The sequence below is a fragment of the Muntiacus reevesi genome, chromosome 4 (assembly GCF_963930625.1).
Source record: "Muntiacus reevesi chromosome 4, mMunRee1.1, whole genome shotgun sequence".
NCBI classification, from domain to species: domain Eukaryota; kingdom Metazoa; phylum Chordata; class Mammalia; order Artiodactyla; family Cervidae; genus Muntiacus; species Muntiacus reevesi.
The window spans coordinates 162,439,459-162,927,935 of record NC_089252.1 but is presented as its reverse complement, the minus strand read 5'-3'; the positions used below and the strand labels follow the sequence as shown (position 1 = coordinate 162,927,935).

General features: G+C 41.6%; 1 protein-coding gene and 1 long non-coding RNA gene across 4 annotated transcripts; one reads left to right on the top strand and one right to left on the bottom strand.

Moving 5' to 3' along the window:
• Positions 1-99,338: 99,338 nt before the first annotated feature.
• Positions 99,339-403,107, bottom strand: LOC136167244 (uncharacterized). Of its 3 annotated transcripts, none has more exons than XR_010663074.1 (3): positions 402,662-403,107; positions 105,672-105,760; positions 99,339-102,577 (listed from the first exon to the last, which is right to left on the bottom strand). It is a non-coding gene; the product is annotated as an uncharacterized lncRNA (long non-coding RNA). The 3 variants fall into 3 exon arrangements; XR_010663072.1 differs by lacking the exons at positions 99,339-102,577; positions 105,672-105,760; positions 402,662-403,107 and adding exons at positions 159,571-163,701; positions 163,968-164,157; positions 342,738-343,891; XR_010663073.1 differs by lacking the exons at positions 105,672-105,760; positions 402,662-403,107 and adding an exon at positions 342,738-343,891.
• On the top strand, positions 341,172-481,863 carry HMGA2 (high mobility group AT-hook 2). Its single transcript, XM_065934697.1, has 5 exons — positions 341,172-341,300; positions 343,899-343,985; positions 354,324-354,374; positions 468,429-468,461; positions 481,713-481,863. Exons 1-5 carry the CDS (start codon positions 341,190-341,192, stop codon positions 481,758-481,760), a joined length of 330 nt encoding a protein of 109 aa, XP_065790769.1. The 5' UTR covers positions 341,172-341,189; the 3' UTR covers positions 481,761-481,863.
• The last annotated feature ends 6,614 nt before the right edge of the window (positions 481,864-488,477 follow it).

The following is a 488,477-nucleotide window of genomic DNA, read 5'->3' as shown; positions in this document are numbered from 1 at the left end:
GGTTGCTCCATATCTCATTGAACCAGTTCTCTGAGTCCTGAGAATAGGTCAGGCTCCTCTGTCCAAAGAATCTTCCAGGTAAGAATACTGGAGAGGGTAGCCATTCCCTTCTCTGGGGGATCTTTTCAACCTAAGGATCGAATCCAGATCTCCTGCATTGCAGGCAAATTCTTTACCATATGAGCCACCAGGGAAGCCCTCTAAAAGCATACACTATCTCATAGAACAATTTTTCAATGTGGTGAAAGCCAAGTTTACTAAGAGACTCAAATACCTTTGGTTCCACTGTAGTAAGAAGTTAAAAGTAGGTAAACCTTAGACTTGGTTAGTGATTAACATTGTTTCAGTATTTTCTCTTATTTGGAAATGATCAAGACATTCAATGAATTCCCATCATTTAGCTTAACTTCGCAAAACTCTGAAGTTTCAAGTTACCAAAGAGATTTGGGAAGTTATTTTTAAGCAGAAATTCCATAAGACATGATTATTGCTAAAAAGTTGACCTACATTTTTATTTCAATTACATACATCTAAATTATTTTCTCCCAACAATGATGTTTAGACTATTAAGGAACTTTCATTAGACAGATGGCCATTATACCTAGCTATGTTTCTTGCTGACAAATTTTGTAAGCATTGACATAAATTTGTTTGAATGGTAAACCCTGGTAGGACAAAAGTTATTTATCCAAATTATATTTAATGCTGATAATTCTAAAGATAAACCTATTTTAATTAGAGCAAATTTAATCTAGAATTATTTATCAAAGATTACTCCAGATCATGTGAATTTGAAAAACATTTTGGTTAGTTTCTGCATTACTGAGTTTTAGGAATACTCAATTCATAAGTGCCTATTTTTAAGTCAATTAAGTAGAGCTGTTTTACAAATTATGGGCTTCCCAGGTGGCACAGTGCTAAAGAATCCGCCTGTCAGTGCAGGAGACACAGGAGACATGCGTGGGTTTGATCCCTTGGTGGGGTAGATCCCCTGGAGGAGGAAATGGCAACCCACTCGAGTATTCCTGCCTGCAGAATCCCATGGACAGAGGAGCCTGGTGGGCTGAGTCCAAAGAGTCTCAAAGAGCTGGACATGACTGAGCACACATGCACACATACACACACTTTTATAAATTAATTTTGGCAATGTCATCTGCAGGTAGAAAGAGAAAAAATCATATAAACATAACATACATCTGTAGACATACATAAACACGCAGACAGACACAGAGACCCTGTAACTTCTGTTCCAAGATTTTAGCCATGAATCAGGTACAACAACATAAAACTCGCTAGTTCATAAATAATAGTTGAATCCAAATTGGCAGAACAATTTAAGGTTACCTGCTTCAATGGCTAAAGTTTTTACTAATATTTGTGGAAAAGATTTTTAAGATTTATATTTGTCCTTGACAAGTAATCTTGAGGCTGTGGACTAGGTTTGGGGCAGAGAGCTTTTACAGCATTTTGTGTTTTAAAAGGCTGATTACTCCTTGCACCAAATTTGGTCCACTCTGCTTCAGTCTCAGGTGATCGTGTGCAGAGTTGCAGTTGCCTCCTGAGGTGTTTACATTTGAAAGACACAGTAAGCTATATGTCTTCAGGAGACAAAGATCATAAATTTTCTCCTAGGAGTTTTAGTGCCTTTTGGATGGTTATGGCAGTCCCAATAAAATATAGCAACTGCTGCCCTGTAATGAGAGATTCCTCTGTAATAGTGATTCTCTGGGCTCAAGGTCAAGGGGGACCCCTGCAAGACCGGAAATGAAGAGGGGATCATTTGGGTGAATATGGCCAAGAAAATGATGAACACATGGTGAGTGGGTGCTGTTGCTTCAGTCTTGTCTGGCTCTTTGCAACCCCATAGACTGTAGCCCGCCAGGCTCCTCTGTCCATGGGATTCTCCAGGCAAGAATACTGGAGTGGGCTCCCAGTGCCTTCCTCTAGGAGAGCTTCCCTACCCAGAGATGAAGCCAGTGTCTCCTGCATTACAGGTGGATTCTTTACCATTGAGCCACAAAGGAAGCCCAATGAACCCAATGGCTCATGCCAACTTTGCACTAAGTCTTAATGTTTTCCATTAACTGTGATCTTTAACAATGATCACTGATGCGAGGATGGCCTTAGCCCCAGGCAGTAAATAAGCCAGTGAGGAGGGGAAAGACCCTGACACAGATATCATGGCTCTAGGGCCTTGGCTTGTCATTTCCCTCTTCCTTCTCACTAGAGGCTTCGATACTCCTGTCAGCTTCTCCGCGGGCACAGGGACACCTCGTGAGCCCTGGCTTCTAGTTCAACCTCCTCCCTGCGTCTCATGAGATGCCCAGGGGAGGAGTGGAGACCAGGGAAGAGCTGGGGAAAGCTCGCAGAGAACTTTGCAAACTCCTTTGTGAGTGTTAGCTTGACTGGGAGCTCTGGAACCAGCTGGACAGCCTGTTCAGATATTTTAATCTGAAAACGCGCAGTGAGCAGGTGCCACCAGTGACGCTCCTTAGAAAAGTCACAGGCGATGAGGCAGCAGCGGGCATCCTTGGTTTCTTGGTGAGGCCGCGTGTGCAGTGTGGTGACCACGCCCTCTAAAGAGCCAAACTGTGGCCTCCTTGCCTCCCCAGCAACTTTCCAGGATGTTTCAGAGGAGAGGGCAGAGCCCCTGAGGCCTCAGCTGCTCCAGCCCAGAGCTGAAGAGTCCCTTTCTGCACTTTGGGTGCCCTCCCCCCTCCCTTTTTTAAAAGATTGTTTTTGTATGTGTGGATCTTTTTAAAGTCTTTTATTGAATTTGTTGCAATATTGCTTCTGTTTTATGTTTTGGTTTTTTGGCCACCGGGGATGCAGGATCTTAGCTCCCCAACCAGGAATGGAACCCTTGCCCCCTGCATTGGAAGGTGAAGACTTAACCAGTGGATGCCAGGGAAGCCACAGGGTGCCTTTCTGGTCCTTAAAAGTGTGGCACTGAAGAGTGTCTGCCCACGCTTGCGGGAACTGGGCCATGTTGGAAGATGAAGATGAGCCCACAGCCTGCTTTTCGGGGTGACATTGACGGTGGCCACAGCCAGGAGCAGGATGCTTGGCAGGCAGTTGTTGTGAGTGAGGCTGTGGGGTGTTAGGGTGCATGTGCCTGTCTAGAAGCAGGTGGGTAGAGGGGGCACCAAGGCCTTTGTGTTGTTCAGTTTTTCAGTCGCCCAGTCATGTCCGACTCTTTGCAACCCCATGGACTCCAGCATGCCAGCCTTCCTTGTCTTTCTCCATCTCCCAGAGTTTTCTCAAACTCGTGTCCATTGAGTCAACGATGCCATCCAACATTTCATCCTCTGTCACCCCCTTCTCCTCCTGCCCTCAATCTTTCCCAGCATCAGGGTCTTTTCTAATGAGTTGGCTCTTTACATCAGGTGGCCAAGGGATTGGAGCTTTAGCTTCAGCGTCAGTCCTTCCAATGAATATTCAGGAGATTTCCTTTAGGATTGATCTCCTTGCTGTCCAAGGGACTCTCAAGAGTCTTCTCCAGCACCATAGTTCACCATCAATTCTTCAGCGCTTAGCCTTCTTTATGGTCCAACTCTCACATCTGTACACGACTACCGTAGCTTTGACTATGCGGCATGTCAGCAGCCATGAGTAACAATTCAGAGCCCATCACAAACGAAGAAGAAAACCCACGGTAGCCAATTAGTTCCCTTCTCTCCTTCCTGCTGTCTGAAGAAAAGTTTGCATTTCATTTCAGGTAGAATTTCTGATTCCAGCTTCCACTTCTTGGTTTTCTCCCATCACCTTAATCTTACGTGTTGGTACAGGAAACCTGGTTGCTCAGCTGGTAAAGAATCTGCCCGCAATGCGGGAGACCTGGGTTCGAAACCTGGGTTGGGAAGATCCCCTGGAGAACGGAATGGCTACCCACTCCGATATTCTGACCTGGAGAATTGCATGGACTGTATAGTCCATGGAGTTGCAAAGAGTTGGACACAACTGAGAGACTTTCACTTTCACAGGAATCCACCTCTTTGCAGGTGGCCAGTCTTCACCAGGGTGTCCCAATGCGTGGCTTGAGGATTGAATCTGTATCCACTAGTACAGCATACAGAGTCTTCTAGGCCTCTGGAGTGTAATGCCAGAGTCTTGGCATGTTGGTGTGCCCCAGGACTGAGCAACACTCACGAGGCTTCCATGGGTTTTTGGTATTTTTCAAGGAGCTGGTGTACTGCCTCAGGGATCTTAGGAGGTGCTGGCACTAGATGTTCACAACACTTGTATTTGTTCATTTAATTTTTTAGCAATATGGTATCAGGGGCCATGATATCCCATTGGGTCAGGGGACGAAAAAGTTACAGCAGCGAGTAAAGCAGGGGCACATGGACCACAGGCCTCTGAGGTATTTTTCCGTCTGGTGGTGACCTTGGATTCCAGTTGCAAGACTGTTTCAGTCTTCTAGGTTAGGGCAATCTGGGAACAGCCCACTGACTCAGCCGTTGCAGGAAGATGTCTTCTGCCCTCCTTACTTACTGAAATCCTTTCCTCACGCCTTCAGTCCAGAGCTTCTTTTTGGGCAGTGACCACAGCCTTGTTATCCAACCACCCTCCTTAGCTCTCCTTGGTCTTGAGGCATGGAGGACACTTATGCACATTGGGGTTGAATGTAGAGAGAGAAAAAGAGAGAGAGAGAGAGAGAGAGAGAATGGCCTGGGATTCTGTTTCTCTTGGGGTTGAGGATGGAACCTTAGTGTTTGATGGGCTCACTCTTTATTGGCAAGTTTAAAACATAACAGCTGGAATTTAAAGCGTGGAAAAAGAGAAAAAGAAAAAGTGACCCAAGTGGTCAGTTGTCTAAATCCACCAAGATGTCTAAAACAAAGGTGCTTCCTGACGGAGATTGGGAGGTGCACGTGTCCTGACGCCTCGTGTAGCTGCCATGTCTTTGTTCGAGAGAGCCTTCCTTCAAGTACACCGGATGCCTCGGTGATTGGCGCTTCTGTCAGCACTTGCATTAGAAAGAGAAAAGCTACTGTCAGGGTTTACACTACAGTGAGGTATAAGGGAGTCCTAAGAGTTGAGATGAGCTTGCCTGAAGCTTTACTCCCAAGGGCTTTGATCTCACCATGGGACTCCTTTTCACATTAAAGATATTAAGCGATCTCTATAAGTTCAGTTCAGTTCAGTTGCTCAGTCGTATCTGACTTTGCGACTCCATGGACTGCAGCACACCAGGCCTCCCTGTCCATCACCAACTCCCGGAGTTTACCCAAACTCATGCCCATCGAGTCAGTGATACCATCCAGCCATCTCATCCTCTGTTGTCCCCTTCTCCTCCCACCTTCAATCTTTCCCAGCATCAGGGTCTTTTCCAATGAGTCGGTTCTTACATCAGGTGGTCAGAGTACTGGAGCTTCAACTTCAGCATCAGTCCTTCCAGTGAATGTTCAGGACTGACTTCCTTCAGAGTTGACTGTCTGGATCTCCTTGCAGTCCAAGGGACTCTCAGCAGTGTTGTCCAACACTCTTTGTGACCCTATGGACTGTAGACCGCCAGGCTCCTCTGGTCACGGAATTCTCCACGCAAGAACACTGGAGTAGGTTGCCACGCTCTCCTCCAGGAGATCTTCTCAACCCAGGGATCTAACTGACGTCTCTTGAGTCTCCTGCATTGACAAGTGGGTTCTTTACCACTAGCGCCACCTGGGAAGCCCCTAAGTTACACAACCAAGCTCAAATTGAATTTCAAGTTTGTTCAAAAGCTTCCAAGGCTGTGCTCCCTACTCTGCACTGAACTGTCTCCACTGTAGACCCTGGCCACCTGGATAGTGTTCAGTTCAATAAGGCAGGTATTGGACAAGGGTAAAAGTGTGGTTATATAATTTATTATTTATTTTAAATTAATTGTAAAATTTCCCCTTCCAAAATATATTCCACTGGTGTGACTGCTTTATCTCAGAGACAGCTAAATAACATTGTACACCTTAATTTTTTTTACACTTCAGTGATGGAGAATTTCTTTTTTCTCCCCTTAATAGTCCAAATCATATCTTTTACTACTCCAGAAAAAATAAAATAAACCACTCTTCGGATCCATATGGGAAAAAAAGGAAGAATACAGGTGATTTTAAAGATGCATTTGATCAAAATATTTGATTTCTGGCATCACTGATCCAGTTAATCTTTCCTCGTCTAGAAAGATGCGGAGCGCAGGACGGGGGAGTGGAGATAGGACATCCTCACTGATGTGGCTAAGTCAGGGAGACCCTGCAGCTGGAGACTGAAGCAGGGGGACAGATTCCTGAGGTCTCTAACCACACCCAGAGCAGGTCTGCAGGGCATATGATGGCCTGTCCCAAGAACTGACGGAAACAAGAGGTTTGTTTCTGTTTGATTACAGTTCATGACAGATTGATAACTGCAAAGGCATTCAAACTTGGTGTTTCGCCACCCCCCCACCCCTGCTTTAACACTACAGCTTGCGAGGCGAGTCAGGCATCTGGTGTTTGTTAGATGGCTGCGTTGCATCATCCTGGTGATTGCTGGGGAACATCTCTCAGCATCGCGCGATTGGAGAGAAGACGGTGGGGCACAAAATGGCCTCATCCGGTTTACATCTTCATTATTGCGCTTCTCACATACCTGCTTACATCTGGAAAAAATCTCCAGGTAAACCTCCGGGGCTCTTTTTCTAAAGAGTAACTGTAATTATTAGGGCTATACCCAAATTCAACTTAGAATAGGTATGTGGCTGAACTTCAGCCAAAATCCTGTGCCTGTCGAAAAGAAATTTTCCTCTTTTTAACATCCAATTACATAGGAGGGGCCTTTTCCCCACACATGGCCAGTTGGGTTCCTGGTTCTCTATACCCAAACTTTCCATTTATGCCCTGAGGGAAAAGGCAAGGAGATTTTAAGAAAAAAATTTAAAGATTTCTTCAAGTCTCCCACTGACTTTTTTTTCTTAGTATCAAATCCCAGAATCCTAATATGTATTGCCGGTCATATCAGAATTTTGCAAATATCTTTTCCCCACTAGGTACTTTCACAAACGCTCTTACTAAGTAACATCATCACAAAAACTTTACTGTTTTACTGTTTCCTGCTTGTCCCCCTTGTACAGGATTCATCCACTCAACACATTTTGATTGAGTACTTGCTGGGGTACCAAGCCCTGTGCCAGGAGCAGGAAACCTAAAACTGAGTAAGATGGGATGCTTGCTGTCAGTTGGAAAAACAGGCATGCAGCTAATTACACATCATACTGGAATGTTGCAGAAGGCTATGTGAAAGTGTGAGTTAAACATTGTGAGAACTCCGCTGGGAGAAGAATGAATTGTGCCATTGAGAGGGATGTAACAGAGTGGGTGGCAGTCAAGGAAAACTTCATTTAGACATGGAATGTAAGCTGAGTTTTGAAAAATACGTGGCATTTCACATAGATGAGAAGGAAACAAGGTCAACCAGGGAAACAAGAGGACACGAGACAATTAGTAAGGGACTTAAAGGAGCTCTGACTTTTTCATACAAGTTTCTGTTCCCATTGATAAGTAGTGGTTTTCCAAGATCATTTCATGATATGATTCTTTTTCATTTACCGCTCCTCTTCTTTTAAAAACATTTCTCATCAGTAAAATTCATATATCCAAATGCTCATATATGGTATATAGCACATATGATACATGATATGTGATATACGATGTATATGATAGATTTGTTATGTATACGTATTGTTGTTGTCCAGTCACTTAGCCATGTCCGACTCTTTGTGACCCCATGGACTGCTACATGCCAGGCTTCCCTGTCCTTCATCATCTCCTGGAGCTTGGTCAAACTCATGTCCTTTGAGCTGGTGAAATCATCCAACCTTGAAATGTGTGTATATATATATATATATATATATATAATGTATCAAATGTATACATATATATTTATATATGGAGAGAGAAAACCATAAGGAAGAAGAGGAAGAAGAGAACAGTCCAGTGGCTAATACTCTGAGCTCCCAACGTAGGGGGCCATGGTTCCATCCCTGATCAGTGAACTAGATCATTAATAATTAATAATTAGCTCTTAATTAATAATTAAGAGTTCATATGCTGCCACTAAAGATCCCACATGCTGCAACTAAGACCCAGCATAGCCACATACATACATAAATAAAAATAATATATTTTTTAAAACGGAGGAGTTCTTAGAAGAGGTCTCGGTTGTCATTTATACTGTTTCCATGCCCAGCGCATGTAAAGAGGAAGCAGCCTCTGCAAAGCCTTTGTGTCTGCTTCCACCTATGTCCTACTCCCTGGGCTTGAGGGCAGACCATCGTGAGCTCATCTGGACCACTGCAGCAGCTGTCAAAATGACTTCCTGTCTCCAGGCTCCTTCCCTTCCTTCCAGATGCCACAATGCAGCCAGTGATCTTTTGAAAGTATAAATCTGGTCATCTGGCTGCATCCACTCTAGAATGCAGTGCAAACACACTGTAGGAACGCCTAAAAAAGCCCTTCACAATCTGGCTACAAGCTGCCCCTGCCGTCTCCTCTCTCCCCTCCCCTCTCTCACTCCCCCCCACAGCTACTGTCGACTTCTTGCCACTTTTCCGTGGCACTCAATTTCTGCCTGCAATGTCCTTCCTGCCTTTTCTGAGTGGTAGACTTGAGTCATCCTTCAAATCCAGGCATAGCATCTCTTTTATGAAGTACATTCCCAATTTCCTCTCCTCCATTAGCACAAATGGATTCCCATTATCATTTGTCTGTGTCTTGATTCTCGAGTTCATCACATTGAATAATTGTCCCCTCACCAGATTTGGAGCTCCACTTGAGGACAGATGCTTTGGATAAATCATTTTAGTAGTTCCGATGCCTGGAACAAGAGATAGTTAGACTCACTCTAAGTGAAACAGATGGCTAAGTTCTTTTTCCATTCTTCTCTTCGATTTCTTTGCTTTTCCCTGTCTTTTCTTCTAACACTCCAGCTAGGTCTGTCTTCTAGGCAATACTCATGTCCCCAACCAAATCTCTTTCATCATGATCCTTCTAGGAGCTAAATCTGACAGATAGATAGCAGTTACTGCCTACCCCCGGCTGCCTCAGAATTTATTAGAGGCTGACTTAGTGTTAAGATTCACTATCTCATCTCATCTTCTGAGAAAGAGAGAAGTCACAGATGAGAGGCAGAAGGTGTGTTTTCTTTGCTGACACCTTTAAAAAAAACAAAAATGTATCTTTACCAATGTTTAAAAATCAGGAGATCTCACATAAAAACCCAGCATTTACTGTGCTTTTGAATAGAGGGACAAAATGGCAATTCTGGGTAGTTGTCAGATAGTGCTGAGTCTCAGCTGAGTACTTGAAGTAAGGATGACATTTCAAGTTTGCCGCAAACCTTGCCACTTCCTGCAAGCTCCCATTTATTGTCCTGTGTATGCTGTTTTATTTTTCTTATAACAGACAAATGTGTTTTGAACCCTTGTCTCCTTCAAAATAGAAAAATAAAACACAGACCATACAGGCAACTTGACATTTTGTTTTCACTTACCTAGTTCCTGTCTGGAGAAGGGAGTGGCAACCCACTCCAGCATCCTTGCCTGGAAAGTCCCACAGACAGAGGAGGCTGTGGGCTAGAGTCTTGGGGTCGCAAAGATTCAGACATGACTGAGCGACTCAGCATAGCACAGTGCCTATCTCCTGTAGGTGTCTGATTTATGAGCCTTGAAGTAGGTAATATTTTTATCCTTATTTTACAAACGAGGAAACCGAGGCAATGGAGGTTAAATAACTTCACCGTGACTACATATCTAGGAGGCATCAGGGCAAAGACAAGTCCGTGTGTGGGTGCTAAGTCGCTTCAGTCGTGTCTGACTCTTCGTGCCCCATGGGCTGTAGGCCACCAGGCTCCCCTGCCATGGGATTTTCCAGGCAAGGATACTGGAGTGGGCTGCCACACGCTCCTCCAGAGGATCTTCCTGACCCAGAGATCGAACCCAAGTCTCTTACGTCTCCTGCACTGGCAAGCGGGTTCTCTACCACTACCGCCGCCTGGGAAGCCCAATTTGACTGCAAAATTCATCCTCTTAAGTGGAGACTTTTTGATTCTGTAGTTCTACAAATAAAATCCTTGAGCTTTCACACCTAGTTTATACATTTACTTAAAAAGGATTACTTATTTATTTGGCTGCAGTGGGTCTTAGTTGTGGCATGCAAACTCTTAGCTGTAACATGTGGGATCTAGTTCCCTGATCAGGGATCAAACCTGGGCCCCCTGCATGGGGAGCACAGAGTCTTAACCACTAGACCACCAGGAAAGTCCCTACATTTACTTTTAAATTATATACATCCATCACTATAGTAATATAGTGCACACATTCTAAAATACATACAGAGATAGAAAATCTTAACAGATGAGTTTAAAAAACTTAAGCTCAAGTTTAAAAGTAATCTAAATGCTATTTTGAGGATACCAAAAATATTTTTGCCTTTACTAAAATATTTAGATTTTAGGTAAAATTTTTAGGGATAGCAGCATGATTTGAATCCCTCATTGTTTTTTTAAAATATGGATTTAGCAGTTTGAGGGTCTGGATATAAATTCAATTTATTTTAATACTTGCTTAAGTGGTTGATATAGCTGAAAACTACATTCCATGGCATCCCAAAAGAAAGTTACATTGTGGGCTCACTTATGAGTCATGACACTTATTTTCTAAATCCTAACCACTAGTGTGCAAAATGTCTGTGGACTTTTGGATAGTGGATCTGCATATTCCCAGATGTCAATAAGGTGTTCTTGCAAATTATTCATGTATTTTAAAAAATATTTAGCAAATGTGAAAATCCATTGTACAAGGTTAAAAGCAGGTTTTAAAATTCTGATCCTACGTTTTAAAAGCATTCAGATGTAAAAGATTCTTAAGATAAGACACATACATCCTTTTTGGCAATAAGAATCACCCAGAAATGGAGATAGTTCCAAATACCCATTTTTATAATGCTCCCTCCAGAACCTGAATTTCTTTTAAAAAGCAGTTATTCATTGTTGAGATGTCATTTTTACCTGAAAGGAATGGATTGAGCACATTTTTCAAAGATCATTGTTGGATAGCATACAACTAACAGGCACTTGTCATTACAAAAAATGTTGGAAAATTTGGAGCTTAAAAAAACACAACTCATCTTTAAGATGGATAGGCCTTCCATGGAATGGCCAGCAAGTATAAAATATTTTCAGAGCTATTACCTATCTCACTGCAAGACATTTTAAAGATTGCCCATACTTTCAGGATTTATTTTTATAAAATTAACCACACCAGTGACATACTGTTGCACTTCTGGCTTCAATCCCTTGTGAGAAGGTTTATTGGTACATAAATAGTGAAGGGGAAGACTTTCAGATGCAGTACTCTTTCTGGAATCTTCTTGTGGAATCCATTCTTTTTTTTTTTTAATTAACTTGTTTGGCTGCACCAGGGCTTTGTTGCTGAGGGCAGGATCTTTAGTTGCAACATGTGAGTTCTAGTTCCCTGACCAGGGACCAAATCTGGCCCCCCACCAGCATTAGGGGCACACAGTCATAACCCCTGGACCACCAGAGGAGTGCCCAGTGGAATCCATTCTTTCCCCTAGTACTCTGTACTCTACTCAAAGCAGGTACGGCAGTGATGGCCACACTCACAGAGTCTACCATAACATTATGTTTATTAAATCAGTTATTTTCATCTTTTCTTTATGGACTCCCAAGACAGTAGTTCTTCATTATTGAAAGAAAATCTAACAAATACCATGAGCTGAGACATAACTGAGACTTCTATTGCAGTAAAATCCTCTATTTTTACTGCAAAGTAAACTGCAAAAACTAGGTGGTTCATCTTATGACTTTCGTTTCTTCGCATCTTCATCATACTCTCTCTGCATCTTCCAATGACGTTTTTCTTTCTGTAAATATATTTTAGCTTGTTACCATCTTATTTTCATATTACTTTGGGTACTTTCATCAAGGCAGGAAGAACAATTGGTGTGTGGACTTTCATAGTTTACTAACATTAATCATTACATTTATGGAAGATTGATAGTGTATTGAGTATTATGTGCTGCTAAACATCACTGAAAAAAAATCATAAAGTTTGCTTTCCTGTTCTGAGCATTTGGTGACTTAATGCTGAGCTCACTGTGATGGTCCCATACTATCAGCTGCTAGTAACTCAAGACCCCGTATCTACCTAAAGCAAGTTCACTGTTAACCACAGTGGGTGTAAACTGATATTTTGTACACTCAGCCTCATCACTTCTCATTTTTTGCTGACTTCTTGATAGATCTCATGTTTGCTTATACCTCACACTGTGGCTGACACAGAGTTCCAATCAGAATTGGCGTCTCTGTCATTTACTTGTGGCGCGTTTGGCGTTACATTTTTATTATCTTCAGTCTGCCCTTTAGTTGTGGAAGTTATCTGAAGACACTTGTCAGTGTTCCAAGGGTTCATTTCTTTACGTATGGATTATCCACAAATTTTCTAGTAGCACCAGAGTGTGCCCCTAGGAACTCTAGAGGTGAAGACCCCCCACTTTCCCCTGACACTGTGTGTGGCACATGACCATCGGTCCTGTGAACCTCACGAGGACGGCAGCATCTGTCCCTCCATCAGACAGGCTGTCCTTACTTTCCGAGATAATGTGAGGCCACAGAAACCACCAAAGAAAAAATCACCGAAAAAAAGTAAAACAGATGTTTATTGAGTACACAAGCGTGTGCCTGCTAAGTCACTTTAGTCGTGCCCAACTCTTTGCAACACTATGGGCTGTAGCCCACCAGGCTCCTCTGTCCGTGGGATTCTCCAGGCAAGGATACTGGAGTGGGTTGCCATGCCCTCCTCCAGGGGATCTTCCCGACCCAGGTTTCGAACCCACGTCTCTATGTCTCCTGCCTTAGCAGGAGAGCTACCTTTACCACTAGCACCTTCTGGGAAGCCCCTGAAAGTTTCACTTTCAGTGGCTGGAGTAGTTTGGTTAGCACTTGCCTTCTCGTTGTTTAACTTAAGACTCAGCATCTTTTCTGAGTCTTATGCCACATGTTCATGGTCAACTAGAGGGCTGGCTGAGGACTGGCTGCTCTAGCGCGGCCCTTCTGGGACAGCTCGGCTCTCCTGCATGCGGCTCTCATGTCCCTCTAGTTGGTTGGCCCTGGCCTGTTCTCCTGGTGGTGACAGGGGTTTAAGAGAAAAAGCAGAAATGTGCAGGTGCTTTTTCAAGCTTCCGCTTGTGTCATTTGTTACTATTCCTCTGGCAAAAGCAAATTACATGACCACAGCTAGAACCAGTGTGAGCAGGCCTTACCAAAAGAAATGGATGTAAGAAAACACAAAAAATTCCAGCCACAGTAGAGTCAGTCAGGACCAATAGAAGACACAGTATGTTCTGGCCGTCCTGTTTTCTGGCCATCATCTTAAGAAAGTTGCTTAATACCCCTGAACCTTAATTACAGGCATACCTCATTTTATCTGGTTTTGCTTTATCACACTTAGCAGATACTGCATTTTCTCCCCCCACAGATTGAAGGTTTATGGCAATTGTGTGTACAGAAAATCTATCAGTGCCATTTTCCTACAGTATTTGTTCATTTTTTGAGTCTATGTCACATTTTGGTAATTCTCACAGTATTTCAAGCCCTCTCCCAGAAGAAAGACTATAACTCACTGAAGGCTCAGATGCTGCTTAGCATTTTTTAAGCAATAAGATATTTTTAAATACCCTATTTAAGGTATTAACTTTTTCTGGACATAATGCTATTGCACACTTAATAGACTACAGTATAGTATAAACACAGGTTTTATATGAACCAGAAAACCAAAAACTCTTGAGCTTCACTTTATTGTCTGTTCATTTTATTGTGTTACTCTAGAACCAAATGCACAGTATCTCCAAGGTATGTCTGTACTCTATTGTGACTTAGCTTCTATATAATGTATTTTTTAAAATATTTTTCAAATTAAAGAAATGTATGCACAAATTTAAAAAGTGAAACAGTGCCAAAGACATACCAAAAAGAGCCCATGACCCTTCCTCCCATTGGATCCTGTTCCTCAGACACAGTCAATTTTAATTCTGCTTGCTGTTTCCCCTGACATTGCATCCCTGTTTTGAAATAATATTCCACTTTGTGCGTGTGTGTGTGCTGTCTCTTCAGTCGTATCCAACTCTTTGCGACTTCACGGACCGTATCAGGCTCCTCTATCCATGGGATTCTCCAGGGGAGAGTACTGGGGGGCTTGTTATGCCCTCCTACAGAAATATTCCATGCTGCCACTAATTAATTAATTAATTCTAGGCATCATCTATTGATTTATTAACTCTCTTACTTCCCTCTTTTCTCTCTCCTCATCCATCCAACATGGTTTTATCATGATTTTTGGTGATAGCCCATTTAGGGTCTTCTTTATTATAACAATGAAAAGAATTATTTACTGTGGAGCCAAGTAGTATATTATTATCATATTTCTTTTTCTGTATGACTTGGTTTTCCTTGGAGTTAACCATTGTCTTGTGTGTTCACGTGTTCATTTATTTCCTTTTTTCACTTAGACTCTAGTTTAAGCCTTCCTATGTCTTCCAACTGCTCTGTAAAATAACTTTCAAAAATCATGTTTCTCTTTCCCAAGAATGTCGGATAATATATATTACATTTTATTCCTAGAAATATCAGTACTGGAGTCCACCACACACACAAACACCCACACACAGAGTACATGGACTTGTGCCTCGAGAATTCCTTGGACCAGTTTGGACTGCTTGCTGCCTCGATCTTCAGTTCTGCTGATGCCCTAGATCCTTACTTTGTCATCATCCTGAGGATTCCCACCACCCTTTCCTTGTGCCGCACCCTTTGAATCCCTTCATTTGTGTCCTTGTTTCAGTAGAGCAGATCTTCTCTGTATTCCTCGGAAAACATTCAACTTCTGAGACATGGTATGTTTTGAAAACAGCTCTCTTCTGCTCTCACACTTTATTTGTCTTTTGGCAGAGTCTAGACTTTCAGGGTGAAAGTCACTTTCTCTTTGTATTTGGAGACGTTGGAGACTTCGGTATTCCAAGGTTTCTGTTGAGAGAGCCCTTGGAGATTCTAATCTTTTGGATATGAGCTTTGCCTCTAGAGTTTGAAAAAGATGCTATGCCCTGGAGACAGTCTTCTCCCATTCGCCTTTCTGGGAACTTGAGGCGGTCTTTTCAGTCTAGAATTGTGTCCCCTTGCACTCTAAGGGATTTTCTCATCATTCCTTTGCTTGCATCCTTTCTTGTGTCTGTGTGTTCATTTTTTTCTTTCCATTTTGTAATTTCTCTTAAAGGTTGAACTTCTTAGATTGATTTATTTTTCTTCTCTTTTCTAGCACCTTTGTTCTTTCTAGGAAATTTTCTTACATTTCTTTACAACCACTTTACTGAAATTTTTACCTTTCATATATTTCATTTCCAAGAGCTCTTATTCTCTGGTTGCTTTTTAAAAAAAATAGCATCCTTTTCTTGTTGTTTTATTTATTTATTTTTTCTCTCTTGTCGTTTTAAAAAAAGCAATTTCTTCTCATTTCTCTAAGAAAAATCAATGCTAATTTCAAAATACTTTTACTTCTCCACTTTGTATGTATTTCTTACACTGCCATTTCTTTGACCTCAGTTTCTGGGAAAGGCTCTTAGCTCCTAAGGAACCTAGTGTCATTACACTGGGCTCATCCAGATAATCCAAGATAATCTCTCCATCTCAAGATCGTTAACCCTAATCACATCTGCCAAGTCCTGTTTGTCATGTAAGATAGTATATTAGGTCCTGGAAATTAGGAGGTGAACATCTTTGGGGAGGGATCAATATTTTGTCTACCACAACGTGCAAAAATTTCTCTAGGGCATATCCCTAGGAGTGAAATTTCTGAGTCATAGTGTATGTGCATTTGCAATTTTATAAGAAGATGGCAAGATAATTTACCAAAATAGTTATACCAATGTATACTTCCACCAGCAATATATAGAAATCCCTGTCCTCTTGTCAATGCTTTGTGTGATTGAACTTCTTCCTTTTTGCCAATCTAGTGTGTGTAAATCATCACAGGTTAAATTTGAAGCTTCCTCATTAATGATGATACAGAGCCTCATTTCTTATGTGATAGCCATGGATTCCTCTGCCAGGAGAAACACTTAACCATGAGGTTTGGTCGTTTTTCCCTTGGCTATTTAAAAAAAAATTTACTTGTATTTTTCTGCATTTTGAATATTAATCTCTTTCTTATACATGTGGCAATCTTCCTCCCAGTTTGTTGCTGATCTTTCCACCTTCTTCATGGTGAATTTTGTAATTTTTCTCTGGTGGACAGTTATTATCAATTTTAATGTAGTCAGATTTATCAATCCTTTCTTCTGTTACAGACCCTGGTTCTTGGACTCTTCAATCAGTAGAAATTGATAAGAGGCCAGATGAGAAACTCAGGCAAGGCACGAGGGATTGAAAACAATAACAGCTCACTTGCTTGCTCCGTGAGGGGAGCAAGTTGCTCCCTTAAATGGGGTGAGGGTGGGGGCACCAGGTGGGTTGGGCCAGAGGAGGGGCAGCTTAGGTGGTTTGCAACCCACGCCCCACCCCCCATAGAGCCGTGTGCAGGGATCATGCCCAGTATCCTGCTCCTGGCTCCTGAGAAGTGGCGGTGGGATTTTGACTTTTTTCTATCTTGTTATTCATAATTTGCCCCAACTGCACATGCAGGTAGTTATTTTCAGTTCCTTATAGTTTCTTTGCGTGCTATTGTATTCTGAAGCTGAAAGGAGACATTGATCAGGTGTGAGTATGGTCTTAGCCCATCTCTCTTCCATGTCACCACTTTTTTTTTTCTTTTCTTACTTTACTGAATTGGTAAGAATGCCAACTACATAACTGAACTTCATAGTGTTAGAGAAATTTTCATCTTGATCCTGATTTAAAAGGAAATGATTCCTACTTTTCATCTCTAAGAGTGCTGCTGTTGTAGGTTTTGGTGATTATCAAGCATATTCTCTTCTATTCTGTTTGGTACCAGTTTTTATCATGAATTGGTGCTGAAATTTATTCAGTCCTTTTTATGCATCTATTAAAATTATAGTATCATTTTTAGTTTTAAATATACTCTTTTGGCAATTTACATGTATAGCATTTCCGATGTTAAACCATTCTTTTGTCTCTAAGATAAACTTATTTTGGCAGAATTGGTTCCTCAGTGTCTTGGGTAAGGTTTTTGACGTCTGGGTTTATGAGTGCAAGTGGCCTGCAGTTCTTCCTGTTTATTCTGTCCTTAGCTGCTTTGGGCATTACAGAATACAGATCTTACACAGTTAGTCAGGGTATTTCCCATTCTTTTCAATTTTTTCATAAGAGTTTGTAATAGTTTGGAATGATTTGTTCTGTGATAGTTTGGTAGAGTTCACCTGTAATGACATTTGGGCCTAACGTTTTCTTTGTGGAATTGTTTTTAACTACTGATTTTATTTCTTCAGTAGTTATAGAACCCTTCAGACTTTCTACTTCCTGATTTCATTTTTATTAAGCGTAATTTTTCTGAGAATCTGTTCATTGTAACTATGTGTTTAAATTTATAGATAACAAGTTGTTCATAAAGTTCGCTAATTCCTTTTAGTGTCTGCCTTGTCTGTATTTATGTATCCCTTTTCACTCCTATTGTATTTAAATTGTGGCCTCTTTTTTTCTTGACTAAAATACCAAAGATTTTATGTTTTGAAACAACCAAGTTTTGGTTTTGGCGATCTTCTGTATTGTATCTTTGTTTTCTTTTTATGAGATTACTGCTTATTTTACTGCTTATTACTGTATTGTCTCTTTCATTCTGCTTTATATGGGTGCTTTTTCCTAACTTCTTAAATTGGATGCTTAACTTACTAATTTTCTTTCCTCTTTTCTATTATAATTTTCCCTCAAAATAGCATTTTCCCTGAATCTTACAATTTTTGTGTATGTAATAAGTTTATTATCATTCACTTCTATTCAAAAAATTTCTATTATGTTTGCCTCTTTGATTTATGAATTATTTATTTCTTATTTATATTTTGATTTTAATTTTATTGTGGTCAGAAAACAAAGCCTGTATGATAAGTATTCTATAAAATTTGCTGAGGTGTGTTTTATAGCCTTGAATGTGATCAATTTTTATAAATGTTTCCTGTGCGCCTGAGAAAAGCATGTGATTTCTATCTGCTAGTTCTGTTGTGTGAGAGTTATTAATTGCCATCATTCAATTTGTCTATATTTTCACTACATTTTTGTCTGCTTGACCTACAATAATGGACAAAGATACTTTGAAATCTCCAATGCAATTGCAAATTTGACAATATCCCTGTACTTCAATCTTTTTGAATTTTGTATATTTTGGTAATTTTTGGTGATGCAAGTTTGGAATAATTTTTTCTGTTAGGTGAATTAAATATTATCAGTATGTAGTGATCTTCTTTATCCCAAATAATGGTTTTGATGAGTATATATTTTGCTTGGTAAAAAAATATAGCATCTCCAACTTTTGTTGTTTAGCATATATATTTTGAACATGCATTTTTGCATTCATCTTGTTACTTTATGTTTTAGTGGTTCCCTTTTAAACAATATATAGTGGAATTTTCTTTTTAAAGATACAACCTTATAATCTCTTTTAACTGGTGAGTTTACGTGTGTGTGTGTATATATATATATGTATATGTATATATATATATGTATATGTATATATATATGTATATATATACACACACACACACACAAAGATTGAAATTATTGCTATGTTTGGATTTGTTTATGCCATCTTCTGCTTGCTATTTCCCCTGCTTTTTCTATGATTTTATTTTCCTCTTTAAATTGATTTTTGGTTTTTTTTCACTTGCTTTTTCTATTAGTTTGGAAGTCATAAACTCTCTTTGTAAAATGTTACCATTGAAATTTACCATGCATGGTTAACTTAACAGCATCTAAGTTTTTTAGTATCTGAATAATTCAACAACTTTAGTCTACTTTGACATTAGTTGTTCACTTCCCAATTTAGATACCATTGATACATAATTTTAGTTTTGTCACTTTGTTTATCTCACAGTATTATTATTTATGCTGACTTACTGATTGCACCTAGAGGTAATGATGACTTGCCTACCTGTTTACAAATTTCTTTCCTCATAATTCTCTCTTATTTCCTCAACCCTTCTTCCAAGCCAATTTTTTCTTATTCCTGAAGCTCATCCCTTAAAAGATTCTCTGGTCAGTGTCTTTTGAAGACAAATCCTGTCTCTTTTTTGTTGTTATCTGGAAAAAAAAAAAAACCCTACTATTCCGTTCTCCAAAGTTGTTTCTCTTTTGTTTTAAAGTTGTTTCTCTTGATACATAGTTTTTTTTTAAGTTATTTTATTTGCTTATTTATTTATCTTTGGCTGTGCTGGGTCTTCCTTGCTGCACTGGAGCAGGCTTCTCACTGCAATGCTCCTCTTGTTGTGGAGCATGGGCTCTAGGGTGCACAGGCTTCGGGAGCTGAGGTGCATGGGCTCTGGAGCATGTGCTCAGCAGCCGTGGTGCATAGACTTAGCTGCTCCTTAGCCTGTGGGATCTTCCCCAACCAGGGGTCGAACCCGCGTCCCCTGCACTGGTAAGTGGATTCTTATCCACTGTACTACCAGGAAGTCTGGTACGCAATTTTAACTTAGCAGTTATTTTCTCTCAGCACTTTGGACATATTATTTTCCCTTTTATAGCCGTCCTAATTATTATTATTATTATTATTATTGGACTATCAAATGGTCAGCTTTATTTCCAGTAAGTATATACAGTAAGTATATAGAGAATATATCCAGTAAGTATATCTATATCCAGTAAGTATATAGAGAATACAACCTGGACCTTAACCATGATCAACTTTCCTACTAAGCCTCATCTAATTGAATTCATGTGACACAGTGAGATAAAAAGAAACAGGACAATTGAATCTATACCACTGTGCAGGGTTTTAAGGGTAAGAGTTACTAGCTGTCCTAATTCTTAATCTTTTGTAGATGGCCTCTCTCTTCTCTATGAGAGCTTTCCACCCCCCCAACTTTTTTTAGAACTGTAGTTGATTTACAATGCTGTGTTAGTTCCTGTTGTAGATCAAAGTGATTCCATTATGCATGTATATATGTATAATTTTTAATATTCTTTTGGTTTATCACAGGATATTGAATGTGGTTCCTTGTGTGATAATATAGTAGGACCTCGTTGTTTATCTGTTCTATATATAATAGTTTGGATCAGCTAACCCCAAACTCCCAATCCATCCCTCCCCCACCCAACCTTCTCCTTGGCAACCACAAGTCTGTTCTCGTGCCTGTGAGTCTATTTTTATTTTATAGTTATGTTCATTTGTGTCATATTTCAGATTCTACAAATAAGTGATATCCAACGGTATTCGTCTTTTCCTTTCTGACTTCATTTAATGTGATAATCTGTAAGTCCTATGGGTGCCTATAATATTGTCTCTTCTTTCCTCAGAATTCTTCCCCACTACATTTTTTTCAAATCCTACTTATAAACTATTTTTCTTACATTTGTGGATTGGTCTCTTCCATCAGTTCTGGAACATTCTTATCCTTTATCTGTTTGGATGTTCCCTCTCTTTCATTTTCTCTATTCCTTCTTAAACTTGGTTTACAATTATACATATATAAGTCTTTCTGACTCTCCATATTTCTTAATTATTTTTTTATATTTTCTAATTCCTTGCCTCTATGCTGCATTATGGGTGATAGATTCAGCTTGCCAGTCTCTAATTCTTTGCTTAGTTGAGTCTCATTTGTTGGTCAACTCATTCACTTAGTTTAAAATATCAATGATTCTGTATTTCAATTCCAAGAGTTCTTCGCTCACTCTTCAAACATGGTTAGCAATATCTGGTAGTCTCTTATCCTTGACTTTTTTCAAAAAAGTCAGGAAAAAAATTTCAAAATCTGTCACATTTTGTCTATTTGGTTATTTCATATTCTATAACTGATGATTTCAAAATCTGAGATTCTTAGGGTCTAAATCTGAGTTTGCGCCAGCCATCTCTTTTTTAAAAGTTATTTATGTGTTTACTTGGCTGCGCTGGATCTTTGCTGCTGGGCTTGGTCTTCCTTTAGCTCCGGGGAGCAGGTGGTCCTCTCGCTGCGGTGCCAGGGCTTCTCACTGCAGCGGCTTCTCGTGGGCGGCACTGCTCTGTGGCATATGGGGGCTTCAACAGTTGCAGTGCGTGGGCTTCCTCGCCCCTCAGCATGTGAAATTTTCCTGAACTAGGGGTTGAAACTGTGTCCCCTTCATTGCCAGGCGGACTCTCTATCACTGGACCACTAGGGAAGTCCTGCAGTCATCTCTTATAAGTGGCGTCTTTCCATTTTTGTTTGGTTAATTTTGGATTGTGCACTCATGCCTTTTACAGAATTTATTCTTTGGGAGTTACAGGGTGCTTTCTTCCAGAGAGAATTTACACAAACGAAGCTGGAGCCACGTATGTACTTTCCCAGTCCTGGATCAGTTGAGAGGCCTTGTGTTCATCTCTCCCATCTTCACACGGGGCCATGATGAGCCTCCCAACCCCAACTCAGGTGTTGACACTTTTGCTCCCATGATCCCAGGCAGACAACTCAGGAATAAACTTATTGAAGTTTACTTTTGTGGTCCTGTACTCATATTTCAGCTAGCCTTTATATTTCTCCCTCAGAGGAAGGGACAGGGAAGGAAGCTGGAGATTTGTCTTACTTTTTAGTAATCCCAAAATGCGTTAAAATGATCTTTGTTGTAGTTTATCCAGGCTCTAATTGCATTTTGGCAGGAGGGAACTGTATTGTATAATCAAGTCTGCCATACTACTAGAAGCAGAAATCTCTTCCTGCTTAGCCTCTTCACCAATTTCCCTGTCACCCCAATCTCTTCTGTGAGTAAGAATAATCCCATCTGGTGTACCTGGAACTTTGAATTCCTGTGTCTTTTCTTTCAGGACAGCTTTAATCAGTATCTCTTTCTGAGGATCCTTAAGTTTGACTTTCTTCCACTTACTGTGTCATTTAACATTTCTCCATCTACTTTCAGTCTTCATATATTATGGTTTATGGTTGCATATGTCTTCTAGTTTAATCAAAGATGGGGTCTCTGTTTTCCTGTGTTTTGTTTTTCTTTTCCTTTTAGAGCAATTTTTAAGATAAAGAAGAGGTGGAATGTGCATTACTCTGCCATTTCCAAAACTCTGCTTTAACTTAAAAGCCCCTTAAAACTGATTGCTCACATAGCTTAAAAGAATTATTATAACTTCCACACAGTTCATATTTTGAAAGAGTATCTTCAGCTTTGGATCCTTTCCAGTGAGAGGTAGGTAGCTGGTCAAATAAGAGTAGATGCTTTGGATTTCATAGATTAGATTTTAGACTTCTGGATCAGCAGTCAACACTAGACACCTCTAAATGACCCATGGAGACATAGCTTCAGAAGGGAGGCCAGAACAAACCTCAGCCCTTCATGGAATTATCCTACAATTACAGTCTTCATGATTTTTTTCTTTTATCTCTAAAGAGCTACGTGTGGGTAAAGACTTTCACATTTGCCTTGAATGAATATTGATGCCTTCTATAAGTTCTTATCTCTCCAGGATTTTGTGCCATTTATCCTTGTCTCGCCCTTGAATTTGACTTTACTTCTTCATATTAATTCTTCTCCCCTTGCACAAAAGATTGCATCCTTAGTGTTGTTTTCTTTGCCTATTCCCAAGTGCTTTTTTGCTGTAACTGTCAAAAATTATTTAAGAAATTTCACAGGCACTTATGAAGTCCATCATTAAAAAATTAAATTTTGAGTATTCCCAGTTTTGGCTCCTTGGATCACCAGCCTAAGAAATAAGAAACTATACGAGCATCACTATATTTATATGAGTATGGGAAACTTGGGCTTCCCACTAATAAAAATATTTTTGTAGATGTGACTTAATTTGAGTTCTTAAAATTCTGAGGGAAAATTGCCAGCTTTATTTGAGGTAGGATAGGAAGAGTTTTACAGTGAAATATTTCAGAGTGGTGGTGAAAAAAAACCACCTAATTCAGAACAACAAAAATTGGTCAGCCATCAAGATGTACTATATTTTCAGGAAGCCTAGTCCATCCTGAGCAAATGTTTTTATACCAAATAATAATCCTTCCATAATCACTTTTATTGAGAGACATCCCAAGGTTACCAGATGGAAATATGTTAAATATGTTCTGAAATCCAATCTAACAGAATCCCAACATTTGAGCTCATTCACAGGAAGGCATTCAAAGGCAATGCAATTTTCATAAAATATGTCCGTCTAGGTAATCATGAATGCTGAATATTGTCAGGGTTTCTCAGGAATTCTTAGGCTTGTGGAAAATCTTTCCAACTGGACTTTTAACCACCAAGAAGAAATAACAATAATAACTTGAAATTTAAAATAAACAGTGCTGGAAAAATACTATAACTCCCACCCCGAAAGGCAGCAATAGGAATTTAGTGCTACTTGTAATATGACACGGGGATGTGAAAGAGAACATAAATACTAGACTTGGGACTGACTGCTTGGGTATGGCAGACAAGTGGAGTGTATAAAGCGGATTTTCCAGAAATGATCCACCCAGGTGATCCTTGCATTCTCCCAGTAATTATCTAAGGATGTGTAAATGCCAGGAATGTATAAGTTACTCATGAGTTCATCACTGCAAGTGATGCTAATAATTAGAAGGACTAGCTCTGGGTGCCTACCTCCTTGAGAACACAAAAAGGAAAGAAACAGGCTGGGAGAAGACCTACTTCTGGGCACAACTCTGTCTGCAAAGTCTCTCTGGCTTGGAGATCTCTGAAAGAGAAGACAGAGGGAGAGAATCAGAGCTGGGCTTTAGTGGTTTTGTGCCACAGTTGCCTTTTTACATTTTGCTTCCAAAGTCTCCTATAACAGAGCAGGGACTATATACCAACATAATTATTTTTTTTTTTTTGGCCAAGTTGAATCTGTCGAAAAATGACTCAGTGTTGAGGGGAGTGGGGTTTTCTGGCTTTTCCTCATGCATCTGAGTCTTTTTATTCTGATATGTTAATCCTTCAAGTCATTTGATCTGCCCCAGGCAATATAAACAACATTTACAGCGAGTCTTGCACTCTATCCGTCATGCGCAAACGGCCTGCTTTTCCCATTGCCAATTGAAAGGGAGAGATTCAAATGGGCCCATTCAGACTTCCCTGCTCGGAGACAATTAGACAGTGTCAGCTTCATGCTTTGGCATCACTATTTCTCCAGGAGCTAGAATCTGATGGGGGAGGGATGGATGGTTGTTTCAGCACTTCCTACACAACCAACGAGGAGTAGATTTGGGGTCATGCTGAGCTCCGTGGAGACTACAGTAATAGTAAAGTCCATGATTCTCTATATAAGCAGAAATTGTGGCTGAGGGAGGGGAGACTTTGAACCAAAAATTCACTCTCCATTGGTAAAGTACATTGTACTTGGTGTGAAATTGTCCTTTAAGTGCCTTTATTCCACAAATATTTATTAACTCGTTCCTTTGTGCAAGATGATTTCCACCCTGTGTATGTATGGTGGTGGTGGTTTAGTTGCTCAGTCATGTCTGAATTTTGTGACCTCATGGACTGTAGCCCACCAGGCTCCTCTGTCCATGGGATTCTCCAGGCAAGAATACTGGAGTGGGCTGCCATTTCCTTCTCCAGGGGATCTTCCCAACCCAGGGATCAAACCCAGGTCTTCTGCTTGGTCTCAGATTCTTTACCTACTGAGCTATGAGGGAATCCCCTGTGTATGTATAAGGTGTTTTAAGCCTGATCGTCAGTGTGGATCATCAGCTTGCATCCGTTGCCAAAAAGGGCTTTCAGTTTTAGGAAAGCAGAGAGGGACGATCAGAAACACTCAAAGGCAGAGAATACGCCAGAGGGGTGGGAGGATCTGTGGCGAAGATTTTTGTGCATTGTCACATTGCACAGTGAGCAAAGTGGAAAACAGGAAGAGAAGTTGTAATTCCTCACCACATCCAACACCACAGGAAGCCAAGGGATGGGTTGTTTTCAGTTTGGGTATCTTAAAATTAGGTGCTGGAGCTTTCCTCTGCTGCGAGTGGAAGAGTGAATTGGTACAGCCCCCTTAGGAAACCGGCAGTATCTACAAGACCTGAGGGCTTCCCAGGTGGTTCAGTAGTAAAGAATTCACCTTGCCAGTGCAGGAGACATAAGAGATGCAGGTTCGATCCCTGGGTCAAGAAGATCCCCTAGAGGAGGACATGGCAACTGACTCCAGTATTCTTGCCTGGAAAATTCCATGGACAGAGGAGCCTGGCGGGCTACAGTCCATGGGGTGGCAAGGAGTCAGACACGACTGAGGGACTGAGCCTGCACACACAAGAGCTTGGCAGAGGCACACCTTATGGCCCAGCTCTTGTACTCTTACTTATACCCCTGGCAGAGGTGTTCACCAAAGGACTGGCACATTCCTAGCAGCAAGAGTGGAATGAGTAGAGAAACTGAAGAATATCCATACACTGAAATATCAGACAGTACTGAGAATGAACAAATCATAACTGCACACAGCAACAGAGATGAACCTTCCAGACACAGTATTCAGAGAAAGAAGCCAGACACAAAAGAATTCATACTACACAATGTCATTTATATAGAGTCCAAAATCAGGCCAAGGAATCTTTGTGCTAGGAATCACACAAGAGGTTCCCATTGGTGAGGGGTGTGGTGATGGTTAGTGAGCAGATAGGAGGGGGTCACAAGGGGGCTTGGGCTCAGTTGGTGAAGAATCTGCCTGCAGTGCATGAGACCCAGGTTCCATCCCTGGGTTGGGAAGATCCCCTGGAGAAGGAAATGGCAGCCCATTCCAGAATTCTTTCCTGGAAAATCCTATGGATAGAGGAGCTTGGCAGGCGAAAATCCCAGGGGTCACAAAAAGTTGGACATGACTTAATGACTAACCCACCACAAGGGAGCTTGTGTGGGTGCTAATAATGCTGTTTCTTGGTTGCTTGCTGCATAAATAGTTATGCCCAGTCTGTGAAAATTCTTTGAACCAAGGACTTATGAATTGTTTTCCCAGTGGTTCAGTGGTAAAGAATTCACCTGCAATGCAGGAGACATGGGTTTGATCCCTGGGTCAGGAAGATCCCCTGGAGAAGAAAATACCAGCAACCCATTCCAGTATTATTGCCAGGATAATCCCATGAGCAGAGGAACCTGGTGGGCTACAGTCCACGGGATCCCAGAAAGTTGGACACAACTGAGTGACTGAGCATGCATGTAGGCATGAATCATGAGTTTTTCTATGTGTGTGTTACACTTTCGTAAAAAGTATAGCTTCAAAAATAGATGCCTCCCCTTTATTTTTTAAATCTAGAGAAATTAATTTTCTCCAATTACCAAATGCAGTTCAGAAATCATCAATTTATTTTCTGGCTACCTGTGTTCCAACCCACTCCTCATCTTTCCCACCCCAGGTCCCATACTATAGACCCTAGATTTTTCCAGTGAGTGTGCACATGCAAACACATACATTTGCACACATGTACATGGACACACACACACATGTTCCCTTTTACAGTCATTAAATGTGAGTTTAGCTCTATACAATATACGTTTCTGGTACATAAGGCATTCTGCTGGGAACTTAATATGCATTCGTTCATTTTACTCTGAACACTATCCTATAAGGCCAACATAACTGTCTTCATTTCACAGGTGAAGAAACTGAGGCCCAGAGAGACTGTGTGCCTTGCCCCAAGTCCCAGAGCTAACCAGGTCTCACTGATTCCAGAATCTTTGCTCTTTCCCCTACACTGAACTTCCTTCTCCTTAAGCAAGAAGATAGCAACTTGAGAAGCACATCATGTTAAGGGAGACATAACCCATTTGCCTCTGTTTATACATGACAAAGAGGGGAAATGACTGGCCCAAGGTTTCATGCTGGTGGCCGCTGTATCATATATTAGCTATTCACTGGAGGAGGGGCTTCCCAGCTGGTGCAGGTAGTGATGCGCCCACCTGCCTATGCAGGAGACATAACAGATGCGGGTTCTATCTGCGGCTCAGGAAGATCCCCTGGAGGAGGAAATGGCAACATACTCCAGGATTCTGCCTGGAGAATCCCCACGGATGGAGGAGACTGGTGGGCTACAGTCCATAGGGTCTCAAAGAGCCAAATACAGCTGAAGTGACTTAGTACCCATGCACATTCACCTTAAGAAATATGAAGGAATAAAAAATAAACTAGTAAGAACAAAGGTTAAAAAACTGCAGAAGAATAGACATAGGATGTTGCTTTGGTACTATTCTTTACAGTTTTATAATCTCACCCAAATTTCTTCTGTTGTGTCTTGAGGATGAACCACAGCTAAGCCTTTTTTAGAACTTTAATTTAACTTTTATTGAAACGTAGTTGATTTACAATTGTGTTAGTGTCAGGTGTACCACTAAGTGATGCTTTTTTAGATTCTTTTCTGTTACAGATTATTACTATATATTGAGGATAGTTCTCTGTGCTATATAAGTAGGTCCTAGCTGGTTATCTATTTTATAAATAGTAGTTCATATATGTCAATCCTAAATTCCTAATGTATCCCTCCCCCTCTTTCCATTTTGGTAACCATAAGTTTGTTTTCTATTTGGGTCTGTTTCTATTTTGTATTAAAGTTCATGTGTATCATTTTTTTTAGATTCCATATGTAAATGATATGACATCTGTCTCTAGTTTACTTCACTTAATATGATAATCTCTAGGTGCATCCATGTTGCTGAAAATGGCATTATTTCATTTTTTATGACTGAGTAATATTCCATTATATATATAATTATAGTAATATTCCATTATACATATACTCCATTATATATCTATCCCATTACATATATAATGGAGTAATATATGTAATATTTTATAAAGTAATATTCCATTTTCTATATTTATATTGGACAGGGAAGCTTGGCATGCTGTAGTCCATGGAGTCGCAAAGAGTTGGACATGACTGAGTGACTGATCTAATCTGATCTGATATATATATATATTTCATTACATATATAATAAAATATTACTCAGCCATAAAATATCTATATATATATATATATACACACATATATATATATTTTATCCATTCATTTGTCAATGGACATTTAGATTGCTTCCATGTCCTGGTTATTGTGAAGAGTGCTGACATGAACATTGGGGTCCATGTGTATTTTTGAACTTGACCTTTCTTATACACAGGTGAGATGGTCCTGTTTTGGAATTTAGAAAATGCCTCACAAGTCACAAATGACTTTGCACTTCGATCTCTTGGAAGTTCTCTGATATATAGAAGGAGGTAGGGATAGATCAATAGACATAGATACATAACTCAGCCACAAGAAAGAAGAAAGTCACGTGGTAACATGAATGTTCCTTAGGAAGTTATGCCCAGTGAGAAGTCAGACAGAGAGAGAAAGCTGCTTATCTCCTCCGCTGCCCCCTCTCTCTTCTCTTTTTCTTCTTGTACTCCATTTCCCTCTCTCCTCCCCCTCCCTCCCCCACCTCATCTTCTTCCTTCATTTTAGTGAGAAAAGACTTTTCTTGGTAACCATTCATTCACTTTCCTCACGTTCCTCTTCTCAATGCCGATTTGGCTCAAACCTAAAAGATCACAAATTTTTTTTGAATCTGACTTTCTGCCAAAATTCTTTAAATAGGCCAACTGTTTTTATTCTCTAACATTTTAAAACTCATTTGCATCAAAGAGAATTGAAAGGTCTTAGAGTATAGTTATCTGGTGTTTCCTCACAATCAACAAAGATTATTATTCCAGTTGATAGCATTTTAAGTCCAGTAGTGATGAAAGTTTTCTGTTTCGTAGAAATATCATAGGGACAAAGAACATGGAAGTACTATTATTGCCCTTTCTACTGGATTTTTGGATAAGAGTCTTATCTCAGTATTTAAATTTTCTGTCTATCTGGCTTTACTCAGCAAGTGGAGAGGAAGTGGGTTTCCTATACAGCAGTAAGACAGGCTACTTCTCATTTGTTGCCATCTTCCTGACCCCACTTCTCCACAAATTACTCTGCTTTGGGTGAGATGGTTGCCAAGATAGGCAGTCTAGACTATAATTAAAACTAAGCTTTTTTTTTTTCACTCTATACATTTAACAGTTTATTTCTTGAAGTCATCCTGTTTCTCCTTAATATGTCTCTAGGAAAATAAAGTGACACAGACTTCATTGTGGTTTTCTTAGGCACTGTGGCCAATCTTGGTTGGGGTGTTAGGATTTATAGTGGCTCCAGGTTCAGGTTGGGTGATGGTGGTAGGTACCAGGAAGTTTTCATGGATAGAACCCCAGTTGAGTATAATAAAATTTTATTTGACCAGAAATGAAATATCTTGGAAATCACCAGGGCCAAACTACCAAAGTCCCCAGGCCAGCGGCATGAGATCTGTCAGACCCATTCTTATTTATAATTCATTGGAATCCTCTAGAATCTCAAAAGCACTGGATGCTTTCTCAACAACTAAACTCCACCATGCATCAGAAGTAACCTAAGACGGGTTCCATAATGAAGTCTTTAAAGTATCCATAAGGAAGTATGGAGTCTAGCAAGTACGTGCGTACTAAATGGCGTCAGTCCTGTCTCTTTTCGACTCTATGGACTGCAGACTGCCAAGCTCCTCTGTTCATGCAGGATTCTTTACTGCTGAGCCACCGGGGAAACCCAGTCTAGCAAGCACTGAGTTGCAAAATTCTCCAGGGTGTTTTAGTTACATTTTTGAGCACTTACCACAGACATAGAGTTAGACATATAGATAAGGTTTCCTTCATGGGTTTGCAAATCTCTATTGTTCACTGTTGTGTTAGAAGGTATTTAGAAAATAAAAGGTCTGGGGCTGGTCCATGATGTGGACTGTTTTTTAAAGTCTTTATTGAATTTGTTACAGTGTTGTTCCTGTTTTATGTTTTGCTTTTCTGGCTGCAAACTATGTGGGATATTAGCTCCCTGATCAGGAATTGAACCTGCACCCCTTGCTTTGGAAGGTGATGTCTCAGCAACTGGACCACTAGGGAAGTCCCCATGATGTAATCTTGCTCCCAGTTCTGCCCATAAGATTGCTCAATAGTTGTAGTCTGCAGCTTCTTTTCCTTTTGAAAAAGATCACATTTTGTTGGCTTAGAAGGTGTGGCAAAAATTCTGTGACATGCTTATTTAATAGAACCTGAAAATCCAGAGCCTCTGAGGCTGTGTGATTTTTAATTGTGCAGAGCATGTCTTGTAACTTAAGACACTTGACTCTCAGCAACTGTGAGTATGGTCTCTTTTCTGCCTTGGGAATAATGAAAATAGTGATAGTAATAACCACAGTGAGAGTTAATGACGCCTGTGCATGTGTGCATGCTTAGTTGTGTCTAAGTCTTTGCAACACTATGGACCATAGTCTGCCAGGCTCCTCTGTCCATGGAATTTTCCAGGCAGGAATACTGGAGTGGGTTGCCATTTCCTACTCCAGGGAATCCACCTGACCTAGGAATCGAACCCATGTCTGTTGCGTCTCCTGCATTGGTAGGCAGAGCTTCAGCACCGTGCCATCTGATGCCTGTACTGTATGTTAGACACTAGGGTAAGTGAATCACAGGCATCATCTTATTTATTCCTTCCAACCACATCATGAGATCTGTGTAATTCTTATCTCTATTTTACAGACAACGAAATTGAGGTACAGAAAGGCTCAGTAGCTTATTCAAGGTCTTCCAGCTAGAGAGAGATGGAAGAGAGTAAGAACACAACCAGCCTGCCTCCAAAACCCATGTTCTTTGTCTTTATACTCTCCTGGGGCAAATACATTAGATCATCTGTTATAAAGCAATTGAAGAGATCAAGAAATACTCCAAGGCAGATTTTTGTTGCCTTTTGAATCCTTAATTATTCTTTCAAACTTTCCAGTTGGCATGGCTCTCTGCTCATAAAAGACGTTTCATTGACTGAAACGTGACTCCAGAAGTCTGGTGAATGCAGCCAGCTCACGGTGGGTAGGAAGGGGTTAAAAGCGCTGACAGTCCTTCCTGTGCCGGGGTCCTGCCAGCAGCAGTTCATCACAAAGACGGGGGCTTTGATCCTGACAGCTCTCCTTTCACTCAGGGGGAGCAGGGAGGTTTTGACGCGGGGAAGAAGGAAAGACTATAGAGAAAAGGGTCTTGTTTGTTTCCTGGGTGGATTGCCTCCTTCTTGGCTTGCCTCCAGGAAGTGAGTCTTTTCCTGCCCTGAAACTTCAGGGGAATAAATCTCTTCCCTGTAGAACAGACCTGAGAGGCCCCAGGGCAGCCACATGAGATCCATCAGGTCCAGTGACTTGGCTGTCAGGGTGGCCAGCTTGTGGCTTGGCTGGTTGCATCCCCTGGCTGAGACGGGAGGGTGGGGGGCGTCAACATGACCCGGGGAGAGGAGGGTGATGCCAACGAGGCCTTTGATCCTGGGGTGGGGGTGGGGGGGCAGCAGCTAGAGCAGACCCGTAGAGAAATAAGTGTTTTGAGGCTGATCCTCTGGGGGAGAAAGCCTAGGAGGAAGGGCAATTTTGAACGTGTTTCTAGAGGGCAGCCAGGAAGGCAAGCTTGATGGAGACTGAGTCCAGCACTCCAGAGGCCAAAGCCAACCCGAGAGAGAAACAGGAAATGTCCTGGATGCAAGCTCATGAGAAAAAGGCCCGGCGCTGAGAGTAAGAGCAGAAGAAAGAATTGGGGGGTGGGGAGGGGTGGGAGGAGTAGGGTCCCCAGAGTGGACAGGTAGTTTCTCACAGACCGGGATCCTTTGATGCCCATTCTTCTGACAGTGTCTTTGTTTCTTGCTGTAGAATTTACCCCGTGCAAGTTGAACAAGGTGATTCACTTCCCAACTGGAGTCAAGGCAAGTAATCCTGTTTGTCACGGTAACCGGGATGGGTGAGGATGCAGCGGGGCCAATGAGAAGGGGAGACTTTTGTTGGACTTGAGGAAGGCATTCTTCTGCTTGGACCTGAACTTAAGAATGATACTGAAGAGACTGCATTTATGTTGGACTGTGATGGCGGAAGGAGACTCTGCTTGATAATTATTCCAGCATTTACACTCCTCCTGTAACCAAGCAGGATCCTATCGGGCCTTCCCAGGACAGGCCTTTCCCCATATCCTCTCTGAAGTACCTAGATAACAGTATCCGATGCACATTTCCTGAGTGCTTTTACAGATGTGAAAAACCCCCACCAAATGGAGAGATGTTAACTACTTGATGACCGTAAGCACAGCCCCCACGTTCACTGGAGCCTAGGGACTGATAATGTTAACCCCTACTGACAGCATCCTGCTCCCTCACCAGTAGCCAGACAATTGTGCAGGAGCTGATTACATACACTGGGACCCCGCCTCCCTCACCTGGCATTTAAAGATGCTTTGCCAAAACCCTTCAGAGAGCTCTGGGTTTTTTAGGGCATGAGCCACCCATCTCCTGGCATGGCCCTGTAATAAACCTTTTCCTGCTCCAGACACTGACATTCTGATTTTCTTGGCCTCACTGCGTACTGAGCACACAAATGTGTACTAATGCTCCCCCCTCCCACTTCAGTGAGAGGAATATACTTCAGAGCAGTAATGTCCGGGTTGGCCAGGTGACTCGCCTCATGGTGGGTAGCCAGCCCTTGAGTTTGGGTTCAGCCATGTGACTTGCTTTGGCCAATGAGATGTTAGCAAAGGGAACACAAGCAGAGGCTTGAAATGGGCTTGCGAGGTTGTTCTGGCTCTTGGTGCATCTACTGTGGCCACAAGAAGAATCTTCCAGGTAGCTGCTGCCCCCTCAACCCAGCCTCAATGTACATCCCCAGCCTGCATGGAGGACCCAAGCTTAACTGGACTCCATGTGAAGCAGAGCCTCTAGAATCTAACTCCACTGACATGTGAAGGGGGTGACTAAGCCCAGGTGACGTCAGCTGACCTGTGGATGTGTGAGAAGGAAACGCTCGTTGCTGACTGCCTCTGATATTTTGTAGTTGCCTGTGCAGCCGCATCCTTGTGATAATAGTTAACTAATAGTGACTTTCAGAGAGAGGCCAAAATGGCAGTGACAGGGCTAAAAGACACAGTGAGAAAAATACAGTGAGTCCTGGTAACATCATTTGAAACCCCTGACCAAGTTGTTCCTAGATCCAGGTGAGTTCTGGAACGTTCCCATTCAGTAAGCCAAAAATACCTCTTTTGCTTAAGCCATCTCAGATCAGATTTTTGTCATTGGAATTGGGTCCCGATTTGACTGCTGCTGCTAGCTCACTTCAGTCATGCCCAACTCTTTGCAACCCTATGGACTGTAGTCTGCCAGGCTTCTCTGTTCATGGGCTTCTCCAGGCAAGAATGCTGGAGTGGGTTGCCATGCCCTCCTCCAAGCGATTCTCCTGACCCAGGGATTGAACCTGCCTCTCTTGTGTCTCCTGCATTGGCAGGCAGGTTCTTTACTACCAGCACCACCTGGGAAACCCCCTGATTCAACTTGATACATACTAAATGTTAAAAGGATCTATGTGCCCTTACAACGCAAACACACAATATATACACATAGCATAGAGATATCTACTTATAGAAAGAAGCAAAAGGCAGATAGAAAATTAGAAATCAAACAACAGATGGAGGAAGGGGCTTAGTTTCTTGGAACACAGATTCTGAAATGGAGATTTATGTGCAGGTGAACAGTGGGGAGATTTATTTGTAGGACCAATATCTGGGAGGAAGTAAGAGAAACAGAATGAGGCAAAGGTAAAAGCCGAGTTGCAATGCATCTTGCAGCAGAGACCCCAGGAGGCCTCATGGGAGCCCTGGAGCTGGGCTGGCCCCTCAGACTTGTTCCCACGGAGGCAAGGGATCCAGACCTTTGCATCCACCCCATTGACCAGGCCTTGGATACGTGCTGGCCTCAGAGAGGCATTGTAACCTTGAGTGAGGCAGCGCCCTTTAGCTGGATGCAGGTCCTGGAGAGACACTCAGCTGTGAGTGGCAGCAGAGAGGCTGAGAGGCTTGGTCCTAAAGGGGATAGATGATAGTCTGATAGTCTGAGAGTCTCTTGGACAGTAAGGAGATCAAACCCAATCAACTAAAGGAAATCAACCCTGAATATTCACTGGAAAGACCGATGCTGAAGCTCCAATACTTTGGCCACCTGTTGCAAAGAGCCGACTTGTTGGAAAAGACCCTGATGCTGGAAAGGATTGAGGGTGGGAGGAGAAGGAAGCGACAGAGGATGAGATGGTTGAATGGCAACACTGACTCAATGGACATGAGTTTGAGCAAGCTCTGGGAGATAGTGAAGAACAGGGAAGCTTGGTGTGCTGCAGTTTATGGGGTCGCAAAGAGTCGGACATGGCTTTGTAACTGAACAACAGTGATTGGGTATGGCAACGGAGCATCCACTACAAAGGTCACAGTTTGATGCAGGGACTAGAATGGTTCCTGGCTGAAATTATCTAACAGGTGAGAGTATAGTATCACCCAGCAGCCAGTATTTGATCTACTTTTGCTTTGTGTTATCAACAAGGGAGTCACAAGTCAGTCAGTGAACAGACATTTGTTTAATATGGAGAGGATACAAAAGAGCCTGTGGGGTGTGTGTGTGTGTGTGTGTATGTGCATATGTATTCAGAGAGAAAATAAGTGATAATATGATCATAGTAATTCGATTCTAGGAGAGTCAGAGGAAATTTGTCATGAAAAGCCATGTCTTAATGTCAATCATTCACTTCTCACAAAAGTGATGGGAGAGTAGAACTGGCTGGTTCTCCAGTGTACAAGTCTTCACAGTGATGATGTCTCTGAATAAAGCTTTCATGCTGCTGAGTATCCCACGGGCCTAGAGGTACGGACATTCAGTTCTTGCTAAGGGAATCAAGTAGGCCCGGCAAAGCTAGGGGAGGTCTGTTGCTCCAAGAGCTGGTCTAGTGTTCACCATATTGGGAAATGAAGGCCAGTTTCTTCTCTTAAGCATCTTTATCTTTCCTTGGGATATCCTTGTTCCCTCTTCCATCTTTCTCAATAGTGTACAGAGCCTCCTGTATGCCAGCTTAGAATGCAAAAGGGGAGCCCCTTTACCTACAGCTCTTCTTGCTGAGAAAGTCTGCTTCTTGACTTTTCAGCGCCCTTATGTGGAAATGTGTTACTTACAATGCCTGAAATATTTGGGGTGGAAGGGGTGGAAGCAGGGAAAGTAATAATATTGGCAACACATCATAAATCCTCGGAGACAGGGATGCTGAAAGTGGCAGAATTAAGGACTTTGGAAAGCACACGGGGTCAGCTGTGAAGAGGGCACCATTGTGAAACACTCGAGGACTGTTTTCTTAATCCTGGTGTGCAATATGGTACAGAGCGCATTCAGGAGCTACACCATTAGAGCACCGATTTCACATGAGTTTAGTATTTCATGTTAATCGTTTTGACATTTCCAGACATTGGCTAATATTGGTCCCCATTCTGTAACAGCCTATTTCCCTCTTCTCCACATGAAAGGCAAAGCTGTTGAGTGTTCCATCCCCATTGGGTCTGGATTTTTACCAATTGTTTGTTTTAAGTGAAGTATGATTTTTAGGTATAAAGGAGAACTGAAATTTTCTTTCTAGCTGGTCCTTTTTTTGGAATTGGGGAGTTAAGACTTTGAGGGAGACAAGATATATTGTGAAAGGAGAAAGAATTTTAAGACTCAGAATGAAGAAACTGATTAGATTTTTAAACATAGGATTTGAGATTGTTTTCATCAGAACATGAAATGACACCTATAATTTGGATTTTAGTATTGACGATTTAAACTATCTTAAAAATATGACTCTGTTATCATGGATGTCATATAAGACAGTGATTCATATTATTCATTATGCCCTGCTAACAACTCTAAAATAAGATTAAAAAGGTCTACTTTCCCCAAGAAGGACATCAATTTATAGATATTTTGCTACAATTACTGATCAATTTGGAAAGGCTGTAAAAACATAAAAAAAACTTTAGTAAGATAAGCTTTATTCTGAATTATCAACAATTGTTATGAAAACCCTGTATTTCATGAGATTTTGCATTTAATAAATCTCAACATATTTCCTAGTAAGAAATCCTAACAAACTTGGGATGGAAAATCTCTCTCTTTTAAAAACCCCATAGAAAATTTCTACCATAAAACTACAGCAAATAATATGGTTGCTGGTGAAATATTAAAGTAGACCCCTAGATGCAGAAATAAGGCAATGATGCCAGCCATCACTGCAAGATGCCACATAGTGGTGAAGGTCCCAGCTATTGCAATAAGATAAGAAAAAAAATGTAGAAAGATGGAAATAAAGAGAACACTATCTATATAGAATATCTGAGAAGTTCAAGTGAAAAATCACTAGAACTAAAAAAAAAAAATAGCTCAGCAAGGTAGTCAGATATAAAAGATCTGATGTATAGTGATGTTCACTTAGAGAATATAAAGGAAAGAAAAACCATAGTCACAAAAGCAAAAACAAAGTACATAGGAACAAATCTAACAATAAACGCATAGGACCTAAGTGAAGAAAATTATAATGCTTTACTAAAGGATATACTAGAAACCTTAAATAAATTGAGATAGTATCATATTCTTCCATGGGAAGATCCAATATTGAAAAGATGTTAATTCTACCCAAATTAACTTGCTGATTCAGAGAAATTCCAGAAAACAAAAAGCAGTTCTGGCTTTCCCTGGCAAAGGGAAAAATGCTTCAGTTTATAAGAACAGCACTTGAGCCCACAAAGCTTTCGTGGGTAGTAGCAGAACTGCCACTTCAAAGGTGCACACCTCAGCTACAGGTCCACAGAGATGACAATGCACGTCTTAGTCACTCACTGCAGCAAGCTCGGCTGGTGACCAGTTACGCCATGAGGCAGCAGGATACCTTCTGCAGCTCTAGAACCTATATCTCCCCTGCTGATTGAAACAGACTTCACTGGAGCAATGTCGATCAGAACTGATCCTCAGTTTTTATATTTATCACAAAAGGGGAAAGGGCCTCAGGGATGGGGGAAAAAGCGGTACTCTCTAGATAACAAGACAGGACATTTTCTTTGAAACAAAACTTTTAATATTTTACTTCATTTTGTTTCCCAATCTGATGTAGTGGCCAAAATAAATTCTGTGATTATAATAAGGATAATTAATTAATTTACTAACTTTTTTCCTCCAGTCATTAGCCTCTATATTTAGAAACAATATAGACATCTATACCTGTTCCTTGCTCTTCATTAGGTCTTTCTGTGTCTTTCTTTTGGAAACATTGCTATATGTTGTATGAATTTTTAAAATCTAAAATGTCCAAAAATAGAAAATCCAAAGGAAGGTTCAAGAGTATTGGTGGAAATCGTTATTATCTTTACTCATTCTCTTAACAATTGTTTTTGAAAAGTCCAAGAGAATAGAGTAGATGCCAGGAAATTAGAAAAATGCAGCTATGGTGCAAATCTTCAAAAGACTGAAATTGAGCAGTCCTTTCAAATTACTCTCCCTCACTGTCAGTTTGCAAGATTTGGGAATAATTGTATAAAGCTGAAATACAAAAAGAGAGAGACACACAAAGAAGTTTAACAAAGCAATTTGAACTTGAGTATGTGCCATAATAAAGGGATAAGGAGACTGGTCCACAGATGGTCATTGTACTTTGCTTAAGCACATTGCCTGCCAGGACCCCACACGACTTCATTTATCAAATTCCTTAAGCTTGAAAGAGCAATTGTGATGACTTCACTTTACCCTAGCCCTGAACACAGTGAAAAAGATCAAGGGGGGAAAAGCTGAGCTATATATATCCAGAAGCAGCAATGCCAGACGATTTGATATATCATCTGAGTGATCAGGAGAGAGAAAGACCAGAAGACTGCAGTCTAGAAAAAGTTCCTGTACATTTGGAAGCTTCGGAGACACCAAAAACACCAGCAAAGATCTAAGAAGTGAGGCTGACAGGAAGTAAGAAAATGAAACCAGTGCCAAGAAAAAAAATTCAAACCAACTCATCAGGGAAAATAGATCTGGGTATTCAGAGTCGAGAGTAATCTGAGAAAGCCACAGTGACATATGTGATGTCATGAGGATCGTGACAGCAAATTAGATATGTAATCAGTGTATCTCTTCCTTGAGTCGCCTGTCTAATGTAAGCCTTGAAGTTCCATCACCCGGAGGGCAAACTGGGGTCATATAATTTCAGGATCACCCTTGCCATTTTCCCACTGTCTTCTGGCAACCAGATCCAGACTTGCGAGTTCATTTTGGCCCAGGTTTTAGCCCTCTCCTTCTCTTGAGAAACCTTGGAAGCTGTGGGGCCCCCTTGTCCTGCAGTGAGGACATCGTGGTTTCTGGAATGGGACGGGGATGTCTGCAAGTGTCCTGGAAATTTTCTCCCTACTTCCCTGCTCCTGACCACCAGAAGAGAAATCTGAAAAAATGAAACTATCTTTTCAATAATCTCCTTTCAGAAATCCCGTTCGTGGCTGGGTTTGCCATTCATTTTTCTACCACGAACTTTATGAAGTGGAAATGGCTGAACTTCTCTGGCAGGGCTCTCCGCTCCAGACGGCCAGCTCCCCAGTCCCGGAGGTGTGAGGGCTGGGTTCTCCCCAGCACGTTCTTTTCAATAAACATTCCCACACTTGGCCCTTTAGTCTAGCCGCCCCGTCCCTGCCCTCCCAGCGCCTGCAGCTTTCCACCTTGGCTCCGGCTCTGCTGAGCCTGGGCTCAGCCTTCCAATTCTAGGTTGACCTTGGCTGAGCGCCCCACATGGTCATTCTTCTTGTAAAAGTAGAAAATCTCAGACACAGATTTCTGCACTTGGCCTCTCTGCAGAACGTTTTAGTACTCAAGGCAAATGCAACCTCCAGCTGACACTGAAGGAAGGCAAGCACACTCGCTTACCAGAAGTCTGTGTTTACTGAATTGAATTCGGCCTTTGGTGACCCTGCTGCTGAGTCCGTGGTGAGAAGAGCCTTGGGCTGGGTCAGGTCTCGGGTCTATCCTCGGCTTGTTTAGCACCTGCAAGCCCATAAGGCTCCCCCACCCCCCTCTCTGACGTTCTCCGTACACACTTCACCTCCCACCCTACGGGATAAACCCTTCCAGGACGTTCTTCACCGTCATTGCACCCCAGTGCCTTTTGCAGAAGACTATTGCATGTGTTTTCCTCATTTGCAAAATTGACAGGATGGCAATACCTACTCAGGTGGTTTTGAAGGTTAAATATTGTTTAGATCAGTGTGTGGCTATTTGAAATTTATTATGTAATTGATTCAGCCAAATTAGATAATTGATAATGAAATACAGTGTGAGGGACTTCCCTGGTGGTCCAGTGGTTAAGACTCCACCTGCCAAGCATTCAACCCCTGGTCTGGGAAGACACCACACGCCGCGGGGCGACTATGACTGTGTGCCATGACTACGGGGCCCATGCTATAGAGCTGCAACCACGGAAGCCTGCACACTAGGAGCTCATGCTCCTCAACAAGAGAAGCCCGTGCACCGCAGCAGAGTAGCCCCTGCTCATCACAACCAGAGAAACCGGTGCACAGCGAAAAAGACCCAGCACAGCCAGAAAAGAAATACAGTGAGAGAGCAAATTGGAGAAACAGTCAAGCTGGGAATCTTTGGGTCTTTGATCTTTTCCCTTGGTTTTTTATCCCACAGAAAGATCCTCCCATAATCCACACGGTAGCAGCTTTCACCTTCCTGTCAGAGAGAGCTGGGGTAGGGGCTTGGATAAACCTCCTAGTTCTTGGCATCTGACAGACCTGTGACTAAAGCGAGCTCTGCAATTTCTAACTGGGTGACCTTAAAAATCTTTGAGCCTCACTTTCCTCATTGGTAAAATACGAAACACAGTTTCTACCATATAAGGGAGTTGGGAAGATTAAATGCTTCCAGTGCTGAAGAATGCTTGATAATCCTTGCTTTGACTCCTGGTATCAGCACCCTCCTGAGCCCTGACCAACATCACTGCAGGCCCTGGCTTTTCACAACCTCCCAACAAATGGAGTGAATTATGTGGTCTAGTCCTCCACTTCCTATCTCCAGTCTAACCTGCCTGGCTCTTCAGTTTTTCTTTCAAGCAAGCCTTTCTGGTTGTTGCCCATATTTTGGTGTGACATGTTATATATTTTCAAGTTAAAGATTTTAGGCCAATTTCATTAAGAATCTGGAAACTTCTTTGAGATTTTTCTTGGATAAAATTATCATTCTTTGATTCCCTGGCCACCTTATCACCGGTATCAGGGATGGCAAATACTATATGTATTGCACACACTGCCAGCACACCCTCCTGAGTCAATGACAGACTTCACTAGTGGATCATAGCATGTTTTCCCACGAGCCAGGAGTTACTGAGTTACTTTGAGGACATCATATGGTCTCTCTACACCTTTTACTTGTTGCCTAAGAGCATAGACTTAGCTAAGGACTCATGAGCATGTTCGTGTGATCCGTGTAGTCATCTGCCAGTCCTCTGTCTACTCTATTAGACTGAATGTACATATTGTGAAGAATTCTCCGCTGATCATTAGTTCAGCTCTGTCCAAAAAGACAAACATATGGCCATTAGCCCTTGCCCGGTAACTATAACCAAGGTCTGTCCTTGTAGGTTATGTAATAAAACTATCTTTCATTTTGCTCTTTCCTTTTTCTAATCATCATTATTTCCCATGACATTAAATAAGTATTCTTTGAAAACATGAGATTTAGTAACTGTGCAAATAACCTATCCAATTGATTTACTTCTGTCTATTTAACAGGTACCCTGGTGTTGGACTTGGTATACAGCAACTCCTGGTATCTGGCTAAGTATGGTAATTCACACTGCAATAGCTATCGTGTATCTATGTGTGTGCCTGCATCTCCAGTTATTTTTTTTAAGAGTGGATTTCTAAAAATTAGAATCATTGTAACAAATGGTAAGCTTTAAGATTCTTGATAAACATTGCCATCTTGCTTTCTGGAAATATTGAGACTACTACATTTCCTTCAGGGTAGAGTAAAATAGCCCCTGGAAAAGAGAATAGCAACCCACTCCAGTATTTATGCCTGGGGAATTCCAAGGACAGAGGAGCTTGGCGGGCTACAGTCCATGAGGTCGCAAAGAGTCAGACACGACTGAGTGACTAACACACACACACACACACACACACAGTGTAAAATAGTATTAATCATCACTGAGCCAGACACTATTCTAAGAACTTGACATACAATAACTCAATCCTCACCAGAGCCTTATTTTACTGCTGAGGAAACTGAGGCACAGAGTGGGTGACCAAATTGCCCAGAATCACAGAGCTGGTCCATGGCAGAGCTCAGATTTGAATCCACTTCCCTAGCCTAAAATACTTCATTGTGGCTTCAACAGTCTTGAGCACAATCGATGTTTCCATTTAAAGCAAGATTTAAATAAATCAATTGCTGGAATGACTTGAGAAAAGTCTTATCCAGAAGCAGATGATGGCCCAGGTTACACTGCTCAGTCCTTTCAGCAGAACAGCGTTTTACAAAGAACTCAGAGTACTTGGTGCAGAGTAAATGAAAGATTGGTTATAACTTTGCATACATGAGGGAATGAAAGTGTCCGGTCTCACGTTTAGGCCTTTAGTCCATTTTGATTCTTATTTTTGTGCCTGTTCTTATGAAAGACATTGCTCATTCTAGTCTTACCCCAAGTTTGGTAGATTGGTCTTCTTTTCCATGTGATTGTTGCTATCATAACAGGAAATATGATATTGCACAGATTTCTGGGCTTTCTTTGTTCTTAAGAGTACATGCTGTTTCAAGCCTGCTCAGGTTTCTAGGCTCTTGGGATCCTAATCATTGAGCTCAATTACTGTGACTCCCATTAACTCCTTGGAAAATATGTTCCTGAGTTCAACTTGGGTGAGAGAAACGTATGTTTTCCCCTTACAGCCTCCCAGTCTTGGCCAGGCAATTAGATGGGCAGCCTTTCTTGATGCATCTCACTGGATGGTGAGGCTGGGGACCGTCAGCTCAGAGGCCCCAAGTGGTGAATCTAAGGGCTTTGGTTGGTGGAACTGCAATGGGGCAAAGACGGCGGTGGGTGGGGAGAGGTAAGGAGATTCTGCCTAAGTGAATGTCCTCTTCAGTCCTTGCCTTCTGCTTTCCCTTCTCCTCAATATTGTGACAGAGGATGAGATGGCTGGATGGCACCGTCGACACGATGGACGTGCGTTTGAGCAGACTGTGATGGTGAAGGACAGGGAAGCCGATGTGCTGCAGTCCATGGGGTCACAAAGAGTTGGACATGACTCAGTGGCTGAGCAACAACAAGATCACGAGGAACGAGCCCTCTGCTCCTCTTTGTTTTGTCCCCAGCTGCTGCTCTGCTAGGATATCCTTGGCGTCGCTCAACCAACTCTGTCTCGAAGATGAACAGAAGCTGCTGTCCTCCTTTCTCTCACTCTCTCCTTCCTGACAAGGCCAACTCTACTCACTGATGAGATCCTCTAAGGGTTTGTAAGAGACGCGGGCTCTATCCCTGAGTCAGGAAGGTCCTCTGGAGAAGAGAATGGTTACCCACGCCAGTGTTCTTGCCTGGAGAATCCCATGGACAGCGGAGCCTGGTGGGCTACAGTCTAGGGGCTTTCAAAGACTCAGATACAACTGAAGCGACTAAGCCTGTACCCTTTGTAACAAAAACAGGAAGCAACCAAGGCTTAAGAAGCCTTCTTCCTCAAGCCCACTCCCTTCTTTCACCCAGATGCCCTCAGGAAGGAGGAAAGCTACCTGGGGAATCACAGTGGGTTCTAGAGGTGTGAAGGCATGCAGTTGTGTGCGGGGCTGGGGAGGGGAAAACCCAGAGGGGCTTGACTTCTGGGCTTTTCCTCATAGGAGTGAATGGGCATGTGGGTGGGAAGGGGAGAGAAACCAGCATGCAGGCCCGGGAGACTCTGGAAGCTCTTCGACATGGAAGGTGTGGAAGAGGGACTTGGGCTGGGATTAACGGTTCCCAGCACTTTTCGTCTCTCCCTTCCCCTTTGCAGCCAGTCCTGCCCCCTGGTGGGTGTGGGCTGAAGGAGCAGGACTGCTAGGCAGCTCTACAGTCCACAGTGGAGAGAGAAGGCAAGACGCGAACAGGGAGAAGGCGTGGACGTTTCGGACATTAGCAGCCTGGGAGAGGAGGAAATCCTTTCTAGAACTCAGCTGGGGAGATGGGGTGGGGCTTGATAGTCACTGCTGTTATCACATACGGGACAGGTGGACAGAAATGTCAGTCACAACCTGCAAATACATCCATGACAGACTTGAGCTGAGAACTAGGAGAGGATGACGATAATGAAGGCTACCTTTTGCTGAGTTTTCTGTATGCCAAACTACAGAGAAAACTCTTTCTGTAGCTCATTGCAACTCTGTGCAGTGATCATTGTTGGTACTTTGAAGATGAGAAAGTTGAAGCTCAGAGATATGAATGAACAAGCTTGCCTAAACCATGAATAAGTGCAAAGATAGATTCCAACCTTAGAGGGACTGTCTGTAAGACCCATTCAATTCAATAGCTCCCCATAGTATATGAGCTCTAAGCCAAGCCCAGCAAGGGAATAAAAAATGGGACTGACATCACCCTTATTTTTCAAAAGTTTGCAGTCCAGTGGTATTTCCAGACCTCATTTGTATTTCTTCTCTGCGTCGAGTCCACCCCATTTGATATCCAAACTCCTTCTTAGAATTTCTTCTCCACAAAGAGAAAAGAGGTACTGAGTCCCTGTCACCAGGCCAGTGGGCTCATTGCTTTTCCTGAAGGCAGAGTGAAAATAAAGGCAAAAATCCAGAGAACAACCATGTGGCTTCTAATGCAGGACTCAGACAGGTTTTCTGGAAATTTGTAGCCTTGAATTCAATCTATGGATGTTCATGGTTCTGCAGAATGCTAGGGTCCCTCTGGGCACCTCGGGAAGTTTTGCCCTCCTGCTTCTGGCTAACAAGAAGGTCAGGACTGACAACACCCCCCCACCCCCGCGCTCCCGCAGCTTGGCCTTTGACTTTCGTTCTTTGAATATCAACCCAAAAAATCTCAAAGCCACATTTCACTGCCAAACTCCCTCCCCGACCCAGTACATCTTTCAGATATGTGGCTGTACTTCTCCACCTCTCAAGCTTCCCCACATGGATCATTCTGCAGGGAGAAGGAAATCAACATGGCTCACCCTCTCTCTGTCTTCATTGTTATGCTGGCCACCTCCTAGTGGTCCCCATAAGGGGAGGCTCCCTGCTTTCCTGCTTACCTTCTGTGGCGCTTTCAACTGCCTTTGAAGTTTTATCCCTTATAGTTTTGAATTGTACTGTGCTTTTGTCTATCCAATTCTTGATGTTGTCATCTGGACTCTGATTTTATCTTACTCTGGAATCAGGTAGCCCAAGCCTTATTTATTTATTTTTTTCGATTTTCACTTGAGATGGCTTTTTTGCTTATTGTACCTTGAATGCTGTGCCTTTAACTTTCAAATGTGGCTATGTGTCGCTGGGGTACTTTACCAGTGGCTCCTAGGCCATTGGAGGGGGAAAACATTAAGAGGGGGCGTGATTGGAAGAAATGCTGCGGGAGCCCTGGGACCGAGATGACTTTGCCATTCGTTATGAATGAGGTCAAGTCGCTGCTTCAGAACTGGGGGAGACATGTTTTAGAAGACCTGAGAGGGAGATTCCTTGAGGCAGCATGGATCCTGCCCAGATGGAAGGGGAGGTCTCTGGGAATTCCCTGGGATCTGTGCTCTGCCTGAGAGGTTCCAAGAGACATTATCTCAGTACATTCCATTTTAATAAAGAACATTTTAAGGAGATGGCATCTGGGGAGCATGTGCAGCCTACAGAGTTGCTATAGGTAAAAAAGAATTCTTTCTGCTCGTGGTAAATCCACAACTGCTTGGCCAGTGTGGATTTATTGCCCCTAAATCTTCCCTGCTCATGGTAAGAGACTGAAGTTGAGTTCTAACAATCCCACCTCTGTAATGGTCCACACGAGCAGAACTGGCGTGCCGTTGCAAGCATGCCCCGCAGTGGATCTCTCATCCATGCTAATTACCATCCCCCGGTACAGTATAACCACCACGAGTGTCAGCTAGGTCTGTCCAGTGACAAGTTTCCTCCAGGCGTGGGAAAGGCCAGCACCAGGTCAGCTGCACCCACACTTCTCACTGTATTCTTCATGGCTTTTGTCAGATGAGGACTTGTTTACCGCCGGCTGTCTCCTTAGAAGCAAATAATATGCTTCTAATAGTGGTAAGACTTTAGAGCACGCATTGTCCCTCCTTAGAACTTTGGAACAAATTTTTACCCATAAAAACAAGAACCCTCTCACTAAACCTCATTGTTACTTATCTGCCTTTCTTTCTATTTGGATGAGGTACACTATGATTCTCCTCCTACCTCCCCCATGCTACTTACCACTAGAAAGGTGATAATATTCCTTTCTTATGGGGCTTTGGTGGAGGTCATCAGGAAGACATGACCACTGGTTGACCCACAAGCTGGATGTGGGTAATTGGTGGTTCCCCAATCCCTCCTCTGTCCTTGGAATATGTGTACTTCTTACCTTCCCTATTCCCAGAAGCTGCCCAAGGACACAGCCTTGACATAGAAATGTGGTTTTGAGACCATCTGGATGGTCTACGTGACTGAGCCCAGTTAAGGCCTCTATATAAACCTTTAAGATTCTGGTGGGCAGATGCAGAGAATCTATTCATTTTGCAGCCATGTGAGACAAGTTCCTTTTCTTGTTAAACCTGTCACATATAAACCTGGAGTGGTCGCCTCTTTCTTTGGCCTCTATCTGCCCTCTGTGAGTCTGGGGGCCGATAGATTACACCTGGGAAGCTCTCTAAGAAGTTTCAAACTGCCACTGGGAAGCATGCATCCTAGATGGGAAGGTAAGAGAGTCAAATTTTTGTCTTTTTTTTTTTTTTTTTTAACCAAGAAGATGTATATCCTCTTGCCGCATCTGAATTTTTTTTTGCTTTTTCTCTTTAGAGATTAAGAGATTAGACCCAAAGATCCCTTTCCATTCCAAATGCCAAGGATGCTTCTCAGAATAATGTCTGCAAAGGCCATTCATGGCTTGCTCAGTTCCTTTCCCTTTGGAGGCAAGCAATGTGCTTCTAATAGTGGTAAGACTTAAGAGCATGTATTGTCCCTTCTTAATGATGCCACATCCACTGAAAATCAGCTACTGCCAAGAAGTTGGATCTCTTAAACCATGCAAACCAGGGTTTGTTTTTTAAGTGAACTCCAGCATCACAATAACTAACTTTATTGAGCGAGTACTATATATTAGGTATTCTTCTAAGCCTGTACATGTAAAGTCCCTTTTCTTTAAATGTTTCTCTCTTTTGCATATCACTTTTATTTATCTATTTAATTAACTTATTTTTGCCTACTTTGGGCCTTCGTTGCTTTGTGCAGGCTTTCTCTAGTTGTGGTGAGTCGGGGCTACTCTTCGTTGCGATGCTTAGTTTTCTCATTGTGGTGGCGTCTCTTATTGCGGAGCACAGGTTCTAGGTGTGCGGGTTTCAGTATTCGCAGCACACAGGCTCGGCAGTTGTGGCACATGGACTTAGCTGGTCTGCGGCCTGTGGGATCTTCCCGGACCAGGGATTGAACCCATGTCTTCTGCAGTGGCAGGTACATTCTCATCTACTGTGCCCAGAGAAGTCGGTAAAGTCACTTTTCCTTTCATCCTCACAGATATCCTGTGAGGTAGACTCTACTTTTTATCCTCATTTCACAGAGAAGCAAACCAAAACATAGAGTGGATAAATTACTTTCCCAAGGTCGTATAACAACGTGATAGAACTGGGATACTAGTGCAGGCTGTCTAACACCTGAATTTAGGCTCTTTTAACCTCCAGGTGGAATCTGCATTCCTGCTAATGTTCCCCCACTCCCCGCCCCAGCCTCAATTATTTTAGGTTCTGTTTGCAAGCACATTATGTTTCCCAAATGTTAGAGTCTAGAACTTACTTGTATGTCTTGGAGATACGATTTGACTCATGCTGTATATAAATATATGTAACACCAAACTTGGTATATACAAGATCTTAGGATGAATAAGCTTGGCATTGAGTTTCCTTTAAAGAACCATAGAGACAGATGACTGCCTCTAACATGGGTAGATATTGATTTGGAAACTTCATTCTGTTATATTTTCTGATTATATTTTCTAATAGGAAGCCCTGATCTTTTCATTGAGCCTCTGCCCATAGCCTCTTGCTTTGGGCCTTAAACAGACAATGAGCTCAGCTTGTCTTCATGAATGAGAAATATTGCCCAGTCTCTCAAAGGGAGATTGCCTGGTGGATGCCTTCTGGCAGGGACAGGATGTAGCGCCAGCTGCAACCTCTCCTCCTCCTTCTGTACTCAGCTCAAGCTGGTTTAACCAAAAGCAACAACCACCCTCCCAAAGGTTTTTCTTAAGCTCAGGGACCCCCAACTCCCACCCCCACCCACCACCATTGAAAGAAATGCTCATGGCACCGAGAACTAGGCCTGGCACAGGGTAAGCAGTCAATGTTATCTCGTGGCAAGATCGATCCGTTCAGCAGTGACTTTTCACTTTTCCCAGAGATGCACGGCAGGGTCCCTTTAAACGGCCAGCTCCCCGAGTGCATTTAAAATGCAGCTTGATTTATAGGAATTCCATGTGCACGGTTCTGCAGGGCCACATCAATCGTGTAAACCGAGATGCGTGTGCTGCCGGGTTCCCACTGACCTAGTGTGTTGGCAGCTCTCCTCCACCAGCTTGGAATGCACACAAACCCCGGGTCTGCTCTCCCTCTTTTTATCACAAAGGAGCTCATTTTGTGAATGAACAGCCACTGCCAACAGCATGATGGTATTCCCAGTGACCTTTGCCCGGGGATTGGATTCCCGCCCAGCAGGGAGACAAGGCCTTAGGAAAAGGCTAGTTCATTGATTGCCACAGCCCGCTGGGCTGAGGTCTGGGGAGGAAAAGGCTCAGAGAACTTTCCTTTTTTTTTTTTTTCATGAATCGCCTCGGAGAAGTCACCCTTCCCGCCTGTGTAGCTGTCTCCCTTCTTTGTATGGGCATATTGGATTCTGTTCAGCAGGGAAGTTTTATTGCTTTTGCTGCTCATGCTCCTGCCTCTTTTTTTTTTTTTTTTGTAGCCGTGAATAAGAATCACTTTAGTTTGTCTGTGTCATTTCCCAACTGCAATTCTGGGGTCCTTGTGAGCTTCACCCTGTCCTCCCCCCACCCCCCTTTCCTCCTCCTCCACACCAGGGCTTTTTCAGTTTGATGTTTTTAGGTATCAAAGGAAGGTCTCCAGGAACCCTGCAACTAAAGACTTTAATGAGGACCATGCCCAAGAAATCCTGGCTGCCAGAGACATGATGATGATTTATGTCGCTCACTCACTCCCTAACAGCAAGAGGACTATTTGTAAAAATAAAAAAGCTGCTCATATGGAATTAAACAAGAGCATAGCTGCTTCCTTCCAGACCCCGGGAGCTTAACAAAGAGCACCCACACTCAGTTGCCAGCAGCACATGGCTCGGGGCCCATATTAGTCTTCCTGTCACATAAAGCTAAATCCTGTTAGCCCAGGCAGCAGCGCACACTGTCGGTAGACTTCAGAAGGCTCGCTGCGAGGAAAGAGCAAATGTGCACAGACACGGAAGGGTATGTGTGCTCCCCCTCAGGTCTAGGCTGAGCCGCTGAAGGACCCTGTGTGTCCAGAGCCGGGGCCGCTGCCGTGGGGGACGCTGAAACTCGATGCAAGGTATTTGTTCCTGGCATCGGAGTTGAGTGACTCATGGATACCAACTGGGTCCTGGCCAGCTCGGTGGAGTAAGCGTGGAGGGAAGATGTAAACTCTAAGGCCTACCTCCTCCTCTGTGCACTGAGGTTCCCTCACAGTCTTGTTGTCAGCAGTAATGGGATGGAGCCCAGAAAAGACAGCACAATGCCGAGATGTGGTGATGCCGTGGTAAAGAACCTGCCTGCCGCTGCAGGAGATGCAACAGACCTGGGCTTGACTCCTGGGTCGGGAAGATCGACTGGAGAAGGACATGGCAACCTGCCTCAGTATTCTGGCCTGGAGAATCCCACGGGGTCACAAAGGGTTGAACTCGACTGAGCACACAGCACATGCCGCTACATGCTAATTGTGAACATTCTGTATTGTGGCCTCCATGAAGCAGGGCCTCTCGGACCTCCTGCAACAGCAATGGACTGTCCCGTGTTCTCTCGTGGGATGGGGAGTCAGGTGCAGCTCCCAGCAGGACTCAGAAGAGGCACAAGAGAACTAAGCAGGTCCTAGAAAGGGAGTTATTGCAGGCCACGCAGTGTCCCGGGGAACAGCTGGTTTCTGGTCAAGCAGCCAAGGACAGGATGGAAAGAACTGTCTAGGCCAGGGCCTCGTTCTTTACTATCTCTTAGGCTTGCTTAGCCCTTGGAGGAGCAGTCTCTCTCCAGTCAGAAAAAGTTTTTCAATATGTTCAAATATCACATGCAGAAAGTTAAAAGTATACACAGTGGACGGTCCCAGCTACAGGGCCCTAAATCCTTGGTGGCGCCAGGCTGGCCCCAAAGCTACACTTCCCCCGGGTCCTCCGAGGTGTTGTTGGAGCCTAGCAGAGATGGTGGTACAGCCTCCTCTTGAGAGGCCTGGGACTCCCTGAACTGCAACTTCAGCTCAAGGATGCCCCAGGAGTTGAGTCTGGCTCAGTCTTCCTGGGGACGGGGTTTCTCCCTGAGATGTTCCTATCTGGCCTCCCTCACAGGGGCCAGACCCGCATTAGGTCTGAAGGTTCTCTCTGCCTTTTCTGCTCGCCCTTGAACCTATTTTCTCCCACGGACACTTCCTCCAGTAACTGCAGCGATGTGTTACATGTCTAAAGCTCTACATCACAGCACTAGTACGGAAGTTGCTAGTAAGCCAGCTTCTCTGATTAAGGACATTTATTCGTCCTTTCACTTTGTCACTTAACCTTAAAAGCATTGAATAAATAGGCAAAGAGTGCTGTAAACTGAAAGTTTGTATCTCCCTCCGTTCCTGTGTTGAGACCTAATCCCCAGTGTGGCGATGTTTTCACACGGTGATTAGGTCTTGAGGGCTCCACCTCATGGGATGACTTGCTTGGTGGTCCAGTGGCTAAGGATCTGCCTTGCAGTGCAGGGGACACAGGTTCTATCCCTGGCAGGGGAAGTAAGATCCCACATGCCTCGGGGCAACTGGGTCTGTGTGCCACAACTACTGAGCCTTCAGGGGCGGCATCAAAATAACCCACGTGCCGCAACGAAGATTCCCATGTGCTGCAACTAAGACCCAGAAAAGCCAAAGAAAACAGTAAAAAAAAAAAAAAAAAACCAAAACATTTTTTTTGAAAGAAAGAGATCCCAGGGAGCTCCTTGCCTCTTTTGCAAGTGAGGATGCAGTGACAAGAAGGTCATCTCCAAACCAGGAAGTGGGTCCTCTCCAAACCAGGAAGTGGGTCCTCTCCAAACAAGGAAGTGGGTCCTCACCAGACACAGATTCTCTTGGCACCTTGATCTTGAATTTGCCAATTTTCCAGAACTGTGAGAAATAAATCTCTGTACCCATCCAGTCTATGGAATAGAGTCCTGAATGGGCTGACAGTGTGTGCTAAAAGACACATACACAAATAATCATAGTAATATGGTGAATATTCAAATAAAGAAATGCAGGTATCCACGAGAGGAAATACTTTATTCTGCCAAGGTTGTGGGAGTGCATGGGGACCGACGAGGAAGTCTTCATTAAAGGATTTTTAAACTCAGGCGAAAGACACACACTCCCTGCTCTCACCCTTATCTGTGGTGTGACCCAAGGAGTAAATGAGAAGGAAGAACAGGAGCCCATAAGAGGTAGAGCATCACGTCCTTCCACGAGTTTTCTCCCTCCTCTCTCACTGCCTCTTACAGTGGTTGTAAAGTAGCAGTGATTCTCCACAGAGCTGAGAAATATTCCACCTTGCCAAGGTGAAAGAGACACTATGACCTGAGCTTGTCCATCCTGGAAGGCAACTGTCAGACCGGTAAGCCCAGTTTGAGCCGAGTCTGAGAGACCTCCAGGGAGCAGCGACCCACACTCGAGTTTCTCACCCTGGAGGTGGTGTCGATTCTTACTCGGGCTCAGCCGGACCCCAGATCCAGCCTCCATGGTCAAATGGGGATCTGCTATGGGCAGAATGGTGTTCCCCCAACACCCCAACTTCATACATGGAAGTCCTAAACCCTAGTACCTCAAAATGTGACTTTATTTGGAGTAAGGGTCTTTACAGGGGAACTCAAGCAAAACGGAGGTCATCTGGGTGGGACCCAATCTAGTATGACTGATGTCCTTATGGAAACAGGAACTTAGATATAAGGACATGGGAAGAGAAAAGACAATGTGAAGAGTCCTGGAGGAAGATGACCATCTCTACACCAAGGAGAGAGATCTGGAACAGAGCCTTCCATCGAGACCCTCACAAGGAAACAGCCCTGCCCATGGCTTGATCTTGATGTCTAGCCTCAAGAACTGTGAGACAATAACTTGCTCTTGGTGAAGGCTGCCAGCCTGTGGTACTCCATACAGCAGCCTGAGCACAATACTGCGACTCCTTCCCTCCTTCCTTGGGGAAAGGATCAAGGCCCACTCTGCTCTCAGCCTTAGCACAGGGCGGTGAGCAGGGAATGATGGTGTTTTTCTTTCCCAGAGAACTGGGAATCAATCTCTGACTGTGGGAGAGAAAGCAGGGCAGGTGAGATCTGAGGAAAAGCAGAAAGCTGGGCTCACCACAATGCGAGATGGTCATATAAGATGAGGAAGAATTGTCCAAAGAACGTAGGTCCCAGGAGCCTCAGGCAAAGCTTGGGAAAGGTACACTTTTGCACCTTTGATTTTAAGGCACAAATGTTTTTGGAGAATGAGGCAAGTTATTTCTCAGGAACTGAGAATGAAGATAGGCCATCTGATAAGGATTAGGGTCACCAGTCGCACTGCAGTCCAAAAGGGAAGAAAAATGAGGCAAGAAGAGGGATATGTTTAAGGACTGTGACCTAAACAGCAACTTACATGAAACCTTTGTTTTACCCCTTGAGAAACCTGAAATGGGAATTTGTGAGAAAAGCCTGAGCGATACCTCAAACTCACATCTTGACATTGCTGGAAAGGAAGGCTTCACTGGCCCTGGGTCAGAAGTAAGAAGCATGAGTAATTTTAACTTGCAAGGTGTGATGTGACGATGCAGTCACTTTCCTGGGGACAAATCCAGTCAGACCATGACAGATACTACATTATAGCAAACCATGTCTGCTGGGAGTGAACCAATGCCCAAGGCAGGACCCGCGATATCTTACTGCCCAAACCATCTCCCTTAAGTGAAACATTTCTTGGAATTGGTTTATTCACTCTGGTGTTTTTTGACATACCGAACAGGCACATTTCCTGCTAAAACATTTTCTTTTTCATTTTAATGTACACAACAGAAATGTGTGGGGTGGACTTACCCAGTGGTCCAGTGGTGAAGACTCTGCCTTCCAATGCAGGGTGGTGTAAGTTCAATCCCTGGTTGGGGAACAAAGATCCCACATGACACATGCAGCCAAAAAAATTTTAAATATATAACTAAATAAAACTTGTTTTTTAAAAGAAATGTGTGAGGTTACTAAGCATAAATCTTTTCCCACAACATACACACTTACTGCTCATGCCTCTTTTCAGCATCCCTGAGGTGAGACCAATGTGGCCAGTGCACCTCATATAACCTTATGCCACTCTCTCTTCCAACATAATTTATGGAACCTCCTCTATCCCACTCCTATATGGCCAGTACTTGCAGGAGTAGTACAAATAGCCAAGATGAAAGACGGGAGAGAATTGGGGTCTAAATTATAGGACAAGTGTCCCCACCCTCATCCATGCTGAGGGAAGCAGCTCAGAGAGAATCTACACCCACTGTGAGGAGCAGTGATGCTGAAAGGGCAGAGGGCGACCCTGGGGTCTTCAGGGGGACTACAGCAGTAGCCACAGCTAAGGAGAGAGGACTCTGGGTGACAGCGGCCACCTCTCAGGGGAATTCTTTAGCTTGCGGAGTGCCTTAGAGGCACGAGGAGAACAAGGTCCTGAGGATGGAGAGCCACAGCATCCACCGCGCGGTGTGCATTGGGCTCCGTGGACCCGAGTGACTGCCGGCCCCTCAGCACTAGCCTGGGGAAGTCCTCTGCCTTTTCTCCTCTCTCCTCTGCTAACCACGTCTTTCCCAATTCCCATTAGGAGTATCCTTACATAACAAGAGCCCTATTCTGAATTTCCAGTTTGCTTTCTAGAGGAGCAGAGATGGGCGTTTCTCTCCGGTATCTCGCGGGCAGTCTATACTCCCCAAGCTTACGTGTGTGCCTGCATGTTCAGTGGTTTCAGTCATGCCCGACTCTTTGCCACCCGATGGACTGTAGCCCGCCAGGCTTCTCTGTCCTTGGGAATCTCCAGGCCAGAATACTGGAGTGGGTTGCCATTTCCTCCTCTAGGGGATCTTCCCGACCCAGGGATGGAACCCATGTCTCCTGTGTCTCCTGCATTGCAGGCGAATTCTTTACCTCTGAGGCACTGGGAAAGCCCCTGGATACTCATCGCCTTTCCCCATCTCTTCCGCCCTCCCCTCCACAAACCAAGAGCCCACAGCCTTTTTCACTTCACAAAGCCTCCAAGAAGCCCACAGCCTTTTTCACTTGTGAGATCAAAACTTCAATTTCCTTTGACTCCTTTGTCTTCCTCCCAGTCCAGTTTAGCATGTTATTTTCAGCTCCCCGTATAAGATGTGTAGTAGATGCACTTTCCTCCCCGGCTCAGCTGTCAGTATCACTGTCCCCCCATCCTCATCCTTCAATATATCAATGCTGTGGTCTCCCAAGAGATTCTTCAAACTGTAACTCTGAGCTGCCTCCAGTATCTCTAGTATTCCCTTGGTGGAATGCCCTTTGAGATGGTAGCCCCAAGGCCCCTGTTTCCTCCATGAATTCTCCATAATATGCCCAGTGAGTTATAGGCTCTTCCTCTTTCCAAACCACACAGCCAAAAACGTATCTTACCTTGTGTACATGAAGATGCCGCCCAGGTTTCTATATTATGCCCTCTGTGCTCCTATCCATAAACCTATCCAACATTTTACTTGACTTCTCCACTTGGATAACTTACAAGCACCTCAAATTAAAAGTCCTTTATTTCTTTATATTACTTACAAACACATCTTTCCATTCCTCAATTGCAAGTGTTTATATCTGGGCAAAATTTTTGGTATATCTGATAGAAGTGAAAGACATAATAACTTTTCCCTTTAATATATTTTTAAAAATTATTTCTATTTATGTATTTATTTGCCTATGCCAGGTCTTAGTTGCCATATGTGGGATCTTCTATTCTTATTGCAGCATGTGGGATCTAGTTCCCTGATCAGGAATGGAACCTGAGCCCTCTGCCTTGGGAATGAGCAATCTTAGCCACTAGATCACTGGGGTGTCCTTCCTTTTAATATTAACAGGACTATTTTGGCATTTAAGTTTTTCATTTAGTGGAAGTGTTTTCATAAATAAATTCAAGTTCTTTAGTGAGGGAAGGGATGGGTATACATGTTTATAGAAGGAGACCAATAAATAGTTGGATGGAAGACAGAAGGTACTACCTGTTGCTCAGACTCTGAGCTGGCCCTGGAATTCAAATCTCACAAGCCAGCATGCTTTCTCTATACCATATCTTGCCCTACTTAGGATGATAATTATTTGCATACAAATCTTATCTTCTTGAGTGCAACCTCCTCAAAGTCGGGTCTGTTTTAGTCCAGTTATAATTAAACTCATCTTCCCATTTAAGGTGCTTCTCTATGCACCTTGTTGGCAAATTTACTGTAGAACCACCCACCACATTTATTTACTCAGCAAACGTTGACTGAGTGCTTCCCCAGATGTCAGACACTGTGCTAGTTTCTGGGTACCCAAAGATGAATGCAGTTCAGCTCAGTTCAGCCCCTCAGTTATGTCTGACGCTTTGCAACCCCATGGACTGCAGCATGCCAGGCCTCCCTGTCCATCACCAACTCCTGGAGTTTACTCAAACTCATGTCTATTGAGTCGGTGATGCCATCCAACCATTTCATCCTCTGTCATCCCCTTCTCCTCCCGCCTTCAATCTTTCCCAGCATCAGCGTCTTTTCAAATGAGTCAGCTCTTCACATCATGTGGCCAAAGTATTGGAGTTTCAGCTTCAACATCAGTCCTTCCAATGAACACCCAGGACTGATCTCCTTTAGGATGGACTGGTTGTATCTTCTTGCAGTCCAAGACTCTCAACAGTCTTCTCCAACACCACATCAAAACCATCAATTCTTTGGCACTCAGCTTTCTTTATAGTCCAACTCTCACATCCATACATGACTACTGGAAAAACCATACCCTTGACTAGATGGACCTTTGTTGGCAAAGTAATGTCTCTGTTTTTTAATATGCTGTCTAGTTTGGTCATAACTTTCCTCCCAAGGAGTAAGCATCTTTTAATTTCATGGCTGCAGTCACCATCTGCAGTGATTTTGGAGTCCCCCAAAATAAAATCTGCCACTGTTTCCCATCTGCCACTGTTTTCCCATCTATTTGTCATAAAGTGATGGGCAGATGCCATGGTCTTAGTTTTCTGAATGTTGAGCTTTAGGCCAACTTTTTCACTCTCCTCTTTCACTTTCATCAAGAGGCTCTTTAGTTCTTCTTTACTTTCTGCCATAAGGGTGGTGTCATCTGCATATCTGAGGTTATTGATATTTCTCCCGGCAATCTTGATTCCAGCTTGTGCTTCAGCCAGCCTGGCGTTTCTCATGATGTACTCTGCATATAAGTTAAATAAGCAGGGTGACAATATACAGCCTTGACATACTCCTTTTCCTAGTTGGAAATGAATGCAGTGTGGTCCCTAAAATCAAGATGCTCAAGAATTAGTAAGAGAGAAGAAGAAAAAGCAAAGAGTTAAATATAAGGAAAAGAAAGAGTCAAAGGTTCTAATAGAAGAGTAAAGGGAGCATGCTGGTGCAAAAGATTTGACTCTACTACAGGAAAACGAGGGTTAGAGGAAGATTTCAGTGGAAAGGGGGCTTCCCTGGTGGTTCAGATGGTAAAGAATCCACCTGAAATGCAGGAAACCTGGGTTTGATCCCTGGGTTGGGAAGATCTCCTGGAGAAGGAAGTGGTTACCCACTCCAGTATTGTAACCTAGAGAATTCCGTGGACAGAGGAGCCTGGCCGGCTACAGTCCATGGGTTGCAAAGGGTCGGACATGACTGAGTGACTTTCACTCACTCAGTGAAAAGGATGCTTGAGTTTGATCCTGAAGGGATAGCATTAGCGATCAATGGATGTTGGTTGATGCTGTCTCCAAGGCACTGTTGGCTTGGGCTCTGGAACTGTTCCTGAGGTTGGATTATTGTTTTCCCTGGTGAATGTAGAAATCAATGAAAGAAAAGAATAATGAAGACATGAGCACTGACCTCAAAGCTGGAAAGAATTCATTCATCATGCATCTTAGATTAATTCAAAGAAAATGAATAGAGAGGATTATCCAGATTTCTTCCTTGTTGAGTTTTCTCCTTTTCATTTTAAACTTTGCCGCAGCAGGATTCTCTTAAAGCTTCTCAAAGGTATAAGAGACTGTCAGTTGGTTATTATGACTGAAGTGGAAGGGCTGGAAACATTTTCAGAGGTATCCAAGTGCATAAGGTGCAACTATTAGGTAATGAGTTGGAATTTTAACAGTCCTGGACGCATACATCTTAATGAGCATGGTCCCCTGGGGAGGAGGTCAGCCGCTTATTCAAGTGATTTTGCCATTACTGAAAGCATTCTGAGAATGCATGTCTCTCTGGAAATTGTCTTCAAACCTATAGCATGTTCTTTTGAATTGCCCTGATGATGGGTAAACCCTGGTCGTTTGAGTCTGAATTTTTACTTATGTGTAACAGGTTATTTTCCAGGCCATACCAGCCTGGGGGAATAGTTTAATGATAAGACAATGACATAAGCCCATTACTCCATAGCTCAGCTCCACCAGCCAGTTTGCTAGAATTCTGAACCACTGCATTCTGCCTCCAGGTGTACATTTAGCAAGTGAAGAGAAACATTGGGGTGGAGAGGTGGGAGAGTAGAGATGAGTTTTTACAAATAGGCTTATTTTAACTATTCTTCCATTTTTTCTCCATAACTCTTGAGTTATCTGGCAACCAATTCTAATCCACTCAACGGTAGCCCAATGAGTCTCACTGAATCTAGAAGATACTCTGTGGAGATGCTCCATGTGTAGCTTATTCAAGACCTATGCCATCATTTCCTTCTCTCCTTTTATGCTGTTTCAACTCCGCCATTAAGAAGTGAAGTTAGGGACTTCCCCGGTGGTCCAGTGGTTAAGATCTGCCTGCCAATGAATGCAGGGAATACAGATTCAATGCCTGGTCTAGAAAGAGTCTACATGCCATGTGGCAACTAAGCCTGTGCACCACAACTACTGAGGCCGCGTGCTGCCATCTACTGAAGCTCACGCGCCTAGAGTCTGTGCTCTACAAGAGAAGCCACCATGAGAAGCACACGCTCTAACTAGAGAGTGGCCTCCACTCGCCACAACTAGAGAAAGCCTGTGTGCAGCACCGAAGACCCAGGGCAGCCAAAATAAACCAGTTAATTAAAGCCATTTTTAAAAAGGAGCAATGTCTGTCCTCCATCTGCTAAAATCTGGGCTGATTTGGGGTTGCTTGGACCAACAGAACACAACAAAGGTGACATTGAACTAATTCTATACCTAGCCTTTGAGAGAACTGGCAGCTTCTACCTTCTGTGTCTTGGATTACCTCCCCTTAGGATGTCTCTTCTAGGAACTCAGCCACCACTTGATGAGAAGTATAAGCCACGTGGAGGTCAAGTACTCCAGTGGACAGTACCCTACTGAGCTTCCAGCCAACGGCCTGCATCAATTCCAGCCATGTGAATGGCCTTTCTCAGATGTCCAGTCCACTGGGACTTTAAAGAAGTTCTCATCCAGCGTGAGATACTCCAAGTGAGAACCACCCAACTGCAGCTAGCAGCCTCACAAAGCCATGAGAAACAGGTATTATTGTCTTAAACCCATGCATTTTGGGATGGTTTATCATGAAGCAGTAGGGAAGCAGAATGTCCCATGTCCCTATTATGCCAGCACTGGGCCAGCAGTCTTGACTTACTGCCCTGCTGTCGCTGATACTGACATTCCTTTAGGCAGTCCACCCACAGTTAGCCCCTTTGGTAAGTAACCTCTATCAAGCGGTGAAGCGGAGGCCTTTGTATAGCTTGTCCATCTGTACTACCTGCCAGAAATGACCATTTTCCTATTCTTTCTTTATTCCTGTTCTAGAGCTAAAACACAACCAGTGGGAGGAAGTAGAATTTGTTTTTACTATAAGATGGGGCTATATTTTGCCAGAACCTTGGCCATCTAGGTTGGTAATTCCTTTGCTTCACACCCCAGACCTAAGAGGACAGAAAATTCAAGTCCCCTACTTTTTCATCCATTAGTACTCCACTTTCCACTTTCTTCTCACCTTCTAGCCAGCCACTTTCCCCAGAATTTGTCCATGTGATCCAACTTAATTTTTAAAAACTAGCACACTGTTGTACACACATTAAATGCTAAAAAAAAAAAAAATCCATTTGCTATCTCATTTATTCATTCACCAAGTATTCATTTAGATGCTGGTTTTATACCAGTTACTACACTAGGTTATAGGGAGACAATTAGCTCAATTTTTCAAAACTTAAAAAAAAACATGGATGTGTTGAAGTGGTGGAAAAGAGCAGAGGAAGCAAGCTTTTGCAACAGATGGAAACCAAACAAAGAAAAAAAAAAAAAAAATGGAGCTAAGTCTCAAAAGGGAGAGGAGTGATGAAACTATGGAATTCTACTTTAAGTTTTAAAAAAGTATCATTTATATAGTAATGAGGCTGACTTGTTTTGAGGTTCATATATCAGTCCAGAAGGGGATTTCAAAATAGTATGCATGTCCAACATGTTTTTAGTGATAGAGATGTAACTGGAAATCGTGAAGCCTCCTAGGATGACTTTGAATAGGATTGTCCTTACTGACATGTGAAAAGTTCTTGAGGGGTTGTTAAAGAAAAAAAATTCAATCACACCAGTATCTGCTTCAAAGATGGGAGATGTATGACAGTGTCACATAGTTTTGCACAGTTCTCAAAGGAAGCGGAAGTGTCTGCAGTGTTGCTTCTTCTCCATCTTTAAGACTCCAAGGAGGTAAGTGTTTCAGAGGCAGAGATGCTCCCCTTGGTTCCAGTTCACCTGAGTCAGAGTGGGGGCTCTTATGGTCCAGACCTCTGCTCCTCAACTTTCTCACCACCAAGTCACCATCAACTCTTACCAAGATCACAGCAAGAGTTTCCCAACTGAATTTTTGCTTCTGTTCCTGCCCACTTCCCACTAGCTTGTTCTCCATCCAGCAGTCATTGGGATTCCCTTAAAATGAAAACTCAAAAACCATTGTTTCTCTGCCTAGTACCTTCTGATGGTTCCCCGTATTTCAGAATAAAAACCCAAGTCTTTAAAATGATCCATAAAGTGTTTCAGGGCCTGTGGCAATTCTCAGTCACCTCTCTGACTTCATCTCCAGCCCTCTCCCTGAGATGGTCAGCACCTTGGGCTCACAGTTCATCTGATCATTTTTTAAACAAGCCTTTGGATGTGTTGTTCTCTCTGCCTGGCACCCTCCCCTGCGAGTAGCTACATGACACACCCTCACTACCTTTAGTCTCTGCTGAAATGTCACCTTCCATCTGTGAGGGTTTCACTCTCCATCCTTAAACAAGAGCAGTTCTTAGCTCTTCTTAGCACTTCTTATTCTCCTTGCTTGAACTGTTTTTCTCGCTCACTCTCAGAAGCACACACTTTTTCATTCATTGTTTCTCCTAACTAGAAGGTGAGCTCCAAGAGACAGGTAGTAATTTTTGTTTGTTCACTTCTGTATCTCCAGCATCTACAGTCATGCCTGGTACAAAGTAAAAACTCACATACTCATTAACTGAGCTTCCCTGCTGGCTCAGATGGTAAAGAAACTGCCTGCACTGCAGGAGACCCAGACTCAGTCCTTGGGTCGGGAAGATCCCCTGGAGAAGCAAATGGCTACCCACTCCTGTATTCTTACCTGGAGAATTCCATGGACAGAGGAGCCTGGTGGGCTATAGACCATGGGCTCACAAGGAGTCAGACAGGACTGTGTGACTAGCACTTTCACTTTCATTCATTAACTAACTTAATTAGCTACTCCCAATGGCAAAGTGAAACAGGAGAGTGAATAAGTTGGCTTAAAGCTCAACATTCAGAAAACTAAGATCATGGCATCCCATCCCATCACTTCATGGCAAATAGGTGGGGAAACAGTGGCTGACTTTATTTTTGGGGGCTCCAAAATCACTGCAGATGATGATTGCAGCCATGAAATTAAAAGACACTTACTCCTTGGAACGAAAGTTATGACCAACCTAGACAGCATATTAAAAAGCAGAGACATTACTTTGTCAACAAAGGTCCATCTAGTGAAGGCTATGGTTTTTCCAGTAGTCATGTATGGATGTGAGAGTTGGACTATAAAGAAAGCTGAGTGCCAAAGAATTAATGCTTTTGAACTGTGGTGTTGGAGAAGACTCTTGAGAGTCCCTTGGACTGTAAGGAGATCCAACCAGTCCATCCTAAAGGAAATCAGTCCTGGGTGTTCATTGGAAGGACTGATGTTGAAGCTGAAACTCCAGTACTTTGGCCATGTGATGCGAAGAGATGACGCATTGGAAAAGACCCTGATGCTGGGAAAGATTGAGGGGAGGAGGAGAAGGGAATGACAGAGGATGAAATGGTTGGATGGCATCACTGACTCGATGGACATGAGTTTGGGTAAACTCCGGAAGTTGGTGATGGACAGGGAGGCCTGGCATGCTGCGGTTTTTGGGGTCGCAAAGAATTGGACACAACTGAGTGACTGAACTGAACTGAATGGCAAAGGAGAGGGAGTTCTTAACTACAGGAAATGGTTTCAGTATTTGAACAGTCAACCCAATGTTTAATTTGGGAGGAAAGTCTCCTGTATTATCTTACTAATTTTAAAGACTTTTGTACTCTGTTCCATAACAAGATCTGTTAGAAGAAATAATCTAGGGGTGAAGTAGACATTCTAAATATACATATGACGTCTGTCATTCATTCAGGAAGGGAATATTGATTGAGTACTTGTGAAATGCCAAGTACTTGCAGGGCATTTGGGACTGTCTATGTCTCTCTAGGGTGTATCCTCTCCTGTTATTTTGTAATCCTTCTAGCACCATATACCTTCAAGAAGCATGTGTCCTACAAAATTCAGAATTTAATGGAGAAATTTGGGGACAATTCTTCTTGATTTTCTATTGTTGCATAATAAATCATCCCAAAACTTGGTGCTATGAAACCCCACAATTTTACAAAGCAGGAATTTGGACAGGGCTCTATGAAGGCAGCTCCACAGCTTTCCTTTCTGTTCCATGTTGACTGGGGCCTCAGCGGGGTGGCTCAAATGGCTAGAGAATGGTTGGCTTGCCTAGGGCCATGCATGTGGAAATTTGTTCTGAAAGTTGCCTGAGTTCCTTGGTTTTTCTCCAAGTTATATCTTCTGGACCTGACATATTTTCCACTCACATGACAGGTGCTAGGGCCAGACTAGTGAAAAGAGCTGGGACTGGCTAGGCATCTTACTCTCTCCATAGCCACTTCATGAGGTTAGCTTGGGTTTCCTTACAGCATGGTGGTCTTAGGGTAGTTGGATCTCTTCCATGAGAGCTGGCTTCCCCCAGAATGAGTTTTCCAAGCAGCAAGACAGGAGTTGGAAGGTTTCTTATGGTTCAACCTTGCAAGTTTTAGAATATCAATTCCACCACATCAAGCAAGTTCCTAACACCAGCCCATATCCAAGAAGAGAGGAATTATATTCCACCTCAATGGAAAGAATAGCAAAAAAAAAAAAAAAAAAATTGAAACCATTTTTAATCAATCATACTACATGTAGGCAGTGAGCTAACACCTTATTTGCAGCTTCTTTTTTTAAATTAATTTTTATCAGAGATAGTTGCTATAAATGTTGTGTTAGTTTCTGCTGTACACCTAAGTGAATCAGCTATATGTATACATATATCCACTCTTCTTGGTTTTTTAATTTTATGACAGTTCTATGAAGTACATACAAATATTGTTTCCATTTCCCAGATAGAGAAATTGAGGCTTTGAGAAGTAACTTCCCCTTGAGCTAATAGCTAACCATGGAGCCAGTAACAAATAAAAATTCAATTTCCTTGAATTTATAAAACAGATAGCATTCTGCCTATTTAGAACTTGTTTCAAGACAGGAAAAAGTGAGCGGAGGTGGAAGCTTGGTTCCTATGATGAGTTCTTATTAACTGCAGATAAAGAAAGTATGTGTTAGTTGTTCAGTTGTGTCCAACTCTTTGTGACCCCACGGGCTGTCGCCCACCAAGCTCCTCTGTCCATGGAATTCTCCAGGCAAGAACACTGGACTGGGTTGCCATTCCCTTTTCCAGGGAATCTTTCTGACCTAGGGATTGAACCTGGGTCTCCTGCATTGCTGGTGGATTCTTTACCATCTGAGTCACTGAGGAAGCCCTCTAGATAAAGAAGGACCTCATAAAAGCATCGGATATAATAAGCCCATCTTCAAACTTGGACCAGAGAGAAGGTTTCGGGCTCCAAAGAAGAATGTCAGCAACTATAAAATAAAGCAGCTCTGCCTAAGGGTGTATGTGGACCACAGCTGGTAACCCCAGACTGGGATATTGATTTCTTCAGGGCAAATGAAAGAGAACATGTATGCCAAATTGTGTGTGTGTGTTTTAACCTAAGAAAAATAGTGGCGAGGCTCTGGACCGACCCTAACAATCCCACATTCATGAAGTGGCTCCAACCAGTGGGGCTGTGTTTGGAATGGAAAGACCGAGAGCCGAGTAAAAGGAAAGTGGAATTTTTCTTTGGCGTTTTGAAGTCCCTTCTTAGCTCATGGTTTCGAGCTGCTTGAAAAGCTTGAAGGGAATTTCCACACTTAGCGCACTTCCTGTGGCTGCCTGCCGCCTGGCTCCGGCGCACATTCTGCGGGCTTTGGTGTGTTCCTTTCCTCGGCCTGCTAATAGATGCTGTCAGGAGGGCTGGATCCTGGCACTGGAAGGCGGGTCACTCTGCAAGGTTTACCAGGGTCCTGTTTCCTGAGTGAATGCTTGGTTGATGGTATCTTGTCTGATTCATATCCTATTGGGAACGGTGTGAAGCAGGGCCCTGCAGGACATCTGGTTTTAGTCAATCTGGCTTATGCAGCCATGTTTGACAGGCAGCAGGGGCTCGGCTGCTGGTTTTAAAAGAGAAATTCATTTCAGGGAAAGATTTTTTTTTTTTTTTTCTGCTTCAGTGACCTGAGAAACTTACCAATTGCTTGTGGCTAACACAATGCTGGACACACGTGAAATACTTAAAAAAAAACCATCGCTGTTTACTTGTTTCATGTACGTGTTCACCAAATATTCATTTAGGCGTCTGCCTTATGCCAGGCATTGTACCAAGTGCTAGAGAGATAACCCTGGACAAAATAGATATGATTCCTGCCCTCAAGAAGATTATAGTCTAGTGGAAAAGACAGAGATTGCTGAGCCGTGCTCACTAGCTTCAGTCATGTCTGACTGTTTGTGATACCATTGACCATGGATTTTTCAGGCAAGAATACTGGAGTGGGTTCCCATGCCCTACTGGGATCTTCCTGACCTGGGGATCAAACCTGCATCTCTTGAGTCTCCTGCATTAGCAGGTGAGTTCTTTACCACTGACCCACTAGGGAAGCTCAAACAATCTCAAAAACTAAAATAAATAAATGCTATATAAGAGGGGGAGTAATGCGAGCTAGACTTAGAATGAGGGGCTCAAGTAAGTTCCACAGAAGAGAGACTGAAACAGCATGCCGGAGGATAGAGAGAGAGATGTCTAAGCAGAGATGGGGGAGCAGAGTTCCAGACAGGGGGAACAGCAAAGCTGAGAGAAAGTGACTCAGATGGGGCTTAAGAGCCAGGGACAGCCCACATTATGCAGAACCTGATGGCCAAGAGCAGGATTTTTTTGTGTTTTGAATCCACTCTTAAGTCAGGTTTGTTTAAACCACTTCCTACCACTGTCAGCTTGATTGGAAGTAAAGGCTCTCTTAGGCATTCAGCTAATTAGATCCTGCAATAGCCAATTAGGAGTCAGCCTGTCGTTGTCAAGGCTGCTGGCATCCCCCACTGTAAAAGTGGGGTGGGGCAGTCAGTATTATAGCACTTGTTGTTCAGTCACCAAGTCACGTCCAACTCTTTGCGACCCCATGTACTGCCGCACACCAAGCTTCCCTGTCCTTCCCTAACTCCTAGAGTTTGCTCAAACTCATGTCCATTGAGTCGATGATGCCATCCAACCATCTCATCCTCTGTCACCCGCTTCTCCTCTTGCCCTCAATCTCTCCCAGCATCAGGGTCTTTTCCAATGAGCCGGCTCTTTGCATCAGGTGGCCAAAGTATTGGAGCTTCAGCTTCAGCATCAGTCTTTTCACTAGCTTGGCAAAAAGATGAAATTTAAATGTGAATTTATTTTCCCATTTATTGTTTCCTCTGTCATTGCCTATTTATACTTCCAGTCAATCAAAAATTACTGAGTACATCCTATATACAAAATGCCTTGAAAGTGTCAAAGAGGTCTGAGACACATCCCTTGTTTCTAGGAGTTTACGACTCAGTAGAGGAGTTAGCTCTGTGAATCACCCCACAAAAATACAGATTTATGCAGAGAAATGGACAACATCTTAAAGATCATCTGGTCCAGGTTCACAGACGTATTCTCCAGTGTCAGAGAGCTCTATGCATGCATGCATGCTAAGTCAGCTCAGTAGTGTCTGACTGTTTGTGACCCTATGGACTGTAGCCTGCCAGCCTCCTCGGTCCATGGGATTTCCCAGGCAAGAATACTGGAGTGGGTCTCCAGGGGGTCTTCCTGACCAGGGATCAAACCCATATCTCTTAGATCTCCAACATTGGCAAGCGGGTTCTTTACCAGTAACCCCACTTGGGAAGCCCTTATCAGAGACACTTACTATACATTAAACATCACAGTTGTCCTAAAGGGATGGGAGGATCTACAGCAGCCAGAAGGAAACCCACAGCATTGAGGATCTTCAAGGAAATGGAAGATCTCTGGCTCCAGCCCCCAGTATAATGGCTGCCCAGATGGATTTGGGTTTTCGGAATGAATAAACTCAAAAGAGCAATACATTCACCTGATCTGACAGAAATCATCAGCCCATGAATGAGTCATCAATGCACATACGTTTTTATTAAGGAAAAATTCTTCCCCGACTCCACCAAAAGTGTAGGACAAAGTCATTTGGAGGTGGGTAAGATGGAGAGTGAGTAAAAGACTTTTTAAGTGAAATATGTAATAAGGGAGAGTAGAAGAAGTTTAATTTGGCTGAGTTAATTTCCAGCCTGTAGTCACTAAAATGTCATGCACTTGAAAATGAGAGTTAGAATGTCAGAATGTCATTATGTTCTTGTAGTCCGCACAGATGAGCTCTCTTGTGCAAACCAGAGCTACCTCCTGTGTGATGCTTGTGGAGGTGCCAGGAAGGCCCCTGTTACCAGGAGCTTCTGCAAATGGTCACACAGCTGGGCACCAATCAGCTCCAGCAGGCACCGTTTATAGAGACTAGGAGCTCCTCAAGAAGTGAAAACCCAAAGAAAAGGGATTAAAATGAAACCTCAAGGTCTCCAGCCTGAAGAAGCTGGGGTACATAAATAGCGGACACAGTTCCTTATCATTGAGGTGTGCAGAAAGGGTCATAAAAAGAGAGAGAAGGAAGCAGCTGGCGCTGCTGAGAGAGGGCAAGAGAAAATTTCTTATAGGAGATTAAATTTTACTAGGGCTTTGAAGGCTGCAAAGGAGCTGGCCCAGTAGAGGAAAGAGACCAGGAAATTGTAGTCAGTAGGCACAAGCGAATCCACACAGGGGAAACAACTGTCGAGTATTCCAGATGGCTTAAGCTTAGGATGTCCCGTGGGGAGTGTGGGAGGGAGGCTAGAAAGATAGGGTGAAACTCTGAACACCACAACTGTGGAGTTTAGACTTCAGACTTCAGTCTGTAGACAAAGTGGGGCCCCTGGTGGTTTTTAAACACTGAAATAACACAATTGGGTGGCAGGAATGGACTAGAAGCTGACAGACTGGTTAGAAGACATTATAATCCTGCCAAAAATGACGACCTAAATTCTGAATTCCAAACAACTGTTTTAAAAGAAAACAAAAAAGGGATTAATCCTTGGAAAGCATCTACTATGTTTTTGGTAGGTATGTGGGGTTTTGAAAACAGCATGCAGAAGTGGTCTGGTTGGGAAAACAAACGCAGGGATGAATAACAAGTGCTATGGGAGCAAAGGGCTTCCCAGATGGCGCTAGTGGTAAAGGACTTGCCTGTCAACACAGGAGACGTGGGCTCCATCCCTGGGTTGGGAGATCCCCTGGAGAAGGGCAAGGCAACCCACTCCAGTGTTCTTGCCTGGAAAATACCCCGAACAGAGGAGCCTGGTGGGCTACATTCGATGGTGGTGCAAAGAGGCAGACGCAATGGAAGCAAGTGTCTGTCTCTATCCAAGGAAGTCTAGGAAGTACAGCAAATGAGGTGACTTTTGAGTAGAGTTTGGCAGGAAGACTATGGCCCTGACCCCGATGTGTGTTCTCTGTTAGAGGAAAATGCGGCAGGTCCCAGGAAAAGCAGCTGTAGCCTAAGCTGTGAGACAGTCTGGAGGCCAGTCCGTCCCATCTGTCCCCTTGAGGTCGGAAAGGTGGGAGATGTTTGTACAAGCAACAGGACTGCGTTGCATTAGGAATGCGTGCTGTCCATGAAGAACAATGCCCTAATTCTTTGAATCCCAAAGTTGGTCAGGTCAGGTGAAGACCCAAGGCCTTCGGGGTTATGTCAATAAGTGCATGTGTGTGTTTGTGTGTGGCAGATGGTGATGGTAGAGTGTGAAACTGGGGTGAAGGGAGCACTCTGGGCCATGAGAGGCTTAAAGATATTTGAGAGTCTTGTCAAGGGTCTCTGATAGTTAGCAGAACTTGGCCCCCAGGAAGGGGACCCAGAGACCCCTTCACCTATTTCACAGTTTTGCAATAGACTACCCAATTTAAGCTTCTTAAATATACCTTTAGACATTTTAGAAAACAAGCCAGTATTCTCTTGCAAGAATATACTAATATTAATTGCAAAAATAATAATAGTAACAATACCTAACATTTATGGAGTGCTTATTATGGGCAAGTCACTATTACAAGGGATAGTCACTGTTATCAGTGCTTTATGTAAATATTTTTTCCTTTCTTAAATGAAGTATTTCATTGAAGTATAGCTGATGTCCAATATTACATTAGGTTCAGTTGTACAATATAGTGATTCAATAATCAAATACGTATGAAATGGTCACCACCACAAGTCCAGTAACCATCTCTCACCATGCAAAATTACTTATTTTATTTTATTTTTAATAGGAAGATAATTACTTTTCTGCTATACACCAACACGAATTAGTCATAGGCATACACATGTCCCTTCCTTCTTAAACCTCCCTCCCATTTCCCTCCCCATCCCACATCTCTAGATTATCACAGAACACCAGCTTTGGGGTCCCTGCATCATACAGCGAATTCCCACTGGCTATCTATTTTATATATGGTAATGCATATGTTTCAATACTACCCTGTTTAGTCTTTTCCCCCTCCCCTTCCCCCACTGTGACCGAAAGTCTGTTCTTTATGTCTGTGTTTCCTTTGCTGCCCTGAAAATAGGCTCATCAGTACCATCTTTCTAGATTCCATGTATATGCATTCATACATGATATTTGTCTTTTTCTTTCTGACTTACTTCACTCTGTATAATAGGCTCTAGGTTCACCTACCTCATTAGAACTGACTCAAATGCATGCCTTTTTATAGCTGAGCAACATTCCATTGTATATAGGTACCACAACTTCTTTATCCATTTATCTGTCAATGGGTCTTTTAGTAGATTGCTTTCATGCCCTAGCAATTGAAAATAGTGCTTCAGTGAACAATGGAGTACATGTGTCTTTTTCCGTTATGGTTTCCTGAGGGTATATGCCCAGTAGTGGGATTGCATCATATTAATATTTATTAGCTCATTTGATCTTTAAAGTAACTTGATGAGATAGGTACCATAGTCTCTATTTTACATACAGGGAAACTGAGGCCTAGTAACTTGTCAGAGATGATGCAGCTGATGTACAGTGGAGATGGTTCAAACCCAGAGGAGGGCTTTCCTTAATTGGCTCTGAACAGCCTCTTTAATTTCCGGTCATTGAGATGTTCACTGGAAAATTCTGCATGTTGTGTAGAGCTTGTCCCTGAGTGAGACCTAAGTCATTGGCCAATTCATGGATGGATGTTTGTTGAAGCCAGTGTCAAGAGGCCTCTTTTCCCTGTGTGTCCCCCAGCTATGTGGCTTGATCATTCCATCAGACGGGTTGGAAGCTGTGACGCCCAGACCTGCCACAGATATTGCTAGTCCCATGGCTACTCCTGCCACTGTGTTCCCATAAAGGGTAAGCATTATTCAGATACCCCATCCAGCCTGAACATTAAGGAGATGGGAACCCAGAGGCATAAGGAAACTTCAGAGAACCATGGAAATAATTTTTTTCTTATCATTTTGGACCAATTTGCCAATTACCCAGTTGAGAAAACCTTGCAGAAAAGCAATCTCCTAATATGGCACTTTGACTATACAATATAAACATTTGTATTCATGGGACAAAAAGGCTTGAGATGTGGTTAAACTCTCCAGAGACACATTATTCTTTCTATTTTCTTCTCTGTGATGTGATGTGACATTATACAGTGTTGGGGATGTAGAAATCTTGTGTACTTATGCATTTTCCCATTGATTCTCTCATGTCATTTCGATTGTACATTATTTTCCCAGAAAAATCATCATAAACCATTTGGAATGGTCAGGCTTTTAATGGCTACTAAAGATTTTTCTCTCTAGCTTTGCCATCAGAAATAAAGACTCTGAGGGTTTCACTCTCCCACAAAGATTTGGTGGTAGAACTAAGAATTGCAGCCCCAGTTCCCACTCCCTCATCGCATGATCCCCACCCAAAAACTATTTTTTCCTCTGGCCCTGGCTCAAACCCATGCTTCAAAATGGAAAGATCTGGCAAAAGCCTGACACTAAATAGCTTTGTCCCATCACTTTGTATTAAGTACTCCTCTGCTGGATGAAGTGCAGGTCAACCTAAAGCCGAAAGCTTATCGTGTGCTCCAGAGGTCATGGAACTCGGCTCTGCACCAGACTTCAGAGTAAATTTTGGAGACAAGAGTCCTCCCACTGGGCAGGGAGCACACCTGGGGCATGGACCCTGGTCAATCCTACAGAAAATCTCTGTAGATGGTTTCTGAGATCCCCAACCTCCATATAGGCTCTCCACTCAAAGTCCCTTTGGCTCCACATGTCTTCTAAGCCACATCTGCAGTTTTCTTCTGCTTTTCTTCTATTGTCACTTCACTGGTGGCTCAGACGGTAAAGCATCTGCCTACAGTGTGGGATACCCAGGTTTGATCCCTGGGTCAGGAAGATCCCCTGGAGAAGGCAATGGCAACCCACTCCAGTACTCTTGCCTGGAAAATCCCATGGATGGAGGAGCCTGGTAGGCAGCAGTCTATGGGGTCGCAAAGAGTCGAACACGACTGACTGACTCCACTTTCTTCTATTATTTCCACCTCTTTTTCTTTCTAACAGTGGGTAGAGACCTTTCACAAATATCCTCCCTACTGCCTGCTCTGTTTCTTTGTTACAGTTTGTGTAAGGTGAATGCCTTCAATCAGTTAGAAACATAAAGGACTCTTGGAGGAAGTGCCTGACAAAAATCAAGGCAGATCTGCTCAATAACTTTTAAGGAAAAGGATGGTGTCTTTTTAGGACAATCATAATTCCAGAATCTTCCCACAAATGTATTATTTTCAGAAGAAACAGAAAGTAGAGTATGAATTAATATGAATTCTACTAGTCATCATGCAGTGAATGTTTACTTGTGTTAAACTTGTATTGACTTGTGTTTTATATACACATTTAACACCCTCAGTTTAACTCTCAATAACCCAGCGAGGGTTGTTAGCATCCTCATGGTGTAAATTAGGACCATTTACAAAGGTGGAGAGATATTAAGGACATTCCCATGGTCATAGAATTAGGAAACTTCAATGGAGGAAGGACACGGAGCATTCAAAGACATTAAGACTTCTCAGCTGAACGATGCTGAACAAATACGACAAAGAATATGAAGCCACGAAGGCTTAAATGACAAGAGTCTGAGGGTAACACCAGCCAGGAAAGAAAGAAGGAATAGTGGTGGGGGCTTAGGATGGGGCAGTTAGGAGCATGCAAAGCCCATAACCTCCAACATCTCCCACCACATCCACCACCACACAGAGTCATTGCTGGCAGAGTCACAACTATGATAATGAACTGAACAGTCAGAGAAACAACTGAGCATTCGTGAATGCGATGTTGGGAAAAACCACCACATAGACATAACTCTCTTGTTATGGGTGACTCCTAGTTCCTACAGGGCCTCTGGTTTCTTTTTCCTCTGAACTGCTTGTCCTCACCCTGGGCCTAGGCTTTTAGTAAAACATGGCCCCATGATGGAGACAAAACGGTCACAGCCACTCTGCTGAACCTTCTGGTGGGCTCTGCTGACTTGACCTTAAACTCAATCCAGAAAGCTGTCTGCCAGCTTCCACCGGCTCTCCTGGCTGACTCTGCTGCTGCTGAGTTCCTTTGGTCATGTTCGACTCTGGGCAACTTCATGGACTGCAGCCCACCAGACTCCTCTGTCCATGGGGTTCTCTAGGCAAGAGTACCAGAGTGGGTTGCCATACCCTCCTGCAGGGGATCTTCCTGACCCAGGGATTGAACCCGGGTCTCCTGCACGGCAGGCAGATTCTTTACCGCTGAGTCACCAGGGAAGTCTCTGGTTGACTCTACTGCTGCTAAGTCGCTTCAGTCGTGTCCGACCCTGTGCGACCCCATAGATGGCAGCCCACCAGGCTCCCCCGTCCCTGGGATTCTCCAGGCAAGAATACTGGAGTGGGTTGCCATTTCCTTCTCTAGTGTGTGAAAGTGAAAAGTGAAAGTGAAGTTGCTCAGTCGTGTCCAACTCTTAGTGACCCCATGGACTGCAGCCCACCAGGCTCCTCCATTCATGGGATTTTCCAGGCAAGAGTACTGGGAGTGGGTGCCATTGCCTTCTCCGCTGGTTGACTCTAGTTCCTTTCAAATCATCAAGAGGAACTTCAGGTGGGCTTTGTGAGGTTATGAAGGGGGGGGGGGCGCGAGAGCTTCCTGCTGCCTATCGTGGAAGGCAGTCCAGAACAACAAGAGAACTCTGATCCACATGTATGAGATAGTGAGAGACAGGCAGCTTCCTGGTTCTTGAGCCAAATAGCCTGCAAGAGCTTGCAGGAGGGCTCCACTCTCCCAATACATTTCCTGTATCAGACTTGAGAAAAGATCCTCTCATTTTGCATGTACACCAAATTTTGGAGAAAAACCATTTCTATTTCAAAAGAGTAATTCTTAAATTGAAGAAATAAATCTCTATCAATAAAATTAATTTTCTGCCTGCTGGCCCATTATTGCATCATGAGAAAACAGCTGGCTAGATTGTCACTATATTTGGAGGCAATGTTTAGGATGGTCTGGCTTACAGTTAGACTGTGGAGCATGCACCAAATTCTTTAGGGAGAGGTAGGCAGTCATCCTCCAGAGAATTGTCAGGACTTGATGTGTAATCAAGTTGCTTTTCACAGCAGTGATTCCTTGTAGCTGAGTTCCATGGTCAATAGCCAGAGATTCATTTATTTAGCTGCATTAATCCATCCTAAGCAATCCTTAGGGAAGCCAGCTACTCGCAGAATGGTAGGAAGTCAGCCCCTTCTTGAAGAGGCTGGTTCTGAGGCTTCCTGGTCACTCCCAAACCACAGAAAATGAGCCACTTCCCAGCCCAACCCACTTCTCCAGACTCTTTATTTCTTCTATGGCCCTTGGGCTTCAACAGGAACACAAAACAGAATTAGGATGCTTGCTAGACTACCCAACAGATGCCAGTGTGGCTGCTCCAGAGGGGAGCACACAGTATTCAGGGCCTCCTAAGAAGTCCAGAACACAGGATGCCCTCAGCCTGGATCTCTTTCCCTCCAGCGCTTCACACATCCTGGACACTCTGGATGGGTAGCCTGGGGGTTCACGGGTCGGTAGGGAGTTGCATAGCCAGTGAAACCCTCCTCTCCCCCTTCCTCCACCCCAGCTCCAGGTAAATGTGTGCCTTTAAGTAAAACCACAACCACAAAGGCCTCAGCCCTTGAAATTTTCCTGGAAGCCAATTAAAGCCAGGAGAGCCGCAGTAGTAGATAAAATTAAGCCATGCACCAATTCTCTCTGGCTTACAAGTTCCTAAATCGTTTGTTTACACATTAAGAGCAAAAAAGAACTGTAGTCTTTCCTCTTAATTGCTGTAATTACACTTGTGCCACCCACAAGAGAGGCTGTTGATCTCATTTCTAAAGGGCAATTGCTGTCGCCTTACTCTTTTTAGCACTTTACAAGGTTTCTCTCATTTTCTTATTACCACTGGCCTATTGAGCTGCCAGGAGAAATTTATTCTCCTGGTGCACAACACATTCTCTCCTTCATCCCCTCCCCTTTACATTTTCTTTTTCCTTCTCTCTCTCTTTTTTATCTTTCTTCTTTCCTTTTTTTTTTTTTTTTTTTCTGCTGCTGAGTAGTTACCAGGAAGAGCTGACTTCCTTGGGATCAAAAGGGATTGCAATTTCTGTGATCAATTGTATGTGGTTAGGCAATCTCAGAATATCCTGAATGTGGAAGTACTCAAAAGCCCATAATCTGGATAATAGTGGTCTGTGCTGGCCACATCCCTTAGGAAAGGCTTGGGAAACCTGGGTCAAAAAACTTGCAAACTCTTGTCTGGCTCACGTGCATTCAATGCTGACTTGCGTCGAGAGTGTTTCCTTTGGGTTACCTGATACGGAGCTATTTGAAGTATCCTTGTAGCCTTCTACGCTGATCCCTGAAAGTCCTGCCTGAATCCTTTCCCTGTTTAATCGTGAAGGAATGCTGTTCCAAAGACGTAGGGTCAGAAGGGCACAATAAATCAATCCAGATACACCCCTAATGAAGAGCAAATTAAACAGCATTTGTTTTAAGTTCATAGGTCCTCTTGGAAGATGTCTTTTTAGTGCAAGCAAAATTCCTGGGTTGCAGGTATGGAAGACGGTGGGGGTGGTGTGTGAAGGGCTTACAGTCTCTGGTCTTTTTTAAAAAAAACTCCGCGACTGTTTTTTTAAAGTACCTAAAATATCCCCAAAGTTAGTTTGCCTGACTGGCTCTGAATATACAGTGCTTTCTGCTGCCCTTTCCCTGGGACAGAACTCTGATTCCTGTGGACTCCGGGGTGACCCAGCCTCTTGGAATAGTTTCCCCATTAGTTCATTCAGGTGGTCCGGGGTGGCTGCATAGCTGTTTCTAAGAACCGCCATTCTCAGGGCTGCAAAGATTGAGCTAAAATAAATCTTCCAGTCACCTACAGTTTTAGCATAATTGTACAGATACAGCCTGTGGCATTGAGAAGATTAAATCACCAAGTCTAGCCATGTCACCCCCACCCCAGCCAGTGACTGGAGCAAACTTGTTGGAGCTGCGTCAGAAGGAATAGAAGAGCTTTCAGTCTTCCATGGCCCTGAAGCATTTTGGTAATAAATAATAAAAAGTATTTATTACATGTTACAGTGACATTGTGGAATTCAAATGCTGTTAACCATAACACTTTCTTCCTCAAATGTTAAAAAAGAAAGAAAAAAGTATTAGGATTGGGCAGGGACGACAGCAGGCGCAGTGGCTTTAAAACCAAGGAATGTGGTGAAGAGAGACGTGGGTGTTTTAACAGTCATAGAATGGGGGAAGAAAGTGGGGAGCCGACACGGACAGGAAGTCAGAGATTAAGGTTTCGGGTCTGGTGTTGCCACTGTCTGGCTCTGTTACCTTGAACAATAGTTCTGCCCCTCTTGAACCTGGCTTTTCATTTATCACACAAAGGGTTTGCAAGCCATCTTTTTTTATCAGCTATTTTCAGCTCTTTAATAAAACCACTGGGTCAGTCTCCCCTGAAATTCAGTGACAGACGCTTCCTGTCTCCCAGAAGGGTCCAGGCTCAGGATGGGTTGTGGGTGAGGGACAAAAGCCCCGTGTGTCCCTGGCTACATTTTGCTGTGCTATGAACTTGGCGGCCATGTCCCCCAGCTTGCCTCCCGCCAATACCGCAGACAGCTTCTGGCACTAGAAGGCAGTGGTTAAAAACAAAAACTCCTGACTTGGGTTCTAGCCTCAAGTCACCTGTAACCAACTGTGGCATTTGGGGCAAGTTCCTTAACTCCTCTGAGCTTCAAGGCCCTCATTTGGGAAATGGTGGCAATTGAAGGGCTTGTAGGGCTAAACCTTGAGGGCTATTTTGAATATTAATTCTGAAAATGAATGAAAGAGCAAAGCATAGTGCTTGACACATAAACTCTCAATGAAATGAACAAAAACAAAAATATATTTCCTAGGCCTTAGGCTCTTTATGTCAATGCCTGTGCAGTCACTCAGTCAAGTCTGACCCTTTGTGACCCCATGGACTGGGGGGCCCGCCAGGCTCCTCTGTCCATGGGAATTTCCAGACAAGAACCCTGGAGTGTGTTGCCATTTCCTCCTGCAGGGGATCTTCTGGACTTAGGGATTGAGCCCAAGTCTCTTGGGTCTCTTGCATTGATAAGCAGATTCTTTATCACTGAGCCACCTGGGAGGACCCTTTATGACAGTAACTAAAGGTAAATGGTGACCGGAGCGGGAAGGAAGGGTGTCCTGATCTGTATGCAGGAGCCTCCGCCAGACATACGTTAGCTGCCCTGGGTGCTGGCAGCGGAGGCAGCAGGGCAAATCTCAGGACCCACACGTGGGTTCAAGGAAGGGCTGAGAAGGCTGCAGGAAACAGATGAAAAAGAATGTCGATTTTACATTCATTCATTCAGCACTACGTCCCTATTCCATTTGGGCTTCTCCAGTGGCTCAGTGGTAAACAACCCACCTGCAAGGCAGGAGAGATAAGAGACACAGTTTCCATCTTTGGGTTGGGAAGATGCCCTGGAGAAGGGAAGGGCAACTGACTCCAGTCTTCTTGGAGAATCCCGTGGACAGAGGAGCCTGGTGGCTACAGTCCATGAGACTGCAAAGAGTTGGACACGACTGAAGTGACTTAGCACACATGCACACACCTGTTCCAATGATGGTTTTTAATATTTGCCATGTGCCAGACCTGTGCTGGGTATGCTGTGGGATTACAGAGATGAACGGCCCTATACCTGCTTTCAGGGAACTCACAGCATCAAGGGCTACAAGTAAGCAAACAGTTATAGTAGAATGCCCCCCACTGTGGGGAAGGTAAGGGCAGGGAGCATGGGAGACAGGGCGAATGTCTTGACTTTGGCACTAGAAGCCACACATCCCAGGAAAACAGTGGCGGTCAGTCACCCTAGCAGGACAGGCCAGAGGAGGAGCAGCTAACCTAAACTTGCCAAGTCAGGGAGGACTTCTTGACAAATGGAAGCGCTTGAAAGGATAAGGAGGAGTTAGTTAGGCAGGTTGATGAGAGGTGGGGAGGGAGAGGGTCCCAAGCAAAAGGAACCACTTGTGCAAGGACCTAGAGGCTAGATAGACCACAAGAAGTAGAGGGGCCTAAGGAGAGATGCTGGGAGGCCTTCCACAGCTGTGGGCAGCTGTTGCCCTGCCAGTGTGGCCCAGGTCCCCTTGATCTCTCTGACTCACGTTGCTTGAGACTGTTGGTATAGAAAATCATTGGAGACGTTGTCTGGCTTCCTCTCATATCAAACAGGAGGGCAGACGAGACTACTTCTTCCCAAGGTCCCTTCCTACTCTTCTGTCCACCGTCACGCCAGTGAAGTATCCATTCGGTACACTAGACAAATGGCCTGCACCTTGCCTATCTATTTCAGCTGCCTTAATGAGCCACACAGATCATCACACAATTGATTTGCCAGCAGTGATGTGCCCACCTTATTGCTGACCCAAGTGGATATGTTGGCTGGTCCACTAGCTGCCTGAGCCACCATGGAGATGCAGTGCTGTTGATTTTGTTTTTCTGAATGGAAAAGCCCCTTTCCTGGTGAAGCATCACACCCCTTCCCAGACTTGTGAGGGCCTAGAGAACCATCTGATCTTTTTTCTTTCTTCTTTTCATGATTTCCTAAATGGCAATATAGGAATTTACTCTATAGGAATGCTCTTTGCTTTAACTTGTTTCTTCTGCAGGCTATTCTATAAGTATAAACAGTATTAAGTCAATGATTCCTGATTGTTAATCCTCTAGGTATGTGTTTCATCTTCAAATATTGGGCTGGTATGGACTCAGTGGGAAAAACAACTTAGTGTCTTTTATAAAGGCTCTCCCAGAACAGAAAAGAACATGAACAAAAAAAGTCTTGAGATCACTTAATAAAGCTTTATGAGTAACTCCTATGCTACTAGAGATAGCATTGCTAATACATATTGCTCAATGGGAGAAAATGTCCCATACACTTTACAACAGGCAGAAAACGTTGAGCTGTCTTGCCAGTGCTTTATAGTGAGTGCCAAATCCTTATGACTTTCTTAGGCATTTATTGTAGGAACATGAATCATGATGCATCACTCTGGTATTTGTGTGGCTGCTCAGTGTTAAGTCCCCAGGACCTCCATGGAGTTGACTTTATTTGGTTTTCCACTTCCGTTTCTGAGTGAAAGCCACATGAACTCAGATGTGAAGGCTCACAGGAGCCCGAGTGGGCGGCTCTTTTTGTTGCTGTTTTGGTCTGCCTGAACTCGATGGCTGCGGTCTGTGCCGACCTGAACCACTTCAGGGGAGACTCAGCTGGAACTGCCCCCACTTCCTCAAGTTTCCACTGAAACAGTTCAGTGGATGAAAGAGTTCTGGGGTGGTGCTCAGGATTGCCCAGACGGTTGCAAACCTTTGAAGCACTTAGGGAAAATGTGGCTAAAATTTTGAAGCATTGACCTGTGTGTTTTCTAACTTGCTATCTATAATCCTGAGAGTTGGTCTGGATATTAAACCCTGGAGGTGACAGTTTTCCTAGAGAAGAGTTACTGTCCAGAAAACAGTATAGGGGTGCAATGTCAGGTTTTTTTACTTGATGGATAAACTGGATGAGTGGCTTTTCTATAGAAAGGTTGATAGTGCCTGCCTCAAATCCTCAATGAAATGCTCGTGGATATTCAATTGGCACAGTATATTCACCTCAAAAGTATAAATCGTGCTGGCGAAACGCCAGAGGTGATGATGAAAGTATTTAGCCCAGGCAAAAATGAACCAGAATGGATATCCTTTACCATCAAAGGGATGATGGCTGTGAAAAACAGACATGGCCATATCTGTGCTTCTTACCTGAGTATCAGGCCAACAGAGCACCGACCACTTGCAGTGGTGAAACTGATGGTTCATTCATTGATTTCACCACTTGGAGTGGTGAAACTGATGGTTCATTCATGGATTTGTTCAAAGAACATCACATGCTTACTATGTGTCACTCACTTTGCTAGGCACTGAGGGTACAATGCTGAACAAATTCAGACTTTTTCCTGTCCTCCTAGAGCTAACAGTTTGTTGTGAGAGGTATTAATTAATTAATGTGGGAAATCACAAAAATGTATAAGTGTTTTCAGTTTTAAAAGTGATAAGAAGAATTAAATATATATAAACACACACACACACACGCATGCACAAGGCTTCTCTGATGGCTCAGACAGTAGAGAAGCTGCCTGTAATGTGGGAGACTTGGGTTTGATCCTTGGATCAAGAAGATCCCCTGGAAAACAGAATGGCCACCTATTCCAGTAGTCTGGCCTGGAAAAATCCATGGACAGAGGAGCCTGGTGGGCCACAGTCCATGAGGTCAAAAGAATTAGACATAACTGAGTGACTAACACTTTCACTACTTTTTCACTGCTGCTGCTGCTGCTGCTAAGTCGCTTCAGTCGTGTCCGACTCTTAGCGACCCCATGGACTGCAGTCCACCAGGCTCCTCCATCCATGGGATTGTCCAGGCAAGAGTACTGGAGTGGGCTGCCATTTCCTTCTCCAATGCATGGAAGTGAAAAGTGAGAGTGAAGTTGCTCAGTCATGTCCAACTTGTAGCGACCCCATGGACTGCAGCCTACGAGGCTCCTCTGTCCATGGGATTTTCCAGGCAAGAGGACTGGAGTGGGGTGCCATTGCCCTCTCCACTTTTTCACTAGTGTATATATATACAAATATATATATGTATATATATACAATATAATGTTAACCTTGATGAGAAATTGCACAAATACCATGAGAGGCCTTGACCTAGCTGGGTCTGTTAGACCTGGAAGATGAGACCTGGTTAAATATGAGATGGTATAGCGCTCCAGAGGCCCCAGCTAAGGGTCTATCTATACTAACTCTGTCCAACTCAACTTTCTCCAGACAGATAGCACTATCGCTGTGCTGTCCAAGATGGTAGCCTTTAGCCATATAAAGTTTTTGAGCACTTAATCTGTGGCTAGTGTGACTGAGGAACTGCAATCTAATTTAATCTGAATCAATGTAAATGTAAATAGCCTCATGTGGCTACAATATTGGAAAGTACAGACCTATGTGAATCAAGTCCTCAGCTAGCCCAGGTTACCTGGGGCAGAGGGCCCCTGAAAAGGGGAAGAAATGTTTTTCCGAGATGATGATAAGTGCCCTGACCTCAGGGACTTCCTTTTTTCATTCATTCGGTCAATCAAAAACAAAAATATACTGGGTACCTATTTGTGCCAGGCACATGGCTAGACCTGGAGATTGCCTGATTAACCAGACCTTGCTCTTGAGGCATTCACAGGCTAACAGAGGAAAGAGACTCAGAGGAGGGACAGCAATCCACATAATTGAGATATAGAATCATGCTTTTTAGGGTTGCCGTCAGTGGGGAAAACTGAGGGAGACGTGTACTCAATCTCAGGTGTGCTAAACTCGATTGGGGATGGTCATGATTTCTAAATTCCAACTGTTCTCATACCCTAAAGACTTCAAACAAAGGGGGAGGGCTTTAATATAACACACAACACACCTTTTTTTTTAACCCCCCAAATTCAGTATAGCAAGTGTTAGAAAAAGAAGTGCATTTTTATTTCCCTAGACTTTGGCTTTTTACACACATTGCCGAGTTTGCGGAACTGAGCCCCACTGATGAATATTCTTCAGAAACAGATTCTGCGTGTGTAGTGTGTGCTCAGCTGTGTCCAACTCTCTGCGACCCCATGGACGGTAGCCCGCCAGGCTCCTCTGTCCATAGAGCTTTCCAGGAAAGAATTCTGCAGTTGGTTGTCATTTTCTCCTCTAGCTTATCTTCCTGACCCAGGGATAGAACCCACGTCTCCTGCGTCTCCTTCATTGGCAGGCAAATTCTTTACCACTGCATCATCTGGGAAGCACCCAGAAACAGATCATGAGGCCTCAAATCAAGGATTTTGGTGAGATCCTATTTCAGTCACAGCCAGAATTTACCAGGCTAAAGAAGGTGCTAATAATGTTTACACACTTTTAAAAGGCACTTTCTCACAAGTGGCACTGTTCAATCACCTCAAACATTTAAAGCTCCCTGCTTTGCAAACAGAATGCGGACAGTCATTACATCATTGTAAAAAACACTTCCTGACACTCAATTAAACTCATTATGCCTAAATAGTCAATTCCTGCCAGTGTACAATTTAAATCATCACTTCAAAATAATTTGTTTCCAATTACCAGGATCTACTAAATTACCTCCTTAAACCAATCACCTGGAAAAACATTACATGCCAGTGAGAATAAAGAGATTTTTCCCATTATAATCCCAGGACACTTTTCAGGGGTTTCTTCTCGTGGTACTTTGGTTTTTCCAATGAGTTCTGGCTCATAGCTTGTCTCTCCATCTTGGAGATCTAAGGAGCAAGAACCTAGAGGATGTGTCCTACTGAGCTAGTTAGTAACAGCTATGATTTCCCAGAAAAATTAGCTGGGGATCTTTGAAAAAGTACAGAAGCAAAGTTGCCCTCCAGAAACACTGCTAGAATTGTGAAGGGAGCTTGAGAATCTGTACTTTTAAAAAAACATCTCAAGGGATTTAATAATTACTAAACTGACTAGAAAATATCATCTTGTTCAATTAGCATACTTTATACAGTTACATTTATGACACAATTTTCAAAGTGTAGAGTTTGTCAATGTTTAATTTTCTCCTGAATTAGACCTCAGAACTCCCTAGTTCCAAAGATCCAGAGCAATGTATTCTCACTGAAAATATTTACTTAAATTTCGTGATCTGTTTTGCTTATTTCTTCATTTGCCAATCTTATTACATCTTACTCAAATTTTCTTTTCCTACTGAAGTATATGCTTTGGCAATTCTTTCAGTGAAGTGTTAGCAGTAAACTGTTTTAGTTTTTGAAATTCTGAAAAGATGTTTATTTTGCTATCATTAAAGAGTGGTATCTTAACAGGTTGTAAAAAGCTAAATTAACAACTGTGTCCCATCAGTGCACAGAAGATATTAATCCATTGTCTTCTGGAATCCATTATTGATGATGATAAATCCGCTGTTAAACTGATTATCATTTCCTTTAAGGTAATATGCCTTTTCTCTAAGGAGACTTTATTTTTATGTAAAGTTATTTCAGTAATATGCGTTTAAGTATGAATTTTTATTTAATTATTGTAATTGGACTCCATATTCTTTTTCAACATAAGGATTCATAATTTTCTTTATGTGCAAAAACATTTTGCCATCTTTTCCTCTAATACCTCTCTTCCACATGTGGGGCTTCTCATTGTATCTCCATATCTTTTATCTTTTCTTTTATGAGCTCCATCTCTTTATCTCTTTGAACTATGTCCTGAGTGATTTCCTCACATCTATCTGTAACTTATTAATTTTCTTCTCAGCCCTACTTTGCTGTTTTACTCATGTATTAAGGCTTTTAAAGGGCTTTGTGTTTCATAACTAAAATACAAATTGGCCTCTTTTTAGAAATTCTCCCATTATTTTATCCAAAATATTTCTTTTTGCATGTTTCTTTCCTGCTCTCTTGAATATTTTGAAAAAATTCCAGTTGAAAACCTCTTTCAGATTTTGCTCAATTGTCACTTTTCTTATAGATCTGCTCACTGTCTTTCATGAGAGTTTGTTTCCCATGTGTTTCTAAGCTTATGTTTAGGGAGAGTTGTCTCTTATGTGAGGCATCTCTTTGGGGAGGCCCAAAGTTTGCTTGCAGACCAGTTTTGATGCTAATTTCTCATTCCCATTTTATGCAAGTAGTGTGAATTCAGAACTCTCTCCTGGGCAGAGTGGTCCTGGGTCTGCTTCTTTCAAGTGACTTTCCCCCTCTTTAGTGTGTGCGTGCATGCTAAGTCATTTCAGATGTGTCTGACTGTATGCAGCCCTGTGGGCTGTAGCACACCAGGCTTCTTTATCCTTGGGGACTCTCCAGGCAAGAACACCGGAGTGGGTTGCCATGCCCTCCTCCAGGGGATCTTCCCACCAGACATCAAACCCAAGTCTCTCATCTCTCCTGCACTGGCAGGTGGGTCTTAACATCTAGCACCACCTGGGAAGCTCCTCCCCTTTTCAGTGCCATATCTCTAACCAGTGGGCAGAGTTTTCCTAGTGCTACATCAAGACAAAATGTCTCAGTGTCTAACTCTAGGCATGATTTTGGATTCAGTTTTATAGGACAGAGGGAGGGGTGGGTGATTTCAACACTTGTCCTGTAGAACCAATACTACCCCAAGCCCTGGCACATTTCAGCCTCAACATGTGCATTAGTTTACCCACAAAGGTGCATCCAGTCAAAGCTATGGTTTTTCTAGTAGTCATGTATGGATGTGAGAGTTGGACTATAAAGAAAGCTGAGTGCCAAAGAATTGATACTTTTGAACTGTGGTGTTGGAGAAGACTCTTGAGAGTCCCTTGGACTGCAAGGAGATCCAACCAGTCCATCTTAAAGGAAATCAGTCCTGAATATTCATTGGAAGGACTGATGCTGAAGCTGAAACTCCAATACTTTGGCCACCTGATGGGAAGAACTGACTCATTGGAAAAGACCCTGATGCTGGGAAAGATTGAAGACGGGAAGAGAAGGGGATGACAGAGGATGAGATGGCTGGATGGCATCACCAGCACAATGGACGTGAGTTTGAGTAGGCTCTGGGAGTTATTGATGGACAGGGAATCCTGGTGTGCTGTAGTCCACGGGGTTGCAAATAGTCGGACACAACTGAGTGACTGACCTGAACTGATGCCCATGGGAAATTCTGTCTTCAGCTTCTACTTGGAGCTCTTTTTTTTTGAGTAGTCTAGATCCTGACAACTTGAAATTAAAATAGCTCTGCCACTTATTAGCTGCAGGGCAAACTACTTAATTCTGTGTGCCTCAGTTTCCTCAGCTGTAAAATTCGGATTATAATTGTATCCTCACAGAGTTTTTGTGAACATCAAATGAGTTAATATATGTGAAATCCTGAGAGGAGTGTCTGGCACATGGTAAGGGTTAAATATATATTTACCATCATTATTTCTTGCTTTCAAAAAGTAGTTCTTGCTTAACTATTATACATATATGTATATGTATATTATATGTATACATTAACATTTTTATTGTATATTATCTTGTTACATATCTTTTTTTGTTACATGGGTATCTATTTGTTTTATAAATTTTATTTCATAATTTAAATTAATTTTATATATCATTTCATAATTTACACAGTTAGCATATGATTTTCATTCATGTGAATAAATTTGGCCTTTCTAAAGTGAAGGCACAGAGGTAGTCAGAGGATATGGGAAACTTACATTATATTCAATTGCTGTATGCAAGATTTGGGGCCCCTGAATTCTCAATGGTTGAATTCTTTTTTCTTCATTAAAAGCTTGGCTGGGCTCTGCTATCCTTCTTTACTTCCCAAGGCTGTCACTGCTGATCTTTACAAATTCATCTTTATTTTGAAGGTCATGGAACTCTAGAGATGTTTAGTTGTATTTGAGCTGGCAGAAGAATTATTTTACTTCATTCATTCCTCCATACAAAAGGTTTTTTATTTTGTATTTCACCATTTTATTCGACCACACCAGCAAGTCTGTTGAACTGATTGTGGTATTTTCACAAGGAATAATGATCTGAGGGAAGGGGGCCTGTTCCCGAAAGCAGGATTGTGGATGCTAGTCTTGGCTCCATTTCTCTGGTTTATTAAAAGAGTGTTTATAAAACCACTCTATTTGTATTTACCAAGAATATTAGTGGGGGAAAGGGGGTAAAAAGATGGCTTGGGACTCAGAATTCTCTGAGGACAACTCAATCATGAAGTAGGTCATATTTATGCTGATGGCTAAGACTTGGATGCAATGTGTCTGACAGCTCCCAGCCACACATCAGCAAAGTTGTACAATCAACCTCCTCTCATCCCTCAGAAATAAATGAAAAACTAGTCAACTAACCAGCAGGCTGCTCAGAGATTTTTTGAGTAGAAGGATCTGAAAGAATTATTTGACCAACTTTTCCTGTTAACATTCCAAGCCAGTCAGAAATTCTAGTGAGCTCTTGCTGTTCCCCTGCAGTGAGGAGCACAACGTCTTGTGACCTTCTGTCTTTCCTTTCTGGCTTGGAAGCCATATAGACTGTGGGGGGCATAGAGCTTATCAGAGACACGTGTGTGTGTGTGTGTGTGTGTGTGTGTGTGTGCGCGCGCTCAGTCACTTTCAGTCCTGTCTGACTCTTTGCGACCCTATGGACTATAGACCACCAGACTCCTCTGTCCATGGGATTTTCCAGGCAATAATACTGGAGAGGGTTGCCATTCCCTCCTCCAAGGGGTCTTCCCAACCCAGCCATCAAACCCACATCTCTTATATTTCCTGCATTGGCAGCCAGATTCTTTACTACTAGCATCACATGGAAGCCCAATCAGAGACACTTACTATACATTAAACCTCCATTTTGGCATAAAAAGTCCACCAAATAGTCTTGAAGGGTCATAGAGTCAATACACAGTGAGAAATCCTAATCTGAGAATTGCTTGCTGCATGGCCTCATTCAGCCGACAATACACCAAATGGGTAGACTCACTCATGTGTGGCAGGACTTTGATGTGTGTTACACAAGAATGCGTCTAAGCTGCAAGACAGAGTTGAGTAAGTGCTTTTGTTTGTTTAGATTTCTGTAGATCAACCCAATATGTTATCAGAGGAAATCAATTCATAATGAATAGAGACACTGGAATTTCAAATTTTAATCTCAACTTTGTCAGGGTATCATTAATTCAACAAATACTTATTAAAAATATACCCTGTGTCAGGCACTGTGCTAGGTTCTGGAGATTTAAAGGAGAACAGTGCAGACACAGATTCTACTTTCTTGGAATTTATAAGTTGAGTGCCCTTCACCAAATAGCTTGACCTCTCTGAGACTCAGTTTTTCACCTGTATAATGGGATTGCAGTAAGTACTAACTGAGAAATACACGGGGAATGCATTATAAATTCTACTACTTCATACTAGAGATTGCACACACACACACACCCCCACACATGGCCCAATTGTCTTCCAGTTACTGCAAAGCATAGTGAAGGCCTGATGAAGTTTGGTAAAAGAGACTATGACATAAATCTTCATATTTCTAAAAAGGGGAGGATGCATGGAGACCTTTTAAAAACTAAATAAGGATCCTGAGTATGACTTAGGTTTCTCTCAAGAATTTTTGGAAGGAGGTAGGTTCTAAACTATAAGCTAACCTGAGCATTTTTATCTTTTGTGCACATGCTCTTCCACTCCTGGAGCCGCAGTAGTGGGATAATCTGACAGACCTCAAAGTCACAGATGGAGACAAAGGAATGTAACACAGGCCAGAAAGATGCCAAGGGTGTCACCTGCAGAAATACCTGCTACAGGCTGGCCATGACAGCATCTTCTCCCCAGACCCCAGGAAGCAAGAAAACACTATGGAAGAACAGGATTTAGTGAAGACTTTGTGTTTGGGAGGGGGGAGACTGGCCTCAGCTTCTCTTCTCCAGGCCCAGTTCTCTAAATACCTACCCAGGCTGAGATAGGGATTCTGGACAGGACAGGACATGGAAAATGGACAGAGGAGGCCAGAGAAGCTCCCAGAGTCTCCTAGGATGAAAGGCCATTGGACCGGAGTCTTCTTTCTTTGCCAGATCGAGGACATGTGTCAAACACTTGTTACATGGAATGATAAAGGCAAATGGAATATAAGACTATGCTCAGAGGGGCTTAAATTCTGCCATTCAAAAGAGAGGAAGTATTGTTAGAAATGAAAGATAACCAAAATGACAAATTAATATCATAAGTTCATCCATCTCTCCCAGACACTTACTGGACCATGGGCAAAGACTTTCTTATTGATCTCCTAATTTCATTCTTGATTTTGTTTTGTTGTTTTTTCCCAGCTAAATTCAGATTAAGTCTCTCTCCTGTTTAACATTATTCTGTGCCTTCTCCTTGCACTTGGAAGAAACCCCAAACCCTCTGCTTTGACCCAAAAGACCCTTCATGATCTGGGCCCTCAGATCTCGTCAAAGTTGTCTCCTAACCTTTCCTTCTGTCCCTGCCTTTCATTCATACTGGCCTTGTTGACTTTCCTATATTTTCAAGATTCTTTCTGCCACAGGACCTTTGCATAGGCTCTTTCTTCTCTGGATGATTCTTCCCCATAACTCCAAGAGTCTTCCCTGGCATCCCACTCAAAGCAAACCTACTCCTGCTTTCTTCTTATCTCCTGTAGAACTCTAGTTACTTTCTTCAAAGCTGCTGCTCTTGTTCATAATTTATGTGCTTGCTTATTTCCTTGTTGTCTATTTGCATGACTAAACCTTAAACTCCAGGAGAACCAAATCCACTTATGTTTACTCACCATATGCTAGTGCTTGAAACATACTATGTGTGTGTGCTCAGTCTGTAAGTCATGTTTGACTCTTTGTGACCCCATGGACTGCAGCCCACTAGGCTCCTCTGTCCATGGAATTTTCTAGGCAAGAATACTGAAACAGGTTGCCATTTCCTTCTCCAGGGCATCTTCCCCATCCAGGGATCAAATCTGCTTCTCTGGCCTCTCCTGCTTTGGTGGGCAAGCTTTTTACCACTCAGCCACCTGGGAAATATGGAAACATATGATGGCAACTAACAAATCTATCAAAGGGATAAATTAGTGTTTATTTTATTTTATTTTTTTAAAATTTTTATTTATTTTTTTTTCAGTGGGTTTTGTCATACATTGATATGAATCAGCCATTAGTTACACGTAAATTTCTTTTCCTGTTAATTCTTACTGAGCACACAGGCCATGATATAGGCCACAATTTCCCTGGGCCCCAGGGCCTTTGCACACTCAGGTCCTTCTGTCAGGACAGCCTTTCACCCTCACCTGATCTCTAAGCTCCTACTTATTCTGCTTCAAGACCCAACACCACCCTTTCTTCTTCTATGATGCTATCTCGCCTCTCTCTTGTGTCTCCTCGCTACCCATATAGATCTCTATTTGTGTTTACGACACCACAGGGTGATTGCAGGTTTATATTTCTGGACCCCTCTCCCCGGGAGTGAACTCTCTGAGGACCGGAAGCAGGGTTTACTCCTCTTTGCATCTCCAGCACCAGCATCTGGCATGCCATAGTCACATGATACACACTTGTGAGGAACCTACAGGTTTTTATACACTCCACAGAAAGAGAAGGGGTGCGGGGAACGCTGGCCAGTCCCGGAGGCTCCTGCCAAGCGGCAGAGCGGGTGGCGGTGTCCGAAGTGCGTTCCTCCCGCTGAACAAAGGGCTGTCTATGAAGAGAGGATGGGGTGCCCCTCCCCCACGCCCACCCCCAGCCGGCCCCATTCAGAGGTGAAAGCAGCCTGTGTCCATGCCGCGCTAGCGTTTCCCCTTCCTTTGAGAGGAGAACATTCTGAAGGCAGATTTTCAAGCTGAAGTCATCCAGAACAAAAGCTGCTTGCCAGCTGGGGCCCGGCTGCCCGGCGCCCCTCCCCCTGCGGCCCGGGCGCCATGACTGCCTGACGGGAGCGGGGCGTGAAGGCTTCCGGGGCACCGTCTGGCTGGGGCCACGGTCAGCCGCGAGGGCGCGGCCAGCGACGGCCCCATCGGACTGCCTGAGATTGCTGGAGGTGCCTCGGAAGCCGCAGGGAAAGTGAGGAGAAGCAGGAGAGGCCGCCCGGGGGGAGGCTGTCGGGAAGGCCGCAGCCGGCCTCGGCCGTCCCCTGCGAGGCCGTCGGGAAGGCCGCAGCCGGCCTCCGCCGTCCCCTGCGAGGCCGTCGGGAAGGCCGCAGCCGGCCTCGGCCGTCCCCTGCGAGGCCGTCGGGAAGGCCGCAGCCGGCCTCGGCCGTCCCCTGCGAGGCTGTCGGGAAGGCCGCAGCCGGCCTGCGCCGTCCCCTGTGAGGCCGTCGGGAAGGCCGCAGCCGGCCTCGGCCGTCCCCTGCGAGGCTGTCAGGAAGGCTGCACCCGGCCTCCGCCGTCCCCTGCGAGGCCGTCGGGAAGGCCGCAGCCGGCCTCCGCCTTCCCCTGCGAGGCTGTCAGGAAGGCCGCAGCCAGCCTCCGCCGTCCCCGGCCCGCTTTCCCTGCTGGCCACGGGGAGGCCGGTGCGCGGCCCACAGCTGCGAACTCTGGTACTTGAGAATGAGGGGCCGCCCCTGCTTAGTACCTGAGGGGCTGGAGGCCTCCTGGGCAGCCAAACTCAGTTTGATCTCATGTACTCAAGTTTCAGGGCCTCCTCTAATGCGCTGTCTCCCACCCCCCTTGCGAAGGACCCTCCTGCTCGCCCAGTCTCTTCTTATCTCCTTTCGATGGCGGAGGTGTGACGCTAGACTCTATCCCAGAGCTTTCTGTTTGCATCGTTGCTCTCTAACAAAGACAGTTGTCCTGACAAAAGATTCCTGTTGGTAACACCTAGTTGTGGTCAAGGAAGTTTGTTAAAGCTTTAACAATGACTTCTGAAAACCAAGGAAAAAATCAACAGGAACCAGCGGAAATTTCAAGTTCTGTGGTAGGGTTTGGGGGCAGCCTTGCATTTCAGTAATTCCTCAGATCAGTTCCACGTAGACATTTGAGTCCCGGTCTGATTTTCTTCCTCCTTGAGGCCCTGGAGTGTATACCCAGAACATCATGAGTTTGGATTTTTGGAGGGTCCACACCGGCTAGTGAAGTGTCTGTAACCTAGCTGCAGACCAACACAGCAGACGTTATCTTAATGGTACTGATAGATCAGGAGTGTCACACATCATTAAAGTAGCTGATTGATTAGAGGAAAATAATTAGCTTGCCAGTGACTTGCTAGAAAGCTTTTTGACATACCAAGAAGGAGATACGGAAGGGATGAGGGGTCATCCATCTTTTGATCATTTGTTTTTCCTCTAAGGTGATGAAAAAGGCCCTGATAACCCATAGGAAAGGGAAGAAATATAAACAAGTTCTGGTTCTTCTTTGCTATTTACTCAGAGAAAAGCTATCTGCAGACTTTCTGGAGTGTGGTGTGTTTATTACAGTTACATAGATATACTCCTTTAAATCAAACACTCTGTTAGTGCCTTGGAGTTATAAATCAGGGGTTCTTTTCAAGTGACTTGATAGAATGTGATATTCTGCTTTCCCTTGACAGGCTATAAACACAGAAACCTAAATATTATAATCAAGGCCAGCCATTGGCAGGCAGGGCCATGAAGAAGGGCATGGAGATTCTAGTGGTTTTTCTATGCCCTTCCTGCCTTCTGTGTATCTTTCTCTGGGTGTTCAGAATCATCTTCTTGTCCACTTGGGAGTGAAGTGGACAACCACTTATCCTCAGGATTGATACTGTGTAAGGTGATTTTGTACTCAGAGACATTTGCATTTTAGTTAAAGGCACAAAGACTCTTAAGCCAAAGCATGTCTCTGGAGAGGTATTCTGCTGCTGTGATGGGCCTTCTCACTATCCTGTAATCAAGCTGCTGACTCAGTGCCCCCCCACCACCCCATAATACTGCACTCTTGGAGTACAGAGGGTGGAGTAAGAACAGATCCCAATCACCTAGGAGCCTTCAGCATATTCTGAGATGTACCTCCTGCCTCCTTTCCTTGACTCTCCACCATTGGTTCAAAGAGCTACAAATGAATGTATGTTGTTATGCTTGTGTTAGAAAATGAGATGGTGGAACTCCATTGTCCTAGAGAACAGTGCAAGTTTGGGAGTAAGCTGAAGTGAGACATTCTACCCCATAAAAGTCATGTGACCTTGGTCACTTTATTTAGTGTTCCCAAAACAATAGACTGCTGATTTTACAGAGCCTTATGAAGCTTGCACCAAGCAATGTAGGACAAAATGCTTAGCAGGTAAATATTATTTTTCTTCCCTTTTAAAATACAATTCAGAGTTTAAAGAGTTCTTTTTAAATTCTGAGTTATACCTGAATATAATTTGTTGACTTTCAGCTGCTAATCAACTCGTACAACTTTAAAAAAAATATTATTGACTTTCTTTTCTATACATGCTCTTTGTGGAAATTTGGGGAACTGAAAGAAAAGAAAATCTCCTATAAACTTTCTTTAGGCAGGATTACTAAGTTGTTTGTTTTCCAAAAAAATTTCCTGAACTTTTTCAATGCATATGGACCCGTTTTTTTTTTTTTTTTTTTTTTTGGAACAATGTTTGCCATCACACCACACACACGTTCTGTTTTGTGGTTTTCTTTTCTCCTCTAATACATCATGAGCACTTTCCCATGTCATTAAATGTGCATGGGGTGTATGTGTTTTATCGTTGCTGCCACTACTAATGAGAGCCCATTAGTAAGATGACACTTGTTCCTCTAGAACATATGTCAATCATTGAAGTGACTGCTTCCAAGCAGAAGTAGCGGCTGCTCTGGGGGTTTTATTTTTAATACTCTCACTTCCAAAACTGGCTCTTGACAAAACCTTAGGTTCTTGTTTGGATTTTTGTCTCTGGTATGGCTGGATCTGGGAATAAGGATGTAGGATGGGTGGTGGATTTCAGCCTACTTCTTCCACTGGCCGGAAGTTCCCCCTGCATTCCTTGACAAAAGGCCATATCTCAAAAGCAGTTACCAGAAAAAAAATCCTTCAATCCACCACTGGCCCCAGAGCAGTTGTGGCAAAACGGTGTTTAAAAGAATAAATGCATGCATGAAGCAAGTGGCCTTCCATTCATTCAGAAATAAGGATCCCATGTTGGTTATACATAGCTATTCTCAGCATGACCTTATGGGTAATTTTTAGCTTTCTCCCTCTCTCTTTTTAAAACATTTATTTGTTTGGTTGTGGGAACTTCCCTTGTGGTGCGTGGGCTAGTTGCAGTGCACTTAATTGCTCCACGGCATGTGGGATCTTAGTTCCCAGACCAAGGATCAAACCCTTGTCCCCCTCACTGCTGGGCAGATTCTTAATCACTGGACCACAAGAGAAGTTCCTTAGCTTTCTCTTTTATGTCACTTAACTTCTCTGTGCCACTGTTTCTTTTTCTGCAAAATGGAGATAATAATAGTACCTATCTTGTAGGGTTGGTGAAGTGTTAAATGAATGAATGAATACACAGTTTTGCCTGGCGAAGAGCAAGTGCTCATGAACTTAGCTGTCTTCCTTCTCCTCATCATCATTATGATTATGTGCTTTCCTGTACCTTGTAAAATTTCTGCAGTAAGTCCAGCTACCCATACACACAATATTTTTTAAAAGAAATAACACATTGCTAGGGGAGCATAGCCTCTTAAACCAACGAAGTGAAACGGAATTGGAAGATTGGTTAGATAGTAGGAAAAGGAGGTTGCTGATACAGACAGAGAGGGCAGGAAAGAAAACAAGGGAGGCAGAAAGGAAACCCGTGAGAAAGGAGGGGACAGATAATGGGCTGGCCAGAACTCAGGGGTGGAGAGGGCCAGGCATGCGTATTTCAGAGTTACCCCACAAAACATGAGCTAAGGGCTCCCTCCCTCAAGGAGGGAGCTCACAAAACTGCTGCTGCCTCCCATTCCCTTACCCAGTTCACAAAGAGGAAAGGCATAGGCAGGGAGAAACGAGGAGAAAGTAGAGTAGGGATGGAAGATGAGAAAATGGAAGCTTGGGAAGGTAAATCAACTTTCAAAGGTCTCAGCTAATTGTTGGCAACCCTGGGTCTGGAACTCAAGCTTTCAGGATATCCGGACTCATTCCAAGACTTCTCTACCCCACCTATCAATTTTGCCCTGTACCTGGAGGCTGAAATGTAAATGTAAAACCTGACCTAAGAATCTGGGATCTGCTTCTTGGCCCTTAGGGTGGCCATATATTCAGGGTGGAAAAAATATGCTGGCCAGGGGAAAGTTCCATCAGTGACTTGTGGTGGAGGATTGGAAACGACCCATACACTACCACCTGCACACTCCACCACCCTCTCCACCAACTCCCAAGCCTGCTGGTGGTGTTATCTAGACCTGCCTGTCCTTTCAGGGAACAGTCAAGGCCTGTGCCAAGTCAATTGTGTCATTGATCAGTAGCTCACTGTATTCATTGTGCAAAACGTCAGGGATAGGATCCATTGGATATTTCAGTTTTATACCAGCCAGTGCACATGTGCTGTCAAAGTGCCCTGGATAAGTAAGATTCAGAAACTTCCTCCATTTCTAGCCTGATGGACCTGGCTTCTGGAATCATAGGCTCTTAGCACCAAATACTATTTGGTGCTACAACTTGCAAACAGTGGTTGCACTTAAGTATGATTTTAATATGTAAGGATAACCATGTTATTTGCCTGCCACTCATTTGACTGAATTGTTGCCTTAAATATGAATGTGTTCCCTGTGAGGGAAACTTGTTCCTGTGTGTTTTGGTTTATAAAAGGTGAGGAGTAAACCCTGAAAGTAAATCTTCTGTCACCATTCAAGGTCATTTCTGGGGGCCTCCATACCATGCACTCCATGGAGACAGCCAGACCTGTGTTGCACAAATAATCTAACTTTGATTAATACAAGGAACAAGGGAAAAAGTAAAATTGGCATCCGTTCGTTAAGACTATTTAGTGATATTTTCTATGGGAAAAGGTGTGAGTTGTGTTATCTACTGTCTGGCAGCTGTTGAATCCTGCCTCCCCCCAGCCCTGACAGTGAACAGAGATTGGAACCCAGGGAAGATTGTCGAGTGGGACGAAATCTTGCCACACTTGGGGCTGGTGCAGAGACTGAGACTCGATTCCTTAAGAAGATGCCATAATCTTTGAGAGGAGGGTTCTTGAGAAAATCAGGGCACTCTGAATCAGTCTAGCTTATGCCTCTAGAAGTGATATTTTCATCACATGTCAAAGCTTCGCAACACCTGAGAAAATAAGTAGGAATGTCTTTGTGGTTATGAACTTTACATGAATGATGATAATTTTAAGATACGTGCCAAAGTAAAATAGTCTTTAATTTCCTCGTTCTTCTCAAGGTCGTGGTCTGGACTTGTTCTTGTCTAAAGCCTGCAGCGGGGGACCCACGGGAGCCCCTCTCTCTAGAGAAGCCGAGGGTTCCCTTTGTTCTTTCTTGGCCTCTGGAGTCACCGTGGAGCGATGCAGCCTAACACCAGCAGATGGCATGTGGCGTCAGCCTCCCAGGCACTTGAACTTGGGAAAGCCATCTTTTCTCTACCATAAAAGTCAAAATGTTAGTTAGGAATAAAAATGTGCTTGTTTTAGCTATTAGATATTGTGCTTGATCATCTAGCTGTGTCTTTCTATGATGTCCAGGTCACCTGTGGTGGGAACAAAACCAAATATAACTCAGACACCATCTCTCTCATTTCTTAAACTAGAGATGATTAGGACTCACCCTGTTCCTCAACTTGTCTAGGACATTCTTGGGAACCTCATAGGATGCTGAGGAACGAAATAGCAGGACTAACAACAACAATAAAAAGATTCTGGGGAGAAGAAAAGAGGATGAGACCACCTTCCCAACATGTTCTGAGCACGGAAGTAGATGGTCAGCACAACCCATTCTCCTTTCCCAGCCCAAAAAAGATACCTGGGACTGAGTGAAGTTTCCTAGAATGCCTGCTGTGAGCATATAGTTAGAGATCATTGAAAGCATCACTTGGGGTTTTGAAAGCAGGTTATTTCCACACTTAGAAAGCAAGCAGAATCTAATTTCTTTTTTTAGGCCAGCACTTTGTCCCTACCTTCCCTGAGGCCTAGAATACTGAGTTTGAAGCTTCAACAGAGAAGAAATTTCTAGTCCTCTAAGCAGAGCGGAAGGAGGGACAGATGGAAGTATAAACGCCTGGCTGCATAGGTATGGATGAGGAAACTCAGAGGTCCACCCTCCACAGGTCGTCAACCAAACCCCGTTGCAGCCTCCGGCTCCACCATCACATTCTGTAGTATGTAGTGTCTCTATAGCTTGACTCTTTCAGGGACTGTTAGGAGCAAATTGCTCATTAGGAAAAAGTCTTCTTGGGGCTTCTCTGGTGGTCCACTGGTTAAGAATCTGTGGGCCAGTGTATGGGACAGTGGTTGGATGCCTGTTCTGGGAAGATCCCACATACCCCAGGGCAACTAAGCCGGTGCGCCACGACCGCTGAAACCTGAGTGCCCTCGGGCCTGAGTACTACGAGAGAGGCCACCACGAGAAGCTCATGCCCTGCAACTAGAGGAACCACCACTCGTTGCAACTAGAGAAAGCCAGAGTGAAGTGAGGAAGACCCAGCATGGCCGTTAAAAAAAAAAGAAGGAAAAGGAAAAGTCTTCTTTTGTAGGTACCTGTCATTCTGTTAAACCCTTGCTCCATGGTGTTCACAGTTTCCCTCACTCTTTGTCTTACTTTCCCAGGAAAGAAATTCCCAGCATCCCTCACAGCTAGGGAGCAAGCATGCAACCTGAGATTCACCAATCAAGAGCACCCACATTAAACTCTGGTTTGGATGTCAGCCACTGAAGGGAACAGTCGATTCTGACTGAGCGCTGCACATCCATGTTGCAGGTAAAAGTGGCAGCAAAGAGCAGTGGGGGCATGAGCATCCCCACAGGTCACTTCTGTGTTCCGAGGAGCCTAGCCTTGTGCTTCTTTTCCTCCAGACCTTCCAAAGAGTCACCGAGCTACTAATAACTCAATAATTGCTGCTTAAGCCAGTGTGAATGGATTCTATAGTTTGCAACTTAAAAAAAAAAGAAAGAACAAAGGAAGAGAAAAGAAAGAAGGAAGCTAATCTTAAAAAATTGGTCCAGGAATGCAGGATCTATCAAACTCTAAAGTGTGGAATTGGGCTTAGGGGTAGGGGGGTGCAATTGGGCAGAGGAAGCAAGGTGTCTTGGTTATGCATCAAGGACTGGGATTAGCTAATACTGCAGGGGCCCCCTGACTGTGACCACAGCCTAGATAGAGCCTTGTGATGTGGGGCTTTCAAAGGTGACAAAGAGAACTGCTGCTTCATGCCCCAGAGAAGCAATTAGAAACCATGACTCCAGAGTAGTCACCTTAGTAAGACCCCATGCTTTTTCTCCCATTAATTAACAGCTTTCTGTAAGACTCATTGGAAAACTTCCAGTTCAGGGGACCTCTCACCATAGGAAGCTATGATTTTGAAGAAGTGGGCATTGAAGAAAGACTAGGAAAGGACAGATGACTAATGTCAGAAGGAAAAGGAAGAAATCTTTGAGTTTAAAGACTGTTCACACAGGATCTTTGGCCGTTGTCTACATGTACTTGCCACTGACCAGAAACAAGGAGAAAAGAAGCCAACTGAGATATTTAGGAAACCACATTGTCAAAGATGCTTCAAGACTGCCTGGCAAACACCTATGATGTTATCTTGAAAACAAATCCCAGGCCTCTAGGTCCACTCCAACAGGAAGAAGTCTATGAAATCTATACACCCCCCATGAAAGCTATGTTCTTTAATGTTGTTGTTGCTGTTCAGTTGCTGAGTCATGTCTGACTTTTTGCAACCCCTCGGACTGTAGCCTGCCAGGTTCCTCTGTCCATGGGATTTCTCAGGCAAGAATACTGTAGTGCATTGCCATTTCCTTCTTCAGGGGATCTTCCCAACCCAGGGTTCGAACCTGCATCTCCTGCATTGGCAGATGGATTCTTTACCACTGATCCACCAGGGAAGCCCTTTATTATTTACCCAGGATGAATTCATGTAGGATAATTTGCAAAAAAGATTTCCCTAGAGGGCAGCTTCTAGAATCACCAACCAAGTAAGTGCCTGGACTGGGAGCCATTGCTTTCTCTATTCAGCAAGATCTGGTATTTGTTATTGCTTAATGACCACTGAGGTCTTCCCTGGGGGCTCAATGGTAAAGAATCCACCTGTGATGCAGAGGATGATGGAGATGTGGCTTTGTGGGTCAGGAAGACCCCCTGGAAAGGCATGGCAACCCACTCCAGTATTCTTGCTTGGATAATCCCATAGACAGAGGACCTGGCAGGCTATAGTCAATCGGGTTGCAGAGAGTCAGACGTGACTGAAGCGAGTGAGCATGCACGCAATGACCACTGAGTAATTCTTATTCTTCTATTTTTTAAACTGAAAGTTTCATAAGTCTTGGTTATCCTTTCCCTTCTCCACCATTGTAAAACAAGTGTGTTGGGAGATGACTTGTCTTTGAGACTTCAGCCTTCAGTAAATAACAGTTAAAAAAAAAAAGCATTATTAGAAGCCCTTACTATTTTAAATAGAAGATTCATCAGAGGAAGAAAGACCCTAGACTGAGAAGGAATGTGTTCTGGACTTAAAAGATTGTTCAGTTATCTTAACAAGGAGTGAGTTATTTATTGAAGGGGCTCCAAATATATTAATGGTAAGAATCATTGTGTTATCCTCTTTCCCATCTGTTGGATTTGCTTAACATGTGGTTGATGAGAAGAGAAGTGGTCTAGAGAGAACTAGGGTGGGTTGTAGATAAGATGAGGATTCCCAGGTGGCTCAGCAGGTAAAAGAATTGCCTGCCAATGCAGGAGATGTGGGTTCAGTCCCCAGGTTGGAAAGACCCTCTGGAGGAGGACATGGCAACCCATTCCAGTTTTCTTATCTGGAGCATCCCATGGACAGAGGAGCCTGGCGAGCTAGAGTCCACAAGGTCTCAAAGAGTCGGACACAACTGAAGGCCTGAGCATGCACACATGTAGATGGGATACAAGTGGCCGTTCAAGATGTGGAATAGTCACCTGTGAACAGAAACCATGTTGATCTCTCTGTTCTGTCTGCGCCTCTCTGCTGCTTTCTTATTATGCCCTCCTATCTGGACTCTATCAAAGTGGCCCCATCCCTTTCCTTTCTAACCCAGATCTTACGGCATAGTTAACTCAGAGGACAGTCGAGGTACATGTGAGTCGAGGCTCAATCCCCTTTGAAGCTGTGGGGAAGGAATTGAACTCGGCAGTGGATGTGCTGGGGGTGGAGGTAGGAGGGGCTTGTGGTTTCCCTATTGAGCTCTGATTGACAGCTTCTGCTTCTGCTGATCATCTCCAACATGGAAGAGCTGTCTCATTCCTTTGGTTCCCTTAATATCTACCCAACCAATCAACCGACTCAATCTAATAAGTAAATAAAAACCAAGACCTTTGTGGGTGTAGCAGAGGGAAGCCAAGTCTTTTTCAAAGTAATGTAAATAACTTAAAAACCTCAGCATTCTCAAGGTTAGAGAGACTTGGCCATTTCGGCTAATTCAGGTTCTAATACTAACTTCCCTCCTCCCCTCCCATTGCTTCTTGGGTCCCTCACTCCTTCTCTTCCTGCTTCTCAGGAGTAATTGACAAACAGTTCCTACTCATTATGCCCATATTTGAATGCAGGACAATTTGGCCTTACTCTATTTTCCCCTCTTCTTCCAGACTCTGGATCTGATTTATCTTTTTACACTCAATAACCTATTAAAAAATATAATAAAGACTATACCCAAAGAAGAATTCTGAGGTAGCTGTTAATTATCCATGAACCCTTTCACACACAGTCAATAACCAGTTGCATTGGTTTTTTGTTGTTTTCTTTTTAGCTTTTACTTACTGTTAGAATGGTTATTGTTTTGGTCAGAACTACTTATAAAAATTTGTCCCAAAATTCAGAAGAGTGCAAAAAAGCAAAAAATTTGTAGCCTCGAAAGCTCAGTATCTCTTCAGGGTAATCCCCATTTCTTCTCTCATTCATATCTTTAACTTCCTCTCTCTAAGCAAAGGATCATTGGTTTTACTTTTTGGGGTTGCCTCACTTAATTTTAGAGAAATATAGATCCTGTCTGAGATCCAAGGAGGCATTTGTCAGCATTAAAGGCCTCCTTCAGCTCCATCCATGCCCATAATATTTGGCAGGTGTTCTTCATAGTTTGTGGTTTGGGATTGTAGCTGTTTCCTTGCTTCATTCATGATAGGAAGATTTTTTTCCTTCTATTTTTGTTCCATTTATTGTTTTCATTGGATTTTTAGGAAGAGGAATGGCTAATGTGTTTTTACCCTGCTGTCTTTAACAAGAAGACCAAGGTTTAAAAGTAATTTTGTGTCTGCTTTAAATTTTTTTACTTCAACAAAAAAGTTAAGAGAAGAAGGTATTCAAAACTCTAGTTAATTTTCAGTTGTTTAGGTGTCTGAGAAAGAAGAGCTTCCGTGAACAGCAGTCAGTTCCTCTCGGAAGATGGCCTTCCCATTGCACTGGTACCCTGGTTAGAATTTTCCCCGGGAGAGGTGGCCTAGCTCCCTGGGAGCTATCACCATAGATTGCCCATGCGGAGAGAGCAGACCGCAAATTACACCAGCTGCAAACACTTACAGAGCACATGTAGGAAGGTTACATGCCCAAAGAGGCTGATGCCCCGAGACTGAGAGGACTCATCCCTCAGCTATAGAACATCAGGAGCCTACAGAGAAAGGCAGCCTGTGAGTTACACATCCCTGCTTCGGCTGCATGAGGGGCCATACACTTCTCCTTCATCCAGATGCCATCTTGAGAACGAAGGAGGGAGAAGCTTAGAAGGCAGAGAATTGGCTCTGATAGCCAATTTCAATGGCTGAACTGCGTGAATTCAGCACCGCTTCTTTTTTTCACCCTGGAAGAGGCTGTTCAGCAAGTTTATTTCTGCTGTCTGTAGGACTGAGAGCTTTGCAGTAAGATTAAATCAGTTATAGAAAACAAATAAGCTACTGTTTTGGTACATCTGATTTGTAAGCTGTAAATCTTGACCCTACAACATCTGTGGTGTCAGCTCCATCTTTCCTCAAGAGGCAGCCTGCTAGAATGAAAGCTGCATGGACTTGGGAGCTGGCCTTGGTGTACTCCTGGCTCTACCACAAACTGGCTGGGTGATATTGGTTAAAACAATCCTCTAGTTCTAAACTTCATCAGCTCGAAACTGCAGGAGTTGGACCAGATCTGCTATTTTCAAAGGGTCTTTTAAAAAATTTTTTTTAGCTGTGCCCTTTTGTTAAATAAACTCTTACTTAGATGGACAATATATAAAACAGATACATTTGGAGTTTCCTCTGGCAAGTAGGGGAGGAGGTGTCGGGGACCACATGTACTTGACAGCCCCTTGGGCGCCCCCAGGAGTTTGCAAATCACTACTGAAGGCTATGATATCTAGTCCTTTTTGATTCTAATCCTCGATGATTCAATATCTGCTCAAGGCCAGAAGGAGCTGGCAGAGTCATAAAATAATCTATTCTGTGGTCCACAGGCATCCAAGGAGATTGGTGCTAATTTGTATTTTGGGAGAGAAGACAATTATCTTAATGTTAAAACACAAAAATTCCCAGAACTTCATGGTGGATAGAAGTTCTGTCATTTACAACCAGGAAAAAACAACAACAACAACAACAAAAAGCTTGAGGTAACCCATAAACTAGAAACTGGGTCACTATTGTGTGATTAACATGGTAAAGTCATGTCCAAGATTCAGCAACCATTTAGCACTTCATATGTGCTGGGTGCTGGCTCTGTCATCTGACTCGAGTCCTTGATAGCATCCCAAGAGGTGAGTATGATTTTCATTTAACAGATAAAGACAGCAGATTAAATAACTTGCTCAAATATCACACACTATTACAGAGAATCACAACTTTTTAGAAAAAAAAATTTACTGCCATAAATAAGATGTGCACATATACGATCAGTGAACCTAAACCATGAACTTCTCTTTCCATAGAAACTACCCTTAAGTGACACTCAGAGCATTTTTGCACATGAAATGGGTAAGAAAAATGTTTGAGACAAACAATCTGAATTTTAAATGCAGATCAAAGGTCCTTGCTGTGGTAAAAGAAGCCTGTGGGTATTTCAGGGAGGTTCACCAAGAAAGTAGGCATCTTCCTCCACTTTATGGACTTATATTTTAAGAAGCCCAGTCATTCTAGTCCATGCAGAAAAAACTTTCAAAGGAATATTTACAATGTGAATCTTATATTAAACATTTGGCTTTATAAACTTAAATATTTGTAAAAGCATATGTAAAATAAATTTTAGTACACAAACTGACGTGTGCAAAACATATCAATTTCGTTATTTCTTCAAATCGGGTTAGTTTTCTGACTCTCAACTGCCATGCTTCCTCTAAGACAGCAAGATTATCTATCTCATCCTTGTCAGGAACTCCATCTCCTTCCAAGAGTCACACCAGAAACCAGAGGATTTACTTGCAGTGAAGACAATTGAGGAAGAGCCTCTGATCTCCAGGCTTTTAACGTATCACTGGCATCAATCTGTGATGCTTACCCTGGGGCCCTGGGTTTTGGTGGTGCCATTTGTGAGTAGGGGGCTTTGCAGCGGGTACCTCCCTCTAGGCACATCAAGAAGTCATCTCCTCTGGGCAGGGCTGGCTGCATGGTGGCCATGTGACTGTGTCATTTCACAGGGCCCTGAACTCAGGAGAGCCCTGAATTTGTTTTAATGCTCTGTGGTTTCCATCTTGAAATTTGGGCAAGGACCACCATGTTTCATTTTGCACTGGATCCCCCAAATTACATAGGTGATCCTGCTGTGGGTTTAAGCCCCCAGCTCCTCTGCTCACTTTCTCAGCACAGCCTGCATCCTGAAGAACTTCTGTCTCTGACTCTCTGCCAATCCAGCGCTTCATTCCTCTTCCTTAGAGTCTGGAGGACGTGCTATTTTCTCAATGGCCGTAGGCATTTACAAAAAAACAGGAGGAACTGCAGACTTTTCAGGGACTTCTCTCTTCCATCCTGCAAAAATCCCTGAGGCAAGGGAGCACAGGAGGGACTGGTTCTTACTTGAGATGAGAAAAGACAAAACAAATATGTGGGGAGAAAAATGACACCTTAATCTGTCAATAAATTATTGTTACACGTATAGTTGTGTTTTAATTAACTCTAAGTAATTTTCATGGTCAGTTTTGATGATTTTGGCCAATAAAATGGGTCTCCAGGACCCAACACATATTGTGCTTAGTCACTCAGTTGTGTCCGACACCTTGTGGCCCCATGGGCTGCAGGCCACCAGGTTCCCTCTGTTTATGGAATTTCCCAAGCAGGAATACGGGAGGGGGTTGCCATTTCCGACTCGGGGGGATCTTCCTGATCCAGGGATAGAGCCCACGTCTCTTGTATCTCCTCACTGGCAGGGAGATTCTTTATTACCAGCGCCTGGGAAACCCCAACACATATTGCTGCACTCATGAAAAGCAAGAACGCAGGGACCTAAAGTGGGTGTTGCCAGTAGTAGGGTGATCGTATACATTCTAGCTTAAACTTGGACATTTTTTTACGTCTTTGTCGCTGCGTGCAGACTTTCTCTGGTTGTGATGAGAAGGGGTTACCCTCTAGTTGCGACGTGCAGGCTTCTCATTGTGGTGGCTTCTCTCTCGGAGCACAGGCTCTAGGGTGTTCAGACTTCTGTAGTTGTGGCCCATGCAGGGCTTAGCTGCCCTGCAGCATCTGGAATCTTCCCAGACCAGGGATCAAACCCATCTTCCCTGCACTGGCAGACACATTCCCAACCTCGGGACCACTAGGAATGTCCCGAACTGGGACATTTTTGAAAGGACCACTATTCATAGTTACATTGGACCACTATGGACACACTTTGGATACACAGTCCTCCATCTATAGCAGAGTCAGGACTTGAACAGGTCTGTGTGGCTCATACTCTCTTGATATTAATTAGGATAATCTGTGGCCAGCTCAGCCACCTGTCATGAGTGCTTTATCCCACATCCATTCAGTTTTGGTCCTGTTGACAAGGCCTGAGAAAGACTAGGTTCACAACCAGAGAATTTTATTCATGAAAAGCCCAAGAACTGCATTCCTGAGTTGCAATTGGCCAGTGCTCCAGGCATGAATGGGGGAAGTTTCATCTTCAATATTTACTAAAAACAGACGCTGAAGTTTGAGAAGCAAATGTAAAGTGCTCATTCCAAAAGCCTCTTTATATACATGTTAAATCAGTTTGTGGGAAAGAGACCACAGAGATTGTTTAAACATTCATAATGATGACACAACTGTTCGAAAATATGCAGTTCCTTGTAGTTATATGTGGAATTAATTGCATATGGAGGAAGTTATCTTTTGAAACTGGATTAAAAGGAAATAGTTCATAACTCAGTGATATCAACATGCACACCATTGTACTCAGGACTAAGCTTTGCCTTGTCTTTCTTATCTCAGCCACTGTCTGAAGAAGTTGTTTTCTTGCTTAAGGCGTCATGACTGAAGTATGTAGCTCTGTGGAGGGGAAGGAAAAAAAAAAAAAAAACTGGGGCCAGATGGAAGAAATGTCACTTTAGCCCAAGTGGTACTACTGGGAGTCTCTTTCTGACCTTGGATTCTGGAGTTCAGCTCATGTGTGTTGGCCCTTTAGTGGAGGATGTAGAGAGCTGGTCCCTCTCTACTTCTCTATTCCTTCAGAGTAAAGCAGCCGGGGTTTGGGAGCAAGATTTCCTCCCTCACCGCACAGCACGTTTCAATATCCATCCTTCAATGAATTACCCACAATCCTTAGCAGGGCATCTAGTTAACCACAGAGCAGTCAGAGAGCTATGTTTAGAGAGAAACAGCTCCTTATCTCTTGCACTCCAGGGGAAATCAGCAGTCGTTTCCTAGAGATGCTCTCAGCCTGACGCTGGGGCTCCAGTTCCCCTCCGATACAATCAGCGCTCAGCCAAAGCTACATAAAGGGGTGGCACTCCCCCGTATGTCTAACTCAGGCACTAATCACACATTTAGTACATCTGTTGTTTTAAAATTTCCAGTCCCATTAATTCTTCCTTTTTTTTTTTCTTTTTTAAGATATGAGGAGTTGAGAATACCCATAGTCACTTTGAAGTGCCGTCACTTAAATGAAAGATCTGGAAAAAAAAATCGAGACATGAGGCAATCCTGAAAATATGAATAAAAGAATATAAATATTTCTCCAGCCTCTCTAGTCTTCATTAAAATACGCAAGAGGAAGAAACCGGTTTGCCCTTCTATATTTAATTTGGACTCTGACCTCTTTGAAAACTTCAGCAATATGATTAATTTTAGCTTATCTTATGGAATGTCTCTCCACCTATAAATAAGTCTATTCATCTTCAGAAGAGCATAAATATTCCTCCTGTTTTATAGTTATTTTTAAATATCTCTTACATATAATTATAATGGGATCTATTTCCAGGACAATAGCTAAGTATCAGTTACATTTCCATTATGCTCTATTAGTTTCATGGTTGGAAAACTTAAGCAAAAATAAGCTTCTCTGGATGAATATGAATCCAGCATTAACCAGAGTAACATGAATAATTCAAAGAGCTCCTGACATTCAATCTAACAAAACCAAAAAGAATAAGAAAAGAGAAGAGAAAGAGGCAGAGAAGAAGAAAAAGAAGAGAAAGAGAAGGAGAGCTTGAGAGTTTTTAATTTTAGGTAGAGGTATAAAAAAATTCCATTATTACATTTTTCATGTTATCCCACATAATGTTAGAAAATCGGAAGACCCTTCTCTATACTTTATTAGTGTCTGATTTTCCACTTTTCTGTCTCCCAGAGTCTGCAGGCTCAAGCTAGGTCCATGTAGCCACATAGGAAAGAACTTTGCCTACAAGAACATACTAAACCCAGCATTGCATAATTTGATACCTTGAGACTGAGGATGTTAAAAATTATTTCCAGGGTGATATTATCTTCAAATAATAGCATTTATAACAATAATCTATAATTTAAACTGGTGATAAAAACAACCTGCTCAAGGAGAGATGGCATATTCAGCTATTAAAAATCATATTGCTATGGGAAAGAAGTTAAGTATCTGGTATTTCTAGGGCCACAATTCATTTCTTATATTTGGATTCGAACCTTTAAAATGAAAACTTACACATGGGACTCACACATGGGAAATGAATGGCCAATTTGTTTGCTTTCTAGATCATTCCCCACTGGAAGGACAAACTTTCCATCAGAAGACAAAGGATATGCTTTTCTCAGAGAAATATCTCCCCGTTAATAAATAGCGAGCTAACACTGAACACTTAAGTAGTGTTCCCGCCAGTCATGTGAGTCGTGTCAGCATCAACCAGCTGGTCCTTGTCTGTTTTGCAGTCAAAGAAAATGGGAACTCAGCATGTATCCAAGTTCCCAAGGATAGGAGGATTCGAGCTGCCAGGTGTGCGCATGGGCAGAATGCCCAACCCCAGGTCATCTTACAAAAAAGCCTTGCTCAGGCATGGCCAGCAAAGGAAAGCAAGCAAAAGGTCACAGTTGCTGTTTCTGCAACATAGTCACTCTCTGCGAGACATCCTCATATTTTCTTTTTTTCCAGTTGCTAGCTAAATGTTTAGGGAGCACATTAGAGTCATGAAAGGAGGTTGGAAGGGCAGGCAGCTCCACTGTTGTGATTTCTACCATTCATGAAATCAACACAATTCTTTCAGGAATCAAAGGTGCGTTCCGAAGAACTGAGAATGTGGCAGGCAGGGGTAGGGGGTGGGGAATTGCCAAGTAGCTGCCACCTTTGGCCTATTTGCTTCTATTGACGCCATCCAGGAACGGGGATCGTATTTATCAACACACTTTTCAGGCAGAGCTTTCAAGTATTCGTGTGTAACTATTGTGGAGCAAATCTTGGGCAATCCACTTTGCTTCTGTCTAACCTGGAAAGGTGAACTGGAATGAAAGTGATTTTCTGCATAATTTGATCCAATGGATGAATACTCTGGAGTCATGTGATAGGGTCAAGGTTCTTGCAGCTCATGCCTTAGAACCCAGTTACACGGGAGACCATGTTTGAACAATGTCCTTTAAAGAATTCAGTAACTAAACCCCACTGGACATGAGCCAAGACAAGCCTCTTGAATGCCAAATTCCACTCTAGTGGGTCATGTTATTGGATGGCTCAAATGAATTTGGGCCAGGAAAAAAAGGGCCTCTTTTCCCTCAATAGTTAGTTTTTCGTCTGAATTATCCAGATAATGGCTTTACTTTTCAACTTTCCTTTGCCTGCATGGAGTAGAAAGGCAGCTCTACATTTTTGTCATAATAGAATCATTACCTGTAATTCTCAGAAGTCATCCTCATGAAAATGGGTAACTTTGTAGCAAAAAGAGCTACCTAATTTGTAATAGTGATTTATTCTTTTATAATTTCTTTTAATTTGTTCACTGTGACCAATTCAACAAATATTTACTGGACAAACAAAAAGACATATTATTCTTTGTATCATGCCCATTTGTTTGGAAATCTCATATTAGCTGAAAAATCTGTAAAGTGTTACGAAGCATCAGGAAAAGGTGAAAAACTTTTGTAAAAGTTTTCTGCAGAGGCTATGTTTATTTAAAAACAGAAAGTTCAACTTGTAAGCCATGTGTATTCTTGTGAAGTCAACATGGCATCTTTTGATGAAAAAGATGTCAGGTATTAACATTGAATCCTGACAACATTAGTCTCCCACCCCCCATCCCAGATATACTGTATCTCTCTTTGAAGACTGGAGAAGTGGAAACATTCATATTGTGACTTTTCCTTCACTGGATGGTCATTTTAGTCCAAGACACTTGCCTTGTACCTACTTAACACACCAGTTCATCTTGTAAAGCCAGAAAATATAAAATAAAGCAATAGGGGAGTTTTCTTTCCAGTCTCACCTGTCATTTCTGCTCTCCCAATCCTTCCCAAAACTTAACAGCCCATTTGAGAAAGAAAGCAACTCATACTTCAAGGTAACCCATATGTAATCTATCTCTTTTCTTGCTATGGTATTGATCACTGCTGTCTTGGTTTTTACAATAAAACAAGCTATGTTACCCAAGGGTCAGAGAGAGGGAAGTTACATCCTGAGGGTGGTAAGATTCAATGTTAGTTTTGAGGATCCTCTTGCAGTCTTTAAATATGGTCTTCAATGACTTGGCAGTTGGGAATTGAGGTACAATAGTGGACATAGGAACGTGACAATAAAGCTAAGAGGCTCACCTATTATTTGCTTGAGTGTGTTATCTCTCATGAGTGACAACTACGTGACTCCAGTTCTTCAGAAGGGGTCAATCAGAGGATAGAAAAGGCTGTGGGGACATTCAAGCACCAGATGAGTAGATGGACTGGATGATCATCATAAATTGTTTGAATGGACTGGATGACCATAAATTGCATGAATTGCAATTAAAATCTTTGCTATTGTTGCAATTTTTATGTGTGTGAGATAATGTCAAATATAATTTACACACCAAAAGGTACATAAGTCAAACACATGCAAAATCACCATTTAGGTAAAAAATAGGACATAGCCAGCACCTCAGAAGTCTCTCCATGACTCTTACTGATTACCTAACAATCTGATTTTTATGGTAAACACCTCTTTTTCTATAGATCTATTCCTTAAATACAGATCTCTAAGCATTGTGGTTTAAGTTGCCTATTTTCTAAATTTTGTATAAACAGAACTATAGGCTTACATGTTTTGCTATTTTTATCCAGCTTTATATTTCTGATTGACCCGTGCTGCTAGATGTAGTCCTTCATTCATTTTTGTGGCTGGACCCAGATTAAGTTTGGCAGGTGAAGGTTTAGGCAAGTCCTAAATTTCCATGACTTAGAACTTCACTAGTACCTCAGTGAGACTGTGCCCAGAGTTCTGTTGCAGAGAAGAGAATCCTATCTGGGCAGAGATTTACTGCAGATTTTATGTGGCATGTAGATCACTTGACGGGCAGACAAAGCAGTCTCTAGGGGGACCTTTCAGAAACCTCCCTCCCCTCTCCCCAGCTACACCACAGTACTGGGCACCCAAGCAGCTCCTACCACTCAAAACTTCTCAGCCTCCAGCTCTAATTCATCACTGCCTTGACCTTGAAGCCACTGCAATCAGAAATTGTCCTGATTAAGAACGTTTCATGCTTATAGAGGGTTTCCCTCGTGGCTCAGATGGTAAAGAATCTGCCTGCAAGTAGGAGGCTCAAGTTTGATCCCTGGAGAAGGGAAGGACTACCCACTTCAGTATTCTTGTCTGCAGAATCCCATGGACAGAGCAGCCTGGCAGGCTACAGTCTGTGGGGTCGCAAAGATTCTGACATGACTGAATGACTGACACTTACTTACTTATTTATGCTTATCACGTCATGAATGCAGCAGATTCCAGAACCATTCTATGCCTGGTACAAACTTCACCAGCAAAAATTGATAAGCCTTTTTTTTTTTCCTTCATAATACCTATGAAAGGCACCTGTGCTAGTGACTAAACCTCTGTTGGCATTGCCAAGAAAGACCAAACACTTCCACGGCATGCTTGGCAGCAGAAATAGCAAACGCAACACGAGGACGCTGGGTTTGCAGAGCCGAAAATACCTGGAACCTCAGCTGAAGTGGGTGGGGAAATATAGTCTTTTGCTTTCCAGCATTGTTATATAGCAATGGCTTTCACTTTTGGGGATCAGGACTCATCGTCAGTGAATCATCAAAGCACTGAAAAAAAGTAAAATAGAGCAGAATAACATTTTCAGAGGGCATCAACCTAGGGTAATTTCGGTTTTGTGCCTCACACACATATGTATGGATTGCAAAGTAAAATATTTTCTCACTAGGGGTTGAGTAAAAAAAAAGTTTGAAAGCCACTACACTGAAAGGGGAATGGAATAGATGTCAAGTGCCAAGCGATCATATCCCCCACAACTCCTGCAACCGAACATGGAGTGACACATGTGTTCAAGAATGAGACACTTTGACAAGCCTTGTTGGCTACTATAATCTAACAATTCACTTTGGAGCATCTTAGTGTCTGAATTACCCTTTCAGCTTGCACCCCTTTCCAAGACGTCATCCATGAGTCCCAGAGTGATCTTTCTGAACACAAACCTGATTATTTCACTCTATTTTAAAGTATTCAGTAGCTTCCTCTGACTTAAAGTTATCTTCAAACTTAAGGTGCTTGTTAAAATACAGATTCCCAGATTTTCCTCAGAGATTCTAATTTAAATAACTTGAGGATGGGGTCCAGGAATCTGCACTCATAGTGGGAACCCCTAGTGAATACAATCCAGGCTCCTTAGCATGACCAAAAAAATGTGGCTCTGTACCAAGCTGGCCCCACCTCAGTTTTCCCTGCCCCGCCACCAGTCCCCCTTCCCTCGCAGACCCTCCCCTCCCCTAGACAGTGCACCACGTCTATGCCCTTTGTACTTCATGCTTTTATACCCTACATTATCACATGCTGTTCCTTCCAAATGGAACGTTCTACTTACTCCCGTTCTTGTCAAATATTTCCCAAGCTTCTATTCACCTTAAAGGACCAATATTACCTCTCTAGGAAACCTTCTCTTATATGCGAATACAGCTTATGTTCCTTTGGTATTCCACGTATTTTATACCTGCGTGCATACTCAGTTGCTCAGTCATCTCTGACTCTTTTGCGACCCCATGGACTGTAACCCACCAGGATCCTCTGTCCATGGGATTTTTCTGGCAAGAATACTGGAGTGGGCTGTCATTTCCTCCTCCAGGGGATCTTCCCAACCCAGAGATTAAACCCACGTCTCCTGCATTTGCAGACAGATTCTTTATCATTGAGCCACACGGGAATAATACTAAGTATTACTTTCTATTATAATCACATTCAATTGTAATTATTTGTTGACATTATTTTCCTATGAAAACCAGGAGCTTATTAGATATAAGCACTATGTCTTATGGTTTTGGGCTTTTTGTTGTTTATATCCACAGCCTGGCACCATGTCAAAGTACTATCGATACCCATTCAATACAATGAATGGGTGATATATTGACTGGTAGTTGGATGGATAGATTGTTCAATGAACAGAAATGCTTCTGTAAGGTAGGTGTGGTTTCTCTTTTGATATTGATTTTCAACAGAGATTAGAACTGTGACTGCTGGAATATCTGATCTTCTGTCGGGGCAGCTGATGCCTTTGGAAAACCAAACGAGTTACATGTTAAGAACAGATTCTATGGATTCAGCATGAGTCACCCATAGGGGTCAAGGCTGGTGGGTGAAATTTCAATTAAGAATTAAATATTGGTGCAGTCTCAAAATATTTTCCCACAAAATGCTGATCATTTACAAGTGGGAAAATGGTTAATTTTATGTTTCCTGAGAAGATGCTGAGAAAGATTGAAGGCAGGAGAAGGGGATGACAGAGGATGAGATGGTTGGATGGCATTACCAACTCGATGGACATGAGTTTGAGCAAGCTCCAGGAATTGGTGTTGGAGAGGGAAGTCTGGCGTGTTGCAGTCCATGGGGTGGCAAAGAGTCAGACATGACTAACTGAACTGAACTGAGAAGTCTCAAGAAAACATTATATCATATCATTTTCCTGCAAAAAAAACATGATCTGATTCTGGACGTGGGACAAACTTAGGTAGAGAAATACATATAGACTGAAAAGACGGAAAGACTTAAAAAAAAAAAATTCCAGACTGAGTGATATTGGAGGTCTATGACAATTAAATGATCTTGATATGACTACCAGACCATAAAAAAAGAGACATTACTTGTACAGTTGGAAAAACTTAAGAGTGTTCTATGAACTGGATGGTTGTATTGATTGTTTTGTATTGATAGTATTGTATTATATTGATATTGCTTTTTGAGCTTGGTTGTACTTTGGTTGTGTAGAAAACTGTGTTTGTTTTGGAAAGATAGAAACTGGGGGAAGTGAGAGTGATGAATCATCAGCTCTGCAGTTACTGCTTAAACGGTTTAAAAAAGAATAATGATAAAATTATATATATGTAAAGAGAGAGGTAGAATAAAGGTGACAAAATATTAATAATTTGGAACGCTGAGTAAAGAGAATGTGCGAGTTCTCTATACATGTCTTGAAATTTTTCTGTATGTTTGAAGTAATTTAAAAATAAATATCATTGACTTTATTTGTGACCAAGATGGAATAACACGGATCAAATTTACCTTCTTGCCTTAAGCAACTGCCAAGGCAGCTTGAATTTGTAGGACAAATTACCTGGGTCAGAGGAGAACGATGCATACAGAAGAACTCTGAAGATGTGCAGAGGGTTCCTTTTGACCATTTAGCAGAGACTGATTGGCTTACGTATATGAGAAAGCTGTCCAAGATTGGAGAAAATATCAACAAAAAAATATTCAACACTCGGGCTCCCCTGGTAGCTCAGCCAATAAAGAATCTGCCTGTGATGCAGGAGACTCTGGTTCGATTCCTGGGTCGGGAAGATCCCCTGAAGAAGGGATAGGCTACCCACTCCAGTATTCTTGGGCTTCCTTGGTGGTTCAGACAGTAAAGAATCCATCTGCAATGCGGGAGATGGGTTCGATTCTTGGGTTGGGAAGATCCCCTGGAGGAGGGCCTGGCAACCCACTCCAGTATTCCTGCCAGGAGAATCCCATGGATAGGGCCTGGCGGGCTACAGTTGATGGGGTCACAAAGAGTCTGACATGATCGAGCAACCAAGCGCAACATTCAGCACTCGCAAAGGACCAGCAATAGTGTCTATCCCACCAGCCAGACCGTAAAATGTCTTAATTCATGAGGTGTTGGGTAGAGTATTTAGAAGAGTCTTGCCTCAGTACTAAGGGACACATTACCAAGATTAAATGCAGCACTAGTCTAGGCTAACAAGTCTTAAAAAGCAAGGCCCAATAGGATCAAATTTTTTCCAAGAAACTAAACTGCATATCAGAACAAAGCTTAAGAATATTTATAGGTATACAGAAATAGTCAGGAGCCAACAAGGTAAAGTTCACAGTGTCTGGCATCCAATAAAAGAATAACAGACTATCCTAAGAAGCAGAAAAATGTGACCTATAATAAAGAGAATAATCAATCAATGAAAACCTACATAGAACTGAAACAGATATTAGAATCAGCAGAAACAGACATGAAAAGAATTATTTTAGCTATATTCTGAAAGCCCCCAAATAGAGATATGGAACGTATGAAAAACAAATACAAAAAAATCAAATAAGCTAAAAGCAACAATGTCTAAGATTAAAAAAAATTCACTGGATGGAATTAATAGTAGATTAGACATAACAGATGAAAACACTAGTGAATTTGTAAACATAGCAATAGAAGCAACATGAGATGAAAAGCAAAATGAAAATGATGAGCGTCAGTAGCTTTGAGACAACTTTTAACATCCTAAAAGTTGTCAGTTGGGGAGTGTAACCTGAGTCTCCAAATGAGAGGTTGGTGAGAGAAAAAAAATATACTTGAAGAAATGACTGGAAAGTTCCAAATCTGATGACGTCTGAAAGCTACACATCTGAGAATGCCAATGAACTTCAAGCACAAGAAACATAAAGAAACCACAGAACGGGGGAAGGCGTCGTTGTTCAGTCACTCAGTGGTGTCCGACTCTTTACGACTCCATGCACTGCAGCAGGCCAGGCTTCCCTGGCCTTCACCATTTCCCCGGGAAAGGGAAGGGTGAGATGAACCGAGAAAGTAGCCTTGAAACATATACATTACCATATGGAAAACAGACAGCCAGTGGGAAACTGCTGCACTGATGCAGGGAGCTCAAATCTGGTGCTCTGTGACAACGGAGAGGGGTGGGATGGGGTGGGAGGTAGGAGGGAGGTGCGAGAGGGAGGGGACATGTGTATACCTATGGCTGCTTCATGTTGATGTTCGGTAGAAACCAATATTGTAATTGTTTTGTATTGTAATTTGTTGTGTATTGTATTGTACTGTTGTAATTTGTTACCAGTTGTATTGGTAACAATATTGTAAAGCAATTATCCTCCAATTAAAAATAAATTTAAAAAGAAAACTATACCAAGACATATGGTAATCAAATTTCTCAAAAGCAATGATAAGTAGAAAAATCTTAAAAACAGCTCCAGAAAAACCACATGTTACACACAGAAGAACAAAAATAAGAAAGCTAGCAAATTATCTAACACATTACAAGCAAGATGACAATAGAGAAACATCTTCAAAATACTGAAGGAGAAATAACTATCATCCTAGAAGTCTATACCCAGTGAAATAAAGCCTTTTTTAAAGGGAACCGTCTTACACTATTGGTGAGAATGTATATTGGTGCAACCACCATGGAAAACAGTATGGAGGTTCCTCAAAAAACAAAAGATCAAGTTGCCGTATGACCTAGGAATCCCACTCCTTGGCATATATCCAGATAAAAAATATATTTGAAAAGATACACGCACCTCTATGTTCATAGCACTATTTACAAAGGCCAAGACATGGAACAACTTAAATGTCCATCAACAGATGAATGGATAAAGACGATGTGGTATAATACATACACAATATACTACTCAGCCTTTACAAAGAGTGAAATAATGCTATTTCAGCAACATGAGTGGACCTAGAGATTATCATACCAAGCAAAGTAAGTCAGAAAGAGAAAGACAAATACCGTATGATATCACTTACATGTGGAGTCCAAAACATGACACAAATGAACGTATCTATGAAACAAAAACAGACTCACAAATACAGAGAACAGACTTGCGACTGCCAAGAGGGATGGATGATGGGGGAGGGGAGAAAAAGACTTTTTCAATCACACAAAAGCTGAAGGAATTTATCACCAGCAGCTCCTCAGTATAAGAAATGTTAAAGGAAGGTCTCCAAGCAGAAGGAAAATGTTACCAGATGAAAATTTGGATTTACTAAAAAGAATGAAGAGAATCATACATGGAAACTCTGAGAAAATATATGATTTATTTTTTATTATTAAATTCCTGAAAAATATTTTATTATTTAAACAAAAATTACAGTAATGTGCTATGGGGTTTATGGTGTACGTATAAGTAAAATGGATAAAAACAATATCATAAAGGCCGCAAAGGCAGAAATGGAAGCATAGTACAAATATGGATGATATGGGAATTTTTCCAACAACTCTATGTCAATAACATCAACAACATAGATGAAATGGATAAATTCCTTGAACGAAACAAATTATCATCAAAGTTCACAAAGGAAGAAATACACAGCTTGCTTAGCATTATATATATTTAAAAAGTTGAATTTATAGCTAAAAATCTTCTTGTAAAGAACATTCCAGATTTAAATGGCATCACTAATTAACTCCACCAAATATTTAGGGAATAAATGATACCAATTCTACACAAACTGTTCCTGAAAATTGAAGAGATGGAAATAGCTTCCCATCTTATTCTGTGAGCCCACTATTACCTTAATACCAAAACCAAACAAAGACATTAATGAAATAAGAAAACTATAGGTCAGGATTCCATATGAACATACATACAAAAATTTGAAACCAAATTTTAGAAAATCAAATCTAAGCATACATGAAAGGCATGGTACATTATGATCAAGTGAGGTTCATTCCAAGAATGCAAGTTTGGCTTACTATTAACAATCAATTGGTATAACTCATCATATTAACACACTGAAAAAAAAAAACCCATATCATCTGAATTTATGCAGAGATAACATTTGACAAAATCCAGCACCCATTCCCAATGAAAACTTTCAGCAAACTAGGACTAGAGAGAACTTCTGCTTACTCTGATAAATGGCATCTAAGAAAAACCTACAGCCAGTATATAATACTGAATGATGAAAGACTAAATGTTTTCTCCCTAAGTTCAGAAGAATAAAAAGATGTGCCTTCTCACACTCCTATTCAAAACTGTACTAGAGGTTTAGACAGAGCATTAAGGCAACAAAAAAAGCATCTATTTTGGAAAGGAAAAAGTAAAATTATTTCTATTTTAGAATGCATGATTGTCTATGTAGAAAATCTGATAAAATATGCAAAAACACTCTGAACTTCAAATTTAGTAAGTTTGAAGGATAAAAGATCAATATCAAAATCAGTTGTATTTCTATATTTCTCTATTAACAACTGGAAATAGAAATTTAAAAATATTATGTGGAATAGCACTAAATATGTAAAATTCTTAGGGATAAATCTGACAAAAAATTGGCAAGGCTTATACACTAAAACCTACAAAATATTTCTGAGGGTAATAAACTTTGACCTAAACAATTGGAGAGATATAACATATTCATAGGTGTTAAAGGTTCAATATTATTAAGATGATGATTCTCCCTAAATTTATCTATGAATTCAATGCAATACCAATAAAAATCTTAGCAAGCTTTTTTCCTATTGATAGAAACTAGAAAACCAATGCTAAAATTCATACAGGATTGCAAAAAACATTGAAAGCTCAAAACATCTTTGAAAAAGAATGTCAGAGGGTTTATATTACCTTATTATAAAGACTTCCTGTAAAGACTTTATATAGACTTATTGTACAGTAATGAAGACACTCGCATTTTTGTACATATAGACAAATAGGTCAATGAAACAGATCAGAGAATGCAGAAATAGATCCAAATATATAACAACTGATGGATATATGGACAAAACACATGTGGACAAGTAATATCCAATATAGGCGTGAAGGCAATTCAGTGAAGGAAAACGTCTTTTCAGCAAATGATGCTGGAAATAAAAACTTGGATCCAGACCTAGAACCATATGAAAACCATGCCTAGAACCATATGAAAACATGATTCTCAAATTAATTAACTTATAGATCATAGATTTAAATGTAAGCCTAAAACTATAAAAGTATAAAACATAGGCAAAGATATTTTAGGTAGATGCAACATCATATACATAACCTGTAAAGGAAAAAAAAATGGTAGTGATGAATCATGAAAAATTTCAGTGTTAAAAATGTGCTCCATACTCAGCTTTACCAGTAAGTATTAAAAGTGTTGGACAAAAAAATCCATCCAGGAAAGTATCCTACCCAAGAGGGGCATTTCTTTCTGCTGAAACTGCCCTGGTTCATGTCCTTTTTGAGTCTTGGTTTACAAGTTCCTTTAGTCCACTGAGCATCCCCAAACCTTTCCATTAAATTTACTTCTCTACTCAGAATCTCGTTCTGTTCATTACAACCAAAAAACTTGAACTGATATGTTTCATTAAATCAGATATTCGAATCTTTCACTAGTTAGAGCAAAAGTTCTATCTCTAGATTTCAGTTGAATGAATGTAATAACAAAATCTAGATGAAATGATCATGGTTTCCTCTTATGAGACTCAAATTCTTTGGGGATTACATTAGGGGTATGTATTGCAATTTACTACATCCAGGCTATAATAATGGGAATAACTTGGTGGGGCCTGGGGCAGGGGGGTTCTGGCTCTATGAGGTTTTATGTATCCCCAGTGCCAATCACAGTGCCTAGCACATTCTAGGCATAAAGTCAAAGAGCGCATTCACTTTATCTTTTCAGCAGCACTGCTGCTGTGAGGGTGTTGCACTCTGAAGGCTAAATTCTTCGTTGAAAAACACTATGATGTGTTAGTTTGCCATTGAGCTTTTGTTCCTCCGTATCACCCACAAATCATCATCCTCACCTTGCATTCATGTTAAGGAAATTAAAGTTCTGTTGCATAAACTGCCAGCCACATTGCCCTGGACTGTCTTTTTATGACCGACCTCTTGGTTTTACTTTCACATGAAAAAAGTAACTGAGGTTCCCAAATGCCAGACGATTTGAACTAGTACAGCAGTTTTGGCAATTTCTTTTAAAGAAGCATGAACAACATATGCCTTAAAGATTCCAAGCATCTGCTGAAAGCATTTACACTTTGCATCCTTGATCTGTGAGCAGACTGTAGAATAATCCTCTGCCACCTGAGTAGGGGTGGTGTGCCTGGACGATCTGCAGATATAGCGTTTGCATTTCTTGCCCTTAGAGTTAGCAGATGCTCTACTGCATGTGATAGAGAGTGTTTCTGTGAGAAGCGGATTCTTGTCTAATACATGTGACCATGTACTCTCACTGTTTTTTGTGAGACCATTACAAATATCAAATCCCATTCAATTAGTGGGTGCATTTTGCTTCAGGCCAAATGAGATATTCCTGTGACATTCCATCCAAGAAGCCCCTAAGCTGTAGTGTTCAGATGGCAGTAAGCTTTTAACATGCAATATAAATTGCATCTTTCCAATCAGACTTTTGATTTTCTTTTGTGGGGTTGATAGCTCTGAACAAAGATGATTTTTAGGTAGTAGATTCACTGCTGATAATCCCATGAGTTCATCAAAGAAAGTAGCAGGCCAGGCTCCTTTGTACATGGGGATTCACCAAGCAAGAATACTGAAGTGCGTTGCCATTCCATTCTCCAGGGGATCTTCCCTATCCAGGGATCGAACCTGGGTCTCCTGCATTGGAGGCAGATTCTTTACCATCCGACCCACCAGGTAAGCCAGAATAATCTCCTGAGTTCATCAAAGAATCTAGTCTTATGTGAAGCTGAACACTTCTTACTGCGATAAAAGTTGGAATCCCAGAAATGATGAGAAAAGCAGTAGACATATATTGAAGGGGAAGCAATTTTTGTTTCATGATAATTTAAAGTCCTCCCCTGGTCATAGAAATCTTAGAAACCAGGATAAATGATAACAAACTTGTTCATATGTCTCCAAACTGTCATTTAAAAAATGCACAGGTTCCAGGGTTTGATTGAAAGTATTTTTAATGAATTGAATATTAAAATATTCACTGAAGCACACCAATCATTCTGGACAATGGATTTATGTTGTCTGTCTTCTAGTTGTACTTAAGAGGACATTTGTGTCCTCAGAAAAGATATTTAATATCTGCAAGTATTATAGATAGAACTTGACTTCTTCAAAACTCCTCTGATTCCCTCCATCTTCCCCATAACCTAAATTTACTGCATCCTGCAAGGTCAGGAAAACAACTGGACCAAGTTTTCCCTCCTTTCTTCCAACCCCACCTTCATCGGCCACTATATTCTTCGGCATGTATAACAATAATAGTTCTTTATTTACCAAGTGAATTTTTAAGCCATCAACATATAGAAGCTGCTCTTCTGAACCTCCTATGGTAGCAGTTCTTTAGAATTGTAAAAAAAAAAAAAAAGGCCATCTGTTGTCTCAGCTATCTGTGGAGTTGGAGTGAAGGCCTAACTTAATGCTCTTCAGCAGAGCAATAGGAAAACATCCATCACCCAGTGACAGGTTAGCTCGTCTGCCCCAACAAACGGATGTCTGCAATTGCACACATTAAGGAAACAGAGTTGATCACCCTAAGGATACAATAAAATCTCAGAACTTCAAGAAACTACGGACTAACTGCAAAGAGGCCAGATTCTTGCAGAACGCAAAGACTATTTCCTAATTGTATAACTGGTGCATTCCACATTCACATGCAACTCTCTGGCTCTGGTATTACTGACTGGGTGTTTGCTCAGGCGTCCTTGATGTGCCAGGCCTTTCCATTGCTGAAGCAGAATTAGTAAAGTGACTCTGATTGCTTGCCCTGGGGGGAGGCAAGCTGGCTTTGCCTGTCCACATGGAATCCCTGGGAGAGAGGGGAAAGGCAGTCCCCATGACAGAACGCATGCAGGCAGGATTTCCGGGCAGCAGGTTAGTTTGCGGCACTTTCCTCTGATCTCTGGCACTCATACCGCCTCTCTTCTCACTTGCCCATAAATTAGAAGTCTTCATAGTGGATCTTCTTTAATTTCCCATCATTGAACCTAGAAACCTAATTTTTCCCTCTCTCTCTCTTTTAATAATTAAATTTAAATAATTAAAAATGTATTTATTTTTAATTGAAGGATAATTGCTCTACAATTGGCTGGTTTCTGCCAAATATCAATATGAATCAGCCATAGGTATAACTATGCGCCCTCTTTCTTGACCCTCCCTCCCACCTGCCTCCCCATCTCACTCTTCTAGGTTGTTACAGAGCCCTGGTTTGAGTTGCCTGAGCAAATTCCCATTGGCTATCTATTTTACATATGGTAATGTATATGTAGAAATCTGTTTTTATTCACTCTCATTCTTTCCACCTTATAAAAAATAAGCACTGCTGAACTTCCCTGGTGGTCTAATGGGTAAAAGTCTGCCTGTCAATGCAGGCGACACCGGTTGGACCCCTGATCCCGGAAGACTCCACATGCTGCAACTAAGCCCATGTGCCACGACCACGGAGTCCACGCCCTAGAACCCAGGCAGCGTAACAAGAGCAACCACCACAATGAGAAGCCCATGCACTGCACCTAGAGAAGCCCTGGCTCAGCCACGAAGCAGACAAAAAATAAATTAAAAAAAAAAAAAGCACTACCAATATTTATTAAGCATTCATCACGTACCAGGAAGTGTTTTGAGTACTTTCCTGGTATAAACTCAATTAATGCTCAAGCAGCTGCATGAGACAGGCAACTGTATGATCAACAAAATGTTGATGAAGCTACTCAAGGGCAGAGTCCAAGCAACTTGCTCAGTCACACAGCTGGGAGGTCGCAGAGCCAGGCTTCAAGCAAAAGTATGATGCCCGCAGCCCCCATCTCATCTACCACGCTGTCCACAATGAGGAAACCCACCCACTGTTGATTCACACTTCTCCCTGTGGGCTCATGTCGTCCTTCTGGAAAGATGATTGACTGTTCACACTATGCCAGGTCGTAGGCTAGGTTCTGGGGATAGAATGGTACACAAAAACAGTTAGCAAAGAAACAGACACACTAATTCATATGTGATGCATGACTCTGCAGCTGAGAACTGGACGCTGCCTCTGGCCCTCCCACCCGCCGCCAGCCCAGCGCCTCGGTTCCCCTGCAGCTACTGCCGCCGCCAGAGTCTTCCTCACCATCCAAGCCCCTGCCTCGTGAATTCCAGATTCTCCGTCTGTGACAGATGTGTCTGATTGCAGAAGCCCGGGTCCCACGTTTGGGCCCTCACTGTAGAGAAATTTGAGGAGCAATGACTAGACAGCATTCTCAGTTTCTTTGCTGCTTCATAACATGGCCTCCCACCAAGAATCTTAAAAGGGGGAAGTTTGCCAGGATGGGTAAGGAGTTTAAATACTTGCTGGGCAACCAAAAAGAATGACAAATGTCCATGGTGACAGAGCAGTGCTAACAGCTGCCAACTCCAAATTCAGAAGGTTGAGCCTGGCTTCCTTCCCTAAGAAACCCTTTGAGAGAAAGAATCATCAAAATGAGTTCTTGGTCTCGGGAACAGTTGCAATCTCTCAGGAACATCCTGAAACGTAACAACAATAAGTCAGGAATACACTTGAGTAAGGGGTCTGACTTCTGATTTTTGAGAGTACATACATAGATAAATGCCTTAGAATTTCAACTCTAAAATTTGCTGTTTCAGTAAAAAAAAAAGTATTCATCACACATGAAGACCATTAAAACTTTAGAATCTTATAGATTTAGCTGCTTATTAGAATTTATAAACTCCAAGAGATAGTGAAGGACAGCGAAGCCTGGTGTGCTGCAGTCCATGGGGTTGCAAAGAGTTAGTCAAAACTTAGTGACTGAACAACAACACCTCTGATGATTTAGAAATGATAATAATTACACTTATAAATTGGGCTTCCCAGGCAGGTAAAGAACCCGTCTGCTAAGGCAGAAGACATAAGAGACATAGGCTCGATCCCTGAGTTCAGAAAGATCCCCTGGAGGAGGGCATGGCTGCCCACTCCAGTATCCTTGCCTGGAGAGTCCGCATGGACAGGGGAGCCTAGGCGGCTACAATCCATTGGGTCGCACAGAGTTGGACCCAACTGAAGCAACTTAGCATGCACAGTTATAAATAAATGTTTGTGCTATACATTTAAATTCTCACTGCCTTAAAAATGATTGCAAATGATATATTTAATTCAGAAACTAAAGTTGTTTCTTTGAACACTGTTGTTGTTGTTCACTCAATAGGTCATGTCTGACTCTTTGTGACCCCATGGACTGCAGCACACCAGGTCTCTCTGTCAAAGAAAAAAATTCTTTGAACATTAAATAAAGCTATATTCAGAGTTTCAAAAAAGAAAAGGAGAAAGCAATACAGTATAGCTATTTCCATGACAGTTTAAACATAGAAACCCAAATAAAGGAGAACCACTGATATAAAGCATGTGATACATTTTATTTGAACTATCAAAACATCTTTTGCTTTTTTTTTTCCCCCAAAAAACACAATATTTCAGAAATGACCCATCTACTGTCTCCAGGAGGAGGTGATATTTATCCAAAGGCCATTTGATTTCCTCAAGTTCGTGAACTGAGCACTTCTGATGGGATGAGGAATTTCCCGCCTTCCACTGTTCTAAGAGGGTGACAAACTCCTTTGGTGAGCTGTAAAAAGCTCCTAGTCCTTCTGTGAAGTTGGCTATTCCACAGGTCAAGAGAAGAAGGCCTATCACCTCTGGAATTGTCATGTCTTAGACCGGGGGTCCCTAACCCCCAGGGTCACAGATGCTATCAGTTCATGGGCTGTTAGGAACTGGGCCACACAGCAGGAGGTGAGTGGCCAGTTGGTGAACTAGTGAAGCTTCATCTGTATTTACAGCTGCTCCCCATCGCTAGTACTACCGCCTGAGCTTTGCCTCCTGTCAGATCAGTGGTGGCATTAGATTCTCATAGGAGCATGAACCCTAACCCTAAAGTCAAGGTTGGAATATCCTGAGGTTGTCACAACATAGAAATATTTGTTTCTGTTCTAACTTTATTTTTATTTTGCAATAATAAATGTAATGCATAAATACAATAAATCTAATGCACCTGAATCGTCCTGAAGCCTTTCCCCATGGAAAAACTGTCCTCCACAAAACTGGTCCCTGGTGCCAGAAGGGTTGGGGAGGGGGCGGCTTCCAGTCACGGCTTCTATGGAAGCCGGGGTTATGCTGCAACCACCCGGAGCCCCCGCCTCGACGCTGGTGGGGACGTGTGCTTGGGTGAGGGGTCTTGGTGAAACGAACCTCTGTGAAGGCCCAGCTCGGGCCTACCCACCGTGTCCTCGTGCCAAGGCCTTCCCAGAAGGAGTCTTTAGAGGATTTAAGTCTCAGAGTGTGGAAAGCTGGTTGGGAGCCAGCACACCTTCTCCAGAGGCAGAGAAACAAGGGGGCGCAGTATCAAACAGCCTTTCTTTCTTTACCCAGTCTCCATTCAACCTTTGGAAAAAAATTTTAATATCAGTTTTAACATCCCACAATTGCCGAGCGACCACCTGTCACCTCTCGCCACAGATCAACAACCGCGGTTCCCCCAGCGTCTCTGGCAGGAGGTCTTGCTTGCAGAGGAAGCAATTCAGCGGGCCTTTGGAAGGCAGCCGAGCAGCAGCAGGAGGCCTATTAAATCCACAATTTTAGACTCTCGGGGTGGGCATTTTCTCGTGGCGTATTAAGTAACACACCTACTCAAGTTACCGCGTGAGCTCCGTGGACAGCTGCCCTTTCAGTGAGAAGCAAAGGCTTGCCCTGCACTCTGCCCACCCCACCCCACCCCCTAAGTTCAAGCACAGACTCTTGAGAGAGGAATGCATGGGAAAAGAACAGAGAAAATGGAAGAAAATCTGAATGAAGATTCCACCCACCAGGAGTTCCCCGCTAATGGAGAGCTCCCAGCGCTCAGGGTTCACCCCAAAGTCACAATGAAAGAAAGACTGCACTGACCCTAAGTCAGGATGGAGGCAGCCAGGAAGAGCCAGTCAAAATGAAAATGGTCGCTATCTTCCTGTTCCTCCTGGAAGTAATGCCTGAGGCAGGCTGGAAAATAGTGGTTCGGTGGAGAGATTTTGGAGTCAGAAATCCATGGATCCACATTCCTTAAAGAACTGGCGTGACCTTGCACACGTCTTGATTAATTTCTCCAAGCTTCATTTTTCTCTTTCATGATGAAAATTATACAGTGTCACCTCATAAGGTTGTTGTGGGAAATAAATGAGATAGTAAATGTAAAACAGGTGATACCTACTAAGCACTCACTTTGTGGATCAGCTATTTTAATATTTTCACAACTAATGGTAGACTGGCGTGGTTAAGACCGTCTTTCCTCTGCTTGGTGAATGAGCTATCTTTTCCTTTAAGGTAGGGTCATGTGCTATTCACATTTAATATTTTATTTCATAACACATTTCTATTTAATGAAAAACTTAAAAAGAAAATGTTCACTCTGTGCCTCCTGCTTTGTGAGGTAAATGCTTCCCTCATAAACTTCCTGAGATGAATTCTGAAGGATTTAAATAGAAGACTTCTCTGTGAGAGGGAAAATATAGCACCCAAAGAGGGAACCTGAGAAGGAAGGCAAGTAAAGAGAAGGAAAATGTGTGGAAATACCATTTACAGGAAGACCCCTTTCCCTCCTGTCTAGACTGAGTAATATAACATTGACCAATACAGGATGTCACAGAAATGCTAATGCATAATGGAAGTGATGATCGGGCTTGAAGAGGGTTTACCTCGACTTTTATTGTGCATGCCCTTCGCAGCAGAGTCCAACTTTCTGCGGTGAGGTTGAAGGGCATGAAATATAGATTGTCAGGCCTTCGGGGATTCTGAGGAATGAAAGGTACTTAATAAGGATAAAATTCATCCTGAGCTTATTACCTTGCCCTCTTCCATCTCAGTCTGTTGTATCATGAAGTAAGCTTGGCAAGAAAGTAGAAGAGAGAGAGAGAGTCATTTTAAATGATGGAGCAGGAAGTCTGTTCCTGGGCAATTTTTGGCAAGTTTGAGGATAAACAAGGAGTGAGACAATGAGCCTAGCTCAGCAATTCTCCGACTTTCTCATTCCCTACCCCTTCTGAGGGCCCATTTGGTCTCTCCTATTAAGGAGAGAGCTAAAGGAATAGATTTCCTTTGTTTTACCTCAGAAAGAAAATATGCTACGAGAGGCAAGAACAGAATTTAAGAGGACACTGGAGGTGAAAATGAAGGAAGGTGAGTCCAAAGGAAAGGGGGCTTTTGGCAGATGTGTGATTTGGGGAAGAAACAAAACAAAACAGGAATAAGGGTGATAATGTGGAAGGAAAAGAATCAACTAATATACTTTACATCAAATTTCTGTTCAGAATTTGACAGCTCTGATTTCTCTAAACCTTTTGGAATTTCCCCACAGCCTTTCAACATATCGTGCTTCCCGGCTTGAAAACATTTGACAAAAGGGCTATGAATGAACAATTGAAAAACTCCATGTTCCAAATCTGAGATCAGAAAAGACTTTATTGTTGACATTTCTCATTTTAAAAAAGAAACCCCTTTTTTTCATAGGCAACACTAACCAATGAGAACAAATTTATACTTTAAAAATTTTTCTCATGAAAATCCTATTCCAATGCATATGGCGGAACATGCAAGCACATGCAATATCTCCAACCACCAATTTGGAATTCTATGCAAATCTTAGAATCACAAACATCTAGTTTGGGGAGGTACCATACAGGTGAACTCATCCAGAGTCCATCTGCTGTAGGAACCTGTATAACATCCCTATTGGATGCTAACTGAGCCTCTGCTTAATCTTCTACACACGGGGAACTCAATAATTCCCAAAGCAGATCATCCCTTTGTGAAAAGCTATCATGTCAGAAGATTATTTATTGAGTCAAATCTATCCCCCTCCGTTCACCCCAATGTTTATCAATTGGATCTAGTTCTGTCCTTTATAACTTAACATCATAACTCTAAAATTAATCACGCATCTACAAAATTGCCCTTACAATATGTGTAGACAGCTCTCATTTCCCCCACTAGTTTTCTCTCTTCCAGGTAAAAAGATAGCTCCTCTTTCTGCACCCATTCCTCAGTTGATATAATTTCCAGACAATTCTCCATCTACCTAACCCTTTCTTCCCTCACTTTTCCCCCCTCTCTCTATTAAAGGGCAAGCTTTCCTGGAAAAGCAAACACAGCGTTCTTTTCTAAGATCTGATTGGGCTTAACTATTCCCTACACATTATGGCATGTGATAGTGGACTATAAAATGTTTTATTGCTTTGCATTTGAATAGAGGATGACTGCATTTGTTAAGCAAGCTCTTTCCAAACAAGTCATAATAAAAACTTTATAGCATCCCACTTCATCACATAACTTTTTAATGCTTCTCCTTTTGTTTGGTTTTGGTTCTGGTTTTCAGGCCTTCTTCACTTTTTTCTCCCTCCTTGATGTATCAGAGTTATTCTGGAAATTCCCATGGAGAGTTTCAAGTTGGAAACCTGGTCCTAAAACGTCTTTTCCTTGAGACCCTCTCCTGGGTTTGGACTGTGAATCAGACTGTGTGGAAATAATGATGCCATCCGTGTGGTAGGGCCCAATGCAGTGCATATGGGCAGTATAAAATCAGTTTATATATGGTTTGAAACTGTATCCCAGGGTTTGGAAAATGCAGAAGTTTATGTGATGGATATCGTGACCACACATGAGGTGTTGTGGAGATACATATGTATCTTAAAATATACATAGCTACAAGAATATACATATCTGTATATACGTATAATGGAAAGCTTTAAACTATCAAAGCCTTCAGGCAAATATTTTACAGCTATCTAATAGCGGGTATTTATAACTTAACCTCTTGACTTCAGAAGTTGGGATTTGGCACTACGAACACCAAGTAAATACCAGCCATGATTAGTGTAGGAAATTCATGCCATTGGCACCAGATAATGAAGGTGGCCTTACTTTAAACATGTGTTCAAACGTGTAAAAGGAGTCCTAACATTTTTAAAGCACCAAGACTGATTTTTTAGATGCCTCTCTCCGGGATTCTGATTTTAAACACTTATTTTTGGACTTACTGGGGAAAAAAAAAGTGTCTATGAAAAGAGAAGGATAAGTTAAAGATGTAATGAATCCTTTTCCTCTTCATCACTCACACCCCCTCTCTGAAATACTATCAGTGTTTGTGGCTATGCTGGAAATCAGAAGATAAGCCAGTCAGTTTAGCTTCAGTTCGAGAGAAGGACTCTGTAACGACTTGAAGGTATCAAATCAAGAACAGTTGGAATAGCAAGCTTGATTAAAGACAGCTAACAACATCTCAGGAAGGGAAGTAGTGGAGAACTAATTTGTTGAAATTCTTTGAGGAAATCACTGCCCCTGTGAGCTGGCTGGGGGGAGGAAGGAGGTTAGAGACCGAGTTTTTCAGAAAGTGCTCTACAGAATTCTCCACTGTTGGTGAAAATGTTTAAGGTCTGAAGTCATGGAAGTGTAGGACAATTGGCATATTGGACTAAAAACTGGCAAAAGGGGAGGAAAGAAAGGGTAACTATGAAGAGAAATGTGTCAGCCTTGAAAACAGTATCATAAGAAAGATCAGAAGAGAAACTGTATTTGGCAGATGGACAGGGCTTTCCCAGGATGCCAAAGATGTCCCTCTAGAAGTTTATATAAAAAGGAGTTAGGGTGGGGTAGGGGGGTGGGAACTCCAGAAAGAACTGGGCCACAAGCAGACAGAGTCTTTTTTGTGGGGATTTTACCTCCATTTGGAAGGGCTCTGTATTATCATGGTCTGATTGTCAGTTTGAGCTATGTAGCACACTTCTTTCTTTCTTTATTCCTTTTTTTTTTTTTTTTATTGAGACTCCAAAACAAATGCACTAAGCGGTTCTCCTTGATTTAAAACTTGCCATAGCATGAGCCCAGAGCAATCGAGATATATTCTAAGAGGAAACTACCTTTTCCCCTTTCTGAAGTTGTTTAAAGACATAAGAGAATTCATAAAACAACATTTTATACTACACTTTCAGTAATTTAACATTCCATTGCCTAGAGAGCCACAATTCTGATTGAGGATTATAAGGCCCTTTCCACTCCATCCACCTCCAAACTTTCCCCTGATTTGGCTGTTTCTCTGCTTGTTAGTGTCTTTGGCAGGGTCTAGAAAGCAAGACCAAGGTTGATCAAAATTAATTTGTTTCCAGGCCCTGTATACTTTCTACAAGACAAGGTGAAACTCTAGGGGGAAAGTTGTCAACCTTCCCTTGAGTGTTTTGCTTTGCAGGATTACAGAAAAAAAAAAAAAAACCCAAAAAAACCTCCGTACACATGTATGCCCCCAATAATCCCCTTCACCATTTCTGGATAAACAGGTTTTCCCAGAGGAAGACAACCTATTAGATCTCTGTTTTTACTTACATTAATACGTTGGAGGCAGGGGGATATCAGAAAGGTAAATTTTGATGAAGAATCTGGGGGGAATGTTTTCTAGGAACCAGGGCCTCAGGAGGATGAGAAGTAACAGTATGGTGTGTGTGTGTATGCTCAGTTGTATCTGACTCTTTGTGACCCCATGGACTGTAGCCCACCAGGTTCCTCTGACCTTGGGATTTCCCTGGCAAGAATACTGGAGTGGGTTGTCATTTCCTCCTCCAGGGGATCTTCCCAACCCATGGATCAAAGCGGCATCTCTTGCGTCTCCTGCATTGGCGAGTGGATTCTTCACCACTGGGCCACCTGGGAAGCCCGACAATGCTGTAAGTCCCCTACATATGAAGGAGTTCTGTTCCGACAGCACTTTCATTAAGTCCAATTTGTCCCTAAGTCCAATAGAGCTAGCCTAGGTAGCCAACTAACGCAATTGGCTACACAGTACTGTATTGTAATAGGTCGATAGCACTTCTCACACAAATAATACACGCAAAACAAACACAAAAAATAAAGCAAGCATTTTTAATCTTACAGTACAGCACCTTGAAAAGTACAGTAGGACAGTACAGCAGCTGGGATTCAGGGATCGGCATTGAGGGAACAGGCAAGAAGAGTTACTGACCACAGGACGGAGAGGAGGTGGGAGATGACAGAACTGAAGGATCATCAGCGATAGGAGATGGGGGAAACTGCAACGTCACTCACGCCTGATGTTCATGGAAAGCATCTTCCATCTTTGAAAGCTCGCCACTTGAAGGTCCTCACGTAGGGCAATGTAATGAGGAAAGCGGAGAATGCCAGACAGTGCAAACAGGTTGCTTTGGGTGACTGCGGAGAGCCCAGCCCCAAGGAAGGGTGTCCACGTTTGGAACACTGGGCTGGCCAAACCATCCCATCTGCTGGCTGGATTAGGCCCTGGGGCCACTACTGTGGGATCTCTGGATTAGAGCAAAAGTTTCCAAACTTTTGAAGATGAGGACCACTTTGCAATGTAGAAAAAAGTGAAGTCTCGCAATGCAGAATCTTCCCATCTACTGATTAAGAAGATTCACAAAACATTTTGACATATTATTATATATGTAAAAATGAGTTTTGTGATACCTGCCGCATTTGCTGCTGTGAATATGAAATTGAGAGTGAAGCAGTCTCTCCCATCGTCTCATGGTCTAGGTGACCAAGTCAAGAGGTGATGACCAAAGACCCGGTTTACTGATAGAAGAGACATGAGCACAAGTGCTATGGGGTCACATAGGAAGGCATCCAACCCAATTTTGGGAGACTTCCCCAAAGATGTGGCAACTCAGCCGAGACTAATGTATTAGTGGCATATGTCAAGATTTTTGCAAATGTGGGGGTATTTTAAGGAAAAGAGAACAGCATGTGCAAAGGTTCTGAGGTGAGAGAACAGGTTTCCCTGCAGGAAATGAGTAGATCAGTGCAGCTAGAACAGAGTGAGGAGAGAGAGAAAGTGATGAGAGTTAAATCCAGAAAGGAATGCAAAGGACAGTCACCGGGCAATCTACATGTGTTATTCATACAGTGTCTTTACTTAGCTTTAAATTAAGAGGAAAAAAAAAATGACTGTATAAATCTTACGGTCTCTAGCAAGAACTGCAAGGCTCATTCAGGTTGGAGGCTCACACTCTGGGAACCAAATATATAGCAAGAGCAACAGTGTGATCCAAGATCTTCGATTGCCAAGGCTGCCTTAACAAAGCACCACAAATCGAGTGGCTTAAACCACAGAGATGCACTGTCCTACAGTTCCAGAGGCTTCAGTCTGAATCAAGGTGTCAGCAGGGTCGATTCCTTCTGAGCCCTGTGAAGCAGAGATCTGCCTGGCTTGTTGCCAACTGTCTTCTTATTTACATGGTATTCTCACTCTATACAGATCTGTCTTCAAATGTCCCCTTTTTATAAGGACACTAGTCATATTGGATTTGGGCTCAAGCTAAAGACCCTGTCTCCAAAATAAGGCCACATTCTGAGGTACTAGGTGTTAGGGATTTCATCATATGAATTCAACTCATAGGGCTTCCCGGGTAGTTCAGTAGTAGAGAATCCACCTACCAAGGCAGGAGACGTGGTTTGACACCTGGGTCAGGAAGATCCCCTGGAGAAGGGAATGGCACCCCTCTCCAGTATTCTTGCCTGGAAAATCCTATGGACAGAGGAGCCTGGTGGGCTACAGTTCATGGGGTCGCAAAGAATCGGACACGACTTAGCAAGTAAACAACATTCAACTCATAACACTCAAGTTAGATTACTCAAGGTGAGTTGGGGGACTCAGAGAATTTGGCGATTTGTGAGAGGTTCCAGGGTACCTGAAGGGGAAGGAGGATGGAGCCACAGCTAGGAAGAGGAGGGGAGGGGAAGGGGTTGCAAAGACCAGACTTGGCCCTTTCCCCACACTTGCCTCCAACTGGCCCAGCTCTGTGATTCCTGACAAGCTGGCTGCACCAAACCAGAGGGAGTAATCACTGCGTTTCACAGAGAAGCAGAAGGTTGAAGTCACTTCCTTTCTGTTTCTTTGCACCATCTAACAACCATCTTGCTAACAAAGAAGATCGTCTCCAAATGAATGCTTCCCTTTTGTCGTGGGGGAGGCTAATCCAAAGTTAATTTTGACCTTGGCTCTTTGATGAGAGTCACCTAATCAGAGTATTTCTCAGGAGAGATGTGTCCATCCGATCCTCACCTCCAACAGCAAAGAGTCTCTGTCCTTAGGGCTCGCAGTAACTCTTGCTGTCCAAATTATGCAGGGTCAAAAAGACCACTTAGAAATAGCTACTCATTCATTCAGTTTGGACACAAACAAATCAAATGAAATAAAGAAGGCAGATCTCAGTTCTACATGTGAAGCCCCTCAAGAGAGAGCAGTTAATGAAAACCAAACTATTTGAGGTGAATTTTGATACCATTTTTAAAGCCTTGTTTAGGTAGAGAAGAATCAAAGTTTATGTATGCCTCGTGGGCAGCATCTTATTGTCTTGAAGAATTCTTTGGAAAATGTCAATTGATTTAAAACCTCCTATTATTCTTATTTAATTTCTAGATGTGCTCTGATGTTTTTGGAAAATAAGCCCTTATAATTAACATCCCCAGCAGTGTCCAACCAGTAGAGATTCTGGGATTGTAAGTGCAATTTCTCCTTATTTTCAGGATCTGCTCAATTTCTCTTTTTTTCCCCTTCAAATAAGAGGCGAGACTTCATTGTACCAGGGGAGCTAGAAGAATGCAAGATTTTAAAAAATAAAGACATGGCAACTTTCTGAAAAGCAAGTAAGGTGGAATAGGTTTTCCTTCCCTGTCCTGGAAACCCCCCTCTGAAGGTAAGATGAGAGAGGAGGCACTTTGGAAATGTAACTCAAGGCTGAGAAGGACCCATCTATCCTTTTAGAATGTGGAGGTAAAGGAGAAATGCTAACTGGAAGCTAATTTTCTCAGTGAAAAAGGTGTCAGAAAGGATTTGTGCCCCTCCTCCTGTTCTTCAGCAAAACCTAAAGTCCATTTCTACCTCTCCACCCAGAAGTGAATTTGGAGCTATCTGGGTATGACTATCCATGGTCATACGAGCAACCATCTGAGAGACCAGGTCTCAGGAGCCCTTTCTAATACTCAAAGGCACAGCCAGGTGGTGTTTCCCTGGAGGCCAAGACTGACGCTCTCCACTTAAGGAGAAAGCAAAGGGGCAAGCTGAATAATCCCGGGGAGTCCCTCCTAAGTTTCTAATGCTGTGAACCCTGGATGTATTTGAGACAGAATGTTTAAATTTGAACCGAAGGACAGACTGAACAGCTTTCAGGATTCTCGGCATGCAGACTGGATGTTGACTGTGGAACAGCTTCTCTGCTGTTTGTCAGAGGAGCCGGGCAGGCTACGGTGCATGAGGTCAGAAAAGAGTCAGACACGACTTAGCGACACAGAGCAACATGCTTAAATGCGCTGAATGGATGTGGGGTTGAGGACAGCGCCTGGCGCACGGTAACTATAAGGCCACATTTGGGACAGAAGAGTCCCTGCGAATAGGTCAAAACCATAAGCAGATCATTTGGAAGTTAGTTTTCCAGTCTCCTATAATAAAGTAGACATGGTTTGGATAGTGGGAGGCAGTTCTGTTTGCAAGAAACCCATAAACAAGCCAGGCCATCTTAGACTATTTGTGACAAGGATCATGCAAGAATTTGAAAGTGATACATTTTTTCCAGAAATTGATTTGGAAAAATATAAACTTCTCCCAGCATATCCATGTGTTCTTTCTGATGTCCAGGAGGAAAAAGACATTAAGTACAAATCTGAAGTATATGAAAAGAACAATTAATGTGAAAATGTTTTCCGATCTATTTCAAGCCTTTCTCCCTCTGCAAAAAAAACTATATATTTTTTGTTGTAGAGACTTCTGTTCACTTTAGATCTATTATTTCTAAGCAATGTACTTTTATTCCCTATTAATCTTCTTTATTAATTTTTATTGGCGTATACTTGCTTCATAATGTTCTGTTAGTTCCTGCTGTAGAGCAAAGTGAATATGCTGCTGCTGCTGCTGCTAAGTCGCTTCAGTCGTGTCTGAATCTGTGCGACCCCATAGACGGCAGCCCACCAGGCTCCCCCATCCCTGGGATTCTCCAGGCAAGAACACTGGAGTGGGTTGCCATTTCCTTCTCCAATGCATGAAAGTGAAAAGTGAACGTGAAGTCGCTCACTCGTGTCTGACTCTTAGCGACCCCATGGACTGCAGCCCACCAGGCCCCTCTGTCCATGGGATTTTCCAGGTGAGAGGACTGGAGTGGGGTGTCATTGCCTTCTCCGGTGAATATGCTACACATATACATATACCCCTCTTTTCTGGATTTCCTTCCCTTAGATCACCACAGAGCATGTAGTAGGGTCTCATGAGTTATCTAGGGACTTCCTCGTAGATCAAATGGTAAAGAATCTGCCTGCAGTGCAGGAGACCCAGGTTCGATCCCTGGGTCAGCCAGATCCCTCGGAGAAGGCAATGGCAATCTGCTCCAGCATTCTTGCCTGGAGAATCCCGTGGACAGAGGACCCTGGTGAGCTACAGTCCATGGGGTCGCAGAGTCGGGCACGACTGAGAGACTAATGCACTCAACTGGCTCTTAACACGCACGTCGACGTAAGTAGAATTTTATGAGCTCCTCTGCGGAGTGAAGAACACTGTCCACAGAAAGTCATTTTCATCCTTTTCATTTCATGAGCCATTAAGATGGTGATTGAATTACTGAGAGAAAAATTGGAACAATTGATAGTAACAATGCATGATGGGCTTACCCTGTGCTAACTGTTCTGGGCTCTGTGTACATCACCCCACTGGATTCTCTTAACCACCTTGAAATGTAGCCTTCAAAAGGCAAAGTGATTTGCATCAAGTCACTCAGTTAACAGGTAGACAGAGTCTCAACCCTCAACATCAAAGCAGATGTTATATTATCTTTTGTGTGGACTAACAGTTTGTCAAAATCTTAGTCCTGATTTTGGGGATTCAAGATTTATGGAGCTTCTTAATCCATGTGCTGTTAAGCCTACAGTTATTCACTACAGTTACACTCTATCAGGGCTTCCCAGGTGGCGCTGGTAATAAAGAACACACCTGTTAGTGCAGGAGACATAGAGTGACGTGAGTTTGATCCCTAGGTCAGGAAGATCCCTTGGAGGAGGACATGGCAACTCCCTCCAATATTCTTGCCTGAAAAATTCCATGGACAGAGGAACCTGGCAGGCTACAGTCCACAGCCTTGCAAAGAGCTGGACACCATTGAGCAACTTTACATGCACTACGTATGCATATGCTACAAAGTCACCACAAACACCAAATTAGCAAATCCTGAATCACTGCTTCCAGAGGAAATTAAAGGTCAGGTTTGTGTGAGTCTCGGATCACACCATTTTTGTCAACCGATCTATACATAATCTTGTTTCTATGTGCTTCTGTTAAAGATAACTTATTTAGTATATGCTACCGATCCATTAACATTGAACTCCTGGCCAAAAGTACTATAACTTACTCCTGAGTGAAACTGATCTAATATACATGTTTTCCCCATAAGACGCTTCATGGCTTTCCAGCACCTAGGAACAACAGATAGCATTACATTTGGGGGAGGGGCATTTTAAAAAGCAAAGTTTCCAACAAAAGGCACGATCATGCAAACACATGCGGTGACATAATGTGGCATACTCCCACAGTACGGAGCCCAAACAACGCTCAGGGTATCATCTTGTTTAACCTCAGCTGGGAGTATGTGTATTGAACAAATCAAACTTTTTGCCATTCTGTCTACGATGGTGAACAGAGCCGAACGCTCTGATTGATTTTAGGGTTACAAATAAATTGTAGCAAGTTGGCAAATCTGTAATTACTGACTCCCTCCTGACATAGTTATTAAGCTAGTCCAGGCAAAGAAATACTACATTTCAGCAGAAAAATGAAACATTGTTCTTTCAGCCTAAATGTTTGACTGAAAAAAAAAAAAAACCCAAATTATGACTAAATACAATCCTTTAGTTTTTGCTCATTTAAGTTCTCTGAGTCCAGAGGTACAACTCTTGGTTTATAGCATTGTTTCATAGAGAAGAGGAGTTTTACAAAGATTATTTCAGAGTTTCTAAATTTAATCTTAACTAACTTCTTAAAGATCTTGTCTGTCAGGAGAAGAGCTCATTAAACAAAAGATTCTACAAGTGTAATACTTGATTTTTTAAAATTCTTTTCTGAGTTTCTTTCAAATGCTTCTGGATGACTGCTTTTCCAATTTAGTCAAGAATAATATCATCACCTATTTCAACTGGGTGGAATACAGCTGCTTAGAAATTTCATGGAGACTACCAGATTCAATCCATTCCAAAAAAAGAGAGAGGCAGAATCAAGTGCAGGATATTTAATTAACTTCTCACCTAACACACATAATAGCTTTTAGAAAACTGTGGAAAATGAAAATCAAGATGTTAAGAATCAGAGACAGTATCCCTTAAGTTTTTCCTTCTCCAGGGCTTTTCTTTGTAATGAATGATTGGTAAGCACTTGGCTAGTAATGGTGATTTATGGAGAAGAGGATGCTTGCCTTTCCTCTGATGGACATGGTGGAACACGCTCTGACCGCTGCTTAAAGGCTAAAGTCAATCTTTTAACATGGCTTTCAAGGATTTCCATGATTTGGACCCAGTTTTCCTTACATTGTTATCTTCCACCCCTGTATTATTCAGAATCTCTGTCCCAGCCAAGCGGGTATTTTATATAGATAAATAATGAGGCATGAAACATAACCATTAGTCTACAGTCTAGTTGAGAAGGTAAGAGTAACATTCATAGAAGTGAAGATGTCAGGGGGTTATATAAGAGTCATTGGTGTGATATAGACTGTAGAGTTTATATGAGCTTGAAGTTGAAAGAGGGAGGGAGGGAGAGAGAGAGATAGGAACTGGATTGGTCAGGGAAAGTGATTTCAAAATTGTTCTTGCAGAATAGTGAGAATTTTTGCTTGTGGGAGTGCATTGGTGGTGCTGGAACTGTAAGCAAACCAACCTGACTGGCAAGGGCAGTTCATGTTAAAGAGCAGGAAAGTTATGTTTAAGCTAAGTCACTCAGTCGTGTCCGACTCTTTGCAACCCCATGGACTGTAGCCCACCAGGCTCCCCTGTCCATGGGATTCTCCAGGCAAGAATACTGGAGTGGGTTGCCATTTCCTTCTGCAGGGGATCTTCCCGACCCAGGGATTGAACCCAGGTCTCCCGCATTGCAGGCAGACGCTTTAACCTCTGAGCCACCAGGGAAGCCCCGTTAAAGAGCAGGCGGAGGAAACAAATTTGTAGAATCAGGAGGAATTGGGTTGAGATAGGCAAATTAAAATAGGTAGAAGCACTGAAATTTTGTGAAGTAGAAAACAAAAATAGGTAGACACCTTGAAATTCAGTGAACCAGAGAAGAGACAGCCAATGAAGGCTTTTAAGAAAGCATGCCAATAAACCAGTTTGCCTTAAACTGTGGGTGACTGAAAAATACACTTACCAATGTTTTTTGCCTCTGTAACAGGGATTCTGTTAAACGTTGATCCAGCTTTCAACAAAGTTTATTGAATGCCTATTATGTGCTAGACATTTTGGAAAGTGATAGGTCTATTAGGAGTGGACAAGGTCAAAATGAATTTCAAAATGGTCCTTTGGTTTTTTATTAATATTCATTTTCATTGCGTTTTTCTCTTTTGACCCAATAACTCTCATATGGAAAAGTGAAAGTTGCTTAGTAGTGTCTGACTCTTTGTGACCCCATGGACTTCTCCAGCCCAGAGTAGGTAGCCTTTCCCTTTTCCAGGGGATCTTCCCAACCCAGGATCAAACCCCCCAGGTCTCCTGCATTGCAGGCAGATTCTTTACCAACTGAGTCACAAGGGAAGCCCAAGAATACTAGAGTGGGTAGCCTATCCCTTCTTCAGCAGATCTTCCTGACCCAGGAATCAAACTGGAGTCTCCTGCATTGCAGGCGGATTCTTTACAAACTGAGATATCAGGGAAGCTCTTCATATGGAAATGTTTTCAGTAAATATGACACTTTCACCTTTCTGAATTCATAAACAAGTTTGTGTTTAATTTACCCTTCCAAGAAGTTGGTATTTAAAGACATAGCACTCTCCAAACTGGTAGGAGCCCCTTAGCGGTGCACTCAATACCTTGTGCTTCTCCTTATTTTTATTCGGATATACCTCACTCTTGTCATAGCTACCTTCTTGGCATCTGCTGTCAACCTACTCCAACTGCAGTACCCTGAAGTTACCTACAAACCTTTAAGTTGTGAACTTTCAAAGATGGAAACATACCCCTAAACGTCAGCTACTGTACTGTTCTACTCTACTTCTCAAGTTACTCTACTGTAAGATTAAAAATGTTTTCTTTATTTTTTGTGTTTGTTTCATAGTATTTGTGTGAAAAATATTATAACTCTATTACAGTATGTATCCTATAAGCGATTGTGTTAGTTGGGTACCTAGGCTAACTTTGTTGGGTTTATGAACAAATTGGACTTACAAACGAGCTCTTGGAACAGAACTAGTTCATATGTAGGGGACTTACTGTGGATCGTAAGTACTCTGGAACAGAGTCTTCCTCCATCTCTGTATCACCACTATAGGTACTCAATAAATGTTTAAAAAAAAATGAGTGAATGAATGCATGAAAGTGAATTTTCCTTATCTGGATTTGTCTTTGTTTTTCATTTGGGTCAAGTTTTTAAGAGAGAAAGTATATGCCTAGTTCAAGGGAGAAAGATAAGTTCCATTTTTATCTTTATATATGAGATAAATTTTTTCAATATGTGTTTGGTTGTTCCTTTCAGACTGACTGGAATGAGGTAACAGAACTGGATATCTTGCCTTAAGGTGATTTAAAAATGACAAACCTCAAGCAGTTTTTTCTTTTCCTTAATGGCTATAATATTAACCCACCCCATAAATTTCAACCGTTGGTTCTGCCTTAATGCCACAGGTATTTCGATAATACAGACTGTTCGGTACATTATCAGGTAGCTATTAATAAGAACAAAGTGGATTAAACTGTAGGCATCTTCTTGGAGCCTTTTAACTCTGAGGTTTGGATTTAAAACACTTTGGATGTCACCATGAGACTTGTTACTTACAATTCATTGTCTATAATTCCCCCTGGCAGCTTTGCAAAACAAATCTTGGAAAGCGCCTAGAGAAAGCCATTCTTCCTAGAAAACTTGGAAGCCCTTTTAATTCAGTCTAGATGCCAAAGACAGTGAATGAAAGTTTTTGTCTTGTTTGGGTATTTTCCTGCTGCTTTGCTCATTCTTTAATTTTTTAATTGATTGTTTATTCATTCTAAGTTTTCAAAAAAAAAAAAAAAACAGCAAATATCCTAGGTTTTTAAACATCACTGTACTCTGATACTGGGAAAGACTGCAGGCAAAAGGAGAAAGGGGTGGCAGAGGATGAGATGGTTAGATAATATCACTAACTCAGTGGACGTCAGTTTATGCAAACTCCAGGAGATAGTGGAGCTCAGAGAAGCCTGGCTAGCTATAGATCATGGCATCGCAGAGTCCGACATGACTTAGCAACTGAATTAAGTACTCTATAGCTGTAGGAATACCTCATTCAAACTCTAGGTGGCGCCCCACAGTAAGCCTGGGAGGGGAAGGAAGGAGCTGGCAGTTTGGAGTAAGAACCCCATAATATCCAGGGGTGTAGACTAGGGCAGGGCAGGACATGTGCTTGAGTTTCATTTAGAAAAAAAAATATGCCATCTTGTAATATAATTTACTTCCAGATTTCTATTTGTGGAAGATGGTATGAAAATATCCAAATTTGTTCAACACCACCCCTCTTACCTCCTGGATTAGAGAGAGGTCCTTTATCTTCTTTACAACTGTAACTATTAAACTGTAACTATAAAGTATTAATTATTTGTTTAATATCTTCCCTCTTTGGACGATAAATTGCCTTTTATGGTGGTGGTGGTTGGGGCCGGGGGTGGGTGGAGGAGACCTGGCTGCATTGTTCATTGCTAGTACCCTGGTACCCAACTCAACACCTGGCAGATTGTGGGCACTCAAAAAATATCTTCTTTTGTTTGCATATGTGTCTGCAGGTTTTTGCTTGTTCTTTCATTAGGTTTTTTATTTATCCATTCCTTTATCTCCACCCTTTTCCTTCCCACATCAGCCTGCCCTTATCTTCTATTCCCCCCCACGTCCCACCCCCCCATTTCCACCCCCCAATCCTCTACCCTCCCTCCTTCCCATTCATCATGAATGTCAAAAGTTAGCAAGCATTAAACTAAATATATGAAAGCCATCTTCAAATAGTCCAACCTTCAGGATCCAGGGAAAGACTATTTCAAGTTAAGGAAAAGGCAGCCTTGTCCACATAGAAGAGAGAGTGTGCCCGGCCCAGCAATCGCCTCCCCTGGCGCAGTGGCTTTCCCGAGCAGAGGCCGCTCCTCCTGGACTTGGACAGCTGCTGGCAGGAGATCCGCACAGCCCTTCCCTCTGAATGGTCTGGACTGGGGACAATTGGCTGGAATCGTAAGTGGCTTCTTGGCTCACCCCAGCGGTACTTCACTTTCATAAACGGCCCGTTTCTGGAGTTGCAAGGTTCCAGCACATGGGGATTTCCCTTTGTTAGAGCCTGACCTGCAGAGCTTCCTTTCCAAGCCAAGGCTGTTGTGTCTGCCTCTTAAAGGCAAAGAGAAAGAAAGAAAGTGAGGGAGAGAGAGGAAGAAAAAGAAAGCGGAGGGGGGAGGGAGGGAGTGGGTGGAAGGGAAGGGGGAAGGGGCAGGGCAGAAAAATAAGGAAAGAAAGAAGTAAAATTTTGGAGACAATTGATTGTTATTCACAGACACTTAACTTGCTATTTGTTAAAATATATTTCAAAGTCACTGTAAATGGGACTTCCTTGGTGGTCCAGTAGCTAAGACTCTGAGCTCCCAATGCAGGGGTCCCTGGTTCAATCCCACATGTCAAAACTAAGACCCAGCCCAGTCAAATACATGAATTAAAAAAAAATTCAGTTCATGTAAACTGGAAAACATTACTGTAATATCAGTGTATCCTCTCTGTTCCCCCACTGAAATGGAGGAGAGTGGAGAGACAAGCTTCTGGAAGAATTTATGCCCTGCATCCTTACATCATTACCCACCATGGAAACAGAACAGAGGGCTAGAGAGGAACCTCACGTCCTAGATGTAAACCCCTCACTGTGCAGGTCAAGATTCAATGAGACTCTGAGGTGACGGACTTGCTCAGAGCCGTTCAACTCGGGAGTCAGGGCCACATCTCAGGTCTTCTGAGAGTTCTGGGCCCTTTCTGCTCCATGGGCATTGTTTCAGTTACAATGAGTTTGAAACAGACCATCCACCATCCATGTATTTCCTCAACTCATTCTACCATGTGAAACCTCACAGGGAACCCAACTTCCAAAGGCAAAGGAAAATTGGTGTCTCTTTAGAAAATGCTCAAAAAGACAGGAAACTTGATAGCATAGAAATGTCACATTACCCTGTGAGTAGCAGCCATCATGATTGTGTGAGTCCTAGAGAAATAAAGAAACAGATTCCAGTTAATTCCACATATAGCATGTGCTTTTGAAAAAAAGGAATTGAAAAATATTTTCCAAACATTCTCACGTAGACTGAATGAATCTGTCCTTTGTAACCTGAAAGTGATTTACCCTTGTGAAATCATTTGTGCAAATCTGCCAACGATATGAATGATTTTGTTTGTCTACTGTCTCAAAATAATTGATCTTACAGACATGAGGCTAATTAAAATAGCCAGGCTCTTTGCAGAAAATCCACGAGCCCTCTTCATTCTGCTTCAAAGGTCAAGAAAGCAGCTCTTGTAGAAGAGTGTAGAATACACTTCAATCTATTAAGATAAAGCCAAAGAATGTGTTTTTAATGCATTGATAAAAAATACATAAAAATATTTGGTATTTTTAATCAGTCTCCAACTTACTCAAGGGTCATATCCCAAAACTTAGTGGGTAAATGGGTTGTCTGGAATTCAGAGTGCATTTTCCCATAGAAACAATGTCACCCAGAGGAGTTAGTTCCCAGACTACCCTCTGAATGTTTTTTAACTCATAGTGTAGCAGACTGTTGGAGGTTTTTAAATGATCATTTAAAATTGAATATTCTCAACTAATCGGCACGAAGGTAATTGATTGATTTACACCTTAGTTTAAATGCTGACATCTAGGAAGATTGGCTTCAGTTCTAGATTTCTGAGATAATAGATGGATACTTTTGAGACATTCCTGTAGAAGCCTTTGGGATACCTTCAAAACTAAAGATAGATGATGCTAGACCTCTACTTGCCCAAGGCCATCTGATCATGTATGACAAAAGGGGAAGGGACTTCCCCGGTGGCCCAGGGGTGAAGACTCCACCTTCCAATGCAGGAGGCACAGGTTCAATCCCTGGTCAGGATAACTAAGGTCTTACATGCAGCAGGGTGCGGCCAAAAAAGTAAATACAAGTTTAAAAATAGAGATATAAGATAAAAATGAAAGTAAACTTTTGGGGGGGAAGGGAGAGGGGAGCAGAGAGGTCTCTGGCCCCCATTCAACTTCCACCATCACAAAAGTAACACGCCAAGAAATGGGAAAGGAGGAAAGCAGAAGAGAGGCTAAGACGCTGAGCACAGAGGGTGCGTACCTGAGCAGTGAAGGAGGAGCGATGAGCGATGTCCTGTCGGGAAGTAAGGTACGCACAGCAGAGGGGAAGGAAGGGAATGTTGGTCTAAGAGCTTTCTGTGTTGTTCTTAAGACGGTAGTGCTGGCCCGGGGCCTCTGTGTGACTGTCCAGAAAGTTCAGAAGGGAAAAGGACCATGTTAGGGGTAGTCTGTTTGTGATTGTACACCCTGGCGCTGAGGATATTTGGCAAATAGATGTTCATTCTTCAGGGGCAAGAATTATCTAACTTAGGAAGAACTGGCCTCCCAGTTTGAATCTGTCCACATCTACTGAAGATCTGAATGTTCCAAGAACTGGGGACCGAGAACCAACTGCAGAAATTATTATACCCTTCACCTTCTGGAGCTACTCATAGCTAACATTTATGATTTGTTTTCACTCATGTAATCTTCACAATGACCCTAAAGAGTAGGCGTTATTATCACACCATTTTACAGTTAAAGAAACAGAAATAGAGAAGATAAGTAAATAGCCCACGGTCAAATGGTTAGTTATTGGAAGGACTGATGCTGAAGCTGAAACTCTAATACTTTGGCCACCTCATGCGAAGAGTTGACTCATTGGAAAAGACCCTGATGCTGGGAGGGATTGGGGGCAGGAGGAGAAGGGGATGACAGAGGATGAGATGGCTGGATGGCATCACCGACTCTGTGGGCATGAGTTTGAGTGGGCTCTGGGAGTTGGTGATGGACGGGGAGGCCTAGCATGCTGCAATTCATGGGGTTGCAAAGAGTCGGACACGACTGAGTGACTGAACTGAACTGAAATGGTTAGTAAGTGGGTGGCTGGTGTTTGAATCCAGGTCGTCAGAATATGGAACTTTCACTCATGACCACCATGCTACCCTCTGCTCCTCTGGTCAATGGTTTCATCTCTTTGTGGTATTTGCTCCTGCCCTGATCCCATCTAGATTTTGGAATGACTCAGAAAAGTGGCTGTGTGTAAGGGCTGGAGATGGAAGAGGCATTCAAGGTCAGGCTTTTAGGCTCCGTTAAAATTCTATAGCTACTGTGAAGAAAGTTGCATTCTCACAGAGAACATGTCAGACTTGGGAGAAAAAAATTATGACAAAAGGTCTCCAAAAGGACTTCTGAATCTTGAGTTTTATCTCATTCCACAAGTCAAAAGTCAGTTTCCTAAATCAAAGAATAAAACCAAGGACATCTTTATCAAGTATTGCTTTGACATCACTCCCCTTTGCATATACCAGACAGACACTCCCATTGTCTCTTTAAATAAATTTTCAACACTTCTGAACTTTGCCTTGGAGACCTTCCTTTGAATGAATTTACCTCCCTAGACATACTAGCTCATATTTTTTTTTTACTTCAACCTGGCAAAAGTTATTATCCCTCATAAAAGTTTACCCTCTCTCTCTTCTCTAAGCCATCACATAAACCATTCCCCCTGATTATACACGCCTCTTCTCAAGCCATACTCATTACACTGTCGGATTTCCATGGAGGTTAATCTAATGAGAATTTAAGTGGACTCTTGGGGCAGATTATGCGCAGAGTGGATGGAGCTTGGGCTCAGAATCAGCCAGTGCAGGTTCAAATCCCAGTTCTGCTGTGTACGAGATGTGCCACGTGGGCAAGTGATTGTGGTGCTGGTGATTTAGTCGCTAAGTTGTGTGACTCTTTGCAAGTCCACGGACTGTAGCCAGGCTCCTCTGTCCGTCGGATTTCCTAGGCAAGAATGCTGGAGTCAGCTGCCTTTTCCTCCTCCAGGGGATCTTCCCAACCTGCATTGGCAGGCAGATTCTTTACCGCTGAGCCCCCCGGGAAGCCCGGAGCAGATGATTGAGGCTTTCTAATTCACTGTTTTCTCACCTGTAAAATGAATGGGATACTTCTTGTACTGGCATAACCGCTGTTCTGAGAGCTGAATGAGATATTACCTATAAAGAACTTAATTCTGGGCAAACATCATAAAATTGAATGAATGCTAACTCCCATTTATGACAATTCTTTTGGAGGGCAAAATAATTGGAGATGCATACGAAGATGGATACAAAGAGACATTCAGCCCAGCATTTTTACAAGAGTAAAAAATTAAAAACAACTTTTGCCCAACCGTAGTTGAATACGTGGTGCTAGAGGTGAAGAACCCACCTGCCAGTGCAGGAGATGGAAGATGCGGGGTCAGTCCCTGGGTCGGGAAGATCCTCTGGAGCAGGGCATGGCAACCCACGCCAGTATTCTTGCCTGGAGAATCCCATGGACAGAGGAGCCTGGCTGGCTACAGTCTATAGTGTCGCAAAGAGTCAAGCTGCTTAACACTAGCACTAGCTGAATACACAAATCGTCAGAAGTCATGTTCTGGATACTGGGATCTATTCAGACTATAATGGTGAGTTAAAAAAAAATTAACCTTAAAACCTGTGGAATATGGTATTGGAGGGGAATGTATCCTTAGAAAAAAGATTGGATATACTTAGAAAAAAGACTGGAAGACTATGGAAAAGTAAATTATGATCACCTCCACAGAGATAATGTATATGAAGTGTGGGTGGGTACTGGGATTATGGGGGATTTTTTTTTTTTAACATTTTGTACTTTTCTGTATTTTCTAAATTTTGTACCTTTTTCATTAGAAAAATTATATGCTATTGAAAAATACTGTATACGTTTTAGTCCTCTCCACTGATCTCCTCCTGGTTCTAATTCTTTCAGACATCCAGCTCATCCCCTTCCTTGACTGCCCTTCTCACTCTCCACAGATGTATGTGTCCTCTGCACAGCTGCATTTGGTTTTAAGTATTTGGCAGAGTCTGGGTTGGTGCTTGGATATATTTATGTGGGTTCTCTCTCCCTCATCAGACTACATTTTCACTAGAGTATATTCCCTGTAAGTGTGCACACTGATTTGGAAGCTCTTTGTCCCAAATGCCAACTAATTGAGGTCACTGTGACTAATTCAGGGAGAAAAACAAATGTTTAAATTGCTTCATTATTAGCACTAACATTTATTGGGAGCTGGGGTCCGAGTGTGAGGAATGGAGGGGCTTATAGACCAGTTGTAAATCAGGCCTATGTCTGGAGACAACGTTATATATTTATGCATTTCCTCCCAAAGCACAGAAATATAATGTTCCCAACGCCCATTGTATTGAGGAGGGGGTGACATGACTAGTTCTGACCAATAGAAGGAGAAGAGAAGTGGTAGTATACATACTTGCAGGCCCTAAATAATTTAGTGTATTTCTTCATGAAATCCTACTTCCCTTGCTGTCTGCTGGCTGGATAGTGCCAGAGTGACCTTGAAGGCTGCATAGACCAGGCCTCCACTACAATATGATGGAGCCACAAGACGGAAAGGACCTGGGTCCCTGAGTTTCTGCTTAGAGGCAAACCACCCAAGAGAACTACCTGAACAGAAACATCTGAAATGAACAATGCTGGGGAGAAAGATAAGATTCTTAATTATATAACAGCAATGAGATTTGAAGATCATTTGTTTCTGCAATAACCCTAGCCCAACTGACAATAGAAAATCATTTCTAAATAGTAAGTAATTCAAGATAATATATTCTAGGTGTCAAGCAGTAGGCCATTTTTAAAAAAAATTTGTCTAAAGCTTTACTTTTCCACAAGACCCTTTCTTCAGTTCTCTTAGAAATCTTGGAGAGTGGTAACATAATTATCATTGTATCATGATTTAAGAAGTTGAACTTCATCCTTTGACATAAGCAAAAACCAAGATTTTTCTGACTTCAAACATTGTGCCCTTTCCTCTACTGCATATGGCTCTTTGCCTCTGCGCATAAACATGGCTAGAGTTCATAGCAGTGACTAATGATTTAATTACTTATACAAAAGAAGATACTTTGCTTTAATTGTTTCGGCACTATTTCTCAAACTTTGGTTCTACAAGAAATTAGTACGTGTCCCCAAAAATAAGAGCTTCTAGGACAAATGAGTCTGGGAAACACTGGGTTAAATAAATGTGACCAAGAGTGTTCTATATGCTGACAAGCTCTCAGAGTCTTTAACTTGGGATTCAGAAGCTCATATGGAGGTGGTATGCCATGCATCCGCTTACGTATGGCTATGGAACTCGCACGGTGCAGACGTCACCAGGAGCAGAGACGGCCCAAACATCCCCCATTTCTCCACCCGCTTCCACCTTCATCTGTTCACCTTCTCTGAGTTTGTTTCTTAGTGAGTGTTGGGGACAACAAAATTCTTGAATAAGCCCATTTAAGCAAGATCAAAGGTAACTCCGAGGGGATTTTTCAAAGGCTTTTTTTTTTTTAAGTTTATTTCAAATAAGAACAGGGCACATGCATTGAAACTGGAAGATAGAAAATACAAATAGGGCTTCCCTGGCGGCTCAGTGGTCAAGAGTCTGCTCGCCAACGCAGGAGACCCGGGTTCGACCCTGATCTGGGGAGATCCCACATGCCGCAGGGCAGCTAAGCCTGCGCACTATAATTATTGTGCTCTAGGACCCGGGAGCCACAACGACTGAAGCTGGAGGGCCCGACAGCCCGGGTGCTGCAAGGGAAGCCCCCCAAGGAGAAAGCTGAGCACCTCGGCTACAGAGGAGCCCCCACTTGCCACAACTAGAGGGAAGCCCAGGCCGCAACGAAGCACCACTTTAGCTAACAAATGGCATAAAAATAAATAAAACGAAAATAAATAAAAGGAAAATTTTAAAAAGAAAAATACAAATAAACAGTAGAAAGAGATGCAAATCAACCCACTTCTATTCAACCCCACCAGCACAGTCAACCTATGACAGCCACTACCACCAGGGGCTGCTGAGGGAGGGGGGAGTGGGATTTGAGAAAGGATTAGATAATTTTATGAGGGTTACTAGCATTTAAAAGTCCGTGAGCGAGAACAAAAAAGATACAAGGAAATGAAGTCTCCTGTTCCAGGATGTAAATTGATCACATGTGGAGGGAGGGGCAAGAAGGAATTCCCACCTCACGGTCCAGGGTGGGAATATTACGCAATGGGCCAGGTGCAATAATCTTGACTTTCCCTCTTTATTTTCCTTTTCCTTTTCTCTAGTACATCTGATTCTGGCTAAACAGGAGGTGGGGATGTTAGCCCTGACAAACAGTGATTTGATTCCACAGGGCAACTCCTATTGAAAGTCAAGATAACATAAATATTTTCGATTCTTCAAGTTGAACCCAGACTAAGTATTTTGTTTTGTGGGTGATCTCTCTGTTCTTTTATTAAAAGAAGATTATTTTATGAGACCTAAGAATATTTGCACTCCTAGCATGTGGAGAATTTAAAATTCCCAACCAACACATTGTTCAAGCAAATAAAAAGGATTGCAGAGTTTCTGAAAGGCACGTTGAGATCATCTTAATTAGCTGAGACTCTTGAGCAGGGATGAACCCAATCTTGAAGTACTGGCTATTTCAAAATAGACCTTTCATCTTAAGCAGGAAAATAAAATATGTTTTTGAGCTGCAGTATTTGGAACTTGGTCATGATTAAAGGTCCTGGAGGAGGAGATGGCAGATTTTATTGGGCTGGGCGGGTTTTCACCCATCATCTCTCTATGGGAAATTTCATGAAAATATTCAACTCCAATGTCCAATGAAAAACATTTGGGCCCCAGGGAATCAGTGAAAGCTAACTTTTAAAGAGTGAATCCCATCTGGGACCAGAAGAATTAAGAAAGAGAGGAACAGCATACCAGTCACATGGTACAGAAGTTAGTCTTTTCAGCTTATAATCAGTCAATTCCTCAGCGTTATGGTTTTCTTGATTAAAGCTACAATACAGAATCAATCAGATGAGGGGTGGTAGATTTTCACTGCAGGACCGTGTTGAACTTCCCCCCAAGTCTGAACTATGTGGTTGTGTGACAGTCCTGCATCCCAGTAAGAACTCTATCTTTTGTGTCAGGAGGGATATTTCCTCTGGATGCCTGGCAGTCTTTCTAAACCTATGGCAACAGCAGAGCCTGTTGTCTCTATCAGCAGTCTCCAACCTTTCTGGCACCAAGGACTGTTTTCGTAGAAGACAATACTTCCATGGGCTGAGGAGGGAGGGGATGGTTTGGGCATGATTCAAGAGACTCACATTTGTTGTGTACTTTATTTCTATTATTGTTAAACTATGATATATAATGAAATACTTTTATAGCTCACCACAATGCAGACTCAGTGGGGGCCCTGAGCGTGTTTTCCTGAGCTCAATTCGAGTGATGGGGAGTGGCTGTAAATACAGATGAAGCTTCACTCCCTCGCCTGATGCTCACCTCCTGCTGTGTGACCCAGTTCCTAATAGGCCAAGGCGGGGTGGGGTGGTGGTGGAGGACCCCTGGTCTATATAACTCCGCTCATGCCTTCTTCCTTAGCAGAGCCTATTTCCCATGATAAAAACATCAAGTTCCAGATGGGCATAAAATGGTCTAGCTATATCATGTACCCAAGGCTGGCTGCATGACTCAGTTCTGGCCATTTCTGACTTGGAGGATTCTAGGAAATGTTTTTCCTTTTTGATAAAAGGAGAGAGAAATGGGAGGAGAGTTTTGTTTTCTTGTTTTTTTGCCTTTTTTCCCCCTGCCACTTCTTTTTCTCTTTGATGTAATTATGAAAGAATATGATGTTGCTGTTTTGTGATCCTGACATGACAAGCCTGAGGATCAAAGATACCTCAGTGGGATGGACCAGATGAAAGGGCAGAAACATCTTGATGTGACTGGATCACTGAGTCACTGTTACAATCCTTCGTCACGTACCTCTCGATTTTTTGTGGAAGTCATTTTCAGATGGATATTCTATTAAAATCCAAAGTCTTCTAATTAAATACATCCAGTGAAAGGTGGCCTTATGTTCCAAAGAGCACAGAACCCTGAAAAAAAAAATGCGGTCTGTAGCTTCTGGTCATCTTGAATCTCTGGTATTCATAGATGGAGTTTGGCAAATTCCTCCCGGAAAAAGTAGAAGACCAGAACTTGCTTGACTCTGACCTGAGAATTCACTGGCTAATCTTGGCAGAGCCTAAGGCCATGAACACTCTGATTATTACCGAGGAAACAAGAATTACTGATGTTACAATTCAATGAGAAAGGAAAGGAAGATTTACTCCCTATTTCACACAATGTTTATCTCTTTTCTCATTTTCCTTAATCTTACCTTTCCTTTGTTTTCACTTTGACTTCAGAGAACTTCTACATTTTTATTTTGTCAATTCTGAAGTTACTTACTTCTTCAATATGGTAAAGCAATAAAAAGAAAACTGGCTGATTGACTCAGAACGGTGCCAAAAATGTATATATGGAATGTTAGGACATGCTCTATTGAATAAGCAGAAATTTAGTTAATCTCCAATGGAGTCCCAGTCTCCCCGCTCCTCACCACCATCGCTGCCCAACTTTTATATCCTCTACTCCTAGTAACTAAGTAACTTGCCAGACTGGAATATCTTCCACTCTGCATACTGTAAATTAAAAATCTAAACTATTATTACAAAACAGTATAACCCAATGCCCTGGATTCTGCTCTAGGGAACATATCCATCCAAAAATTTGTGTTTCAAAAGTTCCTGTCCTTATTTCTAGTCTTGAGGAGTTTGATTTTCATTATAGATGAGCAGGGAATTATGCTGTATGTATATTCTGCAATTTAATTAACTTGAAGATAAACACTTTTCTCTATTGCATCTATTGGATTCTTGATTAATACTAACACCACCCTGAGCTCAAATATCAGACAGAGCTGGCATTCAAATTTCAGTATGAAAGTAATGCATAGGAAATTCAGTTTTTGTGGGATTCAGAAATTTAGCATTCCACATGAAATGTGGAAGAGCAAATCAAAGCCTGCCAGCAAAGTTTTGTTTGCAAATGCTGTGAGTCTGCTGGGTCCTATAAAAGGTGCTTCATGTGTGAGGGACTTGATATGATTTATGTTACGTGTTTTTGGTTTTGTTGGTTGCTTTTGTTTTGTTTTGTCTGAAGGCCCCCCCTTTTTTTTTGCTTTTGTTTCTCAGAAGAAAGAAAGAGGGGTTTGCCTGAAAAGCAGCAAAGCATGGTTTTGCCTGGCATGACATGCTCTTGGCAGCCAAGTGTGTGCCAGTCAATGACTGCTCTTTCTTTTCAGGTCCTCGTTTGCCAAGCATCTCCTTTCTTCTGTATTATGCAGGCATGGCCAAACATAGCCACTGCTCAAAGTGTGGAGAAATCGTGGCTCCCATTAAACAGAGGGAGCAACACTCAGGGATTCAACGATGAAGCCTCCATTAGCTGGACTGCTCAGAACTCTCACCATGATTTCTCATTCCTTACCTATAAAGATTATACTGACAATCAGGAAGTTTTCTGGGTCTATCTCCTCTGCTACTAAGTACAGGTGGTATTAATGTAACCTGTCCTCACAATGTTGTAGGAAGAAATCATTATTTAAAATAATTATAAAAATATGCTCAATACCAGTTGTTATTAGAGAACGGCAAATTAAAACAACAAAATACCAGGAACTCCCATTCAATTCTGGTGGAAATACAAAATGGTACCAAAACTTTGGAAGACAGTTTGATGGTTTCTTACAAAATTAAACATATTCTTACCATATCATCCAGGCATTCCGCTCCCTGGTATTTATTTAAAGGAGTTGAAAATTTACATGCACACAAAAACCTGTTCATGGATGTTCATAGCAGCTTTATCCATAATTGTCAAAACTTGTAACCAATCAAGGTGTCCCTCAGTAGGTGAATGGATAAACTGTGGTATCACCCGTATGTGCGCATTCACTCAGTTGTGTCCGCTTCTTTGAGATCCCATGGACTGTAGCCCCCCAGGGTCCTCTGTCCATGAAATTTTCTAGGCAAGAAAACTGGAGTGGGTTGCCATTTCCTTCTCTGATTACACATACAATGGGATATTATTCAATGCTAAAAAGAAATGAGTTATCAAACCATGAGAAGACATGGAGAAACCTTAGGGGCATAATACTGAGTGAAAGAAGCTAATCTGAAAAGGCTGTGTATTGTGTGATTCCGACTATATGACATTCTGGAAAAGGTGGTATTATGGAGGGAGTAAAAAGATCAGTGACTGCCAGGGGCTTCAGGGGAGGGAGGGAGAAGATTAATAGGTGGAGCACAGGGGATTTTTAAGGTAGTGAAACTACTTTGTATGATACTGTAAGGATGAATATACATCATTATACATTTGTCAAAAGCAATACAATGTAACTAATGCATAACTAAAGAGTCATGCATAATAAACTGCAAATTTTTGTTGCTAATGATGTGTCAATGTTGTTTCAAAGACTGTAACAGAACAGAGTGTAGTATGTTAATGGTCACGGAACTTGAGCGTGGGGTAAGGGTTATGTGGGAACCCTGTACCTGCAGCTCAATTTTGCTGTGCACCAACATAGTTTTTAAAAAATAAAATCTAAAATTGAAAATAAATTTGAAAACTGAAATTATTATACAGTAGGAAGTGGGTATAATTATATAATAACCATTTATAAATGAATAAAGCATGCAATCAACAATGACTGCAAGTTTTAGGATTATACCTGACAGAAAACAACAACAAAATCTTAGAAAAGATAAAATAATATTTCTCTCTAGTGTAAAATAAGAATAGATGTTGGCAGTCCTGGGCTGGAGTGGTGACACCATAAAGACTTTGTAGACCAAGGCTTCTGGCTTTGCTGAGGCTCTCACACCAGCAGTTAACTACTACCCCATGGCCTGACATGGTTGCCGAAGCTCCGGCCATTACATCTGCCTTCCAAGAAGCAGAGAATGAGAAAGCAGAGTAGAAGACATGCTTCCTCCCTTTCAAGGAGATTTATGGACATCTTATATTATCGTTCTGTTGCAATCTCATTGGTCAGGCACTTAGACAAATGGCTACACTAATCCATCAGGGAGTCCAGCAAATTTTTAACTATTTCATTTATATTGAATTAAAAAAAAAAAAATAGAAGCCTGGCTAAAAATCAGGGCCTTTTTTTCTACATAAAAGGGGGAACAGGATGTTGGAGAAGGCAGCTAGCAGTCTGAGACACCAAGCAACAGTTGCTATGTTGAAAATACAGTGCTCAATGCAGAGGATGCAAAGACATTAGATCAACAGGGGAAATAAACATGTAAGCACATAGATGTCACATATGGCAGCAATTTGTTAATGACACAAACGTTTCAGAAGAGGACGTGAGCATGCCCAGCTGGGGTGATCAGAGAAGGCCACCTAGAGGGAGGATATTTTATAGGGACCTAGAGGATGAAGCGAGTTTGGATAGTAAGAGGGGAGACAGAGGGCGAAGCTGGTACAAAGACGGCAGGAGAAAAGGCACATTTTTGATAACGAGGCCCATGCAAGTCATTGTCATATACCATGTTAAGCGCAGGAACAAAAATCTCCCAGGCCAGGAGGAATGGATGTCTGCAGTTTGGGCACATACCCTGATGACATCAGTTTCTCTCTTCACAATCTGTCCATCATCCCCATGAAGTGGGGAGTGAGGAAGAATTTCATTCAACAACACACACTTTGAGTGTCTCAGGCACTTTTTTTGTATTTATGATAAAACACCCAAATATATATCCAAGTGGGATTACCAGCCTGGGTTGGATCCAAGAGACTTCAGTTAACAGAACTATTTCTCATCATAAATCCCCAAACAAGTTGAGTTTTTCACTTCCTCTCCTAATCTGCTATGGAGCACAGCTGAGGGGGCTTGAAGTCATCTACTTTTTGGCAGTGGCTACGATTCCAAGATGATGGAACGATTCTTTTCCATATACATCATTATTATTTCTAGTATAAATATTTATGAAGCACTCACTGTGCAATAGAAAAGGACTCCTGCTTGGTGGTCTTCCCAGCTGAACAAAACAAACATGAGTAGAGGCCAAGGGAAGAGGTGGGAAGAGAACCTCAGCTGGTGGGAAACAATAGGAATCGATTCCTCACCCACCAGCTTTTGTTCACATCGGATGTTATTTGGACGTGGCCGCCATATTTCAGATGTGTAAATGAAGTGTGTTTTTTTATTGGTTTAACATACACTTAGACAGGGCTTGACATGTGCCGTGAACTGTTCTAAGTTCTTAACAAATATTAATTCATTTAATCTTTGTGAAATAGGCACTATTTATTATCCCATTCACCGATGAGGAAACTGAGGCATAGAGGGCTTTGCCCAAGGTCCCTGAACCATAAGCTTCTGAAGCAATACTGTCCAGTAGAACTTTCTGTGATGCCAGAAGTATTGAATATTGGCACTGCCCAGCTGGATAATCCCTGGCTCCATGTGGCTACTGAACACTTGAAACGTGGCTAGGGTGATTAAGAAACTGAATTTTTAATTTTATTTCATTTTAACCTTGTTGACATTTAAATAGCCACATGTGGCTAGTGGCCACTATCATCGGCACGGCAGCTGAAGTCCAGACTCTGTACTGTTGTGCTAAAATTCTCTTTTCTTTTTTTGAAGTGTGAAAGCCAAGAACATAGAGATTCTTTTGTGAAACAGAGTTCCTGCCTGGTGCCTTTGCTGTTTAATTATGATGAACAATGTGAGATGTATGTTTATGGAAGAAAATGAGCAAATCACTTCGGGGGTGCCATTCCCCGTTTATTCCCTGGCTCTTATGGAGGATTACAATAAAGTGATCTCTGATGAAAGTTTTGTCACAATTGGTACCAGATGAGAAGGTCAGAGGGGAGAAACCAAGGACTGGGGCCACATTGGGTCTCCTGCATTGCAGGCGATTCTTTACCGTCTGAACCATCAGAGAAGAACCTAACAAAGCATGACTATATCTTTCCTCTAATACCAATAGGTTCCCTACCGTGCCATTGCTATGTAAGCACAAGCCCTAACTCTCGTATTGTACTCTATAGTTTTTTTTTAACTTTTTGTTTTATATTGGAGTAAGAGTTGACTCATTGGAAAAAGCCCTGATGCTGGGAGGGATTGGGGGCAGGAGGAGAAGGGGACGACAGAGGATGAGATGGCTGGATCGCATCACCGACTCGATGGACGTGGGTTTGGGTGAACTCTGGGAGTTGGTGATGGACAGGGAGGCCTGGCGTGCTGCGATTCACGGGGTCACAAAGAGTCGGACACGACTGAGCGACTCAACTGAACTGAGCTGATAGTTGATAACCAGTGCCGTGATAGTTTCGAGTGCGCAGCAAAGAAACCCTGTCAAACATAAACAGGTATCCATCCTCCCCCAAACTCCCCTCCCATCCAGGCTGCCACATAACACTGAGCAGAGTTCCCTGTGCTACACCGTAGGTCCTCGTTGGTTATCTATTTTAAATACAGCTTGTCTACACTTTTCAAGGTCCAATTTATCTTTGTATTGATTTTCCATAAAACCCCACTAGAGTTCCTTGGTCACATTCTATCGATCGTCTGTTTCCCTGTGGGAGACTGGAGCATGTACTTTATTGTAGCACTGGCTGCACTGCATTGAGAAGTTTAATGCTAATCCATCTCCCTGACAAGACTGAAACCCTTCTAGAACAACACCTATCTCATAACAGATGCTCAGTAACCAAGGAACAAATGTTTGTTTGAATGAATGGTCATTGTGAAAAATTTGAAGTGTATCTCTCTGTCTTTTGTATAAAAGAAAATGGAAGTCCCTCCAATGGAACTGTTCTGTGCTAGCAGATTCGGCATTGGCTTACGTCAAACTTCACCACTTTATAATAGCATTATTGTGGGGAGAGTCGAAGCACACGTCGCAGACAATGAGCACATGGCTTGCTTAACTTCGCCCAAGGAACACAAGTTATCCAAAGACAGTTGGATTTTAGTGAACTGCACAGAACCCTGTATGGAAAGGAGGTGTGGAAAAAATGGCAATTAGGCAAGATACTGCATTTTCGTTACAAGTCTGTAAAGCTCAAACTTCAGAGAATACTTTTGAGAATTTTAAGAAGTGTATGTGAAAGATGTTATGACATTAGGTGGAGTGGAGGGAGGGGCAGAAAGAGGCTGCGATAGACCAAGATCACTTTAATAGCCTTTGATTTAGTTTAATTGATTGAGCGCAAGAAAGAAAAAAAGGACAAAAAGAACGAGGAGATGGCAAAGTTGACAAATGTAAAGTGCTGTAACAGAAATGACTGTACTTGCCTTGAGTAGGAGTGGAAAAGTTTGTTATACTAGGAAACAGCCATTTAAATGGAAAGATGGTTTTCATGTCTTTTATGGCTTGTTGTAAATGATTAATTAAATACTCTGAGTGTTTCATTAAAAGTATGCATTCCTTCCAAATTAAAGTGTGTAGAGACTCGTTATAAATAAATTCATTGGGTGAATGAAAGGAGCATTTACTTCTAAATGAATATTACTGGCAAATTTCATTCTTGACATCGATTACACAGACTGAATTTATTTTAATATGCAATACGAACAAATTACGAAGCTAATTGGTTTTCTACCTTAGCATTTTTGTGTAGCTTAATGCATTTATAAATGACCCAACAATTTTAAGAGTTCACTACATAGAAAGCATTTTGCTATTGAAAATAAAATAATGGGTAAGACACGCCTTGTACTTCATTCATTTTCTACCCTCACATTCCATGGAACAATTTTAAGTGCCCACTGCGTGCAAAGCATTTTACTGTATACTGCAAATAATGGAAAGAAAACAAAAAACTTATTTCTGCACTCTAGAAGCTCAAAGTGACATGGGAAAGACATATGCATAAAACAACATTAATATAAGACAGACTCAGGTAAGTAAGTGCTAGAATAATAAGAGCACAAAGTGCTTGGGGGTAGAAGGAAAGGAGGGATTAAGTCTGGTGGGGAAGGGATCAAGAAAGACTTCTTGGAGGAGGAAGGATTTGAGCTTGGCCTTGAGAGATGGCTGGGAATTCAACAGCAGGCTGGGGGCTGGGGAGTCAGAGGAAGAGAGAGAGGGTTTGTGTGGTCTGGGTTGCTGGGTTGCTCTATAGGGAGGCTTTGGTTTCTCTGGACAATTTTGAACTGTCACGTAGAAGAGACATGTCACACAGAAAAGACACAGAGCAACTAAAAACCAGTCTGCAAACACAGCTATGTGACTTCAGAGAAGGAAACCACGTCAGGCTGGGATATGGGCTACACAAGTGACAGGTATAATTAGACATTGAGCAGATCAGCATCTTTGATTAATAAGCCCATTCTTCCATACATTGACCCTGGGCCTTAAAAGGAACCTCTGGAAGTTAGTTAGGTCACCTTTGACTGGGATGTTTTTCTATGTTGTTCCCTTAGCCTTGGCCCTATAACAAGAGCTCTTCCAAGGCTGAGAACTCTGGGTTCAGAAGACCAGTACCATAAAATAGAGGGGTGGCATCGGCTACAACAGCTTTGTTACATACACCTCTGTTTGTAGCTGTGTTAGTAACTCTATATAGGCATTGAGGCAAGGATGTGTGGTCCCTTGGGGCTGTCGTTTCAGTATATCCCTATCATGAGAACACCTCCTGCTTGAGATGAAAGCTGACCATTGAACTGATTCATGATGGTTTCCTATGATCTGGCCTTAAGAAAGGTCATCCCTATCAAGCTACCAGTTAGAAGTCTAAAGTTATAGAATGTTAGAGCTGGAATAGTCTAGCCCAACCCTATCAGTCTCCACTTGACAGTAGAAGAAAGAAAATATGAGGGAGAAATGATTCTAAAGTTACTCAAGGAGGATTTAACCTGAGTGAGAACTAGAATGTAAGACTCTGGGCTTCCTCCCTCTCACGTCAGTTTCCTTCCCTTGCACTGTAGTGGCTTCTTTATTTGCATCACTTAATGAGTGTGTGTGTGTGCGTGCGTGTGGGAATATTCCCAAGATCTCAGCCTAAAGCCCTCAGTAGGATCACAAAGAATAATGGAATAATAGCTAAGCAAAAGAGGTAAAATGTAATGGCTCCAAACCCTCCCCCTTGGAAAAACATTAGAATCCTGGGAATTTCTTGAGACTCAAGAAAGCTCAAACCCCAGGACTTGCAGTGTAAACACTGTGGCTAATTTGTTGAAGTGAGATGCCATTGATGATTCTCTCTGCCTTGAGAGATGACAGAGCTCCTGATGGAACAAAGCAGATTGCTGTAGCAGATTGCTGGGTGCAGGCAGACTGCAAAAAGTGATCAGGAAAAGGCAAGACTTTTTACTGAGACAGATAATCTTTCTTAAAGAAGAGTCGAGGAGGGGCAGGGAGACAGCTAAAAAGGAATTCCTCCCATAAAGTTTGCCTTTCTGAGAATAACATTTTGACCGCTCTGCCTCTGCTCCAGACATTGGACAACAACCTGGAGTGAGGCTCTGCCAAGTTAGTACATCAGTTCAACAAAACAGTTATGAGAAAACTGAATGTGCGTTTCTACTTATTTTCTTATCAAAGAAAAATGTCCATGAGCCTTTCTGTAGAACAACCTTTCTTACTGACTGGAGTTGTATCCTTTCAATGTGATTCGATTTGAGGTTGTCCTCTTCTCTGATAGCTCAGTTGGTAAAGAATCCACCTGCAATGTAGGAGATCCTGGTTCAATTCCTGGGTCGGGACAATCCCCTGGAGAAGGAATGGGCTATCCACTCCAGTATGTTTGGGCTTCCCTTTTGGCTCAGCCAGTAAAGAATGCGCCTGCCATGTGGGAGATCTGGGTTTGATCCCTGGGTTGGGAAGATTCCCTGGAGAAGGGAAAGAGTACCCATTCCAGTATTCTGGCTTGGAGAATTCCATGGACTATGTCCATGGGTTTGCAAAGAGTTGGACACTACTGAGTGACTTCACTTTCACTTTCTTCTTTCCATTTGCTTTTAAAGCTCTATATACAATAGTATTGGGTTGGCCCCAAAGTTCATTTGTGTTTTTCTGTAAGACAAATCAAAAAACTCAAATGACTTTTTGGCCAACCCAATAAAATAAATCAATTGCATGGAATTTTTTTTTTAAATTCTTAATTGTTTCCATCCATCAATAGAGTACTTTACTTCTATTACCACATAATAACATTTCTTCTGCTTCTCCATAAGGATGGGGAATCTGATGTTAGAGAGAACGTTACCTTAGCAACCATATGCTTGGCTGCCCTCATTTTCTAGATGCAGAACCGTTCAGGAATTACTAGACTTCTTGTGTCTCACGCAGGGGAAGGGCATAATCTGCTAGGACTCAACTTTCTGCTTTTTTCTTGCCAAATCATTCTACCTTCCTTAGAATCACACCTTAAATCACATTTCCCTTGGGAAATAGGCCTCAATTTTGCTTTATTAGTGTTTTAAGAAAATCCAGGAAATGCGTTCTAATTCCAGTTTTAATGGAAGGTGGATTTTTTTTTTTTTCCATTTTAAATTCCATCAAGGAGAGCCACTGTTATAAAGTTCATTATATTTACTTGTGACTATATTAGTCAGATTTCTAAGTGCTAATTCTGGGGAATAAACAACCCCTAACTCTCAGTGGTTTATAACAGCAACAAATATTAACTTTTTGCTCATGGGTCTGTGGATTGGCAGGTGGCTCAGTGTCAGACTTTGGGTTGGATTCAGGTTTTCTCTCCTGGTCTCTCATTCTGGGACCAGTGGCTGACTGGGCCTTGCTCATTTCCTGGCAGATGGCAAAAGCCCAGGACAAGCCCTATCATGAAAGCACCGTGAAAGCCTCCTCCCAAAACAAATCTGGTCTCTTTCCATCAGCCAAAGCAAGTAGCATGGCAAAGCCCAAGTCAGAGATGAATGTCCTATCTGCTCTACAAGGAGGCACTGCAAAGTTATATGGCAAGTGATACGGAACCAGAATGCTTTTCTAGGGTCAGTCAGTCAGTTCAGTCGCTGAGTCGTGTCCGACTCTTTGCGACCCCATGAACCGCAGCACGCCAGGCCTCCCTGTCCATCACCAACTCCCAGAGTCCACCCAAACCCAAGTCCGTCGAGTCGGTGATGCCATCCAGCCATCTCATCCTCTGTCTTCCCCTTCTCCTCCTGCCCCCAGTCCTTCCCAGCAGCAGGGTCTTTTCCAGTGAGGCAACTCTTCACATGAGGTGGCCAAAGTATTGGAGTTTCAGCTTCAGCATCAGTCCTTCCAATGAACACCCAGGACTGATCTCCTTTAGGATGGACTGGTTGGATCTCCTTGCAGTCCAAGGGACTCACAAGAGTCTTCTGCAACACCACAGTTCAAAAATCAATTCTTCGGCTCTCAGCTTTCTTTATGGTCCAACTCTCACATCCATACATGACTGCTGGAAAAACCATAGCTTTGACTAGACGGACCTTTGTTGGCAAAGTAATGTCTCTGCTTTTCTAGGATAAGAGTGGAAAATTGAGACCAGCATTCCAATCTACCACTTAAAATAAGAAGGAAATATTACTTTTGTCTAGAGTCAGAAGTTACACCACCGAGTTCTCCAAGATACCTAGAATAAGACAAACCCTTATTTGAAATTTAATTTTCTAAATGCCTTTCCTTTTCCTGTATTATTGGGCACAGAGTAGATAATCTGGATATTCATTAAATATTTGAAAGATTTAAAAAATACTGCGCTCACTGAGGAATTGCATCTTTTCTAACATTAGTTCATTCATTCATTCAACCATTCCAGGATCATTGACCGAGTGCTATCATGTGCCAGTCACTACTTATAAGCGTGTAGGAAACATCAGTATACAGGAAAAAAATGACTGCTTTGTGGAGCTTATTCGCTAGCAAAGAGTGACAGTTCAAAATACAATAAAAATAAGTAAAGCATATAGTTAGCATTTTCTTTTTTTGGCTGTGCCATACAGCATGCGGGATCTTAGTTCCCTGACTAGGGATTGAACTCACGCTCCCTGTGTTGAGAACTCAGAGTCTTAACTACTGGACTGCCAGGGAAATCCCCAGTTACTATTTTATATGTGAGTTATAAAAAGAGTCGGGGACTTCCCTGGGTGTCCAGTAGTTAAGACTTCCCCTTCTAATGTAGGGGATGCAGGTTCAATGGTTGATGAAGGAGATGAGATTCTACATGCCTCACAGCCAAAAAACCAAAACAGAAGCAAAATAGAAGCAATATTGTAGCCAATTCAATAAAGACTTTAAAAATATTCCGTATTAAAAAATCTTAAAAAAAAATAAAATTATAAAAGTAAAGCATAGGCTAAAAGTATCAGAGGAGGACTAAGGGTAGGCATGCAGACAATCTGTAATTTTTCTATATTCTCTTATCAAAGAGGTGACCTTTGATCAGAGACGTGAAGGTCAGAGATTTTTTGCTCTGTTCTCCATGTATCCATCGAGTTCCACAGTGAGTCCTCAGAGATCATTTTGAGTGTAAGTGTGGGGTTGAGAAAGGGTGTCTGAGGGAATCTAGAGTGTAGGGTTTGGGGCTAGCCTCCACCCCCAACCAGCAACAACCAGAGCACTTCCAATTTTAGATTTAGATTGAGCTACATGATTTCTTTTGAGGAATATTCCTGCCATTTTAAAAAATGCTTTAAAAATACCATCCTTAACTGTAAACTCATCAAGGTCAAAGATGCGGATTAAGATACTGATTCAGTTCAGTTCAGTTCAGTCACTCAGTCGTGTACGACTCTTTGAGACCCCATGGACTGGAGCATGCCAGACCTCCCTGTCCATCACCAACTCCCAGAGTTTACTCAAACTCACGTCCATTGAGTTGGTGATGCCATCCAACCATCTCATCCTCTGTGGTCCCCTTTTCCTCTCGCCTTCAATCTTTACAAATTCTCCAAGCCAGGGTTCAACAGTATGTGAACCATGAACTTGCAGATGTTCAAGCTGGATTTAGAAAAGGTAGAGGAACCAGAGATCAAATTGCCAACAAGTGCTGGATCATCGGAAAAGCAAGAGAGTTCCAGAAAAACATCTACTTCTGCTTTATTGACTATGCCAAAACCTTTGAATGTGTGGATCACAACAAACTGTGGAAAATTCTGAAAGAGATGGAAATACCAGACCACCTGACCTGCCTCCTGAGAAATCTGTATGCAGGTCAGGAAGCAACAGTTAGAACTGGACATGGAACAACAGACTGGTTCCAAATTGGGAAAGGAGTACGTCAAGGTTGTATATTGTCACCCTGCTTATTTAACTTATATGCAGAGTACATCATAAGAAACACTGGGCTGGATAAAGCACAAGCTGGAATCAAGATTGCCAGGAGAAATTTCAATAACCTCAGATACGCAGATGACACCACCCTTATGGCAGAAAGTGAAGAAGAACTAAAGAGCCTCTTGATGAAAGTGAAAGAGGAGAGTAAAAAAGTTGGCTTAAAGCTCAACATTCAGAAAACAAAGATCATGATAACTGGTCCCATCACTTCATGCAAATAAATGGGGAAACCACGGAAACAGTGACAGACTGTTATACAGTTGGAAAAAACTTTTTGGGGACTACAAAATCATTGCAGATGGTGAATGCAGCCATGAAATCAAAAGACGCTTGCTCCTTGAAAGAGAAGTTATGACCAACCTAGACAGCATATTAAAAAGCAGAGACATTACTTTGCCAACAAAGGTCCATCTAGTCAAGGCTATGGTTTTTCCAGTGGTCATGTGTGGATGTGAGAGTTGGACGGTGAAGAAAGCTGAGCACCGAAGAATTGATACTTTTGAACTGTGGTGTTGGAGAAGACTCTTGAGAATCCCTTGGACTGCAAGGAGATCCAACCAGCCCATCCTAAAGGAGATCAGTCTTGAATATTCATTGGAAGGACTGATGCTGAAGCTGAAGCTCCAATATTTGGCTGATGTGAAGAACTGACTCATTTGAAAAGACCCTGATGCTGGGAAGCACTGAAGATATTGATTAAGATTATTAATTAAATGAATAATGATGGCTCAATGTTGCAGTAGTCAACACTCCAAGGTTTGGTCCATGACCTTCTTCTCTTCTCTTGTGATGTTCCCCTTAGATATTTCACCTAATCTCACAGCCTTCAGTACCACTCGTATCCTAACAACTCCCAGCTTTATATCACCCTGGACTCCTCCACTGGACCCCAGATAGTCCCGTTGGCTGTCTGATGGGCAAACTTACATTGAACACAGCTGAAACAGCTCTTGAGTTCACTTCTCCATCACACTGCTACCTCCTCTGTTGTCATCTCAGCAAATGGCATCTTTTTTCAACACCTGCTCTTCCACTTCCAAAATATTCTCTCCCATTTCTCCGTATCCACTTTTGCCCAAGCCTTATTATTTCTTGCATTGATTACTGTGATGGCCTCTCAGCTGGATTCTCTGGTCTATGATTGATTATCCATAATGCAGTTATCTTTTAAAAATCATGTTTAACATTTTTAAAAAATCTTTAAAAAATCATGTCATGTCTCTCTAATGTTTACATTGCAATGAGAATAAAATAAAACCTTCTTACCAGAGTCTACAAAACCCAAGATGATCTGGCCCCAGCATACATCCCTGACTTCTTATACTTCCCTCTCTCCCACACACCACCAAACTACACCAGGTCTGGTCCTGTACTGACTGTACATCTGCCCTTATAACTGTCCTCCCTGCATCCATATTTTTAAGCGTCTAGTTCCCACAAATGACTCCCAGCTCCGCTGTAATGACTGCTCTTGGGGGAAGGGCTTCCCTGGGAGATCAGTAGTAAAAAATCCACCTGCAATGCAGGAGACGCAGGAGACACAGGTTTCGATCCCTGGGTCAGAAAGATCTGCTGGAGGAGGGCATGGCAACCCACACCAGTACTCTTGCAGGAAAATCCTATGGACAGAGGAGCCTGGTGGGTACAGTCCATGGGGTGGGGTCACAGAGAGTCAGACACGACTGAGCTACAAAGCACTCAAGCGCTCAGTCCCAGACCACCCAGCCTTCTCTTTCGTCACCCTTTGTAGTATTTATCACTCTGTTCAGTTATATTGTTAATTCATCCGTTTACCTGATGTCTGCTTTCTCATTGCAACAGAGATTTTGCTGTTGTATCACAAGCATCCAGAAAAGTGTCTGACATATAATAGATGGTCTGAGTTGACCAAGTAAACGACGGCTGGGGTCAGTGCCTTTCCGGAGACGAGGTGCTTTTAGGGAGAAATTGGAAAAGGCGTCATGGCACTGAGCGTTGTGGAGGTGATGGTGCGGGAAGGAAGGGAAATCTGTGGCTTCATATCGAAGTGAAAACGGAAAAGAAATGGGGTCAGAAAAGTAAGTGTTTTCCAACTGTGCAATGATCATGGTCTGGGCCCAGATTTTGTTCTTCTTGACATCTTAGGTCCACTTCAGTTATCTGCATCTGCTAGGTTCAACTGCAGGCTACTGAAACCCACACTGGAACACTTAAGAAAAAAAGAAGGAAAAGAGTTGAAAGGTTAGAGAATGAGCCCAGAAGTGAAAATAAAAGAAGTGTTAGTCACTCAGTCGTGTCTGACTTTTTGTGACCCCATGGACTGTGGCCCCCAGGGTCCTCTCTCCATGGAATTCTTCAGACAAGGATACTGGAGTGGGTAACCATTCCTTTCTCCATGGGGTCTTCCCCCCCCAAGGATTGAACCTGGGTCTCCTGCATTGCAGGCAGATTTTTTGCCATCTGAGCCACCAGGGAAGCCCTGAAAATAAAAGAACTAGATCTTATACACAAAACAGAGATAGACCTACAGACATAGAAAACAAACATGGTTACCAAAGAGGAAAGGGGGGAAGGGACAAACTAGGAGTCTGGGATTAATAGATACACACTATTATATATAAAATAGATTAAAAAAAAAACAAGGACCTACTATATATCTTCTAATAACCTAAATCGGAAAAGAATCAGAAAATGTATATAAGTACGTAAGTATATAACTGAATCACTTTGCTGTACGCCTGAAACATTGTAAATCAACTATACTTCAATTTTTTAAAAAAGAACTAGGTGTTACTGGAACAGCTTCGAGGATCTGGGGCCAGGAATACAAGGACACTTTCTTCAGGCCTCTGAGGCTGAGATAAAAGAATGGCTACAATTTTCATTTTCTGACAGTTTATTCAAATTTTAATTTCTGGGATAAGAATGTCTGATACAGTATTATCCCTGGATCCTGGCATGGAGTGAGCCCCCACCATCCTATGCCCAGTGGACTGTTATCAGAATCACAGGTAATGGATGCTGGACAAGCTAATGCAACAGCTGTCCACTCCATTCCATGAAAATATCATAGGGTGAGGTGTTTCATTTTAGAGGGTTATAATCTACTTTGCAAGGAAATAAAGCTACAGGTCACTTATCTCAATGAAGGAAATCTATTATTGCTGGGAAAATAAGGCATCCTTCCTGTCAACTCTGAGAAGCTAAAGGAGATTTAGTCCTAGACCTGTGTTTTCTCTCCTGAGGCCCATTTTAAGATCCATGTCCCTCATCTTCTGCAAACTGTCAGCTGGAACAGGGCATGGCTGATCCCTGACCATAGGATTTCCCCTATTCTCGCCCTCTCCAGATTTCACAGCCAATTGGGCAACAAATTTAAGTGTTAAATAAAATAACTCTAACCACAAGCCTTAGGTAATTCACAATCAATTCCTCCAGTGTATATAAGTATTTGTGTTTGTGTGTGTGTGTGTGTGGGTGGGTGGGTGGGTGGGTGGGTGTGCGTGCATACACGTGTTAGATGAAAGTAACAGGTGAGGGGGAAAGGGTAGAAAAGAGGAAGGAAAAGAAAACTCAGGAATAAAGGCTCAACAATGGAAAACAAAGAGCATATCCTTGTGGCAAAAACATACTCTTTCGCCACAAGCTAATTGATTTTAGGGTAATTTGCCTCCTTGGCACTAAAAATTTTTGAAGACTAAATGAAGATTCATGTTTATGCCAATAGAGATATAATTTATGTGCCAGTTGGTCTCTTCTACAAACCTTCATGGTGCCTGTTTTTGCACTCATCACACATTGAATGATTCCAATGTGTTACCTGACCTCATGGAGCTAATGGTGAGGGTAATGGTGGCCAAGAGGCAGGTGGAAATTACAGAGACCCGGGAGAGTGTTCTCTGTCAGTGGGGTAGTTGAGGCTGCCATGAACTCCTGTCAAGGAAAAAGTACACAGCGGCTTCTAGAGGAAACTGGGTTTCAAGGAGAGAGAAATCGCGACTTGCCAGCGGAGATGCAAGAAGGCACTCAGAAAATGAAGGAATCTGAACCGAAAGGAAGAAGATCCTCATGAGAGCTACTGAGAACCGGTAAAGCAGAATGGAGAGCAACTCAACTCAGAGGCAAGTGGGCGACAGGGCTGCAGAATAGAGGAGCTCTTTCTACAAGAATCCGGAGCTAGGTGGGAAGGATCAGGATGAGAGCCAGGTTTTGTGGAGACTGAAGCAACATTCAGTTTCCAGGAGTCTCCTTAGAAGAACATAAAATTGTAAACAGCAACTTAGGTTTGAAACTGTGTACTTATTCAGAAAGAGAAATCATAATGCATTATGTCAGTCCCTCTATTTTGTCCGACTCTTTGCGACCCTTGGGACTGTAGCCCGCCAGGTTCCTCTACCCATGGATTCTCCAGGCAAGAATACTGGAGTGGGTTGCCATGCCTTTTTCCGTAATGCATTACACATTTTTAAAAGCAAATACCTCAGACTTTGTGAAACCCAGAAAAATATGAGAATTGTACTCTTGGATACACATCTATATGGGTTTTCTTAATTATTACTTTTTAGCTATATTTTCTTTTAGGTTATTCGTTTCTTACTATGAAAATGACTTTGTAGCATAATTATTTGCAGAGTGAATAGAAAGATTATTCAGTCGTTAGTCTGTCAAATGATTAATTGCTTAAATTTTGGTATTTTTGATTAGACATTGACCTAGTCAATCTCTGGCTTACTATTTTAAACAACTGAAGATGGGAAGAAGTTTTCACAGGCTAACTTCTGGCTCTGTATATTTCCAGCCTTACTTCTCCTCTTCAGTTCACAGGACGTGATGCAGGGCATATCATTGTGATAGGGCTTCTGGTCATGCCCCTTTGTGTTAGCATGGCAGTATTTCCAGGAATATTGCTGGAAGCTATTCCAACACTGAGAATGCCAGAAATTGCTTAACTCCATGCAGAAGTGCCTGTAAACCACAAAACATACCCCACCACATCCAAATTAAACTCAACTTTCTCTCAGCTGAATGCCCAAAATGCCCACGGCCACTTGAACGCCACAGAACCCAAGGAGAGGCATGATGGAGCAGGTGAAATAGAAACAGAATGGGCTCACAGACTGTCACCAACTATTGCTCCTTCACAAATTTTATCATCCATATGACTGTGTGACTACATTGCACAGGGCCTTCTCAGGGCCCTGAAAATAGAACTGCAAATGAAGGACTTTGAAATTTGCCAGACACTGGTGTGGGTATTCAAGAAACCTCTGAACAACGCCTTCATATGCAAAAAAAACAAAGAACAAGAAAACTTAGAAAAAAAGGAACTATAATCCAAAGTGTTAAGACTTACGAAACAAGTCTGCTACCTAGAGAGGAAGAGAAATAAGTGATGCTTTAGAAAGGTTCACAGGGTTTTAGTCTGTGTGAAGATTAGATGGAGGGTCGGCACTTGTAAGCTAACTCAATGGTACATAACCGTAACATGTTTCTAGGGAGCCCTGTATTGGTTATCTACACTGCATAACAAATTATCCAAAACGTAGAGACTTGAGACAAAAGGAGCATGAGTAACCACACACAGTTTCTGAGGTTTGGGTCTGGGGAGTGTTTAGCTGAGAGATTCTGGCTCGGCGGCTCCCATGAAGTTGTAGTCACGACGTTGGCTGGGACGGGTCACACGCAGGTTTCATTGAGGCTGGAGGATCACGCCTGGCAATTTAGTGCTGGTCGTTGAGACGAGGCATCAGTTCTGACCACATGCATCTCTCCACAGGGCTTCTTGAATGTCCTTCAGACATGGCAGCCGGCTTCCTCCAGAATGGGAGAACCAAGAACAAGGGGGAAAGCCTCAATATCTTTCATGAACTAGTCTTGGTGTCACTCTCTGACATTTCTAAAAATCTTATTGGCAGTGCACATACATCAATCTCAATCTCCCAACTCATCCCGAGTCTACACATCTGTTCTCTACATCTGCATCTCTATTCCTGCCCTGCAAATGGATTCATCTGTACCATTTTCCCCTAGATTCCACATACATGTGTTAATATACGATATTTGTTCTCTTTCTGACTTACTTCACTATGTATGACAGACTCTAGGCCCATCCATGTCTCTGCAAATGACCCAATTTCAATCCTCTTCGTGGCTGGATAATATTCCATTGTACACATGTATCACATCTTCTTTATCCATTCATCTGTAACAGACAGCTAGTGACAACCTGCTATATAGCACAGGGATCTCAGCTGGATGCTCTCTGGTGACCTAGATGGATGGAATTGGGGGGTGGGAGGGAGGTAAAGAGGGAGGGGACATATGTACACATATAGCTGACTCACTTCACTGTACTGCAGAAAGTAACATAACACTAAAAAGCAACTATACCCCAATTTTTAAAAAATGAAATGAAATGGAAAAAAAAACCTTACTGGTTACATTGGTCAGTTCTCTTCACTGTGGGAAGGGATTGCTCAGGGTGTGAATACTAGGAAATGGGGCTCGAGAGAACCCTCTTGGAGCCTGGCTTCCCCTGACTCTTAATGCTCTAATGCAGGTTAATTTTGTGCAGCTGCAGACCAGGATTGGCAAATACTGTTCTGGCAAGAGCTAGAAAAGGAATTTGTGAGCGTGTGTATGCATGTCTGTGTATGGGTAGGGAGTGGTGGAAGCAGTCTTCAGAAGTAGCCACTGGCAGCATTCAGACTCATAAACTGCAGAGAAATAGGATGACTCGGTTTCAGAGATGAGCCCCTTAGACAGAGAAAAAGAAAATGAATCCCCTAATGCCACAAGCACAAGCTGGAATCAAGATTGCCAGGAGAAGTATCAATAACCTCAGATATGCAGATGACACCACCCTTATGGCAGAAAGCGGAGAAGGACTAAAGAGCCTCTTGATGAAAGTGAAAGAGGAGAGTGAAAAACTTGACTTAAAGCTGAAAATTCAGAAAACGAAGATCATGGCATCTGGTCCAATCACTTCATGGCAAATAGATGGGGAAACAATGGAATCAGTGACAGACTTTATTTTGGGGGGCTCCAAAATCACTGCAGACAGTGACTGCAGCCATGAAATTAAAAGACACTTGCTCCTTGAAAGAAAAGTTATGACCAACCTAAATAGCAAATTAAAAAGCAGAGACATTACTTTGCCAACAAAGGTCCATCTAGTCAAAGTTGTGGTTTTTCAAATAGTCATGTATGGATGTGAGAGTTGGACTATAAAGAAAGCTGAGCACTGAAAAATTGATGCTTTTGAACTGTGGTGTTGGAGAAGACTCTTGAGAAACCCTTGGACTTCAAGGAAATCCAACCAGTCCATCCTAAAGGAAATCAGTCCTGAATATTCACTGATGGTAAAACTGAAACTCCAATACTTTGGCCACCTGATGTGAAGAACTGACTCACTGGAAAAGACCCTAATGCTGGGAAATATTGAAGGTGGGAGGAGAAGGGGACAACAGAAGATGAGATGGTTGGATGGCATCACCAACTCAATGGACACGAGTTTGAGTAACATCCGGGAGTTGGTGATGGACAGGGAGGTCTGATGTGCTGCAGTCCTTGGGGTCACAAAGAGTCAGACATGACTAAGCGACTGAGATGAACTGAACTGAAAGCCACAAGGCCAGTCAGATTCAGAGATGGGATTAAAACCCAGGTGTCCTGACTAATTCTAATCATAGTGAAAATAATTTAAATACTGGAGTATTTTTCTATCAGGTATTCATCTAAGTTTTATATGTACTGGGGCATCCCTGGTGGCTCAGATGATAAAGAATCTGCCTGCAGTGCAGAAGACCCGGGTTTAATCCCTGGGTTGGGAAGATCCCCTGGAGAAGGGAATGGCTACCCACTCCAGTGTTCTTGCTTGGAAAATTCCATGGACAGGGGAGGTTGCAAAGAGTTGGACATGACTGAGTGACTCAGCATGAGCAGGAGCATCTCATATTTGTGATACCAAGGAAACTGAAGCACCAAGAGGTCTAGCAAGTTGTTCAAGGTCACACAGCTGGTAAAATAGAGCTGGCATCTCAGCCAAAGCCTTCCTAGTGCCCAAACACTTTTCTCCACCCTCATACCCCATTCTTCTAGGCCTTCTATTCATTTAAGCTTATCCAATTACCTCCTTCCTTTAATCAATAACCCCATCCTCCCCACCATAAGTTATCCCCAAGGAGGAATCTTTTGTTCAGGGCTACCCCAAGGGGACCTGCTTTATAAACTATTGGAATAAATGGCACATCTTGAAAACCCAAGAGGTGGAATCCAGAATCCAAAATTGGATTCTAAACTTCCTGGACCTACAAGGTCCATGTGTTTATACTCCATGGAAGTTTAGACTTACATTTTTGAAGCAAAACTTCAGAGTGTGATCCTCACCCAGTCAAGGTCTTCCCAGGCCGAATACTCGGATATATAACAACCAACACTGATAAAGCACTGACAATGTGCTGGCCATTGTTCTAAGAGTTCTAACGATGCTGACTCACTTTCATCTTTGTAAGCATTTCATAAAATAAGTGTACTATTATTATCTACTTTCTAACGTAGTTGATCTGCCCAGCTAAGTGAGTTGTCATTCTGGGATTGGAGCACAGAAAGTCTGGCTCCAGGGTGCATCCTCCTTAGCAATGTGCTACATCTTCATCCTTCTTATTTTTCAGATTGTCCTTGGGATGGTGGTGTTGTCAGTGGAGTCTAAGATTTGGTCTTTGTGTCTATCAACATGCACCAATAAGAATTCTTTTTTAAAAAAATAGTTCTTTATTTGGCTGTTCCAGGTCTTGGCTGAAGCCCTCAGGATCTTTACTTGCAGCTGTGTAGATGTGGCATATAAACTCTCAGTTGTGGAATTCGAGATCTAGCTCCCTGCCCAAGGATCTAACCCCGGTGCCCTGTGTCAGGAGCGCAGTCTTAGCCACTGAACTACTGGGAAGTCCCATCACGGATAAGAATTCTTGAGCATCGGCTATGGTGAGGCACTGTGCTGAGCACTCAGTATAAATTGACTTAAGAAAATAGCCATGGTTCCTGTCTTCCCTGAGTTGCCCTCTAGTGAGAGCAACAGACCTTAAAAAAAGCCATAAACATATGTAAGTCAATAAGCAGGGATTCAGCTATAAGTTGTGCTCAGTGATAGAAAAGAGGCAAACATGGTGCTCTATTATGCAAACCCAAGAGGAACTCCTTAGACATGTGATCAGGGAAGTTCATTCTGACTTTGAACCTGATATCTAGGCGATATAAATTCTAAAGCTGAGATAATGGAAGAGGCACTCTAGTTAAACATGGAAGGTATAAAACATTCTTTCACATGGACCCCTTCCACAATTCCTATTCAAATTGAGTATTAAAAGAACTAATGAGATAGAAACTCAGAAAGACAAGGAGAATGGGTGAAGAGAGATATCATTGTGGTTGCAAAGAATGACCACAGTTTCAGAAGATGAAAAGTCAAAGAGAAAGTTAGCAAAACTAAGAACGCAAAATACCAGGTTCTTACAGAGGGCACGCTGTTAAATTGTAGACAGACACACGCACATATACACTTTTTTTTAAACAGGAGAGGAAAGGCATTCCTAGGGCTTCCCTGGTGCTTAGTGGTAAAGAATCTACTTGCCAATGCAGGAGACATGGGTTTAACCCCTGGGTTGGGAGGATCCCCTGGAGAAGAAAATGACAACCCACTCCAGTATTCTTGCCTGGGAAATCCCATGAACAGAGGAGCCTGGCAGGCTACAGTCCATGGGGTCACAAGAGTTGGACACGACTTAGCGATGAAATGACAAGGACAGGCATTCCTGACAGAGGGAACTGTGTGTGTGAAGGCCTTGGTTGGTGCATTAAGGACCAAGAGGAGGTGGTCTGGGGGATGGGGTTAGGAAAAGAGCAGGGCCAGATGCTGTGGGACCTTGCACACCAACAAAAGGAGTTTGGGTTTTCTTTGAAATGCAGCCGTGAAAGGGTTTTAAGCCATGGGTAACATGATCTTATTGAGGTTTAAAGAGTGACTCTGGTTGTATAAAGAATAGATTGTCACATATTAAACTAGGCCTTCTCATGAAAAATTATGTATCCTAGGACTTTAGAGCGGAAAGGACCCTCAAGATCATTTAGTCCAACCCTTCCTTTTAAAAGATAAGCAAACTAAGACACAGAAAATTTATGATTTGCCCAAGGTCATATAGCTAATAACTGTGTGAGGCTTTTACACCAGGAGTTGGAGGGTGATAGATTATTCTTTTAAGAAATCATTCTACTCTATGTTTCCTTTGGCCAGAAGTGATGTCTCCTTTTTCTGAACTTTCATCTCACCTTATTTTTCTCTCCTATGGTACTTACTCATTTATCACCTTGATCATAGTTCTTTGTGTTCATGTCTTCTCTTATCTCCTTTATGAGGCTGTAAAATGCAGGATCAGGAGGTATGGTCTGTACCCAATATGTCTCCACAGGGTTTTGCTGTGGTAGGTGTTCAATCAACATTTGCTGAATGGATGGATGGATGAATGAATGGATGGATGGATGGATGAGTGAATGAATTCTCCATATGATATAAATAAAATAGAGTATCTACTGACTGGATATGGACATGTAGATTTTACTCACTCTGATTTACCATTCTAGGTCACCTCCTGGCCAAGTTTTCATTCATTTTCTTTAATAAGAACATATTGGAAAGTGATCATTTTTTATCAGATGAAATGAGGTGGCCTAGAAAAATGTCATATTTCTAAGTCAGGCAATACTTTCTCCCAAGATTATCAGCAGGGAGAGCCTCCCCACACTCACCCTGTTGGCTAGGCTTATGCATTCTTTCTCAACACAAGGTCCTTGGGGAGGTTATTTCTTACTGAATCTTTTTTTTTTTCTCCAAAAGATAGCTGAGACTGCCCATAAGAAAGTAATCAAGTGTCCAGGGTGAAACAGCGATATCACAAAAAGGAAATATGTTTTGCTTAAGGTAATAAAAAAAAAATGCTGGGCTGCACCTATGCCCTCTCCAGCAGAGAAATATACAAACACATCAATGAAAACTAACACTTCCAATAGTGGAGAAAACCCTGAAGAGAGATCTGGGAGCCCTGGATAATGTCCTTGCCTTCAATTCTGACTTGTTGAGTGGCTCTGGTAATTCATGGGATCTCTCTGTGTCTCTCCCTCTTGGTATCCTCATCCATAAAAGAGAGATGAAAATATTTGCAACAATTGGTCATAGGCCCAGTTTCTGCCACAAGTAAATGACCTATTAAATCTGTCAATAAAATCAGTCAGACCGGTCTTTTTTTTGAGGGGGTAACTTACATTTTTGGATTCACTGATTTGGCATCCTGCGTATATAGGCTCAGGCACATGTTGAGAATCTGCTGGGGATGAAGTTATACATTGTATGTTGGCTTCCGGAATGAAGAAATGAGCCCCAGGGCATGGGACTTTTGATGATCTAAGATCTCCACTAAGGCAATAGGCATTCTGAAGACAAACATGACTCATGGTGCATGGGATCTCAATCAACTGTTCACAAACTTCGGTTTGAGGGTTGGGAAGGTCTGGAAAAGATTCTCGGGTAAAGCTTAATTCAGAAGAGTACAGACTGTTTCCTTTGCGAAATGACACATGTCTGTGTTGTGAAACAGTGGAAACTGGAAAAGAGTGCCTGTGACAAGTCTCACGGAGTCACCCTGTTGCCCAGCCACAGACATCTCCTGCTTTCTCCTCTGGTGCCTAGCCTTACAATGAAGCCACTGTGCTTAGACCATCTCAGCTGCTTCACCACATCACTTATCTATTGCTATGAAATAAGACATCCTAACAGTTTGTGGTTTAGGGTCACAACACTTTATTAATTGCTCATGATTCTGTCATTTGAGTGGGGCTCAGCAGGGTGACTCTTCTGCTGGTCTGACCTGGGGTCATGTATGCAGGTGCTATCATATGGAGTCTCAAACTGAGTTGGAACATCCAGAATGACATCATTTACATTCACGAACCTCAGCTGGGATAGCTGGAACAGCTGGGAGCTGGCTGGGCATTTCTCTCACTCTCTCTCTCTCTCCCCAAGTTTTTCCAAGCAGAATAGATTAATTTCACAGTATGGTGACCCATGATCCCCCAAAGCACAAAAGCAGAAGCTTCCAGGCTTTCTTAAGGCTCATGCCTAGAATAGTCACAGTGCCAACTCTGCGGTGTTCCACTGGTTAAAGCATATCACATTCCAGCCCAGACTTAAGAAGAGAAGAAACAGATTCTTCATCTTCACATAAGGAGTGTCAAAGAAACTCTGGCTGTCTTTAACGCACCACAAACCACAATTATGTAGTCAGGTCTTGTGGGATAAAGAAGTATCTTTTACCTGCTCCTTCAGCTCCCCCAGCTACAGACACCTCCTGTTTCCTATTTGAATGTTCCACTGTTACATGAAGCCTCCACCCCAGCACTCTGTCTGCTGCTTCCACTTCTCTGCCACCACCAGCCAACTTCTCTCCATGCTCTTCTTTCTACCTTATAGTTTCTCGTTTTTCATGAGCTCTGCTGCTCCATGATACTACCATCTGTGGCTTCTGCTGCTACAAATGCTAGTAATGTGAAGAACAGAGCTACCCTGAGACTGCTGTCCTTAGGAGTCCTGCTTTCAAGGATGACCATTAGCTGGCATCTGGGAACTTGGTTTAGTCAGGTTTCTGCAGAGAAACACAATCAAAAAAATATGTGTGTATAATAGAGAGAAAGAGATTTATTATAAGGACAGGGGCTCATGGAGACTGGCAAGTCTACAGTCTGCAATGTGTGACAGCAGGCTGGTGATCCAGGAGAGATGATCTGAAATCCAGAGGCAGTCTGCTTGAAGATTCCCTTCTGCTGGGGAGAACAATTTTCTGTCTTATGTAGGCCTTCAACTGATTGGATGAGGCCCACCCATATTATGGACCAAAACCTGATCACTCAGAATGCACACATTAAAATATTAACCTAATTCTCCAATTTGACATCAAGTCAATCATCACAGGAGGGTTCCAGAACTGATGACAGTGACCCTCTGTATCTAAACTGTGAGCAGTGCAGTTCATGCTGAACATCTGCTTTCATTATTCCCATGAAGAATAAGGAAAGGTATTCACAGTCTGCTCTTTTATTATGTGCTCTGCAGAGAATGTGATCGGCCACCAGTAAAAGCCCCGGGCACCGAGTCTCTAGAGAGCAACCCTGAGAGACAACAAGTCTCATGGGTTGTCAAAACTCATTGCCAGGGAAGACCTAAAGAGACATTTCTCCAGAGAAGACATGCAGATGGCCAAGAAACACATGAAGAGATGCTCAACGTTGCTAGTAATTAGAGAAATGTAAATCAAAACTAGAGTGAAGTATCAACTCATACCAATCAGAATGGCCATCATCAAAAAAAATCTATAAACAATAAATGCTGGAGAGGGTGTGGAGAAAAGGGAATCCTCCTATACTATTGCTGGGAGTATAAACTAATATAAGCCACTATGAAGAACAGTATGGAAGTTCTTTTAAAAAGCTAAAAATAGAACTACGATATGACTCAGTGATGCCACTCATAGGCATATATTAGGAGAAAACCAGAATTCAAAAGGATGCATGCATACTGATGTCCACTGCAGGACTATTTACCAGAGCCAGGACAGGGAAGCAACGTAAATGTCCATCAACAGAGGAAGAGATAAAGAAGATGTGGTACATACATACAACAGAGTATTACTCAGCCAAAAAAAGGAAGGAAACAGCGCCATTTGCAGAGTCATGGATGGACCTGGAGATTGCCATACAGAGTGAAGCAAGTCAGAAAGAGAAAAACAAGTATCGTGTAATGTCACTTATATGTGGAATCTAGAAAATTGGTACAGGTGAACTTATTTGCAAAGCAGAAATAGAGTCACAGATGTAGAGAGCAAACTTATGGCTACCGAGGGGGGATGAATGGGGAGATTGGAACTGACATATATACACCACCATGTATAAAATAGATAGCTACTGAGAACTGACTACATAGCAAAACAAAAACAAAACTCATTGCCAGAGGCATGCAGCACATCCTGGGTGACCCCCCTGGGTGCAGACTCTCCGAAGCTTGTGCCTGATTTCCTGCAGAGTTTGTCCTGCATACGTTTTGCCTTTGCTGATTCGGCTTTGTACCATTTTGCTATATAAATCTTAGTTATGGCTATGACTTTGAAGCAGAGTCCCCTGAGTTTTCCTAGAGTCACTGAGCCTGAGAGAGGTCTTGAGAGCTGCAGCACAAGTAAAAAATGGAAAATTATGTCATTTGCACAGGTCTATCTCCAACTGTTAATACAATGGAAACCCAGGTGGGAAGAATTTTATATAGGTCTTATGTGAGTGAGCACTAGGCTCCATATTCTGATGTCTTCAAAGGAGATATTAGGAACATAAAAAAGTGACCACGACTTCCAGAGGAGGTGGGGAGGGGGTTGTGGATATTCGAGTAAGTAGAAAAAAGAGCAAGGGAGATAGGGAAACCCAGTGTTGCAGAGTTCAGACTCCAGAGACACGGTCAAAGTAGACATGGACAAAATTTAGACAGTCTAAATTTTGGCTTTACTGGTAACTAGCAAGTTGTTACTCAACATAAGCTTTAATTTCCACAACTGGAAGGTACATAAGAGAATAATGGCTAATATTTACTAAGGGCTTACCACATCTTATGCAATTCATGGGTTAACTCACTGAACCGTCACAAAAATCCTGAGGAAGTATTATTTTAATCTTTCTTCTACAAATTCAGAAACTTAAGCCCAGAAAGAGATCTTGCCATTCCCACCATACAGGTTACTGAGCCACTTAAATGAGTTAATATATGTAATGTCCTTGGGTAGGGTCTGGAGCATCAGGAGCATTCATGAGATATGAACTGTTATATTTTAAATCATGATTAAAAAGGAGAGGGAAGGAAGACGTTGGGAGCAAGGACCCCTGAGGAAGCAAAGCACGGGAATGCCCCGCAGCAGAACCCATTTTCTGAGCAATGGGCTGGGACCCTGATTGAATAGGCTCAAACCTCTACACAGAAAGGAAGAATGCTGGATTAAAGAGTAGAGGAAACGTGACCTGGGGACAGAGTGTAGAGAGTCTTAACCATCAATTTGGCACTTACTATCTAAAGCTGTGGATCTCAAATTGACAAATGACAGGGTCCCTAGAAACCATCAACACAGCTAAACAACAACCACAACTAGACACCGTGGTATTTTTAGGCAATATGAACTAACTGGGCTTCCCAGGTGGTGCTAGTGGTAAAGAACCTGCCTGCCAATGCAGGAGATGTAAGAGATGTGGATTTGATCCCTGGGTTGGGAAGATCCCCTGAAGGAGGTCATGATGACAACCCACTCCAGTATTCTTGCCTGGAGAACTCCATGGAGAGAGGAGCCTGGTGGGCTACAGCCCACAGGGTCACAAAGAGTTAGAAATGACTTAGCACATGGGCTAAGGACATGGGTTCAGCACATGCATGAAATAACTATGTATTAGCCATTGATCAGGACAAAAGCTTTAAAAAAGAGGGGTCTCCCCTGGTGGCCCAGTGGTTAAGAGTCTGCATGGGGGATGGGTTTGATTCCTGGTTGGGAAACTAAGATCTCAAATGCCGTGTGGTGTGGCCAAAAAAAAAAAAAAGGGTTTAAGAAAAAAACTTCAGAGAGGGATATTTAAAATATTAAATTTTAGATACTTATTTAAGAAATAAAGATTTCCTTTTCTATAAATGAGTCAAACACCATTATTATTTGAATTTTAGTAGCTTCAGAACTATTGCATTAGACAATGGAAAAAGTAAGTGGTTGAAGAAATATATCTGGTTTGGGGCATAGAATTCAGACTGAAACTGAGGAAAGCATCACTATGAACAAAACTAGTGGAGGTGATGGAATTTCAGTTGAGCTATTTCAAATCCTAAAAGATGATGCCCTGAAAGTGCTGCACTCAATATGCCAGCAAATTTGGAAAACTCAGCAGTGGTCACAGAACTGGAAAAGGTCAGTTTTCATTCCAATCCCAAGGAAAGGCAATGCCAAAGAATGCTCAAACTACCACACAATTGCACTCATCTCACACACTAGTAAAGTGATGCTTAAAATTCTCCAAGCCAGGCTTCAGCAATAGGTGAACCGTGAAATTCCAGATGTTCAAGCTCGTTTTAGAAAGGGCAGAGGAACCAAAGATCAAATTGCCAACATCCGCTGGATCATCAAAAAAGCAAGAGAGTTCCAGAAAAACATCTATTTCTGCTTTATTGACTATGCCAAAGTCTTTGATTGCGTGGATCATGATAAACTGTGGAAAAGTCTTCAAGAGATGGGAGTACCAGACCACCCGACCTGCCTCTTGAGAAACCTGTATGCAGGTCAGGAAGCAACAGTTAGAACTGGACATGGAACAGACTGGTTCCAAATAGGAAAAGGAGTACATCAGGCTGTATATTGTCACCCTGCTTATTTAACTTATATGCAGAGTAGATCATGAGAAACGCTGGGCTGGAAGAAGCACAAGCTGGAATCAAGATTGCTGAGAGAAATATCAATAACCTCAGATATGCAGATGACATCACCCTATGGCAGAAAGTGAAGAAGAACTAAAGAGCCTCTTGATGAAAGTGAAAGAGGAGAGTGAAAAAGTTGGCTTAAAGCTCAACATTCAGAAAACTATGATCATGGCACCCAGTCCCATCACTTCATGGCAAATAGATGGGGAAACAGTGGACACAGTGGCTGACTTTACTTTTTTGGACTCCAAAATCACTGTAGATGGTGATTGCAGCCATGAAGTTAAAAGACACTTGCTTCTTGGAAGGAAAGTTATGACCAACCTAGACAGCATATTAAAAAGCAGAGATATTACTTTGCCCACAAAGGTCCATCTAGTCAAGGCTATGGTTTTTCCAGTGGTCATGTATGGATGTGAGAGTTGGACCATAAAGAAAGCTGAGTGCCGAAGAATTGATGCTTTTGAACTGAGGTGTTGGAGAAGACTCTTGAGAGTCCCTTGGACTGTAAGGAGATCCAACCAGTCCCTCCTAAAGGAGATGAGTCCTGGGTGTTCATTGGAAAGACTGATGTTGAAGCTGAAACTCCAATATTTTGGCCACCTGATGCGAAGAGCTGACTCATTTGAAAAGACCCTGATGCTGGGAAAGATTGAGGGCAGGAGGAAAAGGGGACGACAGAGGATGAAATGGTTGGATGGCATCACGGAGTTGGTGGACATGGGTTTGGGTGGACTCTGGGAGTTGGTTATGGACAGGGAGGCCTGGCATACTGCAGTTCATGGGGTCAAAGAGTCAGACACAACTGAGCAACTGAACTGAACTGAACTGAATGATTAGGAAACTGTAGTATTAATTTGAACATAAAGAAATGCAGGTCTGATTTGGGTGCATTCAAGGGAAATGAAAGGAAATCGCTGAGTACAAGATCAATGACAAAGGAAGCACAGATGGTATTTTTGATCCATAAAGACCTGAGTTCAAATCTTCTCTCATTATCAGCTTCTGACTCCTCTGAAGCTTAGGTTCCTTATCGGTCAAATGGAATTGGTAACTATAGTTGATAACAAAATGCAATGGTATTTGTTGCTGCTATGAAGACTGAATCAAAGGAGAGAGTGAATGGATATTGCCATTTGATGTGGAAGCTGCTTTTTTTTTTTTTTTTTTTTAAAGTGCCTTTTTTTTTTTTTAATTTATTTGGCTGCTCCGGGTCTTAGTTGTGACATGTGGGATCTTTGTTGCCACATGCAGGTTCTTAGTAGAGGCATGCCAGGTCTAGGTGTGGGACCTGGGGCAGGGGTGGAACCTGAGCCCCCAGGGATGGAACCCAGGCCCCCTGGCATTGGGAGCATGAAGTCTTAATCGCTGAATGACAGGGAACTCCTTGGAAGCTGTTCTTATTACAAATAGTATCTCGATGTGTGAGAATGAGGAGGTGCGAGGAGTTGGAGATGACTCCAAAGACTTGACCCCAGGTGCCTGCCAAAGCAAACGGCTCCAGGAAAAAAAACAGGGAACAGGGAAGATTAATCCAGTCCTGACGGAAGACGTTTGGTTTCATTTTAGGCACACCAATTGAGGACAAATATTCTAAGTTTGCTATGCTGAAAAGAGACCTTTTCATGATTATGGAAAATTCAAATTATAATCTCAGAAAGAATGATACATGTAGGACCTTTTTCCTATTTGAAGCATCTTGAAAGGGCTTAAGCATCTTGTAAATTTAAACTATAATGTATGAAAAGAATTTCAAAGAAATACAGATTTAGGGCAAAAAAAGTGAAGAGAGTTCCTAGAGCCCAGAATAAACTGTACACAATTTGTGATGCTAAAACCACAACTGGATTTTTATAAATTAAACTATGATTATTATGTGCTTGTTCAGGCTTACAGTGGTTATATAAATTGAAACATACTGTGCACTGTGGAAATAAGCTCTATTGTGTGATTTTCTGTGAATGGTCAGCTGACACAAAGCTGAATTGAGAGCATCCCTGGGAACCCAGTAGTCTTGGCTTTGAACAAAGCCCTGTGTGCAAATTTGGACAAATTTCTTAACCTTTCTGAGCCTCAATTTCCTAATATGTAAAAAGAGATGGAAATAAGACCTCTTTTACAAGGTTCCTGTGAGAATCACATGAGACTACATTTGACATTCACATAATGGGTCATCAGTAGACATAAGATCCCCATTTCTTAGAAAACAAGTGTTTTCTAAGGCCTCACTATAATGGCATGGAAGCATCAGCTGCAGAAGAAAGTTACAGATATGATTTGAGAAGTTTTAGAACCATATTCATAATCTGACTTTTGCCTTAATCAATGGAAGATGACGCACAAAGAAATATTCTAGTTAAGTCTGGACTGGGGGATTAAGTTCAGAAGAAAACTATTAAGAAAAAAACACAACACATTATTAGTAAAGCACACACCAGGTTGTACTTATGAAGTCCTTATTTTAAATCTTGATACTTTGGTTTTCTGTTTGTTTGTTTAGTCACTCAGTTGTGTCCAACTCTCTCGCAACCCCATGGACTGTAGCCTACCAGTCTTCCCTGTCCACGGGATCTCCCAAGCAAGAATACTGAATGAGTGATTTCCTTCTCCAGGGAATCTTCCTGACCCAGGGATTGAACCCATGTCTCCTGAACGGATGGTGGTGGTTTAGTCACTAAGTCGTGTCCGATTCTTAGAAGTCAATGGACTATAGCCTGCCAGGCTCCTCTGTCCGTGGGATTCTCCAGGCAAGAACACTGGAGTGGGTTGCCATTTCCTTCTCCAGGGGATCTTCCTGACCCAGGAATTGAACCTGGGTCTTTTGCATCGCAGAGAGATTCTTTACTGACTCAGCTATGTGGATTCTTTACCTCTGAGCCACCAGGGAAGCCCCTTGATTCTTTATATGTTCCTTTTTCAACAGCCATTATGTTCAAATATTCCAATGAAGAGAGTTTATGTCACTTAAAATATGAAGTTGGAAATTCTTGGATTTGATTGATATCTCATTAGAAAATGCCTCGCTTGTTTAGGGAAACATAATGAAAATACCACTAATCTATTAGAAATCAAGTCACTTACTCTTTTGAGTTGTTTTTGTTCAGTCGCTCTGTCATGTCCAACTCTGCAACTCTTTGAGAACTGGTCTCAAAAATGGAAATTTATGATGGTCTTGTTGATCTTGCAGATCATATCAGATTCCCCATATCCCATGAGCACTATGGTAGAGCCTAGAACTTACACCTGGTTCTACACCTTGGTGTACTGTGTAATACATGTTTTTCCTCCATGAATCATAAGTTCTCTGATGGAAGGAAACCTATCTGTCCGTCTCATTTTCCTAGAATCTAATGCAATGCCTAGCACCTCAAAGACACACAGTAAATGTAGAAGAGTGAAGGAAGGGAGGGATCTGATACAGTACTTGGCAATGAAGCCAGCACTTAAAAAAAAAATCCTTGTTTAATGGGTAGAGTAAGTCACATTTCCTGTTTTCCTCTTAGTCATATACTCTGTAGGATGAAAAAAAATGTTTTCTAAGGCCTCAAACCCTCAAGGCAAATGCTAAATATAACGAAAACTATGTTAATGTTATCATACTAGCCAAAATTTTCATTGAGTGCTTACTATATGCTAAGTAAGCACTGTATATGCATTAATTCATTTGTCTATCATAATAACATGAGAGAATTTCCATCTGACAGATGGAGAAACTGAAGCTCAATATGGTTTTCTAAGGTAGTTAATAGTGCAAGCAGGATTCCAGTTCAAGCCCCGCCTGACTCTTCACTACTCTGCACACTTTTCGAAGGGCTCAGCAGTATCCTCGGTGGTCTCCACGTCTCCACTCCCAGGAGGAGGACCAGAGCGGCAGGGTCTCCTGTGGGCAGGAGAAGGAGGCCACCTGTGGTTGAGCACCTGGAGACAGGCCTCCTGGGTCACACAGGTGTTCTTCCGGGAGTCTGGTCTCCAACAGTTTAGAACCACAGAGGTTGATGGTAGAAGTGAATGGAGAGGAGGAGCAAGGCAAGCTGATCTTGAGATACAACCAAAACGAATCCAGAAAAACAGAAAGCCTGGATCCCAAGGATCAGGGAGTTGGTGGGAACACATGCACTGCTCTTAAAAGGGAACATGGGAGCTTGTTGCTGGGGTCTCAGAAAACTAACAGAAGCCTTCTTGCATCAGAAGTTGGTTGAGCAAACACAGGAAAGGACCTTCCATACAAGGCATGACTCTTTCTTCACCCTCAGTCCCATCACTGTACCTATATACCCTTTCCCTCCTTCCTCTTTCTCTCTTTCTCTTGCCCAGTCACGCCTATTACCCATGCGCACACACACACGCGCGTACACACTTCTGCAGCTAAAAGGTTCTTACATCTCCGAGGTTGCTGGTCACTGCTCTTCATTCAAACATCTTTGGAAAACAAGGTTAAAATGTCTATATCTAGGGCTAAACTGACAGTGCTTCTGATTCCGTCTCCTTCATCTTGAGGGCAAGAGCGCGTATTCCATTTCTTTTTTATCCCCCTCACAGCACCTATTACTAGATACCATATGCTCTGCACGTACTTGGCACTCAATAAATGCTTGCTGAATGGCTGACTTTTCCCGTCTCCCCCACCCTTTCCTTCCCACCCCTACAGCATTTCTTTAAAGATCTGTTGCAGAGCTGTGGGGCGAGGTTTAAGATCCGTTTTGACAAATAACCCTTATGGGTGTTTAAAGCCAAAAGATCGAATATTTAAAGCAGAAATATGAGCTGTAACTTCATGGGTGTTCTTTGAAGAGATGCATAAAGCTGTACAAATAGATAGCCTTTCAGACAGGACATAACAGACCCAGCTTTGTGCATTTGCAAATATACAGAGGAGAAGAGCCTGAACCTTGCTTTGAACCCTGTGTTTCCTTCTGAAATCAATTCAAATGGGAAAGTGAAGGTAGTTAAATCTTCTATATTTTAAAAAGATCTTACAAATACTTTTGGCTTTAAAAGCCTATGTCACTGATTCATAATATAAGAGGTGACATTAAATCTATGCCCCCCTCAATGCCCCCCACCCCCACAGACAGGAACCTACAGGCAAAAACAAGACTGGATTCCATTGAAGTCGTGAGAGCAAATTGAGGGCTGTAAAAAAGAGGCTTTTAGAATCCCAGACATGAGATCTTGGTGCTGGGAAGTCTTAGGGACCAAAGCAAGGATCCAGGGACAGCAGACAGTTGAAGAACCAGAGTGGAACCCACATCCCAGAGTGGCTCTGGTTAGTGACTTCATGAAGCTGTGAGCTTAGAATACAAGTTCCAAGAGAGAAGTGAACATGAACTGTGCATGTCTATTACCCCATAGGATTCATTTTCTTCCAAAGACGTCTGGAGTTTCCTGGCTGCTTCCATTAATAAGGCAGAAACAAGGGTGGATCTTATCTCGGGCTCCAACTCTGACTGTCCCATGTTCTCTTAGATCAGCTGAGTCCTTGGCTTATAGGCCTAGTCTATGTTCCAGGGGTGATCTCAGGAAGTGGAAGCTACTTAATATGTCTTACTTTTTTTAAGTGGAACTATTTTGCATGGAGCTGTGGTTAAAGAAGTTACTTACAGCTAAGCATTTGTAGAACAGGTGGGCTTAAATAACCTTATCAAGCTATAGGTATTAAATTGATCATAAGAACACTTGGTTATGCATGATTGATTTGGAGGGCCTGACAACTCTAGTACTTAGCTTGGAATGTATGAATCAAAAGCTTTAAAATTGAACCCAAGAAAGTTTTTTTAAGTAGTATTATTCCCACCTAACTGAGGACTGTTATACAAGTATGATTTATCTCTAGTTATCACTCACGTATGGTGTAGAATTATCCAAGTCTTTTTTAAAATTTCTAATGACTTATATGCATTAACTCAATCAAGAGAGTTTCTTAAAATATTACCCTTCCCCTTATGGAAAAAGAAATTTTTATCCAGAAAGAAACTACTAGTTTTTACATTGCTAATATCAGAAGTATGCTCTCTTTCTGATTCATCCTTTGCTTCCATTTCCTGTAGGTTTAATGTAGGTCAATAGTCCTGGATTCTAAACTCATTATATTTGTGCAAGATGATTGAACACATAGTTGAAATTTACATAAACACACAATATCTTTATTTTACTTTTTTGGATAACAGTTATCATTTGTGAAGAAACTTCTCATTTCTCACCTCATGTACTTTTCAAAAAAAAAATTCTATAGGATGGGAATTAATAGTATTGTCATTTTACAGATGATTGAGCTCAGCAAATTTCATTCACCCATTCAGAAACTTTAATTTTGGACCCAAATGTGTACTAGGCACTGGAAATAGAAATATGAAAACACTTTATGAAGCTCACTGTCTATTATGAAAAACAAGTAGGCGAATAAAACATTGACAGTGGGAAGTGATAAGTACTATGTTATGTAGATACAAAGATGGCAAAAAATGAATTCTCAAACTTGTCCAGCTGTGAATGAACAGTCTTTTCAAAGGAGAAGATTCTTGAAGTGGGTCTTAGTAAGTAAGAAGAAATCCACCAGAAATGATAAAGCATAGGGCAGAGAAGCAGCAGGTGGCAAGGTACAAAAGCAAGCAGCTATAAGATGAATGCAAGAACTGCAAACAGTTGAGCATGGTTGTGAGTACAGAAGGGAGGAAAATGAGACTGAGGGTGTTTTCCTCAGGAACATGTGACCAGTGAGGAGCAAGAAGGCTCTGGGGGTATGATGGGTGGGTGGAAAGAAGTCTTCAGGAAATCAGATTCATTTGATCTTTTTTCACCACGCACGATCTCCACGTGGTCCAAAATGGCTACTCCTGATTGACCCATCCCATCCACATTCTGAGCAGCAGAAAGAAGAAAAAGTTAAAAAAGGAGCAAAAGCATAAGCTAGCTTTCTTTTAAGGGAGATTCTTAGAAGCTGCCAAGGGACACTTCTGCTCATAATTCATTCATGAGAACTAGTCACACGGCCACATCTACCACTAAAGACGAATAGATTCTTTTCTGGCCAGTGTGTTTAGTTATAAATTTGTGACGATGTTAACATAAGGAAGAAGAGAGAATGGAATTTGGAAAACAACTGGGAGTACCTGCCACTGAGTAGCATGAAAAAACCAATTGCAAATTGCTATGAATTCTGAACTTCACCCTCTGGTCAACAGGGAGTCACTGGAGAGCTTTTGATCAAGGACCTGCTGCTGCTAAGTCGCTTCAGTCGTGTCTGACTCTGTGCGACCCCATAGACGGCAGCCCACCAGGCTCCTCTGTCCCTGAGATGACCATATTTGTGTATAAGATTAAGAGAGATGATAGACTGAAGAGGGTAATATTGGAGACAAGGGATTAGTTAGATTTCTATGGTGGTCCAGGTGAAAGACATGGAGGTCTGATGAGGGAAGAGGAATGAGGAGGGGAAGTGTTAAGAAGGTTATCTGTCACGACAGGTGAGTAACAGTAAGAGGCAGGATCCAAACTCTTATCTTTGGCTCCAAGTCCATGTACATGGCGTCCATCTTTCTTAACCAAATGGTGGAAACTTGGCCTCCCAGGAGCCTTTCATATCCAAGTTGTGTTGTGAAAATTGGATGTTATGGTCCAGATCCAGGAACTGAAGAGTCCAGAAACAGGACACCATGTGTGGCCATTTAATTTTGAAATATTATTCATTTTCTCTTCTTGCATTCAAGTTAGTAGAAGACTCTGAACTGGGCTTCCTTGCCTATGAGAGATCCAAAACAGGACTTCTCAAGTTTTATTTCTAAGCCTCAAGCCATATAAGAGGAGAGAGTTTGACGAGGGAGAGATTTCAGGTAGACTAAGAAGACATTTTAGAGTTGGGGGGAGGGGAGGAAGACGGATTTTTACCACCTGGAGGTCATGGGAGGAGATGATGGGAAGTAGCTGTGAGCTGACACAGTCCTGGATTCAAAACCAAAGGCTGCTCTCCGCTCCGTGTGGCCCAAGCAGCCCCACCTGATGGGGCCATATGAGTTGCAATAATCTACAACCCAAAGGATATCTCAGAAAAATTAGCACTACCTGAAACCATAGCAAAGCCCCAGTCTGCTATTAAATTACCTTCCAGAAAGACAGCTAAGAGGTTACAATGAACTGATGTGTAGAAATAAAAAATATGCACTGAACTACTGGACACAAAAAGAGGACTGAAATTCATACCTTCATCTCTGCTAGATAGTGAACCCTGGGTGACAGCAAGGCTTTCTATAGCCCCAGGGGGTGAGGAATGAAGAACAGCTCCAGAACATAATTTTGTGCCTATCTCTCCCTTTTCCTTAATTCTGATTCTGAGAGTAGAAACCAATTCAAACCAGATCTATGTATATCCATACCCGTTGTTCACTTGTAAATGTTCCAAGTAACTCAGACCTCCCCTCAGAAGACATTCTAGCATCACTTGGCAGGATATTTCAGGACAAAGGTATGCGATGTTTGGAAATGTCAAGATAATATTCTAGCTACTGGGCTTTCCCAGTAGGTTCAGTAGGTAAAGAATCTGCCTGCACTGGGCTTTCCCTGTAGGTTCCGTAGGTAAAGAATCTGCCTGTACTGAAGGAGACCAGGGTTCTATCCCTGGGTCGAGAAGATCCCCTGGAGAAGGAAATGGCAACGCACTCCAGTTCGCTTGCCTGGGAAATTCCATGGACAGAAGAACTTGGTGGGTTACAATCCATGGGCTCACAAATGTTGGGCGCAGCTTACCGACTCAACCATCACCACCACCAATGTTCTAGCTATAGTCTAATTTTTCCCTTTACTAATACAAAAGCTCAAATCAGGATCTCTGCATATGATATTTATCCAAACATCCTCCTGTACACAAAATTCCAGAGATGGTGACAGACTAGAGAAAAAACATAATTTACAAAATCAGCAAGACCATTCTATTTAAAGCAATATCCCCCGGGTGTTGTCTGAGTTTGAAATGCAAGTTCACTATATAGTTTCTTTCTGGAGACAAAATGCCAAGCCTTAAATATGGCTAAAAATCAGAAGTGGCGGGGGGGGGGGGTGAATTTCAACCCTGCAAGAAGGAAGTATGCTATATTTGGTAGAGTTGGGAATACACGATTTTGTTTCAGAAATCTGAGAAAAATTTCTATTCGTCTTTTTTTCTGCCTCCTGCAAGTCCATCTTACCCTATTTTCATTGTTTCATTTTCTCCCTGCCTTCAAGTAGTTATATCTTTAAAATATTATAATCCAAAAAAGGGGGGGCAAGAGGAATTTAACTAAAAAATAATAATCAAAGCCATTCATGGTTTATGTGCCCAGACTAAGCTGTATTTGTGGAAGAGTTGATCTTTTTTTCTTTCTTTTTTTCTTTCCAGAAGTCTAAAGTGTAAATTAAGTTGCACCAAGGCAGGTCAAATTATTCCCCAGTCATTTGTAGTATGCAGTGTTTTATGTGACTTTTTACCCTCTTATTCAATAAAACAATGTGTACTTGTATAGCAGCCAGACGGAGTGGTGATTCACACTCATCTCGGAGATGCCAAGTACTGTACCTCCTTAAGGAAACACACTCACCCATGTGTAATGAGGATGCTTTGGATTTCCTGAAGTGATTCAACATCAAATTGAATTCAACACTGAACTGAATATCCAGAGATGTTAACAATCACAAGATCGGATGTACTAGAGTTTCATTTGCTTTTATGTAACTCCCACTCATTTATTATGAGAGATGCAGCCTTATGTTGAACTGGAACATTTTCACTCACTCAAGGAGACTGATTGAAGAATTTGGCCTGTTTCTTATTAATATAAAATAATCAAAAAAATTTCAAGAAAGGATGGCCAGCAGTGGTTCTGTGATTACAGAACTCCCATTGAGCTCTTTTCTTAAATCATTCAGCTTTCAGCTCAAGAACACTGACCTAGGCTGGACACTGGCTGTATCATTACTAACTTGATACCGTAGGTGCTGGTCTCAATTAGAAAAGATGCTTGGGGACTTCCCTGGCAGTCCACTGGTTGAGACCTCACCCATCCAGTGCAGGGGATGTGGGTTCAATCCCTGGTCGGGGAGCTAAGATCTCACATGCCTCGGGGCCAAAACACCAAAACATAAAACAGAAGCAATATGGTAACAAATTCAATAAAGACTTTAAAAATGGTCCACATCAAAAAAATCTTTAAAAAAGAAAGAAAAGATGCTTGTAAAAATCCACAGCCTGCTAGATATCAGGTCATTAGAAACTGTGGTTTAGCCACTAAGGAATGTCTGACAACTCTTTTGCGACCTCATGGACTGCAGCCCACCAGTCTCCACGGTCCATGGGATTCCCCGGGCAAGAATACTGGAGTTGATTGCCATTTCCTCCTACAGGGGATCTTCCTGACCCAGGGATCGAACCTTATCTCCTGCATTTGGCAGGTGGATTCTCTGCTAAGCCACCAGGGAAGCCCACACCAGAAATTACTGCTTTTAAATGCTGGCAGAGGAGTACAGACTTGATATGGCAGCACTCAGGAGCCATTATGGACTTCCCAGGTGGTGCTAGTGGTAAAGAACCCACCTGCCAATGCAGGAGACCTAAGAGACGGGAGTTCGATCCCTGGGTGGGGAAGACCCCCTGGGGGAGGGTATGGCAACCCACTCCAGTATTCTTTCCTGGAGAATCCCACGGACAGAGGAGCCTGGCGGGCTACAGTCCATAGGGTCTCAAGGAGTCAGACACGACTGAAGCAGCTGAGCTCACAGCACACAGGGACCACAGTGAGTCACTGAGTGAGGAAGTAAGGATTTGATTGAAAAGTCAAGTCTACTCCCAAACTGTATAAACACAACTGCTTAAAGAAATCGAGCTACTTTACCCATTGGAGACAGTCACCAAAACCAGAAGTTCTTGAAATACAAGGGTAAAATGAAAAGAACAGAGTGGAAATAGGAGAGAAAGAAGCAGCTGCCAGAGCTGTAGGGGGTATGGCCTCTAGGAGGGCAGAGATGGCTTTATGTACAACTTAAACTAACCTAATTAAAAAATAAGGCCATTTGGGCATGTGTAAAAGGCAAAGAGTCACCAGAGAACTTGGATGCATTATCCCCAGCCTCCAGTTTCTTTAATCACAAACTATTTGGAAAGTTAGAATTTCAACCTAAATTATAATTGTCACAGTAAGAATCTACCTAAACTCAAAGTTGAGGAACCTGAACTAAATTGCCAAAAAGAAAGGCTGAGACCAGCTCTCAAGGAGAGGAGAGTGCAAGAAAGCAATGGGCCACTTCCAAATCGTCCATTAATTCACTCTGAGGAAGTCATCTTTTCACCAACAGGCAGGGACTAGAGATGCAGAAAGCTTTTTGTTTCCCAAGAATTTATATGGGCTTGCCTTGTTTTTGTGGGATGGCTTTGTTATAGGCAGCCTGCCAGAAACGCAAATTCTCAGGCCCTGTCCCAGAAACCCAGATGGAGCATTTCTGTTTTAGCAAGGTCCTTGGGTGATTTCTGTGCCCATGGAGGGATCGGCAGGTATGTGCTTGGATACGTTCAAATTGAAAATCTCTCTCAAAAATCCCAGTTCCAAAATGATATCTAGTTTAACTTTTATACTATGCTATAAAAAGAAATAAGATTATTTCTTTGTAACGATGAATATAATAAGATTCTTCTTCTGTTACAGGGCTTCCCTGCTGGCTCAGACGGTAAAGAATCTTCTGCAGTGTAGGAGACCCAGGTTTGATCCCTGAGTTGGGAAGATCCCCTGGAAAAGGGAATGGCTCCCCACTCCAGTATTCTTGCCCATGGACAGAGGAGCCAGGAGAGCTACAGTCCATGGGGTCACAAAGAGTTGGAAATGACTAAGCAATTAACACTTTCACTTTCTGTCATAATGATGTGCGAGTCTAAATAATATACATGCAAAAAAAGTCCTGTGAATATTCTAGGGCAGTGGTGCTCAAAGTGGGGTCCCTGGGAACTTATTAAAAATGAAGATTCCCAGACTTCACCCCAGACCTACTGACTTGGAAATGCTGGTGGTGGGGCCCAGCAATCTGTGTTTTAACAAACTCTCTCAGCAATTCTGATCCAGGCTTAAATTTGAGAGCCCCAGCTTTTGAACCATCTCTGGAACTATTCAAAGTCATTAGAGTCATTTGCTGTGACTTGATCTCTCAGGTATAAAAAAAAAAAAACCCCAATTGAATGGAAACTTATTCTGATAAATTTCAAAATGATGAAAGCAGAAATGTCAAAGTTTATCTCACAAGTATTTTCTAGTGGATTGATTTATATTGTTTATCAACAGGGAGGTAAATTGGTATTTTTATTACTGCCAGTATCTTTTCAAGTAATTGATCATTTCATTTCAAGTCCCTACCTTCCTTGTGAGGGTCCCTGGAGTGCCTCCTCCCAAGGACCATCTTCTTGGCCAGGGGAATAAAACAGCTCAACTGACCAACTTCATCAGGCATCCCTTCCCTGGTGGGGGAGGGAGCTGCCCTCCTTTCCCATCATATGAATTAGAAGAAGTGTGATTCTTCTTCTGAAAGCTTGTTAAGCAAACAACATAATGCATGAATACTGGTTAACTGATCAGGACAAATGTATCATTACTAAAGTAAAAATGTTAAGAATAGGAGAAACCAGGCATGAAGAACAAGGGAAGTCTCTAAACTACCTTCAAATTTTTTTCAGTAAATCTAAAATTATTCTAAAATTAGAAGTTCATTTATTTTTTAAATACTGACCTTTGTTTGAGCCTGAAATAAATCAGAGCTCGATCCTTCTCTCTCTTGAAAAATATTCTTGTTCAGAAGTCGCTGCTATAACTGTGGAGAGCCTGTGTGCATGCAGACAACTTGACTAACCTGATTTTAGGTTGATGTATTTCCTGTTTTTCTAGAACCATTTACTCATTGAACCTTTGCTGCAGTCAATGAGATTGCGCTCCTATCAGAATGCTATCTCATACCCTACGCTGCAATAGCTGATAAAGTGCTCCAGCTTCTAATGCTGTGTCAACTGTGCGCTGCTCCTTTCCATCTCCTATGTGCATAAACTGCAAATACTCTTGTTGCCTTTTCAGAGCCATGCAGATAAAAGATGACTTATAGACAGTTGGGTTACTGGATGTGCCAGCACAACACAAAAGGAGAAGAAATAAGAACCATCCTCCATTTCTCACTACTCCCCCTCCACACACCCAAAACTGTGTGTATGTGTGTATGTAAATGTCTATATAATGCCAAGGTCACTTTTGCAGAAACTCTTCCATCTTTGCTCCCAGGAGAATGATCAGTGAAAACGTCCCCCTGTAGTAGAAAGGGAACATACAACACAACCTGTTAAGATAGGATATTTTGAAAGATGTCAATGTCCAACTTTTTAATTAACATACAGATACCAACATATCCTCTCACTCTTTAGTTAGGAAATGCCTTTAAAATGCAAATATAACCATGTTGCTTGATTTGGAAAATTATCAACTCATTTCTTTTCTCTCTTTTTCTTCCTAAGGGTTTCAAGACCATTTAGATAAAGTCTAACAACACTTTGAAGATGAAAGTTTGATTTTTTTGTTTAAATGGAGACTATTAAGAAAAGGAAGCTATATGAAGTATATGTATTAGACTAATTAACTCTAAGTGCAGAGCCCTTTCTGCATCAGGACCCATCAGTCTTAAGACAGCGGGTACCTGGTATGGGGTGTGCAAGGTCTGAGGGAGCGAGAGATGCCCAAAATGTGTCTTTAAATGCAATTAGGACAAAAAATCTATATGAATTCTGAAGGTGTTTTTCTCTTCTTATGACACCAACTCGGAGGTATGAGAATGTCCTGATGTCAAGAATTCTAAGTGAAAATATAACTAATTGGACTTCTAACTTTAGACCTGATTATCTAGCAAAAGCTAATATACATATATTATCCTACCATACTGTAAAATCTTGACATATAAAACCACCACTCTATGGGCTGCAGATTCACATGAAAGGATGCTTCACCTCATTGAAAGCCTTTCTTAATGACCAACGATCCTGAGATGGTTAGATAGCATCACCGACTCAATGGACATGAATTTGAGCAAACTCTGGGAGAGAGTGACCGACAGAGGAGCCTGGCATGCTGCAGTCCATGGGGTCACAAAGAGTTGGACATGGCTTAGTGACTGAACAACAGCATGATGACTAATAACTCATCAGAGTGCTAAATGTTAAGAGATCCTGTCCATGAAAATTTAATTGCATATGAAGGTGGTCATCCTTGAAACAATGAAAGCAAAAAAGACCTATCTCAGTTTTTAAAGACCACTAATTCTACGTAACTTCTGAAGGGTATCCATTCTATTTTAAAAATAGTACAGCTGTAAAGGTTCTCTGGGGAAAAAATGAGCTGAAACAGCTTGAACAGAGTAGATGATAAGGAAGAAGGGTTGCATTTGACACAGAAAGGTTTAACCCAAGAGAGTGCTGATTAAAATGCACCTGGAGTTTACGAATCAAATCCTGAGATGTGAGGAAGAATGGAGGGCCTTGTTTAAGATTGAATGGTGACTGATTGGTCTTAAAGGATCATTTTGCCAGCAGTCTACACTGTCTAATTGGGTGGTTATATTCTAGAGGCAGGCCTCCCTCATAGCTTAGTCAGTAAAGAATCTGTCTGCAATGCAGGAGACCCGGGTTTGATCCCTCTTACCCTCAGGGTAAGATCCCCTGAAGAAAGAAGTGGCAAACCACTCCAGTATTCTTGCCTGGAGAATCCCATGGACAGAGGAGACTGACAGGCTACAGCCCATGCGGTCACCAAAGTGGGACATGACTTAGTGACTAAACCTCCACCACCATTCTAGAGGATGGTAACATTCTCAAATGGCAATGTGGCATTGGTAGTTGGACTATGGGTTAATACGGGATGTGACTTGCCATGGATGGCCTCTACCTGAAGCAGGACATATTGTCTCCAACATTTGTCACTCATTGTTTGAACCTTTAATGAACTGCTAATGAAGATAGGCTTATAAAAAATTAGAAGACCAACATAGTGGAGCAGGGACTTCCCTAGTGGCTCAGCTGGTAAAGCATCTGCCTACAATACAGGAGACCTGGGTTTGATCCCTGGGTTGAGAAGATCCCCTGGAGAAGGAAATGGCAACCCACTCCAGGATTCTTGCCTGGAGAATCCCATTGACAGAGGAGCTGGCAGGCTATAGTCCATGGGTCGCAAAGAGTCAGACATGACTGAGCAGCTAACACTTTCACTTAATTGGTTCTAATAGTCAATATGGCATCCACCAGGAGTGCTCAGGAGGTTGCATAGTAATTTCAGTCTATTCAAAGGAATTTCTCTCCATTTTTCTGGTTGACTAACCAGATATGTCTGGATATATATTTCATTCAATTTCTAAATTATACTATTAATAGAAATAATTAACACAAATTAAAATCAACAACTAGAAAGATACTTAGTAAAATCTAGAGTTACAAAATTTGTCCCAGGAATGTTGTATTTATTGAAGTAATTCCCACCCCCTCCACAGCAAAAACTGGAATCCATAGAATTACTATGATCAAAGAGCTGATTGATAAATTACATTTTGTAAATATTGGTCCAAAGAAGAAAGAATTAATCTCCATAAAAATGTTAATAAAAATTTTTAATGGAAAAAAGTAACTGGAAATGGTTTAACTAATTAAGGAAAATTACTGCAGAAAATGCCTTTTTGACAAAAATGCATTAATGTTGTTACCATTTTCATTTAAAGGCTTATTTTTTAAAAAATAATTTTAGCCTCAAAACATCCTCAGAGTCAAAGCAGTGAGAACTGAACATGCTGTGACCCCTCAGTTCATCATCTGGAAGTCGAATGATGCTGTTTTTCTGTCAGCTTTTGCATGCATCGTTCCCTATACCTGGAATTCCTTTCTCTGTTTCATATTCTAGGACTCAAGACTTCTCCTGTAAGACTCAACTTACAAACATCGCCTTCAGATTAGTGCTCCCTGACCTCCAGACAGAATTAGATATTTTACCTTCTATCCTCCCTTAGGGACCTTTTATGAATATTCTATGATGTTGCTGTAATTCCTTGTTTACATTGCTATTTCATGCACTGGATTCTGGCTCTGTCTAGGGTATGGCTCATGTTTTAGGCCTTTTGTTATTAAATCTCTGACATATAATAGACGTGTAATGAATTAATGCTGAACAAATGAGTGAGGTCTCCATGCTACCCACACATTCATTCCTCTCATTTTTTATTTGGAAACAAAATCATCAACTCTGTATTGCAACTTTAAAGATATATTAAGAAAAAGCTCTTTGATATAAATTCAGATCAATATTAAACAGGTAGTTTTGTGATCTCTCTCTCAGCAACACCTCCCTCCTTTGCATCTCTTCCTTATCCACAACCAAGAAAAGCAGTGTATTTATAGGAGAGAACTCAGGACTGAGATGGCCAGTTTCGGAACTCCTGGCCATGGGTGTCGTTGGGAGCATCCCTAGAGTGTGGGAGCTCTTTCTGGGAGGTCCAGAGGTTAGGTCAGCCAAGGGCTTTTTCTTTCCATCCATCCTCAATTTGACTCTGGGTTCAGCTGAATATGGTTAAAGGATTAATTGCCCATCATCTTGTTCCCTAAATTAAGAGTCATTGTGGTAAGAACCAAGCATAGCAATATGCACCAACCACAAAGAAATAAATTACTTTGTAAGTTTCAAAAGATTTTCACCAAATTACTGCTCTGTGCAAATGATGTTGGGGGGAAAAAAGTTTGTTTGAGAAACATTTTCTTTTGTGACTGTAACAAGGTATGTGTGCCCCTGCTGAGATATGAGTCACATCCCCTGTGATAGGAAACTGTGGCTAGTTTTTGTGGGTTTGGGGTTTCATACTAAATTTTTAGTGCCTCATGTTTCCTATGACTGATGGATGGATCATCACCTGACTCATAGAATCTTTTGCTATGGATCACCATAGTGTAGCTTTTCAAATTCAGTAATGTGGCACCCAGATGCTCAGAGTTTTAATATGGAGGGAGAAACAGTGGAAATACGCAATCAGTGCTTTGAAATGAACTTAACTGAGATCACTTCTTTCCAGCCTTTGGCAGGATTACAACTAAACTGGTCTAGACTCATTTGTGATTCTTATTTTTAAAAGACCTACAACGCCCACTTTTTCGTCTAAGTAAAGTAGATGTCTTAGTCCATTGAGGTTGCTATAATAAAATATCATAGACTGGGTAGCTTATAAACAGAAATTCATTTCTCAGAGTTCTGGAGGCTGGCAAGTCCAAGATAAAGGCACCAGCAGATTCAAGGTCTGGTGAGAATCTGCTTTTTGGTTGATAAATAGCCACCTTCTTCCTATAACACCACGTGGCAGGGTGAGAGAGCTCTCTTGGGGCTCTTTTATAAGGATACTCATATTATTTGTGAGGGCTCCACACTCATGACCTAATCACCTCCCGAGAGCCCCGCCTTCAAATACCATCCAATCACTGGGATTAGATTTCAACATACAAATTTGGAGGACACAAATATTCAGACTATAGCAGTCAGGATACAATAACATCTGAGGGTTTTTTCCCCCAGATTAAGGTCATGCCACCATCCTCAACTTCAGTATTCCTAAAGGCAAATCTTTATTTATTCATTCATTCAATGAATATTTATTGGATAAATAATGTGTCCCACTTACTGAGACAGAGAGAGAGGAATTAAGGTGAGGCCCCTGACCTCAAGAAGCTTAGAGATGGCGGGGGGGAACATACAATTAAATATGGCACGTACCATGACAGGCAAGGTCACAGAGTATACCAAATGGGTAAATGACAGACCTGCAAAAAGGCATGTCTAGAGGCAAGACGTCAGGGGAGAAGATGGCTATGAAAAGGTCAGTTGAGCTTGAGGAAAATGCAGATTGTGAGCAGTACTAGGGAACGCGTAAGGTATGGAGTCAGGGAGAGAAGCCAGGGGCTGGATCTTATAAAGAGCTCCATGGTGACTTTCTATGGTACCCAGGAGGAGCCTGAAAGGTTTCAGCAGACGGGTGACAGGAGGCCATGTGCAGAAGTGCCTAGGAGAGATTAGATGAGGGCCAAGGAAGGTTGTAGGTAAGCAGATTCGTTAGGAGCCTTATCTTGATAATCCAAAGGGAAAAGGGCATTGAGCCGGAATGAAAGCAAGCTCAGTGGGAACAGAGAGTAAGGAAAAGAACTAGAAGACGGACTTCCCTGGTGGGAAGTCTAGTGGTTAAGAAATCGCCTTGTAGGGGATGCAGGTTCGATCCCTAGTCAGGGGACTAAGACCCTACATGTAGTGGGCGACAAAGCCCGTGTCCTGCAACTACTGAAGTGCCCCCAACAAAAGATCTCACATGATGCAAGGAAGACCTGAAGCAGCCAAACAAACAAATAAATAAATTTTTTTTTAAAAAGGACATAGAAGAGACAGGGCCCGGGGATGGGCTCTGGGCTGTGGCTCAGGGTCCTGATGATCAGACTCTTGTTGTTGGAGCCCAATCCCCTGCCCCACCCCAAGGGCACAATCCTTGGTCCTTTTCTTTTTTTTTCAAGATACACCCACACCCATGTCAGTCTCAAGCAACCTGCGATGATACCCAAATTCATAACGTCAACTCACACTTCTCTGAACTCTAGACCTGAATATTCACTGAACAGCTTCACTTGGATGTTAAGTGCAGACAGCAAGCTTAATGAGCTCCAATCTGAATGTGAGCCCTCCCTTGAGACCTCTTTTACCTGCAGTCTTCTCCATTCTGGGGAACAGCAATTTCACTGTTGGTTTCATGGATCCGAAACTTTGATGTTACTAATTCTTGGCTATTTGTATTTATTTCACATTTACTCCATCAGCACATCCATGTGGCTTTAACTTCAAAATTTATGAAGAATCTGACCACTTTTGAGCACCTCCATGCTACCATCCTGATCTAAGGCATCACCATTTTCTTCCTGGATCTTAAAATAACTTCCTAACCTGTGTCCCTGCTTCTTCCCTGCCCCCTGCACTCTGCACCATAAGAATAAAACTATCCTGCAAACTTTTTTTTTTTCTGCAAACTTTTTATTTGAACCTTGTCAAGCATACAGAAAATTTTTTTAAACAATCAAGTATAAAATGTCTTTTGTAGCTTTATTTTCTGATCCAGGATCCCATGATATTCATTAATTCATTTGTTATATCTTTTTAGTGCCTCTTACTATAGATCCATCCCCTTGCTTTTTAAAATGACATTCACTGGAGGAATCAACCTGCCTGACTTCAGACTCTACTACAAAGCCATAGTCATCAAGACAGTGTGGTACTGGCACAAAGACAGAAATATAGATCAATGGAGCAAAATAGAAAGCCCAGAGATAAATCCACAAACCTATGGACACCTTATCTTTGACAAAGGAGGGAAGAATATACAATGGAGAAAAGACAATCTCTTTAACAAGTGGTGCTGGGGAAACCGGTCAACCACTTGTAAAACAATGAAACTAGAACACTTTCTAACATCATACACAAAAATAAACTCAAAATGGATTAAAGATCTAAATGTAAGACGAGAAACTATAAGACTCCTAGAGGAAAACATAGGCAAAACACTCTCCGACATAAACCACAGCAGGATCCTGTATGACCCACCTCCCAGAATATTGGAAATAAAAGCAAAAATAAACAAATGGAGCCTAATTAAAATTAAAAGCTTTTGCACAACAAAGGAAACTATAAGCAAGGTGAAAATACAGCCTTCAGAATGGGAGAAAATAATAGCAAATGAAGCAATGGACAAAGAATTAATCTCAGAAATATACAAGCAACTCCTGCAGCTCAATTCCAGAAAAATAAATGACCCAATCAAAAAGCGGGCCAAAGAACTAAACAGACATTTCTCCAAAGAAGACATATAGATGGCTAACAAACACATGAAAAGATGCTCAACATCACTCATTATTAGAGAAATGCAAATTAAAACCACAATGAGGTACCATTACACACCAGTCAGAATGGCTGCTATCCAAAAGTCTACAAGCAATAAATGCTGGAGAGGGTGTGGAGAAAAGGGAACCCTCTTACACTGTTGGTGGGAATGCAAACTAGTACAGCCGCTATGGAGAACAGTGTGGAGATTCCTTAAAAAACTGGAAATAGAACTGCCATATGACCCAGCAATCCCACTTCTGGGCATACACACCAAGGAAACCAGATCTGAAAGAGACACGTGTACCCCAATGTTCATCACAGCACTGTTTATAATAGCCAGGACATGGAAGCAGCCTAGATGCCCATCAGCAGACGAATGGATAAGGAAGCTGTGGTACATATACACCATAGAATATTACTCAGCCTTTAAAAAGAATTTATTTGAATCAGTTCTAATGAGATGGATGAAACTGGAGCCCATTATACAGAGTGAAGTAAGCCAGAAAGATAAAGACCAGTACAGTATACTAACGCATATATATGAATTTAGAAAGATGGTAATGATAACCCTGTATGCAAGACAGCAAGAGAGACACAGATGTACAGAACAGTCTTTTGGACTCTGTGGGAGAGGGCGAGGGCAGGATGATGTGGGAGAATGGCATTGAAACATGTAAATTATCACATGTGAAACGAATCGCCAGTTCGGGTTCGATGCATGAGACAGGGTGCACTGGGATGACCCAGAGGGATGGGATGGGGAGGGAGTTGGGAGCGGGGTTCAGGATGGGGAACACATGTACACCCAAGGCGGATTCAAGTCAATGTATGGCAAAACCAATAAAATGTTGTAAAGTAAAATAAATAAATTAATTAATTATTTTAAAAAAGGAAAAAAAATAAAACGACATTCACTTTTCCATATGGGGTCTCACACATTCTAAATTTGTGAGTTTCCTCACAGATGATGTCATATATTTCATATTGCATCATATCAAGAGGTAGATAATGCCAGGTTGTCCAAATATTATTTAGTGATGCTACTTGATCACCTAGTTAATGTGATGACCTGCCAGAATTTTCCATGGTGAAGGTAATTAGTAAAAAATTGTAGGGCAATATTTTGGCACCTTCCAAATATCTTATCCACAACAGTATTTTACCCACTGGTTTTAGGATCTATTAATAACTGTTCCTACATTATTTATTACACTTGAAGTTGGAAAGCAGTGATTTCAAAATACTCCCACTCTTTTTTAGCAGACATTTTAGTAAAAAATTTCTTCCCCTATTTTCCCTTTTTCTTCATCCCTGACTCCTCTTCTTGTCCTTCCCTTCCTCCTCTTTCTCCTTCTGGCCCTCCTCCTCATACTTCTCCTCCCTCTTCTTTTGACTTTCAGGTAGACACATAGCTTCTTTTTCATTTAATGTATTATAATTAGCTACCATGACATCATTAAAAAATATGTATCAGATCATGGTCTACTCTTCTACTCAATTCAAACCACACTGATGACTTCTTGCATCACTCAAGAGTAAAAGAGAAAGTCCTCACCATGACCTACAAGGCCCTGCATGACTGAGTCCCCAGTTCTGTGGCCTCATCTCCCTCTGCCCGCAGACCCAGTCATCTGGCCTCCTGACTATTCCTCCAACAAGGATGCTCCTGCCTCGAGGTCTTTGGCCCCACCGTTTCCTCTCTTTGTAATGTCCCTATCCCAGATATTCCCTTGGTTTTGTTCCTCACATCTTTTCTCCAAGTCATTGGACCACTTTTTTTTTTTTTAATTTAAAGCCAACACTCCCCATTCACCTGACTTTAATAGTCCCCATTGACCTGACTTTCTCTATCAATCTTACTACATTCTTAGATTTACTTTATTTAGTCTGCCCCCAATTTATTTTATTTTATATTTATTTATTTACTTGGCTCTGCCAGGTCTTAGTTGTGGTATGTGGGATCTAGTTCTCTCCAGTTCCCTGACCAGAGGCCCCCTACATTGGAAGCATGGAATCTTAGCCACTGGACCACCAAGGAATTTCCCCTCCCACCTCCGCCCTACCCACTGGAATTTAAGGTCCTTGAGGGCAGGGAATTTTACCTGTTTTACACACTGCTGGGTTCCAGTGGCTGGTACCTCTTTGAACATGTTGAGAGTGAGTGAATGTAAAGATTGGATGAGAGGCTAAAGGAAGGGGAGATGCCCATCTTCCAGGTCTGGTGATTTGAGATGACAATGCTCCACTCCCTAAGCCAGGGAACACAGAACAAGGAGCACACTGGGGGAACAGACTTTGAAAATGTTGAGTTTTATGTGCCTGTGAGATAGTCATGTGGAAAAACCCAGTAGGAAGCCAGCTAGACCTGGATTTAGTGGATAGACCGGGTATGAAGTAGTTTCCAAACACATAAGGCAGAGTCATGTCTTAACTCATTTTAAATGAATTGAACATTACTGAATTGAATTAATATGAATGGAGAGGCTCAGAGTCTTTCACCTCCCAATCTGGCATGCCAACCAAGCGTGGGAAGGGAGCTATTAACACTTGCCTGAGTCTGCTAGGGTCTGAGCTGCTCAACGCAAAGACAGCACTAAACACCTGGTAACAGTTCTAACGGTTTGTCAACAAAGCGGGGCCTATTAGTCTTCTAGGGTGATAACTGTTTCTAGTAGTCTAAAGACTTTGTTAGAAACACCTGCATCCTGTGCAGAGCAATTAGTAGTTTAAAAGTGTGGTTTTCCCGTTGATCTATTCGTGTGGTCACCTTTGCAATTCCTTTAGTCAAAGGATAAGAAAGGCAACATCAAAAATCCTTTCTTTCATTAGGTACTAATCTTTTCTCTTCCTTCCTGCACCTTCTTAATTCTTTGAAGCCTGGGGAAAGTCTACTAGAGATGATGAGCCATAAGAATGCGGGAAGAGTTTGCCTTGTGTGATGTTTAGAATAGCGCCTAGCTTAAACTAGGTGCTCAGTAAGTTTTACTCAGTTGTATATTAACATCCAGTTTCTTGATTTCTGAACTATCACCCATATCTCTGTTATACCCCAAAAGCTCAATCCTCCCCCTCTCTCATCAAAGGCCTGAGCCCCACAAACAGTCTTCATAGTTAAAAATAAAGGTTACTATGAGAAAGGGCAAAGTCAACAGCATCACAATCAGTGTGGAAACTGTCCACTGCACCTTGGGATGTGAGGGGAAACTTCAGTGTGTTCAAACATCATAAGACAGGACACACACCAAGTGAATGGAATGTGAGTCTGGATACTCACGGAGAATTTCCATATCAGCCCACAGAGTGGGTCATTCCATTATAAACTCCTCAAAGTCTTTTATATTCCTTTTGAGTCACAGTGCCTAAAGTAGATGTTGTCATTCATGTCTTAAGGAAGAAGAGATCAAAGTGAAATTATGGGCATATATTTCAGCAATTTCAGAAGCTTTTGTCATTATTTATGACAATGGCCATACTGATGGTGAGCCGACCTGCAGTACTTTCTGATACCAGTGTTACTAAGTTAAGTGAACTATAAATCAGAGAGGCGTCCCTTCCCCTTTAGATACAAGAAAATTATTACCAATAGAATCCTCACTGGTCAACATTAAGGTCAAAAGTAAGTGTATATTTAACTTGTCCATTGTTTTTATGACTCTTTTTTCTAAAATAGAAAGTGGGGATATAGTTAAGAAGGCAGCTGACATTAAGAGCACTTTTTAGAGTAACAATAACAAGATGGCCAGATCAGAAAAGCTTCAAACACAACAGGGTAAAACACAGAAATTCACTTCAGTGAAACTGGGAATTAACAGTATTTTAAAACTCCGTGCTGGTAGGGACTCTTGCTATTGTGACCTTTCCTAGGGATTTGATTTTCAGGGTCATCTATGCTTTTCTTTTAAAATTCTGCACAGAGTAGATTTCATATGTAGCAATTACTAACAGAAGGTATGTAGGTCCATGGATGCCATCCTTTCAACTGAAGGCACAAATTTACTAATCTGTAGGTTAAATTCAACAGTAAGAAATTCTCATAATGGACTTTCATGAAGTTATAAAGCAGAAAATAATTAAGAAATAAAATATTTTAAAATAACTTAATAAAATCAAATATGTCTAAAACAATAAAAGCCAAAGATCAAACAAAATATAGAATATCTAGCTATGATTTTTATTTAGATAAGCATGATTAGCAGAACTGAAAATGGGTAAATAACCCCTCTCAAGTTGGGTGGTGACTATTTTTAAAGATAGAATTTTAATTACTTTCCATTCATTAGCCATTTCCATTCATATAGTTCAGAAATCCACAGATCCCCCAACACTTAAAGTTTAAGTCACTGACATAGAGGTGGCAACTCCTGAAGACATCCCATCTGCTTCCAATAAGAAACTTGATATTCCTTAGGATTTATGGGTGATGGGAGGAGGTTGCCTAAAGTGGGGTTGCAGAAATGGCCGGAAAAGCCTTGTAGGTGAAACCCATATTTCTTTGACTGTCTGCAGTTTTCCATTTGTATCTAGAATCTCAACAATATGTGTAGAGCAGTTTGTTTGCCCAAAGATAATCAAATTATAGATTTCTGATAAAGCTAGTGTGCATGTCTATAAACACATTTTTTGGAGAGATGGGAAGGAGTTGGGGAAGGGGCACATCTGACGAGAGGTTGAAAATATTTTTAGTTTTAAGCTCATTTGCACTCATGTAACAGTTCTTAATAACAACAACAACAAGAATAATTTATATACCCTAGTGACTGTCTAGTTTGACTCTTTTCTTCCATCCTCTTCCTGGAATCTGAAATGGTTTCACCTGGTCTCCATAGAGAACTGACCTGGAAGTTGTTATATATGAAGATGCAGCAGCCACCTTGTAACCAAGAGGAAAAGGCCAAAAGATCACAAACGTTGGCCTTTACATTTTAGAGGCACTAAACTGAGGCCAGTAGTCACATCTCTCCAAACTCCTTACGATATTAGAAAAATAATCATCTAGTTGTTTAAGCCAGTGTTGGTGAATCTTTTATTATTGGCAGCAAAATACATCTCCATCAGAACATATCCAGCCTCAGCTTAATCTGACACTCAAAATCGTGATACATTGGAACTTGGAGTGATCACTGTAGGTTTTAAAAAGCAGGCCTAAATCTCACCAGGTGAATTTGACCAAAAAAAAGAAAATCAATAAGCAAAAGGTCTACAGGAACAAAAGGTAGGGTCTGCCTCCCTTTCTCCCTGCAGCATTTTTTCTTACTGCTTGTGCACTGCACCCCCAACTCCATTACAAATCCATCATGCCTCTTCCAAAATCTTGATTTTAAACACGGAATCCCTACTTCCTACTCACTGACTCTGATGCCTTCCACTGCAACAATTTTCTGCTTTGGTGACCCCACCTTCTTTTTACTGTTCTTTTATCCTACAACTGTCACACTATTCATGATCCTTCGTATCTTCACCTCCTTTTTAAAATTCAATTTAGATTTCACTGTGTATCACTGTAAACACCCTCAACTCCTTTCGTTCTCTTTTCTTCGTCCTACTCTTCTGGTTAAAACAAAGCAAAGCAAAAGAAAACACAGAAAAAAAAACAAACAAACCAAAAAACCTCAATACAACCTTACTTATCCTAATCTCAAACCTAATTCTCTTCTACCTCTGTGAACGAACAACACTGCCAGATGAGATCCGGCCAACAGAATTTATTTAGAAATCATGACCCCACACCCCAAATCCCCAAATCACTGCCCAATAGTTCTAAATTATCTGCTCTGTAACTTCCTTTCTTGCTCTTTGAGTAAACATTTCTTTTGACCATGCAGCATGTGAGATCTTAGTTCCCCCAATAGGGATGAAACTTGTGCTCCCTGTGTTAGGAGCATGGGAGTCTTAACCATTGGACTACCAGGGAAGTCTCCCAATTAACTCTTAATACTTTTCTCCTGTTGCCTTAAAAACAGCTCCCTAGCATTCTGATTGGTCAGTTAGGTATTTATACATTTATTCACTCCTTTAAGCATTTTCCCCTGCTTTTATAGAAAAATCATCTTTACACCTAAAAAAAGGCAAGAAGTCCTTTCATTTGTACTCTAATACATCTCCTCTGGAGAAGGAAATGGCAACCCACTCTACTACTCTTGCCTGGGAAATCCCATGGCAGGGAAGCCTGGCTGGCTACAGTCCATGGGGTTGAAAGACTCACATAACTTGGCAACTAAACCACCACCACCATCTCCTCTCCCTTTCCTAGGGACATTTCTTGACCAGCTAGTTCAGCTTTTGTGTATTAGCAATCTCTTTCTCCTTACTGAATCATCTTTATAGGGCCATGTTAGCATCATCCTTGGACAACCTTTCATTCAACTATTCAACTGTTGCCCCTTTTCTCTGTCTCCTTTCAGAGCAAACTTTCTCAAAAGATCTCTAAACATACTCTTAGTGAGAATCACTTCCCATTCATTCAGTCTTCAATGCATTCCAATCTAGCTTCCATTTCCACCACTCTACTAAAACTGCCCTGGTTGTCATCACCAATGGCTTCCATATTGCTAAGTCCATGCTCCTAAGACATTCAGAAGCACTGAACACAGTCGACCATTCTCTTGCCCTCATGAAATAATCTCCACTTCCAGCTTCTATCATATCACACTCTCCTGAATTTCCTCCCTGCCACTCCCAACTGGTTACTTCTTTTCATGCTCCTTAGCTAGAATCTCATCTGTTATGCTTGGGTTCAGTCATGTCTGGCTCTTTGCAGCTCCATGGACTGAAGACTGCCAGGCGTCTCCGTCCATGGAATTTTCCAGGCAAGAATACTGGAGTGGGTTGCCATTTCCTACTTCAGGGGCTCTTCCCAACCCAGGGATCAAACCCCCATCTCTTGTGTCACCCACATTGACTGGCGGGTTCTTTATCACCAGCACCATCATTTATTACTTTACCTCTAATGTTGAAGTGTCTCAAGTTTGGTCTTCAGCCTTCTTCTCTGTTTATGCTTCATCTCAAAGGAAATGTAGCTTTGAATGTCATCTTTATGTGGCTGATTTTCAAATATTTATCTCCAACCTCCCTTGAGCTCCAGATACTTATAGTCAACTTCCTGCGTGACAGCTCCACCAGGTATCTAATAGGGATGTCAAGCTCTTAATATGAGCAAAATGAATCTCCCACTGCTGGATATACACTGTACTTCTTGCTTCCCTGGATAAATGCACTCTGATCCTTTCTCTTTATTGTGTCACTCCATTCAATAATCACATTCCCAGGAGGAAAAAATAGGAGCATCATAGTTTGGCTCTTGTTCCCACTCCTTGGCAAATCAAGTACGGGTCCTGCCAATCCTGCATGTGACGGTCACTGGGTAATTTCCCAAGTGGAAATGGAGGTGCTTATACCGGAAAAAAAGCAGCTAGATGCCGGGCAGGCAAAAACAACAGCTGTCCACAGTCCATCACCGTGCACAGCTGGTAGGAGCTGTTGACACCAAAACATTGGCCTCATGACAAGAACAGTCTTCAGGTTGATATTCTATGTTTCTTGAAGCTATTTGGTGATGGCTCTCTTGCTAGTGGGTTGTACAAATTTCCTCACATGAGAATTTTCTCACAAAACCCCAGAAGGCAGACAGTAGGGCCTTATGTTGTGTGAACGCTGCCAGCCGGAGATGTAACCTTCACTCATTACACATCATCTTGAGTCTGTTCCTGTTTGCCCAGGGGTCAGGTTGCTAAGAGTGTGGAATTCTGTGTTTTCTCTTTCTACAAATGAAATAGGCTTGAGAAATAAACTCATATATCTTCTCATATATATTCTCAGCTGTTGAGAAGAAAGTATGTACATTTTCCACATTTTTTTTTTTGCTTGTTAACAATGCCCCACAGCTACATTAAAGAGACTGCAATAAATACAAGAATTAATTTACCAAATATATATATTTATACTCAGCCAGGGATTAAGATTACACTGAAGAGTTTTTAAAAAAAACTCTTAAAATCACCTCACCAAAAATGAAATAATATTTAGGAATAAATCTAGCAAAGGAGGTGAAAGATTTACATGTGAGAACTATAAAAGTTTGATAAAGGAAACTGAAGATGATTCAAAGAAATGGAAATATATCCCATGTTCTTGGATTGGAAGAATTAATATTGTTTAAATGGTCACATATTCAAAGCAGTCTACAGATTTAATGTGATCCCTATTTAATTATCCATGACATTTTTCACAGAACTGGAACAAACAGTCCTAAAATTTATGTGGAACCATAAAAGACCCAGAACTGCCAAAGCAATCCTGAAGAAAAAGAACAAAGCTGGAGGCATAATCCTTCCAGGCTTCGGACACTCCTACAAAGCTACAATAATCAACACAGCGTGGTATGAGCACAAAAATAGGCATATGGATCAATGGAACAAAATAGAGAGCCCAGAAATAAATCCACATGCCTACAGTCAATTGATCTTTAACAAAGGGGGTAAGAATATACAATGGAGAAAAGACAGTCTCTTCAGCAAGTTGTGTTAGTAAAGTTGGACAGCATCATGTAAATCAGTGAAGTCAGAACACTTTCACATCACACACAAAATAAACTAAAAATGGCTTAAAGACTTAAATGTAAGACATGACATCATGAAACTCCTATATATATATAATGGAATACACTCAGCCATAAAAAGAATGAAACAAGGTCATTTGCAGCAACATGGATGGACCTAAAGACTGTAATACTAAGTGAAGTCATCAGATAGAGAAAGACAAACCCCACATGACATCACTAATAGGTAAAATCTAAAATATGCTATAAATGAATTTACTTCCAAAACAGAAACAAACTCACAGATATAGTAATACCAAAGGAAAAAGGGGGTGGGCAAGGATAAATTAAGAGTTTGGGATTAGCAGACACAAACAACTACATATGAAATAGATAAACAAGGTCCTACTGTATAGCACAGGAAACAACATTCAATATACTGTAATAAACCATAATGGAAAAATATGAAAAAGAGTATATACGTGTATATAACTGAATCTCTTTATTGTACACTAAAAACTAACACAACATTGTAAATCAACTATACTTTGATTTATATATATTTAACTATACTTTATACTTTGACGAAGAAGGCAACGGCAACCCACTCCAGTCCTCTTGCCTGGAAAATCCCATAGGTGGAGGAGCCTGGTGGGCTGCAGTCCATGGGGTCGCTGAGTCAGACACGACTGAGCAACTTCACTTTCACTTTTCACTTGCATGCATTGGAGAAGGAAATGGCAAGCCACTCCAGGATTCTTGCCTGGAGAATCCCAGGGACGGGGGAGCCTGGTGGGCTGCCGTCTATGGGGTCGCACAGAGTCGGACACGACTGAAGCGACTTAGCAGCAGCAGCAGCAGCAACAACTATGCTTTGAAACTTAATTTTAAAAGTTTTTAGTTAAAAAATGTTTAAATATTACAATTAAAAGGTTATCCTGAAGGAAATTTGCCCCCATTATATTTTTCTTATTCCTAATACCACTTTTCTTCCCTTTCTGCCCCTTCCTAGCCTCTCCACAATTCAACCATCTACATAATGCTTGGGTCACCCACCATACAAAGTCTGTTTCTTAATGATTTTTTTTTTTAATGGAGGAAAGAAAAAGAGAGGAAGGCAGAAGAAGTGCCATAGAAGGTTTGCCAAAGTGGAAATTAAAAGTTCAAAACATCTAAAACTAAACAGGTCCCTAACCACACTGGGATCTGAAACTAAATCTGGGAGATGGAAGCTCTCAGGCAATGATTCCTCCTCTGTGATGAATGGACGTTATCAACCATCTTTCTACTTGTCTTTTGAGAAGTTTTATTTACCCTGCTTTAAGGTGAGATGAACTCCGAGGCTGCTGTAAACCCTAGGGCAACTGGGGACAGTAATGGAATCCTGTAGAAAGATTAGTTTAAAAAAATCAATATTTATGGAACGACACTCAGAGACTAAAAGGAAACAAAAACATGTTTAACCAGACAGTGTTCTGGGATGCAGTCTGAAAACTCAGAATCAAAGTTGTTTAATTCGAAATGACTTTGCAAAACATGGAGTATAATCTCATTTACCTAGAGTGTCTGGCACTTGGCAAAATACAACACACAAAAATCTGACTAGTATGTAAAGATGCTTCTATTCTGCTCCTGCTATGGGAGAAAACTGTATGGTAGAAAGACAGATGCTGCTGTGTGAATGTAAACTGTCCCTCACCCCTCATCCCCGCACATCACTCATCCAAATACAGTTGCAAGGTGTCAAGCAGGAAGCCTCAAGAAAGGGGCTAGAATGATCACCTGGGTAATCCTGAGGATTAACTTGAGGATTGTCACTTCCAATAGAATCAAAAAGTGTGAAAGGCGAGGGCTTAACCAACAGGGCGGCATTCCACCCAGAGCAACCTGAACCCTGCAGTCTCTATGATAGAATTCTTAGAAGTATCATTTTTGTTACAATTAAGACAATATGTATGAAATGCAGACATGAAACTATAGGATTAAGGACTTCAGGAGCCCCCTGAGCCTTCATTGTTTGAAATCAAATATAATCTCAGTAGCAGAGCTAAATGTAGGTCTATCTGCCCTGGCTCATGCTATAATATGAATAATAATAAAAACTAATATTTACTAAGCACTTCTGTGCTAGAAGGGCTTTTCCACAGATTATCTCCTTTATGTGGTCAATGCAACAGTGCTACAAGTAGATATTATCACCATTTGGATTCTTGAGGAATCTAGAGCTTAGGAAGACTAAGAAAGCTGACCAGGATTCCACAGCTAGTAAGTGATGGAGCCACAATTTTCACCCAGGAAAACTGACTCCAGATCATGAACATTTGACTGCTATTGAATGGCATCCCCATAGAGTCCAGTACTTTGGACTTGGCAGCCTTTTACTTTCAACTTTCAAATGAGATGATAATGCCCCAAATTTGTTAAATTTTAAAATGATTCTCCTGTCCTTATTTCCTTAAGTCACAAATACAGTAAGTGATATATTGGGGTCTGGACAGGAATCTCGGTTTTAATCTCCAATTCACTCCACTGGTGCTATAGTCCATGGGGTCACAAACACTCAGACACCATGGAGTGATGGAGCTGAACTGACTGGTGAGAGAGGGATTCCTATGTTAGGGTTATGAGGATGGCTGAATAGACCACACCCAACACCGGGCAGATGACATGGACAGCAGCTCATTAGTCACAGCTACACACCACCTGGGGGACGGGGACATTGCAGGCCAAGGTTACATTTAGAAATGGAGAAAAGCAGAACCTGTGAGAAGCAGGTTCTGTAGTATCATTAGGGTGAAGTGAAGTGTTAGTCACTCAGTCATGTCCGACTCTTTGCGACCCCATGGACTCTAGCCCACCAGACTCCTCTGTCTATGGGGATTCTCCAGGCAAGGATACTGGAGTGGGTTGCCACGCCTTCCTCCAGAGGATCTTCCGACCCAGGGATCAAACCTGGGTCTCCTGCATTGCAGGCAGATTCCTTACTGAGCGAGCCACCACGGAAGCCCCATCAATAGGGTGATGTGCCTCCTATTCCACAGGAGAATATGACTGGCTTGTTTGAATAATCCTGCAGGCTTTTAAGGATCCGAAAACTGCTACTCAGGGATAGTCAGGAGCTGTCTGTGATCCCCTTAATAGGAAGGGGATTTGCCTTGGAGACCTTATCTGCAGAAGCAGGGTGGAAAGAGGAATTTGCAGTTGGACCATTTGAAGTCCTTCCAGTTTGATCAAAAGTCAAGACAGCACATAATATAGGGGCTTAATTTTAAGGCTTACACCATGGTCTCTCTATAAAACATAAATAAAAGGAAAGTGCATGAGAAAGATAGCTGACTAGGAAAGAGCGGGTATATTTGAATCACTTAGGGCTACGTGGAACAGAAAAGTGTTAAATGAGACTGGAAAGCTGGTTTCCGAGGCCTTTGAGGACCCATTAAAGATTTCTGAAAAGTAGAAGAACATGACCCAATATATGTTTTAGGAAAAATCTGTCTGTAATGAGGATGAATTAGAAAGGAGAAGAAAGCAGAGACAGGCAAAGTAGATAACTGCTTATTGAAACCACAATAGTGAGAAATCATGGGCATTTGAAAACTGGCCCCCATGGAATGATGAGTAAAAGAGCAAGTCAAGAGAAATTATAGTGGCACAGACCACAGGGGCAATCAAACGATCGACTGTAGGAAGTAAGAGAGCAAAAGAAGTAAAAGCTACTCCAAGACAGCCCATCTTTGTTTAAAGTTTTGATATTTTGTTTACCATGGATGGTTTGCATTAATTTTGATGTTTAAAAATAAATATTGCATTAGAATATTGATCTTGATTACAGAGTACATTAATTTCCTGTGGCTGCTGTAGGAAATTACTATAAACTTAGTGGCTTAAAACAACAAAAATGTATTCTCTCACAGTTCTGGAGGCCAGAAGTCTGAAGCTGAGATGTCGGCAGGATCCCACTCCCTCTAAAGGCTCTATGGGAGAGTTCATTCCTTGCCTCTTCGAGCTTTTGATAGCTGCCAGCTTTCCTTGGTATACAGCTGCATCACTTCCATCCCTGGGCTTTCCTGATTTCTCAGACAGTAAAGAATCTGCCTGTAATGCCGGAGACCAAAGTTCAATCCCTGGATCGCGAAGATCCCCTGGAGAAGGAAATGGCAACCTACTCCAGTATCCTGCCTGGAGTATTCCACAGACAGAGGAGCAGTCGGACACTTCCACCTCTACTTTGCAGTCCCACTACCTTTTCTTCTTCTTTCTGTGTAAAATCTGCCTCTGCCTCTCTCTTGCAAGGACAGCTGTGACTGCATTTAGGGCTCACTCAGATAACCCCAGATAATATCTCCATCTCATGAATCTTAACTTAATATCTGCAAAGTTGTCAGTCACAGGTTCCAGAGAATAAGATTTGGAGGGGGGCAGGCAGGTCAGTTCAGTCGCTCAGTCAGGTACTACTCTTTGCAACCCCATGGACTGCAGCACGCCAGGCCTCCCTATTCATCACCAACTTCCGGAGCTTGCCCAAACTCGTGTCCATCGAGTTGGTGATGCCATTCAACCATCTCATCCTCTCTCATCCCTTTCTCCTCCGGCCTTCAATCTTTCCCAGCATCAGGATCTTTTCAAATGAATCAGTTCTTCACATCAGGTGGCCAAAGTATTGGAGTTTCAGCTTCAACATCAGTCCTTCCAATGAATATTCAGGACTGATCTCCTTTAGGATGGACTGGTTGGATCTCCTTACAGTCCAAGGAACGCTCAAGAGTCTTCTCCAACACCACGGTTCAAAAGCATTCTTTGGTGCTCAGCTTTCTTTATAGTCCAACTCTCACATCCATACATGACTACTTGAAAAACCATAGCTTTGACTAGATGGACCTTTGTTGGCAAAGTAATGTCTCTGCTTTTTAACATGCTGTCTAGGTTGGTCATAGTTTTTCTTCCAAGGAGCAAGCATCTTTTAATTTCATGACTGCAGTCTGCCACTGTTTCCACTGTTTCTCCATCTATTTTCCATGAAGTGATAGGACCGGATGCCATGATCTTAGTTTTCTGAATGTTGAGTTTTAAGCCAACTTTTTCACTCTCCTCTTTCACTTTCTTCAGGAGGCCCTTTAGCTCTTCTTCACTTTCTGTCATAAGGGTGGTGTCATCTGTGTATCTGAGGTTATTGATATTTCTCCTGGCAATCTTGATTCCAGTTTGTGCTTCCTTCAGCCCAGCGTTTCTCATGATGTACTCTGCATATAAGTTATATAAGCAGGGTGACAATATACAGCCTTGATGTACACCTTTCCCGATTTGGAACTAGTCTGTTGTTCCATTTTTCCATGTTGGGGGCAGGGAAGAGGCTAGTTTTCAGTCTACCACACTGAGTTTTAAATTTTGCATCTAGGGAAAGTACCTCCCTTCACGCTCCTCATCTACCATGGACCCAGCCCTAAACTATTTGGGCCTGGAACATTAGCAGAAGGGTGGTTTTGCTTACAAAAATGGAGAACTAAAGAGAAGGAACTGATTTGGAACACAACTTTTGCTTTATTTAAAATATACCTACTATCGTATTGGACATTATAGTGCCCAGTCGGATGTTGACACCTGTTTTTTTACTTTCCTTGAACATGGCTTCATTTTTCTGGAGCCACATGAAAGTCCACCTTGAAAACAGGACATTTTGTGTCTTTGCCTAGAGTTGAGAAGATAACATTGCCCCAGTGTTCACCTCCCTTTCTTGGAAACAGTACCATAACTTTCTTTGGGGAACCAGCGCTCTTCTACTTTGAGATGATGTGATTAGATGATCTCTATTCCCAACCCCAGGATTGGAACTTGTGACTCAGGCATTGTTTAATCAATGGAAACTGCTTCTCCCTAACTACAGCTGTGGGTTTACAAATGTGCATTTGCTGCAAATTGATCTAATAAAAATGAATTGGGGATTTCGGTGGGACCCACCAGGAAGAATTGAGTTTTCCTCTCAAATTGTATCAGCAAACATGTGTCTCTGGAACCCGAAGCTAACAGAGAAAACACAAAACCAAGACGCAAAGATCCCAATGACATCCTTTCAGTCACTAAATCAGACCACACTTGAAGCCAGATCTACTCCCAGGCTTTTCAGTTACCTGAACCAATAAACCAATACATTTCTCTTATTGCTTATACAAGATTGAATTTGATTTTTCTCTGTCATTTAAAATCATAACCGGGACTTCCCAGGTGGTCCAGTGGTTAAGACTTCACCTTCCAAGGCAGGGAATGCAGATTAGATCACCCCTCTGGAAGGTAAGATCCCACATGCTTCAAGGCCAGAAAAGCAAAACTTTTTTTTAAAGTAACATTGTAACAAATTCAATAAAAACTTTAAAAATGGTCCTCATCAAAAGAAAACCATCAAAAAATTTTAAATAAATAAAAAATAAAACCATTTGTTAAAAAAAAAACAACCATTTGTTGTTGTTTTTATTTGCTAAATTGTGTCCAATTCTTCATGACCCCGTGGACTGTAGCCTGCCAGGTTCCGCTGTCCATGGGATTTCCCAGGCAAAAATATTGGAGTGGGTTGCCATTTCTTTCTCCAAAATAAAACCATAACTAATGGTTAAAAAACTTTAATAAAACATATTTATAATTTTAAATACTCGGTTGCCCAGTGGAAATGGTGTGGTGCATGGGGTGGGAAAACGGACTCAGCTGAGGTTGTACCCAAGGGACATTTGTATTTTATTTGTTGAGAGTGTGAATTATTTCACCCTTTGACCAGGACACCACCACTGTCATGGAATTTATTCAGTGCCACAAAGCCTCCAGTGGGAACCTAACATTTTCCCTCAAGGAGAAAGGACTATCTGATCAATCTCCAGGAAAGACACTGATTGAGCAACAAAGAGGAATTAGAGGAAGGCTAGGAAGGTCACCAGGTAATCCTGGACAAAGCTACTGGAAAACATGAAAAGGGAGACCACGGGGTATTTAGAAAAGAGACCAGGGCAAGAGGAAACGTCAGAAATGCAGGCAGGTGATAAGGCATAAATATTCACCGAATTACATTCCTTCAAGTTAGCTGGGCTTTCTTTACAAAAACGGCAATGACCAGCACTGTACTGATAAATCACTCCTCTCTATTTGTACACACCTTTTTTTTGTTGTTGTTGGAATAAAGGAAATTAACAAAAAAGAAGTCAAGAAAGAAACTATAATTAAAACAGTAAATGAAACCATTTTCTTTCCATCATTCCATACATGCCCTTCATATCTCATAGAAATGACTAAACTGGCGTAAGACCGAGTTATGCTAAAATAATGAAGAGTGAAAGTTTCATAATAGTCAACTCAATCATCTCTTCATCACTTTACATCTCTATGTCTGACCTCAAGACAGTTCCTTCCAAGTCATATTAAGAATATTTAAAAGAAACAGGAAAGTCTACCAATAAGATAGCTTCTCCAGTAAAACAGTAACTGTCCACCCAGGAGAGTGTACATTTTCATCAGCAATTTAACACCTTGCCTAAATCTTTCAACATCTCACTAATTCTTTCCTCTTAACTAGTAAAGAAATGGCTTATATGTTGGAGTGGGTCCTTTTGTATTAAGTTTAAAAAGTAGCAGTTGACTACATTTTATACTAATTATATCAATGGTCTATAGTAATAGGCAAAATAACCTCCAGAGAACTGTGTTTTTTTAAACATAAATAAGTAAATGAAGAGCCTGTGAAGATCTTAACAGTCTCCCTTGCCCTTAAATTTCGAAGCACTATTCAGAGCTCTTTGGGGGCCACAATCACTGCAGTCTATAGAGTTACTCTTACTTGCATTTGGCAAGATTCTCCGTGTCAATTGTACAGTGTGAGGCTGAACAAGAAAGAGAAGGAAAGGGAAAAAATTTGGCAAAACATCTTGGTCTTAGCTTTCACTTACATGACTTAGAGAGGTATAAGGGACAGCCATCACAGTGAATAAAAATAAGAGGTGACTTTTTGGAGGAGATCCAGATTCTCTCTTATTTAAGGAAGTCAATTCAATTTACCTTGAAACAAGATTTATGTACTTTGGAGGTAAAAACATTAAAGGACCAGGTATGTGATCAAATTTTAGGGGAAAATATATAAGATTCCAAACATGGCACTGCTTATAAATACACAATATGCGTGTTCATACATACAAATGTATTCTGAACATTCTGATGAAGAAAAAATGTTGTTTATACTTTTTAGATCAGTTCCAAAATTCACTTAGGAAAAGTCTTAGAAGCTCTTAGAGATGAAAACTCTAATAAATGAAGTCTAATTTTCATGAATACCTTTACTCAAGGGCTATTTGACCTGAATTACACAGCGTGTTTTGAGCTTTGTAACTCTTAAGAGTGCATGTAATTTTTAATTGACTTTTCTTTGGCAATATCAGTATGTTTGTATTATATTCACGGGACTCCCTCTACTGTATAACTTAACACATGAAAATTCTTGTTTTACTCTTTACCAAGGTTTCCTTGCAGCTTGATGGATAAGGTGTCTAATTATGGAGTACTGCAGAAGGCTTTGGATCAAATCAGATGTTTTCATTGAAGATGAGGTCATATTGGGTTGTGTGATATAGCTAAATAATCAGTTAACTGTTTTTCCAAGTCAAACACAGAGTAATTAGGTTTAGTAACACGGCTTCCTCCCTAAGATCCATAACTCAGACATGGTGGTTTGAGAACAATAGGGGTAGAAATTGTGTATGTTTTTCTTGGACATTCAAATCAATGTCATTTTCTAACTAGACTACTTTTAAGCTAGGACATAATTTTACTTTCATTTTTACTTTATGTGACATTGCCTGAGAGAACATTTTCCAATTTTTAATGCTTTCACTTTCCAAATAATCATCTAAAATTTTGTGGTTCCAAAATTTATCACTCAAGTTATGTAAGCCATGTTATTACAGATAAACAATGAGTCATTGTTATTAACAATAATGAATCATTCATTATTAACAATGAATTGGATACTAAGTTATACAGTGATATCCTTAAACACCCATTAGAGTATTTTGATAATAGATTTCCAGATATTTCATGGGAGTATTTGATTTCAAATATATTGTCATCGTGCCACCAAAAATTATTGAAATGTTCTAGTTCTAATATTCTCTCAGTTTCAAATGCTGTGTTTCTTGTGTACCTGGAAGACTTGGTTTGGTGTTCAGGAAATATGAGATTCATGGTGTATCCAGGTCCATTTTATTTAATATTTGTTAGGTAATAAACTTAGATCAGCTTTATGTTCATATAGTGCCTAATTTTTCACATTCCAAGGTATAGGTTTAGACACAAGTCTTAGACTACATGTATCAGATCACTCTACTGAAGAATTGTTGTTGTTGTTTAGTAGTTAAGTCATTTCCAACTCCTTTGCAAACCCATGGATTGTAACCTGCCAGGCGTCTCTGTCCATGGGATTTCCCAGGCAAGAATACTGGAGCGGGTTGCCATTTCCTTCTCCAGGGGATCTTCCCGACCCAGGGATCAAACCCATGTCTCCTGCATTGGAGGCGGAGTCTTTACCACTGAGGCAGCAGGGAAGCCCACTGAAGAATGAGAACTCTCCTCTTAAGACTACCAAAATTAACACTAAACTGCGGTGTTCTTTCCAAGACACCAAAATTTACTATGCATTTCACATCGTTGGTTTGGCCATACACAGTGATTTCACACTTTAGCTTTGGGCCATTAGGTATCTTTTCCATTCCACTTTTATGCCTCAAAAGGGCATTATGCAGTGTACCATTATAAAATTTCCATATTCATCTTAGGTTTACTATCAATATGACTTCAAAAATACAATATTGTCGAAACTGCAACGACTGTGAAATTAAGATGTCTTTTAGGGCATCCAGGAACAGCTGTATTGAATAGCCTGACATCTGTGAAATCAAAAGTGTATTTTGAATTCAACTTTCAAACCACAGAATTTGAGTAAGCAAAAACTGACCATGTGTTAAAAACACTTGAAACTCTTCCTCTTGTAACTGTTTATCTACATTTTTAAAACTCTGTTTACATTGTAGTAACAGCTGTGTTTAAAAGGGACATGACAGAGCAGACTAATTTATAATGCAAAACTCTATTCTAAAAAAAAAAAAACTTATGTTTGAAAAAACACTTCAAAAGAGGGCAAAAATGATTAAAATAGACACAACCATTTGTTTAAACTATGACTTTCTCAAGAAAAAACAGCCTAATGTAAACTGGCCTATGCATGTTCCAAGCAGCTGTTCTGTGTAAGGCCTCTACGAAAGCTTTCTCTTTGGGGGATGGGCAGAAAGAAAATGAGCAACTGACCATAACAACAGGTCATGGCCATTCAAGAAACAGCAAAACTCTAAGGATGAAATACTCACCATTTTTCAACTGTGCCAAGCTCGTTAGACTAAAGGCTGAGGAGACAGAGCCAGTGACCACCACTGCAGTCAGTGATCTCATCCCTGAAAAGTAAGAAAGTCACCTTTGGCCAGCATTCATTCATTGGATTTGTACAGAAGATGGCAAACCTTTTTGATAAGGAAAAAATCCAAACGAACGTTTTGTTTATGTTTTACCATAGAGTAGCTAACCTTTCTTTTCAAAAGGGAACCCTCTTACACTGTTGGTGGGAATGCAAACTAGTACAGCCACTATGGAAAACAGTGTGGAGATTTCTTAAAAAACTGGAAATAGAACTGCCATATGACCCAGCAATCCCACTGCTGGGCATACACACTGAGGAATCCAGATCTGAAAGAGACACGTGCACCCCAATGTTCATCTTTTCACTCTCTTTTCTTTAAATCATTGTCTGGGCACCACACGCTCAGACGCTAAAGAATCCGCCGGCAAGGCAGGAGAACTGGGTCAGAGAGATTCCCTCGAGAAGGGAATGGCTACCCACTCCAGCATTCTTGCCTGGAGATTCCCATAGACAGAGGAGCCTGGCAGGCTACAGTCCCTGGGGTCACAAAGAATCACATACCATGGAGCGATCAACACTTCCACTTTTAAAGAAACATGAGAACAGCTTCATTTCACACCATGTAATTTTGTTGAATGATATTCCTAGCAATTCCTAGCACAGCGCCTGCAATATTGGTGTCTTCTTTACGGAGGATCACAAAATTCTCATTTTCTGATGAGTCAAACTGGGTCAATTTTAATTCATTCATCCATTTACCCATGTAACAAAGATATTATGAACATCTACTTTGTGACAGGTGATATTCTAGTCATTGAAAACACAATGATGTAAATGAAGTTCCAGCCCTTAGAGACAGAGACCATTGAAAAAGGAGAAACAGGGAAGGAAGGAAGCAAGGAAAAAAGGAAGGAAGGAGTCAGGAATGACAAATGTAAGAGATAAAACCAGGCAGGGTATTAGAGAGAGCTGGGGGGTGGTTCACTCTCTTGGCCAGAGTGCTCACGAAGGGCTCCCTGAGCAAACGAAATCAACACTGTGCCTTGGGAATCTCTGGAAAGAACACTTCAGACTGAGGAGCCAGCAGAGAACAAGGCTTTGAATAGTCTTCTAAATCAGTTATTCTCTATACTTATAACTCGATTAGCATGTGAGGGAGGAAGTCTGTAATCTTAATGTGGATCTTGGCCATTCCTTGGGTTTCATTTATATAACATTCAAAATACATTTGGGAAAAATAAACCAAAATGAAAGTAAGAGTTTGCTGCTACTAAGGTGCATTCATTAAAATAGGGAAGAAATAGCAATACAATTAATATTTGTGTCTCTGTCTTGGGCTTCCCTAGGGGCTCAGACGGTAAAGAACCTGCCTGCAATGCAGGAGACTGGGGTTTGATTCCCGGGTTGGGAAGATCCCCTGGAGAAAGGAATGGTGACCCACTCCAAGTATTCTTGTCTGGAGAATCACATGGACAAAGGAGCTTGGCAGGCTACAGTCCATGAGGTCACAAAGAGTCAGACACGACTGAGCAACTAACACTCTCAATGACACTTCTCTAATTGCACATATATTTGTATCACTGACATCTATATTTACATTTGAAATATGCTATATACTCTGGTTAGACCCATACCTACATCTATCTATCTAGATACCTGCCTATCTATCATTTATGAATGTGCTGCTAGACATAGGACATGGTTATGTTAGTACTAAGGCCTCACACCTGATTAACGTACTTTTGAAAGAAGCAAACTGTCCCCCTGGGAAACTCCTCAGAAGTAGGGTGGATATCTGTGTATCTATAACATGTCTATCTATATCTGTACCTGGCTATGCTTATAATTGTATTATGTATACATAAGACTTCAATTTAAGCACTCCCAGGCTATCATTACAGACCAACTGGACCTATCATCTACAGCAAGAAGATGATTCTACTCACAAAACACAATCAGGGGAATTATTTTTGTTACCATCTTCTAAGGAGATGTTGAAAAGAGGTCCCCAAAAGATAAATTAATAATTCTAAATAGCATAAGGAATCTTACTTTATCATCTGAAAAATGCCAAAATGCTATCACTGCTTTATCTTTAAGGTCTCCCCTTGGAAAGGGCCACCTTCTCCTCCCCAAACCAGAAGTCGAAGATGGGTTACCAATTCCAATGCAGTCACCTCCAGGGTAGCCAACATATCCGGGCATTTTTCAAAGATATGATATATAAATTTTATTTTAAAAGACCTACAAATAAAAAGAAACACACTGGCTTTGTCTTTATTCTGGGTCTTAGAGTTCCCTGTTATGATGCTTTATAAAAAGAGAACCTACATTTTCTAATGCCTGGTATGACTGATATTTATCACTTACAACTCCCTCACATTCTTGATTTTGTAATGGAATCATAAAGATAAGGGTAATTTTTTAAATGAGTCCATCAATTATAATAAAATATATATGTTTTAAAGCCCCCCAAAATAGGATAGTTACAATCAGTTATCATGCACCAAAGGAGTCATTTGAAATGAGTCTTAAGTAATTAGCATAACTGTGTGCCTGACTTGCTGGGGACAGTCCTAGTTTATGTCTACTATCTTGATGTAAGAACAATGCTCACATTGACTCTCAAGGAAGTCCTGGCAAACTATAGTTATTCGATGTAAAATCGATTGCAGAATGATTATTAAAAATAGAAGAAATTTTATAAATTTAGTGTTTGGTCCAGGATAGGAAATACCACCTGTCACTAAACTCTGGAAATTAAGGTGGTCACAGTATATAATATTCAATTACTCAAATAACTTTCCTCCTCTGGGAACCAAAGAATCAGAGCAACAAAAAAGGACTATAGCAGAGAGGTTGGTTGGCTGCCACGCCAACATGAGTATAACAGCACAGACATGCAAACACAAGACAGCTTTTGCAAGTTTATTCTCTTTCAGCAGCAAAATTAATAAAACTGCTATTTGTAAATGTATTTCTCCGACCACACTTTACTTCTATGAACTAGCAGAAATTTGGAAGTTTACAGAAACTCATCATTTCCACTTTCAAATACTAGCAGGGGAAGTTATTAAAGTTGAAGATTTCTCAAGGGATGTGTCAGTCCCATTAACTAATCTTTTCTATGGCATGTAACATTACTATAGTAAGTGTTCAATTATACTGGAGAAGATATTTAAATCATTTTACATTTTCTAATATTTTCCAATTCTACATGTTCCCAGATACAGTAGATTTGTTTCTTAGAATAGCATCTGTGTTTGGTATCACAAGGGGTTTTTTTTTTTAAAGGGGTCGAGGGAGCAGATCATTTCTGAAAAAAAATTAAGCTAGCTCTATGACTATAAAACTTCTTAGAACAATTAATACTCTAATATACATGGTGACTCTAAGAGACAAGTATTGCATGGAGCATTTCTCAAACATGTTTGCCCACTGAGCTCTCTTTTCTCACAGCATCCTGCGAGTCTAACGTCTGTGCAACACATTATGGGAAATGTTTTCTTAGAATAATGTCTTACTCTTCACAAATCTACATGGAAAAAAAAAATCCAGACCCTCTGTTAAAGGTTTAAAACTACTTAAAAATGCAGTGATGAAAAAAGATGATAAGAAAATGTACCTACGTTTACTTATTTTTTTAAATACCGAGTATCCGCTATGTGGTGGGCACTTTTCCAGGTACCAGTATTGTAGTGATACAAGCTACACATCCTTCCCGTTCTCAGGGAGGAAATTTTCTAGTGGGAAATACACAATAAGCACATGTATGAATATGTATGTATCCCTGAGTGATGGTATTAGGGTTATAGTATTGTGAGATTTTGTTGTTTCTATTTTTGTGGTTTCTCTAACATGGGTATAGGATGCATATAAATTCAATGCAATTATAGTCAACATCCAAAAGGATTTTTTGTGAAACTTATCAAACTGGTTAAGAGCCTAGAAGAAAAAAGAGCCAAGAAGAATCACAATGGTTTTGAAGAGTAAGGAATTTTCCCTAAAATATTAAGGAGCTATAAAGTTTAATAACTTGTGCTAATGCACAAGGATAGACAAACTAATGGATTCAAATAAGAAGTCCAGAATCAAAAACCTACATGGAAACTTAAGGAGTGTAGAAATGGTACTGAAGGTCAATGAAAATGATGGATTACTCATCAAATAGTGTGGGACAGCTAGTCTTCCAAATGGAAAAATAAATTGAATCCCTGCCTCACACCATACTTAAAAAGAACTTTAAGGTTGAATAAAGAACTAAATATGGGGCTTCCCTGGTAACTCAGTGATAAAGAATCCATCTGCCAATGCAGGAGACACGGGTTGAATATCCGGTGAAGGAAGATCCCACATGCCATGGAGCAACTAAGCCTGTGTGTCTTAACCATTGAGCCTGTGCTCCAGAGCCCAGGAGCTACAACTACTGAGCCCACGTGCGGTAACTACTGAAGTCCACGGCCCCTAGCGTTCATGTCCAGCAATAAGAGAAGCCGCCTCAATCAGAAACCTGTGACCTGCAAATGCAGAGTAGCTCTCTCCTGCTACAACTACAGAAAACCCACCCACAGCCATGAGGACCCAGGCCAGCCAAAGAACAAATACATATTTTTTTAAAGTTTATTTAAAAAAAAAAACTTTTTTTAAATGGACAGAGGATCTAAACCAATATTTTTCCAAAGAAGACATAGGTATAGCCAATGGGCACATGAAAAGATGGTCAACATCACTAATTATTACAAAAATGCAAATCAAAAGAGATATCCCCTTATACTTGTTAGAATGGCTATTATCAAAAAAACAAGGAATAATAAATATTGGTAAGAATGTGGAGGGAAAAAACAACCTTTGTACACAGTTGGTGGGACTATAAATTGGTTCAGTCACTATGGAAATACAGTATAATGACTGCTCAAAAAAGTTAAGAATAGACGTACCATATGACACAGCTATTAGACTTTGGTAAAGAATTTGCCGGCCAATGCATAAAACACAAAACACTTGGGTTCAGTCCCTGGGTTGGGAAGAAACCCTGGAGAAGAAAATGACAACGCACACCAGTATTCTTGCCTGGACAATTTCATGGACAGAGGACCATGGCAGGCTACAGTCCATGGGGTCACAAAGAGTTGGACTTGACTGAGCACAAGCACATCTGAAGGATACAAAAACAACTCATCTGAAAAGACACATGCACCTCTATGTTCACTGTGGCTTGTTTATACTAGCCAAGATATGGAAACAACGGGTGTCTCGTCAATGGAGGAGTGGATAAAGATATCCAATGGAATGCTACTCAGTTATGAAAAAGAATGGAGTCCTGCCATTTGTGACAATGTGGATGAACCTTGAAGGTACTACGTTAAGTCAACTGAGTCAAGTGGTTCAGTTCAGTTCAGTTTCTCAGTTGTGTTCTGACTCCGCAACCCCATGGACTAGCACGCCAGGCCTCCCTGTCCATCACCAACTCCCAGAAGTTACTCAAACTCATGTCCATTGAGTCGGTGAAGCCATCCAGCCATCTCATCCTCTGTTGTCCCCTTCTCCTCCTGCCCTCAATCTTTCCCAGCATCAGGGTCTTTTCAAATGAGTTAGCTCTTCACATCAGGTGGCCAAAGTATTGGAGTTTCAGCTTTAGCATCAGTCCTTCAATGAACACCCAGGACTGATCTCCTTTAGGATGGACTGGTTGGATCTCCTTGCAGTCCAAGGGACTCTCAAGAGTCTCTACAACACCACAGCTCAAAAGCATCAATTCTTCAGCACTCAGCTTTCTTTATAGTCCAACTCTCACATCCATACATGACCACTGGAAAAACCATAGCTTTGACTAGATGGACATTTATTTGTTGGCAAAGTAATGTCTCTGCTTTTTAATATGCTGTCTAGGTTGGTCATAGTTTTTCTTCCAAGGAGCAAGCGTCTTTTAATTTCATGGCTGCAATCACCATCTGCAGTGATTCTGGAGCCCAAAACATAAAGTCTGTCACTGTTTCCACGGAGTCAAGCGGAGAAAGAGAAATAATACCAGTGCTGCAGTTCATGGGGTCAGACTGAGCAACTGAACTGAACTGAACTGATATGATCTCACTGATATGTGGAATCTAAAAAACAAAACAAACAAAACATAAAACAAACTAATAGATACAGAGAACAGATTGGAGATTACCAGGGATAAGGAGATTTGGAAATGGGTTAAAAGAGTGAAGGTTAAATGAAATCTTTAATTTCAAAATTAAATTATTTACTTAATAGAAAAAGGAAAAACAACTGAACATATACAGTATGTACCTACATATAAGTGTAAAACTACATGGTTTCAGGCAATTATGGAAATGAAATTCACGTCAATCTTTTACCACAATATTGATGCATCTAAAGTTTTTATAAGCATGAACCTTTAAAATATTTGAATTTTCTCAAACTAAATTCCATCTTGTAAACCACAACAATCATAAACATGCCCTCGCCCTTATATAACAGAATTATCACATAAGAGAAGAGGTCAACTACAGAGTGGAAATTGCCAAAGATTAGAATCCAGAATACTGAGCTCAACTCTAGCCCCACCATTCCCTGAGGGTGTGATCGCAGGTAAATAATTTATTTGACCTGTGTGAGTCTGTTTCCTCATGTATAAAATGAGGATAATGATAGTATCATCTCACTGAACTATCATGAGGATTAAAGGAGAATATACAGGACAGTGCTTTGTAAATCTTAAACTCATTTTGCCAAAAATAGTAACTCATTTCTGTACCAGAAGGCAAAAGATGCTTACTAGGTGAAACTTGCCTTAAGGGGATAAGTGAAGTGCTCTGGTGGAGGAGGCAAGATTAACACTGAAAGCAATAGCATGCATTAAAAAAAGAAGAAGAAGAAGAAATAAAAAGAAGGAAAAAAAGAAAAACCCAGAGAAAGGCAGCTTGAAATATACAGTTGAGACTCTCAGGACTGTAGGGGGCTTCACTGAAGGTCAGGGTCCAGGATGATGAATGACTTTCACGAGGCCTCGAGGCATGGTGTTTAGATCATTGGAGGCTGTGGAGAGGGTGTTCTAGGTAAGGAGAAGAGAATGCAGTCTATTTGCAAAATAGCAATGATAGGCTTAATTTATCCAACATGGTTAGGATCTTTTCACTGTATTTCCAACCATGGTTCTTATTAAGTGCGGAAGGCTTACTTGCTCCGGTAGGTTAACCTAACTTTAAACTGATGTGAAAAAAGGGTCTTGGGCAACAGCAAGAACTGATACTGACAGTGTGGCAACAATGTTTCACTAGTTATCATCCAGGTGGAGGATCTGGCCTTTAGCCGCTATTTTATTAGGTTCATAGCATCTTCTCATAGATCACAGTCCTGAGCTACTTGATGACTGGGAAGGATGACTGAGAAACCTCCTCTTTGCTTTGTAAACATCCCAGAATTTAAATTCTCTGCTTCTAAATCTAATGCATGAATGGACCCACAAAAGTGATAAGATATTCTTCTTGAATCAATACCGCTTACTAGACCTTGAGGCCGATATAATGGCTTAAATTTCTTCTACTTAATTTGGTCTCTATTGTTTTAAACAGTTCTCTTTGATTCTATATTTTCATCTATACAAAATGTTAGGTTCAAATAACTACTTGTCATTCCCAGTGGATCCAACCTGGGAGTAATGAGGACCAAGAATCCATAACATGAGGCCATGTGGCTAAAAAATTTTGAGATTTCAATAACCTGAAAATTGTTAATGTCGAGATTCCTCTTTATAGTAAAATATGCTGTTATCACACCCCTTTCATTAAACAGTGGTGTGATCTTTGTTTCTACATAAGCAGTCACTACTTGATTGAGGATAAGACAATATTGAAATATAAGTTAACTGATGCTCAAATAAAATCAATCCTATTGATAGGTGGAGAAACAAAAAAACCTCACATTTATATTACTGCCTTCTTTTTGTTATGGGAGGGGAGGCAGGAGGAGCTAGTGTGTATGAAGAAGGGATTGTTTTTTGTGGAGACAAGCCTAGTATTTCAGGGAAATAAGAAAGTAATAACAGATGTAAAGTCAAGGTGAGAAATGGCACCCACTTCTCCCTCCTTCCTGCTTCCCACTTCAAGTTACATTCCATCTGGAAGACTTCAGACCTTTCCCCAGCATTTTAGTTACTGAAAATTAACCTGGAAATTTTGGTCTGCTTGCCCTCTGGTTGGGGCAACTAAGAATTAAGCCTTTCTTAGTAAGTCCCCGTGATTTACTTACACAGTTAAAACTAACCATAATTCAAGAACCTCACAGTATATTATAGGTCAAAATACATCACCTAATTCAAATTTATACTTGAAAAATGATGCTGCCTACCTCAGCTCACTTCTACCACCCACTCAGCTAGTTTCCCTTCCTTCTGCCGCATCCAGTCCTTCAAAGCCGGGACCAGCCTGACCCTACTTTCCAGAAAACACTCATGTTCTCTTTCACTGGGAAGTATCTCAACATGCCATGCTCCCACCCACAGGGCCCCACAGCAGACTCCGTCCCACCACATGGCTCCCAAGCTCCCGTTCACTGTCAGCCATACCCGAGACTTGAGACCACGGCCCCTGGTTGTCCAAGTGCCCCCCAGCACATCTCACCCCATCCCTAGCCTGCACGCTCCCCTTTCAGGCCATCGCACTGGGACTCTCCCTTTGACTCTGATCTGAAATGTCCAGCCTGTTGCCTAGCTTACCCCCTCCGATCTCCCTGAGACCTGGGACCCAGTCCTCACGTCTAAGCTGATGCCAGAGTCCCTCTGATGTGTGCCCGACGGTCCTCTCAGGAGGACCGGGAGCCTCACCCCAGGAGTTCAGCCCAGCCATGGGTTGTGAATCAGTGGTGCACGACCTGGTTCCTGCTGGTCGAGATGTTGTCCCAAGACACTTGGTCACTCTGCCCTTTAGCCCAGCCTTTAGAACCCCATATAACTCCTCTCCCTTCCCAACCAGCTTACACACCCCCTGGGCTCACAAGCTCCAGGATTAAGACTTCCATCCTCCCTAATGGATGAGTAGGATGCCACACTCTGACACGGTCCCTCCTTCCTGGTCCTTGCACTGTAACAGGTGTGCCGCATACCACGTTCAACACTGGCCCAACAGAAACAAACAGAGGCAGCTGCTGCGGGCCAGGCACTGTCCTAGTTGATGAAGAGACAAAAAAAGGCAAATCCTGGGCTCAAGAGAGCTAAGCTCTCAGCCATCTCTAATAAGGCCCATGTTCAGATCTATAACTTATGAAGCATCTCCCTCACTAGATCACATCTTGTGTGTTAAGCAAATAGACTAAAATCAGGGTCCAACCAAATTAGACTTATATTCAGGCATTGCCTTCAGAAATATTTTAATTATCCTATCATTCTTTTCTCATTAAAACTGGAAATCTCACACAGAATTGCTTGTATCATGCAATACAGAAACAAAGGAGAAAGGATGTATTCCCAGGCTAGATGAGAATGGCCATCCTAATAGTTGCAAGTTCACAGATCTGGATTATTGATTCTCAACAGAGGTGGTACCACCCCCTAGAGGGCATTTTGGAAATCTGTGGGGGTGTTTTTTGTTTTCAGGATGATTGGGGTATACTTCTAGCAGTTGACGGAGCAGGCATGCTAGAGGTCTCCCAGGGCAGGAGACAGTCTGTTCAATTAAGACACTGAGCTTTGAACAACTTTTAAATATCCCAGCAAATAGTCACACCAATGAGAAATTTCTTTACAATTATCGGAGACTGAAACTTAATGCTAACTTTACATACAGAATTTTTGAACAGCTTTAATAGACACTGATTTTCCAGGAGAGTAACAGATCATGTAAATCATAGGAAGAATGTCCTTTTCTTTGGTTTAAAAGGTTAGTAAGAGCTATTCGCCATTTTAAGAGGTGTGTCACCAGCTGCCAGGCTGTTCAAGGTCTTCAACAGTCTGAACAATAAATGTTTCAGTCTACATCTATAGATGTCACCAAAAATCAAGATAAAAGATACCTGAGATGTATTTTAATGAATTTAACATTCAAATATTCTATGAACAGAGACACACAAAACACAGAGATCAGATTGAGGCTCATTTAAAAAAAAGACTGGATTGTAATATTTCATATTCAAAAATTTGAAGGCAAGATAAGAAATCTACTGTGAAAAATGTTTTGAAAGTATTTACTTGCTAATTTTGGGGTGTTGCTGTTTTTCAGTCTGACTTGACTTGTCTCCAAGCGTGTACCACCACACAACTTCTCAACAATCTCTTGAACTACTAGTTCCCTTTCCCAAATCTTCTATTCCTCATTACCCATCAAAAATTACAACCTCAAAGGACTTTCAAAATTCTAGAGTCTAAATACATGTCTGGTAAGATAGGGGATAGAATTTTTTTTTTAATTTTGTTTTTATCCTAATCCATGTCATAAATTTGAAATCATTTAGATATACTTACAGACAGAACCCAGCTCATTTTGAAAAAGTATTAGACTTCATTTTCTGCACTTTGATCCTGTATTTTTTCTTGACCCTTCCCCTTACTTAAGATTTTCTTTTTATTATTATTTGCAAATATATATAGTAATTATTTACCCTAATACTAGTTTTTATTCATGTATACATTTGTACTTTTACTCCTTAATTTTTCTATAGTTCCTGTGCAGAATGACTTTTTTTTTAACCACACCACATAGTCTGTGAATCCTAGTTCCCTAACTAGGGATTGAACCCAATCCCCAGCAGTGGAAGTACCAAGTTCTAACCACTGGACTGCCAAGGAATACCCCCAGAATGACTTCTTAATGCCAGCCTTATTTACTATAAAGAAGTGCAAGCATACAGCCACTTTATTATATTTTTTAGTGAATCAATGACCATGAATTTACACATTGAGACGTAAAAAATGATGATTTTTCTCATCAATTACTTTGTCTCAGCTCTCCTTTATATAACACATGTTGCATTGTAGGTAGGTTGTATTGTTTACAAATTTTACTTAAAATAATAAAGGGAATTTTTATAAGAGGGGAGCATTGACTTCTATAAGGTGGTTTCAACTGCTCTAGAGTCAGCAGACCAACAAGTAGTTTTATCCTAGAAAGAGCTTCCTGCAAGGCAAGAGTGAAGGTTAGACTATTTTACAGTCAGTTCAGTTCAGTCGCTCAGTCGGGTCTGACTCTTTGCGACCCCATGAACCACAGCACGCCAGGCCTCCCTGTCCATCACCAACTCCCAGAGTTTACCCAGACTCATGTCCACTGAGTCGGTGATGCCATCCAACCATCTCATCCTCTGTTGTCCCCTTCTCCTCCTGCCCTCAATCCTTCCCAGCATCAGGATCTTTTCCAATGAGTCAGCTCTTCACGTCAGGTGGCCAACGTATTGGAGTTTCAGCTTCAGCATCAATCCTTCCAATGAACCCCCAGGACTGATCTCCTCAGGCTAATGCAAACGCCACCAACCAAAATGGACTCAGGTATAAACAACAGCTCTAGCAGAGCCAGCGCCCATCAGCTGAATGCCAGTGGTCTCTAAAAAATCCCTGTTCACGGTGGTGACCCAGTTCCAACATGGCACTATTACGTCCTGTCTCTCCACCTAGGGCAAAGGCGCCTGGCTTTTGTTTGATATATTCCTTATGCATTATCTCATTTGATTCTTTTTTAAAAGCCATTATGAATGGATATTTTCTCCAGGTTTACAGATGAAGAGAGTGAGAAATTAAGAAATCCATATGAAATCACACAGTTAGAAAGTAACAGGGCTGGGACTGTAACAAAGACACTTTGACTCCTAAAACCCCTGCTTCTCTGCCCACCATCACCATTTCACGTTCCCCTATGAAAACCACACAAAGAGCACTGCAGAGAAGCAGAGACGATGGTTGGTGCTGAGCAGTCCTTTTCACCAAGACAAAAACCAACAAGTCGTATAAAACTAGGATTAATAACCAGCTGACATTTGGACCTGACTAATTTGGGCCTTCCTGCAATCCACCAAGCATAAAGAGACACATTTGTGTGATCTTCTCATTTATTATCCTGGTGAGTTATGGTAATTAAGAGAAACAATACTATCGTGCAGGTACCGATTAAATTCACGGTCTGTGAGCTCCCTGACCATGGGGGATCTTCGGCTCAATTCCAGAGCAAAGCACAGTGCCTCCTGCAAAGCGGGTATCTGGTTAATGTCTCTTGTTACCGCTGACTGAGGACAACATTCTGTAGCAAACCACAGGAGAGAAGATCTCTCATCTCTGGTCTTCTTTGCCTTTAAATCTCTTAGGCCTGTCCTCATGAACTCCTGGCCGGCACATTCACTCATAGGCCCAAGAGCTGACTCCTTGGGTTTTTGTGTTTTTTTCCCCAAATGTTTTCTTTCTTTTTCCCCCCTCTTTTCTTTCTTTTTTTTTTTTCTGACTCCTCTTTGGGTTGCAAAGTGCAGTCAGCTGAAGGATTATTTGGCCGATAATTGTAAAGATCTATTGGTAGCTGGGTGACTATGGGGTAGAGAAGGTAAGAGAATAATTGTAAATCCAATAAGGAATGAAGAGAGTATGCTCTCTACATGAGATTCCAAGCTTCATAAATTCTGTAACCCTTTGTACATAGACAGCATGACTTCTTTTACTGATTTATTTAGAAGCTGGTATGTCCTTGGATAGAAAGAAAAGAGAAATTCATAACATTGAATATTGGCTAAAGATTGGTGATAAAGACTTTAAATTTGATTCCAGATGAGAATATAAGCTCCATGAGGGCAAAGACTTCAGTCTTCTTTTAACACTATCTCCCTCTTATCCATCACATTTGTAATTGTTGTTGCTGGACATGACTAAGTCATGTCCAACTCTTTTGTGATGCCATGGACTGTAGCTTGCCGGGTTCCTCTGTCCACGGATCCATGGGATCTCCCAAGCAAGAATACTGGAGTGGATTGCCATTTCCTTCTTCAGGGGATCTTCTCAGCCCAGGGATAGAACCTGCATCTCCTGCATTGGCAGGCAGATTCTTTACCACTGAGCCACCGGGGAAGTCCCATCTAGCATATTGCCAGGTACTAATTAACATGTATTGGATAAATTGAGATCACATAAAATAAAAGTCTGACAAGTAGTGAAAGTATTTTCACAAAGGTGTTGTAGCTAAATACTGGTGTGCCAGGAGGGAGAGGATTCTTATGTAAAAACAGCCTTGGTAATGAAGCATCAGGTTGGCCAAGAAGGTCGTTTGGATTTTTCCATAACATCTTACAGAAAAATCCAAATGAACATTTGTTTTGGCCAATCCAATATGTAGATCATTGGTGTCAATTCTCTACAATTCTTCCCTCAAAAGTCACTCCCTTACTAGTCATACCTTTAATGGTCCTAGGCCATTTCAGATGTTCAGAATGTGACCATCTCAGAGATTTTTAAAAATCACTTAAAGGACAAACACTTCAACATAGACAGCCATTATTACTTCATTTAATGTCTCAAAAGTGGGAAAAATAACCTATTTTAGAAAGGACAATTTGTTTTAAAAAGAACAAAAAGCCCAAGTTGGAATATTTAACTATTGAGTACTAAAAATGAAGGGTTAAATAAAAATTATGTCAAAATATACTAATTTTAGAAATACGTAATATTTGAGTTATACAAGCTATACATTGCAAGCCAAAAGTTGAGCTAAAGTGTCATTCCAAAGATGACTGATTTAAAAGGGGCAGTGTTTCAATTTAATGTGGTGCATGCATGATGTAACTTCTTAGACAGCCAGGTTTCCCATATATATCAGCTATAATTCTAGGGGAGAAAAATGTTGATTTTGTGAGTGATTTACAAAGCCCTTTAAAGAAAAGTTGATTGTATTAGTTCCCTGTGGCTGCTGTAACAAATTGCAACAAACTCAGTGACCTACAAAAAAGAAATTTATTCTCTTTCAGTTCTGGAGGCTGAGAAGTCCAACATGGCTTTACTGAGTAGAAACTGTGTCAGCAGGACTGCTGTTTGCTTGCTTTTTCCAGTTTCTAGAATTGCGCCCTTTGCTTTCCTTGACTCATGACCCATTCCTCCTTTTCAAATTCAACAGTGTAGACTTTGGTGTCAGTGGTCACATTATCTCTTCCTCTTGTCTCTATGAACATCACCAAGTTTCCCCCTTAGAAGTATATCTGTGATTGCATTTAGAACCCACCAAGATGATCCAGGATAAGCACTCCATGTCAAGAACCTGAACTTAGATCTGCAAAGTCGCTTTAACCATACAAAGTACCTCTCATAATTTCTAGGAATCGGGACCTGGATGGTTAGCTCTCATCACCGACACAATGGACATGAATCTGAGTAAACCCCAGGAGATGGTGAAGGACGGGGAAGCCTGGCATGTTGCAGTCCATGGAGTTGTAAAGAGTCAGATACGACTTAGCGAGTGAACAACTATAACATTATCCAGCTGACCATAGTGAAAAACATTTAATTGAATAGGAGGCTGGAGGTTAAAAGTTCTACTTCCAAATTTGCAATAAGAAATTTTATTTTTCTAAAATACATAGTATGCATGAAAGAAACAGATAAATGAGGGAAAAGGCAGCTGAAGTTATTTCTCTGACAACCTTAGGTCATCATCAGCATCTACGGCTCATAGTGAACATGGGCACCAGACATTTATCTCATCATTTCTAACACTGTCAGAGAAATAATTGCAACAGGCTTGCAGGGGCACTAATGTAACTGCGCCTGTAACCATTCTTTCCTTTTTCTGTTCTCCAAGATTACTATTTGAGCGGGCTCTCACAATCCAGTGTTTATACTTTCCTCAGTGATGGAGGAGAAGGATGAAAGAGTGTGTGTGTGAGTACGCACACTTTGCTGTGTCCCCATGGACTGCAGCCTGCCAGAATCATCTGTCCATGAGATTTCCCAGGTAAGAATACTGGAGTGGGCTGTCATTTCCTTCTTCAGGGGATCTTCCTGACCCAGGGAATACACTCATGTCTCTTGTGTCTCCTGTGTTGGCAAGTGGATTCTTTACCACTAGCACCATCTGGGAAATCCTGGATGAAAGGTTGGATAGGTCCAATTTTTTTGTCTTCTTCAGCTTGAATATCATATAGTGGTTTTATATATTTCTCACTCACTCTCATTTTCAAACACTTTGATTAAATGTGAAAGAGAGTCTGAGGTTAAAACTCTTGGTTTTTCATTTCAGCCCCCATTATATAAACGAAATCAATGGACTCAGTTAACCGAATGGTTGGAAGAAAACAGATTTTGTGGAACAGTTGATAATTTCTTGCTGTTTGGAAAATTCTGCATAAGAATGATTAAAAATAAACATTGATGCACACTCTATAAACTCAGTAGAGATTTCATAGATCCTACCAATCATTCTTGATTTATACTCATGGATGCAGAAAGATTCCACTTTTCTCTTTTTAGTTTTGTAAGTCTCCAGGGAGGAAATTAAATGGTTATTACTCTATGATGAAAACCATGGTTAGAGCCCTCATTAGCTGAACTCTCCAGCTTAATAATATGCAAAGCAGACTGATCTTAGATCAGAAGGCCTCTAAGTTCCCTTCAAACTCTAAGTTTTATGATTCTCTGTTTTTATGTTTGCTGACAAAAGGACAAGAAAAAAAAAAAAAGGCAAAGATCAGCACACATTTCTCCTTTGTGCGTGAACCATCTGCCTTTGTTTTGGCTCGGAATGCCCATTCTTAGAGATACAGCCTCATGTGTCCCATTCTTGCCACCCGATCTACACCTTTAGTTGAGATGGTCATTGGCAGAGTGACGCACCTGGGAACCACAGCAGTTTCCGGAATCATAATTCCAAATACCATCCTAGCAGTCTCTAAATCGCCAGGGTTCCTTTGTAAGGTGAGAAACCCTCTCTCCTGGAGGTTTGTTTATTTTGCAGTTAGAAAAGGTAAGGGACTCCTTTGTGAGACATTGGCTTGGAATTTAAATGTAAAGTATTGCTGACAGAGTGCTGAAACTTCATTCTGTGGTGTATTGAGCATTTTCTCTCTCTCCGGGTGGTGGGCTGGGGCTGTCCCCTCCCTTCTTCCCGGTCCCTGAGCAGAGAATCCTTGGGCAGCAATGACTCAGCCCGTCCGCTGTCAACCGCCGCTGCCATCCAGCCGTGGGCTCACAAGGGCTTCCTCACCATGGGTTTGTTTGGAGGGCTCACTTCCAAAACAAAGATTAAAATGCCTTTTCTCTTTAATAGTCTCACTGAACACTGCTGCTTGTTAATGTTCAGACACTAATAGCACTGGAAAGAGTCGTTGCTTGTGTCAACTCATCAAGTAGTCTAAACAAGCTGGCTGGAGGCTGGCCAGCTCTGGCCAGTCATTGACCACAGACACGATCTGCAAGGCCATTACAACTTGTGAAAGAGCGGGGTAGCTCTGCTTCCTGTCTAGCCCGCTTCCCAAGGACTGTCCCCAGAAGCACTGGATTTTGAGGCCAGTGGGGGTTTTGTCCAGCTCCTGCCTTAAGCTGTGCCTCATTGTTTAGCACCAAAATTGACATGTGTGGAAAAGCCAGAAAATTCTGGAAAAGCCAGAAATAAGAGTGAGATCTGAAGGGAGGCTTGGCAGCCGGAAGTTTATAATTTAGTTTTGTGGTTAGAAGGTGCTGATAGCTTTTGTCCTACTTGCGTGTTTGATGAGTGGGTGGATTTGTGAGCGTTCTCCTCTTTGGATGACTGCAGGGCTTTTCCAGAGATGTTCGCTCCTCTTCTCTGGATTAGCCACATTTACTCCAGCCACGGGCTTCCTTGCTACAAGGAGAACTTTACAATCATTACACATCCCTCACTAAGGCGGCTGGAGAAAAATCTTCGAGTATACCCTTCTGGCAATATCAGATAAACAAATTAAAAAACTCAAAAGACTAATATTGAAAAAAATTTTTTGCTGAGGCGCATTTTGTTTCTAACTCTGGAGTACTTCCCAGGAGGGGGAAAAAAGTGTCTGTGTCTCTTCCATGGCTTTCCAAGATCCAATTTTGTCTCATTATTTACTTGAGAACTTTTTATTAAGTCACTCATTCTTTGCCAGGAACCAAGCTAGATACCAAGGATTCAAAGATGAAGCAACATGGTTATCGCCCCCAAGGAACACATATCCTTAAAATAAAGTTGTAGCTGTGATGGAAGGATGAAGAAAGCTTAAAAAAGAGCAGCTGAAAGAGGCCAGGAGGACTTGATTAAGGAGATTCTTTTTTTTTTTTTTTTTAAATATTATTTTATTAGTTGGAGGCCAATCACTTTACAACATTTCAGTGGGTTTTGTCATACATTGACATGAATCAGCCATATAGTTACACGTATTCCCCATCCCGATCCCCCCTCCCACCTCCCTCCCCACCCGACTCCTCAGGGTCCTCCCAGTGCACCAGGCCCGAGCACCTGACTCATGTATCCCACCTGGGCTGGTGGTCCGTTTCACCATAGATAATATACATGCTGTTCTTTCAAAACATCCCACCCTCACGTTCTCCCACAGAGTTCAAAAGTCTTTTCTGTACTTCTGTGTCTCTTTTTCTGTTTTGCATATAGGGTTATCGCCACCATCTATCTAAATTCCGTATATATGTGTTAGTATGCTGTAATGTTCTTTATCTTTCTGGCTTACTTCACTCTGTATAATGGGCTCCAGTTTCATCCATCTCATTAGAACTGATTCAAATGAATTCTTTTTAATGGCTGAGTAATATTCCATGGTGTATATGTACCACAGCTTCCTTATCCATTCATCTGCTGATGGGCATCTGGGTTGCTTCCATGTCCTGGCTATTATAAACAGTGCTGCAATGAACATTGGGGTGCAGGTGTCTCTTTCAGATCTGGATTCCTCAGTGTGTATGCCTAGAAGTGGTATTGCTGGGTCATATGGCAGTTCTATTTCCAGTTTTTTAAGAAATCTCCACACTGTTTTCCATAGTGGCTGTACTAGTTTGCATTCGATTAAGGAGATTCTATTTGAACTGAAATGTAAAGGACTATGGGGATTTGTCAGAGGAAAAAAATCAGGAGAACAGGAGGAAGGGGGATGGTTACCCAAATAATTCAGATCTTCTGTCATTAGAACGGGGAGGTCTTCAAGGAAGATAGGGCTGGATAGATAGGTCATTCAGTGCCTTGTAAGCAGCACAGAGTCTTCACTCTTACATGATGGAAGGTGATTGGTAATTTCCAATCAAAAAAGTGATGTGATATGATTTGCAGGCAAATAAAACATCACTTTTTACTTTGCTGACAAAGTTCCATATAATCAAAGGTATGGTTTTTCTGGGTAGTCATGTATGGATATGAGAGCTGGACCATAAAGAAGGCTGAATGCCAAAGAATTGATGCTTTTGAACTGTGGCGTTGGAGAAGACTCTTGAGAGTCCCTTGGACTGTAAGGACATCAAACCAGCCAATTCTAAAAGAAATCAATCCTGAATATTCATTAGGACTGATGCTGAAGCTGAAGCTCCTATACTTTGGCCACCTGATGCAAAGAGTTGACTCATTAGAAAAGACCCTGAAGCTGGGAAAGATTGAAGGCAGGAGAAGGGGATGACAGAGGACAAAATGGTTGGATGGGATCACTGCCTTAATGGATATAAGTTTGAGCAAGCTCCGAGAGATGGTGAAGGACAGGGAAGCCTGGTGTGCTGTAGTCCATGGGGTCCCAAAGAGTCAGTCACGACTGAGCGATAACAACAAAAACAAAAAATCACTTTGGAAAACTGAATGCACAAGCAATGGGATCCACTCATCACCTATCATCTGGTCATTGAGGTTGATCAGGGTACAGAGATAAAACTACCTCCCTATACATCTTTTTAATCTCTATATTGATTTTAAGGGGCTTCTCAAATCTTATTGCAAGGCTTATGCAAGCCTTTGGGAAGTTTGTTGAGGCTTCCCAACATTTATCTCTGTCTAGGTCTCAGTAATTCTTTTTTCTTTTTTTGCTTTTCCCCCAGCACCCCATGATGCCTTTTTTTGAGCTCAGCGGTCTTAAGGCTTTTCAAAACATATTCAAACTTGGAGTAAAGCTATGCTAATTAAAACAATGTGACACTGACACAAGACTGGAAAGCTATAGCTATAAAGACATAGTTGATTTAGAATCAGACTCTAGTATGCATGAAAACAAGTGAAAAATGAATCATCACAAATCAGTAGTTCATAAAAAAGTGTGATTGATACAAATAATAAATAAATAATAAAGTTCGATTGCATAAGTAATCAAGACAGGCTAATCAATGCAAAGATAAAATAAAAGATACTAAATAAGAAAAATTAAATGTAATGCCCGTGAGATATTCTCTTACTCAGTAAAAGATATAACTTTTATGAAAAGGCTTTTGTGGGTATTAAAATTTCTTTTAAAAATATTTATACCCTTGATTTCATGATTTTACTGATAGGAACATATTTTAAGGAAAAAATTGAAGAATTGGACAAAGATCTGTGCCCCAAAATGTCCACTGGAGCATTATTTACAACACACATTCGAAGAGGTGATTTACAAAGTAAGGATTACAGCAGTCAGTCTCTTCCACAGAAATGAGCATTTATTGAGCTTCTACTAAAAGTCGGTGATTAATTTTTCTCCTATAACCTTCCCATGCTGCAGATTATAAAATCTGGGCTCAGAGGAGTTTGCTAATCAGCCCAAGATTACACAATTTTGGTGCTAACCCAGATCTGACATCAAAACCTTGTTCTATCATACCTCAGTACTTCTATTATGAATATGTGTCAATTGTTTGCTTCAGAAATAGCTATAAAGATGGACTTCCCTGGTGAGGGAAGATTAAGATTCTGCACTTCCAATGCAGGGGACACTGGTTCGATCCCTGGTAGGGGAACTAAGGTCCCGCATGCCACGTGGTACAACCAAATAATAGTAATAATAACTTTAAGGAACTCCATATCTCTTTCTATTGTTTCAACCTTCCAGAAAACAAGAAAGAGTTCTGTTTTTGGATTCCTGTGCGTGAGCAGAGGAGCTAGTGCCTATGCTTTGGAGAGTCAATGAATTCATCTGCAATTTAGATCATTTGTTTCCCAAGAAAAAATAGTGAGCCATAAAAATGTAATATTCCTCCTGGGAGTCTTCTCTCTCTTACTCTTGGACTAAATCCAGAGGAGACAAACACTTATACCACTGAGTACATCCCAGACAGGATCTGTAGTAAATATTGGCTAGTCCATCTACATGTAGTGGTTAGTTATTTATAGGGATACCTCTTCTACTAGATAGCCAGTTTCTCAGAGTTAGGGAAACACAGCATTGTCAGTGCCTTGAATATAGAGAGAGTACACTGTCTAGTGGCAGAAGCAGAGGACTACAGTTATTTCTCAACAGTCAGTAGCTTGACTCAGTTCTCACAGGAGGCACTGGTTGGCTTCAATTTTTGTAAAAATGGGAAGTGGATGTAAAAACAAATTAACAGCTTCACATGATCAAAGGTCCATCAGTATAATTGCAAATTGCCAAGAAAAAAGTTGCAGGAACATGAAGTGTTGATGGTTATGAAAGGTCATAAAACAAATAACATCAGTTTGCCTCTTGCTTATATTTTCTCATTTTGAAGATGTTTGGTACACTTGTTGTAATCCCATGTAAAGTTCTAATCTGCTATCTTCAGACTGAACCATTGGCTAATTTCAGCTTCAGACTTTAACATAGCAGGAAGAGATGGAAAAATCAGCTGATTCACAGAGAAATATCTCCTCTTCTGAGCTTGCCCTCTTTTTTCACTCTCTCCCTCCTTTCTTTTCCCCCACAAAGAATAGAATTATGCATTTCATCAAAACCAAGATATTGATTATGAGACTAACTGACTTTGCAGGTATAATTAAGAAAGAAAAGTACGGCCAATTAAAATGGCAGGAAGTTGGGGGGAGCTGTAACTTAAAATTTGTATTTTATTTTAATTGCAAGGGTTAATTTAAGCTTATTTAGACAGAGTTTTATTTCATGTATGTTGTACTCACGCACATATACAAAGAGAAAAGTGAGCTAAATGACTAGAGTACGGTATTCCTAATGCCACTTCATACAGTATTAACTCTTTTCATCGTTTTTTGATTTAGAAATTTTCTCCACACACAGTTTTGCTGTGTGTACTATCAAAATGTTATGTTTGCTGCATAAGCACACTTCACTATTATCTCTGGGATTTTCCATCAAGTCATAGATGCCCATTTCTACAAATGCTGGTTATTGCTTGATCTCACCAGATCGAAAGAAGGCTTTCAGACAACAGCCAGAATTCTTATTTCTTCCTCAGACTATCTTTTAGCAGTTTGTTACTCAAATATTGAAGAGTTGCAGTTATCCAGTTATCCTTCCAAAATGTCAACCAAATTCAAAGTTATGGGTACAAAAGCAAAGACAATTATGTCAGGACTTCTACCTGGCCAACACTGATTATAAGAGACCATTGATTGTAAGATGTCAGAAATGTTAAAATGTAATAAGTAAGTAAAATGAGAAGGGGAGGAGTTCATCTTAAGTTGGTGATTCAAGTTTGTGTTCAATTTCCACCGCATAGAGGGGATAGTGGCGGAAGGAGCATAGGGTTGGAGGTTAGGGTTGGAGAGCTCTTTTCTGATCATTATTTATTCAAGGTCTGAGTTTTGGTGTCCCATAGAGGACTCAGTGACTATAGGCTGACACCAGTGTTTTTAAGGGAACTGTTTAAAGGTCTTTCAGGAGCATGTACAAAGAACCTAGGTTTAAATCAGCATGTAAGGTTTCATTTTATTTCCAACATTTCTAATAATTAATTTATAGAAACAGATCCACCTTAATAAGAATCAAGTTTCTTGGTTTGTCTCCTCCCTCTCCCATCCAAAGACTAGAAGGGAATCTGGGCCACTTAACTGAAAATAGATATGTGGGGAACAACTTTCACCTTTAAGTTGAAGTGAGGCCAATTTGTATGTTGATTTCATTGAGGTTAGACTGGAGGCATTGTTTAGCTGATTATTCATACAGAAGTGTGGAATTAAAACAAAAAGTCAATAGATGGTAGTGGGAAAAGTGTTTTATGGTTTAAAAAAAATACTCCTTCAATTGGATAGACTTGTGTGCATGCCTGTGTGTGGTCAGTCACTTCGGTCTTGTCCGATTCTGCAATCCATGGACTGCAGCTCGCCAGGCTGCTCTGTCCATGGAATTCTCCAGGCAAGAATACTGGAGTGGATAGCCATTCCCTTCTCCAGAGGATCTTCCTGACCCAGGGATTGAACTGGATCTCCCACATTGCAGGCAGATTCTTTACTATCTGAGCCACCAGGGAAGCCCATTCAAAAAAGACTTTTAGCTCTTTTAGGAATAAACTACAGCATGTTGAAAGTATATTAACCTGATCTACTCTATAGATCAAAATAAGTATTGGTTCAAAAGTATGTGACATACTATTTTGGTCAACAGTTGTTTAATTTTATTTTGTAAAATTTCCAAGTTTAAGAATGAGAATCTGAACAAAGCTGATAATACAAAATACAAACAAGCAGAAATACAAACTTAATATGCCCCATGTCAGGAACAAAAACAACAATGTTAGCCCACTTCTGTGTAGAGTACATCTTTACGATTTTGTGTAAATGTAGATAATTTTTTTGTGTGAATTCATGAAGCTTTTGGCTAAAAAAAATATGGAAAATGCACAAAAGTAGTTGAAACAGATGTCCAAAAGGGTATTAACTATCGTGTAGAGTGAGGTTGCATGCATGTGCTCAGTCATGCCTGACTGTGTGGCCCCATGGACTATAGCCTGTCAGGCTCCTCCTCCTCCTCAAAATCCTCTGTCAATGGAATTTTCCAGGCAAGAATACTGGAGTGGGTTACCATTTCCTTCTCCAGAGGATCTTCCCTACCCAGGGATCAAACCCACATCTCCTGTGTCTCCTGCATTGGCAGGCAGTGCAGCTGGTATTAACTATAGCCACGGGTTATTTGTTTTCCTCTATTTCACTTTGTATTAAGACTTTGCGTAGGGATTTCCCTGGTGGTCCACTGGTTAAGAATTCACCCTGCAATGCAATGCAAATGTTCGATTCCTGATCTGTGCACTAAGATCCCACATGCCGCAGAGCAACCAAGTTTTCATGCCACGGTGAGTAAGCTCACATGCCACAACTAGAAAGTCCATGTGCAGCGATGAAAGATCTCGTGATACAACGAAGATGCTGTATGACACCACTAAGACCTGGTGCAGCCAAATAAATAAATACTTTGTAAAAAAGATTCTGCATAGATCTCTTCAATTAGAATTGAAAATTTAAAATTGCAACCAAAATATGTACAACTTTGCATTTAACAAAATTTCAAGTTTAGAACCTCTAAAGATGTTTTTGGTCATCTAGAAAAACAAGTAGAAGACATTTTCTCCATCCTGTCCTTTGGTTCAAAGAACTTATCTGCTTGAAACATCAAATGATATTTTCATATCTCATATTAGCTTTTTCATAATCCTTTCATATTATATTATTGCTGATGGTAATTTTCAGCTCAGCTTTCCATTTTCTGATTAATCATAAAAAAAGACTCTTCAAACAATTACAAACAGATAGGAAAGAATTTAATAGAACTGTCAGCTCTTTGTATCTCTGGAATACTTAAAACCCCCCTCACATTTATATATTTTTCCTATAGTCTTATTAGACATTAATTCTTTTTTTTTAAAAGACACATTATTTTTAATAAAACATTTATTTCTTCATTGGGCTGTGCCAGGTCCTAGTTGTGGAAAGCAGGATCTTCGTTGCAGTGTGTGAGATCTTCTAGTTGTGGCACCTGGGATTTAGTTCCCTGACTGGGGATCGAACCAGGCTGCCTACAATGGGAGCTCAAAGTCTAGCCCCCGGACTAGCAGGGAAGTCCCTATATGCTAATTCTTAAATGCTACAAGCTAATTTCCAGCTCTGCCCTTGTTCGAATTCTCACAAAGCCTGTTTTAATGAAGGACACACGAGTGGGATAGGTGGGGGAGATGGGTACATACTGTAATTGTGCTATGGTGTTGGCCAGGCATGGGGCTTGCCTAGTGACTCAGTGGTAAAGAATCTGTCTACAAATACAGATGTGGGCTCAATCCCTGCTTTGGGAAGTTCCTCTGGAGAGGAAATGACAACCCACTCCAATATTCTTGCTTGGAAAATCCCAAGAACAGAGGAGCCTAGGAGGCTACAGTCCACGGGGTCAAAAAGTCTGACATGACTAAGCAGAAACACACATGCATACACATTAGTCAGGCCACTTAGCTCAGGGAGGGTAAAAAAGCAAACGATAGGAACCATAGTAGCAACAAACTAAAGAGCTCTTTAGCATTTTTTTTAAAACTATGGTGTTGGAGAAGACTTTTGAGAGTCCCTTGGACTGCAAGGAGATCCAACCAGTCCATCCTAAGGGAAATCAGTCCTGAATATTCATTGGAAAGACTGATTCTGAAGCTGAAACTCAATACTTTGGCCACCTGATGCAAAGAACTGACTCACTGGAAAAGACCCTAATCCTGGGAAAGATTGAGGGCGGGAGAAGGGGACGACAGAGGATGAGATGGTTGGATGGCATCACTGACTCAATGGACGTGAGTTTGAGTAACCTCTGGGAGTTGGTGATGGACAGGGAGGCTTAGCATGCTGCAGTCCATGGGGTTGCAAAGAGTCGGACATGACTGAGCGACTGAACTGAACTGAAAGAGCTCTGGTTGATCGGAAGGACCAGCACTTTATTGGAACGCCAGCTTCTTGTCACTTGCTCTTCATCCACACCAACATCTCAGGTGACTCCTGAATTACCCTGAGGCTCCAATGACTGTAACTGCTGTAGCGTATTCTCTCCCAATCTCTGTCACAGCAAATGTGCTTGCTCTCCTCTCTTTAACTTTCCTATGCACACGTGCATGCATGCACACACGCGCACACACAGTAGCTGATGTTCAGTAAGCCATTCTGAGCCGACACACGGAGCTATTAGTGAAGCATTTGAACTTCACAATAACGAGGTTCCCTGCCCCGGGGTGCGGTTCCCTTCTCTGCCTGCCTTTCCATCTGTGCCAGGGCAGACTTCTCTAGCCTCCCCACGGGAAATTCTGTTTCCAGCAGCCAGGTCCCCAGTTACCTCTCCCAGTTCAGTCCCTCCTTCTTTGGAAGAGGCTCAAAATGTTATGGTGCTAGTGGTAAAGTACCCACCTGCCAATGCTGGAGACATAAGAGACGCAGGTTCAATCCCTGGTTCGGGAAGATTCCCTGGAGGATGTAACGCAATCCACCCCAGTATTCTTGCCTGGAGAATCCCATGGACAGAAAAGCCTGGCAGGCTACAGCCCCTAGCATCGCAAAGAGTCAGACACGACTGAAGTGACTTAGCTCATACTCACTTCAGTCGTGTCTGACTCTGTGCGACCCCATAGACGGCAGCCCACCAGGCTCCCCCGTCCCTGGGATCCTCCAGGCAAGAACACTGGAGTGGGCTGCCATTTCCTTCTCCAATGCAAGAAAGTGAAAAGTGAAAATGAAGTCGCTCAGGCGTGCCCGACTCTTACCAACCCCATAGACTGCAGCCTACGAGGCTCCTCCGTCCATGGGATTTTCCAGGCTAGAGCACTGGAGTGGGGGCCATTGCCTTCTCCTGACTTAGCTCATAGGCAAAACATATTAGAGGTTACAAAATCATACTATCTTCATCTTTTAAAAAGATAGTGTGGACAGGACGGGAATGGAAAGGGACAAGGATTAAAATAGCATTTCTTCATGTTTGTGTTCAAACGACCTGGGACTTAAATTCGGTGGAATTTTGGCTCTCTTGATTTCTCTATCCGTGAAATGGGAGAGTATGTATCCTGCCAGCCAGAGGATTATGAAGACTGTCTATCCAGCATACTTTTTGTTTGTTCAAAAAACCAGTATACAGTATTATTCCAGGATGAGTTGAGGTACTCTGCCAGATACCCATTTGAAGTTTGGCCAGGACATTAATACCTTCATCCTTTGTTTCAGGAATCCCAAAGCCTCCAAACCCATTGGAAGTAACATGGCTATGGGTTTACACTTTGGTACAAGACAAAAGCATGCCTGTTACAAAAATGTCATTAACTTGAGCGGTAGGAGGTTTCAAGTTTTCCATTGTGTGAGGTTCACAAGACGTTGGGAAAGAGCACATATTTTAGCTTATATGGATTCTCACCCTAAATTAAGTTTACACTGAAACACAGCTGAAACTGAGTTTCGCTTGATTTCCACCTGAAACCACAATTCATCTCAGGTTCACCTGAAATGTGCCCCTATGTAGTGTAGGACTGCACGCAGGTTCACTCGGCGTTTCACAAGCCTCAGCAAACCTCTCAGCCAACTTGACCTGAATTTGAGGTTTTGATTCAGTTTGGAGTTTTCATTCAGGAGCCCTGCACAATCCTGGACTATCTCGGGCCAGGATCCGAAATCCCATCAGACTCACTTCAGACCGTATGGAGCAAAGACAGAGGTTTCTGTGGCTATTGTTACTGGCCACACATTCATTCCAAAACATCTGTATCCTCAGCCACCTTCACTAGACTTCTACTGTGAATACTTTTTCTTTAAAAAAAATTTAAAAAGACACTACATATTAGTCTCAGTGACTGCTAAAAATGAACTGGTCAAAAAGCTTGTCAATTTCTTGACACTCCATTACATATACTGAAGGACTGTTTCTAAAGGCTTTGCCTTTATTTCCCCCAACAGACATGTTTGCTACTTCTGAATTAAATAATCACCTCCAACTACATAATGTTTTAAGATCTAAAACTATTATTTTCAATTATGTTGGTAACTTTTGAGGGAGGCACTCTGTGAAATTTGTGGGATCTCCGTTTCCCAACCAGGGATAGAACATGAGCACTTGGAGTGAAAATGCGGAGTCCTAACCACTGGACTACCAAGGAATTCCCCGTGGGTAGCTTTTCAAGAAGGTCCATTATATAACTACAAGTATAAAGGTCACCAAAAAATTCTAGTCAGTCCTTTAAAATAAAGTGTAGACCTTTGTAACAAATGAGACAGTACAAAGTTGTATATTTTTTAAAGTCTGGCATTTATACCATTGATTTTCCTTGTGCTGCTTATTGTCCCAATGTGAAAATCTATTTGCACGACAAGTTCTTATATATACTTCAATGATTCTTATTTTTATGGTGAACTATACTTTGTTGCTGCTGTCAGCACAGATAACAGTAGATCATAAAATGAAATGAAGTAAAACCAAATAAAATAGAGAAATTTCTATTAGTTTTGACAATGGGGAGAAATTCTTATTTCTTTTGGTGAATAATGCAAATGAAGAATTTTTCTCACTTATAGCGCTTTAGGAGAATCTGGCTACAGAACATTGGGTTTTCCCAGAAAACAGTGGTTTACAATTGATTTTCAGGTTATTTCTCAAATCCTCAGGAAACAGATTAGCTTTGCAGCATAGCCTTATTTATTCAAACATATTAGAAATCAGGTGGGTCTGAAACTAGTAAAATGTCTGAATTGAAGACTACTTGTAAAGAAATGCATCTGGATTCCTCTTAAGGATATATGGTCATTGAAACACCACCAATAAAGTTTCTAAGTCAAATCCTTTGAAGGAAACTCTTTCATGAATAGAAGAGACAGTTGAGAATAAATTAAAACCAGCGAGTCAATTGTTTCTAATAAGTGGGTTCTAGAAAACTATTTGTTCCTTTAAGATTTAAGAGTCTTCCCAAGTCTAGTTTTCACTATTAATTTTCCGGGTACAGTTTGTCTTCACAGCAAATGGAAACGTATGCTTCAATCTGGCTTCTGCATCAGTGAGGTTTGGGAGAAACTGGGAAGCATCCCCCAGCCTCTAGGCAGCTGCCTCCCTGTCTAATTCACTCATCACTTCTGGCTACATTTTTCCTCTTCTATTGCCACCGTATCCCAGGCAAGCAAATCTACTTCCCCTCCACCCCCATTTTCTCTGGTGTTCAGTGCACCCATTTTCCAACCCCAGATCACCATCCAGCTTAAAACTTCCTTCATCTGTTTTTCTTCCTCCCCTCCCAGAGTACAATCTATGACAGAGAAGGGATCCAGCCAATGATTCCACAATTTTACTAACGTACTTCTGTTCTCTGTTTCCTCTGCCAGAATCTCGGCTCAGTTGCTTATCTTTTGCTACCTGGCCTAACCATAGCCTTTCAAGAATTCTCTTTCCCTCTAACCACCCTCCTGTTAACCCATTCCCCAGAGCACTGGGCACTTAACGACATCTGACCACACCACTCCTCTGCTCAACAACCTCCCATGGCCCAGCCACTGGAAGCCTCCACAAGAACTGATCCCAGCTCTTTCCGATGTGAGCTCCTGTTCCCCACTGGGGAAACCTCACAGTTGAGCCAGTCAGGTGATTTTCTGTTCCCCAAACACACACTATATGACTTCCAACTTCTTTATGTACTTTCATACTGTTCCTCCACTTTCCTCTCAAAATGCCATCAACCCTTCGAAGTCATAAACAAACATCAGAGTTTCCTTACAGGCATAGATAGCATAGAGTGTTAGTCACTCAATCATGTCCAACTCTTTGCAACCCTATAGGTTGCAGACTGCCAGGCTCCTGTGTCCATGGAATTCTCCAGGCAAGAATACTGGAGTGGGTAGCCTTTCCCTTCTCCAGGGGATTTTTCCAATCCAGGGAATGAATCCAGGTCTCCTGCATAGCAGGCAGATTCTTTACCATCTGAGCCACCAGGGAAGCCCCTACAGCACACAGAAGTCCTAGCTATATTTATAGATACATGATTATCCAGAGCTTTTGTAAATCTGTATATCACACAGGCATATGTATCTTGGACTCACAAAACACTTAATAGTTAACAAAGAGCTTTCACCCATATTATCTCATTTAATTCTTATATCAAACCCATTAGATGGGTAATATCAAGAGCTGACTAACCAAGAAGCTGAATCTGGGGAAGCTGTGTGGGTTACTCAAGGTCACCTAGCTGAGAAGTGACAGAAGTAGGCTTCACACCCAGGTCTTGGAACAACTCCGGGATGCTTTCAACCCTATCACAATGACCTCCACAGTAATTTCTGCAGCAGATGGGGAAAGAGGCCAGGTAATGGAGGGTCACAGGAGGTTTCTGAGAACAGCAGTGGCATGATCAAAGCGTTGCTGCAGGAAGATTGATCTGGTGGGGCTGCATGGAGGGGATGGAAGCAGGAAAGCCCCGCTGGAAACCATCTCGCCCTCCTCTGAACTCCCGGGGCTCTTTGTTTATACTCCCCGTGCAGCATTAATCCAGGGCTGCAAACGGGTTATTTATTTGTTTACATGACTCCCTTCCTACTAACACTTTGCTTAGAGCAGAAAGGATTTAATGTGCCTTTAAACTGTCCTGTATTTTACAACTAGATTAATACAACTAGTTTCTTATCTTCTCCACTTGATTTTAAGCCTTGAGTATAAAAAGCATGGATTTTAGATCTCCATACTAACTGCGTGTTTGACATGAGGCCATACTGATGGTGGATGTTCAGAATCTAACAAATGAATGACATCTGAGACATTTCTGCTAAAGATGGGACTGGAGAGGAGTTACGGTTAAATAAATTACAGTGTTTGATATTTCAAAATAATCTGCAACCATTAATTGGATGAGGCAAAATTATATAGTTTAAATGGTAAGAAGACTGTGATAAACTGTTTATAAGTCACAGAACACAAGACTTTCCTGGTGGTCCAGCAGTTAAGAATCTGCCTGCCCATGTGGGACACAGGTTTGATCCCTGGTCCAGGGATGATTCCAAAGGCCGTGGAGCAATTAAGCTCGTGTGTCCCAACTACTGAGCCTGCATGCCCTAGAGCCCGTACTCAGCAAAACAGAGTAACCCACACCCCCTCAACAACTAAAGAAAGCCTGCGTTGCAGCATCAAAGACCCAGCACAGCCCAAAAATGAAACAAATAAATACATTTTTTAAAATTTCTTTAAAAAAAAAATCATAGAAGACACACACATATGTATATATGAAAAAAAAAGTGTGCTTGTTTGGTGCATATAGAACTATTAACACTGGTTGCCTCTGGGAAAAGTAATGGAATCAGGAAAGAATCATGTAGAATCTTATATTGTAGTTTATATCCAGAGTTTACATAATAATTCTGTATAGGTTTGTACACACTGGAAATGCATTTTACAATGAGTCTGTATGACTTTTGTGTGTCCAGAGAACTTGGTAACACAAACCATATACAACTGAGGACTAATATTACAGTTGCGTGTTGTCCTGTCACCTTGGCCAGGGTGACTAAAAGAACCATTCAGTCTCTCCCATGTGTTAAATGTCTTCGTTTAACTTAATCCTGACGATTCGTTCCAGGTTGTTTGTGTATCCACCTCTGAGTCTAATTTCCTTCTCTGTAATGCCTGTGCCCAGTGGAGGCAGAAAAGATGCCCTACACACGGTCTCCTGGGGTCCTTTTTTACTTTATTTTTTAGGACTTTTTTTTAAGGACTTTTCATGGCACATCCCGGTCCCTCCCAGTTTGGCTCTCCTTCATCTCCTTGGGACTGTCTGCCTGGATCCAGTCCAGTTGCCTCCCACAGACACCCCAGTAAGATAAGAGCTCCTTGACATCTTCTGTGGAGCTCCCAGAGGCTTGAGATACATGTGTGAAACCACCGTGGGCCTGCTCTTTTGCTGTCAGGAGAAAGAACAATGCTACCACTTCTGACTTTCTTCCCTCCATCTCCCTGCCACTCCAGCTCAACAATCATGATTTTTCAGAAGGAAATTATTTTCTTTAAAGTCCCCTGATGACAAAATACAGTCATTGGGTGATTATAACGTTTCCTAAGTATTAATACCTAAATAGTATTCAGAACCAGGGTTTTCATCATTGATCATTAGCCTTCTTTTCCTTCCATTTGAGTATTTTTTCTTTTGAAAAATATGCTTTCCCCTTGATATTTTTTTTTTTAATTCATCCATGGCTGTGTGCGTGCTAAGTGGCTTCAGTCATGTCCAACTCTTTGTGACCCTGTGGACTGTAGCCTGCCAGGCTCCTCTGTTCATGGGATTCTCCAGGCAAGAATATTGGAGTGGGTTGCCACACTCTTCTCCAGGGAACCTTCCCAACCCAGGGATCGAACTCAAGTCTCTTATGTCTCCTGCCCTAGAAGGTGGGTTCTTTACTACCAGGACTACCTGGGAAGCCCTCTATTCATCAACTCACCACTGAATATCTTTTTAAAATTTGCATTAAATCTCACTTTCTAGTCAAGGCTATGGTTTTCCAGTAGTCATGTATGGATGTGAGAGTTGGACTATAAAGAAAGCTGAGTGCCGAACAATTGATGCTTTTGAACTGAGGTGTTGGAGAAGACTCTTGAGAGTCCCTTGGACTGCAAGGAGATCCAACCAACCCATCCTAAAGGAAATCAGTCCTGAATATTCATTGGAAGGACTAATGGTGAAGCTGAAACTCCAATACTTTGACCACCTGATGCCAAGAACTGACTCATTTGAAAAGGCCCTGGTGCTGGGAAAGATTGAAGGCAGGAGGAAAAGGGGACGACAGAGGATGAGATGGTTGGATGGCATCACCGACTCAATGGACATGAGTTTGAGTAAACTCCAGGAGTTGATGATGAACAGGTAAGCCTGGTGTGCTGCAGTGAATGGGGTCACAAAGAGTCAGACACGACTGAGTGACTGAACTGAACTGAACTGAACTGATAAATGTTCATCCCTCTTAACACTTTAATTATAATCAAAAAGGAGTCATCTTATCAGACAGCAGGATGTCATTTCACGTTGCATGACCAAGTGAACCACATTATAAAATAAGAGAATACTGAACAATCTCCAGGAACCCGAGGAGGTTGTTTGTAATTATCAGAAATGCTCTACCACTGTGGTTACCATCTTTCCCACTTTCCTCAACTTCTTCATGAGCATACCGAAGCTTAGGAGCAGCGTTGCTGAGGCAGTCAAGTCTAAAACCAAGAACTCTTTCCACCAAGAACCAGCTGGGTATGCGGTGCATCATGCCTACGATGAGCTCCACAGTCACCATACTTCATACACCTGTGTCCAGTCCAATTGTACCTGATGTGTTGCTGACCATATATAAGATATGCAGAACTACATATGTAAGCAACGTCTGGCAGCAAAGAGCTCTCTGCAGGACGCACTGGTCCGTCACTATCGTTAAACCAGGTACCCCCTTGCTCTACTCATTTCCAACCCCAGCAAATCTTTCAAGTCTTTTGATCACACAACACCTGGCCTAACCTGTTGGATCTTTCCTAGACCGAAGAATTAGAAATGAGAAATAAGTAAATTAACAGATGATCAGATCTCTTTCCTAGCTTCCCCTTCAGTCATTTCAGGAACAAACTGTGTGAACAAGATAGCATCTAGAGCGAAATCAGGGACTTTCCTGGTGGTCCAGTGGCTAAGACTCCATGTTTCCAATGCAGGGGCCCAGATTCAATCCCTGATAAGGGGACTAGATCACACATGCCTCAACTAATAACTCGAATGCTGCAACTGAAGAAAAAATAAAAAAGAACCCCATGCGCCACAACTAAAAAAGATCCCAAATGTCGTAAGTAAAACCGGCACAGTCCAGTTCAGTTCAGCTCAGTCGTGTCTGACCCTTTGTGACCCCATGAACCACAGCACACCAGGCCTCCCTGTCCATCACCAACTCCCGGAGTTCACCCAAATTCATCTCCATTGAATCGGTGATGCCATCCAACCATCTCATCCTCTGTCGTCCCCTTCTCCTCCTGCCCTCAATCTTTCCCAGCATCAGGGTCTTTTCCAATGAGTCAGTTCTTCCCATCAGGTGGCCAAAGTATTGGAGTTTCAGCTTCAGCATCAGTCCTTCCAGTGAACACCCAGGACTGATCTCCTTTAGGATGGACTGGTTGGATCTCCTTGTAGTCCAAGGGACTCTCAAGAGTCTTCTCCAACACCACAGTTCAAACACATCAATTCTTTGGCACTCAGCTTTCTTTATAGTCCAACTCTCACATCCATACATGACCACTGGAAAAACCATAGCCTTGACTAGATGGACTTTTGTTGACAAAGTAATGTCTCTGCTTTTTAATATGTTGTCTAGGTTGGTCACAACTTTCCTTTCAAGGAGTAAGTGTCTTTTAATTTCATCACTGCAATCACCATCTGCAGTGATTTTGGAGCCCAAGAAAATAAAGCCAGCCACTGTGTCCACTGTTTCCCCATCTATTTGCCATGAAGTGATGGGATCAGATGCCATGATCTTAGTTTTCTGAATGTTGAGTTTTAAACCAACTTTTTCACTCTCCTCTTTCACTTTCATCAAGAGGCTCTTTAGTTCTTCACTTTCTGCCATAAGGGTGGTGTCATCTGCATGTCTGAGGTTATTGATATTTCTCCCAGCAATCTTGATTCCAGCTTGTGCTTCTTCCAGCCCAGCGTTTCTCATGATCTACTCTGCATATGAGTTAAATAAGCAGGGTGGCAATATACAGCCTTGACATACTCCTTTCTTGATTTGGAACCAGTCTGTTGTTCCATGTCCAGTTCTAACTGTTGTTCCTGACCTACATACAGGTTTCTCAAGAGGCAGGTCAGGTCATCTGGTATTCCCATCTCTTGAAGAATTTTTCACAGTTTATTGTGACCCACACGGTTAAAGGCTTTGGCATAGTCCATAAAGCAGAAATAGAAGTTTTTCTGGAACTCTCTTGCTTTTTCGATGATCCAACAGATGTTGGCAATTTGATCTCTGGCTCCATTGCCTTTTCTAAAACCAGCTTGAACATCTGGAAGTTCACAGTTCACGTATTTTTGAAGCCTCTCTTGGAGAATTTCAAGCATTACTTTACTAACATGTGAAATGAGTGCAATTGTGCAGTAGTTTGAGTATTCTTTGGCATTGCCTTTCTTTGGGATTGAAATGAAAACAGACCTTTTTCAGTCCTGTGGCCACTGCTGAGTTTTCCAAGTTTGCTGACATATTGAGTGCAGCACTTTCACAGCATCATCTTTTAAGATTTGAAATAGCTCAACTGGAATTCCATCACCTCCACTAGTTCGTAGTGATGCTTCCTAAGGCCCACTTGACTTCACATTCCAGGATGTCTGGATCTAAATGAGTGATCACACCATCATGATTATCTGGGTCGTGATCTTTTTTGTACAGTTCTTCTGTGTATTCTTGCTGCCTCTTCTTAATATCTTCTGTTTCTTTTAGGTCCAATCTTTTAGGACAATTTCTGTCCTTTGTTGAGCTCATCTTTGCATGAAATGTTCCCTTGGGATCTCTAATTTTCTTGAAGAGATCTCTAGTCTTTCCCATTCTGTTGTTTTCCTCTATTTGTTTGCATTGATCGCTGAGGAAGGCTTTTTTATCTCTTCTTGCTATTCTTTGGAACTCTGCATTCAAATGGGTATATCTTTCCTTTTCTCCTTTGCTTTCCACATCTCTTCTTTTCACAGGTATTTGTAAGGCCTCCTCAGACATCAATTTTGCTTTTGTGCATTTCTTTTTCTTGAGGATGGTCTTGATCCCTGTCTCCTGTACAATATCATGAACCTCCATCCATAGTTCATCAGGCACTCTGTCTATCAGATCCAGTCCCTTAAATCTATTTCTTACTTCCACTGTATAATCATAAGGAATTTGATTTAGGTCATACCTGAATGGTCTAGTGGTTTCCCCCACTTTCTTCAATTTAGGTCTGAATTTGACAATAATGAGTTCATGATCTGAGCCACAGTCAGCTTCTGGTCTTGTTTTTGCTGACTGTATAGAGCTTTTCCATCTTTGGCTGCAAAGAATATAATCAATCTGATTTCAGTGTTGGCCATCTGGTGATGTCCATGTGTAGAGTCTTCTCTTGTGTTGTTGGAAGAGGGTGTTTGCTGTGACCAGTGCATTCTCTTGGCAGAACTCTATTAGCCTTTGCCCTGCTTCATTCTGTACTCCAAGGCCAAATTTGCCTGTGACTCCAGGTGTTTCTTGACTTCCTACTTTTGCATTCCAGTCCCCTATAATGAAAAGGACATCTTTTTTGGATGTTAGTTCTAAAAGGTCTTGTAGGTCTTCATAGAACCGTTCAACTTCAGCTTCTTCAGCATTACTGGTCGGGGCATAGGCATGGATTACCGTGATAGTGAATGGTTTGCCTTGGAAAAGAACAGAGATCATTCTGTTGTTTATGAGACTGCATCCAAGTCAGCCAATAAATAAATATTTTAAAATAAATACATAAATGAAAATAAAGGAAAATCACAAGAAGTCGACAAGGCTGTACTCAGTAGGGGATGGTGATGACTCTGACCCTGTATCTCAATGACTAACTGAGATTACTTCCATTTTTCCCTTTAAAAACTTTCACAGCCAAGAATCACTGGATGTGATCTTTGGGCAACACTGAGTCCATCATCTCCCAAGATGGCTGGCATTCTGATTAAAAGCAACTTTCGTTTCTACCAAAATTTACTTCTCTCAAGGACTGATTTTTGAGTGGTGAGCAGCTGGACCTGAGTTGAGAAAAAGTGGACATCGGGTAAAACTTTTACAAAAGATCATGTAGAAAATTTCAGGCAGGTTTGTGAAGTTCAAATTAAATTGTTCTTGCACTACTCTGATGTCACCCAAATTCCACTTTCTAGGCAAATTCATTCTCTCTCACCTCTATAACCCTGGAAATTGAATCAAGCCATAGTTTTAATATGTCGTGGTCACAGATTCCTTGAGAAATTGATGAAAACCAAGAGACCTCTTCTTCCTGTAAAAAGTGCACTTGTTTACATATAGGAAAATCTACAATTTCAAGGCTTTTGCCTATTCTAATGCCCCTCCCATCTCAGAATTTTTTTCCCCTCTTAGATCCTAGGTTAAGAAGCCTGAGCTACAAAGCAGCACCATTTACATTAGCCAAGACACGGAAACAACTTAAACATCCATCGACAGATGAATGGATGAAGATGCGGTATACATACCCAGTAGAATATTACACAGAAATCAGAAGAATGAAATAACGGCACGTGCAGCAACATAGATAGAGATTATTATACTAAGTGCAGTAGGTCAGACAAAGACAAACACCATATGATATCATTTATATGCGTAGTCTAAAAAAAGTGATACAGATGAACTTACTTACAAAACAAAAATAGACTCAGAGATATAGAAACCAAACTTATGGTCACCAAAGGGGATAGGGGAGAGGAGGGATACATTAGGAATTTAGGGTTAAGAGATACACACTACATAAATAGAAAACCAACAAGGACCTACTATATAGCGTAGGGAACTATATTCAACATCTTGTAATAATGTATAATGGACATGAAATGAAATGTAAGGTTGCTCAGTCATGTCTGACTCTTTGTGACGCCACAGACTGGAGCCTGCCAGGCTCCTCTGTCCAAGCCAGAATACTACAGCATTTGTTCCTTTCTCCAGGGGAATCTTCCCAACCCAGGGATCAAACCCAGGTCTCCCACAGTGCAGGTGGATTCTTTACCCTCTGAACCACCAGGGAAGCCCAAGGTATAATGGAAAAGAATCTGAAAAAGAGTGTAGAAATGTATATGTATAACTGAATCACTTTCTGTACACCTAAGACACTGAAAATCAACTATACTTCAATTTTAAAAAAGAAGTTTGAATTAAAGGGAAGAAATCAATCTCCTGTAATAAAGTCCAGGGTTGTGGCTGTTCAGTTGCTACATCGTGTCTGACTCTTTGCGACCCCATGGACTGCAGTACATCCTTCACCATCTTCTAGAGTCTGCTCTTCTCATGTCCACTGATTGGTGATGCCATCGACCATCTCGTCCTCTATCTCCCCCTTCTCCTCCTCCCCTCAATTTTTGCCACTGTCAGGATCTTTTCCAGTGAGTTGGCTCTTCACATCAGGTGGCCAACGTATTGGCCACCTGCAGCTTCAGCATCAGTCCTTCCAATGAATATTCAGGGTTGATTTCCTTTAAAGGGAGCTTATAGATGGTTCTTACAGAGGATAAGAAGGGAGGTGGTGGTGTTTAGGGAAACAACAAAAGAGATATTGATGAAATTAAGGACTAGCAGAATGGCTTTAAGCTTGTGGGTCAATCTGGAGTGAGGCTGAGAACAAAGGTCTATGCCAAACTGCTGACTTCCCTCAGGTAGCAGAGTTGAATGCTTACAACAAACTTTTGTATCAGATGAAAGTGGGTGAAGCCTGGCTCTGTCCTATGGTAAACTTGGGCAATTTACTCATCTCCCCTAAACTCCACAATCTTCAACTGTAAAATGAGGATAGGTACAGCTTAATGGGGAACTTATAAATGAAGGATTTTTGAAATTCTCCTTAAAATCTCTGCACAGGTACTATGTATAAATATTATGTTGTTTCTCTTTTTCAGGCTCTGAAAGGATTCTGTGCAGGTCATTCACACTATAGTATGAATGAAAACCAAATGCTAACTCACCGAAAGCTATCTGCACATTAACATTTCTTTCAGTCTAGGAAGCTGTCCCATGTCAGTCCTTGGGGAAAAAATGGCAGCCACAAACACCAGGTAACGGAGGAAGTTTAAAAGACACCATAGCATCCTTTAAAATCACAGCTGTGAGACAGCTAAGCTAGACCTGGACGCAGAATAATTTTGAGGGACAAAAGGGAAGGACTGCAGCAGGGATTATGGAGTAAGGAGGCACATCTGGTCCTCTATAAGTAAGGATGCACATCTGGGCTCACATTCTCTATATTCTGCTGGCTGCATCTGAAATCCAAAATTGAAATCCATCGATGGTCAGCAACAGGCTGGCTGCTCAGTCATCTGGAAGAAGGTCCTGTGGTTCAGCCCACAAATCTAAACTGAGCAAAGATGTCAACTACATAAGTTAAAAAATACTGCCTCAAATTGCAAGCATACTGACCCAACATCTATACCAAGGAGCACTGCAATATTGTAAACACAGTTGATGGAGTGCAGAGGATCTATCACAGAGATCAGATGTCAAGCCAACCTGCAAGGTGGCCAAAGTCTTGAGATCTTCGGGTACTAGTGGTAACCATACTTTATGATTCAGCCATGTAATATGTCATCCTGACCACTGCTTTTGACAGAGTTTCATTATTGTGATAAATGGCGTGGTTACAATAGACACGCATGGTTCCCACTCAGGATGTTCTGTCTTCATTATACCGGGACGCCCATAGTTCCTGGAGAGGCTTATGGTCCATTCTACTAACTCTCCAAGGAAAACACATAGAGCCTTTAGAATGATGACATAGTGTGATCTGAGGAGATTTAAGCTTTTATTTATCAATTTCTATATTAGTAATCTCAACCCCTTGAAGTATATAAAGATTTTATTTCATGTTCTATTAAAACAGACCTGTAGTACTTCCTCTAATTTAATGACTCAGGTGCATATAATCTTAAACCATTGAAAGTCAGACATGTATGTGCTTATTGTTTTTTAGTGTATATATATGTTACAAACATAGCAAGTTGTTTGATGAAAGCATTTGTCTCTGGATTTCATTTTACTTCATGGAATGAAATCTGAAACAACTCAGATTATTTAAGTAGTTTATTTAAAGCATAACATTGATTGTGCAACTTGTTTTGTTTTTTAAATATTTAAAAGGCCCATGAGTTGTTTGACCCTTCAAACAGAGATTTTGGTTTCTAACTTGGTCTGATCTTCATTAACAACTGTTCCTTCCTTATAAACAGAAGAAACAGATAGGGATGCAACGTTCTCTGTGTGCATGGGCTCAGTTGCTCTGTCGTGTCTGACTCTCTGCAACCCTATGGACTGTGGCCCACCAGGCTCCTCTGTCCATGGGATTCTCCAGGCAAGAATACTGGGGTGAGTTGCCATGTCCTCCTCCAGGGGATCTTCCCAACCCAGTGATCGAACCCACGTCTCTTTTGTCTCCTGCATTGACGAGCGAGTTCTTTACCCCTAGCGCCCCCTGGGAAGCCTGAAGAGCTCTCTAACTCCTTCCACATCTGATGCTCTTGATGTGCTCTCACTCTTTCTCTCCAGTTAACTTTTTACAGGATTTGTTAACTGTCAGTTAAGGATAAATTAAATTTGGGAATCTTCACTTCTTGGAGAGCACCAAGCATTTGCAGAACTGAAAGTGATGAGAAAATCTTTGTCCTAAGAGATTTAGTTTTAGTTCCTTGGAGCTACTTAACACTTTGTTTCTTTGATTAACTGAAAACTTTAACTGGTAAAGCAGAGTTAAGAACGAAAGATGCAATTCCAGGGCCCAGGCCCACTGTGTATGTGAATGAATGGAAAGCTAATTGAGGAAAAAGGCAGAGTGTATTTCATTCATTGTTAATTTAAGTGGAGTTGATAAGCAAAGAAGAAAAATGTTTTTAAATCCCCAGGTATGTTTCTCAGCTTATGTCAATATTTTGGGTTTCTTTTCCATGGTAATTTCAAAGGTCAGAATTGTGTTTTGTATGTTTTTATGAAATATTTTACAATATAAACTTCTTTCCTGGAAAAGCTTTCATAGATGTAGAGTTCTAAAAACATAAAGGATTTTTTGTAAGAGATCAGATCAAACTTTGAACATTCACACTGGTTCAGTAAGATAGTTAGCTGTTTTATTGTACATTTCTTAAAATGATACAATTATTTCTCAGATGAAAGATTTTACTTTTAATGGATACAAAACTATGTAAAACACTTAAGAGTTCCAGGGGGGTGAAACTGCAAAGCTGGAGAAGTGACTCCTAGTGTCTGATGAAACTCTTCTTTGTTTCCTTGTTTGGTTTTCTAAGAATTTGCACCCTTGATTTTGGAATTCATTATTTCAAACTCTAATCTTCTTAAAAACGAAAGCTGAAACTATGGAATTTTTTATGGTTTTAACTTGATTGTTCCCTTCCACCTTGAAAAGTGCAAGAGTGTGCCCCCAACTAAGCCAAACTTGTAGGAAAGCTTGACAAAAAAGGCAAATGTTTTGTGTATGGAGTGATGTCCACAGCAGTGTGACCTTTCCTGCCTTCTCATTGTATTACATGAAATGTTCCAACCATTCTTCTAGAAAAGCTAACCTTATTTTTCTAAGACTCCTTTCATTATTTTTTTTAGCCAAAAGGGGAGAAGTAATTTGCAAAGAGCTTGTATGGTGATAATATCCAGGGGTTCATTCTTTAGTGAGAATTCAGAAATGGATTACAAATAAAGACAGTTCAGTTTTTTCATCTGCAGAAATGGAGAAGTTCATGGTTTACAAAGAAAGAAGCAATAATGCACTGACCTTACAAGACATAGTGAAGCAGTGCAGCAGGAAATTGAAAATATACACACATGGAAAGGTTAAAATAGTTGTAAGAAAACTTTTGCAACAAACTTCATAAAGATTAAATGTGAGAGACTACTGAACATTCTCCCTCTTGTTTTCCGGTCCTGAAATAAAATTACAAAGCACTGTTCTCCAAAGACTTTGTATTTTATTCTTGCCTCTGCTGCTGAAACTGAATGATCAAAAACATGTGCCGGGGGACTCTTCTGGTGGTCAAGTGGTTAAGAATCCACCATGCCATGCAGGGCATGCGGGTTTGATCCCTGGTCGGGAACTAAGATCCCACGTGCAGCAGAGCAATGAAGGCAGAGCATCACACCTAGAGAGAGTCCATGTACCACAACTATTGAAGTACGTGTCTTCTGGAGACTGAAAGATCCCGCAAGACACAGTAAGAGCTGAATGCCACAACTAAGAACCCATGCAGGCAAATAAATAAGCATTATTTTTAAAAAACAGCTGGGAATGATGTTGCTTTTTTACAGTGTCTTGGCTGTTCTCAGAATTCAGGAAAAGATAAAATCTGTGATGACACACATACACACCCCCCAAATCCTTACATTTCCAAAAGTAACACTGAGATTCCAGCGTTCTTCCTCTTCTTGCTTTTTTATCTTGAACACCTATCCCTAAAAAAATCTTCTAAACTCGATCAAAGTTTTCAACCATCTTCTTGTCTCCTCATCATTCAATCTGGTCCTCATATGTTAATTTTGGCCTTCCTCTAGTCAGGTTTCCGGTCGTGGCATCCAGATAGAAAGAATAATACGGAAAGAGGAAAGTCAAGAGAAGAAAATGTCAACAGATAGGAGAGAGTGGAAACAAAAGATTAAGGCAATTCCACAACTACAAAGGCCTAGAAAAAGAGAAAGAATCTGAGAAGGTTAATGATTTTATGCCTGTAAAACATTTGTGCTTTTCAGACAAGCCTGGGAAATGAGGAAGTGATCACAAATGGAGAGAGAAGTTGCATTTCACCACCAGGGACAGGAGGACCTGTGCTTGGGAGGGGGTCGTGGGCAGGGGCCAGTCGCCGACTTAAAGCGCATGAGCCTTCAAGACATTTGATGAAAGGGGAGTTCCCAGGGAAGATATTTCTCTTCTTCTTAAGACTAGCAGCCTGGATTCCAGGCTACTCTTGATCCCCCAAAGCATCCTAAGGCCTCTTTTTCAGCCTGAGTCAGGATGGGTGGGGCAAGGAGTCTGGATATACCCCTTGGTTATATAGAGGCTTTCTGAGATCTTTCTGATGCTTCCAGGGTGATTCCAGACAGCCTGGTCTAAGTTTGGTAGGATGACCATATCCTACCAAATTGCTCAGGGCAGACAAAATTGACACCTGTTATCCCAAAAGAATTAAGAACCCATCAATGAAAAAAAAAAAAGAGCCCATCAAAGAGATGGATGTAAATCCCAAGTTCATCCTAAAGTTTAGGCTCTGAGATCTCTAGGACACCAGTCTATTAACGGCTCTTTTGAATCTGAAGGAAAGTGAGCCAGAGGAGTTGACAAGTGACGGAAACCATCAGCTCTCTGCAATCTCCCTGGAGGCTAGGGAGTGAAGATGACGGCCACAAACTAGAATCATGGGAAATTCTGACGTGTGCTTGCATGCTCAATTGTGTCCAACTCTTTGCAACCCCACAGACTATAGCCCGCTAGACATCTCTGTCCATGGGGTTTTCCAGGCAAGTATAGTGGAGTGGGTTGCCATTTCATCCTTTAGGGGATCTTCCCGACCCAGGGATCAAACTGCGTCTCTGGTGTCTCCTGCATTGCAAGCAGATTCTTTACCGCTGAGCCACAAGGAAAGCCCAGGAAATTCTGATATTCACCAATAATATTGAATTCGTTCCTTAAGTCATGCTAAATAAAGGTAGGTCTCCACTAGTGTATTCATTTAACGCCTCAAAAGAAGAAGGAAAATTATAATCAGAGCTAAAGCACCTAACAGTGAAAGGTAACTGTGTTCTTGCTCTTTTAACCACTTTGGGAAAAGACAAATACAGCAATAAGAAAAAAATAGAAAGTTTAAAAAAAAAAGATATAGAAAGTCATCACCCATAATATAAATGTGCATTTCTTTGAATAATGATCACATGAATTTTACAAAAATTTTTGCTTTATCTTTATATTTGATCATCAAGACAACTTGTGAGATAAGAATTATTAATGTTTTCATAAGGGCTTCCCTGGTGGCTCAGATGGTAAAGAATCTGCCTGCAATGCAGGAGACCAGGGTTTGATCTCTGGGTTAGGAAGATTCCCTGGAGAAGGGAATGGCAAGCAACCCACTCCAGTATTCTTTCCTGGAGAATTCCGTGAACAGAGAAGCCCTGCAGGGCTATAGTCCATGGGGTCTCAAAGAGTTGGACATGACTGAGTGATTTTCATTCTTATGAAAATTCACACAAATTGTAGGAATACAGAGAGAAAAAGGTAACAAAGGAACCTACCATCGAAACTATTATCTTAATGGAATAGTTTTGCACATGTTTTATTTCTATGTAGTACTTCACAATGAACAACCAGAAGGACCTCTTGAGTTCAGCTTTCCTTGCCCGCTAGTCTAGAAGAGTCTGAACATTAAGGTACATTAAATAGGTAGTTGAGCCATAGTCTTGTAGGAATGTATTGCTTAGTGACTTGTTACTATTCAACAACATACAGTCAGGAAAGTATTCAAATATCAATGCCCATATCTCCTGTTACCACTGAAGTCTCATTTCTTCTTGCTAAATCTTTTTGTATGTCCCTACTCCAGGGCCCTTAGGATAACACAAATAATGGAATATGATTATTAGTCACCTTAAATCTTCCTTTACCAGGGTTATAAACTTAACTCCTTTAACATTTCCAATTGATGTAACTTGAATTTCTAATCCTATATAGATGGTGTTGCTTGAACACTTTCTTTGTGTTGCAGGAGATTTTAACAGGTTTTACTATGGTACTCATTCATTCATTACAAGAAAAAGATGTATATGATTTACCGATGATGTATTTACGTTGTTCACAGACTAAAATTTCTTTAGTTTCCTTCTTCCTCTTTCCCAATTTTTCAGCCCTCCCCTAGGTTCACTTCATTTTACAGGTAAGATTCCAGTTTCTGAGAGAAAGTGATAACCCCAACTGAACTTAAAATTTGACTTTTGACTTAATTCTATGATATATAACACCCCACTGAAGTTCTTAGACCTTTCATTGGCTAAAATGTTCCTTGTCAGTGAAGTTTTACTTGAAATGTAAGATTGAATTGCTGTGTTTCTTTTTATCAGCAAAATACCTATCAATCATTTTGATTTTATATGCACGGCTTTACTAAAACTAGAAATCATGATTATACAGCACTAAGTAAACTGCACAGAGTTTTCTTTGATAAAATGAAATATAAATTATACTTCCCTTTTCTCTGCTGGGCAAAACATATTTTTCTAGGTTTTGACTTATGATTATTCCCCTTGTACTTTTCTGTTGTTGTCATTAATAACTGAAATTGCTTTAATTCCTGAAGCATGTGCACTTGAAAATCACATTAGTCTAAGGATACAAAAAACCTTACTGTATCTTTAAACATCAAAATGATCACTTTTCACACCTGAAGGTTATTCAAGTCCCCTTCAAGGGAGCATTTTTTTTTTCTCCATGGGTAATATTTCCTACTGAAAAAATCTTATACGGATTAAGTATCCAGTAGAATTATCAATAATTGTGTTAATAATGTTAATGAAAATGTACAGTTAAATGACAGAGACAATTAGTTCACACCATTTGGTTTATTTATTTAGCAGGGAGTATTGTTTAACATGTCAGTCCCGAGAAACAGAAACAGCCATGAAGAGGCTTAACATTACTAATAAAACAATCAGTATCAAAATATTTTATGTAACAATTTGTCCGTGTTCATATAATAATCTGTCAACCCTATGATTTGCTTATTATGTGAATTAACTCCATAATCGCTCTGAGATTGGATTCAGTGACACCGTTTAACAGCTCCCGACTCGGGGGCTTTTACTTAATATTTTTAGGGAAGGAGCTGTCAGGCTAATCTGAGGATATTTGGAGAAAGCCAATAAACTGTCACAAACTCGTAACCATTTATATTTTTCGTGGTTTGGTAGAGATTTTAACACTTCTCCCCTCCTACCCTCCACTTTCACTCCAGCCCCTCCTTCTTGGAAACGCTTTAAAAAATTAAAAAAATAACAGTAATTTTAAACCCTTGTGCTGGCTCTAAACTTGTCCCTAATTGGTGAAAGTCAAAGCGCCCTGCACCGGGACGTGGCTGAGCGGAACACGGGGACCAGACGCCACCGAGGAGGCAGAAATGCAAAACCCCTCTTTCCGCCTCGGCCGTGGCCACTTGCTCGCCGCAGCCCCGGGAGCCGCCGCCTCCGCAGAGACCCCTAGGTGGGCGCCCAGGGCGCATCTCCGGGGAGCAGCCGCCCGGTGCTCGACCCTAGCCCCCTGCGGCCAGAGGAGGTGTCTGCGGGTTTCCCGCGCCGCCCTCGGTTTGGAAACCCGACTGCGCCCCAGCGCAACTTCCGCGCCCCAGGCAGCGGGGTTCCCGGCGGGTGTGTGGGCCAGCGGCACCCCGAGGCCGGCAGTGGCCGAGACCCCGCAGGCGGAGGGGCGCGGCGGCGCGTCCCGAGCCCTGGCGGCAGCGAGCGCGCGGGGGGCGGCCGGGTGGCCCCGGGGCGCGCGGGCTCGGCTTTCCCGGCAGCGCAGCAGCCTGGCCCGCTACCCGGAGGGGTGGGACGGGGGCGGCGGGTAGCCTGCAAACCGCGACTCTGCGCGAGGGCGGGGGGTGGGGGGCGAGGGGAATGCCACCCCAAAGCTATTTTAAGCACAAAAGCCAAGCCATGGGTCATTCAGGACACCTAACAGTAATGAACCGCAGCCTCCACCCACCCACAAACATAACGTTATGCATATGTGCTTTACCCACGTTGGCTTGTCAGATTTTCCTTTATTAATTCATCCCTCTGCCCTCCTTCCCTGGCAAGAATTCAGCCTCTAGATTTTCTTTTTCTTTCCCCATCCTCCCCCCACACCCACCTTCGGACTAGAAGTTGGCTAACATCTCTTTATAGCAGATTTCTATTTAGTATTTTTTTTTTAATCGTCTTTGGTAGGAAACTCACAAATACATACTCATACAAATTCGTTTTTCAGCAGCATCTTCTTCTAGAAAAGTACTCCAAAGTCTATCAGTTGACGTTATAGGAGACAAACAAGACTAATAATTTTGGAAAATGAAATTAATGATCAGGATAATTTGGGGAAGGAACAGAAAGGACCTACTGAGACTCACTTCCACTTACTTATCAGAAACCTTATGACTGACCATCACTAGAGAGCAAAGCAATGCCAGGAATGTCACATGCTTCTTAGATCTTGGTATCCTGTCTGGGCAAAGATCCAGTGTTCAACACTACAGAGAAAGGGACAAACCTTTGCAGCCAGAAGTGAATAACACAGGCAGAGCAAACCTTTGAAAGGACATAATTTCACTCAATGAACAGTTGGACCAACTTCTTCTGGTAGGAAGAGTTCCGAAAGAATTGGGAAAAGGATAAAATAGGAATAAATGTGGGCTCCTATCCTCACGGATCATTCAGTCTGGTGACAGGAAGAAAGTTTAGATGGTATCAAGGGGTAGAAAGTGTAAAGACCTCTAACATTGGCTCTAATTAAGTACTAGGGAGTTTAGTGGAGGCAGGATTACTCCCAGCTAAAAGATGGTCTTTTATTAAACTGAGTCCGGCCGAACTGCACCTCTGTCTTGGGCTCCAAGTAGATGAAGGAACTCACTAAATGTCATTTCCCTGTGAGAATGTCTCTGATAATGGATACAGGATTGCCTCTTCTAGAACCTTCGGTGTCTTTCCTTCTATCTGCTTTAAGCCATCACCTTCGTCCCCATCTGTGTTTCTTAAGCGTTCATCTTGAGGGTCAATTCCTATAAATTGGGGCTGAGCTGAGGTGACACAATCAAGGGGGTTAAAAATTTATGAGCTAAGTATGTTTTACTTTTTCTTTCTTTCCAAAAAGAATCTGGGTGGTCTACAACTCAAAACACCACGTTTCAAATAAATTGGTAAAATCACAATAGAAAGCCAGAAAAGAAAAAACTGGAAACTTGAAATAAGGCAACCCTCAGAGTGAACGTAGGGTTGCCTTGATTTTAGTAATCAAGTTTCAGATTTGGTTGAGCTTCTTAGCAGCCAAGGTAAAGAGAGAAAAACCTGGATAGTGATCTTGCTTAAAAGTGCAAAGAATGCCTATTTTCAAATGAAACTAAATTTTAAAAGAAATTTACTCTGCAGAGTATCATAAAAGGCACCAAGCGATGTAACAGGCAGTGGCCTAACAGCACTTTTATAGAAAAGAAAAGAGGCTATCACAAGCCCTTATGCTTGTAATAATTCCACAAAAATCAAGACTTGAATGAAGCGGAGTCTTTGCAGACTAAGCTAGTATATTAAGAATTCAGTATTGGGGGTTCACTTTAAAACACTAAATAACATATCCACTGGGCAGCCTTCCCCATGGATCACTTCTCTCAGCTGAGCCACGTAACTTAAAATTAGGATTCTTCTCTTCGGTCAGAGCCCAGAGTGTTGGTATTAATACTTCGGGATCACAGAGTACAGATTCACAGGGTTTGGAAAACAACTGAACAAATGCAACATTTGTCATCCTTCTACTAAAGCGACAGAAGCAAATCAGTGTGTTCACACGAAGACCACCCCAGGTTTCCTCAGAGGTAGACTGCAGGGGCATCTCAAGGGTGAGCCAACATTTTCCTTAGGAAGTTGCTTTGAATGTGCTCCAGTACTTGAACAAATGTTTAATTGAGTCCCTGGAGCTCCATACTGTTTTGGCATGGAAAAAATGTCAAAGCTGGTGTTTCCTAATCACCCACAGTGCTGGAGGAAAACATCAGTACCTATGAGTGAATGACAAGGCTTTCTGATGGGACTCCAGTATGAGTTCATTGCAAAATGAAATTGAATGAGTTGAGAATAGCTCCCACAAACCAGGATTTTAATTTTATTATAGTTGGTTAGGCCATTATTTTCAACGGGTGTTATATACAACAGCCGCTTTTTTTTTTTTTTTTTTTTTTTGAGGCCATTTTTGGTTCATGGTAATAAAACAATGTCATCAGACCTGAGGAAAATGTTCCTCTTCCAACTTACAGCAACAGGGAAGCTTTTAAACAAGGGAGATCACCCTGTTTCATACCCTCAAAGGATTGTTCTCTGATCTGTCAGGAGACTTCCTTCTTATCTTAGGTTTTACAGGGGGTGAAGAAATGGAGAGTTTTTCTTAATTTTTTAAATTGTGGTAAAATATATATTATATCAAATTTATCATTTAACCATTTTTAAGTTTCCAGTTCAGTGTCGAGCAGCCGTTACCACTAACCATTGTCAGAAGTTTTCCATCTTCTCCACCTGAGATTCTGTTTCATTAAACGCTGACTCCCCATTCCTCTCTTCCCCAGTCCCGGTAATCACCATTTTACTTTCTGACTCTATGAATTTGACTGTTCTAGGTCCTCATGTAAGTGGACTCATATAGTATCTGTACTTCTGTGACAGATTTATGTCATGTAGTACAATGTTTTTAATAACTTTTTAAAAAGACTGTGAATAATCTATGTTGAAATCATGCCTTTTGACTGATAACCAGTTCTTATCCGCAAAATGAAGAATCAGTGAAGCCTGCAAACCATCTTACATTGTTCTAAGAATCTAGGCAACTTTCTCACCAAAGAGTTAGGCAATGTATCATTGGACATTAAGGAAGAGTAGTTCTATTTGTAACCTACTGGCTCCTTAGGTAAATTGTCAGCCTGAGAGCTTCAGAAATATAGAAAACTGGAAAAAGGTTGGGGGGAATTATGCAAAAATGCAGTTGTATTTATAATTGGTGAGATACAGAGAGTTGCTGATGGATCATTATAAGTGTAAACAGGATCCTACCAGAGGGATTGTCCGAAATAATCTGGTAAAGACTAGCATACATCAGTCAGAACAGTCTGATCCTGTTTCAGCTATCTGTTATAACTGTGAGCAAATAACCCCCAAACACAATAGCTTAAAACTGCCATTTTATTTTGCTCACAATTTTGTGGATCAGGAATTTGGGGATGGCTCAGTTGGCCCTGGGCTTTCTCCTGTTCTTGCACTGACATGTCAGCTGGAACATCCAACATGGGTGGGCAGATGATGTTAGCTTCTGACTAAAAGCTCGACTGGGGCTACCAATCGAGTGAGTACATGTGGCTTCTTCTCCAGCACAACAGTCTCAGATATTCAGACTTCTTACATAGTAACTGGCTTCACCTACAGCAAATCTGCAAGAGCCAGAGAGACACTCCATGGCCTTCTATGGTCTAGCTTTGGAAGTTACAGAGCATCACTTCTGCCATACTCTATTGGCCAAAACAAGGTCGCCCAGATTTGCATTAAGCGGGCATGCACCTCACTTCCCAATGAGAAGAGTAGCAATGTATCTAAAGCAGCTTTTTAAATAAACACTACACATAGCAAAATGTTCTAACACAATTATAATCAATATTAATCAGCTGAGCTTTGGCAGGAGGAGCGTGAAGCACCGAGCCCAAGAGGCATCAAGAATCTATAATACATTGGAACAAAATTGGAACAAAAATGTAAAAGGAATCACTGATGGCTGTGAAGCTACCACACCAGCCTTTGACTGCTTTAGCAAGAGAAAAAAATTCTGTCATGATTTGGCTAATGCTATTTCTAGTCTCTGACATTAGCAGCTGAAGATAATTCCTAAATGCTACACTTTCTAAATTCTCTAACTGGACAATTAAGTTATGGCTCTAAAGAGACTTAGGAGTAATGAAGCTGAAGATTAGGCTGCTAAAGACATTGTAATTTCTAATGTGATATTCATCCATTTCAAGTATAGTGTAAATCAAAACTGGACTCTTAAGTATCTAAAATATTCAATAGTCATTGATTGAATACTTACTGTGTGGATGAAAAACAAGTACATAAATAATTGCAACATGGAGCCATAATGCAAAAACAGAGATAGTGTAAAGTATTTTGGTTGGACAGCTAATGGAATGATTCATTCAGATTGACGGATCAGTGAAGTTTCAGAGGTAGTGACATTTGGCCTGGGTCTTAATTACAAGGTGAATAAGGAAGAAATGAAAGAACATTGTTGGTAGACAGAATAGCATATTCCGAAGCACAGAGGTGTGAAATAGCCCATTGTGTTGTAAGCCCAGAGTCCCTTGTGTTTCTGGAATAAAGAAGCAGGAAAATGTAGCTTTGAAGAGTTTGGATGCTTGACGTCAGTCACAGCCAGATTTGATTTGTCACTGTTGTTTTTGTTTCCCCACCCATGGCATGTGGGATCTTACTTCCCCATGGGATGAAATTTCCTTCCCCTGCATTGGGAGCCCAGAGTCTTAACCACTGGACCACCAGGGAGGTCCTCGATTTGAATCGCAGCTCTGCCACTTGACAGCTGGGTGGCCTTGTGCGACAGTTGTGCGATTCATGCTAAGGAGACTGGATCTCATGGTGTAGATGGAGGGTGCCCCTGAAAGGACAGAAGCAGATTTGGATTTGCAGACCACTCTGATGGCAGCTCAGAGGATGAATGAAAGAAAGAAGTCAGAGAGACAAGCTAGAATTGTTACTGAGTGCCTACTATGTCCACACACAGAGGCACTGGGCAAACAAACAAAATTACCACCCACCTTTGGGGGAGTTTATATTTTATCAGGAAAAACAAACAAAAAAGCACGGAAATATATAATGTAAATACAAAGACCACTACCCTTACCTGCAGCTTTCTAAGGCCAAAGATTTCAGCTCTCAATTGGCCATAAAAAGCAGAGATCTCTAGGAATACCTATTGAGATTGAAGAATACAGATGCTGTGTTTTTAAAGTGTCTTCTATTATCTATTTTGTATTCTCCCTCCCTCTCTCCTTCCCACGTTCCATCTTTTTGGTTTTGCTGGACAAATTTTCTTCTGTGTAGTATTTCCATCTCAAAAGCTTTCCTGAACCACTAAATCTTAGGAATTCCAAACGCCCTCGCAACCCAAAGTTCTACCTTGCACGTTGAGACTACAGTATTCAAACATAAGAATGGGGGAGAGTGGGGATTTGAACTGGTTGTTATTTAAGACCTCTTCACATCCTCCCATTGTGTTCATTTTGGCGGGTGGGTGGGTGCACCTTCCAACAGTACACATGCACACACACACACACACACACACCCTCTCTGATGTAACTCTCACTCTAGTTCAACAAATATTTTAATAGGACCCTTTGAACAGATGTGACCTGTGGATTTATCCGATGACCCCCATCGGAAATAATCTGAAGTCGGGGGAGAAGACTGCCTTCCTCTCCAGGAGAGCTTTTATTGTGTACTCTAGTTAATGAGCCTCTTTTCAGCCTCAAACTGGGCGCGTCATTATCCATGTCGGCAAGGCAGGAGGAAGAGGTAAGAAACAAGTCTCTCGGGCCCCCGGGGCCATCAGCCCTAGTTTCCTCCTGGCCCGAAGGCAGACCGACAAAAACCCACCCGGGTTTTTCTCGGGTTCCCAGCCGGACCATGGAGCAGAGAAAAGTAATCGATTTTGTCTGGGGCTGCGGCGCGCCTAACACTTCCTGCGGTGATTTGCAGCCGGGGCTGGAGGTCGAGAGCTTCCCATTGGCTCGCGGGCCGACGCCGAGCAGTCTGGGTAGGCGGGGCCGGCAGAAGGGGCGGGGCCGAGGGCGGGGCCAGGGGCGCTTGGAAACAACTCCTCGGAGCGGGGCGGGGCGGGGCAGAGGGGGGACGGCCACGCCCCCAGCGCGCCCTCCTAGGGGTCCCCTGGCTCGCGGAGTTTTTCCTTTAAGAATGAGCGGATGCCAGTGACAAGTTAATAGCTCTCCCAGCGCTCCTAGGTTAAACGGAACCTCATTCCTGCCCGAGTCTCCTTCCACCGACCTGCCCCTGGCCGCCGGGGCGAGGGCGGGGGCCGGCACCCAGCCGAGGGCCTTCTGCTCACGGTCCTCCGGCTGCCTCCCCATCGGGCTCGGCCCCGCCCACGGTCCTGGGTGAGGACCCGGAGCCCCAGGCCCGCATCCCCCAGGCCTCCTACTCCTCACACTCTCACCCCGGCCTCCTCTCTCACGTGCACCCGGCCGGCTCCTCTCCCCTGGGCAAGTCCCGCCCGCACACGTGTGCGCACTCTCTCCGCGTCCCAAACTGGAACCAACCCACAGCCGGCATCTGCCCCGCACACTGGCCGATGGATCGTGGGAACCGAGCAGAGGCCCTCCCCCCGTGCCTGTCCCCCCCCAATGTCATCCGTCTCCCGCCCCGTTAGCCACCGAGGCTTCAAAGGCGACCTGGCCGCTGGAGGTCCTTCTCCGAGCGACGCAGATCGCGGGCGGCCCGGGCGCGGGGGTTCAGCCAGGCCGCAGCCGCTAGAGCCCCGCGGCGGGAGCCTGCTTCCTCCGCGGGTGGGAACTTTCCGACGAAGGCGGATGCTTGCTGCCTGACCCTGTCTCTTGAGAGAGTCTCCCTCGGAGCTTAAGCCCTATTTCCTTCCTTCTTTCCTCTCTCCAGTTCGGTCACCCCTCATTGATAGGCTCTAATCCTCTGATCTGAGCTGCTTCTGCCTGAAGATTTGGCCGCCTTTTTCCTTTGCTCCCTGCGTTCGCGAAAAGCCGATTCGTTCTGAGCCGCATTGATGGCAGGGGATGGGGGGAGGAGGGCTGCTTCCAACTCTGGTACCACCTGGGTGGTCGCCGCGACCGACTGATTCCCTTTAGAGCCATTCTTCTCCTCGACTCTATAAAGGCCGTTTTGCACAGAAGACCCTGAAGTAGTCTTATTTTGACATTGATCTTGCAGGGGTACAGTGACTAGTTTATATTGATCTATATTCAACTAGACTATGAGATTTTTTAGGGTAAAGTGTGTTACTCAGTTGGATCACTTCAGACCCTAGTACAGGGCCTAGTAAATAAATAGTAGCTGCGCCTTCAGTCATGTTGAAGGAACCATCTTTTTAACTGAGGCTCACCTAACACTTTATCAGATACACTTCAAATGTTATATACAGCTTTCCAAGAAGAGAAAGAAGACAAGAACGAAAGGGCGGGGGGGAGGGGGGGAATCATAGAATAATTTCAGATCCATTGAAACAAACAGGTTAGATTTGCATCTTCAGAGCTAAACCAAACAGATCCTGCACATCTAAATGATATCACAGAAGCGCTCAAACCTCATTAAACACCTCAAGCTCATATTGTTTTCCAGGCTAACAGTGCCAACCTTCCTTAATATGTAACGTTCTCCAACTTTGCATTGTGTTATTTTTTCTGACCCACCTTCAGTTCAGTTCAGTTCAGTCGCTCAGTCATGTCCAACTCTTTGCGACCCCATGAATCAAAGCACGCCAGGCCTCCCTGTCCATCACCAGCTCCCAGAGTTTAAGCTGACTCACCTTCAGGCCCTACCTAAATGCTGAGTTGAGCACACAAGACTTAGCTGGATAGAGATTTTCAGATCTGGAAAATGGCAACCTATTTTTTTTCCAGTGAGAGAGCTTTTATGTTATTTAAAGAAAAGTCAAGGGTTCACATAACAAGATTATTAATAGCTTTTTAGAAAACATGGTGACTGTCTAGAGGCAGTGTGCAGGGTATGCCAGGGAATTAATAAACACAGTATACCCTCCTCTATATGGTTTACAACATAGACAAAACTGTTCAATCAACAATACGTTTTTGAGATATATTCATTTTGAGACACATAGATCTTTAACTATTGCATTGTTTTCCACTAAATGAATATTCTAGAATTTACTTATTCATTCTCACAAAATGGATATTTAGGATCCCTTTTTTCCTTTTGTGTTCTTTTTCTTTTTTGCTATTAGAAAGAATGTTACAGTGATGTCTTCATACTGGGTGGGCTCCTTGTTTGCTCGTGAGAATGCATCTCTCACTTCTATCCCTAAAAATTAAATTGCTGGGTTGTAGGGTTTCATAGCTTCATCTTTACTAGATACTGCCAACTTGTTCTTCAAAGTTTTCATAACCGTCTGCTGGCTTGTTAACAGCGTCAGACCCCCACTTTCTGACATCCCTAACAACACTTAGTATTATCAAACTTTCCATTTTCCCCCAATCTCATACATATGATATAGAATGTCATTTGAATTTACATTTCCCTGATTCCTCATCAAAGACTTGTAAAACTTTTAACCAGCATTGTTGAATAGAGCTTTCTGGGATGATGGCCATGTTCTCCCTTTCGTGGATTTCTCTTTACTTTAGTTGTGTGGTGTGTGTGTGTGTGCGTGCACAGGCACGCTCAGTCGTGTCTGACTCTTTGCAATCCCATGGATTGTTGGCCCCCAGGCTCCTCTGATAATCTAAACTGTCCAGCTTATACTGAAAATTTACTGAGCATTCAAAGTGTGCAAAGAAGTTGGAAAATGTGACTTACAGTCAAAGTAAACAAGCAATCAATAGAAGTAGATGCTGAGATTCCTCAGACGATGGAATTAGGTGACAAGGACTTTAAAGCAGTGACAATAAATATGTCCAAGAACTTAGGAAATGATAGGTCTAAAAGAGCAAATAGATCAGAATTATTAGTAGAGACTTGATAACAAAAAGAAGAAATAAACGGAAATTTTAGAACTGAAAAGTATTAATACAATATCTATTGTGAAGTACTCATTGAATGGGCTTGATAGCACATTAGAGTCTGCAGAAAAAAGGCCAGTAAACCTAAGTACAGATCAATAGAAATTATTTAGTCCAGAGAACAAAGAGGAAAACACTTTTAAGTGGTAGCAAAATATCAAGCAGCCTAATGTATGTGTTGAGTTTCAGAAAAAGGAGAGAAAGAATGGAGCAGACAAAAAATATTTGAGGAAGTATTTCCCAAATTTGGTTTTAAAAAGTCATATAAACAAACAAAAAATTGACCTCCAAATCCAAGAAGCTCTGCAAACCCCAAATAAGATAAATACAAGGAAAACCAAATTCCTGCACATCTTAGTCAAACTGCTGAAAACCAAAAACAAAGGGAAAAACAGCCAGAGAAATAAAGAAAACAAATCATATTCAGAGGAATGATGACAGAAAAGAAGGCTGACCTCTCACTAGAAACCATGGAGAGACACAATGAGTATACGGATATTACTTTTATAATATTGAGGGAAGAGGAGGAGACCGATGAGGAAGAGAAAGAAAACAATAACAGTGCAGCAAACAGAAGAAACTGCTGGATGCTAGAAGTGGACCCGAAGGTGCCTTGTTGAAGCAGCTGGGCTGCACTACCTAATCTAGAAAATATTAAGGAAGTAACATGCATGAAACCCACCCTCAAGGAGCTAATGGTGTCGCTGACAGTGTTTGATAAGCTATAATAAGATCAAAGGAGAGACAGAAGTGATCTAGCGTGGCTGTGGAAGCTGGGAAGGGACAGGTGGGAGGAGAGATTAAACAGTGCTTGAAGAATGCAGTCCGATTTGGATAAAGATGGAACTCAGCATACAGGACCAGCACTTGAGTACGGTGGAGGACTGGGCGAGCTGCCCTCAGGAATCTGACCTAGATGGAAGTGAGTGGAGGGAGTGAAGGGATGACCATGCTTTATATTTTTTCATATCTTTGTTGATTGTACAGGGCTACAGGTAGTATATGCACACTTAGTCATGTCCCACTCTCTGTGGCCCCATGGACTGGAGCCCACCAGGCTCTTCTGTCCATGGGATTTTCCAGGCAAGAATACTGGAGTGGGTTTTGCCATTTCCTACTCTGGGGGATCTTTAGGACCCAGGGATCGAACCCATGTCTCTTGGGTCTCCTGCATTGGCAGACGGATCCTTTACCATTGTGCCATCTGGGAAGCCACAGGTCATATAGGGTAGGGATGAAATGTTGAGGCTCTAAAGTCAGACTGCCTGGGTTCAAATCCTTTCTTTGACACTAATAAACCAGCTACCAAAGCAAGTTACTTAACCTCTTGGATTTTTCTATTTCTTCACCTGTAAATGGATAATAAAACTGTACAATAGGGATGTCACAAGGACTGAAGGCGAATATATATATATACACACACATATATATATGTAAAGCTCTTAGAGCAATGCCTGGAATATAGTAAATGGTCAGTAATGTTTACTGTTCTTATTAAATTGGGTTCCCAATATATATATTTGTTAGAGGAATTGCTGGTACTAACTGAAGCAAAAGTATATTTAAGTCAGCTGGGATATAAGCAATGTAAGAAGTCAGCCACAAAAATGGAAGCTACATCTAAAGTGACCTTGTCACGTGTAAGTCACTAGCTGCTTCGGGTGGTGTGAATGAGGCACTCCACAAAGCCATGGCATCTCATTGAGGATGGAGAAGGAGAGGTAGAAGCCTTTGATTTCAGGAGAGAAAATCTTTAAAGACAGGAGACCTTAAACTTGGCTTGAGTCGAGTCATATAATTTTTAAACATCACTTGAAGAACACCTATATAAACCTAGATTTATTGCCTACCAAGTCACCTCTATGCAAGAAAGTAAAGTCTTATGGCCTTCACAAATAAAAACTATAAAGCAAAAACTGACCAATTCCTATAGTCAGATTGACCAATCACTATAAAAAGTTCCTTGTTCCCCACAGAGGTATGACTGGCCATTTTCACTTCATACTCATTTGTGGAAGATGAAAAATATCCCCCTTGAACGGATACTTTCTAACCTGAAACTGCACATGAGAGTTCAAGTGAAAACCTCTACTCATTTTCAAGTTCCATGTTGTTGGTAGTACTGTTTCCAAAGAAGCTGCCTTAAAGTTATTAACGTGTGTTTTTAGGAAACAGCCCTAGCTCATGACATCCACCATCCAAAGCCCAAGAGAGAGGGCTTACTCTGCAGATTCCTACCCAATATAGAAGTATTAGTTTGTACTTTGAGCTGCCATATGTCTAGCCAACTGATATCCATCTAGCCATAAGAGACTTTATCTATTCTTTGAATATATTTCATTCCCTATAGCAATTACCCATGGGATGATATCAGAATTTGTGGTAGTTTCTGTAAGCACCACAATTGACTTAAGATCAAAGGTGAATTAAAGTGTGAGGTTCTAAAAAGAAAAAAAAAAAGTGAGGTTCTGGGACTCCATGGAGTCTGGAGTGAATATAAAACCATGGGTCTAAAGGTTTAACTCTCATCTTGTTAGCTGAATGAGCATCTAAGTCATTCCAAGGCTTTGAGAACTGATTTTATGTTTAGGGCCCAAATAAGTAAGTGGTCAGTTTTATACTGAATCATAAATTCAACTTCTTTGTGGAAATGTTTACGGACAAAAGGAATAAATATACAAAAATCAAACCATTAATTTCTACAAGACTTTGAAGATATATAAGGTGCATTTTGCAGATTAAAAAAAAACTAGTCCTGTTTAAGGGAAACCTATTATCATTGACTCTCAAGCCTCTTCCACCAGAACCATGTGGCAATGTGAAATTCTTCAAGATACAGGAGAGAGACAGCAACCAACATACATATTCTTGCAATAGATGCAATGACTTTGGTCAGGACTACTTTCCTTATCTTGCTTTATGTAGCTTCCTGAAGCTACATAGGTTGAATAATTCTGTCCAAAAAGCATCCACATGATCTAGAAAAAAAATAGCAAGATTCTGCTGAAACACACTACAAGAGAAATTCCATATTATCAAGAGTTGAACAGAGAAAGACAAATATATGATATCACTTATATGTAGATTCCACAAAGATGACAGAAATGAACTTATTTACAAAACAAATAGCTACATAGGTCTAGAACACATGGTGGTGGTTGTTGTTCACTCACTAAGTCGCATCCGACTCTTCACAACCCCATGGACTGCAGCAACCTGGCTCCTGTGTCTTCCACTATCTTCCAGAGTTTGCTCAAATTCATGTCCATTTAGTCGGTGATGCTATCTAATCATCTCATCCTCTGCCGCCTCCTTCTCCTTTTGCCTTCAATCTTTCCCAGCATCAGGGTCTTTTCCAATGACTCGGCTCTTTGTATCAGGTGGCCAAAATATTGGAGCTTCAGCTTCAGCATCAGTCCTTCCAACTGAATCACTTTGCTGTCCACCTGAAACACTGTGAATCAACTATACTTCAGCTTTTTAAAAAGAACTGAACATATTCTTGTCTTGGATTGTAAACTGAAATTTTCTGAAACTGAAGTTTGTTACTGTCTTGGCGAACAGGAGTTCTCCTCTATTCCTGAGGCATCCTTTGGGACCAGCTGGTCCCCAAAGCCTTTGAGATCATAGCCTCTGGAGAGCACCACTGAGAAGATCAAGGCTTGGCACTGTACCATTTCCCAAATCTCTTCCTTCCCCTACTTTTTCTTGCACTTAGGAGACGTGGCAGTGTTACATCCTCTACAGTGTTCATACAGAAGCCTCTTAGAACAGTGCCATTCCAGGTATTATGTTATGATTCTTGCAGTCACCAATGCCACAGAACCCATCATCAGTGAGAAGGACGTTTAGGGCCACTGTTACTGAGAAACAAAACAATCTTCAGTTGTCCATCCAACTAACATCTGAGACATCAATATTGTGCTTGCCTTTGAAAGTTGGAAGACATGTAACTTTTATTTTGCTGCAAAACTTCGTGCTCCGGGACATCTAAACTGCTTATTTTGGAGAGGGGGAGCAATGTCACAGTCTCTGTGACCTAGATATGGAAAGTTTTGTTTCTTTCTGAACTCTTCATGCTTTTTTGTATTGATAATTGCTTGACTCTGTTTAATAGTCAGATTCCCAGAGATGAACCAAAGCAAGGGCCCTTCTTCTCTCCTACTACACGTACAACCTTTTCTTTATTGAGGAGCCGCATCTCCACCCTCTTACACAGGCACAATTCTCACTTCCAGTGCTCAAGGAAAACACAGGGTATTGAGGGTATTTGTCTTTACGTAAAATGATGTCAGGCATCCAAGCCTCCAGTGAACTTTGAGACTCTGGATCTTTGAGGGGGGGGAGTGGGTTGTTGGGGGGGTAGGCTGTGAAATCATGTTTTGAATCCTAGAGGTAAGAATTTTAATGAGAAACAACTGTTGAAGAAGTCTCATTTTCTGAATGTGTACCACAATTTTATTTTGAAAAATGAGTTTTTGCTATAACTGGCCAGTTTTAATCAGAGTCGGGGAGAGAGGGGCTGTTTCAAGCAGCTGAGCAGAAATGAAAAATAAGTGAACACTCTTGAAGAGAAAGGACATGCTCTCTGTGGTGAAGAAACAGGAGAACTTTCAGTCATCCCACTAGGCCTGTGTTTTCCCGGCTCTGCAACACTCTTGTAAATTTGTAAATTTGCCACAGCTCACTTGTAAATTTGCCAGGGTGGCAGGGACACATGACTCTTAGCTGGGAGGCCTGCCAGCTATCAGAAGCCCCCAACTCTTAGGCGGGAGTAGGGGGCGGGTGCCCAGAGACCACCCTGCGTTCTATTTATTTGGGGGGGATACTTGCTGGTTCTGATAGCAAATCTCCCTAGACAGATGCAGCCCACATGGGACTGTCTCGTAGAGAATTCCACCAACTCCCCAGCATCAGACCTAGCACCTTATAAAATAAATCTTTACACTATGCCAAAGGTAAGGACAGACTTCCCTATCTAGCCCTAGATGTCACCTGATCTTTCAGCTTCTTCTGTGCCTGAGTCCATCTCAGCAGAAACCCCTTGTGTATTCTCCATAGGCAGAAACCCATAATTCTTACGCGTTTTATCGATTCTCCCTCTGTTCACAAACCCCCCTTTATTCCTCCTCGTTCCTGGTTACCTCATTGTCCCTTGGCCTCCAAAGAATCATCTCACACCCGCAAGCCAGACAGATTAATGTCTCTATTTCCCAAGGTGTGTGTTTGGTCTGACTCCAGATGACCACTGGGATTCTGAAGCCACGACCCGACCCTGAGGGGAAACTCCTTCCCTTTTCATACCAAATGTATGCATATTCCTGATTCTCAGCCTCAGCCTGAGGAAAAGAAACCTAACTTCTCAAACATTTCTGAGAGGAAACTTAACACTCTCTTATCATACACAAACCTCCCTTGAACCTTTGAACCCTGAAAGAAAGACAGGCCCTCTTAGCAGTTTGGAATGAGACACATTATGGTGTAATTTTAAATCAGTATCTCTCAACTTGGGTGATTTAACCAGGGGGTTTGCTGAACTCAGGTACTGATGAGATGAGCTGGCTCCTCTGTTCCACTGTCATCCCCACTGAACTCACCACCTAGGAGCTGCCTTACAGGAACTCGGAAGAGCATGCCGTTCCGCCTCGATGCCTGGAAGACGGGCCTAGGGAGGGACTCAGGGACTTCAGGAAGTGTTATGTCCTCTTGAAGAACGGAGGGGAGAAAGAGAAAAAGTTCTAGAACAGTCTACTAGCACAACTTTCATTTTAGAGCTGCCGCTCCAACTACCATAGTTTTATTGGCTCATTTCTCCACAGTTTTTGAAGAAGCAGAGTTATGTGCTTCTTGCTTACAAAAAAAAAAAAATTATTCTTGGTCACTATAGTTTTTAAGAATTCAGTACAGTTTTCAGAGAGAAATTTGAATGAACATATTATATGTTAGTTTTGTTGACTTTTGTGCTGCAGAATAGCATTCAGGTCATGATAATCACACATTCGTTTGACTTTTACTCAGAGAAACACAAGAAATGAACAGTCGCAATAGGTCCACAGAGAGAGAGTTCAGTGTCAAAAACCTAGAGCAGCACCCCGCTTCCATGTCCCCTTGTTCTCCCCTCCTCTGCTTTCTCCTTTCCTTACCCCACTCAACAAATGATCATTTATCTAAAAGCCTCGAAATGTAAAATTAAAAAAAAAAAAAAGGCATTTAGTCCCTGATAGATCCTTTCAAAGCCGTGTAACTACCGTGATTTATATTCATACATATACATAAGTGGGCTTCTCTGATGGCTCAGCGGTAAAGAATCCTGCCTGCGATGCAGGAAACGCAGGAGATGTGGGTTCAATCCCTGGATCAGGAAGATCCCCTGGGGGAGAAAATGGCAACCCACGCCAGGATTCTTGCCTGGAAAATCCCACGGACAAAGGAGCCTGGTGGGCTACAGTCCACGGGGTCACAAAGAGTCGGACAGGACTGAACAGAGCAGAGCAGAGAGGACATACACATATGCACACATTCCAAGGAGCCCAGGCGTTGTTCAAAGCTGTGATGCCATTCAAAACAGTGTTTAGATGCTTTAATTAGATGGTAAGTTCTTGGTTTGGTTTGCTTTTCATATTTTGTTGGCTGGGTAGTTTAGGGTGTGGCACTGAAAGCAAAGCAATGACTAGAAATTCTCCTCCTGATGGTAGAAAGGAGGTTTAGGAGACCAGAAGAAATAGAAAAAAAAAAAAAAAAACAGTCAGGATTTTCTTTTCTGGCATCCCCTGTGCTAACTGACACAAGAGACTGTGGCCTGCTTGCTCTGCTAAGGATGAGTACAAACAACCAGCCTATGCCCAACAACCTCCACACACGGGAGAGAAGAAGTCTTCTCCAAGACTAGCGTTCAAGGGCTTCCCTGGTGGTCCACGGGTTAAGAACCCACCTTCCAAAGCAGCTTCAATCCCTAGTTAGGAAACTAAGATCCCTCGTGCCTCGGGGAAACTAAGTCCATACCCCAACTAGAGAGTCCAAGTGCAGCAATGAAGACCTAGCACGGCTAAAAAAAAAGTTATTCTTCAAAGAAAAGAAAAAGACTACTATTGACAGTGATGATGTCATTTAATGTAGTCATGTAGTCTTGAACTGTTCATCAAATTGATGGCTGAACATAGCTTTACTCAAATTCAGACACCTAACTTTGACTTTCTTTGCATCTGCTTAATAAAGTAGCCATGTCATCTTAAAAGAAAAAAAAAACCTATAGATTTTTGAAACCCTGCATTCAAAGGTAATGTCAAAGTAAAGAAGCAAAGGTGAAGCATATGCAGTTTTTCCTGGAGGATGCAAAAAATCAAACTGAGCAAGTTTCAGGTCTTCTTGTTTCCAAATGACTCATCTACTTCCTGGCAGGCTGTACTTCCCAAGATGGTGGCAGTAAGAGCTCCCATTACTCGTGGGCTCCTTACAACCTGAGCTGGACACTCCTTGGACAGAGAGGCAGAGTTTGTGTCCACTCCGCTCAAACAGGAGAGGCCTGTGACTATGGCAGAGGTGACACTCTGTGACTTCTGAAGGCTATGCCATGAAAGTGGATCCAGTTTCTATCTAGTTCTCTTGATACACTTGCTCTTGGAACCCTGCCACAATGCTGTGAAGAAGCCAGGCAGCACCAGAGAGAGGCCACATGTATGTGTTCTGGCTGACAACCCAGCTGGGGTCCCACCTGTCAGCTGACATCAGTTATCGGTCTGTATGTGAAGTCATCTTCAGATGACTCTGGCCCCCATAAGCCATCCCCAGATTTAAGCCACCCCAGCTCACGCTTCGTGGAGCTGTCCTTGCAGAGTCCTGCTCAAATTGCAGGTCTGTGAGCAGATAAATGCGCTTCCCAGATGGCACTAGTGGTGAAGAACCTGCCTAACAATGCAGGAGACCTAAGAGATGCAGGTTCGAACCCCGAGTCAGGAAGATCCCCTGGAGGAGGGCATGGCAGTCCACTCCAGTATTCCTGCCTGGAGAATCCCATGAGCAGAGGAACCTGGAGGGCTACAGCCCATAGGGTCAAAAAGAGTTGGACACAACTGAAGTGACTTAGCACAAGCAAATAAAAAAGACTTGTTTTAAGCCACTAAGTTTGGCATTTTTCTTATGAACCAATAGGTAACTCCAACCCTGAACTTTCCTCTCCTACTGGGAGTTTGTTGTCGGTCCTATAAATATCACACATGTAAACATCCACATATAATGAAGTCATGTAAGCCAGGATCTTAAGTTCTTAAGATTTAATCCCAGGAAAAAGTGAAAAGCTCTATGCAAAATGAGTCGCCACGGTTTGAGAAAAAGAAGTTTAAGAGCCATATACAGCCATCACTAAAAATGCAGTAATGATGACCATTCCTGGGCATCTAGGATTCATCATCCATTGTACTACAGCAGAGATGAACTGAGAAATGCTTCTTGAAAGAGATGGTTGGTTTCAAAAGATCAGAAAAAGAGGAATCTGAAGAAAGGATGGACAGGCTAGCAGAAGGCAACATGAGTTAAGCATGTACTTGGGATGAATCTGACCCTTGTATCACAGAATTTCAAAATCTCAAGATTACTGGAGGCTAACTCGACTTGGTCTAATTCACCACTCTTGTCACATCTCTGAGTCCAATCTGCAACATACTGAAAAGTTATCATCTAGTTTCTGATTAAAGGAAGAGCTCTCTTAACTTCCTAAAGAAGTTAGCTATTAGAGACCTCTTCCTTTGGCTAAACTAAAATCATCTCGCTGAAAATTTTAACTTTTGGTTCTATTGTGAAGTTGCATATTTTGCAGGAAGTTTGGTTTTAAAGTCAACACATGGCAACAATTGCATAGTTAAACTTGATCCTGAACGTTCCTCTGGAAAGTACCCCAATAGTCATCAGCCTGAGTCCTCAGCCACAGTTCACTCCAGTGTTGGAACTGATCCCTGTTTTTTTCTTTTTATATATTTATTTGCTGTGCCGGGTCTTAGTTGTGGCACTTGGGATCTTTTAGTTGAGGCTTGTGGGATCTAGCTCCCTGACCAAGGATTGAACCTGGGCTCCCTGCATTAGAAGCATAGAGTCTTAGCCACTGAACCACCAGGGAAGTCCTGATCACCGTTTCTTTCATTGAGAACCAAGGAAAGTATATAGTTGATTTGCATATAGGACATACATGGATTTTTGAAAAATGTATCAATACCTTTCAAGGCTAGAGGTACACTCTGGGGAGATGTTCATGCTCTGAGAGGCAAAATGGTCCTGAGATGGGGGATTCACAACTTTTGTCTCCTGCACATCTGGGGCACACATATACTTATTAAGTGGATAGCTGGAGGAGCCTGCCACACTATTTAGACTGTGTTATTCCCTTTAAAATATGATTATTTTTGCAGAGCCATATAATTGAATTTGCATCCTTTAAACACATATATGTGGGGGTTCCCTAGTGGCTCAGATGGTAAAGAATCTGCCTACAATGAAGGGGGACCTGGGTTTGATCCCTGGGTAGGGAAGATCCCCTGGAGGAGGGCATGGCAACCCACTCCAGTGTTCTTGCCTGGAGAATCCTGGACAGAGGAGCCTGGTGGGCCACGGTCCATGGGGTCAAAAAGAGTCAGACACGACTGCGTGACTAAGCACAGCACAGACACACACATGACATGTTACTGTAGCCTTTCAAAGCCACATGGAGTGAAGGGAAGTGAAAGTCACTTGGTCAGTTCCAACTCTTTGCGACCCCATGGACTACACAGTCCGTGGAATTCTCCAGGCCAGACCATTAGAGTAGGTAGTCTTTCCCTTCTCCAGGGGATCTTCCCAGCCCAGGGATCGAACCCAGTTCTCCCATATTGCAGGTGGATTCTTTACCAGCTGAGCCACAAGAGAAGCCCATAAAGCAAGTCTAATATCTGTTTAATGAAAGCCTTAAGACAGTTATTAGAACTCTTTAAACTGCTCCACATGAAACGTCGTCTTCCTTTAAATGTTTCTCATAGAACACTGCTTTGAGCCCCTCATTCTTTTGTATTTCTCCGCTGAACAGATCTGAACATGTGTTCTTTTAGGTACAAGCCCCTAGTATCGATCAGGTTGTCCACGTGTAATCAGGTCAGCACAGGACAGAAGAGACAGACACACATTACTGATCTCAATATGGACTTCTGTTACTCTAGCTGAAAATTACATTTGAGTTTTTGGCAATCATGTCCAATTGTTGAATTATAGTTACCAGAGTCCTGTGTTTTTTAAAATCATGAAATATTGAAAGATGTAGAAAATAAAACAGATACCCACAAAGTCGTCACCAAGATCAACAGATGTTAGCTTGCCTTATTTACCTCTTTCTTTCTGTGTGTTTATTTTAATATTTATTTATTTGTGTATTTGGCTGTGCTAGGTCTTAGGAGCAGCATGCTGTATCTTTGATCTTTATTGCTGCGTGCGAGATCTTTAGTTGTTGCATGCAAACTCTTAGTTGCAGCATGTGGGATCTAGTTCCCTGACCAAGGATCGAAACCAGTCCCCCTGCATTGGGAGTACCAAGTCTTAACCACTGGGCCACCAGTAAAGTCCCTATGTCTGTTGTATTTATCTTGATCTCCCACATACTATAGCTCTGCAGCCGCATAACCACGCCATCAAGAATTCCTGTTTCATAATTATTTATTATATCCCTACTGTGTCATTTTGGGGGTGTTAATTTTGCTATTCGAGTGTATTATATATTATCTCAGCTTCACATTATTCACAAATTTGATTAGGGGGTCCTTCATATGCATTTATTACAATAGTAAATGGGATAGGGTTGATGACATAGACCTGGGACCCACACTAGGGACAATCCTCTAGAATGGTTGAAGCATTATTGTGTTTCTATGACTGCATGCCTTTGTTTATACTGTCCCTCCTGCCTGGAATCGCTTCTTACTTCCTTCCTCCATCTGACTAACTTATATAATTAACCCTTTAAGACCCAGTATCCCCTACTCTAGAAACTGCATCATTACTGCTAAGTTAGGTATGCCACCTCTGCACATTTCTGTACTAGAGCACCTGCTCTATTGCAATCACTGGCAACTTGTCCATCTTCCCTCTCTCTCTCTCTCTATTTTTTTTTTTTTTTTTTGCCACATTGCTGGTTTGCAGGATCTTAGCTCCCTGACTAGGGATTGAACCCGGGCCTCGGCAGTAAAAACACCAAGTCCTAACCACTGGACCAGCAGGGAATTCCCTTTTTTTCCCACGCCCCTCTCATCTTTTAAGTCTTTCAATGGCAAAATGTTGTCATATCTATCTTTGCATTCTTAGTTTTTATCAGTGTACCAGAACTTAAAAACTGCTAGTTTATATTAGGTGTTCAGAAATGCTAGTTAAATAAAGATGTAAGACTAAAACAATTCAGTCCAATCTTCCTTCCTTTCGTTACAGGAATACTTTCCACAACACCTCTAATAGATCATCACTTCTAACCACAGAGATTTGCTACCCCACAGGACAACCCATTACTTATATGAATGGTTCTGGATTTTGAAAGACTTTTCTCATATTAAGCCCCAAGTCAGTTTCCTGTACCCACACTATAAGTTCTCATTATGAATAAGTCGAGTCTCTTCTCTGCATGTCAAGGATTCTTTTATGGCACTCACTTGGGTAACTAAACAGTTATTAGTGAATATGTTATACATGCAGCTAGCAGAGCTGAAGAAATTATTTCAGTGCTCAGAATCGAGGCACTTTCTGAGGCATCCCATTAAGGATTTCTACCCTGAATTCTTTCCAGAAGCTAATTGGGTCTGTGATGACCACAGAGCACAGGTGTTCCATGTTCTATGCAGCTCACATTCCTGTGTAAACATGCTGCCACTTTCTTGAGCATTGCAAGCTCCTGGGTGGTCTTCGGGCCGCCTTCAAAGGGAAACAAGTTGGATTTTCTCTCCTTGCTAATCATTTGAGGACCTGGTTAGCACAGAGCTAGACTGTATTCTGGAATCTATTTCTTGAGTCCCTACATTCACACCTAAGGAGAAACCTCAGTGATTAAATCAGGCCCCAAACTTGTCTGAATACCCAAAGAGTGACAGGGAAAAATACAAGGGAGAAACCGGTAACTTCTGAGCAAAGTTCAATGCCTTTCTATCAGTTCTTGATCATAACTATCACTTAATATGGTGGGAGCAATTGGCATTTGCCCCTGAAAAATATGAAAGCAAAGCATTTCCTTATAATTTAGGCTTTTGTCCTGCCAGTGGTAGGTAGATATTTTCAAAATGGTGATCAGTTGGCAATATTTTATAACAGCTCATTCTTTATTCTCTCAGTATAAAACATAAGTTCTTCTTGTGAGTCAGGCAATGTGCTAGGAATGTCACAGACCTTACCTGGTGGAGCCCTTATGACTAGACTGAAAAATAAACACTATTACCCCCATTTTATAGATGAGGCTGCTGCTGCTGCTGCTGTCACTTCAGTCGTGTCCGACTCTGTGCGACCCCATAGACGGCAGCCCACCAGGCTCCCCCATCCCTGGAATTCTCCAGGCAAGAACACTGGAGTGGGTTGCCATTTCCTTCCCCAGTGCATGAAAGTGAAAAGTGAAAGTGAAGTCGCTCAGTTGTGTCTGACTCTTAGCGACCCCATGGACTGCAGCCTACCAGGCTCCTCTGTCCATGGGATTTTCCAGGCAAGAGTACTGGAGTGGGTTGCCTCCATTGACTTCTCCATAGATGAGGCACTGGAGGCTTAAAAATTAAGAAGTATGTCCAGTGGTAATGTTTTAAGCTCCAGAATTACTAAGTGCAGAAACAATTCAAATCCAGATGGTTCTGACTCAAAAGCCTATAGGCTTTATTCCAGGCCATGCAGGCTTTCATTTTAAATAAGCTTCCCTGCACAATCTTCCACTGGGAGTTGAGCTGTGCTCACTTCCTGATCCAGTGTTCCTGAATCAACCCTTTCATCTGCATGTGGGTGCAGCCCATCAAAGTGATAACATCCTTGGATTAATAGCCAGAGTATATCTAATTTTGTTTTTAAATAATGTTACTCTTAAGAATATCCAGGCTATATGAAGTTGACTGCATGAACATCTGCTGGCTTCTCTCATCTACCTCAACTCTGAGCTGGCAAGATGGGAGGGGTAGAAGGAGGTGATCCTTACTCAAGAGGGCCCAACAGAAGTATTTAGTAAGAAGACCAATTTCTTTTAAAAGTCTTAAGTCATCTGGACTGAGAATTCAGGGAGAGTTTTAGTTAGTATCCATCATGAGTATTTTATTCATGTTATTTAGGCTTTTTATTTTTTTCCATCACCATGCTCCATGCTTCACAGCAAATTATTTAGACCAGGGCCTGACCAAACCTGACCCACTGCCTGTTTCTGTAAATAGAGTTTTAATGGAATACAGCCACGCTCACTCGCTTACATATTGTCTGTGGCTGTTTTTACACTACAAAGGCAGAGGGAAGTGGTTGCAGCAGAGACTGCGTGGCCCACAAAACCGAAAATATTTACTTTCTGGCCCTTTACAGAAACAATTTGCCTACCCTTGCTTTAGGCAGTACAAAAATGTATGGATGTTGCAGTCCAGCAAGGAATCTCAGTGTCTAGACTCGAATGTGGAGGAATTTGGACTTGGATGGCTGGACTAGAGCATCTTTAAAGGCTCTTCCAAACCTGCACTTTGAGGCTTTAAAAATTCAGCCATATATACATGTGTATCTATAAAATATTTTCTCATAAAGTATATAAAGTAGGACCAAGAAGGCAGATGTGGACTTGGAGGACAATAAGTATGTTAAAAACAGGCATTTCAGTTTTGCTAATTCTTACCATGCTGATGCTCCAGCAAACTATATACCAGCACGTTAGTTAAAGCTTGAAGAGTCTCTAAAGACAGTTAAGGCCGAAGTAAGCCATGTCTGATTACACTGACATCAAGTATCTGGGAGAAAGCCATCTACATAATTGTACCATTTTGCTTGTCGGTATTTGTAAAATGTTATTTGTATCTTTGATGAAAACTCCCTCCAGTCATGGAAGCTTGCAGTCATGGGGATGTTTTATTAATTTATCTATTGACCAGGAACCTTACATATACTGCTACATGAAACAACAGAGGAAATGTGGCCTCTGCCCTGGGAGACAGCACTGCTCCATCCTTGGACTCTCTTCTCATGCCTTAGGACCTGTTATAATGTTTTGGTTATTTTTTAAGATAGTGCCAACTAATTAAGATGCATGTCTGAAAAATTATGTATAATGTCAGAGGCCCAAATCCGTGGGACCTAATGCCGACTAGATGTCTTTTTGCATCCCTGGGAACTTTGGGTGCATTTTCATCAGAAAACCCATCTTTTGAAATTACAGGTTTTTTTAAAGCTCCTGTATTCTCTGTAGATCATCATTTGACTCACTAGTTAGTCACCTGGTCTTTCAAGCTGCGCCAAACTTTCCCTGCCTATAAGAAGGATGTCAAAAGTAGATGTTTACAGACATCTGATCCCTGATGTGTAGCTTCAAATCATTATGCACAACTATCTTAATAAAATATGATCTTGGTCTATTTTCAAGAGTCTATACTAGGAAATATAAAGACTGAAGTCAATTTCTTTCCATTGAATTTAAAATCAAGACAGATTTATGTGAGTAAAACAGCAGACAGTGTGAAAATACCTGTGGAGTTTTGAATGATTTGCATGGGGGAAAAAATATCTTAGGATTTGAACATTGGAAAGAGGTCCTATCTTGGGTGGAAAAAAGATATCCTGGCAGAGGAAAGACGATTTCTTTCCATGTGTGGACACTGGGGATTGTGGGCATGACCCAACAGCAGGTCAGAGCTGTCTTCACACTGCTCTTCTACAGTGCCATTGCGAACTCGCTGATAGGATATTTTGTAATTGTTCTCAAGTCAGCCAATATATGAATCTTTTGTCTTCTGAGTCAGTAAGGAACAGCATTTTCATCACCTATTTCTTTAGTATTTCCTCTCTTTTCTTCAGCTGTAAGTGTCTAATAAAATATTCTATGTTAGGTACTTAAAAAGTATTTATTGATGAATGTCTTCACTATTTCAATCAGCTCATTGGCATATCTACTGAGAATTTTCAAAATTGCACAAACTTAGGCTCAAAAGCCAAAAAAATTCTGGAGAGAAAATTTATAGCTTGTAGCAATGTTTAAAAGAGAATTTCTGTAATGTTCTACATGAATCATTAACATTTCTTTCACATAATAACAATTTGTCAAAAAATCAATTGGTCCAGTGATCAATCTGTCCACTTAATGATTCATAATTTTTTAACAAGTAATAAAGTAACAGGGGTGTGTATGTCAATCAGGCTGCTCAATATACAGCTTACTTTTGGAAGAGACAATTTCTCTTTAAAAATTCTGGGATCAGGCAATATGCTGTCAGCAATCTCAGTGATACCTCAAAATTGTATGGTGAGTTTTTAACCTTCCAATATATTTTCAACCGATTCTCTTGCTTTTCCTACTCATCATAACTTACAGATTTTCTTTCTTGACTGGGAGAGGAAGGAGTTGAATGACAAGCAATTCACTGGGAATGTTTTTATACACAGATGGGGAGGGATCGTTGGGTGTATGTGACAGCAGGTGTGTGCACTGATATAAGGCAAGTGTGAAAATGCCCAAGGGTTAAGTTTGGAATTTTTTCAAGCAATTATGCCAATAACTCTAAAGCAACAAGTTCTTGATGAGTCAATAACATCGAAAAATGGTCTTTTGGCAAACTACATCCTTGATGGATTGGTAGTCAATGACTTACTATTTGATTGATTTTCTGCACACTGGTCTACTTCTTATAGAATCATCTTCTCTCTCCCAAGAGACCCACTTGTGTGGATTGCCAAAAACAGTATCATCTAGAAGCAGGTGGAGGAAGCTTCTGCCATATTTTCCAGCTATATAGCTTTAGAAAAATGAATCGCTGCACTCCAGGTAAAGGAAAAATTCTCGTCAAGTGTCTTTCTGAGAATATGCAAAATCTTTTTAGTTATTGAACATTTCAATGTGACAGCATTAGAAATAAGATTCCATTTTAATCATAAAAATGGCTTTGTCACAACTTCCCGTGGAGGTATGGGCTAGGAAGTGAAAGAGAGGAAAACTTGGATATACATAACAGGAAGGGTAGAGAAGAAGATTATTTGTAGAAAAAAGAGTAACAGTGCTTAAGGTTGTCAGGAACAGAGGAAATATGCCTGAGGAAACAAAATGGTACAGAGCCATTAGACTCTGGAGGGTGCTTACATACATAGGTGTGAGTCCTAGTATGAGCCCAAAGAAGGTTATATGTATTAAAGATAGAAGATTCATCCTCCCCCAAATAGTCAACCTTCCTAAAACACTCGGCAAGAAACAGCTGGTAACAGATGTAAGTTTCCAGGCTTGTTTTGTGGACTTCATGTTGTCCATATACCTTAGCAGCTGAAAGGGGGATCCAAGGACTATAAAACAGGACATGGATTCCGACCACTGGACAAACCACACCACTGATGTTTCCAGTGGTGACAGCCAGAGACTGATGGTGAAAAGGTACCAGAATTGACTGCTTGAATAATGAAAGGTACTAGGTATCATTGTTGAAAGACTGATCTACATTCTTTTCTCTGTTATTTGGATACTGGCATCTATGGGAAAAAAGGTTTGCAGAAAAAAACTCAAATATTACATTACCAAGTTTCCCACTGCATCATGTGTGAGGTGTCTAGGATTTTAAACACAGCTCTCTTATTCTTTACATATAAAAGTGTTAGCTTTCTTATTTCAGGTATTAGTGCACAATCTCACCAACCTGTCTTCCCATACAAAGAAACTAAACTTGAGATCCCTGGAAATTCTTCTTGGTATGAGTCTTTGTCTTTCCATTTCTTTTTTCTTTGGCCTCCTCTTGCTTTCACTGGATGGAATTTATGCTTTTCTTCACTGAAAAAGGAGCTGCATCAAGCATAGGGGATCAGGAAGAGGTTTTTTTCACCTCCATGATTTAGGTAGCAATGCAGACATCTGGCAGCAAGGAGTTACAGAAAACTTCTCTTTCCTTTCTTTTTTTCTTTTTTTTTAAGGGAGCCATTACTTCAGGTAGAGGATATCAGCTAACATATTTCTGCAGGCATTGGCTCTTTCAAGACCTCCATTGGTGATCAAACCAAATATTTAAAAGGACATTTGAGTAAACAAAAGCATGGTCTGCATTCACAAACCATTTTCAGTAAGATCTCTTTTCAGTCAAGACTCTGACCATCTGCTTGCCATCTTATATTTTTTAATATTATTCTGTCAAATATATGCTCTGTCAACGCAGGTAAAGGAATACTTGAAAAATCTGAACGTACACAAATCAGGCAGTCCAGATGACATGAACAGTGAAATCTGGAGGGAATTAGCTAATGTAGCCTTGCAAATAAGTACCCCCAAACAGAGCAGCTTCACAGTAATATTTTATCACACCGCCCTCCCTCAGGAAGTACACAGGTAGTAAAATAAATACAATCAACATTGTTGTAGACTCCCCTGGCATAAATTGCTACCTTGGACAAGTTGCCATTTACAAGGCCACACATACGAGCTTACTTGATCACTAAAAGGAAAGAAAAAGGAGCATGTCACCAAGAAAGAGCGAAAAACAAAAAGAATGGTATTCTTCTAAAGATTATAGAGGAAATCTGCAGTTTATTATCTACTAAGGGTGGCTTTTCAAGATCTAGAAAAGGATAAATCATATATGAGATGTAGCTTTGGTCCTAACCAGGACTGGAAACCAGAATGACCCTGATTCTGATGAGACTGGCCATGTGGCTATGTAACCACAGCCATGAACCTCAGACGGGCCAAAGGTAGGGACCTGGCTATCTCATCTTTGAATACTGTGGTAAATTAAAAAGTGACTTCAAATTCTCTGACATCCGTCTCACTGGACGCTGGGGTTTATTTCCCCTCCTTTTGGGTCTGGCTGGCCTGTAACTCCCCTGACCAACAGAGTCTGGCAGAACACTATATATACCAGTTCCAAGCCCAGCCCTTAAGAAGCTTTCCATCCTGGCTTCTTGACAGCCTTGACAAGTTGAATTGCTCTAAGGCTGCCATGTTGTATGGAAGCCCAAGCTCCTGACCCACAGAACCATGAGCTTAAGAGAAGGGTTAAGAGATGTTATTTCACATCACCCACTAAGGATGCTCTGTGACACAGCAAGAGACAGAGCTAGCAGCTCCCCTTTCTACTTCAGGAAGCTTTACTCTTTCCCCTTTCTATGTTTCTTCCTTTTTGCTCTTTCCTTTTTTCTCCCCCTATTCCTCACTGTTTTCTTACAGCCCACTACATGAAGATAATAAGAGACATTTTTATGTTTGTCTGCTTATAAATGAAGTCAGATTTTGGTACTGTTTTTCCTCCTTGTTCATTATTTTAGAAGAAGCTGAGCTATACTTAAAACTCTCTTAAAAAAAAAAAAAACAAGGTGATTATTATTTTAACGTAGGCATCAATGAATTCTTTCCAGTGGCCCAGAACCTTTAAAAAAAAAAATAGTTAATTGTAGGGATTTCTCTGGTGGTCCAGTGGCTGGGACCACACAATCCCAATGTAGAGGGCCCAGGTTCCATCTCTGGTCAGGGAGCTGAATCCCACATGCAGCAACTGAGAGTTTGCAATGCTGCAGCTAGGACCCAGCACAGCCAAATAAATAAATAAGTATTTTTTAAAAAATATAATTATCTAGTAACATATTACTAAAAAATCTTGTTAATTATAAATATGAACAATTGGAAAGAACTCACATGTCTAACAAAATGATTAAATACTATGCAACTAAAAAAAAATGCTCTTCTGACTATATCAGAATTTCCAGGGCTATCTTTGCCTCATCTCTGCCTCTTATCTTGCTAATCCTGATCTACTTACCAAGGCCCTCATACTGTTCCTCAAACTTATCACGTACACTTGCACATCAGAGCCTGTGCATGTGCTATTCCTTCTTCCTAGAAAATTCCAAGAAACTCCCACAACTCGCTCGCTCTCTTATTTCAAGCTCCGCTTATCAATGTTACCTTACCTGCCCATTATATATATAACATAGGACTCTTTCCTTCTTGACACTCCCTATCTCCTTCATCCAGCTATATTTTTCTCCTTAATATTTATCTCCACCTGATCTCTTGTGTTCTTACTTTGACTACTGTCAGACAACTGACAATACATACATCATCAAGAGAAAAGAACAGGTCATGAAATGGCATGGGGAGTGTATACACATGCTTTAAAAAGGTGTAACAGTCTCAACTCAATGCCTAACTAGGAGAGATGAAGAGTCTCATTTTGCCAGTCAGATGTAAAATTCGAGGAAGGCTTGGTGCTCCGACCTAGGTGACAGAACAGCCCAGGAGGTACCAAGAGAATGGATGGATGATTCAGGAGAGGCACAGGAGGCAGAACGTGGGTTGAGCCAGAACGGAAGACAGCACTGGCCTGCCCATGCAGCAGTTATAGCGTCCTCTTAATTAATACATTATGTTTTAATTGGAGTAAAATTGCTTTACAATATTCTGTCCGTGTGTCTCAGAATCAGCTATCAGGATACACATATCCCCTCTCTCTCAGCCGCCCTCACACCCTCCCCTCGCCAACCCCTCTGGGTCATCACAGAGCAGCACATGGTAATGTACATGTCAGCGCTACTCTCTCAAGCCACTCCACCCTCTCCTTCCCCGCCTGTGTCCACAATCCATTCTCCACGTCTGCATCCCTGTCCTGCCCCACAAATAGGTACAATCTGCACCATTCTTCTAGATTCCATATATGTACATGTTAATATACAGTATTTGTTTTTCTCTTTCTGGCTTACTTCACTCTATATGACAGACTCTAGGTAATCCACATCACTACGAATGGCCCACTTTCATTCCTTTTTATGGCTGAGAAATATTCCATTATGGACATGTACTACCACTTATTTATCCATTCATCTGTCAGTGGACATCTAGGTTGCTTCCATGTCCTGGCTATCATAAATCATGCTGCAATAAAGATTGGGGTACATGTATCTTTCTGAATTATGATTTTCTCAGGGTATATGCCTGGTAGCTGGAAGGCTGGGTCATATGGTAGGTCATTTGGGGAAACCAGGGGACCAGCCTAAAATGCTCACTGTCTTGAATTTCCCTGCAGTTAGGAGACTACTAGCTGGAATGTACTGGCCCATGAGAATTGAAGTGAGAGTTTCTATAAAAGCTTTTACTTTTCTTATATAGGTAGTGACCTTTCTTGCTTCCCCTCCTCTTTGCCTCAGAAGGATGTGAGACTTAGAGCCACAGCATCCATCTTGTAGCCATGAGGTACCAGATATGAGGCAAACACTTTTACGATAAGCATGGTGAAACGGAAAGGCAGAAGGAGTCTGATTCCTAAACGGATCAGGTAGCTGTGGTTCTATCTCAAAACTGCTTTCTCTGGACTTCTAACTGTTGCAGCCAAATGTGATTTAGAATTTTTAGGAGTTTTACCATTTTTTTTTAATTGAAGCATAGTTAATTTACAAAGTTGTGCCAATCTCTGCTGTACAAAGTGACTCAATTTTACACATATATACATTAATATTCTTTTCCATTATGGTTTATGCCATAATGGAAAATTGGAGCTTGGATATAGTTCCCTGTGCTATACAGTAGGACCTTGTTGCTCACTCATTCTATATGTAACAGTTTGCACCTACCAATCCCAAATTCCCAGTGCATTCTTCTCCCACCTCCTGCGTAACCACAAGTCTGATTTCTAAGAATTTTTTACTCTCTTCTTTCAATTTACCATTTTTTTTTACAATAAACATATGCTATTTATATAATTAGAAAAAAGCAATATGTGTATGTGTGTGTGTATATATACTTGACAATGGCTATGGAGAAAACATTTACTCTAAACCTGAAGCAGAAACTCCTTTTTCTTCCCTGGTCCAGTTACCCAGCGAAGAGAGAACCAGATCCTGAGTTCCTGCACCTTCCCTTAAGTCATCTCGTGTCTCACACAGAGGCAGCTCCAAATATTTGGTCAGCCGTTAGTACGGCAATCTCAGGGGGGCCTTGGACCCAAACTGGGCCATTCTGAAAGTCGCCTGCCCCCCTTAGGCCTGAGCAAAACGCTGAGCCTCGCTGCGGCTTCTCTGATGTAAGGGAGGTCCTCACACAGAATTCATCCCTCCAAAACAGAAGAGGTTCCGACAATAGCATAGTCTGCGTAGTTCTCTGAGCCTCTTACTGATATTTCTCTTGCTAGCATCACAGCTCAGTTGCGGGGCTCCGAATTCTCCCTGCTTGTGGTCCCTAAGCTGTTACATCTCCTGGGCCCCCCTTCCTCTTCATATTCACCTGGCTGAAATTTGAGGGGGTCTAAGGAACAATATACCTGCCTTCTTTCTCTCACTTGAATCCTGGGCCAAGTCAGAAACAAGTCAAAAGAGCAAGGCAGAAAGAATACAAAATGTACTTTTACAGATAAAGCTGGTGTTGCTGAACGTTTCCTCTATCAGCAACTTAGCTTCCAGAATGAGACAAATTTGCCAACCCCCCGTCGCAGTTTGCATCTGGCAACCCTAACTCCTTCCTCAAGAGGGGCCCTGCTCTTGTAAAACTCTAACATGAAAAAGTAAGGCTGTATTCTCCTAGATAGGTGGCTCCCAAAATAAAACGAAGAGGAAGGGCTGGCCAAGGCATGCTCAGCTTCTCTTTCCAAACTCATCAAGGAGACCAAGGTCCTCTTTCTCCTGCTCAAGGAGCTTGCTTAGCTCACTCCTTCTCTCCCACACTCCACCAAGGGCAAGGTCAGCGTGCCCCTTCTTACCCCGCCTCATCAATAGACACCATCACCCCCACACGTCTAGCTCCTGCTCCCCACAGGAAGCTCACCCAAAGTGGCGTCTGGTTAGGGTGTCAGATGCTCTAATTCTCCTTCCCACTCTTCCTTGGACAGAGGTTTAATCTCTTCCAGCTTTATCCATTCATCTATATACTCTTTGCATCAGTTGGGTCTCCATCTGAAGATCTGACTCTGGAGAAATACGCTCTGGATTAGGAACATATGAAAACACATATGGAGTCCCTCCAGCCAGCTCTGACTTCCAGAATCACAAAGGGAAAAATCGGTCTTGTTCTATCGTTTTGGAAACAGAAATTTACTTTCAGCTTCGGGGAAACACCAGAGTTCTCAATCTGGTTCTGTCATTTTCTTGCTCTGAGACCCCAACTCTTTCGTTTAACCTAAGATCTGGTTTCTTTGTCTGTAAGATCGAAGTGTTAGTCATAGCATAGCTATCTTGTGTGCATTTGCGCTAAGTCACTTCAGTCGTGTCTGACTCTTTGCAACTCCATGGACTATAGCATGCCAGCCTCCTCTGTCCATGGGATTCTCCAGGCGAGAATACTAGAATGGGTTACCATGTCCTCCTCCAGGGGATCTTCCTGACCCAGGGATCAAACCCTTGTCTCTTACGTTTCCTGCATTGGCAGGTGGGTTCTTTACCACCAGCACCACTTGGAAGCCCCAGCATAGCTGCCTTACAGAATACTCTTTGTAAGTTTTCTCAGGACGATATACCAAACACATAGGAGGTAATCAAGCAGTAATGGTTTCTTTGTACACCCGAAATTAATAAAATATTATACTACAATATAAAAAACTACACTTCAGCTACAAAAGAGAAATGATGACTGTCATTTCCTATCTCTAATCTAATGTAAGGGAAGTTTCTCTCAGAGAGCTTTACAGTAGTCTTTTGGTCCATCTAGCTTTTGGATAAGCCTTTCCTCTCTAAAGAAATCATACATCCTAAGTTAAAAAAAAAAAAAAGGCTATTCCTTGTCTTCCCTTCACAGAGCAGTACTGAAGCTAGTGAGTGAAAGTCGCTCAGTCGTGTCTGACTCTTTGCAATCCCAGTCTATGGGATTTCCCAGGCAAGAATATTGGAGTGGGTTCCCATTTCCTTTCTCCAGGGGATCTTCCCAACCCAGGGATCAAACTCAGGTCTCCCACATTGTGGGCGGATTCTTCACCAGCTGAGCCACAAGGGAAGCCCACATAATCCAAAAATCAAAACTGTCTCAAAGCCAACAGTCAATATGGCTGTGTAAAGACAATGGAAGTCCTTCGGGGCTATGATTGTTATTCCAAGCCCCATCTGCTGACGTTGACATAACCTGGTGGGAACTAGTGGACCATACATCAATTCACTCTGTTCTCAAAGAACAAGAAGTAGCTTATGCCATAACTTCTCTCTGTAAAGCTAAACCATTATGAGTACTTGTCTGTGAATGGACGACTTGCAGGTACCTCTATGACTTATTCTTTAAAGGAACAGCAGCTAGCCTAGGGCGGGGAGCAGTGATCTTTAAGTAACGGTGGCTCAGTGGTAAAGAATCTGCCTGCAAGGCAGGAGACTTGTAGAAGACGTGAGTTCAATCCCTAGGCCGGGAAGATCCTGTGGAGAAGGACACGGCAATGCACTCCAGTGTTCTTTCCTTGAGAATCTCATGAACGGAGGGGCCTGGCCCAGTTCATGGGGTTGCAAAGAGTCAGATACGACTGAGGGACTAAACAACAAACAACAACATTCAATGAATGAATGATCCAGGACCAAACATTTGATTCAAAGGGCTCCTATATAAAATGCATCAGGGAAAATACAGTGTCATTATTGTGATCATTTTCTGCAAGTTCATTTGATTTTAAGTAATAATCCCCCCAATACAACATAGGGAGAACTCTCTTTGTACAACAGTTCTGTGGGTCATAGACCTTTGTTTTTTGCCGGACTCCAAGGATATCTAATCAGTTCTACTACAATGAATGCCCTCATCACAAGGATTTGCCAATTGGATTCGTGTCCTTAAAATAGCATTTTTCCTTTGACTTGCATTATAATCTCAGGGAGAATTTAGTTTTATTATAATGATGTGGCTTTAGTTTTAATATATGTGTCATTCTCCTAAGAAGATGCATTTAGACTCTTTTTGTAATGCAAATTCTCAACCCTTAATTTATATGTTGTCAAGCTGGGGTTCCAATATACTGTACTTGAATTTCTTAAAGCATGGCACACCTGAATTAGCTTTGGGGATAAAAGGAATACAGAGAAAATTGTAAGCAAAACATCTGATACAGTTTTACTTGCAAAGTTTAAATTTTCTGAATGGGATCAAGATGGCATGGCTTGAAATGTGGCTGAAGGGAATAAGAGAACTATGGTAAATGTCTACATATCTGAAAGTGGTAGTGGCGAAGGTCTTATACCGTATTTCCTGGTGTATTTCTCCTTAGATATTTCCACATATGTACACACACATTGGAGAGACCTAGTGGAGAATTTCCCTGTCTCTTCCCTAGAATCATTACTGTCCCATACATTCTTCTGTTATGTGATAATGGCCACTCTTGCCAGCATTCCCTTTTTAAAGTAGATTTTGTTTTAACTTTACCAAACAAGAAAAAGGATTGAATTTAAAAAGCAGTGTAAGTCTGCTAGCTACTGGGAGAGGGCCTGTCCTCAAATCTCACCCTTTGGTCCTGCAGAGGCCTCTCACTCCACCGTCCAGGTTGGCTTTGTCTTCTGACCCACATAGCAAACCTTTATCCAGCACCCGCAAGAGGCTGGGATAGGGGTCACTGTGGTCAGTCTGAGTGGGGGTGGGGGATGCGGTCCCTGCCCTCACTGAGCTTAGAGTCTAAGGAATGTTTGATTAAATGAACCAGTCAGATAATAGAGCCCATGACAGGATCCAGGTCAGAGGCTTTGGACTCCTCTGTCTTTGGACTCCAGACCCACCAGGCTTCTCTGTCCAAGGGATTCTCCAGGCAAGAATACAGCAGTTGGTTGCCATTTCCTCTTTCAGAGGATCTTCCCAATCCAAGGATCGAACTCATGCCTTCTGCATTAGCAGGCATATTCTTTACCCACTGAGCCATTGGGGAAGCCTCAATTTGTCCTATATTTTATCCATACTTGTCTTTCTAGAGTTTTCTTTGTTAAAGCCACAGCGATTAAGGTTTAAGCCTCTTCTACAAGAAGTTGCAGGTTTTGAAAAAAACAGCCACCTTCTCCTTCTGAGTGATCTCTCCTTTAGGGTAAGTAGACTCAGCTCTTTCAGCCCCCTAACATGATTATGAATTCCCCAAGTCTTTGTACTATAAGGCTATGGTATGATACAAGTGACTAAGAACCTAAGCAATAATGGTTTAGACAAGATGTACGGTTTTCTGTTTAAAATTTCAGGGAGGTGAGCTGTGACTAGTATGGCCCTGTATAACACCACAGACTTCCATCTTGTTCTTTTTGTACATGGCTTACATCTCAAGGTCTGAGTGTTAGCATCCAAGCTCTAAGCAACAGAACAGAGGAGGGGGCAGAAAGACCTGAGTGTGCCTATGTGCTGTCCCTTAGCAAGGACATCCAGAAATTGCCAATCTTGATTATATTTCGTTGATTCAAATTTAGTTGCATGCCTGCACATCTAAGGAAGAGAGGCTGGGAAATGCAGTGTTTTCTAGGGAGCCATATGCCCTGCTAAACCTTGGAGGTACTCCTGCTTTAGGAAAGGGGGTAATGGATATTGGGGACAACCAGTTGTATTTAGCATCCGATCCCTTTGTTTCCTGTTACTCATGAAGTACAAAGTTGGCAGAGTCAAGCATTTCTGCCTTTATTGTCCAAGTATATTCTTTGATTTCCTCTCTTCTGGATCAGGCCAGCATCATATCCCCCAGGGGCCTTAAGGAAAATAATATTTGCCTTGTTTGGTGGGCTTGTGGTAAAAGGAAATTGAGGCATCAATTTTTGTTGCTGATGTTCTGTTGTTGTCTTGCTTTTGTAGTCTTGTTGTCGTTTTTCAGTCACCTAGTCATGTGTAACTCTTTAGTATCCCGTGGACTGCAGCACACCAGGCCTCCCTGTCGCTTACCACCTCCCTAAGTTGGCCTAAGTTCATGTTCTTCTTCAGTGAACATAGTCTTACCCAGGCACAAAATACTAATGCAGTCTCAGATCATCGGGACCATTTTCATAATCACATTGAACTACTGACCAGTATCAGGAATTGAGATTCTCTGCTAGTAGCAGATATCCAAGTGGCACGATAACTAATTAAGGGTTTATTCTTTCACGTAAAGGGAGTTGAGAGGTCCTATACCTCAGAGCGGACATAAAGGTTCCAAAATGCCATCAGGAACCCAGTGATACCTTGTTGTTTTTCTCTGAAACCCTTAGTTGTGTCCATCACCAATGACACAATGTGGCTGCTAGAGCTCCAGCCATCATATCTATATTCTAGGCAGGAGGAAAGGGAAGAGCAAGAGGCAAAAAAGGTATCCGTCCTACATGAATCAATACCTTTAAATAGCTATCTTAAAAATCATTGCAAAGATTTTGATTTATATCTCATTAGACAAAACTTTTTTTAGGGGGCAGGCTGGAAAATAAGTCTTAGCTAGGTATTGTGTTGCTCCAAATAAAATTAAAGTATTATTATTAAGGAAGAGGAGAAAATAGAAATGGGTAGGCAACACATAGTCTCTGCATGTTGCTGCTAACTTATGTGTCTGTTCTCTGTCTCATACCTACAGTTGGATATTTGGACCCAAGCAGAGGACCCTAAACCTTATCTTACTAAAAAGTGCTCGTTTCAGTCTATGAAAATCTTTTTAGATCCAATATACTCATTATTCTTCAAAACTAAATCATCTTTAAAGAAAGTTAAGTGAGCCAGCTGTTGAAATGTTCTTTCTGACTTTTTACCAGTTGGTGAAATGATGAAGAGATGGTAATAATCTATCTCCCAATATTTTTCTCTGATGCCTCAGCTTCAAAGACTTCCATCTCTATTCCAGAACTCTGAGATCTTTTTGAACAATTTTGCAGTTTCTTTTTGCAGAAACTTTTTATTGCTAGGGAGATGTAATTATTATTTCAAAGAAAACTTTTTTAGTTCATCTTTCCCTTCTTTCATTTTATCAAGTGTAAATCACTATGTTATTGACGTGTTACCAGCACCCACCTCAGTACTGCTCTGTTCTTACCACCCCACCAACCCGCCTTTTCAGAAAGCCTTTAAACTAAAACAAGAACTGTTTCTGCAGCATAAACTTTGCCTGGTCAATGATCAAATTTCTGCTCCTTTTTGAGAACTTTGGCATAATCTAAATGAGTATATCTTTTTTAATTTTTTAAATTAGAAATTGTAGTTCAGTATATAATCCCCTGGGTAGAAAGTTGTTTCTTTTTTTTTTTTTTCTTTTTAAATGAGAGTTAATAATTATGTAATTGATCTTGTTTCATATTTTGAGGATTTTTTGAGAAATAGAAATAATGACACTGCAACAACAACAAAAACAAATGGATTATTTTGAACCTTAAAAATAGCACCAAACAGGAGGAAAACACTGCAATCACTAATTCCAGATCTTCTCTCTTGAGTCCTTATTCACAAAATATTCTTTCAGCTCCTTTCCTCTCACAATAGGAATTGATGGCCCTTTGCAACATTTGAAAATCTGTGTACTCTCTGTTGAGGGTAAAGGGGCCCAGCCTTCTCCCTGAGGGGAGGGGAAATTCTTTGCATTCCTTCCTGATGAATCAGACACACACACACACACACACACACACACACACACACACACACACACACACACACAGCGTGCTTTCTCAGTGGCCCTTTGGTGGGATACCCTGTTACAGGCTGAGACCTCCAGCCATGAGCTCTGCCGCTCATTCACTGTGTCACTGGGCACACAGGAGAACATTCTGGGCTTTAGCGTCCTTGCCTGTTCAATGGGGATGGTGATATCTACTGTGCAGGCTTCTTGTGGCTAACGAGATAACACAGGAAGCCTCTAAAATCAAATAATAAAAGATGAGCTAGTCCTCTTTTTTTTTTCCTTTCCATGTTCCACTGGCAGTCCATTGTCAGGCTGAGTACTGTGGTCTGCAACGCACTGCTTTTTACCCGTTATAACATGAGAACTACAGACCTGACTTGGGGTACCTGTGCCGTGCGTGCACGGGCCAGAGGCAGCAGGAGCAGCAGACAGCTTTCACTGAATGAGCTTCGCGTCAAACACTGTCTAGACATCAGCATTTTAACTTCTCTCGACAATGTAAGAGTGCTCATCACGGTCATGGAGTCGCTAAGTCGTGTCCGACACTTCTGCGACACCATGGACCATAGCCCGCCAGGCTCCTCTGTCCATGGGATGCTCCAGGCAAGAATACTGGAGCAGGCTGCCATTTCCTTCTCCAGGGGATCTTCCACGTCTCCTGCTTGGCAGACAGATTCTTTACCACTGAGCCACCGAGAAAGCCCAATCGATGGGTTAGCATTGCCCTGATTTTGAGGAACAAGAGACTCTGAGCACTTCCGTCACAAAGTTGGTTAGTACAGAGTTGACAGTAAACGTCCTCCTTGTGTCTCACAGACTCAAGCCTTGTGTTAGGCAGATTTCTAAGAAGGCCTCCAGATTTCACTCCTCTGTCATCCATATTTCATATAGTTGCCTCCCCTAGAGTCTGGGTGGGACTGTGAGTCAGAGGGGAGAGTCGATGCTGTGATTACATTATAGCCTTTAAGACCCCATCTTGGCAGAAGTCAGGAAGATTCTCCTGCTGACTCTGAAGAAGTAGGCAGCCACGTCAGGAGGGGGCAGTAGGTTAAGACCTGACAGCAATCTTCGGGCGCATTTTTAGCTGGCTCCCTTCTCCTTGCCAACATCTACCAAGAAAAGGAAGGTCAGTCCTACAACCTACGTTATTGAGTTCGGCCAACAATCTGAACAAGCTTGGAAGAGGATCCAGAGGAGAACTGCAGCATGGTCAACACCTTGACTCCCGCCTGTGAGACAAAGGCAGAGAAGCCAGACCATCCACATCAGCCCTTCTGACCTACAGAAACCAAGTTAACCCAAGTTCGCGGGAATTTGTCACACAGCAACAGAAAATGAATACATACTCTTTCTACTAGGCTCGGCCGGACCCACAGTCAGGAGATAGAAGTTTTAGATTCTACCTGCACCTTCTTTGCCGACCAGCCCAGAGAGCTAGGAACGTCCCAGACGGCATCAGTGGTAACGATCCCACCTGCCAAAGCAGGAGACATAAGAGATGCAGATTGGTAGCAGAGACTCTTCTTTCTGCCTGGGGTCTCCTCCCTGCCTCTCAGCTTCCCTGCTTCACTTCTCTTAGCCTTTTAAAACTCAGCCCAAGGGACACTTCCTACATCCTAGATGCCAAAAAATGTTTATTGACCATGATATGGTAAAAATTCATTGCATTACAAATCAGAAGGTCTCTGAGTAAAACTCTTTCCTCAAAATTCCCCTCAAATTTTTTTTTTTCCTGTATCTCTCACATTTTATTTTGATGTATCTACTCTTTCCTTCCTATTATCATGTCAGAACACCCCATGGCTCAAATTCTATGTGATTTATATTTGTATTCAAGCTGAGTGCCGAAGAATTGATGCTTTTGAACTGTGGTGTTGGAGAAGACTCTTGAGAGTCCCTTGGACTGCAAGGAGATCCAACCAGTCCATCCTAAAGGACATCAGTCCTGGGTGTTCATTGGAAGGACTGATGTTGAAGCTGAAACTTCAATACTTTGGCCACCTGATGCAAAGAGCTGACTAATTTGAAAAGACCCTGATCCTGGGAAAGATCGAAGGCAGGAGGAGAAGGGGACAACAGAGGATGAGATGGTTGGATGGCATCAAAGATTCAATGGACATGGTTAGAGTAAACTCCGGGAGTTAGTGATGGACAGGGAGGCCTGGCGTGCTGCGGTTCATGGGGTCGAAAAGAGTTGGACAGAACTGAGCGACTGAACTGAACTGATATATGATTTAATAATAAATAATAAGTATATTTATTAAAAAAAAAAGAGAGAGAGAGAGAGAGAGAGATGCAGATTCGCTCCCTGGGTTGGGAAAATCCCCTGTAGAAGGAAATGGCAACCTACTTGCCATTTCCAGCATTCTTGCCTGGAAAATCCCAAGGACAGAGGAACTTGGTGGGTTACAGTCCATGGGGTCACAAAGAGGTGGACATACCTGAAGCGACTTAGCACTTAGCACCAGACAGCTAGGTCATTTCACTTTTTAAAGAGGAGCCCAGTCAAACTTGTCTTTTCTCCTTGATAGAGTGGCTGTGAAGCTTATCTAAAAAGGTGGACTTTAATGTTCTTGGTGGGATACAGAGGGGTATCTTAAGTGATATTTGAAATGTTTAATAACCAGTCAGAAAGGATGCTGGCCAGAAGCAACAGGCTCACACTGGTAAATGCTGGGAAGCATATTTCATAGGGCAGGTGGGAAAGGTATCTCCAGGTTCAGATGTTGATGTGTGGGAGCCCCAGACAGTGTCACCAGGAGGGAATCTGAGCTCATAAAGGAGAGATCTAGGACTTCCCTGGTGGTCCAGGGGTTAAGACTCTGCCCTTTCACTACAGGGGGCACAGGTTCCAGCCCTGGTGGGGGAACTAAGATCCCACAAGCCACAGCGGTGAGTCAAAATCACTCGTGTCCAACTTTTTGTAACCCTGTGGATTGTAGCCCACTAGGCTCCTCTGTCCATGGAAGTCTCCAGGCAGGAATACTGGAGTGGGTTGCCATTCCCTTCTCCGGGGGATCTTCCTGACCCAGGGATCGATCCCAGGTCTCCTGAATTGTGGGCAGATTCTTTACCGTGCGAGCCACAAGGAAGCCATGGGGCACAGCCAAAAAAAGAGAGAGAGAGAGACAGAGGGAGAGACCTCCATTCAGAAACTCTCTGCTCTGGGTGTCTTATAGTTTGGCTTTCCCGTTATTTTCTTTAAAGTCTCTCATATTTTCAACAACTATCATGTCAACATATTCTTTCTGAAATAGACTCCGCTATTAGACAATGAGCATCCTTCATCCTGTCCATACTTCTGAGAAACAGTGGTGTCATTAGCTCTTCCCTGAGTCTGCTCAAGCAGAACAAAATGGGAAGATTATTTAATGCTCAGATGTACACTATTGAATGAGAAATGAGAGGCTGCTTCTTTACAGTGTCATTCACATTTATTCAATTTGACTGTGTTGATGCAAATTTTGACCTCCAAGTTCCACCTTTTCCCTGTAGATACTTTGCTTTTTTTCCCTGCAGGTATTTCTGTCTCCTTTCCTAGGCTCAAGGTTCCCAAAGTATCTCAGTTGTTTTAGTGGCCTAATTGTGCAGTGGCATATTTAAAAGTCATTATTTTCATCATCTATTAAATGCAGCCCAGAACAGTTTAAAAAATTGGGTGAGGCATTTTTGCAAAAGCATTTATGATGTGGGCTGCCAAGGAATGTGCAGCTGCAGGAGCTTCCTTCTCTAATCTCAGACTTTTACTTGAAAATGTATTAAGGGTGGATACCTGTGAAGAGGAACCAATTTGATCTCCCAAGAGCTAAAAGCACTGGCGAGAAAGACACACTTTGTCTGAACATGCTGAATCTACTGATCCTAGGAAGTGTTAACATTAAAAAGTAGTCCTTTCATATAGAAATGAGCTGCCTTAACTAGGACTGCACCTGCTATCTTAGTTACCCCCACTAAGAATGGTAATGGTCATCTGAGTTAAATTCACCCATTCCAGTCTATTTTAGTTCACCGACTCCTAAAATGTCAATGTTCACTCTTGTCATCTCCTGTTTGATCACTTCCCATTTACCTTGATTCACGGACCTAACACTCCAGGTTCCCATGCCATACTGTTCTTTACAGCATCGGATTTTACTTCCATCACCAGTCACATCCACAACTGGGTGTTGTTTTTGCTTTGGCTCCATCTCTGCATTCTTTCTGGAGTTATTTCTCCACTGATCTCCAGTAGCATATTGGGAACCTACTGACCTGGGGAGTTCATCTTTCAGTGTCCTATCTTTTTGCCTTTTCATACTGTTCATGGGGTTCTCGAGGCAAGAATACTGAAGTGGTTGGCCATTCCCTTCTCCAGTGGACCACGTTTTGTCAGAACTCTCCACTATGACCTGTGGTCTTGGGTATCCCTACACTGCACAGCTCATAGTTTCATTGAGTTAGACAAGGTTGTGAACCATGTGATCAGTTTGATCAGTTTTCTGTGATTGTGGTTTTCATTCTGTCTGCCCTCTGATGGATAAGGATAAGAGGCTTATGGAAGCTTTCTGATGGCAGATTGACTTGAGGGGGAAACTGGGTCTTGTTCTGATGCTGCAGGGCCATGCTCAGCAAATCTTTAGTCCAATTTTGATGGGTGGGGCTGTGTTCCCTCCCTGTTGTTTGACCTGAGGGCAAATTATGGTGGAGGAAATGAAGATAATGGCGACCTCCTTCAAAAGGTCCTGTGCACACACTGCCACACTCAGTGCCCCTGACCCTGCAGCAGGCAAGCGATGATCAACCTAGACAGCATATTAAAAAGCAGAGACGTTACTTTGCAAACAAAGGTCCATCTAGTCAAAGCGATGGTTTTTCCAGTAGTCATGTACGGATGCGAGAGTTGGACTATAAAGAAAGCTGACTGCCGAAGAATTGATGCTTTTGAACTGTGGTGTTGGAGAGGACTCTTGAGAGTCCCTTGGACTGCAAGGAGATCCAACCAGTCCATCCTAAAGGAAATCAGTCATGAATATCCATTGGAAGGACTGATACTGAAGCTGAAGCTCCAATACTCTGGCCACCTCATGAGAAGAACTGACTTACTGGAAAAGACCCCGATGCTGGGAAAGATTGAAGGCAGGAGGAGAAGGGGACAACAGAGGATGAGATGGTTGAATGGCATCACCAACTCAATGGACAGGAGTTTGAGTAAGCTCCTGGAGTTGGTGATGGACAGGGAGGCCTGGCGTGCCACGGTTCATGGGGTCGCAAAGAGCTGGACACAACTGAGCGAATGAACTGAACTGAACTGAAGAAAGGTAAGGCTATGGTGGTGGACACACTGCTGTGTCTGGTGACAGAATAAGGAGGGCTACAATGGGACAAACTTCAAGTGATGTTGGGAAATAGTGTTTCCTGGAGCTCAGATGTGGACCATGTGAAAGAGAGCCAACCTGGCACTGCCTTAGAAGGAAAGTGAAAGTGAAGTCACTCAGTCGTGTCCGACTCTCTGCGACCCCACGGACAGACCATAGCCTACCAGGCTCCTCCGTACATGGGGTTTTCCCGGCAAGAATACTGGAGTGGGTTGCCATTTCCTTCTCCAGGAGATCTGACCGACCCAGGGATTGAACCAGGGTCTCCTGCATTGTAGGCAGACGCTTTACCGTCTGAGACACCAGGGAAGTCACCTTAGAAGGGGTCCTCCCTAAATAGGTAAGAGTAGTGGAAGAACAAAGCTAGAAGTTCAGTTTCTCCTTATAACCTATAGATGTGACATCAGTCTGTCAACCAATTACAGCTGTATTTTTTTGAAGACTTTTTAAATATGTTAATGCAATGCTATAAACAATTGCTACTTAACAGAATGACAAGTTAAGTCACATTTGTTGGTATGGAGCCTTTTTGAGAACAGAAGACAAAAAAACGCTGCGTAACTTCTGAAATTAAATACTGAAGTACTTCACAAAAAATGGGTGTTTGTCATCCTCAATTCTAACTGGTAAATCGTAATCCCAAAAGCATAATAGGAAAAGATAAATCGCATTGTAAAAATTGGAGTACATATAATTTTCCATAAATTGTCTAAACACTACAAAGAGTTAAAAAGTGAAAATAAAAATTATTTTCAATTACAGAACACTAAATAACTAATTCCTTCTGAATTGCCTAAATTACTATTTCTTTGGGAATGTACAGAATACACAGCCAGAAAATTCTTGCTAAAAGGAATTTCAACGTTTATTTACTCAACCCCGTGAATGTAAATGTCATTTTAGGATAAAAGAGTTATTTGGGGGGATGGGCTGGGAGCAAACATAAAAGTTCCCAGGTTCCATGAAACAGTCTTATGTCTGTTCCACTCACTAGCAGGGATTATATTTGCAACAATGACTAAACCCAGAAACTTCTGTGAGATTACTGGGCACAGAGGCCACACACATGATCTTCCCAGGAGAGGTGTGTTCCCAGTTGAAAGCTTTCATTCAGACCCTGTTGTCTAAAGAAGGAAGCAGGTTGGTAGTAACAATCGAATAGTGACAGAAGACAAAAGTGGAAGGAGAAAAAGTGATAATCACAACACTGTAAGGCCCTTTCAATTTGCAAATTGATGGGCATGCAAACTGAAATGCCCACGGGGACTAGGAACAGTAAGAGAAAGAAAAGCAAGCAGCTGTGAGAAAATACAACAGAACAAACACTGCAGAAAATGGCAACTGACACTCTGCTTCAGGGGCAAGGGCAGTGAGGAGCAGGGAGAAGTGTTGGGACCTGGAGACTCCACGGCAGGGGACACGTGGCGACTGAGCCTCAGGAGGCAGTGGACCCAACGCCAAGACACTCAATGCTCCCTGACTGCAGTGCCCTGAATTTCTTCAATATCACCAACCAGTTTTTTAAAAGTTGAAAACACTGTTGACCAGATAAAAAAGGGATGCTCTGTGATCCATGGCATGTGATCAAAATATTTTTTTGAAAATAATAATTTGGTGTTATTCAGATTCTAGCAGAGTGCTTACGAGTGCCTAGAACTGTGCTTCACACACATTAATCTTTTTCATTCAAATTAATACATAGCACCACACGAGTGACAAAAGTGTCAAATGTAAATGTCATGGTTTTGTTTTTTGTATGCAAAAATAATTGACACATAAATAATTCTAAATAACTGCTCTTGATTGCTCCTAATTATATCCTTAACCATATGGAATGGAGAGTAGGTCAAACAGGGCATGGTCTACCCTGATAAGATAAATTTAGAGAACTGGAGAACATTTATGAAAATACTGCAGAAATCAGACCTATTTATTAGCTGTCAGAGCCGTGTGCCTTTCATCACATCCTACCAAACACTGTATTTGTTGTAGGAAGCACATAAGGATAGAAGAAAGATACAATCTGTAATTTCTGAGAATCTTTTTAAATGCAGTATTGCTATCTTGGTATTTGAAGCAAAAACTCTAAGGAACCAAGTTTACTCTTGTAGAAAAGATCTCTGGAGGCTACTTCACTGAAATATCAAAAATCTATATCCAGTGGTGACTGAAATGTCCCAGAAAGTCATCTTTTCCTTAAATTGTGCCCACTTAAAACTCTTTTTAAATAATGACAATGACAAAAAGTAAACTTTCTTTGAAAGAGATATATCAAATGCTGAATATCATACTATGGTCTCAGTTTTTTGAATTCTCTGAGATATTTAAAACATTCACAGAAAGCTAATGAAGGCAAGTTATTCTGAGAAAAGGAAAAGGCTGAAGAAGTGAAGAGGAGAAAGAGAAGGACAAAGATCAAAAATAGTTATTTTACTATTTTCTGGAAAGTCAACCTTAGGTTTCCTCTTTTAGGAACTGAGGTCATTATGGGTCAAAAAATGAGTAAACACACATAAAGATACAATGAAAATAGTTGGTTTTTTTTTTAATGAAAAGCTTTAGGGACTTCCCTTGTGGTCCAGTGGCTAAGACTCTATGCTCCCAATGCAGGGGGCCTGGGTTTGATCCTCGGTCAGGGAGCTAGATCTCACATGCCCCAACTAAAGAACCCGCATGCAGCGAGAAAGATCAAAAATCCCGCATGCCTCAATTAAGACTTGGTGCAGCCAAATAAATAAATATTTTTTTAAAAAAGCTTTTGTTTCCCAGCAAACAATTTTAGAACTCTTTAACTGAATGTACTTTTTAAGGGCACCTACAGAGATAGCAACACAGAGGCAAGATTCTATTTTAAAAGTTTTTGTAGATTTTCCAAATCATTCAGTCATAATGGAATTGGGTTATAATGGCTGAAATGAAATCATCACTAGAAATAACTATTTTCAATTTCAAGGCTTTGGAGATGAATTAGACTTGATATCCAATTCCTGAAGTGAGATGGCTGGGAAGTGTACTGATCTCAGTAGGAAACATACAGAGAATTCAAACACTCTTGCCCGCCCTAATTTCTGTCATTTCTCCAGGGGGCAATATTGCCTTTGATTCACTGTTTTGGCTGGGGAGAGGGGCACTTTTCAGAGACTTCTACTTGGCCTTTCCCTAGACTTCGACAGCTCTGACCACACCAGCCAACGCAGAAATCAGTCAGCTATCAAGCTATCTGGTTCAGCTATATTTGGGGACCAGGAAATGACCACTGGAGGGGTCCAGAGTCCCGCTGGGCTCACCGCTGAGTGGCCAGGGCTCCATCTATTACCTGGCCCTCTGTGACCACAGGCTAAGAGGAAGCTAAGGTAATGCTTTGGTTCCAGGGTTTCAGTGCCCCTTTCCCTAGTAATCGGTCACAGATTTCTTTAGGGAAGGATGGGGGAATCATTACTGTGGTCATTTCCTATAGTATTGTACGGTTCTTCTTCCTGGGGACTCAGCCTCTTTAACCACTGGTTTTCAGGTTCAAAAACTGGCTCAGCTTCAGAAACATTTTAATGGGATGACTGCCCTTAGCTTCCTGATCATCCCTGTTTGAGTGCTTTTGACTTTATGGATTGAGTAGTACCCTCCTTTTTAAAAAAATTTCTTAAAGTAACTAACTTTTTAAATTTATTTTTGACTGTTCTGGGTCTTCATTGCTGTGAGCGGGCTTTCTTTAGTTGCAGCGAGCAGGGTCTCCTCTCTAGTTGCGGTACACGGGCTTCTCATTGCAGTGGCTTCTCGAGTGGAACACGGGCTCAGTAGTTAAGGCTGAAGGGCTCACAGGCTGAATTGCTCCTCGGCATGTGGGATCTTCCTGGACCAGGGATCTAACTCGTGTCCCTTGCATTGGCAGGTGGATTCTTTACCACTGGACCACCAGGGAAGTCCGAGTAGCATCTTCCTTGGCTGCCCATCTATTTTGCCCTTAGAGACACTGTATTCTAATAGTGTCCACAATACACTGAGCATAGGCCACTCTGTGTGGCTTTATGACTTTGCCTCTCATTACAGTAACTGTGTTTATTTAGGGGTTCTACCACCCCCACTGCTACCAGAAATGGCCTCTCCTGCCATCCCGCCCAGCGTTCAGGGGATGAGCACCACTGAACTTCTTAGCGGGGCTGGTGAATGGCCCCTCTCACCATCATATCTCTGTTGCTTGGCAAATGATGCTCCTCCCTTGTTCCGGTAGAACAAAGGCTTCTGGTGTCTTCCTGGTCTTACACCACACACCCACTGCAGGAGAAAGAGCTTCTCCTCCCATCACAACAATTCTGGCACAACTACCTCACTTACTGTGATGCACTGCCTTTTCCAGGAGGCATCTTGGTACTGCACTTGTATGGGGGCCTGCATCCTAGATCCTGGATAAACACTCTCTTATTCAACTTTCCACTACCCTTCATCAAGTGCTCACAGCATCGAGACACACCCACCTGCTTCAGCCCCTGCCCATCCACCTGCCCTGGGAGATCTGGTTCCTTCTCTCCCTCATCAGGTCCCAGCCAAGGCTGGGTTACGCTGGGACTGAATTATAGCTACTGACCTCGTTAGCAAGCCAGGGGAAGGGCTACTCTTAAATAAGGGTGGGCCCTTGCACAGGCAGGCTCAGTGGGTTCAGGGGGAATCTGGGAATTCATGATTCTCATGACCATCAATCCAGATGTCCTGTCCATGTGCCAAGGTCACTCCCCTCCTTCCTCCTCCATCCAGGACTCTGACCTTGGCATAACAGATCTGTCTTGTTTGGGAGCGTAACCTTCTTTTGAGCTCTGCTCCTGTCATGATTAAGTTGCAGCGAGTCCTCTGGTCCTCAGCTTTCTCTGCTCTCCCTCCAAAAGATGAGAGCCTCTTTATGCAGCCAAGGAGGCGGTCTCTGGCTTTCAGTCTTAGCTTTTAAACATAAAAGCTTGGTTTTCTTGGTCCTAATTGTATTTTTGAGAGTGCCATTGAGTGGGTATAGCCAACCAATTCCACCAGCCTCATAGTTAACCCTTTCTCACACATTTCTCAAATTCCTACACCACCACACCAATTAGTGATTTCTGTCCCACGGGTCACCAGCATATCAACCCAGTTCACCACTGTCGAAGGTGTTAACAATTGCACTGCTGCCTTGTACAGCGTTACCTGGGCAACCCCAGTCATGGAATTCAAATTGCCAGCCAAGAATTCCAAAATTCCATCCCAGCATCTGCTTTCTCAACCATTCCCGGTACTCCTAGTGGGGTTCCCCAGGAGGCAGACTCTGAGGTGGAGAGTAGAGCTGGAGAGTTTTATAGTATTATGGAGCCTCATGGGATCACTTCCCACAGAAAAGGAGAGATGAAAGCAGGGCTGAGCAGAGACATACGTCAAGCTGTGTTGCAGTTTCAACCAAGTCTGCAAGCGACTCTATAGGGCTCTCTAAGGCTAGGATGCCCTTCCTATGTCGTGTTGAGTTGGGGAAAAGGCCAGTCTTTATACCCAACACTGATCAGTCATTGCATGCAGGCATCTCCAAAAAGGGTCACGACCTTGGGTGAGGCAGCTGTCTGTAGCCCATGCAATCCCCACAGAGGGCTGACCATGGAGGGCTCCCTGCTGGAGGAACTCCCAGTATCGGGGAGAGCTAAGTCCTTCATCCCTGAAAGGGGTTCTGGGTGGTGTATCCAAGTGTCCACCACACCCCATATTTGAGTCTATCTTAGACAGATATTCCTGGCTCAATGGCTCGCTCTTTGCAAAGGTGGCTATTCATTTGAAACATCTGCAGAGCAGAGCCAAATAACACTGTGGCTCTGAATTTTACTTTCTAGGTAACTGCCGTGCACTTCACAGCGTCATCTACCAGAAACTTCTATCATCCATATGCTCTCAATTCACACCAGCATTCTCTAAACCCACAATTCAGGGTCAGAACTCTATGCCTTTGAGGACACTAGGTACTAAGGCTGAAAGTGTCTTTCTTCTTTCTCCATCTGTTTACTCTTTAAGACCTAGTTCAAACATTACCTCCATGGTGACACTTTCCTCTAGTCCCTACACTAGAGCTATTTGCAATCTTCCTCTCTTACCTACAAGTGTGCAGTAGTATAGTACTCAGCAGGCCATATTCACAATGCAAAGAGCTAAACTTGAGAGCCAAACTCCCCCTTGACCTAAATCCTAGCTCTGACATTTAATAGCTGTGTATCCTTGAGTGAGTTATCTGACCTCTCCCTGTCTCAGTTTTCTCATCTGTAAAAGAGGGTTCCACCTGATAGGGCTGGGCTTTCCAGGTGGCTCTAGTGGTAAAGAACCTAGCTGCCAGTGCAGGAGACATGAGAGACGGGCTCAATCCCTGGGTCGGGAAGATCCCCTGGAGGAGGGCGTGGTAACCCACTCCAGTACTCTTGCCTGGAGAATCTCATGGACAGAGAAGCCTGGCAGGCTACAACCCATGGGGTCGCAGAGAGTTGGACACGACTGAAGTGAGTTAGTGCGTTCTCATGCACCTGATGGGGATTTGCGGAGCTGAATGAGGTATATGCCCAAAGCACATAGGACTTTTCAAGGCACATAGTTTATTCTTTATGTCTCTGCCATTGCCTCACTGTAACTATTCTAGATTGCGCTTCAATTATTGGCTCATCAGGGCTCAGTACCATTTATTTGCCCTTTAGTAGCCAACTACTAGTGCCTGGCACATGCAGAAGATAGCAAAAAACACTTGCTGACTACAGCTATTACTGTAACACCTAGAAATCTGTATCTAGCACCAGGATGATAATGAACTGCCGTTATGAAAAGCTAACAATACCAAACATTGCAACCTTAAAGAAACATATACATTCTCCCTTGCGATGGCAGTGTTAAAGCAGTGTTTCCCAAAGTGTCTTTAATGAAACACCAGTCCTGCAAAACAATTCACAAAAAATGAATCCCAGACCAAATAAGCTTGGGAAATGGTACACACACAATTGGATTTACATCAGAGTATTACAGACTCTGAAAAGTTCTATGGAGATGTGGCGTTTGATAGATAGGCGCAAGTTCCTTGATACTTCTCCTTTTAAGAATTAGAGTTTAGTTCCCTCCCTGCTGCATGAAGGTTGAACTGCATGACCAAATCCTAACAAACAGATTACAGCGGAAGTGACCGAGGCCTAAGAGGAGGTCAGAAAGGTTTTGCCATCTCCTCCTTGTTTTTTCTCTTGAATCAGTTACTCTGGGAGAAACCAGTTGCTGTGTGTCAAAGAAAAGCCCATGCAGCGAGGAAGGAAGGCCTCCCTCCAACAGCCAGCCACATGAATGAGCCTTATCGAAGTGAGTTTTCCAGCCCCAGTCAGACCTTCAGATAGATGACTGCAGCCCTGGGCTGCATCTAGACTACAATCTGTGAGATACTCTGAGCCAGATCCACCCAGTAAAGCTGCTAAATTTGGGGGAAGTTTGCTATGTAGCAATAGATAACTAAAACATAATAAAGCTTATTTAACTGTATACAATCCAGTGTCTGACCCCGGACCCTGTTCCATGCAGTACTCATCAACACTGCAGCCCATACTCATTAGAATGTTAAAAATCGCTTTACAATGATATACTAACAAGTTTCTCTGAAGCTGGTTTTAGGTCTTTTAGAAAGAAACTTTCTTTCCCTTTTTAAATTATCCTACAATTGATAACTTTAAAAAAATCCACTGTCAGGACTTCCCTGGTTGTCCAGTGGTTAAGAATCCAGCTGCCAATGCAGAGGACAAGGATTTGATCTCTAGTTTGAGAAGATGCCACATGCTGCAGGGCAACTAAGCCTGCGCACCACAACTATTGAGGCTGAGCTCTAGAGCCCACATGCCAGAATGGCTGAAGCCCTTGCACCCTAGAGTCCATGCCCCACAGCAAGAGGCACCGACATGATAAGAAGCCCACACATGACAACCAGAGTAGTCCCCACTCGCCACAACCAGAGAAAGCCCGTGCGCAGCAACAAAGACCCAAAGCAGCCAAAAATAAATAAACCTTAAAAAATTCACACTATCATGCTATTCTCTCTGGGTTTTTTAAAGCTCAGTCTTAACATCTTTGCTTTGCTAAAATGCCACCTTTTACTTATAAGAAGTCTACTTTCATTAACCATAAATTTATGTGTGGCTTTAAAAATACATTGCAAGTTTTATTACTGAAGTGTGTATTGAAGTTTTAATGAGCCTTAGTTAAATTATTTTAATGTGCCTTACTTAAATTATTTTCTATCAGATTCAAATTAAGGATTAACTATTTTATCTAAAGAAAAGAACCCAAGCACTTCCTAGAAGTGTTACTGCTGTTGTTTAGTCATGAAGTCGTGTCAGACTCTTTGGACCCCATGAAGTGTAGCCTGCCAGGCTCCTACCCATGGGATTCTCCAGGCAGGAATACTGGAAAGGCTTGCCATTTCCTTCCCCAGGGGATCTTCCAGACCCAGGGATTGAACCCGTGTCTCCTGCATTGGCAGGCGGATTCTCTACCACTGAGTCATCCTAGGAGCAATTCCTTCTCAAAAACAAACAAACAAAAATCTTCCCAGTTTAATGTTGTTACTATATCAGCTTTTTAGATGTTCACATAAAAAAGAGGTAATACCTCTAAATAAATAATAAAATTAACGGTGCAGGTTTCGTTTCAGTATATTCAGATCTATGTCTCAAAAATATTCAAAGGACCCTGAGGTTAATCTGTATTGTCCTTGGGTGGTTTATCAAAGTTTTAGGTTGTCCATAACAAACTTGCTTTCAAGTTCAATGAAGTCAGTGTGGCATTTGCTTAATTATAGCTTTTTAGACATTTCAATTTCCTCTACTTACTTTGCATGAAGAGAAGCCCTTTGAAGCTCAAATACTTAGCCACCTCCCTACTTTATACGAAAGTTTTGAAAGAGCACAGATCGTCACCCGTTAAGGGAAAGCAGACATTTTCTGCCATTGCAGTAAGGGAATAGCTGGATGGAGAGGCTGAGTAGGGAGACCAAGCATCTTCCTCTGTGCCTGAATCACGTCTCTCCAATTCATCGTCATCGTTTTCTTTGAAGTAACTATCTAGACCACCAGACGCATTCGTTTTCAAATGTAATTACCAAACACATTCCAGAGCTAAATGTAAAGAATTTTTAAGTCTTACTACCTAATCTCTGATCTTCTGTTTTATATTAACTTAATCTCTGATCTTCCCAAATAGTCTGAATAATTGCGAGGACCTAAAGGTGGCTCTGGTGGAAAAGAACCCTCCTGCCAGTGCAAGAGGTAGAAGAGATGTGGGTTCATTCCCTGGGTCGGGAAGATCCCCTGGAGAAGGAAATGGCAACCCACCCCAGCATTCCTGTCTGGAAAATACCATGGACAGAGGAGCCTGGCGGGCTACGGCCCATAGAGTCGCCAAGAGTTGGACACGGCTGAAGTGACTTAGCACGCATGCAAATGACAGTTAAAGGATACAGTTTCTTCATAGTTGGTTACCTATATTGAGCTACTCTTCTTCAGTTCCACAGAGAAACTAATGACAATATGTATTTCTATTATCTACGGCCGTGGGCTTCAGAACTGTATGGATTCTCAGTGGGGAGAGATACACTGGGAATTGGGGATTAATAGATATACACTATATATAAAATGGCTTCTCAGATGGCACTAGTGTTGAAGAGCTGCCTGCCAATGCAGGAGACGTAAGGGACGCAGGTTCGATCCCTGGGTCGGGAAGGTCCTCTGGAGGAGGGCATGGCAACCCACTCCAGTGTTCTTGCTGGAAAATCCCCACGGCAGAGGAGCCTGGCAGCCTATGTCCATAAGGTCGCAAAGAGTCGGACACAACTGGGGCAACTTAGCACCGATGCACATATATGAAATAGATAAACAACAGAGACCTACTGTATAGAACAGGGAACTGTAATATCTTGTAGCATCACTGACTCAATGGACATGAATTTGAGCAAACTCCGGAAGATAGAGAAGGACAGGCAAGCCTGGCATGCTGCAGTCCATGAGGTCACACAGAGTTGGACATGACTTAGTGACTAAACAACAAGAAGAATGACCTATAATGGAAAAGAATTCGAAAAAGAAAGTAAGTACATGACTGAATCACTTTGCCGTGAACACTGCAACACTGTAAATCAACTATTTGCTCAGTTGCTTACTTGTATCTGACTCTTTGTGATCCCATGGACTATAGCCCACCAGGCTATGAAATTTTCCAGGCTAGAATACTGGAATGGGTTGCCATTTCCTACTCCAAGGGATCTTCCCAACCCAGGGATGGAATCCACATCTCTTGCAGCGGAAGGAGGATTCTTTACCGCTGTGCTACCTGGTAAGCCTGTGAGATGTTGGGCAAGTTATAATACATGTGATTTTATTATCTGCAAAGTGGGGGAAATAGCAGTACCGCTCCTACAGAATTATGGTGAGAGTTATATTAGTTAATACACACAAAGCAAATGAATTAATAAACGTCAAGCATTTAGAACAGTCCTTGCACAAGTCACGTGTCTCTGTAAGTTTTGACTCTTATTGTTCACATTAGTATGATTATTGAGGAATAAGGAAAAATGGCATAATAGTGGAGTCAATGGAAGAATCAAATACTTCAATTAAAAAAATAAACTGGGAGACTGGGATTGGCATAGACACACTACTATATATATATATTTTATATATGATATAAATAAGAACATTACTGTGTAGCCCAGAATGACACTAGTAATAAATAGCAATGAGGGACTCCCCTGTTTGTCCAGTGGCTAAGACATCAAGCTCCCAATTCAGGGGGCCTGAGTTCAATCCCTCATCAGGGAACTAGATCCTACATGCCTCAACTAAAAGGAAAAAAACAAAACAAAACTCCATATGGCACAGCTAAAACCTGGCACACCCAAATAAATAAATATTTTAAAAAACAGATAGCAGTGAGTTAAGCACTGTGTTAGACCATTTACATATATCATGTCTTTATCCCCAGTACAGTCCTAGGAAATGAGAGATATTTCTAGTTCTGTTTTACAGGAAAAAACAGGCTCAGAGAAGTAGACTGCATCACAGCTTATAGTTAAAAATAGGTTTATCTTGACATCATCGCAAATAACTACAGGAACTATTATTTTAACTTTGTTACGATAATTTTCGTCCCTTAAATTTAAAAAGAATCTGTTTATAGGATATCTTTTAATTCAATTGTTACCTATAATCACAGACTCCAATATAAAGACAGAAGGTGCAGTTGGCATTAAAGATTGTATCTGCTTTCCTGTTATACACCCTTAAGCATGTTCAGGTATATCAGTTCTACAATCAACTGTGATAACTAGAGAAACAACAAATGTCCCACAGGGAGCATTTTCTAGTGATTATATCACAGATACATAATAATATCTTTATAAGTTAAGCAGGAAAACATTCTCAGAAGCATATTGTTCAGGTCAGTGATTTTAAAAGAATTCCATAGGATGAATAGCCCCTCTGTCAGAATAAAAGTTGTGGAGAAAATTCCATTATAATTCCCTTTTCTCACTCACTTGGAACTTTCTCAAAAAGTTTCTTTCCAAGTGAAACTGTCCCTGGTGGCTGCCTCCCAAATGTGATTTTTTTTTTTTTTAAGTTAAAGGAAAATTTGTTTCTCCATCCAAGAAGGAAATAGTTATTCAACCACTTTTTTCAAAGGGTTTTAAGTATAAATACCTCAAAACTCAAACTTTTAAATACTTCAGATTTTCTGTAAAATTAGGTAGCGCTCAATTATTCTTTTTGGTATTAATATAACACATGAAAAATTAGGGACAAAACTCATTGAGAATTTCACAAAGTTTGATTAAGTTATTTGCTATATCAAATCTGGAGTAAAAGCAGGACTGGGTTTAAAGAGCTACAGTTGGATTGAAGTTGACTAAACATTTGACTGAAATTTCATTCACAGTGTTTTATCTATATAACAAGTCATGGAGCCAAGAAAACGCATCACAGCCTGTGTGTGTGTGTGTTAGTCGCTAAGTCATGTCTGACTCTTTGCGACCCCATGGACTGTAGCCTGCCAGGCTTCTCTGTCCGTGGAATTCTCCAGTGTCCACGGGATTCTCCAGGCAAGAACACTGGAATAGGTTGCCATTCCCTCCTCTATATCTTCCCGACACAGGGATCAAACCCTGGTCTCCTGCGTCGCAGGCAGATTCTTCACCCTTTGAGCTACAGGGAAGTCCTGTTCAAATACCATTAAGGCCTGTGACAAGGTTGGCAAAGTTTTTTCTGTAACATTTCCTTCTGCCTTTGGTGATTTGCCCCTATTGAGTGAGAGAAGTTTTTTAAAGGTGAGCTCAGCAGCTGTCTAGGAACTCACATGTCAAGGTCTCCTTTGGGTCTTCTGCTTCACCAGTGAAACATCTCCACCCCACCTACCTAACCAGGGAGTGCAGAACACTAGGTCTCTACATGTGAATTAATTCCCAAATAGCGTTTCAGAAAACTTTGTAAGATAAGCGCACACATGCAATTATTTCAAAAAGCATGTCACCTGCAAATTCTGTTGAACTGGACATTGTCAGCTATTATTCAGAACAAGGTTTGAAAAAAACAAACAACTCACTTCGTAATATGTAAAATATGAGATGTTAATCAGCCAGCAAATTTGCAAATAATCAGAACTCAGTAACGTCCTGATCACCTGAAATGTCTGTTGGTGCCTGCTATCAGTACTCTAAAACTAAGCTGAGCTGCCATTGTTGTGGCATTTTATAAGCAGTAAATATCAAATGGGACTGTGAATGGTATGTTGTTTGAGATAAATTGGTTTAGCAGCAAGTTACCCTCCAAATAGGAAAAGGAGTATGTCAAGGCTGTATATTGTCACCCTGCTTATTTAACTTATATGCAGAGTACATCATGAGAAACGCTGGACTGGAAGAAGCACAAGCTGGAATCAAGATTGCTGGGAGAAATATCAATAACCTCAGATATGCAGATGACACCACACTTACGGCAGAAAGTGAAGAAGAACTAAAGAGCCTCTTCATGAAAGTGAAAGACGGGAGTCAAAAAGTTGGCTTAAAGCTCAACATTCAGAAAACTAAGATCATGGCATCCGGTCCCATCACTTCATGGCAAATAGATGGGGAAACAGTGGAAACAGTGGCACACTTTATTTTCTTGGGCTCCAAAATCACTGCAGATGGTGACTGCAGCCATGAAATTAAAAGACGCTTACTCCTTGGAAGGAAAGTTATGACCAACTTAGACAGCATATTAAAAAGCAGAGACATTACTTTGCAAACAAAGGTCCGTCTAGTCAAGGCTGTGGTTTTTCCAGTGGTCATGTATGGATGTGAGAGTTGGACTATAAAGAAAGCTGAGTGCCCAAGAATTGATGCTTTTGAACTGTGGTGTTGGAGAAGACTCTTGAGAGTCCCTTGGACTGCAAGGAGATCCAACCAGTCCATCCCAAAGGAGATCAGTCCTGGGTGTTCATTGGAAGGACTGATGTCAAAGCTGAAACTCCAATACTTTGGCCACCTGATGCAAAGAGCTGACACATTTGAAAAGGCCCTGATGCTGGGAAAGATTGAGGGCAGGAGGAGAAGGGGACAACAAAGGATGAGATGGATGGATGGCATCACTGACTCGATGGACATGGGTTTGGGTAAACTCCAGGAGTTGGTGATGGACAGGGAGGCCTGAGATGCTGCGGTTCATCGGTCGTAAAGAGTCAGACACAACTGAGCGAATGAACTGAACTGAACTGAACCCTCCAAAAGTGGATTAAACAAGCTAGAAATATTTCTCTATGGTTAAAAAGTCTCAAGACAACTGATCTTGGTTGGAATGGCATTCCCCAGTGACAGGGACAACCTCCTTCCAGGTGGTTGCCTGGTTATGTGAACCTTCCATTCCAAGATAGTTCATGTTCGAAGATGGTGGCTGAAGCTTCAGACAGCGTATGTCCATTTCAGTCTACGGAAAAAGAATGAGGAAGGTGCATGCACTGTCTCCTTTCTCCCACTTAAAACTCACAGGCTAGAATTCACATAGTCTCACCTGATTGCGAGGGAAGCTAAGAAATGTAGCTCTTATTCTAGAAAGATACATGTCCAGCTAAGACTCAGGACTTGTCTTTCTGAGAAGAAGAGAAGCATGCGCATTTGAAGTAAAACTGTGATTAATTGATAAAATACTAAGTTATTTTGCTGTTGTCCAGTCACTAAGCTGTGCCCGACTCTTGGTGATCCCATGGACTGCAGCATGCCAGGCTTCCCTGTCCTCCAATCTCCTAGAATTTGCTCAAATTTATATCCACTGAGTTAAAGTGATTACAAAAAATGAGAAGGAGTGGTAGACTGAGATATTCAAGTTGCATTAAGTCAGAACACACAAAAAAATCTGTGATTGCGGGCTATTTCCTTTTATCTATTACTTTCTCAAGGTCTTAAAGGTCGAATTATCTTTAAAGTTAAGATCTAACTTAAAGATCTGCACATTCCAAAGCAAAGTGGATATTTGTCAATTAATGAGAAATTCAGATTGTGTAGTTTGCAATCTCAAGGTTTGGAAAATTCCATATTAAATCAAGAATTGTCCTGGTTGCCACTCTATGATATGTTTATGCTTAAATATTTATGATCTCTCAGGAAGATCTTTTTGCTAAGAAAGTATGTCATGTCATCCTCGCTATTTAGTACCTGGCTTCAGTGTACATTGTTCAGATATTTTAAGAAACTAATATTCTCACTTTCCATTCAAACTGGAGAGAAAGTCATTTTGTTCAATGAAATATAAAAAATAGAGTACATATTATCTAAGAATGTAAGTTATTTCCTTAGGAAATACATAGTGAATAACTTGAATCATCTTTAGATGGCTATGAATAAGAGTGCAGATTCTTCCACTTACTAAAGATGTGATGTTGGGTAATCTAACTTCTCGGAGTCTCAGGCTTGTTTGTTTGAAATCTAGAAGATAACTATTTCAAAGGATTTTCATGAGGATTAATGAGCTTATGTATGTATACTTGGCATACACCAAGAAGTCAATAAAATCTAAGGATACATTACAGACTAGTGTTGTCTGCTTCAATCCAGCTACTTACAATTTTATGCTCAGGCTCCCTTTTTCCTTCCAAAAATTTCCAAGAAGTTGATTTATTAAGAGTTTCCCAACTAGGCTTATCTTTTAAAATTTGTTTAATATTTGTGAAATATTACATAGATAATTATATATAAAAGCATATATTCACATACTCTAGTGTCAAAGTAAACAGGTAGAGGTTAGAGATATGTGATTATGTGAATTGAGCTCTATCATTCCCAGAATCATTAAAACACAAAAAGTCAAAATCAATATTCCTTTTTCTTCTAACAGTCATTGAACTTTTTAGAATTACATTGTTTTTTTAAATATATTTATAATTTTCTCTTTGCTGAGAAGGAAGTTCTCTTCAAAGATATTTTAGTAGTTAGGGCACTGAAATTCACATCCACATATTTTAAAGGTTTTTGTCACTTGTATGGAAATTATGTCTTTTAATAACTTATCAGTTGTCCAAGACCTACCAAAAGAGCCTTGTTCAAGATATAATAAACACATGTACCAAAATTGCTTTAGCTTCCAGTTCCTAAGCCCAAGCTGTACCACATTTGCTATAATGGAGCAATATATTATCTTGAAATGAACTGTGGAAGCACTTTTTTTTGGTTGCACTAACATAAAATTTTAGAGAATAAATATATCACAGTGAAAAACTGGAAAATGTGAAACATTGCATCATTTGTTTGCATTTTATATAAACATCAATATTGCTTTTTCCAAAGAAAATATGGAAGAATATTAATTCTGATAAAAAATAAGTATTGCTAATGAGCCAAGCACATGAGATATTTGTCTTACAGTTTTATTAAATAAAAACCTCTACTAATAGAAGAATATCGTGTTACCTTTGGTTCCTATTCTGCAGATTTTTACATAGGCAAAACCTCCTCTGCTTTCCTGGGAACATGTTTCAATTAAGCACGATGAGCATATTTCAATTAAGGTTTATATTTCATACATATTTTTACAGGTGTTAATGCCTACCACCATAAATATACTCAAGAATCACACAACTGTAAAAGAGGGTCCCATTCTTTGTTTCTGATGGTGCGTATACGTAACCCCAAATGTCTACATAGCCAGCAGTTACAATGGACAAGTATTTCTTGTTGAAGTCATGTCAAGATAATGCCAAACTACTATATGTTTTTGTCAAACTGCTGCCAAGTTCTCTAGTCCAAAAATGTAATAATCTGCCTCAACTTAAAAGTCACCTTTACATAAGAATTGACATTAAAAATCCCATTCCTGGGCATATATCCAGAGAAGACTATAATCTGGAAAGATACATGCACCCCAATATTCACAGCAGCACCATTTACAGTAGCCAAGACACGGAAACAATCAAAGCGTCCCTCAACAGAGGAACAGATACAGGAGATGTGGTAAGTACATATAATGCAATACTGCTCAGGCATAAAAAGAATGAAATATTGCCACTTGCAACAACACAGATGGACCAAGAGATGATCATACTAAGGGAACCAAATCCGAAAGACAAATATATGATGTCACTTGCATGTGGAGTCTCAAATGTGATCCAAGTGAACTTATTTACAAAACAGAAACAGACTTACAGATTAGAAAGCAAACATGTTAACCTAAGGGAAAGTGGAGGAGGAATAAACAAGGACCTACAGTAAAGCACAAGGAATGATATTCAGTAACTTGTAACAGCCTATAACGGAAAAGAATATGAAAAGAGCTCATATGTGTGTGTCTCTGTGTGTGTGCTCGGTCGCTTAGTCGTGTCTGACTCTTTGTGACCCATGGACTGTAACCTGCAAGGCTCCTCTATCCATGGGATTGTCTAGGCAAGAATACTGGAATGGTTTGCCCTTTCCTTCTACAGGGGGTCTTCCTGACCCAGGGATCAAACCCGGGTCTGCTGCACTGCAGGCAGATATTCACCATTTGAGCTGCCATGGAAGCCCCATATATGTGTGTGTGTATATATATATACACACACACACACGTATATATACACATATGTATATGTAATGTGTATATATGTATATGCACATATGCACATACATGTATGTGTATATACCTACGTATGTGCACATATATGTATGTGTGTATATATACATATGTATGTGTAATGTGTGTGTACATACGTACATATAGGTGTGTATATGTATATGTGTATGTGTGTACATATATGTATATGTATAATGTATATATACACACACACACATATATATAACTGGATCACTTTGCTGTATACCAGAAATTAACATAACATTATAAAGCAAATACACGACAATTTAAAAAAGAACTAACATTACAGCATTGATTTAACCATTTTCTGGCTAATAACTGCAGGTAGAAATGCCCCTAGAACTAAATGCAGAGAGAGGTAAAATCAGCTCTTAATGACCCACTTTGTGGGAGGGACACAGAGGCATGGGCTGTCCCAAATGACAGAGAGTGGGAAAACCACTTCCCCAATAGCAAGCATTATTGTTGTCACAGTTGAATATGGACTCTAAGAATTAAATTCCAAGTGAAGGTTCTAGTAATACTACTTGTCCCAGGAACTTGAGTTAGCTGCTCAAAGTCCCCAAGTTTCAGGCTGAGGCGTTCACTCAATCTAATTCCTTAAGTATTTGCTTTTCAAAGGACTTCTTTGCATGCAAAGTCAATAGTTGAGATGTCAACAAAAATACTGGGAGGTAGGTGTGAGTTTTCACTTGAAAGCAGCACATGTGTGTCACTGGGTGAGTGAATAGAAATGTCAACACAACAGAGAAGGATGCAAAGACAGGATTATCCACAGTCATAAGAGGGTGCTGGCTGGTCTGTCCACAGAAATGTTTAATCTATTAGCACTACTGGGTTATTTTTTTTTCCCTACTCTAAGGCAGGGGGACTGCATGATCATAATATTAGAAGCATGAAAAACTTATGGTCTAGCAAAGGATTGAATAAAACCTACCATGTGAATTTATATTAGGATTAAAACAACAAAGTTGACAGGGTGTTGTTTTTTTTTTTTCGAAATTGACCATCTGACTTTTGTGTATTAAAACAGCTAAACTGATTTAATCAGTAATATTCTTGACTTTCCTCTGAATGGTGTCTCCTGAGAGATCAAGCCTCAGCTAAGAGAACACAGTTCTTAACCCCAAGATGATCTTTAGAGAAGCCACCCACGTGGTTTCTCTCCTTGCCGTCATTTTTAATTTTTTTTTTTAGTGAAACTCTTGGAAGCGACGCAGCAACCTTGTTTTCTTTTATTTGGCTTCTGAAATGATTGTAAACTTGACATCAGTGTTTAGGGAGAACACCCTTTACAAAACTCAGTGGAAATCTTCCTAGACAAAAAAATTTCTCTTTTGCTCAGTAACAAGTCTCAGATTAATCCTGAAGCTCAAAGATCCTTTTTCTACTGACATAAATGTTGATTTGGTTTGTGGTGGCTTTATAGATTTTAATCTTTGATATTTTTGTTTTAAGGTGCCAGTGTGTTCTTAAAGAGATGGAACTACCAGACTACCTGACCTGCCTCCTGAGAAATCTGTATGCAGGTCAGGAAGCAACAGTTAGAACTGGACATGGAACAACAGACTGGTTCCAAATCAGGAAAGGAGTACATCAAGGCTGTATATTGTCACCCTGCTTATTTAACTTATAGGCAGAGTACATCATGAGAAATGCTGGGCTGCATGAAGCACAAGATTGCCAGAAGAAATATCAATAACCTCAGATATGCAGATGACACCATATTTAGGGCAGAAAGCAAAGAAGAACTAAAGAGACTCTTGATGAAAGTGAAAGAACAGAGTGAAAAATTTGTCTTAAAACTCAACATTCAGAAAACTAAGATCATGGCATCTGGTCCCATCACTTCATGGCAAATAAATGGGGAAGCAATGGAAACAGTGAGGGACTTTATTTTGGGGGGCTCCAAAATCACTGAATGGTGATGAAATGCAGTGGCATGGTGATGAAATGCATGGCTGCAGATGGTGACTGCAGCCATGAAATTAAAAGACGCTTGCTCCTTGGAAGAAAAGTTATGACCAACCTAGACAGCATATTAAAAAGCAGAGACATTACTTTGCCAACAAAGGTCCGTCTAGTTAAGGCTATGGTTTTTCCAGTAGTTACATATGGATGTGAGAGTTGGACTATAAAGAAAGCTGAGTGCAGAAGAATTGATGGTTTTGAACTATGATGTTGGAGAAAACTCTCGAGAGCCCCTTGGACAGCAAAGAGATACAACCAGTCCATCCTAAAGGAAATCCGTCTTTTATGATTTCCTTGATTTCCATTTGAATGGTCGTTCATTCGACTATTCAAGTTTACAAGTTTAACTAGTCAAGTTTACTTACTAGTACTTACTAGTCAAGTTTACAATCATTTCAAACTTTTCATTCGAATGACTGATGCTGAAACCCAAACTCTAATAGTTTGGCCACCTGATGCGAAGAACTGACTCACTGGAAAAGACCCTGATGCTGGGAAAGACTGAAGGCGGGAGAAGGGGACGACAGAGGATGAGATGGTTGGATGGCATCTCTGACTCAATGGAGAAGAGTTTGAGTAAACTCCGGGAGTTGATGATGGACAGGGAGGCCTGGCATGCTGCAATCCATGGGATCGCAAAGAGTGGGACACGACTGAGCGACTGAACTGAACTGAACTGAACCAGTGTGTAGCGGGTGGCTCAGTGGTAAAGAATCCGCCTGTAATGCAGGAGGTGCAGGAGACGCTGGTTCAATCCCTGGGTTGAGAAGATCCCCTGGAGAAAGGCATGGCATCCCACTCCAGTATTCTTGCCTGAAGAATCCTTTGGACAGAGGAGTTTGGTGGGCTACAGTCACAGGGTCGCAAAGAGTCAGACAGAACTGAAGCAACCTAGCACACATGCACCGGTGTGTAGCGGGTTGAATGTCCCCAAAAAGATATGCTCCAGGGACTTCCCTGGCAGTAGAATGGTTAAGAATCCACCTTCCAATGCAGGGGACATAAGTTTGATTCCGGTTGGTGAATTGAGATCCCACGTGCAACAGAGCAACTAAGCCTGCAAGCGGCAACTACTGAAGACTGCGTGCCTTGATCTGTGCTCAGTCCACAACAAGAGAAGCCACGGCAGTGAGAAGCCCAGGCAACAAAATGAAAGGTAACCTCCACTCACGGCAACTAGAGAAAAGCCTGGGTGCAGATACGAAGACCCAGGGCAAACAAAAAAAAAAAATTTTTTTTTAAATCACATTGCTCTGAATATGTTGTTAAACCAAACCTCTGTTGTCTTCCTAGTTGACTGCAGAATGAATTGGTACAGTTGGCCAACGCAAGATACAAAAGTCCCTAAGACAGCATTGGCAAGGGAGGCCGGCAGCCCAGCCTCAAAAGCAGCAGCAAGTCATCCCAGGCTTTAACTCAGACTCAGTCCTGGGTAGCAAGGCAGGTGGGCCCCTTCCGTCCGCACATTAGGCTGAGATTTAGTGCCATCACAAAGCACTTCAACGTGCTGCTGAAATTCACGCAGTCTGTATTTCTCATTGTATAGAAGTGATCTAGTGCCAGAGACTACACTGAAAGCTTCTGGCTAATCTGAAATTGTCTTTGTAGTGGTATTTACACTAACATATTTTTCTTTTATTTTTGGATGAGGTCTCTAGTAGAATAGAAGAACTTCCTCTGCCTTTTTCCTCCTTTCCCTCCAGGCCGCCCCCTTCCCTCTTAATCTCCTGAGTGGGGGAGGGGAAACCACAGGCCAGGCTATCTGGCTTTATGCCACTGTGTCCTCCAATTGAACACTCAGCGGATGAGTCCAGTGGTGGTATTTAAGAACAAACAAAAGGAAAATATAAATCCTCTAGGCAGCAGATATGTGTAATTTACTCTAGCTTTCTGTTTCAACTTTTTAAAGAATGCAAGATCTTAGACAATAGAGAGTCAGAAATAGGCCAGTCACAGCACTAAATCTCCCTCAATTAGGGTCATAACAAAAACACTATTTATAAACATATGGAGCAACTTGATAGGATTAAAAGAATGGTGGATCCAATTTGTCATCTCCATCCACAATGTCCCAGGAGCGGTAAAAACCCTGTTCCTTGTAGAGCAAGCCATCCGAAGCATTTTCAGAAAAATGTTTAGAATCCCTGGTTCCACAGAGGGTCTTAATTTGTGGCTATTAACTTGGGCTTCAGGCTCCCTCCCTCTCCTCGTTATCTGTCAGCCCCAATATTAACGTAAGCAAAAATGTCAGGTAGCGGCGCACCAACATTGGTGATAACTGTAGGTTAGCTAAGGAAAATGGAATATCTGACACAGCATCATCCATCACAGTGCCTCTGATTTGTAAGCATTTGTGTTCCATTCTGAACAGATCTGCAAGATGAAACCGCACTCCCCCTCCCAAATTAAAACCCCTCCAAGACTGGATCCTTTGAGTCTCCATACATAACCTTAGGCTTTTGTCAACCGCTAAATGCTTAGGTGTGGTCCAGTCTAGGTCTCTGCCCTCACCTGGCATTACTCCTTTTCGTAGAGCCTTCTAGATGAATGATGCAGATCAAACATAGCCACCATGCTTCCCTACATTCCTCTTTGATGAACCTTTCTTATTTGGCCTGTGCATCTTCTGTCTCCCTGCTCCATGTTTTGTCTCTTTCTATTATTTTTTAGAGTTATTTGTACGTTGGATCTGCTCCTAATCAACTGTAAGCCCTTCAGTGGAGGCGACTTACTCACTCTTGTTCCCTTCTCGCCCCCTGATCAGCCCCTAGCACACTGCTTTGCACACAGCAGACACGCCACAGTTAATTTTTGACTGCATAGACGAGCAGATAAATGATGAGCAGATTAAAAATCAGAAGCCAAACATTAAATAATTGAAATGATGATCTGGAAAAACAAACAGGGAAAAATAAATTTGAATCATAAGTAGTTAGTTCTTCATGAGAAAAATACTTGTCCTGTGAATCATTCTATATCTTTATCCTGCATTAAAATTTAAACTGGAATGTTCCCACTTAAAATGTCTGTGTACATTACATGTTCCAAGAGAAGTCAAATTCATAATCATGACTGTACTGTATTCATAAAAGGATGTTTTGCCGTATCAGTATTAATGTCATTTTTTTGGTCTTTCTTGGAGAAATGTACATTTTAAGGCTAAGACTTCGCCACAAAAGAAATTCTATCCTAAACTTCTGATGCCAAGCCACTAAAAATTCAGTTGTCTATACTGTGAAGCCATCCAAACACCTCAATGAATTTTTTTTTCCTCGTACTACATGGCTGCTCATCTGAACAAAGAGGAAGACTTACACATTATAAACACTTGATGGGAGGATTGATCTGAAAAGGAAAATATGGAATAAAGTGTAAAATAGTGTAAAATAGAGTCCTTGGTAAATGACTGGATTAAGAGAACGAGAGAACAGGACTTCCCTGGCGGTCCAGTGGTTATGACTCCGGGCTTTCACTGCAGGGGGTGTGGGTTTGGTCCCTGGCCGAGGAACTAAGATCCCACATGCCATGCAGCACGGCCAAAAAGTGAAATAATAATAATAATTCAAGTTAAAAAAAATTTTTTTTAACAAAAGGAAAAGTGATCTGCCTTTATACTAGATGTCTTTTCAGGGAGTATGGGAGACCTTGCATGCTTTCCCAGATAGTGTGGTAAAGCATGAAGTTAACTTCTGATGCTTCTTTATTAAAAACAAAGGCTTTGGAGTATCATGACTCTAGGTACCAAGGGGGAAGAGAGATAAATTAACTTGAGTACAAGACAAAGAGATCCAGCTTAAACCAGCACAGAAAGCATTCTCACCACCTTCCAGAGTTTCTCTCTCTGATTCTAAACTCTGCAGCCCCAAACCACTTCATGTTTTGGGAAGAGAGAGAAGATGAGAAAGACAAAATGATGAGGGGGAGGACAGGAAAATGGGAAGAAAGTAGAGGTGAAAAAGTAGTGGGACTACTAAGGAGCATTCAGAATCACACAGAAATGGGGAATGGAATAAAAGCTGCAGTGAGCAGCAGAGACAAACAAGATAAACTGGAGATTTCTGAATCATGCACGATGGACTATGCCTAATAATTCTGCAACCATAATCTAGTGGGTGCCATGTACAGGCATGACACTAAGCATTTTACCTATACTAAATCAGGGGTCCCCAGCCCGCAGGCCACGGGCCAGCACTGGTCTGTGGCCTGTTAGGAATCGGGCTGCAGAGCAGGAGGTGAGTGGTGGGCGAGTGAGCCAAGTTTCACCTGTACTTACAGCCGCTCCCCATCGCTTGCATTATTGCCTGAGCTCTGCCTCCTGTCAGATCTGTGGTGGCATAATAAATACCACACCCTTGAGTCATCCTGAAACCATCCCCACCCCACACCTTGTCTGTGGAAAAACCGTCTTCCATGAAATCAGTCCCTGGTGGCAAAAATGTTAGCGACCACTATATTAAATTATTTAAGCTCGTGACAGACCTACAGGGTGAAAAGCACAGAAAGCCTGACCTACACCATCGCAAACAAAACAGGAAGTATATTGGGTTGTACAAATGAAGAGTCATTCAGGCAAAGCATTATCCAAGGCTCAAAAAATGTGTTCCTCTACTCCATCTCTTCGCTCTGTTGCCATTATATTGAGACCTCAGGTCCTAGCAGGCTGCCCCATTCTAATCCTCAAAAAGCTGCCTATAGCTGTGAGTTGAGGTACTTATTTCTTGCTCAATTCAGGGTGGGGGAAATACAGTTGGAACAAAAGTCCCAGACAAAAGTTCCAGAATTTGTTGTCCTGATTTGCCAGGTTTTGTCTTGTGATTATCCCATGAACCAAACTCAGTTCTGAGGAATTTGCTGACTGTTTTAAGCCAAGTATAGATTAACCCTGAAACTTTGGGGGGGGGGGGCGGTTTGGCAATTCCACCCAAACTAGATTGATGAAAAATTCAAGAAACCATTAGAAAAGGGGCAAGAATGAAATCTTTATAAAGGAAGACTGCAGAGATGGTAAAAATGGACATACAAATCAATAACTAGCTATTACAAAAAGCAAAGACTCAGAATGTAAAATATTTTTATGATTCAATTTTTGTTAAAAGCTTCCCTGGTGGCTCAGAGGGTAAAGAATCTGCCTGCAATGCAGGAGACCCAGGTTCAATCCCTGGGTTGGGAAGATCCCCTGGAGGAGGGCATGGCGACCCACTCCAGTATTCTTGCCTGGAGAATCCCATGGACAGAGGAGCCTGGTGAGCTAGAGTCCACTCAGTTAGTCACTGAGTGACTAACACTTTACATGTATTTAACATATGTATATATGCATGTGTCCGTATCTATCTATACTGAATTGCAGCAAGAGAAGCCATCCCAGGCTGACTTAGGCAGGAAGGAAAAATGTTTTTAACAGGTTTTGACTGGTTTGGAATCTTCAGGAAGTTGGCTATCTTCTGTCAGGCTGCTAAAAAGTGGACCCTGAAAGATTTGTACACTAGTGACTTATTAAATGATGCCGGGAGATGCCTGTTAGGCAGTGGGGGAAGCAGGAGAGGGAAGAGGAGAAAGCCCAGCAAAGGTGCAGTCTCCAGTGATGGTCCCCAGGGTAGCTACAGCCTGATCCCACAGGGAAACACTGAGGCAGAAGTTACACCTCAGTCTGGCCCCAACCCAAGGTCTAGGGGCTGGCCTTCCCAACTCTGCACCGCCAAGTCACTGGATCAGGGCTGCTACCCAGGAGGGCAACTTCGGAGGACTTCGAGCTTTCTGTGCCTTCTGGCAAAAGCTAATCCAGGAGTCGCGGGGGACGTAGGCGTTGCTTTCAGAATGAAAGCACCTTAAGACGCTGGGATAACGAAGCACGGGAAACAGTAAAAAGGGATCCAGTGAGATCTGGGCAAGGCACAAACACGATGCACTCGTGTGGCAGAACCAGCTTTGAACTACGGGGCCCAGTTAAACACAGTGATCACGCTGGGCAGCTGCCCTGGGAAATCCGGGGTGGGGCTGGTGTCCTGCCGAGAACCCGGTGCTGCTTCCCACAGCTGACTGCGGCCACCACCACTGTCCTCATCAGCGGGGATTCCTTGCGGTTCTCGCTCTTTGAGTCCCTAATTTCTAGAGTCTAGAAACTGGGCTTTCCTGGTGACTCAGACGGCAAAGAGTCCTCCTGCAATGTGGCAGACCAGGGTTCGCTCCCTGGGTTGGGAAGATCCCCTGGAATCCAAGGACAGAGAAGCCTGGCTGGGTACAGTCCAGGGGTTCAAGGACACGACTGAGCGATTAAGTTCAGCACAGCCCACAGGGGGCTAGGTGATGGAGGTTAGAGTGTGTTTATATCTCTGCTGTAAGAGATGCCAGGAAAAAAGAATATCTTGCATTTTTAGCTTCTATATTGAGAGGCAAGCTGTGTGTCATTAAGTATTAAGTGGGAATTCCCAAAGCACTGGGAGAGGATGCTCACCTTGTGTGGCCAAGAAGGGCGAGAGGTGTTCTCAACACATACTCACAAATACATAAAACATTTAAGAATTATCCAGACACTATTAACAGACATTAACTCTGGAGAGTGGAATTTTATATCTTTCTGTAGCATTTGAGAATTTTATAAGGGTTTTTTTTTTTTTAATGTTAAAGAACTGGTTTACTTCTTAAAAGATCTGTGCCTTTATTAAAAACAGCTTTTAGGAGGTCAGAATTTCTTAATTACATTACGTACTTTCTCCTTTCAGATTTGGTGGTGATCAAGCATTTTTTTCATTGAATCTTGTGCAAGGGCCACACAATGTAAAAAGACGCAGCCTCTGCTCTCAATGAGGTTGTGACAAGGATTGGAAATAAGACGCTTTTGAATTTGCGGGTTTTATTTTATTTTGCTTTCTCAAATACCGGCCAGACTTTAGCTTCAGGGAGTAAATGTCCCAACTAGGCAGCTTTAACTAGCTCTCCTTTTCTTTCCTATAAAATGGAATTGAAGACTGTAAGTTGTAGATCTTCCTGATGATTTCCAAGCTAAATGATGCTGGTGTATTTGGAAGGAAGTTGCTATGAAAGTATTGTATGCTCTTGAATTTCATTTTTTAAAGATTTCATTAGAATTAGGTAACATCACCTCGTGTTTTGCGTCGGACTGCAAAAGACTTATTGCTATCCAGATGTATTCTTTAGCTGATGGTAATATAAGCATTCTCAAAGCTCATATTTCTAAGTCTGGGATTTAACACAAAACCATAGGTAATAAAGATGTATAAAATCTAGCGTCTGGATCATCCCATCTTCCTGACATCTCATTTTGATTTATGAAACATTTAATGATATGGTCAAGCCAAGTGGTAGCTTGAAGGTAGTTACTTTATTCTACCACTCACCCTCAACTCCCCAAAGGTCCATCTAGTCAAAGCTATGGTTTTTCCAGTAGTCATGTACGGACGTGAGAGTTGGACCATAAAGAAGGCTGTACACTGAAGAATTGATGCTTTTGAACTTTGGTGTTGGAGATGACTCTTGAGAGTCCACTGGACTTCAAGGAGATCAGATCAGTCAATCCTAAGGGAAATCAGTCGTGAATAGTCATTAGAAGGACTGATGTTGAAGCTGAAGCTCCAATATTTTGGCCACCTGATGCAAAGAGCGGACTCATTAGAAAAGACACTGATGCTGGGACAGATAGAAGGCAGGAGAAGAAGGGGATGACAGAGGACGGGATAGTTGGGTGGCATCAGCTCAGTCAATGGATATGGGTTTGAGCAAGCTCTGGGAGACAGGGGAGCCTGGTGTGCTGCCGTCCATGGGGTCGCAGAGTTGGACATGACTGAGTGACTGAACAACACCCTCAGCTCCCCAAAGCCACCTTAGGGAAGCAGCTTGCAATGTGAATTCAGCAGCAGGAGACAGCCACTTTTACCAACCAGCATATCTCCCCCAAGTCTCTCCACTCTAGAAACTCTGAAACCCCACTGCTTTTAAAAGTCATCCTGGTTGACAATGGTCCAGTTGGTTAACATAAAATCATACACTACTCTTATAGGTAGCTAACAATCTTTTGATTTGGAATTAACTCGTTATAAAAAGAATCACATTTGAAATCCACCCTTACATTCTGAAATATTATATGTCAACTCAGTTGACCAAAGTAAGGGTTTCCAATCTGTTGTCTGTGGAACCCTAGGGTTCCATGAAGGTGCCTTGGGGCAGAGAAAGAGTGAGGCTGAGGGGTGAAAGCTTCAGAGAGCTGCTTTCCTGCCCAAGATCAACCCATTCTCTCTCCCAACTTTCTACATATTGGGCTTCCATGTAAAGGCTTATTTGTAAAAAAAAGTTTCTGTTAATTTTTTTCAAAGTGACTTGAAATTTAAAATGTGCATTCTTTTCAACTTTACAGGAATGTAACTTTAAAAAATTACACTGCAGAAAAAAAATCGAACTCATGATCAAGATTTATAGATGAAGAACTCTGTTATCATTACTTTGCAAGAGCAGTACATTGGCAACAACCTAACACTTGCCAATAGGGGAATAGATAATCAAGCTATGGTATAATCATGCTATAGAAAAACACTATACAGCTGATCAAAATGCACGGAAAGATCTTCAGGACATATTTAAGTTTTTTAAAAGAAAATTTCAGTAAAATGTGCATGAAAGTGAAGTCACTCAGTCGTGTCCGACTCTTTGCGACCCCATGGACTGTAGCCTACCAGGCTCCCCCGTCCATGGGATTTTCCAGGCAAGAACACTGGAGTGGGTTGCTATTTCCTTCTCCAGGAGATCTTCCCGACCCAGGGATCGAACCCAGGTCTCCCGCATTGTAGGCGGACGCTTTACCGTGTGCTTAGTACGGTCCAATTTATGCAAAAATAAGGCTATATACTTGCCTACTGTTGTTTGTGTTTTATCGTTAAATCAAGTCTGGCTCTTTGTGACCCCACGGACTGTAGCCCACCAGGCTGCTCTGTCCATGGGATTATCCAGGCAAGAACCCTGGAATGGCCTGCCATTTCCTTTTCCAGGGAATCTTCCAACCCAGGGATCAAACCTGTCTCCTGAATTGGCAGGCTGATTTGTTAGCACTGAGTAACTAGGGAAGCAGATAGTTACCTATATATTTAATAAATGCTTAGACCAAGGGACTAGAAAGTTATAGTATATCAATTGTTTCTAGGGATTACCTCTAGGAGAAGAATATGTAAGGTTAGTAGGCTGCTAAAGAAGGACTGTCACACTTTCACATTTTCTTCCAGATCTTCCTGAGTTGTTTGAATGTTCTACACTCAGATTTTATCCAGTTATAGCTTATGCACATTAATATAGAAAATATTTTTTACAGAGCTTGAAACCAGCTGGGTGAGATCATCATGGTGCTAATGAAACCGTGAATATCTGCCTTTTTCCTACATTAGCAAGTTAATGCCACAGACAGAGTATCTCTGGCTGGCAAAGATTGAAGCTACTAATCCCAGACCAGCCTTACTCAACCACAGATACCACTGTTACAGTCAGATCAGGTGAGACAGTGTCACTGGTTTGTGGCTTTCAGCTCAGCATGTGTCTCACTGGTAGGTTTGTGGCTCTGCTCTTGTTCTTTGTTTTAAACCGTATCATACAATTCATCCATTAACAGTACCCAATTCACTGCTATTTAGTACCTTCAGAGAGTTGCGAAACCATCACCACAATTGATTTAAGTATTTTTATCATTCCCAAAAGACAGCCCTTACCCATTAGCAGTCATTCCTCATGCTCCTCCCCTTCCTCTACAATCCACAGATCTATCTTCTGTCTCAATAGATTTACCTATTCCGGAAGTTTAATATAAATGAACTTACACAACATGTGACCTTTTGGCCCTAGCTTCTTTCAGTGAACATGCTTTTTTCAAGGACACCAATGCATGTGTCGGGATGTCATTCATTTTTTTTTTGCTAAGTAATATTCCTTTAGATGGATATACCACATTTTATTTATCCATTCATCAGCTGATGGACATTTGTGCTATTTCTGCTTTTTGGTTTGTGAATAATGTTGCTCTCCACATTTGCACATAAATTTTTGTACATACCTACATTTTCATTTCTCCTGGTAATATATCTAGGAGTGGAATTACTATGTCATATGTTAATTCTAGTTTTTAACATTTTGAGGAACTGCCAGACTTTTCCAACGAGGTTCTACCTATTTACATGCCCACCAGCAATGTATTAGTGCCTATATCCTTGACAAAACACGTTTTTTCTGTTTTGATCATGGTCTTAGGAAAGAAGAAGCAGTTCCCATTATGTTCTTGTGTATTTGAGAATGACTACATGTATTAATTAGGCTTCTACTACAATAGCATCACATAATAAAAACAACCTCAAACTTCGGTGGCTCTAACTACAAGCATCTATTTCTCCCTTTAACGTGTGTGCGTTGACTGTGGCTCTGTTGGGCTTGGCTGGGCATTGGTTCTGATCCATTTCATGAGTCCTTTTTCTAGGACCAGGGAGTTCTCTTCTCATAAGGGAGCTCAGAATCGCAAGCAGCAAACAGAAATACCCTGTGACCTAAAATAGCATAAGTCTCTCAAACCATTATCAAAAAAATTCATATCTCCAAACCCAACTTTAGTGGAGCTGGTGAGTAAACTTGGCTTGCAATGGCAAAGGGTACACGTGTATAAGTTTACGAAGTATAGAAGTAAAACCTGGGAACAATAATCCAGTCTACCCTGCCACTCAATTCTCTATCTCCAGTCTACCCTCTTTCTTGTTTTCTAACATGGCTTAGCTGTTATGTGTAACATGTTGCTGTCATTAAATTTTACTATGTCTCAAATCACAGAAACCTTTTTTGTTAATCAAATAACTCCTCCTCCCAACCTCTCCATCTAGACAACACCACCCAAATAGGAGTTACCAGAAGCTCAAATAATTCCAAATTAGAGCACCCATCTCCCATCATGCTTCCTTCTCTTTTGTATCAAATGCTGCTAGCTTCCACCCAATATTTCTTCTTCTTAGAGGAAAAAAAACTGATTTGATTCAGAATAGCAATGTGTTTTTCCCCCAGCCTCTCTCATTTTGTGGCTGAGGTTCACCCTGGGATAAAAGTCTACTGTGAATTTCTGGAAAACTTTGGTTTCTTTGTCATTTTCTTCTCATTACTGTTACCTAAGACATGGATGTGAGACTAGATCTGAAACGGCTATATTTTAACCCTGAGATGACCATCGATGAAAGCTACTTGCTGAGACTCGGGGTGCAGAATAGAAGGAGGAACATGGAACACTGACACATCATCACGATGTTCAGCCCCACTGGCCTGCCTGCTTCTGGAATACTATGTCGCCCTCTGATAATCAGGCATCAGTGTCCTCACACGGACTACCAAATAATTTAGAAATTTTTTAATGTGGTAATTGAAAGTGAAAGTGAAGTCTCTCAGTCGTGTCCGACTCTTTGTGACACCATGGACTGTAGCCCACCAGGCTCCCCTGTCCACGGGACTTTCCAGGCAAGAGTACTGGAGTGGGTTGCCATTTCTTTCTCCAGGGGGATCTTCCCAACCCAGGGATCAAACCCGGGTCTCCCGCCTTGTAGGCAGATGCTTTTACCGGCTGAGCCAATGTGGTAATTAAGATTTCCTAAATGCTCTACAAACTTCTAATCTTTCATCTCACAGTTATTCTTTGCTCTCTCAACCACCTACTCCCCCAGTTTCCATTCTTGGTCCTTCTCAGCCCTGTTTGTGTCCCACCTACCTGGAGGCTGATGTCGGTGGCCTGTTATCCAGGGTCCCTTGCTTGTTGATGTTTTGTTGAGTTTGGCCATGGAGGCATTGGCATAAGCAGAGCAGAAGGAAAAAGAAGCCAGGGTATTTCTTCCCGTCCCCTCTCTGCTTTGGTGCCTCTTCTCTGACAGTGGTCACAAGCCTCCCAACCGCGGCTCCCATGGGATAGCCCTCTCCCAGGGCTCCAACTCTCCGCAGGGTCCTTGATGCTACTTCCTCAGGTGATAATGGCTCCCGAACACTGCTGGTGTCTGGAGGCCTCAATATGCCTTGTTTGCTTCTATAACTCTGCCCAGTCTCTACATGTGGCCCCCGCAGCCCAGTGTCTTCAAAAAAAACCATCTGCAATGAATTGTTTCCAGCTGGTCCCTGACGAACGCAGTAAAACCTCTCCTGGTATACATGCTTCAGGTCTGCATTTCAGTTACATTTCTCGTAATCTTCCCTTTGCTTGAAATTCCTCTCCTCCCACTTCTGGGTCTAGCTGTCCTTCCAGGCCCCCTCAAACAACAGTGCTTCTAGTAGCCTCCCTTAATCCCCACACCATGGAAATCTCTTCTTCCCTGCAACTCACTCAGCACATGCTTGAGAGTTATTATCTTTTCTCTGCTTTAAATTATAGTGACTTACGCACATATAACTCTGGCCAGTTTGTAAATTCTTTGCAGTCTGAATGTACACCTACGTCTGATTTGTTTTTGTTTTTCTCTCTCTCCTTAATATTCCTCCTTGAACTCTACCTCCCTCTCCAAACACCTGAAGCAAAGCTTGGTGCCAAATGGGTGTTCCGTCACTCATTTTTGTTACCATTTATTACTACTGATTACTATTAGAACAGACATCAGTTACTAATTTATTATAACGGTACACTTTATAAAAATTTATGAAGGTGATGGCATAGACTAAAACTTCCCTTTGGTGATAACATAGTTGTTACATTTAAAATATGCAAATTCATCCAGGATGATATACATCTATAATAAATGCATATGAAAATATGCAATTCATCTCCGATACATACATAATAGGGGACTTCGTTTTTATTTAAAAGTTTTCTGATGGTAAGTCTTGTTTTCTCCCAATACTCTTTCTTGGGTATCAAAGACACAAACCCTGCATGGGCAAATAGTCATCTGTAACAGGTTTTTTAACATTATGAGTTGGAAGAGAAGTGACAGTTATCCTCTAAGCCAGTATTTTAAAGCTGTGTCCTGGGGAGTGCTATCCAGTCTTGCCAGGAATAGGGATATACTGAAAAACCCTCAGTAGGCTTTCTCTTGAAGAAGGGTTCTGATCTTCAGAAGGCGTGAAAACAATTTCTCTAATCTCACCTCCTACTCCAGACACCCTTACATGTCTCTGCTTAGTTGCTAAGACTCTTGCCTAAATATCTCCATATCTGGAAATTCACTGACTATGCAATAAGATTATACAATGTGTTTTCAAGCAACTCTTAAGTTTAGAAAGTTCTGTATTTGGCTGAAATCTGATGACCCATCTTTCTTCTGCTTGAAGCAGTAAGGAATATATCTAAAGTTACTTCCTCAAAATGACAGTACTTTATGATGGTGATCATATTGCCAGAAGTCTTTCTTTAGGTTAAAAACCTCATTTCCTTCAAATGGTCTTTGTATGACTTATTTGGAAAACCAACTAGGGTCACAAGTTATTTGTCAAAATCTCGCTTAAAACACAAGGCCTAGAACTAAATACAATTTTCCTGATGTATACTGACAAGGGCAAAACATAGTGATATTATTACTTTCTCTATTCTGAGTATTTAAAAGCAAGTTTTAGGAATTATCAATTTCTGATCTGGTATGTAAGGAGCTTATAAGTTACTACTCCATTCTAACCAGTAAAAAGCTGACCAAATTAAAGAGAAAAATTCTTCTTAGATGCATAAGATCACATGGCAAATCACCACCTCAAAAATTGGAGAGATGGGTGAATATAGAAAATAATAACTTCCCAGAGCAGAAACTTCTGGAGAACTAGTATTGGGGTAAGAAAACCTAAAATGTAGTTGATGGATTGCTAAAGCAATAAAACAACAATAAAAAATAAATTAAAAGCATACAGATTAGGAAAGAAAATAAAAACGTTTTTTTCCACAGATGATGTGATTATAAAGAAAATCCAAAACAATCAACAAAAAAAATTCCAGGAACTAGTAAGTGACTATAGCAAGGTGGTAGAAACAAGGTTGTTATACAAAAGTCAATCTTTTTCTTACACACCAGCAGTGAACAAGTAAAATTTGAAATGAAAGCTATTTTACCATTTATATTAGCAAGCCTCCCGCAAAATGAAATATTTTTGTATAAATCTAACAAGATATGTATAAGATCTACATGAAAAAAGTTACAAAACTCTTACAAAAGATATGAAAGAACTAAATAAATGAAACATTCCATGTTCATGAATAGGAAGATTCAATACAGTCAAGATGTTAGGTTTTTAACTTGATCTATGGATTCAACACAATCCCTATCAAAATCTCAGCAAGTTATTTTGTGGATTTCAACAAGTTGATTCTGAAGTTTATATGGACAGTGAAAGGATGTAGCGGAGCCAGCTTAGTATTGACGAAGGAGTCAAAGAGTGCTCATGCTATTCCACTTCAAGATACACTATGAAGTTACAGTAATCAAGACAGTGTGGGATTCACAAAAGAACAGACAAATAGATCAATGGAACCAGAGAGCACAGAAATAGATCCACACAAATACAGTCGACTGATCTTTGACAGAAGAGCAAAGAAAATACTATGGATCCAAAAAAGAAAAAAACAAAAAACAGATTTATAGACAAAGAGAACAAACAGGTGGTTGCCAGAAGACAGGAGGTGGAGGATACAAAATTGCTGAAGAGGATTAAGAAGTACAAACCCTCACTTATAAAAAAAAAAAGCACCATGGGGATGTAACATGTGGCATAAGGAATATGGTCAGTAATACTATAGTAACTTTGTGTGGGGACAGATGGTTACTAAAATTATTAGTGATCATTTCATAATGTATGCAAGTGTCAAATTATTGTGCAGAATACCTGAAACTAATATAACATTGTACATCAAATATATTTCAATTAAAAAAAACAAGTACAATGGTCAAAGACAGTCATTTTCAATAAACGAAGTTGGAACAAGGGGACATCCAAATGGAGAAACTTCTCATTTGAGTCAGTCCCCTTTAAAGAGCTTTCCCAGAAGCATTTCCAAAGATTTCTGCCTATAGTTGATTGAGCGCCTCAATCTAGAAGGGAGCTTGGGAAATGTAGTTTCATGGTTGGGCATATTGCCATATTCAACACTGTTGGTGTTCTTTTACAAATTAGAAGGGCAGAATGAATGTTAGGTGGGAAACCAGCAAAATCTCTTTCTTAGTTTAATACATAATCCAAGGAAGTGTACTTTAAATCACTGTTTCTACTCTATACAGGTATGGTTGATCTTTTCCTCATTTTGAAATTAATTCCCCCATATGAATACTTCATATTCATTGTCTTAAATCAATGTATGGCTTGTTGCATTGTTTTTCGATCTTAATTTGGGCATTAACAGGATTAACTATTCCTTCTACCTTTAACATCTGAAAATGTGTGTATTATGCCAGAATGCTCATAGAAGAGACCACCTTTGAAGCTGATGTCAGCACAAAAAAATGCACAACATCCAAGCCACATTTCTCCATCTTTTCACATGATGTCATAAAAATTTTTTATCAAACGCTCACTTAATTCCAAGTGTTCTAATTCCACTGTATTTCCATGGTATACTATAGTATATATACTGTTGTTCTACAAGACCATGTGAGACATCCTATTGACATGAAAAAAATATTCATGATGTATTATTTACATAAAAATAGGTTATGAAACAGAATGTGCAGCATGAACCTATGGTAAGTTCATTTAAGGTCTAGAAGGCTTCAAACATTACAGGATTATCTGTGAGCGATGGGACAATTGGTAAATTTTTTTCTTTGCTTTTCTGTCACAGGCATTTTCTACAATGCATTTTCTAGTGTAATAAATATAACTGATCCAAAAAAGGAACAAATTCTTCTAGAAGCATTGTAGAGAAAGGACTTTCAAAATGGAAGGTAGAACTGAACAGACTTGGTGATCACTTGATGTGGGAAGGGGAGGGTTTAGAGTGATTCCCGACTAAAGAGTGACTTCTAGCTAAGAAAATCATTCATTTGAGCTTGTTAATTGGTTAATTTAAAAAATCAGCTTTAGAGGAAAATATGATGGATTACTTTCTATGGTTATGTAACCAACCACCTCAAAATTTAGTGGCTGAAGAATAAAAACATTTTTCTTTTACTCATAAAAGTGCATCTGGGGCAGCTCTCAGCAGGGGTCTCTCTTCTCTGATCTGCTCTCCTTAGTTTGGGGAGGTTTAGGGCCCGGGCTTGAGGGGATTGGGAATTATATGAATGTATGACCTCTCCCCAAGTCTCACCAGTATGGTGGCTTCAGGAATTCCAAGGTACTGAGACTGAGGTGGGGGCAGGGGAGGCGGAGAGAGGGCAAGAAGAAAGGATGGAAAATAGCACAGATCATGCGATTCCATGCTAGCCCATTGCTTCACTACAAGCCCAAAGACTACAGAAGTTGGTTGGGTGGCTTTGTAGTTGTGGCGCAACTACTGGGGTTGTGGTCTCCAGACAACTGTATGAGTAATTGTGTGTTTTCTGAAGCAATCCATGGGATGGAGGAAGGAAAGGGAAGTTTACCCGACCTGATCCCTCCTATATGGGTTTTCTGTTGCTGCACAATAATTCACCACGAACTTGATGACTTTACAGATCATTAAGATACCCACTTATTAGCTCATAGTTTTGTAGGTCAGAAAGCAGGTAGAGTTGGGTTATCTGCTGGGGGATGGGTATCACAAGGATGGAATCAAAGCGACCCCTGAGTTTTCACTGAAGGCTCTGGAGAAGATTCACGTCCAAGCTCATTCTTGCTCACAGAATTCAGCTCCTAGTGGTTTTACAAAGGAGGTCCCCGTTTCTTAGCTGGCTGTTAGCTTGAGGCTGTCTTCAGACCTTAGATGTCCCCTGCTTGCCTTGGGATGTGTCCTGTCCGTATCTGGACAGGTAGTGGACAGTCAAATCATTCTTGAGCTCTAAATCTCTAACTTCCTTTCCTAAAATTACCTAGAGAACATGCTCTGGTTTAAAAGTACACATACGATAAGGTCATGCTCATTAGGATAATTCATCTTTTTTTTTAAATTGCAGGACAATTGCTTTACAATATTGTCAGTTGCTGTCATCTATCAACATGAATCAGCCATAGGAATACATATATCCTCTCCCTCTTTGACCTCCATCCCATCTTTCACCATATCCCACCCTTCTATCTACGCTGTCACTGAACACCAGGTTTGAACTCCCCGCATCACACGGCAAATTCCCACTTGTCAACTCTACCATCTAACAAAATCTAATCTTGGGAGTAAAAGCCATCAAATTATACATCAACTATACACAGCACATATACCAGGGGCCAACTCTTTGCGACCCTATGGACTGTAACCCACCAGGCTCCTCTATCCATGTGATCTTCCCAACAAGAATCCTGGAATGGGTTGCCATTTCCTCCTCTGGTGGGTTTTCCCGACCCAGGGATTGAAACTGTATCTCCTGCACCCCCAGCATTGCAGACAGATTCTTTATGGCTGAGCCACTGGGAAAGCCCACCCCAGGGTGGTAACCATTCCTGTATCTGATTTAAGAGCTGCTAGATAGTATACCAAGACCAAGACTGGGGCTGACGCTATGTTAACAGATGAGTTGTGGAAATGAAACTATGCCACCTCTGTTCCACTTCTATGACTTTTGACAAAAAGAATGCTCTGAGAATCCTCACACTTTTAGGTATTCAATAAATGTTTGTTGAAGGACCTATGCATTGGACAGAAGAGAATAAGTATTTATGAGAGTAAATGAGACACTTACCAGCAGGTAAATAGATTTTAAATGAGCACCTAGCTGTTTTCAAAGCGTCTCCCCAGTTCTGAATGAATTACATCCCTGGGTCCTGAGAGAATAGGAGGTGAGGTTACTGCCAAACCAATTCAACATATATTCGTTAAGTGAACGAGGGAACAAATTAATTTTGTTTGGTGATCCTCTGTCTACAGGACTTGAAAGCCTATCCAAACCACCACCTCACTCACCCCCATCAAAATGCCAACTTCGTAGTGTATATTCTTTCTTGGTGATACTGTAGGAAAACTCTTAGAGATTACCATTCTTACATTTCATTAAATACTAAACATCTTTTAAAATCTTTTAAAAGGCACGGTCACTAAAACTGTGAGTTTGAGTAGTGCAAATAAGTTCATGTTAAAACACTGGAAGTCTTTTTCAGAAATATGTGTTTGCCCTGTGCTATACTGATCTTCTATATACTGAACATATGTATATATATATATGAACATATACATACATATATATACATGTATGCATGTGTATGAATATATGCTATACATCATATTCAATAAATATTAATTACAATTTTTTTCTATGACCCTATATAGATATACTTCCAAAGTATCTTGTTTTAATAAATCTCTGGTTAACTATGTATAAAATACATACAGGATTAATTCAATCAGTTATAATCTGAGAAAATCCTTTAATCGTTCTTTAACTTATGAATATGTTAAAGGATAACTATTTGATAAAGTACAATGTGAGAACTTCAATACCTTCATCACAGAAGCATTTTCTTTTAATCAGAATAATTTTGATTATTCTGAATAATTTTGAAGATATTTTAATATATGTAATGCTTTTCTCATCCTGTGGTACATTTGTAAAATAGTAAATGAGTATGTCTATTATGAACAAAAGTCTACTATGAACTAAATACTACCTATATACAAGTTGTGTGAAAAACAGGTGTTAGAAACACTACCTCTCCCCATGAAATTTACTTCCAATTTACAGACAAGACACAATTAGAGAGAAAGATATGATGCATTTAAAAAGTCTACTAGAGTTGGAAGAACCCTCAGAGATTTTATCCTAAAATCTCAGATTTATCCTAATATCCTCTCAGTTGAGAAATGAGGACAGAAAACATATAGAAACTGGAAAAAAGGTATAGCTTCGAGGAATGAAAATATATAAAACTGCTACACGCAATATTTGTTTCCTATCCTTCTGATTATAAATTCAAAACGGGTCAAACAGTCTGATAGCAAAGTGACAATGGTCCATAAATAAGTGGTTCTCACCTCCATTTTTTTTTTTCAGTGTTGTTCTTAGAGTCAAGGATTAATGCAAAAATAAAATTCTGGAATCCCTTCCTTGCCTGCTTTTTTTTTTTTTTTTAAATACAAGGATATGATGTACCCAACTTTATAACTGGCTGGCTGAAATCTTCGGTGATTTCTCCTACATTCATCCTCAGGATTTTATCTCTAGTCCAAGCAAAAAAACCCCAGAAGCCCATTTTGTATGTGTACGTAAACTGCACACCACTGTGTGAATGTGATCACTTTAAAATACGTGCAAACTTGGCAGTTAGGAAATGTCACTGCAATCGCTAGGACGTGAAGTTTCAATCTCTTTGATGAAGATACCATCTTTCAGCCAAGCCCTGGCAGAAACTCTTAGGTTCCTGTTAGACCCCTCCCTCCCCAGTCAGCTGCCGGGCTCCATCCGGAGGGATGCGGGCTCTCCTTCCCCATCACAGTTAAGCGTTCCCAGACTCAGGAGAAACCCTGGGTTTCTGCAGGGCACTCAATATGCAGCTAAGTGTCCCAGCTCTGCAAAAGGCAGCTGGAAATGGATTTAAAATGGCAACGCGGACCAATCAGCGCCGCCGCGCCAGAAGCAGACATTTACACGCGCCCCCTCCGCAGGCACAGAGGAACCTGGCGGTACCTAACTCCCTACTTAGGGCTGTAAAGTAGGCGTTTTTTAATTCCACGGTGGTCTGTATTTTGGGGAAAGAAAAAAAATCTTCCTCGAGTAAAAGTTTTTATTTTGGAATTGGCCCAAAATAATTTTGGGTGTGATGTGTGAAAATCTGAACCTAATTTTTTCAGAGTTTTTTGTTATTCAAGGATGAAAAGAGGTACATTTTTAAATGTACTCCACCTTTTTCAAAACGGACTGGGGTCATTATGGTGTTCACATAACTCAGAAACAGCCCAGGCTATAAAATTAGGACTTGGCAGAAAGGGAGTTCCTAGGGAGAAGGTTAAATCGAGGTAAACTGAAGGGAGAGTTGGACAGTTGGCGCAATTGTGGAGTTAAGAAGCATGAGGTCCCCTCGTTAGGCAGCTCCTCTACCCTGAGAGCGCTGGAAGCCGGATGCATAGAGCCAGTCGAAGGGAGGTTTCGCTCGCCTTTAGCCCTTCCCGGAGAAAAACGCTCAGTGGAGGCTGGTGCGCTAATGTGCCTATATGCACATTGTTTGCAAGCGTGCATGTGTGCGAAAGTGCATGTGTTTCTGCGTGCATGTGTGCATATAAGTGCGCGCGCGTTTGTTTACATGTATTTATGCCTGCATGTGTCTGTGGGAGTGTGCACGTGTATCTAAGTGCACGTGTGTGGATCTGCGAGCAAGTCTGTGTGTGTGTACGCGCGCGCGCGTTCTCGATGGGTCGTGCAATCTGCGAGGAGGGCATTCCGACGCAGAGCAGGGCTGCGGGGGCCTGTTCCTACTCCCCTTCGTTTGATCCCCACTCCCAGGAAACCAGAACTCTGCGCGCGTGCAGCCAGACGCTTCCTGCCGAGTGCTGGCTCCGCATCGTGGAGGTGCAGGTAAAGGCCAAGCCCCTAAACGCGGCTCCGGGGCAGCCACATTCCCGCGCCTTTCTAGGACAGCCGCCCAGGAACGACCTCGGGCGGCGGGCGGGGCTAGGCCCGCGGCGAGCCGGCCCGGGATTCCCGGCCTGTCCCTTTAACCCCGCCGTGAGGCGGGAGCACGTGAGCGGGGCTCCGGGTGGCACCCGGGCGCCGCCGCCGCGGAGGCAGTTGTATTTCGAACACTGCCTCTGGCCCGCGGCCAGGCGCCTTGGCTCGGCGGTCTGCCTGGCCTCCCTCCTCCTCATACTTTTCCTCCAGCGCAGCCCCCTCCCCTTCATCCGCCCACGGTTAGAGGTGGGCACTCCCCCCATCTCGCCGCCCCCTCCCCAAGCACACACACACTCAACCCGCTCGAATCCTGGGGTAGAAACTCAGAAAACTTCCAGGCTGGGCAGCGCGCGCTTGGTGCAGGACTCAGGAGCAATCAGCCCGTCCCCCTCCGACTCTCCGGTGCCGCTGCCGCCCGCTCCCGCCACCCGAGAAGGAACGGTGCCACCCACCGCTCCGCGCCCTGCCTGCGCCCCGTGCCCGACCGGGTCCCCGCAGAATCGCCCCATCCTCCCTTCGCTCTCCGACTGCCCAAGGCGCTATTTGTTTTCTCTCTCTTTCTCTTTCTTGCTCTGCGAGCGCGGAGCGGGGGGGAAGAGGAGGAGGAATTCTTTCCCCGCCTAACATTTCAAGGGACACAATTCACTCCAAGTCTCTTCCCTTTCCAAGCCGCTTCCGAAGTGCTCCCGGTGACCGCAACTTCTGATCCCAAACGGAGAGGGGAGCCTCCCGACTTCAACTCCTCTTTTCCTTCTCCTTCGCTTTCCTCCTCCTCTCGCTACCTCCACCTCCGCCGCCACCTCCACCTCCGGCACCCACCCACCGCTGCCGCCGCCACCAGCAGCGCCTCCTTCCCTCCTCCTCCTCCTCCCCTCTTCTCTCTTTTTGGCAGCCGCTGGACGTCCGGTGTTGATGGTGGCAGCGGCGGCAGCCTAAGCAGCAGCAACCCTCGCCGCACGCCAGCTCTCGCCCACCCCGCCTCACTCTCCAGCCCTACCTCGCCATCTCCCGAAAGGTGCCGGGCTGATTCGGGGCGGCAGAGGCGAAGCGGCTGCAGCGGCGGTAGGAGCGGCGGCGGCAGCGGTAGCGGCGGCGGGAGGCAGGATGAGCGCACGCGGTGAAGGCGCCGGGCAGCCGTCCACTTCAGCCCAGGGACAACCTGCCGCCCCGGCGCCTCAGAAGAGAGGACGCGGCCGACCCAGGAAGCAGCAGCAAGTCAGTACGCGGGCGGGGTGCGGGCAGCAGCCCACCTCCGCTACCTCCGCGCGGGCCCCGCGACGCGCGGCCACCCTAGCGCGGGAGTCCGGGCGCCGCGGCCGCCGCACGCCGCCGCGGGGGCGGGCTGCGGCGGCCGCGGCGCGAGTGCGCGGCTGAGCCCCGCTCCCCTCCGGGCCGGGAGGTGGGAGCCGCGGCGGGCGGCCGGGTTGCGGGCGGGAGGTGGGGTCGGGCGAAGCGTCCTCGGACTTTCGCTATTGTGCCGGGCCCGAGTGGCGCGTTGTCGCCTGGTGACGGGAAACGGCCGGGTCCGACAAACCGGGACTCGCCAAGCACTTTCCTGGTCGCTTTACAGTGGCCCGGGAGACAGGGGTCCTCTGGCGGGTCAGGGCTGGAGGGGCTGAAGTCTTGGGGGCCGGAGGCTCTTTCTCCCGCCAACCCAGACTGCTCGCCGGCCGGGAACCGGCGCGCCGCAGCCGCCCCCTTGGCGCCCTCGCCAAGTTCTCGGTGGCCTGAGACTCGCGCCCTCCCGACAAAGAACTCGTGGGCCCGCCCGGTTCTGGTCGGGCTCTTTAAATGCGGCGCGGCGTCCGATCTGCGGCCGCCGCTGCTGAGGTGTCCCAGGAAACGGGCTGCAGGAGATCCTGCGTCCCCGCGGGACAGGATTAACTGTTTGGCTAAGGGCGCAGTGGAAAGTAGTGTCCAAGAGGGTGCACGGTAGCCAGGGTCACTTCCTCGCCAGGCGCCCAGTCCCCCTTTTGCCTCCGGATCCCGCGCCTCAGCGCTGCAGACATTAAATGTACCCCTGCAGAGCTAGTGGCTGGGGGCTGGGAGGGGACGATCGAGGGGCGCCCGGGACCCCGCCGAGTGGAGGGTTTTGTCTGCGGATGCAACCAATTAAGCGTGCAGCCGGCGCTTGCAGAGTTGCGCGCAGCGCCCAGGGCGGAGGGGTTTTGTTCGCGGCAATTTCCAAGCTTTCGCGGGTAGGGCTCGAGCGGGACTCGTCTATGGAGAACATTTAAACTCCGCTTCCGCGGGCTTTAAAACTACTTCTACGTTCTTTAGCTTTAAAGCGCTTCTTTCAGGGCAAGCAGGCCGGGTAGAAAATAATCCTAGAGTCCCAACGCTACCTAGAGCAAGGTGGGGAAACCGAACAATGTTTGCTTGCCAGTGCGTTTTAGAAAAGCTGTTGTACCTTTTTGAAATCATCAAAGGAAACAAGCCAATCTAGAGGCCCCAGAGTTTTCCCGCTCTGCCCGAGCGACACTTTACACCGCGTTAGGATCCTATTTTACACCTCCCAGGAAGTCACTGCCCTTCCCCCCGCCCTTGTTTCCCACCCGCCACCCAGCTTTCTCGAACTCTAATTGCCCCCCACCTCCGAAAAATAATCCAAGTAAAATTGCAGCGGGGTCTGGAGGTGATTGAAGGTTTTACCTTTGAGTTTAAGGCAGAGTTCACAAAGAAAGAAAAATGTGTCTCCGATGTTTCTCCGGATGTGCCCACTGGCGCTAGTGGTCCCACAGAAGCTTGCAGGAAACCTTTCCCAGATTGTCTAAATAGGATGCGAATTTTCATTGAAGACTTTAATGCATTTTAAGCTAATTAGTCTCATTTAATCACCGAATCTGAATGAAATGTAAATTGATGATTCACTGGATAAATATTTAGGATCTGGAATATTAATCATCGCATTCTCTTAACCACTTGAGTATTTACAACTTGGCATAGAAGCCATTTAAAGTTTTGCTAAACCTATTGATAGTTTCAATTTCTCCTTCCCAGACACTTGCATTCCTCCTCACTACCACCCCCCCACCCCTTTTCGTTTCCTTCGGTCCACCCCCATAAGGGTTTTCCCAAAAGAAATTTTTGAAAAAAATGCTCATTTTTATCAAAAGGTATTTAAATGTAGACTGGAGACCATGCCTGCATCTCCAAAGGGAAGTGTAGAATTGAAGCAATTATCTAGATAATTCTAGCAAAGCCTTCCACAACGGAGTTACCCTAATTATTTGGAAATTTTAGGAGGAATGGAGTTATTTTAAGTTGAAGAAGTTGGATAATTGCTCCAGTATTTCACTCAATGTGTTGATTGAGTCATAATTGACTTACAATGCATATATACAGAATGATCAAAAGCCACCTTTTCAATATGGGAGATTGTTGAAATATTTATGATGTTAGCTTCATATTTCTGTTGTTTAAAATGGTAGTACAGTGGAGGAGTAGTATTTGTGTAAAATGCTTATTATTTCTCTGAGCCGCCAAATACACAGCCTTGAATATTTTGCACTTTAAGGATGTATAACTTTCTGGAACATGCAACCTTGTCAGTCTTTGTTACCTTTCTCTGGTTGAAATAGAATTGAGTTTTCATATGCAAGATAGAATTTCCTCTTTTAATCCCTGGATTAAAAGTATAGTTATTTCCCCCTTTCTGTAAACTCTGTACCAGCATCATCCATTTTGCTTGAACTGAATGTGTTCCAACAGTTCTGTTGAGCAGCACAGGCAGAAAATATATCTGTAGAGTCAGGGTCAATTTCTTTCAGACATTCTTGCCACAAAAACATTTTTTTTTTCCCTCGAAACTAGGAGCCAACCGGTGAGCCCTCTCCTAAGAGACCAAGGGGAAGACCCAAAGGCAGCAAAAACAAGAGTCCCTCCAAAGCAGCTCAAAAGGTGAGATTTCTTAAGTCCTCCCAACTTTCTCAACGCCCACAGGAACCTCCCTGTAATTTTCCCATTCTGGATCCACACCTAAGGATTTCTCTCAAGTGGGTAACCCAAGACTTATTTCCTACATTTACTATTGGTGAGATTTCCAAGCATATACTTAGCATAAAAAGTTCATGAAGCTGCTTGGGGTTGTTTTTAAACAATCACCAAATAATAAGAAACTTAAAACGGAGATGGGAGGGGGAGGTAGGGGAGTGGAGAACAAACAAATAAGATTTTGCACACAAAAAAAAAAAGATTTGCACCAGTTGTGAAATAGTTAAAAAAAAAAAAAAGTATAGATTTTGTTTGGCGGTGAAGTTTTTGCAATTTCCTTAAAAAATAATAAAGATTAATTTACTTTGTGCTTATTTACATGATTACTGGAAAACCAAATCCCACTCTTAAAGTTAAGGACTTTGCCAAATAGATGATAATTAGAAGTAAATTCAATTATAGGATTCTGGGGGGGAAATTCATGAATTTTACAGCTTTAAATGTGCTGATAAAGTATTTTGCTTGTTTGCCATCAACCTGCAATATAATATATCATCGTCTCTCAAAAGCCTTTCCATCTCAGGTGATACAGAAATGTTCCGAATAGGACAATGAGAAATTTTTAAAACAAATGTTTGACTCATTTATGGTACATTTTGGGGCAGAATAGAACCCAACCAAGTGTAACTTCCAGTGTTTTTCTTTATAAATTTTAAATTGCAGTTTAAAAACTTCATGTTTGGTGGTATTTGAACTCGCAAAGAAGAAATATCTCAGGATCAGTGCATACACAGGGAAGGGAAGGTGAAGACAAAAATCATAAATTTTTAAGCTTTACAAATAAATCAGAAAAACAGTTTTGTATTTTATTTGTAGGTTTGTATACTCATTAAAAACAAAGGTTCAAAATTCAGAAGTCAATTTTGATGTGTCTTTACAGTAGATTTGAGTCTACCATGTACATTATTTGTTAACAACTATATGTTCATCTTTGGGAAATTAATGTTTTGTGTGGTTTTCTCTATGACTGTGAGCACTAACCATATTATATTTGATAGTTTTCAGTGTTGTAAACTACCATAGCAACCAAGGATACATATAAAGTTATTTAGGGAGCAACTGTGAGTTCCTGTCTGTTTTAAGTCTTGAACAGAGTTGAAAGAGCAGATTTCTAATATACTTATATATAATTGCTTCTCAGAGTGAAGATTTAATCATATTTAATCAATACACTTTGAAGTAGTTCTAAATTATCTTGTCATTTAAAAGTGACAATATGTAATCTGGTATTACTAACATGAATACTTTTTTTTTTTTACCTGCTTTATTAAATTAAATAAAAAGGGCTAATTTACCAAAGAAGTTTTTTTGTTGTTGTTACAGAAGTTAACTTTATCTTAATTTGACTCTAAGGGAATGGCAAAGGAATATCTTGGTAGCTAGCTGACAGACATTTAAACTATGATGTAATTGCCCTGAAAAATGCATCATTATAACATTTGCCAGGAAAAAAATCTGTAAATCTCATCATAAATAAATAATTTAAAATTTAATACAAAAAAGGGAAAATTATCTCTCAGATTTTACTGTATTACATTTTCTGAATGAGTAAAGATATGCTTCTATCACTTTTCTTCATTTTGAAAAGTTTGCCACTGACTAACAAAATCTTATATTGACAAAAGGAAAACTGAGACTTGTGCCTAATTTACCACCTAAAGCAAAAAAACAGAAAGTTGGTCTCTTCCCAAGTAAGGTATAACTTATTTTTAGTTACTTTGGTGATAGGTGTTTATAAATGACCCTTAGGCTACTCATCTTTCTGATAATTCTTCATATGTATGCATATAACATTACAACTTCCAAACCAGAAGTAGACTTTCTTTTTCCCAAGGAAAGTTTTTTCTGAAATCTTTCATTCTTCCAGACAAAATTATTTCACACACTTCTGTTATAAAAGTTCCTTTTCTAATAAAACTGAATAAATATTTTCGCTCAGAACATGACTGTTATAGTTCTTCAGTTTTATAAATTACGCTTCATTTGGAAAAGATAATACTTCACAAAATAATGAATGACATTGATGAATTATTCATGGCATGAGTAAACTTAAGGTATTTTCAGTTTCAGATCAGTATTTATTGAGTTTGCTTTTACCTTATATAAACATGATTATCAAACATATTTTTTGTCAAACATATATTGTATTCTAACAAAACGTATTTTTGTTAGGACTTTGAAAAGCAATTTTTTTTTTTTAAAGTTACATTGTTCATATCATGTAAGATAAACATTCTGCTAGACTGACCAGGGTAGGGATGAGAAGTCTTCTGTGATTAATAAATTGGGAATTCTCCTGCAAACCAAGGCTCATCATAATGGAAAATATATAACAAAAACTGGTAAGTATATAAGAGAACAGAGCTCTAAAATTAGAGAAGATGCAGTGTACCCTGGGATCCTGATGATGCTGTATGTTTAAATTTTCTTGCTGCTCGAAATTTCTTTACTTACAAAGTTTGTGTTTGGACTCAGTAACTGGCCTTGGGGCATTTGAAAACAAAACTGCTTGTTGGAAAATTAGCAATGTGAAACTTGACAATGCATGCGGAAAGTTGCAAGACCAAGTGGAGGACTACTCAATTAGCTATCACTTTAATTTCGGGCCATATTCAATATAAAATTGATTTGTGTAATACAAAAAACAAACAATCATGAAAACACAATTTGTTATGCTTGGAACTTTTGGAAGAGAATGTAACTCTTCTTGACTTTGCTTCTAGTCCATTATGACAAGTTCTCATGGATAACCATTATGTAGAAATTCTAGTTATTCCCAAGAGTACCAGTTTGAGTGCTCAAAATTCATCCCTGAACCAGAGTCATATTGTTGTCTTAATAAAAGATCAGAAGTTAATGTTTTCCTGAATAAATAATTTATTCGTGTGAGTATGCATGTGTGTGTGTCTCGACCCTTGTATCTATGTGTTAGTTTGAGATATAGCTGTGACCAGTTGCCTCTTAATTTCCTTTTTGTTTTATTTTGTTTTCCTCTTCTGTTAGTGCTAGATGAAAATACTTTGTATTTTCATATTTCTCATGTTTGGAAAGTAGAATGATATGATCTCCTTGAGTTTAGGGTTTTTGTTGTGGCTTTTTAATCATAAAAGAACATTGGAGGGGTTTCTTAGAAGTCAAAGTCATCTGTAAGTCTCAAGCCAATTGTCTTTTAGGTACCTTTAGGAAAAAAAAATTTCTGAGATTGAATTAAATTTAATTGAAAGAACTGCACATAAAATAGATCTCAGGTGTGAGATAGCCTTCCTTCATATCATAGACATTCCTGAACTTCCTTAGGTGTAGTGAAGAGAAAAAGCACAAATGAAAATAGGGTCTAGGTAAAGTGTACTTCAAATAATGTATTCAGACAAACACTTGATTTATGTTTTCCATTTGCCTATACAAAGAAAACCTGATATGAATTGGATACTCTAAAGAAATAAAGAAATTGTTCCTTTTCTAATTATGTTCCTTCCTCGAAAAGTGATTGATTTTTCACAAATGATTAGTAACACTATGCGCAGAAAAGAATGAGGTTTCCTCATCTATGCTTGACAAATATGCAAGCATAGATGCTGAGGGAGGGCATGATTTTTTTGCAGGATATAGTAGGTCCAACTGAAGACAGGAACCAAAAGTATCATTATAGGTAAGTCAGGGAAAGATGGTATTGGAAGTTGTCATACAATTCCAGCCTATAGCTTCTATGTTTGTTTCTGATATGATTTAGTTTGAATTCCTCTGTGTGTTTATAGGCAAGCAGTTTTCACTAGGACTCAGGGCTCAAGGATACAGATGAATCCAGTCAGGTGGAATTACATAAAGCCCAGTTGTGGTCCCCGTTACCTTGGTATTTTAGGCTGTTTTACCTAAACAGTTGACTCTTTTTTTTCACTTCACTTTGCCAGAGAGGATGGAACCTTAATGTATCAGTAAATTCTCTTTCATGATGCCTTTGAATCATCATAGATTATGATCCAAATATGGAAGACTCAAATGCATTTGAGTTATTTTCTGAAGTCACTTTACTTTAGGGGACCCAGAAATCTCTTTCTTTGGCAGTTATCATTTTGAACTTTTTCATCGAAAGCCTCTCATTACTTTGACTGACCTCCAGCTCTGGCTCATTTTTATCTCAAGGTCTCAACAGATCATTTTGCTCAAGAGAACACTCCAGATTGGTATTCTGTTTCCTTTTCAGTTCTTTTTAAGGACTAGAAGGGTGCTGAAGAGCATTTTATGTTAGTTAAATCATTCAGACCTATCTTATCTTGTTACCTGACTTTCTGCAGTTTCCAGAACTCACCTGGGAGCCATATAGCTTGGCACAAGGGTGGAACAATGAATTTTACTATCCTTAATTCTGAAATGTTCAGCTCTGAGTTTTTGTTCTGCCAACCAGGAGAAAAAGGTAAATGGAGAACAGATTCCATTTTAGGCTGCTGCTTTATTATTCTATATTGCTTTAATCTACTGAGCATTGCTGAATGGCATCTTCTAATTGATTCAGCAAGGAGCAGTCACAGCCATTTTTTTTTCTCCAGGATAACCTAAGGAACAGTTTGCTTGGAAGGTCACCCCTGTGAACTCTCATATAGTTGCTATTGATTTCTCTGATTACAAAAGAGGAAGAAAGAACCATTTAAAGAGGAGAATCCTAAACTTTGAAAATAGCTTTTCATGTCATTTTGGCCTTGGCTTTAGTTTTGTATTTGTATGAGTGAAGACAGGCATGTGTAAATAATGACATGGGAGTTGACAACAAGGACTTCCTTGGGGAAAATGAGCATGAACTGCAATGGATGATAGAATTCACTTTTATTTCCTTTTCGAAAATATGTACTGATGGAAAGATTGTAATTTTTTTTAAAGGCTAAAAATGGTTGCACGTACAGTTTGGAAACTCATCGAACGAGATTAGCATAAAGGTTAAGTGAGAATTACTTATCATTTAGTGTGACAGTTAGTCCAGTGGATTTTGATGACCACAGCACATTGATTACACTGTATTTTTGAAAGAACCACTCAAAGAAATAAATGTGACTTTCTATACTTTTTTAGGTGGTTCCATTTGCTCTTAAGTCTGTCGGTCTTAGTCATATATACATATATATGTAAAAATACATGAAAACAAAGCAGGGTACTACTAAGCTGATAGTTTTTCTAGTTCTTTTGTGTGTTTGTGTATAGACTCGCTGACTGAATGGGGCATTCTGACTTCCATGCATTATCACAGTATGCTGTGAGCATTTAGAATAACAAAAAGATTAATAGCGATCTAAATTTGACCCAGAAGTCAGAAGTAGATAATGCACTTGGTTCCCAGTCTCAGCTTTTGCCTATGTCTTTATAGGAAACTCGGAAATATTTTAGTCTTAACTACTCATTTGATTTCCATCCTGGAAGTTTGGTGTTTTTTTTTTTTTTTTTTTTTTTTTTTTAATTTCCCCCAGGGATCAAACCTAGGTCCTCCTGCATTGCAGATTCTTTACCATCTGAGCCGCCAGGAAAGCCCTACATTTCCCCTTGGCTGCTTTATATGGGACTGTCTCCCAGAAGAACAGACCTTTTATTGCCTTGAAAGCAGATGGGGTCTCAATTCCACCACTTATAAACACATGGATAGATTGCCTAATCGCCCAGTTAGGGGGTTAGTAATAGCTGCCCTACATAAGTAAGACAATGCTCAGAAAATCACACGTTACTTTGGAAACTTACAGAATTGGGAGGGTGGTTTTTTGTTGTTGTTTTCTGCTTTTTGGCCTTTCATTTGGGTGTGTGAGATCTTGATCTTAGTTCCTCACCAAAAATCGAACCTGTGGCCCCTGCAGTTGCAGCATGGAGTCTTAAAACTGGACCCCCAGGGAAGTCCCAGGGAGGTATTCTTTGTAAGAGTAACTTTTAAAATATGGAAGGAACTAAGAAATTACGTTGGTTCACCCACCCTAGTATTCTTGCCTGGAGAATCCCATGGATAGAGAAGCCTGGCAGCTAGAGTCCACAAGGTCGCAGAGTTGGACACGACTGAGCAACTAATCCTTTTCTGCCTGGTGCTTTAACTTTTAACAGCCTTAACCTTACCTATACCTCAGCTCTGTTAATCTTCTGATGTAGGCACTGTGGTCTTCATTTCACAAATGAGAAAACTGATTCAGAGATATAAACTGTATTATGTCTGATATTCAGCTGTCATAAACGGGAGCATCTGGATTTGAGTTCAAATCTAATTCTAAAACTTATGATCATTCCATCTTATGTGCTGTCAAATATCTTGTAAAATATTTGCTACAAGGTAGATTATGTTTTCTCCAGTAACCAGAAACATAGGTTGGAAGTTAGGCTTTGAGAAGCCTTTGCTGGGAAGTTCTATACAAGCTTATAAAAGGGATTGGAAGTATGGGCCCACTGAAGCCCATCCTCACAAATTTCTGGCCCCCAAGTAAACCAGAAGGCTGTGCCTTTGAAGATCAGGGCACATCCAGAAGTTTTTTTATTTGTTAAATGAAAGGGCTCGATGAAATGTCTTCTAAAACCCTACCAAGCTGTAGAATTCTGATGGCAAAGGGAAAGAAGACACACAGGTGATAGAAATACCAGAGTTACTTTCCATCCTTCCTTCATGCAATAAATATGTAGTGAGCGCATCTTGTACGCTAATGCTAAGCACTCTTTGCAAGTTCCAGAGTTCTATTTGCTAGGTGAGTTTCCTTTCTTAATTAATTTTTTAGTGCTAATACATTTAAGAGCCTGGAGTATCAGAATTTCTTAGGGGCAGACATAATGACATTTCCTACTTAACATTCTTCCCAACCCCCATGCATCTATAATTCTGAATCTGAACTTCTTTGAAAAGGCAAAAATATGAATGAAGATAAGTCAGGAGGGAATAATGTTTCTAAAATATGACAGTTGCAAATATTAGTGTAAGGGTGCTGATAATAGTCTGAAATTCAGTTCTTACAAATGCCCGATCCCCATCCTCTCTCCCTACTCACTCACCCTGAGATAAGCAGTTAAGTATTTAGAGTAAGTTATTGTCTGAATTATACGTGGGTTTGTAGCGTGGAACCAAATTCCAGTCTGGCAAAGGAAAACCAAATATACACTTCCACAGTATTGCATATGTTGATGTATTAAAAACAAAACAGGCCTCTGAAATGTTTTGTTTGTTTTCTATTGAAAAATAATATCCTGAAGAGCATTAAACACGGAAAAAAAGTTAAAGCCAGTGTTTTCCAATATGTAAAATTCCTGGATCTATGCTGGTTTACAAATGAAAATCCTAACTGGTTTTACAGGCTTTGTGAAGTTTGATCAGAATGATTAAATAATGTGGGTTTTAAGGAACAATGAAAACCTCCCAGATCGCCGCCACACAACACAGCTAATGTGCTGCTTCTAGATGTCGTCTCAGAAGAGGGTTTCAGCTTACATGTAATACTGGCCCCAAGACCAAGGAGCAACTTCACTTTTAACAAGTCCAAGTGATAATCAGGATACTTTGCCCTTCAGTTAATGGTGCAAATTTTATTTTTGAAGAGACTTTTTGTAAATGGGAAGCTCGGTTTAAAGTCTTCTCCTCTGCTCGGCTTTCTCGCTCTATGAGAGATTTGCTTTCTCTTAACTCTGAAATGTACTGAAACCCTTTTAGAAAACAACCCTCTTCAACAGATTTTAGATACACCCGGATCACATCATGGATCTGGGAGCATAACCACCATACAGAAAAGCCTAGCATAGAAGCACCATTAACCTTTAAGATCTCAAGCAGACTCCTGCTCTCAACCTCACCTACCATCCCCAGACCCATTAAAAAGGATTTCTATCTTCCATGTTTGTATAATTTACTACTGAGTAAACTGTGCAATCTTACAGTGGCTCCTAAAGATTAAATCAGACACTGCTTCTGTATTAGGGAATTTTGTACTCCTATAACTCACAATGTACCAACCAGAGGGTTTCTTAAAAGCTTCATTCTTAAGGTGACAGATGGGTGTAATGGAATATTTGCATTGACTGAACCTTCTGTGAGATTGGACTAGCTTGAAGGGAAACTTTCCCTTTAAGAGTTCCATCACATTAGGAGTGAAAGAACGTTTATTGAGCACCTCCTCTCACTGGAGCATTATCTCCATTTCACACCTGAACCCAAATTAAGGTTTTCAGGGACCTGCCCAAAGTCATAAAGCCAGCATGGCAGGGCAGAGATTTGAGTCTTAGCTTTCCAAGAGTGAAGTCTGTGTTCCTCCCTCTCTCTCGGAGATAGCACTCAGAAAGAAGGTATGATTTGCTGGGCACTTCTAGTTTTCACTAACTCATGCCCTTCTGACTGAAGGTAAGACAAGGCTAGCCATCCCTGACAAGAAGCGATTCCTTTGTGGAACCGTTCAAAGTAGTAACCCCTGCTGCAATGATGCCGAGTGTCCAGATCTGGTGCTCAGCTGGAGCTGAATCAGTGACAACTTCAGTTAACTAAGATGTCTTTTTCTAGTAGCAAATACAGGAATACTAAGGGAAGGTAGCGTTGTTAGGAGAATGAGAGTCTGGACTTTAGAGTCCAGCAGAACTGGGTTCAGATCCCAGGGCTGCCATTTAACAGCTCTATGTGCAGACTGGGTTATTCACCTTGTCTATTTAAGACTTAATTGCTCATTGCAAAAGAAGAGGAATAGCAATAGCTGCCTATACAGCTGCTGTAAAGATTAAAGTAACACATGAGAATGACTTGGCCCAGCGCCTAGGGTACTTTAAATACTTGATAAACATGCACTAACATTATAATCATGAATTTTCCGTTAATTCACGGAACCTGTTAGATCAATGCCAGCCCAAGAAGATTTGGTGAAAAATCTTATGATGTAAAAGTCTTACTTTGCCTCTGTACCTGTGTATCTTTGTATCTGTCATCTACCTCCATCTGTTGTTACCAGGCAGATTGAAGAGAGAGTCATCTGACAGTGTAGACAGATATGATACAATAGGAAATTGTGGTATCATTGTACCAAATACGTAACTGTCTGCTAACTCAGGTAACAGAAGCAAAATGTAAAACTAGTTATCCTGGCTCAGGTTACCTCTATTTTTTGTGTGTGTTTATAGAGCCTTGAGAAGATTCTCATACAGAGAAGAGTATGTACTGAGTTTTTTTTACTCTGGAAATGAAAATTTTAAACATATTTTTATAGAAGGAGTGTATGGTGGGTGTGTGTGGGTGAATTTTGGGATTACAGTAGGGGTGATGAACAGAGAAATTACTTTATAGTATTAAAATCTTACTCAAAAGGGAAGAAATAACTGTGATACCAGAAAACTCTTCTATGAAGTAAAGCAATGAAACAAACTCTCAAGGTAGTTAGAAATAGATTCATGTCAGGTCTGTGTTGAGTATGAAATAGTTAATAATATACATTTTTTATTAATTATTATTTTTAGCATCCCTAGTTTCTATCTCAGAGATAAACATTGATGATTTCTGCCAGCTTATTTTGCTTTCTCTGCTTTGGGTGAACTGATAGACAGGTGATTGTTTGAGGCACAGAATAGGAAATGAACTGTGTAGAGGTGTGCTAATATTTGTTTCTTTGATTTGGAAGCCTGTATATCTTCACTCACATTTAGGTTTGCTTTTGATTAACAATGTGCTTTGTAATGTAGAAGTACTTTGTAAATTGTACGGTGATATATAGTGCTACTTTTCATAATTTTAGTTTTGCTATAGAAAGAAAATCATTTAAAAAACATTTTTTAAAAATCTTACTTTACATAGTTATAGATACGTGGGAATTCCTTTTTTTATTGCATACAGAAAAAAGGGTAAAATGGCTTTTTTGTTTGTTTTTGGCTGCACCTTGCGGCTTATGGGATCCCTACCTTGTTCTATTCTTGTTCTCCTGTTCTTTTCTTCTGTCTTAACCAGGGATTGAACCCAGGCCCAGGCAGTGAAAGCCTGGAATCCCAACCACTAGGCCACCAGGGAACTACTGCAAAATGGCTTTTTAAAAGCATTTTCATGCATTTCAGAGATCATTCCAGGAGAGTCTTATTAGGGTGAGGGTTGCCTAGATCTCTCTTTGCATCATGGAATGAAAAATGAAGAAGATGAGCCTTCAAGAAGACTGAGATTGTAAAAACAATGTCAGTAACTCATGTGCAAACCAGAACATTCTACTTGGAATGGGTCCTTGCTGCAGTTCTTACAAGAAATGTCAGGTAGGAAACGATATGACTTCCTTTTTCATTTTGCAGAAAGCAGAAGCCACTGGAGAAAAACGGCCAAGAGGCAGACCTAGGAAATGGGTGAGTAATAAGATAAAGTTTGTGTTCTTTTTTTGTAATGAAAAATTTCTGGGTTCTTTTTGTTGTTGTTAATTTATCTATTTTCAATTGGAGGATAATTGCTTTATAATACTGTGTTGATTTCTACCATAATGAATCAAACTTATCTATATATATGTTCCCTCCCTCCTGAAGCTCCCTCCCACCTCCCACCCCATCCCACCCCTCTAGGTTGTCACAGAGCACCAGATTTGAGGTCCCTGCATTATACAGTAAATTTCATTTTATCAATTACATTAATTTCTAACTTCTGGTTTGACGAATCTTTGAAAGGGTTAAGGCAAGGGACAAATTATCACCATTCCTTACCCTCAGGCTCTAGGAGTTTACTCAAAACACTTTTCTTTCCTGGGAGTGTCTCCTTTTTCTACCTCTTATCAACATGAAAAGAGTCTCCACTCTTCCTTCAAATGCGGTAACAATGAGATGACTTGTTCCCTGGGTTGAGTAACTAAGGTTAAACGGTATTATGAAATGTTGGAAGTTGATTACAAATGGTGATAAAATTCAGATGAAATGTGTGTATGAGATAACTTTTTACCTCTCTCTTTTCATTTCTTATTGTTACTATTTCCTGGATGACTTGGCTTTGGACATATCTCATTTTCTAGGTGGTTTGTGTTTTCCTTTTCACATTGCCTTTGTTAGGAAACCAGGTTTTAATCTCCAGTTTTTCTTGCTTCCGTTAGTGGTCATTTTTACATACTGACAATGGCTTCCATGCAAGCTTACTTGACTGCATAGGCACACAGATCCTGTATCTTTTTGAGGTCAGAAAATCACTGATGGCTGAAAGTGCATGCTCAATCCCTAAGTCGTGTTCAACTCTTTGCGACTCCATGGACTGTAACTCACCGGGCTTCTCTGTTCATGGGATTTTAGATCGAACCCAGGTCTTCTGCGTTACAGGCCTGTTCTTTACTGTTGAGCCGCCAGGGAAGCCCTTGTTTGGAGTGATGTCATCTAAATGGCAACTCTCTCCCTGACCCAGGGATTGAAATCATGTCTCCTGCATTAGCAGGCAGATTCTTTACTGGCTAAGCCACATGGGATGGCTTTGCTGATTTTACCACTTGGAGCTTGTTGTTTTTACTGCTACGTTACCTTGCTCTTCTGGTCTGTCTCCCAGTTACAGAGGAGAGAAGTCTCAAAACGAGTAAAACCATTTCTCAAGAAAAATGACGGCATCTTCCCTACCCAGGATCATCTATGATGGGATCTTTAGCCTTCCCATTCTCTCTTCTGTGGTTCTGTCTTCATGCTTCATCTTTTTCCAAAGTTCCTTTGCTGCTCTGCTGGATTGCATTTTCCTGTTAGTTCGCCGTTCCTCTCCCATCAAGAATTCTGCATCCCTTTCTATTTATACTTTGGTATTGCCTTTCATTCAGTTTATTCATCTTCTTGTATTTTTTCCCCCTCTGCTCAACATGTATTAGGATTAGATTTCTTAGCACAAGGAAATGGGGATGATCTTTAGATTAAAAACATCTCCGTGTTGCAGGGTAAACTTAAATAAGAGCACTTTATTCAAAACCTTCTGCTCCAGAAATGAATTCTCTCCAAACCAACCCACCAGGTGGTGATCATCTAGACTCTGCTCGATTACTTTTCATGTTAGGAAACTCATGTCCTCTTAAGGCTGCCTCTTCTTTCCTGGAAGGCTCTGGACAATAGAAAACACTTCCATCTGACTCCCTGTAAGTTCCATTCACTGTTCCTAGGCCTCCCTCCTGGGAAATATCCAGAGTAACTGTTGTTACTTTTACTTGTGATAGCTCTTCAGATAGTTGAAGGCAATTAACATATATACTCTTTGTTCTCTTTTCTGGTTTGAATATCTCCAAGCCTTTTAGCTCTTCCCCATAAAGAAACATTCTTCTTATTCTCCTCTGAGTATGCTTGTTTTCTTTGTCTTTTGTAATATGTCACCCAGAACTTAGTATCATATTCCAGGTGTGGGCTCCATAACCAGTGGGTTTATTACCTCTCTTGTTAGACATATGGTTCCAGTTACCTATTACTGTTTCATCAACCACCCCAAAACTTAATAATGTAGAAAGGAAAAAAAAACACAAAAAAACCTTATGGATTCTTTGTGTCAGGAACATGGATAGGGCACCAGAAACAGAAAGGCTTGTTTCTGATTCAGGATGTCTGGGGCTTCAGCTGGGAGGACTCAAGAGACTCCAGATGTGTGTGTGGGGGGGTACCTTTCATGCTTGGGGTAGAATCTGGAAGTATCTTCACTTGCAGGGCTGGTGCTTTTGCAGAATTGGCTTAAAGTCTGGATGCATCTGAGAATGTCCTCTGGAGCATCCAGACACATAGCCTTTCCACCTTCGTGGTCTCAGGGTAGGTAGTCAATCTTCTAACATGCACTCTGGCCTTCCAGAGAGCATGTTCTCCCCAGTGAGGAGAAAGCTGCAAGCAAGGCCTTTTTTTTTATCTTTTAAGATTTTTGTTTGTTTGTTTTAATGTGACCCATTTTTAGAGTCTTACTGAATTTGTAGCAATATTGCTTCTGTTTTAAGTTTTGGTTTTTTGGCCACAAGGCATGTGGGATCTTAGCTCCCCATCTAGGGGTCGAACCCACACCCCCTGCATTGGAAGGCAAAGTCTTAACCACTGGACCACCCAGGAAGTCCCAAGCCTTTTTTTACTTAGACGTCAGAAAGTGCTATTCCATTACACACTATTGAGTAAGCTGGTGTTGGCATACATATCAAATATAGATCTGCCATTTGATTTTGTATTTTTCTTCCATTCAACAAGTATTCATTGACTTTCTTCCAGGGGATGCAATGGTAAGAACAACAGACTCTGCCCCTGATGGAGGAAGCTGTGATTAGTTGAAGAGTCATGCAAACAACTGTAACTTTGCCACATCTGAGCTCAGTGCTGGGAAGGAGCGATAATGCTCTCAGGGGATGCGGTCATAATGTGATTGCTGTAGGGAGACCAGGAAACACTTTTCTGAGGTGATCCTTGGCTGTGGTCTTGGGGATCTGTAGTGACTAACCAGCTGAAATAGACCTTAGACAGAGGAAGTAGTCCTTGGAAAGGCCCTGTGGCTGGATGGAATACACTGAATAGGGGTGAAAAGCCAGTGTGACTGGGTCGGGGGGATCAAAGGGTGCAGGTGGGAGATGAGACTGGACAGGTGGACGGAAGCTTTGCTCACCAAGTTAAGGAAGGGTGTAGAAAATCATGTACATTTTATTTATTTGCTTGAATGATTTTGCTCATGGAGGTGAAATCACCAGATTGTGTTTCAGAAAGATGCCTTGGCTATAGCGTGGAGAATATAGGTTTGCCATTTTCTAAGCATCAGAACTAAAAGGGCATCAGTGGAATATATCTGATTGAACTCATCAATAAGGAAAACCTGTACAAACTTTCTTACAGGCAACAAAATAGGAAATAGATGAGTTGTTTGAAATAATGAGATTAATGTTGCTAAAATGAAATGAAATGCATTGTAAGCAAATACAACAAGGTTTAGCCAGCACATAGCTTCTATCTAAGTAAAGCCCCAACCCAGCTTTATTTAGATATAATTGATGCTTTCGAACTGTGGTGCTAGAAAAGACTCTTGAGAATCCATTGAACAGCAAGGAGATCAAACCAGTCAATCTTCAGTGAAATCAACCCTGAATATTTATTGGAAGGACTGGTGCTGAAACTGAAGCTCCAATGCTTTGGCCACCTGATGCGAAGAGTTAACTCATTAGAAAAGACCCTGATGCTGGGAGGGATTGAAGGCAGGAGGAAAAGGGGATGACAGAGGATTATGAGATGTTCGGATGGCATCACTGACTCAATGGACATGAGTTTGAGCAGACTCCAGGAGATGGTACAGGAGAGGGAAGCAAGCCTGGCGTGCTGCAGCTTATGGGGTCTCAAAGAGTCAGCCGAGATGAGCAACTGAACAACAATTGACATTTGACCTTTTGTAAGTTTAAGGAATACAACATGTTAATTTATCTTTTGCAAAATACCCCAGTGGCATTAGTTAACACCTCCATCATCTTACATAATTACCATTTCTTTTTTTGTGATGAGAACATCTAAGATCTATTCTCTTAGCAACTTTGAAGAATATAATACTATATTGTCGTTGTTTAGTCGCTCAGCCTTATCCCACTCTTTTTTGACCTCATGGACAGTAGCCCTCCAGGCTTCTCTGTCCATGGGGATTCTCCAGGCAAGAATACTGGAGTGGGTTGCCATTTCCTTCTCCAAGGAATCTTCCCAACCCAGGGATCAAACCACCTGCATTAGCAGGTGGGTTCTTTCTCATTGAGCCACCAGGGAAGCCCATAACACTGCACTGTGAACTCCAGTCACAACGCTAGATCTCCAGAACTTACTACTGAACGCTTGCACCCTTTGACCAGTATTTCCTCATTACCTCTGTACCTTCTCCCAGCCCCTGGCAACGACTATTCTACTGCCTTTTATAAATTCAGCATTTTTGGATTCCACACAAACAATATCAGACTTTCTTCACTTAGCATAATGTCTTCAAGGTCCATCCATACAGATAGCAGGACTTCTTTCTCTCTCTGGCTGAATAATGTTCATCATCTGTGTCTACCACATCTCCTCAGGCACTCATCTGTCGATGGACTCTTCAGTTCCATATCTTGCCTCTTAACTGGCCTTCCTACCTTTCACCTTTTCTACCTTCGGCTCGCCTGTGTTTTCCAGATAACCTGCATAGGGTATACTCACATCACTGATCTTCATGGAAACTCCCTCTGGATCCATAGCTGGCCACTGAACTGATTACAGCCTTCCCTAGCTCTTTGAAGTCCCCACAGTTTATACCCACCTCCCTTTATGCCTTTCTTTCCCACTATTCATTCTGTCACAGCCAATGAGAGAATGAATTCAGCCACGCTGGAATAAAATATGTAATAATTAAAGGACCTAAATGTTTTTATTTTCTCAACGGAGTCTTGCTTATTGGAGGGAGATCTGGATTCCAGGCACCTGATATTCAGGCTGGATCAGGAGCCCATGTGAAGCGCCCACCACAAAAGCCCTTGCCTTTCTGGGAATAATTGGGCCATCCTCATCGACCCTTCCTGGTTCCTGATTTTTACTGGCTGTGAGAATGGAAAATATTGTGTAGTGAATTGTTACAAGACCCTGATTTGTTCCCCAAAGAAGAGTTGTTCTACTTAGAAAAGGAAATAGAAGGAAATTGTGTATTTTTTTTTCTCAACAGCGTGTTTCCTCTTTGCTCATATATATTCTGTTGGATAGAGTGTGCAAGGCCGGTCACAGCAAGGCATTCAGTTCAAGGGCATTCTTTACTGGAGAGCTTGTACTAAAGACATAAATTATTGCATTTTCCATAGGAAATAAGCCTTGTACTTTATAGTAAGCTCAATTTTTTCCCAACAGTGTCATTCACTGACTTCCCTGTATTAGACCTATGTTTTTGAACTGACAGGATTTACTAGATACAGGATCTAAAAGCCAAATTGCTCCCCTTTTATTCTTCTCTTTTGTTTTGTCTTAAAAGTTCTTTTGCTTTTAAAAAGAAGTCTTGTACATTTTGTAGTGTCCTGTAACAGGCCTGGAAGAAGGTATCTACCATGTAACCCTCTCATCCGATGTGATTGGAATCAGTACTGGGTAGGTTACTCCAAAGTTGATCAGCCAAAAGTGTGTAGCTGTCGAAGTGGAATTTGTGCCAGTCTTGCCTCTTCGGGGGACGGAGTGTTGACTAATCCAGTGACAACTAGCTAGACTTTGTTTAATACTTATTCTGTTTACTTTATTCCCCTTTGCCTTCTTTTTCTTTTCTGAGTTTGAATCAGATTTCAGATCCATTATTCTGATGAGCTGCTTTGGATTTTCACATCTTTTGGGTCTGGAGGAAGTGGGAAGTGAAGGAAGGAGAGAGAAGTGGGACCTGAATTTCTCCTGGTCTCTTGAGTCAGGAACTCAGGATTTGACATTCCGGTGGCTTGGGTTCAAATTCTGGTCCATCACTTGACTCACTGGAATTTTAAGCAAATTACATGACCTTTTAAAAGACACTTTAAATATTATTTTAAATATTTAATTAACTAATCTTCTAATTTAAAAGATTACTTAATTTTAGGTAATTATTTTAATTGTTTCAGGTATATAAGATGCTGATTCACAATTTTTAAAGATTATATTTCACTTATAGTTATCATAAAATGTTGGCTGTGTTCCCTATGTTGTACTGTCTATCTTTGTTAGGTTGTTTTAGTCATAGTATTTTGTACCTCTTAATCTCCTACCCTTCTCTTGCCCCTCCCGCATACCCTCTCCCCACTAGGAGCCCCTATTCTCTATGTGTACTAGACTATTTCTTTTTTGTTATATTCACTAATTTTATTTTTTAGATTCCACATGTAATTGATATCATACAGTGTTTGTCTCTTGTCTCTTTCCCTGTTCCACTTAATGCAATAACCTGCAAGATTTCCTTTCTTTTTTATGGCTGAGTAATATTCCATCATTTTATGTATATCACATCTTCTTAATCCATTTGTCTGCTGATGGGCACTTAGGTTGCTCCCATATCTTGACTATTGTAAGTAATGCTGCTGTGAACTTTGGGGTACATGTATCTTTTTGAATTAGTGTTTTCATTTATTTTTTATATTTTTGATAAATACCCAGAAGTGGGATTGCTGGGTCATGTGGTAGTTCTGTTTTCAGTTTTAAAGGTCTAGTTTCTTCCTCTTTAAAAAGATCGCAAGAGTGGTCCATTGTTTATAGAGTTGTGTGAGGATTAAATAGGGTATTGATGCAAAGGGCTTAATAGAAGGTCTGGCATATAGTAAGTACTCAGTAAATGTTCGACATTATTGTTAATTCCACTCTACACTTTCATGTAGATATTACAGACAGCCTAAACCCTAATTACTTATAGCTGCCTATAGTTACACATGGAGTGAGGTGACAATTATATATCAAACTCACCAAGCACCCTTGGTGCTGTCATTAGGTCTTTAATATATCTGCTGAATATCATCAAGTTTAAGAAGAGCTTATAAGTAATACTAAATTACATTTTAAATCTATTTATAGTTAAGGAAAATAATTTAAATTGCAGCTTATAAGCCTGCTCGTCTAGAGGTTTGATGTCATATGTTGTTCATCAATTTGAAGAGTAGAATTTCTGCTTTTTGCCTCAATAGGCACATGCAGAGCTGTTCTGGCTTATTAGAACATGTTTAGATATCTGTTAGTCAGTCCTTTTGCCGGTTGAAACTAGGCATTTTATATTTATTTGTATTTCTCCATTTTGGCCTTAGAAAGGAGACCATCACACAACTGATTTAGTGATGGAAAATATTTGGCAAAAGTTTTAGAGAGTGGAGCTAAGGCTCAAGAATACATGGCAATAATAAAGATGTTAACCTTGTATATGAAATGCTCCATCCAGATGTTGCTTTATGAAGCAGCTAGTGCTTCTGGAGGAAAAGAAGTGAGGACAAAATAATAAAGACTGAATCAATGGGAACCAGGGATGTTTTTAGGTGTTTTGTTTTCAGAGTATCTTTATGAGAAAGGAAATTAACAACAGGAGGGAAATACTCCCCAATATGAATTAATGGTTTCTAAAGGAAAAAAAAAAAATCATTCTGGAGATACTGAAATTGACCTAGAAATTGACCCAAGTACCAGATGCTGAAGCTTAACTTCAGTTGGTCACTAGAAAGTTACTAACAAACCCCAGCTGTTTTCTCGGATTGCTGATTCTCTTCTTTTGGTGGGGTGTGTGCAGTATGTTGATTTAAAAATATGCATTTCCATTCCATCTCTTTTGAGGGACAGTTGTCTTTCTTTTATAAAAGAACTTGTGATCACGAGAAGGTGATGTAATTTCATTTGTTAGTCAAACATTCTAGATAGGCAGCAAGAGCTTTTTGTTTTTCTGAGTTTGTAGAAATCTAGAAACTTAAATTATGATTTTAAAATCAAGTGGGAGGAACTAAGTCGGAATAAAACCTATTACAACTAGACTGATTGAAACTCTTTGGGTTTCTTCTAAATATTCCAAGGATTGATGTATTGAAGAACCTGAAATCTATTGTTGAAAACATTGGGTTTTCATTTCCATTATTTTTTCCCTCCAGATGTTTCTTACCTTTTTTTAACTTTTAACCACTTGTAATTTAATACTTGCTTGCCTAAACTGAAAATATTTCTTCTATGGTTAGAAAGAAATATCCAATAATGCATATTGCAGATAACTATAACATTTTCCTGAGGGAAAGAAATGACTTTGATAGAACATCAAAAACCATCTATTAATGGAGTAGATGAAGATAAAACCATTTTTCATTTGAACATGTAAAAACAACATGCTTTAAAAACCTAGAGATGCTTCCTCTAAAACACATGTTTTTGACATATGCTCAGTAATTATAATACAGATTTTCTGATGCTTATAACGTGTTCAGTACTGGTAAACTATATTTTCCGAAACTACCTTCTTTGCAGTATTTTGTAATAAAAATGGAGTTTTTTTTTGGGGGGGGGGCTGGCAAAACATAACAGAACTCTGTGGGGGAAAGTGATTTAAGTTAGCTTTCTTTTTATTTTTTTTTTTATTTTTTAGCTTTCTTTTTAAATAACTTATTGCAAAATTCCCTAAAATGCTTATTTTAAGTTACAAGATTAAATAATGAAAACACTAATAAATAAATCATGCTCAGAATGGAAGAATTGGATTTGATCATTCGTATTCTGATCCAGTCTCGTTTTTGCTTGCTTCAGCATTGAAGTCCTATTCTTAATTCTTCAGTTTAATGATATTTTTAACAAAGAGATCGATAACTAGCTCTACTTGGTCCTCCAGTTCAGTTTGGCATGACCAGCTTCTACCAGATGCTGACCATTCAGGATTCTTCAGACATTGACCTTTGGGTCCACTGCTCAAATGATTCTACCACAGTGGCCATGTGGTTTTATTAAACTATGATCTAGGAAGAATGTGTTATCCACTTGTGGCTGAGTGGCAGATTATAGACAGGAGGCAGTTAAAATAAATGTCCCATTTCTCTACCCAAATAATCAGATCAGTAAACTCTTGGCCAAGGTAGTTATCTCAGTTTCACTCTAATTAAATGGCAGGTGCTGTGAAATTCAGTGACCATTTTATATGACAGTAAATGTATTAAAGACTTTATCCATACTACCAATACACTTATTTACTTATGTTTCCCCAAATCTGAGTTTTTTAGGGATGGCAGTAAATATTTCTAAAACACTGGAAACCCTCCTGTCATGTATAAATGACACTAATATGCCATATATATTTTTTCAACAAGGTAAGATAGGTAAAAATGTTACCCCATATGTCAAGAGAATGTTTTTATTCTCTTTTAAAGAGTGGAATCTGTTTTTTCTTTCTTTCTTTTTTTTTTTTTTTGAATCTGTTTTTAAGGTGTTTTTTTTAACCAAGGAGTTCTTGATTCTAAACTCGTCCATATTTGACACAAACATTTCACTATTTTTGGCAAAATTTCAGTCCAGTGGGATTTAATCAAACCTACTGTTTCTTTTCTGGACATAGGTAAAGATGGTTTTGATGAGCTATGTACGTTTGGACAGGTTGCTCAATGTACTCAACACTTTTTCTCTCATTTAAGTAGGAATGGTCTATCCATAATTAATGACTGTCAACATTTTGAGTTGCAAAACCTTTATTGCTACTACCAGCACTATTATCCAGGGACTGATTGTTGATTCTGTAGAAGGTTCAGCCTCCTGTTCCCTTTTTTGTGGTGTTTTTCCTGCTCCCCTCTGCTGCCTGCCCTTTGGCCATTTCACTGCTCATTAGCGCCTCCACCAGATGGGGGGCAGGCCTGGGAACAGGGTTCAACTCTGGTAAAAGGCTTGCTGGGAAGGAGGCTGGAAGTAATGACAGACATACGGTTTTCAGATTACCTGTCGATTTGATACATCCAAGCTACCCCCAAACCCTGTCCTCAGGGGTAAATTCAGTGCAGCTATGACATTGAAGTTTATTTTTTATTCATTATTCATTCTTATAATACATTTATAAATCTTTATGATAAATTTTCATTCTTATAATTTTAGAAGTAAAATATCTTTTTCAGAATGCTGTTGGAAGTGAAGTCTCGTTTTTGTTTTTCCTTAGCATTGATGAGTGGCTGCAGATCAGGCTTGGTTTAGTAAGGCTTTGTCCCTGTTGAAAGACAGAGGAATTGCACTGTCTACTCTTGCATTTTGCGACCTTATGGACTGTATCCCACCAGGCTCCTCTCTCCATGGGGTTTTTCAGGCAAGAATACTGGAGTGGGTTGCCATTTCCTTCTCCAGGGGATCTTCCTGACTCAGGATTCGAACCTGCATCTCTTACATCTCTTGCATTGGCAGGCAGGTTCACCACTAGCGCCACCTGGGTTGTGGACTCTTGGATTAGAGGCAGGTTGGGGAATGACGGTTGTTTAAATTCTGGCAAATGGAGATTGCCTTATGAAGCAAAAGGCACCCTGTTGGGGTGTTAAAAGATCATAGAGCTCACCCTACCTGTATGACCAAGGGAAGCCATGTCCTCACACTGTGCTGTGGTTTCACTGTATTAAGCCAAAAAGTGCACTTCACGTGTCTCTTTGAACATAATATTGTGCAGAAGGCTCAGCGTGTAAGACAGACAGTGTGGACAGAGAAGAAACTTAAGCACTTCGGTGCATGCGTTTGCTTGCTTGTGTCTTTCCTGGCTCGACCATTTAAACCCTAGGGCTTCAGTTCTGAGACCTTTTGATTTTATGACTTTCCGTTTGCCTAACAAAGTCTTCTGGTGATATTATGGATCAAGGCTTGTGCTAGGTCCTGGGAATGTAGAGGCCAACAAAATAGGTGGAGGCTGCCTTTGGGGTGTTCACAACCAAATAGGAAAACTGACGCCAGCTCATCAGATCGCTACTCTGTGCTTCAGATGTCGTTCGGGTAAATTAAAGTCCAGATTTCAAATATTCTGAGCTCTTTAGAATTAAAGAGACCTTCCATAGAAGTGATTATGTTGCTTTGAACTTAACTATATATAAAATTTGTGAATTAGTTGTACTGGTGGGCTTAGAGTTATATTCTCTCATATCACCATGGCAAATATCCAGGCTAATATCAGATGTATGATTTATTAAAATAGTTCGATTATATTTAGTTACATGTGTGCTCAGTTGTGTCTGACTCTTTGTGACCCCTTAAACTGTAGTCACCAGACTCCTCTGTCCATGGGATTTTCCAGGAAAGAATACTGGAGTGGGGTTAGCTGAGAAGCCTATATTTAGTTAAGTTAGACTTAAAACAATAGGTGGGCTTCCCCCGTGGCTTAGTGGTAAAGAATTCACGTGCTATTGCAAGGAGACTCGGGTTCAGTCTGTGGGTTGGGAAGATTCCCTGGAAAAGGAAATGACAACCCACTCCAGTATTCTTGTCTGGGAAATCCCATGGACAGAGGAGCCTGGCAGGCTTCAGTCCATGGGGTCGCAAAAAAGTCGGACACAACTTAGCAACTAAACAACAACAATAAAAAGACAGATATTAAATAGTCAGATACAGGCTCCAAAAAGAAAAGGAGAAAGGGAAGCAGAAAGACCAGAGTAATCCTCTTGAGCCGCCATTCTAGCATATATTCATCTTGTTTTCTCTCTTTGTTCTTGCAAAAAGAATTTAATTTATATTTATCAAATAATGTAAAGATCACTAGGTGGCAAAACAACTTGATCATATATTTTAATGTTTCAGAATCGTGCTCCCATTTGTATTTAAAAATTAGGCCTGGGAGGGTAGAGAGCACGCTGTAGTTATCTTTTTACCCTCAGCACCTAGGACATAGGAAGGAATTCAGCAAAGTGATTAAGAGCTCAGACTGCCTGGTTCCCTTATCAGCTTATCAAGGCAAGTTGCTCATTGTCACCAGCCCCGTCTCCCTGTGTGCAAAACAGAGGTTAATAATACTTCTTGTCCCTTAGGATTGTTTCGTAAGAATTAAATGAGAAGCCTTCAAGATTTTTTATTCATCAAGAGACAGGCACTCAATAGAGCATAAGCATAGATGTTAGTGTAGTTTCAGGTCCATAGCAAGACTTAACAAACGTCTGGTGAACAGAGTGATAGTATTTCATTCGTGTGCATAAAGCATGGCCTTTCAGTTTTTGGTTCCAGTAATAAATGTGGATTTGAATTGAGTTCCGTCTTTAATCAGAGGATTTGTATTTTTGAAGAGCCCTCACAAGGGTTAAAAGCACAACCTGTAGGCATCAAAGCAGTGTTTATAATGATTTTGAATTCCAGCCTATGCCTTTCCACTTAAGAAGTACGCTGTGAGCCCCTATCAGCCAGGCCCAATGCAGACTTTGAACGCCTTGCTCTATATTAATGTTTCCATTTGCTCACCCCTGGAAATAGCATTCTGCTTTCCAAAATAGACTCTGGCACTGTACCTTAAAAGAATTTTTTGTCACAGCTTTGGATCATCAGAAAAACAGAAAAGAACTTTATTGGCAAAACGTCACAAGATAATTTTCAAAGATAGTTTCTGATTTTTTTTCTACATGAACTCATTTTCATTGTCTCCCACTGCCTTCCCTCCTGACTTTTAGTACTAACCTGCAAATAAAGATGAGGAGAATCAGTTGATAACTGTTTATTTCTTTGACTTCTTTCAAGGCTATTTTGAAACACTTAAAGTGACAACATGAAGCAGTGGGGTTTATAGCTAGGGATTCATTGGGGGGAAATCTAACGCCCTAGGTTTACATCCCTGTAGGGATAAGGACTTCACAGTCGGAATAACATAGGTAGCAATGTCACATAACTTAGAAGTTTAAGCATTAACATTACCAATAAAGGAAGTGCAGGTCGACCAAGTTTCTAGACAATCCAAATATTTTCAGTCTTGAGCGAGCACCCTATGCAGGAGGCACCAACACCCAGGGGAGTGTATGGAGGAGCAGGGAATCGTGAAGATTAGAGCTGATACTATTCTATGTCAAATACCATTTGTTTTGCAGTCTTTCATCACTCCCTGTTTCAAATGATTCTGATATCAGAGAAGATGTATACCCCCCAGTGAGTCTGAAGTGGATCCCATAGTCTAATTTCTTCATTACAGAATCTCAGTAAGAAAATATATTTTCTTTCCTGCCATTGTCCTTTCAGATGGCCCAACTTAAATGGTCTTTAAATTCCCTAACGGACTTCCCAGGTGGCATAGTGGTGAGGAATCCACCTGCCACTGCAGGAGACAGAAGAAACTCAGGTTTGATCCCTGGGTTGGGAAGATCCCCTGGAGTCGGAATGGTTAACCCACTCCAATGTCTTGCCTAGGAAATCCCGTGGAAAGAGGAGCCTGGCGGGCTACCGTCCACAGGGTTGCAAAGAATCAGACACGGCTGAGCACGCACACACAAATTCCCTAATGCATTTTGATGAAGCATTTGCAGACCTGCTCACTCTCAGTTGGTAGATCTGGGGTGGAACTGCAAGTGCAAATGACCATCCCTGTGGCCCCCCCATTCTCTGGAGAGCCTGGCATTCGGTGAGTAGTGCTTTTCATACCACTGGACTTTTCATACCACCTATGAAATCCCATAGCGTTTCATTCTCCTGTGCTCTTGCTCAATTTTCCATTTCTCTACCAGGAGTAGGTTATGTTTGATTTTTACGTCCTTCCATCTCCTTTCTTATCTTTGGACCATGTATTTCCCATATGGATTGGATGAAAATGAACTCATTCCCAACCCTAATTCACTTCCCTATAATTCTTTTCAGAGAAGTGGTATAGAGTTTACTGACTTTCCATTTGGATTTGCCATTTAGAGTGCTCATTTCCAGGCTATCAAACCAAAACAATGGTTTATTAAGTCTGTATTTTTATTTGGTCATGCTCTTCCTCCAGTGGTAATCTACTTCTTTTGGTAGGCATTAAAATTGACCAATGAATCAGCCAGGCTTAGGATTTTGTGTGTTGTTTGCATGGTATTTAGGCAGCTGATGAGCTACACAGAATTGTTTGAACTCTATAATATTATAAGCAGAAAAGTGGCAACTTTTTCTAATGCATAACCAGTCTGCTTTGCTGTTAAATCCCTGATCTCAGTGGAGATCAATTGGAACCCTTTTTAGAAATTATAGGAACAAAATTTCTCTATTACCTTACTTGCATTGTCAAAACCTCAAGGATTCCTTCATATTCACAGGGAACTCATTCATATCATACTCATTGGCAACACATGTTTTCCTATTAATTGCATACATCCTATTAATATATAGATTGTATAGTGTGAGAGAACTTGGCCATACATGGTCACGGTATGAAGAATTCCCTTGTGACTGACGATATTTTTTTCATGAATAAAGCATTTTCTGCCTGAGATTATTAAAATACGGTGTGCATTCAGCACTACTATTTGCTGTTGTTTTAAGTAATATGTTTTGATAAGATTTTAGACCGCCATGTGAGAAGCTGACATTTTATATCCATGAGGCAAACACAGCTTTTTGAATCTGCATGGAAATTTAGGTGTCCTATTTTGTGGTTTTATCTTCTCATGAATTTTTTGAGAAAATGTTTAGGCTGATTTCCTTACAGTCATGAAAGTCTCTTTGGGAGAACTTACGTATGTGAAAAAGCCATCTAGAAAGGAGATTTCTTGAGTACCCTTGGTAATGGCGTGCAAGTTTAATCACTCCGCCTGTGACAGGAAGGTCTTAAGACGTTCAACCTAAATTTCTCCTTATACGGTTTTCAGTTCATTTCCTCTTGTCTTGTTCCTAATGGTGATAGAGAACATCTGGTATGTCCTTTTTCAAAATAAACCTTCCTACTTGGAGTAGCAGAAAGTGTGCACACGTTGGGTCCTAACAGATTTGGGTTTGAGTCTGGGCCTTAAATCTTACAAACCTTAGGCCGTTGTTACCTCTCTGATCCTGAATTTCTTCTTTTGTAAAGTGAGACTGATCATCCTTCCCTTGCAGTTTTAGCTAACACATCCCATTCCTGGTAAAGCCTCAAAATGTGGTATCTTGTATTGTTATTGTTAAAATCTGTGAAATTTTATTGTCAGCTTTTTCATTTTGTGTAATAACATTCCCAGGTCTTTCTGACAATGTTCTTTTTTCCAACCCACCGATCATAGTTCTGGGTTTCCCAGGTGGCTTGGTGGTAAAGAATCTGCCTGCCAATGCAAGAGACGCAGGAGTGGGGGCTTTGATCCCTGGTTGGGAAGATGCTCTGAAGGAGGTAATGGCAACCCCCTCCAGTATTTCTTGCTTGAAAAATTCCTTGGACAGAGGAGCCTGGCAGGCTGTAGACCATGGAGTCACAAAGAGACAGACGTGGAGCAGACATGGCTAAGCGTGGACACATACAACCATGGTTCTAAGCAAGACTTCAGCTGGTGTGGTGGTGGAACGCTAGGTTTGCAATGAAGAGCCTCTCTGACTTCTTTTCCAGCTTACTGAATTTCTAGCTATATGACCTTGGACAAGTCACTTAACATCCTTGAGTCTGTTTGCTCATACGTAAGATGGAGATGATACCTCTATCTTCTGTGCCTTCCTCACTGGATTGGAGTGAGGATAAAAAAAAGTCATTTATCACTCACCAAGCACCACACAAGCATACAATGATAGCAGTAAGTGTAATCAGCAAGTAAAATTTAATACTTTACAGTAGGGTGAGAGAAATTGGTCCTGTTACGTACGTAACTTTTAAAACATAGGTCTCTGAACTCAGCCTCACCCTCATCCTGCACGGCAATTACAGGGCATTTACTCTTTCTGTTTCCACTTTCATCAACTCTTATGGTTAGAAGGCTAAAACGGACAACTTTCAAGGATGTACGACAGACACATATTAAAACAGTTCCAACATTACAGGGCTGGAGTTTGTGTACAGAGAGGCTGAATCAATAAGCAGAGTTAGGTGTGTAAAGACAGGGCCAGGTGTAATAAAGAGATGACGTGACCCAGGAGGGGGGAAATGGGCAGCCGAAATCTCTGCAGCGATGGACAGTCTTGGAGAGGACTCTGAGACTTAAGATAGCCACTGCAAAGTTCCGAACAGAAGACTGGTGTGGTCAAACACATCTGAGTAAGAAGAGAACTTTAGGACTGGGACTGCTCAGAATCTAAGTGACCTTGGAGGTTAGAGGGAACCTGGACAGGAGAGGAGATAGCCACATTTAAGTAAATATTTACATGTTTTGTTGGTTTCATTTTTTAAATCTATTGAATGTACAGTTAGAGTGTGTAGTTAATCAAAAGCTTTTCCCCATATTTGTATTTGGATTCATCTTTTTGTTTTGTTACCTCAATTCAGTTTGGTGTCAGGTTTAATTATGGAACTGAATGTGCTTAAGTTTGGGTAGCAGAGAGAGGAATTTGGTTAAATATCCCTGTTGATTACTTAAATGACTCGAGAGTCTAAGAAAACTAGCCACAGTGATCCAGCTGTCCTTTTCGGATTTGTACATGCTGCCTTCCTGGAGTCCTTTCTCCCATGGCTGTCTGTGACCTTGGCCATTGAATCATGTAATCGTTTCTGGCCTCCAGAGTCAGTGATTCTGAGTAGGCCGAGTGGTGGTGTGATGTCATGTCTGGGGCATGAGCCTCTACCCTCACCACACAGGTCCCACCCTTCCTGGTCTCGGCAGCTCAATACACAGTGCTTGGCACATCGTGAGCGCTCAATAAATTTAGCTACTTTTCCTGTCTCTCCCTGGATCTCAAATAGGAATATCCAAATTTGAGAACACCACCATAGCATTTGACTCCCCAGTTAAAATCCACGGAGAAAGCTGAGGCAGTCAGGAGGGAATGTAAGCCCAAGAAGATGGCTACACGGGTTTACGACACGGCTTCTCATGAATCATAAAAAGACCTCTTACGGGATTAATGAGTTTTAGTTTAATGCAAAGTTGGTAAACTATGTATAATATTGTGACATTTGAAAGCATTCAGAATGAAAAATAGCTGATGGGGATACATGTTTTGAGACGCTTGATGTTCCGCATTTTTCTGACCTCACTCTGCACGCCCCCCAAAAAAGGTCAGAAGGAAGGGCCCCCCCCCATTATTTTCTAAATTTCTAAATAGGAAAAATATCAAATGCGAAAGGAAGCTTTTGACAGCTTTACACATTTACATATATTTTTAAAATAAAAAATTTCTTTCTTGCTTTTTCTCTGGGTAGAAAAATTAGGCCCCTTTTCTTCTTTTTTCCTCCTTGACCTTACATTTTAGAAAATATATTCTTATTTTTCTTTTTAACTTAATTTCAGATTCACATGCAGTTACAAGAAATCATGCAGAAAAATCCCTTTCTCAGGTTGTCGCATTTCCCCCTCAGTGGTGGCATTTTGTGAAACTGGAGTACAGTATCCCAGCTGGGATATTGCATGAGCACATTGCCCCCAGATTTCTCCAGCCCCGTGTGAACACGTTACGTGTGTGTTCAGCTCTGCACAACTTTACCACCTGTGTGGACTCCCGCTTCCCCCACCAGAGGTATTCTTTCTGAAGACGGTCGGTTGCTCTAGAGTTTTCAGCACATCCAGCGATGACAGACACGAAGATGTGTCTTCTCTTCTGAACACACAGGAACTTTGTGTGACTCTGGGGAGGTGGGGAGTGGAAATCTGGCCCGTGGCTCCCGTCCGTGGCTGTGAGCTTACTCCTTCACATTCCCTCATTAGAAAGGGCTGGCTGGCCCAGACAGAATCATAGGTGGGCTTGGCACGCAGCTAACTACTTGCCTGGAGTAACTTAGGCTTTTGTACTGTATTAAGAGTTCTGCCAATTTCACAGGCCAGGAAGCAAAGAGCTGGCCTAGGAGTGTAACACACCTGCTTTTCCCCAGGCCACAAACAACAGGCTGATGTGAGTACCTGTTTGCCCCAATGGGATATACTGAAACATGTCTCCAGACACCTGAGGTTGTGGATAAGTGCCTCCCCCCACCCACCCCCAGAACCTTGCTTCACACAGATTTTAGATGTCCATGAGGACAGATATTCACTGGGGGAAATGTCCTGTTAATTGCACTTTGCCTATCTGGCCCAGTCTCTAGAATGAACTATAGTAGAACCCCATTAGCGTGAGACCTTTAGGAATATATACACTTGAGAATGCCACAATAAGGTGTGTGTGTGTGCACATGCGTGCTCAGTTATGTCCAACTGTTTGTGACCCCATGAACTATAGCCCACCAGGCTCCTCTGTCCATGGGGTTCTCCAAGCAGTAATACTGAAGTGGGTAGCCATTTCCTTCTCCAGGGGATCTTCCCAACCCAGGGATCGAACCCGGGTCTTTTGCATTTCAGGCAAATTCTTTACCTATCACTGTGCCCACCGAGGAAGCGCCACATTAGCATTGCATTCCCTGATTTTAAAACAGATTGCACCTGTCACACACACACAGAACAAAGCTAAACTGAGATGCAAACAGTAGGCAGATGGACAGGCTGCCTCACCAGCTTAGTATCCTATACTCTAATCTGAGAAAAACTGGATTTGCAAATAGCTCCAACTGTAAATATGAAAATTTCTGGATGATGAAGGTCTGTTATCTTATACTAGTCACTCCTGGAATCTGAGTGTTTGATTAGATGACCAGAATTTATGGTGATGGTGGTGATGTTTGGACATGAAAACCAATGAGCAAAAAGCTGTAAATCTGATTACCATGGCAACCATTTAGAGAACACATGTACTGTGTTTATTGCCACTGTCCTATTGGATCCTAAATCCCAACTAACTCACAGCATATAAAGTGCTTATTTTCCTCTCTGGATGAGTACTTTTCCTACTGGCAAAGTAAAATTAAAAAATCATGGTTTGCAAGTGACATGCTTTATTTTGGGTGGTGACAATCATCTTGTCTAAACACAGGCTTACTTTTGAATCAGATGGAGACATTTTGAAAATCTTGGAAAGGCAGAAAAACTATGTATTAAAAAGAAAGTGTTATTAAAGAGTATTAGGACAGGCTACTATTACTCCCATAGCAAGCTTCTTTGGCCCTGACTTGATCCAAGTAAGTGTGGTCGAAACCGCTGGTGTGACCATGGAAGTGGCCAGTGAGAGCCAGCGGCTCTCCTTCCTGAGCCTGTTGTCTGTCACTGAGACCTTGTCAGAGCAACGCCAGAAGAGTGATTTTTGTAAGTATGAAAATGTTGGTCTGTCTGCTGCTTTATCTGCCCGTCAGTAACCCTAGACTTAGAGATTAAATAATTGAATTCTCTCATGTTCTGCAGGTGACAGTATGAAAGCCGAGAACAATTAAGTGTCCAGCTCAGGGTCATACCACCTCGTTAGCTGGGACAAGAACCAGGTTTCCTGATTCCTGGTCCATTGCTTTTTCACTGCAGGGAGCAGCTTCCTGTCACCCCACCAGTCTTGTCTTGGTTTTCCATTTGTAGTGTTGACAGTCCTAAGGCGCCACCTCTTCCTTCAGTCCCTGGGTTTGTTCCCCAGGGCCGCCGTGACAGAAGGAGCGTGAACCTCGGTGCCCTAACACAACACAGATTTATTAAAATCAAGGTGTCCGTAGAGCCATGCTCTCTCTGAAGCCTCTAGCAGACAGTGTGTTCCATGCCATTTCCTTGGCTTCTGGTGCTACTGGTAACTCTTGATGTTCTTGAACGTCTAGCTGCATCACTCCTGTCTCTCCTTCTGTTGTCATGTGCGTTCCCATGTCTCTTCTCCTAAAAGAACACCAGTCATCTTTGATTGTGTTGTGTTTAAGTTGCTTCAGCCATGTCCGACTCTTTGCAGCCCTATGGACTGTAGCCTGCCAGGTTCCTCTGTCCATGGGATTCTCCAGGCAAGAATACTGAAGTGGGGTGCCATACCCTCCTCCAGGTAATCTTCCCAACCCAGGGATCGAACCCGAGTCTCTTAGGTCTCCTGCATTGGCAGGCGGTTTCTTTACCACTAGCGCCACTGGGGAAGCCCCATCTTTGATTACGGCCCACCCTGATGACCCCAGCTTAACTTGATCACATATACAAAGACCCTGTTTCCAAATAAGGTCACATTCATAGATGCACAAAGGGTTAGAACTTCAGCGTCTTTGAAGGGGATCACAGTTCAATCCATAATAGGTCTACTTAGCTTCCAAACCATATGTGGAACCAGGCAGGCTTTGTAACACACCATGAGAACTGTAGTGAGTTTCATTAAGTGTAAAGCATCATATCCAATGTTTGTAGTTTGTTACTATAACACATTGAAAAGATTTATAGACTGTTCTGGGTGTGATTATTGGATTAATTCCCCGCTTTGAAACCATTTGTTGGGTCCTGTTTATTTAAAGGAGGGAATGAATAGACCTGAAAACACCTAATTTTCAGTTTAGCCTGGAAGCCAATAAAAGTTTCTTGTAAAGAATTGAAAACTGTGTCACAGAACACTAGCCCTGTACTTGTGTAGTTTTTTAGTCTTATCTTCAGTTGTTAGATGCTTGTTTGCATGTGCTAAAGCCTCTAGCTGAGACTTAAAAAAATAAAAGCAAAAAACAAATTTTTGAAAAATTATTTTGTGGTAATAAAGTCTAGAACAGAATGTGTGCTACAAAGTATTTCATGGTGTGTGTACAACTTTTAAGTAGAAATTAAAAAGAAAGATATCCTACCTGCAGTTAGCACTCTCCGCTGTGTACTTTCCCCTGAACTTCCCTTGTTCAGTATAGTCATTTGTGTTCATAAACATTCTTCCTGACCTCATTCTCTTTAGCATTATTTGATCGATGTGGGAGGAAATGTCCATATAACCTTAATTTGTACATTTTTTAAAGAGTCGTTTTTAAAGCAAGTAATGGGAATGTATGCCGTGTCTTTTATTAACTTTTATATATGTGATTCCAAATATCTCTTTAAATTGATGTCTTTTAGCTTCAAATTGACTTCTTCCCATAAGGCTAGCCCCCATTTCCTATAATCTTACAGACCTAGGAGAACAACATTTTCCCTTCTGTTGTTTTGATAATTATGTCCTCTGTGCTCAGTGGTGGCCTATTAACTAACATGAATACCGTGGGCTTGCAAAATAGCCTCAAATTTCCATATATTAGAACTGTGAGAATTTTCTATAATGGTGCTTTAGCAATAATGATGGAGGTGCAGGCATTTCCTGAAGATTAATGACCAGCTGGGAGGAACCAGTGGCCCTTGGCTCTGCCTCCCAGCCAGCCATTAATTCCGAGGAAATGTCTTTTGCTGAGGTCGTTACTGCTATTACAGGCTTAAAATGGAAAAACATAATAGGCGTATGAGTTACTTTTATGGGTTGATGCAGTTTCCAATGGTATGTACTAATTCGAGAAAATGACTGTATACATACAATAGTAAGTCAGACTGTTTGAATCATCCTTTAGTATTCCATATGTTTTATAATGGAGCTATACAGTTCTCTACCTTTCCTGCTCAAAAAAAAAAAAAAATTGACTCCTTAATTTCCACATTGGTTCAAGGCTTCAAAGTGTTGTGTTTCACTGACATATTTGAAAACATCAGCTTCTGTTATAAACTTCAAATAATATTCAGGTTTCACACATGGGTCGAAAGGAAAAAAAATAAGAGTTCATTTTCCATTTTTGTGATAATACTTTTTCTTTTAGAATGAAACACTGAAAGAAAAAATTTTAAGCCCTGTAATAATTTGTTGTGCTGCTTTTTTTTTATCTTGCTGTCATTTGTATAAGAAAACAGCCTTATATTTATACTTTCCCATAGTGAGTCTATGAGACAGCAATGCACAACTTAGGTTTTCAGCACTGCAGGGTTTTTAAAAAATCTATATTAAATATTGCAACTATGGGAAATCCTTTCATACAAAAAACACTTAAAAAAAAAAAAACTCTTAAAAATGAAGCCAAAGTGTCAAAATGCTGCTTATCACACTCCTTTCTCTTTTTTAAAAGTAGCATTTTTTTGTATTTTTCCTTCTGATCTTCATCATCTGGCATTGTTTTTCATCTCCGTTATTAGCAGAGCCAACCTAGAAACATTCTTAAAGTTATAAAAAGGAAAACCTGAACAGTCCTGGCATATTGCCATCCTTGCCCTGATGGAGAATTGTGGACAGCATCATGCAGGCGTGAGCCTCTGGGCCATTTTTACCTGTCTCACCTGTTAGTGACTCTCTGTGTTTATCAAACCTCCGATGTAGGCCAGGCTCAGTGGGGAATTTGAAATATTGCAGGACACAGATGTGCACTAAAAGCAATAGGAATCAAACTAAGAAGTCCTGTCCTATTTGACCCTCAATTTCCTGTCCCACTTCTTCAAATTTGCTTGCAGCCTACAAGTCATTGTTCATGTTGGTAGACTCATTTGTGATCAGACTTTCTTGAGCCTACTTTGTCAAAAGTCTTTACGTCTCCCCGTTCTGCTTCTCTCTCCATCTCCGCAACTTTTGCCATCTACAGGAAGCTTAGATGCTGCTTTGCCTCTCCGACTATTCCTCTGCTTTCTTTCACTTTTGTCGAAGGTGCTAGGATTGTCCCAGTTCTTCTGGAGCAGCAGTGCCCAATAGAACATTCTGCATTGATGGAAATGTTCATGTTCTGTATTTGTACCATCCAATATGGAAGTCACTAGCCACATGTGGCTGCTTGAACAATTGAAATGTAGCTGGTTCATTTGAAGAACTAAATATTTGCCTTTATTTCATTTTAACTAATTGAAGTTTAGATAGCTTCACTTGGCTAGTAACTACTGTATTGGTCAGTGCAGTCATTTTGGATCCATTATATCTTTGCCTTGCCTCCATTTTCTGTCCTTTTTACCTTCAGTTCAGTTTAGTTCAGTCGCTCAGTCGTGTCCAACTTTTTGTGACTCCATGGACTGCAGCACGCCAGGCTTCCCTGTCCATCACCAACTCCCAGAGCTTACGCAAACTCATGTCCATTGAGTTGGTGATGCCATCCAACCATCTCATCCTCTGTCATCCCCTTCTCCTCCTGCCTTCAATCTTTCCTAGCATCAGGGTCTTTTTCAATGAGTCAGTTCTTCACATTAAGCGGCCAGAGCATTGGAACTTTAGCTTCACCATCAGTCCTTCCAATGAATATTCAGGATTGATCTCCTTTAGGATGGACTAATTGGATCTCCTTGCAGTCCAAGGGACTCTCAAGAGTCTTCTCCAACACCACAGTTCAAAAGCATCAATTCGTCAGCACTCAGCTTTCTTTATAGTCCAACTCTCACATCCATATGTGACTACTGGAAAAACCACAGCTTTGACTAGACGGACCTTTGTTGGCAAAGTAATGTCTCTGCTTTTTAATATGCTGCCTAGGTTGGTCATAACATTTCTTCCAAGGAGGAAGTACCTTTTAATTTCATGGCTGCAATCACCATCTATAGTGATTTTGGAGCCCCCCAAAATAAAATCTGTCACTGTTCCCACTGTTTCCCCATCTATTTGCCATGAAGTGATGGGATCAGATGCTATGATCTTTGTTTTCTGAATGTTGAGTTTTAAGCCAACTTTTTCACTCTTCTCTTTCACTTTCATCAAGAGGCTCTCTAGTTCTTCTTCACTTTCTGCCATAAGTGTGGTGTCATCTGTGTATCTGAGGTTATTGATATTTCTCCAAGAAATCTTGATTCCAGCTTGTGCTTCATCCAGTCCAGCATTTCTCATGGTGTACTCTGCATATCAATTCTATTCTGCCTTTTTCCCCTGCAGGAGACCTTAATGCCCTTCAACTTCAAGTTTGCCATATTCTGCCTTGGGTCTCTTGCCTAGTTCGATATGACAAAATTGAGAAGCCTCTGTGCATGGACCTAGAGGAAGTGTAGAGACCAAGAGAGCGTATAGTCCAGCAACTTCCTTGACTGTACAGTGGTTGAGACACTTCACTTCCCCTACAAGGGGTACGGGTTCAATCCCTGGTTGAGGAACTAAGATCCCACATGCCTCGTGGTGCAGCCAAAAATTTTTTAAAAAAAGAAAACAGTCCATTTCATCTCCTCGAAGGGCTTACAGAGTAGAAAGAACCAGAGTTTTCTGTGTTATAGGGAACAGACAGCTCACGATCCAGCATTAACCCTGAGTAAGCCATTTGCGGGTTTTCCTGAAGGACTTTATGACTTTGAGATGGGAGGTATTACAAAAGAGTGTGATTTTATTTATAAAAGGGTTGGAAACTTTCAAAAAACATTTTAAGTGAGGTAGTTTAGAAGGTATAACACCATTACCCCTTAAAATACCACACTAGTGCCTCAGAATTAAGGTGATTGTATGTTTTTTTCAGTACAGTTTCAGTTTATGCTGCCTGTTCCAGGGTAACTACCAGTAGCACCCCTGCCAGTCTCCAAGGTGTCCAGCTTGGGAGGGTCAATCCTATAATCCCCCTGCCTACAGTCTGCCTAAATTTTACACATACACACATACACATGCGCTTTGTACCTCTCCTAATCTTTTGCATTTGTGCTCTTACGTTACTTCCAGATTTTTCCTTCATGTCACTTCTCTATCAGGTCATTCCTCTGTTTGGAAACTGCCAATAGCTCCTGAATCAATTATAAATTTTTCAAGTCTCATAAATAGAACTATTGAGCTCTGTTTTTTTCCTGACATACATGTAGCCAAGTGAATAAGCTTCCTATTCCACAGACAAGGCAGACACTTTCTCACCTTCACTTCGACTGGAATCTCTTTCTCCCATGTCCAGCTGCTGAAAATCTTCTCCAGCCTTCCACGTCCAGTCTAGACACCACTCTTTTATGAACTAACCCCTGACTCTCCTGGTCAGAAGTGGGCTGTCTCACTCCTGAATGTGAATATACATTGTTAGTGCCTTGCTTAAAGCATGATCTATTTTCCTTTGTACTGAGACTTTTTGAATAATTCCCATCTTTGTTTAACAGTTTTATAAACTCTTTGAGAAGAGGTACCACGTGTTTTACATTTTCTTTAAAACCCAGGACAGGGGTATACAGTAGTTGCTTATACATATTTGTTGCATAAAATTTAAAATGCATATGGCTGGGCTACTTAGGTCATTCCCAAAAGATGACTTATTAAAACTGTGTAATTGGCAGCTTTTTTTTTTCCTTTCAAGTATTTCCACAGTTTATGCCATTAACTATAGTACTCAGAGGAATTACCGCTGCTATTAATCTCTTGGATCCAATACTTAAGAGCATAAATATAAATGACTTTAGCTCTACCACTGCATTCAGTGAGATTACAAAATAGAGAGTAGACTTAGAATCAGATGTCAGAAAAATACCTGCGAAAATAACAAAATGTAGAAAATCTTGCTAAGCTTAGTTCAGGGACACAGTCTAAGATGAAACTGCCAAACAGGATTGATAACATGGTGGCATACTCTTCTGCACTTCTGGAAAGAGCTGTGTCTATTTGGGGAAATTTTCCTCAAAATAAAAACCAAAAAAATGTGTTTCTGAGTGACTTTTACAAAGATCATTTAAAGAAGTAACACTTGTTGATTGGGATGGACAAAAGAAAGTTGCATGTGACAAAACTTATATGTGAATATACTTATTGCTTTTAATCCTTTTTCTATATATATATATGGCACATGGAATTTAGAAAATAAATCAGTTTTCTTTTTAAAAATTATATTGTAATTTTAAAAGGTACAATTGATATATAACATTATATTAGTTAGAGGTGTAAAGCATAACGATTCAGTGTTGGTGTATATTGCAAAAGGATCACCATAATAAATCTAGTTAACATCTATCATTAACTGTAATTGCTATGCTGTAAGTACATGCTCATGACTTATCACTGGAAGTTTGTACCTTTGGACTGTCTTCTAGATGTTCTGTATATTTGATTTAAGCACCTTATATGTTCATGGTAAACAAAGTAATAAAATCTTAAGAGTAAATTCAGTAAAGAAATATTTCAACTATTTTCTGAATAGATAATTCTTTAAAATTTAACTAATCAACATTTTTAAAAAAATCTATTTATGCGTGGGCATGTTCCTAACTGCACAATGAGACTTTAGATTTTAAAGGGTAGAAACAAAAGAATAAGCATTGGATATGTTTACTTGTTCTCAAACTCTTACAACAAGCTTACCAAAACACAAATGCACACCCTATACAACTTCAAACAACAGAAAATGGCTTTTTCTCTACCCACTTCTCTCCCTGCTTCCCACAATCAGTATCACCACCACGTGGTAACCAAGTCGGTCATGTCCGACTCTTTGCAACTCCATGGCCTGTAGCCTGCCAGACTCCTCTGTCCATGGAATTTTCCAGGCAAGATTACTAGGACAGGTTGCCATTTCCTACTCCAGGGGATCTTCCTGACTCAGGGATTGAACTTGCGTCTCTTGCATTGGCAGGCAAATTCTTTACCACTGAGCCGCCTTGGGGAGCCCACCACCACCATGACTATCAATAAGCTTAAGTATTTGAAGTACTTTCACATTTTTATGTTACGTGAGAAGTGAAAAAAAACTATTCCTGAAAGTGCAATTAAAATACTGTTTTCAAATAGTTAATCTTCTGGTTGTACAAAACAGAAGCTGGTTATTAGAAATCTCATGTGCTTCAAACATTTAGAAGGCGGTATGTGTAAAGGACTAGAAGCATGAGTCTAGTGCTTCTTGGAGGGTGGCCATGTGCCCATAGCTAAGAGAAAAAAAACCCAGGAAGCAGAAGAATGGGTTTAGATAGTTCCAAGTAGAGATGAAATAATTATATCCTTGTTATGTATGGGTGACGTTTGAGAAAGGAAGCTGAGCCACAGATAAAGATACGAGGGCTATTTGTGGTAGTAGGTGAAGCCATGGCTGTGGATAAAGATCACTAGAAAACGTGGAAAAAGAAAAGTGATGGGGAAAAAAAGGTGATGCAGAAGGTGGAGAAGAAAGGGAATGTGGGAGCATTACACACAAAGGAGGTGAAACAGGCCGCCAGGGATGGTTTGTGGCCCAGTGGTCGCACCATGAACAGGACGTCTGTATGACTCCCAGGCCCCTTCCTCACCCAAGCTCAGCTCATGGTCTTTAAGTTCTCCCCAGGCTCACTGGAATAAACACATCACAGACAGCAGTGAGCCCTGCATCCTGGTGATGCCATCAGCGCTCAAAGACAGCAAGGGAATGAGACCAGGGGGAATTCTTTCGGAGGCCAGATCATTAACTCCTATCTGTGACATCCCTTTTTCCATCTGGAAAAGTTAAAGTTCTCTTGTGCAATTAGCTTTGCAGAATGGAGCGGTTTTGTTGGTTTACTGATACTGTTGAGCAGAATGGGCACAAGTGCAAGTCCTGACCCCAGACGTTGATTGCACCTTCCTTTCTGAGGCAGATGTGAATGTAAAGAAGAGAGAAATGTCCCTGGGGTGTTGTTGATTAAACTGACAGCCTTAGCTTTCAGGATCATTAGATTTCAAAGACAAAAAAAAAAAAAAAAAAGGCCCACCAAGATGATATCCTTTGCATGGATCAGATGATGAGGAACTGAGTTGTAATTTGGGACTCATCCACAAGAAGAGGTCTGAAGGGTTTTTACATGAATAGGATCATAAGGGTCAGGATGCCAGGATCTGTGCCCACCGCAGTCTCTCTGACCTGTAGTAGACTTTGCATCTAAGACTGGCTGAACAGTTTCAGTAATGCAACAGAAAGGCTCTATTCTGTAGAGCTAATTGCAAAACAAAACCCACTTCTCCAGATGGAAAATGGGATACTCAAGTCCGCTGAAGGAAAGAAGCAGCTTCCCCCACCACTGATCTGCAGTCTGAGTTCCACGGGTCTTATGTCTGTGCAGTAAACATTTATGGCCATATTTAGGTCCAGGCAGCATGTGGGATTTTGTGCTAGCAGTTGCTGGTGAATACCTCCAATAGGAATCCTTTATGTCTGAGGTATCCATGGTAACTAAGTCGAGCCCATTTCCATTGTGCTGTTAGCTGGCCATACTTTGACTCTGCGGGCTCCAGGATTCCTAATTCCTATAACACCCCAGAGAGGTAGGTAAGTGCTTTTCAGAGAAGCAAACTGAAGCAAGGGATTTGAGATTTGAAGAATACCATATAGCAGCCAAGATGATAGTTTTTGACTCACGGGTTAATTTAATTGAGGAGTGCTCCAAAGTCAAAAATTCCATAGCCAGCAACGGAATTATGATTATTAGGAAAATAATAACTTCTTCTTGCACCTCTGAAATCTTCCACGATGTTATGGACTTCACCATTGGTTGTATATTTTGTAGTTAGCGTGTGTTCACCCAGCACTTGGCAGAGATCGCTAGATTTGTTACCTTAATAGCAATGTTCATTTTTTTTTTTAAGTACAGGGAGATATTTGAGATACTAGAAAAATGCTTTAAAATAATGACATTAATATTATAATGTTTGTATATCCCTTTTCCCCCAAGGATACCCTGCAAATGATTCTATGGTGTTTGCATTTAATACACATAGTAGATGTGCTTTGGTTTGTATGTGCAGTGGTTATTTGAGCACCAGCATAAAATTGTCTGTCAGTGGCCTTTATTTCTTAGTTCATTTAACTGGGATCAGAAATAGTGGGATGTATTTTATTCACTTCAGTTTTTTGCACATTAGTGTATTTTTGCTTGATTTTCTGATGGTGAACTTTTATTTTTTTCATGGAAAGGCATTTTATTTTAAATATAGCAGTGTGTACATGTCAATTTATTTTATACTAAACATTTATAAGTAGAAATGAAAGCACTCTATATAAATGAGGTGTGAATGCACTGAAAATACTATAGCTGCTGTTTTAAAATACTTAAATTAAATTTAAATCTAAGTTAGCCCTCAGACTTTCTAAAGTTTTCCTGTTTGAATGGAAATACAATGTGGAATGCACCACAGTGACATTTTTCCATTTCCCCATTGCCAAGATGGGAAGACACTTGTACTAAGCATCTGAGCCCACATCTATTTTTCACTAATATTCAAACTGTCATTATGGCTAAAATGATGGAGCGTCAAATGTGTGAATTCTAGGGAATCACATCAGATTTACTTATAATTGATTTGTGTGCAGGGAGGGCAGGCTTCTGTGTTGGAGAGGAAAAGTTCCGAAATGTGTAAGAAAATGGAAACCAAGAATCATCCCTAAGGAGAGCTACTTGCTCATTCAGTCTACCTTGCTCATATCAGTGCTAATCCTGGGCACCGTGCCAGATATTGAGGATGCACTGGTGAGCACTTTAAGGCCCCTGCTCTCATGGATCTTACATTCTAAAGAGGGACTATGAACAGTGGCCTAGTTACTCAAGAATAAAGGGGATCATTTCTGCAGTGATGAGAGTTGTGGCTACAGGTGAACCAAGTTCGTGTAATAGAGAAATCGGGAGGCTGCTTTAGATGGGGCAGTCTGGGTGGGCATCGTGGAGGAGGTGCTATATGAACTTAGAGCCCCGTGTAGAGCCCCGAGTGAAATGAAGCCAGCCTCTCAGCTAGTAGATCTGCTGGCCTGGCTGGCATTAACAGCAGATGGGGATGAGGGGTGGGGAGTTAGAAGGGGCTTGCTGAGCATTCAGCTTTATTTTTCTTATCCCTTGAATTATGAAGAATGCAATAGTCAGAATACCCAAAGATTTGTAGGAGGTATTGAAAGAGGCAGGAAAAAGGTAACAGGATTCACCCTGTCTATTCTTGTGATACCTATGTGACTGTTTGTAAGCTTTAAAATATAATAAAGGTTACCTCTCCCACCTAAGCCCACCTTTTATTTTTCAGCACAGGTTTATGAAAGCAATCAAAGCAGTCGTTATTAAAAATAGTCATTCTTCTTCTTAGCAGTGCTAACTCAGAAAATAAAATCACTGGCGCTTAGTTGAGATGTAGACCACATGTATCAGCTCTGCTTGGCCTTGTGCCCCTTAAACCCATCTGAGTCAGATTGTTCTTTCTGCTGTTGTTTTTCTTGTAGAAATGAGAGAGACAGAAAGTATCTGTGTAGGGATGGGAAAGGAGAACTCTGTTCTGGTTTTCTGGTTCCTACACACTGCAGAAGCACGTAGTAGAGGAGGAAAGAGAACATGTGAAGAAAGAGATAGAATGAGGTGCGGCAGATTCCTTAGTTGGGGGTTGAATTACTAGCTCATATAACAACAACAACAACAAAATGTGGATCCTGTGAATTAGGACCTGCTGTTGTTCTTCCCTGGTGCTCCTGAGGTAGTGGATGGCATAAGCTGTGAATAAGTGACTTGTCCTGTTTTGATGATGAACAGAGGTCTAGCCCCCAAGGCACTGAATTCTTTTCCAACTTCTTCCTCTGAAATCTTCTGTGATGATATGGACTTCATCGTTGGTTGTATATTTTGTAGGTTGAGAACACGTTCCTCTGTTGAGAACAGCTATGCTTTGGGAAACAAAGGTAGCCTGAAAACCTTGAGATCTTCTCAGGAAGAGGAACCTCTAGGAACTTCATCTCTACTGGGGAGGGCCAGGACTCAGAACACTTGGAATGGCATCTGAGCAGGAGGCGTTGGAATGGGCTGGTCAGTGAGTGTTTATTATGCTTAAGCTACAGGGCTAATTACTGTGAGCAGACAGAAAGGAAAGAGAAGAGCAAAGCCCTATCCTCGTGATACTGACAAATCAGTTGGCCTGAGCGCACAGGAATTGAGTAGAGAACACTTCTGCCAAGTTTCATTTGTGTAAAAGGGGAGGATATGAGTCTGGTAGGGAAGGCAGAGTTGTGGCATGAGCAATTGGTCAGTAAGGCTGCCTGCGGGAGAATTCTGGGTGGAGTTTTGGAGGAAGTGAGGAAAAGATTGGAGTGAACATACGTAAAACCTGTCACCTGAAGAAGACTGGAACCACCTGGAGGTTGAGAATGTGGTATCTCTTTCTTATATGTTCCCTGAGGTCCCTTGTTACGCTATAGCTGTGTTTACCAAGAGCTGGAATGAGGGACTTGGGCGCCATGTTGCTAAATCCATGGAAGACTGGCCTTCTACTCGGCCACCGGCCGCAGCACAAGATGGAAAGAAATGTCACGGGCACCTCTGGTCCCGTCCCTGTTGTCTTCCTATGTCCACCCCCTTTCCAGCTCTTTCTCCGTCCAGCAGTGCTCACAAAGGAATCTCTGAGTCTGAGAAAGAACAAATATCTAGTAACCTTCTGCCGCTGGCCTCCCTGAAAGGGGAGAGAATCCTGTTGAAAGCCATTGGAAATGTAGGGATCTCTTGTGACAGTCAAGTCTCAGGAGAATGCTAGTGGTTAAATTGCTAAGTTCTTTGAGTCACTTGCAGTGCAGATAAGGGCCTGACCTCTCAGTATCGTATTTCTGACTTCTTTGTTCTGGCTTCATTTTTTTTTTTCTTTTTCCAAAATACCATTTTCATTTGTTCTTAGAGTGAAGACCATGTCAAAGAGCCTCTCTAGCAGTAGGTGGTTTTACAGAGCGCATGAAGAATGAAAACTAAATGATCATCCTGGAAGCAGTCCACTAGCATCAGGGAGGTGTCAGATTACCTCCCGGTCTTGGCTGTGTCAGAAGAACTGAGGCAATGTTGCATCAATTGGGCCCAAAGCACCCTTTATCTTGAATATGGAGAAAAATCGAAGCAAGAATTTTTTCTTTTTTTTTTTTGCTATTTTCTCCATGGCTCTTATCTAATTCAGTACATCTTAAATGATAGTTTATAGAATGGTGATACGTCAGGAAAAAACCCAGATGGTACTGGTCTTGCATGTTCTCACCTAGCTCTTTTCCCTGAATCCTCGTTAGAATCTATGGAAATGTTAGCATCATTCCCATAGATCAGCTTTAATTAATCTATATTAGTCTTAATGCTATGAGCTAGGTGATTAGTGGGTTTTATTGGTTATTCTTTTTTTTAATTTTATTGGTTATTCTTTTTCTTTTTTTTTTTTTTAATCTGACTGCACCTTGAGGCATGTGGGATCTTAGTTCCCCACTCCTGCATTGGAAGCACAGAGTCTTAACCACTGGACCGCCAGGGAAGTCCCCCTTTTTTGGTTATTCTTGTTAAAATAATGGAATCGGGGCATTTGGAAATTAAAAATTAAATCAAGCATTTGTGCCAAAACTCAAATTATAGATACTATCGTATTAAAGTGCCAGTGCTGTCCCAAACCACCAACACATTGTGTACAAGTTAGTCTAGTAGATTACCATTGATTTCCCGTTCCATATATTTTAAGAGATTGACATTAGTAAGCAGCTTTGTTGTTGTTGTTGTTTAGTTGCTAAGTCGTGTCCGACTCTTTGTGACCCCTCTGGACTGTAGCCCGCCAGGCTCCTCTGTCCGTGGGATTTCCCAGGCAAGAATACTGGAGTGGGTTGCCATTTCCTTCTCCAGGGGCTCTTCCCGACCCAGGGATCGAACCCTCATCTCCTGCACTGGCAGGCGGCTTCTTTACCACTGAGCCGCCAGGGAAGCCCAGGAAGCTGCTACATCTTCCTTAATCCGAGAAGCAGAAACCTTTACAGAACATTCAGCTGATGAAATGGCTCACTAAAGTGAGTCTAGAAAACTGCTAACTGTTTTCTAACACTCCCGCTGAACTCAACTCACTACCAAGTAGACGTTGATTGATTTTTGTGTAGAGTTCCCTAGGCCAGTTTAGTTTGGTTGTATATATGTATTTATCAATTGAAATAGGGTACTGCTGCTGTTCTCTCATGTATCTATACATAAATCAGAGCAAGACCAGGGGAGGACCGTGGTAGATCACAGAGCAACTGAGAAAGATGACAGCAGCGACGAGAAAAGGAAACAATGGTTGTATTTCAGGGACCCTGCCCACCAGATGGTAGTTATCGTATTTTTTGGTTTCCTCTGATAGGTTGATTGATCCTCAAGTCTAACATGACACTGTAGTCCACACTCTTCTCTTGCCCTTGGCTGACATAATTGGGGAGAAATTGAAGTTACCTTCTGTCAATGGGGTAACTCCTCAGCAATCATAGTAAACTACCCTTCATTGCACCATTCCTCCCTATAAAATGGGCTAGAGATTCCTGTTCCATTTTTGTATTTAAGAAAGAATGATCAAACTCTTATTTCAAAAGGATACATGCACCCCCAATATTCATAGCTGCCCTGCTTACAATAACCAAGACGTGGAAGCAACCTAAATGTTCATTTACAGACAAATGGGTAAAGAAGATGTGGTGTGTATATACAGTGGAATGTTACTCAGCCATTCAGCCATTAAAAAAAAAAAATGAAATGATGCCATTTGTAGTAATACGAATGGACCTAGAGATTATCATGGGCTTCCCTGGTGGCTCAGACGGTAAAGAGTCTGCCCACAGTGTGGTAGACCTGGTTTGGGAAGATTCCCTGGAGAAGGGAAACCCACGCCAGTATCCTTTCCTGGATAATCCCATGGACAAAGGAGCCTGGCAGGCTATAAGTCCATGGGGGTCACAAGGAGTCAGACACGACTGAGCAGCTTTCACTAGAGATTATCATGTGAAGTGAAGTTGAGTCAGAGAAGGAAAGACAAATACCATATGACATCACTTATATGCGGAATCTAAAATATGATACAAATGAGCTTGTTTACAAAATAGGAACAGACTTATAGACATAACAGCATACTTACGGTTACCAAAGGGGAAAGGGGTCAGAGTGGGATAAATTAGCTGTTTGGGATTAGCAGATACAAGCTACTATATGTAAAACAGATAAACAACAAGGCCCTACTGTATAGCACAGGGAACTATGTTCAATATCCTGTAATACACCATATTGGAAAAGAATATGGAAATGAAGTTTCATATATATGAATATATATTCATTATTTTATATATGCATGTATATCATATATTTTATATATATATAAATATATATATAAAATTCTGCTGTATATCAGAAACTGACAACTTCATAAATCAACTATAAACTGTATAGTTTATACAATGTTTACTATACAACTAGAGTATACTATACAACTGTATAGTTTATACAATGAAATGTGAACTCACATTTCATTCTGGTATATACTATTTGAGCATCTTTTCTCCATGTAAGTAATGTAAATGGGGCATCTAAACATAGTCCCACTTAATATTCATAATCAATACTTATTAAATGACTCCCAAATATCAGGTTATATTCTAGAAGCCTCAGAATAAACCTTCAAAGGGTACCTTATTGACATAATTTTATAAATGAAACTGAGTTTCGGAAAACTGAAGTAATTTGCACAAATACACAGTTCAGTTCTGTCTCCCAGTTGTGTCCAACTCTTTGCGACCCCATGGACTACAGCACACTAGGCTTCCCTGGCCTTCAGCAACTCCTGGAGCTCGCTAAAACTCATGTCCATTGAGTCAGGGATGCCATCCAACCATCTCATCCTCTGTTGTCCCCTTCTCCTCCTGCCTTCAATCTTTCCCAGCATCAGGGTCTTTTCTAAGGAGTCAGCTTTTCACGTCAGGTGGCCGAAGTATTAGAGTTTCAGCTTCAACATCAGTCCTTCCAATGAACATTCAGACTGATTTCCTTAAGGATGGACTGATTGGATCTCCTGGCAATCCAAGGGACTCTCAAGAGTCTTCTCCAACATCACAGTTCAAAAGCATCAATTTTTCAGCTCTCAGCTTAAGGTCCAACTGTCACATCCATACATAACTACTAGAAAAACCATGCCTTTGACTAGACAGACCTTTGTTGGCAAAGTAATATCTCTGCTTTTTAATATACTGGTTGGAGAAGGAAATGGCAACCCACTCCAGTACTCTTGCCTGGAAAATCCCATGGATGGAGAAGCCTGATAGGCTACAGTCCACGGGGTTGCAAAGAGTTGGACACAACTGAGTGACTTCACTTTACTTTACTTTGCTTTTTAGGTTGGTCATAGCTTTTCTTCTAAGGAGCAAGTGTCTTTGAATTTCGTGGCTGCAGTCACCATCTGCAGTGATTTTGGAGCCCAGGAAAATAAAGTCTGTCACTGTTCCTATCGTTTCCCCATCTATTTGCCTTGAAGTGATGGTACCAGGTGCCATGATCTTGGTTTTTTGAATGTTGAGTTTTTAAGCCAGCTTTTTCACTCTCTTTCACATTCATCAAGAGGCTCTTTATTTTCTCTTCACTTTCTGCCACAAGGGTGGTGTCATCTGCATATCTGAGGTTATTGATATTTCTCCCGGCAATCTTGATTCCAGCTTGTGCTTCATCCAGCCTGACATTTTGCATGATGTACTCTGCATATAATGGAGAAGGAAATGGCAACCCACTCCAGTATTCTTGCCTGGAGAATTCCATGGACAGAGAGGCCTGGTGGGCTACAATCCATTGGGTCGCAAAGAGTTGGACAAGACTGAGTGACTAACACTACACTCTGCATATAAATTACTTAAGCAGGGTTACAGTATATAGCCTCGACGTACTCCTTTCTGGATTTGGAATCAGTCCATTGTTCCATGTTCTGTTCTAAGTGTTGCTTCTTGACCTGCATACAGGCTTCTCAGGAGGCAGGTAAGGTGGTCTGGTATTCCCATTTCTTTAAGGATTTTCCACAGTTTGTTGTGATCCACACAATCAAAGGCTTTGGCGTAGTCAATAAAGCAGAAGTAGATATTTTTCATAGAGTCAGACATGACTGAAGTGACTTAGCAGCAGCAGCAGCAGATATTTTTCTGGAATTCTCTTGCTTTTTCTGTGATCCAGTGGATGTTGGCAAAAGTTAGGGAGTAACAAAATAAGTCTAGAGTCCAGATCTATCATACTCACAAACCCATGATTTTTCAACACTATGTGGCCAACTCAATTAAAAAAATATGAAAATCTTATAATTTTTAGTCTTTCTTGGACTTGGCTTTCAGATTAAACATATTGGTTATGCTTTGCAAAAATGTGGTGCTCAATATTCCATTAGATTTAATAAGCATTTATTGAGCATTTAACAGGCTTGTAAGTAAATAAAATATGGTTCTTAGTGTTAAGAACTTAAAATCTAAGGGTAGATATTCATACACTTGAAACTTCTATTTGGAACTCCGGTTATGAACCAGGAGCTATGCTAGGTGCACTACAAATATTATCTTGCTTTATTATTATATCTAAGAGCCTTATAAAATAGGTATTTTATAAATATTTTTGCCAAGATGTAAATCAGAAACAAAGATCAATGAGACCTGTATTCCTACTAGGTAAAATAAGGAGTTTTATCAAGAAGATAAATGGCACTTCAAGCTGAGCCCTAAAGAGTATATGGAATTTTAATAGGATGGCTGGAAGATGAAGTTCCTGGAGAGAGCCTTCCATGCTCTGTGAAAAGAAGGAACAAATCAATGAGGGCATGGAAGTGTAGGGCGTGTTCAAGTGAGAACAGATAGTTTGCCGGGATAGTATAAATTAGGGCCATAGTGTGGGAAGGAAGTGATAATACAGGTCATGAAGACCATGCCCTGCATGTCCACGGAGATCGGGCATCATAGGAAACGGGGAGCTATTAAAGACTTCGGCGTAAGAGAATGACTGATGCATCTGATTTGATTCAGAAAAAAAGTCGGTCAGAAGCCGATATCAATAACCACAGGTTGTCTCATGACCAATGCATCGGAATTACTTGCTACAGTCATTTCCTTTAAAACATCATTTTTAAAAAGAGGTATTTAAAATACAGGTAATTAACATTTTATAAGGGCTTCCCCGGGTGGATCAGACGGTAAAGAATCCACCTGCAATGCAGGAGACCTGGGTTTGATCCCTGAGTTGGGAAGATCCCCTGGAGGAGGGCATGGCAACCCACTCCAGTATTCTTGCCTGGAGAATCCCCATGGACAGAGGAGCCTGTCAGGCTACAGTCCATGGGGTTGCAAAGAGTCGGACACGACTGAATGACTCAGCACACACACAGCTTTTTGTAAGATGATTTTTATAGTTTTCTATTGCCAGGAGCTGGTAATCACATGCCTTGACTAAGTAGAAAGGATTTACCCCCTTCTAGCCGTCTGGTCTCTCCTTTTACTTCTTGTGAACTTGATAGAATTTATTGTATCATTATTTCGATACATGAGTCTGTTGTCACCAGTAGATGTAGACTTTGGAGGATTTGGACTGTGGTTTTTGCTTTCTTTAATATCTCCCAAGCTCTGCAGAAACCGTTATTACTTCGTGAATACTTGGTGGATGGATGAAGAATTGAATGGAGAGCCCCTAGCTTCACTGTAATTTGCACTCATCATGAAGGTGAATGCTTAACCCAGGGCCACTGTGAGAAAGACTTTGGGACTTCTGAAAACCAGGTTTCTGTAAATTGTCAAATAGATAAATTCCATGGTATCTACAAGATCAGTGGGTTCCGCACACATAAATTTGAATTCACTAAATCTAGGCTGATGGAAGAAGTTGACCTGGATGAGGGTTTTCTAGCATAGGAGTGAACAGTGGATCACGGTCCAAATCCAGCCTGTTCTTCCATGACCTGCAGTCTAAGACTGGTTTAGGACTCCCCTGGTGGTCCAGTTGCTAAGACTCCACGCTCCTAGTGCAGGGGTCCCAGGTTCAATCCCTAGTCTGGGAACCAGACCCCACACACAGCAACTAAGACCCATCTTGTCAGTCTCTCAGTCATGTCCGACTCTTTGCAACCTCGTGGCGTGTAGCCCACCAGGCTTCTCTACCCATGGCATTTCCCAGGCCCTGCTACTGGAGCAGGTTGTCATTTCCGTCTCCAGGGGAGCTTCCCAACCCAGAGATGGAACCTATGTCTCTTGCATCTTCTGCACTGACAGGCACGTTCTATACCCCAGGTGCCACCTAGGAAGCCCTAAGACCCGGTGCAGTCAAATTAACTTTTTTTAAAGAATGGTTTATATATTTTTAAATAATTGCAAAAAGGAATAATAGTAATATGTTGAAACGTGAAAACCAAGTAAGATAGAGAAACCAAGTTTCATTGTACAGAAGCCAAGTTTTCCTGGGACACGGTTACTCTTACTTGTTTACATCCTGTGTCCTGTCTCTGACTACTTTCTCACTCTAGTGGCAGAGTTCAGCAGTTATCAGAGAGACCACCTGGCCTGCAGAATCTAAAATATTTATTCTCTGGCCCTTCACGAAAAAATGTGCTCACCCTGGCTGGACTGTGTCTTTCTGGCTGTCTTAATCCATTTATATGGCTTTCTTCCTTTTCTGTGCAAATGGAAAATGAGTTTAAGTTCATTAGAAGCAAGAAACCTTTAGCTTTGCCTTCAGAATTTTTTTCCCCCTCCTTCTCTTGAGAATCTTGAATGTTCTATATATATCTAGATTTGCAAAGCTAAAGAATAATGAGGTAGAATATGTTTTATCCATTAGTAATCCCTTTTCTATGGGGATCCTGAAAGTATGGTTTTCTCTTTAGGTTAGAGAGCTGCATTCCTTTTCTAATCATATCCCATTTTTAGTTCACACTCAGGCTGTCAGTTCCACGGAACAATGTCAAGTTGAGCTTCTTAAGATCTCTTTCTTTTTAATTTTGATTTTTTGGCTCTACAGGGTCTTTGTTGCTGCAGGAGCTTTTCTCTAGTGGCAGCAAGCGGGGGCTACTCTCTAGTAACGGGGTTCTGGCTTCGCATGGCGGTGGCCTCTTTCGTTGTAGATCACGGGCTGGAGGGCGCACGGGCTTCAGTAGTTACAGCACGTGGGCTGAGTAGTTGCGCTTGCAGGCTCCAGAGCACAGGCTCAATAGTTGCAACACCCGGGCCCAGTTGCTCCACAGCATGTGGGATATTCCCAGATCAGGGATGAAACCCATGTCTCCTGCATGGGCAGGCAAAATTCTTTACCCCTGAACCACTGGGGAAGCCCTTTAGGATCTCTTGAAAACCTATTCCAGTGGTCTCAGCTGGGTAGTTTTCCTCAAAAAGGTTCAGGGATAGTGGAATAACCTTGGATTATGAACAATATGTTTCACCTTCCTGTTTGGCTTGTTAATGCCATCTGTGCTTTGCGGTTTTGTTTGTACTTCTCAACATCATCACTTTCTGGGCTTCCAGGGCCTAAGGCTGAAGCCATTCTGAAATATCAAGGAGGCAACAGGACCCAAAGGGAAAAATATGCCCACCTCGTCAGGTCTGTCATTCACCCCTGAGGCAAATGTGATCTGGCTTCGGTCGCCTTCATCGCATGGAAAGCACTCCAGGTCGTGAGGAACGTCCTGGCCTCCAAACCCTCGGGGCGCGTCTCTGTCCTCATCCTGCTTTTTTGAAGGATCTGGACTTTGACCATTCTTCCCTGTTTCACACTCTCTCTCCTTGGTTCCCAGAACAGAATCTAGTCCTGACATGTGCTCTCTTTTCTTCTGAAAGCTCCTCGGAGCTGCTAGGCGCTTCTCTCCCCACCCGCCCTTCCCACATCCCCCGTCTCCAGGGAGGCAAGTGAAACCCATGGTGTTTCACTGTGTCCGCTCTGAGTAGACTCCTGACATCTATGTTTCAGTTATTACCTCCATTTCGAGGACTGTATCCATAGCTATGAGTGTGCCATCACTCTCCCATCACCCTGACCTCCCTTCTTTCTGCATTTTCAGCACTCACAGAGCCCTGTCATTTATTTACTGCACCATATGTTTTGAGTTTTCTTTTCCTCCGTCCTCACTGCTGCTTCCTTTGTTCAGGCCCCCATCATCCCTCCCTTGAACTCTTTGCACTGGTCTCCTGCTAGCTTCCCCCGCTGACTCTAGTCCTGTCTCCAACCACCCTCAATACTCCCGCAAGCGCAGTCTCCGAGACCAGATGCCTCCAATGGCTTCCATTCACCCGAGGGCAAAAGTTTAAGTTTCTTATGTTGCTTCTGGCATTAGGCTTAGTTTCTCCTCTCGCCTCTTATCATCCTCTGGTTGCAATCTCCGCTCCATTAGTACGGAAAGACTAGTCTTTCTGAAACCTCTCTTGGCTGTGTCATGCCTCCGCTCTGATGATTGTATTCCTTACCTTTGTCTCCATCTAGACAAATCTCAAACCTCCCAAACCCCAGTTCAAATATGGTTCTCCCTCTCCTGAAATGACTACCCGCTCCTCTTTGCCATCATAGGAGTTTTGCATACTCCCTGAGGAGAACACAGTTCACAGTGTACTATAATTGTTTTTACACTTTTTCACACAGAAGACTATGTCTCCTTTCTCACTGTATTGTCAGTTCATAGCACACAATCCATCTCCTAAAAAGCCTCCAAGAAATGAATGTGTCCAACCTGTATATCAGTAGCTACACCATGTCCTCTGGATGCGGTTATGTTACCAGGTATGTTAGAAATGAATGGTGCTGTGAAATCCAAGTAGGCCAGTTATCAGCAGAAAAGGTTTATTTCCTTCTCTTAATATTTAATTTGTGTTGAATCTAAGCTGAGTGTATGTGGCTATATATAGTCACTCTAGAAGTCAGGTGTGGGAAGATTGGTATTTATTTTAACAGACCAGAGGGAAAGAGAAGAGACTTCTAATGTAATTATTAGTGAGTTACATGCATTGAAGTTTAATTTCTCATACTGATACAGAGAGAACTTGGTAGAAAGTTAGTGTCTAATTAGTCATATAAAGTATGTGTGTATGTGTAATATGAAATATATGTATATGTACATATATATTTAAATGTCAGCATTATAACATTACAGAGTTATATTTTATTATAGTCATCCTCAGGAAATTATCATTGTAAGCCCAATAATAGACACAGGGGACTTTAAGGGCTTCCCTAGTGGTCCAGTGGTTAGGATTCTGAGCTCTCCGTGTAGGGGCACGGGTTCAATCCCTGGTCAGGGGACTAAGATCCCACATGCCGAGCAGGACAGCCAAAAACGGGAACAACAAAAAAAAGACAAGGGGCTTCATGGGGTTAACCTGTGGGGTTAAACATATGGTCCCTGCCTTATAGAACTCAAAAATCATAGACATAAAAGGCTAAGTAATAATATAAGGCAGTTTAAAGTAAGCCAATAAATGGCAAATAATAAATGAGATTCCATTTTGTATCCTGGAGAAGGAAATGGCAACCCACTCCAGTATTCTTGCCTGGGAAATTCCATGGACAGAGGAGCCTGACGGGCTATGGGGTCTCGAAGGAGCCACGCACGACTTAGTGACTAAACACCAACAACACCTTACTATGGTTCTGTGCACACAGTGGGTGTTTCATAAGTATTTGCTCAGTGAATGAAGTGACAGTGGGACAGAGCAAATTTGTAATAATTTTTCAATTGTCCTTTCTTCACTTTTTGCATTTACCTGGAGTCAGGTCTTGGTCTGTTTTTGACACTAGCTAGTTGTGCATAAGAGTAAGAATTTATCCTTAATACTTTTCATAGATCTCAGATAAAGCTTACTTTTATTTTACAAGTTGGAAATCAAACTTAATAAATATATAATGTAAATAGTAAGTGTATACATAAAGCATATAAGTAACACATATATTAGAATGTATATAATTTAAAGCTCTGTAAAGTCTGCTGCGTCACGGAAGGCTTTCTCAGTCTTGCTGAGACACATTGGGTCAAAGTGTAAAGTCTAATGACACGAGGCAAATATTCAGGCAATTTTAACCACTGTCTTTTCAGTGGGAGCAAATTGTTTCAGACAACAAAGTGCAGGTTTCCAATAAGAAGGAAACCAACTTAAGATGTAGTTCCTTCTAGAAGCTGTTTTAGTCTGTTTCAGAAGGAGGTTTAGGGTGCTTACAGGTGCCTCACCAGCTTCATTGGAGTGGAATACAGGTAATCTGTGTACACTCGATCTTTGCCAATTCATGATACCTACCAGGCTGCCCGGATTTACTCATGGAACCTCCTTATGGCTTAGCAAAGTATCTTTAAAGAAAAAAAGAGTGGATGATCATGTTGTAATTCATCTATTTTTCTGCATCTATATAGAAAGGTTAATATTTTTATGTGCATGCATGCTAAGTCCATTCAGTCGTTTCTGACTCTTTGCAACCCCGTAGGCTGTAGCCCACCAGGCTCCTCTGTCCATGGGATTCTCCAGGCAAGAATAACTGGAGTGGATTGCCATTTCCTCCTAGAGGGGATCGTCCCTACCCAGGGATTGAACCCCAGTCTCTTACATCTCCTGCATTGGCAGGCAGGTTCATTACTAGTGGCACCATCTGGGAAGTCCCTAATATTTTCACAAGTATGCTTAAATATTAGAGATTTCAAATGGTAATCCCCAAGGCCCTCTTCTTCGCCTTTTCCAGTTTGGAGCTCCATCTTAGGGAAATAGCCACGTTTTGAAGCAGGTGTAGCTCTTTCTGCAAGTTTTCCCAGTGCAAGCAAATTGGAATCTCACAGGTCTGCATGTATTCCTGTCTTCTCTTCCCTCTTTTTTCAACCAGAAAGAGGATTTTCCCCAGTAATAATCTTGTAGAAGTACCATGGAGCTTGTTGCTATTGCCAAAGTGAGTTTCACTTTTCAAAACTATACGTGTGTAAAAATAAAAAGGAACATTTATATCTTAATAGGGTTCATGCAGCAGGTAATTATTCCAAAGTAGCTCAAAACTGAATTTTCACTTCTCCATTCTCATCTTGGGAGACACATTGACAGTGACTCAGCCCATGCTTTGTTTGGTTGTCTTATTGACAGTAATACCAGATGGACCTTATTTAATTGAGTAGCTGTACTCTTAAATGAGTAAATAGTATCATTCCAAGTTGACCTATTGACATAATCTCGAAGACTATGTCATTTATAACAACCTCAGTTTATTATTTCAACCATCACACTGGCTTGCAGAGAACTCCTTATTTAAATCACTGTACCATTTTTTTTTTTTTTAATACCAAGGCTTATTTCAGTCATAAGTCCATTCTCTCTGAGGTGGAACTACCAATGTGATGGTAGTGACTTTCCTTTTTTAAATTTGCTTTTCGTTTGAATTATCTTCACTGTCTTAAGAAATGAGCAAGGTTAGTCAGTAGAGAAAGAGCTCATTGCCACTCCAGCTATTTTTAAACACTTTGATTTTTAAAAAATGGTTAGATGGAAGCGATAGAACTCTGATTCAACTAGGCTGCTCCTGGCCTCCGTTTATTCTTTTATTGTTGCTTCATGTTTTTCAATAACACTGTTTGTTTAGAAATTCTTTCTTTTTTCCCTAAACTACTTGCTATATAAGAATGTAGCAACTACAGATCATTTTAATACGTGTTTGTAAATAAATCACCTTAGCTGAGCTGGTCTGTTGATTAAGTATGTATTTAAGACACTTTTTTTCCCCCTATAAAACAGACGTTCTATATAATGTTTTTCATAGAATGAATTGTAATTTCCTCAAAATTCATCAAATATTATATTTAAATATTTTCAGAAGATGTGCCATGCTAGGCTTAGTTGCTCAGCCATGTCCAATTCTTTTTGACCCATGGACTGTAGCCCGCCTGCCTCCTTTGTCCATGGGGATTCTCCAGGCAAGAATACTGGAGTGGATTGCTGTGCCCTTCTCCAGGGGATCATCCCAACCCAGGGATTGAACCCAGGTCTCCTACTGCATTAGAGGCAGATTCTTTACCGTCTGAGCCACCAGGGAAGCCCATTAGTACACTCATTCCCAAATCATGGTGTCAAATATAAATCAGATATGTTTTTAAAGTGATGGAAAATATCTTCTTTGATAATTCTTTTTTTTTTTTTTTAGAGTCACCTGGTAAGCTTTTACTTTTTTTTTTCACTTAGATAATTCTTTATTTGCCAATAAGTTACTTTGCAGAAGGCAATGTCAAATAGTCCCATTCCTCTCCTAATTTTGATCTGTATACAATTATACATCTAGTTTTTCTTTCAAGAAAGCCACATCCTAGGAACTCAGAAAAGGATGCTATCTGGGTAATTCTCAATTTCTCTTTGTATCATTTACAAAGCAAGCAAAACCATTCCTTCCTGACATTTGATTTTTGAAAACCATAAAATCATTTCACCACCAAAGCCCAAACTTTCTAAATCAAATTTCGACTGAAGAGCAAATACTTTTGTCATTTATAAACCTTTGAAGTTGGGGGTTCACGACGAACTTTCCAGACAACCCTCAACAAAGCCATATCAACCCATGTCTCTGAAGCACATTAAATTATACAGTGATCCCCATGTACCAGCCGTGTTGGCCACAGAAGGAAAAGAACTTAACCCTTGAGTAGGCCAGTTTGTTGGTGTGGGGGTGACAGGTGTGCTCTAGCGAGGCCTCTGGGAGAGGTGGGGTGTGGGGGTGCCTGTTGGAGGGTGCAGGGAGCTAGCCCTTTGCACTCCACTTGCAAGGCTCCTTCTTTGTAGCTCTGGTTTGTGATGTGATTTATGGGAGCTGCAGCTCACGGGCCATACATCACCTTCCTGGTCGGCTTTGTTGACACCTTGTCACATTCTTGTGGGCTTGAGGAATTCATTGTTCTTGTTTGAACTGATAAGAGCCCAAAAAAAAAGAAAAAGAAAAAAAAAAGAATTTTCTCACTGAGACCTTGGGAAAGGCCGAGGGGGTGGAACGTTGACTTGGAGCAGCGAGGCTGCACTTTCCCAAGCAGAGCGGCCTCGCCACCTTCTCCTGCCCCAGGAAGCCTCACCCTGAGGCGTGCAGCTCTGGGTGCACCCCGAAAGTCGTTTCCTGGTTGTGAGGTGTCTCTTTTTTGCTGGAGTGGGACGGGAGAGGGGCTTCAGGAGGAGGAAAGAAGAGGAGGGAGTGTTCCTTCCAGACATGGGAGCTAGACTGGCTAAGAGCTGCCAGTGGAAGGTAAAATGACCCTGGGCACTGGGGAATGTAGAACACGCGGTGACTTTTGATGTGAGCCGGTCTCTTCGAAGTTCATCCTTTGTAGAGCGTGCTTCTCGGGCGTGCTGCCATGCTGACCTCTCCCCTTTGATGTGTAGCGCCCATGCCTCACTTAGTATTTTGGCAGCCTGCTCAGGCTGCCATCTGAGGCCAGCACTTGAAGAGAGTAGAATGTTTTAGAATAGCAACTCATAGAGCCACTGATGTATACACAGGATATTACCTCCTGTTTCCACAGAGCAAATGCGTGGTCTGCCTGCTGTTTTTTGTTTTCATTTTTTTTAAAGATCTTTGCAGAATAATCTCTCTGATAACTTTGCTTCAGAAAACATAGAATGGATTAAACTTTTTATCCAAGAGAAGTAACAGGTCAGATCATATAAACCACCTCATGGGATCCTTCGTACTCATACTTCCTGTGTGAAAACAGAGATTTTCTTTGAGAGCAGCTTAGCACAAACACAGCCCATTCCCTAATATTCTCTGTCATCAGCTTTCGTTGATTGGAAGGAGAAGAACCAATTCGCACCCCAGCCAAGGGCTGGTGTCCAGGGAGTTTAGCATTTTTGTGTTGTACTGTTAACAAGTTCGTGTGTCCTGTCGTAAATCCCTTCACCTGGAAGCATCATTCACACATCCCCACTAGGAACCTCATGTTGAACTGGAGCCACGGCTTCTTAAAACGGCTCTTGGCAACCACGTTTCCTGTAGAATGCATGTGTACAAACTCCTTCTGGCACTTGATTTGCCAAGCAGTTACTGTGCTCTGAACAAGGAATGCTAGAAGAACTGCCAAGGTAGGTGGTCAGAGAGTAAGAGTGAAGAGTAGACATTGTGATAATACTGAATGCAAATGAAAGTGACCTAATCAATGTACGATAATACAGTGATTGCATGATTAAAGGGAGAGACTTGTTTTGGAAGGCATACACTTTGTGTGTGGGTCATCTGTCTTGCTTTGAAGTGCTATTTTTTGACTAATATTTAAATGTCTAAATATATGCAATGCTGTCCATATCGGCATCAAACCTCTAACACACATCCAGCTTTGAAAATCTACAAGCCCAGATCCTCCCATTCCTTACAATTCTGATGAGCCTGCCAGTTCTGCTTCTGCCTTTTCTCTTAGCTCAGAAGCTACTCTGGCTTCCAGAATTAAGTTTATTGACAGTGTTTCACTGCTCTCTGCTGGAGAAGCCCAAAGCTAGGCCTGGCTTCCAGGGCTCAAATCATTTGCAAGGAATGCAGGTGAGATGGCTCAGCTGATAAACTTCCCGCCTCTGAAATTCACCTTAACACAAGACTTACCCATGCTTGTCATAGATCACAGCTGAAGAGCCGTGATGCGCAGACTAGTAACAGGTTTCTCAGAGAGGAAGATGGGTAAGACGAAAATAGATCGCTGCCCAATCTCCAATTTGTTACCTCCAAAGTTGTCTCATATAAAGCTAATCCATGTGGTGGTACACGGAGACTGTGTACCAGTCTCGAGTTAACTCCCATCCTTCTGTTTTGTCACACAGATATATACCTTACTCTGCTACGTACGTCTGAGATGATCATTCCCCAGTCCCTCAAAAAAGAAAAGAAAGCTCTCTTGGCCAAACTATTTATTTCTTCTAAACTCTTTCTTTAGTATGTGCATGTCTGGAGAAAAGAGATCAAAGAATTTAATCAAATAAACCAAGAGTGTGTTAGGGACATTTTTTTCCTAAAACATTTTCTAGGTAGGAATAAATATTAATTTCCACCTTCATTTTCATGAACACAAATCCATACCTTCACTGAGATGTTACACTTCTCAAGCATGAAACAAAAGTACAAGTGCAAAAACAAAAACAGCCAATGCTTTTGATGAATATGAATTTTCATATCCATTTTGAGTATGTGTATACACATCAATTTATGCACGTGCGGCGCATGTGTGATTATTGCGTATATTGTACATATGTATGTTTTGAAGGGATAGGGAGAGAAGAGAGAAGCCTAGTACATCTCCAGAGTGGACTATGCTTTTTTAGGCACTTTTCAGTCTAGCATCTTTTAACTTAAAAACAACTTGATGAATAGAAATCATAAAAAGCCAGCCTTAGAACAGCATTAAAGTGCTCTTCTATTCTACAGCATTCCAAGTGAATTATTGCTGTGCTGTCAAAGAAAACAAAAACATTTGGGAAGGACTGTTTATTTTACAGTGGTTGACCAAAAGTATGCAAGTGGTTATAAAAAAATGTAGACAGCTAGCGATGGGAGGTGCCACTTGCACATTCTGAAATCCATTCACAAACCTTTGACACTGACTCGCGATCACGAGAGATAATATTAGAGGCAAACACATTTTCCATGGGGAAGATCCTAGCGCGTTCAGAGCCAACAAATAAAACCACTATCTTCTCTCCTGTATCACTGGCATCTTATTCACAGAGCCTGATGGCATGATATTTTTTCCTTCCAAGAAGAGCAAGGAAATTTTTGTAAAAATATTTCTCTAGGAGGTTATGGCAACATGATCTTTTTTTGTGCTCTGCAGCCTTTGTATTTAAAGGTTAAAATAAAAACTGCCGCTGACAGTGTTCATAGTCTTTCATTAGACAAATACATGATTTTTAAGCTAGATAAGAAATTAAAAATCCTTAACACAGTCCCTTTGTAGTAAAGATAATAAAATGTATAATCAGAGAAGACAAATTACTTGTTTTATAGTTGCTTCAGCTAGGCAGTGTGGAGGGATGAGAGTTAGAAATAGGAGGTTGCTGTTTCTGAGATGGCTCAGTGGTAAAGAATCCTCCTGCCAATGCAAGAGACGCAGGAGATGTGGATTTGATCCCTGGGTCAGAAAGATCCTCTGGAGTAGGAAATGGTAACCCACTCCAGGATTCTTCCCTGGAAAATCCCATCGTCAGTGGAGCCTGGCGGGCTTCAGTCCATGGAGGTCACAAAGAATCTAATGCGACTGAGCATGCTCACACACAGAGACTATATAGAGTCAAGACCTCATTAATACCTCCTGGGAAATGCTTGCTTTAATGTTTAAGGATTTCTCATTAGTGAAGAAACCAAGGAACCTAGGTCCCAGGGTTTAAGTTTCTTTTACTTTTTGAAAAATTTCACTGATAAGTCAGCATCCACTTAACCTGGTAGATTGATCACCGGATATATTTTTGAGAAATGAGAATGGTCATAACCAGCTCTCATTATCTTTATCATGGGGTGAAAGATATGAAAAGCTCTTTGATAGTTCCGAGCATGATTCTTTCACATCAAGCCACTCCATAAACATTGATTGAAAGAATTCCTTCCTGTCGACGCCGGTGCAGCCTGTTTTCTGAGTGATGTGTACATTGTAGGAAGACCCCACGTCATAAGAGTATCCTTGTGATAAACGGACAGACAGCCTACCACCACGCACACGTATGAGATGCTTTGGGCATCCGACTCTCCTAACACTGTGCCCCCAGAGTGGAGAGAGTGAAAGAAAGAGAGAGGAATTGGAATCAGAATCACGTGCATCTGAGCCCCTACCTCAGCAGCTCCTTCTGGTCCCTGAGGGTCTCCAGGCTCGGAGAGTTTTGTGTAGTGTTGGCCCGAGAGACGGTTATCCTTTGGACAGCTCAGCTGTGTCTGTCTCCTCACCGAAACGGCATCCGATTTTGTTCAGATGTAGCATTTGCCTTCCCTCCGTGACATCCTTGGGTTAATCACGTGCTTGCTGGCCAGGATATGTAAATAAAGCTTGGCTACAGAACACTTAGAGGATTATGAAGCAATCTTGCTTAATAGTAGTGAAACAAAACAAAATAAAACACCACTCCAGCAAATCCTCGTGTGTGCAGCTAAGTCATGGAAAGATCCAGTTATGACTGGAACTGTCCTGGCCTGAGTATTGTCCTAGACTCAGAAAGAGAGAGAGAGAGAGGGAGAGAGAGTGGGGGAGGATGACAGGGAGAGGAGAAACTGTGCTGCCGACAGCCCCAGCAAGCCATCCCTGCAGGCAGTTGCTAATGAGGACGCGGTGCGGGTGGAGGGAGCCTGCTAATCCGGGGAACCCGCCTTTCCCACCCGTGCTGGGATGACTGAGTCACCGCCGCTTACACATCCTTGAACTGCACACCTTTTCCTATGTGCTCAGAGGTGGCCTGGACCCAGGGAGGACCTCCCCAGGAGGTTGCAGGCTGCAGAATGAGAGATTCAGATGTGTGTGCATGTGGCGGGGGATGGGGGGGGGGGGTTGTTCCTGCGTGGCTTTGCAGTTAAAGCTGTCCATCTCCTGTCGCTGGCCAGTTGCAGCACGGGACCATGAAACATCCCCCTCCAAGCTGTCTATCAGCAAAGCTGTCTACTCGGACCGGAGGGAAACGAGCGTGGAAACCCCAGGTGGCTGTGCGTGCCAAGAGCAACCTTAGTCAATGAGAGAGCTCAGCAGATGGCGGGGTCCTGCGTGCCGACCTTTCTGCTGCTCGTCGGAGAATCATGTGCTGCTATTTCTGTGGCCTCTGCCAGTTGGCCCCTGCCCACCTTTTCTGTTCATACTAAAGCGGCCAGGAACTGAGCAAAAGAGGAAGCCTCCTCGGCTGTGCTCCGGGCTGCTCTGCCAGGAGTGCGTCTGTAGTGGGTCCAGCAGCAAAAACAAAACAGGGCAGAGCCGGGGAGGCCCCGGCCAGAGCAGCTGAGCGTGGAAACAAAGAGGCCCGCCAGCAGCAGCAGCAGCAGCAGGCTGCGGAATGTCAGGCTAGAAGGGGAACTTTCAGAGTGGCCACATCGTCTCCAAGGGGGGAAACTGAGGCCAGAGAGAAAGTAGCAGTGTCTGGGCAGTGGCTGAACCAGGCCTGCTGAGGACCTACCCACACTGCTGTTGGATTTCAGTAGCTCTGGGGTTGACAGTGTAGCCCTGGACAACTCACTTAGTCTCCCTGACCTCAGTCATCTCATCTGTAAAAGGGGGATGAGACTAGACCCTCCCTCCTCCTACGAGTCGCTCTGCAAATTAAACAAGGAAGTGTAAGCAAAAGCACTTGGCGTGCCTGGCCATTAGGAAGTGCTCGGTACACGTTGGCTGGTCTCCTATGATCGGGGACCTGAGCTGCCACTGAAGCGGAAAGGAGAGATAGGGAGTTGTCCCTACATATCTGATCTGTGAAATGTTTCATACTTTGAAGGCCTTTCCTGAGGAGAGGTAAGCACATGTGATTAAGACCAGGCTGATTTTGTGATTTTGCTCAGTGTTGATGTGACTGGAATGTTTAATCAAGCAACAGACTCCCCCTTCCAGGAAGAGCAGCCCAACTGTAATAACGAGGAGGAAGCGGGTAATGTGAGAGCCCTGGAATTGTTGCCGGTCAGACTTCCTGAATGCAGGGTTTATCCCCTTTGTGAAAGCCAATTCTGAACCTTCCTGACTGAGAGTTTAGAATAGGCGGCTTCGAAGTTCCATTCTGACTGAAAAATGCTTCCTTAAAGCTGAGGAATTGCTCTAGGGGTAAAAGAAGGGAGGAAGTGGTGAATAATATTGCCTTTTGCAGAAAAGACTAATGATAGAGATGATTTTGCCCCCTTGGGCCCAGGTGTAAGGACGGATTTAGGAACGAGCTTCTCTTCCCTCCACTTCTAACAACACTTAATTCCCAAGGTGCTTTACATCAAGTTCTGACACCAGCTGGTTGGGAATCAGTTAGAGATCGCAATGCAAGAACAGTGACTATGCACTGAGCCCTCATCAGAGTGTCAGGTATTATGCAAAAAAGCACACTATATTTGTAATCCCACTTCATTTCCACAACAGCCCCATGAACTATTTCCCTGTTTTGTGATGAGAAAAGTGAGGCTTGAAGAAGTTACGTAACTCACCCAAGATCATGCAGCGAGGAAACGCTCCTGAGCCCTCACCTTAGCCGCTATGCCATGCCCTGCTTTCCTCCGATTGGTAGCCTTACTTCTGACCTGAATCTCTGTGGCCTGCCTTTTTTTTTCCCCCTCTCAATTTAGGACTGTACTACATTCTCGCCAAGGCTGCTTCTTTCAAAATTCTAAATGTCTCCAGAAAGAGGTACAATTTATAATAAGGAATCTTACTTTCCAAATAAATTCTACTCTATTAAAATCAAAGAACTGATTGCCTTTCTTTTTTTTTTTTCCTCTCTTTTTTGGTATGTATGTGTCATTCAAGTTACAGAATTCAGAAAGGGATTAAAAACTGGGAAAAACTGTCATGTGGTATTTTGATATAGGTGCAAGCCCAGTGACTCTAAGGAAAAAGGAACATTTTTATGAAAGAAGGCCTGCCCAATTGATCCTGATAAGTTTAATTGTTTAATCCTGATAAGTATCAATGGACAAGTGTACCTCCTTTTGTTGTCAGAAGCATATGGTAAACTTTATTTGTGCTGGCGTTTATTTCAAGAAAGACTGTGTGTTTATGCATTTATAATTATATCCCCAAGGTAAGCCATCTGGATATCTCAGCATTATTACTTTACTAAGGGAAATTTCTCTATCAAAAATTTTTATGTTCTAGTGGAATTATGCATCTAAGTTCTCAATATTTATCGGTATCTTTGAAATTTTGTTAGTTAGCCTCATCGAGATTACTATGTACTAATAATCACTACCTGTGTGACCTTGGATAATTTTCTTAAGCTCTCTGAGCCTTAGTTATTTCAGCCACAAAGTGGGAATTGTAATAGGATCATCATATTATTATAATGGATTGTTAAGAGCATTAAATGAGTTAATTTTGTAAAGTGCTCCAGATTGTTCCTGACATACAGTGTTAACTAATATTTTTAATCACTGATGATTTCCAAATAAATTTGCTAACAATTGTATTCAGTAAGTTTTTAATCATAATGAACCTTCAGGTTATTCTATTTTTAATTGGTATTCAGCATTGTAAAGTTTGCTTTTTTCATTTCTCACTGATGCCTATAAATTGCATTTACTTAGAAAGGCTCTTAAGAAACTTTCATATTTCTTTTACTTCATCCTCTCTTTAGTAAGTGGTGACTTACTGTTTATTTTATCCTTCGAATTTTATCTAGAGCAGCTTTTGACTTTAAACTGTGACATATAATGCATCAAATTACACTCATTGAATTGATTTACTCTGAACTGTAGATTATTTTAGGTAGCATTTGCCCTCAATTTTTTTTCTTGGTGTCCAAGTTTCAAAGAAACATGTTTTCGGTCCTTAGTCACGGTAAATAGTGGGTTTTTAAATGACATCATGAGATACATATTTCTCAGATACAAAAGTGTGTTGTTGTGTTCTCTTGGCCAGAAAAGACTCCTCTTCCTGGGAAATGTAGCCACAGAATGCTGGGTTTGAGTTTTATTAATATCCTGTAGATTGAAAACAAAATGTTTTCCCTCCCCGTTTTTGTTCTTTTCCATTTGGCAAACCCGGTGATTTGCCACATGAGCCAATGTGTGTCTCATTTGCTTATTTTCTTGTGCACTAGCAAGCCCTGGTGATGTCATCTGGAATGTGTACAGTCCCTGGGAATAAATAACATGTTGGAACAAAGTTTTCTTTGAGGCAGCAGAAGCATTCATGCACCTTACAGTACACTCTGGGCTTCCCAGGTGGCTCAGTGGTAAAGAATCCTCCTGCCAGCCGAGGAGACGCAGGTTCAATCCCTGAGTCGGGAAGGTCCCCTGGAGGAGGAAATGGCAACCCACTCCAGTATTCTTCCCTGGAAAGATCCTATGGACAGAGGAGCCTGGTGGGCTACAATCCATGGAGTCACAAAGAGTCAGACACGACTGAACATGAACGCGCACACACACACACACACACACAGAGAGTACACTTTAAATAACCCAATTTCCTTATTAAAAAATAATGTCAAGGCCACCACCTCTCCATATTTCTTGCTTCAGATAATAATAATCACAACAATGATATGTAAAGATTTTTATTACAACTACTGATTATAAATTGAGAGCCACATTTTCAAAATTATCTTAAAATTTGACCTGATGATATCAAATATCTATACTATGAAAATGTCTTTTAAAAAAACCAAATTACTAGGTTAAAAGATCAGACAACTTAAACTTGTCTTATGTAAATATCTTTGTTACTCCGTTGTTACCATTCTTAAAAATGATTCATTGACTAGAACGAGTGCCGTTTTTTATGAGTTACAATGCTGCAAGGAATTCAGACTGTTTTCAAGCTGGCGGTTCACTGAAGGTTAAAGATTCTCTGGCATCCTCAGTCCCTGTTTCCTCCTCCTGGTGGGGGGTTTCTTTTGAGTCATCATTCTTGCAGGGAATTACTGAGAAGTGCATTGGCCAGAAGACAACGCCGAGGTATTTGGGGAAGGAGGCAGATGTCCAACCAGGGCATACCATTGAATTCTAGTGAAATTTCCAGACAGAGCTCCTCAATTTGCCAACCCAGAGCCAACTGGCAGTGGTCACTTTCACTCTCTGCCTTATCTGGACCACATTCTCACTTTTTGAAGGCACAGTCCATTGAGTTCCTCATTTCCTGTTTCATGCACTGCCTTCCTCCTGTACCCCTTAATAAGTAAGCAAAGACTCTCTTGACCAATAGGTTAGGTTATACAATTCTTGTGATTTTTAATGACTTTGAGCTCATTTAGAAAGTAATGCCTGTTTCTCATGGCCCAGAATTATAGAAGGCCAATTACCTCACGCTGTTTATTTGGCGATTGAAGTGATGCCTTTTCTATAAAGAGCTCATTACACAAATGGTCCCTGTGCAATCAATGTGATTTTAGTGGGGAGTTCCAAAGACGGAAGTTTGATGACGGCTTCTAAGGCCAGCTCGATGAAAGCAATGAAAATCTTAACTTTTCTTTTTAAAAGTGGCGTTCCAGTGAATCACCCTATGGAAGAATATTAAGAAAGATATTTTATACTTGAACTCTGTGCAGTTCTAAAGGTTTTAAAGAACCATAGTCAGATCTTAGCTTTTATAATTAAAATAATTGAGTAGTGAAGATTTCCTGGAGTTTAATCCCTAGGACCTCTATAGTAAGATATCTGTACACAGTACAACCTGACACAGATAAGCTTTTAAAAACATTTTTTTTAATTTATTATTTTAATTGTGCCTTCCTTGCATTTGACCCCCACAAGGCATTTTTTGACTTTTGGATGGCTGCGGCTTGATCTCTCCCACTTACACAGACACACACACACCCCTCCACAAAGACTACTAGAAATAGTAGTTGTTTTTTCTGAGGTTATTAATAACCTTTTCCATAGTGGTTTAGGGGCATAAGATGTCATGCGTGAGTAAGGGAGGCACAGATTATTTTCGTAAAAAGAAGACACTGAATGATATGTTGTTTCTGTCTTTCACTCATTGATTCCTTCACCAGTATATATAGAGTGTCTCAGAGCACTAGACATTTTGATCAAATTATCCCACACAATTTTTACCAAAGATGACTCAAGGAACCATTCACCAACATCCCTTTAGAGATGCACTCAGCCCAGCTCATCTGACTTCAGAGTCGGTGTTCACACTACCAGTGGTGAACTGCCCTCCACATGCATACTAGCAAGGACTACACACCTGATATCTTGTTTTATCATCCTACTGAATTCTACTGGCACCCTACTCCAGTCCACACCAAAATAGCCAAAGTATTAAACATTTCTTAAAAGAAATATTAAATGTGCCCATTTTAATCTCATGAACTTTTTTTTTATTATTCTTGTTACATAAACTCCAGTATCTCAATTCAATATTTAAGGCTTCTTTAATTTGGATTTTGGTAAGGTTTATTGTTGTAATTAATGCAGTATCACCATTTTCTTTCCCACCTCAAGTTGTAAGAAAGAAAAAGGGCTTTTCTTTCAACAGATCAAACAATCCTCAGTGCACTACAAGCTGCCTTATTAACTGGCATTTATTCCTTCTCTTTCCCAACAAAATAATCTTAGATGCACTAGAATTGTTCAGACAACCTGATCTACCTGTTGGGTTGGCAAGAAGTTTGTTCGGGTTTTTTCATAAGCTGTAACTTTTCTCCAACCCAAAACATGAATAGCAAATAACTATCAATACACACAGATAAAAAGAGAGATGAGTGCTTTAAAGAGTTTCCATTCCAAGAACACTACCTGAAAACCCAGTACACGAAGCCAAAAAAGTGTAGGACAGAATATTTTAGCGTTGCAGAATGGTGAATGAATCAGAGTAGGACTTTAAATAGGTAGATAGGTAGGTGATTGTGTGTATGTGCTAAGTCGCTCAGTCATGTCTGACTTTGCAACCCCGTGGACTATAGCCTGCCAGACTCCTTTGTTCGTGGGATTCTACTGGAGTGGGTAGCCACTCCCTTCCCCAAGGGATCTTCCCGACCTAGGATCAAACCTGTGTCTCCTGCATTGCAAGCAGATAGTTTACCCTGTGAACCACCATCCATTCAGATAATAGTACAATTCAATGAAATGCTACTGTTATCATCCCCTTTCTGCTGATGAAGAAATCAAGGCACAGATTGGTAAAGTAACCTACTGGAGAATTCAACAGTTGAATATTGATGAATAAGTCATAGAGCCAGGCAAAACAGGATGGCTTCAGAGCTATCCTATTTGACTACCTATTTTCTTCTATCACTCTGAAAAATTCTTCTGTCTTCTCCACTGGAGAAAATCCAGGCTCTCTCCCCCCAATTCTTAATCATTTTATTTCTTCCACAGTTATTACGAAAGTGGATCCATACAACAACAACATCACCAACTCACAGAGTAATTAAGTAGCACGAAATCATACAAATTCCTCTAGGTTAATTTTATCAGCAAAAACCCTAAGCAAGGTGAGAGTTGGCCAAATCTTGGAAATTATTATGCTGTGAGATTAGTAGTTCCTAAGTACAGGCCACTGCTGAAGTATAGCACTTAAAACATTGTGTTATCCCATTCTGTTCAACTCCAGTAGGGCAGAGAGCATATTTATTTTATCTTTGTATGTCCAGGCCTTAACGCAATGCCTGAGACATAATATCTACATAATTAATTATTAATAAATAAGGAATGGGCTGATTAATAGGTCTTGGGTTTGGGGTCCTTTTAAATTCCTACTTAATCTTTCATTAATAGATTCTTGGAATTTGGCCAATGCCACAAAGAATAAGACTGTCACCTGGCATTATTCTAAATATTATATTTCTTAAGATGAAAGTCTTTCTTTAACAGCCTTATTATAGTACCTGCTCAAGCTAGCTAGCTCGTTGGGCTATGAGCGTCCACATTGCCCACTCCCGCTGTGCCTTCAGGTAGACCATAACTCCAGGGAGGGCTGTCCTTCTTGGATTAGGATGAGATTGAAAGGACCACTTTCTGCTTCTCCTGTAGACTCTTGTGAATTGGGCCTTTCTCTCCTGCTGCTGCTGCCTCCTCCATGTCTTCCTCTTCCCAGCCATTGGGGACAAGCTGTCTTTAATGCAAAGCATAGAAACGTCTTCCAACCCTGTTTTGTTTCGTTTAGGATAGTTTTCAATGTTGTCAGTTTCCACTGTACAGTGAAGCCAGTCAGCTACATATATACATATATAGCGTCCCTCCGGGACCTTCCACTCAACCCCCACACCCCCAATCCCACCTATCTAGGTCATCACAGAGCCCTGAGCTGCTCACCCTGGTACCTAACAGCCCATTTAGAAGCACTGTTAAAGCAGGCAGTTTCCTGGTTTCACAATCTGTTTCTGCCTCTTAGAGACCAAGCCTTGCTAGGTTCATGGGAGATTTAGCCAGAAAACTGGCAAGGCAATTAATCTGTAGTTAACCACAACAATGAATGAACACAAAAAAATGCAGATGTAAGTAGGGGATGAACTTTAGGTGGTTCCATCAGTAGTGATTCATGATGTTGAACTATAATAATGTTTTTCTCCATGCTCTCTCCCAGTTCTCTCCGTGACCCTAGAGCAGAATTTGGAGATGACTATTGGACTTGAGGGGGTGGTGGTTCTGTGGCCATAGCTGTGAAGGATGGTTCAATGGATGTTAATCTGGCTGATGCTTACTTTAATAAACATATGGTTGAAAGTGGCACTGTGTTCATTTAGGGGACAGTGGTAGACTGCAGTCTATGGGGTCACCAAGAGTCGGACACAACTGAACGACTAACACTCTAGAAAGTAGGGACTGTATAGTTAAGAGAGTGGCTTAAACATTAAAAAGCCCAAGACGGCAGAAGAGTAGATTCTGGCTCCTCCACGTGTGGGCTGCAGAATCAGGAGGCAGGACCGCTAGGCTGGGCTCCAGCCTAAGCGTAGCCTTCCTTGGCTATGAAACCCTGGAAGCCACTTGTCTGACCCCCGTGGGTCTCTTGGCTTCCTCACCCCTGATAACGGGCAAGCCTATCTCAGGAGTATTCCTTGAGAGCGTGAATTTGAAGTGCCCAGCCCCGCACCTGGCACAGAGGCTGTACTCCTGAGGCATCCATTCTCCCCAGCCTCTTTGCTTTGTGTCCCTCTGCTGACTCTGGTACCCTCCTGCCCGCGCGTTCCATTCAGCAATCCCGAATTGTACAAGAATGTGCCTCCTTGTGTGCCGGCCGTGGAGTAGAGTGCCCTGGCTCTCCATCGGCTCTCGCCCTGATGCTCTTGGCTGGGAGACAGGGGCTGCTGGCAGGAGCCTGAGAGGGAACGCACCGTGGTAGCAGCAGGAAAGAATTTGGCAAGGAGGTGCTCGCCACATGATTGTGATTCATACTGTACTCGCGAAGTGTGGCAAGAGGGCTAGGAGAGGCTTTTAATGCCAGCGTACAGAGAGCAGAGACACTCATTTTCAAACATCGCATTCTTTTTATAGTACAGGCATGCCTCATAGGGAAAATATTGAACTTGGCCTGCCAGCACCACGAGAGTCGTCCCAACTGTGATTTTATTACTTGAGTCACTCCCTGAATCAGATACTGGTTGCAGGGAGGAAGTCTTCTATTAAGGATGCTTTGAAATTGTGTTTTTAATTAATTAACACCAACTCCGGGCTGGTTTTTAATTTACTTCTAGCTGACTCTTTTTTTTTTTTTCCCTCTCTTTTGCCGGAAACTTTTTTTTTTTTTAAGACATTTCCTCAAGGTCTCCGCTGGATCATTTCTGAGCATGTTGGTGAAAGAGTCATCTGTGTCGGCTGAACAATGGGAGGGAACTCTTCAAAGTAGAGTTCATCGTCTCTGAATGAATCTGATACATGGGAACAGCGTCGGGCCGCGGGGGTGGTGGTGGGGAAGGGTCTTTAAAAAAAAAAAAAGGTCTGGCATAATGCTTTTTGATCCCTTCAGCCGTCCTCAATTCATTCATCCTGTTGTTAAAACTTAAAACTGGAGCTGGCCAGCTGTTGGGAAAAGTCCTCCGTTTTATTTCAACCAAATGCTGCTGCCTCCTGGGGCTGGAAGGGGCTGACTCCAAGCACAATTATAAATGTGTAGCTTTTTCGGGCGGCGGAAACCTACAAAATGGCCTTGATTCACAGGGCCCCTCTGGCTCAAAGGCTTTCTGCTTCCCGTGTGCCATAAATCTGTATCTGCATCAAAACGTGTAAAGGCTGCACTGTATGGAAGTCCCTCTTCCTCTGCGAGTGTGTCTGTGACAGATTTATACTGATGGCTACCCCGCTGTAGTCACAGATCCCTATTATAGTCATGCCCCGCTAACTTGGCCCCCATTTCCTGGAGACGGGGAGACAAGGTCCAGTGTGAAGGAAGGAGGGCTGAAATTACAGCTCCCCTCTCTAATTGCTCTTAGCACAGGAGGACCCGTAAGGGCCACGATCTCTTCACAGCCCCGGCCACCGTCTCTTCCCGCCCTGTGTGGTTAAGCCTGAGGGCCCAGGCATTCACTCTCACGACGAGATCTGCTAGGACAGATCTCTTCAGAACCTCACATTGTCTGAGGACTGGCCAGATGTACCTTTGCAAGGAAGCAATAACCTCTTCTGTTATCATTTTTTAATATCTCTGACGTGACGTCGCTTTCTTCCAGAGAGCACGTGTTAAGTGCGGAAGAAAAAGAGACGGATTGAGTCCACTTAGGGTCTGTATATTCGTATTTACAGATACAGAACAGAATTTGTTTTTGCAACTACCTCCTTCTTTGAGCTGTTTGTCCTTAAAATATTCAGTGTCCCTTGAACATTGTAGATCAGACGGCTCGTTAGAACCCGCTTCTGTTCTATCTGCACCTTCATGGTTTACAGCTGAACGACAGTCCCTGCTGACAAAGAACTGAATCAGAGCTATGATTTCAAGTGTTAAGCAACTAAGTGGCAGACAGCTTAATTGCTTGGATTTCGGTGGGGGGGACTGGGATCAATAGAGAAAGATGTTAGAACGGTTTGGGTCTTTTAAGGAAGAAGTCTAAAAAGCAAGACTGACTGATGTCTGCCTTTCTGACTCCGTTTAGAGTCTAGAGTGCCCTTCCTCAGCATTGTGTTATCCTTGTTTTTGCCCAGAGTACTCAAATACACCAAGCTCTGGAGTTGAAAGTTGCTACAGATATTTTTATTTTACTTTTTAAAAATTTTATTTATTTTTTTCTGTTCTGGGTCTTCGTGGCTCCAGTTGCGGAGCTCGGGTTTCTCGCTGCAGTGGCTTTTCTTGTTGTGGAACGTGACCTCTAGGGCATGTGGCTGACTAGTTGTGGTTCACAACAGGCTTAGTTGCTCCCAGCGTGTGGGATCTTCCTGGATCAGGGATCGAACCTGTGTCTCCTGCACTGGCAGGCAGATTCTGTACCACTGAGCCACCAGGGAAGTCCTTTAATTCACTTTTTTAAAAAAATTGTAACACCATAAAGTAATGACATAGAGGAGTATAAAGTTACAGAGCCAACAATTGTGATGTTTTTGCACTTCCAATTCTTATTCCTTTTGCTTCTTTACCTTTGGCCAACTTAACGTGAGCATAGTTATGTGCTCCTGGTGTTTGTATTATATCCACTGCATTTTTTTTTTAACATACTGAAGATTATGGTTTAAATAGAAAGTCAGATTGCCTTTTGAAAAACTGAGTTTTAAAACTCCACCATCTGCTAGATTTGTGAAAGAGGATCTGGTAAATGAAAATTGTGTGTGTATGTGTGTGGTTTATTTTATAGGCACTGCATACTTCTTTGATGATCTGTTTTCCAAGCTCATTCTTATCTTTTAGAAGATGTTTCCAGGATTTATGCATTTGGCAAGATTTCAGAGAACTCTACAGTGGTGAAGAGGTACACTCCATTTATAGGGAATCCTAAATCAGGGTCATTGAGAGAGTTTATCTGGTTCTGTGCTTAAATTTATTTCTACTCTGGATATTTCTTCAAATGGGTCTTTTTTTTTTTTCTTTATTGGCGAGATGAAGCATTTTATTCATAAGAACTCTAATAATAGAACTTTTTCAGTCCAGACGTAGGAGGAAATTTGCAAAATGCATCAGGAGAGTATGCCAGTTGTTTTTCAAGCCATCATGTACATTAAGAAATTATTGTATTCATTAGTGGTTGCAAAACTATATATTTAATGATGCAAAAGTAAAATTGACCTCTCCGCTTTGGTGCACAGATGTATAAACTTTATGGGAGTACACCCTAAGGTAGAGACTTTTTGGAGTAGCTCTTAGAAAGCGCAGAGTTGGTCATAAACAGTGATGCAATAACCCTACAATTATGTATGCTCAATTATTTGGAAGGGAAGTCTGGGGAAAGTGCTTTATATGGTTACATAGACAAACAGAAGTGAGGATGGAAAAACACAATCCAAAGGCTCGGGTTTGTTGTGTCTACCCCAAATAGCATCCTGATACAAGCTTTATAATGCAAATCCACTGGTACCAGTAAAATGGCATTTAAAACAAATAATAAAATGAATAACATTTGCAAAGCAATAAAGATACCACCTTTGCAACCACTTTACTATGGTTTTGAAAAATGTTAGTGAATGGCTGTCTAAAGATGCAAATAAATAATATTTTATTAGATCTCAGCCCAGGAGAAAGGGGAGGAAAACCTTCAAGTAGAATTACATGATTATTACTTTGCTCCTCCCTCAACCCAGAAAATGTTAAAAAGGAGCATAAAATAAGTCTATAACAAGATTTATGAGGAAAGGTATTACACTTAGGGGCACACTGTGCAGAAAAGTCATTAAAATTGTTTGGGCCTGAAGAAGCAGGGGGAGAAACTTTCTTAGAAAAATGAGAAATTCTGCTGCACCAAATGCCTGCCTGATGCCTACCCCAAGTGTACCTAAGGTTCAGGTCCATTTCCTATTAGGCCAGCTTCCTTGCACCAAGCAAAACCCTAAGATTCTGTTTTCTCCAGGAAAATTTGCTCAAAGAAGTGTTCTTGGCTTTGCATTCCTTCTGTCCGCTCTGGTAGATCCAGGCTATTGAAGAGCAGCAAGGGAAGGCTGTAATTTTTGCATCCTTTAGTTCGTTAGGGGGGTTTCAGTAAAATTTTGCTGCCGTGTACAGAATAAAGGAGAATTACTGATGTCCGAGTGCTTGTGCCTCAGTGTCTCTTCTTCATCCTATTTAGGCTTCCTGGTGGATGTTCTTTCTGGCTGCCTGTCCGCGTGTTTTGATAATTGTGATAACTCAGCATTATCCTGTATGTTTTGCTGCGGTCTGAGTTTGGTTAATACCCTTGATTCAGTATTCTGTGTTCCCCTCTTTCCTTGCCCGATGCTTTTATGTTATGCTAAATCTCAGTGGATTCTGTCAGTCAGTTTGAGGGGGAGTGAGGGAATGTGTGTGTTTTCTTATCTGTCAAGTTTTAACTTGGACTTACTGTTTAACCAGGAAACTCAGCGGGACAAAGGAGATCTAAGGAAAACACTATTCCTGGTGAGAATCTCCAAGGTTATGCAATCCTATAAAATGGTGCTTTGGGAAGAAGTTCTGTAGTTCATCTTTATCAGAGTGATAGTTTGAGGGTGTTATTTATTTTTTTTTTTTTAAAGAATGTTTCAAGGAGGTCTTTGAAAAACATTTTCTTCAAATGTTCATTGCATCTAAGGTCCCATTTTTGTCCCTTTATTTGCTCCAGAATACCGCCAGACTGCCAACAAAGGAAGGCCTGTACTCCCAGGAATTTTCTGCATTCCTCTCTGGAGTAGGCATTTTTCTCAGCTACAAAGGCCCTTTGGCGAATTCCCTCTAATCATTGGATTTACCCTGGGCTCTGATAGGTGCCATTCATGGACTTGATCTGCTGTTTGATGGGGCTGAGGCATTAATGGGATCTTTTCATGATAAACAAAACTGGATAACATTACCAGAGGGGTCACAAAGCCGCTCTTGTCGGAGGTGTACCGCTTTCTCCCTCTTTCTCTTTCTATTTTTTTTTCCTCCTTCCTCTTAGTCTTTTCCTTTCCTTTCTTTTTATGAATGTACATTTCTGTCTGTGTGCAGCAGGGCCATTTCCAGAAGCAGATCTTCTGACCTTCGCTGTGGCTCGTCAGTCAATGGCCAGCTACAGGTCTTTGTTGGATGTAAGATGGTTCTATAAACTGATCTGCAGTAGCCCCGCAGCCTGCGGGGAGGTCTGTGTTTTCCTAATTGATTAAACATTGGAGGAACACTGCATGAAGAATATGGTTTAGAGATCTTTCTTGCACGCTGGCATTTAAGTCCTGGGATTTGTGATGAATGAGGCTGTGGGAACCAACACTTAAAGTGAGACTCGGACTCTGTGTGGCTGCCCTGCCTGACACGCATTACACCTCTAGCCTGTTGTCAGGGTCATGCTTTTTAGGGCAGTTTCCTGTTTGCTTCTAAGAGGAATGTAGAACTGGTTCGTCGAAACCTGATCCTTGCAATGGTACAGAAGTGAAAAGCGCGGATCAGATTTGTTTTAGGTGACACGACAGTAGTTTTTGATGAAAAGAGACTGACATCATGAGCTAGAGAATGTGCGGTGATGTTATCTACATCATTTTATAAGCTTTCTGAAAAAAAAAAGTCTTATTTTGAATGGGAATCTTTGTGATGTAACTTGGGAATAAGTAGAATTTTAGGCATCCTAATAGAGATATCCTGTTTATTTTTCAACACATTGTCTTATATTCTGGCTTCATACTGGGACCCAGGAAAAAGGACAAAAAAAAGAATGGTCAGGGAGAGCACAGAGTGAGGAAGTGCATTGAACAGTGTTTTAAAATTCAGAAGGAGGAATGCAGTCCACTAGTTATGACTCTGCACTACCCCTGCAGGGAGCCTGGATTCAATCCCTGGTCGGGGAACTGAGATTCTCCATGCCATGTGATAAGGCCAAAAAAATTAAAAATAAATTAAAAAATAAAATTAAGAAGGGATGTTAGGACCAGGGTTGGTAGGTAAGGAACGATGCTTACCACTTCTCCTAAAGAAATAAGAAAGTTAAATGATTGCATGTTTCCACAAGCCATTTATGTCAACTCTTTAACTCTGATGTGTTCTGCTTAACTGTGGGTGTTCCTTTATGAACCTCAGTTCCTACTAGGTAACAAACATATTAGGCTGCTTTCTAACTAAAATATGATCATGCTGTTTCATAGCCCCCAAAGATCCCTCCCTTAGTAAGTTTTTTAATATACACGTGCTGTTGTTCAAGTGGGGAAAGTTTGCCCGCCTGCACAACAGGATAGAGAATCATTATCTGTGGTAGATCAGTGTTTTATTCATTTTCTTTCACGGTTTGTTTTTTAATCACTGCTATTTGGGCTTCTCAAGTGGCATAATGGTAAAGGATCTGCCTGCCAATGCAGGCCAGGAGACACAGGTTTGATCCCTGGGTTGGGAAGATCCCCTGCAGGAGGAAATGGCAGCCCACTCCAGTATTCTTGCCTGGAGAATCCCATGGACAGAGGAGCCTGCGGGCTACAGTCCATGGGGTCGCAAAGAGTCGGACACAACTGAGCGTGCATGCATTCGTTACAATCAGTTCAGTGTAATCTGTTGAAATCACAAACCAGTGTTCAAATCTGTTTTCAGTGACTTTTGCAACTGTTCCAAAGTGGAGCTTCCAGGTCTCAACAGAAGCCTACAATGGCTGGTGTGGCCTGCCATCACACCAGTTCCCAAAAGGCTAACTAGGAATTTTTATTTTTTTCCAAGGAAAGCCTCATGAGAGGCTTCTTTCGCAGTCCAGTGGTTAAGACTCCACACTTCCACTGCACGGAGCGCAGGTTCAGTCCCTGGTCGAGGAACTAAGATCCAACATGCCATGTGGTATAGCCAAAAAGTTTTTTGTTTTTTTTTTAAAGGAAGCTTCATAAGTTTTTATCTTACCTAATATTCTGTGGTTTTACATGTATGGTTATTGAATATATTCAATGTACTTTAAGGGCATAAATTTCATTTTTATCTACTAGGGTCCCAGCCATAGTGGCTATATTTTGAGCACCAACTGTGTCAGGCACTTGATCCACATTATCCTTAATCCTCTGAGTCCCACTTTACAGGCAAGGAACCTGAGGCTCAGCCTGGCAACAGTGTTAGAGGGTGACGGAGCCAGATTCCAACTACCTCGGGCAAACTAGTGGTATGTTCTTCCCCGTCTGCCCTCTTGTCCATTCATTTATAACTCATGCTTCCACACAGATGAAAACCTAACAATTTGGTCAAATATCCAAATGTTTCCAAATATCTGTATTTCATAGATTTTAGTTTATGACGCGTTGGGGAGCAAGTCCTTTTCAATGTTTATTTATTCTCTATAGTACCTACAGTTAACTGTTCCCCTCCCCCTGCTAATGGCTCATATCCTTTCCCCTGCTTCAGAATTCACCCCATTACTTCATTGGCTTTCTTCCTTATCATCACAAGACACGCACACTTGGGAAAATCTGCCTTATGATGTGATAATCGCAAGATATTTTCTGAATTGCAAAAGGTTTAAGTAGAGGGGGGTGAGGGCTTGAATCAACTTTTATCTCTGGATGAGAAGAATTCTGGTCTGGGGAATTAAATGGAAGCCTTCTGGCCAAGTTTTGAATGCTTATTGTGGAAAAGCCTAATTCACTATCTATAGCAAATTCTCTACATTCTAGACATTTTACCACGGTCTGTAGCCTTTAGGATTCTGCAATTCTGGGGAGGAAAGTGATTATTTCCCAGATCGTGTTATTTTTATGTGAGAATTGGAGACTTTTTAATCTCTGGATAGTTTTCATTGTAATTTATAAACACCCCACTGAATCTTAGGAAAACTGGCGTTTCTAGTTCCATCATGAATGATTACATCTCCCTTCAACATTTTTGCCATCAAAGTAGCTCATTTTCTGCTACTTGGGTTTTTCAGCTTCTCACAAAGTCAGACATTGAGGCAGCTATGTGGGGACCTCAATAAAATGAGAAATAAATAGTATTACGATCCAAGGAAAGGGGAAAACCTTTGTCTCAGTCATCTGGCTATTTCGAGTTTTCCAAAACTCCAACTTACAAAATAATTATTTCACCATTGTAGGTTTTGTTATACATGCAATTTAGATTATTTTACTAATCCCTGGTAGCAAATTAGGTCATACTTGCCCTGTTGACAATGAAAATGATTTGAATTGAATTCCCTTTGGTTTATTTCAGTCATTGCTACTTCTGAATATGATAGAAAGAATGGTAAATGTCAGTCTCTGCATTCTTTGGTAGAGCTTTACTGTATTCCACATTTTATATGGTGAGATTTTGCTGTGAAAATACTAGGTCTTCGGTTGTGAAATGGCTTAGCATTTCTCACACTGCGATTTCAGGGATTCATTTCTGTGCCCAGGATAGGCTCTAGTTCTTCTCCTCCTCAAGATTCCTTCGCGGGGTGTTATCAAACTGGATAAAATCTGTTCCTTGTTCAGAGCATAGCCAAGCAGTGGAGATCAGAGCTTATCAGACGAGAATCTTGTGCACGGTTCGGGTAGGAACCAGACGCAGGGCATTAACGTTACCACAGTGACATCACGTCAGCTGCCAATCAAGGACCACCAGTGTCAAAGGACATTGACCAACTCTGTGAACTGTAATGAATGCCCAGAGCAGGTCACAGAGAACATGGTCACAATTTTGTGGCTTTCAAAATCCACCCCATCTTTGTATCAGAAGCTCCAGTCATTTCTGGAGACTCACTAAATTCCACCTGCTCACAGATAAAGCTGGATAAATCCACACACTAGCCAGAGTAATTAAGGGAGATTTTGTGGTGTGCTCAGTTGAAGCAGATTATTAAATTTTCAGGAATTTTGTGAGCTGGTGGTTACACACAACAGTTATTAAAAAGTTAAGGTATGTACACATGTAATGAAATATATTAAAAAGAAAGTTAATACACAAAGATCATCATTTCCAAGTTTTTACTGGACTTTACTATTATTTATGCACTTGAGATCATTTATGTTTATTGTATTCATCAGGAGAAAATAGTATGTAATGGATGCTTCTCTTCCAGCCCTACATTCAGTGATGACACAGTGTGGTAGCTTGAAACTGGCCATAATGGGAACATTTATGTTACAGAAACTAAAAAATGCTACAAATAGAGCTTGACATATTGTTTTGATGATTGTCCAGATTTCAGATACAATTATTGACAACATTTTAACAGTTCAGGTTAAATTTAAGCATGCTATGTCTGTAGCCTTCATTGTGAATAGAGAAAAAAAATGAGGAAATGTTCTTCAACTCTTCAGAAACTATTATCTCATTCAGCAAAGAAATTACTCACGTTATTGATGATTGAGTGAAGTTCTGACTTCATGGTTTCACTTTGGTCTTACTTGTTACTATAAGTGAAAATATCAGGTTATATTTGTGTTGTAACTGCATTTGTTAATAGCATGGCTCTTTCCTTGCTAAATTGAATAGGAGTCAAGCATGCCTTTGTAGCCTGATTTTGTGTATGTCTCGTTATTATTATTTGAGATTGTTTGCAGTACATTTTTCATATCACAGAATTTATAGTCAACTTGTGTAAGTGTAAATGTGCACACAGTTTTTTCACCCGGAGGGCTTGGTGTTAACCATTTACTAGATAATGGAAGACAATAGAAACTTTATGACCCGAATCCATAAATCCTCCACAAAGTTCTCTTGAGTCCTATTTTTAGGTCCTTGCCATTTCAAGGACGCCTGTGGAACTTTCAAACAGGATGAAAAGTCACACACGCGCGCACACATGCACACGCACACACACTTGCACATTGGGGAATAAAGCTATCACCATGAACCTATGTAATCTTTGAAAATCTAATCAATACTTATATCTGAAATGCACTTAACTATTTCAGAAAACTAAGTCTTTTATGTTAGGCCCATAGAATAGTGTTTCAAGAATAGTAAAAAAATTGATGATGTATATAAACTTTTTTAAAATTTCAGTTTCTTTTTTGAGAACCAATTAGGTGCCAGACTTTGTCCATGGAGACTTGGTCCTTGTTTTCTAGGTCAAACTCAAATGTGTGTTCACAATACAGATCGGCCCACTTGAAAGATATTTCTTCCATTCCAAATACACAGGAAAATTTAAAAACCAGTCTCAGTGTCTTAAGAAGAATTGATGTGAATTTGTGAAGGCCTTTGTTCACTTGAATTTGTTTCCCATAGACTGGCAATACTAAGTCAACAGTATGGATCATCGGTTTTGTGCAGTGTTCTGTAGCGGACACATTCCTCCAAACTAATATTTTAATAAATTCTGTGATCTAGGTTCTACTATCTCCATTTTACACCAAAATGAAACATTTTACGCAAAATTTGTTGGAGATGGGATTTGAGTTCGGGTCTTCCTGGTCCAAAAATTCTCTGTCTTTTCTGAAAAGATTTTTACCCTGAAGCTCTAAGAAATAACACAAAACAAATACAAAATATATTCTTTCTAACATCATTACTGAACACCCACAGAGGCTGGGGAAACGCTTTTCAACAAGTGAGAGGATAAAACCAAGTGACTTCTGGATGACCAGATTTCGTTTTCTGCCTTAGATAGCACAGCATGAGAAAACAGCTGCCCGGGAATGAGAGCATGGAACAGGAGACAGATTCTTGAGATGTCTTTTTGGTGAGAGGAAAGTGGGGAACCATAGTTTGATCTTGCTGTTTATCTCTGATAGCAACCAAGTCTTTGACCCACTGATGCCACCGGATGCAGTTATTCCGCTCACAGTATGGTCTAATGCAATCTCTCCTCCCTCACTCTCCATCAATGTGCCGCTTACCAAGCTTTAACCCAATATTTTATATCTCAATTGTTTAAGGTAAAATGATCAGATAAACCAGGTTGTGTAGTTAGAAAATAAACCACACTGAAGTGTGATATAAAAGAAGAGAGAATATGTTATTTATAAATACCTATCCAAGATCTACATGTATACATACATATTTTTTAAAGAAATAAACATCAGGAATGTGATGTCACTGGGAATACTGTCTCCCTTTAGTTTCTTTATATCTCCCTGTATATCGATCTGGACTTTTTCATTTACATCTTTTCCACAAAACACACAATTTGGAACCGTGGCTTTGCTGATGAGAAAGGCTGAAACTTGGGACACTTCAAAAGAAATGCCTGGGAAACTGTTGAATGTAGAAATAGTGTACCCTAGGAAATGAAGAGGGATGTAGGATTGTTGGTCTTTTAAATTATGATTATTAATTGGTTTAAGTCATCAGTTGGAGGCGATATAAATCAGTCTATTAGGAAACTTTGGAGAAATAGTGAAGAACACAGGAAAGTGATCTGTGCGGGTGGGAAGGGATTCTTTCTGGTGAAAGTTGGAAAGACTGTGGTCGCAGAAGCGGAATGAGACATGGGGTCCGAGCAGTCCCTGTAGAAAGGAGCGAATAGAACACATTCAAAGTGTCACAGTGAATATTTATGTAGGTCAAATGTTAGCAAAATGTTTCTGACAGCCCTGTCAAACACTGCATCGGTGGGCCTAGAGAGGCTGTTTGTGTTCCGAGCACAGTGCTTCTTCACCTTGAAAATGACTATGGACTAAATCACAGAATGTCTGAACCCAAAGTTCCGCCACGTCCTCTGGCTGCTAGATCGGTGCAATGCGGACTTCTGTGCATAATTAGCAGAAAACAGATAACGTTCATTTCTATGGCTGGAGTGAGACAAAATGCACGCTGACAAATTGACATTCGCAATAACTGCCTAGAGCAGCTTGATTTCCTGGTAGAAGAAAAGGGGGCATGTTTCATTTGAGGGAGGTGTTGTTAGATCTGCCAGGAAGAGTAAATAACAAAACTAAACATATCCCATTGTAATTATCATGAGTAGTAATTATAATGTGTCTTGAATGTGTCAGGTAATTTGCAAAGCACCGCTTAATCCAGCAGATAAATCCTTAGTTTCATGTTATAGGGAACTCTGGGCAGGGGAGGTTGGGGAGATTTTTTTCCAAGGTCACTGTCTGGGACTAGAATCTGGATTTACTGCTTCCACCCATTACTGTCCTTTGGCTGAGTGATCAAAGCTTTGCAACCACTATATCTGCTTCTAGATTACAAACTTATCTAACAGTTGTAAGCTGCAGAGCAATTCATTTTAAAACTGCTTCTGATATCAAGCATGGTACAATTATCAGGTAATCTATTTCAAATAATTGTGGCATATCCTATTTTTCCAAAGTAGAAAGCATCCCAAATTAAGATGACAGTGCAAACCACTCCTGACCCTCAGTTCCTCAGCAATAGTTCCTTAATGCGTTTTTTGTTGCAGTCTTCCAGGTAAAGTTTTGCTATTTTGTAAATGAATAAAGCAAGGTTCACAGAGAATGATTCCTATATGCCCAAGAATCATTGGTTGGTCTGATGATTCTGAATGATATTGTTTATTAATCAATTCAAACAATTGTTTAGATATTTGGGGGATTACATTGCCTGCTAGTTTGACTACTTACTTTAAAACTCTTAACCATGTAGTGTTTGTATAATTCTATAGCCTAGTGAGTTTTTGATTAGGCAAACTGAGGAGTGAGACAGCATTTTTTACAAAAATTAAAATTTGCAGTTAAACAGAAAATCATTTATATCAGATTCTGCAGTACATGTCCTCTTTTTTTTCTTAGAGGTTTGGCTTTCTGATTATTTGGGGAGGTTCTAACAAATTGACTTTATCACTTAAATACATGCATGTGTTTTTATGACTGGGGAATAAGGATAAATACTAAAAGAGTATTTATTATTATGTAGAGTTATTGATGTTGATATTTTCAGTTAAACCAGATGAAACTGATGTTTTTATAAGACAAAAATGGTTGGATATTTTCTGTTTCTTCAGCTTCAGCCCACTGATTCTTTATCAGGCTTTTTATCAAGCTTCTTCCATGTCCTTTCACTAGCTTTTGAAACCAATTCCTTTCTCAGCAGAAAAGCAAAAGAAAGATCTTACCACTCGTCTATCACTTTGCTTGTTCATCATTACTTTTTTTTAGGTTGAGGAATAGGAGAAAAATTAACAAAAAAGTAAATAAAATACTTCATGTCATAACTTGTCCTGCGCCTGGATCCTGCTGTTATCACAGTCAGATGAGTCCTCGACTACACTTGCTCTGAAAATAGCCACACAAAGCAATAATGTGCATGTAAATGCTTGTCTCTGTGCATGTCACTATTTTTTGCATGTTTCTTCTTACATAGGGAATATTTTTCTTTAAAAATGTATTTTGAACACATATATTCTTTTTTCTGTTTAAAGTAGCTTTTTTTTTTTTAGAAATTTTGGATAATTCATAAAAGTACAAGAAATCAAATAAAAATTGCCCTTAATCTTAACTCTTCAGAGGGAATCAGCATTAATATTTTGGTATAATTCTTTCAGAGACAAAGGAGAGAATTGTTTGTTTTTTTTTTTTTAAAGAATTGTTTTAAAAAACTAAATGTAATATGGAGACAGTCTTACTTAGAAAATTTGGATAATACTTTACCTATAATTTGTATTCGGCTTTTTACACCTCACAGCATACTGTGAGCATTCCCCACATCATTAAATACTCTTCCGAGTAACCAGAGTGGATCAGCAGTAAGTGAACAGGCTGCATTAAGAGCCAGCCAGAGCCTTACTAAAGAGCTGATGCTATGAATACCAATCATAGCTTAGTTGCTGTTCCATATGTTAATTTAATTTGACAGAGTAAGAGTCTTTGAAGTCCTAATTCTCTTTTGCATCCAATAAACCAGTTTTTATAGTCCCTGAACTTTTCGACATCAGCCTGCAGCTAAACTCCTGTCGGGAAGTGGCCGGGAGGTCACATGGAACAGTGGCCCGAGGGGGAGGTTCCCTGGAAGTCTTGTGAGAGAGGCGAGGGGGCTGGCAGGGGTCACTGGCGGGGGGCGGTCAGTGCCTGTGCGACGGCATCTTGCAGGCGTACAGATGTGTTGCCATTTTACACGAGAGCCCTTGAAGGGTGATTTCTACAGCAGTGATCCAGTAGCCCAGCAATATTCATGAATAAGTGTTTATGTACATCTCCGTGTTTCTCTGTGGGTTCCGTGGCTTTAGGAGGGAAAAGCTAAGCAGAAGCCTCAGAGTGGTATGTGGTTTTTGCTTCCCCTGCTGGAGCAAAAAGGAGATTCTGGAGTCTTCCCCACCCTCAACATTTAGAATTCAAACTGTCGCAGAGTGTTGGGGGGCAGGGGGGATATCTTTGTTTTTGCGCTGATCAGAATTGGTGGTACTGGTCAGAGGGGTAGAGGCCATTAAAGAGGAGGATCACAATGAAAAACGTTAAGAATAAATGATGTTGAACACTAAGTCCAACGGGGGAAGGATTTTGAGTTTTCTTTTATTATTCTTTGTTTAGATTGTAAGTTCTTTGAGGGCAGACTAGCATGCCCATAAGGTTTTATATGCTTAGGAGCTGCTATGAGAGTCTTAGTAATCATTCTAGTCACGCTCGTGCGAAATCGTCTCCAACTCTTTTTGCCCCCATGGACTGTAGCCCACCAGACTCCTCAGTCCATGGGATTTTCCAGGCAAGAATACTGGAGAGGGTTGCCATTTCCTTCTCCAGGGGATCTTCCCGACCCAAGGGTGGAACATGGGTCTCCTGCATTGCTGGCGAATTCTTTATCACTGAGAGCCACCGGGAAGCCCTAGTCATTCGGAGGCTCACCATTAAATATAGTGGCATAATTGCTACAAACAGTAAAGATCAGTACCTCTTTAAGCTGGTTTTCATTCACAGTTACTGCTCATCTACAACATGCCACACCCATGCCACGTAAGGAGCTTGTTCCAGTGGTGAATGGGCAGCCCCTGAGGCTGAAGACGGCGGAAACCAAACATGTGAACTGCTCACGTCAGTGAAGGCCGGAGTCTTGGGCTGTGTTCCGGGCCTGTCAGCATTTGCGTAATGTTAGATCACTCGACGATTAATGAGCAGGAGGGGAAATGATGGAGAGATTCAAAGAGGAGTCTGTGCCCCTCTTTGGAAGCACCTGGAAGGCCTGTCCTTTGGGGAGTTCTTGGTTAATGACAGGAGTTTGGGAATAGGGAGCTGAAAGATAGAGTGGCCCCTGGGGAGATACGCAAGCCAACATTTAGGGAAATTGGTCATTAACGGGAAATTATTGGACAAGCGCTTAATTTTTCCAGTAGGGATGTTTCTAGGTAACAATCCTGTTGTGGCTGAGTGGTTCTGGGACGCGGTAGACATGGGATTAGGCAGCTGCACTGGAGAGCCATGATGTCACTGGCTTTCCGACATCATTTCCAGCCCTCCTACTGCGCCCGAGTGGTGTGGGCTACCGCTGTGACCTGAGTTCCATTTTGGCATTCCCTTCCAGCTTCTACCGCGGCTTCTCAGTCTTCACAAATGTAGCTTGACTGCCTGTTGACACTACATTTCTCACTTTTTACTCCTTTAAGTTAAATGGACACTGTGTCTGTCTTAATCCTGTCTGTACTGATATGACACAGTACCGCAGACTGGGTCGATTATAAACATCCGACGTTTCTTTCTCACAGATCCGGAGGTTGGAAGTCTCAGAACCGGGTGCCAGTGTGGTTGGGTGAGAGCCCTCTGTGTATTCCCGTGGTGGAAGAGGCAAGCCAAATCTGGGGCCTCTTTTATTTTTTATCGATTTATTTTTTAAATGTATTTGACTGTGTCCCATCGTAGGTGCAGCACGCGGAATCTTCGTTGCAGCGCACCAGCTCTCTAGTTGCAGCTCCCAGGTTCTCTAGTTGTGATGCTCAGGCTTAGTTGCTTCATAGCCTATCGGATCTTAGTTCCCCAACCGGGGATTGAACCCACATCCCCTGCATTACAAGGTGGATTCTTAACCGCTGAACCACCAGGCAAGTCCCTGGGGCCTCGAAGCACTCATTCCTGAGGGTTCTGCTCATGACCTAGTCACCCCACAAAGGCCTCCCTCCTGAAACCACTTCTCGGAGGGTTAGGATTTCAGTATATGTATTTGGGGGCACACATTCAGACCATAGCATAACTATATAGTCTTAAAATTAAGCATTTAGAAGAAACTACATTCTCTCCTTGTGGCGGAGAAAGGTCAGTTAGACAATCAAGTGGACCAAGAATTTGCCTAAGACTTGGTATAAATACATTTGTGAGATCTTACCTGATTTTTATGATGAATTATGGTCCGATATAAAAGGCAGTCTGACTTGCCCATGCCTGACTTTGAAACAGTCATTGCATACTAGTGACAGCTACATATGACCTGGCCTTCCTCTCTCCCCGCTCAAGAACAGGCCCAGAAAACTGTTGGCCTGAGCCGTGAACTCATCCTCTCAACTTGGTTTATCTCACACACCGTTGTAGTATGGTTCTTAAGTCTGTTCTGTGTAACTTCTTGCTCATATGTTCCTGTACTTCTCCGCATCTTGTTAAAGTCTTATTTTCTTGGCTTCTGCATATTTCCCCGCTCTACATCTTTCCTTCTTTCCTGTCCATTGTCCTCTTACTCTTTCCCTCTTTGCATTCTCACTGTGAGGTGACTCTGATCTGCATTGTTTCTGGGAAGTGGCATTAGATGTTCCTCTCTTGGCTCATCCAAGCATGTCCTACATACAGCTCAGGGTCACTGCATTGCAGCTGTTTGATTATGCATCTGTCTGCCTTGAAGAGACTTTCATCTTTAGCAATTCCCTTGGCATCTTATGGGAACTTAACAAATGCTCCTGTTTTCACCCGTCATAATTTCAGTAAGGAAGTTTATTCTGCTTTTCCAGATAGTCGATTTACAAACAGACTTTTGGAACTCAACTGTTGTGTAGGTTGAGGACTTCCTGCATCGTGGTCAAACTACAGCAAAAGGCTTTTTGTTACAGAACTGTAATCTTGATGTACTTTGGCCCCACCTGAATTCCATTGTAATTGCCTTTACAACATATATCCTGCCATCATCTTTAAAAGGTTTAGTTCTGAACACATCCGCTGGCAGAGGATTTGTTTTGCTTTTCTTTTCTAGGAAACTGTAGCTTAGCAAACTATTAGACTGTCTGACTTTAATTTTTCTTACTTTTAACTGTTGATTAATTTTTTTAATGTGAATAGATTAGTTTTGTTTGTGTATTATGGTCAATAATTACATGTTAGCAGTTTAATAATTTTAATAGCAGAGAGTACATCTAAGTCTTCTAGTATTTGTTTGCATGTAAACCCCGTACCTGAGAGCTGCAGTACTTTCAAAAGAGCACATCAAAGTAATTGTTTTGCCTGGCGCCTGTACAAATTTCTGCTGGGACCTGTCCCATTTAATATAAATTATATTACCTGTGGAATTTAAGAGGATGTAAGGTGTAACATGCCCAGCAGGCAGGAAATTTAAACTATGAATTGCCTTAAAAAAAAAAAAAAAAAAAACACTTTTGTTTGTTCCTGTAATATGGGATACTTAGCATCCCTAATTTCTGTTTAATCTTTTTATAAGCATATCTTGAATTTTGCATTCATGTGGAAAACAAGTTCAAAAATCCTTTTATTTTCCCAGGTTAACTTGAAAATGAAAACTATCTAAAGGCAGTGGCACTGAAGCTGTAGCTGACTTGGTGATATAGGGAAGAGATGCCATTATCTGAATCAGTCAATTTAGAAACAGCCCCTCCCGTACCAAAAAAATGAATAATGACGAAATTAGGAGCCCTAGACCTAACTTAACCAAATCACCATGCTTCAAGCCTGATGTCACGTCTCTATTTTGCCTACATAGACATGAATGTAGGAGTAGAACATCCATGGGCAGGGTTATGGAAACATAAGCCCCATATTCATAAATTCATTGTGTATAATTTTATACTCTGCTTACAGGACCAAGGTGTTAGACTCCACCACGTGGCAGGAACACGCACCCACCCATATTTGCCAACAGAGAGCTCTGGCCTTCCTGTTGCATTCACATCTTCAGTGGCTCCCGGAATGGCCTCTCTGGTGTCCTGTGGTCAGCCCTTTAAAAGGACCATTTGGTCCTAATATGTGAGATTGTGTACATGCATGCTAAATCACTTCAGTCCTGTCCTAATCTTTGCAGCTACATGGACTGTAGCTTACCAGATTTCTCTGTCCATGGGATCTTTCAGGCAAGGATACCGGAGTGGACTGGCATTTTCCTCCTTCGGGGATCTTCCCGACCCAGGGATCGAACCCACGTCTCTTACGCCCCCTGCACTGGCAGGTGGGTTCTTTACCACTAGCGGCACCTGGGAAGCCCAGGGTGTGAGATTGCTGCATGCATATTGTCTTGGATGTGGAATGTGTAGAAGAAGCACTTTCACCAGAACAAAAAAAGAATAGATGGGTTAAAGTTAACAGTACAAAAGAGGATATACCGAGAAGATGTAGAGAGGCAGAAAGGAGAGAGAGAAACAGAGAAGGAAGGAAGAAGGGAAGATTAGAGAAGCCGAGAGCAAAGCTCTAAAGATTGGCTCCTAGCCCCTCCCTTCTTTACGCCCCAGATGGTTCCTACATTCAGTCATACTCAGCTCACAGTCTGGCCTTGAGCACTTATCCCTGGGATACCACAGCTGAAAAAAATGCTCCTTTTCTGCCCCCAGGGGGAGGAGGCGGCTCTGCGTAATCTTTTAATTCAGTCATTGTCTTACGTTCACATTAAACAGATCTCCATTACTAGGAAGAGCTACTTTCTTCCAATCTTTTTCTTTTTTGTCCAGTAATCCACGTATTCTTCCTAGATGTCAGATATCACAGTTATGAACAATAGTTACCACTTACTTAAGTGCTGTGTTAAATCTTTTATATCTTACTTAACAATCTGGATATCTTACTCAGTCTTTACTCCTGTAAAATAAATACTGTCATTGCAACTTTATTGATTACTCAGTAAGATAGGCATGGATATAAACACTTGTATTGATCATTCTACATAAAGCCCGTTGTTTTTCCTTTGTAGCTATATGTATCTCTCTCTGCCCCCCTTCTGCAGACTTTGGTTTTCCATGGATGTCTTCAGATAGGAACTTGGAGTGCTGGATCCTGGGACACTTTTTAACAGTTCCCTCCTTTTTTCCTTTTTACAGTAGTTCCTTATGAGTTCTCAGAACACTTTCCAACTTTACTGAAATGCACACCTCCATTTCTTTTGGTTTTCTTACATGCTTCCCCTTTCCTTAACAAAAAAACTAAGTGCCCTTTGTCCCGTGAGTTGACTGAATTCAGAGGGCAAAATCAACTCAAGTTTTGTAGACTTAAAAACTAGCAATTAGTAGTCACTGAACGTCAGTGGTTAATAGATCTGATTTTCCATCTTTCGTAGATCCCAAACCCCACTGAAGTTTATTCCTTACGATCCCCCCGCCAGACTCTGCAACCATGAATCCTTATGAATAATAACCTTATAAATAATAGCATCAAGAAACAAGACTTCAGAAGTATGACAGATACTGTGTGTAGTCACTCAGTTGTGTCCGACTCTTTGCCACGCCATGGACTGTAGCCCGCCAGGCTCCTCTGTGCATGGGATTCCTCAGGCAAGAATACTGGAGTGGGTTGCCACGTCCTCCTCCAGGGGTCGTCTCGACCCAGGGATCAAACCCAGGTCTCCCACATTGCAGGCAGATTCTTCACCATCTGAGCCACCAGGGAATGACACCAATGACAGACATTGTCTAGTCCTAAAAGCTGGTGTATATCTAATAGAAACTCAGCTCTTTATTTCAACATAAGACTCTCTGATCTTGGAAGACTCCAGATCACTTGGAATACTATGATAATTTATATTAACAAGCTTAAGGCACGAGCAAGTTTAGAAAATGCCTCTGTGCTCAAATGTTGGGTCCGGGAAAGAGCTGGTTTCGTTGTTGGAAAACCAGATATTCAAAGGTTGGAATAGCAGACACACTGTCACTTGACTCTAAAGTCCGTTTTAGATGAAAGGATAGCTTAATAATGGGGCTGGTTGTTGGGAGGATCAGGCTTCTAAAATCCTTAGTATGCTTCCAGGCTTTCCCGGAAGCAGGTGACTGAGTAGTTGCCGTCCGCGTCGTCTGCTCTGCAGGGCAGCTTCCGTGTTGGCACCCTGCTTGGCAGAGCTCCAGGGAATGCTGTGCGATGACAGGGAGATCAGGATGCGGGAAGCAGGGCTGGGTGAGAGGCTCCCAGTTGTCTCTGTCTCTGTAGCATGGTCAATTCCACCAGCACAGCTTACGCCTGACGCTGCACCTCCTAATGAGCACTGGGTCATCTGAATTTTCATGATATCAGACAGTTTCATTTGAGACCCTTTCTGTCTGTCATACTTGCAGTATGTGGATCCCTTGTACTGTAGCTTCTCCGCCTTCCTTAAAACCCAGAGCATCTTTATAGAAATAACACCGTGCATAGTGAAGGCTCTGTCTTGCTAAATATCCAAGATGTGGGATCACATTGAGCGCTTTATTTATCAGTGATTTCATGCTTGAAATTGTTTTACAAGCATGTCTCAATGGAAATGAGGCTATATTATGGTAGCATCTCTATGCCAAATTCTGCTCTCTCTGGATCTAGGTATATTTCCAGTAATAGATACTATATTATATGAAATATCTACTATAAATCAGGGCTTTAGACCATGCTTCCTGACTTAGAAACCATAGCTCTCTTCAAATTCATTATCTATAACTGTATTTTCTTCCCATTAGCTTTCCTGTTTATGTTCTCTTTATAATCTCAAAACAATCAATAATTGCAATTCTTATTAGCACATTTCCCCAAATGATTCTTAAAGCAAATAATAAATATTTTTAAATTTCTTTAAAATTCTGCATATTATTTTGGTAAACTAAACAATGAAAACTTTTCTAAATGTTAAAATGAACTTGACGTATTTTTTATATTATGTCATTTACCTCTCCAGAGAACATACTACTTTAAAATTTTTCAGAGCTGTGATAAAAGAAAAACGATGACCTCCTCTGTTTCAATTTTGAATAAATGGGTGAATAAACAAATGGAAAGAATGTTCTCTGGGTTCAGGCTTCAGACTGTACTTCCAACAACACAGAGAACAAAAGCTTAGGGGCTACCCTGGCAGTCCAGTAGATAAGACTCCGAGCTTCCAGTATAGGGGCGCAGGTTGGATCCTTGGTTGTGGAACTAAGATCCCACATACCATGTGGTATATGGTAGGATTCCTTTCTCCTTTTCAAAGGAAAAAAAGAGAATAACAAAACCTTAATGCTTCCCATTCCCTAGAACCATGAGGAATCTGGTTTCCTCAACACGTCTGTAGAAGGACATGGGTATCCAAGACACATGAGTCCTTTTTATTGTTCTCTTAACCTGAATGATCAGTGTTTTTCAGCAATTCTCCTGCCACCCTTGCAAGCAATCTCTAGAGTTTACAAGTGATTCACATCAAAGTTAAGGGAACAACCTGAGGTGGTATAGTTGACAGCCAGCCCTCAGAATGTGGATGAAAATGCAGGTTAAGATTCTGGAAAGAATCCTGGATTGGGGGTTCTTTCAGAGACTTAAAGTCGAGTCTTAGCTCTGTTGGTTATTAACTAGATAAGTCCCTTAACTCTCTGGGCCACAGTTTTCACAACTCTAAAAATAAAAATTGACATAGAATAATGAAGCCTAATGTACTTGAATTTGAAAAGTAAATGGAGCATTCTGTTTTCTAAAATGAGATCACTGCTGCGTGTGCTAAGTCACTTCAGTCGTGTCCAACTCTGTGCAACCCCATGGACTGTAGCCCGCCAGGCTCTTCTGTCCATGGGATTCTCCAGGCAAGAATACTAGAGTGGGTTGCCATTTCCTCCTCCAGGGGATCTTCCCGACCCTGGAATCGAACCCTCGTCTTTAACATCTCTTACACTGGCAGGGGGGTTCTCTACCACTAGCGCCACCATTCAGCTCAGTTCAGTTCAGTCGCTCAGTCGTGTCCGAGTCTTTGCGACCCCATGAACCACAGCAGGCCAGGCCTCCCTGTCCATCACCAATTCCCGGAGTTTACTCAAACCCATGTCCATTGAATGGGTGATGCCATCCAGCCATTTCATCCTCTGTCGTCCCCTTCTCCTCCTGCCCCCAATCCCTCCCAGCATCAAGGTCTTTTCCAATGAGTCAATTCTTCGCATGAGATGGTCAAAGTATTGGAGTTTCAGCTTCAGCATCAGTCCTTCCAATGAACACCCAGGACTGATCTCCTTTAGGACGGACTGCTTGGATCTTCTGGCAGTAGATCCATATAAATATAAGGTTAAAAAAAAAAAAAAGAATAAGCTGCTTTGAGGATTGCCAAAGCCCCTAGTGTGGTCATTTAGCACTTATGTATTTCTGCTCTGAGGCAGGCCCACACTTAAATTCTTACATTCAGATTAAAACCTATATTGCTTGAAGCACTTTCAGAGAAGGGGAAGCTATAGGACTTGGTTCCACAAAGACCTTATTGAAACAAAAGTGTTTTCACTATTTGTCAGCATGATTGTTTTGTTTTCTGTTTGTTCCACATCCAACATTTCTTCCTCCATTCCTTCTACCATTTTCTGCTGTTTTATAGCATGCTATTCAGTGGCAGCTTTTCTTCTTTTCCTTCTCCCTGGTGAGTTCCTTCAACGGTTTCCTTTATTTAAAGTAAACCTCACTTTTCATCTTCTCCCCGGAGTCAGTCATCTTGACTTGCTGCACAGGAAGAAGATTCCACAATGTTCCTTAGCCACTAAACTCCATCACATGCAACCGTCTGAGAAGGATACTTTCCTTCGTGTTGCAGTGGAAGCCCATTTCCTATTCTTATTTCTTCAGAGTAAGTTTCAAAGGAGCTGACTACCATCCTTTAGATCCACCCTTCCTAGGCGTTACTTCAGTGAAGTGATCTCACTTTTCAGTGTATTTTGTCAAGCATGAGTTCTAGAACTTCCTCTCACTTTTTCTCATCAGGTATATTGTTCAGCCTTTTAGTAAATATTGTGGTGTGATTGAAAGAACATAGGCTTTGGGACTCGCCTCCTGGTCCAGAGGTTAAGAGTCTTGCCTTCCAATGCAGGAGATGTGGGCTCGATCCCTGGTCAGGGACCTCAGATCCTACATGCCACAGAGCAACTAAGCCCACGTGCCACAACTAAGACCCAGTGCAGCCAAATAAATGTTTAAAAAGAAGAGAAGGAACGTGGGCTTTGTAGTCAGACCTGGGTTTGAATCTGGGCCGTGTGACTTGGAGCACCTGCCTTGTCTGAACTGCAGTCTTCTCATTTACCAGGAGGGTTAACGGGCCTATGTCACAGTGCCTGTCAGAACTGATGATGCAGATAATGTCTCTAGTGTATAATCAGTGCTCTGATAAATACGAGTTCCCTTTGCCTGTGACTCTTCTCTACAACAGGACGCTTATGTCCTACTAGTTTGGAGCCTGGGATTAAATAGAATTTGAAATAATTCTACTTACTCATCCCCCACGACATTCATTTTCCCCCCACTATACTGTTTCATCACTAGATTTCCTCCGAGATATTCATGCCATTTCCATATGCCCTTTGATACTGTGGCCACACGGACAATTACGTCCAAGAATCAGCTCTGAAAAGAGAACATCCCAAGGAAATAGTACCCTCAGAAGTGACTGAATTGGCATTTTTGTTGTTCAGTTGCTCGATCATGTCTGACTATTTGCAACCTCATGGACTGCAGCATGCCAGGCTTCCCTGTCCTTTGTCATCTCCCGGAGCTTGCTCAAACCTATCTCCATTGAGTCGGTGATGCCATCCAACCTTCCTGTCCTCTGTCGTCCTCTTCTCCTCCTGCCTTTAATTGTCGGAGGAGTCTAGGATAGCTCTTGACTTCATTTCACCTTGAAGAGTTTCCCAGGTTAGCTCTATGTGGCTTCTTGGCAGCTCTCTCCAGCACAGGGCCTCTCAGATGTCCTTCAGATTGTTTCAGAACTGAGTTACTGATTTCTGGGTTTCCACCTGAGGTCTGGGTGAGTCCCAGGGTGCAGCTTCACTGCTGCTCGGTGTGGCACCCTTGTGCAAATTATAAAAAAGCATCCATTCTCAGCAGGTGCAACAACGCCATGCCTGGAAGGATGGCCTGAGGGGTGGAGGGCAGATGGACTTTGGACCCACTAGTACAGATTTAACCTGTTTGGAGAAACCTGAGTGCTGGCTCTGGTGTGGCTTAATGTCAGAAGGCAGATGCTCACCACATACTAGCTTTATTTCTTTGATGTCATCCAACGTTAACCTTCCTTTCTCATTCCATTGGCCTTCTCCTTTTCCTATAGCTATTATTCTTGACACAGTGTATAATAACATTTCATTCCCTGCTTCGGATTTGCCCCAGTTACTTCTACTGGTTCTAGCTGCTTCTTTACATGCACTTTTGAATACCTGCCTGGCCTTTACTTCGTGTGAAGTTATTCTTTGTGTTTAAATTATAGGTGATTTGGGATTAAGCCAAATAGATGCTCCTAACATTTTCAACACTCTATTCATAGATTCTTTTTAAAAGCAAATTGGCGAATTCAATATAGTTCATTCCTTTCAGTGTTGTTTCTGCCTCTTCTCCATTCCTCTCCTGGAGAGGACTCTAATGAACATCTAAAGTGGCCTAAACCAAATTAATGGGAAGGCAAAGAGGAGGGCTCACCAAGAGACTTCATAACCCACACACTGGTAATTTTCACAGGAAATGGGAGTTCAGAGGTTCTGAGAGGAGTCCTCTGTTCTCTCCCTTAGCAGGAAAGAAGATCCTTTTCTGTCAAGTTTACAACTTTGTGTAAGTGCTGCATAGAACAGTAAGGAGGTGCAGTGAACAATTAAATTTTCCAAAGCTTGCTCAAACCAGTTCTGGTGAAGCTATATGTCTCAGCCAGCTTGTTCTTGTATCCAGTAACTATTGGTTCTTCTTAAATTCATGTCAGGTAGGTAGAAGAAAACTTTAGTGCAAAAAGGGGGGAATCAAATTAAGAAATGAGAAACCAGAGACACACTTTCCTGACAGCTTGATGTACTGTACTGCAGATAAATCCTGTGATGGATATGCTTGGGAATGCCATTATTAAATTTGCCTTGTCTTCATTTTTCTTCATTTATTTCTAACATGCCTGTTTGGCCAGTGCTTGCCTGGGAACATAACAATAAAACAGCCATTGAGTTAAGTAAATAGAAAAATCTAATAGATATTCATATAACTTCAGCTGGAAGCCTTTCTTTCATGCTCTGTAAATCACCAGAAAACATGGAGTGGAAACCATTTCTGATCTGTCTTAGGCTATGCAGGGTACCCTGAGAAGTTTGCCTGTTTATTACTTCTCTGAGTGTGTTAACACATACATATTTTTACTTTGAGATAGTTAAAATCTGGAATAGTTCTTTGGTGGGGAAAATAGTGGTGAGAGATGGGATCTGAGGAAATACTACAGAAAAAGAGCTAGTAGGGCTCAGTAGAAGACTGGAGGGAAGAGAGCTGGGCAGAGGAGACCATGAATGCAGAGTAGGCTGGTGGAAGATAGATCTGAGGAGCTGGGGACACCAGTGCTTTTCTTGCTGATGGGAAGGTGGCCAGCAGCCAGGCTTTGGGAAAAGAGATCATGCAGTCTGGTTTTTACATGTTGGCTTTAGATAGCCATGAACTATCTAGTCTGTGTATTTTGTATTCATTGAGAAATAAGGGACCAAAGAGAAAGTGAAAGGTGAGGGCCAGAGATGGAGATCTGGGGCTCCTCTGAGTATCGGTCCTGATTGCAGCCATGTGGGTGCTCAAGGGAGTGAGCAGAGAAGAAAGAGAAGACCCAGGAACCCTGGGCCGAGCTCTGCGGACCCTAGGTAATGCTGGGTGGAGGGAGGAGGAGGGAGTCAGAGAAGAAAGAAGAAGCAAGCGGAGATACTTGAGAGACCCACGGCCTGGATCCTATGCTGATGACTCCACAAGGTGGTTGGTAAGCCTACTCTGGAAGTTGGCTAGTTGACTGGACCCCTAGAACTGAGACACTGGTAAGAAGCTCAGTCAAGTGCCTCGGTGTTTGATGGCTCATAAATGGGATGAGCAAAAGCTCAGATTGCTGGAAAGAGGCAAACCTGGGGCAGAATCTGGGTCTGATCATCTTGAGTGAATAAGGGAGTGAGTGTGCAAATGAATCAGTCAAAGAAACAGTTACAGGTAATCATGGGTTTTTTCCCATAAAAGAGGATAATAGCATAGTACTCAATGATGCCTATAAAGTCACTGACAGGCCTAACACATAGACAGGCAGAAGGGAGGAGGTGTTGAGAAAAGAGAGGTGTCACCGAGGAGAAGAGAAGACACGGGTGATGAGCAAAGATGACCAGGGGATTCCTGGAGTGTGAAGTTACAGAGGTCAACAACTTAAATGTCGGAATTTGGCCTTTAATTTGTGTCTCTGACTGTTTCCCAAGCATTCATCTTGTCCCTCGGATGGAAACCTAAGCCTCTTGGCAGAGATAGAAACTTCTCTTGTCTATCTCTTTGGTACCTCATACAGTATAATATTCATTCCACACTTAATGACAGATTGAAAGAAAGAGAGGCACATTTTCAGTCATTCCTACAAGTGTGTAATTATTGAGAAATTTAATCAAGGGAAACCTTTTTTTTCTTTTTTGAAGTATAGTTGATTTATAATGTGTTAGTTTCAGGTGTACAACAAAGTGATTTAGTTTTATATATGTGTATATAGACAGATGGATAGATAGGTAATATTTATTTTTCTCTTTTTCACATTCTTTTCCTTTGTGCTAAGTCACTTCAGTCATGTCTGACTCTTTGCGACCCTATAAACTATAGCTGGTCAGCCTCTTCTGTCCATGGGATTCTCCAGGCAAGAATACTGGAGTGCGTTGCCATGCCTCCTTCAGGGGATCTTCCCGACCCAGAGAGCGAACTCGCGTCTTGTATGTCTCTTGCATCGGTGGGCAGGTTCTTTACCCCTAATGCCACCTGGGAAAACCCCTTCTCCCTTGTAGGTTATGATAAAATATTGAGTGTAGTTCTCTGTACTATACAGTAGGTATCTATTTTACATATGAAACCTCCAATTCTGATAAATCAAACTGAAACGCCCCATCTCCATTCACAGCTGACTTTTTAACTTGGATTTTCTAAACCATTTACTCCAACTTCTTCCTCTAAAAGAATGTACATTGCTTGTGAAATGACCTTCTGAGCCCACCACACAAGCTTCCTTCTTAATCTTAGCAAAATGAGGACACGCCTGCCTAAAGGATTTGAAATATGCTTGTTTCTCCTCCCTCATTCCAATTTTTATTCTATTTTCATAAGAATACCTATAAGTATTTGCAGATAAATTTTAAAGACTGTGGTGTTTTGGAGGAAAATGAAGTGCCCATGTAAGTCCGTGATAGGAAGACTTACAAAGAGAGCTCAGGCATTTTGAGGTGGAGTGTACACGTGGGAAACATAAGCAGGGGCTGGTGAGAAAATTTGGTGGAGGTGGTTAATTAATTTTGAACCTGGGAAATGCCTCCATAGTTTGTCCACAAAATCTCCTTTAAAGAATCCCAACACCTGGAAAACATCAGCTTTTAAATTTTCTACGAATTTGTGTGCAGCAATGATCTGAATGAGCAAGTGGCTTTGAAAGCATCAAAAATGTAGTTTTCTTATCATTCAAAAATATCTGCATATATTTTTCTCAAACTTAAGAAAAAAAGAAATAAAGTTTGCCTTTTGGTGGAGATCACGATGGAAGTGTTGACAAATATCAGAAGGCTGGAGAGTCTAGAGGTAGTCTTGGGGATGGCATCTGTATGTAACTTGAGCGTCCTCTATCACCTTATAAGGGCAAAGAGACTGTTGAAAGTGCTCTGACGTTACGTTTCTTATTAAATCTGTAAGGGTTGTTGGCACCTATTTCTTGGTAGTCATTTGTGCTTTTTGGGTGATGTCAGCAATACTATGGAGCAAGAAATACCAGTGGGTCAACTGTAACAAAGTGCCTCTATATGTAAAAAAGTGTACTTTTTCACTGTATGACCCAGCAATTCCACTTCTGAGTATATATCTGGGAAAAATGAAAACACTGCTTTGAAAAGATGCATGCACCCCAGTGTTCATAGGAGCACTTAGACTAGCCAAAATATGGAAGCAATCGAAGCGTCCATCAACAGCGGAATGGATAAAGATGTGATGTGTATATATAGACACACACACACACAGGGGAGTACTATTCAGCCATTAAAAAGAATGAAAATTTGTCATTTGAAGCAACATAGATGGACATGGAGGGTATTATGCTAAGTGAAATAAATCAGACAGGGAAAGACATATGGTATCACTTATATGTGGAATCTAAAAAATACAACAAGCTAGTGAATAAAACAAAAAAGAGTCAAACTCAAAGATATGGAGAGGAAACTGGTGGTTACCAGTGAAGACAGGGCAGAGGAGAGATGCAAGTCAGGGGTAGGGGCTTTTAAAAGGGTTATAATGGGGTTTATGAAATCATGTGTGAAACTTGAAAATTGTGAATACCTCAGAATTTAGAGTTTTTCACTTAAAAAATGTGTCTGTAGGAGGGCAGGCGTACTGCTCTGATAAATCTCTCAGGATCAGAAAGAAAAAGGAGGTCTAGGCAGTCTTGGTTCATCTGATACAACGTTCCCACAGAAAATGGATGAATATCAGATAAGAACGTTTATCAGACCTCATGAATTTTACAGCCCACATCTCTGTGGGAACAGTATGCAGCTCAGACTTGCTAAATCCCAAACATGGAAGACAGACAGCACTATAAAAATATAGACTGGCGCCCTGAGAAGAACAATAGCCAGTCTTCGTTCATCACAAAGATGTAAACGCTCCAGGTTGTGGTATGCTTGTTCAGTGACACATAAGACAGTATGACTAATGAAAGTACAGTCGGAGCCCACGGACTCCTGGCCCCAAAGGAAGTTCAGGTAACTTAGGCTGGATATCAGATAAGGAGATGGTAGTGGTCCACGTGTTGGAAAGCCAAATATGTGCTGATCCACTTTTCTACTTCGACTTTTGTCAGACTTAAGTCTTAAGACGGTGGAGGAGTTTTGAGCTGGACTGCAGGAGACAGGTGCCTATAGTCAGTTAATTCCCAACTTTAGAAGCAAGAGGAAGTTGACAGCCTTGGAGGTGCTTTCATTGATAAGGGCAGGCATCTTGAGTGCAGAACTTTGCAGGTGAAATAAAATGTACAAAACAGAAACTAAACATGGTATCAAAAGCTAATGCAATAATTCTTCCACATTTATGTGAATCAGCTGTTTCCCCAACCCTGGAAAGACAGAGACCAATGTGGAAAGGTGTGACATGTTTTATTTTTTTCCATTAAATTGATGAGAATTAAAATGTCTGAGACTTCATCGACATCAGTGAAAGACATGCTGTAAAATCAAATAAGTGGTAGAATAGGTATATAAATGACAAAATAGGACCAAAAAATCTCACCGGGTGGTGTTCAGATCTGCTCTGTTTATTTATGGCCTTATTTCATATGATCCTGTTTTACTTCAATCAGCTGTCACAGGAACACGATAGACCTCAGATAACCAAAGTCTTCTGTGATCAGAGGTGGTCTGTGAGATCCATGATGCTGAGTGGTTTGCCATTTTTCTTAGGCACAGAGTTAAATTCTGGCTCCTGGAAGCTGGTGTCTGGGAGAAAACCACTCAGTCTGTGGATGAAGGGAGCCAACACATCGCGAACAGCTCCGTGGCAATGCAACCTGGCTATTCCCTAATTGGACTTTACGTAGTCCATCTCTTTTAAAGTGAATGTGTTCGTTGTCCAGACATGTTCGGCTCTTTGTGACTCCATGGACTGTAGCCCTCCAGGCTTCTCTGTCCATGGAATTCTCCAGAAATGCTGGAGTGGGTTGCCATTCCCTTCTCCCAGGGATCTTCCTGACTCAGGGATCAAACCCAGGTCTCCTGCATTGTAGGCATATTCATTACCATCTGAGCCACAAAGGAAACCTGGTCATTCTCTTTAGGAGACTAAGCGATTGTTTCATTTTCTTTGAGAAGATAACCATCACGTGAGGGATAACTCCTGGGTAAAAGCTAGAGAGGGAGTTCACCTCTCCCACAGGAAAGGCTTGCCTCTCAATAGGAATCCAGATTTAGGAGCAATCTCCAAACCTGAGCACAATATTTCCTGGATTCCCAAATTTAGAGGCTGAATTTGGGGGTTTGCCAAATCCTCAAAAACATCAAGGGTCTACTAAAATACAATAGGAAATGATAAGAGAAAGGGGAAAAACACACGCAAAATGTAAAAGATTTTGCAAAATGTGTATTTTAGATCCCGTTCTCCTCTTGCTAACCACGTGGGCTTGGGAAAGGTCTGACCATCGCTATGGTTCAGTAAATGAGAAGGAACAATTCCCTGCAGCCATATTTATAGGAAAGCTCCTCAGGGAATAAGAGGACAAGATTCTGGGTGCTTTCTCCCCAACCAGAGCACCTCTGTCCTTATCATTTATACAGATTGATCTTCCAAGACTGTGTGTGGGAGGAAGGGTTCTTTGATGAAGGAAAACTTGTCACCCACAGTGGGCTTCCCTGTATTAGACAGGTCACCCTCATTCCTTGCTTTCAAGGAATAAGCTGGTACCATGGTGGGCTCCGGATGCCAGCTCCTAGCCCTGAACTAGGCAAACAAGATGTGTTATGATACTGAAGACTGTGTGACTTGCCTGGTGAATATCTTAAGCTCCGTAGGTTCCCAGAGCCAGGGAGAACTGAGAATAGGTTTGTTTGGACACCAGTAGAAGCGCCGTTTTATGGCATCAAATGGGAGCTCTGGAGGCTGTCTGATCAAAGATGCCAGACTTTCACACCCCTGAGAAATCTTTCCCCAGTGGCAACCTCAGCCTGCCTGGGAACATACTACTTGATAGTAACTAAAATTTGTCCTGCCGTTATTTAAAATTTCTCCTGTTCCTTTTGTCACGGTTGGCTTGGGGCGTGGAAAGCTTTCCTTACTTCCTACTCTCCTGCGTGTTACTGAAGTGAGGCTTTAAATCCTTCACTTCAAATCAAATAAAGTTATTTTCATACTTCTTCATCTAACCTGATTCTGATCTCATGGTTCTCTTTGTTGTCTCTGAAGGTACCCTCCAACTTCTCCAACATGTTAATTTCTGGGCTGTAGATTGAATGTAAGGCAGGTACTCAAATTTTGTAAATGGCTCGTGGTTACAGATTCCAGTTGTCCTCTGTCTTGGCTCAGCCTCCCAAAGCACACACACACACACACCCCTCCCTTGAAGGTCACTCGAAGTAGCAATATCTGTGAGGTCTCCTGAAGAGTTCTTTGCTGTGCCCTAGAATAATGTGTAGTTCAGAGGTTCTTCACATCTCAAGATAATGTCCTCATATATATATTTTCATGCACACAAGTAGTCGGTTTACTTTGCCTTTTCTTCTCCCTTCCACCTCTTCCAAGTTCTTTCAGAGCATGCCTTCCCACTTTCTCCCATGTCTCTTCTACCATTTTGTCATATTGCTAGAGTGGCCCAGGCCATACATGTATCAAAGAAGAGAGAGAGAGCAGCCATATGTTTTGAGGTAAAATTTAATAGAATAAAGAAAGAATGCCATTAATCTCCAACCCTTGAAAATGCCTAGAAGCTCCCATGCAGACCCTCCTCAAAAGTTTCCATCCACTGTCTTTTATTAAAATCTGGTATTCCTCGAATGTCAGGTTCCAAGACGAATTTCAGAATTCTTTCTTAGGAACTTTTGCTTAACTCTTTCAATTAATTATGAATAGCTCAAAAGTCTTTCTTTCTATCATTTCTATTACAGATGTGCTACATGTTAGGTTGTAGACTTCTGCTGCCCGAGTGATAGCCTGAGAGTCTTACCACCACTTAATACCTTTTTTCACTGAAGGAGAAACATCTTCCAAATATGAAAAAATTTGACACGGAACTCAGCTGTTGGATTGCTTCTATTCTAATGAGGATTTGATTGGCTCAAATGAGCAGGAAGAAATAGTCCTGTAGCTTATGAAGTATAACTAAGGAAAACATCGCAGGTAGAGCAAGGAAATTTCATTTCCGAGACCTTGGAAAGTAATCCGACTTGCAATTAGGGGTGTGATTAGGATGGATAATCAGCTCTCTGGATGCCAGAGTTCTGTTCTGTTCCTCGGGCCATCGTTATCTTTATGGAAGTGCACGGCTTGCAGCTCCTCTTATTTCATGAGCCCTTATTTGTCTTTGAGTCCCACACAAGGCTTCATAGTTGAGCACTTAGTAATTGCTCCTTGAACTGAATTTCACCCGAAGCTGATAAATGGTTCTTCACCATCAGATTTGGAGCAAAAAAGTGAAATTAGATCATAAGCATTTGAAAGTTCTCAGGTTAAATCACCTCAAATAATAATTTAAATTTTCAGTGAGTGGGAGGATGCGGATCTTGGGGGCGTTTTCAGTGGCGTGTTCAGGGATGAGAATGTGTTATGTCCACACATGCATCCTTACATAACAGAAGGAAGGAAGTTGTGAAAGGGGAGAAAATAGAGCTATTGACTGAAGAGCCATAAAGCTGTTTTTAGAATGACTGCTTCTGTTGTATTGGGGAACGCTTCCTTTGAGAAGGGGGTATATTATGCATCCTCTTTCCATTAAGTCTATTTTGGGAAGAAATTACAGAGGATAATATATTCCCAACTCCCAGGGTTCTTATCAACACCGCCTCTCTTCTCATTACACACCTGCTTACAGCAAAATGAATGAAAGCATCTGCTCTCAGGGACACAGACCCAAGACCATCAAAATTTCCACTACATCACTGTATTTATTAGGGATGCCACTGATTTTTGAAAAAGTGTGACCTCCAGCCCTAAGAACCATGTGTGAGAACAAGCACAGTGATACCCGTGGTGGTTTGAGCCTTCGACCAGTTTCAACAGTAAGAAAATCAAGGAATTGTTTTCTGAACAGTGTGGGGCTTCTACTCCGGGTGAAGATTTATCTGTATCTGGCAACTACTCTCGGTTACTGAGGAACCAGAAGTGTACTTCTCAATAGTTTTACAAATTATGTGTTTAACTTTGTCTCTGTGGAATTAATTCCTGGGAGGAGGGATGGAGCAGAGGATTTCAAGGCCGGTTTACAAAGTTGAGTTTTTAAAGTAGTATTTTCCCCCTGAGCACAGCAGTCAGTGAAGTTCTGTTTCAGCCTGAACGCCAGGTGCATCAACATGTATGTTGATGTAAACGTGAAAATAAAACAACTTGAATGTTCAGCAATTTTCTTTTAAAATCCTTTGTTCTTTCACCTTTTTTGTTTTTTTCAATCATTAGACAACTACCGTTTTCTTTTGCCCTTTAAACCTGTATTCAATCAGTTCAGAAGCCGGTTTACAGTCTCGTTAACTGCTGAGATCATGAAGGCAAGGTTAGCAGGATCACCAGCAGCAGCAGTAAGCTCTGAAATGCCCCCCTTGTCCCACGAAACATTCAGCAAGAGGCTCCCCTTCAGCTGTTTCCCAACATACACACGGCCCCCAGGGAGCTGTGTGGCAAGAAAAATGCAACCTCCAATTCTAAAAGCATCCGTGTGTTCATTCAACAAAAGCAAAAAAAAAGAGTGTTCTTGTATTTAATCTTCTTCCTGGCTCTGTGGATCATGCTTAACGGTGAGATACCCAGGGTTCTTGCTGCTGAAGTGTCTGAGAGGAGAGTGTGCTATGGCATCCTTCTAGGCAAAGGCCTAGATTTTCCTTCTCCTTTTTTGGTAAAGGGAAGAGTTGTAGTGTTTTGTGGCCTTCTTTCAACACCTGGGAGTTTTATCAGTCATTTTAAAAGCACAACTTAACACCATTTTCAAACTAGCCTGAGCTTCAGCCCTGCATGGTTTGCACAAAATGGCCCCTTTCTTTCTCCAAGCAGGATGGTCACAGGTGCCTATTAATTGCTTTACCTGTAGGAACTGAATATTTTCCCTTCATAGTAGGAACACCAAGAACATTTTCTGAAATGTAATTCTCTGAGCTGCAATCCGCGATCACGCCAGACTCTAGGAAGGAATCACAACTTTCTGAAAAGAGGAATTGCTCCTTCATCAGAAACCTCTGCGTTTTGATTTCTCATTCTACCTCTGTTGGGGGTTCCTTTTTGCTGCCAGATGTATTAATCACACTGGAAAAGACATCCCTTCACTTTAAAGTGCCGGAGTTATAGACCAACGTGGTCATTATTTCAGCTTCAAAGAAGGCAAAGACATGAACAGTTCTTTGTTTTATAGAATTGTGACATTTGACGTTTAAGATGGAGACTGTGGAAATCTAGGACCTTCAAGAGACTGATCCAAGATCTCATAAGCAGTTAGAAGCTAGAAATGAGTTAGAAGCCAGCATTTCCTGGTTTGCGCTCATGGAAGAGACAGACTTATTTGTCCCTATGCTATGTACGCATCCCCAAGACAGCATCCTCATCCCCTTCAAACTAAACAATCCAGTTTTCTTTTTTTCATTTCCTTTGAGAGTTCCATTTTACATATAACCTTTTCACCATTTTACCATGGTCTGTGCACAACAGACTCTCAGATTCTGAACTAAAATATTCAAGAAATTGACCAAGGTTTTGTATAGGTGTTTGGATATTGTATCTATGTTCGTGTAAGTGAATTCTGCCTTTCTCTGCTCTCAAAACCACGTCTTAGATAAAGACTACGTGTCCTTTTAGCCAGTGCGTTGAACCATTTCTCTCACCGGCAAAACATTCTTATATTGCAGTGTTGTGTCATTAACACATGTGATTTTTTGAACTGTATGCCTTGTGACCACACAATTTAAATAATTTCATTTCTGAAGATCAAAGGAAGCTCTTGCTGATATTAAAGACCTCTATAAGCTCACCTTTGTTTTAAAAGTTTAAAAAAACTTACCAACGTGATCTTTTCTGAAGATGTGCATATTTAAGTAGTTAATTTTCACAGATAGACAACCCAATAAACCTTACATCAGTTCTTCAAGTACCATACGTCAGTAACTGCAAAGAATACCCCTTTACTCAATTTTAACTAAATTCAACTGAAAATAACTCTGTACTTTAAAGAGGATAGTAAACTCAGTGGGGAAAAACAATTGATCAGACCAGTTGTTTACCCTTGCCCAGATCCAATCGCTGATGACCCATTTAACAAATTTGTCTAATGCATCAAGATATAGGTTTCTTTAACTACCATACACATAAGTATGGGGTATATGACAGGGAATAGCAGGATTTTGTAAATGATGATAAGGGAGGGAAGCCATAAAAGATAGAAAAGAATGAGAGGGAAGAGGAAAGAAATGATAACCTCAAGAAAAGCTGAAAAGTTATGAAGTACTTTCAGAGTAAAATATTTTGGACACCTCAGTATATTTGAATGCTTATAAGTGGAGATGCTTTTGAGACTTGGCGGTCCAGTGGTTACGACTCTGTGCTTCCAGTACAGGGGACGAAGTTTCGATCCCTGGTCAGGGAACTAGGATCCCATATTCCTCACAGTGTGACCAATAAAATAAGAGGAGATACTTTCTGCAGTGTCTTTGTTCTGTAATGCATATCATATACCTAAGCAAAATGCTTTTTCCCTCTGAGCTGGACAGTAGGAAGTAATCTATCTTCAACCTTGTTTGGCTTATAAATAACACTGTAGAAAAGGTCTGCTGCACTTTGAAAAAACCTTCTCCATGTGCTCCTTCTCACTCTCAGAGGCCATTTAAAGGGCACAACCATGACCACCACCTTATTCCTTTAAGAATTGTTTACAGAAAACTGAAAAATGTGCCCAGGGCCCATCCCTTCCCCCTCTACAGAACTAGCCCCATTCAAGTGGGCTGGCAAAGCAAGCCTGACTTTAATAGAAACAGAAGAGAGGGTTTGGGTGGGCCTGACATCTTTCAACACATGCTTTTTGCTTTCGCCTACTGAATTTCCAATTTCCATAAAGAGTCAGTGGGAAAAGGGACTCTGGACTTCTTTCTTTTTGTCTGCCGCTTTGCAGGGATGGGAGACTGTGCTTTGGGAGACCATGAAGCAGGTTGTCATTTCCTCCCCTAAATAATGCATTACAAAGTGGAAATGCAAATTTCCTATGGAAGCTCTAAGTGGCAGGTGGTACTTCCTTAATATATTGTTTTTGACCTTCAGGGAAATTGGTGTTATGTGCTGACTTTGGAAAATTAAAATAGCATCGAAGTCCTCCATTTTAAATAAAACAGTATCTGAGTTAATTTGAAAACATCAGACTGGAATACTTCACCAGCAAAAGATTGTTTCACTTTTATGAGTTATTTTAAGGTTTGAATTCATGGAGCACAAGAGAAAGGCTATGGCAGAGCTGAATTTACTTACTCACTGAGATTTTTTTTTTTTAAGAAGGGAAAACATGTACTTTTAAGTTTTGCTTTAAACCTTTGCTGTTAACTAACGCTGTGATACATTTAGTCAGTTGTACAAAGAGTTAGGCGTGGAACTGTTCAGATGGCGAATCTGAGTTGAACTGAAGGTAAAGACATCTGTATTTTTCATTCATTTGCTCAGCAGCACTAAATTTCAAGCTTGTGTTTTGTTCAGCATCAAAGACAAAGTTGTTTTATGGTTATTGGATTTTTTTAACTCCCATATTTCTTGAAAGGGATTCAAGTCACTGGATCTTTATTTTCCTTTTAGTCATTTTGCTGCCCAGCAGCCCTTCTGTGTACCATCTTGTCGAATAAGGAAAACTTAATCTTATTTTTTTTCTTTGCCTTTGAAGAAAAAAATTTAAGAGGTTTAAATACCATTCACATTTTGGAATTTCCTTCTTTACTCCCTCCTGAAACCATCATCTTACAACCACGTAAAGCGATCCAATGTTGAAAGACTTAGGAGGTTCTCGCTCCTATAAATATCCTTTATATGGTTATAACTTCTTTGCTTATCAAGCACAACAAGAATGAAGTCCAGGAGCTAGCAAAGTTTATAGATACATATATGTATGTGCACACACGTGTGTAGGCTAACTGATACATATATAAAGCTTTGTGTGTCCAAATATGCACAATAGTTTCAGCATATATATTGCTGGCCAGTCATTTGTATTCTTTTCCTCGTAAAAATTCTGAGTGGGTGGACCTGTTGGTGACTAGAGGCCAAATCACTGCAACCAATGGAGGACTGGGATATTTATCAAGTCCAAGACATTGGAGTTGTTTGAATAGCTTAAACTAATAAATTTAGCTGGTTTAGTTATCTCTGTCTTCAGTTTGTGGCACAGTTTGGCTTCATGGTCCAGGTTTTTGACTGCAAGAAATCTCTGTTTTCTTCCTAAGAACTGTGAAGCAAGAGACTTGCTTAGATTTCACTGAAGGTTCACATTCGTTGTTACTGCCCGACTCTCCCAGAAGAAACAAGCGAGAGCTTCAGTCAAAACCAGGGACTGTAAAAGTTCAGCTAATCTCTGGACTCCCAGAAAGTGTTGATTCTCCAGATAGTTGAATATTCACACCTTTAAATTTTTAACTTGAAATTTTGATAATGTCGTATATGAAAATCTGCCTATTGGATATGGTGTGTGTGTCTCTGGCTACATATATATAAATACACTGGATGAAATTCCAGGTGTTTCTTGATGACATTAAGTTATTGTCATAAGCATCACTAGACTTGTTAAGTGGCGAAGATCATGTTCTTTCATCCTTTCTTCCTTTTCTCATTTCTTGACTATGAAACAAACTATGTGCCACCCTACTCCTAGAAGGCCCTCAGTGAAGGTGTATTGAAGGAACAAAAAGAAGGGATGAATAAACAAGCTCAGTAGGTAGTTAGAAGAGTAGATTCAGTTCAGCAAACATCGTTTGGGGTGGAGGACCAAGCACGGTGCTAGCTGAGACTGGGGGTAGTTACATGATTGTACCTAAGAGTGGTGGGTAGGAGCGGTGGTGTTCCCACCAGGCTGATGGTGCCCTCTTCCATGTCTGCAAAGTACTCCGAACATGAAAGCAACCACTTTCTCATGAAATCGGAAGAAATCTGTGCATCTACCAGGCTCTGGGCACTGTGACAAGACTACTGTCTGTAGAATCCTAAAGCAGCCATCTCCTCCTCACTTCTTAAGAAACAGTTATTGTAACAGCTACAGTCAGTAATGAACTTTTCTTTGCCACTGCCCTTCAAAACATCTGCGGTTTTGGCATCCTCAGCACACATCGCAGACACCAGCGTGCGGGTTTATTCCCTGGGCTTCTGTCCCCCGAGGGCTGTCTCTTCTCCGGCTGTGACAGAGGAACATTCCTCGCCACTTTGAGAATTGGGGCCAGGATATTTTGGGAAATGAATTCTATTTGTACAAATACTTTGTCACCTTTACACTCCTATTCTATGTAACCTGGAGGCAAAGTGTGCCTTTTGGAATAGAATGGCATAGATTTCAGAGTCTGTTTCATCCATTATTAGCTGCGTAGGTTACCTTGGGGACCCCAGGTCCACTGGTCAGCCCTCATAAACAGAGTCATATATAGGAAAGACCTTTGCAGAGCTCCACAGAAGCTTATTCCTTTATTATTGTCACCTTTATCAGAAGATGATACACACCTGACCAGACACAGTACCAGGCTACACATCTTTTTTAAACTTTCCATAATGTTTGTCCTTTAAGCATAAGTAGTACTGTAGAATTCCGCTTTCATTTACCCCTGTTTCCACAGCTAGAAGCGGAGGTTTGACTGCTGGCTAGTAGCAGGGACCTCTCAAGAGTGTGCACAGCTTAGCATCCTGAACATACTGTAGTTGTTGAGTCTTTGAGGCGAAAAATGTTAGGAAAATTAGATTGTGCACATAACCACACTTTCACATCAGCTCTGCATTCTGTTGATGTCAAACCGTGGGTTGGAAACTTATCTTGATTTTAAGATTTTATTTATACAGGGAATATTATCAATTGTTAGAACCATTAAAAGCGTTGCTGAGGAGTCAACATGTAGTCAAATGTCATCTTTTGGATGCTTGCTTAACAGTTGTTTGAGAATAGCCTGGTACTCATCGTAGCGCAAAATAGAAAGTGAAAGTGAAAGTCGCTCAGTCGTGTCTGACTCTTTGTGTCCTCGTGTACTATACAGTCCATGGAATTCTCCAGGCCAGAATACTGGAGTGGGTAGCCTTTCCCTTCTCCAGGGGATCTTCCCAAACCAGGGATCAAACCCAGGTCTCCTGCATTATAGGCAGATTCTTCACCAGCTGAGCCACAAGGGAAGCCCAAGAATACTGGAGTGGGTAACCTATCCCTTCTCCAGGGTATCTTCCTGACTCAGGAATAGCTTAGCCCAAAGTAAGCTACTTGAAATTTTCCTGAATAAATGAAATCTCTCTGATAGAAATAACTGCATAACGGCAATGTGATATACATGATCATTATAGCCTAAGGGCATCTGATTGATTGGGGGTTTTTTCTGACTGCAACACTCCTGCAGACATAATGTGAATAAATGCTGTTGTATCTTAAAGAGACGTGCATCCCCTGACTCTTTAACAGCCTAAGCATTCTAGAGGCAGGTTGCAAGCAACACGTAACTTTGAAAAAGGAGAATTAAGTTTGCTTTTATTGAAATTCTAATTTCATAACTTGCTGAAAGTTATTATTGGAGGGAGGTAATTTTTGAAGAAAATACTTTTATTTTTTAAATCCTGCAGCCTAATTGGTTCAGTTCAGTTCAGTTCAGTCACTCAGTCATGTCCGACTCTTTACGATCCCATGGACTGCAGCACACCTGGCCTCCCTATCCATCACCAACTCCCAGAGTTTACCCAAACTCATGTCCATTGAGTTGGTGATGCCATCCAACCATCTCATCCTCTGTTGTCCCCTTCTCCTCCTGCCCTCAATCTTTCCCAGCATCAGGGTCTTTTCGAATGAGTCAGCTCTTCGCATCAGGTGGCCAAAGTATTGGAGTTTCAGCTTCAACATCAGTCCCTTCAATGAACACCCAGGACTGATCTGCTTTAGGATGGACTGGTTGGATCTCCTTGCAGTCCAAGGGACTCTCAAGAGTCTTCTCCAACACCACAGTTCAAAAGCATCAATTTTTTGGCACTCAGCTTTCTTTTTAGTCCAACTCTCACATCCATACATAACAAGTAGAAAAACCATAGTCTTGACTAGACGGACTTTGTTGGCAAAGTAATGTCTCTGCTTTTTAATATGCTATCTACATTGGTCATAACTTTCCTTCCAAGGAGTAAACATCTTTTAATTTCATGGCTGCAATCACCATCTGCAGTGATTTTGGAGCCCAGAAAAATAAAGTCAGCCACTGTTTCCACTGTCTCCCCATCTATTTGCCATGAAGTGATGGGACCAGATGCCATGGTCTTAGTTTTCTGAATGTTGAGCTTTAAGCCAACTTTTTCACTCTCCTCTTTCACTTTCATGAAGAGGCTCTTTAGTTCTTCTTCACTTTCTGCCATAAGGGTGATGTCATCTGCATATCTGAGGTTATTGATATTTCTTCCAGCCCACGTGCTTCTTCCAGCCCACCGTTTCTCATGATGTACTCTGCATATAAGTTAAATAAGCAGGGTGACAATATACAGTCTTGACGTACTCCTTTTCCTATTTGGAACCAGTCTGTTGGTCCATGTCCAGTTCTAACTGTTGCTTCCTGGCCTGCATACAGATTTCTCAAGAGGCAGGTTAGGTGGTCTGGTATTCCCATCTCTTTCAGAATTTTCCACAGTCTATTGTGATCCACATAGTCAAAGGCTTTGGCATAGTCAATAAAGCAGAAATAGATGTTTTTCTGGAATTCTCTTGCTTTTTTGATGATTCAACAGATGTTGGCAATTTGATCTGTGGTTCCTCTGCCTTTTCTAAAACCAACTGAACATCTGGAAGTTCACGGTTCGTGTATTGCTGAAGCCTGGCTTGCAGAATTTTGAGCACTACTTTACTAGCATGTGAGATGAGTACAATTGTGCGGTAGTTTGAGCATTCTTTGGCATTGCCTTTCTTTGGGATTGGAATGAAAACTGACCTTTTCTAGTCCTGTGGCCACTGCTGAGTTCTCCAAATTTGCTGGCATATTGAGTGCAGCACTTTCATAGCATCATCTTTTAGGATTTGAAATAGTTCAGCTGGAATTCCATCACCTCCACTAGCTTTGTTCATAGTGATGCTTCCTAAGGCCCACTTGACTTCACATTCCAGGATGTGTGTCTCTAGGTGAGTGATTACATCATCGTGATTATCTGTGTCATGAAGATCTTTTTTATACAGTTCTTCTGTGTATTCTTGCCACCTCTTCTTAGTATCTTCTGCTTCTGTTAGGTCCCTACCATTTCTGTCCTTTATTGAGCCAATCTTTGCATGAAATGTTCCCTTGGTATCTGTAATTTTCTTGAAGAGATCTCTAGTCTTTCCCATTCCATTATTTTCCTCTAGTTCTTTGCATTGATCACTGAGGAAGGCTTTCTTATCTCTCCTTGCTATTCTTTGGAACTCTGCATTCAAATGACTATATCTTTCCTTTTCTCCTTTGCTTTTCACTTCTCTTCTTTTCACAGCTATTTGTAAAGCCTCCTCAGACAGCCAGTTTGCTTTTTTGCATTTCTTTTTCTTGGGGATGGTCTTGCTCCCTGTCTCCTGTACAGTGTCACGAACCTCTGTCCATAGTTCATCAGGCACTCTGTCTATCAGATCTAGTCCCTTAAATCTATTTCTCACTTCCACTGTATAATCATAAGGGATTTGATATAGGTCATACCTGAATGGTCTAGTGGTTTTTTCCCCACTTTCTTCAAGTCTGAATTTGGCAATAAGGAATTCATGATCTGAGCCACAGTCAGCTCCCGGTCTTGTTTTTGCTAACTGTTTAGAGCTTCTCCGTCTTTGGCCACAAAGAATATAATCAATCTGATTTCGGTGTTGGCTATCTGGTGATGTCCATGTGTAGAGTCTTCTCCTGTGTTGTTGGAAGAGGGTGTTTGCTATGACCAGTGCATTCTCTTGGCAAAACTCTGTTAAACCTTTGCCCTGCTTCATTGGTAGTAATTAATTAAATTTAATAAAATATAGTTTCCTCTCAAAAGAAATCCCTGACAATAGTACTTTTAAAGCCTAGCTGTCTTTCCCAGCAGCCCAGGGTGTTTTGAAGACAGGAGAACAAGGGAAGTACTTTAAGCTATGACATCTTGCAAGGGTGCAGTTAAGTGCTTTAGGCGCTGCATTCTTGATGCAGCGTCATATTACAGTAATATTATGAAGAAAAAAAAAAGCTACAGGAAATTCTCATACATGCCCAACACGTGTAGCTTTAATGTCCATATAGCTGGATCCATTCAACAAATGGGATCTAGGGGTCAGATGCAACTTGCAAGCCACTATTATTAAGCTGTTTTACCATTAAGTAATGGTTACTTGTTAATATTGTGACTACATATGTTCTTTGCTCCTCTCTTGAATCTTTTGTTCCATTCTTTTTTTTTTTTTTTTTTTGGCCTTATAAGAATGTCGGGGGAGGACATCTTTATCCACAAATCAAGTGCTTTAAATAGCCAGGAGAGAGCTGAACAAAGGAAATCGAGCTAGATAACATCTTTGTAAAATGTATGCCAGTGAACTCTGCATCGCACAATACAAAGGAAATTGCCATTGTCCTGTGCAAGTTAGGTGAACAAAGCACATAAAAAATCCTGTTCTGGTTGCCTTGCATACTCCTGTGCTGCCGAAACCGGAATCTTGAAGGCCACGGAAGTGACACATTGGTAAATCAGAGATGAGGCGTTTTAAATTTATATTGCAGAGAATCCGGTAATCATTCACCAGAGCGAAACCCAGTTCTTTGATGTTGAACAATTCGAATCACAAGCCGGGAGGGCTGCTGCTGCTACTGCCTTTGCTGTTGCTATTACTGCTACACCACTCCCACCCGCCTAGTGCTATTAAATAATGTTTATGACGTTTTTACAGCCAGCAGTTGCGCCATGCATTTTAGAGACGTTAATCAGTTTTAATCACCACAGCAACCCAGTGGAAGTATCAACATTAGACAAATTAGGAAACTGAGGTTTAAGTTGCTACCAAGTCACAGGGCTTGTGCATGACTGGTCTAGACCTGATTTCAAAGGCCTTTCTGGTGCTAAAGTTTCTTCTCCACCCCCGCCTTAAACTTTCTTTGCAAGCGTGTGTGTGTGTGTGTGTGTGTGTGTGTGTGTGGACTACTCTGTAGGGTACCAACACGTCACCTCCAAAGCTTGACAAAGTAAATAGAGTTCCTTGGGGGAGAATTGCTCAAGGCCAAAGAGCTGCCTCTGGAGTATTCCAAAGCAGCTTCCACATCCTGAAAACAGCAACTACAATCAAAGATAGCCCCTTACAAATATACTTCCTTTATTTAAAAAAAAAAACTACTACCACCAACAGTCCCTCTTAAGATCAGAGATACACACACGGATCTGGCAATAAGCCCAGACATATCAAAACATGTATTATCTAGAGCCAAGACCTGAATCCCACTGTCCTACAGAGAGACAAGCATCCCATTTAGAGAGAGAATTCATTCACCGAGGAGATACACTCCCCTGCTGCAGTGACAGGGAGGTGGAGGAGCAGCGTACAGCAAAAAGTAGTTATGAGCAGGCAGCCGAAGGCCCCCAGCACACCCACAGGAACCCCAGCCCAGGTTCTGCTTCCCTTCAGGTCAGCCAGGCAGTACTCCGGTTGACTCTCGTTAAAAGTCAATCGACATTTAGTCAGCTTCCAGAATATGGGCAGAAGCTCCTGTGAGTTATTTCCTCCCCATCTCTGGAATCCCTTTTGGACATGACCAATGAGTTGCAGCTGGTTTTTAGGCAGCGCGGCACACTCATTAATTGGCCATCAGGAACAGCTTACACCCTTCGGTCCATGATGAAATGAACTCAGATCTGGATTCACCAAACGCAAATTCCAAACAGGCTGGGAAAGCAAAAACCACCTACGACCGTCTCTATAATAATCGTAAAACTACAATGTGTACACTCTACAAAGAGGCCTGTTCTTCTTCTATCTCCTGTGAAAAGGCTTGACAAAGACAAAAGCTTTTTATGCACTCGAGTAGGACAAACAGGGCAAAGAAAAATCTTGTGCAGCTGACTTCAGAGTCAAGAGGGCCAGCGCTCAAAGACAGAGAGAAAGGCATGGGGAAGAGTGAAATACTCAAAGCCAACTGATTGCTATTGTAGATCCATTCCCTCTTTTCCTTTGTTCACAGTGACCCTTTTCCTTGCTCAGGGGTAAGTCTGATTTGTCAGAGCTGGTGGGCGATTCCATTCCTCTGGCAGGAGGAAAGAAGAGCAGTCTACTTGGGACCATAGGAGACCGTCTCTCCTCCTGGAGTCATCGACTTTCCTGAAAGTGCCACCAGGAACAGTCATACTGGTCTTGTAACTCTGGGGGAGATACACTGGGAACAAATATAAGGTGGCAGAGCAGAAGGTTAGAAAGAACCTGATGACCCAAGGATTTTACCAACTGAATTTAACCTGCTAAATTAACCAGTTCTGAAGAGGCATCCTCTCCGGGCTTTCTGTTCATCATCATAACATCCTTGGGACTTCCCTGGTGGTCCAGTGGTTAAGCCTTCACCTTCCAATGCAGGGGACACGGGTTCAATCCCTGGTGGAGGAGCTACAGTCCTCCAGGCCTCAGGGCCAAAATAGCAAAGTGTAAAAGCAGAAGAAATATTGCAACAAATTTAATAAAGACTTTAAAACTGGTGCTTCTCAAAAAAAAATTCTTTTTAATCCTTAAAAAGACAGTTGAGTAATTCAGCAGGTTAAATCCCCTATTGTATTCAAAAGCATACAAGAAGAATTTTCTTTGCCAGGATACTTGAGGTTCATCAGAATTCATTATCTGCATTTTTATAGATTGTTTAAGCTTTTGTTACCCTTCCCCGCATACACTGATCTACAGGGGTAGAAAGTCGTATTTAATGTGTCTTTTCATGTTTCTGAAAATGTATCCATGTCCCTCTCCTCTTTTTTTCTTGGATCCATGAAAATAAACCTCTCTCATGTCAACTACCTTGTAGGAGCCTTGTTGGAGGGAAGCATTGTAGTTTAACCATTGTTTTACTATGATGATATTTCTCAGAGTACCAACCAGAAGACCGTGTTGCTTATTTATGAGACAGGTTACTAAATCCATCCTGAATCTAGGAGTGAAGTCAGGAATCTGCATTTTTCTAGCATTCTTTTATGAGATCTATGAAAGGTTATCACCACCACCTGAGGAAGAGAAGTTAGAAGAGGAGGAGGACCTTCTCCAGGCAATGAGAAGGCATAGACATCAGTCAAAAACCTTTTTTGAAGGTTTACTCCATGCAGAAGACAAGAAGTATGCTAGGAGCTGAGTCAGGTGGGTGGGCAATTTCCCTGGGAATTTTCCATTGGTGGCGTGATCTGCTTAGCGTTTGCGGATACACGTCTCAGGTTGGAGCATGGCGGGTCATCATAGCTTTGACTAGTAATTGTGCCTTAATGTAAATATATATAAATATTATACATCTATATGTGGCTTTAAATGGAGTGTTTTAAATGACTTCTTCTGTATGGTGATGTGTATTTACATATATCATGGGTAAAAAATACGTGTCACGGGTGGTCACATTCCAAAGAAATGAACACATGCACAAAAGCACCCGCCAGTGAATGCAGAGACCATACATACAGGGGATTAAAGGGGGATTTCTTGAGCAGAAAGCCATAGGAAGGAGGTTCAAGAGAGAAAGGACATACATATAGCTCTGGCTGATTCATGTTGCTGTATGGCAGAAACACAATATTGAAAGCAATTATACTGCAATTAAAAATAAATAAATGTAAATATTAAAAAGAGAAAGAAAGCCACAGGAATGAGGAGAGCTGTCTGATGATGTAGATGAGCAGCTGGATAGAAGGACCAGTATGGCATCTGATGAGAAGCAGGCATCTTTATTCTTCCTCACGTTTTGCTTACAGACAATAATACCTGAAATTGTTAACACCATAGGGATAGGGACTGTGTCTATTATTTCCTATATCGTAGACACCATGGAATTTATAGCTAATGTTTTTAACACCATCACATAATAGAGCATGTGATAAACAGTGGGGAAGAAAGCAAAAGTAACTTATTAGCATTTATCACAGAAATCTTAGCTTTCACAATTCTGCCTGAATTTTTTTTCCGTGAACTTTTCATAGAGAATAAAGGAAATAAAAGGATAAAGGAAAGTATATATATATGTGTGTGTAGGTATATATAGTTCTATAATATATATATATATATATATGAATAGCAGGGCAGGATTTCAGCTTTTATAGAAATCTAGTGAGAAACAAGCTGCTATTTATATTTCTAAAACATCTTGATACTTTTGACAAAACTTTTCAGAACTACTGAAAGTGATTTTCTGATACTGACTTCTCCTTTAAGAACATTAGAAGCGTTCAGTTGAACTAAGATCTTTTACTATTGTTACATTAAAATTCAGTTTTTCCTCTTATTTGATCATTTTTCTTCTCAGCGAAGGCATAGCCCCAGAAAGCTAGGTCTTTATGATCTTTTTAAACATATGCTCCTTTTATGGATGATGGTTGCTCATAGCACTGATTTTTAATAAGAAAAGAAGCACAGAATAAGCAGATGGCTGCAGCAGCGTGGGGTGATAGAAAGAGCAAAAGATCTGGAACCACGTGGCCTGCGTTATGGTTGTGGCTTCATTATGTACTGGCCCTTGTTAAGTCGCTGAGTGTCTTTAGGCCTCTACTTCCTCATGTATAAATCTGAACTGCGGTACTCTTCCGCAGATGGCTGTTGTGGAGTAAATCAGACAGTACACATCAGATCACTTTGTAAAATGTATTATTTTTGTTATTGTTCCTCTATGATCAATCAAAATAGAAAGCGCAGCGCCATATCACCTTACCCTGAATTGTAATGAAAGAAAGTTTGTTTCAATGGGTATGATCATGAAACAAAGTTCGGAGAGACATTTCTGCAACGGTCAAAACAAATCCATAGTTTTTAGGATGACAGTATATCGATGCTAGGGTCATCTGTTGTAGAGCAGTTGAGCTGAGTTAGGTAGTTTAGGGGGTTGGTTGCCTGAGACTCCCTTAAGTTTTAAATAGAGATTTTGGAGACAAGCCCAATGAAATGTGAGGTTTTTCTGAAGAAGGAAGGGAGACATTTTAACATACGGATTCTGAAGAAAGGGACATTAATCCAGAGAAAACCTCCAGGGAGCATCCAGGAAGCAGGTATTCTCTGGAAAAGACGGGTGTGCTGGGTACACTCTGGAAGTGTGAGAATGTGAAAGAAAGAGAGCTCACTTCTACAACTGCTTAAAACGTTAGAGGATTTAAGCTAATGTTCGGGAATAGTTAACATTTCTCGGATTGAATATTAAACTTCCTCCAAGGAAAACAACTCAACTGCTAAAGTCAGCCCTAGGCTAATGCCAAGAAAATACTGCTAAATTAGGGTTCTAGGAGAGAGATGACTCAGTTAAGTATCGTAGAGCTCTCAACCCATAAACTATCCCTTTGTAGTCCTTGAGAGCATAAGAGATTACAAATAAATTTACTGACTCTTTCCTTAAGGAGAGGAAATGCCTAAAATCATGATTCAGCTTTTTAAATTCGGTTTCCATGTGTAACTGGTAGAGCTGCTGGGAAATGCTGGCTCCTCAAAACATTTTGTAAAACCATTTTTTAAAAAATTTTATTGGAGTATGGTTGATTTACAGTGATGTCAGTTTCTGCTGTAGAGCAAAGTGAGTCAGTTATGCATAGACATATAGCCAATGGTTTTTAGATTCTTTTCCCATATAGGTCATTACAGAATATTAAGAAGGGTTCCCTGCACTACCCAGTAGGTCCTTGTTAGTGACCTATTTTATATATAGTAGTAGTAAATAAACCACTTTAAAATGTTTTATCCTACAACCCCAACAGATCTTCTCAGTATCAAAGAAGGTTTCTGAGTATTGATTCTAAATCTCTCTCATTAAAATAAAAGTAATTAGAACTACTTAAAAAGTCACATGATCTCTGTCCTATGCACATGGACAAACACACAAGAAAAGGTATTACATGGGTTATAAAAAATTGTGTCTCTAGTTCAGCAAGTCCAAATTCAATTTCACATAATCACTCTGAATAATCTGTCAGATGTTAAGAAGATGTTGTGTCTCAAGTAGACTTTCAAGTATGTCTCCAGCAGATTTGGAGTACTGATTATTGATCACCTCCTTGCAAAGAGTCAGACATGACTGAGCAACTAACACAAACACACAACACAACCCTATAGTACACAATTTAATTTCCATTATCTCATAGATGTCTGCGTTATCCGTTATTGAACATTAGTCTTGAACTGTCAGGCTAAAGTTGACATTAACTAAAGTTTGAATTTAGTCCACAGCATCTATGCACATGTGTTTGATTTGTCAAAACCCAACAGCATAATGTTTCACATATTTACTCATTTTCCTTTGGTGCTGTTTGCCATGTGTGCGTTTGCAAAGTGAACTAGCTTTGTGAATGGTTATAGAGAGAAAAAAGAAGTATGTAAAGAGAATAAATAATAATTTGCATCTTTAAAAAATACATAGTGTTTCTGTCTAAAAATATTGTGTGATGAGGAAATAGGTCTGAAACAAGAGTAATTCTTTTTCTGTGAAGCAACACTAACCTTGCAGTTTTTACTCAGCTCCTTTGCGTAAGGATGGGTTCTTCCCCCCAAATCTTGGAGAATTGTAAAAATTGAGATGAAAAGTCAACTCTTGAGCGGATGTATTCCTTTACCCCACCTGTGTGTAACTGTCTACTTCAGAATGCTTTATATCCCCAAAGTGCAGCCATCTTCTCTAAGATAACAATGCTTCTAAATGCTGCAACTCAGGAGCATACCAAAGTATCATTTAAAAATTAGTCATAATTTTAACAACACTCCCCCCATTGCTGCATTTTGTTTTGTTTTCTGATTTTTTAAACTTAATTCTAATCTTTAGTTTTCCAAACTGAAACCAAAGAAAATTTACTTCTATCTGTATTTTTTGTGATAGAGATGAATGATATTTTAACTCTACACCAAGTCTTCAAATTTCTTGTGTTTTCTTTTCTTCAGTGAACTTACCTCTGCTTTCTCATGTTCCCCATTAGAAGGGAAAATAGCTCTTCTTTCTTATAATTATCCTTTTTTGTAATTTGGTGAACATGCTTCTCTATGTTTGATTGCATTGAACATAGGAGAAAATTAATCTAAATGCACTTTATACTCTTTAATATCTATTTCCTCATTTGTCTCCCAGTTAGACACTAGGATTCTTGAGACTAGGAAACATTTCTTATTCATTTTGTATACCCAGTCCCCGTCTGATGTATACTTTATCATATATCAATTCAAATTTGATAAGCCAGTGAATAACTTCATCAGGTCAAATTGTAAAACATTGGCTTTTACAACTAATCAGGACACTGAGGTTTTTAAAGAATTCCTCATTGATCTTTCTCCTCCATTCTGAAGGTACCAGAAAGGTACCAAAAACTCCACAGTATTAGCTCCCAAATCTGTTTTCATGAGAACTGCGGTGGCTCACGGCCATACACACACAGGCTGATGTTAATAAACACGAACTAGAGCAGATTGTGACTGTTCTCATCCTTGAACAGATTAAACAAGGCCAGCTGCAGTGAGGGCACTTTGCTATAATAATCCAATAAATACTTTTGAAATGATGCTTACTTTTGTCTTTTGCATTAAGTTCAAGAGTAAAGCCAAGTAGAGTGGAAAATAAAGAACACCTCCCCTTCCCCCCGATACCAAGCAAAAATTCCAGAGATTTTGCCAAAACTCCGCATAGATTTATCACTTGTTGGGAGACTTTGTGCAGAGAACTACAAAATCTCCTTTACATTCTCAGGGCCAGATGTTACTGTCAAATTGTAACCATTCGGGGCTACATGTGTATACACATTGCACCGTCATCTCTGAGTGCACACGGGAGGGACAAGACATAGAAGTTGTGATCCAACCTAGGCTTTTTCTGAGCTGAAGAAAAATTGACATTAACTACTTAATTATGGTGGATATATTCTCCTTTACGAAGGCCTCCCACCACTAGGAGGCAGGATCCTTCTCAGCTTGAAGAAGCTGTCAATACAGAAAGACTCTCAACCCAATAAGAGTGGTGTATGCAATAGGCAGGACTTCCCTGGTGATTCAGATGATAAAGAATCTACCTGCAATGCAGGTAAGCCAAGGTTCTATCCCTGCCTGGGTCGGGAAGATCCCCTGGAGAAGGGAATGGCAACCCACTCCAGTATTCTTGCCTGGAGAATCCCATGGACAGAGGAGCCTGGTAGGTTCCATTGGGTCTCAAAGTGTTGGACACAACTGAGCGACTAACGCATTCATTAGGCGAGGCATTTGTATAGCTACAGCTAAGTTTCATCCTCACATTGTTGAACCAACATTTGATCTGAAATTCTTCAAACTCCAGACACATCGTCCTGTCTAATTAACAGAAACATTCCTCGAGTGCTTAGCCTCTCTGCTGTGTCTGACTCTGCGACCCCATGGGCTGTAGCCCACCAGGCTCCTCTGTCCATGGGGATTCTCCAGGCAAGAATACAGGAATAGGTTGCCATGTCCTCCTCCAGGGGATCTTCCCAACCCAGGGATCGAACCCAGGTCTCCTGCATTGCAGGCAGATTCTTTATGGTCTGAGCCACCAGGGAAGCCCGAGGTGATTCCTTAGGTAAATCAAATAACTTTTTGACCACTTGGTGTTAGAGAATACTCTGAACTCAACTCCCCTATAGTGATGTCACTGAGAGTTGACTATTCATTTTTAAGTTTGTTTTTATTTGCTTATCTATTTTTGGCTGTGCCATGCAGAATATTAATTCCCCGACCAGAGATTGAGCCCATGCCCCCCACAATGAAAGTGCAGAGCCTTAACCACTGGACCACCAGGGAAGTCCTGACCATTCATTTTTAAATTGAATTAGAAGCCACCATGGGCTTCCCTGGCAGCTCATTGGTAAAGAACACACCTGCCAATGCAGAAGACACGGGTTTGATCCTTGGGTCGTGAAGACCCCCTAGAGAAGGAAATGGCAACTCACTCCAGTACTTTTGCCTGAGAAATCCCATGGACAGAGGAGCTGGGCAGGGGGTGGGGTGTTGGGGTGGAGGTTACAGTCCTTAGGGTCTCAAAGAATCGGACTTCTTAGTGACGAAACAACAAGAAGTCACCTCAGGCAGAAGACAAATCTGATTGCACTTGTGTGGTTACAAACATAATCATAAGCGCCTCTGTTTCAATTAAGCCATAAAGGACTCTTTGGGAAGTTTAAAAACAAATATCTTTTTTAGCAGGATACCATATTTAATTAAAAATTTTAAATAACTGAGCTTATCCTGTGAGCTGTTATTTTGTGAGATGTGAAAGGCCCCTAAAATGTAACTTTCATTTAGAAATAAGAGTTAATATTTTAGGGGCCATTCACATCTCACAAAAGAAATGAGGATTTTAAAAGATTTTTAAATTCTTTAAAATTTAAAAATCCCCTAGTAAACAGCTAGGGGATGGATCTGTCTTGCCCTGTACTGCTATGAGAATGAAAGAAGGGTCAACATGAAAAAAAAGAGTATGTGCTAGGGAACAGAGGTACCTCTTAACTGAACAATGGTCTTATGATTTTAAAAGCCAGTGGGCAAAACCATCTATTGCTAGCTGGCAATAAAACAAAGAATATAATCAGATTAAAAATTTGCTACTTACATAAAACCAAAAGACCCATTGCACGGAGATCCAGTAAAGGACTGTTTTCTTCCGAAGGTCAACTTAAAACCCTTTGCATAATAATCATCCTTACTTTACTAAACATTGTACCTCATTTTTTAAAACATCAAGATGTTAAGCCCAATTCAAGCTTCTTTTCATTTAATGTTTAGGTTAGTATTGAAGTAAACTACTAATGTTCAGGTTCTTTATTATGAAGGATTTTCTTTCAATACCTACTAGAAGGGGTGGCTTAGCAGCCTAGGCATCAGTTTTAAAATACCTAGACTCCCTGGAACCATAGGCTGGATTCTCAGGAGGACTGGGGAGCCCCTTAATTATGCTGAAATAAATTTCCTATACCAGTGTCTTTTTACAAAATCTTAAAAGCCAACATACTCTGTGGACATTAAGAATTCAATCTTTTTTCCCCTTTCATTTGGAGAAATACTGGTTTGCTGTATGATCTCAGAAATCCAAAAATAGGTTCTTTCCTTTTTCACATTCTTTGCACAATCTAGTTTAGTATGCTGTCTCCTAAGCTATTTACACACTTTAACAGTAGTATTTATTTGCTTAAAGGTTGTACTTTCAATTTGGCTGGACTAGTCCGATGTAAGGTTTAACCTGCAGAAAACTGCATATTGACGTCCCCGTGATTAGAGAGGGCCCTTCTTATTCTTTTTATGATTCATTCAATCGATGGGTTTTTTAATTGTCTTCACAGTTTTATTTAACATTAACTTAATTCAAAGCATTTCTTCAAAGTCCTTTGTTGTTGATATTCTTTTGTTCTGGGAGGAAGCTCTCTTCCACCAATTGTATTTCAGAAGTTAAAATGCCACTGTGGAATGAGAGAGTTTCATTACAAGCTATTTGAAAGGTGTAACCGTCTTATAAGGAACTCAGAATCTCAGTGCAAGGCGCGGTTGACATGCCAGGTCTGCAGAGCACCTAAACTGTGCAGACTTCCCCAATGGACAGACTTAACTAAAGTGGAACCATCAGAACTGTCTAAATCAGCAACTTGGAGGGCTTTGCTTATCTGTTCAGCAGCACCCCCCCATAAGAGAGAGGTCCTCGGACCCTCCACAGTAGGTAATGATAGAAGAATCTCCAAGTGGGGAGGGGAGCAGCTGACCTTGTGGGACTGAGTCCTCCCCCCAGGTTCACTCCCCATCGGTAGCCTAGGAGAATCAGAGCTGGCCCTGCTGATGAGACCCGGGGCCTTCCCGGCTGTGGTGGCCTGTGGAATCCCGAGAGATCCCCAAGAGCAGAGTGAATCTGGAGGTGGGAACCAGAGTCACGAAATAATAGCTTCTCCTCCGGGGCTGAATCAGACTTGACTTTTGCTTTTTTAAAGAAAAGGTTGAGAGCAGGTTTCCTCAGAGCATTATACAGGGGATTAAGAGAATTAGGAAACCCCGGTTGTTGTAGTTTCAGAAGATGATCTCAGGGAAGTTAATTAAATTCCCTCTGCCTTAGTTTCCCTCTGAGTGAATGAAAATAACAAGTCCTGGGTCCTTCCCGTCACAAGGATGCTGATTTTTAAAATAGGCTTTTAGCTTCTCTACAGGAAATGCACGTGCAAAATATGACTCACTTCTTAAGGTGCAGGGAAATATACTGCCAACCACATTAGGTCCGTCTGCACAGTTGCTATAAGTCAGTTTTTATTAAAGTATAGTGGTCGACCGTGGTTTCAGTGACAAGAGCCCTGAGGGGCACCTGATTTCTAGGTGTTTAAGCTAGCAAGCGCCCCGAGGAAGATAAGAGATTTGCAGCTGGGTGTCCCCGAAGATTTTCGGACAGCAGTTTGTTTCCTCTCACTTTTTATGAATGGCTGTAGTATTGTGCTTCCGTCTGCATTTTCTCCCAAAGCCATTCATAAAAATAAAAAACAAAACAAAATAACAACAATGGAAAACGGCGGCGGCGGCGCAGTCTGGAGCCACTGGGTGCCAGCGGCTGGGCAGGCATCCCGGCAGCCGCGGCCCCGACCAGCACTGAGAGTCCTCAAGGGTCTGTTTGTTTGGTGGTCTGAAAAGTATGAAGTGCTGTGTGGAAGGGCAGCTGGAAGAAGTTCTGTGACACGGACTAGGCCGGGAGCCAGGGCTGGCAGGGTTTCAGACATTGTCTTTCCCCTCATTGAAGTGTCAGGACCTAATTCATGGAAAATTGGGCGAGCTGGCAGCCCTTTCAGAGGATTTCATTGAGCCCCGCAGTGTGCAGGAGTCACATGAATGCGGGCTCCTCAGCCAAGAAGGGAGGGGGACTTCTGAGCAGGAGGAACCAGTCAGCCTGCAAGAATGTGTGGGGATTTGAAACGATCTGGGAGTAAGCAGTGTACAGGTGTAATCGGCAGGGAAAAAAAGGGGGAGGAAGAAAAGTGGTCTGTTCTCACAAACGACTCTTTTGAAATGAATACTCTCTGAGAGCTCAGAGAGTATTCTTGAATCCTAAGAGGCAAAGAAGTCCTAATCATTCTCGGTTGGATTCCACCTGGAGAACACATCATCTCAGAACCTGGGCTTTTATGATGTCATCTCTACTGTGATTTAAAGTCAGAGGGAAGAACTTTTGGGTTTGTTTTTTTTTTTCCAATAAACAAAAGTATTTTGCCTTTCTTTTGTGTTTATCTTGTTCATCTACAAAAATAAAAGCTCTGATTTTCTTTTTTTTTTTTTTATAAAACATGTCCACTACAGCAGCAGTAAGACATGACACCATCACTAAAAGGAAGGAAAATGAATAGAAGTTCTACCCCTTCACGATAGGAGTGGACTTACCTTAACTTCTGTTATCTGGGAGAACTGTAGCAAGTTTCTTTCTTTCATTTGTACCACAGAAGCGTGTCATTGCCCACATCGGGGTGGTGGTTCAGTTGTATTTGCAAATCTCAGTGGTGTGTGTGTGCATGCTAAGTCGCTTCAGTCATGAAGCGACCTACTCTTTGAGACCCTGTGGACTGAAGCCTGCCAGGCTCCTCTGTCCATAGGATTCTCCAGGCAAGAATACTGGAGTGGGTTGCCATGCCCTCCTCCAGGGGATCTTCCTGACCCATGGATGGAACCCACATCTCTTATGTCTTCTACAATGGCAGGTGGGTTCTTTATCACTAGCACCACCTGGGAAGCCTAGATAGAATAAATAAATAAGGCTTATATTCAAACATGAGAGTGAGTGCTGGAAGTAATTCATTAAAAATTTGTGACTTCATGGGACTTGCCTGGTGCTCCAGTGGTTAAGACCCCATGTTCTCAATGCAGGGGCCACAGGTTCAATCCCTGGTCAGGGAACTAACATCCTGCATGCCCCAAGGTGCACCCCCAAGAAAAATGGGCCTCAGATCCACCTTTTACAGCAACAAAGAATAACTTAAATGTTTTTCTAATATGCTAAATATTGGACAGCTAACAGGCTTGACAGAAAACAGTTTGCTCAGATAGTTCACTCAAAAAGGGGGACTTTGCACTACATCCAGAATTAGAGATGATAGAGATTTGCAGATACAGATATGACAAAATATTCTGTAAATGGTACCATCAAGAAAGCAAATGAACCCACAGAATGGGGAAAAAAAATTGCACATCAGATTCTGATAAGAAACTTGTATCCAGAACATATAAAGAACTCTTATAACTCAATAATGAATAGACAAATACAGTTTTTAAAGATTCGAATAGACATTTCTCTAAAGAAGATATACAAATGACCAAAAGGCACATGAAAAGATGGTCAACATTATCAGCCATTAGGAATATTCAAATCAGAACCACAATGACATTCGCCTTCACACCAGCAGGATGTAAAAAGACAGTAGCAAGTGTGGGCATGTATGGGGAGCAATTGGAATCCTCCTACATTGCTGATGAGACTATAAAATGATGAGGCTGCTTTGGAAAACTATCTGACAGCTCTTTAAAAAGTTTAACAGTTAACCTCTATGACCCAGAAATGCCACTCCTAGTGTATACCTAAGCGAAATAAAAACTTGTACACACGAAAACTCATACATGGATGTTCATAGTCGCATCATTCATGATAGCCAAAAGTTGGAAACAACCCAGATGTGCATGAACTGATGGATGTGTAAACAAAATATATCCATACAAGGGAATATTATTTGTCAATAAAAAGAAACAAATTACTGGGCCTTCCCTGGTGGACCAGTGGTTAAGGCTCCATGTTTCTAATGCAGGGGGTATAGGTTCACTCCCTGGTCAGGGAACTAAGATCCCACATGCTTCACCACCAAAAGATAGGTAAATAAATAAAATTATTAAAAAGAAATGAATTACTGATACATGCTATAGCGTGAATAATCCTAGGAAACATTTTAAGTGAAAGAAGATCGTATATTGTATGATTATAAAAGATACAAAAGGCTATGTTTATGTGACATGTCCAGAATAGGCAAAGTTACAGGTGGTACTAAAGATAACTAATCCACCTGCCAATGCAGAGATGCAGGTTCCTTCCCTGGGTCAGGAAGATGCCTTAGAGAGAGAAATGGCAACCTACTCAAGTATTCTTGCCCGGGCAATTCCAGGGACAGAAGAGCCTGATGGGCTACAGTCCGTAGGGTTGCAAAGAGTCAGACATGACTGAACACACACATGTAGAGACAGAAAGTAGATTAGTAATTGACTGGGGACTGGAGGTTGGCTAGAGGGGGAAGACGGAATGGGAGTGGGTGATAATGGATGGGTTTCTTTCCGAAGAGGTGAAATCTTCTAAAATTAGTGGTGATACTTGTACTACCTTCAGACTATACTAAAAAGCTTAGATGTATACACTTCATATGGGTGACTTTTGTGGTATATAAATTATATCTCAATAAAGCTGAGTTTTTTTTAAACAAAATTGTAACAAATTAAGCCCTTTCACTTCCTAAGTTTTGTGATATGCTAGCTAAAACAAAGTGAATAGAATAGCAAGTTTATTTTGATGTAACTGCTATGTATTACAGACCTTAGTTGGGAATTGTTTTAAACATCCTTTAACCTGAAAGAAGCCATTTGAACTTTGAAAAAACTTTCGTCTTCGCAAACAAGTGTCAATATTTAAAACATGTATACTTAATTATTCTCATTGTGTGTGTTTCCTTTTAAATTATAACAATTCTTTTTTTTTTTTTCTTTCTTTCTTAGCCACAACAAGTTGTTCAGAAGAAGCCTGCTCAGGTAAGAGACAGTCATTGTGATTTTTTTCTCCCAATTAATGTAAAAAGGAAGACAAAAAAACTTGACCCCAAATAATCTTTATTTAGTCTTTCTCTAGTTTTGATTATGTCAGCATTGTAGTGTTCTTGAAAACTGATTGTATCCTTCAGACATAGTCAAGAATATATAGTCTGAGGTTTTCAAAAATTCTGAAAGAAGCCAAGACTTAAAAGTATACAAAGCAAATAAAAATACTTTTAAAAATAAACCCTTTTAGTGCCTCATATAAAACAAATACTTAATCTTCTGAGGTGTTTCGCCAATACTTAAACATCAAATTTTGTCCTTTTCATCTAACGATCCGCATCCCATTGACTCAATACAGGACTTGTTGGCTGCAAAGTATATATCATCATCCATGACTGGAAACATATCTGTTCATTGACTTATTCCCCCCAAAGAGGCTTGGAAATTGAGAAATTGTTACACTAATTTTGCTATTGATGAATCTCCGATCTTAGCGGAATGAGTCTCTGAAGTCTTTGGCAACATCAAAATTAGGAACCGTCTTTACTTCTCTTGTTCCACATGCCTGGAGTTCCTTGTCCTAATTATAATCTGTACTTAGAAGCATAAGAATCATGTTTATTAAGAAAGTATGCCTTGAATAATAAATTAAAATATAAAAATGTCTAGCTATTCTCCCTTTTGGGGTCGAAAGAGATGCACAGGAGACCTAGGTGTATCATGTAGAACCTACCGAAGTAAGTTATTAAGCAGTGTCACGGGTGACCAAGTTCTTTGTTGATCTTTCATATAATTTATCTGTAGGATCCTTTCCCTAGAATTCTCTAAAACTGTACCTTTCACCCTGTTCTCCTGGGACAGTGTTGGTTTGCATGGAAAAGACAATCTCTTGTATCTACGGTTCTTTGCAATTGCAGCTTGAAAGAGAATTGAAGCTTCTAAACAAATATAAGCATACAGGAAAAATGTATCTGAATAATTACACACGTGCTTTAAAATAAAAACAGTTTCCGTGAACAAAAAATCGTAATCATAGCTGTTCCCTTTCCTAAAAGCCAAGAGTGGTAGGGAACACTAAAAATAAGTACATGATGTTTCTAAGCAATATTAAACAGAACAAAATATAAACAAAAACTTGACATTTTTAAGTAGGAGATCCCAAATATATTATCCTCTCATTCTTCACTAGCAGGGAAATCAAGAGAAAATGAATTTATAATTCTGTGCATTGGGATCAAAGTATATTCCTGTGTTCACTGTTACATCATGGGCTGTGAATGACAGGTTCATAGTCTTAGGTGGTCTGTTAAAGCTTTGATTCAGTCTCTATTCTTGGGGTTGTAGGGAAGATAAGGCAAACAAAACACAGTCACTGCATATGAGAAATGTGTAATGTAGTTCAGAGGTTCTTAGCCTTGGCTGCATGTTGGAATCACCTCCAGATACCATTAATATAATTATGTATATCCAGCTGTATATATTAATATACGCAGTTGACCCTTGAACAACATGGGTTTGAACTGTGATGGTCAACTTAAACGGGGATTTTTTTTTCACTAACTACTACAATACCACAGGATCCATAATTGGTTTAATCGGTGGATGCAAAATCACGGGTATGGAGTGAGGACCAACTATATAGGACTTGAGTATCTAAGGCAAATCCTGGAATCAGCCCTCCTCAGATACTGAAGGACTGACAACTATAAATGTGTGTCCATCCTGAACCCTAGCCAGTGGTGTATGCTGGAGCCAGCAATTATATCTCTACCAGATTCTATATTTAGTGATGTCAAGTAGGTGACTTGAAATCCATTTTGGTGGGAGTAGTTACACCATGGAAATTGAAATATACTACAAGTCAGGACTTTTATTTTCCTGGAGAGCAAGTTGTTGAACTTTTACCTGCATACCACTGGCCCCACCCTTCAGTGATACTGATTATTTGGTCTGGAAGCCCACGCATTAGTATTTTATGAACTCCTCGAGTGAGTCACGGAGAAGGAAATGGCAACCCACTCCAGTGTTCTTGCCTGGAGAATTCCGGGGACGGAGGAGCCTCTGGGCTGCCGTCTATGAGGTTGCACAGAGTCTGACATGACTGAAGCGACTTAGCAGCAGAAAGTGAGTCACGTAGAGCCATGGATGAAGATACTCAGTGAACACACTTGAGAAGACATTTGAACATTTGTTGAGCAAATGAGTGCACAATGCGAGTCTATATGAGGCACAGCGTGATACAGATGAATGAGTGCGATGCCCTGTGTCGCCTAAGGGGATGATCCTCAGAAGAGTTTTGATCTTGTTATTGTTTAGTTGCAGAAGGGAAAATGAAGGCATAGATTATTCTTTAGGGAAAGAATAGAAGATGTTTTAGATGAGATGAATGGAATATTCAAAAGTATAGAGGCAGAGACAGGAAAATCACTGGTGGAGGTTATCCGCTTGGCTGAAACTGATTACAAATTGGGCAATAATACACCAAGAAATGATGTAAGTGACATCAGACATTTTTGTCCCAAGAGAATCAGGAATATCAAAGAAGTCACAGATGGATTGGGTTGGTCCTCGCTCATCAATCTTGCTGTGTTACAGACCATGCTCCAGATTTGCCCTTGAAAAGAGAGTTTAGACACAGAAAAAAGAACATGACCTCATTCGGCTTCCTAATCTATATTGCCTAAGGACACAGTGATGAATTATATAAACATGAGGACTACACGGAAGTTTGTGGAGGATAATGTAAATTTTACACCACATTCAAAAGAATCTCTTTCTTTTCCATCTGTTTCTGTCAAAATACCCTCCTGGATGGCTTTTCCATGTGGCAGTCTGGATTAACTCAGGCTTGTATCCTTTCTGTCAACACTACTTCGAGGGGTTACATTCAGATTCTGTTTTGAGGTGGCAAAAATTTTAGCACAATTAAATATTTTACATCCAAGAAAAGAACTCAGCAGTGTATAAGGCGACGTAGGTTTTGCTCTCTGGCCCTGTCAATGGATGAATTAATCTCTCTATTCCCTATTTATCTATCTATGAACTGGGAAAATAACAGTGCATCTTCATGTACTCCAAGGAACATTTTAAGAGTTGTATAAATTCCAGGGAATATTATTACATTATGACTTATTTTGGGATGCTTGGCTTTTCATTTCTAGAGATTTGTATTCTCAAAAATATCCAAGGTCTAATTAGTTCAAAACTACTATCCTTTTTTTTTTTACCTCGAGTGTTTTCACTGCATCTTTTTAAAATAAAGGATTTTTTTAATGAAGGGAAAATTTTATGGTGATTTCTACATACTATCATTAGGACTAAAGCACTTGGCTTGTATGTAATTCCATGAGTATAGAGTTACAAAGACTCTTCTAAAGTATCCTAATGGTATCAAATGCTTGTTGTCATTGTTCAGTCACTGTCATGTCCGAGTCTTTGCGACCCCATGGACTGCAGCACGCCAGGCTTCCCTGTCCTTCACTATCTCCTGGAGTTTGCTCAAACTCAAGGCCATTGAGTTGGTGATGCCATCCAACCATCTCATCCGCTGTCACCCTCTTCTCCTTCTGCCCTCGCTTTTTCCCAACATCAGGGTCTTTTACAATGAGTCAGCCCTTCATATCAGGTAGCCAAAGTATTGGAGTTTCAGCTTCAGCATCAGTCCTTCCAGTGAATATTCAGGGTTGAATTCTTTTAGGATTGACTGGTTTGATCTTCTTTCAGTCTAAGGGACTCTCAAGAGTCTTCTCAAGCCACAGTTCAAAAGCATCAATTCTTTGGCACTCAGTCTTCCTCATGGTCCAACTCTCACATACGTGCATGACTACGGGAAAAACCATGCTTTGACTAGACAGACCTTTGGCAGAAAAGTGATGTCTCTGTTTTTTAATATACTGACTAGGTTTGTCATAACTTTTCTTCCAAAGAGCAAACATCTTTTAATTTCCTGGCTGCAGTTACCGTACACAGTGAGTTTGGAGCCCAAGAAACAAATGTCACTGTTTCTACTTTTTCCCTATCTATTTGCCATGGGATGGCAAATGATGGGACCAGATGCCATGATCTTAGTTTTTTTCATGTTGAGTTTTAAGCTTTTTCACTGTCCTCTTTCACTGTCATCAAGAGGCTCTTTTTAGTTCCTCTTCACTTTCTACCATTAGAGGAGTAGTGTCTGCATATCTGAGGTTGTTGATATTTCTCTTGGCAGTCTTGATTCCAGCTTGTTACTCATCTAGCCCGGCATTTCACGTGATGTCCTCTGTGTTTCAAGTTAAATAAACAGGCTGACAATATACAGCCTTGTCGTACTCCTTCCCAATTTTGAACCAGTCCGTTGTTTGTGTCCGATTCTAACTGTTGCTTCTTCTTAAATTTCCTCAGAACTTTGGGGATGCAAATTCTTGAAAATGGGTTAAAGAAAGTCATTCATTCTAAGGAGCCAAATTCAGAATTAGGCTAAATCTCAGAATTTAGATGTGCATATGGATATATAAGTACATACATCAAAAGAGGGGGAAAAATTTTAAGGAAAACCATTCTGCAGAGGTTTGTGCTTGGGAAGTCCTCCAGGTGCCATCAACTGCAAACCTCAAGTGTGTGTCATGAAACCCTGATGGGAAAGTTAATAACCTTAAAAATCTAAAGGGGATGGTCTCTAATATTTAACATTAAATTTATAAGTTCCAAAACCAGTGAAAGCTAAGCTTCCTGGAGAATTCTTATTTTCATTTAAAGTGATAAAGTAAGAAATTAGCTAATTTCCTAGTTTTTTAGCCATTGATTGCTAAAAAAAAGCAGTTGATTTCTCAGCCACATTGATTACATTCTCAGTCTGAGTAGGAAATTGGTAGGTTTTGTTGCTGCTGTTGTTCTTCTTATAAAAGAAGCCTTATAACATATCGGGTTATTATTGATAGAGGGGCCTTTGTTTCTCAAGTGTTAATTTTCATAAGAAAAAAAAAATCTCACTCTATCTCAGAGTTTTAAAAAGATTTTGTTGATTTATTAGCTATCTTACTGTTTCTTGATTTCCGCCTTTTAAGATTTTAAACTGAAATTAGAAGTGAGTCCTTATATATAATTCAGATATTTTTTTATCTCACGTGAGCCCTACTCAGAAGGTAAAAACGGCTTTAAAAAGTCCTAAGTTCTCCTTCCTTTCAACCCAATTTCCTCATTGTTGTAGAGCCCTGGCAAGCTACACCTCTAGCAATTAAGACAGGTAGAAACCTGCTCCTTTTCAGCTTCCCAGTGAGAGAACTGGAAAGTTTTCAGTTTCTAAGAGACTGGAAACAAAGCTTTCTGTTTCGAAACAGAGCTTTTACCGGCGAGTAACATCGTTTGTGGGTGGTGTGTGTTGGGGCAAAGAAATCTAAGCCTTGGTTATCATGGGATTTTCCCCCCTTTAAAAAAAAAGAAAAAAAAAAGAAGTTGAATGCTTTTACAGAGACTTCAAGGGCAGTTTTAAGGATGTTTATATTTCAGACAACCTAAACATTGTTTGGAGCAAAATGAGAGATTTCACTTTGGGACAAGCAGGTTGATGAATTGCAGTCAGCATCTTGTTCTCAAAGAAGGCATTTTTACTGGGGGCTTTTAGTCTAGACATACAAAGGAGGAAGGAGGAAAAAGGGAGAGTTCTCTAACACTCATCTTTTACGTGGTATCTTGGCCAGTGCAATAAATAGTTCATCATAAATCAGACTTGCAAAAAAGAGTCACTCTCTACTCACTCAGAGAGAATAGTGATTTATGCTGCTTAAGTCATAAAGAGTACTGATTTATTTGTTTTCCAAATTATGCTCTTTCAAGCTGGTAAAATAGTTTGTGGACCAGTAAATGTTTGGTACCAACTGGCAAGACATAAAGAATTATATAAAAGTCCACCTTGAGTGGGACTGTTTTGTGTATAGGAAATACATTTTTTATTTAACCTCTGACCTCTGACATTGCAAAGGTCAAGGAAAAAGAAGATCCAAGTAGAAGGCAGCATTTAACTCTTATAATAAAGTAGGTAACTCAAGGAGATATAGCACATGGGTAGGGCAGAGGAAGCATATCAAAATGATCATCAACTGTAAACATATGAAGTCATTAGCTTAGTTTTAATAAAGGAATATTGGCGAGATGAAGTCAGCTGTTTCTTGGCATGGGATGTCTTACAGAAATGACATAAACGTCTAACAGAAGTGAAAGAACATTACTCAGTTTGGGGCATGACATAAAACTCCAAAAGGCAAAATATAGTGTTTCTGAACTTGACAGCTTTCCTATAAGAGTTTTTTGTTTTTTTAATATGATTGCCTTTAACTGTGTGGTAAAGCCTGTGGATTAGGCTAAAAATAAAATGGCCATGTCTGTCTGCTTTCCTTTGCATATTGCAGAGTGCTTTTCCTATGCATTTTGATGTGAGTTGTATAAAAAGCTATTATTTATTCAATATGTAAGATTTCTTCTATTATCCAAACCCAAATTAATATGAATAAATAGTAACTGGCTTAAAAATACTGTCTTTCTAAGAAAATCCTTAATGTTTGAATAGAAATATGTTGGTTTGTCTAAGAAACTTCTTTAACTTTGAGGGAATGTTTGCTGGACACGGAAATGTTTATATTGAAGAATTATTTAACTTACTGTTATTATTGATATTTTCATAATCATCTTCAAAAGTCTTGTCTCAGGATAATAAACAATGTTTGGTGCAATAATGATTAAAACTTAGAAATGCTCTGTCTCCTGGCAACAAATACAAATTATGGACAATTTTATATACATAGAAAACAAAGAGAAAATGCTTCTGCTAACCTGAGCCATCAGTAAACACATCCAGAATAAAACCATTAAGCAGCTTTTAATCTATCCATTTTAAAACTACTTTGTAAAAAGAAGAACATTTCTCAATAGTTTTGGAAATGTTGAAATGAATTTCTTTTTCCTGAGTGGTTCCTTCATATAGAAATCTTTTTGCTGCATCTTTAACTATTTTTTAAATATGACATTCCTTCAATAAGAATTAGAAACTGCCAGACACAGGAGCCTGGAGGGCTACAGTCCATTGGGGCGCAAAGAGCCGGGCACAACTGAAGCAACTTGGGATGCAGGCATGGAAAATTGATGAAGCTTGTGATCCTCAGAAATCATGACTTACAGGATCCAGAAATCTGCAGTTAATGAGTATGAAAGTTGCTCAGTTGTGTCCGATTCTTGCAATTCCATGGACTATACAGTCCATGGAATTCTCTAGGCCAGAATACTGGAGTGGGTAGCCTTTCCCTTCTCCAGGGGATCTTCCCCACCCAGGGATAGAACCCAGGTCTCCTGCTTGCAGGTAGATTCTTTACCAGCTGAGCCACAAGGGAAGCCCCAAAAATTTGCATTTAGTTTATATATAAAATGAATTGTCTATCTGAAAAATGTGATTCCCTCCTGAAGATATTTTTAAATAGTCTTCCATCCCAGAAAAGAATTTGTAGTATCCCAGAGATGAATGTTACCTCTCTTTGCAGTATTTTCAGTGATGGAACTCTGATCAGAGGCATGCACGAGACAAACAGGAGTGTATTACAAATCTGAGATGTCATATTTTCTTTTCTTTGGGAGGCATTCTTTAGTAACAGGTTTTTTTCCCTTTCTTTCATAGCTATCTATCATTGAACCACAGATAAATAAATAAACAGAAAATGAGTAGCAATAATTAATCATCATAGCTCCACACTGTAGTCTTACAGAATTTTCACTCTTTTCTCAAAGTTTTCCCATTTCGTTGTCACATTTTTTTCTCACACCCTGCTGATGGGTATTATCATTATTGTGTAACACAGTGAGAACAAGCCACAAATTGTACACACATTAATGCTAGGGCTGGTGCCCATGGTCATTGATATCTAGGATCAGCCTTCTTTACTGTAAACATCCCCCAGTAAGACCTTTAAAGCCCCCTCCTCAGTGGTAAAGAATCTGACTGCAATGCAGGAGATGGGTCAATCCCTGAGTTGGGAAGATTCCCTGGAGAAGGAAATGACAACCCACTCCAGTATTCTTGCCTGGGAAATCCCGTGCACAGAGGAGCCTGTTGGGCTACAGTCCATAGGGTTGTCTCAAGGCAGACACGACTGAGCACCTGAACACACAATAAGATCTTAAAACTGACTTTTATTAAGTTGATGGTAACACATGCAACGTAGATGCTTGTATATTTTTACATACATAAGACTAAAATTAACAAAAAGATAAGGCACCATAAATATCCCAACTTCTAAAGCCTCCTTTTGAAAAAACATTTCCACCAGAATGCCTTGCACTTGCCAGATCATAGGGTTTATATAGGTTCCACTGAACATGTTTTTTTTTTAATGTGATATAAAGTTTTCCTAGTTGAAGGAAATAATCACTTTCCATGAAGTTAAACAGCCCCAATCCATTTTAAATTAAAATATCTGACCAAGAAATAGAAAATGTCCAATTTGTGGTCTCGTGGGTCACTTAGCTGCAGATGGAACTTGAAAACTTGGTTTCTGGTCTCTGCTGCAGAGGGAGGGGAACCCATAATTTTTGTTCTAGCGGGACTGGCTTGAGATATTCACGAACATGAAAAACTCTTGAGTGTGTCACTCCAAGTCCTTAAGGAACTGAACATACTAAGATGACAAAAAGAATGTCACTAAACCGTAACTACTCTTTCTAGAAGACTAGGTATTGTTTGGTTTACTAGCAAGATAGCTTAAATTACAGATGTATTTGTAGTCTGCAGCACTTTCTAATAAGAGTCGCAGAATTCTTTGCAGTCGGGGGGTGGGGGGGGAATAAGGGTATATTAAAGGTGACATGGACTTCTGTGACTAGCCTTCCTTACTACACACACAGAGGGGCATGATGGTGACAGCACCCCTGCAATTTGCAGGGAGGGTATTTCCATTTCTCGGTTCCACTGAAAATTTGCTGGCCCCCTTTCCACTGCAGATCTTCTGTTTAGTCTGCATCTGAAAATTAAACCCAGAACTTCAGCTCTTGCCTTAAACCTTTCCTCCAGCGCATACCCTCACCCTTGCCTGTGGTGGTAAGATCTATGTTTAAACGCCTAAGACATTGAAAAATCCCATCCAGCATGAGGGGATCAGGGTGTATATTGGGATGTCTTCTTCCTCCTTTTGAATCAGTAAGCAAAAGTGCATCCAAGGGTATATGCCATATGCATCATGCTGAACAAAATCAAAAGAATGGGGAGAGGTGAGAACTGTCTTTCTAGGTTTTAGTGGGGTTTTTTCCCCCAAGCATAATGAAAGCAATGAAAGAGTTACACTTATTAAATTCCTTTTGGGGGGAACAAAAGAAAAACTTTAGGCAAAATGAGTACAGTTTTTCCAGCAGTCATAATAAAAATATAGTTCTCCAACTCTGCCTACTTTCTTTTCCCTCTCTTCAGTTTTCTGCCAAAAAAATCCACGTGTTTCACCCCCATGTGGGGCAGCCACAGTGGTTTTTGTAAGGTAACTGAGTGGATGGCTGGGGGCTGTTCAGTGTTTAGAGGCCTTAGTGGCTGGTACTCATAAAAATGTCACTGTGCGCTTTCACTTTGAAAAGTCCTTTTATCCTACATTCCTGAAGCGCCATTCCAACAGTAAGCCTCCTTGACCAGACTGCGGCTGCCTGGCTTTCCCACCTCGCCAACCAGCCCCTAATGAGACGTGGAGAGTGCTTGGCGAGTCTTTCAACCTCCGTATTGCCTCAGAGCTGCCGTTGGGGGGCTACCCAAGCTCAAATATCCTTCGGCCATATGCAGCGAACATGAAGCAATTTAAATAAATACTTCAAGTTCCAATCTATTGTCTACAGCAAATGGCAGTGTCTTTTAAGTTACTTAGGAGGATTGAATCTCAGGGGTCCCTACCAGCTACCCTGCTATAAAAACAAGATTCCTGGGGCATGTCAGGACCAGATGTGTCTTCCTTTCATCACTGGTTCCTGTCTGTCCACTCTGCACCACAGAAGGGCCCTGTGTGAAGTCTGGTCAGCAGCTGAACATGGATTTTCTGACTCCATCCTTTTCTTTTTTGCTATCCTGGGTGTCCGTTGCTTAGCTCAGGCTTCCTCTAGTTGTGGCAAGCATGGGCTCCTCTAGTTGCAGCGTGAGGGCTTCTCGTTGTGGTGGCTTCTCTTGTTGCAGCACAGAGGCTGTAAGACACACAGGCTTCAGTAGTTGTGGTTTAGTTGCTCTGAAGCATGTGGAATCTCCCTGGACCAGGAATTGAACCCACGTACCCTGTATTAGCGGGCGGATTCTTATCCATTGTGCCACCAGGGAAGTCTTCTGACTCCATCTTCATGCATCCGCGACCCAGATGGTTCCTGAGAAGGGAAAATAAGAACTCTTCTCTCCCAGGCTTACTTTGCAATCTGCTATTGAATTACCTGCCCCAATTCAGGCAATGAACTGCAGAACCAAAAAAAAAAAAAAAAAAGATTTTTCTTCTCTTAATTACACACATACTTTCTGCCACAGCAAAAGGCCAGGTTACTGGAAGGGTGAGAACTGGGGTTTGCAGAGGTGAGAGCTGCCGCCTCTCACCTGCACCTCCAACATGATCCACTTGGCAGCCATGTCATCCTTTAGAGGTTGGCCAGTCAGGGCTATGCCAAGAAGAGAGAACTCTCCACAAACCAAACATTTGTGAGAACCTTCATCCTGAGCATGTGAGAGCTACATGACTTCCCGAAGTTTGACCGAGTGAGGCTCCCACCCTCTGGCATCCTGGTTAGAAACTCGGTACTAGCAGCGGCATTTCAGTTTCCATGGAAAAAAAGCAACTCTCCATGTTGTGTTAAGAACCATTAAGTAAAGGAAACAATATAAGGATGAGGGACTATCATTTTCAGCTGAATTGTGTCTAAGGGATTTAAGTAAACCACTTCCATATCAGGAGCTACAAGAGCTCAAATCAAGCAGTTTCTGGGAATGTTTTGAAAAGCTGATCACATCCCATCTACCGCAAGATCTTTTTGTAAGTTCATGGCCTGAAAATTTGATTTTCTTCTGGATTTGGAAGACCTTTTTCCAGATAGTCTAGAAAAATTGAGCAGTTAGGAATGGAATAATTACAGCTTGATCTGTGGCTCCAGGGGCCTTCCAACTTGACAGCCTTCTATTAATTTGTTAACCAGAAGAAGCAATCAAATCTGTCTGCCAGCTTGTATGCCGTAGCCTGTTTCAGGGTAGTCACCTAAGTCCATACCTCCTGTCCTAATGAGAAGTGAATCCTTTGGGGATGATTGAAGAGTATATCTGCCGAACAACTTAAGTGACTTTCTGGAATTTAAATATTAAGTGTAAAGACAAGGTCAAAGGGCGGCTGAACATTGGCTCATCTGTCTTGCGTCCGTCCGTGGCTTTGATCCCCTACCATCCTCCTTTATGGCCGGGACTCCGTCCATGGAGAATCTCAGGATCCTGGCCTGTAGCCTATCAAGAGGTATAAACCTGCTGCTTAAATATGTGAAGCCCAGTTTGGGCGTTGGGAGCAGAGGGGAGGTGGCTGCAAACGTTCCACGTTTCCTACATAACCCAAAGCAGACTAAACAAAACCAGTGTGAAATCTCATGACTTGATGCTGCAGTGGTTATATTTTTTAAGCTGTAATCCATTCATTTGTATGTGTGTTTATTCCCAGGATTTACAGCTCTCTCAGTCTTGGGTGGGGGGAAGAGAATGTTTGAAACCTTTTGCAAAGGGTTTGCAATAAGCAGTGGCCTATTAAGGCTCAGGATACAGTGTGTGAGTGCGTGTGCATTCATGTGAGCCTGTGAGTGCCCGTTCATGTGGGCTTTTTTCCCCCTCCCTTTTGCTGCTTTTACGCAAAAGTGTCACACATGGTAGCATTTAGGAGTTCTTTCACAGCTGAAGTGTTTCAAACACTAATGAATGGAAGTTTGGTCATATAATGCAGACAAGCTTTAAGGCATGCGTTACTGAATGGTGTACTGTAGTGACCTGGGAAAGGAAGAGAGGTATAAATTGTGTCAGTTAGCCACCCAGACAAAATGAAGCCATGTGGAAAATCAAATCTATTAAAGTATGAAGACTGTTATAAGCTGTTTTAAGCTGGCCATTCTTAAAGTTTGCTGCAGGAATAAATGTTTACCTCTTCTCCCAGATCTTTTTCACATGCCGTCTTATGAGACGGTGTACAGCATTTGATAAAAATCATCCTGTCACTGAGGACGCTTTTATCAGAAATGTTTATTGTCTCCGCTTTACCACCCATGTCCTGAAAGGTACTGCACATTTGTTAAATAAGCAAAAGGAAAGAGAACTTTACAGCTCAAGCCGGCTTGCAGAAACTCCAACAAATTCCAGAGCCATAAGGAATCAAAAAAGGGAAAGAGAAGGGGGGATTAGATTTATGAAGAGAAGGCCCTGCAAAAACACATATATTAGATTTTCTCTGTTTGGTCAGCCCACCATTAAATGTTTGGTTGGTGTGGATTTAGTATTGAGATTGAGCTGTTAATGGCAGACTGTGGTCATTGTCTTACAGTGTGTTTTAATAAATACAAGGAGGAAATCCATTTGGAAAGGAAGTGAGTCCTCAGCTCTTGCACTCTTTCTCAGGCTCTGCCTTCATGCTACCTCCCTCACTGTGGTGGCGGCATCTTGGTCACACACGAGTGCCAACACCCATCTGACTCTGCCCGAAGCCTGGCTGTCCTGGCCCTGCAGCTTTGGGTATATGAGTTCTTGCACCTTGATTTTCTCACCTGTAAAATGGGAATAATACCAGCCAGTCCCCTAAAAGCATCATGTAAGCACCCTAAGAGCATCAGCTATGATTACCAATATCTGCAGGACACGTTTCCTTTGTGTCTGAGGAATGGATCCCCTTCACTTGATTTGCTGGTTTTAAAACTGATGACTGGTGAGCCATTGGGAAAAAATGTATCCATGTCTTTCTTCCTCTCTCGCTGGTGAGTAAGCTCACACGGGCCTGACATTCTGGATGGCAGACAATTGAATCTGCTGAGCAGTCGCCATGATGTCAAGCCTTAAGTCAACAGTGGCTAATGACGGCTCTGGGAAAAAACAACACCTTGATTCTTCAATTATGGTTTAAGAAGCCCTGGGAACGAGGGGCTTGCCAGTCACCCGCATCCTCTTTTGAAGCCAGCATCATGTGCTGCAGAAACAGGTCACCTCTGAGCGGTTTGTCAGAGCAGGCCACAGAGTGTAACGGTTGTGACTTTTGTGTGTTCCAGGAGGAGACTGAAGAGACATCCTCACAAGAGTCTGCGGAAGAGGATTAGGGGGCGCCAACATTCAATTTCTACCTCAGCAGCAGTTGAATCTTTTGAAGGGAGAAGACACTGCAGTGACCACTTACTCTGTCGCCATGGTCTTTCCACTTTCATCTGGGGTTGGGGGTGCGGGGGGCGGGCGGGGCGGGGCGGGGGTGGGGGGGGAGAAGTCACGTAACCTTAAAAAGGACTATATTAATCACCTTCTTTGTAATCCCTTCACAGTCCCAGGTTTAGTGAAAAACTGCTGTAAACACAGGGGACACAGTTTTAACAATGCAACTTTTAATTACTGTTTTCTTTTTCCTTAACCTACTAATAGTTTGTGGATCTGATAAGCAGGAGTGGGTGGATGAGAAAGAAAAAACCTCTGAATCGGGTTTAGTCAATCACTGCACTGCATCCAAACCAGAAATGTGTCACCCCCGTGACACTGGGCATTCCTCCAGGCCAGGCGCAGTGGGAAACACTGGCCGCCTCAGACACCACCCAGCCCGCTCAGTAGTGAAGCTTCTCTGTAGAACACCAAAGATAGGACTAGCTACTATTTCTCTTTTTCATATAACCTTGTAGACACTTACTTGATTTTTTTTTAATTTTTACTTTTATTTCTAAGTGAGACGAAATGCTGATGTATCCTTTCATCCAGCTTAACAAACCAGAAAAGGTGATGTTCACTTTTCAAAAAGGGAAGTACGCAAACTCTGATGGCCAACTCCTTTATTTATGGATGCCACCGCATATCTGCAGGAGTAATAAATTTACTCACAGCCCTTGTTTTTTTTTATTTTCAGGAACCCTCATCCGGGTAGAATCTACTTCCTACAGAGCCAAATGCCATTTAGCAATAAATCACACTTGTCAGCCTCAAAGCATTTTTAAGGAACCTAGACAAGTAAAATTATCCTCTTTGTAATTTAATGAAAAGGTACAACAGAATAATGCATGAGGAATTTAACCTGGATTATGAGGGGGAGGAGCGAAATCCAAATTTCTTTTGCTATAGTTTATACTACAATTTAAAGGACAAAAAAAAAAAAAGCAGGCTCTCTCTCTCCTCTCTCTCTTTCTCTCTCTTCATTGTTTATCAGTTTCCGTGAAAGACCTAAATACCACTTACCTCAAATGAAGCTTATGTGTTACGTCAAGTAATACGTTTTGACATAGGATGGTTGAATGAGGTGCTTGACCTCAGCTCACCACCTCTTCATTCAAACTGCACTTTTAGCCAGAGATGCAATACAAACCCACTGCTCAATACTACCTCTGAATGTTACAATTAATTTACAGTTTAGTACTTATTACATGCTGCTATACACAAGCAATGCAAGAAAAGAAAACACAATGGGTAGGTGATACAAATCATCTACAGTTCTTTTTTATCCACTTATTTACAGTTAAAGAAGCAGTCTCCTTACTGTGTTTCAGCATGGCTATGTATTTTTCTATGGGATTTTTTTTTTATTAAAATTTTACAAATACTTGTTTCAGCTTCTCTGCTAGATTTTCTACATTAACTTGAATTTTTGTTTTTAACCAAGTCGCTCCTAGGTTCTTAAGGATAATTTGCCTCCATCACACTACACATCACACAAAATTTGACTGTAATGTTTAAATATTACCTTCCAAGTTTGTACCTCACATGAATTGTTTAAGGAAATGGACTAATTGACTTGCAAAGACCTACCTCCAGACTTCAAAAGGAATGAACTTGTTACTTGCAGCATTCATTTTTGTCAATGTTTGAAATATTTCAGACTGCAGCTAACCCTCATCAAAACTATTTTTGTAAAAGCCTTTTTTGATAGAAAGGAACACGTTTTTACATACTTTTTGCAAATAAAATAAAGCCAACCTTCAAAGAAACTTGAAGCTTTGTAGGTGAGACGCAACAAGCTCAGCTTTTGCATGATGCAATCAAAAATATGTTTTGAAGATTAGTTGACTATGAGAAAATGCTTGACAGATATTTTCATGTATTTTACACAAATGTGATTTTTGTAATATGTCTCAACCAGATTTATTTTAAACGCTTCTTATGTAGAGTTTTTATTCCTTTCTCTCCTAGTGAGTGTGCTGACTTTTTAACATGGTATTATCAACTGGGCCAAGAGGTAGCTTCTCATGACGGCTTGTGTCAGTCTGGCTTTTAGCACTGATGCCAAATGAAACTCAAAACCATCTCTCTTCCAGCCGCTTCAGGGAGGTCGTTTCAAAGGCTACGTACCCCTCTGAGATGGGCTCACTGTTGTGAATCACCAAAGGAGCTATGGAGAGAATTAAAACCCAACAGTACTGTTAACTATGCATTTAATAAGCAAATAAACAGTGGCTCATACAAATGGAAGTCCCACTCCTTATCTTGGGTTGGGTCTTTTGAAACCTCACTGGCCAGCAACTGAAGCAGTTGCTCATGTTGGCCAGACTCAGAACACCCAGCAATTTCCATCTCTGATGAAGTTACTCTCTTATTTCCTATATGTTGTACAATCAAAACACACTACTACCTCTTAAGCCCCAGTATACCTCATTTTTCATACTGAAAAAAAAAAGCTTGTGGCCAATGGAACAGTAAGAACATCATAAAATTTTTATATATATAGTTTATTTTTGTGGGAGATAAATTTTATAGGACTGTTCTTTGCTGTTGTTGGTCTCAGGCTAAGTAAGACTGGACATTTAACTTTTCTACCATTTCTGAAGTTAGGTATGTTTGCAGGAGAAAAGTATCAAGACGTTGAACTGCAGTTGACTTTCTCCCTGTTTCTTTGAGTGTCTTCTAACTTTGTTCTTCATGTAGAGTTGCTGTCTATGATTGTACTTTGAATCGCTTGCTTGTTGAAAATATTTCTCTAGTGGATTATCACTGTCTGTTCTGCACAATAAACATAACAGCCTCTGTGATCCCCCTGTGTTTTGATTCCTCCTCTTTGTCATGACTCCATTAAATGAGTAATAAAGTTTGGTCAAAACAGGTGAAGGAGAGAGACATTCACAAGTCATTTTGTTGCACTTCCCACACACTGTGCACCCACACCTCTGCACACACCAATGTAAAGTTTTCAAGCACAGTCACCCTCCGAGAGTTCCCAATCCACAGACTCAACCAAGCACGGATTCCCTAGAGCCGGCTGCATAAAGTCATTTCATATAAGGAACTTGAGCATTCTTGGATTTTGGTATTGGGGCTTTCTTGGTAACTCAGCTGGTGAAGAATCCTGCAATGCAAGAGACCCACTTTCGATTCCCGGGTCGGGAAGACCCCTTGGAGAGGGGATAGGTTCCCCACTCCAGTGTTCATGGGCTTCCTTGGTGGCTCAGATGGTACAGAATCTGCCTGCAATGCAAGAGACCTGGATTCAGTCCCTGGGTTGGGAAGATCCCCTGGAGGAGGGCATGGCAACCCACTCCAGTATTCTGACCTGGTGAATCCCTATGGACAGAGGAGCCTGGCGGGCTACAGTCCTTGGGGTCGCAGAGTCAGACACGACTGAGCAGAGCATAGGGACCAAGCCCACGCCCCGAGGACACTGAGGGAGGGCTGCATCGAGCTTCTTGAATCAGCTGTCCTAGATTTACATTTCATCATCTGACATTTAACTCCACAAAGATGATCTTCGAAGAAATCTAAAGGAAGAATAACCGTAGTTTAAAACCAGAGAGTCTTCACTGAAGGCTTGCATCTGCAACGTTTGTAACCGATCTGTCACTTATCTTTAAATTGATATCTGTAGAGGTCCAACAGTTCGGTGAAAAAAATAAGAAATGAAAGTCACAGAGTGTCTGCCAAACAGGAATCTTTTTATTCTATCACACCCATAAGCAGAGTCAGAATTATTCCACCAAGTTCATCGTTACACCTCTATTGCCTTTTAGAAGTAAATCCAGCATTTTTTAAAAGCTAAATCCTCTGGGTTGTGCTGCCACCATTGTCACGAACAACCCTCTGTGCTTAGCTTTTTAGGAAGCCCTTGCTCATTTTAAGAAACCTATCAGGAAATTTATTGTCAAACTTACTACTTCATTCCTTCATTTATTTATTTTCACAGCCTATATTTTGTGTCTATTTTATGCTTAAATCCCAGACCAAGAGGCTTTTCAAAATAATATCTCCTTGGGAAAAAAAAAAATTATGCAGGTGCAGAAATGACAGGCAGCATGCAAAAAGAGCCAAGTAAATTGTTTAGGCAACAAGTTGCAAGAATTTAGAGGAGATAAAGCTGTTTCCTGCTGGAGTGGATCATTAGTTAAACCTAATAATAGGACAAGTGTATTTAATAGAACCCATATTTAGTCCCTTCATTTTTATTAATATAGAAAAGCAGATAAGAAAAAATTCATTCTTGAAAACAAAAGTAAGCCAAGAGAGAATCTTTGACTTTAAAAAGGAAGACTAAGAAAGGACATCTTATGTCCAGAATAGGATAAGTAGAAAAACTAGATAAAAAAATTTCCCGTATTTTAGAGATGATGCTCATTAATGATCTCTAGTATTTAGATTTCTTGTTAGAAAAGTTAAAAGTATTGCATTCACAAAATAAGTTGTACGCTTGTGAAAGTTATTAAGAAAGCTCTTAAGTTTCAATGTAAGTTCAAGGAGGGTATCCAAAAATATCAATGTATTCAAACATTAGAGGAGCCTCTAGTATGTGAAAGTGTTTGTCACCCAAGCGTGTCCAACTCTGCGACCCTATGGGCTGTAGCCTGCCAAGCTCCTCTGGCTATGGGATTCTCCAGCAAGAATCCTGGAGTGGGTTGCCATTTCCTTCTCCAGGAGCTCTTCCAAACCCAGGAGTCGAACCCGCGTTTCCTGCAATGGCAGGCAGATTCTTTACCACTGGCCACCTGGGAAGCCCCATTCCTGCCTACAAAGAGTCAAGACTTCTCATGAGGGAGCTAGACTCAGGGAGAGCTGTGTAAATAGAACCTTACGGAGTTACCCTGAAAGTGACTGGAGGCATCTTGAACTTGCTGCCAACATCAGAGACAAATTGCAGGTCCTCCCCACAGAAGGGCAGTAGCGCCACCATTGGAGACGGATCTCCGGCCTTCAGGGACAGTCTCAGCTGGGGTAGCATTTCATAAACGGGGAGGGGAAGGTTCTAACAGGTCTGGGTGTGCTCTGCCCTGGTGAATTCGGGGATGGTAAGTGGTTTAGGTTTTCTTTTTTAAGAAAGATTTAGTCGCTCAGTCGTGTCTGACTCTTTGCGACCCCATGGACTGCAGTTCACCAAGCTTCTCTGCCCATGAAATTCTCCAGACAAGGATACTGGAGTGAGTTGCCATTCCCTTCTCCAGGGGATCTTCCTGACTCAGAGATCGAGCCTGGGTCTCCTACATTGCAGACAGATTCTTTACTGTCTGAGCTGCCTGGGAAGCAATAGAAACAGTACTACAGAATAAGCAACCATCAAGTCAGTGGGATGTGATGCAAGCTGAGACTATAGGTTAGTGAATGAAGCTTCAGAAAAGGGAAGCCCAAGAGAGGAGACGAGGGCAGCATGAAGGTGCTCCTTACCAAGTTTTATTTATGTAAGGTTAATTTTTTTCTTGAACAGGAGTAATTCTTAAAGTTAGGCAAGGTCATCCTTGAGCAATTACTCTCAGATCTAAGAGATCTGGTCTAAAAGGGGAAGGGAAGTTGAAAAGAATCAAAACTACTTGTGAAATAAGAAACACACATGGCCAATGACCACAGTCAAAAGGCAACAACAGAGGTAGTTTCGCCATCTATAATACTTGGCTGTCTGCGCTCTTCCTCAAGGAGGTGGGAAGTGGCTGAGGTAATACCCCCTGTCCCCACGCCCTTTGTTCTGTACATTTGGGACTCCATCCATGCTGAGGCAGCCATGCCTCTGTCCTACTCTTGTACCAGGTCCCAGTAGAGCCGATGGAAAACCCCCATGTCAGTAAACAGCATCCCCAGTTTACAATAGGTGATTCTTGTCCTCTGCCTCCAGGCCCGAGTCACAGCCTGAATAACCGCCTCCACCCCAGTCATCCAGGAGTCGTCCCTGCCTGATTCCTGCAAGGCTCCCAGCACCCTAATCCTCCCACTGTTCTTGAACCAACCCCTTGTGATCTGTTACTCCCATCTTTCCTTCTCTCATCTGATTAACTATTTTCTCACTTTTGGATTCCACCTGTATTGTGGCTGTCCCAACCCTAGATTAGGTATACATTCTGAGAAACGTGGAGTTACGACATTTGGAAATGCTTCCATGTCAGAACCTGGATGCGGGGAGAGGCAGGTACATACGTAGAAAGAGACTTTATGTGGCAGGAAAAATAGTAGATGCACATCTAGCCCTAGTGGTCTGCTGCTTCTGAGAATCCGGAGAGACAGAGCGAAGACAGACAGCCACAACATCTCCCTGAATATTCCAAATGCCGGAAGCTCCAGTGACCTCCCAAGCCACGTCACTGATTGGCATTTCTGGTCTGCAGGCCATGTCAGCGATGTCATAGAGGAATCTAGGGAAGGGAGGTGCCATTTAGACAGCATCACTCCAAGAGAGGGCTTCCTCATGGCTCAGGCTGTAAGGATTCTGCCTGCAGTGCAGGAGACCCAGGTTCGATCCTTGGGTCAGGAAGATCCCCTGGAGAAGGGAAAGGCAACCCACTCCAGTATTCTTGCCTGGAGAGTTCCATGGACAGAGGAGCCTGGTGGGCTAGAATCCATGGGGTCACAAAGAGTCAGACACGACTGAGCAACTAACACTTTGA

Bases quoted from the DNA above. Each gene is read 5' to 3' on its own strand.
- HMGA2 (XM_065934697.1), top strand. From the start codon at position 341,190: ATGAGCGCACGCGGTGAAGGCGCCGGGCAGCCGTCCACTTCAGCCCAG. The intron at 341,301-343,898 runs GTCAGTACGCGG...CCTCGAAACTAG, and splicing joins GACCCAGGAAGCAGCAGCAA to GAGCCAACCGGTGAGCCCTC. The intron at 354,375-468,428 runs GTGAGTAATAAG...TTTCTTTCTTAG, and splicing joins GAGGCAGACCTAGGAAATGG to CCACAACAAGTTGTTCAGAA.